The sequence below is a fragment of the Oryctolagus cuniculus genome, chromosome 18 (genome assembly GCF_051225735.1).
Source record: "Oryctolagus cuniculus isolate XC-2025 breed Fujian yellow rabbit chromosome 18, ASM5122573v1, whole genome shotgun sequence".
Taxonomy (NCBI): Eukaryota; Metazoa; Chordata; class Mammalia; order Lagomorpha; family Leporidae; genus Oryctolagus; species Oryctolagus cuniculus.
In genome coordinates, this window is record NC_142884.1 from 17,190,487 (window position 1) to 17,738,549 (window position 548,063).

The following is a 548,063-nucleotide window of genomic DNA, read 5'->3' on the forward strand; positions in this document are numbered from 1 at the left end:
ATGATTCCCCTGGATGTCTCAGCAGCGGGAGAATCCGGTCTGGGGCACTGTGGGTCTGTGTCTTGTGGGACTGGGCTCCCTGGCGCTGTGACCGCGCCTCTCTGCTCTGCCCAGTGGGAGTGGGGCTCTTCCTTCCCAGCCCCACTGTTTATTTCCCGATGCGCTGTTCATCCAGGCCGATTTCTGAGCCCAAGACCCTGTACCGTCTGCACCCAGCCTCTCACTTGTCTCCCCTGCCTGTCCTTTTTCAAAGGAGCTCACTGAATAGATGGAGTGATACAGCTCGCCCCAGGGGGTTCTCATCACTGCACTCAAGTCGTTTCTGGGGCAGGCTGGAGTCTGTCAGCTCTGCTTCCAAACCCGCTCCCTGCTCATGCGCCTGGGAGAGCAGTGGAAGATGGAGCAAGCGCTTGGGGCCCTGCCACCCACGTGGGAGACCTGGAGGAAGCGCCTGGCTTCGGCCTGGCCCAGCCTTGGCCGTTGCGGCCATTTGGGGAGTGAACCAGCTGTGGATGGAAGCTCTCTCCCTCCCTCTCTCTCTCTGTAATTCCGTCTTGCAAATAAATAAATCTTATAAAAAAAAAAAAAAAGAAGCAGCGGAATCCTCCTGGCAGCATTGTGGTGAGCTGGTTTACCAGGGGACTCCGGTGTGGGCAGAACGTGAACGTGACTCCCACTCACTCACGTAAGCCCGGACCAGCTGCAGCCCACCTGGCCAGCCTAAGTTCCCGAGGGAGCAGGGCATCGCTGACCAATCACAGGAGGATCAGGGGCTCCACTGACCAACCAGGAGCTCGGACGCGGCCCCTGGCTCTGCGCGTGGCAGCGAGGGCTTCCTTGCTTCCCAACTCGCTGTGATTGGCTTCCTGCATGGTGCGTGAGTGGACCAGGCCTGGGGGTTTAAGAAACAAACCAGAGGGGCCAGCGCCATGGCCTCCCGCTAGTGCGGGGAGGGGGGGCGGTTCTCAGCGGCACTTCCCTTCAATCAAAGGCGGAGTGGTTTAACCAGTTCTGACACACGTGGAACCCCGGCGACTGTTAGCTGGGCCCCTGCTGCTCGCCCCTGGACAGCCCGGTAAGAGGAAAGGGTTCGTTTCAAGAGGCCGGCAGTCGTGAGGGAAGGGTGGTCTCTGGGTCCCCAGTGTGCTCTTTCTGCCCTACAAGCCCACAAGAAGGATTTCTAAAGGGCAGGGCTAACTGTGGGTAGAGACTGAAAAAATAATGAACCCAGTCAATGATAATGAAGGGGACGTTCTGATGATGGTATGTTGGGGAAACCCAGGGAGTCAGCCTGGTGGAGGTGTCTTGCTAGTGGAGCTCAGCTGTTTGTAGTTGATGGCTGCATGCTTTTCTCCTTGGCTGGGTGTGAGGTCTGCTGTTCCAGGCCCTTCAGTAGCTCCTGGAATTCCCATGCAAACAGGGTTACTTGTCGCAGCAAGTCCAGTGTCCGTGGCTGTTGTCCGCTAACATTTGGGAAGGGAAGGGAAGGGAAGATGTCTTCATAGGGTTACCTGACCACCTCCGCCACTCAACTTTCCGGGACCTGCCCCAGGGCAGGACACGGCAAAACTCTGGTTTCTTTCTTTCTTTCTCCCTTTCTTTCTTTCTTTCTTTCTTTCTTTCTTTCTTTCTTTCTTTCTTTCTTTCTTTCTTTCTTTCTTTCTTTCTTTCTTTCTTTCTTTCTTTCTTTCTTTCTATCTTTCTTTCTTTCTATCTTTCTTTCTTTCTTTCTTTTAATTTATTTGACAGGTAGAGTTATAGACAGTGAGAGAGAGAAAGGTCTTCCTTCTGTTGGTTCACTCCCCAAATGGCTGCTATGGCCAGAGCTGTGCCAATCCGAAGCCAGAAGCCAGGTACTTCTCCTGGTCTCCCATGGAGTGCAGGGCCCAAGTACTTGGGCCATCCTCCACTGCACTCCCGGGCCACAGCAGAGAGCTGGCCTGGAAGAGGGGCAACCAGGACTAGAACCGGCGTCCATATGGGATGCTGGCGCCACAGGCGGAAGATTAACCAAGTGAGCCATGGCGTTGGCCCCTCTGGTTTGTTTCTTTCTTTTCTTTTTCTTTTCTTTCTTTCTTTCTTTCTTTCTTTCTTTCTTTCTTTCTTTCTTTCTTTCTTTCTTTTTCTTTCTTTCTTTCTTTCTTTTTCTTTCTTTCTTTTTCTTTCTTTCTTTCTTTCTTTTTCTTTCTTTCTTTTTTTTGACAGGCAGAGTGGACAGTGAGAGAGACAGAGAGAAAGGTCTTCCTTTTGCCGTTGGTTCACCCTCCAATGGCCGCCGCGGCTGGCGCATCACGCTGATCCGAAGGCAGGAGCCAGGTGCTTCTCCTGGTCTCCCATGTGGGTGCAGGGCCCAAGCACTTGGGCCATCCTCCACTACACTCCCTGGCCACAGCAGAGGGCTGGCCTGGAAGAGGGGCAACCAGGACAGAATCCGGCGCCCTGACCGGGACTAGAACCCGGTGTGCCGGGGCCGCAAGGCGGAGGATTAGCCTAATTAGCCACGGCGCCGGCCTTGGTTTGTTTCTTAAACCTCTATGTCCATTTGAAGTCTTATGATTTTATTTCTTAAAAAAGATTTATTTCAGGGGCCGGTGCTGTGGCAAAGCGGGTAAAGCAGTGCCGGCATCCCATATGTGCACTGGTTCGAGTCCCGGCTGCTCCTCTTCCGATCCAGCTCTCTGCTATGGACTGGGAAAGCAGTAGAAGATGGCCCAAGTGCTTGGGCCCCTGCACTGGCTTCAGCTCAGCTCAGCTCAGCTCAGGCCATTGCGGCCATTTGGGGAGTGAACCGGCTGATGGAAGACCTCTCTCTGTCTCTCCCTCTCTCTATAATTCTGCCTCTCAAATTTTAAAAAAGCTTTTTTAAAAAGAGATTTATTTATTTATTTGAAAGTCAGAGTTACACAAATAGAGGGGGAGAGAGAGAGAGAGGTCTTCCATCTGCTGGTCCACTCCCCAGGTGCGCACAGGGGCTGGGGCTGGGCCAGGCCGAAGCCAGGAGCCGGGGACTCAATCTGCTCCCTCCACCTGGTGTCAGGGCCCAAGACTTGAGCCATTGTGTGCCGCCTCTCAGGGTCTGCATTCATAGGAAACTGGAATCCAGAGCCCAGCCAGGCTCTCTAATAAAGGACATGGCATCAACTGCTGGGCCAGAGGCCAACCTTGACCCCTTCCTTCAATGTGGTGAAACAGACAAGCACAAACCTTAGCATTCGGAAAGGTGTGAACAGGGCTGGGCGTTTGGTTAGCAGTGTTACATCACTGAGATATGAGTGCCCGCGTGGCCGGCGCTGTGGCGGAGCAGGTAAAGCCACCGCCTACAGTGCCGGCATCCCATATGGGCGCTGGTTTGAGTCCCAGATGCTCCACTTCGACCCAGCTCTCTGCTATGGCCTGGGATAAGCAGTGGAAGATGGCCCAGGTCCTTGGCTCCTTTCTTCAGATTGGCTCAGTCTGCCCATTGTGGCCGACTGGGAATTGAACCAGCGGGTGGAAGACCTCTCTCTCTCTCTGCCTCTCCTTCTCTCTCTGTGTAGCTCTGACTTTCAAATAAATAAATAAATACTCTCTTTTAAAAAAGCATGCCCATGTAAGGGGCTGGCATTGTAGCTCAGTGAGTTAAGCTGCCACTTGAGATGTTTGCTTCCCATATGTGAGTGCCAGTTTGAGTCCCGGCTGCTCCACTTCAGATCCAGTTCCTGCTAACGTACCTGGGAAGGCAGTAGAAGATATTCCAAGTACTTTGTCCTCTGCCATCCACATGGGAGACTCCTGGCTTTGGCCTGGCCCAGTCCCAGCCATTGCACCAATTAGAGAGCAAGCTAGCAGGTGGAAATGTGTGCACTCTCTCTCTCTCTCTCTTCTGCGTGTGTGTCTCTCCTTTCTGTCACTCTGCCTTCCAAATAAATACAATAAATCTTAAAAAAACAAACTCCCTTGGGAAACATGCCTGAACCAAGAGCAAAGAGCTAGTCTCCAGAGAAGAGCCATCACCCAGGGTCTGAGCGAACACACCTTGGTGAGCCATACCTTCCTGGCGCCTGCCCCCGCCATTGAGCTACGCTTCCCAAATGCCCATCTGTTCAACTGCACACAATAGCATTTAGGTTTCGTCACTTCGCTGGGTCTTGTTTCCCTGTGAGACCTCCTGCATCATGGGAAACACATTACGTTTGTGTGACTTCCCGGTAAGCCACCATACGGCCCTTAACTTCCCAGATGGGGCCAGGCCCCCAGGGCAGCGAGGCAAAGTTTTCCCTCCTCTGAAGTGGACACTGGAGTCGTCTCCACCTGTCGCAATTATCAGTAAAGCTGCTGTGGATACCCACGGGCGGGACTTGTGTGTGAGCACGTATTTCCATTTATTTTGGGGATGTACGTGGGAGTAGAATGGCAGTCCCAAACACACCTTTTACAAATTATTTACTTAGTAGAGAGACAGAAGCATGTCTTTATCCACCGATTTGCTCCCTCAGATGCCTGCACTGCCAAGGTTAGGCTGGGGCTGGGGCCAGGAGTTGGCCGCAATCCAGGTCTCCAGGTGAAAGGCATGAACCCGAATCCTGAGCCATCACCGCTGCCGCCCAGGGTGCGCACTGGCAGGAAGCTGGGTCAGCTGCGCCACCCAACTCAGCCTGAGCCTGAGCAAGAAGCTGGTTCTTAGCTGTAAAAGACCCCCGACGGAGCCCCTAGAGACGTTCCCAAACCCGCACACGCCCAGAACGCTCCAGGCCAACCAACACGTGACTCCACTGGGCAAGCCGTCGTGGGCAACGTCGCCATTTTGAGCGCGTCGTGCGCAAAAAGGAGCAAGCGCGCCTGCGCAGAACGCTGAGCCCGTGCAAACTGAGGGGCCGAGCGCGAGGGGCACGAGCGCGGGCCTGGGGGGGCGTGGCCACACCGCCCGGACCTAAGGAAGCCCCGGTCCGCGCCTGTGCGAGTCGGTGTGCGCCGTGTCTGAGCGGAAGCTGCCTGGGCGCCTCGTCGGGGCGAACGTCGGGCTCTTGTCCGCTTCTGCTGCAGGTGAGCCAGAGAAGCTCGGGAGCTGCCTGACCTCCTTGGCGTCGCCGTCCCGGGAAGCTGACTGCCCGGGCGCCCTTAGCCGCTCTTGGAGGGCAGAGGGAGTTGCACCAGGTTCTGCCGTATGGCTCTTAGCTTACTCCGATCGGCGTACTTCTAGCAAAAACTTCCTGTTGTGATCAATAAGGCCCTTTGGTAGAAGGGGGTCCCAAGGTTGGGACCGAGTCCTCCGCCACCTCCACACCTGCCTATCAAACTGGTTGGCAGCTGTGGTCGTCTCCTTCCTCGGCCTTGGCCGGCACGGCTGCCTCGGCACAAGGAGTGGAAAGTCTTCTCAGATGGGGTTGCGATCAGCCCCTGAGGAGTGACGGGAATCCCTCAGGGTTGGCCTTCAGCCGTGTAAGCTGTGCCCACGTGACGGGGAGGGAGCTGCTTGGGGCATTTGTCAACCTCCTTCCTGCTTGGAGCCCGACGGGGCGGCGGGGGCACCCTCCCCCAGGCTCTTGGCTTGTCCATGCTGGGACTGCTGGCCCCGCTGTGGGAAGGAGTGGATGGAAGGCTGGCCCCAGGGTCAGGGGAATTGGGGAGGGAGGGAGGGGGTACTAGTTCTCTCTAGGGAGAATGAGCCCACTACAAGGAAGAATAAAATTGCAAGGCGTGCTAGAGACAACCTGAGACAGCAGCATTTTTATCAGTTCTTAATCTTGAAGTTCTGCATCGTCGTCGTGTCTCTGCTCCCAAACATGGTGGCACCACACCTGTGAAGCGGCAGGGCCGGGCACGTAACCCAGAAACCCGGCCTGCAGATTGTTTTCGCTCACTCGTTTCGCAACCCTCGTCTCCCAGAGCAGAGCTGCCACTTTGATCTGGCATCCGGGAAAAGGCTGTCCTTCCCAGTGTGATTCTTCTCTGATAGCTCACTTCCCGCCCTGGCTTTCGCGACTCCGAGACGCTTCCTAGTGTGGCGACCCCAGATCACGCCTCGACGCCAGGAGGTGGTGGACGGGCAGGGGCCCAAGTGGCCCCTCTCCTCTGGGGTCTCGGAGTCAGCAGCTCAGCACTGCCAGGCACTTAGGGGAACCGCCCACACCCTTGGGACGGACCAGCAGTAAGCGCTGGAGGAGACGCACCTGCTGATGGCGCCACTTCCGGTTCCCGGTCTCCTTGAGTAGTCTCCCTTGCCCTCTCCAATTTAAGGGACAAAAGCTCACTGCTCGTCTTGTGGCTGAGGAGAAGGCTTGCTCAACGCACGCTCATGTTAATGTCAGGGGCTCACTGCAGGGGACCGGCTAGAACAGTGACCTCGGAAAAGGACAGAAATCTTAGCTACCTGCTACAAACAGCCTGAAAAGAAAAGAAAAAAAAAAAAAACACACCTGATTGGCATCAGGATGGATGAGCAGGGCCGAAACCCGCCTGCCTGTCTGCCTGCCAATCAGCTGAACCACTGTCTTCCCTCCCGCCCCCCGTCTCCCTGGAAAGCACTCCTGCTAAACTGGTGGAGCCCTGATGGGATGAAGACGCCTGCTGTCCCCCTGAAGCTCTCGGGCTTCCTGAAGAAAGCTGATCCCTTGCCTCAGCGCTGCTCTCCGCTGAATCGGCCAGCCTGCCATCCAGCCGCCTGGGCCCAGTTTGAATGGTGTCAGTGCTAGGCCAGGTGTGGGCCCACACGGCCTCACCTGTTTCACTTGCAGACACGAGGGGCCCATTTGCCTGGGGTAGCGCCACATAATCCGCCTCAAGCAGCGGTTGCTCAGAGGGACACAGCCAGGGCAGTCGCCCGAGGAAACCGCCTCCCTGGGGCCGGCGCCGTGGCGCACTAGGTTAATCCTCAGCTGGCAGCGCCGGCATCCCATACGGGCGCTGGTTCTAGTCCCGGCTGCTGCTCTTCCATTCCAGCTCTCTGCTAGGGCCTGGGGAAGCAGTGGAAGATGGCCCAGGTGCTTGGGCCCCTGCACCCACGTGGGAGACCCGGAAGAAGCCCCTGGCGCAGCTCTGGCCATGGCAGCCATTTGGGGAGTGAACCAACGGAAGGAAGACCTTTCTCCCCATCTCTCCCTCTCACTATCTATAACTCTACCACTCTACCTCTCAAATGAATAAGATAATAATAATAATAATAATAATAATAATAATGATACTGCCTCCCTAAGCAGTTTGCTGGGCCTTCTGTAGCAGGGGTAGGGGAGTGACCCGGATGCAGAGAAGTGCGGGGGGGGGGGGGCAGCCCTGCTGGTACCAGGTGTCTCTGCATCCCATCTCGTGGTCAGGAGTAGGACTTGGTCTGGTCTCTTGCAGCTTGCCCCGCCTGTGGCGGTCTGGCCCTGCCTGAGCCTGGAGGTGCGGGTAAGCTTCCCTGGAACGCAGCCTGGTGAGTGACCGCACCCCCTCTCACCGACAGCCCTGCACTCTGGCTGCAGCCTGAGCTCACTGAGGGGATTGGGAGTGCAGAGTTTCAACAGGGCTACCGCACGGAGCCACAGAGAACCCGGCTGCCAGGGCTTCCCACGCTGCCCTGGAGGACAGCAGACGCCTCCAGCCTGAACTGGCCATTCAGGTTCCTCTCCCTGCCCACGGCTGCCCCTTGCTGCCTCCTTCAAAGTTTGCAGAGGTGCAGGGGCAGTTTGGGGGAGCCCAGTCCCGTGCGACTCTCACTGCCTGGGAGTCTGGGAGACAGTTGTTGGCGTCCGAGTTCAGGCAGAGCAGGGGCAGGTGTCCAGTGCAGTGGTTTCGACTTCGCGTGGGGCACCTGTGGGACATGGGGGACTGCCTCAGTTTATCCTGGCTCTGCCGTCCGTTCCAGCTTCCTGCTGCGCACGCGCCATCCAGGGGACAGAAGGCGGTGGCTCAAGAACTTGGGTAGCTGCCACTCACATGGGAGACCTGGATTGAACTCCTGGCTTCGTCCTGGCCCAGCTTCATCCAGATCTCCCACATGGGTGGCAGGAGCCCAAATCCATGAGCCGTCTTCTGCTTTCCCAGGCCGTTAGCAGGAAGCTGGATCAGAAGTGGAGCAGCCGGGACATGAACAAGTGCCCATCTGGGATACCAGTGTCGCAGGCAGTGGCTTAAGCAGCCCCATCACAACACTGGCCCCTCAAATACTTTTTTTTTTCTTTTAAGATTTTATTTTACTTATTTGAAAGAGTTACAGAGCGGGGCAGAGACAGAGAGAGAGGTCTTCCATCCGCTGGTTCACTCCCCAGATGGCCACAACGGCTGGAGCTGCGCCAATCCGAAGCCAGAAGCCTGGAGCATAGCAGAGAGCTGGATCGGAAGAGGAACAGCCGGGACTAGAACCGGCGCCCATATGGGATGTCGGTGCTTCAGGCCAGGGCATTAACCCACTGCGCCACAGCGCTGGCCCCTCAAATACGTTTTTTAAAGCGGACATAGGGCTACTATTGTGGGTTAAGCTATAATGCTTGGGCCACTGAACCCAGATGGAGTTCCAGGCTGCTGGTTTCTACCTGGTTGGAGCCATCTGGGGGGAACCAGTGGGTGGGAGATCTCCTTGTCTCTCTCTCCCTCCCATTCTGTAACTCTGCCTCTCAAATAAGTTGTAAAAGTGCGAAAGCTGTGCTGAAACAGGGCTGAGTTGGGGCTGAGTGAGCGTCTACAGTGGTTTCCAAATTGCTTGGGAAGGAGGAGTTAATTACACAGTGGGAAAGTGGCTTCAGCCATGGGAAGATTTTGAATTTTTTTTTTTTTAAATTTAAAAGCAAGATTTATTAGTCAGAGACCTCCAGCCAGAGCGGCATGGGGTCGGGGGGGCTCCAAGAGAGACAAGACCTGAAGGGGCTGGTGGTGCACAACTGGGAAAGAATCACTCTCAGTCAGAAGGTGGGGACAAACCCAAGGAACCTGGTCTGCGGACTTTATCTTGTTGTCTGGTTTGCTAGAATTTACTAAACAGAAACCATGAAAGAAATTGGAGCTAGCTCACAATGCTGAATAACTCAGCCATAAAAGACAGCTCAATTAAAAACGGGCGAAACGTTGGAGTGGACGGCTCTCCAATAAAGCCAGACAGGCCCACTGGCCAGTAAGCACCCGAAGAGGCCCTGAGTTTTCGTCCCCAGATTAACACAGGTCCAGGCCACAGATGCCTCCTTACGCACGGCTGTGGTTTGGGTGTGTCCCCCAAGAAAGCACGTGCTGGAATCTTCCTCCCCGTGCCACAGTGTTGGGGGGTGGAGCCTCATGGCGGGGTGGGGGGCTTGGGTGTGGGGTGGCCCCTGGCTCGGCTCCTGTCTACTGGAGAAAGAACTCAAGGGAGAGACAAAAAGCAAGCAGGGAAGCCAGATTTAGTTAAAGCAAAAGTACACACTAGGGGGGTAAGCACAGACAAGCTCTGGGTCTGTGATCTGGGGCGAAGGGGGTGGGGTCTGGGGCGGAGCTTAGTTCCAGGGCGGGGGTTTGGGTGGGGCTTTCGCAGTACCCGTCTACTTGCCTTTCTTTTGGAAATCTCTGTTCCTGGCGTCTGGCACGGGGGTGGGGGTGGGGGCGGCATCAGCCATGGGAATTTTGTCATCATGACCCAGAGGTCACTGGGTGCAATGCAGCCGGCAGCCGTCTTCAGTATTTCTAGCTCAAGTTGGTTCTACGCTGCAAGGTGGGGAACTTGCGGTTGCCACTGTTCGGAAGGGGTGGGGTTTGAGCAGTGTGGGCTGCTCTGCTGGCTACCTCCCCGCCTACATCAGCTGGGCCAGGCCCTCCATCCTGGTCTCCCATAGGTGTGGCAGGGACCTGACTTGGGTTCCCGCGTGCCTCGCAGGGCCTGCACGGGCAGGAGTCGGGAGCCAGAGCCGGGATGGGCCCCGGGCACTCGGATAGGGGGTGTGGGCTTCTCATCCCGTTGTCGCGTCCACGCGTCTCGGGAAAAGCCGAGCTGAACCGTTGCCGCCGGCGGTAGGTGAGGCTCTGGTCCCCACGTCCTCCGAGGGCCTCTGTTTTCATTCTGACTCTCCCTCTCCCCGGGGTGTGTCGTGTGTCGCCAGGACAGAACGCGTCAGGCTGAGGTTTTGTTTGTCACAGCCCTGCAGGTGGGGAGCTCACACCTGCTGTCTGCTGTGTCCCCGTGGCTCAGGGCAGAAGGCCCTCAGCGCTGCAGAGAGCGAGAGTGAGAGCAGAGAGTGAGAGCGAGAGTGAGAGTGGAGAGCGAGCCCGCAGCCTCAGGGTCTCTGGTGACTGCGGTTTGTGTTGTGCTTCTGGCGGGAATTACTTTTATTTTTTTTTTAAGATTTATTTATTTATTTATTTGAAAGTCAGAGTTACACAGAGAGAGGAGAGGCAGAGAGAGAGAGAGAGAGAGATCTTCTGATGGTTCACTCCCCAATTGGCCACAATGACCAGAGCTGCGCCAGGAGCTTCTTCCAGGTCTCCCACGTGGGTGCAGGGGCCCAAGGATTTGGGCAATCCTCTACTGCTTTCCCAGGCCACAGCAGAGAGCTGGGTTGGAAGTGGAGCAGCCAGGACTCGAACTGGCACCCATATGGGATGTCGGGACTGCAGGTGGTGGCTTTACCCGCTACACCACAGCGCCAGCCCCGTACCTGCTTTTTTAAATTCCGTGGAGGGGAGGTTTTTCAGGAAATTGGGGGACATGGAGCACAGGCTGTTGATTCCTCACCTCAGGACTTGTGCAGACCCCAGGGAGAGCGTGTGCTGTGTACCCCGCCCCTCGGGACTCGGAGACCGCCGCCTCTACTCAGGCCCTGTGCGTTCACCTCGGGCGCTGTCTGCAGGAGTCTCCTCCCCGCCCTCTGTGCGTTGGGTGTCCTGGCGCTGCACATCGGGGCCCGGTGAGGAGGCCTGTGGGTGAGATGCGACAGTGGGAGGGGAGCAGGCCGTCCCCACGGGAGGAGGCTGCGTGTGCTCCGGGCAGGGGAAGGGGCTGTGTGTGGACATCACGGCCACTGCAGGGCGCTGTGACGGAGAGCAAGCGCTGTCCCATATCCACTACCACCCCCTTCCTGAGCCAGAGCCGCCCGTCCGCACTAGCCATGTGCATTTCTGAGTGGCTCTACTTCCCAGGCAAGCTCCGCTGGAGCTTGGTTTGCCTCCTCAGTGTGGCGGTGTCGAGCTGGTGGGCTCCCTGGAAGAGGTGATGGGGTCTTCAAGGTGGGTTCGTGCTGTGTGGTGGGAGTCCCAGCTTTCCAAGGCCTGGTTAGCAGTCACAGGGGTGGGGGTCTAAAGCCTGGGTCTCTTTGCACTGCCCACTTGGCTTCCTCTTCCCCGCTGTGCTGGGGGCAGGGCCCTCACTGGGGACCTGTATTGTAGCATAGCAGGTAAGGCTGCCTGTGATGCCAGCGTCCCACATGGGCAGCCACCCGTGTCACGGTCACTCCACGTCCCACCCAGCTCCCTGTTAATGGCCTGGGAAAAGCAGCAGAGGATGGCCCAAGTGCTTGGGCCCCTGGCACCCACAGGGAGACTTGGGTTGAGCTCTAGGCTATTGGCTTCCACCTGGCCCAGCCCTGGCTCTTGTGGCCATCTGGGGAGTGAACTAGCAGTTGGTAGATCCCTTCCTCTTCCTCTCCCTCCCCCTCCCTCCCCCTCTTCAGCCTGGACCCTGCTTTACCCATTAGCCAGAGTCCAGTGTCCTGTGGCAGCAACACGAAACAGACCGGTCCTGTAAGCAGGGTCAGTTACTCTCCTGGTGAAGGGAATCATCCCAAGGACTAGCAGCTTCATTCCCGCGCTGTCTGTGCCCAGGCTCACGGCTTCTGTAGGCCAAGTGGCGGGCCAGGGCCCAGGGGGCGTGGCTTGTGCTGTGGTCGGGGGACCTGAGGGGCCGGGGCTGAAATCCGAGGACCTGCTCCCCAGAGGCCCACCCACCCTCAGTGGCCTAGCTTCCCCCTATGCCGCTCAGGGCTGCACACGCGAGGGCCCCTTCAGCCACCAGGTGGCGCCACCTTGCCTCCCGTCACCCGGGAAGCCGGGCAGCACCCCTTTTATCGCGTCTCTTGGTTATGACCAGGGACTGAGCCCGGCCTGCATTCAAGATCCCATCCGGTGGTGGCAGGGATGCCGGAGGGTCGACAGACACATTTTACAACCGCTTCTTCCGCCCTCGCTGGCGGTGTCCGTGCTGACTCGGCAGAGGGAGGGCCGTGGTCACCTCCACCCTGCTCGTTTGCCCGGCCAGGACGGTGCTGTGGTCGGAGACCCTGCTCAGGAAGCAGACCCTACACCTGCAGAGTCGCTGTTGTTTGAAGATTGATTTATTTAAAAGGCAGAGCAAAGAGAGGTCTTCCACGAGCTGGTTCACTCCCCAAATAGCTGCAACGGCTGGGGCCGGGCCAGGCTGAAGCCAGGAGCGTGGAGCTGCGTCTGGGTCGCCCATGTCGGTGGCAGGGGCTTTGTCTGCCTTCCTGGGTGCCTTAGCAGGGAGCCGGGCCTCGGACCAGCACCCAGGGATGCCAGCGCCGTGGGCACCTGTGCGACAGTGCTGGCCACACACGTGTATAACTTTAAATGGGTGGTTTATAAAGCCTTTGTTGAAAAGCAGTCTCCCCCCAGCTCGCCGCCTCGTGGCCCCTCAGAGGTCACACACTGCCCCCTGGATCTTCATCTCTACAGCTCGGATTGTTCTGGATCATTCTATCTGAGTGTTGTCTCTGAGTTCCCAGCGAGGACGGCGAGGTGTAGCTGTGCGCACACGGCCTCTCCCGGCAGGAGCTGTGGTCACTTGGTCGGTGGCGCTAGCGTGTCTGTAGTGATGGCTCCTGGCTTGCTCACTGGCTGTGCATTTGCTCCGTCTTCTCTGACCTTCTCATGCCCGGACACCCTGAGCTCTCTGTCCCTTGCCTGAATGTCCTCTGAATACGGTCAGCTCCTCCTCCCTGGGGCAGTGCCCGCTGTCCTGCAGGCCCGGCCTCCCAGGAAGGGGGCTGGGCCCGCAGCAGCTGCCATCGGAAGTCCCCTTTCCCAGCAGCCTGGGGGTCCCTCCACCCCTTGGCCTCCTGTCTCCAGTCCCCCCCCAGAAGCACCCGGAGCCACCTGAGGCTCCTGGGTCCCGTGCGTCTCTTCCCTGATCCCCTGCATCCAGCCTCGGGTTCTGTTTCTAGGGTGACCGGGAGGCAGACCTGTCTGCCCTTGGACCCGAGGGTTTGCAGCACTATGAAGTGATCCTTTGAAACGTAATGGTCAGGGGCAAATCCCGACTCTACGTGTCCTGGCTGTGTGATCTCAGGGTTTCTCTCTCTGTTAAGGGGCGACAGTCGTCCCAGCTCCTGCGGGTGACGTGAGGAATGGAAGGTAAATGTCCCCAGAGTGCCTCAAGCCATGTGTGTGAGCCGTGTGCACTGCACATGGGACGCCCTGTGCGTGTGAGCCGTGTGCACTGTGCCCTGTGGACCCCCTGTGCGTGTGAGCCATGTGCCCTGTGCCCTGTAGGACCCCCTGTGTGTGTGAGCCGTGTGCACTGTGGACCCCCTGTGCGTGTGAGCCATGTGCACTGTGCCCTGTGGGACCCTCTGTGTGTGAGCCGTGTGCACTGCACATGGGACCCCCTGTGTGTGTGAGCCGTGTGCACTGTGCCCTGTGGATGGACCACTGTGTGTGTGAGCCTTGTGCACTGTGCCCTGTGGGACCCCCTATGCGTGTAAGCCATGTGCCCTGTGGGACCCCCTGTGCGTGTGAGCCATGTGCCCTGTGGGACCCCCTGTGCGTGTAAGCCGTGTGCCCTGCACCCTGTAGGACCCCCTGTGCGTGTGAGCCATGTGCACTGTGCCCTGTGGACCCCCTGTGCGTGAGCCATGTGCACTGTGCCCTGTGGACCCCCTGTGCGTGTGAGCCATGTGTACTGTGCCCTGTGGACCCCCTGTGCGTGTGAGCCATGACCCTGTGGGACCCCCTGTGCGTGTAAGCCGTGTGCACTGCACCCTGTGGGACCCCCCCCCCCGTGTGTGTGTGTGTGTGTGTGTGTGTGTGTGAGTTGTTACCACGGGTGCTGGTGGGGAGGGAGTGACGTTTGGCACCATCCACTGCGTGCCCCCTCCCCCTGGGTTTTCTGTTTGCACTGCACCCTACTCTCAGCCTCCCAAGCTAACCATTTTATTTTGGGTGAACTGCAGTGGGGGCTGGGGGCCTCTGTCTGCCCCTCTGTGTCTGGGACCTCGGCCAGGGAGGCCCAGTGACCGGGGCTGAGGTGGGAGCTGGGCCCTCCCTGCACGTGTGCGTGGTGGCCAGTGCCGGCTCTGGTCCTGCTGCGAGTGTCGCCCTGTGGCCACAGCACCGTCGGACCCTGGCCAGGTTTCCCCCTGCATCTCCAGGGTCGTGCTTGGGCTTTGCTGCGGGGCTGATGGTGTGGCACAGCCGCCTGCTGTGCCTGCGTGCCGTAGGAGCTGGGAGCTGGGAAGCCAGCGCCCTGATCGTGCAGTGGGCAGGCAGTGGGCTGGAGCCCCGTCCACCCACGTGGGAGCTGCTGCTGGAGCTCCTGACTTCACCCTGGCCCAGCCCCAGCCACTGAGGCCATTGAAGGAATGAACCAGTGGCTAGAGATGTGTCTCTTTTAAATAAATCTCTTATTATTTATTTGTTTTTTACAAACATGTAAACTTAATGAGATGCGGTTCCCACACCACGATGTGGTGGTTTTTAGTACGTTCACAAAGTTGTGCAACCGTCACCACTCTCGCCTTCTGGAAAATGACATCATCCCTTCCCAGCCAGAAAGGCCACACCCACGCCCATCAGCGGCCACTCCCGTTGCCTCCTCTCTAGCTGCTAATCATTGATTTCTCATGGGAGCAGACGTAGGCGGCCCTTGCCGTCTGCCGTCACCAGGCTCGGGGCCGTCGGGGGTCCATCCGTGCCGTCGCATATCTTACTGCGTGCTTCTCAGATGGGTGCTGACGTCCCCTCGTATGAACAGGACCCCTTGATTGTTGGCTGATTGACACTTGAGTTCTGTCCTTGTTGGCCATCATGGGTAATGTGATTGATTACGAGCGATGCTTCCGTGAACTTGAACTTACAGCTGTGTCTGCTATTGATTGATTTATGACAGTGCACATTTTCCGGGGTACAAATAAGGAACCAGATGAACAGAGACAGAGGCGCAGGCTGGAAGGGTTCCTGGCACAGAGGCTTCTGTCCCCGTGAGCTTGGGGTGTACCAGCCTCTGGGCCTGGGTGGGTTCACGTCCACCTCCCCTCCCCGCAGGGCGTCTGGAAGCCCAGCTTAGAGCTTCTGCGAGTTTGTGCACTGTCCTTCATCCTCAGTGTGCTCCCAGGAGGGGGTGTTGGGTCCTAAGATGGGTTCATGTTTAACCTTTTTTTTTTTTAATACATTTATTTGAAGGTCAGAGAGAGAGAGACAAAACTTCCATCGACTGTTTCACTCCCCCAGATGACTGCAACAGCCAGGGCTGGGCCAGGCCAAAGCCAGGAGCCAGGAGCTTCTTCCAGGTCTCCCATGTGGGTGCAGGGCCCAAGCAGTTGGGCCATCTTCTGCTGCTCTTCCAGGCTATAAGCAGGGACCTGGATCAGAAGTGGAACAGCCAGGACCTGAACTGGTGCCCATACGGGATGCTGACATCACAGGCAGCGGCTTTACTGGCTACATCACGGCGCCGGCCCCCACGTTTAACCTTTGAGGAGCTCCTGGACTGTTTGCCACAGTCCCACTTTTTTTTTTTTTTCAGGCAGAGTAGACAGTGAGAGACAGAAAGGTCTTCCTTTTGCCGTTGGTTCACCCTCCAATGGCCGCCGCGGCCGGCATACCGCACTGATCCGAAGGCAGGAGCCAGGTGCTTCTCCTGGTCTCCCATGGGGTGCAGGGCCCAAGCACTTGGGCCATCCTCCACTGCACTCCCGGGCCACAGCAGAGAGCTGGACTGGAAGAGGAGCAACCGGGACAGAATCCGGCGCCCTGACCGGGACTAGAACCCGGTGTGCCGGTGCCGCAAGGCGGAGGATTAGCCTAGTGAGCCGCGGCGCCGGCCTACAGTAACACTGTTTTGCACACCCTCACATCAGGCTTTGGGGGTTCCCCTCTCTCTACCATCTACCTTTTGGATTACAGACATCCTAGTGGGATGCTTACAAAGAATGATGTCAATTTTCATGTCAAGCTTGTGAAACGGTCTAAGGAACGTTGACGCACTAAAACAGCTAATTGGGGCTGGCGTTGTGACACAGTGGGCTAAGCTGCCTGCAGTGCTGGCGTCCCATGTAAGCACTGGTTTGAGTCCTGGCTGCTGCACTTCCCATCCAGCTACCTGCTAGTCCACCTGGGAAAGCAGCAGAAGATAGCACAAGTCCTTGGGCCCCTGCACCTGCATGTGAGACCCGGATGTAGTTCCAAAATCCTGACTTCTGCTTGGCCTGGCCCTAGCTGTTGTGGCCACTTGGGGAGTACACCAATGGACAGAAGATCTTTCTCTCTAATTTTGCATTTCAAATAAATCTTTAACAAAAGGGGGAGGGGGAGAAATAGCTAACTGGTCAGTCTTGTGATTCCTAGATAAGGTTCACTGAGTACTGAGTGAGGCTTGTGTGTTTAAAAGTTTCTACTAAGTTAAAAATAGTATTAGAACGTTTTGAGGGGCTGGTGCTGTGGCACAATGGGTTAATGCCCTGGCTTGAAGTGCCAGCATCCCATATGGGTGCCGGTTCAAGTCCTGGCTGCTCCACTTCCAATCTAGCTCTCTGCTATGGCCTGGGAAAGCAGTAGAGGATGGCCCAAGTCCTTGTGGGAAACCCAGAAGAAGCTCCTGGCTCCTAGCTTCGAATTGGTGCAGCTCCGGCCATTGGGGCCAATTGGGGAGTGAACCAGCAGATGGAAGACCTCTCTCTCTGCCTCCCATCTCTCTGTGTAGCTCTGATTTTCAAATAAATAAATAAATCTTAAAAAAAAACATTTTGAGATGCTTCAAGTGCACAATACATATCTATTGTTAAAGATTTGTTTATTTGAACAGCAGAGTTACGGAGACAGAAGCAGAGAAAGAGAGGTCTTCCCTCCACTGGTTCACTCCTGAAATGGCTGCAATGGCCAGAGCCAAAGCCAGAACCAGGAGCTTCTTCTGGGTCTCCCACATGGGTGCAGGGGCCCAAGCACTTAGGCCATCTGCTGCTGCTTTCCCAGGACGTAGCAGAGAGCTGGATTGGAAGTGGAGCAGCCGGGACTCAAACCGGTGCCCATATGAGATGTTGGCACTGCAGGCAGCAGCTTTACCCGATACCACACAGTGCCAGCCCCATCACTATAGGGTAGTCAGGCTGAGTGACCTCCCAGATGCCTGCGATGGCCAGGCCAAAGCCAGGATCCCAGAACTCAATCCAAGTCTCCCATGTGAATGACAGGAGCCCAAGCCCCGGTGCCGTCCCCTGCCGCCTCCCAGGGTCTGTGGCGCTGGGCGCTGTGCTCAGGCACTGCAGTGTGGCCAGGTGCTCGGGGATTTGCCTCTGCTGTGGGAGACCCGGGTGGAGTCCCGGGCTCCTGACTTTGAGCCTGGCCCCAACCCTGGCTGTTGCTAGAACTTGGGAAGTTGAACAAGGTGAGAGCTGTCTGTCTGCTCTGCCTTTCAGATACAAGTGGGCACAAAAGTTCAGGGGAAAAATCAGTTTCCATCACCAGACACTCATGTACAAACCAAAGAACTCAGACTCTGCAGTACCGTCATTGTGAGCACAAAGCACCAAACATCACCAACAGACACGCGCCTCAGCCCAGGGTGTAAATCCCGCAGCCGACAGGCGGCAGCAGGTGCCGTTCCTCCCACTGTCTCCAAGGGAGAGCTGAGGTCAGCAGAGCCGCCCGCCCGTGACTTCCTGGGGCCGGGCCGGTGTCTGACAGCCCCCAGGAAGCTGAGTGGGGAGGGCGGCCCACAGGGTCCCAAAGCTCTTGGAACCCACTACCTGCGCCTTTGCTTACTGGGAATCTGCCCGGATGAGTTGTGACGACCCAGCAGCGCCAGGGAGCCAGCGTCCCTACAGTTCCCCGAACCGGGTTCTCCCGCTGCTGAGACATCCAGGGGAATCATGGCCGCCTCTGGAGACGAGCCGGGGCCCGTGCGCGGCTCCTGCTGAAGGTCCGGGCAGTGCAACCAGGACAGAAGCCCCACGGGAGGCAAGGGGACAGCGGCCAATGAGGCCCGGAGACTGGCAGAGGTCCCTAACACGGGGAGGAGGAGGGGGAGGAGGAGTGGCCGCTCCCGGAACCCAGCACCTGAGCCCTGGGCGTCCCCTCTTCTGCACGCTGTCCCCCGCCCCCTCGGGGTCCCGACCTGGCTCCACCTTGCTGCGCGGGGCCTTGGCTGAGGCTGCCCCTCTCGAAGCTTCAGTTTTCTGCTCTGTAAAATGGGGGTGCTCACAGCCTCCAGAGCAGGCGCCAAGCCTCCCCCTCAGTGCTCTGCTCCCCTCAGCTGGCCCGTGTGTGCGGGGGTGGGGTGGGGTGGGGGTGGGGAGTCTGGGAGGCCTGGGATGAGGAGGAGGATCAGGATCTGAATCTGGTCTGGTCTCTGCCCCAACTTGCCCCTCCCAGCCAGCTCCAGGCCTCTGCCACCTGCTGGGTGGGGCAGGGGGGGCTGTGGGGGTGGGGTGGAAACTTCAAGGGGCTGCTGGGGGGCAGCTTCTACTCAGCTGCCTGCCCTCCCCACCATCTAGAAAGACCTTCAGCCTTCTCCCTCCCCCACAGAAGTCTCCCTAGAATGGGGGTGGGGCAGATGTCCCCTCTCTGTTAATGTTCTCGGCCTGGGGGGAGCTGGGCTGCTTCGTCCCCTCACCCTGTCCTGCACCTGGCGGGGGACGATGGCAGTGGTGCTGGGTGGAGGGACCAGGGAGACAGGGAGACAGGCGGAGACGCACGAGGTAGTGCACGCTCACACGTGCCCGCTGCGGCGTCTCGTGGAAGCCGTCTGTAGAATGAGGGTGCAGCTACTCCCGGGATGGGGTGCACTGTGGCTGTCTGTCTCGGGCAGCTGCTGGGCGGAGCCAAGGCTGCTTCCCCCCTTGGCTGAGCTCCTGCTAGGTCTAGGAATGAGCTGGGGCTGCAGGCAGACTGGACGCCACAGGCGGAAATCCGCTCTGTGCGGCTGCCTTAGCCGTCCTCACGAGGCCCCTGCGGGGTCCCGGAGACGCCCTCAGCGTGAGTAGGGGAGAGGGGCCTGGGGTGGCAGCCCCTACCAGGCCTCTGGGGCCCCGCCTGCCACGGCCTCAGTGAGCCTGAGCCCTCCCTCTGCAGGGCCTGCAGCTCCGGGCTCCTGTGCGGTGTTAATTCTCAGAATGATGGCTCCCAGGGCCCCAGTGCTGGAGCCGCCAGGCAGCAGTGCAGGGCCCTCCGTGAGGGCGGCTCCAGCCAGCCTTGCTCGCCTTGCCCCAGGGCCAGGGTCAGTGCCAGGTGTGGGCAGTGGGCGGGGAGGGAGGGCTGAGTCACCAGGGCGGGCCCTGCCCTGCCTGTGCTTAAGGTGCCCCCTCAGTCTCCCCGCTGCCACTGCTGCTGTCCCACCCACCGCTCACCATGTCCGTGAGTGCTCCTGAGCTGGCTGGGCCTGGGGGCTTGGACCCAGGCTGGGGCTCGTGGGAGGGGCTGGGGCTGGCTGAGGCCTGGGGTTCAAAGGAGGAGTTCCCCTTGCAGGGCACCGTGAGCCAGCCGGGGCTGTGGCCTCGGGCTGCCCCTGCCCGCCCCGCTGTCCCCTCTGCCTGCCCTCTGCTCCCTGGGTGCTGTCTGCTGGAGCATGCGTGTTTCCCTGGGTCTCCCGCACTTCCCTGTCTCTCTGGCCCTCCCTCCCTCCCTCTGTTCTGGCCCTGGTCTCTTCCCTGGTCTCCTGCCCCTCGCTGGTTCCTGGGGGCTGCACTGCCCTCTGTCCCCTGGTGACTCCCCTCTACCCCTGCAGAGCCTCCCGCACAAGACCTCCCTGCCCGAGGGCATCCAGGCCGGCAATGTGCTGAGAATCCGGGGTGTCGTCCCTGACAAGGCTGGCAGGTGAGCCCCGGCCTCCCAGCTGAACCCCAGCTCCTGCCGTCCGGAGATGGGGTCCCTGCGACCATCTCTACCCCCAGGGTTGGCGTATGCAGGCCCCTCCCTGCCTACTGACACCCACCTGTGGGCTTCCTCCCCCACCTACGGCTGGACCCCCACTCCCTAAGACTCTGGGGCCCAGGGCAGCCTGGGGTGTCCTCACTCACCGAGCCCTGCATGTCTACAACTCCAGGATTCCCTGAGTCCCGCAGGCGCCCCCCACTGTGGAGGCTTTGCCCAGCCTTGCCCAGCAGTCCTGGCTTCCAGGAGTGGGGGCTTCAGGCCTCCTAGAGTCTGGCCCATGGGACGCCCCCACCCCACCCTACCAAACCTGGACAGCTCCCAGGCTCCTGGCAAAGGCGGGGTCCCAGCCAGGAACACAAGGCCCTGGTCTGGGTGGCTGGCAGCCAGGGCCCTCTTGCAGGGCATGGGACACCGTCCGGTTTGCGGGCACTGGGGGGGGGTGCCCTGGAAGTGGCAGCCCCCCCCCCCCGGAGGATCGGGATTTTGGCCGGGGGTCACGGACCCGCTCACCCGCCCTGGCCCCACAGGTTCCATGTGAACCTGCTGTGCAGCGAGGAGCAGGGCGCCGACGCCGCCCTGCACTTCAACCCGCGGCTGGACTTGTCCGAGGTGGTCTTCAACAGCCTGGAGCAGGGCGCCTGGGGCAAGGAGGAGCGCGGCCCGGGGCTGCCCTTCCGGCGCGGGCAGCCCTTCGAGGTGCTGCTCATCGTCACCGGCGACGGCTACAAGGTGCGACCCGGGCCTGGCCCGGCGCGGCGCTGGGGGAGGCGCCCAGCCCCTGGGTTCTCCCGCGCGGCTCCCTCGGGCGTTGGCGGCGGTAGGGCCGGGCCGAGGTGGGCGAGAGCCGGGCCGAGGGTGGGGTCCCCGTGGAGGGCCCGGGCCGCCCCCTGCTGGTCGCGCGCAGTCGGTGCGCGGGTGCCAGCCCTGCCCCTGTCCCGCAGGCCGTGGTCGGGGACGCGCAGTACCACCACTTTCGCCACCGCATGCCGCCGGCGCGCGTGCGCCTGCTCGAGGTGGCCGGGGACGTGCAGCTGGACTCGGTGTGCGTGTTCTGAGCGGACGCGGGAGCGGCGGGCCCGGCTGGGGCTGCAAATAAAGCGTAAACCGGTGGTGCCTGTGTGTGTCCCTTCATGTGCGCGAGGAAAGTGGGCTCAGAGCGGGGCCCACACAGCGATCCTGCGCCCCTTCTGGGATTCCTGTCCGGGAGTCCGGGTCGTGGCATGGGCGCGAGTGGGAGTGGGGCTGGCCTCACATCTGGGTTTGAGAAGGCAGGAGCCTGCGCCTGGGGCTCATCTGCGGGCCTCGTGGGCGGAGAGTGGCTCGACAGTTCCTGGGTGTCCCTTCCGCAGGTGCCACAAATGCGCCACGAGCCCCTCCCTTCCGGGGCTCGGTCCCTGGTCTCCCTCGTGGGAAAGGATGACAGTGCCCTGGCCCCTGGGTTCCTGGGCCCCTGGATCTTCTGCATCCTCTGCATCTCACCTGTCCCATTCCCTCCCCGCCCCCGGGACATGAGCGACACTGGCGTCCCCAGGTTCCGTGCCGGTTCCTACGCGGGAACAGTGTTTTTACAGCCCGGAGCCCGCATTGCCGACTGCACCTGCGCCGAGGAGCACGGGGGCGTCGCGGGCCCTGCTTGGGGAACCCCTTTGGCTGCGTGTCTTCCTCTAATCCGACAGCCGGGACGAGCAGGGGACATGGCTGTTCCAGGGCACCCCAGTCGCCACTGTGACTCCCAGGGCTCCGCCGAAGGGAGAGAAGCCAGGACCTGCACACACCCGTGCCCTGCGGCCCCACCAGGCCTGCCTCTCTGCCGCCGTGGCTGGAAGCCGCTCCGGGAGTCCTCTGCAGCGCCGGACGGGTTTTGGGTGCGGGCCAGAGCAGGTGACTGTCGCCCCCTGGCGGCCGCCGTCGCCGCCCTGAGTGTAGGGGACCCAGGGAGCCAGGCTGGCTCTCGGCCTCATCCCACCCCGATGGCGCAGGCCTGGCCGCCTGGCTCTGGCACTTTCCGGAGCGGGGGTTTTGCATCCCTGAGACCTGCTGGCTGTGGCTGTCCCTACCTGCTTGGCCCTCAGTGGCGTGGGCAGCGGTGTGGACGGATCCCCTTTCAGAGCTGGGCGCCTGAAAAAGACCTGGGCTCCCTGAACCTCCAGGCTCATTGTGGAATCGAGTTAGCGCTCGTCTTATTTGGCTGTGTGAAGTAATTGGAGTATTACATGGTTTCTCTGAAGACAGCTTGCATCTGGCACAGCTCTCAGCGTACAGGTGAAGCCGGGGCCCCTGCCGGAGCGCCTGGATGCAATTCTTGCCAACGCAGACCCCAGGAAGCTGCACGGTGGCTCCCAGGCTTGGCTTCCCGTCCCCAAGGAGGGAGATGGGTTAGAGCCCTGGCAGCCAGCTTCTGCCCCCCTTGGTCACAGCTCTGGTGGACCTTCGGAATAAGCCAACAGATGGTGCTCCCACTGGCTCCCTCCCTCCCTGTTTCTCTGTCTAGACCAGGGCAGCGCCACCCAGCTGGCTCGCTGGGTGGCCTCTCGGGTTGGACGGCGCGGATGTCGGTCCGCCCACTGTGCCTGTTGGTGGAGCACACACAGGTGTTCCGAGGTGAAAAGGCGTGTTGGACTTAACTCCCAATCCGAGAAAAAAACAAGGTTGGTGCCGTACGGAAAACTTTCAGCGCGTTTGCCGTGCCCTGTTCATTAAACCACCTGTGGGGGCCGGCGTCGAGGTGTAGCAGGTGAAGCTGCTGCCTGTGACGCCGCCGGCCCGCGTCCTGGCTGCCCCACTTCCGATCCGCCTCCCTGCTGATGGCCTGGGAGAAGCAGAGGCAGATGGCCCAAGTGCTTGGAGACCTGGAAGAAGCTCCTGGTTTCAGCCTGGCTGTTGCAGTCACCGGGGGAGTGAACCGTCAGATGGAAGATTAGCTCGCTTGCTTGCTCTGTTTCAAATAATTTCGTTTTCTTAAATAATCCTTTGCGGACATGTAAACCTGGGGCCGTGAAGTATTCTTCCTGCTCTGCCCACTGCGGCTGGGTTTTGTCACCAGGTGGCGTGAGGCGCGGTGCCGGACCCTGGTCTCCACTGTGCCAGCCATCCTCTGACTCCCCGTCACGCCCCTGCACTTACTGTGCAGGTGCCGTGTCTGCTGCACAAGGCTGGCTGGCTCGTTCAAGGCCACACATGGGGGGGGGGGTGCAGCCAGTGCGTGTGGTTCCACACTTGGAGGCCTCAGCCCCTGGGAAACTCTGCTGTGACTTGGTGCCTGGCGTCAGCCGGCAGAGGTGCAGTTTACGCACAACAAAAGCCACCCTTTTGGAGCGTCCGGTCTCATGCCTTTGGACCCTTTCCTTTGGTTGTGTGACCGCCACGTCCCCGCCCCCACTCCCACCGCGCGGCGCCTGCCTGCTCTCCGTGTTCGTGAGTTGGTTCTTCCTGCTCTAAAACTTGATCCATAGAGACTCCAGGGGCCTTCTCTCGTGTGAACATCCGGCTAGTTCTGCTGGCTGGAGAGTGTGTGTGGGTCATTCGTGTGTCTGCGTTACTTCGCGACTTCTCGTGAGAAGCGGCCCCCTGAGCGGCCGAGCGCGGCTTGTTCACCTGTTCACCTGCTGGCGGCATTTAGGCGGCTTCCACGGTCGATGGCGATGAGTAAAGGGTGCGTGGACAGCGTCCGTGGAGACATCCACGTTGCAAATCCCCAGGAGTGCAGCTGCCGGGCCTTCGAGTAGGATGTGCCCCCACCCCGTGCAGTCAGGGGACACCGGGCAGCCCGGCTGCACCCTCAGCCCTACAGGGCCGTGTCGGGCTCTCTTCTCGTTGGCTTCGATTTCACTCATGTTGGTGGATGCGTAGCGGCATTTTACTGCCTCGAAAATTCATTTATTTGGAAGTCAGACAGGGAGACAGAGGTCTCCCCTCCACTGCTTCACTCTCCAGATGCCTGCAGCAGTCAGGGCTGAGCCACACCTGGGCCAGGAACCAGAAACTTCATCCGAACTCATCCAAGTGGAGCCATCAGCTGCTACCTCCCAGGGTGAAGGCGGCAGGGAGCCGAGGGAGGGTGGAACCAGGGCAGGGACCCGACGTGGGCGGCCCAGGCAGCTGCTTTGCACCCCAAGTGCCCACCCGCATGCACTCTTCGATTTTTAAAAAATCAAGGGGCTGGTGTTGTAGCATAGTGGGTAAAGCTGCCGCCTGCGGTGCCAGCATCTCATATGGGCGCTAGTTTGAGTCCTGGCTGCTCCACTTCTGATCCATCTCTCTGCTATGGCCTGGGAAAGCAGCAGAGGATGGCCCAAGTCCTTGGGTCCCTGCACCTGCATGGGAGACTCAAGCTCCTAGCTTCAGATTGGTGCAGCTCCATCCGTTGCTGCCAATGGGGGGTGAACCAGCGGATGGAAGATCCCTCCCTCCCTCCCTCCCTCCCTTTCTCCCATCCTTCCTCCCTCCCTCCCTCCCTCCCTCTCTCTCTGCCTCTCTCTCTCTCTGCCTCTCTCTCTCTCTGTGTAACTCTGACTTTCAAATAAATAAATCTTTAAAAAATGTATCTGAGAGAAAGAGATCTCCCATCCACTGGTTCACTCCTCAGACGCTTGCTTCAGCCAGGCTGGGCCAGGCCAAAGCCAGGAGCCCAGAACACCATCGAGGCCTGCACGTCTGCGGCCGGGGCCCAACAGCTTGAGCCTTAACTTGCTTCCCCGCAGGGCAGGAAACTAGGGTCGAGCAGAGTGGGAACTCGGTGCGGGACACGAAGTCTGAAGCAGTGTCTTGACCGCTGAGCCCACCGCCCACCTCAGGAAGGCTTTATTAAAGTGATCTCCGTGCCTTCGAGGTGGTGCAGGGAGCTAAGCCACGGCTGGGGCACCAGCATCCCGCACGAGAGCTGGCGCGAGTCCCGGCTGCTGCACTCCCGCTGCAGCTCCCTGATAATGCGCCTGGGGAGGCGGCCTGGGCCCCCGCCATCTGTGTGGGGGACCTGGGTGGAGTTCCAGGCCTGGCTGTTGCCACCATCTGGGAAGTGAACCAGCAGATGGAATCTCTCTAACCATGCCTTTCAAATAAATAAATCTTAAAAACAAACAAACAAAAAAAACAGGGCTAGTAAGCTGACATCACTCCCTCAGTGTAATACAGTCCAAGAAAAAAACTCCCCAAAAATAACAAACTGGATTTTCCTGAATACATTTTCTGTATCATTTTCTGTATTGACATTTTCTTGTAGCTTTACTTTTATTATTCAACTACTGTTTCTCCTGGCAAACCATCCTTGCATTTCTGGTACAGATCCCACTTGGAATGGTGTGTAATCGTTTCTGTACACAGGCTGGATTCGGTTTCCTCATATTCTGTTGAGAGTTTTGGCATCTGTGCAGGTGAGAGTTACTGGGCTGTGTTTGTCTGTTTTTGTGACCTCTGTCTCAGGGCAATAACGGTGCCGTAAAGTGATGTGGAAGTGCTCTCTCTGCCTCGGCGTACAAAAGAACATGTGCAGGAATGGTGTTCTTGTTCCTCGTTTCATGGAGTTTATCAGTGAAATCATCTGGGCTTGTGGTTTGTGGAAATATTTCTAAATTCCTCATTCAATTTCTCTACTTGTAATAAGTCTGTTCACGGTTTCTATTTCTTCTTGAGTCAGTTTTGACAACTGTGTCTTTCTGGGAATTTGTCCATTTCATCACAACTGCTTCATGTATTGGCTGAAGTCCGTTAATTATATTCCCTTATAATTAAAAAAAAGTGTTTATCAAGTTCCTGGCTCCCAGTTTCAGCCTGGCCCAGCCCTGGCTGTTGTGGGCATTTGGGAACATAGTAATTAGAGGGAAATTGATAGCCTTAAGTACATGCTAGGAAGAAAAAACTAAAGTCAGAAGCCTAAGCTACCACCCTAGGAGTAAGAAAAATAAGAGTAAGTCGAACTCAAAGCAAGTAGGAAGAAGGGAATGGGAGAGATCTGGGTGGAGTCAGTGAAATAGAAAATATAAAGTCCACAGAGAAAATCCAGTGAAGCCAGAAGCTGGTTCTCTGAAGAGAACAAAACAGACATCTCGGCTGCACCAGGGAAAAACCCACATAAAACACAAATGAACCAACCAGAGAATGGAGAGGGCACAGCAGTGACACGCAGAAGTGAGCGAGAGTTGCAGGGGCCGGTGGGTGCCGGGCCTCGTGGCCGAGATGCCTGTGCCCCACGCTGGCTCCCTGCTGATGCTGACTCCGGGACTTGGGGAGGGGGGCTCAGATGCTTGGGTCCCTGCCACACACAGGGGAGACCGGAAGGGGGCTCCTGAATCTGGCTTCAGCCTGGCCCGGCCCTGGCTGAGGTGCACGCTTGGTAAGTGGACCAGCAAATGCAGCTAAAGTCATAATGTATAGCTTTACACACACGGGATACGAACTCGCAGCCAAAGCGGATTCATTCAGGGAAAATAAATTCAGAGGTGAGTGACCACAGACAGAGCATGTGGCAGAGGGCCCAGTCCTCAGCGGGCTGGGGGTCTGCAGGGGAGGCGGGGGTGACAGACGGAGGGGAGTTTCTCTACACAGCCTCCTCCCCACCCCCGACCCAAACCTGGGGAAGATTGCAGGGGGTGGGCTGGGGAACAGCAAGGGCTGTGAGACTGAACGGATCTCTCGAAGGCTGCAGGGATGAGGGGTAAATTCCGGATTCCAAACGATGAGGGGGTAAGGGGTAAATTCCGATTTTATCTATTTTTGGGCAAGGAGCTAGAATGGCTTAGGCTATGTCCTTGTTCTATAGGAAGTACATTGTTTAGTTTCCTCGTGTTGAGAGATTTCCTAAATTTCTTTTTATGGTTGGCTTCCGGTTTCATTCCATTATGGTTAAGATCATACGTAAAATGTCGTTGTATGTGTGTGTATTTGAGAGGCAGAGAAAGAGGTAGACAGAGCTCCTGTCTGCTGGTCCATTCCTTAAGCGCCTGCAGGGATGTGGGGCTGCAATCCAGGTCTCCCCCGTGAATGGCAGGAATCCAACTACTGGAACCATCGCTGTGGCCTCCCAGGGTGTACAGTGGCAGGAAGCTGGAGTCAGGAGCTGGGGCCAGGAATCAAATGCAGGTGCAGGGCGGGCGCTGTGGCGCAGTGGGTTAAAGCCCTTTCCTGAAGTGCCAGCATCCCATGTGGGCGCCGGTTCGAGTCCCGGCTGCTCCTCTTCCGATCCAGCTCTCTGCTTCTGCGGAGTCCTCACGGGTAGCAGCAGGCCAGCTCTCAGTACTCTGCAAGTCACTCTGTCCCCGGGGACCCACCCCTGCATCTTGTTCTCAAGTAGGTGAGCCACAACACGCCGCCACGGACTGGGACGATGGAGCAGCCCCAGAGCAGGATGAAGATGCGCGTAGGGTCAGAGGTCCCCAGCGACAGCGTCCTTGCCGTAGCCAGGGCCGGCTGGGACCTCCTCGCAGAGGCCTTCATCCCTGGGCCTCGGACCTGTGGCCAGCGTGAAGTCAGTCTGTGGGCTGCTTCCCTGCTGTTGTGGTGACGGTGACCATGGCCTGGAGGAGCTGGGCTCTCGGTGAGCGTGCGCAGTTGGGAGCCCACGGGCAGCGAGCACGCAAGCTTAACAGCCCAGTTGCTCTGGTAGGTTTGTGTCTGCAGTTAGGGTTGTCAAATGATCAGTTTAACCTTTCCGCGAATCATGACTTTTCTTTAAAGACTCGTTTGTTTATTTGAAAGACTGGATTGGAGAGAGGGAGAGGGAGAGGCAGAGAGAGAAAGTGATCTTCCGTCTGCTGGCTCACTCTCCAAATGGCTGTAACAGCTGGGGCTGGGCCAGGCTGAAGCCAGGAGCCTGGAGCTCCATCCAGGTCTCCCATGTGGGTGTGGGGGCCCAAGCACTTGGGGCATCTTCTGCTGCTTTCCCAGGTGCATTAGCAGGGAGCTGGGTTGGAAGTGGAGTAGCCGGGACTCAAACCAGTGTTCACATGGGCTGCACACAGCTGTGCCGCAGTGCCGGCCCCTGAGAATGCGTCCACCTATCTGTGAGGAACCAGGCACCCCAGGAAAGAACGCGCCTGGTTCCCTATGAGACTCTGGACGCTGGGGTCCGGGAGCGGCTTTCCTGGGTGGCGTGGCCAGCTACGGCGGGAGCCATCTCCACCCCTCTCCTGTTGAACTGTGGTTCACCAGCCCAGAACAGCTTTGGCATTTTAAATAGCTGGGGAGAAATTTCAGAAGAAAAGTGGTGCTAAAAATGACATGGAGTTGGCCTGCGCTGCGGCTCACTAGGCTAATCCTCCGCCTTGCAGTGCCGGCACACCGGGTTCTAGTCCCTGTCAGGGTGCCGGATTCTGTCCCAGTTGCCCCTCTTCCAGGCAAGCTCTCTGCTGTGGCCAGGGAGTGCAGTGGAGGATGGCTCAAGTCCTTGGGCCCTGCACCCCATGGGAGACCAGGAGAAGTACCTGGCTCCTGGCTTCGGATCAGCGAGGTGTGCCTGCCGCAGTGCACCGGCCGCGGCAGCCATTGGAGGGTGAACCAACGGCAAAGGAAGACCTTTCTCTCTGTCTCTCTCTCTCTCACTGTCCACTCTGCCTGTCAAAAAAAAAAAAAAAAGAAAAGAAAAGAAAAAGAAAAAAGAAAAATATTTTATTTTATTTTATTTGAAAGTCAGGGTTACACAGAGAAGGAGAGGTGGGGGGGGGTGTCTCTCATCTGCTGGCTCACTCCCCAAATGGCTGCAACAGCTGGAGCTGTGCCGATCCAAAGCCAGGAGCCAGAAGCTTTTCTGGGGTCTCCCATGTGGGTGCAGGTGCCCAAGGACTTAGGCCGTCTTCTGTTCTCCCAGGCCACAGCAGAGAGCTGGATTGGAAGTGGAGCAGCCAGGACTAAAACTGGCGCCCATATGGGATGCCGGCACTGCAGGCGGCAGCTTTATCTGCTACACCACAATGTCGGTCCCCCTGTAGAATGTCTTGAAATCTGGTGTTGTGATGCCTCTTGTCGCTCCCCGTCTTCGTGGAGGAACGACACAGGACCCTGCGTTGTTCTTTCGTCTGCTCGGCCCTCCCCGGGTTTGCTGCTGGTTCTTCCTGGGTTGGCTACCGTCCCTTCCACCTCCGTGGAAGGGCGGTTCCCCCTGGCCACTTTCCCCACTTCCGCGGGGGAGCGGCACACCGCCGGCCGGCTCTCTCGGGGGCTGCACAGGTGTTCCTTCAGATAGATGTTCCCCTTAGATGTTCCTGGTGCATGTTGTCTCTCTCCTCCTTTATAGTCCTCTTCCACCAATCCCAACTCTGCTACCCACACGCCGAGTACACTGCTCTCCTCCAATCAGGAGCAAGATCAGCTCCTGCAGCTCAGTCAATCAAATTGGCGAGAGGCAGCTGCGTAGAAGCTGTTTCTCCCTTCTCAGCGCCATATTGTGGGAGAGCAGATGCATAGAATAAGTCTTAATTCCAGTAACTTAGTCTAGTCCGAGTTGCTCCCCACAGATCCCCCTTTCTTTTTATTTTTGGTGTTGATACGCGCCTGTCTTCGGTGCCCCGCGGTGCACACTCTGCTCTGCTTGCTAGAGTTGCCCACAGGTGCTTACAAGTCCTATCAATCAGGCAAACCGAGTCCGGGTCCTCTCTTCGCCATGTTGTGAGGAGGTTTTTAGGCGCTGATGCATGCCTGTGTTCGGTGCCCTGCAGCGCATGCTCTGCTCTGCTAGAACTGCCTGCAGGTGCTTACAAGCCCTATCAATCAGGCAAACCGAATCCAAGCCCTCTCATTGCTGTATTGTGGGGAGACTTATTGGTGTTGATTCGTGCCTATCTTCGGTGACCTGCAGCTCATACTCTGGTCGAGCTGCCTGCTGGTGCTTATCGCCTTACTCATCAGGCAGACTGAATCCAAGCCTTCTCATTGCGGTATTGTGGGGAGACTTATTGATGTTAATTCGTGCCTGTCTTCGGTGACCTGCGGCGCATAAGCTGCTAGCCACCCACAGGTGCTCACCACCTCCCTAATCAGGCAGACCGAATCCAAGCTCTCTCATTGCCATGTTGAGGGGAGGCCTTATTTTTCTCTATTTCTCTATCTCCGGGCATTCCTATCTCTCCCATTTTACTTCTATCTGCCAGCATTCCTATTTCTCTCATTTTACTTCTAAACTTCTGTTTCTCTTATCCCTGCGGCTTCCCGGCGCCTGCCCCGAGGCTGCTTCTCGGCGGCTTCCCGGCTCTGAGCCGCTTCAGCCCGCGCTTCTCTCATCTGCGCGGCTTCCCGGCTTTGCGTGCGCACTCCGCGGTCTCCGCGCCCGCACCACGGCCTCGCACTAGCCCCACGTTCCCTATCTATTCACGCCCCGTGCTCTCTCTGCACACGGCGGCTTCCGCGAATCACACAGCCTAGCTCACGTTTCCACTACCGGTTGGTTTAGTCCAAGTTCCCAGGGCTAACCTGGCGAATTCAACCCAGCTCACGTCTGCGCCCTTCGGCTTGGCTTCCCGTCCTTTGCTCCCCGGGCTAATCTGACGGATTCCAACCTGGCGGCCCACGTCTCTGCCTCTGGTTCCAGATTTTCGCCTTTTGCTCCCCGGGCTGACTTAAAGAATTCCAAGCTGGCTTACGTCTCCGCCTCGGCCTGCCCCCGCGGCTTCAATTTCCCTAACATTTTTCTCTACCCGGTATGTTTCCCTAACTTTTCTTCCAACAAAAATATTCCCCTCTCATTTCTCCCGGCTTCTCCCCACAGTCCGCATCTGAGTCCAAGCCTCCTCCAGGTTTCACTTTCGCTTTCAATCTCCTAGCTTCCCCGCCATAGTCCGAATCCGAGTCTATGAAAGCTTTCACTTTCGCTTTCAATCCTAACTTCTTTCCCACAGTCCATATCCGAGTCTATGCCTAGGCTTTCAATAGCTTCTTCCGGCACCTTTTCTGTCCGGCTTTTCCCTAGGCTCTTTACTAGTCTCTCTCTCCGGTATTTTTCCACTTCTTCCGTTTCTTCCCTCTTAGGTTTCCTATCCGAGTCACGGCACCATTATGTCGCTCCCCCTCTTCGTGGAGGAACGACACAGGACCCTGCGTTGTTCTTTTGTCTGCTCGGCCCTCCCCGGGTTTGCTGCTGGTTCTTCCTGGGTTGGCTACCATCCCTTCCACCTCCGTGGAAGGGCGGTTCCCCCTGGCCACTTTCCCCACTTCCGCGGGGGAGCGGCACACCGCCGGCCGGCTCTCTCGGGGGCTGCACAGGTGTTCCTTCAGATAGATGTTCCCCTTAGATGTTCCTGGTGCATGTTGTCTCTCTCCTCCTTTATAGTCCTCTTCCACCAATCCCAACTCTGCTACCCACACGCCGAGTACGCTGCTCTCCTCCAATCAGGAGCGGGTCCTGCTGTTTATTGGTTGAACTGGAGGCAGCTGTGTAGAAGCTGTTTCTCCCTTCTCAGCGCCATATTGTGGGAGAGCAGATGCATAGAATAAGTCTTAATTTCAGTAACTTAGTCTAGTCCGAGTTGCTCCCCACAGCCTCTGGCTTTGTTTTTGTTGTATAAGATTGCTTTAGCTCTTCGGGGTCTCCTGTGTTTCCATATGAATTTCAGCATCGTTTTTTCTGGATCTGAGAAGACTGTCCTTGGTATTTTGATTGACATCACATTGAATCTATAAGTTGCTTTCAGAAGTACGGACATTTTGATATTGATTCTTCCAGTCCAGGAACATGGAAGATTTCTCCATTTTGTGTGTCTGACTTTCTTTCTGTAAGGAGTCTTTATTAATGAGTGACCCTAACTCCTTCCCACCACATGTATGGAAGCATGTTGCGTGTTGTGATTTGCATTTTAACACTGCTCTCATGCTTTTCTGACACACAGACATTTAAAATTTACTCAGTCAAATTTACTGGTTTTCCTTTGTAATTTCATAAATCCTTTTTTTTCATTTTTTTCATAAATCACTTTTATGCATATAAAGGTTTTTAAATCCCAATGGGAGATAAATATGTTTCTTTTTAAAATGTGTTTTTATTTCTCTCTATCTGAAAGGCAGAGAAAGGAAGAGTTCCCATTTGCTGGTTCCCTCCCCAGATAGCTGCAACAGCCAGGAGCTGGCCCTCCATCTGGGTCTCCCCATGGGTACCTGAGCTGTCCCCTCCTGCCTCCAGGGTGTGCGTGAGGAGTGAGCTGGGATTGGAAACAGAGCCAGGACTTGAACCCAGGTCCTGCAGTATGGGCTGTGGGCGCGCTAAGCGGAGTCTTAGCCAGGGTGACAACACCAGACCCCGATGTCTGTCTGTCCGTCTGATACAGAGCCCTCACCGACCGTTCACTCCCTGACTTCACCACTGTCAGGGCTGGGCCCGGGTTCAAGCCCAGAGCCTGGAACTCAGTCCAGGTCTCACGAGGGAGGCAGGAACCCCGATGCTGAGCCCTCACGGCTGCCTCCCGGGGTCTGCATTGGCCGGAAGCCGGAGCAGGAGCGGGAGCCGGGCTCAAACCCAGGTGCTCTGGTCTGTGCTGTGGGCGTGTCCTAGTGACATCATCCCCACCAGGCCCACGCTCAGCATCTTTTTTTTTTTCCATGTTTAACATCTGAAATCTAGTAATGGCAATTTAAAATTGGCCATCACCACTGTGCTGCTGTGTATTTTTCCATGTCTAATAATTTAATCAGTGGTTGGCAGCGCTACCTTTTCATGTGGGTGATGGACTTTTTAAAAAAGATTTATTGGGGCTGGCACCGTGGAGCACTAGGTTAATCCTCCGCCTGCGGCGCCAGCATCCCATATGGACGCCGGTTCTAGTCCTGGCTGCTCCTCTTCCAGGCCAGCTCTCTGCTGTGGCCCGGGAGTGCAGTGGAGGATGGCCCAAGTGCTTGGGCCCTGCACCCGCATGGGAGACCAGGAGAAGCTCCTGGCTTCATTCCCTGCATGATGATAAAAAATTTTAAAAAAAGATTTATTTATTTGAGAGGTAGAGTTACAGACAAAGAGAGGGAGAGAGAGAGAGAGAGGTCTTCCTTCCATTGGTTCACTCCCCAAATGGCCGCAATGGCCGGAGCTGCGCCAATCCGAAGCCAGGAGCTTCTTTTGGGTCTCCCATGTGGGTGCAGGGCCCAAGCACTTGGGTCATCTTCCACTGCTTTCCCAGGCCATAGCAGAGAGCTGGATCGGAAGAGGAGCAGCTAGGACTTGAACCGGTGCCCATATGGGTCGCAGGCACTGTAGGCAGCGGCTTTACCTGCTGTGCCACAGTGCTGGCCTCACAGTGATAGACTGTATCAATATGAAATAATTCCTTTGTGCAGAGTAGTGCAACCTTAAATTCAGTGTTCTCTGATGCCGAACGTGCCCAGATTTGTCTTTGTTTTATACACATTTGTTCTCATTTGCTCAATGCCTATTTCTTTGAGAGTTCTTGTGTTCGTTTCTTTGGAGAATTGAGCCACATGGACTTGAACTTTCTTTGTTGACTTCTCCAAGTGCACTTTACACATTTGCAAGACATTAATAGGCTTGATGGGCTTGGCTGTATATAAGTCAGTGTTTAATGCATTCCTTTTTTTAAAAAATTATTTATTTGGAAGGCAGAGTTATGAAGAGGCAGAGGGAGAGAGGACTTCCATTGTTCGTTCCCCAAATGACCACAATGGCCAGAGCTGAGCTGATCGGAAGCCAGGAGCTTTCTTGGGGTCTCCCACTTGGGTGCAGGGGCCCAAGCACTCTCCCAGGTACATTAGCAGGGAGCTGGATTGGAAGTGGAGAAACTGGGACTCAAACTGGTGCCCTTATGGGATGCCGGTGCTGCAGGCCGGGACTTTAACCCACCACACCACAGTGCTGGCCCGATGCTTTCCATATTAAAATCATTCCCTGCATTCTCGATTGCTTTTTGACCTTTGCCAAGTGAATTACGTGCGCTCCTCTTTTCCTTTTAACTTTTCCCACTGATCTGAGAGCGGCTTTTCCTGTTCTTACTCTAGTGATTGCAGATTTGAACTTACTTCTGTAATCCTGCTTGTGTAACAGGGACATGATATATTCATTTTTTTAAAGATTTATTTTATTTATTTGACAGGCAGAGTTACAGAGAGAGGTAGAGAGAGAGAGAGAGGGAGAGGTCTTCCATCCGCTGGTTCACTCCCCAGATGGCTGCAATGGCTGGAGCTGCGCCGATCAGAAGCCAGGAGCAGGAGCTTCTTCCAGGTCTCCCACGTGGGTGCAGGGGCCCAAGGACTTGGGCCATCTTCTGCTGCTTTCCCAGGCCACAGCAGAGAGCTGGATTGGAAGAGGAGCAGCCGGGACTAAAACTGGCACCCATATGGGATGCCGGCACTTCAGGCCAGGGCTTTTAACCTGCTGTGCCACAGTGCCGGCCCAATATATTCATTTTTAAAGATTGATTTTGAAATCCAGAGCAATAAAGAGGGAAGGCGAGATCTTCTCTCAGCTGGGTCCCACCCCCTAGTGGCCACAAAGACTGGGCCTGGGCCGGGCTGAAGCCAGGGGCTCCCTGCAGGCCTCGCACATGGGTGGCAGCCGGAGGGCTTGGGGACTTGGGCCGTCCTCCACTGCCTTCCTGAGCGGCCGGAGAGCAGCCGGGACTGTCTGTAGCTCTGATCTGGGGCTCTGCATCACAGGGGCGGGTTAACCCACTAAGCCACGCCATCCGCCCATTACTCTTCATGGTAACTCATTCCAATTTCTGCTGATAAAACTTAGATTTTTTTGTTTTAATTGTCATTCCCTTTTGTGTGAAAGGCAGGGAGACAGAGTGAGCTCCCCCATCAGCTGGTTCACTCCCCAAATGCCCACAGCAGCTGGGGCTGGGCCAGGAACTCCATCCGGGGGCCCCCACGTGGGTGCAGAAACCCAAGCCCTGAACTCTCAGGGTGCGCAGTAGCTGGGAGCTGGATTGGCAGTGGAGGAGCCGGGACCAAGCACAGCCACGCGGTCCCCAGCCGCCAGTTACCCACTGGGCCACTCCCCCTCACCCCACATTTTCCGTATTGTTACTGTTCCCGTGATTCGTCTTTGCCCCTCCAGCCCCCTGCCCAGGCACACCGGGCCTCGCCTCTGCGCCCCGCCCCGCCCTGCGTCCCGCGGCAGGAGCAGGGAAGGTGCGACCTGTAGGTGGCGCTGTGTGCCCTGTGCAGGTCCAGGGCTCAGGCCGCCTGCGCTCCGGGGGGCTCACGGAGCATGCGCCGGGCCGGCGCCTGTGGCTCCTCTGTCGAGCGAGCGGGATGTGGCGGTGCTCCCCTGAGCTGAACTGCTCTGAAAGAGGCGTTCAGAGCGCCTGGAAGGACAGCTGCCCGGTCAGGTCGCGCGGCTGCCTCCTCGGGGCCACGCGGCCAGGGCTGAGCTCTGCCTCCCCGGCGGGGGCTTCATCTTCAAGCCCACGCCCCTCGGGGTGCAAAGCGGCCCCGTCAGTTTAGTCGCTGTCAGGTGTGTTGTCGGTGGGTGTTTTCGCTCTCTCGTATTTATTTATTTGAGGACAGTGACAGAGAAGACAGAGCTCCATGGCTCACTCACCAGATGGCCGCCCAGCCCCATCTGGGCCAGGCTGAAGCCGGAGGCCTGGAACTCCGTCTGGGGCTCCCACGCGGGTGCAGGGGCCCAAGGGCTTGAGCCATCCTCCGCTGCCTTCCCAGGTGCGTTGGCAGAGAGCTGGGAGCCGACCCAGCGCTCCCATAGGGGTGGCGGGGACGCAAGTAGTGGCTTAGCCTCCTGTGTGACAGCGCCAGCCCCCACCCCCGCACCTGACAGCCCTGCACACCCCAGCAACACGGGACGCCCTCCAAAGGATCTGTGACACACGCGGTGTTTCACCGGCCAGCACTGCTCTGACGATGGGGAGCGGAAGGAAAGAACCGAGGAGTTACCCCAGCTTTTCCTGGTGGACGCTGGTCCCCACAAAAGCGTGGGGAAGGGGGAGGGGTCCTTTGCAGGACGTCCCAGCCAGTGTGTGAGGCGTGAGGATGAAGGGCAGAATCAGACCCCCCACCGTGTTGTCACCGCGCCCACTCTGCAGGAACGGGCGCAGGTGCAGCGGCCTCTCCTGGGAGACAACCAAACACCTGCTAGTGGGTCAGCTTGGCAAGGAACCGAGCCTGCAGCCACAAAGCACCTGCTTGTGTGCCCGGTCCCTGGGTCTGGGGGAGACAGCTCTGTGTTCAAGGCCGCTGTGGGCGGGGTGGGGAGTGCAAGCCAGACCACGCTGTGGACACCTCAGGACAAATGGCCCAGGGCTTCAGCAAGAATGTTCTGTGGGGGAGAGTCAAAGAGGAAACCAGTAAAATGAAAGAGGTTTTTTTTTTAATAATTTATTTATTTGAAAGGCAGAGTTACAGAGAGGCAGAGAGAGAGAAGGAGAGAGAGGTCTTCCATCCACTGGTTCACTCCCCAGATGGCCATGACAGCCAGAGCTCTGCTGATCCGAAGCCAGGAGCCAGGAGCTTCTTCCAGGTCTACCACATGGGTGCAGGGGGCCAAGGACTTGGGCCATCTTCTATTGCTTTCCCAGGTCATAGCAGAGAGCTAGATAGGAAGTGGAGCAGCCGGGACTCGAACCAGCCCCCAGTATGCCACAGGGCCAGCCCCTTAAAGAGGTTTAAGACAGTGAATCCACCTCACTCAGGTCCTGATTCAAGCAGATTGACAACTGTGTGGCGTTGTGACAGCTGCCACTTGTGTTTAAGCCCTAACAAAGACTGCGGTGTAGCCGGGAGCTTAGGAGGCCCACTCACGGCAGACTGCCGGAAACACGGCCTCATGCCCACAGATGGCTCCACGAGTGCATGGCCTGTGTCTCATGGCCTGTGAGTGTCTCGCCGTGGGCAGGCGCCACCCGTGTCGCTGTTCCTGGAAGCCAAGGATGGTGTAATCCTGCTCGATTTTTAAGATTGATTTATTTGAAAGGCAGCGAGGGAGAGACACAGAGATCTATCTGCCGGTGCACCTCGCAAATGGCTGCAGTGGCCAGGGCTGGGCCAGGCTGAAGCCAGGAGCCAGGGACTCCTTCCAGGTCTCCATGTGGGTGCAGGGGCCCAAGTACTTGGGCCATCCTCCACTGCCTTCCCAGGCGCATTAGCAAGGAGCTGGATGGGAAGTGGAGCAGCCTGGCCTAGAGCTGGCGCCCACATAGGGTGACGGCTAACTGTGCCACAGTGCCTGCCCCCTCACGGTGAGAACAACCTGTCACTCAGCCTCCTTGACAGGCGGCAGGTTCCCTGTGGCACGTGGGTTCCGTGGCACTGCCACACCTGCACGTCTCCCAGGTCTCTGCATTTCGCTGGACAACGTTGAGACCCTGGGAATGTGGAGAGAGACTGGACGTCTGATGACATTAAGGATTTTTTTTTTTAGGTATGACTATTATTTGGGTTATGAAGAGGTTTTTATCAGGGTCAGTGCTGTGGCATAGCAGGTAAAGCCACTACCTGCGGTGCCAGCATCCCATATGGACGCCGCTTCAAGTCCTGGCTGTTGCACCTCCAATCCAGCTCTCTGCTATGGCCTGGGAAAGCAGTGGAGGATGGCCTGGGTCCTTGGGCCCCTGCACCTGCATGGGAGACCTGGAAGAAGCTCCTGGCTTTAGATCGGTGCAGCTCCAGCTACTGGAGCCATCTGGGGAATGAACTAGCAGATGAACGACCTCCATATCTATCTCTCTGTCTGTCTGTCTCTCTCTGCCTTTCAAATAAATAAATTTATCTTCTGGGCCCAGTTTGAGTCCCGGCTGCTCCACTTCTGATCCAGCTCCCTGCTAAAGCCTCTGGGAGAGCAGCGGAGGCTGGACCACCCACCCACAAAGAAGCTCATGGTCCTGGCTTCTGCCTGCCCAACCCCTGTGGTTGCAGGCATCTGGTGAGTGAACCGGCAGGTGAAGACTTCTCTCTCCGTCTCTCTGTGTAACTCTGTCTTTCAAATAAATAAATATTTTAAATTTTCATCTTTTATTTTTTTCATTACTTTTTACTTATTTATTTGAAAGGCCAAGTGTAGAGAAGGCTCATGACGCCACCATCCCCCTGTGTAAAGGGGGCTCCGTGCTCTGGGCGTGGCCTCTGGGATAGGCCCACCCCCACCCCTCCCAGGGTGAGTTGAGTGTTTTATACAGAAGCCACTGTGAGCACCAGGGCCGCCTGACACAGGCGAGGCTCTCAGAGCCCAGGACAGCCCACTGGGCTTGTTTCCTCCTGAGCTACGGGGCACGGAGGTGAGATCCACTGACCCCCTCACCCACCCTCCATCCCTCCTGTGGGTCAAGGTGAGTGTCCCCTGGGCAGTTTTTTTTTTCTTTTTTGACAGGCAGTTAGACAGTGAGAGAGAGAGAGAGAGAGACAGAGAGAAAGGTCTTCCTTTTTCCATTGGTTCACTCCCCAAGTGGCCGCTACGGCCAGCGTGTTACGGCCAGCACCCTGCGCTGATCTGAAGCCAGGAGCCAGGTGCTTCTCCTGGTCTCCCATGCGGGTGCAGGGCCCAAGCACTTGGGCCATCCTCCACTGCACACCCTGGCCACAGCAGAGAGCTGGCCTGGAAGAGGGGCAACCGGGACAGAATCTGGCGCCCCGACTGGGACTAGAACCCGGGGTGCCGGCGCTGCAGGTGGAGAATTAACCAAGTGAGCCACAGCGCCAGGTGGTTTTCTTTGGAATTAACGTTATGCATCAGTGCTCGTGGGCTTTAGGCTTCCATAGCAGGAGACAGAGACAGGTCTTCATCCACTGGTTCACTCCCCAGATGGCTGCAACAGCCAGGGCTGGCCTGCCGGGAGCCAGGAGCTCCATCGGGGTCTCCCACGTGGGTGCAGGGGCCCAAGCGCTTGAGCTGTCACCCGCTGTCCCCTGGGGTGTACGTCGTCAGGAAGCTGGAACCAGGAGCAAAGCCGGGACTCGAGCCCAGGCACTCTGAGGAGGGACCTCAGCAATACACTGCGTGGTACTGACGGCGGACGTGACGTCTGCGGCTTGTAAAATTGTGCCGGGGTGGGCTGGGGGAAGTGAAGCCCATCAGCTGTGAGTTAACATTAAAAAGAAATTACTGGGGCCAGTGCTGTGGCATAGCAGGTAAAGCCTTGGCCTGAAGTGCCAACATCCCATATGGGCGCCCGTTCGAGTCCCGGCTGCTCCACTTCTGATCCAGCTCTCTGCTGTGGCCTGGGAAAGCAGCAGAAGATGGCCCAAGCCCTTGGGCCCCTGCACCCACGTGGGAGATCCTGAAGAAGCTCCTGGCTCCTGGCTTCGGATCAGTCCAGCTGCAGCCGTTGTGGCCATTTGGAGAGTGAACCAGCAGATGGAAGACCTCTCTCTCTCTCCCTCTGCCTCTGCCTCTCTGTAACTCTGCCTTTCAAATAAATGAATATTAAAAAATAAATAAACATTTATTTGAAAGAGTTACAAAGAGAGGGTGAAAGAGAGATTGATCTTCCATCTGCTGGTTCACTCCCCAAATGGCCCCCAGGAGCCTGAAACTCCATCCAGCCGGGTCTTCCACACTGGTAGCAGGGGCCCAAGCACCTGGGCCATCGTCCTCTGCTTTCCCAGGCGCATTAGCAGGGAGCTGGGTTAGAAGTGCAGCGGGGGCCGGTGCTGTGGCGGAGCGGGTAAAGCCGCTGCTGGCCGTGCCAGCATCCCACGTGGGCACCGGTGTGAGACCCGGCTGCTCCATTTCTGACCCTGCTCCCTGCTGCTGTGGCCTGGGAAAGCAGAGGAAGATGGCCCAGGTGCTTGGGCCCCTGCACCCACGTGAGAGACCTGGAAGAAGCTCCTGGCTTTGGACCGGCCCAGCTCTGGCCATGGCGGCCATTTGGGGAGTGAGCCCTCTGTAAACGCTGCCTTTCAGATAAATAAATAAACCTTAAAGATGAAGCAGTTCGGGCTCAAACCGGCGTTCACGTGGGAGCCCAGTGTTGCAGACGGCAGCTTCCCCTGCTGTGCCGCAACCTTGGCCCTACTCATCTTGTTTTTTTTTTTTTTTTTTTTTTAATATTTAAACTTCACATTGTTTTCATTTTTATTTGATTTGATATACAGAGGGATGGATCCCTTCCATTTGCGGCTTCACTCCCTAAATGGCCACAGCAGCTAAGGCTGGGCCAGGCAGAAGTCAGGAGTCCGGCACGCCAGCCTGGTCTCCATGTGGGTGGCAGAGACCAAGTCCTTGAACTTGCCGGCCCTCAGGGTGCACCTTAGCGGGAAGCTGGGTCAGAGTGGAGCGGGGACCCAGACCCAGGGACTCTGCCATGGGCTGTGGGCGTCCCAAGCACGACTTAGCCGCTGTGCCAAACCCGCACCCTGCATCAAGATCTCGTAACTTCCTGATCTAGTGGGTATAATGTTTCTTCTTAGTTTGTTGTAGTTGTTGTTAAGGTGTTATTCATTTGAGAGGCAGAGAGAGATCTTCTATCCTCTGGTTCACTCCCCAAGTGGCTGAAACTGCAGGGCTGAGCTGATCCGAAACCAGGAGCTTCTTCCCGGTCTCCCACACAGGTGCAGGGGCCCAAGGACTTGGGCCATCTTCTGCTGCTTTCCCAGGCCACAGCAGAGAGCTGGATCGGAAATGGAACAGCCGGGACTATAACTGGCGCCCACATTCTGGGATGCCGGCACTGCGGGTGGAGGCTTAGCCCACTGTGCCACAGCGCCGGCCCCAGTATTTCACGTGGGCTGATCTGGCACGGTCCTGAGGTTGAGCTTATTGGCTGTTGATCCTGTGATTTGCTTATTCGTGTCTTTGGCCTGTTTTTCCCGTGGGCTGTTTATTTTCGGGAGCTCTTTATATATTGGAGATGCTCATCCCTTGAGAGGCAGTCTGCTCCTTAAGCCAGACCAATGGAATTCTGATCGCAGTTCTGTGGCTGGGAGAGCACAGGCCGCGCACCCTCATCTCTCGTGCCTCAGTTTCCCCTCTGTAGAGGGGGGGTCAGTGTCAGCCCCGCCTCTCGCAGCTCCGATGGGGCCACATCTGGGAGAGCTGAGAACAGTACTTGGTGTACAATAGCTCATGAGTTTTTTTTTTTTTTTTTTTTTTTTTTTAAGACTTATTTATTTGAAAGGCCAAGTTACAGAGACAGAGGGAGAGATCTTCTGTTCACCAGTTCACTCCCCAAATAGCCACAACTGCCAGGGCTGGGCCAGGCCAAAGCCAGGAGCCAGGAGCTTTTCCCAGGTCTCCCACACAGGTGCAGGGGCCCAAGCACTTGGGCCATCTTCTGTGCTTTCCCAGGCCATTAACAGGGAGATGGATCAGAAGTGAAGCAGCCAAGGGGCTGGCGCTGTGGCGTAGTGGGTAAGGCCACTGCCTGCAGTGCCAGCATCCCATATGGGCGCCAGTTCGAGTCCCAACTGCTCCACTTCCAATCCAGCTCTCTGCTGTGGCCTGGGAAAGCAGTAGAAGATGGACCAAGTGCTTGGGCCCCTACACCTGTGTGGGAGACCTGGAAGAAGCACCTGGCTCCTGGCTTCAGATTGGCACAGCTCTGGCTGTTGCAGCCATCTAGGGAGTGAGCCAGTGGAGGGAAGACCTCCTCAGCCCGCCCCACATGTCACTCTGCTTTTTAAACAGGTAAACAATCTTTTAAAATAAACGGGGGCGCTGGGCCTGCACCCCGCTGCCGTGTGCTCTGCTCCTGCGGCTGGGAAGGTGCGCCCGGGCCCCTGCTGCGGCACAGGGCGTGAGCATGCAGGGGACTCTTGCCTTACTGGGGGACGTGAGCGGGGCCCTGCAGCATGGTGGCCAGGGCGGGGGCAGCGAGGGTGACCAGGCCGTTTGCACAGGGTCTGGAGGCCGGTCCTTCCTGGTCACTTCTCTCCTGTGGTTGGTGGTACTTGGCGGGGAGGACTGTGACCGGGGGAGGTGATGGCATGGAGAACAGAGACGGCGGAGGTGAGCTTGGAAGTAACAAACAGCCCAGAGCCAGAGGAGGCCACACAGCCCCCCTCCCCATTCCCTGGCCACACCCACAGTTGACTTGTTTCTCACCGCAGCCTTCCTCTGCTGTGGCAATGAGGAACCGGGCTCAGCCAGGTTGAGTGACTTGTCCAAGGACACACGGGGGTTAAGTGGCAGGGCTGGGATTCGAACCCAGGTCTCCGGCCCCTCCCCCTGGCAGACACCTCTCAAGGAAAGTGCAGCCCAAGTCTTGGACAGAAGCTAAGAGGCCTGAGGGGCGCCTGAGTGCCACGGCGGCGGCCGGGCCCTACCTGGCCGCGGACAGCTGCTGGCCTCTGGCCAGTTTCTCCAACAGCTCCAGCCGCCCGCTGCAGTCACAGGAGGCCCCGGCTCCCCACCTAGGACGCAGGGTGTGCAGGCCATGGCGGGGGGAGGGGGGCGAAGAGGAACAGAGAGGAGGGGGCTAGTGAGGAGGAGACAGGAGGGGCGAGGCGGAGGGCTGAGGGAGGGGCCAGCGAGCCGCCTGTGACACCAGCACCCCAGCTCAGAGGCCCGGCTGCTCCACTTCTCTAGCGCCCTGCTGCTGCACCTGGGAAGGCAGCAGACGGCCCAGGCGCGTGGGCCCCGGCACCCGCGTGGGAGACCTGGGTGGAGTTCCAGGCTCCTGGCTTCTGCCTGGCCCACAGTCATTGCGGCCATCTGGGGAGTGAACCAGTGGATGGAAGACCTCTCTCTCTCTCTCTGTTGGTTCACTCCCCAAAGGGCCACAATGGTCAGAGCTGTGCTAATCCGAAGCCAGGAGCCAGGAGCTTCTTCTGGGTCTCCCACATGGGTGCAAGGACTTGGGCCATCTTCTACTGCTTTCCCAGGCACAGCAGAGAGCTGGATTGGAAGTGGAGCAGCCAGGACTCGAACTGGCGCCCATATGGGATGCCGGCAGTGGCTTTACTCGCTACGCCACAGTGCTGACCCCTCAAATCAATCAGTCTTGAAAAGGCTAGAGAGGGAGACTGGGTGAGGCAGGGGTGGAGGGAGACGCAGGCAGCGTGCTCCCCCCAGTCCTTGGTGAGCAGGCAGACACACCCCCACGGTGACCTCCTTCTTGGCACTTCCGCAGCGCACCCGGTCCTCCCTCTGCTCTGCCCACATTCCCGCCTGCTGCTGGCCAAGCCTATTAAGCTGCTCCCCTGGCCACAACTGAGGGCCCCACGCCCGGGGAGGGAAACAGAGGAGGCGTCCCTGCTCTCTGGCTCTGCTAACCATCAATTAATATTAACGAGGGCGGGCTCCTCTGGCCTAAGGACCCCCCAGCGGGGCCTGGATGGTGCGGAGGCCCCGCCCCCGTGACTCAGGCGGTTAAAGGGCCGGGGGCCAGCCCGGGAGCCCAGCGTCCAGATGGCGTGCGGCAGCGGGAGGGTCACCATCCGGCTGGTGGACGACGAGGCGGAGCCCGGGGCTCAGGGCCCGCAGCTCTTTCGGGGCCAGGACTATGAGGCGATTCGGGCAGCCTGCTTGGAGTCGGAGGTCCTGTTCCGCGACCCCCACTTCCCTGCTGGCCCTGACGCCCTCGGCTATGACCTGCTGGGACCAGACTCGGAGAAGGCCAAAGGGGTGGAATGGAAGAGGCCCCATGTAAAGTGTGGCTGGGGGCTGGGGCCTGGACCCTGGGGTCAGGGGAGGAAGGGCTGGGAGGTTTGGGGGGGCTGCCTTTCTGTGGCCGGAGACCCCATCACCTGGAGTGGAGTGTGGGGGAGGGGGACCCAGGCCTCTGACCTCCCACCTCCCACCTCCCACGGCCCCTCCCTCCTCCTCCTCCTCCCCCTCCCTCTCTCCTCCCCTCCCCCAGGAGTTCTGTGCGGAGCCTCGGTTCATCTGTGAGGACATGAGCCGGACAGACGTGTGCCAGGGGCGCCTCGGTGAGCCCCCAGCGCCCCTGCTGCCGCTGGGTGTGGCGAGCATCTGCTGGGCCGTGGACAACTCCATGCCCTGTCTCCCTTCTCGCCCCCCCTCACCCCTGCTTGCTTCCCCAGGGAACTGCTGGCTCCTGGCGGCGGCCGCCTCCCTGACCCTGTACCCGCGGCTCCTGTGCAGGGTGGTGCCCCCTGGCCAGGGCTTTGGAGACGGCTATGCGGGGGTCTTCCACTTCCAGGTAGAGCTCGTGCTTCGGTTTCCCCGCACAGCCCTGGCATGTGGGGCTTCCTGGTTGACTGGCCCCTGGGTGCAGCAGTGGGGCGGGGCAGAGGTCAGAGGTCGGGGCCCAGGCCGGGTGGAGGTGGAAGGTGGGCCGGGCCCTGCTGCTTCTCCCTCCAGCTCTGGCAGTTCGGCCGCTGGGTGGACGTCGTGGTGGACGACAGACTGCCCGTGCGCGAGGGGAAGCTGATGTTTGTGCGCTCGGATCAGCGGAACGAGTTCTGGGCCCCGCTCCTGGAGAAGGCCTACGCCAAGTGAGGGCCCCAGCCTCGGGGCACCCCACGCCAGGCCCCGCCCCCCAGCCGGCGCTCGCTGGAATCCCAGGGGCCCCCGCCAAGCCCCCCTGAAGGGGTCACCCTCAGAGCACACTCCTCCCGGAGGCTCGGGGTTTCAGATGTGGTGTCGGGGCCCCCCGGGACCCCAGCCCTGCTCCCCAGGACCCCAGCCTGGCTTCCCAGGGCTGGCAGCTGGGCTCACCCGCCCCACTCCGCAGGATCCACGGCTCCTACGAGGTGATGCGCGGCGGCCACATGAACGAGGCCTTTGTGGACTTCACGGGCGGCGTGGGCGAGGTGCTCTACCTGCGCCACGGCGCGCCCGGCCTCTTCTCCCTCCTGCGCCGCGCCCTGGCCAAGGAGTCCCTGGTGGGCGCCACGGCCCTGGTGAGCCTCGGGGCTGCCGCGTGGGGACCCGGGGTGGGCGGCTGGCGGTCCAGCTGCAGCCAGTGAGGGCCCCGTGTGCTCCCGAGCTCCCGCGCACCGGTCCCAGTGCTCAGGGGTTTCTCCCTCCCTGGTCCGGGCCAGCTCCACGCGCGGGCAAGCTTCTCCCCCCGCCCCACCCCAGGGCACAAAAAGGGGCCGAGGCTGCAGGCACCTGCCGCCGCCATGACTTAAACTGACAACACGAGGGCCTCTTCTTTTAAAGATTTGCAAGGGAGGGAGACAGAGAGATCAGTCTTCCTCAGGCTCACTCCCCAAATGCCCACAACAGCCAGGTCTGGGCCAGGCCGGAGCCGGGAGCCAGGCGCTCCATCCGGGTCTCCCACGTGGGGGGGGGGGGGTGCAGGGAGCTGGATGGGAAGTGGAGCAGCCGGGAGTCAGAGCAGCAGCAGGGTCCCCGGGCCGATTCCCGTGGGCTCGGCTTGGCCCCGTGTTCTCCGCGACCGGTCCCAGCCACTGGGATGGCCTCAGCACCCGCTCAGCTGGTCACGTGTCCTCTGCTCATCCCTGGCTCTGCCCCTCCCCATCTCCCCGGGTTCTGGATCTTTCTGTGTCTCTCCATCTCACTCTGCCTCATCTCCAGCTCCCACCCGCTTCCCTCTCCCGCCTCCTCCCTGCCAACCCTGACAAGGTCTCCCAGCCCAGTGCTCGGGCTGACTCTTGCTTTGGGGACAGAGAGGGACAGCAGCCCTCCTATCTCCCACCCGGCCTCACTGTCCCGTCTCCTGCCCAGAGTGACCGGGGCGAGTACCGCACAGAAGACGGGCTGGTGAGGGGACACGCGTACTCGGTCACGGGCACACACAAGGTGAGCTGCCTCCCCTGGGGGCCGGCGAGGGGCTGGGCATTGCCCCCCGCTGGCCATGCTGCCCACTCTGCCACTGACCATGCCACCTCCCACTGTCCATGCCGCCCCCCACTGTCCATGCTGCCCCTCCCCCACTGTCCATGCCGCCCCTCCCCCACTGTCCATGCCGCCCCCACTGTCCATGCCGCCCCCACTGTCCATGCTGCCCCCACACTGACCTTGCTGCCCACTCTGTGCCGCCCTCAGCTGTTCCTGGGCTTCACCAAGGTGCGGCTGCTGCGGCTGCGGAACCCCTGGGGCCGCGTGGAGTGGACCGGGGCCTGGAGCGACAGGTGGGCTGGGCCGGGGGGGGGGTAGGGGCTCGGCTCTGCCGCCCCTCTCACACCCCGGTGTCTGCAGCTGCCCCCGCTGGGACTCCCTCCCCGCCGAGTGGCGAGACGCCCTGCTGGTGCAGAAGGAGGACGGCGAGTTCTGGTGCGTTCTGGCGGGGCTGCCCCCTGGTGGCGGCGGGGCCAGGTTGCGGATCGGGAGTCGGGGCAGAGTTGGTAGTCATATTAGGAGAGCATGTGAGGACTTTACGAGGTTCGCGGAAAATGGAACGCAAAGTTTATTTTGGTGCAAAAAAAAAATGTGAAATGTACGCGTCTTCACACAGCTCATGAAAAATATAAGTGGTGAGAAATCTATGCATGGATCTCAAACTTTTTTGTGCCAAAACAAACTTGCTCGGTCCATCTCTCCGGGAGCCTCCTGCGGGACCCTGGGTTGGGAGCTGAGCGGGGACGGGCGCACTCGGGGCAGTGGAGGCTGGCTCGGGGCGGGCGGGGGTTCCCTGAGTTTGGCAGGACCGAGGGCCGCTCCGGCTCGCTGATAACTGCAGCACGGGGGCCTTGTGCAGTGGCCTTCAGCCCTCGGACGCCCCCTCTCGGGGAGCGTGTGGGTCTTGGCGCTTTGTGGGCACGTGGAGGACTTGGAGAGGTTCGGGGGGCCGGAGGGCTCAGTGATTCTGGAAGCTGAAGGCTGCTTGGCAGTATTCAGAGAAGTTGGGGGCCCTGTGAGCTGGGGAGCTGTGAGCCGGGGGGGGGGGGCTGTCTGAGCTGTGAGCCGGGGCCGTGCGAGCCGGGGGTCGTTTGCGCGCCCACCATGCAGGATGGAGCTGCAGGACTTCCTCCACCATTTCAACACCGTCCAGATCTGCTCGCTGAGCCCCGAGGTGCTGGGCCCCAGCCCGGCGGGGGGCGCCTGGCACGTCAACACCTTCCAGGGCCGCTGGGTGCGCGGCTTCAACTCCGGCGGGAGCCAGCCCAGCGCCGGTGCGGCCCCCGGGGACCTGGGAGGCGCGCGGGGAGCTGGGCGCTGCGGCAGGCGCGGCGACCCCGTCTCCTCCTCCCCCCCCTCCATCAGAAACCTTCTGGACCAACCCCCAGTTCCGGCTGACGCTGCTGGAGCCGGATGAAGAGGACGACGACGATGAAGAGGGGCCCTGGGGGGGCTGGGGGGCAGCGGGGGCGGGGGGTCCCGCGCGGGGCGGCCGCACCCCCAAGTGCACGGTTCTGCTGTCGCTCATCCAGCGCAACCGCCGGTGCCTGAGGGCCAAGGGCCTCACCTACCTCACCGTGGGCTTCCACGTGTTCCAGGTGCCCAGGAGGGGCGGCAGGGGTCGATCAGAGGGCGTGGGAGGAGCCTCAGGGAAAAGGTGGGGGCCGGGGACCCCGAGGTTGGCGTCAGACACAGGCGGGGGCCAAAGGGGCCAGGGGAGGGAGGGCTGGAGAGGAGTCAGGGGCAGGGTTCTGGCTCTGGTCGTCCAACGGGACGAAGAGGGAGGGGCCTGAGGCATGGATGGCAGGGAGGGGCCCTGAGTAGTGGCCAGATCCCCGCCCCCACCTGCCTGACTCCGCCCCCTCGTTCTTGGTCCCCGCCCCCACCTGCCTGACTCCGCCCCCTCGTTCTTGGTCCCCGCCCCCACCTGCCTGACTCCGCCCCCTCGCTCTTGGTCCTGGCAGATTCCAGAGGAGGTGGGTCTCAGATGGGGCCCCGCCCCCAGGGCTGGAGGGCGCCGGGCAGGTCAGGCCGGGGGCCCGGAGGTGCGCAGGGATGGAGGGTGGCGGGCGGGGAGCCCGGCCGTCGTGGTCACGCCGCCCCCGACCGACCCCAGCTGCTGGGCCTCTGGGACACCCCGCGCAGCCGCGCCCTCCTGCCCCGGCTGCTGCGCGCCGACCGCTCCGTGTTCTGTGCCCGCCGGGACGTGAGCCGCCGCTGCCGCCTGCGCCCCGGCCACTACCTGGTGGTGCCCAGCGCCGCCCAGGCCGGCGACGAGGCCGACTTCACGCTGCGCATCTTCTCCGAGCGCCACCACACGGCCCTGTGAGCCCCGCCCCGGGATCCCCAGCCCCAGGTGGAGGAGCCCAGCGGCCCTGCCCCGCCCCGGCCTGCCCCCTCCCCAACCGCCCCTCCGAATTTTTGCAGGGAGGTTGATGACGTCATCAGCGCTGACCTGGAGGCCCTCATGGTGAGAGGCTGCTCTGGAGGGCACATGGGGTGGGGGTGTGTGTCTAAAGATGTATTTACTTATTAGAGTCTGGAATCGCCCACCTGCTGTTCAGTCCCCAGAGGGCAGCATGGTCAGGGCGGGGCCAGCCCAAGACCAGGAGCTTCCTCCAGGTCTCCCATGTGGGTGGCTGGGGCCCAAGCATTTGGGCCACCTTTTGCTTTCCCAGGCCTTAGCAGGGAGCTGGATTGGAAGCGGAGCAGCCGGGACATGAACCGGCACCCATATAGGATTCTGGCATTGCAGGCGGCGGCTTTACCCGTTACACCACAGTGCCAGCCCCAAGAAGCGGGTTCGTGGCCAGAACTAAACTCCTTGCACCCCACAGGTCCCCTATGTGCCCATGGCACCAGAGTTGGAGCTGCTGTTCCAGGAGCTGGCGGGGGAGGTAGGGCAGGGGCAGCGCTCACCGGGGGCCGCCCCTCCTGGAGTCATCCTCACCCCCCCCCCCCAACACTAGACCCTCTTTTGGGAAACCTCAGCTCTTCCCTGCCCCAGGGCCTTTGCTGAGTCTGTCCCCGCCCACTTCCTCCCCAACCCTCCTGTGCCCCTCTGTGGGCGGGGCCAGCCCAGCCTGAGCAGTCGGCCTCTGTGGCTGCTGTTCCAGCACTTCCCCGGGGCAGCGCCCGGCCTCACTGCCGCTGTTTCCGGAGTAGGATGAAGAGCTGAGCGCCCCCCAGCTGCAGACCTTACTCAGCATCGCCCTGGAGCCCGGTGAGGGGGAAGGGGCCCCGCCCTGGTGGGGGCTGGAGCGGGCCAAGCGCCCCTCCTGCTCCGTGGCCGCAGGCTCCCTGTGCACTGTCCTCTTCCTCCGTAGCCAGAGCTCACAGCGGGGTCCCCAGAGAGATCGGGGTCAGGACATGCGAGCAGCTGCTGCAGTGTTTTGGGGTACACGGGCAGGGCCTGGGAAGGGGCATGTGGGGGGTCTCCTCCCCTGCGAGGACACTGCCTTTAATCAGATGCCTCCTCCCCAGCACGGGCACAGCCTGGCTCTGCACCACTTCCAGCAACTCTGGGGCCACCTGCTGGTGTGGCAGGTGAGGTGTGGACAGAGCCGGGCAGGCACGGGGGCCCCAGGAACAAGGGGGGGACGGGACCACCCCCAGGTGACTTGGAGTGCTGTCGGGGGTCTGACTGAGCGACCTCAGGGGGGGCCTGTGCCTGCCTGCAGCTGGGCGGCTGCAGATCCCCGGCAGGAAGCGCTCAGAGCCCCTCCATACTCAGCCAGTGTTCATTGAGCCCTTGCCCGTATTACAGACTGGCAAACGGAGTGGCTATGCCGTGTATCTCAGGCCCACAGCCGGGATGGGAAGGCGGCTGTCCGGCCTCAGAGGCCCCCTTTCCAGGCAGTTGGGGGTTGGGGGAGCTGACTGCTGTCTCCTGGTCCAGGCCACGTTTGACAAGTTCGACGAGGACGCCTCCGGGACCATGAACTCCTATGAGCTGAGGCTGGCGCTGAACGCCGCAGGTGCGGATGGGGTCCTGGGGGGCTGTGGGGAGGGAGGGGGCCTGTCCCCCCACGTGCCCTCCGTCAGCTCGGACTCCCGGCTAGGACTGTGGTGGCCACAGACGAGGCCAAGCTGTGGGGGAGGAGAGGGGTATTCCAGGGAGTGGACGATTAGGAGCTGCTATGTGCCCCCGGGGTACCATGGTGGAATGTTCTGGATTCCTGTGAGCTGGGGCTGGAATCCTATACTGACTTGCCCTGGGCCTTGATCTGTCTCTGACAGGGCTGGAGGACCTAGCAAAAGCCACAAGAGGGCCCCAGAGCCCACCTGGCCAGGGTCGGGTTCTCTCGGTGCTGGGCCCAGCAGCCCAGTGCACATGGGCAAAGGCTGGAGGGAGACAGGCGGCAGGCCCTGGAGCCGGGCACTCGGTAGCTGCGTCAGAGGAGGGCGGGCCCGGCCTGGGCTGACCTGGGCTTCGAGGCAGCTCGTGCAGTGGCCTTGGGGCTACAGCTCTGGACACGGCGGGCAGAAGGTGGGAACCAGGGCGTCTGGAAAAGCTGAGGTCCCACAGACACGGCCTCTGCTGGGCAGACTGCCCGCGATCCAGACGGACGCCTGGGCCGGGAGCGTGGCCTGGCAGCCCTGCCCCACGCGGCTCCCGGGGCCTGGGTGGGGGTGCGACGCTGAGGTGCCTCCCCCTAGGCTTCCACCTGAACAACCAGCTGACCCAGGCCCTCACCAGCCGCTACCGGGACAGCCGGCTGCGTGTGGACTTCGAGCGCTTCGTGTCCTGCGTGGCCCAGCTCACCTGCGTCTTTCGTGAGTGCCACGGAGCCGGGGGGGGGGGCGCTGGGGGAGGTGGGCGCTCACCCGGTCCCTCTCTGCACAGGTCACTGCAGCCAGCACCTGGATGGGGGTGAGGGGGTCGTCTGCCTGACCCGCAGACAGGTGAGTGTGGGCTGGGTGGACAGGGTGGCTCAGGTGCGCCCCAGGAGGCCCCCATTGGAGCCCCGTCTTCTCTCCCCCAGTGGCTGGAGGTGGCCACCTTCTCCTAGGATCTCCGCACCTGCTGTGGAGCGAGACCACCCGCCCCCACCCCTGCACCTCGGATCTGCGCTCCCCTCACCGGGAAACGGGCCCGGGGCCCCCAGCTGCACCCTCTCACGGTCACTCACGGAGTGGGGCTCTCGGGCAAGGCGCGGGCACAGCCACAGCACAGAGGACACTGCAGGAATCCTTATTAAAAATAGGACACGTTTATTATCTTGTCCCCAGGAGGGTGGTTTATCCAGAAACCAAGAAGAAAAATAACCAATCAGAATAAACTCAAAAAAATAAAGTGGGGGGAACAAAACCATCAACTACCAGGCAGCCAGGCCGGCAGCCCACCTGTGCCTCGGGAGGGTCCCCAAGGACCCGGGCCCGGCGGCCGACAGAATCGGGGGGTGGGGGGAGCCATCAGCTATGTCTTCATTACGAGCGCGAGAGAGGCGGCAGAGATACGCTGCTAGGTGAATATATATTTATATAATAAATCCGTAAGTTAATAAAGTAAATAGTAATTCTCTGAAGGTTTTTTTAGAGGTTTTTTTTTTGGTCTTTTCTGTTTTTTTTTTTTTTTTTTTTTTTTTTTTTTTGTAAATTTTTAGATTTTGTAGGTCTGTTGGGTTTTTGTTGTGTTTTTTGGTCCTTAGAAAATCTGAGCCGTGAGTCCAGACAAAGCAAGGCCAGGGTTGGTGCAGAGCGAGCCCGGCGTCCCCACCGGCGGCTCTGGCAGGGGGGCTGGAGCCCCTCTTCTCCTGGCAACTGTGAGTCAGGGGAGGGGAGGAGAGAAGGGAGCTGGGGGGCCCGGGGCCCTGGTCCCATCGAGTAGTGTGGCGCCCTCTGCGGGCAGCTCCGGGACAAGGCACGTGGGGCTCTGGCCCCGGTGCGGAGGGGCGGGCGGGGGGCCCTGCTGCCCTCTCCACGTGGGTTAGAAAGCACACCAGCACATGACACGTACTTCCCAGAGCACAGGTGCTGGCCCCGAGAGTCGCCCTCGTCCCACCCTGGTGGGCAGGGAGGCCCCTTCCGGCCAACCCAGAGAGAGAGAGGAGAGCCTGCCCCAGCCCCTCCCTGCCCACCCCCACCCCCCAAAAGGACTGACAGAGAGTGCTTTGCATAGATACAGAGTCAGAGGAGCGGGAGGGGGCTCCCCAGCCCCTCCTGGAGGCGTGAGGAGGGGTTCATCCGGGTCTCTCTGCAGGGGACCTCACAGGTCGCTCTCGCCGTACAGGGCTGTGGAGAAGGACTTGTAGTCGAGGGCGCCGGGCACGGCGTCGGGGCCCTGGTAGGGCGCCATGCGGGCGATGCAGTACTCGGCCTGGTCGGGGGGCAGCTCCCTCCGCAGCTCCTCGGCGGTGATGTAGTTCTAGGCGGGCAGGATGGGAGTCTGAGCCAGCCCAGCCCCGCGCCCACCCGGCCCTTCCCGGCCAGGGCTGGCTGGCTCACCTTGTCCCCGGCCAGGACCTTGAAGGAGGCGATGACCTGGTCGGCCGTGTCCGTGTCCGTGGTCTCCCTGGACATGAAGTCGATGAAGGCTTGGAAGGTCACGAGGCCGCTGTGGTTGGGGTCAACCACGCTCATGATGCGGTTGAACTCGGCGTCGCCCTGTGCAGGGGGCGGGGGAGGGCAGGGGGCAGTGAGCGGGGCCGGCCAGGGCAGCCAGGCCCGGACCGGCGCACGCGCACCGCCCCCTCGCGGCAGCCGGCCTCCAAGCGCCGGGCCGAGCAGGGTCCCTCTGCATGGGAGTGGGGAGTCGGGGTCTACTGCCCCTCGGCCCCAGGCTCACGAGTCAGCCCTGGAGGGTGGGGAAGAGAGAAAGAGAGAAAGAGACAGAGACGGGAGAGCGCCCCTCTCTCTGGAGACCTCTAGGGAAGGGGGCTTGGGAGTCGTCGGAGGGACCCCAGGCCGGCAGGTGCAGCGGAGGAGGAGAGGAGGAGACAAGGCCAAGCTGCTCCGGCGGAGGAGTGTCCCCGAGGACGGGAGGCAGTGAGGGCGGGAGGAGGCGAGGAGGAGGCGGGGGTTGGAGCAGTGGCTGGGGGAGGCAGAGGCCGCATACCAGGCTGTATCCTGTGGAGATAAGCAGAGCCCTGAAGTCATCGGAGTCCATGCTGCCTGTCTGCTTCTGCTCCCAGGACGCAGGCATAGCAGAGGAGGCCAGGCCCAGAGCAGGCAAGAGAGGCCGCCCCATGTGCACAGCGGGGAGACAGGAGGCCCCGAGAGACCAGGTAAGGGGGGGAGGTGTCCAGAGAGACACGAGGGCAGGGAGGAGGCAAGAGAGCCGGGAGATGGCACACACGATGGTAGGGGTGGAACGGGGAGAGGGAGGGGCAGGACAGAGAGAAGGAGAGAGAGAGAAGAGCAGTTAATGCCACAGTCCGTGGGCCCGGGTGCGCGTACCTGCCGGTCGTTCTCCACGTCGTAGCCCAGGCTGATGAGGCAGGCCTTGAACTCCTCAGGCCCCAGCGCCCCACCATGGTCCTGCCGGGGTGCGGGTGGACGGACAGACGGATGCGGGAGAGGGGCCGGGGCCACGTGCGGACCCCAGGGCAGGGGACACGCGGGGAGGGAAACACAGAGTTAGAGACGACGCAGACAGGGTGACGGCCAGGGACTGGTGGGGCAGAGGCAGTGGTGTGAAACTGAGGACCAAATCCCAGCACTGCGGGCCGTGAGGGGAAGCGCTCCTGTCCCAGGCTCCAGGGTGGGGGCGGGGACGGGAGCACCTGGCTGCCGCTCCCACCCACAGCAGGTGGCCTGGGTGCTGGGGGAATGGGGCACTGGAGGCCCTGATGCGGCTGCCAGGCCAAGGCTGAACTGCAAAGGCACCATGTGGGGGTCAGCTTGGCGGACAGGTGCGGGGCTGTGAGGACATAGCCTCAGGGGCAGGGGGCAGGACACCCCCAGCTCCCCACATCTCCTCCTGTGCACCCCACCCCAGCGGCAGGCCCCTGCCTGCCTGTGTGCAGAGCTGACAGAGGTGCAGACAGAGGGACGAGAGGGGAGGGAGACGGCAAGGTGCGCGGAGCGGCTCACCTTGTCGAAGTGGTTGAAGGAGGCCCGGAACTCCTGCATCTGCTCCTGGCTGATGCCCTTGGCGTCGCGGGTGAGGATCTGGTTCTCCACCTCGTTGATGGTGCGGGCGATGGTGGTGAGCAGCTGCTCCCAGCCCACGCGGATGTGCTGGGGGAGGGGAGAGGGCATGACATCCGGGGCGCGGGCCGAGGGCGGCTGCAACTGGGGGCTCCTTCTCGGGCGCCTGGTGCACCTCATCTTCACCCAGGGACGAGGCGCCAGCTCCGACAGAGGAGCAAGGGCCCGAGACACGCGTGCCAGGAGCCACAGGGGCAAGTCCAGAGGCCCCGCGTGGGTGTTTAACACTGGCTCTCTGGAGGAGAACGGGGAACCCCACTCCAGGGTTGACGTGTGTGGGCGGCGCAGTGGACATGGGCTCCACCATGGAGCCCCCTGCCCCTGGGGCTATGTCCTCACAGCCCCAGGGAGGCCCCGGGTGGGTGTTTAACACTGGCTCTCTGGAGGAGAGCGGGGAACCCCACTCCAGGGTTGATGTGTGTGGGCGGCGCAATGGACATGTGCTCCCCGTGGGTGGTCCCAAGCTCTGCCCAAGGCAGTGGCCGCCCCTCCAGGTCCCCTCGTGAGCCTGGCGTCCTCATGGGGGGGGCAGTGCTAGGGTGACTGAGGCTGCCAGGCTAACCCCAGTCCGTCCCCTCTGGACGGAGCAGCAGGCCGCGCCGCCCCGTACCTCCATGGTGTAGTTGGTGTGCTTGTTGTCGAAGATGAGCGCCTCCTGGATGAGCTGGTGCTGCTGCTCCAGCAGGTCCAGGTTGGGCTTGTAGTCCACGATGCTGCGCTCGTACTGCTTCAGGTGGCTCAGCTGGTCCTCCAGGGTGCCGTGCATCTCGATGGAGATGCGCCCGATCTCCTGCAGCGAGGCCCGCACCGCCGGGCTGAGGCCGGGCCCGCGGCCAGCGCCGGCCCCCCAGCCCCCCGCCCTGGAAGGGGCTGCTGGAGGCTGCAAAAGCAGTTGTACCGGGGGCTCATGCCCCTCCCAGCGCCCTGACCGGGCTGTGCGGCCAGGACAGTGACAGCCCAGACTGCAGGTGTGGAAACTGAGGCACCAGGAGGCCAATTCACCGCAGTAAGAGGTGGAGTCTGACTCTGACCCAGGCCTGGCTGACTTCAGGACCTGTGGCTCCTGTCCATGGGCACCCCACTCCCTGGGCTCTCCCAGCCCCCGACACTGTGGAGCTGGTGTGGACCCACAAGGTGAGCGGCCTGGCCCAGCCCGCTGAGCGTCTGCTCGGTCTCTCACCGTCAGCCCGGTGCTGGCACACAGGGAGTGGCGGCTGGAGCTGCTCAACAGTGAGACAGGCCCTCCCAGGCCTGGGCACGGCGAGCGGGCTCAGGCGGCCACACGGCCGTGCCCAGAGAGCGAGGTGCAGACCGTGCTTGCCGAAGGCACTGTCGGCCCCACTTCAGAGATGACGACCCTCAGAGCCGGGCCTGACTCGCGCTGTTTATCTCTGGGGGCACCGCTGACCCCCTGGTCCACCCAGTCGCTGGCGCTCCCCGGGGCCGCCCCGCCCTGCCCCGCCCCGCGCTCACCTCCATCTTGGTCTGGATCCAGGGCCCCACGACGTTGGCCTGGCTGGCGAACTGGCGGCGCAGGTGCTCATTGGACTGCTGCTTGCTCTGCTCCTCCAGGAGCGCGTGGTCCCGCTTCGGCACCAGCTGCTGCACCTGGGCGGGCGGGCACGCGCGGAAGGGTCAGGCGGCCCCTCGCCTGGCCGGCCCGGCCCAGGGCCCCGGCGCGGGGGCAGCCCACCTTCTCCCACTTGGAGTTGATGATCTGCGGGGTGACGGTGGTGTAGGGGTTGCTGCCCGACAGCTTGATGTGGTTGCTCTCGGCGATCCTCTGGGCCTCCTTGTGGATGGCCAGGATAGCCTCTCGCTCCCTGTCGGCATCCGGCAGGGTGGACTTGAACTGGTCGTGGGCGGAGATGAGGCCCTGGGGGGAGAGCGGGAGTGAGGGGCAGCCCAGCCCCCGAGGCGCCCCCGGGGGGCGGGGCGGGGCGAGGCGGGGCGGACCTCGATCTCCTCGATGGTGTGGACAATGAACATGTCCTGAAGGTCCTCCATGGCGCTCTCCATCCAGTTGTTGAAGGGAGCGGCCCGCTTGGCGTACTCCAGGTGCAGCTGGTCGATGGTCTCCAGCTGCTTCTCCGTTTTCTGGTTGTGGAGGGGCGACAGGGACGGCAGGTCAGCCAAGAGCCTGTCCCCCTGCGGGGGTGTCGGGGCCCCATGCCGCCCTCCTCACCTCCAGGGCCTCCCTGCGGCTGTGGGTCAGGGAGCCCAGGGCGTCCCACTGGTCGCAGATCTTCTGGCACCGGGTGTTGACGTTGTGGGAGTCGTAGTAATCCAGCTCGCTGTGGTGGGCACACGGCACTGAGACCCGGCGGGGCCAGCGGGCGAGAGCTGGGCCCCAGTCCCAGGGCTCCCAGGTGGCACAGGGTGGGAGGAAGGGGGGTGGGGAACACAGGGGCAGGGGCCTCCTTCTTCACACTCATTCATTCATTCATTCACCGTGCTGCCTATGGGCTGGCTGGGGAAGGGAGGAGAGGGGTCGGATCCCCAGACTGAAGTCTTCAACCAGGCTGGGCCCCGCTGCTCCCTTAAAGAACCCAGCAGCAGAGTGCAGTGGCTTGGGGTCTGTGGGTTTTTCACTCATGTGAACCTGACAGTCCCAACTCTGGAAGCTCAGTTTTCTCATCTGGGAAATGGGGATGGGCTATCGTGGGGATTCAGTTAAGCGGTACGTGTGTTAACAGTTTAACTTCAGTAGCTGTTAAGAAGAATATATGACCTGCAGCCTCACTCTAATTAATGAAGAAAAGAGTGAGTTGCTTTAAAATGGTTAACAGTCGTCCCGTCACCTCCCCTCAGCCACGGGTTCGGTTTTCCAGGATATGTGATCCATGCTCAACTGTGGTCTGAAAATATTTGACTCTCGAGAGACCACATTCACGTAACTTACTACAGCGCGTCACTTTACGAGTTCTACTTTATTATTAGCTCTGCTGTTCACCTCCACCTGCCCTGTCTATAAGTTTGACTGTATCACAGGCACGCATGTACGGGAGACTCTGTCCACAGGGTTCGGAACCACACGTGGTAAGTGGGCCTCCACCACACGGGGACCACTGTTTGAGTGACCGAGGCTCAGGGAGCACTGGCTGACACCGCCAGCACTCTCTGCCGCTCCCAGCCTCGGCCTGGGCTCCCAGGCTTGGATCCTCAGCAGGGACCCTGGGGCCTGGGAAGGAGCAGGCGAGCCAGCCATGGGTGGAAGGAGGACCCAGGGCCACAGTGACCTTGGGCAAGCCCCTGCTCTCTGTGCCGGGGTCTCCCTGGTGTAGCGGGGCCGCTGGGGGAATCCCATGAGCTGGCGCACAGACAGCCCTGGGAGCTACTGCCACTCCCACTGGTCAGTGCCACCAGGGCACCCACTGGGCTCACCCCAGGGGAGGGGACAGCACCCACACAGCCCTCTCCCTCTCTTCCCTCCAGGGCGCCGCTTCGGATAGCGCCTGCTCCTGGGGGTCATGGGTTCCGCGTGGCTGCTAACCAGCCCTGAGAAGTGGGCAGGCCTGGGACTCGCTCCAAGTCTGTTTCCTACCAACGCCGGGCCCCGCAGTGTCCCACCCCGTGCAGTCTGAGGGCACCTGTGTTAGGGGCCTTCTGCCCCTTGGCCTGGATGTGACAGCTTCAGGTCTCTGGGGGTTGCCTCAACCGTGCCAGATGGGGACACAGGTTCCAGCACCGTGAAGGCCTCCGGGTGAGCATGGGGAGGCTCCCAAAGCACCCGGGCTCCACCGGGCCCCACGGTGCGGGAACAGAGCCCGGGGGTGGCTGTGGGGGGAGGGAGAGTCTGCAGAAAGGGCGATCCAGCCTATTTCTGAGCAGACAGCTATTTTGGGAGCTCCGCCGCCCCTCTAGGGCTGTGGATTTTCCATGAAGTAATGGCCTGGGCCTCTCGCTCCCGGGCCCTCCCTGCCACTGGCCGCTGCACTGGCGGAACAAGGCCCCATTCACGGCCCCAGAGGCCCAGTGTACTAATTGTGTGCACAAGTTTATCTGACTGGGGTGGGGAAGGGAGGGAAGAGGAGCCGGCTGCCTGGGAGCTCTCACAGTAAACGTATTCTCAGCGAGGAAGAGGGAGGGGCGGGCTGAACAAAGGGCTCAGTGTGCAGCCAATCCCGCAGGGAGGGGCGGCTGGGAGCTGAGGCGGCTCGGAGGCCGGCTCCCCAGGGCCAGGGGCCTGCTTGGCCTGGAGCCCCCGTGACCCCTTAAAGCCCAAGGACCTGGGACAAGCAGCCCAAGACAGTCCCTGCCAGGGAATCCAGACCCCCGCTCGCTTCTCGTCCTGGCTTGAGAGGGCAGGCGAAAGGCCTTGTTCCACGGGGCAGCCCTGGGACGCGGGAGGGGAGGACGCAGGCCGCACGTACTTGAGCTCCTGGGCAATGGCCGCAATCTGCTCCACGCGGTCCTGGTGTGCGGCCAGGTCGCTCTCGAAGGCCTCGTGCTTGCGGATGAGAGCCCGGATGTCCGCCAGGGTGGCCGTCTCGTAGTCCCGCTGCCTCAGCATGGCCTCCTTCCCTGGGGGTGCAGCAGGAGTCTGAGGGCCGGGAATCCAAGCGAGGGATACGAACCCCACCTCCTTCCTCGCCAAGGATGGTGCCATGAAGGCTGCAACTTCTAGAATCTTCTTCCTTGCCTTCCAGAAATCTAAGCTCAGCTATGGACCTGGAAGACACTCTAGGGTTGGTGGGGTGAGACAGCTATCCCAACTCACCCCGTGTGCTAACCCTGGCATCCTGTATCGAGAGGAGACACCAAGAACAGGGCAGCAGCCCCCGGCTGGCAAGTTGGACACCCAGTTCTGGAGGGCGGTGACCTGGATGGACAGCTGGGTCTGCAGCCCTGGGCCCGAACTCCCGCTCTTGGGGACCAGTCCCCCAGGCGGTGGTCCTCACACTTTTGCACCCCCACAGTGTCTTGGGCTGTCTCTGGGAGCAGGGCAAAGCTGGTCGCCAGGCTCTGCCATCAGCCCTGGAACTGGCTAACCCACAGGCGGGGGAGGGGCCCCAGAGCCCCCAGGGGAAAGCAGCTCCCGAAGGGGCCCCGCTGCAGGAAAGCCTGGGGCTGCCTCGAGTGGCAGCTTGGGACCCCTGAGCTCTGCCCGCTCGGCCTGGTGAGCAGGCGCTCCCGGGCCGCTGCCTTCACTGTGGAGTGGGTGTTCTGTGGTCTCAGTGCGGCGGTATTTGAGGACAGGCGATGGGGGGAGGGCACAGAGCCAGGGCAGTCCTCACCCCAGCCCCTCCCAGTCTCATCTTCCAGTGACTACAGCCCCCCTCCCCCACAAGGCCTGGCGCTGGCAGGCAAGGGTGGGCAGCCTGGGAGACTCACTCCACTGGCCCTGCCGCCCCAGCCCCGAGGCAGGAAGCTTAACCACAAAGCAAGCTTGCAATTCCCTTCTCCAAATCGCTTTCTCCCAAGGGTGGGGACCAGAAATAGTAGGTTAGTCCTGTCTCTGCCTCAGCAGACTTTCAGCAGGGAGCTGCACCGAGAGGAACGGGGGGTGGGCGGGCTGCAAGCCGGGATTCAGGCGCAGGGGCAGCCGGGAAAGGCACGAGGGACTCGGTTATACCCCTAGACAATCCAAGCCCTCCAAGAAGCACCCACAAGCCCCTGCAGGCTGCAAGGGGAGCACAGAGTCACGGTGGCCCCTACCTGCTCCCGGGGCTGCCCTGTGTGGCCCCCAGGAGTGCAGGGTCCGGGCTGCCAGCCTGTCCTCCCATCTTGTGTGACTGTGGCTCAGAGGACAGAGGCTATGCGTACTGGGAACGAGGGTGGGCAGGCCTGCCTAGGGACTCGGGCTGATGTGAGGGGCAGGGCCAGATGCCAAAGCACCTGTCAGGGAGGTGGACACCAGGTGGGCAGGGGCGTGTGAGGCCCCAGTCAGGCCCCGGCTGGAGCGTGAGCTGACTTCTAAATGCTTTCAGGGGAAGACTGGCCCTGGTCATTCCCAGCGAGGGAGGGCTCGGCTTGGCCAGGACACCCACACCTCATGAAGCCCTAAGTGAGCCACTGAAGAGCCTGCATAGGCCAGAGGCCCTACAGGGAAGTCCAGAGGGATGACGGCCAGACGCAGCCCACAGATGACAGCGAGAGTCACAGGTGTGGCCACACCAATTACGTGCCCAGGGGCCCTCCACTGGCCTAAGAGCTGTCGGGTAGGGGCCTTGCCTCATGGGAAGCTGCACAGGCCCAAGAGATGTTTATTGACTGAATGGGTGAATAAATGAACAAATGAATTAAACGCCAGCTCTCCTCCCCCCTACAGGATGGCATTGGGCCAACACCCCTCGCATGGGTGCCACCCCTGGGGGGCCTGAGCAGGCGCCTGCACCCGTTCTCGTCCTCTGCGTCCTTCCCTGGCACACAGGCCTCGGGGTATCACTTAGGTCTGGCAGCTGCCGTGGGAGGTACAGGGCAAGGCGGGCTGGGATCCCCGGCTCAGCAGTCCCAGGCCGGCACACTCACGCGGTTGGGGGCCGGAGCGGGCCCCAGGGGCTCAGAGCGCTGTGACGGGAGAGGAGGTGGCAGGAGTGCTGGCCAGAGGCTGTCCCAGGGACGCTCTCCTACTTTCCCAGATGCTGGCGGTTTTTCGGAGGCTTTTGGACCCTGGGTTTCTAGACTCGGTCATGGTGTGGCTCCCAGTGAAGGGCCAGGGGAGTGATGGAATTCTACATCCTGGGCCCTGCAGGGGACTAGGCCCCTGGGAAGGAGGCTCGGGGTGGCCAGGGTGGGCCACGTGAAGTCAGGGAGCTTGGCCTCAGGTCGGGCAGCAGCGGCAGGAGGCGGCTCCCTGGCCTTATTGCTCAGGAGTGTGCTGGTGACCACAGATCCACCAGCACAGACTCTGCGGGGTGCAGCAGAGGGGAGGCCGACTGGACACAGGGGGACAGCGAGGGGACGGCCTGTCCACACACCCACCCTGCACTGGGATGGAACCATCCTCAGGAAAGCCAAGGCCCAGGGGACAGGCACAGGGTCACCCCCTAAGACTGAATGGGGCCCAACTGTGTTCCTGGAGGATGCAGCAAGGGGCCCACCTGGGAGTAACATCCCCAGGCCAGAGCAGACCTGGCCCCCGACTGCTCCTCGCTGCCTGCGGCACGCCCCGAGCAGCGGACAGCTGGGACACGGGAGGGGCTCTGTGCGTGCTCACGCGTGCCTGGGCCAGGGACCGCGCCCTACCGTCGGTCCAGGCCTCGTGGATGGAGGCCTTCTGCCGGAACTTCTCGGCCAGGTGGTCGAGCCGCTCCAGCCTGCGGATCTCGTTCAGCAGCCACTCCTCGTAGCCCTTCTCGGCCTGCTCCAGGTGCTGCCAGCCGTTGTTGATGTCCTGTGGGGACAGGGGGGAAGGGGGACACCAGCGGGTGGATGTGTACGCAGTCCGGGAAACGGGCTGGGGTCCGCTCTGTGTCCTGCTCTGTAGGCGCCCAGACAGGACCCAGCGCGCGGCAGATGCAATCGGTTCGGTGTTAATGAATGAATACCACCGACTGCACAATGGAAGCCCAAAGGTAAGCGTCCAGGTGCTGTCCTGCTCTAAGCACTTGGTGATCTGCAGTCAGGCGGTTCAAATTCAAACCGTGGTACGGCGGGGCTTAAACTCCTGGGTGTAAGGCAGGGGCGTGACGGGCGGGGGAAGAGTCACATAGCGTACACCCTTCACCCACCCCTGCAGCCCACCCGCCGTGCCGGCCGAACTCTGCTCTGCGAGAGCTGCGAGTGTCCTCTGCTCCTCCCAGCGACTCCCCGAGGGCCCCGGCCCGGCCACTCACCGACACCATCCTGCCCTCGGAGGGCATGAAGGCGGGCCGGTTGCTGAGGCGCAGCTTGGTCTGCAGCGTGTTGAAGTTGATCTCCAGCTGGCACTTCTCCTGCACCTTGGGCGGCTTGTGCACGCGCCGGTAGTCCCGGAAGTCCTCCAGCTTCTGCTGCATCTCCTGGATCGTCTTCTGGGGCACGCGATCCTCCAGCCAGGGGATGGTGCGCCGGATCCACTCCAGGAGCTGCGGGCGCAAGGAAGCAGCGGGGTGGCCTCGGAGCCCACGAGATTGCTCCTCGGGGCTGCTCCCGCTTGCCAGCCCCACGTCCCCGTGCGTCCTGTCATCCGGAATTCTGGGAATACGTGCCCCCCGGGAGCCCTGTGCTGCCCTCGGCTCTCAGCCTTCCTCCTCCGCAGACCTAAGCGGTGGCTGCCCTGGAAGGTCCTCCACCACCTCCACACTGAGAGCCTGGCTCTGCCCAGTTCCCGTACTGCAGGGGCCGCCCGGCACACCTGGCCCACTGTCGGGTGGCCAGCACGGGCACAGGGCCTGGGATATACAAAAGGTGGCAAGTGAAACTGAACAAGGAGTGACTCAGATTGGTGGGGAGAGGAGGGTACAAGCACACTGGACACTCCAGCGCCCACCCTGGCAGAGTGAGAGGCGAGGACGAGAGGACCTATGTGTGTGCACATCTTGATTGGTGTCAGAGACAATGGTGGAAACAGACCCGGGCTGTCTTTCTAAAATGTCTTTACTTGGGCAAAATAAGAAGTTGGCCACCCTAGGTTGGTTCCCCAAAGGCTTTTCAAATTTTCCTGGACTGGGAAATCTCAGAGTCTGGGAACCAGTGGTTCCGGAACAGCCATCACACTGCTGCTCTTCGAGAGCCTGAACTGTTTGGACATTTTAAAAATGAGGAGACTCCAGGGGAGGTGCTAACCAGCACACCGCCCAGCTCCTGGGCATGCCTGGCCCTTTCTGGAAGGGGTGCTCTGAGGTTCCCGCCGTGGGCTGTTCCTGCCTGCGAAGCAAGCACCGGCCCAGGGCCCGCCGGCACCGACTTCAGCACCGCCCCTGGCCTCTGCACCTTTCGGATGCGGTGGCTCCAGGGCAGGGCATGGGAATGGGGTGTTGCAGCAGCTCCCAGGCGGCTCTAGAGCAGTGAGGTGTCAGGACTTCCTTGGGCCTCGTGGTAGGAATGCTGGGCTTGTATGGTGCCCACCAGTCTGACCTCGGCCTCGTGAGGCCAACCTGGAAGGTCACACTGGCTTGGTCCAACTCCATGGTGCACGATGCCACGGCCCCTTCTAGGTGGTCCCACTGCCCCAGCTTCCTGGCCAGGGCTAACCAGCAGGAGAGGCACGGGGCACGAGTGGGCACTCACATCGCTGGCCAGCCGCTCGTAATCCTCCATCAGGTGCTCGTTCTCCTGGTTGACAGCCAGCACCTTGCAGATCCGGTTGGCGGCAGTCTCAGCCTGGGGTGGGGGAAGCACACACGGTTAGGGCCGGTGGGGGCTGGTGACCCCCCCCTCCTGACAGGCCCGTCCCTGGAAAGCGGCCCCTCTGTGGCCCACACAGTCCCTGAGGAGGGGCAGGAGAGGAAAAGCAGCTGTAGCAAGGTGGGCCCTGGGTGCTGCCTGTGAAATGCCCCAGCCCGGAGAGCAGGGCCCCTGGGCACGCTGCGAGGGCCTGGGGGCCTCCCGCTGGGAGAGCACACCCTCCGGAGCCCACAGAGGGGAGGACCGGGTGCGGCTGGGCGGGATCATCTGGAAGGAAGCCCTCTGTCAGGGAAGGCAGCTGCCGTGAGGCCAAGAGGAAGCCGGGGGTCGGTGCACAGGCAGTGCACGCCTGGCCCCCTTCCTCCTCTCCCCTCACAGGCGGGCAGAAGGGAGCCGGGGAGCCAGCTTCTGACCTAGAACTGTAGGAGCCTGTCCTGCTGCATCCTGCTGGGGCACAGGGTGAGGCGGGGAGGGGGCACACGGGGCGAGGAGACAGCAGGTACCTTTCAGGAGCACAGAAAGGGTCCAAGAGGAGGAGTTGAAACAGCAACAGAACAGGAACAGAAATAGTGAGGAGGGTCTACAGAGTGACGGGGAAGGAAAACAGAGAGCTCGGGAGGCGGCTCCGAGCCAGACTGCAGCGGGGACAGCTGGGGAGGGGCACGGGCAGCTGTGGTCGCCCACACACACCCTGCAGGCCCCGGGCAACACTGCACAGGCAGGAGGGTCGCAAGGCCTCGGCCAAAGAGCACCAGCCCCAAATGTGCGAGGAGGGGCGGGCCTGGGGGCCGAACCCTGACCGCCAGCTTAGCCGAGACAACAGATGCCCCAGGCTCGAACCCGCTCGGCGGCTACAGGGGCCGCTGTTCTGGGCCTGGTGTGTTTTAGGTGCTGTCAGTGAGTGGGTGGTTAAAGCAGTGACGATGAGTGAACTACCAGCAGCCAGCAGGGGTACTCGGCGCTGGGCGGGGCTCACCCGGGCGCAGGAAACACCACTGTGCGGGCCCAAGAGCCTGCTGGGGTCTCGGGGAGACGGCCGGGAGTCAGGGGACACAGAGGGCCCAGCGCTCTCGCGGGCAGGCAGGCAGGCTCCTGACTGCCTGGCCGTTACTGCCTCCCTCGAAGGAGAGACCAGGGACAGAGGGGAGAGGGGTGGGGTCTGCGGAGCCTCCAGCTGCTCCCACCTGGGCTTTCCTGCTGGCCCCTCTCCCCAGGCCCCTCAGGGCCTCCTCGGCCTTGAGCAGGCCCAAGCACAGGAGCACCGCAGGTGGAAGAGGACGGAGGGTCAAGCAGGGGCAGGAGGCCGGCGTGGGGCCCCCAGGGGAGTCCACGGCACGTGTGCTGTGAGTGCACTGACCACCTGGCCAGGGCGCGGGGCAGGGCAACCGCACTGGCCCCAAGAGCTCCCCAGCCACCGACGGGGCACTCACTGTGCCAGGCCTCGTTCCAAGCCCTCTGCCCACGGGAGCTCTTCTCTTCCCAGAACCGTCCCAAGGGGCGGCAGGGTGGGCACAGGCCCTCAGGACACGCCCCCGCTGGACCTGGCTCGCTCTAGGGCAGCTGGCAGAAGGCAGCATGCACGGTCCATCCTCGCTCTGCACTCCAACTTCCCCTCTCCAACAGGGCCACCACGCCTGGCCCGCCCTGGGGTGCGCAGGGGCTCTGAGCGCCTGTGCGTGGGAAGTCCTCAGACAGTGCCTACCGTGCAGGGGGCGCTCAGCGGGTGAGAAGGATTCCTTGTTCTCTTTGCCCGCTGGCCAACCAATACCAAGATCAAGTTGACAGGAACATGCCTCGGGAGGCAACGGACGTGCCGCGGCCTCCGTGTGGCAGCCCAGGGCCTCTCCCAGGAGCTGCAGGGGCAGCGTGAGGGGGGCCAGGCTCAGGAGAGCCACGGGAAATGAGTGCCCATGACTGCTCGGCCTGCATCAGCTCAGCTTCTGGAGGAGATAGGGCTGGCAGAGCCGGGTCAGCAGGTGCAACCCCAGAGGAGGCCAACCCGCTCGGGCAGAGCCCTTCCTGGGAGTCTGGGACGACACAGAGCTGTCAGGAAGAGTGGGAGGGCCTGTGCTCCCTGGACAGAGGGCACGGCAGGCAGGCGGCTCTCCTGCGGGCCATAAAAGAGCGCGGTGGGACAGCCAAGGGGTCCGGTCCCTGCTCTGCCGCCCACTGAAATCCTGAGCTTCCACTTCTTCTTCTGTCCCCCTCACACGGTGGGCTGCACTCAAAGGGAGCATCCTGCACTGGCCAAGCCAAACCACGGGAGGCGCCGGGCCCCTCCGGCCACGGGGAACCTGTGCGAGGAGGTCTTTCCAAGCCAGCACTCAGCACACATGGCCCCCAGCCTGGCCAGGGCTCCCACCACAGATGGAGATGGTGAGGACAGGAGGTGGCAGTGAGGGCAGGACTGCAGCGAGGAGCGCCCCCGCCAGCTCACCTTCTGAGCCCCCGAGAAAGCGTGGTAGAAGCAGGACACGTAAGTCATGATGGCCTTCTCATCTGGCCTCAGAGTGCCCACAATATCTGCGCAGAGAGAGAGAGGGAGAGAGAGAGAGGCAGGATAGAGTGAAAGGCGCAGGCAGTGGCCGGGTGGCCAAGGCTCATGCAGGAGGAACGGTGCTTGCTCTCGACTGGAAGCCAGGCCCCAGCCCAGGCCCGTGTGGGTGGGGAGCCCCTCCTACCAGGCCTACGGGCGAGACAGACTCACCGCGGCCCTTACCAAGGAAGCCACGCTGCGCCTGGAGGATGCAAACGCTGACTGAGCTGAGAACCTAAGCAGGCCCTCGTCAACGCGTCATCACGTCTGAGCTTTGTTCCGAGGCCTTCAGAACACAGACGGTTCACCCCAGACAGGAGTCCTGCAGGCACGGCCTGCTCCGGCCGCTGGTTCCTCACCTCTTCTGCTCCCCCTCAGCCCTCTCCAGGCCTCCCTCCAGGCAGCCAAGCCTGTGCCTGCCTCGGGGCCTTTGCACCTGCTTCACCCTCTGCCGCAGGTTTCACCTGGCAGCGCCTGCTCACCACGCCAGGTGCTCGCTCCCATCACCCCTGCCGCGGCCGCCCCCTGCTGCCGCTGTCTCACCACCCGATAGCACTGTCCGGACTCGCCTGTCCTGTTTCTCCCCCTTGGACGTCACCCCCCCTGAGAGCAGAGGCCTGGCCTGACTCAGTCACTACTGCATCCCAGTGCCTGGCACAGAGCCTGGCACGGACCAGGTACTCAGCAAACACCGTGGCACACCAGAAAAGCTGCGAGGACAGGGAGTGCTGGGCGGGGGGTGGCTTCCAGTCAGAGAGAGGCCACTGCTGGCTGCAAGAGAAATGAGGTGAGCATGGGCGGCGAGAGACGGCAGCGGCTTGGGCAGTGGCGGCGAGGAGGGCCTGCCTGGCCCTGCCCGGTACCTTCTGCGCTCCCGAAAAGGCATGGTAGAAGCTGGACACATAGGTCATTATGGCCTTCTCGTCGGGCCGGGCCGTGTTCACGATGTCTGCAAGTGAACGACAAGGGTTAAACTGCCCGAGCAGGGGCGAGGGGCTGCCGCGTGGTGGGATCCACAGGCTGACCGAGCCCCGGCCATGCCCACGGCAGGACCCTCGGGGCCGACTCAGGGACACCAGGGGACACGGTGGGCTCGGCCGTGCCCTCAGCCCCTCCTTCCCCCATGGTCTCTGGAAAGGACAAGGCTGTGGGAACCAGACTGAAAGGAGGCCACTTCCTCTCTCTGAGAGTGGCCTCAAGGGGCTACAGGACAGTCAAGTCCAAGGGCCGAAAGAGGCCAGAGCCATGGTCCTGGCTGGGGGTGGTGGATGGCTGGGAAACGGAGCAAAGCCGGAAAAGGAAAAAACAAAATCTTCCCGTTTGGTGGCTCCAGGCTCACGCCTGCTGCAAGCAGGGAGGGGGGACGCCCGCGCGGTGTGCAGGAAGCCGGAGCCAGCCCTCCACGGCCACCTGGCCCCTCCCCTGAGGCCTGGCCTGACATGCGGCCCCCGGAGAGACGATCCCTCACGCCCTCCCCTCCCCTCCCCTCCGTCCCTGAAGACACGTGGCTGGCTCAGGCTGCCCAGCTCTGGCTCCCAGGGCGACACAACTGTCCGTCCCAGTTCACCCAGACTTGCTCAGCCCTCCCAACTCCCTGAGGATGCCCCAAAGCCCTCACGAGCCAACAGTCCCCCTCCCAGAGCCAGATCCGGGCGGGCCAGGCCCCCAGGACACGTGACTGTACGAACGGCCGCACTTACCTTCCGCATCCAGCATCTTGGGGATGTCGAGGTATTTCTCGGCCACTTCAAAGGCATTATTCAGGTTGGTGACGGGGTCATCCTTGGGGAGGGCAGGTGGGAGACAGAGGAAGTCTGTCAGGGTCAGGTCACAGGAGCAGAAAGGCCCGGGGGCACCTGGGAGGGTTTCTCAGCCCACTCTCAGCAGGAGGACAGAGTGTGCACCCTGGAGAAACTCAGTTCCTACCCAAAGGAACACCCCCAAAACCTCTGTGGGGCAAACACAGGCTGTCCCTGTTGTAGATACACAGGTGCACTCTTCTCCAATCCCCGGTCACCCACAGACCTCAGGCCAGGCCCCTGCCCTGAAACCTGGCAGGTGTGGTCCAGACCCAAGAAGGGCCCCTCAAGTGTCCTTTCACGCTGTCCCAGTGCCCTCAGGGACTCCCTGCTGCTCCAGGACTGAAGGCCCTGCACCATGACCCTCCTCACTCCCCTGTACTGACTGCCAGCCAGAGCCCAATTCACATTCTCTGGTGGGAACAGGCTGGTGCCTCCCTCCTGAATGCCATCCGCCCCACCCACCCCACCCCACCCCACCGCCCCCAGCTCAGCGGCACCACCCTTCCTCTCAGTGCCTACTGACCTATGCCCCACCCCAACGCCCAGCAGCCCAAGTTCATGTGCGTGGCCTTGTGTGGCTGGTCTGCGTTGTACACCACTGTCCTTCCTACCCCCTGAGGCTGGGAGCCCCTGGAGGCCAGGGCCTGGGTCGTACACGCTTTGTACACAGGCAGATTAGAAGGCGACCCTGGGGGCTGGCGTTGTGGTGCAGCAGGTTCAACAGCCACCTGTGATGCCGGCTCCCTGAATCAGAATGCCGGTTCAGGTTCCACCTGTTCTGTTCCCCACTCCAGCTCTCTAATGAACCCGGGAAGGAAGTAGAGGATGGCCCAGGTGCTTGGGCCCCTGCCATCCATGGGGGAGACCGGGATAGCTGCTGCAGGCATCGGAGCGAACCAGCAGATGGAAGCTGCTCTCTGCCTTTCAAATCAATCAATCAATCTTGGTAAAAGAAGAAGAGGCCACTGCAGGGGAAGTGCTGGCCATCCTCTGTAGGAATGGTCTACAATTCCTTACCCTCCAGAATGCTCAAGGTCACGGAAGGGGCGCTGGAAGGCACAGCTGGCCAGCCCTCAAATAACCCTGGCTGCTTGCAATGCCAGAGAGGGGGATAGGACGGCCCCAGGGGGAATAAGGCCAAGAGTCTGCTGCCACGCCGGGGGCCTGGGCAAAGCTGGCAGGGGGCTCTCCCAGCCTGAGCATCTGGCCAGAGAATCCAACTCTGGAGGCTGGTGAGTCTCGGCTTTGGGGATGACGACCCAGAGACAGCCCATCAGACCTGGGGGCCTGAGGGCTGCCAGGGAAAGTGCGAGATGCATACCTTTCTCAGCTTGTCATACTCGATCAGCTCTGGCCTGTGCCGGTGGATCAGGGCATTGAAGGCGAGACCATCCTTCCAGCTGGGGGTGCAACACAGAGGTCGTGAGGAGGGCACTCGCTGTTGGGGGAGTGCTAACCGGCCCCGGGCACCCGCAGCAACTCCCGCTTACTAAGGGTTGGTGTGTGCCGGGAGCTACAGGGACACAGCACGGCACAGTGGCTACGAGAGTGACCTCCGGAGCCAGACTGGGGTCAGAGCCTGCTCTGCCACCTTCTGACAGAGTGATCATAAGCAAGCCACAAAATCTGCTATCTCAGTTTCTACGCCTATCAAATGGGGACAGCAGGGGCAGGCTCTGGGTATAGTGTTTAAGTCACTGCTCAGGACACATGCATTCCACACTGGACTACCTGGGTTCAAGTCCTGGCTCCGCTCCCAGTCTCAGCTTCCTGCTAAGGGGCACCTTGGGAGGCAGCAGGTGATGGCTCAAGTAGCTGGGTCCCTGCCCCCGTCGCGGGAGACCTGGGCTGAGTTCTCAGCTCCCGGCTTCAGGGTGGCCCAGTCTTGGTTGTATGGGCGTTTGGGGAGTGAGCCAGCGATGGGATCTCTCTCTCTCTCTCTCTGCTGGAGGCATGGGGGTGGGTTGGGGAGGGGGACAGTAACAACACCACCTCATAGGGTTGCTGTGGGAATTGAATGAGGAAACACTTGACAGTGCCTGACAGGTGACCAGTCCTTTACATCTGTCACTGGCCCACTGCAGGGGGCCAGTGCCTGGGCCGTGGGAACACCACCCCTCACTAGTCTGACCCAGGCAGGGCAGGCCACAGGCTGGCTCAATGCCCGAACATTGCTTGGCCTGAGGGTCTCTGAGGAAAAACTCCCCCAAGATCACGTGTGAAACTGGCTCCATTCTCTACTCTGAGACGCCCCAAAGACTGGCTGCTTCTGGGGCCAAGCTCAGTGCCACCTCCCGAGAGAGGCCTCAGGTAAATTGCTTTCTGACCCTTGTCCTATCTGCTTGCCTGAGCGGCACTTCCCACGCCTGGGCTGGGTTAGCTGCACCCCGCCAAGTGCTGGGCCCCCCCACTGCAGGGGCGTCCCTAGGACAGGCCCTCCCCAGAGAGTCACTGGCTGACTAAACAAACGGGTGATGAGTGTAGAGAGAACCAGCCTGCCGCTGGCTGGAAAAGGGAGGGGACACACGGGGAAGAGCCGTCGAGGGGAGACCATGAGCTGCTAACCACTCAGCAGCACTGGGCCCCGGAGGCCCTGTCCCTGACACCACAGGGCCACCCCCGGCCGCCCAGCGCCACCTCCTGCTGCACTCGGGACCTCGTGGGTGCGGACGCTGCTCGCCTCAGTGGCGGCGGGGGCGCAGGTCAGGGTCCTCTTAGGGAGGGCAGGTCCACGGCAGGGCTAAGTGTCGCTGGTGCTGGCAGCCACAGAGCGCACCCCCCCAGCGCGGCCGTCAGCAGTGACTCTAAGCTCCGGCCCCTGGTGAGATGTCAGAAGGAGGGGATCTGTGGTTCTCCTGGAAGTCGCCTCACATTAGGAGGGAGGAGATGCTACGAGGCCTGGCGGAGCCTTGGACAGCCCAGGACAGCGAGGCAGAGAGCACAGGGGCAGAGACTCCCCGAGGGCTGGCGTCACAGACCGACACCAGCACAGACATAAAGCAGCATCGCGGGCCACGCTGGGGGTGAGGTGGGCCAGAGGCGTGCAGCCACGGCTTACCTGATGTGGAAGTTCTGCACGTTGACGTTCTTGTACGGCGCCGTCTTTCTCTGGCACCACAGAAGGAGCCCCTCCTTGGCAGAGGTCTCTGGAGAACACAGGCGGACGGTGAGCACCAGCTCAAACACGCATGATCAGGCTGGGCTCAACCCAAACCCAGACGTGGCGGCGGCGGCAGTGACAGCACCGCTCCCGACCGGACACGCACGCCCTCTGCCAGCCCCCTGCCCGGGGCACCCCGGCAAGTGGCTGTGTTGGCTCCTGAACCCGTGCCACATCTCTGGCCACAAAGCCAGTGACTTTACCCACCAGAACACGCTGTCAAACAAGCCACTGACACTGGCCTTGGTCCCTTGTGAGCAACGTAAGTAACCCGTGGGCAGGAGCACTGGGCCTGGCCTTCTCAGGGTCTCCCAGCACTGGCCATGGCTTCGGGGAGTAGAACAGAGAGGCCAGGAGGCCCTGTGTTCCCCATGGCTGTCCCCTTAGGCTGAGAGTTCTACAAGGACAGGAAACATATCTGTTCTGGTCATGACAATGACCTGGCACCCAGGAGACCACTCCACGTACTCAAAGTCCACAGAGGCGGCCAGCGCCGCGGCTCACTTGGCTAATCTTCCACCTGTGGCACCAGCACCCCAGGTTCTAGTCCTGGTTGGGGCGCCGGATTCTGTCCCGGTTGCCCCTCTTCCAGTCCAGTTCTCTGCTGTGGCCCGGGAGGGCAGTGGAGGATGGCCCAAGTGCTTGGGCCCTGCACCCGCATGGGAGACCAGGAGGAAGCGGCCATTTAGGGGGTGAACCAATGGAAAGGAAGACCTTTCTCTCTGTCTTTCTCTCTCTCTCTGTCTAAATCTGCCTGTCAAAAACAAAAACAAAACAAAGTCCACAGAGGCAAAGGTCCAAGGGTGGGGATGGGGGTGGCATTTGGCACAGTGGTTAAGATGCCACCTGGGATGCCCACACGCCATGTCATAGTGCCTCGGTCCAAGACCTGTCCTGCTCTCAGTTCCAGCTTCCTGCTAATGTGTGTCCTGGGAAGCAGCAGGCGATGGCCCCCAAGTCAAGGGGTCTCTGCTATCCACACGAGAGACCCGGATGGAATTCCTGGTTCCTGGCCTTAGCCAGACCCAGCTCAAATTGTTGCAGGCATTTGGGGAGTAAACCAGAGAATGGGAGATCTCTTTTAGGTAAATTAATAACTAAATGGCTCAAGGGTGGGGGTGTTGAGTGAAAGGAGAATGGGTCACTGGTTGGCTCATGACTCAGGTTACCAGGCCGTAACATGGGCCAGCCATCCTCACTCGCTTCCCGAGGGGATGGTGAGGTCTGTGAGGTGGACACCGAGAGTGCAGGTGCCCCGGATGGACACCTGAGCCCCGGGGCAGGAAAGGCCATGAGGGCGGGGTTGGCTGGGGCACCGCTCTCCATCCGCAGCCTGATCCCGCGGAGGGCCAGACCCTGGGGGCTGCTCCCCCCAACGGGAGCAGAACTTGAGGCCGTCTCTAACGCGCCCGGCTCGTGGGGCAGGCTTGGGAGGAGGCGGCTCTCCGCGCATCTCTCACCTTCCACAGAGATATCCTGGATGGCGAACCTCAGGATGATGGTCCAGATCATGCCCAGGGTCATCTTCGCATTGCCGTCCACGATCTCTGCGGGGGGGGGGGGGGCAAGGTGGTTACCCCACGGGCAGAGTCCTCGGCTCGCTCCGGAGGCAGCCTCCGGCCCCACCCACACGCTGGCTCACCCACTCCTGGGGACACACGGGTACCCAAGCCGCCTCAGCTGGGCCTCAGGCTGCCGGTCACGAGGGCCCCTGCCCACCAGTATCCGGCGGCTCAGTCTCAAAGGACTGCTCCTCCCAAGGTCCGAGCCGGGAGCCTGAGCCACGGCACACAGCTCCCTCCTGGCCCTCACATGTCGTGCCCTGTGTGCCGCGCCAGCCTCAGGCAGTGACCGTGCACGCACCACTGTCCACTGAGGATGTCCCCCTCCTTCCCACCCACTGCGCCCCACGGCCCACCCCTCACCTCCCCCAGTGTGCGAGGTGGCTCCCTCTCTGTACCCCACACAGCAGCCGGTGCGGGGCTGGGCGGGGGCCCGGGGGAGCCCTTGATAAAAGTGCATGAGATTCGTGTCCCTCCCCTGCTTAAGGCTCACAGGAAACTCGAGTCCCTTGGTCCAGCTCCGCTGCCCTCCTCTAAATCCCACGCTGCGTCCAGCAGGGACACTGGGCCCTGCTTGCCCACCCACAAAGTGCTCCCACCCCTTCCTGCAGGCCCTTGCTAGTGCCACCTCTCAGAAAAGGCTTCCCTAACTCCGTGACCCACCTCTCCCTGCCCTGGCTCGGCTCTCTAAATGCCTCTGCTGCCCCGCATCTTAAACCACCAGGTACAGGGCAAACAGCAACGCAGCATCCTTAGAAGACCGGGCGCGGGCACTCAAGGAGAGGGGCTAGATGAAGGGGCAAGTTCCAAGACATATATGAAGGACAGTGCAGGGGCCTCACTGACCCCTGGGAACAGGAAACTCCAGGGGGACTTGGCTTGGAGGAAGAGATCTCCCCATTCCCCCAGGGACACTGGCCGAGCAGACAGGGGCTCTGTTCGCCACGCTGGAGAAGCTGCAGAGGTAGAGCCCCTGGCCTAGAGCTGAGGGCAGCTCCTGGCTCTTGGGATGAGAGAAAATGCCCGGCCTGGGGCTGAGAGGCCAAAGAGGGCCCTGGCGTCTGCCCTGTCCCACCCCAGGGTTCAGGGCTCCAGGCCTGGACACGGCAGAGCTCCCTGCCCATTCCTGGCGCAGGGCACAAGAGTAATTTCCCTGGGGAAATCTGTAGGCCTTCCAGGGCACAAGCTGGAGGCGAGGCTGTGGCTCCGGCTCCACCGCCGGCCCAGCCCAGCCAGCTACAGGTGCACGCTGGCCACAGAGGGCTGAGGCTCCTGAGAGCGGAGGACGCACGGCTTCTCCCGTGATACATCCATTGGCTGCTTCTCTGACTGGCAGCTGCACCTGCGGCTCTGTAGCCTCTCCTACGCCCCACAGGGAGGCCCACAGCATGGCCGGAACACGTGGAGCAGCAGGGTTGGGGGGTGAGGGTGCTCAGGTGTTCCAAAGCCCGAGGAATGTCTCCGCCAGGCTGCCCTCGGCTCCATCCCAACGCTCGATGGCCACAGAGACTGGGAGCGAGTCCGTTTGGGCATGAACAGAGAACATTCTTGGACCGAGTTTTTCTCCAAATGGAAACCGACGACTGCCATGGGTCTCTCCTCTAACCCCGTCTGTATTTACAAGACCGGCATTTGCGCAAAATAAATGCAGCTGTGAGCGGCAGAAGGCTGGCGCAGAGCCCAGAGGAAAGATCCGTGCAAGGACAGAAAATCTCAGGGCCTGATGGAATTTGGGGGTTTTGACTTTTTTTAAACAAACACCCAACCACCTCGACCGTGGCATGCAAGGCTTGGCACCCCTCCGTGGTGAGGTCCCGGGCCGGGGCAGGGCCTTGGAACTCGGCACACACATCCCGGCCTGAAGTCTTGGCCAAGCTCTAGGAGCCCTGTCATTAGCAGCAATTAGTTTTCTTTGTTTTTCTCAAAGCTGGGACAACATGGCTGTCAGGGCAAGAATCGGCTCTGACTGAAGAGCAAGGCCGTGAGCCCAGGCCGGGGTGGGGGTGGGGGGCGCCTTGGGGCTCCATCGGGCCTCACTGTGTCTCCAAAACCTTGTCCAGGGCCCGCTGCCCTGGTGGGAGGGCCTGGGCATTCACAGAGGGTCCTGGGTGGCCAGGGGCCCTGACACGGCCTTGGCAGTCCCCTTCACTCCTCCACGCTCCTTCCTGCCCACCCAGGCCAGGCAGGGGCGCAGGGGCCCAGTGCTCCCAGCACAGAGGCCACATCACACGTCTGCCAGAGGGGAGGACGCATGGCGCTGACTGGGGTCTGGTTCAAGTTACAGCCATTCCCCACTGCCTCCCCTCCCACCCCCCACAGCAGCAGCCTGCCCCTCGCGGGTGCGGGCACTGTCCTCCCAGATCTGGGCTGAGCCCGCCTGCAGTTTTCTGTGGGTGGGGAGGAGCCTGTGGGCCCCACGTCATCCCCAGGGCAGCCACTGTGGTCCCTGCTGCACACGCAGTAGGATTCTAGGCTCCCTGAGCGGTGCATCACCAACAAAACCACCTGTGTGTGTGAGACGCAGACGCTGTGCCTCAGCCCGGGGCCCGCACGGGGCGACCCCGGCTGCGCGGCTCCGGCTCACCTTCCGCCCCGATGGAGACCAGCTTGACCCCTTTGCTGGCGATGAAGTCCAGCGCTTTGTTCACGTTGTTGATCTTATGCACTCTCATCTTCCCACGCTCCGGCTTGGGGAGCCGCTCCCCTGGGAGACACGGGCGCAGAATAAAGCCGGGCACTGACAGAGAGGGACAGACACGGGGGCGGCCCCTCCACCCTCCGCACCAGGCCCCGGCCGGCCCCCAGGCCGCTCCGCGGGAGCCTCACCCGAAATGACCTCGAGCAGGAGCATGAGCTTGAGCCCGTCGCGGAAGTCCTCGTCGATGTTCTCGATCTGCGTGCCGGCCTTGCGCAGGTGGGAGTTGCACCAGGCTGTGAAGGTCTGGGAAGCAGAGCAGAGGGCGGCACACAGGGGGAACCTGGCTGTTGGAACCGACCAAAAGCACCCACGGGGTCACAGCAGCCACCTCGGGGCGCTCGCTCACGGCCGGGCCCTGGTCACCGCCCTCTGATCCACATTATTTTTCTTTTTTTTTTTTTGACAGGCAGAGTGGACAGTGAGAGAGAGAGAGAGAAAGGTCTTCCTTTGCCGTTGGTTCACCCTCCAATGGCCGCCGCGGCCGGCGCGCTGCGGCCGGCGCACCACGCTGATCCGATGGCAGGAGCCAGGTGCTTCTCCTGGTCTCCCATGGGGTGCAGGGCCCAAGCACTTGGGCCATCCTCCACTGCACTCCCGGGCCACAGCAGAGAGCTGGCCTGGAAGAGGGGCAACCGGGACAGGATCCAGCGCCCCGACCGGGACTAGAACCTGGTGTGCCGGGGCCGCAAGGCGGAGGATTAGCCTAGTGAGCCGCGGCGCCGGCCCGATCCACATCATTTCTGATCTTCACCGTGGCACAGGCAGGAGAGACGAGGAAACCAAGGCTCAGGAGTTACAAAGCCATCGCTCTGGTGGCAGGGCTTGGACGTGGCCAAGCCTGGCAAGCCGGCAGCAGCTGCTCTTCCACAACACCAAGCTGCCATGTGGAGGCCCCGAGCCTGCATGCCACGAAGGCACCACCCCCGCCATCCACCCATCAGTCGCGTGAGGCTGACTGATCACAGGGCCAGGGAGACAGGTGTCAGGCAGGTGCCTGGCCCTCTGGGACACACACCCAGCCCGCGCCCCCCGGCAGAGCGCCAGCTTCCTTTACCCATGGAGCTTCCTGGGGGGGGGGGGGGCTCAGGCTACAATTTTCCCATTGGCGGCAGAGCTAGGACCTAGGACAGGAAGGCAGCCAGAAGGGATGAGCTGCCCGAAACACCAGGTCTCCTTAGGCCTTCCTTTGAGCTCGGGTGGCCCGAGCAAGCTCTCCCGGAAAGCAGGGGACACAGCCCCCTGCAGTTTGGTTTCCTACAGCACAAATGCCCTGGCCTCGCTCTTTCTTGGAGAACATTCCATACCTCATCCTTTCAAATCTTAAGATACAGCGCATGTTAGAGGGGCTAGAAGACAAGTGGGAGGCAGGCACCCCACCAGGGTCAGCAGCAAGGTAAGGGACCTTCTTCTAAACAAGAAGCCCAAGTCCCACACCCAAATCACCAAGGACAGCAGAACGCCCAGGCCTGAGGTCGGTCAGCACCCACACGCCCAGATGTCTGCTGGGGAGACAGCCCCCTCCCTCTCCCACAGCAGGGCCTGGGAAAAACCCCAAGCCCTCGCTTCTCACAGAGCCCCTGAGCCCTGCAACCCGCCCTGCCCCCTCCATCTGCAGCAGCCGGCGTAGAAGCGGGCAGATGGCCAGGGACAGGCAAGAACGCATTCCATGCCTAGGATGCAGGCAGGGGCCATGTGGGGTACCAGGGGCCTCCACGGACCCTCTGGCCAAGCAGCACGTGTTTTGACAACTGTCACCAGCCCTGCTCACTCAGAGACTCAACACAAACCCCTCTCAGACAAAGACGCCACCTAATTAGCACACCGCGGATGCCGCTTGGGGCAAGTGTAGGCAACCAGACCACCGGCCCCGGCCCCTGCCAACGTGGCAAGCTGTGCTGCCTAGGAGATGGAGACCCCTCCTGGTTGCATGATGCTGTCCCCCCACTAAGGAGGCCTCTGCCCTACTTCTGCCTCACCATGAAACCACCACTACTCAGCCCTCAAACCACAGCCACCACGCAGCCCCCACAGGAGGCAGGCAGCCCTAGCTTCCCCATCCCCCACGTGATGCAGTCAGCCCCTCCTCTGCGCGGATCCCATCAGAGCACCTCCCTCTGGAGCCCTGCAAGGTTCCAGGGCCTCTCCTACCCCGCTCAGAGCTGGGCCCGCAAGGAGCAGGCCACCGAGCAGGGCCACATTAATCTGCCTGCCCCGGCCTTCTTACCCCACTTCCCACACATCACTCGGAAGTCAGACAAACCAGGGCTAGAGTGGCGGTTACCCTATTTCTACGGGCAAGTTACCCAAGCTTCCTGACTTGTGCGTCGTGCGGGCAACACAGAGATGGAGACACCGCCGGGCCCCGGGCAGCCAGGACTCCAGGTGGTTGTTCCCGCAGAGTGGCGGCGGCTCTTGGGGCAGCCCTGTGCCTTGCAGAGTCTCCTCCCTTCCCGCCCTGGTCTCAGAAACCCTGCCCACCACTTCCCCTGTCCCCCGCCTGCCCCAGCCACCACACCACCCTAGCTCTCCTCTAGCAGCCAGCCCCACTTATTTTTCATCTCAACGGAAGTAATGTGCACACAAGTGAGCCCCAAGGGGTGGACGTAGGTCCCCGAGCCTTTACAGTGCCAGAGTGCAGTCCACCTGCACGGCGGCCAGGAAGCAAGAACGGCACTCGGCGCAGACTGGGCTGGGCAGGAAGTGGCCAGGACGCTGGGCCTCTGCTCTTGCATGTATCTCAGAGGTGCTGGCAGGCTGCAAAGTGGCCGAGCCACAGCCCACAGCCTAAGGAAGCAGGGGGCAGTTCCTGGAGGGCAGACAAGCGGCCCTGGCACCCTGTGCTGTCTGCAGGAGGGCAGACAGCACAGCGTCTAAATGGCACGCTCCTTACCTCGGCCTGTGAGGGCCACTCCTGCACACTCTGCAGGTGCACAGCCCTGGCTTTGAAAGCCAGCTCCTCTGCTCACTTGCTGTCTCCAACCAAATGACTTAACCTACTTAAGCCTGCTTTCTTTCTTATAAAACAGACTTACCAGAGTCTACCTCCTGCAGCTGCTCTTAGGATTAAACTGGGGGGAAAATGCATTTAAAGCAGCTCTCCCTCTCTCTCATACACACACACACACACACGAGCTGGCTGCTTCATATCCAATCCCCAGGTAGAGTAAGACCAGGCCTCTGCAAAGGCCCCCAGCCCACCTCCATGGTTTGGATGGGAAATGGGATCAAAGGAGACCCTCTGCAGACCACCCCACTTGAACCTGTGGAGGCTCCTAATGAACCCTGCCCAGTCCAGGCCAGGCCATGTGTCCTCACAGGGCCAGGAAGCACAAGAACGGTGCTCAGCAGGTGCAACCTGCCCTCCAAACACAGGTCCCACCGTCGCTCACCTTCCCTGGGTCGTAAACAAGAGCTCTGGCCTGCAGCAGGGTCACCCGGACCTGGGTGCGAGTCCTGCCTCCCCGCGAGGCAGTCTGCTGTGGCCTCGGGCAAACAAGCCCTGACTCCCTGGGTGATGAATGGGGACCATAATCTCTCCTCTCAAGATGAGGATGAAACAAAAGGACGCCAGTAAATCACTTAGCCCTGTGCCTGGCACACAGTAAGTGCTCAGTTATATATGTGTCAAAGGCAGGCCTATTTTTAAATAAATGGTAACCATGCCACGCGCTCTGTCTCCCTGACTGGAAGCAGGCACAGCCCCACGCAGAACACAGAGCAGGTGCCCTGGAGCACACCCAGCCCGGCCTCCGGGTGAGAGACAGAGACGCTCCCTCCGGAACCTGCCATGGGGGCAGGGAACCCCAGCCCTGCTCAGTCCTATTCACTCTTCCCTGGAAGGTGGGGGGCGACACCAGAGACTCACAAGATGACGAGGCCACTCTTGGGGACAAATCCCCCGCAGACAGCAACCCTCAAGCAGCAAGGCTGGTGAGGAAGGACTGGATGCAAACGGGACATGAAACAGTCGTAACACTGCATCTGCCCTTGCTCTCCCGTGTGTGTGTGTGTGTGTGTGTGTGTGTGTGTGGTGGGGCGAGGTTTCCACAGAGGCCTCCAGTGCCCATCACACCTCCCACACGCCAGGCAAATTCTCAGGCCGTGAGCTACAAGCCACCCCCGCCCCCAGGCCACCACGGGTGGGTGCAGTCATTCCCTCAACAAGCAGCTGCTGAGTGGTGACCCGGGGTCAGGCCCGGTGCTGAGTACCCAAGAGTGAGCCAAAGTGGACAGGGCCTGTGCCCTCCAGGAGCTCCAACAGGGCAAGGAGAGGAGTTGTTAACCAACAGTTCCTGGGCTGCAGGCCCAACACCCTCAGGAAAGGCGGCGACAGTGACAAGTGAGTCTCTCAGGTCACATTCCTCTCACAGACGAGGAAGCAAAGGGCCTGAGAGATGTGATTTGCCCCATCAGAAAGGGACCAGAAAGCCACAGAGCGGGATTCAAAGCCGGGGGCTCCTGGGCAGGGTGGGACCCCTGCGCCCCTCCCTGCAGACACAGGGAAGTGTCCTGAGGAGGATGTTCTCACGTTGGGCAAGGCACCCCCAGTAGGAGGGACAGTCCAGCTGGAGGAAGGAGAGGAGGGAGGAGGACTGGCCCCCCAGTGGCCGCGCTGGCTACTGCTGTGTGTGTAAGGCACCCTGGGAGCAAGGATCCACGTCTGGGATGGTTGTCGGGAAACCGGTACCACCTGAGAAAAGCCAACTCGACTTCCTCTTGGAGAAACCACAGCCATGGGTGGAGGAAAAAGCAAAAAGCATCACGCTCCCTGGGCTTCCTGTCAAGGGTCACTTCCCAGGGGCAGCCCCAACTCTGAGCAGTAGGCGGGGACCCGTTAAAGGTATCCACGCGACAACTGCCAGCTGCCAAGTGGGATCACGAGATGACACCATCTCCATTTGACAGGGGAGGAAACTGAGGCACAGGGGTCACACAGCCAACACAGAGTGGACCCGCACTCCATGGTGTCTGGGCGGAGGGCAAGGCACTGGCTGGCGCCATCAAACCAGCAGAACCGTCAAAGGCCCCGGCTGCGCCTCTGTCCCGAAGCAGGACAGGGAAGCACAGTTCCTGGCCTGTCTGCCCCTGCCCCTGCGCAGGGAGCCGCACCTATGTAGGGAGGAAGGAAGGGTGTGGACACGCTCAGGTGGAAACCCCAGAAGAGCTGACCCACCCACGGACGCCCCAGGAGGTATTCGCAGTATGCTGTGGTGGCTCAGGGCACGCCGGGGAGGGGACAGGGAGCGGAAGAGGAAAGAAACCCTGTGGGTTCTTCTGTTGGACTCAGAGTCAGCCGGGCACAAGGGCTGTTTCTGCTTTGTCACTCACTATGTGTTGGGGGAAGGGGCCTGGCATCGCTGGTCACAAAGTACTTCCTGTGTCACAGGGACCCTCCCAGAGGCCAGGATGTGGGGAGGCCGGGTGAATGAATGACAGACATTGTTCAGGAGGTGATCTAAGCAGCTGGGAATGTGGCGGCAGTAGATTTTAACGAGCCATTCATCGGGGCCTCTCCCAACCCACAGAGGTAGACAGAACCTCCTCCACTTGGTCAGCATTCGGGAGCTGCAAGGCGACGTCGCGTGCGGCAGTGCTGGGTGGTAGTGAGCGGGAGAAGAACCTGGGCCAGGCTGCTGCCCTGCTCAAAAGGCCTTCCTTCCCTTCCCCCCAGCTCCGTCAGTGCTGCAGGGGGTGTGTGAAGGGAAAAATCAGTTGGATGCTGGAAGCCCGCGAAGTCCAGAATAAAGCAGTCAGTCTGGCCCGGGCACAGGCTCCCCCTGAGTCCCTAGCCTGGGGCGTGGGTTGGCTCTGAGCGCCACAGGCAGAGGATCTGGAGCAGCCTCGGAGGTGCCCCCCCTCGTCCCGACCGCCGGGCTCACGCCCACACATGGATCCCACTGATTCCACGCTCCACGAGATTTCTCAAGCTGCCCACCGCTGAGCAGGGTATCAATGCCCTTACAAGTACAAGGCACAGGGCCGGCTGCAGATGGCCACAGCAAGCTCCCCGGGGACACACAGCGCTCCCTGGGGTCCTGGGAATTTCCAAACCTCGCCTCTGAAATACCGTGTCGCGTTTGCCGCTCCGCTGGGGCGCCGTCCCACCTCCTGAACTCCCACCTTGCCTGCTGTGGCCTCTGACGCTGCCCATGGCTCCTGCTTCCACGGGTCCTCGGGAAGGGTGTCCGGGGCTCGGACACAGGGCAGGGACAGCTACTTATTCCTGGGGCAGGCGTCCAGCCTTATCACCCATCGCCCGGGCCGCTGCCAGGTCGCAGGCAAGGCCAGGCCCCGGTGGGGCATCTTTTCAGCTCCTGAAAGCAGAGCCTGCTCCGGGGCCCTGGGCTTCATCACCAGCGATAAAGGCGCTTTCAAGGCCTGGCGGCTCAGCCTTCTGGAATCTGGGTTACCAGCTGCCCAGGCAAAAAAGCAATCGCCCTGGCACGGGAGTGTGAAGCCTCTAGAACAGTTTGTGAGGCTCCACCTGTGAGCGCGGCTGTGAAGATCCATTGACTGCACGGCACTCCAGAGGAGATAAAACCCAGGGAGCAGGTGGAGAGGTGAACCAGTCATGGCGACAGGCCCCAGATTAGGTGAGTGAGGCACGTGGGAGGCAGACACCCCCACACACACACACACTCCAGCACAGCACAGCTAAGCAGCTGCTCCCGAGGCACGTGGGACGCAGGCACCCCCACGCACTCCAGCACAGCACAGGTACTCAGCTGCTCCTGAGGCTGGAAGACCTAAGGGGCTGGCTGCCTGTCCAGTCCCCAACCCTGGCCAGGGGCAGAGTGGCCATGCTATGTGCGCCTGCCCCATGACGACATAACCTAATTTGAAAGCAATTACAGTGAAATATGGAATGCTTCTTGAGCCCTGGTCTGAGGTTGCCTTATTCGGAGTTTTCTCAGCCTACATGAAAAAGCCCTGACTTCCCAGTTGGAGGAGAGGTATAAATACCGCGGCGTGGAGTCGCAAGCATTCCAAAGGCTCTGCGTGTCTGTCCAGAGCCCGCTCCTCACCCCCGCACCCTCCCAGCAGCCAAGCTCAGGCCTTGGCCAATCCCTATGAGGCACCAGAAAGCACGCGTGTCCCTGCAAAGGCTGGTCTGGGACACAGTCCCTGCTCAGAGACCTCCCCCTGCTCTTTCCATGGCTGTCTGTTCACCCAGCACTTCCTCTCAAACGCCGTCACCCCAGGGGGCCTTTCCCAACCATGATGCCTCCCCAGGCTCTCACTTTACCATTTTGTTTTATCTATGGCCCTTTCTATTCTCAGAAATCATGTCCTTTGTTCATAACCTGCCCCTCCTAGGGGGTATCAGAAGCTCCACCAGAGGGCCCTCCCTGCCCCAGGACTGTGTGCCTGGAGTGCTGCCTGTTCTGCACACAGCAGGTGCTCACGAAGCCAGGGAGGAATGGAGTAGGGTTGGGCTGCCATTTAGGACTTTGTGGTTTCTAACTCCTCCTTCGTCTCAGCGAGGATTATTTCTTAGAGACAAAAACCACCTGCTTTCAGGAGTTCACAAAAATAATCCCAGGCTGTAGATACTCCCAAAGCCAGCAAGGGAAGACAACGCTCTGGGCCTCGCACTGCAGCGGGAAGGGGAGCCCTCACCAGCCCTCTGCTCTGGCCTGCAGAGTGGGATGGAAGCAGAGCTGGACCCGGACCCCGAGGGACAGTGGGCGGGCTGGAGGGAGGCAGGCCGAGAAGCTGCCCTGCTCTGCAGACTCCAGCGTGCCCGGAGAGATGGGCACAGCTCGGGGCTCCCGAGCAGGGTCTCTACGCTCCAGTCCTGGTGTCAGCGCTGATAAAGTGCGCACAGCCTCGGAACGCTTCCTCCGCTGGAAAATGAGGATAACGGACATGCTGTGAGCATTCGGCAGGGTAACATGCCGAGCAGCCTGTCAGCGCTCAGTAGATGTCTGTTCATCTCCACAGCACTCCTGTGCGGACGGCACCGCTCTGGGCACCGCGGTAGAAGCCAGGCCCCTCTAGGACTTGCCAAACACACAGCAGTCATCCCCTCATCCCCCCCCCCCCCACCCTAGCCAGCTGACCAGCAAACGAGTAAAGGGATATAATTATCAGATCGGGTCTTGCTCCCAGAGAGCCTTCAGATCCAGCAGTTCTCAACCCGGCTGTGCCTGAGAATCATTTGGAAGTTTTATTTTGAGATAATGAATAAAATCATGCTTTGCTTAATGACGGGGATCCACTCTGAGCAACGTATCGCCAGGGGATTTCATTGTTGTGCAAACACAGAGCACACTCGCCACTCGCACACACGGAGATGTCACAGCCGCAACACACGAGCTGTGTGGTAGAACCTGTTGCTCCCAGGCTGAACCCTGTCCTGAACCCTGTCCCGTGCAGAACTGGAACCCGAGGGTGTTAGGCTGGCCAACAGCACTGGGCGACAGGAGTCTCCCAGCCCCACCACCATCTTATGGGACCACGACTGTCTATGGAGTCCACAGCTGATGGAATCCTCACCATGCGTGTATTATTTAACATGACTAAGTTGTGAGGTAGCTGGTTTGCAGCAATAGTTGTCCACACAAAGGCAGGAGCAGAACTGCTGTAACACAGGTCTACATATATTCTTGTGAAACTAATAATAGTTTGGAGGATCAACATTGTCTAGTAAAATATCACACTATAAAAAATTTACCCTTTCAAAGTATCAAACTAAGTTCTAGTATATTCAGAAGGTTGCACAATTATCACCGGTTAATTTCTATTCCAGAACGTTCCATCACCCCGATTGTTAGCAGTCTCTCCCCACGTCCCTTCCCTCCGCTCCCTGGCAACCGCCAACCTCCTCTCCGTCTACAGACTTGCTGTCCTGGACATTCCACGTAGACGGAATCCTGAGCTTTGGCCTCTCGGGCCTGGCTGCCTTCACGTGGATGTTTTCAGGGCCTCCGGGAGGTGTCGCACGCAGCAGGATTGTGATCTTTATGTCTGAAGAATATCCGCTGTGTAGGTACAGCATTTCTGGTTCTTCCATCTACCAGCCGATGGGTCTTGGGGTTGTTTCTACCTTTTGGCTGTTATGACTATCGCTGCCACAACTCATTTGTCTACAAGTTTTGTGCGGATATACTTTCAACCGCCTTGGGTATAAAGCTAGGAACTGCTGGGTCACAGAGTAACTGCACATTTAGTCATCTGAGGAACCACCGACTGTACCATTTTACGTTCCCGCCAGCGACGCGAGGGTTCTGATTTCCACATCCTCGTCGGTGCTTGGCACCATCTGACGGTTTCTATTACAGTGAGTGTGAAGTCATATCTCACTGTGGTTTGCTTTGCCCTAATGACTAATGATGTTGAGCATCCTGTCGTATGCTTGTCGACCACTGGTTTATTTTCTCAGGAAAAATCTCTGTTCAAAGCCTCTCCTCAATTTTTAACTGGGTTGGATCTTCTTATCATTGAGCTGTAAGAGTTTTTATTTTCTGGACACTAGATCTTCAACAGATGGCTTACAAATATGCCCTACGAATTTCCTTTTGACTTTAATAGTGGCCTTTTTTTTTTTTTTTAAGATTTATTTCTTTATTTGAAAGTTACAGAGATGAAGAGGCAGAGAGAGAGAGGTCTTCCATCTGCTGGTTCATTCCTCATATGGCCCCAACGGCTAGAGCTGCACCAATCCAAAGCCAGGAGCTTCTTCCAGGTCTCCCATGCATGTGCAGGGTCCCAAGAACTTCTCATTCACCTATTTTCCTTGTTTCTGCTCTTGCCGTTGTAACCAATAAAACCGTTGGCTAAGCCAAGGTCAAGATGACTTACACCTGTGCCTTCTATGCGTTCCACAGTTACCTCTTACACTCTGGTCATTGATCCATTTGGAGTTCATTTTTGTACATGGTGTGAGGTCAGGATCTGCCTTCATCTCCCAAGTGAACATTCAGCTGCCCCCGCGCTCCATTGACAAGACTCCTACTTCCCCACTGGATAGCATCAGGTAATCAACGTACGGAACCTGGGATCTTTGTAAAAGTGCCTCAAGCCAAATGAGTCAGATTCCTGGGGCTCAAGGAGAACCAGGGAGGCCTTAACACGGGATCTGTCAGATTCTTGGGGCTCAGGGAGAACCAGGAAGGCCTTAACATGGGATCTGTCAGATTCCTGGGGCTCAGGGAGAACCAGGGAGGCCTTAATAGGGATCTGCCAGATTCCAGGGGCTCAGCTAGAACCAGGAAAGCCTTAACAGGGATCTGTCAGATTCCTGGGGCTCAGGGAGAATTAGGGAGGCCTTAACATGGGATCTGTTAGATTCCTGGGGCTCAGCTAGAACCAGGGAGGCCTTAACAGGGATCTGTTAGATTCCTGGGGCTCAGCTAGAACCAGGAAGGCCTTAACAGGGATCTGTCAGATTCCTGGGGCTCAGGGAGAACCAAGGAGGCCTTAACACAGGATCGGTCAGATTCCTGGGGCTACAATAATGTTCAAATGGGCAGGGGATGAGAGCTCAGCGCTGGGCGATGCTGACCTGAGCAGTCTCTGCCCTCAGGCAGACCTGTTCAGAGCCAACCCACACATGAAAAACCAAACCCACCCACCCACCCACGCTACGCAGAGCCCACTTGCACAGGAAGAGCCGGGGTAGCGCAGAGGGAGGAAGGGCATTCCAGCAGGAAGAGGACATGGATGCAACCTATACCTTAACAGCCACTTTTCAAAGAGGAAACTTCCACTCCCAAAAGGCAGTTTCAAAATTAGGGCAGCAGCAAACGCCGAGCCTGGTCCTGCGCCTCCGCTGGCCCCGTCTGCGTTTCGCTGTGAAACAATCGGGCACCCTGGGCCCTGCACCTGGAGAGCAGGCGGTGTGAGCTACAGAGCCGCATTTACTCTCAACGCTTGCAGCGCAGCTCGGGTTTCGGGAAAGGGGGATTAGAGATCGTCTGGTTTAAAGTTTGATCCTTCCACGAGATAGCCAAGCGAGCCAATTCTGACCTTGACGCTGTGTGGCTTGGACTCCTAACCGGCGCCAGAGTTCAGAATTAACATTTTACTTTGAACAAATCAGCCCAAGGATTTACTCATCCAGACGAGAGGCGCTGGCAGTTGGGGAGAAAGAGTTGGAGGAGGTGCTGATTGGGCAAGAGCTAGATCCACACACCCCGAACTACCCAAGAGATCTCCCGAGGGGCAGAGTGTCCCACGGGCCAGAGGCACCCCGAGGCAGGGCACCGCTGCCGTTTCTCCCTGTGCCCCTCTTTGGCAGGCAGCTTGTTCCCTGCCGGTGTTTGAGGGCGCCCGGCCCGGGAGTGGTCGTTAGAGAGGTCCTTGACAACTGAACTCCCTGCTGATCCTTTTCCTGTTTTAGGAGGCTCTGACTCAATGGTCCAGTCCATGTGGCCAGGTCAAGGTTCTACTCCTACTCCAGGAAAGCAGATAGGGGTTTGGGGGTGGGTGAGGTGGAGCCATGCGTATCTATCTGTAAAGCTGTGTTCTTGACCCACCCAGGGGACACGCGGGCAGCACTCACAGATGTCTACTGTGTCACAGAGACCCCGTCCCTGCTGGCTTCCTACTCGCAGGGCCCTGTAAGAAGAACCCTCTGCAGGAGCAGAGTACATTTGGATCACTGAGAAATTGGGGGCATTTATGCGCATAATCAACTCCCCTGGTCTCTGAGTGGAACAGCACTGGCAGGGGCTCCCTTTGGGCTGGTACCTAGCAGGGCTCAGTGAGTCCTGGCCCATCGAGTGAGTCCATGCATCTGGGAAGTGCCCAGCCCTGAGATGCCAGGCAGTGGAGCCCAGAGTCTGCCAAGAGCGCCTGGGGGCCTCAGGGGCGCTCCAGGTGCCCTCTGCCTCCTGTGAGCCGGCACTGGCTCTACTCCCTGGCAACAGGATGTCGGAGGGCGGGGCGGGGGGAGGTGTGTGTGCACCATTTCAGTGGGTTAAGAAAACACTCTGCACTTGGGGCCTTTTTCTCCTTTACCACATTCAATCTATCTCAGGCATCTTGCACACATGACATGGACACTATTAACAGTGTGTTGAGAAGACTCAAAAAAAGGAAAAACCAAAATAAGGCTCCATAGCGAAAGAGTAATTACAGGATTGGGAGGAACCAGCGAAGAGAGACTGAAACCTCTGACTCATAATTGCTCCATTAAAAATGGTGAAACCGTTTGCCCTGGCAGGGCGACAGGGCTAGACTCTCTCCACAGCTGCCCCACCCACAAGCCTTCCTGGGGCTGGTACAGAGACCCAGCCAAACCACACAGCATTCTAAGGGTGGCTGTCTCTAGGAGTCCTGTGACGTCAGAGGGGAAAGGGCTCCTGGTGCGCCTGCGGGTGGATCTGACTCAGGCCCTAAGACGACAGAGGAGTGGCTTGCTCTGTGCAGAGGGTGCAGGGGACGGGGAACAGGGTGGGGTAGCACCCAGAAGGTGAGGGCTCCACTTTCCAGGGAGGGTCTCTGTGGACCTGAGCCCTCTCATTACAGCTGGGGAGGAGGACTAGGAGCACTCCGAGAGCCATCTCAGTCCACCTCACTAAAGCCAGCAAGAGGTGTCTCCAGGATGGGCTGGACACGAGGCTTGCCCTACTGAGTACCCACCGCGCACCAGGACTCGCGCACTCTCTCCAAACCCCGCAGCAACCAGACAGAGCTGGGGTCTCCCGGCCGACCTCAAGGGCAGCCAAGGCTGCTTTCCCTGTCTCGTGTTCGCTGTCAGGCCCCGAGAGGTACTCGACAGACTCCTCGTTTGATCCACTCCAGGGAAGACACAGAACCAAGGGAGTCCCAGGAGGCCCGAGGCGGAGCCCAGCAGCCCAGCGCTGAGTCGCAGCGTGAGTCACGGGAGAGGACGAGTCAGGTGACCCGGTGAGAATCAGAGCTGTGCTGAGGTGGCTTGGTTACCTGGACATTCCTGTGACTCTGCCAAGGTAAAAAGTAACCTAAGGAGTTTGCCTTATATGGGCACAATGACAGATTTCAACACGACAACACATTAGCTGACCTGGTATCAAATCCCTTCCTGGACTGCGCAGGAGATGCCGGATAAAGCTGTTCTGAAAGTATAGGAAACAACAATGCATGACGGGCTAGCCACGGTGACTCAGAGAACAAGGTGCAGCCCAACGGCCAACGTATGCCTTTCGGAGAAGGGGGGAAGGCCGGTGGCCTGGAGGCCAAGTGCCCATGTCATTCTTCCCACACGTGGCAGGGAGGCCTGGCTCGGGCGCCTCCCTCATGTCACAGGGCCCGGGTCAAGGCAGGGCCTGCAGGAAATTGATTTCAGGCTGGAGCTGAACAGCGAGTCCTCTCTGGGTTCCGAGAGCCGTGCCACCTGCTTTCTCCCGGAGGAGCCTGAGAGAGGAGAGGCAGGGCCGTGCCGTGAGGCCCTCCGTCCAGGCCAGCAGGACCAACATGCTGGTTCTGAAGGCACCAGCACTGCCGAGAACCAGAAACCACTGGGCTCTCGGGATTCCAGAGTCAGCCCAGCCCTGCCTCCACACGGGCACCAGACAACCCTCCGGGTCCCCAAAATGGGGAGACTCACGACCCTGAGCCTCTCTAAATGTCATCCATTCCAATTTAAAATGCACTGGGCGGGGCCAGGCTGTGGCATAGTGGACTAAGTCTACACCCGCGGTGCCAGCGTCCCATATGGACGCTGGTTCCAGACCTGGCTGCTCCTCTTCCGATCCTCTCTGCTGTGGCCTGGGAAAGCACTAGAGGATGGCCCCCTTGGGCCCTGCACTCGCGTGGGAGTCTTGGCTTCGGATCAGCTCAGTTCCAGCCACTTGGGGAGTGGACCAGCGGATGAAAGACCTTTCTGTCTCTCCTTCTCTCTGTAACTCTACCTCTCAAATAAATAAGTAAAATCTCTAAAAAAAAAAAAAAAAAAAGCACTGGGCATCTACCCTGCCCCGGGCCTGGGGTTAATGGACACACCCCTGCCCTCATGAAGCCTGCATTCTAGTGGAAGGGACAATTTAGAAGAGAGGAGGAGGATGAAACAGTGACGGGGGCAACAGGCAGAGTGAGACCACAGCAGGGAGACCAGCGAGTGGGCAGGCCAGGTGGGCATGGGCCAGCGGTGTGATGAGGACAGAGGGAGCTGCCAGACAGCTGCGTCTCCATGGCGCTGGATGTCATCGGGGGAACTTAGGATCCCTCCTGAGAGCAACAGGAGGCCTCTGGGGGGGTCTCACGGGACAAGGGGGGCACAACATGAGCAGATGTTCCGCGTGAGGGGAGCATCTCACCCCTGCCTTGTGGACGACGGGGCGGCAACCCGGCTTGGAGCCACAGCAGGACAGGCGGAGCCTCCCCTCCGGCCATGTGGGGCCCAACGCCAAACGGCGCAAAGCTGCACCCGGTGTGAGGACCCAAGACCACCGGCCCTTCTTCCCGCCTTAGAAACACACAGGCCTGCCGCAAACCACAGAGCTCACAGCCGTGCGCCCAGGGAGTGACTGTTCAAACAGTGCTCCTGAAGGTGGGTGCCGGGGCGAGGGTGGGTGCCCTGTACTCAAATTTAACCCCAGCAGTGCACTCACTTCATAATGTGACAGTCACAGAAGACTCTGTTCAAAAAGCAGCCACTCTGTTGGAAAAATCTGTTTTAAATCTTAAACTCTCCATGCAAAATGTATTCCAAATGGCTGCGGCCCCTTCTGTGGGAGCCCCCAAGTCCCACTGGATGGAGAGGCGGACAGGCGGCCTGGTTGAGCCATGGTCTCTGACCCTCTGCTCTCTGGTTGGCGGGTGGCTGGGCGACACCACACATGTGCCTGCATCCGAGGGCAAATGTTGTTGTGATTCCAGTGTCTGGCCCGGGGCCCAAAGATGAAACCCAACACAGAGCGGAGACCAGAAAAACAGCTGCCTGGACCCATCATGGCCAGCAGGAACCAGCCCTTTACCAAGAGTCTCTCCCTGACTTCAACAGCCTCTCCTGGGGCCGATGCTGTGGTACAGTGGGTTAAGCCGCTGCCTGTGACACCGGCATCCTACATGGGCACCATTTCGAGTTCTGGCTGTAGTGGAAGATGGCCCAAGTCCTTGGGCCCTGTACCCATGTGGGAGACCTGGAAGAAGCGCCTGCCTCCTTGTTTTGGTCTGGCCCAGCTTTGGCCTTGCAGTCATCTGGGGAGTGAACCAGTAGATGGATGGTCTCTCTCTCCCTTCTCTTGCCTTCCAAATAAAATCAATCAATAATAGCAATAAAAAAAAAAAAACCCCTCATAAGAAAACAAAACTAGGGGGTGGGAGTGGGGAAGGAAGAGGCAGAGAAAATGAAGTCTTTGGCTTATTTAACTGTGATCTGCTAAGCTGAAACCTGCCTTCAGGAAACTTCCCACCTAGAAGGCTCAGGGACTTAGCCCAGGTTGCAAGAACCACAGCCGAGAGCGTGAGTAGAAAATGCAGTTCTGCCCTCAAGGAGGAAGCGGTCCGGGGGGAGAGGACACTGGTGAGCCAGTCACTACCAGGGCGGGGTGACACAGGGACAGCAAGGTCAGGCGACACCTGATCCGTGCCTTGAAAGAGGAGTGCCGTTCTGATAGGCGGTGCCCTGGGAAGAAGGTCATCCACACAGCCAGAACGTCAAGGGCAAACCCCACGAAAATGCAGGTGCCCAGGGTCCCCCAAAGCAGCAGCAGGGGGTGGTGTCAGCCAGGGATGGAGCAGGGGAGGTGGACAAGCTCGGCGCTGGTTCTCTGGGCGGTGGGGCAGGCGGCAAGGTCTCTCAGTGACCTAATTAGACCCGAGTCTTGGAGCCACCAAGACCAACAAGGAGACCGGAGTGAAGCCAGTCAGGAGGCCACTGGTGACAGCCAACCTCAGGTGCGTCCCGTGCGCCAGACATCCTCACAGAGTGGGTAAGTCACCTGCCCAGAGCCCCGTAGCCCCAGGGGGCCGGCAGCACCTGTACAGTCTGCACACTGAAGCCTGCGTGGGCCTGGGTCAGGATAACAAAGGAAAGGGGGAGAGCAGGCTTCGGGGAGAAAGAAGTAACAGGGCCAGGGTCAGGAGGTGAATCCAAGGCTTCTGACTTGGGGCACCTGTGGCTAGGGTGACATCAAGCCTGGACATGGAGACCCGGAGAGAGGGAGCAGAGAATGAGTTTGGTTTGGGACTTGCTGGAGTATGTACAACCAGCAGGTGGACCGACACTTCAGACCAAAGCCCAGCGTGCTAGTCACATGCACACATTCGCATCAACCGGCCAGACACACTGCAGCGTTGTTAGGTGATGGCTGTGGGGAGTGTGCCAGGGAACCGCCAGCATGCAGAGTGGGCAGCCTCCAGAACCCTCTGAGAGCAGAGCTCTGGTCACGCAGGGGAAGTGGGGAAACGGAGTACAAACGCACCCCGGCCATTGCCCAAGCATGCCTTCTCCCAGGATACAGCCCAGGCCGTGGGCCACACAGCACCATTCCATTTTCCTACAAGACAGACTCACTGGGTCCAAGGTGAAAGCAGGACCCTCCCACCCCACCCGCCAGCTGCAAATTCCCATCGAGTTCTGTTTTCCTCCTTGCATTTTCCAGCAGGCAGGGCCCTCTTCGGAGGCGAATCAGAGCACACCCACTCCCGGAACAAGCCGCCTCTTTCTTGCTTTTCTCCTGCCTGCAGAACAAGGTTGTATTTAAAAGGAGAAACAGTCTCAGGTTTTGTCTCCCAAACAGAGTGAGAGTCCCTGGGGCAAGGACTTCACAGAGCACAGAGTGGCTGGCTCCCTGGGATCGGTCACCCTGACAGTGGAGGAGGTGTGGGGGGACAAGGGAGACAAAGCCCAGGCCTCAGCCAGGCAGCAGGGATGGCGTTCCAGGTCCCACGGCCCGGCAGGGGCCGGGAGCTATCGGGTTCTGCTCAGCCATGCCGTGTACCCTCCTTCTTTCTCTAGATTTCCATGGTTCTCGTTTCCCTGCCAATGCCCCATAAATAACAATGGCCACCAAACACAGCCCTCACCGCTCCTGCTTTCCTGGTCCTGCAGGTCTCACGGCTCAGCTCCGTAAACGGAGCCCAGTGGGCTGCCACAGCACAGAACACGGGAGGACGGTGAGCCAGGTTCCGGGAAGGCGGCCAGCCCCCTTAAGCCACAGGGTGGTTTTCACTTCTCGCTATCCCTAGAAACAAAACACTTTCCCAAACTGTCTCTCACTATATAAGTTCACTTTACTTAGCAGTAGCAATTTCCGTATGAAAAGACAAAGTCTAAAATGGGTCCTGTGCTTCAGCCACGTTTTTGAGGGCGGGGCCTTCTGGCCACCGTGGCTCTGCTGCCCAGACCTGTGGGCCCCCCAGCACCAGGCTCAGTGACTGCCTGTAGAAAACAGGACGCTCTGTCCAGCAGCTACTCCCCCAGCTCCCCAGGCAGCAGGGACGTCTCCCTTCCCTGCCCCCTGGACAAGCAGCCTGTGTCTGTGTCTCACACCAGCAGGCAGGACGCCGAGCTCTGCCAGGACAGCTGCCCCCCTCCCCGAGTCTGGGAGAGGCCCAGGGCCAGCTTCCAGAAGGGGTGAAACCTGTAGCAGTGAGCTGGGCAGTGTCAGGACGGACATGGGTGAGCAACGTCCATTCCTGACGTCAGGCAGAGCAGCTGCCCCAGAGACACTCAGACAGGTAGGTGAGTGGCAGGTCTTCTCTTCCTGTCTGACTGGCGGATGACTTAGCTATCGCTCATGTGCTAGGACACCACAGTGGACAAAACAGACTCTGCTCTCCTGAGTGACGATAAAAGGAGAAGCAGAGATGGTGGGCGTGGCCGGAGGGGAGGCCAGACTGCCCTACAATAGTGGGGGATCAACAGGTCTGAAGAACAGGGAGGAGCTGAGAGGGGAGACAGTGGAAGCAGGGGTCTATGTGAAGGTGCATGGCACAGCAGGCAGCATGGGGCCTGGGGCACAGGGACTGTGAAGGGAGGGGGAAGGGGAGGAGGCTGGAGGACAAAGAACAGGTCCTGAGGGCCAGGTCCTGGGCGAGACTCCAAGCAGGAGGTTACCTGGCCCCAGGTACAGAGTGGACTGGAGGGGCAAGGATGCGGGGAGCCCGCCGGAGAGCTGGGCTCTAACTTCAGCATTGGTACCGGGGCCACACTGGTTCCCACTGTGCCTGGCAAAAGGACAATGAGGCTGCTCGGGGGAACTGGCGGGACCTCAGGGCTACAACTCAGGCCTTCCGGGCGTCTGTGCAAAGAGCAGAGGGCTGCCTGTTTACCTTCTACATCCGGCCCAGAGGCCTGAGAACGGTCTCCCACAGGGAAGCACAGTGTGCAGAGCACGTAACACCCCCGCGAGCCTCCTAACAGCACTGCAGGGGTCTCCGGCCTCCCTCGGCAGGGTCTGCAAGGCACTGCTGTACAAGACACTCCCTCTCCTGGCCCAGCAGTGCCGGGGGTTGGTCCCTAAGCCACAGGGGCTCCACCCACCCTGTGTCTGGGACAATCTGGAGGGCTGATGCTTTTCTCGAGGAATCCAACTTCCAGGATCTCTTCCAGGCTTGATGCTCACTACCGAGCAGCTGGAGTGGCCGCAGCTCCGGGTGATCTTCACAGAGCAGCTGGGCTACTGCAGATGTCATGAAGATGTCCCTACTGCCTGCGTTCTTTGGCTGAAGTCTAACTGAAGACAAGATTCCCTGAAGCTCACTCCCCCAGTCGGGAATCCTTGTTAGGGCTCCAGACCCCACGGGATGAGGCCCCCATAAAGACACCATCTCGCCGAATCCAGACTAGCGGCCCCGTTTTGTGGATGAGGAAACCGAGGCTTCCTGGCCTACAGTCACTCAGGCAGTGAGTGGCAGGGCCCGGATAAGGATCTGAGTCTCGCTGGCTTCCTGGTCTGTGCTTGTGAGAGGCCAGGCCTACCACCTCCAATACAGGAAGGAGCCGCAGGCGGCTGGGCCGAGTGACGGCCCGGCCCAGCTGGGGCCCTCTGCCTGGCGCCCCACAGTTCTCAGCTGGGTGATGAAGAGCTGGGCCTGTCCAGCTGACCCTGTGGTAGGAGTTGAAACCTCAGCCCAGCACCTCATCAGCCACAGCGCACAGGATTGCAACACAGACTTGAGCCCTCCTGACAGCCGGAGGCATCCATGGTCAGCCGTGAAGAGCGCAGCTCGAGACAGTCACAGATTCCCACCTCCTGAGACAGATCTCTGGGCTTACTAAAAAGCAACGAAGTCGAGAAGGCAACACCAAGCCAGGCTGGCTGTGCGTTCACCATGTTTTTCAGACCAGGATTAATTCTTTGGCTGGTTTCAGATCTTCCACCTCAAAAATATCTAGTTTGTGCTTGTCTGCGAAGGAATGTGTCTAGGCACCTCCCACCGGCAACACAGAAAACAATTCCTACTGCCATCACCTGTTCCTGGAGATCAAGCCATATATAGGCAGACTCAAGCCGGAAGGTTTGGCCAGAGAGCTGCTCAGTTCTCCAACATCACACCACCGTTTAGACAGGTTCTCCCAGGCACGTGATTCAGCCAGAAGCCGAGGGTGAGGGGAAACACCCAAGGCCTGGCCTGACTGCAGAGCCTCTCTCCTCTCACCACCCCCCACCCCCCAGCCTGATGTCACCCTGTGCCTGAACCCCAGGGATCAATGTGAACCCCTACGTCTTAATCCCAAGGGTGTGAAGTGAGAGGGAAGGAGAACCAATCACTGCCCTGACACACAAGAAAGTTTTTAAAAGGAGATGAGTCCACTGTGATTCTTGGTCTGTTGTTGGCTGATTGGCTAAGTGGCCTGGGGCAAGTCAGGTGACCTCTTGGAACCTCAGTTCCCACATCTGTAAAGTGGGAATCAAAATGCTGGGCCAGGCCGGCGCCACGGCTCACTAGGCTAATCTTCTACCTGCGGTGCCGGCACTCTGGGTTCTAGTCCCGGTTGCCCCTCTTCCAGTCCAGCTCTCTGCTGTGGCCCGGGAGGGCAGTGGAGGATGGCCTAGGTGCTTGGGCCCTGCACCTGCATGGGAGACCAGGAGGAAGCACCTGGCTTTGGATCAGCACAGCGCGCCAGCTGTAGCAGCCATTTGGGGGGTGAACCAACAGAAGGAAGACCTTTCTGTAACTCTGCCTGTCAAAAAAAAAAAAAAAAAAAAAAAAAAAAAAAAAAAAAAAAAAAAAAAAGTTGGGCCAGTGTGAGGCCAAACTGAACAGACAGGGAAATTCTGGGATCCTCCCAGCATCAGAAGAGACAGCCTTCCATGGCAGTCCACTCGCCTGGGAACCCACGGGCAAGGATGGTTCTGTCTGCTATGTTTATGCTGTACACCCAGTGCCTAAAACAGCGCTGGCACACAAAAATATTTGCAGAATCAATGCTTTCTCATTGCACCTGGAATACAATCCAGCATCCTGCGAGAGGCACATGCTGGCTGATGCCGCCTCTCTCACCTCATACACACTGCTTTGCCCACCTGGTTCCACTTTGTTTCTCTCCTCCCACGCGCCTAGGTCTTCCCGCCTGGAGCGCCCTTCCCTTCTCCCAGGTTGGCTCTTTCTCACCCTGCAGGTCTCATTTCAATCACCACCCCAGCCTAAGCTACAGCAAGTCCCCCATGGTCCCCTGTTGAAGTGCTCTGCTCCTACCCTTCACAGAAATGATGAGACTGTCACTGTCTTCCCCACCAGCCGTGAGCTCCATGAAGGCAGGAATGACTACTGCGTTTGCCATCTCTACCTAGCACCTCGTCTATGGCAGACACCAGATGAGCAATAAATGCGGAATGGACAACCCCATCACCTCCATCCACCATGCTGAGATGAAATTTTTTTTTAAAGATTTATTTATTTGCAATGGCAGAGTTACCGAGAGGCAGAAGCAGAGAGAAAGAGAGGGATCTTCCATCTGCTGGTTTACTCCCCAGATGGCAGCCAGAGCTGTGCCAATCCAAAGCCAGGAGCTTCTTCCGGGTCTCCCATGTGAGTGCAGGGGCCCAAGGACTTGGGTCATGCTCTACTGCTTTCTCAGGCCACAGCAGAGAGTGGGATTGGAAGTAGAGCAGCTGGGACTCGAACCGGTGCCCATATGGGCTGCTGGGGCTGCAGCTTTACCCACTACGCCACAGCGCCAGATCCAAGAGGAATTATCTTAAAATGCAGGGTTCTCTTCCTTATCAATCTGTTATTCTCTCTCTTCCCCTCCATGATTCACTTCTTTTCTCCATTCGTTCCAAATCCATCCCCAAAAGAACACAGATAAAAAAATAAAATAGAACCTCATAGAACAAATGCTGCTGTGTGGCCACTGCTGAGGATGCCCAACTCCTGGGCCCCTACCCTCATGCACCTGGGACTGCAAATCCATGGAGGGCTGCAAACGTTCCTATCCTACTCACTGCAGCCGGGACCAGGACAGGCCAGGGGCACGGGGACGTCTCCTCTGGCCAGCTGGGTTTCTGGGTGGGAAGCCCTCTCCCTTGCACAGAGTTTCCATCCTCGGAGAGGCAGTGAGCAATGCAAAGCATGACAACCATTTTTCCTCCAGCTATTTCAAGGCACACAAATAAAACCTAAGGACTCAAGGCCAGCTTGAGAAAACAATGGAGCCAGGAAATATTCACACCAGTGCGGAGGCAACAGCGCACGGAGGAGTTCAAAGCTGAGGGCGATGCCTTCACGGAGAGTTTCCTGGCTTTCCCCAGACATACAGCTCCAAACGCAAAGTCTGATAAGGGCTGAGGGGCTATTAATCCAATCACCAGGGGACTTAATGAGAGCTTACGGGGGACAACCGCGAATTTCTCAGGGATTGGTGTCGATTTTTCCCGCAAGAGTCGGCCAACTGATTGCATGACTACTCTATCCCATCAACTCTCACCAGTAACAGTGCTGAATGTAACAAGACCTGTCTATACATCACAAAACCTGAGCACCAGTGCCTCCCAGAAGTCATGTTTCAGTGGCCAGTCCTGAAGTATTTCTGCACATCTGCTCCTGGGTGCAACCCGTGAACCAGCAGTTGGTTTCCAAGGGGGGCATTGTTCACCGGGTTATTATTGTGTGTACAGAACAGTTGCCTTTGTATCAAAGTGGTGCTTCGGGCCTTCTAAAACAAACAACTGAAAACTTTCTGCTATTTTTGTTCACAGAAATATGGAGCCAGATCGGAGCCAACTCTCAATGGGAAAGGGGGGAGTCCAGGGGATGGAAGGCAAACTCGTTACTGCCATTCATTTCAGCCACCTTCTATCACAGCTGTCACTAAGGAGCAAAAGAAAACGGATTTTCTCCTTCCTAGTAAGAGGATTAAGCAGCACCAATTCAGTCAACGGGAAAGAAGAAACCAGAGAGGCAGAGGCAGGATCAAAACCATGCGAGGTCAGAGGTCACAAACGGGTAGGTCTTGGCGCCAAACAGGTCTCATTTTGTGTGGCCTACGGGGTCCTTTGTCTTGTTGTCTTTAAGGGGAACTAATTGCCCCCATAAAACTGGATTTCCAGCTTCTTGGAGAATCAGGTCCCAGCCCCTATTCGCACCTGGCCACAATCGGCTGGTGCTAAGCAGTGGCTGCCACGTCCCTAACCAAGCTACTGCACTGGTTTTAGTCACCCACCCTTTGATTATCCGGGACTCTAGTCCTTTGGCCCCAGAGAAGAGAAGTTCCCCCACTATGGTGCAGTGATGTGACTGCACCCAGAGACACAAGACACACGCCAGGATGGAGCTGCCCCGGCTCAGCTTCCAGCCCCCTTCAACCTCCACCCCACCACGATGGCCTGCCACCCCAGGTGGCCGTGCAGCATGTTGTTGGAACCCCCAACTCCCAGGAATGAAAATACCAATTTCCCAGGGACCCAGCGACAGCCTTCCAGATACTCTACCCAAATGGTGGGTTGGGAGACTGGGAAGGGGCCAGCAGAGGAGAAAGGTGTGGTTAGGAAAGTGTTAGAACGCCAGATGCCCCGGCCTGGAGAGTCCAGGAAGGGCCCCCTTCACTGCCGACACCTCCCATGGCGCCGCCAGCGACCAGACAGCTCCACTGAAGATCAGGAAACTACTGAGGCCCCCACACGTGGAACATTGAGGTTCCAGGCTGGGCGGCAACTATCCCCACCCCCATTCTTGCCGCAAGCTACCCAGAGTCTTTAGCTTGTGGAGCCACTAAGTCAGCATTCCAAAGATATCCACCACAGTGTCCCCAAAGAACTAAACCAGGGCCGAGGCCATGAGGATGGCAGCTCTGGCCTGTTACCAGTTTGTCAAGAAGTGGTGCTAACTTCACCAACTTCCTGAGGCCACTGGGCTCGGCTTCCTGGCGGTTACCACAAAAACGTTGTCCCACGGCACCAAGGCAGCGCCTGTAACAAGCTACAGCTCAAGCAACCCAAGCACTGGCAACCATCTTCCTGGGCAATAGCTATGGCTTCTGCCACCCCAAACCCACTAGCGTCTCCACCAGCTCCCCTCCAGCTGCCTAGATTCCAGGAGTGCACACAAGCGAAGTAAAAGCAGCTTGTAAAAAAAAAAAAAGTAAAAGCCAGGCCGGGCCACCCAGCTTCTCAGCCGTGAAGAAGTCGGAGCGACCCCCTGAGTGGGGGACACCTGCAAACTCTGGTCTCTTTGGCTGGGAGACGCGTCCTTACCTACACCTGTCACTCCTTTCCAGCAACTTGTCCTGAGCCGGGGGAACAAGAAAAGCTGGGAAGCCTGTGGCCCCACACACCTAGAACCAGACACCCAGCACCTCGTTACCTGGAGGCTGATTTAGAAGGCAGCCTGGAACACCTTGGGCTCCTGTCTAGACACAAACAAGGGGACATCCAAAAGTCCGTGGAAAAAGAATCAAAAGGTGTTTATTTTGGTGGAAAAAATTTTTGAAATCCATGTATATGGAGGCCTTCAAAAAGTTCACAAAAGATAACTATTATGGCAAAACCAGGCCTGGACTTTAAAAACAATTTTTTTCCACCAAAACAAACTTCTCTTTTTATTCTATTTTTCCGAGAACTTCCTGAAGTACTCGCATAGAGCATGTCGGAAAGATCCTTTCCAAACCCAGGCAGGTAGAGTCCACGGGATCTACCCGAGGCAGGCAGGCAGTGTAGACCAACAGCCACGCTCACATCCATGTGTGACCCTAACACCTGGCTCACTGCCCACCTTCCCTTCCAGAATGTAACTGCCCTGAGGACAGGGCCCGGGAGGGAGGGTCTTCTCTTACTGTAGCTCCAAGCCTGACCTGTGTAAATGTCAACTGAATAATAATAATTAAAAAAAAAAATGAACAGATCACAGGATGTAAACTTCAGGAAATGTACAGGGAGCTCCCGTGTAATCTTCAGACTTCCTTCTGAAGCTATGGGGATGCGGGAGGGCGCGGGGAGGGGGCACCCTGTCTCCTGCCCCTGCGTTAGCATTTCAGACCCACTGGTTGCATCAGGGAATGGGACTGTGCCAGGCATGAAAGGCGACACCGCATGGCAGGCTCATCTGAGTAATCACTCATGGTTTATCTGGAATTCTGGGGAAGAGGCACCTCCAAAGACATAACTCTTCTTAACCAGGCCTGACCGTCGGCCTGCCTTCTGCCGTGTAAAATAGCAAGCCAGCTTGCAGAGTCCGCATTACTGTCTGCACGCTGGGCTGCTGCGAGTTTATTTTTGTTGCTTTCATTTGAAGACTGTGTTTATGCCTCTCTGTTAGACTTCCAGCCAGTGGGAGAATGACGAGAGGCAAAGCCTGTCCTTCCTTCAGAGTGGCTCCAGACGCTTCCTGGAGGCACAGGGAAGATTAACAGCTTACAGGAGCCAACTCCCTAGCAATGGGTCGTCTCCAACGCGCGCTGCCTCGAAGTGCAGATCCATCAAACCACTCCTGGGGCCCGGTCTCCGCACGGCACAGCCACCAGGCGAGTGACTAACACACCCCGCGGCCTTGTGGGCCACAAACACCACACTGTAACGGCCAGTGCGCGGCACTAAACGGGGAACGGCTCAGAAATGGCCGTCTCAGAAAAAGCAACAGCATTTTGAGGAGCAAAAATAGTAAGGGAGGGGGAGGATTTTTTTTTTAAACAGAGAAAACCAAGACAAGTTGGGCCCAGCTAAGAATATGTTCAAGATCCGGCCCCCGTGACTTCTCTAGGGCTGGGCCTTCTGCTTGAGCAGTCTCTTCTGGAGCCAGTGGCACACAGACACCCGGTTCTAATCCCACCAACCCTCCTCCCCCAGCGCCAGAGGCCCGGCGGTGGCAGCTCTGAGCAATGACATCACCCCAGGTCTGCCTCTTTGGCAGGGTCACCAATATTGTTTGCCGTGAATTTCCTGTAAAGGCCCTCAAGACAGGAAACTAGCCCTGTGCCTGGAGTCCTGCACCCGCTCCGAGCCATCCTGTCAGGTTGAAACAAAGGCTTTTTGTGTTTTTTTTTTTCATCCTAAAAAAATATGTAACAAAACTTTCCAGCACTTTTAATGAGCACCTTAATTACAAACTGAAGAATTAGATACATTTACGAGTGACGTCATGCTTGCTGATAATTAGCCACTGGAAAGCCCTGGCACATCCCGAGGCCTGGTTGTGTCTCCTTCGCCCCCTCCCCCAAGTGTTCAGGTTAATTACCAAGCCTGACCTTCTAAAGCAAAGCAGGCTGGGCCCAGCCAGCACGGCCCCACCCCCGCCCGGTGCGCAGCTCCCCAGCACGGAGGGGCCTATTTCTCCCTCCTCCCAGTGCAGAAGGGAGCTGGGATAACGATGTGGGAGGGTGACAGGCTTCTGGGGGGCCCCATGCTAAGCAGTGACAAGTTTTAATTAACGCCCTGGCTAATTTAACCCTGGCACAGTCTAGGGGAAGAAGACTGCTCATCTCAGAGGCAGGAAGCCTTTGGGTTTGCCTGGTCCCGGTGGTGCCAGGGAGACCTCCGTGAGCGAGCGGCTCCCACGGCAGACTTGGCCTGTTTGTACTTCGTGTTCCCCGGGCGTGCAAATCCCACGACTGGAGGTGCAGCTGACTCAGTCGCTTACTCTCCATGCACGTTTTTTGCGCTAGAAGGGTGTCAACAGCCCGATTTGGAAAGCCCACGCTGGGCGGCCGTCCTGTCTGCTTGCCAACAAACGGGAGCTCCCGAAAATGGCTGCACCATCCCCCCCTCAGCCCCCGGCCCCCAGCCCCCAGCCAGTTGTCACTCCCTTGTAACATTTTCCAAATTTGCTGTGGGCCTGCTCCCTGTTCGGGGAGAGGCTGGGAGGCGGACATTCTCCTCATTCTTTTGCCTTATTAGGTTGTGGATTTGATTGCTTTTGGGGGGCTAAGTTGAGGAATGGCATCAGGAAGTGACCCCAGGAAAGGGGGGGGGGGGCTGGGAGGAAGGAGGAAAAGAGGATGGAGCAGCAGGCGTGAGAAGCACTGCGGGGAAGGAGGCTCGCAGGGCCCAGCTCCTCCCGGCGCCCTACAGCGGCCCGCTTCAGGCTCCTGCACACCTCTGCCCAGTGGGCAGTCATCCGGGGGGGTCTTCGGTGGGCTGCCCTTCCTGGCTCTAACCTCACGTCCCAGTTGAAGAGAAGGTGGCCTGACCCCAGGGGGTTGGGGCTGTGGTGCTGTGGGTCCTGATTTGGGCTTTAGGGAAGAGACCAGGAAAGGAGGAGACCTGTGGAACGGACCCCTCGCTGACAGTGCGTTTCACGGCAAGTTGACTTACTCATGAAAGAGCTTTCCTGGCACTGCTTACGGCTCATCCAGACATGAAGCTGCTCAGGGCTCCGCACTCTGAAACAAGAAGCCACCTCCCAGATAATGAGGCCCAGATGGACCGGAGGAGCCGGGAGACGGCTACACTGTGTCACTGCAGCTCCAGTGCCTGCTGCCCCTGGACGGAGGAGGCTGCTTGGACGCTGCGGGCGGGGCCGGGGCTCCAGAGCTCCGGGGGGGCGGGGGACGCCAGGAACAGGGTGCACATTTCGGTTTTCCACTGAGCTGCAAATTGCAGCAGGCCCTTCCGACTCCCCTGAAGAGGAGGCGCCGGCAGTGGACCCCACCTGGACACGGGATGGGGAGCCGCTATGGAGCACTTACACCGCGCCGGGCACTGGCCGAGCGTGCCACACACGACTCAGAGTCGCCCTGTGGAGTAGAGGGGGCTCCTTTCCAGGACTCTGAGGCTCACCCCCTGTCCCTTGCCCAGGGTCATGCAGCCAAGAGGAAGGGGTGGGGAGCCCAGGCCGGCCTCCCCACCAAGGCCACGCTGACCTGGCCCCTTTCAGTCCCACACCTTTCACGGCCACCTAATTCTGCCACTAGCACGCAGCCTGGATGTGGGAGTGCCAGAGACACCCTTCCCCAGGCACTCAGCGCTCTCGACACTTCCTCCCAGGGTGCAGCTGCTGGGGCCAGGAGACAGCCTGGCTCCCAGTGACACCCAAGCCCCCTCCTATCATCTGGTGGGGAGGCTGGGTGCTACCAGGTAAACCATGGCTGGGAGGCATCTCCTCCTGGCATGTGGGGTCCCAAATATTCTGCAAACTCTCCCCTGGAAACTGCTCCCAAAATGGGAGTGAAGCAACAGTCCCCAACTACAAGGAATGAGCCTCAGGTTCTCGTCTAAGAATGCCCACTTCCTAACACCTCTGCCTTTCAAAAATTGAAAAAAGGCACATCACAAGGACTGCCAAGCAGATCCTGCCCAGAAGCCTTAAGAAGGCGGAAAAGGAACCAGAAGTCGGCTGTGCCAACATCCTGTGGCCACGGCGCTTCAGCGCCCAGCACAGCCCAGGTGACACTCACCACCCTCGCCACCCCCACCAAATCCTTTTATGGCAAACCTACCAACCCCGAGTGAGGCAGGGGCCAGGTCTTACGGGATGACTTCAGCCACTGCTTCCATGGCCTGGGCCGAGCTGCAGGACAGTTCACACATCCTCTGACAGGGGCGAAACACACCTGAAGCTGCTCAGACCAAGAGGCAGGGCCTGGCCAGGCCAGGCCAACCTCATCTCGCACTGGGGCTCAACACAGCTCAGGGATGTGAATTTGGGGAGCACACATCAAGGGCACTGCAGTATTCCAGTCACATATTTGGCCCTCAGTAGCTGAATGAGTTGCCTTTTTTTTAAACACACTGGAGTATGTCCTGGGATGGGAACGCGTAAGTTCCACGAGCCAGTTGTAAGGCATTTGTTTAGAGAAGACTAACACCTGGAAGCCAGGCTTGGCAGGCAAGAACAGACTCTTCAGGCCAGGGATGTCCGGGGCCTCGCTGGAAGACAGCGTACGGACTGCGGCGCGGCATTCCACGCCAGCCTGCTCCTGGGAGCTGGCCCCATTCATGCCTGTGACCTCAGTAGGGAAGGGCTTTTCCCAGCCTGGAGTGGTCCTCAGAGCTGAGGGACAGCGTGCAGGCCCACGCGTGCTGGGGGCTATTAGGGCACAAGGCTTGGAGAGACCCTTGGACTTAAGAAGGGGGTCTCTCTCTGCCCGTTTCCGAAACGTGTGCTTAGTCGGAAGAGAGCACCACAGGCCTCACGAACACAGCCGGAGCAGACCCCCGCCCCAGGGAGAAGAGGAGGAGTCTGGCCCAGCCACCAGGGCAGTGAGAGTGTGCGGGACCCGCAAATGCACACAGACCCAGAACCCGGGCTATGCTCTGCAGAGGTTCTGAGGCCCGGCTCAGATACACCGAGTGTGGCACCTTGACCCTGAGACTCCCCAGAGAAGGTGTTCACCGGGGCGGGGACGAGGACTGCTTGAAAGGGGCAGCAGGGGACGTTGTTGAACGGCACACCTGCCCGCCCGCACACTCACCTCCTTTATGAATGCGTCCATGGCTGACCCCACCTGCCCTTGGGCACCCCTTCCTCTCCCAGGACGCGGCTAGAGTGCCGTGGGCTCGCTGCTGAGCCGCTGGGTGCTCTTCCGAGGTCTCCTGTGGCTTTGCTACACCAGGAGCTCCTCGAGAGCGTGGGCCGGGTCTCCGGTTTCTCTCATCCCCCCAAAGGCTCGGCGCGGAGCTCCGCTCTGCAGAGGGGCCCAGTGAGGGCTGTCGTCTGGCCCTGGCTGGCGGTCATGTTTCTACCTGACTGCTGGACTCCCAGGCCCACAAAGCCCCAACTCGTGTTACATGAGAAGCTGGTTGGCTATAAAAAAGCAGACCCACTCTGGTCAGCGGCCCCTAACGCTGTTATCTGAGCGGCGACTGCTGCTGTCTCGCGGGGAGGACCTTCCAGGTCCTCCCCACGCGACAGAAAGAGGCAACTCAGCCCCTAGAAAGACCTCTCTATCTGCAGCAGCCACGTGGAGCAGGCTCAGCTCTGCAGAAGAGCACAGAAGCCACCCACCATGGAACCGTACAGTGGCATCCCAAACGCGCGGCAGGACTCTATCATCTGACATAGTTTCCATTTGCAATACTTTCTTCCCCCTCTGAACTGGTTTTACAGAGGGGAAGTTTTTTCTTTTTCTGCACTTAAGGGGATACAGATAAACACACAGGCACCTATCTACCTACACAGCTACTTAAAAGATGTAAGATGTCGCACGGGCACGCGGCCAGGAGGACGCAAACGCCGCCATCTTCTCCGTAGCCGGAGCAGCCGGGCTGGCGGTGCCATTCCAGGACACCATCTCGCTCACTCCTCCCCATTCTGTCAACAGAGACCCCGTCCAGGGCAGGGCAGAAAGAACCCCAGCCCACGTTCACGATGGCCGCTTTGTGATCCGGGAACTTAACTTCTTGCTGGGCGCTGTGTGCACAGAGGCGGGAGTGTCTGTGGATAGCTCAGAGCTTGCTGTCGCTGCCCCTCCCTCCCCAGGAAAAAGCTACAAAACGAGTCTGGCCAGCTTCCTTCAAATGGGGAGCCACAGGTCCACTGCAATATGTAGGTGTTCCCGGGGTGGCTTCCGGAGGGGGGCGTGCACAAAGCCCAACTGCTCAGACTGAGTCAGCCTGGCACCTGCTCCCGCTCTGGGCCAGAACCACCCTGGCTCCACCTGACCAGAGGAAACCGGAAGGAAATACTGAGTGCAGGGAAGAGACCTATGGAAAAGGAGAGGACCCAGAGCCAGCCAGAGTCAGGCTTCCTGGCTGCCGACTTCAGACGGAGACTCTGCGCTTCACACACACACACACACGCATGCACATGCACACGCACCCCAGCCAAAGGTCTGTAAAGCCAAGAGGCATCCCCCCAGGAAGAAGCAGCCTCTCGATGGGACAGAGAGGGAGTGCAGCGTGCTCATGTGGTACGTCTCCAGGCAGCCTCGTCATGAAGCCAGAGGCAGAAGTCACCAATGCCCTCATCAAACGCAGGTGCCCGCTGCGCCAAGGGTCGCAGAGAAAGCAGACGCCTTCATTTGGCTGAACGCTCTGCGGCCCTGGGGTTCCCACTCTAGAAGTCAGTTCTGGTCCAGCCCATCCAGGAGCCCTGGGAGGCCAGAGGGCCAGCGTTCTGGAGGCGCCAGGTTCCCAACCCTCTGGAGCCGGAGACAACGGTTGTCTCCAGACCTGATGGGCGCTCCCAACGGCAGAGCTCTCAACTGTGCCGGTCCCCGCTCTGCAAGCCTGGCTCTGAGCACGCTGGCCTTTCTGCTCCTCCTCGGAGCCTCCAGCCACACTTGGGTTCCCTCTGCCTGGAACAGCCCTGCCCCACGCTCTCCTGGCTCCCACTTTCTGGCTAACAGCCACCTCCGCAGAAATTCTCCTCTCCATCTGAAGCACCTGTGCCACACCCTCTCCCCAAGCCACCCCCAACCTCGTGACTACAGCAACAGTGTGGAAATGAGTGCGTGAGCCTGAAAGCCAAAACTTCTAGGTTCAAGTCCTGTACTGTCACCTGGGCTTGTGGCTTCACTGTCCGTGGATCCAGGTCTATGCATGTCCCGTAAGGGTAACACCGCCTGCATCACGGGACTACACGTGTCAGTCCACGTGAGGCCCTCAGAACGGTGTCCAGCACAGAGCAAAGTGCCGGATGCTATCATTTCATCTGCAACACGCAATCCTACCAGCTCACGCTGTCTCTCGCATCAGCCTGTGAGCAAATCAAGAACATCCAGAAACAAGATGGAAGGTGACTTGCATTTGGTCATCTGATTTCTGTGGTGGCCACTGGCTAGCCCCAGAGACCCTCACTCTGACAGAACTGAGCCCACAGAGGCTGATCTGCTACTCCGAGGTCTCATGTTTAAACTATGCGTGGAATGCTTGATAGGAACATGTATTTATTCTTAGGCAAGACAGTTGTCTCCCAGGCTAACCCCGCAGCCCGAGAGCAGGCCGTATTTGGCAAGGACTGCTTTGAGCTTGTTTATTAAAGAGGCCGAGAACATTCTCAAGTCGAAGGTAGTTGCTATGAGTCTCCCAATTTTATCGTCAAAGCGTGTTCTCTTTCCACGTCTGGGTGTTTCTGTGCAAAGCAGAGGATGAACCACTCCCTTACCTGCCTGCAGCTTTGGGCCGTGACTCATTAGCTAATCATCCCCCAACCCTCACCCCCACCCCACCCCCACCGCTCTCAGGGAGGCTAGATTCTTTTCCACGGGTTGTCCCTCATCAGGGATTTAAAGAAAGTTAAAGGAAAGAGAACGGGAAATTAGGCTTGCAAACTGGCCGTGAAGGGGGTGAATTAGGCTCGCAAATTAGCTGAGAAGCCTCCCCCCATTAGCTGATGCAAGGAATTCCTCTCACCCCACTGGGAGCCGCAGTCCTGCGAAAGGACACCCTCATACAGGCCTTGCTGTTTTATACAAAGTCAAACCCTGCCACAGTCTTGGCAGTGTAGTTCAAATAATCCAAAAAAAAAAAAAAAAAAAAGAAAAGAAAAGAAAAAAAAAGAAAAAACCCGGCCCACAATCCCGGTCATGTTTACTGCCTGGCCACCCTCCAGGACTTGAAGACCTGAATCATGGCTGGTTAGCAGCCGCCTGTGAGGAGGGCCAGCTCTTCAGACTGTCCTGGAACCAGCCTGGCAGGTCGGCTGCTCCCAGACATTTTGAATTTTATAGGCCAGGACTTGAAGATCACACAAGTCTTAAATTGAAAGAAGAAACAACCTTCCAAAGCAAGCCATGGCAGTCAGAGCCAGAGCCAAAGCAGCGCTTTGTGGCAGACAGACCACGTTTTCACCAGACGCAGAGTTGAGCACAGTCGCTTTCTCACAAAGGGGAGGGCAACAGAGAGAAAAAAAGTTTACTGGCTGTCAGAGTTTGGGCAGGAAGGATGTGGATTTTTAAAAAATGTTATTTGTGCATGGGATTCGCTAGAAACTTGAGTTCCTTTTAATTTGTTTGTGAAAGCAGGCAAAAAAGATGCAGGCACATTTTGCCCTATTAAGAAGTCACATAGCTGAGATTCCAGCTCTAAATGTGTAGACAAAAAGCACACATGTCCCAGCCACAAAGCCAACAGCGGGGCTTTGGCTCTCAGCTTTCATGGTGTGCTGTCCTTTTTCTTCTCCCCCTCTCAAGCGCAAATGCCTTCCCCTCATGAACAAAATGGCCTGGCCCAGTGCACAGAGGCCCCTGGGCCCCCTAGCCCGCTCGGCCCCTGCGTATGTGGCTATCTTCCTGGTAACCTCTTCCTTGTGCCCAAGAGCCCCACAGTCCACCATCAGCGCCGCCTCCGGTGCGGTGGCACTGCCCCAAACAGTGAGCAGCTGGGTCTCCACGGTGACTTCCACTAAACACTCTTCCCTCCCACCCCGGCTCCAGGACTGATCGTGGGGCATGAAGGAGTTGGCTGCTCAGCACATACCGAGGCCCTGATGACACGGGCTGAAGTCAGCTCTCGCATGGTGAGGCGAGGGCTGCCATCTCAGTAACCGACGCTGCAGACCCACACGCTCGCGCTGCGACGCCCCCGCCCCAGCAGTCTCTCAGCGTGCCTGGATGCTGATTCACTTGCATGCTCCTACCCTCAAACTGGCCTTCTCCACCACCCAAAGAGGGAGCAGGGAAGGGCAGCGAATCCTTCTCTAGCTGGCAGCCAGTGAAGACGTCCTTAGAATGGGGAGCAGAATTCCTGCTCAGGTGGAGACCCGGAAATGACCTCGGGCTTCTAGGAGACCACGTCTTCCTTCCGACACAGAAGCCGGAGGGGTGTGCCCGGTGCCTCGGCACCGCCTCCTATCCAGCACCCACCCTCCAGAGCGTCAGGGAGGGGGAAAGATGAAAAGGAAAACCCACTATAAAGGCAGTGAGAGACATCACTCAGCCCCACACCTGGGGGGGCGGGCAATAACTTTAAAAAGCATAAAACAAACCACAATGTCTTCTTTATTCCTGCCCGAAGCTGAGGACACAAATGCTATTGTGTTGCTGGTGTTTTCTCATCCCATTCAATCATTGCAACACTGACCACGATATTTCCCAGGATGACTTCATGGTGTCCAGCAGAGTAGTAACTGCTGCTACCAGTTACTTTTGCCCCAAGATGCTAGTTCCACTGGGAGACAAAGCATGTGGTCTGCTCTGATATTTGGAAGAGAAACATTTAAATAAGCCTCTCTTAACTCAGCAGGAGGGTTCAAATGCCCAGATGGGGTAGCAGGGGGCTTTATTCACGGGAGCCATGTATGGGTAAGAAAACTGGAGCCTTAAAGAGAACTGGCTATGTGAAGAATGAGTGGTAAACCCACAACTGTTATATTCACAACATGCCTGGTTTCATTAAAAAAAAAAAAAAGAAAGAAAAAAAAAAAAAAAAGCTGTAACTTACTTTTTTTTTTTTTGAGAGGTGCAGAGGCAGAGAGCGCGTGCACTTGCACAAGCAAGCGTGCTCCCGGCTGCTGGCTCACTCCCCAAAGGCCCACAACACAGGAGCCGGAACGACCCAGGTCTCCCAAGCGGGTGGTAGGGACCCAATCACCTGAGCCGTCACCACCGCCTCCTCCCAGGATCCGTGTTGGTGGGAAGCTGCAGTCGGCAGCAGAGCCAGAATGGGAGCCAGGCACTCTGCTGTCGGGTGTGGGTGCCGGCCAGTAGGCCAAGCACAGGTCCCGGCCCTCCCATTTGAAAGCACAGAGCAGCCAAGGGGCTGGATTTGTGACGCAGCGGGTTAAGCCGCTGCCTGTGACGCAGGCATCCCATATGTCAATTCCGCTCTTCCACTTCTGGTCCAGCTCCCTGCTAATGCACCTGGGAAAAGCAGAAGGTGGCCCAAGTATCTGGACCCCTGCTACCCATGTGGGAGACCCAGATTGGAGTTCCAGACTCCTGGTTCAACCCCAGCCATTGTGGCCATTTGGAGAATGAATGGAAGATCTTTCTCTCTACCTCTGTCTCTGTAACACCACCTTTCAACTAAATCTTTTTTTTTTTTTAACAGGGAATCAAGTATCATCCAGTCATGAGCAATATGTCAAGTCTAGCACAATGGGACAGTGCCACAAAGTAATAGGGGACGTGTGTGTTCCTGGTTAAGGCTCTGTCCCGCCTCATGTGTGAAAGTCAAATGAGACTTTTTTCTTTCAGCCGTGCACACAGGAGAGTTTAAGCATTATCCACACCTTCCATTAAACCTTGAATTACATCAGCGAAGAAGGTTATCCCCTTTGATCTTCTTATAAAAAGAGCACTTCAAAGAGAAGTCTCTGTTGGGTCATTAGTGCCTCACCTACACTTGTCAATCAATCTGTCTCACAAAGGGCACAGACCCCAGGCCAGCAGCACCCTGCTAGAGCCTAGCGCCACCATTTTGTTTCCAATGTGTTTATTTTTGCAGTTTTCTTCCATTTATGGCCAGGAAAGCTGGATTTACCATTCACCACACTCATATCAATTTCCCTTCGAAAACAAAATTAAAAATGCACATGTGCTCGAAGAAAAGCAGTAAGTACAGAAACCTGAACTGAGTATGGAAGAACCACCAAGGCAAGCAGGAGCCTGCTCTGGCGGGAAACCACAGGACGGTCTTCTACTCTCGGGGGCGTGGAGCTCCCTGGAAGGCAGGAGTCCACACAGCAGCAGGTGGCAAAGAGCAAATCCCCAGTAAACTCCGGCCACTCGCTTTCAGGTAACACTTCAGTAAATCACATCCAAGAAGACGGCCACGGGGTCTTCCAGAGCAACTGTTGCTCAAGGTGGTGGGGAGGAGACCAAGTGACAGCACAGCACACAGGGGCTTCCCACGGGCATTCCAAGTTAGCGCCTGTTGTTCAGGGGGGTGGGGTGGGGGGCGCGAAGGAACACAACCAAAAAAGGCACAACACCAAGACAAGTGTCTCGGAGTTTAAAATCCCAGAGAGACCATACATAGACAACACTGCCCAGACGCGGACATGAAGACACTCGTCTATTAAATACAGGCAAAGCTTCCACCTTCTGGAGCACGCGGGATCACCCCCCCAACCTTCCCCGCTCCCAGGCAGCAGGTGAACACAACCTCCCCCACCCCCCAACAATAAGATCACTCTTTAAACAAACAGAGGATGGGATTTAGAATGGCCGTTTCTCTTTGATTCACTGAACCTTCTGCTCCTTGATACCTGGGATACTAAAATGTAACTTATAAACCTTCTTGAAGAAAAGTGATACTTGTACTACTTTCAGACACTTTATAACAAATTCTGGCGCCAACACTGCCAACACTATAAAACAGTTTCCTTGTAATTCTCCTTTGATGTTTCAAAGTTTAAACCCATGCAAAAGGAGACCGATCCTGAGCACTCAACACACCCAGGGCATAAAGACTTCTTTCAAACTCTGGTGGATGACAGTGTTTGTATCTGGCTCAAGTAGGAACTTCCGTCTCCCCTTTAATGGGTCAGTGTTTCAGTTACTGCCATTGAATTACCAGCTATCACTTGCCTCTTATTTCCATGAAAAAAGAAAAGGAGAGGAAAAATCGGAAGGTAACGTGAGCGTTTCTGTCGCTCTGTGAAGTAAATACATAAATAAAGGCGGCGGAAGGGAACCAAGGGGAATGATCTGAGTGTGACTAATGGCATCCTGGACATCAGCTAGTTTTAGCAATGGAGGGTGACGCTGGGGGCGCGCTGGGCCAGAAGACACTCAACGCCAGCGAGGAGAGAACCATGATGTTTCAGCTATTCGGAAAACCTGAATGAGCAAGAGCTACTACAGCAAACAGCTGTCCCCTAATTACTTCTCCCCTGCAGAAAATAAAAGCAGCAGCAAGGGAATTGGTTCTTGAAGAACCCTGAGGTCTGGTCAAAGGCTCGTACAATTCCCAGTAGACTACAAGTCAGGAGGGCAAAAGCCCGAAGCGCTCGTCTCAACAATCTCAAGCTCCTCGCGCCTTCCCAAATCGATTCTTTCCGGCTCCATGCTCCTTGCTGCCACCCCCTACAGCAGGGCCAGGTAACCTGTGCTATGAGCTCAGTTACTCTGCAACGGGTGCAGCTGAACCAGATCTGGAGGCTGAGACTGGAGTCCAGACCTGCCCTTGCTCCCTGGCCATCTGATCAGGAGGACACCTGAGAGCACACGTCCACATTTTAACTGACCTCCCTGCCTGCTTCTTCAGACTGCAACAGCACCTGCCTGTCAGATAACATCTTCATTTCCTGGGCCTGTTTGCCTGCAACACTTTCCCCAAACTTTCCCCACAAAGCTTCCCACTGGAGGCCAGGCAATTGGCTGCCATTAAATGGGAGCTTTTAGCACCAGTTCCAACTGAGGGTGAGTCAGCTCTCTGCTGACAAGTAGCCGCCCCTGTAGGTTCCAGGACCAGAGAGCGTGTTTCCAAAGGCAGAGGGCAAACCCAGGCCCACACCCTAGACTGCCCAGGACAGGTGAAATGGCAGGCTCCACTCCACGGTACCAGTCAGCTCTGCCCTCCCGGTCATTAGCCAAGTCCCATTCTACAGCGCTGGAGCAGCTTCCCCTAGGTGGGTGCACACAGTATACCTGCGCCCCTCACCAATTCACAGGTAATTTCTAGATGACAATGTAGTTTGGTTACTTTTTTTTTTTTGAAAGTACATTATTCAATTTTGAAAACTGCTAAAGACCTATTCGTTTTCACCAGATCCTAAGAGGCAAGCAATTAAAGGAACAGCAGAAAATAACAGCTGGCTACTTTGGGGCCTCTATCATTAGCCTCAAAAAAATGAAAATAAAAAGACCTACTTGGGGAAGAGGGAAAAAAAACCACCATCAGAACTTTCAAATAATTAACTCGCATTGAATACACCCTGAGCCAAAGGTCATGGTCTAAACCCCGAGGCCCTGAAAACGAACACGTGGGCTTAACAAGCGTTTCCCCCGGCTGCCCGGGGGAGTTCTGGAATCCGTGTCCCAAGAGCGCCCTTGCAGGAGCAGGCGGTGGCCAGGCCACCTCGGCCCCCTTCAGGCCCTGGGGGAGGGGGCTGTGGCCCAGAGCTACAACTGCTCAAGAAAGAGCAGGCCAGTCCCGGACACCCTCTAGACCACTCACAGCCCTCCCATCTCGCAGGTAAAAACTGTTGCATAAACTGGTTATTCAATAATGCTTGGGTCACAGAGCCAGGAGCATGATCCCAGAGCCAGACCCTAGGAGTCCCAGCAAAGGGCTTCGAGGTAAACGTGGGACACACCCCCTCCCCAACCCCCTGCTTCATTCCCAGGAGAATTGGATTCCCAGGCTCTGAAAGCCTACTGGGGTCCTCAATACAGATCTTTAGAGCAGGTGCCCGTGGCGAGCAGGACGTCCACAGCGCCGCCCCTGCCCTGTGCCCATGGACTGGCCTTGGGCAGGCGGTCTGTCATTCACCACTGTGACACAGAAGCCCAGCCTGTGGTGTGGCAGTGGGGTTTTCTGGGAAGGGGAAGAACAGCACACACTCGCGTCTGCCTCTCCGCGGCTCCTTCCCTATCTCATCAGCGCTGCCTGCCTGTAACGGGAAAGGGCGCAGAGGTGAGGCAATTCATTTCCCCCACAGACGGCCAAGTGTAAATATTTGCGGGAGCAGGTACAAAGCAGGACGAAGGAGAACCTGGCACTTGCCGAGAGGCCAAGGCAGCGGGTGTGGGAGGACGCCGTGAGCTACCCTCCCCGCAACCTTGCCTGGCCCGGGCAGCAGGAGCGAGCGTGACACACAGCAGGAAAGCCTGGGGGTTCCGGTGAGTCCCGGTTCCGCCCTGAGCCCGCGCGGGCCCCAGCCTCGCCCTGTGGGCAAGGGAGTCTATGACCACGGAACTAGTACACACCCTGACTCCCAGAAGGGAGTGGAAGGAGCTGGCAAGGAGTCACTTGGGGAGTGGCAGAGGACAGGAAAGGGAGGGACCCCTCCACCTGACAAGGGGCTCCTTGGAGCTGCGGCAGGGGGACCCCAGGCGTTCTCACACACAGTGCTGTGGCCCCCGGCCCCCACCCAGCTCCCTGGCAACTCCGAACCTTTTCCAGCCTGGCACGGCCTCAGGCAGCACATTGTTGCTGAGGCTCCAGACTGGACCTCCCCTTCCCCCAAAAAAGCCTTGCGACGCCAGGTATCCCAGCATCCTCCATCCCCGGAACCTGAGGCAGGTGGGGCAGTGGATAAGGACGCCGCCACCCCTCCACCCCAGTTACTACCCACGAGGAAACCCAAGCTGCCGCTGGTCGTTTACCCAAGGTGATGCCGGGCCCCACCTCCCGGCTGCCCGTCCCACCCTCTCTCCTCCAGCGGGGCTGCCTGTGCCACCCCCAGGGCACCACCTCCCGCCCTCAACAGGCTTCCAGTCCAGGCACTTTCTCCACACAAACCCCGCCCGCCCCGCCTCCGAGTCTGCCCCTAGGCTCCTGCAAAGTGTCCACTAACCCCATTCAATCCGCCTTTGCAGAGGGGCTAGGCCAGGGCCAGGGAGCTGCTCAGTAATCATCCGGGAGAGCTCCAGATCCAACTTCACGCGCCCCCACGCGCCACCCGCGCACTTCTGAGCGGCCGCTCCCCACGCGCCCCCAACATGCTCCTCCTGCACACACTGGAACCCTTCAACACCAGCCCGCGCTCCGCCCTTCTCACCCACGTTGGATGAGGCCCCCGTCTCCCTGTCACCACTGTGGTCTGCTCCTCCGCGGCTTCCACGGGGGACCAGACTCTGCCCCCCCCCACCCCTCCGGGCCCCAGACTCTTCCTGAGCACCCTCGCCCCTCCTCCCCCAGGACGGGATCCCAGCCCCCTCCCAAATGCCTGTCTCAGTCCACTCACCACACGTTCCCTTCCCTAAAGCAGCCTCCTCCCCCAGCCGCCATTCCAGCGCCCGGGCCCTCCCACCCTCACCTCTGCCAGACCACCTTTTCTTCGGGCGTCCCCGACCCCTGGTTAAGCTTTCAACCTCCCACGAGGCTCCCGAGAGCCCTCCCCAGCACACCCCCTCACCCCGGGGCCTCTCCATTCCCCGCCAGGTCCTCCCCTCCTTCCCCTTACAACAGGGCAGCCCAAATCACTCTCACCTTCTTCCAATCACAGGCCCCTAACTGCCCCCCTCGGCACCTGGCCCTCCTGAGCACCCCAACTCACGCCCTAGCCCCCCCTGTCTTCCCACAGACCAGTTCTTTCCTCCCCAGTCCTCCCTCCCTTCTCCAGACCCCACAACCCCTCCCGGGCACCCCCACTCCATCTTCACCCTCTTTACGCCCCCCCCCACCAAGGCTCCCCGGATTCCAACCTCCTTCGGGCCTTTCTGCACTGCAACGGACCCCCCCTCCGGACTCCCCACACCCCCATTCCACCCTGGCCCACAAATTCCCCTCGCAGACGCCCAGGGCCCCCGCGGGGCACTGCCAGCCACTCCTCGGAGCCTGCGAGCCCGCCTCACAGCCCGATTCCATTTCAGCCTCTCCAGGCTCCCCGCCCAAGCCCTGCACACCCTCCTCGGGGCTCCGATTCCTTTCTTTAGACCCCACAAACGCTACTAGGCCGCCGACTACGTTTCTCCGCTTCCCAATTCCTGCCTCCAGGACTCCATCCTGGCCCGCCCGGGCCCGCCAATTCCTCCTCGGGACCCCTGATTTCCATCATGGATGCTCCACTCCCCTCTTGGGACCTCGCCCCCCTCCCTAGCCCCCTCCGGGAGACCCCACCCCCCACCCCGTCCAGCCCGTCCGGCCCGCGGGCCGCGCACCTTGCGCTGCTGCTTCTCCCAGGCCGGGTCCAACAGCAGGTCCCGGTCCCAGTCGTCCTCCTGGGCCATGTAGTCGCCCATGCTACCTCCGCCGCCAGCGCCATTGCCCGCGCTGCTGGGGCCGTACTGGTACGACTGGTTCGCCGCGTGGTAGTCCACCATTCCGCCGCCTCTCGCTCGCCCACCAGCCGGTCCGCTCCCGCCTCAGCTCCCGCCCCTCTGCCGGAGCCGCCGCCGCCGCCGCTACAGCTGCCTCAGCCCGCCCTCCGCCGGCGCCTGCGCACCTCGCCGCCGCCGCCGCCCTCCCGCGCGCGCGCTCCTGAGCCACCCGGACCGCCCCCGGGAGCCCGGCGCCTGCGCAGAGCCCGCTCCCCGCGCCCCTCACCCCACCCCTGCAGCTCGTGGACGAGCCGCGCTCCCCGCCCCGCGGGAACGCGCCCGCCGTCCGCGTGTGGGTGGGGCACGCGCTATGAATGATTCCTCAGGCGGGGGTCTTCTCCCTGCACCCGCGTGGAACGTGCTCCTGTTCGGCCGCCCGAATTCAATAAATACTTTAAGGAACGCCAGCAGGGTGCCAACCTGTGTTACGCGTTGACACGAAAGAAGAGAGGCAGAAGTCCCTGTCGGACGTGAAGGAAGAGAACCAGATGCTAAGAAGCACATAGCTTCCGAGGCTGCGGAGAAAGCGCGAGCCCAGGCTGGGGCAGAGAGGCTCAGAGGGGCTTCCCGGAGAAACGCGGACGTCTGAACAGAGACCCGGGCTGGGAGCGCGGAGGGTTTTTGGACTTGTCTATCTTAATTGGTTAATAAACTTTTTTTTTTTAAAGAAAGATTTATTTATTTAAGAGACAGACTTGGGGCCAGCGCTATGGCACAGTGGGTTAATGCCCTGGCCTGAAGTGCCGGCATCCCATATGGGCGCCGGTTCTAGTCCTGGCTGTTCCACTTCCAATCCAGCTCTTAGCAGAGAGCCTGGGAAAGCAGTGGAAGATGGCCCAAGTGCTTGAGCCCCTGCACCTGCATGGGGGACCCAGAAGAAGCTCCTGGCTTCGGATCAGCATAGCTCTGGCCATTGCGGCCATCTGGGACATGAACCAGCGATGGAAGACCTACCTCTCTCTCTCTCTCTCTCTCTCTCTCTCTCTGTAACTCTGACTTTCAAATAAATAAATGAATCTTAAATAAGAGAGAGAGACAGAGAAAAGGAGAGACAGAGAAGTTTTCCATCCACTGGGTCACTCCCCAAATGGCCACAGCCACAATGGCTGGAGCTGTGCTGATCCGAACCCAGGAGCTTCTTCCGGGTCTCCCACATGGGTGCAGGGGCCCAAGCACTTGAGTATGGTCTGCTTCTTCCCAGGGTGGGCATTAGCAGGAGGCGGGCCCAGAGCAGAGAAGCCAGGGCTCAAAGCAAGCACTCTGATGTGGGATGCAGGTGTCTAACGCAGCAACCTAACCGCTACACCAAACACCCAGCCCCACTATGTGTACCTACTACGTGCGAGCTACTGTTCTTGAGGGCTGGCTCTATGGTCTGAGCATTATCAGCCTCATTCGTTCTCACTGTAGGCGGGAAGGGCAGCGATATAAAGGCAAACAAACGCAGATAAACGATGCTGCACAGGCTCACGCGAAGCTGAGTTCCTGACCCTCCCCCAAAGCTGGGCGCCCTCCAGCCGCACTCCTGCTAGGGGCTGCCCCATCCTGCACTTGCCCTTGCACCTCTGTCTCCACACCCACACCCAGGTCTCCCGGGAAGTGTCTTCTTGCACGTCAGAGTGCACACAGGCTGCACACCACCTCCCCTGCCCCTCGCGGCCTCACCAGGCCCCACCCACACTGTCCTTGTCCCTCTTGGACCATGGCAGGAGCTGCTCCGCCTCCGGCAGAGGGTAGAAGTCAGAGGGAGCCCGGGAAGGGATCCCGTCCCTCCCGCCTCTGCTTGGTTCCATATTCAGGATAAAAGCCAGAATCAAGGTGAGGAGGAAAGGCCGCCCAGCCCAGCCCAGTTTCTTTCCTTCCATCCTTCTTCTTCCTTTTCTTTAAGATTTATTTTATTTATTTGAAAGGCAGAGCGAGAGCAAGCGAATGAGCTTCCATGTGCTGGTTCACTCCCCAAATGGCTGCAACAGTCAGGGCAGGGCCAGGCCAAAGTCAGGACCCAGGAGCTTCTTCCGGGACCCAAACACCTGGGCCATCTTCTCCTGCTTTCCGAGGCTGTTAGCAGGAGCCGGACTGGGAGTGGAGCAGCCAGGGCTGGCCCTGTGGTGTAGCTTAGGCCTCTGCCTCCAGTGCCGGCATCCCATATGGGAGCCAGTTTGAGTCCTGGCTGCTCCACTCCCAATCCAGTTCCTTGCTAATGGCCTGGGAAAACAGTGGAAGATGGCCTAAGTGCTTGGGCCCCTGTACCTGCGTGGGAGACCAGGAAGAAACTCCTAGCTCCTGGCTTCAGATCAGCCCAGCTCCGAACCCATAGATGGAAGCCCTCTCTGCCTCTCAAATGAATAAATCTTAAAGGGGGGGGGGGACCGTGGCATAGTGTGTAAGCTGCTGTCTGTGGTGCGGCATCCCAATCCCATGTAGGGGCCGGTTCAAGTCCTGGCTGCTCCACTTCTGATCCAGCTCCCTGCTAACGCGCCTGGGAAAGCAGTGGAAGGTGACCCAAGTGCGTGAGCCCCTGCACCCACACGGGACACCCAGAAGCAGCTCCTGGCTGTTGGCTTTGGTCCGGCTCAGCTCCAGCCTAGCAGCCATCTTGGGAGTAAACCAGCAGATGGAAGATCTCTCCCTCCCCCTCTCAAGTAAACCAGTGTGATGCTGGCATCACAGGCAGTGGCTTAACCCACTACAGCGCAGCGCAGGCCCCCAGCCCAGCGTCCTGGGGCTCCAGGCAGACCCAGGACTTCCTACCCCGGTCCTAGTCTCCCTCAAGCTCTCCCCATTCTCGTCACTGACCTCCAGCTGTCCCTTGGAGCCCAGCAGGCTCCTGGCTCCGGGCCCCTGTGCTCCATGACCCACTGAACTGCAATGCTTTCCCCAGATGCCCGGTCCCCACGGCCCACGCAGCCCCTCCAGCTCTCAGGGGAGCCCTCCCCTACCACCTTACTGCAAACCGCACCCCACCCCTCCCTGCTTAGTTTTTGTTCACAGTCTACTTACCTTCACTGTTTAGAGAAGTTTCATTTACTTATTCGAAAGAGTGACAGGAGAGCGAGGGACAGAGTCTTCCTTTTGCTGGTTTACTCTCCAAATGCCTGCAACAGCCAGGGCTGGGCCAGGATAAAGCCAGGAGCCAAGAATTCCTGGGTCTCCCATGTGGGTGGCAGGGGGCCCCTCGCCTGCTGTATCCCAGGCGCATTAGCAGGAAGCTGACCTGAAAACAGAGCACTCCCCCTCGGATGCCCACACTCTGGTATGGGATGCAGGTGTCCCAAGCAGGAGCTTAACACACTGCCGTCACAACGCCCGCCCCTGCTCAACAGCACTTAACACACCCTGGTCATCTATGGATTGTGCCCCTTGTCTCTCCCACAAGAACACGGGCCCGTGACCTAGGGAATCATCGTTTTGGCCTCCAGTCTCTGCAGCCGGAGATGGCAGGAAGTGGAAGCTTGGCAAGTGCTCGGTGGAGGCGGGCAGGTGGACCGTGGGTGTCACTGCTTGGGGTGCCCACATCCCATATTGGAATGCCCGGTTCTGTCTCAGATCCAGCTTCCTGCCAATGCGCGGCCTGGCAGGCAGCTGGGGATGGCTCAAGTACTTCGGCGATGTCATCCGAGTGGGAGACGGATTCCGAGTTTCAGGCTCCTGGCTTCCACCTGGCCCAGTCCCAGCTGTTGTGGGCATCTGAGGAGTGAACGAGCAGATGCAAGATCTGTCTTCCAAACAAATGAAAAAAGTCCTAAGTGAACGAATGACTAGGCTTAAACCACGCTGAGGAATCCGCATTTTACGTAAATGCAATGGGAAGTGCAGTACAAATTGGCAGGGTGCAGGGGACCCGAGCCAGGCGTTTATGGGGCCCGCTGTGGGGACTGCAGAAGTTTGAGCCCGGGGAGGAGGCTGCTGGACAGACCAGGGTCCTGTGAGAGAGGAACGAACAGGAAGATTCGGGAAAGTGGAGCTGACAGGGCTTCACAGAACTGACTTCGCTGAGAAGTTCGACAGCCTCCAGGTGCGAGCAACAGGGAGCGGGAAGAACTTGGAGGCACAGCAGGCCTTGGGCTGGGATGGGAACTCAGCCTGTGACAAGGGGCTGGTCACTGCGCAACTATCTGCGGTGAGGCCTGGAAGACAGGCACCTCCAGGTCTAGGAGAGCTGAGCACCCCTCTCCAGAGGCGGGAGGAGATCCAAGAGCAAGCAGAGGAAGGGGACAAGGCCTGGGCACCGGCCTGCCCGCCATGGCGCACTGGCTGCTTCCGAAGCTGGGCAGGGCAGGCTCCTGCTGCCTGCCTCGGAGCAGCTCATGTCTCAGCTGGGCCTGGGCTGGGGGCAGGCGCCTTAGGTGACAAAGCAGGAAGTGCCCAGTGGGCACTGAGAAACTGCCCAGAGCAGACTCAAGGTTAGGTGCACAGCCCTAGCCAGCAACATTTAAATCAAGGGCTCCATTGGGGGGCAGGTGTTCGGCATGGTGCTTAAGAGGCTGTTTGGGGGCTGGCGCTGTGGTATAGTGGGTAAAATGCCAACTGCAGTGCTGGCATCCCATACGGGTGCCGGTGCAGATCCTGGCTGCTCCACTTATGATCCAGCTCTCTGGATCCAAGTCATTGGGCCCCTGCACCTGCTTGGGAGACCTGGAAGCTCCTGGCTCCTGACTCCAGATTGGCGCAGCTCCAGCCATTGCAGCCATTTGGGGAGTGAACCAGCAGAGACCTCTCTCTCCTCTAACTGTGCCTTTCAAATAAATAAGTCCTTACTTAAAAAAAAAAAAAATTTGAAAAATCTGCCTTTAATTGCTGGCCTTGTGCGCCCTCCGCAGCCAGAACAGTGGTCACAGCCTGAGGGGTCTACTGGGGGTCCAATGGCGGCAGGGCAGGGCCTGTGGCGGGAGGACAGGAGGGGCTCCAGGGCAGGGTGGAGTCCAGTTTGCTGTTCCTTGAAACTTCCAGCAGAATTCACTAATTGTTGAATCCCGTCGTCAGCACTACCTGGGGGAGGTGGACCCAGGGCTGTGCCCTCCCAGTGGGAACGAGAGGGTGCTGGGACGTCAGCAGGTGGCTATGGGAGCAGCTGGAACAGCAGCCCGAGCCCGGGGCGGCACCGGACCAGCATGGAATCTGAGGCAGCAGCAGGTTTATGACGGCTCAAGACACACAGGTGCAGGGTAAGTCCGCAGGTGTTAGCTCGCGCTAATGAAGCGAGTACAACTACTTTCCCTGGGTGGGAGGCCGGGTACGGAGAGGTGAACTAATGTGCCCGAAGCCAGGGGCTTGAGCTCAGTGTTTCCCCAGGGCTAGCCCTCTTTGCTGTCAGAGGACAGGCCACCAAGCAGGTCAAGATATGGCCTCCAGGGGCGGGCGTCTGGCAGGGCTGGGGCGACTGCCCACATCCTACACTGGGGTGCCTGCTTCTGTTCCAGCTCGGCCTCCTGACTCCGGCTTTCTGCTCACGCAGACCTGGGAGGCGCGAGGCAGGAGGCGGTGGTGGGAGCTGGGTTCCCACTGCTCCCACGGGGACCTCCACTGAGCTCCGGGCTCCAGTCTCAGCTGTTACAGGAATTAAAGCGTGGCTGCTTTAAAAAAAAAAAAAAAAGGCTTCCAACGGAGGTAAAGGTCATTCCCTCTGTCCTGCAGAACAGCCATGGCCAGTTGTACAGGTTGTGTCATGCACAGGACACCTGCCAAGGGCGTGACGAAAGCTGTCCCCACCCAGAGGGGGCGCCTGCTGCTAATCTGCACAAACACCTGGGTGGGTACCAGCCCCCCCGCCCCCGGCCTCCCCGTCTCCTGCTGCCCCGGTGCAGAAGTACCTGCTGTTCCAACCCAGGGTTGGGGCCCTTCCTAGTTCCTGGCAGTGCTCAGGCCTGGACCCAGAGCAAAGGTTGCCTGCCCCACCCTGGCTCCTCCTGAGGAATGTGGGGTGACTGGGGCCGCAGGGAAGGCTGCCCCTCCACAGGACGAGAGGAAGTGCTGGGGGGCAGCGCCGTGGCCTTCCTCCTGTAGTCCCCACCCCCTCACCCTGCACAGCAGGCTCAGAGGTCACTTGGACAGATGCCTCAAATACCTTGGGATCTAGGGATCGAGTGACAGAAGCAGGGCCCCCGGCCTCTCACACACCCCACAGCACCAGGCTGGGACTTGGGAGAAGTGCCTTGCTCAAAGGGCGGCCCCTGTCCTCTCCCCCGGCTCCTCCCTCCCCCGTTAGAGCTGTAGACCCACTTCCGGGAGGCGAGGCTTCGCCTGTAACCTCGCTGCTGGGTCTCTGAGCCTGAAATGAACAAGGACCCACGTTTCCAAGAACACGGCCAGGAGGCCCTGATCTAAGCCCTGGAATCCTCACCCCCGACGGGGGAACACAGGCTTGGAGAGGGAGGCGCAGGGGAGAAGTCAATGGGGAGAGGAGAAGCCCCCTGGCGGCGCTAGGGGGCCCGTGTGGGTGGCCACAGAGCAGAGCACAGCAGGGCTCAGTCAGCAGCTCTTTATTCGTCCTGGCGGTCACTGGGAGGAGGCCATGATGCTGGACACACCTGCCGAGAAGAAAGGGGGCGCTCAGGTCCAGTGCGGACGCCTGGAGGTCAAGCTCCAGCTGGGCGGATCACGAGTCCCCGCCGGGCCCCGTCACTGTCAGAGATGCTGACGCAGCAGCTAAGCACAACACGCACTGGGCAGCCAAGCGGTCCACAAGCCTGCACGGCCGCCACGAGCGGGGTGACCCCGGGCTGGCCACCCCACATCTCTGCAGGATGAAATGTGTGTTCATGGAGCCGGCGCTGTGGCGTAGCGGGTAAAGCTGCTGCCTGCAGTGCCAGCATCCCATGTGGGCACCGGTTTGGGCCCTGGCCGCTCTACTTCTGAACCAGCTCTCAGCTGTGGCCTGGGAAACAGGAGAAGACAGCCCAAGTCCTTGGGCCCCTACACCCGCATGGGAGACCCAGAAGCTCCTGGCGTCAGGTTAGCATAGCTCCAGCTGTTGCTGCCAACTGGGGAGTCAATCAGCAGATGGAAGACCCCTCCCTTTCTCTCTCTGCCTGCCTCTGCTTCTGCCTTTCAAATAAAGTAATTTTTAAAAAAATCTTAAAATACATGCTCACAACGCCCAGTGCCAACCCAGCGTGGCTAGTTCCTGTCCTTTATAAATGTTTATTTTCATCTACTCCAGAGGCAGAGCGACAGAGAGTGAGCTCTTCCATCTGCAGGTTCATTGCCCAACAGGCGCCATCAGCCAAGAACCCCATCTGGGTCTCCCCCGCGGCTGGCAGGGACCCGATACTTGGGCCATCATCTCCGCTTTCAGGGGCGCATCAGCAAGAAGCTGGATCAGAAGTGGAGGTGGGACTCAAACCCAGGCACTCCAGTATGGATGTGGGTGCCCTGGGCGACGGCGTCACCTCCTGCACCCCAACAGCCGCCCCGGGGACGTGGACCAGGAGCACTGGCACCGACTGATTCACCATGTGCTGCTGGACAGGCGTTCTGGGAACCCCAGTGCCCGCTCAGCCGGGCCGGGCTCCTGCCAAGCTTTCTGGCGGGCGCCGCCTGGTTCCAATCCCTGTCTTTATTTTTACTTATTATTTTTAGATTTATTTGTTTGAAAAGGCAGAGTCACAGAGAGGCAGAGGCAGAAGCAGAGAGAGGTCTTCTATCCGCCGGTTCATGCCCCAGATGGCCACAATGGCTGGAGCTGTGCTGATCCAAAGCCAGGAGCCAAGAGCTTCTCCCAGGTCTCCCATGTGGGTGCAGGGGCCCAAGGACTTGGGCCATCTTCTACTGCTTCCCCAGGCCATAGCAGAGAGCTGGATGGGAAGTGGAGCAGCTGGGACTCGAACTGGCGTCCACATGGGATGGGATGCCGGCACTACAGGTGCCAGCCACCCCCCCGCCCCCGTTCCTATCTTTAAACACCACACTCAAGAGCGTAGGGCACAGACTGGGAGACGGTGTGCAAGCACAGCATCTGTTTTGCTTTGTTGAGCCACCAGGCGGGCTGTGTGAGGCCAATGTGTGTGCATGACACAATGCATGATACTCAGCTGTGTGACTGGCTTGTCGCTGTTACATATGGGTTCGCTCATTTCACACTCGTATTTTTGCCAGGCAGGCATTTTGTGATGTCTGCGAGGGGCTTCAGAAAGCCCAGAGGTGAGGGCAGGTGCTTCATACATTGTCGTGCAGGGCCTGGGCTCCAGCCCCTGCTGCCTTCCCAGTTCCCAGTTGCCTTCCTGCCACCGTGCATCCTGGGAGGCAACGAACTCTTGGACCCTGCCACCTGTGTTCTCCGCTTCTGGCTTCAGTCTGGCCCAGGCCCAGATGTTGGGGGCATTTGGGGAATGACCAACAGATAGGAGAGCTCTGTCTGCTTTTCAAATGAAAGTTCAGGGAGAATGCGTATCATGAAAACACTGCATGCATTTCAAACCTTTAGTTCAGCAAAATAATTCCCGCTTCGATTCCATTCCCCAGACCGCCTGGCGCAGCCTCCTATCACTCCGTAACTGGCGGTGGCAGCCCCTGCTTCACGCGGTTGCTGCGGGGACCACGTGACTTAGCAAACAGAAGAGCTACACCTGCCTGTTTTTCTCTCTGCCACTCTGCCTTTCAAATAAATACGTAAAATAAAAGAAAAAAGAAAGGTGAAACAGAGCTAAAAAATAAGAAAAAGAAAAAGCTACACAGTGTGTCCTGACCACGCTGCTGGCGTAGGAACAGACACGCGGAGAAGTCAGCCAGGAAACAGGGAAGCAGAGTCCCAGCCAGCGATCATGGCTGCAGAGCCTGCACAGGAGGCCCTGGGGCCCCAGGGCAGGGAAGGGACAAAGGAGCGAGGCCCTGGCCCAGCCCACCAGGCTCCATCCAGCACGCCCCGCCCTCCCTCCCGGGGGAGTGGCCTCGGGCTACAGCAGCCCGGGAGCCCAGCAGGTGCAGATTCCCAGGCCTGGGGTCCCACTCACTGTCAAAGTCGATCTTTTCCACGATGTTCTTGGGCTTGATGCTCTCCTCCTGGCTGCAGATGAAGATCTGGCCCGACTCGTCAGCGCTCCAGCCGTACTTACTCATCCACATCTTCAGCTGGCTGTCTGTGGGGCACACGGGCAGCACAGGGACGTCAGCCAGCACGCTAACGGGACCTCCTGCCCGGACAGCAACAGCCCTGCCGCCGGCCCACCTTGCGTGGCTATCCCCCAGGCGGCAGCCAGGGGGCGCCCTTCCCATTGCTACCCTTTCGTCCTCATTGATTTTGTGTTTCTCTTTTCTCTCCCAGTGCAAATCCTGGTCACCAACAAGTGTTTACTAACCTGATTTCCCCTATGAGCTACCTGAAATGACTGTGAGATTACATTACATATCATTATTACCACCCATTATTCTTTCCACCCTGAGAAAATATGGCAGCTGGATGTCAGGCAGGAGAGTGTGCGGCCACTTGAAACATTTTTGTCTGGGGGCAGGCACTGAGGCGTAGCAGGCAAAGCCGCCACTTGCGATGCCCGAATCTCATGCAGGCACCAGTTCGAGTCTGGCTGCTCCACTTTCAAGTCAGCCCCCTGCTACTGCACCCGGGAGAGCAGCAGCAGATGGCCCCAAGTCCTTGGGCCCCTGCCACCCACGTGGCAGACCTGGAAAAATTCCTGGATCTGGTCTGGCCCAACACTGGCCGTTGTGGCCACGTGGGACGTGAACCAGTGGATGGAAGTCTCTGTTTCTCCCTCTCTGCTATCTCCTTCAAAATATCTTAAAATATTTTAAAAGTGCACAAAATAAAGACACAAACCACTGGAGCAAAAGGCAAAAACGGGGCAGGCGTCTGGTCAGTGGTGAAGACTCGGCTCGGATGCACCCATCCCACGCCAGACCGCCCGGCCCGAGATCCAGCTGCTCACGGACTCTGTTCTCTGCGGCTGTGCAGTGTGGGAGGCAGGTGACGGCTCGGGTACCGGGTCCCGCCACCACTGTGGAGACCCAGACTGAGTCCCCAGCTACCAGTTTCGGCCTGTCCCAGCCCCGGACCCAGCTGTTGTGGGTTTTTACTCTGCGCCTCCCCACCCTCGGCCCCCTCTTCCAACGGTGAACACGAGGGACAGGACCCCGCTGGAGGACCCCGCTGGTCGGCTCTGCTGCAGGCGGCCCTTGCTCCTGAGGCTGCCCCCTCCAGGAGCGGTGTGGCTCACAGCACGACTCGGGCCCAGCTCTGATCTGGGGGATCCGGGACAGCCAATCTGTGCCATCCTGTTCCGCTCACTGCTGTGTGCCTGACGTCCACAGGGCCGCCAGCCAGTCCATGAATGACTGGCACAGGCTCTCCCCACGGGAGAACGCCTCATCAGTCCTTGTTTCCTTCAGAAACGAGCAGCCGGAGGCTCAGGGTCCCCAACCGACGCCAACCTCCCACCCAGGCACAAGGGAGCCAGGGGCCTTACCTGTCAGGTCCCCAAGCATCTCGGCCAGCAGCCAGCGGTCAATGTGCTGGTAAGTGATGCCCACGACATGGCAGATAACTGTGGACAGACAAAGCTGCTGAGGGGCCGCCCCGGGCCCCGCCGCCAGTCCCCACCGCCAGTCCCCACCCCGTGCCTCGTGGACCCCAGGCTCCAAGGACTCACACTTGCGGACGGAGTCTTCGAAGCCGGTGATGCCTTCCAGGAGGTCCATGTTCTCATCCAGGGCTTGCTGCAAGGGCAATGGCCGGCTCACACAACAAACAGTGGCATTAACGGTCCCAAGAGCGGGGGCTGGGGCCAGGCGATGCCTGGGTGCGGCGTGGGGGCACCACGGGTTAAGCCGCCACTTGGGACACCTGCATCCGTCCGGGAACGCAGGTTCACGTCCCAGCTGCTCGGCTTCTGATTGAGCTTCCTGCTAATGCACCCTGGGAGGCAGCAAATGGTGACCCAAGCGCCTGGGCTCCTGCCACTCACGTGGGAGACCCAGATGGAGGCCCAGGCCTGGCTACCGTGGGCGTCTGGGGAGCGAATCAGTGGATGCACGCGCTCTCTCACTATTGCTTAAGTAGGTGAAAATAAAATAGGAAAAAAAAGAACTGGTGCAGGGCATGACCCGGCATGAGGGCTGAGGTCAGGCAGAGAAGAGACCAAGAAATTAGGGAACCGAGAGGCCGGGGCGTGGGAGGCTCACCTCTGTGGCGCCCCGCACATCTAAGAATTAGGACAGGCAGTAGAGCAGGCACGAGGAACACTAACATTCTCCCCGAAACAAGACACGGTCACTGGAGGGCTGACCCCACAGGAGCGTCTGGCCGGGGGGGGGGGGAGAGGGGGGGACTGGGAATGGCTGAGGAACAGCAGGGGGAGGCCACAGGCACAGAGGGCCGGGCTGGGGGTGAGGACAAGCGTGCCCGGGGCCCCCGTGAGTTCCTGCAGGCAGAGCACTGCCCGTCCGGCCCAGCAGGCAGCCAGTGTGGCTCACGACCCCCTGCCGGCACTGTCCTCCCAGGACTCGGGACTCAGGGCACCTTACCCAGAAGGCCTGGAAATGACAGGTCTCCAGCAGGTCTCCGAGGTACAGAATCTGCCGGATCGGCCGCTCTTCTTGCTGGGAGCGAGCGTTAAGGGAAAAAGCTCTGGGAGCCTGGAGCGCCAGGGGGATGAGCTTTCTGACTGCCAAGGGCCACGCCGGTACTGGTGACATCACCCCCACACCGCCCAAACCATCAACTTACAAAGTGGCCAGCCGCAGGTGCAGTGAAGTTCAAGTGCCACCTGTGGCTGCCTTGGCAGGGTCAGAACAAATGGTTCTCGGGCCTTACACAGCCCACTGCGGGCCTGTGGACCCAGGTCCATACCCCGCCCTAGAGGCTGGGCTGGTACTTGCTTACCCCTCCCCACCCACCTTCCTCTAATCCCCTTCCCTCCAAAGGCTTAGCTCAGTAAACAAGGGGGAAATGACGCCGTCTTATCTCCCCTGGGGCCACAGGCGGGGTGAACGGGCACCCCCGCAGGCAGGTGACCAGGAAACGCGACCTGCACAGAGCAGACAGAACACACGCCGACACTGCCGAGACGCTGTCGCTGGGGTGAAGGGAACATGGGGACGCGTCCCAGCGTCGTGGGAGAATGGAATACAGAGAGAACGCCAGCGCAAGGGACTCGGAACCCCATGCAGCTCCTAATCCGCATCACCAGCTCCCCGAAAGCCCCTCGCCTGTCTACCGTGCAGAGGTCGTGGAAAAGGCCCCAGGAATCACAGCCGTGCTGTGGTGGAAGGGATGGGGGGCAGGGCAGGCGGGAGAGTCTTAGTTTCCACTGTTTTCTCTTTTGCATCTTAAACTGTGACCCACGCTCCCGCTCCTACAAAGCAAGGACAAACTCCCGGAGACGGACACAGGCGGCAGAGCAGGCTCCGTGAGCCACCGGCCCTTCCTCGGCTCGGCCCCGACAGCACAGGCAGCCATGTTGCCGGCCAGCACGAGGGCCCGCCCACCTTGTGAGGCGCCGGCGGGGAGCGGCCAGGCCATAGCTGGAGGCACTGGGCCCTCCTGCCCTGTCCTGGTCCCTTACCCAGGGCTCCCTCTGCTGGCACCACTGGGGCTCCTTTCCGAAGCACGGGGCCACTCCCAGCGCCCTGCGGCTAACGCTTCCCAGGGCTCCCCAGTGTCCTCGAGACCTGGCCACGTTCCACTTGGAAATCCCTGGCATTCCCGTGCCCGACTCGCTGTGCTGTCCGAGACAGCTGCGGCCTCTTGGGTTCCCTGCGCCTGGATCGCCCTGCCCTGGCCCTCCAAGAGGGCAGGGCCCAGGCCCACAGCAGACACACGGGAGGATACGTGAGCCTGGTCGATCATGCACTTGCACAGCGTGAAGTCTGTGTGGGGCAGGTTGGTGAGGGCCTTCAGCAGGATCTGGGCTGTGACCGTGGTCTGAAAGAAGGCTGGGTTGAACTGGTACCTGGGCAGGGAGACAAGACACATGGAACGGGGCCACCTCCACCGGCACGTGGCCCACTGCTGTGCTCTGCAGCCTGGGAGCTGGCCAGGCCGGGGCTCCGGTCCCCACAACGACACTTTCTGGCTACATCACCTTAACCTCCCAATTCCCTGCTTTCTGCTCTGTAGACGGGGATGGTTTGACCTCAAAACCACCCAGAAGGGCAGATAGTGCCAAGAGACTCGCCAACAGGTGAGTCTAGGAGCCGTCTGGGGAGTGGCTCAGGCTCTGGAGCAGCCTGCCTAGGTTTAAAACTCCCTGCGGAGCAACCGTGGATGGCTTGTTTTCAAGTCTCAGCAAAGAACAGGGGCCGACGTGGTGACATAGCGGGTAAAGCCACCACCTGCAACACCGTCATCCCATATGGGTGCTGGTTCAAGACCTGGCTGCTCCACCCAGCTCTCTGCGAATGCGCCTGGGTAAGCAGAAGATGGCCCAAGTGCTTGGGCCTCTGCACCCACATGGGGGACCCAGAAGAAGCTCCTGGCTATGGCCTGACCCAGCCCAGCCCTGGCTGTTGCAGCCATTTGGGGGAACCAGCGGACAGAAGATCTCTCTCCCTTTCTGTCTCTCCTCCTCTGTCACTTTGCCTTTCCACAAAGAGAGGGAGGGAAAGGGAGGGGGAGAGAGAGGGGGAGGGGGAGGGGGAGGGAGAACGACACCCGCATCTCCCTCACAGGAGGGATGGGATGCGGTGACCAGCTGAGTCACATGATGCTGGCAGCACAGTGGCCAGCGCGTGGGTAACAGCCGATACTGGTGCTCGCCAGTAACAACCTGCTCTCCCGCGCAGACGCAAAGCCCCACTGTACAAATACCACCACCAGGGCTACGTAACCTGCCAACACCACACAGCTGATCGTGGGTCAGAGAGCACGCGAGAGGGAAGAAACCCGAGGTCCACCCACAGCGAATTAAGACAGAGTCACACAGTGACCAGTGCTCACCAAGGACAGCCACAAAATAAAAATAAATACACAGCCTGGGGGAGGGCTCACCCTCCCCACGGCCGAGTGCCTGGGTTTGGTGCCCGTCTCCAGCTCCTGACCCTGGGAAGCAGCAGTGACAGCTCAAGTGACCGGGTCCCCGCCTTCCGCCGGGAAGACCTACACTGGGTTGCTGGCTTTAGCACAGCCCCAGGTGCCAGGGGGATCTGGGAGTGAACCAGTGGGAAGCAGCCCCATCTCTCGGCCCCTTAAATAGGTCAGAACAAAACCAAACCTGAACAACGCACAGTGTACTGATCTCACAGACCCAGGGCTGAAGCAGGATGCACACGTCTGTGAACAAGTTCAAGGCCAGGCCACGACCTCAGGACATAGATGCCATGCACATGGGGGCTCGCTTAAGCTGTATCTCCTTATCAGTTTCATGTACTACCCTACTCACACATTTGTATTTTCTAAAAAAATGTATTTGAAAGGCAGAGTTCCAGAGAGGGAGAGACACACACACAGAGGCCTTTCATTTGCTAGTTCTCTCCCTACATAGCCGCAATAGCCAGGAGCCTGGAACTCCATCCGGGTCTCCCACACGGATGCAAGGGCCCACGCACCTGGGCCATCTTCCACGGCTTCCCCAGGCGCATTAGCAAGGAGCTGGATCAGAAGTGGAGCAGCCAGGACTCAAACCAGCACCCATATGGGACACTGACGTCACAGATGGAGACTTAACCTGCTATGTCACAACACTGGCCCCTGTAATTAATTTTTTAAAATTCCTCCCTCCTCCCGCCCCTACTTCCCTGGTCTCCCTGGTGTCATACAGCCAGAGAACCCACAGGCTACACCCAGCTACCCACTTCTCACCCACCCACCCCACCCCCGTGCAGGGAACAGCAGGCTGCTAGCTGCTGACGTGGGGGTGGGGACCGGGCCAGACACTCACAGTTTCAGGACAGCCAGGTTGGCTTCCAGGTCATAGGCGTTCTCCTTGGCCTGCGTCTCCACGTAGCGCTCCAGCGTGGCCAGGTTCTCGGGATTGTACCTAGCAGAGACTCGAGATGAGCAGAGACGGAGGCATCCCTTGGTGGGGCTGGGGGCCACCCTAACCTGCTTCTCCCTCCCTCCTTGCCACTGCCCAGGTAAAGGATCGGCCCTATAACCTCTCATAAAATCGGGGTCCCCAAGCCCACCAGAGTCCCGGGTCTTGCCTGGGATGCCTCCCCAAGTTCGCAGCCAGCCAGTGCCGCGGTACACACGTGGCTTCCTCCCCGCCTCACTACCCAGCTCCCCCCGGCACAGCTCTGCCCGCTCCAGCCCACTCCTACGTGTGGCTGGGTTGCTCTCCCCTTCGGAATGGGAACTCAGTCCAGGGAAACCGCCTGCGGGAGTCTCGGTCCCATCTGGCTCCTAGCATTGCCTACTGTCAGTCTCAAGGCAATTAAAGAGGCGGCCGAGTGGGGGGCTCGGCTCGCCCCCGGCTGCCCTGCGCTGTTTTCCAAAAACGCCACTCCCTCCGGGAATGCCCTCCCCACGAGCCACCCTTTGCTCCTCCATTCCGCGTGGCCAGAGCGCTCCGCCTGACCGGGCTCAGACCTGTCGATACCCTTGAGCAACTTGCCCACGTTCGCTCTCATCTGCTCAAACATCGCCATGGCTCCCGCCGCCTTCCGCAAGCAGCCCGCACCAGGTCTCCCAAGGCCGGAAGAGGAAAGACGTAGCGGAAACGGAAACGACGTACGCGGCTCGGCACCGCCGGGCGCGCCGAGGCGGAAGGCGCAAGCGGCGGCGGCCACGCTTTCCGGCTGACACGTGATCCGCCCCCGCCCCGCAGGCGTAATTGGCGCCTGCGCGTTTGCTCCGCCCGAGCTGGACCGACCGCGAGAGAAAAAGCTCAGTGTGACCCAGGGCGCAGCCGCCGTCGTGGGAGCGAGGAGGCGGGGCTGAGCTTTTCCCGGGCCTCGCAGGTCCCGCTTCGGGCCCGGGGACGCGCGCGCGCGCGCACGAAGGCGCCAGGAAGAGGCCGAGACCTGCCGGCGTGCGTGCACGTCGTATTGCGCGCGGCCGTGAACCCAATGAACTGTGCGGGAAGGCACGGAGCCGCCTTTTTTTTTTTTTGGGCCGCGGCCGAGTCCCGACCATCCTGGGCTCCTGAGACAGGATCCCGAGCTTCTCCGTTTCAAGTTTTGAACTGTAGTCCCCACCCTCCGTCCCAGCTCCAGCCACAGGGGAATAGGGGTCCACGAAGCCGTGCGCTCTGCTGGGCAGAGGCTGGGGTAAAAGGTTCCTAGCCTCCGCCCCCTGGCTGAAGGCTTAGACCCCCCTGTGTGCCGCCTTGAGTTATTTGTGTCAAGACTGTACACTACACACGCGGGTACACATGCATGGCCACATACGTGGAGGTGTGCGCTCTGGGTAACTCCACGTGTACACAGATACCCAGGCATGCACATGGTTAGGCCTCTGCAAAACTCTGGGCACACGGATGTGTCCTAGGGAACAGGTGTGCAGGCTGCACGGCCGTCCCTGCGCAGACCTGCCACTTCCGAGTGTAAGCACCCATGGCTAGTAGCCCCAGACACCCTCCAGCAGCCCAGGACTGGAGGAGGGGGGGAGAGGGGGTGCTAGGGCGCTCCCCTCCCCAGGTTACAATTAAGGCTATTTGCATCTCATTTACATCCAGCCCCCGGCCTTGGGGGCGTAGGGGGGTCCCCTGGGTCCCGAGGCAAGCTGCTCCTCACTGGCTTTCGGAGCCCAGGGGACAGGGGTGGAGCCGTTTGCCCAGGCCTGCAGCTGGGACAGGAAGCGAGAGTGGGGAAGGGGGAGGCCACAGCCCACAGAGAGGAGGCGAGGCGGTGCAGGGCTTGTGGGGAAGGGAGGGAGGGAGGGAGGGAGGGAGGGAGGTGCCAGAGCTGGAGCCCTGAGGCCCCGCTGGCCCCTGGGCACAGGCCCAGCTCCAGCCCCCAGGGATGGACCTCGCGGACCCCGACATCTTCAACAGGGACCCCCGGGACCACTACGACCTGCTTCAGCGGCTGGGTGGCGGCACCTACGGGGAAGTGTTCAAGGTGAGCAGGCCTCTCGGTCTCTCCGTCACCCTGAAGCCCAGGACCTTCGGGCTGAGGCCCAAGCAAGGAAGGGGGTGCAGGAGGGCCCCAGTGCTTAGCCTTGGCTCAGGGATGCTGGGGTGGGGGGTGGGCTCGGGCGGATGGAAACCCTCCAGCTGCAAACTTGCCCTTTCCAAGGCTCGAGACAAGGTGTCGGGGGACCTGGTGGCGCTGAAGATGGTGAAAATGGAGCCTGGTGAGCGCAGGACCCGGGACCCCTGCCCTCCCCTCCCCTCCCCTGCCGCACCTGCGGGCCCCGCTGGGCCGGCCTCCTCTGCCTTCCCGGCAGCTTTCTTTTCTCTCCGCCCCTGCTCGCAGACGACGACGTCTCTACCTTGCAGAAGGAAATCCTCATATTGAAGACCTGCCGGCACGCCAACATCGTGGCCTACCATGGGAGCTACCTCTGGTGACGGCCTCCCCCTACCCCGACCTGGGGTCCTCCCTCCCAAAGGGGCACCCGCTGACCTCCTCTCCGATTCTGGAGCCCCATCTTCAACTGGGGCACCTCGAGCTCACCCCCGAGTCCCAAACCCCGCTTTTCTGCCCAGAGCCCCCTTTTCTGCACGGTGGTCCCCAAATCAATGCCTTCCCAGGAGCCAGGCCTGAACTCAGCTCTGCTGGAGACTCGGCCCTCCCCTGGCTTCCCGCTCTGCTCCTTTAACGGGACCCCTGCAGTTCCCTGCCCCTCGGATGAACGCTCCAGACAACCTCAGCCCCCCCCCCCCAGCCCCCTGCTCGCACGCGCCTCCTGCTCACTTCCACGGTCTGAGGGCTCTCACACAGCAGAGGGTGCAATGGGTCTGAAGGCCAAAGACCTGGGTTTGCGCCGAGTCGCCCCTGAACACAGTTTCCTTTCTGAGCCTCAACTTCCCCCTCTGTAAAATGGGAATGGGGTGGGCAGAGGGAAAGGGAGGGATGCCACCGGATGCTGATGGTCTTGAGCCCAGGGCCCTGCTGCAGATGGTAACGCGTTGCCGCTGCTACTGGCCTGATTGCTACTCTCCAACCGCTGCAGGCTGCAGAAGCTCTGGATCTGCATGGAGTTCTGTGGGGCTGGCTCTCTCCAGGACATCTACCAAGGTCAGAGGGGGGGTGGGGGATCCGGGCCCCTCCCCGCTCCCCCCATCCCTCTGCGTGTCCTTGGGAACTGGTTTTCTGGTCTGGATTTCAAACAAGGAGCCCCTTCTCTGGCCCCAGGTGATGCTGAGGGTGTCATGATGACCCAGCATGCCCCGGGGCCTGGCCAGCCTCAGTCTCTCTGCAGGCAGTGATTCCCCCCACCCTCCCCCGCCCCGCCCCACCCTTGTCCCTGTCTTGGTCTCTGCAATTTCTGGCTTATTCCTGGGTCTCAGCGCGCCTGCGTTCTCTGGCCCCTGGGAGATGCCCCACCGTCCTCGGATGAGGGGCTGAATTTCCAGTTCTGGCTCTTGGCCTGCCCTTGCTCCGACCACCTGCCCTGTGCGCCCGTCTGTCCCTGTCTTGATCCCCTCTTCACCCCTCCTGTCTCTTGCTGACTTGCCACATCTTGGTCTCTGTCTCAGTTCGGATCTGTCCCTGTTCCGTTCTCTCTCTCTCTCTGCCTCTCCTCATTTGGCAAAAATCACATCACTCTGCCATCCACAGCCCACCCACGAGAAGCCCACACCTCTCATCACGTGAGGCCCCGGGTCTCAGCCCACACGTGATGACCAAGCTCGCCTCCTGCGACCTTCCTCCCCCCACGTCACTGCTTGTCAACCCCCTCCCGCTGCCGCCCCCGGCCCCTGCCCTCCCATCCTCACGGCTGTGACCTTAGAATAGCCACTGCTGACCAGCTGCGCCCGGGGTCAGAACCCTGCCCACACGCACTTCCTGTTGTCTGTTCTGGCTCTTTCTTCTCGCTATTGGCGCCTCCCGTGGGCTCCGTTTTGCTCACCTTCTGGTCCGCTGCCTGCCTCCCCGCCCCGGACTGTGCTCTCCCCGAAGCCAGGGATGGTTTGCCTCCGCCTCCCGGCTCTGCCCTGGTGCCTGGCACCCAGCAGACACAGCACCTGCCTGCGGAGCTGAGCGACTGCCCCCCTCCAGCCTGGCTCCTCGCTGAGCACCCTTCCATCTCCCCCTCCCCGATGGCACCCTCTCAGCTGGTGTGGGCGGGGGCCGGGGGACCCCCTGGGGCTCTGGTTGCCCAGCTCCCCCCAACACCCGGCCTGGCCCGCGTGCCCCTTGCAGTGATGGGCTCCCTGTCTGAGCTGCAGATCGGCTACGTCTGTCGGGAAGTGCTGCAGGTGAGGAGAGCCTGGGCCCTGGTGGGGCTGGGGCTGGGGGTACAGGGCAGGCGGGGCCCTACTGTAGCCCCACCCACCCAGGGGGCACTCACGCACCCCCTGCCACCCTCTCCCCAGGGACTGGCCTACCTGCACTCACAGAAGAAGATCCACCGAGACATCAAGGTGGGCTGGGCGCTTGGGTACCCGACGGGAGTGACCTCGTGGTGGGGCCAGGGGGCAGGGCAGCGCTGGGCTACACAGCAGGGGCTCCAGCAGCTTCTGGGCCCCTCTCTCGTCCCCAGGGAGCCAACATTCTCATCAATGATGCTGGGGAGGTCAGACTGGGTGAGTGTGGCTGGTGGGGGGTGGGCAGGGTAATGGCAGGGGGCACCAGGGGACCCCAGCTCACCAAATCTCCCCCTTTGCCTCCAGCTGACTTTGGAATCTCGGCCCAGATTGGGGCGACGCTGGCTAGACGCCTCTCTTTCATCGGGACGCCCTACTGGTGAGTGACACCTGGCAGGCAGCTCTGGGCACGGTGCGGAGTGGACAGTGGCTTTCCCACGGGTCCCTGGGAATGTTCCGCCTGGCTCTGTTCCCCAGCCTTTGCCCGCCTCCGTGGAAGAGCCACCCGTGTTCAGTCACCCATTGTCTGGGTCCCTCTGTGCCCTCTCTGTCCGTCTCTCAGCCTGGTGCTGCTCCCGGCTCACCGCTGTGTCCCTGACCCTGTGTCTGTCTCCATGTCCGTGTCTCTGTCCGTCTGGCTCCCTGCCCTTCCTTCCTCTCCCCCACCCCACCCCCGTGCCACCCCGGGCTGGCTGAGGCTCTCTGCCCCCAGGATGGCTCCCGAAGTGGCGGCTGTGGCCCTGAAGGGGGGCTACAATGAGCTGTGTGACATCTGGTCCCTGGGCATCACGGCCATCGAGCTGGCTGAGCTCCAGCCGCCGCTGTTCGACGTGCACCCGCTCAGGTAGGCAGGGGTGGGCACCCCCCCCCAGAGCCCAGAGACCCTGCCCAGCCCTGAGGGCCCCCCAAGAATGCCCCTAGTGGAGAAAGCCTGTCTTTAGCCTTCTACCCCTGAGACCCCCAACTCGGGGACCCCCCGTGAGCCTCTGGGGTCGGGGGCGGAGTGCCTCCTGCGCTGCTTCTAGGAGCTGAGCCCCATCGCCTCCCGTCCCTGGCTGACTTCAGTGCTCTCCGAGCCCCTGAAGCCATGGGGCCTGGCCCCCTGGAGGGCTCAGCCCCGCTTCCTCCCCTCCTCCTCTAGGGTCCTCTTCCTCATGACCAAGAGCGGCTACCAGCCTCCGCGGCTGAAGGAGAAAGGCAAATGGTAGGAGGGGGGCGGGGGGCAGGGGTGAGGGGTGGGGAGTGGGGGTGGGGTGGGGGCAGGCCCGGCGGCGCCCTGACCAGACAGTCGCCGTCCCCTCGCCCTGAAGGTCAGCTGCCTTCCACAACTTCGTCAAAGTCACCCTCACTAAGAGCCCCAAGAAGCGACCCAGCGCGGCCAAGATGCTCAGTGTAAGTCTCTCGCCCTCCCTGGCTCTGCCATCCGGGGTCTTTCCCAGGGCTTCCCGTGCCGGCCCGAACGCGGGGATCTCCGTCTGCAGCCCCTGGCCCCTGGTGTTGCCCAGGACGCCCCTCTAGGGCCCCCACATCACTCCCCGAGCTGCTGGGACTCTCAGGCCCCCAACACCCCTGAATGCGCCAAGGCGCCTGCAAGGGCCCCGGCCCCGGGTCTCTGAGCTCCCCGTCGGCTCAGGCCTCTTCCTCCCGCAGCATCAGCTGGTGTCCCAGCCCGGGCTGAGCAGAGCCCTCATCCTGGATCTGCTCGACAAGCTGAGGAACCCCGGGAAGGGGCCCCTGGCGGGCGAGAGTGAGGACGACGAGCCTGAGGTGAGCCTCCTGCCTCCGCCTGGGCCGTCCCTGCAGCGGGCAGGAGGGAGGACAGCCGGGGCACCAGGCTGGGCGCACAGACGGGTAGCGGGGGTGGGGGAGGTGGGGGACAGGGCGCAAGGCTGTGAGCCCTGACGCAGCCGCCCCGCCCCTGCCCGCCCAGCCGCCCCCGGCCATCCCACGGAGGATCCGATCCACGCACCGGTCCAGCTCTCTGGGGATCCCAGATGCAGACTGCTGTCGTGAGTAGACTCCTTGAGGCTGCGGACCGCACACCCCGTGATAGACCCGAGACCCCCACCCTCCCGCCCCGTCAGGTCCCATGAGAGACTCCAGAGGCCTCATCACCAGCTGACCTAGAAAATGACCGGAGGGGCCCCCGCCCTGCCACCCACAGACCACATGAGGCCGCCCAACACCACCCTGGTCCCAAAAGGGCCCGCAGACGTCTCCTTTGGCGCAGGTGTCTGTGTCACAGTTGAGACACTGCTTGCGAGGCCTGCCTCCTATTCCCGAGTGTGTGGGTTCAAGACCCGGCCCCGCTTCCCATTCCAGCCCCTTGCTAGTGCACACCCTTGGAGGCAGTGCTGACGGCCCAAGGACTTAGGTCCCTGCTACCCACACGGGAGACCCGGAATGGTCTCCTGGCTCCTGAGGCCTGGTCCAGCCCCAGCTCTAGGCATCTGGGCAGAGAACCAGTAGATGGAAGACTTCTCCGTCTCTCTGCCTTTCAAATAAACAAAATCAAACAAACAAAAGAGGTTGCACTTAAAACAGAAAAGAAATCTGTATCAGAACCTGTGCCACCCATGTGGACCCTGACAACACTCTGTAAGCACCTTGACCCCCAAATGAGACCCCTGGAAACCGAGACCCCATCCCACGGGACATTGACTCCAACACCCAAATCCATCTCGCGACCGCTGCCTCCAGCTCACCGTGGCCCCCCACCTCGCAGCCTCTGCCCCCGACTCACAGTGGTCTCCCACCTCACAGGCAGCCCCCCACTTGCAGCCCCTGCCCCCGGCTCACTGTGCTCCCCCACAGGCAGCCCCTGCCTCCGGCTTACTGTGCCCCCCCACAGGCAGCCCCTGCTCCCAGCTCACCATGGCCCCCCCATCTCACGGCCCTGCCCCCGGCTCACTGTGCCCCCCCCCACACACAGGGCGGCACATGGAATTCAGGAGACTCCGCGGTGTGGAGAGCAGACCCCCAGCCCACACGGTGAGACGCCCTCCCTCTCCCCGGGGCCTCCCGCGCCCCAGGCCTGGCTGACCCTCGCCTGTCTCCTAGGCTCGCCTGCAGCCCCCTGCAGACTCCAAGGGTGGCAGTCCCAGGTGAGGGGGTCCCCGGGTGGGGTGGGGGCTGGGACGCGTGCCAGCCACTGAGGCTCACGCCTGGCACTCTCCAGGAGGGACCAGTCCGAGTCCGATGATGACTATGACGACGTGGACATGTAAGAGAGGCCGGGCCCGGCTCCTGGCCCGCACTGCAGCCCCCGCCTCCCTAGACGCCCCTCTGCCTCCCTCAGTGCCACCACCCTCACCTTCTCCCCTCTGCAGCCCGGCTCCCTAACCCCACCTCACCCTCCGACTCTTGACCCTCGCCCAGGCTCCAAGCCAGCGTCCTCCACTTTCTTTTCCCTTCTTACCTGGCCTGCGATTTCAGTGGGCACTGACCCCACCATAGATCTTTCCAGAATATCCTCTGGCCCGGCCACAGGCCTCTCCCCGCCTCTCCCTCAGCCCCAGACCTCAGCGGCAGCCCAGTCTCAAAGGCCTGCTGAAGGTTTCTCTGACCTCTGACCCCTGACCCTCCACCCTCCTTATTCAACCTCAGTCCCTGGAAATTTCCCGAAGGCCAGACCCTGAGCCCCAGCCCCGAACCTCAACCCCAGTCACAGCTCAGGCCCAGGCATCCCCAGCCCGCAGACCCAAGGGCGGCTCGTTTACTGCATACATCATCCACGTGCTGGGCATCTGAGGAGCACCGGGTCCCGAGTGTGGACTTGACCCAAGGCAGTGGCTAGGATCTGTGCTCCTGGACACCTTGTCAGCCGTCCACAGCCCGGAGTCGCTGTCACCGCTGTTAGCGCGGCCCTGGTCTTTGCAGCCTCAGCTCCAGCCAGGCCGAGTCGCCCCTCGCCCCGTCCCAGGCCTCCAGCCCCGCCCCCTTACCCCACCTTTGTGTTTCAGCCCCGCCCCTGCAGAGGACACACCTCCTCCACTGCCCCCCAAGGTAAGGTGCTGGGGCGGCGAGGCCAGCTCCTTGGACCTCAGCTCCTGCATCCCAGGGCCGTCGGGGGGTGCACAGCTAGGGGTCGGGGCGATGAGCTGCTGGTGGGTCTGCCAGCCGCCTCCCTGGGCACCCTAGGGTGGGCTTCTAGACCTTTAGCCTCAGGAACACTGGTCCTTGGTGGGTCCCAGGAGCCCCCTGCTGCACCCAGCATCAACTCTTCAGTGTCCGGAGCGTGCTGACGTTGGGGGAGGGGAGAGGCAGTGGAAGGGCGGGCAGAGACAGTCGGGGGCCCTTGCTTGCTCTGGGCTTGGGGGCAGGTGGCGGCGGGCACTGGGCTCGCCACGGGCAGCCTCTCCTTACGAGCGTCTGACGCACCTCCCATGCTCCTCTCCGTCTCCGAAGCCCAAGTTCCGTTCTCCATCTGACGAGGGTTCTGGTGGGGCTGGGGATGAGGGGCAGCTGAGCCCGGGGGTGCTAGTCCGGTGTGCCAGCGGGCCTCCCCCACGCACCCCCCGTCCTGGGCCCCCTCCAGCCTCTCGCAGCCCCCACCTCACCGCCTATTCAGGTAAGGGGGTGGGCTGGGGTGGATGGGGGTCAGGAGAGGGGGCCTTGGAGGTTGATTGTCCCCCTACCGCCCTCAGAACCCTCGCTGTGGAACCCAGCCCTCCGGGATCCTGCCCAGCCCCCAGTGCTACCCCCCAAGAAGGAGAAGATGAGGAGAAAGGTGAGGCCAGCCACGCTGAGGACACAGCTGGGGTGGGGTTGGAAGGACTCACGGCGGGTGTGCCAGACACGGATCTCATGGCTCTGCCTGGTGACGGCGGCAGGTACCCCGGGGAGGGTGTCCCCATTTCACAGAGGGGGAGGAGGCCCAGAAAGGGGTAAGTCACAGCTGCCCCTGTATCGGGGGGTGGTCCAGGGCAGCCTGTGGACACCAAGACCCAAGGATGCCCAGGGCCCGCATATAAGAGGACACAGAACCCATGCCTGCTTCCCTGTGCTTTACTGGTTTCTTTTTTTTTAAAGATTTATTTATTTGCTGCAATTTCTTTTTGGGAATATGTTTTTAAAAACTTTTACTTACCTGAGAGGAGATACTCCCACCTACTGGTTCACTCCCCAGATGCCCGCAACGCCAGGGCTGGGCTGGGACCAAAGCTGGGAGCCAGGAGCTCCATCCAGGTCTCCCATGTGAGTGGCGGGGCCCGAGCCCTTGAGCCGCCACTGCCGCCTCCCAGGGTGCACATTAGCACGAAGCTGGAGTCAGGGCCAGGGCCAGGGCCAGGCGTGAGCCCAGGCGCGCCAGTGCGGGACACAGTCGCTCAGGCCACACCTTCGCCCCTGGGCCCGAAGCCCGCCCCCGGGGGAGCCAGCTGAATCCCTTCGAGAAGGTGGAGGCGGGATTTGAACCCTGGTCCTTCTGTCTTTACCACTGCCTCTTCCTGTCCCCTGCCCCCTCTTGCTGGCCCCGCTGCCCGGCCTGCCCAGGAATGTGCGCTGCTGGTGAAGCTGTTCAATGGCTGCCCGCTCCGCATCCACAGCACAGCCTCCTGGACACACCCGTCCACCAAGGGTGAGCGCCGGCCGGGTGGGGGTGGGGCCGCATCCACGGCACAGCCTCCTGGACACACCCGTGGCCGGGTGGGGGTGGGGCCGCATCCACGGCACAGCCTCCTGGACACGCCCGTCCACCAAGGGTGAGCGCCGGCCGGGTGGGGGTGGGGAGGAGCCTTATGGAGCTGGAACAGGACAGCGCCTGTGGTTCCTGCTGGGGCCTGGGGACCCAAGGTGGGTGGATGGAGGGGAAGTCAGAGCACAAGGGGAGGTTCGGCCGGAGCCCAGCGGTGGAGGCTGGGAGCAGTGTCCTGGGGTCAGGAATTCGAGGGGTCAGAGTGTAGCGGGAAAGGCAGAGTCTGGAGGTGAGCGGTGTGGAGGGGACAAGGCCAGTGAGGGGTCACAGGGGACAGAAAAGCCGTGTTTGCGGAGGCCTGACTTTGGGGTCAGTGCTGAGACGGGGTTAGCTCGAGAGACGGGGACAGAAACCAGAGGGCACTGGGGCGGCGGGTCTTGAGTTGTGGGTCCCAGTGAGGAGCTGAGGACAGTCAGGATGTGCCAGTTGGAGCCGGAAGAGCGCCCCCAGGCGGCAGGGCGGGGAGTCACAGAAGGATGGGGACCGACAGTAGCCTGAGGGGCTGGTCAGGGCTTGGGTTCAGGCTGAGCGTGTTGGCTGGGGTGAGAGGGCACGGGTCAGGCCAGGCTGGGGTGGGGAAGGTCCTAACGTCCTGGCTGTCTCCCTGCAGACCAGCACCTGCTCCTGGGGGCTGAGGAGGGCATTTTCATCCTGAACCGGAGTGAGCAGGAGGCCACGCTGGAGATGGTGAGGGGCCGGCCCGGGGTGGGGCAGGGGCGCCGGAGGCGGGGCCCTCACAGGAGCCCTCTCCCCTTTCTCCGTAGCTCTTTCCTAGCCGGACCACCTGGGTGTACTCCATCAACAACGTGCTCATGTCTCTCTCAGGTCTGGCTGAGGGGCGGGGGGGTGGGGGCAGAAGTTGAGGGTCGAAGGTCAGGGGCTTGGGAGGTGGATGGGCACAGATGCCGAGACCCAAGTTGCCGTTCCCGGAGCCCGAGGTTCAAGTCCCGGCCACTTTTTCACTGTGGGACTTAGGCCAAGGGATTTCTCCCCCGCCCCCAGCCTCAGTTTCCCCATCTGTAAAGGGAGAGCAGAATAGTCCCCACCTCTCAAGTCCATTTTGAGGTTGTTTCTACAATAAATTAGTCTTAAATAGCTTTGATGGCAATCAGAACTAATTCCACACAGATTTTAAAAATCTGTCATTGTCTTATAAATATTTTGTACAAGAGAATTTATCTTATTTTCATTATTTGAAAGGGGGGAGAGGGAGAGAGAGAGAGAGAGAGAGAGAGAGAGAGAGAGAGATCTTCCATGTATTGGTTCACTCCCCGAATGCCCACAACAGCTGGGACTGGATCAGGCCAAAGCCAGGAGCCCGGAACTCCATCCAGGTCTCCCACGGGTAGCAGGGACCCCAGCACTGGAGCCGTCACTGCTGCCTCCCAGGCGCACGTTAGCAGGGAGCTGGGACTGGAAGCAGAGCCGGGACTGCAGCCCAAGCACGCCGATGCGGGTTGCTGCAGCGGGCGTCTTACCCACTGCCTCAAACACCCACGACGTGCGTAAAATGCCCTCTGAATTTAGGAGAAACAAGCAAAGAGTATTCATGCGCTCGCTGATAACACACTTGTGGCGACAAACATTAGAGAATTTCTAGATGTAATTCTTAGACTTTGTAACATGAGTGTCTTCAAAAAGTTCCTAGAGGGGCCGGCGCCGTGGCGCGGTAGGTTATTCCTCCACCTGCAGCGCCTGCATCCTATGTGAGTGCTGGTTCGAGTCCCGGTTGCCCCTCTTCCAGGCCAGCTCTCTGCTGTGGCCCGGGAGTGCAGTGGAGGATGGCCCAAGTGCTTGGGCCCTGCACCCCATGGGAGACCAGGAGAAGCACCTGGCTCCTGGCTTCGGATTGGTGCAGCTCTGGCCATTGTGGCCAATTGAGGGGAGTGAACCAACGGAAGGAAGGCCTTTCTGTCTTCCTCTGTCTGTAACTCTACCTCTCAAGTAAATAAATAAAATCTTAAAAAAACTAAAAGTTCCTGGGGGAAAGTGCACCTTACGAAAATGCCTGTGCAGGGCTTTCAGCTTCTGCACTAACACGAGCTTGTCTGTCACCTGCGTTTTCGCACACGCTGTTGGAAGTACTCGTGTCTGGGTGACGTCATCGGAGTGGCTAAGCGTCCAGCGTGTCTCTTAGGTGGCCACGGGCTCCGCAGGGATCGGGAACGTGCTGGTTTTGCTCACGGCCGTGGACCATGGCCAAGTACAGTGCCTGTACAACCTGTTGAGAAAAACGAATGAATGAGAAGTCTGGGGCCCAGGGAGGGGACAGGGGACAGGAGGTGGCATCTGGGGTCCTATAACGTCCTGCTTCCCCCTACGCACACACACGCTGCAGGAAAGACCCCCCACCTGTATTCTCATAGCATCCTGGGCCTGCTGGAGCGGAAAGAGAGCAGAACCGGAAGCCCCATCGCTCACATCAGCCCCCACCGGCTACTGGCAAGGTAACAGCTCCCCGTGGCGACACGGCCAGGCGCCTGGGTCTCCCCCACCCCTCGCGCTGTCCGCCACCCTTCACGTGCACCTCTGCTTCAGGAAGAACATGGTCTCCACCAAGATCCAGGACACCAAAGGCTGCCGCGCATGCTGTGTGGGTGAGAGCGAGCCCATGGGTGCGCAGCAGGGGGCGGCGGGGACCGGGGTGGCCCTGGGTCTCCCTCTTGGACAGGGTGTGCGGTCGCTTCGGGGGAGAGGGGCGCGGCGGGGGGACTGGCCCTGACGCGGCCGTCGTTGGCCACGCCCGCAGCGGAGGGTGCGAGCTCCGGGGGCCCTTTCCTGTGCGGGGCATTGGAGGCGTCCGTGGTCCTGTTCCAGTGGTACCAGCCCATGAACAAGTTCCTGCTCGTCCGGGTAAGGGGCGGGATGGGGTGGCCGGGGATTGCACTGCACCTGCGGGCCTCCGCCGAGGCCCCCACCCACTGCGACCTGCGCCGGCCCCTTCAGCCCCACCCCTCGCACCTGGGCCTATTCGTACCCCAGGCCCCGCCCCGCTCCCTGGGTCTCCAAGAAGACCCCGTGCCGGGCTGCCCCGTCCGAAGTCTCTAAATAAATTTTGCACACTTGGGGGCCCGTCCCTTGGAGTCGTACCTTCCTGTCGCCAGGGCGACACCCCCCCCCGCCCCCCCGAAAGCAACACCCATTCTGAGGCCACAACTTCTAAGGAGGCAGCACCTAAGCCCACTCGGGCCCGCTCCCAGGCCCCGCCCTCCCGGACGCCGCCCCGCCCAGGCCCCGCCCCCAGCCTCCTCTGAGCCCGCCTCTCCCCGTGCGGCCCGCAGCAGGTGCTCTTCCCGCTGCCGACGCCTCTGCCGGTGTTCGCGCTGCTGACCGCGCCGGGCTCCGAGCTGCCGGCCGTGTGCATCGGCGTGAGCCCCGGGCGGCCGGCCAAGTCCGTGCTCTTCCACACCGTGCGCTTCGGCGCGCTCTCCTGCTGGCTGGGCGAGATGAGCACCGGTGAGCGCGGCCGTCGCGCCGAGGGCGGACCCGGGTGGGGCTGGGGTGGGGCTGGGCGGTGCTTAGAGGCGGGTCTCAGCTCGCTGGCGAGGTCGAAAGCAGCGCGGAACCGGGGTTTAGCTTACTTGCTTGGAACCCAAGAGGGTGTCCCGCAGAGGGGCTGCTGTGGGGGTGGTGCGGGGAAAGAGGAGAGGGGCCGAGTGGGTCCTTAGCGCCCCCTGGTCTCAAACAGAGCACAAGGGGCCAGTGCAGGTGACCCAGGTAGAGGAAGACATGGTGATGGTGTTGATGGACGGTAAGAACCCCCCGCCCCATCCCTGCCTGGATTGCCCCCACACACCCGGAAGCCCACTCCCAGACCTTGTGCCCCTTGGAAACCCCGAGCCTCTCCAGCTCTTGGCGCTGGGCTTGTTGCCTGGTGCCCTAGGGACCCTCAGAGCCATGCTCCCAGTTCTGAAAACCCTCTCTACCCGCCCCTCTCCCCCCACTTCCAGGATCTCTGAAGTTGGTGACCCCCGAGGGAGCCCCAGCCCGGGGCCTGCACACACCTGAGATCCCCATGACGGAAGTGGTGGAGGCTGTGGGTATGTGCGGGGAGGAGAGGGCCCAGGAGGGGAGGACCCCCAGGTGGTCCCCAAGGGCAACGGCACTGCTTTCTCCCCAGCTATGGTTGGGGGTCGGCTCCAGGCCTTCTGGAAGCATGGCGTGCAAGTGTGGGCTCCAGGCTCAGACCAGGTGAGTCTCTGCGCCCCTGCCCCAAAGGCGGTCTCGCGAGTCCGGGTGGGGGGTCCTAGAGCTCAGCCAGAGCCCCTCTCAGCCCCAGACCTCTTGAGTCCTAACCACGGCCCTGGCCACCGTGTGACCTGCGGGGGGCTTTGCTGCTCTCTGCGACTCTGTTCCCCAGCAGTAAAGTGCACTGTGGAGACAGGTGGCGGTCAAGGGCATGGACCTGACCGCCTGGATTGGAGTCCAGCTGTGTGACCTTCGGCAAATGATTTAACCTCGCTGAGCCTGGCTGTCCTCATCTAGGACACGGAGGGGAAATGGTGCTTGTCTGTGGACAAGGGGGCCCTTCCGCTCTGTATTCTAGGTCGTGTTCACCTAGTGGGCGGTAGGATAGTAATCTGAGCAGAGTGAGGCTGAGTAACCTGCCCAAAGTCACACAGCAGGTGCATGGTGCTGGCAAGAACGATGATTCTGGGACCTGAGGCTGGACGACCGAGGCCCCTCCTTGCTTTCTTTACGGGAGAGGTGAAGGGTCTTCTGGGCACTGACATGCAATTTTCCCCCAGCTGCTGCAGGAGCTCAGGGACCCCACCCTCACCTTCCGTCTGCTCGGCTCTCCCAGGTAAGGTCAGGCAAGGGGCCCGAAGGAAGCCAGGGGCTCTTCACATGGACCAAGCTCCCCAGGGGTCCCCCCACCTGTGTGTTTAGCCAGGGGCTCTTCACATGGACCAAGCTCCCCAGGGGTCCCCCCACCTGTGTGTTTAGCCAGGGGCTCTTCACGTGGACCAAGCACCCCAGGGGTCCCCACACCTGTGTGTTTAGCCAGGGGCTCTTCACGTGGACCAAGCTCCCCAGGGGTCCCCACACCTGTGTGTTTAGCCAGGGGCTCTTCACATGGACCAAGCACCCCAGGGGTCCCCACACCTGTGTGTTTAGCCAGGGGCTCTTCACGTGGACCAAGCTCCCCAGGGGTCCCCACACCTGTGCGTTTAGCCTGGCTACTGTCGCCTGGCCTCGGCTCCACCCCTGCCTCCCGTAGTCTGTTTCTCACCTGGCATCTGAGGGCGCATTTTCATTTCATGTCAACGTTTTCAAATGTTTGCTTATTTCCACCTTCGGGAAAGGTGGAGTACAGAGAAAGACAGAGATCTCCTTCACCTCGTTCACTCCCTAAACGCCCACACGAGCCAGGGCTGGGCCTCCCACCTGGGTGTTGGGCCCAGACGCAGCCCTCATCCGCTGCCTGCCGGCGCAGCAGCAGGAAGCTAGATGGGAAGCGGAGTAGCCAGACTCAAACAGCGCCTGATACGGGTGCGGGGCCCTGAGTGCGGCTTACGTGCGGCTCCCCAATGCCTGCCCCTCGTTTTATTTTAATGACCGGAGATCACTATTTTAACTTTTTCTTTTGACATAATTTTAGGTTCACAGAGAAGTTGCGAAACTACTACAGAGTCTTGTGTCCGTTTCACTCACACTCCCTGGATGTTAACTTTTTCTTTTTCTTTCTCTTACACAAATGTTAAAAAACAAAAAGTAATTTTTTTCTTACTCTTTGGGAATAAGTCGCAGGCAGGATTCCCATTTCTCTCTACATGCTTCAGCCTACGTTTCCTGAATCAAAGGCTGTAACCTTGCACACCAAAATGCAGCTGTCAGAACCGAGACAGTGTCTCTGTCCCCGGCTGCTAATTCAAACACCCATGCAAGGGCCACCAGCTGTTCCAGTGCTGCCCTTTATAGCCAGGAAAATTAATGATTCTTCCTGCTCCAGGATCCAACCCAGGACCAGGGGCTGACCTTAGGAGTCATTTTCTTCCTTCTTCTTTTAAAATGTATTTGAAAGATAAAGTGACAGAGACATCTTCCATCTGCTGGGTCACTCTCCAAATGCCCACAGCAGCCCGGGCTGGGCCAGACTGAGGCCAGGAGCCAGGAGCTCCATTCTGGTCTCTCACAGGGGTGGCACAAACCCAAGGATTTGGACCATCGTCTGCTGCCTCCCAAGGCACCTTAGCAAGAAGCTGGATCAGAAAAACGGAGTCACTGGGACTCAATCCAGGCTCCGGACTCGGGCGTCCCAAGGGCTGGCTTAGCCCACGGGGTCTCCACGCCTGCCTTAGGAGGGGCAGTTCTTAGACTTCTTTGTCGTCCACGCTCTTACCACTTTTGAAAAGCACAGTAAAGTTACTTTGTAGAAGGTCCCTCCGCTGAGTTTGAGGCTCCAAGTTATGCACTTGGGCAGGAAACCACAGAAGTGAGGTTGTGTCCTTCTCAGCGCATGACAGCAAGGGGCCCGTGAGGCCATCGGTCCCCGGCAGAGGTAACGACTTGGGTCGTGTGGTCAGGCGGATGAACCCGTCTTCTCACTGCAGCGTCGCTGTTTGTGAGACGCTCCTCTGGGGAGACTCACTGAGTCACTGTGCTCTTTCTTGAACGGCTTTCACCGCTGGCGTCAGCGTCCTCCGACTCTGGGTCAGGGCGGCTACCGAACGCTGATTTTTCCCTCATCTGTCTTTCCTTGAGTTTGTGCTGGCGGGTGTCGCAGCACGGGCAGAGCTGCCCCGGCCCTGTCCCCCCAGGCCTCCTTCAGGCTCCCCCGCGGCTCCGCCTGGCCCGGGGGTCCCTGCCTGGCCACGCCGGCCTCTCTGCAGGCCCGGAGCTCCCCAGAGGCTGGGCCACGCCTGCTCGGTCACTCCTGCAGCCCAGCATCGGGCTGCCACCCTCTCTTACTAACTGCGCTGTGAGTGAGTGAATGAATGACCTGACTTCCCCATTCCTCCCTCAGGCCCGTGGTGGTGGAGACGCGCCCGGCAGATGATCCGACGGCCCCCAGCAACCTCTACATCCAGGAATGAGTCTCCTGGGGGTGCCGGGAGCCAGTCCCTGTACCCCCCAGCAACACACACTAGTGCTCACGTCGTGTCCTTGTTTCCCAATAAATAGGACCTTAGCCTCTGTTGTCTTGTTTTTTCTGGAGGGAGGCGGGATTTCTGGATGCCGACTCCCCCTAAATTTCAACAGCCCGACACAGAGATGCCAGGGGGTGGAACAGAGACTTTATTTCTCGGGTTCGGAATCCCTCTGCCCGGGGGGCCTGGAGGGCTTGCTGTGAGAAGAAGGCACTGGAGGTGGGGTGGAGGGCAGCCGGGGCGTCTCAGCTCAGCTGGTCCTCGTACTGCTTGCGGAAGCAGTCGCCGGCGGGGAAGAAGTCCCAGCACCTCTCCTGATACATCTTCCAGACGTAGGACTCCTGGGGCGGGGCGGGGCGGGACGACGCCGTGCGTCTCAGCTCCAGTCTCGGCATCAACAAGCCTCCCGCCCCCGCTGACCGGCCGCCCACGTCCCTGCCCGCTGACCGCCCGCGATCACCCGCTCACCTGGCCCGTGTGCTCCGTCTCGTCCTTGTTTATCAGATACATCAAGAAGAACCTGAGGGTGGGAGGGCCGTGGGCGCCGTCAGAGCCGCCCTCCTGCCCTCATTGGCTGGCTGGCTGGCCGCCACACCCCTCCCCCCTCTCCTGACTGGCTGAGGCCCAGCGCCCCGCCCCCTGATTGGCCAGCGGGCCCGCGCTCACATGTAATTGGCCAGATTGTGCTCCTCTAGCGTGTGGGTCTCGAAGCCGTGCGGCGTGGTATCGAAGTAGTCGCTGCCAATCCCGCAGATGAAGCATTTGGTCTGCGAGGCCGGGAGGGGCGGTCAGAGTCGAGCCCACTCGCCCGGACGCCCTACTCCCGGGGGGCGGCCCCAGCGCGACCCACCTCCATATCTTCCTTCACTTGCTCCTGCTGGTCTCGGAGCTCGCCGAAGGCGTCGATAATCAGACCTGGGCGCGGAGGCCGGTCAGCGCCCGACCTCTGACCCATCTCCGACCCCTCCCACGTGCATCCCCTAGCTCCCGAGCAGGAAGCAGGGGTTCACTGAGCACCGCCCCCCAGCGAGCTGAGCCCTTAGGAGGTCAGTCCCATCCGTAGGCCCGTTTCGCAGATGCTGAACCGAGGCCTAGGAAGGTGGCTTGTTCCAGGTCTCGCAGTAGGAGGGGGCAGGGCGGGGATGGGAACCCTACGGAAGGACCTAGCCTGTCTCCGGGCAACGAGGACCCGCCCCCGCGACCCCCGCCTGCGCTGACCCTGGATGATGGCCAGCAGGATGACAATGACGAAGAAGAAGAAGGTGATGTCGAAGACCACCCGGTAGAGCTCGTATTCATCGCCCGCTGGGTCCTCGATCTCGTCCCCGATGCCTCCGCCAGCCCGGACGCCCACGTACATGTGGAACAGGTAGCACTGGGGACGAGGGACACGCTGGTCACTCAGCCGCTCAGCGTTCACGGGGGACCGACAGTGACTGAGGCAGCCCGGGCTCTGCCCTTGCGGGGCTCACGACGTGACGTCAGTGACAGCCCCGAAACGGCCACGGCTGTGACAAGGAGAGCGCAGGCAGAGGGGCCGGGGCCGGGGGACAAGGAGTGAGCAGAGGTGAGCTGGGGGAAACACGGCAAGCCCTGTGAGTCCAGGGGAAGCTTCCTGGAAGAGGGGACACGTGTAAGCTGGAACTCGGAGGAGGTGGGGGTGAGGGGAGTAGGAGAGCCTGTTCCCGGCAGAGCGAACCGCCCGTGCTGTGTCATCATCAGGGAGGGAAGGCTACAGCTTCCACCTGGGGGGCTGCAGGCAGCCTGGCGAGGCAGGGCCTGGTCACATGGGTCCCTGGCCCAGTCCAGGGCCAAGGAGGGCTTCCTGTAGGAGGCAGCATTTATGTTAGAAAGTGAGATGTTAACTGAAAGAGCGTGTGTGTGTGCGTGCGCCTGGGTGCATGTATGTGCGTGTGCATGCGTGCGTACTGGGGGGTGGAGAACCTCAGGTGCAAAGGGCTTGAGTCAGAAACAAACATACGGTCTTAGGGGAACTGAAAGAAGACCAGGAAGCCAGAAAGCAAAAAGCAAGAGGGATTGTGGTTAGACCCAGCGGCTCCGACTCAGTAGGGCTACACTCTTTCCCGGCTTTGGAGGCCATGGTGGGCAATCGGGTTCATCTACAGGGCGCTTGGGGACCACCAGAAGGTTCTGAGCAGAGCGGGTGGGGTTGGAGATGTGTCCCAGCTGGCCCTGCGGAAGACTTCCCACTGCCCCTCCTGTGCCCCCAGGAAGTGAGAGGACTGACAGCGAAGGCCGGAGACTGATGGGGACAAGGTTCGGGGGCAAGTCCAGGTCCAGAGGGGCCTCCAAGTCCAGCCTGAGGGGCTGGGCCCACAGGCCACGTGACGAGCCCACGTCTCCCCATCAGTGCCCAGGCCTGCAACCGGCCAGAGTCAATCTGGGTTGGAAGCACCATGGGTAGGAGAGGAAAGAAAACATGCCCAGGGTGCCCACTGGCACTTGGGGGAAATTGCACTCCATGACGCCAGCGGCTGACCTCTGTGGCCCACGGCACACGGCAGGCACCATTCTGAGACCTAAAGCCCAGCCGAGAAGCAGCCCAGGAAGTAGGCCCAGCACCACACGCCTGTGTTACGGGTGAAGCCACGGGGCACAGGGAGGTGGCCGAGCTGCTTCCCCCACCCCCAACCACACAGGGCAGGTGTCTGGGCCCCGTTCCAAGGACCTGGCCGGATGAGCTGGGTCCCACTACTGACCCCCTTCACAGGTGGGAGAACCAAGGGCCTGTCCTCGGCCGCAAGCATAGGCTGGAGGGGCTCACCGTCATCATGTCGTCACACTTCATGTCCGGCTCGTCCTCGTCCTCGCTCTTGTTGTAGAACTTGCGGAAGAAGTTGAAGGCCACCACAGTGTACAGGTAGACCACGACGGCCAGGAGGCCCACAGTCATCACCAGCTGGGGGACGGACAGGGGACGGGTCAGCTCCATCCCCGGGTCTCACGGCCCCCACACACCTGGCCCAGCCCACCTGGCCTTGCTCACCCTCATGGCCCAGGACTCACAGCCCCCACACACCTGGCCCAACCCGCCTGGCCTTGCTCACCCTCATGGCCCAGGTCTCACGGCCCCCACACACCTGGCCCAGCCCGCCTGGCCTTGCTCACCCTCATGGCCCAGGTCTCACGGCCCCCACACACCTGGCCCAGCCCGCCTGGCCTTGCTCACCCTCATGGCCCAGGTCTCACGGCCCCCACACACCTGGCCCAGCCCGCCTGGCCTTGCTCACCCTCATGGCCCAGGTCTCACGGCCCCCACACACCTGGCCCAGCCCGCCTGGCCTTGCTCACCCTCATGGCCCAGGTCTCACGGCCCCCACACACCTGGCCCAGCCCGCCTGGCCTTGCTCACCCTCATGGCCCAGGTCTCACGGCCCCCACACACCTGGCCCAGCCCGCCTGGCCTTGCTCACCCTCATGGCCCAGGACTCACAGCCCCCACACACCTGGCCCAACCCGCCTGGCCTTGCTCACCCTCATGGCCCAGGTCTCACGGCCCCCACACACCTGGCCCAGCCCGCCTGGCCTTGCCCGCTCATGGCCCAGTTCTCACAGCCCCTGCACACGCTCGCCCCGCCCACTCCACACCTGTTTCCCATTGTGGGTGACAGAGGAGAGGATGGTACGCAGCGTCTTGACCCCCATGGCGATGTCCAGCAGGTGGGCGGCAAAGAAGAAGTTGTTGTAGTGGCCCAGGAGGGACATCACCATGTACCAGCCCAGGTACAGGAACGACTGTGGGCACACGTGGCTGGGGTCAGGGGTGTCAGGGACACCCAGGGAGAGCTCTGGGTGCTCTGGGGACTGCAGGGAGGGCTGGGAGCCCCGGGGAGTAACAGCCTCCTGGGGCACGTGGAGAGCTGTGGGCAGAGGAACCCAAGGGCGCCCCAAGGATGCTCTGGAGGATGCAGTGGGGGCCCCCTAGGATCAGAGGTACCCAGGGCAGCAGGAGTCAATCTCTGGTCAAGGACATTTGGAGGTAGAGCCCCCGACCCTGCTAACCCCTCCCCAAGTCCCACCTCCCACCCCCCACCCGTGGGCCCCTCCTCACGTTGTCCGTGAAGATGACCCCGAACTTCCAGATCTGGTACTTGACATCGATGGACATGAGCCTGTGTGGGAGCGGGGCTCAGGGAAGAAGCCAGAGGCCTGGGGTCCAGCCCTGCCCCTCCTCGGAGCCCCAGGGCTGCAGGGCGGTCCCTGGCTCACCAGGTCAGCAGCCCCGGCGGGGGGTCGGGCTTGCGCTCGTTGTGGGCCGTGATCTCCAGCGAGGCCAGGTCCATGCCCAGCAGCTCGGCAATCCGCTCCCGCCCGAAGATGTCGCCGTGTTTGTCCAGGACCTGCCCAGGGGAGCGTCAGGCAGTGTGCTCGGCTGGAGCGTGCGTGCACGTGCATGTGTGTGTGTGTGTGTGTGTGCATGCATGTGTGTGTGGGGGGGTCATGACCTGCACCAGGGTTCTGGGGACACTGAGCTTTGTGTGAGAAACTAGGGGTGCATTTCTCTGAGAGGGAGGGCAAGGCTTTTCTTCGGATCCTCAGCGGGGGAGGACCCCCAAACGATAAAGGCCCAGGGGCTTCGTTAGCTGGATTAAAAGGGCGGCGTGTTAAGGAGGGAGGCGAGGAAGTGGGCCCGGTCACCCGGTCACCTATGACCTGGTCTCTTCCTGTTTGCTCCTCGTTCACTCTGCTGCAGCCACACTGCCTCCCCGCGTTCCTGACACCAGGCACTGGCGTTCCTCCTGTGTGGGACGCCCTCCCCCCCTTTCCTCCCCTCCTTATCAATCAGGGCGGCCCTTCCTGTTCCCTGCCCCCGGCCCGCGGCAGCCTCCCCGCCCCTCCTCGTGTTCCCACCGTCCCGCCTTCCCCCTGCACAGTGGCAGTCTGTCCATCATCTGTCTTTCCAACTCGAATATCAGAATCCCTGTTTTGTTTACTGCTGGATCCCAGGTTCCCAAAACAGCTCATTATACACAACAGGTGCTCAATAAATGTTTGGTGAATGAATGAGTGACGGGAACAGCCAACACGTAGCTAGTGCCTTCCTCCGTGCCAGGTCCTGCCCACAGTGGTCATACAAGCCTGACCACAACCCTGTAGGGCCAGCCCCATTACCACCCGACTCGGAACAGGAGGGGAACTGAGGCACAGACGGCTGACATACCAGGCATAGAAAAGCAGGCTCTCTCACTTCCCCTCACAGCTGCTGTCTGTGGAGCGTGTGCTCCGTGCCGGGCACCGGGCCACACACTCACACCGTGTACCCATCCCACAGAGGGAAGTGTGGGGAAACAGGTGCCCCTCCAGGAGGCAGACCCCATGTCCAAGGTCACACACAAAGCAGTGCCGAGAAGACCCGCTGGCAGCGAGGGACCCAGCCCAAGAGGCCTGTCCACCTCCCCACACGTGGCTGCTCACCTTCCGCTTGACAAACTTGTCCCAGTAGTTGCTGGGGAAAGACCTGCCGAGAGAGAGAGAGAGAGAGAGCAAGCGAGAGTGAGAGTGAGAGAGCAAGAGGCGGGGGGGAGACCGTGGTGTACCGGGCAGGTGCCACCAGCCACGCCTGGCCACCAGGAAACCCCAGTCTTTTCCCACAGGGATTCGGCTCAGTGCAGACCCCACTGCCCTGCCGTGGAGCGGGTGTGGCAGGAGACTGGCGCTTGGAGCTAGGGGTGCCAGGAGTCACCCTCATGCTCGCTGGAGGGCTCTGGACCAGCAGCCTCCCCGTGCACCTGCTTTCGCCCACGTGACGGTCCTGGCCCTCTATGCCCGGTTTTCTGCCGGAGCAGCAGACGCCCTGGCCTCCTGCAGAGGCAGCCCGCTGGCCGGGGAGGCAGCTCATCCAGGGGGCGCAGCGGAGACGCGCTGTGCATTCCTGGCCCCGGACCCCTCGGAAGTGGCTCAGGCACTGCACTTCCTGTGCTATGGCACTCAAACTGCCCCTGGGGTGTCCAGCGGGAGCCCCTTCCTGCTGCCTCTGTTTCTTCTCAGCCCCCCGGGGCACATCCATGCCTTTTGCCAGTCTCACCAGCAAGAGGGTCCAAGCCCATCTTACATCCCCTTGCCCCAGTCCTGGAAGCCGCCGGGTCTCCAAGGAGCCGGGTTCCCTCTCACTGGCAATGGCATTGAGAAGCCGAGGTCTCAGGGCAGACGCCGCTGTCAACAGCCTGTGCACGTTGCCCCCTCTCTAAGCACCCGTGAAGGTTGTCGACTTCTAGAGCCTTTGAAACGGCACTGTAGCGTGCGCTTGGTGCGGTTTATCTCCCTTCCTCCTCACACCTCCTCTGCTAGGTAGGACTCTGCCTATAATAAAGTAACTTCAGGGTCGGCGCTGTGGCGTAGCGGGTTAAGCTGCCACCTACAGCACCGGCATCCCATGTAAGATTGAGTTCGAGTCCCAGCTGCTCCACTTCAGATCCAGCTCCCTGTTAACGCACCTTGGAAAGCAGCTGAAGATGACCCAAGTGCTTGGGCCCCTGCACCCATATGCAAAACTCAGATGGCGCTCCAGGCTCCCGGCTTTGGCCTGACCCCCAGGGCTTATCACTGTGGCCATTTGGGGCATGAACTGGAGGATGGAAGATCTCTCTCTCCCCACCCCCACCTCCACCCCCACCTCTCTCTAACTTTGCCTTTCAAATAAATATTTAAAAAACACCAATTTCCACCCCTTGTCTAGGACTCATTGTGCCCTAGAAACTATTAACTCAATCGTCACAAGACAACATTATGTGTTAGGTAAGTTCGAAGAAACTGAGGTACAGCAAGGCTAAGAGACTTGACCAGCTTGGGTGTGGCCAACCCCTGGCCGGAAGCTGACCCAGCACTCCTATTCCGATGACGCAGCCCTACTGTGTGCCCACAGGATGGGACTTGATCTCGGGGAAAATGGAGAGGCTGGGGGTGAGGAGGAAGATCTGGTGCCACTGTGACAGCCGTACACACCTCCATTCCTCCCCCGGGGCCAGGTTAGAAGCCAACTGATTTCTTTCTTTCTTTCTTTCTTTCTTTTTTTTTTTTTTTTTTTACAGATAGTTAGGCAGTGAGAGAGAGAGAAAGGTCTTTCTTCTGTTGGTTCACCCCCCAAATAGCCACTATGGCCGGAGCTATGCTGATCCGAAGCCAGGAGCCAGGTGCTTCCTCCTGGTCTCCCATGTGGGTGCAGGGCCCAAGACTTGGGCCATCCTCCACTGCCCTCCCGGGCCACAGCAGAGAGCTGGACTGGAAGAGGAGCAACCAGCACTAGAACCCGGCGCCTATATGGGATGCCAGTGCCACAGGCGGAGGATTAACCTAGTAAGCCACGCGCTGGCCCCCCCGAACTGATTTCTTATTTGCCACCCATGCACCTGGTGCCGGGGTTTAAAATGCAGGTTCCTGGGCCCCACCCCAGATGCACAGACCAAACCTTGCAGGTCAGGGCACAGGAGTCTGCATGGTCTCCCCAGCACCAGCAGGCACTTCACAGGAAATAGGGGGAACGCGCCTATTTTAGGAAGAAGACCGAGGTTGGGAGAGAGGGACCGGAGCCCTGGTTTTCAGAGGGGTGGGAACCCTTGCCGGCCTGGGAGCGGGTGCTGGTGCTTACGGCGTGTTGAGCACCAGCCGGTCCCACTGGCCCTTCACGTCGTCGTCCCCAGGCTGCTCTGTGATGTACAGGCCGTCAAACTCCAGCTTTCGTGCCAGCTCCTTCTCCCGCTTGAAGATCACCAGGGGCACCTGGGTGTGAGGGGGTGGGGGGGGTGGGTGTCAGGCCCCACATCGAGGGAGCCTTCCCAGAGGGGCTGGGGAGCCTGAGGCCCAGGGGCAGATCTCCCTCCTGACCCAGAAACGGCATAGCCACACCTGCCGGCCGTGCACGCCTGGCCCAGGACCTGGCTCCTCAGCCATGCCCCACATCCGTTCCCAACTTGACCTTGACCTTTGCTGAAGGCCCCAGGGCCCCGGGCCTCACCCGCCCTCTCCAGCCCCCTGGGAGCCGGCGTCGCGGCCCACCTTGAGGCAGTTGTAGCCGATGATGCAGAGGAAGGCCACCAGCGTGTGCAGCAGGCTCAGGCACCACAGGGCCGGCTCCATGTAGCCCGTGCTCTCCTCCAGGAAGTAGTATACCATGTTCTCGTCCTCGTCCCCCTCTGCCTCCTCGCCGGCCCCCGAGCCCCAGCCGGAGCCGCCCCCGGACCCTGCACCCGCCAGGTCCCCTGCTGCCGAGCCCTCCATGTCATCCTCCCCTGGTGGAGAGTCTGAGACCTGAAGCGGGGACAGAGGCCAGTCAGGATGAGGACCCCAGGGCTCTGGCACCAGAACCCACCAGCAAAACAAACAACTTCTGTTTCTGAGATTGGACTGAGCCCGCATCAGATACACGAGTGGCAGAACTGTCCATCAAGACTGAGGGGCGGGCCCAGGACACTGCAGTCACTGTTACTAGCCCATTTTACAGATGAGGAGATTGAGGCAGAGGGAGGTTAGGCCCCTTGCTTAAAGTAATGCAGCCAGAGAGTAGTGGAGCCAGGACCACTCCCCAGAGGCCGTGCTCTGATCTCTAGGCTGTCTCTCTGTCCTGTTATCTAGAGCCCTGGCGAGACCTCAGTGGCCATTTCCCGTTTCCCACAAACTTCTCTTTGGCTTCACTGGATGGGTGAGTATTACAGGGTTGGAGGGGGGCCCGCACCCAGGTGCACAGGGCTGGCAAGTGGCAAGTTGGGCAGGGAAATGGATCCTAGTCCCACACTCAGTCCTGCAGACACTCAGGCATCTGGCCTGCACGGGCCTAATAAGTGCCTCCACTCACCCCACAGGTGTCCAGCCTGAACCCTCCTAAGAGCCCTGAGCCCAGCGCCCTGTCCCCTCCAGGCGGGGGCCTGGGAAACCGGGCAGGGCTGACCCTTCCCCTCCCCCACCCCCACCAGCCTAGAGAAGGGCTTGGTCCCCCGGCCCCAGCTGAGCAGGCACCTTATAAAACAGCAGGATGAAGTTGATGGCAAACGCCAAGAAGAGGGCAAGGAAGCGCAGGGTGTAGAAGTTCCGGGAGAGGTAGTTCTGGGGGAAGGAGAGGAGTGTCACAGGTCAGCCCCCCACCTGGCGAGCTCAGGCCACCCGTCACCCACAGCCTGCTGTGTCTAGAGTGCTGTGTGACGCCAAGGCCAGGAGCAGGAGCTGGGTACGCGTGATCTTGCTTCATTCGCACCCAAGCCCCCAGGAAGTGGGTACCACTGTCTGCCCACCTTACAGCTGAGCAGACTAAAGCTCAGAGAGGTGGCGTCTTGCTCAAGGCCGCACAGTCAGAGGAGGGGAGGAGCTGGGATGTGAACTGAGGCAGTGCGAGTCCAGAGTCCACGCCCCGCCACTGCGCTGTGCCTGCACCGTGGGAGCTTGCCGACTGCACTGCACAGACGAGACGTCCTCCATCTCTCTCCCCCGCTTCCTCCCCTCCTCCAGCCCTCATGGTCCCCATGAATGCTCAGTGAGCCCCCTGCAGCCCAGGCCAGGCTGGGCCCAGCCTCCCCCATGCCCTCCTTCCTTCCTGGCCCAGATGACACCAGAGCTTCCTCAGCGAAAGGAGAGCTTAGCCCCCACTCCAACACACACACACATAGCAGGCGCTGGGGACCTAGGCTGGAAGCACCGAGGGCCAAGAGACAGGCCAAGATGGGAGGAGCAGAGCGGTGGCAGGGGGGTCAAGTGCACACAGAGGACCAGGGGCCGCGGGCCGCGCAGGTCAGGTGCACACAGAGGACCAGGGTGGAGTCAAGCAGGCAGCGCCCGTGAGCAAAGGCGTGCAGGCTGGAACAGGGATTGTGAGCAGGAAGCCAAGGGAGGGCCACCTGTGCCCAGGTCCTGGCTCTGCCTGGGGACATCTGTGTCCCCTCCGCAGCCTGGGCTCCCCCCAAAGATGAGCCAGGCAGAGGTGCGCTCAAGAACAGCGTGGAGAGAGAGCAGAGGCTCAGGGTCAGTGCCTGGCCTCTCTGGAAGACGGAGTTCAACCGCGTGCCCGGTCCTCACCAAGAACTTCACCCTCTGCACTTCCAGTTCTCCCCAGAACTCCATGCCAGCGCCTCCGGCTTCCTCCTTCTTTGCAGGAGGTGAGGGAGGGGCTTTCTTGGGGGGTTCTGGTGGGGCCTCGGGGACTTCCTCCTTCTCCCCGTTCTCCTCACTGCAGGGCAGGACACAGAAAGAGGTCAGGCGGGCAGGGCACTCCTCCAGAGCCACTCACTACGCCTGGCTCGGGACAGCCTCAGGCCCTGCCCTCCTGGGGTCCCCTCCCACGGGCAGGCAGAGCAGCTACCAGCACTGACAGCACAAGAGCTCCCCACGGGATGGGGAGGCTCTGGGGGTTGTGAAGAGCTGGGAGAATCCTCCACTGAGGAGGGGGCAGGTGTCAGGGTGGGCTTCCTGGAGGAAGGGACATGTGAGCTGGAACAGGAAGGATGAGGAGCCTGGGGACGGGTTCCAGGCAGAGGCAATGGGGCACACGAGAGGGGCGCGCTCCTCTCACAGCACCCTGTGCGTGCCTGGGCCCCAGCTGGGTGATGCCCCGACACGGGTAACCAGGGCAGCCTTGAGCCCTGGCCCCAGAAGGCTCCTGGTGCCGGAGGGAGGCAGGGATGAGGACTGGACCCCTTTGGCCAGAGCCCACTCACTCGGCTTTCTCAGGCTCAGGCTCGGGCTCGGGCTCCGGTTCTGGAACCAGCTCCTCCTCCTCTCCATCCACCTGCGGGCAGGGTGAGTGCCAGGGTTGGGGGTGGGAGTGCAGCTCAGGGCCCACCCACCTGTTCCTCTCCCTGTCTGCCTGTCTCTTCACTTCTCCTGGGCAGTCGAAGTTGTGCACTTCTTCCACCAGGAGAAGAGGGGAGATGCCATCCATCATAGAGGGAAACAGGGTCAGAGAGGGGGAGACCCTGGCCCAGGGCTCCGTGCCGGGTCAGGTTGACCAGGTGCAGCTCTTCTCCCCGGGGCCTCCCCTCACCTGGACCACCTGACAGCCAGGTGTGCGCCCAGGGTCTCTACTCCCTTGCGGAGCCTCTGCGCCTGCCCCTCTCCTCTCTCACACCGACCCGCGGCCCTCTCCAAAACTCCGCCTTCTCACCCCCAGCTTCCTCTTGAGGATCGGGGAGCCCTCGGGCGTGGGCGGTTCCGCCGGCGTGGTGTCGCCCATGTCCCCAAGGCCGCCAGCGCCCTCGGGCCGGAAGGGGCCCCCGTCGGCCACGGCCACGACCCCCTCGGCACCGCCCGGGCCGGCCTCGTGACCCGCCACCTCCTCATCGCCGTCACCCTCGGCCGCGTCGCCCTCGCCTTCGCCCTCGCCAGCGCCGTCCGCGTCGCCGCCGGGCCCGGCCGGCTGCTCGCCGTGCACCTCGTCGCTGGTGGGGTCGGGCATGCCGGCCAGCAGCTCGGTCACCGTCACCTTCTTGGCGCCCTCCACCAGGCCGCCGCCGAAGAGCGAGCCCCAGAGCAGGCGCAGCGCGCCCGCCGCCGCGCCCGCGCCCGCCGCGCCCGCGCGCGCCACCACGGCCCAGAGCAGCGCGGCCAGCGCCGTGGCCGCCTCGCGCGCCGTGAGCCGCCGCAGCCGCCGCACGCGCCGCCGCAGGCTGCGGTAGCTGAGGCCGCGCAGCGCCCGGGCCGCGGCCGCCGCCAGCCGCGCCGTGGCGCCCGCCGCCACCGTGCCCGCCGCGCCCTCGGCGCCCGCCGCGCCCTCCTCGGCGCCCTCGGCGGCCGCCTCGCCCATGCCCTCGTCCTCGTCGGCCTCGGGCTCGCCCTCGGGCTCGGAGATCTGCGCGGCGATCTGCATCTCGAAGATGGTGTCCTCGCAGAAGCTCACGAACAGCTCCATCTTCTCGGCCTCCCCGCCCTCGTTGACCACGTCGAAGATGAACTGGCGCTTGGACTCCTTGACCTGCAGGGCGCGCGGCGGGGACAGCGTGGGGTGCTGAGCTCAGCGGCAGAGGCCAAGCCGGCGTCAGGCCAGCGGTGCCCCAGGCTCACTCCCCTCACGCATCCCATCATCGCTCGCAACCCTCTGGGCTGGGGCCCGTTGTCCTCGGTCTAGGAATACAGAGTCCCCACAAGCTGTCCCCAGGAGCCCTGTTTTCTGCGACTTTGAGACCAGGAGGAGAGTCAGCCTGGCCCTTCTGTCGCTGACCGGCTGGGAGGCTGTTTTCCCCTCGCGAAGTGGGGATGTGACATCAGGGCCTGCGCTGGAGGGCTGCTGTGAGGATGACCGGGTCAGTGAGGGACGAGGGGCAGGGAAGGCCCCCCCCCCAGCACACACTCGGGATGTGAAGGGCCCAGGGCTTGCTGCACTTGCAGGGGTTTGCACATATCCTGGGTGCAAGCAGCGTGTGGGCTGGGTGGGGGTGTGTGCAAGCTCTCAAGTGTTCCTGCGGAGTACACGGGGGAGCCTGGTGTCAGGAGGGGGCGGGAAGTGAGCCACTCCTCCGGCCTCTATGCACAGCGGCTTGGGCACGTGGAGCAGGCGTTCAAGGGGTGTAATTCTGGGCGGAGCCTGCAATCATATGTACGGCTGGTGCACGTGAGGCAGGCAGGAGTGTGCAAGGCAAACCCAGGAGTCAGTGTGAGAGGGCCCAGAGCCTGAGGACAGGGCTGTGTGTGTGTGTGTGTGTGTGTGTGAGCTGGGGGTCCGCTGAGGAGAGAGAAGAGGGGCCTGGCAGTGAAGGAGGTGATGGGTGTGCAAGCCTCATGGGCTATGAGTGTGAGACAGGAGTGTGCACAGGCCTGGGTGGGCTCTGAGGAGCAGAGGGGAACAGGCTTGGTGTGCGAGGTGAGTGTAGGCAGGAGGACAGCCAGGGTGACAGGGAAGGGCATACGCGAGCCACGTGGGGAGTGCACGAATGCCGGGGGGGGGGCACAGAAGCTGGGTGCAGGAGGTGGCCGGGAGTGGCCAGGGCCACGTGAGAGTGGGCGTATAAGGAGCATTCAGGCGCTGAGGGGCTGAGACAGGGCTGCAGGGAGGGAGTGGCCCAGGTGCGGGGTGATCGTGGTTGTGCTAGGGCTACAGAGAATGCACAAGGGTGGTGAATGGATGAGGCCTGCCAGAGCCGCAGGGGCGCCCACGGGCAAGAGATGTGCACTCCTGTGTGGGCCCACGATAGGCGGGGTGTGCCCAGAGGCATATGGGGGCACATGTAGTGACCGGTGAGGGGTCAGCCAGCATGCCAGGGCACCCCTGGAGCCCCAGCGTGAGTATGCGAGAGGGTGGGCAGAGGCAGGCTGGGGCCCAGAGACAGAACACCAGGGGCTGCTGGGAGAGTGAGCAAGAGGGGTTCACGCTCACGACAGCGTGTGTGTGCCTGCATCAGGGCTGTAGGGGCAAGCCAGAGCTCCCCAGGTGAGTGTGTAATGGGTAAGGCCCGGTGTGCAGGCCGCCATGAGGGCATGCCGATGCCACCGCATGCGCCAGGGCTGTGCATCCCTGTGTGGGCTGAGGCTGCAAGAGGGCACGGGCGAGCTGGGAATGTGCAAGGGCCCACAGGATCTTTTAAAACGGTGTCCCTGGGCTTGCCAGGGTAGGGCAAGGGCCTGCAGTGCAGATGTGCAAGGCATTCACGGTCCCATGTGGGGCCCGAGCTCGTGCGTGCGGGCAGCCCCAGAGGCGGGCATGCACGTGTACGGACAGGTGCTCTGACCTGGGGCATCTCCCACTGGGCGCGGTTGGTCTCTGAGATCTCGAAGTAGATGCGCTCGATGCGGCGGGAGGCGCCCATGATCTCGATGCGGCCCAGGTAGGGCCGGAAGTACTCAAGGATGCTCTCAGCCAGCTCCAGGAAGTTGCGCAGGCGCGGGTCGTGCGGCACGTGCTCCGACAGGTTGGTCAGCAGCACGGCCACGTTGAAGCCGATGTCCCGGGCTGGCTCCTGGAAGCGGTTGGCGAACTCCTCGAAGTTGATCATCTCATTCTCGTCGGCTTCGGAGCACGAGAGCAGAAACTGGATTTCCGGCCCAGTGAACTGCTTCTGGCTGTCCATGGCCTGGGGAGGACGGTGGTGGGGAGGTCAGGTTGGGGGCATCGAGAAGCCTCACTGTGCTTCCTAAAAGAACTATGGATTTTCCCTAGAGACAGAACGGTCTGGAATCATAGCCAGCGCCCAGGGATGACGTCAGAAGGATGGCATGGCTAAGACTGCACTGGCTGCTGAATACTGGGATGCTGCGTTTCCATGAAACTGAGCCACCAGCCACTGCAAGACGCCATCCTCAGATGGTAAAAGATGTGCCCCAGAGAGCTGGCAAACCCAGCCCTTGGGTGATAGCTGGTGCGAGATGCTGCCCCGCGCTGGTGGGTTCTGGGGCCCTCACTACCTCCCCCACCCATGCACCATGGCACCCATGCGTCAGTGGTCAGCACCACTGGCTTTACTGGCCTCTGGCTTCAGGTGGGGCCTGAGCAGTTGGGGTCAGGAGAAGGAAGAGCATGGAGGGGTGGTTTTTGTCTCCCTGATTCTGCCCCGAGTGGGAGTGTCCCTCGCTGGAGGGTCAGCTCCCGCAGCCCTGTCCATGTGGCTCCGAGGAAGAGAACTGCTCTTTCCTCCAGGGCAGCCCCCTCAAGACTGGAGGCAGAAATGGCCCCCGCTGCTTTGAGCTCAGCAGACTCCCAGCCTCTGGCCATAGCTTTGTAAACGACTCCTTTATAAAATGCTCTTTTCTGCTGGGACCCCGACAAATACAAGCCCCCAGCTCCTCGTTTCTAACAATTAACTAACTCACACTTGACGCCATGGAGGCCTCTGAATTTCAACCGGGAAGAGCCATGTGCCCATTACCCAGAATTAACAAATACTCACAGTGGCATTTTTTTAAAGAACTAAACATGACTGGTGGGCTGCAGCCTGTGTGCGTCCGCCTTTCCCACTGTTCCCCTGGCCCTCCCCAGAGGTGAGCACTGCCCTGGGGTTGGCACATGCTGTCGTTGACTGTGACCTGCTCCCTGATCCACGTGGATGTTCCAACCCCAAAGTCATAACCACGGGTCGTGAAGGGCAGGGGTTGATCTCATTGGGGTTCCTGAGGATGGGGTCTTGGGGAAGTGATCACATTGGATTAGGTTGATAGAGTGGAGCTCCAGGATCCAGTCATGGCGACTTTGCAAGAAGAGACCACATAGGTGAGTGGGTTCCTTCTCTCTCTCTCTCTCTCTCTCTCTCTCTCTCTCTCTCTGCTTCCTGGCTGGCCGTGTAACCCCTTTCTCTGCACCTGTTATGCCACCAGATCCTTGGGACCACCTAATCTTGGACTGTGACCCTCCAAAACCGTGGGCCCCAAATAAATCTCTTTCCTTATAAATGTCTTCTCCCAGGTGTTTGTTATGGTGATGCAAAACCGACTACTGCAGCCTGTCTTTTCAATGTTTCTTTTTTTAAAAAAAAAAAAAAAGCATTATTTTCATTTTATTTGAAAGGCAGAGAGACCCATCGAGATTTCCATTCACTGGTTTACTCCCCAGAAGTCCGAAACAGCCACGGTTGGACCAAGCCAAAGCCAGGAGCCCAGAACTCAGTCCCAGTTTCCTATGCGAGTGGCAGGGGCTGAAGTACTTGAGCCATCATCTGCTGCCCCACAGAGTGTGCATTAGCAGGAAGCTGGATTGGAAGTGGAGGCGCCTGGACCTGACCTAGGCACCCTGATATGGACATAGGCATCCCAAGCAGCAACCTAACCACTGCACCAAACGCCTGCCCCTCAGTATTTCCACTCTCTATACCCAGTCATTGCCCACAAAATGTATATAGTATCTTGTGCTTTTTTTTTGTTTTTGAGAATCACTGTTATAATCAGGTAATTTGAAACTTACTCTTTTCAATCAACTGTGTGCTTTCACGATCTACCCATGTTAATATATAGAGATCAGGGGCCAGTGCTGTGGCATAGTGGGTAAAGCCACTGCTTGCAGTACCAGCATCCCATACGGGCTCCAGTTCAAGTCCTGGCTGCTCCACTTCCAATTCAGCTTGCTGCTGATGCACCTGGGAAAGCAGTGGAACATGGCCCAAGTGCTTGGGCCCCAGTACCCACGTGGGAGACCCAGAGGACGCTCCTGGCTCCCGGCTTTGGATCAGCCCAGCTCTGGCCGTTGTGGCCATTTGGGGGAGTGAACTGGCAGATGGAAGATGTTATCGTGCTAATCCCCTATGCACTTTCATAAAAGATTCCCAGGGAAGTCTTTCCAGTGGTCTTGACTGTGCTTGCAGTGAGACTGCATTTCAAATGTGACTCAAAAAAATTTCATGACACAGTTCTGACTTTGTTGTGCACCACACTCTGATGTTCTATTTCTTTTTTTTTTCTTTTTGAAGGATGCTGGTTATGACTTAATTGATTTCATGACCTGCAGATGGGTTGCAAAATGCAGTTTGAGAGAGGTTGCTCTGTGGTATGAACAGAAGCAAAATTTTCTGGCTTTGAAAAGTGCTTTGTAAAAGGCTAAGAACTTTGCAAACTGCTTTCTAAATGACTAACATGCTTTGCAAATCATGAAGGGCTCTCAAAACCACAGAGCGTGAAGACATAATCACACAATCACACAGGAACTCATCTTCCACCCTCACTCCACTGAGCTGCTCCCCTCCATGATGAGCTGTGTTTCTCTCGAAAGCCCACCCATCAGAAGAGGCCTGGACCCTGTCCACTCCATTCATTCCTGGCCTCTGCTCTTGTGATTTGCTGATCTCTTTTTGTCATCATTTGTCCACTCCCTTCTTTTGAAATACAAAGGTACTTCCATGAGTTCATGGGAAAAATGGAATTACAAGACCAGTTTATTTTGGTGTCCAAAAAACCTCTCTGAAATCCATGCATACTTTTGTCATAATACACATTTTTCATGAACTTTATGAACACCCCTCATATACATGGACTGGAAAATTTTGGCACCAAAGCAAACTTTTTTTTTTCTTTAAAGTCAGAGTTACAGGGAGAGAGGAGAAGCAGAAAGAGGTCTTCTATCTGCTGGTTCACTCCCCAGATGGCTGCAACAACCAGGGCTGGGCCAGGCTGAAGCCAGGAGCTTCTTTCAGATCTCTTGCATGTGGGTGCATGGACCCAAGCACTTGGGCCGTCCTCTGCTGCTTTTCCCAGGTGTAATAGCAGGGAGCTGGATCAGAATTGGAACAGCCGGGACTTGAACTGGCATCCATATGAGATGCTAGTATTATAGACAGTGGCTTTACCCGCTACACCACAGTGCCAGCCCCCAAACTTATCTTTTAATGCCATTCTCTGTGACCTTCTCTTCTGACTACTGTCAGTTTCCTTTGCTGGAGTTTCCTCTTCCAAACCTCTAAAGGTTGTGGGGCCCCAGGCCTGAGACCTGTATCCTGTTCATGAGATACACTAACGGGGATATCAGCGAGACCCCAGGCTCTGAATGCCATCCTACACCGCTGACTGTCAAGTCTACATCCCCAACCCTGGCTGTTCCCCTTAATCCAAGCTCTTGCAGCTGAAGCCCCACGTGACATTTCCCTGTGGATGCTTCCCCAGAACCAAACTGTGGCTTCGAAACCTCTCCTCCCACAGTCTTACCGTCTCAGGAATAGCATCGCTGCCTATGCTCCAGCTAAAACCTTTGAGTCATGCTTGATGCCTCTCTTTTGTCTCACCACCCACACCTGATCCCTCTGCAGAGCTGTCAGCTCTGCTTTCAAAATAGACTTGAGGACCCACTCACTTCTGCCCCCTCCCCCGGTCTCCCTGCTCCCGCGCCGTCCCCCACACAGGGGGAAGAGCCCTGGAAACACCTGCTTCGCTCGCACCCCTCCCCTGTTCCCAGTCCTCCCTGGCTCCATCTCATTCAGGGTCGAGGTCCTGCCTGTAGCCAGCCAGGCCCTGCATGCCTGTCCCTGTCAGTTCTGGTTCTTTGTCCCCCCTCCTCTCCGCCTCCACAGCCCTCTGTAGCCACATGTGCCTTCCTTGTCTCCTCTTCCCATCTGTCAGTCTTTCGTCTTGCCCCCTGCCCCTGCCTTGACCTGGGACCCCGCAATCTCCCCCACCGTCACACGGTGCCTGTCCGTGCTCAGCTGCAACGTCCCCTCTCAGGGAGGCCTCCCCAACCACCCCGGGTACAGCTCCACTCCAGCCGGGCTCAGCCCCACGCCACTCTGCTCAGCTCCTCAGACCACAGGCTGCAGCCCACACTGTTCTGATTGAGTTCCTTTCACCTGCTGCTCCCACGGGGGGCCTCTTGGCTGTGTTCACTGCGGTCCCCTCAAGACTAGGGCCATGCCTCACACCCAGCAGGTGCTCACACATATTTGTCAAACACATACAGCACCTTGAAAATGGAGAAGAGTATTGAAGTTTGTCACACTTTCGAAAATTAACAAGTCCAGGGGCTGGCGCTGTGGCGAAGCAGGTTAAGCCGCCGTCTGCAGCACTGGCATCCCATATGAGCACTGGTTCAAGTCCTGGCTGCTCCACTTCCAATCCAGCTCCCTGCTAATGCGCCTGGGAAAGCAGCGTAGGACGGCCCAAGTGCCTGGGCCCCTGCCACCCATGTATGAGATCTGAAAGAAGCTCCTGGCTCCTGACTTCAGCCTGGCCCAGCCCTGGCTGTTGCAGCCATTTGGGGAGTGAACCAGTGAAGGAAGACTTTTCTCTCTGCCTCTCCTTCTCTATAACTCTGCCTTTCAAATAAATAAGTAAACCTTTTAAAAAAAGAAAAAATTAACAAGTCCTCTTTTTTTTTTTTTTTTTTTTTTTTTTTAATGTCCAGCTACAGGACATCGAGGAGCTCCTTGCTCCTGGCTTCAGAACCAGTGGGTGGAAGACTCTCTCTCTCTCTCTTTCTCACTCACTCTCACTCTCACTCTTTCTCTCTCTCTCTCTCTCTCCTTCTGCTTCTCTAAAACTCTGCCTTTCTAATAAATCTTAAAAAAAAAAAAAAAAAAAAAAAGAGGGAGAGAGAAAAGACAAAAACCCTCCCATCCAGTGGTCACTTCCCAAATGCCCACATCTGGGACCGGGCTGGCAACTGGGATCTTCATCCAGGTCTCCCACAGACCCAAGTGCCTGAGCCATCACCTGCTGCCCCCCAGGTATGCCCCCCAGGCGTGTGGAGCTGGGACTGAAGCCCAGGGACGTGGGTGCCGCTAGCGGCATCTTCACTGCCAGGCCACACGCTGGCCCCGGTGAAGGTGCTTCAGGTGAAGGGATGCGTAGAAAAATACTTGCAATGGAAAAGAAAATCTCAAGGCAGTCTCCTGGCCAGGAGTAAAGGCACTGTCAGGCCCCAGAAAGGCAGCAGAGATTTTCAAAGCTACGGAGCATGAAGAGCGCCGCTGACGACAAGGAGCTTGGGAAGCCATGAGCAATGCTATATATATATATATATTTTTTTTTTTTTTTGACAGGCAGAGTGGACTGTGAGAGAGGGAGACAGAGAGAAAGGTCTTCCTTTTCCGTTGGTTCACCCCACAACGGCCACTGCGGCCGGTGCACCACGCTGATCCAAAGCCAGGAGCCAGATGCTTCTTCCTGGTCTCCCATGGGGTGCAGGGCCCAAGGACCTGGGCTATCCTCCACTGCACTCCCGGGCCACAGCAGAGAGCTGGACTGGAAGAGGAGCAACCGAGAAAGAACCGGCGCCCTGACAGGGACTAGAACCTGGGGTGCCGGTGCCGCAGGCGGAGGACTAGCCTATTTAGCTGCAGCGCCGGCCAAGCAATGCTATGTTTTAACCCGTATGTGCGTCTGAATGGAAAGGCAGGACATCCGTCTGAGGACAGGCGTGCTGAAGGGGCAGCAGGGGCAGCCTTTGGAGGGGGAGAGGACAGGATGGGAGTGGGGACCAAGGTGACTTCTGCAGGAACTGTAAGTTCTGAGTTTTGCAGCAAAAGGATTGTAGTCTGTTTCATTACTATTACCTATTTAGCTAGAAAGTAATACAATATTTAAAATTAGTTTCTACATAAAAAAATCAGGTAGTCTGCATAGTCAAAATATCAGCATAAGGAAAGTCAAGAGACAAACGATGAACTAGGGAAAATAGTTGCAATTCCTCTCATAAAACATATTCCAATCAACGTTCTACACAAAGAGCTCTGAGAAATCAAGAAGAAAAGCACCAACAGGGGCCGGCGCTGTGGTGTAGTGGGTAAAGCCACCACCTGCAGTGCTGTCATCCCTTATGGGCACCGGTTCTAGTCCCAGCTGCTCCACTTCCGATCCAGCTCTCTGCTGTGGCCTGGGAAGGCAGTGGAGGATGGCCCACGTCCTTGGGCCCCTGCATCCTTGTGGGAGACCTGGAGGAAGCACCTGTTCCTGGCTTCGGATTGGCACAGCTACAGCCATTGCGGCCAATTGAGGAATGAACCAGGATGGAAGACCTCTCTCTCTCTCTCTCTCTCTCTCTCTCTCTGCCTCTCCTCCCTCTGTGTAACTCTGACTTTCAAATAAATAAATAAATCTTCAAAAAAAAAAAAAAAAAAAAAAAGGAAAGAAATGCACCAACATCGCAGTAGAACTAAGCCACAGGCATGGTCAAGTTCACAGAAAAGTTAACACGAAAGATACAGCATGAAAAGACACTGCGGGGCTGGGCTGTGGCACAGCAGGCTAAGCCACCACCTACAATGCCGGCATCCCATATGGGCACCAGTTCAAGTCCCGGCTGCTCCACTTCCAATCCAGCTCTCTGCTAATGTGCCTAGGAATGCAGCAGAGGACAGCCCAAGTGCTTGGGCCCAGAACCCAAGTGGGAGACCAGGAAGAAGCTCCTGGCTTCAGACTGGCCCTCAGCCAGCTGCTGCGGCCATTTGGGGAGGGAACCAGTGGACGGAAGACCTTTCTCTGTCTGTCTCTCCTCATCTCCGTCCCAACCCCACCCTGCTGTAACTCTGCTTTTCAAATTAAAAAGAAAAATCTTTAACAAAATAAAGAAACAACACACACTTTCCCGCACTCACAGGAAGAGAGATGTGAGTTAATGGGGGCTGGACTGGGTACAGTGGGCAGAAGGCGGCCCAACCACTTGGGCTCCTGCCTCCCCAGCGGGGGACCCAGGTGGAGTTCCAGGAGGTTGCCCAGTGCAGCCGCTGGGGAGTGAAGATCTCTCCGTCCCTCCCTTGCTCTGTAATTCTGCCTTTCAAATAAATAAGAAAATCCTTTTTTTTTTTTTTTTAAAGGCCCTCTAATACCATTTTCCACCTATCAGATTGGGAAAAATCCACAGCCCTGAGTCTGGCCCGGTGGAGAGGCTGTGGGGAAACCGACGCTCTCACATCACGTGGAGGCTGTGGGCGGTATCTGTGCAGGCCACAGGCACATTTCCCCTGCAGCCCAGGAGTCTCACTCTGGAGGTTTATCCTTGATATAAACCACACATGTAGAGCACTGTATGTACAAGGATCCCCGTCACAGCCACCCACGGTCAGTGGCCCATGCAGGGCCTTCCTCAACACACTTGCTCCCACCTGCTGGAATTCTGCAGTAACTCATAAACAAATGTCCAACATCGGTGCTATGCACAGAACACTTGTGTGGTACACAACTTGTACAACTGTCCAACTGTAATAGGAAAACACCAGGAATAGGCATGGGGCACTTGGCTTAGCAGTTAAGATACTGCTTAATAGGACAGGAACTGTGGCACAGTGGGTTAAACCAACGCTTGGGACAACTGCTCCCACACTGGAGAGCTGGTTCCGAGTCCCAGCTCCTCTGCACTTCTGACCCAGCTTCCTGCTCATGTGCCTGGGAGGCAGCAGATGAGGGTCCAAATGCTTGGGCCCCTGCACCCATGTGGGAGACCTTGCCGGAGCTCCTGGTTTTGGCCTGGCCCAGCCCTGACTGTTGCAAGCATTTGGGGAGTGAACCAATGGAAGATGGCCCTCTCTCTTGCTCTCACTCTGTCTTTCAGATAATAAATAAGTAATTAAAAAACAATTAAGAACACTGTGCGCTCTCAGCACTTTCGGGTTTCTTGCAGGCTGCCCTGCTGCCCAGATGCTCCTGGGACTCCCCGCCGGCACCTGGCACCAGGGAGCCGCGTTGACTGTGGGTTTAAAAGCACAAACCCGGACACGCGTGCTCTGGGGCCAGAGGAGCTGCGTTCTAACCCTAGCTGTGTCACTTATTAGCTGAATGACCCCGAGTGCTTCCCTTCGCCTCCCTGTGCCTCTGTGTCCACGACTGCAAAATGGAAACAAAACCCAGTCCTTACGACGTGGGGGCAAGGCAAGGATTGCACGGGCTGGGGCGAGTGGTCGGCACACAAGTAAGGCAGCTCTGGGACACCTGCATCCCATGTCCGATGAGTCCTGCTTCCAATTCCAGCTTCCAACCAATGTGCTCCCTGGGAGCCAGCAAGGGACGGCGCAAGAACTTGGGCCCCTGCCACCCACATTGAATTCTGGGTTCCTAACTTCCGCCTGGCCCAGCACAGCCTGTTGCAGGCCTTTGGGGAGTGAATCAGCGAATGGAAGATCTCTCTCTATCTCTGTCTCTCTGCCTTTCAAATAAACAAAAATAAGTAAGTTTTTAAATGAGGGACAGTGACCTTTTAGAGGCTGCAAGGGATTGTTGAGCATGAGGTGCAGGCTCAGGGAGCCAGGCGTGGACCACAGAGCTGGGGGACCGGGAGGGTCCCGGGTGGGAGCCGGACAAAGGTTTCCTAAGCAAGTGGAAACCGCACAAGGCCCTCCAGGAGACAGCAGCGGGGTGGCTGTTGATTTCCTGATCTGCATAATGGCGCTGCAGTTAAGTGAGAGGAGTTCGCTTGCTCGTTCCTGGGAGGCACACACCTGCGTGTTTAGGGGTTGAGGGAAAGTGTGCGGGAAGCGCTGTGGTGAATGGGCAGCAACCCCGCAGCGGGGGCGGGCACGGCCGAAGTCTCCGAGCCATTCAGGCAGCTGCTCTAGAAGAGCTGCAGTGTCCTCAAATGAAAAGGTGAACAGGACGCTGGTGGGGAGGACTGGGCGGCAGCACCCCAGGGCTCATGCCTGTGTCTTGCAGGCACTGCCCCCCACTCCGCCCATCCCCCTTTACAGCTCCTTTTACTTGTTTGTTTGTCTTTTCACTTTTACCTTCGCTTTTTATTTATTTGAAAGTCAGAGGGTAAGAGATAGAGAGAGGGATTGCCCATCTGCTGCTTCCCCAATGCCAGTAATAGCCTGGGCTGGGCAAAGCAGAAGCCAGGAGCCCAGCACACAACCTGGGTTTCCTACGCAGGTGGCAGGTGGCAGGTGGCAGGTGGCAGGTGCCCAAGCACTTTAAACAATTTGATTTACTATTTATTTGGAAGGCAGAGTGCCACAGAGAGAGAGAGAGAAGGAAAATCTTCCATCTGCTGGTTTGCTCCCCAAATGGCCAGAACAGCCAAAGCTGGGCCAGGCCAAAGCCAAGAGCCAGGCACTCCATTCAGGTCTCCCATGTTGGCAACAGGGGCCCAAGAACTTGGGCCATCTTCTGCTGCTGGCCAGGGTGCATTAGCAGAGAGCTGGATCTGAAGTCAAGCAGCAGGGACAGGACCCAGCATTCTGATACGGGATGCAGGAATAACCCGCTGCACACAGTAACTGCCCCGGATCCAAGTACCTGGGCCTCCCGGGTTGCACACTAGCAGGAAGTGGGATTGGAAGCAGAGCCAGAACTTGAAGGTAGGCAGAGAGGAAGGGGAAGGGAAGGGAGAGGGGGGCAGGAGGGGGAGGGGAAAGCAGGAGCTGGGAACTCGGTGTGGGTCTCCCGTGTGGGTGTCGGATCCAGCCACGAGAGTCGTCACTGCTGTCCCCACAGTGGGCATGAGCAGGAGGCTGGAAGAGGCAGCAGAGCCAGGACTGAAGTCTACGCACTCTAATACGGGCTGTGGGTGTCCCAACCAGCACTGGGACCTCAAGGCCAAATGTGGCCCAGCCCCATTTTGCAGAGCAGCAACCCAAGGCTCACAGAAGACGGCGACTCGCCTGGGGCTGCGTAAGGAGAGACGGCAGAGCTGCAAGGGGAGCGCCAGGCAGAGGGTGCGGGACTCCTGGGTGAAGCTGGCTCCGGCTTCCCTCCAACCCCTGCACTATCCACCCCTACAGTGGCCCAGCTCCTGATCACTCAAGCTGCAAACACAGGGTTCCTAAACACTCCCAGTCCTGAGTTTGATTCTTGGCAGAGAAAACAACTTCTTTCACACGTGAAAACGGAATCAATTTGACTATAAGCTCTAGGAAGGCAGCACTGTGTCTTTCTTGGACATTGCTGGGTGCATGGGGCCAAGACAGGTCCAGCGCAGAGAATAAACTCAGTAATTGTCTGTCGATTGAATAACTGATCCCTATCATCCGATGGCACTGATGTCACCTTTAATGCTGAAAGAAGCAACTATGGCTCGCATTTGTGTTAATGAATTTCATCCCCAGGACAAGTCCGGGGACGAGGAAACGAGGTGCGTGGAGAAGGCAGCCAGGGAAGGGACCCTCAGCACACGGCAACCCCTCCCCCGCCCCGGGGCCTGAGCCCACCTGCTGCGCAGCACCCACCTTCTGGAAGTCCTTTTTGGAGATGAGGCCACGGGGATCGGTGACGTAGTCCTGGAAGGCCTCGGAGCCCACGATGTCCTTGAGTTTCAGGAACATGTCGAAGAACTTGAGGATCATCTCCACGTTGGACGAGGACTCCACCAGCATGTCCACCATCTGCCGGGCAATCATGCCGTTCACCACGTTCCCTGTGGGCGGGCCCAGGTCAGTGCGGCCCAGCAGAGCCGCCCACCAGGCTGCCTCCCTCTCCAGCTCCACAGTCTCCCAGGGCTCCCGAGGGTCCCCACGCTGGCAGAGGGCTCTCTGGGCAGCATCACGTGCAAACCTTGCTGGCACTGTCTTTGCCCACCTCCCTCACCACCGGGGGAAATCCTTGAAGGGAACGATGCTGTATGCTCGAGGGAGGGGCCAGGCATGGCGTCATGGCAACCGGGGAGGGAGGTGGTACTCTCCCTTTTACAGAGGGGGAAAGAACTCAGAGGAAGTCCCACACTCAAGGTCACATGGCCAGTCAGGGCGAGGAGGATTTGAACAGCGCGGCACCACCTCAGAGCTTGCACAGTGGGAACTTCTGCTTGTGCACTGAGGTCAGGCAGGCGCACGAGTGAGGCAGGCCCAAGGCGAGACAGCAGGGCGAGGCAGAGACTGTGGCAAACCAGGCTCCTTGCGTTCCTCTAAAGGCAGTGACTGAAGCTTGGCTCCAGCTTATTTTCGTGCCTTTTAATGTAATTTCCAATTTATATAAAAGTGCAAGAACAGTGCGAAGAAACTTCAGACAGTCAGCTTCACCAACTGTTTACACTTCGCCACCTTTGCTCTGCGATTCTGTGTGTGTATGTGTGTATACGTGCATATATGTATGTGTGTATGTGCATGTATGTATGTGTGTATATGTGTATGTGTGTTTGTGTGTGTATATGTGTTTGTGTGTATATGTGTGTTTGTGTATGTGTGTACATGTTATGTGCATATGTGCATGTTTGTATATATGTATGTGTGTACATATGTATATGTGTGTGCATGTGTGTATACATGCATGTGTATGTGTGTTGTGTGTGCGTATGTGTGTTTGTGTGTGTGTGTCTGTGTTCGTCCTTAAACCATCTGAGAGTCAGGTGCATGAAGGGTAACTTCCCTGGAAACACTTCAGTGCCTACGCCCCACAAGTCAAGGGCATTCTGTGATACAAGCCCAGTGCAGGCATCGACCTCTGCAGATTTAACCCTGACATAACTGAGTTACTGAACCCACTCCAGCTGACTTTTGCCCCATGAGAAGGTAGGCCTAGCGCCACTGACTCTCAGTTTTTCAAGAAAAGCTGGAAATGTTGATGTTTAATGGTAACCTGATTTTTAAAAGCTAATGACCTTACCAAAAATTAAAAATGAAACGATGTAGGATCATTCATTGCAACATTGCTTGTAAAAGCAACGTTAAAAAACAAAACCCTGAATGTCCACCCATCGGGGCTTAGTTAAATGAGTTCCTGTGCACCACAGGATGGAGCACTGTGCCACCACGGCAGGGCATGACTGGATGCTGTTTATGAACCCTATGGAGAAAAGTCTTAGACTGTTTTTATTACTTAGTAACAATGTGGTTTTCAGTCGCTAAGGTTGGGGGATATTTGTTATGCAGCAAAAGCTAACTGATACATTTAGGGAATTAAAAAAAAACTGAATATGAAAGAGGTACAAAGGTACAGGCCCCAGCGTGTTAGGATTTCTGATGATGCAGGGTCAGACGGGCACGGGTAGGCCGCTGAGCTCCTTATTACAAATCACAACCTTTGACCCCAACATGAGGCTGGAGGTTGGGTCTCCCGGGTCTGGCAGGGCCGTTCTTGGCCTGTCTGAATCTCGGCACTGCCCCCGCCCGCGGTACCTTCCAGTAGGGACAGCAGCATCACCACCATGTCCTTCTGCAGGTCCAGCAGCTCCTTCAACAGCTCGATCTGGCTCGAGTCCTAGAGACCCCGGCCCCCGCTCGGTGAGGCCTGGCTCTCTGCAGAGACGCCTCCCCGACCGCCGGCTGCTGCCACCCCCCGCACTTCCCCCAGCATGGCCTAAGACCCCCTTCCTCTCCCCTCTTACCTCCGAGGGGACCTGAGTCCAGACATGCTCCTCGGAAGCAAGGGAAGGTGCAGAGAGACAAGATTGGGGGGTGGGGTTGGCACTTCCGGGGAAGAGGGCCCTGCGAGGGGTGTGGCTGGGGGGGGGGGCTTGGAGAGCAGACACTGGGGCGGGGACAGCCACACAGACACAGACACAGAGACAGGGATCTGGGGTGGGGGCTTGACACGTGATGGGCTGAGGAGGCGGCTGGGGGCAGCCGTGCTCTTGGCTGAGCCTCTGGGGAGGCTCCAGGGAGGGCATGGCCTCGCCCGCCACAGCCATGTGTGGGACCCTCAGAACCGCGCGACGTTGCATTAGGCTGAGGCCCATACAGCTGCCCCTGTGCGGTCGTGTTTGACTCCCTAAGTGGCGATTTCAAATGGGTGCACCTAATCAAATGGAGAGGGAGGGGCCAGGGCAGCGCCTCGATGGGACGCAAGCTCCTTACGCCATCAGGTGGGTTCTAGGAGAGGCTGACTCAGCCCCACACACTGCCACAGCTCCGGAGTCCCACACGCTAAGACCCCACATTCCAGGACCTCGAAGTGCAACACGGGTGGGCCGGTGGGCGCTTGCACGCTCTGCGCCTGCGCAGGACCCAGTCCGCTGCTTCCCTCCGCAGTCTACTCAGTTAAGCCCCGCCTCCCAGCCCGGGGGGTGGAGCTCTGACCAGGCCTGGCCAATCAGAGCTGTTCTCCCCTGGCTACAGCGATTGGCTCAGGGAGGAGCATGTGACACAAACGGCCCATTCGGAGTCTCCAGTCTTTTTCTGAGCCTAGGAAAGAGGGGTTGTCTTCCCTCTGGAGCGGGGACCTGAAGTACGGTTCTGGCCAGCCTGTGAGGGACGCCTGCTTGCAAATGAAGCCGAGCACGTGGGGGACTGCTGCTGACGTGGCTGTCAGCCCCACGTCTGTGAATGCGAACCGGCAAATCGGCACCACCCCACTTTCTGCGTCAGATGTCCAGCCCTGGGAACCCGGGTCCCCAGACCACGGCCGAAATCAGCGCTGCAGAACCTGGAAGCCTCTGTTGCCAGATGGACATCCCCCAGGGGCACGGGTTCTACTGCGCCAACGCCGGAGGAACTGATGACGTCAGAAAGGGTGTCCGCCAGCTCCCCCCGGGGGAGGGAGTGGGGGCAGAATTAGAAAAAGGCTCCCTCAAGACAGGGCCTGCGGGGCAGCTGTAGTATACGGAATACTTCGCTGCCATCTGCTGGAAGCCACTGTAACAATCACACCAATAACTCGGCCCAGGCGAGGCCCATGCCTCCCTGGACGTCGCGCTCAACATGGCGGCCGGACAGAAGCAGAGCAGACGGGGGACGCGTTCAGCAAACGCCAAGGCCGCCAAGGGATGCGGCGGCGGGGAAAGGGGGGCATGGGGCTCCACAAGGACCTTACATCGTGGATGCCCGAGCTGGGCGTCATCTGCCGCACGCAGGATAGAAAACACCAGAAACTTCCTCAGCCGCCAGCCCTGGCCCAGAGGCCCGCCCCCCTTCCCCGTCCCCGGGGGCGCTCTGAGGCGGAAGTGACCTCATCAGAGACAAAATGACATGATCAATGTTAGAGGGGCTCGGGCTGCAGGGGGCGTGGCCCGGCAGTCCGACCAGTGGCCGTGCAGGTGGGAGACCAGCTGATTGGTCGGGGCAGCTGAGGGGGCGGGGCCACGCAGAAAGCCAACCCAGGAGGAAGATGGACTTTGCTGAGGGCAGGGAAGCGACACGGAGCACGCCAGGAGGGACTGAGGGGAGAGTCTGGGCGACCCGGCAAGAGCTGGAGGCAGACGGCCGCTGGGGCGACGGTCAGGGGCAGCTAGGCGAACAGGGGGGCTCGAACCTGAGCGAGCTTCATCATCATGTGGGCAAACACGTGCAGGAATCCCACCACGGCGTCCCAGAGGCGGCTGTGAGCCAGGCTCTGCTGGTTCCCGGTGCAGGGGCCCTAGGGGCAGGGGGCTGCGTGAGCCCCAGGGCGGGCGGGGATGCGGGCTGGCCCCGCCCCGCCTCGCCCCAGACAGCCGGCCAGCCTTACCTGGATGTACTCGGTGAGGCTGTTGAACACCTGTTTGGCCACGGACATGGCCTTGGAGAAGTTCCTCTTGCCCTGCTCCTCAATGACATCCTTGCCGGAGTAGTACCAGTAGAAGTCGCTGATGGACTCCTGGGGGGAGGGGCAGGCAGGGTGTGGGGGGCTGGCGCTGGCCCTGGCCCCGCAGACCCCCTCCGGGCACCTGGGTGGGCTCTCAGCCTCACCTGCAGCCGCAGGAGGTAGTCCACTGTGCAGATAATGATGTTAATCGTGGTGGTGTTGCCCGTCTGTGTCCGTAAGTAGTTTTGGAAATCTAGGGAGATGAAAAGTCATTCGCTCACAGGGTCCTCACCGTGTGTGTGTGTATCTATTGAGTGCCTATTGGATGCCAAAGGCATATAATAATTTATTTAGTAACCATCAAGCGCTCATCATGTGTCAGAGGAAGAAGGGGGGTCACTTACTCGTTTATCTAAAAACATGGCTATTGAAAGCCTACTATGTGCCGCATGTGGGGAAGCATCTGTGACTTCATTCTTTTATTCCCCCAGTGGACAGTCACTGAGCACTGTGTAACTGCGAGACTAGAGACTCAGCCCTCCACTTATTTCCAAAACACTGTATTCAATGCCTACTACGTGTTGGGGAAGATGGAAGAGAGGTCACGCATTCATTAATCCAACAGTTGAGCACCCACTAGAGGCCAAAGCAGATAAAGGTTTGTCATTTATTTGTGCAGTTATTCATTCTACTTTTATCAAGCACGCTATATGCTAACAAGAGATAAAGACTGTTGCTTATTCTTCGGCACACATTTGTTGGGTGCCTACTATGTGCCAGGCATTGCTGTAGGCTATAGGAACATAGTAGGAAAAGAAAATATATTCTTGTAATGTTTCAAGCTTTTCTAACTGCAATCTGGTGGGAACCACATTACACTGAGACACAGGACACGTGTTCAGTGTGCAGGGACACCCACATATACCGAGACAGAAGTGTCACACGCGCCATGCGTTCTAATATGTTCTGTCCTGCACGGTCTTCGCCAACCGTGAAGCCATTCCAACCATAGCCCACTCAGTTTGCAGCTCCTGACTGCTCAACCTTGGCTGCACTTTGGATCACCAGAGGCCTTCAAAGCCCAAAGGCTGAGGTCCTGCGACAAATCGATAAAATGAGAATCTCTGGGAGTGAAATGGGGGCTTCCCTGGCAGGCTGATGCGTGAGAACCTCTGCAGTAAACTGAGTCACAGCCCTTTGATGGCTTGGTTCCCACTGCTGGAAAAACATTGTTCTGTGGCAGAAACTGACAACTGTTAAAACTCAGTGATGGGTACTTTAGCAAGTTCTAGAATAATGACGACAATAAACACAGAGAGTGCGGCTGGGGCAGATGGTCATAGCTGTAACACCCGGGGGCTGGAGGAATCCAGAGATGCCTGGCCCCACCCGGGTGGTCAGGGAAGGCTCCCCAGAGGAGGGGGCCTCTCAGAGCTAAGATCTGGCAGATGGTTAGGACTTGGCTGTGTGATCTCAAGCAAGTCAGTGCCTCTGTGTGGCACAGACAGCGCCTCAGCTTTCTCCCTGTGTAACATGGGAGTCACAACAGGCCCTACTTTGTGGGTCTCCGTTTTGAAGTCTGAATTATCTTGCACCCGTGAAGAATTGAGGACAGCTCCTGGGTACATAAGTGCTCAGTGGGTGTGAACTGCCCTCCAGGGTGGTGGTTCTCAGAGTGTGGTCCCCAGACCGGCAGTATCACATCTCCCTGAACCTGTCAGAAATGCAAATTCCTGGGCCCCACTCCAGAACCACAAAATTAGGAGCCTGAATTTGTTTGTTTGTTTGTTTTGTTTTTGACAGGCAGAGTTAGAATGAAAAATCTAGGGCTGGTGTTGTGGTCCAGCAGGTTAAGCTGCCACCTGAGATGCCCGCATCCCACATGAGTGCCAGTGCGAGTCCTGGTTGCTCCACATCTGATCCATCTCCCTGCTAATGCATCTGGGAAGGCAGCAGAACACGCCAGAGTGCTTGGGTGCCTGCCAACAACGTAGTAGATTCAGTGGAGTTCCAGGCTCCTGGCTTCAGTCTCGCCCAGCCCCAGTCCTGGCCATTGTGGCCATCTGGGGAGTGAACCAGCAGATGGAAGACTGATTGATTCTCCCTCCCTCCCTCTCTCTGTAACTCTACCTTTGAAATAAATAATTAAAAAAAAAAAAAGGAAGGAAGGAAGGAAGAATAGGGCGGGTGCTGTGGCATAGTGGGTAAAGCTATGGCCTGCAGTGTCAGCATCCCATTTAGGTGCTGGTTCAAGTCCCGGCTGCTCCACTTCTGATCCAGCTCTCTGCTAATGTGCCTGGGAAAGCAGTAGAAGATGGCCCAAGTGTTTGGGCCTGGAACCTGCGTGGGAGACCCAGAAGAAGCTCCTGGTTCCTAGCTTTGGATTGGCCCAGTTCCAGCCATTGTGGCCATTTGGGGAGAGAACCAGCAGATGGAAGACTGATCTCTCTCTCCTCCCTCCCTTTCTCCGCCTCTCTGTAACTCTTGGCCTTTCAAATAAATCATTTAAAAAAAGAAGAAAAATTCATGTGGCGGTGCTGGTGCTGTGGCGTAGCAGGTAAAGTCATTGCCTGTAGCGCTGGCATTCCATGTGGGCACCAGTTTGAGTCCCGGCTGCTCCGCTTCCAAACCATCTCCCTGCTATGGCCCAGGAAAGCAGAAGATGGTCCAAGTCCTTGGGCCCCAGCACCCACATGGGAGACCTGGAGGAAGCTCCTGGCTCCTGGCTTTGGATCAGCCCAACTCTGGCTGTTGCGGCTAACTGAGGAGTGAACCAGTGGATGCCTCTGCCTCTGCCTCTACGAAACTCCGTAACTCTGCCTTTCAAATAAATAAATATTTTAAAAAGTCATGTGGCACAAAAGTATTTCATAAGACTTGAAGAAGCAGTAGGTGTGGATCCAAGAGCTTTTGCAAATGCAAAGCAATGGTTATGCTTCCTACTTCACTGAAGAGTGAAGATGAAAGAGAATTACAAATCAGTGACCTTAATGAGCACTAGCTAAGTGCGGGGAAGGCTGGAGGTTAGAGTTCTAATTACTTCACTTCTTGTCATGAGAGTTAATTTCCAGGTAGTCTGTGGTTTCATAATCGCCTGCTAAGTGTCAGAACCACAGCCTTGGGTCTGTACACCCTGGTGATAGGAAATGGCACGGGGCGGAATTTTTGTGGGACGGAACTTTGATATCCCTTTAATACTGTAACTATGTGAGCCTGTGAGGTTACATGTTCTCATCGGTGCTGCCTTTGATGAACTCGCTATGTCATTACTGAGTGTGTTAAATGGCCTGAACCAGAGCGAAAGTTCTGAGAACTCTCTCTGAAGGTAGGAAAGGATATGTAGGGTTTCCTCCTGGCAAGGTATCCGTAAGCAAACCAGTGATTCTGATAGATTCTGTTTAAAATGCCAGGCACGTTTTTTGGGACAGTACAGAAATCCACCACATGTACTGAACTTTAGCATCTGCTTCAAAACACCTGTGGGAAAATGGTGCGTGACCAACTGCCCATTTGGGCAAGTTGCTTTTTGGCCAAATTGTTTTCTTGGTAAATTGCTTGTGAGGAATTGGACTGGGTCAGAGGAGGGGAAAGTGAAGCAGAGAGTATGGGGTCCAGAAATCCAGCGGGGGAGTGGCCTGTGGCAGCTTTGAAACATGGACATGCAGGAGGACGACACTGGCTGGCTGGGAGCCCTCACTGCCATCACTGATGGAGGCAGCTGGAGGCGACCCCCCAGGCTGACCACAACCCTCCCCCTCCCCCCTCCCCCCATGCCCCCTTCCTCACCGTTGTTGTGCCCCTCACAGAGCAGCTGCAGAAATCGGAACAGATCTTGTGTGAATTCGTCATCGGCCATGACCTTCTCTCCTGGGCAGGACGGAGGGGCAGGCCCGTGAGGGCTCAGAAGTGCAGAGCACAGCACACGCATGCACACTGCCTATGCACACCGCACATGCATGCACAAAGCACAGGGTGCTGGGAGGAGCAGCCACCGCTTCAAAGACACTGTGAGGTCATGGGCATCCATGACACCAAGGCTCTTGACCTCAAAGTCCAGGACATCAGCACACGGAGCCCTGAGTCATGGAGCTAGGGCCTCAAGTGTCTTTCTACAGCATCTGTGTCCCTCTGATGTCGCCACTCGTGTGACATTCGGGAGGGTCCACTGACCCCACAGATGTTCAGGCAGCTGATACCGCACTCAGTACCCCCCACCAGGCCATGGGGTTAATGGATTACGGGGGTCAGGGTCACTTTCACACAAAGGCTCTGAGCAAGGATGGGGCGTGGGCTGGGATAAGAGATGGGGATTGAAAGCCAGCCAACTGGCTCAGAAGCCTCACAAGCAGCCAATGCAGGAGAAGCAAGGGGCAGGGGCAGTAAACGTGGGCCAATCAGAAGGGGCATGGAAATGGCCGTCATGGCGACCATAGGGGAGGAGACCAGGCTGTGAATGGGCCAACCAGAGCAGGCGCACACCAATCAGAGTGGATGCTAGAAGCAACCAATCCGGATTGGTGGATGGGAACTGCTGACCAACCAATCAGGCTGGAGCGCAAAGAGCCAAGAAGGTGGGATCGGGGATCACCCCACCCGGGGGCTTCGAATCTGGGCGTGGAAGTCCACGAACTCTCAGCTGGACAAAGGTCTGGGCCTCCGTCTGCAGCTTCTGTTTTACATATGGGGGCTTGGGGAAGGTTAGACACTTGCGCGTGGCCCCATGTGTTAGCTGTCAGTGGCTCACTGAGCCTGGAATCAGGTTTTTGGACTCTGGATCTCAAGATTCGCACTCGCACCCACTGGAGGGGCGGTCCCTCCGTGACGTCCCAGATCCTCAGCCCCCAGGCGGAGGGGAGTGGGGGTTAGAAGGGGAGGGGTGGCGGCAGCACGGCAAGGGCGATGGGCTGGGACAATTACCGTTCTGGCGATTGATGACTGGGGCAGCCAACAGGATGGGAGGAGGAAGCAGGAGAAAGAGGGAGAAAGAGATGGGGAGACAGACAGGGGAACACACACAGTGGCACACGTCAGGGACGTGGACACAGAAGGAGAAACGACCCACAGAGAGCAAGATGGTGAGAAGGATTAGCCAGGGAGAGAGGAGGAAGTGACAGCAGAAGCAGAGGAAGAGGAAGGAAAGGGAGGAGAGAGATGGACAGGTAGAGGTGGAGAGGCAGGTGGGGACCAGGTGGTAGACGGTTAGACGCATCAAAACACAGCAAAGAGGAGACTCGATTAACCCAGATTAGGGACATTAATGAGAGAACAGCAACCAGGGTGTCAGGAGACTTGGGGCACGTGGGGGGCGGGGGTCACGGGGTGATGGGTCAGAGAACACAGGACAGAGTGACGCCCGAGGCTGGGGGCCATGGGGAGTGAGACCCTGGAGGGATGGGGGAGGGCGGGACCGGGGGCCATTGCAGGAGCAGGGACAGGGATCCCAGGGGGCTTTTGAGGAGGGGCTGTCTTGGGCACAGGGAGCTCCGGGCAGTGGTAGGGGCGGGGAGGTGGATCCTGAAGGAAGAGGCTGTCCCAGGGAGCGGGGAGCCCAGGACAGGGCCTCACCGGTTCCATCCTCGTTCACCATGCCCAGGCCTTCTGCCTTGTTCTGTCTCTCGAAGGCATTGAGATCCAGGACGCTGAGGGAAAAGAAGACAGGGAAGCGGGGATCCGGCCTCTGCCTGCCCCACATCCAGGGACTGGCAAGCCCTACAGTGGCTGCTGCAGAGCCGTGGGAAACGAGGTACTCGCAGAAGGCAAGGGCATGCAGAAATCTGGGGCTGGAAGAAGCTATCGGGGCCCCCACCCCCTGCCTATGCCTCCCCCGCCATCCCAGCCCTATGAAATAATGCAGGGCCAAGATGAATTATGTACAAGGTGAAATATCAAGGAAACAGGAGCTACGGATTAGCCAAAGCTATGGGGGGATGGGGGTAGAAAAAATCAGTTGACAGCAAGAGGTGAACAAGGCAGCATCAGGTCATCAGACAGGGCTGAGTCCCGCTCGGATTCTTTTTTTTTTTTTGACAGGCAGAGTGGACAGTGAGAGAGAGACAGAGAGACAGGTCTTCCTTTTGCCATTGGTTCACCCTCCAATGGCCGCTGCGGCTGGTGCACTGCGCTGATCCGATGGCAGGAGCCAGGTACTTCTCCTGGTCTCCCATGGGGTGCAGGGCCCAAGCACTTGGGCCATCCTCCACTGCACTCCCTGGCCACAGCAGAGAGCTGGCCTGGAAGAGGGGCAACCGGGACAGAATCCGGTGCCCCGACCGGGACTAGAACCCAGTGTGCCAGCGCCGCAAGGCGGAGGATTAGCCTAGTGAGCCGCGGTGCTGGCCCCGCTGGGATTCTTAACACCCTCCTGGTTCCACCACCTAGAACCCAGACTACAAGTCATTCCTAAGCCAAGACATTCCGCCTCCCTTATTAGTGCACTTTAGCACTCCTAAGAAACCCCTGTTATCTGAGCTACTCCAGGTAGTCTCTTCCTGGACCAAGAGAGTGGAGGGAGCAGTACCAGGAGTGGGTGCAGCCGCACCAGAGCTTCGCCAGCGATGCACCACTCAACCCACCTGCATGTCTGCATCAGCGCCTGGATGCTCTGGAAGAAGCCGACTTCCTTCTTGTCCTTCAGATAATCCAGCATTTTCTGCAGGGGGAACACCAGGGAAAGGGGAGCTGAGGGGCACCAGGAGGAACCTCCGCCCTCTGCGGCTCCCCTCCCCAAGCCCCTGTGCCTCTGTTACCTGCTGCACCTCGGCATTGCCTCCATTGAGGATGGAGATGCCCAGCTTCAGGGTGGAGGACACCATGGCACCTGTCTCTCCTGCCGGGGTGGGGCCGGGGTGAAAGATGTCTGTCCAGTGTGTCCCACCCACCAGAAAACGGCCAGCCCAGGGATTGAGAGGAGGAGAGGTGGGCACGCAGGGGCGACATAAGCAATGGAAAAGTGTGCCGGCTGGGTCCACGGGGAGTGGGTGGGCTGCATGCAGAGGGGCAGGGTGCACGGGCAAGGAGCACCTTTGCAGGCGCTGATCATCTGCAGCACCATCTCGGCGGCCCCGCGCGTGTGCAGCCGTGACTGCTGGTAGAGGAGCCTCTGCTTCTCCATCTCTTTCTCCTGGGGCAGAGCAGACCCGTGGGCACGCGCGCCCCGGCTCACCAGCCGGCCTTTTCCTCTGGCTCCACCCACATCCACGCCTCATTCCTTCAAGTGGGAGCCCCCTCCACCCACGGGGCTTACGTCCTGGATTTGCGTCTACACCTAGCCCAAAGCTGGGCATGCGGCAGAATCTACACGGATCAGGGTCGGGGACAGAGCAGACTTAACCTGGAGCCACAGACCTCCGGGGGGTCAGCAGACAGAGTCCGGGCCGTCTGTGCAGTTGGGTGAGGACACAGTTACCCTTCCGTGTCCACCACCCTGAAGTGGAAAGGCAGCCTCCCCTTTCGGGGGCACTGAGGCCGTAAGTCACAGCGATACTGGCAGGACCTGTGGTTTGGTCACCGAGGAGCTCACAGAGGTCTCTGTGTCATGTTGCTGCGGCTACAGACGCCTTGAGATAGCGCTCAAGTGCATCACCACTCCTCCACTGTCATAGCTATTGGACACACTGCTAAGTCTTGTTACTGCATAGATTCCTAAAGAGCTACATGTATTACTGCATCATAAATGCACTTTTCCCATCGTTAAGTAACCATTCCACACTTGTTTTCCTCTGCTGGGAATTCAGCTGCCCGCCTTAAGGGCGAACAAGCTGTTTGCCCCCTCCTTCTCCCTGCACACGCTATTCTCCTACCTTTGGAGTATCTTTCTCCTTTTCTTCAACTAGCACACTCCTTTTACCTCTGCTCAGACATCACCTCCACAGAGAGACCCCTCCTGATATGCCTCCCCAAGGCTGGCCCAGGCACCCAGCATGGGCTGCCACTCCCCGTGAGCTTCCCACCTCCGGGGCCTTGGCCTCTCTGCCTACGGTCTGGTTCTGCTCTTTGAACTTATGCTAATGATATGCTAATGATCAGGAGCTGCCAGGAGTCAGGGTCCCCAGCCCTTTCCTCCAGGACCTCCTGGTCCCACCTACCTCAAAGGAGACCTCAACCTCCTCTTCCTCAGCTTCACCGTTCTCCCCTCCCTCCTCCAGGTGGCAGCTCTGGGGAGGAGGCATTAGTTAAGGGTGATGGGGAACAAAGGCGATGCCCCACCTTCAGCAGACGGGCAATGCACCTGGGGGCGGGGCCTCACCTTGGCCATGATGTCGGCATATGCCATGTACAGGTAGTCCTCGTCCAGTTTGCTGAGGGAGGAAGCAGGGGGCAGTCAGGACCCTGGGGAGAAGGCCCCTATCCTATAACAGCTTCTAGTTTCCATTTGGAGAGCCTGCCCTCCCCACAGCAGGTGTGGTACAGGTGGGAGTCACGTGATGCAGGCAGAGCCAAGGAGTTCTCCCTCTCTGTCTCTCTGTTTATCTCCCTGGCCACAGTAGGTGAGGGAGGGTCCTGTGGGCCACACCAGTCCAGTGGAACTCACCTGGGCATTTTGGAGCTGTTGGGAGAGGCACCCCCTGCCCACAGGCTAAGGTGCAGGGAGGGAGGCTGGTGCTTCTGGGCCATCTTGCCACTCGTTGGCTCACTTAACAGCCAGGCCACCTTCTCCTCGGGCCTGGCCTGTAACAGCCAACACCTACTGCGTGTTTACCCTCTGGCCATCTTCTCAGTGCTTCACGTAAATGCACACATCGGTCCTCACAGTCATCCTATTAGGTAGCTATGTGAGTAGCCCCATATTACAGACAAGGAAACTGAGGCACAGTGAGCACTCGTGTCTTGAGCTTGCTCTGAGATTTAGTTGAATAGCCAAGCCCCAGAACCACTATTTGCACACAGGATGGGCACCAGCACACTTGACTTCCCAGTGGCCCTAGCGGCTGCGGTGGCCTGATATCATGGTGGCCAATGAGACACGTGCAGAAGCCTACGAGAGTAGGTAAAAAGACCAGAGTTCTTGCTTCTAAAGGAAAAAAGCCTTCCCCCCCCCCTTTTTTTTTTCTGCCTGGCCTGTGGCAGGAAGCCTGGAAGTGTGGCATCCATCTGGGGACCACAAGACAAGAGCTAGGATTGTCAGCACAGAAAGCTGGGAAGAGCTGGGGTCCCCGCTGGTGTCACTGAGCCAGCAGTGGACTGTGCAGCCCTTGAGGTCACCTTGGGGAGGAAGGCAGCTGTGTTCCCGTTCCCCCGCCCTCGCAAAGGAGCTGATGGCAGCATCTACCTGGGGGCATGCAGACGAATGAGGGCTTAGCATGTGCCTGACAAGCAGTGCCCGTCGGCAGCAGCTCCCCATGGCTATGATTTACGCCGAAGACTGACATCAGCCCACAGGAAGCCTTGGAGTGAACTAGAAAAGCTTCCCCCACGTCCATCTGTTGGAAATCATCATATATGTTGGTTCCCGCCCCCCACCCCAATTCACTGATCTTGTTTGAGGAAGACACCTTCTTGTGGAAAAGCCCAGTCAGTCTACGTTGTCTGTGATGGGAGCCCCACATGCCATGGGACATGGTGGCCTTGCCCGTCTGAGACAGAGGGTCTCCCTGCAGCCAACGTGGGGGCCCCTCTCAGGTCCTGGGCTCATCCGAGGCAGGGAAGGGGCCTCACCTCTTTTCAGTCAGGGCCGTGCGGCTGAAGTGCAGGACCAGCTGGTGCAGGGGGTCTGGCTTCTTCTCCTCCACTTCCTCCTCCTCCTCCTCCTGCTCCCCAGCTTTCTGGGGGGAGAGGCGGGACTGGGGGAGGGGCCTCTAGAATCCTTTCCTATCTCCCCCACGGCCCTGCTGAACTGTTTTTTCTCTTCTCCCACATTCTAAACCCACGGTGGTTCTATGCAAGCCAGAGGGTGCATTTTTATGCCCCACCACGAGAAGGGCGCCCCCTGGAGGTGTGCTGTGAGCAGCCCAGCCTCCAGCCTTATCCAGCCCTGCCCCACACCGCCAGGTGGGCCCCAGCTCACTGAAAGATCATCTATCATGCGGTCCTCGAAACTGTGATCTTCGGTCAGGATCCAGGCGGCTTTGTAGCTCTCCAAGAACATGTTACAGGCCCGGTGCCTGCAAGAAAAAGGTCTAGCACCCCAAATACACCCCGACTCCATGAACCTGCCGCCCCCAGCCTTCCCCGAGACCCCATCGTGTTGGCCCTCGACCCTCCGCGCCGCCCCTCCTTGGGGGCCTTACGTGGGCAGGTTGTACAGGGGCGTCATACGGAAGCAGGCCACCACGGCTCGCCGGCGCTGCTTGGACAACAGCTTGTGCCACACGGCCTTCTTGGACTTGTAGGGGTGCTCGGTCTGCAGGGCAGGAGAGTCGTTCAAGCCCCCAGACCCTGCCCCAGCCGGATGCCCACTCCCAGCCTGGGGTAGAGCCGCCCAGGTCTGCAGTCGGGACGGCACTCACAGGTTGAGGGAACACCTGGGCTCCACCGGCAGCGCCTCCACACCTGTTTCCATCTTAGGCCCCGCCCACAAACTCAGGGACACCACCTGGGCCAAGCCCCAATACCAAGACCCAGCCAGGTCGCGGCACACAGACTCACGGCGTCTCCCCCAGGCTCTGCTATGCCAAAGCCAAAGTTCTGACCCTTAGTTCTGCCCCCAAAGGCGAGATGAAGTCCCAGGTCCCTCCCCCAGATCCAAGTTTCATTCTAAGCCTCGCCTGAAACTCAAGGTTCCACCTGGGTCCCGCCCACAGATCAAGGCTCCACCCCAGGCCCCGCCCACAGACCAAGGCTTCACCCCATGCCCCTGCTCACAGACCAAGGCTCCACCCCCATGCCACACCTACAGACCAAGGCTCCACCTAGGCCACGCCCGCAGACCCAAGGCTCCGCCCACAGACCAAGGCCCCGCCCAGGCCCCGCCCCACCCACCTGTTCCAGGTGATAGAGCACCGCTGACACTTCTTGGACCCTGCGCACGATTTTCTCCGGGTCGTCGGCGTCCTCCTCGCGGCCGGGGAGGCCCCGGTACAGCGCCATCTGCCAGCGCAGGGACGGGGAGCCTTCGACCTGCGGGAGGCAGCGCGGCCCGCGTGAGGCACCCCTGGCCTCGGCCTGTCCCGCCCTGCTCCCCCGCGGTGGGCGCGCGCTTGTTCAGGTCCTCCGATGCCTGGTAGGTGCTGGGCGCTCCCGCGGCAGCCGCCCCTTGCAGTTCCGGACCAGGGAGGCGCACCTTTCCCTGAAGGTGGAGGTTGTTCTGCAGAAATTCCCGGACCTCCTCGTCTGTGTCTTTCTGGGGAGACAAGGCCAGACGGGGTCACTCGGAGGTGCAGCCTGCCTCTTGACCGCACCGCTTCTCCTTCGAGGCTAGCCACCGGGGGACCGGGAGAGTGTGTGGGGAGCATGCAGAGGCACGGAGAGGACCCAAGGTCGGCAGTGGCCAGGGAGGTGTCCTGACGGGACAACAAGGCCACGGAGGCCTTGCAGGTGACTAAGGACTCGATGGCCCCGTGGGGGTCTGAGAAGAGGGAGGGGGCGACAAGAGCCAAGCATCCAACATCAGATAAGGCCACGGAGGGCGTTCAGGGGCCAGAGTGGGTTAGGGGTCTTTGGAGAGGGGGTGGCGGTAAAGGGCATGAGCAGGGTCTGTTGGAGGTCGTGGGGGACCAGGCAGGTCAGTCAAGTGACTGGGGGGGCAGAGGAGGGGTCAGCAGGGGGAATCCTTTAGGGGAGGGGGCCTCTAGGACCAAGGTCAGCAGGGCCCTTTATAGAGGGTTCCCCACAAGTGCTGGGAGAGCCTGACGTCCTGGGGCCAGAAGAGGCCTTTGGGGCCTCAGGGGAGGGGTCCTCGTGAAAGCAGGGCTGCAGGCTGTCAGCTGCTTAGCCAGGTCCTGGAAGAGGCTTGTAGGGTTTGGGAGGGCTCCTGAGGGCCCCTAAGGCTGAGACAGATCCTGGGTGGGAGGTCCTTGCTGTCCCATACAAGGGACAAATGGGGTAAGGGAGGCCTCCTGGGGTCTGAGGGGGCTTAAGAGATTTGGGGGCAGCAGCAGTTGTACCCCAAGATTCCTGAGACCTCAGAGATTTGAGTGTCATTCTGGAAAGGGGGCCACTGGGACCCTGGGGGCTCCTTGGGGTTACAGGGGTTCACTCGACCCCTGACAGCCCGTGGGAGCTCAGAGGGTCATAAACAGAGTTGAGGGGGAGGGGCCAGAGGAGGTGAGTTCAGGGGGAACCCTGTGCGTTCAGCCCTGAGAGGATGGGGAGGGGACCCTGAGAGGTTTCTGGGGGCCTTTCCAGCCATCTCAGGGGCTCATGGTATCATGACAGGGGGGTCCTTAGATATCAGCAGGTTGGCACGGTTCTGGGGTTCCGTGGGGTCCTGCAGAGCTCAGCAGGGTCCCAGTGATGTTAGTGACTGGTTTTAGTGGGGTCCCAGCTAGGGGCTGTGGGGCCTCAGGGCTGTGGCAGGATCTTGAGTGGTTTCCTTAGCATCTTTGGGGTGGGCTCAGGGGGCTTCAGGGTCAGGGAGGTGGGATTCTGGGGCTTGGGTAGGATCCCAGGGGCTCTGTGGGTGCTTTGGCAGGTCCCTGGGAGGGGCTGGGCAGGCACCAGGGCGTAGCGGGTCTTGGCCAGCATGATGAGGTCCTGGTCGGTGGGCGCACACATGTTCAGGCCAATGGGCAGCATCTTCTTCAGCGTGGCCACGATCAGTGACGTCTGCACGGAGTACCTGTCCCCCCGGCGCTTCTTCTTGGTGCGTTCCTGGTCCGAGCCGCCCGACTGTGGGGGACAAAGAGCTCAGTGCCGGCCCCACCCGCCACACTGCAGCCCCCAGCCTGGACAGCAGGCTCCCCACCCCCATCCTCAGTGACTACCCTTGACCTTACTGCTCCTTCCCTGCGGAGCCCTGACTGCCGACCCTCCCAGACCCAAATTCCCAACTTCTAACCCAAACTCTGCCAGAGTCTCCCACGTTCTGGGCCTTTCAAAGGCTCCCCAGTACAACCCCACCCCCATCATGCACACTCCCACACTTCATATCCCAGGGCCAAGTCCCCAAGAATGAATGAAAGATGCAGATCCACAAAGAATTCCAAGAGAAGAGAGAAGTTGGAAGAAAAAGAGACACTGAGAGATGGAGATGGACAAGATGGGGAGACAGAAGGCGCAAGAGAAGTCTAGAAAGATCTAGAGGCAGAAACACGGGGCACAGCGTCCCACAGCCGTGTTCTGGAGCCTTGGGTGCAGACCCCTGTCCCGGGCCACCCCAGTCATGCCAGTGGAAGCCCCGGTGATAAGCTTCGGCCAGAGCAACATCCACGCTGGCTGGCGGTACCGAGCAGGACCCGCGTGCCAGGCACTGCAGAAGGCCACACATGCAGCATCTGCCTAAGTCCTCGCAGGGCCCTGGGCTGGGGCCGTGAGAGGCTCAGCCGGATCCAGATCCCACAGCTGACCACCAGTGCAGGAACCAGGCCCCAGTGTGTGTGGGTCCAGAGCCCAAGCGTAAATGACCACATGGTGAGAGTTCCCCTCCCCTACCATGCACTGCGTGCCTTCCCGCCCCATCCCCTGACCTCAGCCCATGATGCTTTGGGAAAGCTGAGAGTTGCCTTTTTTTTTTTTTCCTTTTTTGGTAACAAAGCAAAAAAAAATTTTTTTTGCCAAAAACAGAGGGAGAGGAAGGGTTGGGAAGGGAATGGATGAGGGTGGGGGAGGAGGAAGAGAGGAGGATGGGGACTGGGAACCAAGGACAAGGGGTAGGAAAGGGCAGAAGCAGAGGCCGGGCGCTGGGGGTAGGAGGGCATTAGTCAAGAGCCATGCAGAAGATCCCAGACATGGGGCTGACCTGTGCGTCTCCCGCCTGCTTCACCGGGGCGCAGACAGAGACAAGAAGGGTTACCCCAGCCCCTCAGAAAACCCTGCACCCAACTCCTCACTGTCCACACCCCAGCTCCTCTCCCGGCCCCATGCCCCCACCCCCGCTGGGCATGTCCGGACCTGGGCTGGCTGGAGGGGGTGGGCTTTGTCTTCAGGACCCTGAAGAGGACAACTCAGAGGAAGGGGCAGAGCCCCCAGGGGGGTGGGGGGGTAGGATAATGGGAAGAGGAAAAAAGCAAGTGGCCTTGGGAAGGGGGAAGGTGGAGTGGTGGGAGAGACCTGCAGAGGAGGGAGATGGGAAGAGGCCGATGGGGGGAGGGAGAAGAGGGGCTGTTCTGGGGGCTGCAGGGAATGTGCCCCATGCAGGACAGGCTGCCAGGGGCACAGGGGTTCAGCAGGAGTCCCTGGAGGGTGCACCCTCCCTTCTTGCTAAGTGCTCTCTCCAGAACAAAGCACCCACCTTGGCCATCTTGCTCTTGCTGTCAGCCGTCAGGAAGGACATGTTGTTGATCTCGTTCTGGACCACAAAGTTCTGCTCCTCACGCTTGAAGTTCTGGGGGCAGGGGTGGGGGAGACACGGTGCTGGGGGTCAGACAGGGTGAGGGAGGGCCCCCGGAGGCAGCAGCTTCCCCACTTGTGGAGAGGAGACACACGGCGGGTGGGGACTCACGTGGGACTTGGACCAGTAGATGAAGATCTCGCCCACCATCCTGAACAGCTCCTCGGCGTTGGCGTTGGGCTCCGTCAGCCAGTGCGCCCTGGAGTCAGAGGAAGGGGCTGGTGAGGGGGCGGGGCGGGGATCCCCGGGGGAGGGGACCTGCTGGGAGGCCAGGAGGCATCAGTGGGAGGGATGGCTTTCCTTGGGCAAGCAGATGGACATTTTAAATGTTTAAATGACTAGTCCTGTTCTGTAAAAAGTTGCTCTAACATTTTTATTGCACTACAGCACACAGAGAGGTATGGACTGGTCCTTGTGTAAGCACTGGCCAAGTCCAGAAGCAGAGCACTCAAGTTCCCGGGTGGACCCTGGTGCCCCTACAGCCACCCCACCTGCTCCCCAAAGAGGACCCTTGCCCTCTTTTCTCGACCGTAGTTCCTTCTGTCTGTCCTTGGCATCACACAGACAAGACGCTGCGTACTCTGACTTGTTTTTCTGGCTTCTCTCATTCAACCTAACGCTTGTGAGTTTTATCCACACTGCTGTGTGCCGCCACCACTTGCATCACTGCACCTCGTTGGATGCCTAGGAAGCAAAGCTTGCTCTCATCCTCTGACCCAGCACTCCCAACCACCAGGAATCCACCTCCGGCAAAACCCACTCAGGAGCGCAAGGATGGAGACCAAACAACCAAGCTGCCCAGCCGAGGGAACTGGATGAAAAAACAAAGCACACGCAACTGCAGAGAATGCCACCAACTACAGGGCAGAGGACATGGAATCTGTGTTCTTCCTGACAGTGCCGAATGCAGTGACAAAGAAATGTACAGGCTATAAATGTCCAGCACTGGGGGAATCAGAAAGACACACAGAGGGCCGGAGCTGTGGTGTAGCGGGTTAAGCCTCTGCCTGCGGTGCTGGCATCCCAAAGGGGTGCCAGTTTGAGCCCCAGCTGCTCCTCTTCTGATCCAGCTTCCTGCTATGGCCTGGGAAAGCAGTAGAAGATGGCCCAAGTGCTTGGGCCCCTGCATCCATGTGGGAGACCGGGAAGAAGCTCCTGGCTCCTGGCTTTGGATTGGCACAGCTCTGGCTGTTGCAGACATTTAGGGAGCAAACCAGCAAATGGAAGACCTCTCTGTCTCTCCCTCTCTCTCTAACTCAGCCTCTTACGTAAATCTTTAAAAAAAAAAAAGGGGGTGGGGTGGGGTAGGGGCTGGCACTGTGGCACAGAAGGTTAATCTTCCACCTGCAGTGCCAGCATCCCATATGGGCACCATTTCTAGTCCTGGCTGCCCCTCTTCCAGTCCAGCTCTCTGCTGTGGCCTGGGAAAGCAGAAGATGGCCCAAGTGCTTGGGCCCCTGCACCTGCGTGGGAGACCAGGCAGAAGCTCCTGGCTCCTGGTTTCAGATCGGCGCAGCTCCAGCCATTGCAGCCATTTGGGGAGTGAACCAGCAGGTGGAAGAACTTTCTCTCTCTCTCTCCCTCTTACTGTCTGTAACTCTACCTCTCTAAGTAAATAAAATCTTAAAAAAAAATTCAAGACAGCACACCTTCACTGTGTGGCAGACCCCAGGGCCTGCCTGTATGCCCCAGTCTGCTTTCCCTGGCTCGGCCTCCCCCCACCCCCACCATGTGAATCAGAATCAAATGCTCATTAGTCTAAAGCAAACACAGAACACCCCTTCCGGGGAGCTCAAAGATGAAAATGAGGGGAGGGGAGGAGGAAGACACAGTCTTTTCCTCTGAGTGGTCACTCCTGTGGAGCCTTCGGGCTGTGCAGGCTCCAGCCACTCTTCCATTCTGCTTTGATGTAAACGGAGACAGAAACTAGAACCAAGCCCAGAGACCTGGAAGATGTGGAGATTTCCCTCCAACAAAATGGCGAGTGTAAAACTGACGGTTGCTAGGTCTCTCTAACCCTAAGAACGGGTCTAGGGAGAGCCAGCAGTTCTTTCAGCATAATTCTGCTGACAAAATGTATGAATGGGTTAAGCAGCAGTTGGTTCAAGTTTAATCAACACCTGCAATGGCATTATCACCACTTCCATGTCTGCTCCCACAGCAGACATAGCTAATCAATCACAAAGCCCTGATGCAACCTTAAAATCTGTTTCAGCCAGGATGGAGCTTGGAGTTGAAAGCTCCTCACTGTCCCTGGATTGGGCTGCACGTAGGGGTTACTCGCTCTTTACACAGCGTGTGGGAGGTCAGGGAGAGCCTAGCGATTAGGTGATACCTGCGGCTGTCCTTTGACTGAAGGTCTGTGTTTCTGGAGGGAATGAACCTGGCCAGACCTGGACTGTCTGCAGGAGGGCCTGACCGCTGGGTTTCCCTATAGGAGTCGGCCACCCCTAGCCACCCTGGCCTTGTGGCCACAGTGCTGGAGGGAAAACACAGGGCTCCCCAAGGCTGATGCTGAACCCCCTCAGAGGGTTCGAAGGAGCAGAGAGGAAAGAGCCAGCACAGTGGGCTGGGCTCTGCTGGGCCAAGGTGGTAGGAGCCAGAAGGGACAGGGAGGTAGGAAGTGGAGGATGCTCATGGCAAATTAGGAGTGGGGCCAGGGGAGGCGGGGGCTGACCTGTTGTTGTCCACGTAGCGGATGAGCAGTGGGTAGAGGGCGTACAGGTCCCGGCAGAGCACAGAGAACTCGTCCCGCACCAGGAGCTCGCCCTCCTCGGCCTCGGCCTTGGCCTCCAGCCGCAGCTGCTCCTCCTCGGCCACCACCTTGCCTGCCCGCTTGCGCAGCCGCCCAATGGTGGGGATGAAGTGGGAGTGCAGGAGCTCAGGCCGCGCCCGGCTCACGATGGGCTGGGCGAACACTGCAGGGGCACAGGGTGGGGTGCTGGGGCCTAACCTCCGATCTCGGACAGAGCCCCCGACCCAGCAGTATCACTTGACCCCAGCCAGCCCCTGACCCCTGATCCCAGCACCCTCCTCCTCTGGTCCGCTCCCAACCTTGGGCCCTGGTCTTAATCATAATCCTGAACCGAACCTGTGAGCCAGTCACTATCCTATGACACTGGCCCAACACGAGACCCTGACCTCTGACCCCAACAGCCGAACCCTCACCTGACACCTCCCCCTTAACCTCTGACCCCCTCGGTACCCAGACTCTTGCCTCACTACATGGCTTTGACCCCAGTTTCTTAGAGGCCCTGGCCTCTGATCTCTTAACTTGACCCCAATCCCAAACTTCTGAACCAGGAATCCCAGAACTTTAACACCCATTTCTCGACCTCTGGCCAGACCCTGACGCCTGACCTTTCCCCGTGACCCTTTGTATAAAGAACTCCAGCCTCTGTCTGAGCTCTCCTAAGCTCAGACGTAACCTCTCCAAGGCCCCAGAATCCAGAAAGCAGCTGGAGGGCTCCAGGGCCCAGCCTCCCACCCCAGGCCCCGTGAGCCTGAGACGCTGACCCCTGGCACTTTGACCCTGAGAAAACTAACTCGGGCTGCTCCGAGTCACCCTTAGGCACGCGGCCCGGGGTCCCCAACGCACCAGCAAGCCGCTTCATCCAGGTGGCCTCGTCAATGCCCAGGTTGTTGACAATGATGCGCAAGATGTTCCCCAAGAGTGAGTTGAGGTGGTCGGAGGTGACAGCTGTGCAGGGCGGGGGGGCGCCGGCAGGCAGGGCGGGAGGGGGCGCCTCGGGCCCGCGCTCCCACCAGCGGGGCAGGTAGCTGCAGAGCATGGGCAGCGTGATCTCAATGACGTGCGGCATCTCCGTGTAGCGGGCCCCGGACTCGGCCAGCCCCCCGATGTCTGCCATGAGCCGATCCAGCACCGGGATGTCAGGACACATCTCCTCCACGCTGTTGGGGAGCCCCAGGACTGGGGTGCAGGGGGAGGCCAGAGCGCGCTCAGCCAGCACTCTCAGACCTCGGTGCCCGACGACATGTTAGACACCACTGGATGGCCGCCACCCAGTCTAAGTCTCCCAAACCCCATGTCTCAGATCTCAACCCCAAACCAATGACCTACCCCAACTCACACTGAAACACCACATCCCCGTGCCTGTGTGCTCCCTAAAACCTCACCCGAGTTCCAGCCTCACTCCTAAAATCTCCCCTCCTTACCCCCTAATCCCAGACCCACTGCCCCCAGGCCGGCACTGAAGCACACGCCAAAGAACCCCCCTGTAGCTTCGCCTGCTCCTTCCTCCCCACCCGCCAGGCCACCGTGGCAAACACAGCCATCGCTCGCTCCTCCAAGCACCTGCTGTGGGCCAGGCACTGGGTTCTGGGAGCAGGGCAGTGAGCAGACAAGATTCCTGCCCCGGAGCTTATTCCCGGGGCCCCCGCCTCAAGATTTCTGTCTGATCACCACCGAATCTTAGGTGTCTAGAACGGTGCCTCCTACGCAGTAGGAACTCAGTGTGTACTTGTTGAATGAATGAACCCATGTCTTCCTCTAATCTTTCTACAACCTAATAGCCCTTAGCCAAAACTCAAGTATCCTGGAAAGTCCCTGTGACCCCTCGAACATCATCATCTCCAAAATACACCCCACAGCTCTGAATTCCACCCCGATCTCCTTTTTTTATTTATTTGTTTTTATTTTTTATTTTATTTATTTATTTATTTTTTGACAGGCAGAGTGGACAGTGAGAGAGAGAGACAGAGAGAAAGGTCTTCCTCTGCCGTTGGGGTGCAGGGCCCAAGGACCTGGGCCATCCTCCACTGCACTCCCTGGCCACAGCAGAGAGCTGGCCTGGAAGAGGGGCAACCGGGACAGAATCCGGTGCCCCGACCGGGACTAGAACCCGGTGTGCCAGCGCCGCTAGGCGGAGGATTAGCCTAGTGAGCCGCGGCGCCAGTACCCCGGTCTCCTAATTCTCCCTGCAGCCTGGGGATGCCCCCGTGCACAAATGCTGGGGGTCCCGAATGTGGAACACTGCACCGTGGGGGGGGGGTCCTCAGCACAGCCCCCATCGGCCCACACTCCTGTCCCCGGGGCCCCGTGCTGGGGGACAGCCACCCCAGCCCCACGCCACTTACTGGCTCGCTCCCGGGGAGACTTGGTGGTGTACACGGAGCAAGCGTTGTACTCATTCAGCTGAGGCTCCAGGAAGGCCACGGGCATGGCCGCTGCCAGGCGGGCCAGGCACTCTCCAAGGGCTGGCCGTAGCCTGGAGGAGGGGGCTGAGCGTGACCTTCTCTGCTCCCCCTTCCGGGTCCTAGGTCCCAGCCCCATCCTCCACAGAAGGGTCTCCTCCCAGGACCCTTTGGAGCAGTGTGCATGGATGCAGCTGAGCGGCTAGAAACACGGTGACTCTGTGTATGTGGTGGGGGCAACAGCCTCCCCTCGCTCCACTCCCACCCCACCCCTACCCAAGGGGCCTCTTGCTCCACCTGTCTCAGCACCCATAGGGGCACCATCCAGCCCCCAACCCCGGCGGGCCCCGCCTTCGAGGCTGTCCTCCCCATGATCGCCCTCACGTGGCCACCGTGCAGAACTGCAGCTGTCACCGTGTACAGGTGGTCTTTGGAGATTCCACCCATCTCCTGGGCCTGTCACCCACCCCAACCACCCGTCTCCTTCTCCACAAGTCCATTTGCAGCCCAGAACTATGGCTCCCTCTACTTACTTTTCCACATAAGTGTTCTTGGTGGTCCCCAGAGAGTAGATGCTGCACAATGTTCGGTAGCAAGACACCTGCACGTCATCCACTAGGGGAGGAGGGAGAGGGTCTGGGTGGGTAGTGCCTTCCACCAGGCTTCCTCCCACCCATTTCGCTTGTCTCTAGGCCAGTGAAGTGCGTAAGAGCAGGGGCCAGCCTGTTTTTTAGCTTTGTGATTTGAACAAGACCAACTCTTTCTCAGCCTCTATTTTTCTATCTGTAAAATGGGATAAGCACAGTGCCTTCCACATAGGGTGCTTGTAAAGATCAGATGAGCGAATTCTCAGAAAGCAACCACGACAGGGCACTCAGTACACACTCAGTAAAGACTGTGGAGAGAAGTCAGGGGTTACTTGAATGACAGAAATGTGGGGTTGGCATTGTGGCATAATGGGTAACGCCACTGCCTGCGGTGCCAGCATCCCATGTGGGTGCCAGTTCAAGTCCCAGCTGCTCCACTTCTCACCCAGCTCCCTGCTACAGCCTGGGAAAGCAGTAGAAGATGGCCCAAGTGCTTGGGCCCCTGCACCCACATGGGGGGCCCGGAGGAGGCTCCTGGCTCCTGGCTTTGGATTGGCTCAGCTATGGCTGTTGCAGCTATCTGGAGAGTGAACCAGTAGATAGAAGATCTCTCTCTCTCTCTCTGCCTCTGCCTCTCTGTAACTCTGCCTTTCAAACAAATAAATAAATTTTAAAGAAAGAAAGAAATGGGTGCTTCCTCCAGAAAAATGCAAGCGTGCAACCTCGGCTCTGATCTTGGGTGAGCCATGTGCCTCCCATGAGGCCAGCGAAGGACGTCCTTCTTGCCAAATCTACGGTGACTTGGGGCCTTTTGTCAAAGTGGCTGAACACATACATAGCTTTACTAACTCTCTTACCTACCAGTTTGCTGCCCACTATGATTGGCTATGGCTTGAGGTTCCCCAGGGGTTCCTGTACTGAGATTTGACCCTCCCTTGGGTGGTATTAAGAGGGTGGGCATTTAGTCTGATTGTGCTGTTTACAGGTGGGGTCTCTGGGGGAGTAATCAGGGTTCAATAAGATCACCAAGGTGAAGCCCCCACAACTGAACCCTGGTAGCCATAAGAAAGGAAAGAGAGAGAGACACACACACACACACACTAAAGGACACAGATGCACACACATGTGTCCTTTCTCTTGCCATGTGATGCCCTGCACAGCCTTAGGACTTTGCAGCAGGAACTGTGACCTAAATAAACCTTCCTTTATAAAGTTTTGCAGATTCAGGTATTTCTTTAGAGCAACACAAGAAGAACCAACGTACTGAGTGTGTGCTGTGCTGACGGCCATAGATCACACACCCAGACACCTGCCCAGGCCCCGCCCCCGGCCACAGGGTCCGCAGCCCTTACGGATGACGTCGTCGCCGAACTGGTGCTGGGCGATGTGCTGGAAGAGCGTGGTGAGGACGGGCAGCAGGGCCACGGTGGTGTAGGTGAGGTTCTGGCCCACGCCCTTCACCTGCGTGCGCGCCTGGGACACCTTGCCCAGTCGCAAGTTCTCCACCATCTTCTCAATGTCCTCCGAGGCGCTCTCAAAGAAGGAGCGGAGGCCGGCCTTGACAATCTCGGGGCCCGACTTCATCACCGTCCTAGGAGGGAAGCCAGGCGGCCCCAGCTCCGGAATCAGGGTCTCCAATTCCGAGACGCTGGGGGAGCAGGGGCTGGGGCGTGGGCACCGAGAGCCCTACCTGGCATCCAGGGAGCGTGCCAGGATGTGAAGGCAGTTGACCACAGCCGGGGCGTCTGTGCCTGGGAGAGGCAGACGGCTGGTGTCAAGGAAGGACAAGGACTGCACCTGCCTCCGTGGCTACCACAGCCCTTCTCTGGATCTGAATGCCACCGAGCCCGCAGCCCCACCCCCAACCCCTATACCACCCCAGCACTGGGCTGTCACTGTCTGGGAACAGAGCCATCTCTCCCGCTGCTGGGAGCCCCAAGAGGGGCAGGGCAGGGCCCAGGCTGTCTCAGTCACTGCCCTGCCCCCGGGACCCTCCCCCACCCTCAGTCCATTCCCAGGTCTGGAGAGGGAACACAGCGAAGACAGGAGCTGGGACATCTGGCTTGGCGGGGGGGGGGCTGGTGGTGACGAGGCGGAGAGAGAGGCTCAGGAGCAGAGCTACTCACCGAAGAGAGAGACTCGGTGGCGGACAAGGGCAGCGAGTTTGCAGAAGAGGCTGAAGGAGGAGAAAAGGACAGGGGGACAGAGGGGGCGGGGAGTGAGGGGACCAGGAGAGGAGGCAGAGTCGCAGAAGACCGGGGAGGGGGACAGGGCAGAGCTGGGCAGGAGGAGAGACAGGCAAACTGGAAAGCCACAGGCAGGGGAAGCGGTGTCTGCCCCTCCGACCAGGCGACCAATTCGTGCCTGTTTGCCCAAGAGTCCTGGTCCCGGGGCTCCAGTGCACGGTTCCCCTAGCCCTGCACTCACCTCTGCAGGCAGAATGGTCCTTGCCCAGCACCCAAAATGAAGCCCCCAAGGACCACGTTTGGGAGTAAGGGGTCCTAGTGACAGCCCTGTGAGGTCAGGGGACCAGGTCAGAGGTCAGGGCGGCCCACCTGGTGATCATCTCCTTCTCCTTGTTGGAGGCATGGCCACCACTGCCCAGCACTTTGGCGGGTGTGGACAGGAAGTAGAGGCAGTGGTTGGTGAAGTACTGGTTAATCAAAGGGAGCAGGATCTGGAGATGGAGCGGAGGAGACAGGGGGCCTGGGTGAGGGGGGAAGAGCCCACCCGGGCCCAGCCCCCTCCAGCTTCTAAGCCCACCTCTCACCTTGGCAAAGAATTTAATCTCCTGTTCGTGTGGGGACTTCTCCACTCGTCCACTGCTGACCACAGCCTCTGTTGGGAGGGCAAGATGGGGTTATCGGGGTGGGGGTCGAGGCTGAGGAGCAGCCCAGAGTGCTCTGATGGCAGAGTTAGGATGTGATGGGAGATGCTTCCCTGAGAGGGGCCACCTCTGTTGGCTTTGAAATAAACTTTTCTTCCCTACCTTTCATCTGGTCCCCTAACTCCTCAAGCAAATCCCTTCTGAGGCTGGTAGTGGGTAGGGAGAACAAACTGGAATGGGTGGGGTCATGGGACATCCCCCTCTCACCCACCACAGGCGCTTTTCCTCCTGAACGCCAGCCCTGGCACTGAGCGACTGGACTAAACGGATGAATGAACCGAATGAAACAAGTCCACACAAACAGTCCACATAATCTCAAATGGAGATCAACTTCGGACAACTATGAGGGTGGTGGTAATCATAAATACTTCCAAAATAATAATGGAGGCTCCCATTGTTAAACACTTGCTACATCCCTGGCACCGTGAGAAACGTTGTTCTCACAGTCTACCCTCAACTTGGTCCCCCCAACTTTACAGATCAGGAACCTCATCCCAGGACACCCAGCAAGCAAGAGTACACCCATATCTCAGATGAGGAAATAGGTTCAGAGAGGGGAGGAACTGCCAAGGGAGTGTACAGCATGGACTCAGTATGCAGAACAGAGCTGAGTATGCAGGACAGAGGCTCAGTATGCAGGATAGAGCTCAGTATGCAGGATAGAGCTCAGTATGCAGGACAGAGGCTCAGTATGCAGGACAGAGCTCAGTATACAGGATAGAGGCTCAGTATGCAGGACAGAGCTCAGTATGCAGGATAGAGCTCAGTATACAGGATAGAGCTCAGTATGCAGGATAGAGCTCAGTGCGCAGGATAGAGCTCAGTATGCAGGACAGAGCTCAGCATGCAGTCAGAGCTCAGTATGCAGGATAGAGGCTCAGTATGCAGGACAGAGCTCAGTATGCAGGACAGAGCTCAGTATGCAGGATAGAGGCTCAGTATGCAGGATAGAGCTCAGTATGCAGGATAGAGCTCAGTGTGCAGGATAGAGCTCAGTGTGCAGGACAGAGCTCAGTATGCAGGATAGAGGCTCAGTATGCAGGACAGAGCTTAGTATGCAGGACAGAGGCTCAGTATGCAGGATAGAGCTCAGTATGCAGGACAGAGGCTCAGTATGCAGGACAGAGCTCAGTATACAGGATAGAGGCTCAGTATGCAGGACAGAGCTCAGTATGCAGGATAGAGCTCAGTGTGCAGGATAGAGCTCAGTGTGCAGGATAGAGCTCAGTGTGCAGGATAGAGGCTCAGTGTGCAGGACAGAGCTCAGTGTGCAGGATAGAAGCTCAGTATGCAGGATAGAGGTCAGTGTGCAGAATAAAGCTCAGTGTGCAGGACAGAGCTCAGTGTGCAGGACAGAGCTCAGTGTGCAGGACAGAGGCTCAGTATGTAGGATAGAGCTCAGTGTGCAGGATAGAGCTCAGTGTGCAGGATAGAGGCTCAGTGTGCAGGATAGAGCTCAGTATTCAGGATAGAACTCAGTATGCAGGATAGAGCTCAGTGTGCAGAAAAAGCTCAGTATGCAGGATAGAGCTCAGTATGCAGGATAGAGGCTCAGTATGCAGGATAGAGGTCAGTATACAGGATAGAGCTCAGTGTGCAGGAATAGAACTCAGTATGCAGGATAGAGCTCAGTGTGCAGAAAAAGCTCAGTATGCAGGATAGAGCTCAGTATGCAGGATAGAGGCTCAGTATGCAGGATAGAGGTCAGTATACAGGATAGAGCTCAGTGTGCAGGATAGAGGCTCAGTATGCAGGATAGAGCTCAGTATGCAGGATTGAGGCTCAGTATGCATCCTGGAGGCTCAGTATACCGGTTTCGAGGTGACATAGAGTGAAGCCTGCTCTGCCACCCACCTGTAGGAAAATTTGGGGGCCTCTGCCAGTGGCATCAAGAGGAATTCTGGGGAATGGGGAGTCTCTGGGAGAAACTGGAAGGAGTCAGGGCCCAGCTATGTTTCTTGGTGCAGGCAGTGGTGAGACTTTGACTTTTTCTCTGAGTGAGCCGGAGCCACAGGTGGGCCACAAAGTCCTACCTCATCTGCCCCTACCTCATCACCTCCCAAGCCTGTTTCCTGGTGCCATCCCCTCAACCACTCTGCTTCCAACACATGGGCGTCTAACACTCATGTCAAAACCTTTGTGCTCGGCACTCCCACGCCTGGAAGGAACAGACGTCCCTCTGCCCCCCACAGCCCCTGTCCCCTCCTCATGCCCTGGCGTGGATATCACAGCCTCATCCAGTCTCCCAGGGGTGCCCTGTGGGGCTCTAACCACCTCCTAACCCACTAAGCAATCTGGTTATCACCGACATGGTCTGAGTCCTCCACGGGGAGCCAACTGTAGGTGGGCAGGGACCTTTGTGTCCCCAGCACCACACGTGGAACAGTGTCAGTCGCACGGTGAACACTCAGTAACTACTAGGGCAGGGGGAAGCGGACTCCCAGGGCGGCTTTCCTGGCTGAGTGTAGGGCTGCTTTCTGCAGGGAGGTAGCATCGGGGAGGGAACTCTCCCTACCCAGGTGGGCAATGAACTCCTGCGAAATGTCCATCCAGCGCAGCAACTGCTGCAGGAAGCCAAAGGCGAACCGCTTCTCAATGGAAGACGTGTCCAGCTCCATGTCCTTCAGGCCTCTGCGGGGAGGGGCAGAGAGGGGTCAGCCCAGACGTGGACCTCGGCCTGCTACTCTGCCACAGCGGTTTCTGCCTCCTCCCAGGTCCCGGCTCCTCTTTAGTCCCAACTGCACTCTGCAGGCCCGCCCCTAAGTCTTCCTGACCACGCCTCCTCCTCAGACCACGCCCTGTTATCCCCACCTTCTATAGCCCTGCCCCTCAGTCTTCCCTGACCACGCCTCCGCCCTCCGGCCACGCCCCTCCCACCTCTGTCGGGCCCCGCCCCTCCCACCGGTCCCCACCCAGGTCCCGCCCGCGCTCCTGCTGTCCACCCCGCCCCTCGGCCGCCCTCGCGGGGCGCCCAGCCCCGTGCCTGGTGACCGCGTAGCCGTTCATCTGCAGGAACTTCAGCAGCTCCTGGGCCTTCTCTCGGTCTCGCGCTTTCTCCTTGGCCGTGAGCGTGTCGTAGGGGACCAGCAGGGGGTGGGTCCCGCCGCCTGTGGAGGTAAATCCAAAATGGGGGGGACCCACAGAAGACCGTAGAAGCGGCTCCAGAGGCCGAGGGCGTGCCTAATTACAGCAGCGAAGGTGGAGGCCAGAAAGGCCTCAGCACTGCCCTCACCACAGCCCTACAGCGGAAAACGCTGCTGTTGCAGACGGGGAAAACCATTGCTCAAAGCTGGGACTCTAATCTGGATCCCTGTGCCGCGGGGCTGGAAGGGAAGTGGGGGAGGGGCAGACGCGGAGATGGGGGCGGGGGTGGGCACCCTCACCCTTGGCTTCCAGCTCCTGCTTCTTCTTTCTCCCCCAGGTGTTATGGTAGTTTTCTGCCAGTTGTTCGGCCATGGCCTGGGCGCAGATGCAGATAGTCAAGGACCAGATCCAGAGGGTTCCCCAAACAGGTGCCCCCCACTCCACACACACACATAAAGGAGCAGGCTCAGACCTGCAACTCCCGAGAGAGGGTGACTCCGCTGAGGTCGGGGGGCTGCGGGTTGTAGCCTTCTCGGGGATCGTAGGTCTGAGGGAGCAAGAGTGACCAGGGCTTAATGGACAGGATGGGTAGCCCAGGTCAGCCCCGCCCCCTCGTCTCCCCACCCCACCCACCCATCCCCTTGCCCTTGGCTCCTTTGAACCCTGGTGCTCTCCTTTCCCTCTAGCTCGTGCACCCCTGGTCTGGCCGCACCCCTTCTCCTGACCTCCCTCCCTCCATCGCCCCCCCCACCATGGTCCAGGCCCAGCCCCGCCTCCACCTGGGCAGTCTGGGAAATCTTCCGTGTCTTTTTCTTCTCCGTCCTCTCCTCCTCGCCTTCCCTGGCCTTCTCGATCGTCCACTCCCAGGCAATCATGGCCTTCAGGGACTCCTTGATGGGCCAGCGGTAGATCTCTTTGTCCTGAGGGTATGGGTGTAGGGGGGAGCGGAGTTGGTGGAAGGGGGCAAGAGGGAGGGGTAGGAGGGATCCTACTCCTCCCCCCCAACCCAGCCTCCCTGGCTTCCGCTTTCCCCAGTTTGAACCCAGGTCTCAAACCTGCTCAGAGCACCCCAAACACACCCGCATTGTCCCATCTTACACACGGGTCTCAGAAGTTAAATCCGACATCTGAGATGCCTACCCACTCTGAGTCCCGACTCCAAGGGTGGGAACCCACTTTGAGAGAAGGCAGAGTTTGCGGATGGGGAACCCTAACACACCGGGCCCCTCAGATGCGAACCTGCAAAGCTGTCTCCCTGAACCCCCAAATTGAGCTTTCCTTCTGATGCCCAGCACTGAGCCCCGAGGCGCGGTCACCTTCTCCGAAAAGGTCTTGTAGGGCCTCAGCATGGGGTGGGTCTTCAGTTCCTCATCCACGTTCTCTCCGTACGACCAGTTGTTCTGGATCTAGAGGTGAGAGGGGAAGGCAGGATGAGGGTGGGAGACACAGCAGGGAGCCTGGGAGGACCTGAGAGCCGCAGAGAAACCTGGGGGCAGGGGTCCCAGGGCAGACTGGGTCTGGGAACAACCAGCAGGGATGGGGGACCCTGGGGAGGGGGACCAGACGCCAACCTTGTCGAAGGCCCACTTCTCGTGCGTGTATTCAGCAAACTTGTTGATGAAGGAGTCGAGCTTCTCCGGGATGATCACACTGTCAGTGAGGGCAGGATCAGCAGATGTAGGGGTGGGCCCCTCCACCTCCGACTCCTCCCTCTCCTCCCAGCCCCCTAGCCTCAACCCCCTCCTGCCCCCGGGCCTCACTTGAGGGTCTCCACAGGCCGGGGATCAAAGTTGCCTTCAGCATCCACTGTGGCCTTTTTCTCTGCCTTGGAAGAGTACGAAGCGTCCACGTAGTCAGGAGGCAGGGCCCCCGCGATGGCGCACAGACAAGGCATGGCCATGCGGTACAGCTCCTGGTCGTACTTCTGCAGGTGCCGGGGCGGAGTGGGGGCGAGGGGAGGGTTACTGTGTGCCTTGCTCAGCCTTCAAGCCCTGGAGCCTTCCCACCTCGAACTCTCACCCTCTAATCATCAGCTCTCCTTCCCGAATTCCAAAGCCTGAATTATGGGCTGTCACCCTGAAGCCCAAACCTCAGGTCCAACTGGACCCCACATCACCTCCATACTCTCCAAGCCCCCAAACTACAGACCCATCCCTCTTCTATTAACCCCCCAACTGAGGCCTCAACCCAGAGATCTGCCTACATCCAAACCATAGAACTGCCTCCCGCCTTGAACCTCCAGACTTGGGAATTTCATTCTGGACCCCCAACACCGGGCTCCCAGCCCTCCAGAAGGCCCCTTCTGGGCCCCCAGGGTGCCCAGACCTTGTGGGCCAGAGAGTCGAAGATGCCCCAGAAGAGTTTGCGTGTGAGGTGCAGCTCCTCCTCCGAGGTGACCCCGAAGTTGGCCCAGCCCGTGGGGAGGCAGTAGTACTTCCAGCAGCGCTCGTAGTGGTTGGTGAGGAGCTGAGTGGGAATGGGGGGGGGGACACACAATTGAGGGAACATAAGCAGCTGGTAGGCAAATTAAGGCCAGGGAGGCAGAGGAATGCCAGTGCTTGGAAATTATGGAGGAGGTGTGGGCCATGCAAATGATATGCTAATAAGGGAAGGCATGTTATGGCAGTTTATTATGCAAATTTGGCATTCTAATTTAAAGTCTGGATGGGCATTAAACTAGAGCTGGGTTTGTCTGCAGTTGCTTTACAGGAATAAGCATGCTAATATTAATCCACACATAGGGTAGTACGCAAGTGGACATATGGCTGGAGTGATCAGTCCTCATGCAAATGAGCATGCCCACTGGAAACATAGGCGGCACCCTATGCAAATATATGGTAATTGGAAAGAGGGCCTCCACCATCCAATATGCAAATTTGAAATAGAGGTTGATTTAGATTCATTATGCAAGACAGTTGGCATATCTGAGTTGGGGGTATCTCCTCATGCAAATTAGCATGCAAATGAAAAGACAGGAGAGACAGTGTGCAAATATTCGGAATAGCTGTGATACTGTTTATTCAAATACATGCACTCATTTGAATAGCGGAAGGCTGGTGGTCTGTGCATGCAAATAAACATACTAATTAGGGAAAGTGGCATGCTCATGCAAATGTATGCTAATTGAGGCGGGGGCTGGCCCACTGTTAGGCAAATTACACGTTAATTAGAGGATGTTACAGGCACCAGTGACGCGAAGTGAATGTCCTGGGAATCCTAGTATGCAAACGAGGACGCTAAGAGGTTTCTGGAAATGAACCCGCCCGACGCGGCTTGTCCGTACCTTGAGCGGCATCTTGGCGAACTCGTTCAGGATGGGCACGTCGAACACCAGGCGCCGCAGCAGGTGCTGCAGCATGGACGGGCGGATGTACCTGCGGGGACACGCCCAGGGCGCTGCGGTGGCACCGGGAAGCCCGGCCGGCCCGGCCCCGCCCTCCGCCCCGCCCCCGGCCCCCGGCCCCCGCCCCACCTGCACAGCGCCATGAGACAGTCCTCGATGACGTCGCGCTGCGCCTTGGTGAGCGAGCGGCCGCGCGACAGGCGGTACACGGTGTGCAGCATCGAGTCCACCATGATGGCACGGTGCTCCGTGCCCGCAAAGAGCGGCGCACACTTGGTGATGAGCGGCAGCACAGCCAGGCACAGGTAGCGGTTCAGCGCCAGCGCCATCTCCGTGGTGCTGAAAGTGGCCTGGGGCGCAAGGTGGGGGCGTCAGGCCCGCCGCACCCCACCCCACCCCCCCTGGCCCGGGGTTGCCCTGGCACCTGTCCTGGACGGCTCGGTTGTCCAGACTCCACTGTTCTGCAGATCCCAGGAACCCTCTGCTCGCTTAATTTCCCTCTAACCCTGACCCTTTCCCTCGGGGTATTTCCATGCAAGCCCAGCCCCACACTGTTTATCCCACGGATACTTAAATGTGGATCTCCATTCAAACAAGTAGTGCACTGTACTTCTTAACCCTCCTGCCATTGTCACACTGAACAGAATTAGCAGTCTCCTCACATTCACGACCAACATTCTCTGTCACAAGAATGACTGCATTTAGCCGGGAATGTTGGCCAGGGCCCCCAGGTAGGTCCACACACTGCATTCACCTGGCGGTTCTTTTAGGGTCTTCGCTCTGCCACTGCCCCCTCCTCCCCCTTTCAAATGTTACTTATTTGCTGGAGAAACTGGGCCTCTTTGGGGGCCTGTGCTGTGGTATAGCAGTTAGAGCCACTGCCCCAGTGTCAGCATCCCATATGGGTGCCAGTTCAAGTCCTGGCTGCTCCTCTTCCGATCCAGCTCTCTGCTGTGGCCTAGGAAAGCAGTAGAAGATGGCCCAAGTGCTTGGGCCCCTGCAGTTGGGAAACCCAGAATAAGCTCCAGGATCCTGGCTTTGGACTGGCCTAGCTCCAGCCATTGTGGTTGTTTGGGGAATGAACCAGTGGATGGAGGTTCTCTCTCTCTCTCTCTCTCTCTCCCTCTCTCCCTCTCTCCCTCTCCCTCTCCCTCTCCCTCTCCCTCTCTGCCTGTTTCTCTGTAACTCTGCCTTTCAAATAAATAAATAAATCTTTAAAAGAAAAGAAAAGAAGGAGGAGGAGAAGAAGAAACTGGGTCCTGGGTCCTTTGGCCAGTAGCATTTTCTATATTTTGGCTTTGGCCACTTGTTCCCCAGTCCCCTGTATTTCCTGTAAACTGATGGTTATAGAGTCAAATGCTGGTCTTCCTCTTCCAGCTAATGGCAAGCAGTCATTCCTCCTATCTTAAGAAAAACCTTTTCTTGACCAAGCTTATCCCCCCAGCAGTGGTCCCAGCCTCTGCTTCCCCTGCTAGCCACCTGTGCAAAGAACTGTCTCACTTGTTCTATCCCAAACCTCACCTCCCAGGCTGCCCGCCCCACCCCGCCCTCATATTTATTTGAGAGAGTGGTATACAGGAAGAGACCTCCTACCCCCTGACTCACTCCCCAAATGCCTGTAACAGACAGGGGCTGGGCAGGGACCAGAGCCAGGAGCTGGCAACTCAGGTCTCCCATGTGGGTGGCAGGGAGCCAATTACCTGAGCCATCACCACTGCCTCCAGGATCTGTACTAGCCGGAAACTGGGGTTGGGAGCCACAGCCAGCTACTGAGCCCAGGCACAGTGGTGTGGGATGCAGGCATCCCAGCTTCTTAGCCACCAAGTCCAACACTCCCAGGCTCTGCCTTCTCCCAGGCTCCCTAAACCCTCTCCAGCAAGGATCGAAGGTCAGGTCCAGGTCACCAGTGGTCAGCCCTCAGTGCGACCCTTCCTTGGCCTGTCCCTGGCACCAAGGACCGCCGCTGTCGTGCCTGGGTCTGTGTGCGTCCGCGGTACCGAACCCCACAACTTCATGTTTGGAGACTCCCACCCACCTTCCAGCAGCGCTCGCGTGTTCCTCGGTTTTTGTTTTTTCTGTGGTTGCTGGGGGGCGGGGTTATGAAAGCAACACAAGCCCAAGACAAACAAAAGCCCTGCTGTGGCTGCAGGTCCACAAGCCTTCCGGGGGCCCCCCGTGGGAGCAGGGAGGTGGCCAGGCTGGGCGGGGCTGCTCACCGTGTCCAGCGAGGCGGCAGCTCTCATGTCGGGAAGGAACCCCACGTCCAGCACGTGCAGCAGGAAGTCCTGGTTCTCAATGCCGTACACGCGGTCCAGGAAGAGCACCATGGATGCCTTGTGGTCCGGCACGAAGGAGGCCGACATCTTCGGCTGCACCAGGGCCCCGTCTACAGGCAAGGCGGACAGGCGGTCAGGGATGCCCTGACCCATCAGCTTCCCCTGCCAGCTTCCCTCCTCTGCCACATCCTGCCCACTCTGTACCTTTGCCCAGGGTGGGGATCTGCAGCGGGAGGCTGATGATGCCCACGAGGTCGTCCAGGGGCACGAGGGAGCGAAGGATGGCGCGGATTCGAAGGGCCTCACCCTTGCCAGCTTGGATCAGCTGGGGGGGGGGGCAGGGGGCGTGCGTCACTGAGCGCCCAGGGCCCAGTTGGTTATTACTCTGTTCCATCCTATCCCGATTCACTGGCAGGGGGAGCCGGCCTCCTTCCCGAATTCCTGGTCCTGAGCCCCTACCCTGCCTCTGTCCACCTCCAGCTGTGCTGTTGGCTGCGCTGTCTGTCTGTCCCATCGTCTGTCCCCCCCACTCTCTCTCTCCTCACACACACACTTCAGAGGGCTCAGGACCACCCCTATGGAGAGAGCTCCGGCACCTGGCTCCCCGCCCCGCCCCGCCCTGGCCGCCCGGGGCTCACATGCATCTCCGGAGCACAGCGGCCCAGCAGGTCGATCAAGGCAGCATAGAAGGACATGATGGCATGGCCCAGGTGCACGCGGTTTTCTTCAGGGGGCTCCTCCCCAAAGCTGCAGGCGGGAAAGCCAGAGTTCTGAGCCCCTGGGGCACAGCGAGCCTGGCGCTCTGGCAAGGAGGGGGCTGGGAGACTCACTGCTCGCGCCGCCGGTCCCTGCGGACGCCTGGGCCGTCCCGCGCGGGGTCCTCAGAGATGCGGATGGCCTCCTCGATGGCGGCCAGCAGCCCCGAGCCACCCTCACCCCGCAGCGCAGGCCCGAAGCACTCAGGCTTGCGGATGAGCAGCCGCACCACCACGTTGGCGTTCTCCTCCACGCTCTCGCCTGGCCCAGGGAATCCAGAGGGCTTAGGAGCCACCCCTGGACACCCCCGATGCAGCCCCAGGTCCCAGCACCCCTGGGGTGACGCCAGCCTTCTGTCGGCCCCCAGGTCCTTGCCCCATGCCCACTTGCAAGGATCCCTGCCCATCCAAGGCCGGTGGCTCCGGGTGTGGACTGTCACCCCCTAGGAGGCTTGGGCCAGTGACCCCACACCCCCTGCCAAGCCACGGCCAGCCCTGCCTCACCGTTAACAAAGACAGCAAAGCGCAGGAAGTCCAGGTAGCGCTCCCCACCGCAGGGGTTCCAGCCGATGTCCGGGTAACCCTTGGCCAGGAGCATGGGGCAGCTTTGGAGGCCACAGCCTGCCAGGTAGGACACGACCTGGGGGCAAGAGAGGGGCTCAGCCAAAGGCCACACTCACAACACCTTCCTCTGACCGCAGGTGCCTGCCCATGCCTGGAGCGCCGAGGCTGATGCTTCTCTGACCCTTAGCAAAGGAACCTGGTCTTGTCCACCCTTGTCTCCCACCTGGATCATCACAGCAGCCCCCTCCCGGGGCTCCTGGCTCCCACCTTCCCCTCAGCCAGTTCCCCCACAGACATCTGTGAACACCTGAGCCAGGGCCTCCTCTGCTCAGAGCCCTGTGGCTCCATCTGCCTCATGGTAAAAGCCAGAGACCTTGCTGTGGCCCACACAATCCCACATGACCTGCCCCTGTCACCTCCTTGGCCTCGCCTCCCCCTACTCACCCCTCACTGCCTCTGCTCCAACCACACTGGTCTCTGCTGTTTCTCAGACTCACAAGGTTCACTCCTGCCTCAGGGCCTTTGCACCTGCTACTCGCGCTGCCGGGAATGCTCCCCCCTTGCCGTCCATCTAGCCTCTCACCTCTGAGCTTTACTAAATGTTATCTTCTCGATGAGGCTCTGTCGGAACGCTCGTACAACACCCTGCTGACATTGATTTGCCTCCCCTCTGCTCACTTTCTTCCTCCTTAGCACACATCACTAACACGCTACATCTTTTACTCACTCAGCTTATTTATCTCCCATCCTCCCGACTAGAAGGTCAAGTTCACGAGGACAAGGAGCACCGACAGTCTTGCCTCCCGACCTAGGCAGGTCCTGACCCAGTGGGTGGATGCACAGTGCATATCTCCCAGGTGAAAAATAATCCGATAGCAGCCAACCAACCCTGCGTGCCATTTCCCAGGTGACTTTGCGGGCGAACTCATTTAACCCTTGGAACAACGCTAGAAGTCGGTTCTACACGCATTGTACAGACGAGGCGACTACAGTGTGAAGGATTCAAGTCCCTTGTCCAAGGCCACACACACAAAGACCTGGGGGCGCTGAACCTAAGTTGCTAACCTCCTTGAGCCCACGCACGTCCTCACTGCACACAGAGGGCCAGGACAGGTGCCCAGGCCACTCAGCTGGGAGCATACACCCAGCCCGGAAGCACCTTACAAGTGAGTGCTGGGTGCTGTTTCCTCCCTGTAACCCTCACCCCTCCTGATTCACTTCAGACCACCCAAAACCACCCCCCCCAGACCAGGTTCAGGTTCAGCAGGTGCCCCAGGCAGTCAGGTAGGGCCCAGGCCTCCCCCTCTGCACCTTTTCCAGGTCCTGCTCCTGCAACGCCAAGGCCAGCTCGTTGTTGTCGATAACGGAGGCGGCAGCCACATCCAGGGGCGTGGAGCCTTGCATACCTGCGGGGGCAAGAGGTGCTGAGAATGTCTCACGCCTGCTTCTCTCACCTCCTCTGGGAAGCCCTCCCTGGCCACCCCTTTTCCAGCCCGGGTCAGGTGTCTCATCTGATCTGACGACTCCAGGACGTCACTGTCCACCTTTTCTGCCACACTGTGAGCTCAGCGAGGGCCAGAAAGGGCTGCTTGACTCACTGGAGGCCCCAGCACCACATTACAGGGGGGTGGAGAGTGACGGTTGGTTGAATGACTGAGTGAGCGGCACAGAGTGCAGCAGGCCTGGGTGGGCTGCCGGGCGAGGGCTCTGGGGAGCAGCCCCCGGGCTCTGGGGTTCTCACCCAGGCCGATGCCGCTGTTCTCCAGCAGGTAGCTCAGGTGGTCAAACATGGAGCGCTGGTTCTGCCGGCTGATGCGGCAGAAGTAGCAGAGGAAGCGGCAGCAGCTTGTCACCATCTTGGGGAAGCGGATCTCCTGGGGCAGGCAGGGGCTGGTGGTCAGTGCCTGTCCCTCTGGCCCCGCCCCCGAGCTCCCCAGCCCCCACCGGCCCCTTACCTTGGTTTCGCCGCCCCCCAGGACGTTCACCATGACCTCCATGACGGTCTCATGCATGCCCAGGGCCCTCATCAGGTTCGGGTGTTGGTAGAAGACTTTGTTATTCATGATGTTCCTGCGGACGGGCAGAGCGCACGGGGTCACCAGGGACTGGCTGGGGCCAAGTGCAGGGAGCGCCGTCACCGCCATCGTGACAAGTCAGTGTCCGTTCGCCTCTCACTCTGCGGCCAGCGCCGCCCCTGCTGCGGATCTGAACTTACTGCATCCTGACATCCACTCTGGCAGGTGCAGCTGTGATTACTCATGCTTCACCGATAACACTGAGGCCGCCATCCAAGGCGGCCTCCGCTCGGAGCTGTCGTGTTGTTTAGAGAGGGCCTGGTACACAGCAGGCACTTAACGAACACTTGCTGAGGGAATGAGGCACACTGGACACGAGTGCTCAATCCCACTGTAACTACTGCTGCTATCAGGACTGGCGTGGGCTCACGGAAGCCACACAACTCTGTGGGGTGGGCATGGCTCCTCCCTGTGCTATCCATGAGGACACTGGAGCTCAGAAAGGATAAGCCTCAGGCCAAGAGTCACAGGGTGGGTGACAGCAGTTACCAGGGCTGCGTGAAGGGGGCAGTACCCAGGGAGACGGGTTAGCTGCTGGGAGAAGGAGCTATCATCTGTGCAGGGGTCAGATGTTCGGGGAAGCTGACGTCATTGTATCCGGAAGACATTACAGGGGCAAGTAAAGAAAGAGGAGGGGCTATGCAAGGTAAGGGAGAGGTGTGACATGTAAAGTAAGAGGCGGGCCCATGCAAATCAAGGGGAGGGGATATGCAAAGTACGGAGAGGGCAGTGTGCAGAGGAGGAGCGGTGCCTCACCCAATGCTCTGGATCATGAGGTTCTCCTCCTGGGGGCCCATCTGCACGATGAGCAGCGAGCGGATCTGGCCGAGGCACTCGAGCAGGCTCATGGTGTCCTCCACAGAGGACGGCGAGATGGTGTAGGCCCGGGGCAGGGCGCGCAGCAGCTCGCCGAGCCCATCGTACTGCCGGTGCAGGAGGCTGAACATGGCCCGCACCAGCTCAGGGCTCTGCACGTAGTCCTCCTGGGCCCAGCGCACCACCATGTGGGACACCAGCTCCTGCAGGGACTCTGGGGAAGCAGTGCAAGGGTGGGGACACTGTGAGGGGGCAGCCCAGCAGCCGGGGCCCTGAGCCAGAGGCACGGAGAGGGGCCTTGCTTTCCACGGGCTCCTTAGTTACTACTGGCCATGGACCTCCAGTGGATTCTTTTGTCCCCAGATCGTCCCCTCTCACTTCACCCCAATCGCACAACATAAAGGCCACCTCCAAATTTCAAGAGGAGAACAAATCGCACAACTGCAAACCACCAGAGCACCACCAGCGGCACCGCGCCACGCGCCTGGGAGCGCACACATTCCACCTGTTCTGTAAAATCTCTGCTGGTGTCAAGAGAAACCCCGTGCACTCAGGATCACTTGAAAACGTCACAATGACTTGGTGCTTTATTCTCTCTGGTGACCTGGGACTCTCCTCCCGCCATCCAGCATCCGTTTATCTGTCTTGCCTTCTCTTCTACTCTTTCCCTTCACAGAATTTCCAGAGCTGCAGGGTTAGGAGGAACTACCGCACACTGGCGTTGAACGATGATGCTAGGTGACCTAGGTCTTGTGGGTGCCTGGTCCAGCCCTGTCACTTCCCACCCTCCCCTCTCACCACCTGCCCCCTCGTCCACTCTGCGCCAGCCACACTGGCCTTGCAACTCACCAAGCTTGTCCCTGCCTCAGGGCCTTTGCACTGGCCTTGGTACCAATCATCCTTCCTCAGATCCCTGCTTCCCAGTGCTGGCCCTGCCATCTGCATCCCTCTCCCACCTGTCACTCAGGGCTATTCGTCTTCTTGGCACCCATGACCGCCTAGCCTGGATATTTCTGTATGTGTGTCTCGAAGGCAGGTGCTTTGACGTTTCCCCTGTGCTACATTCCCGGGCATTGCTAACAGTGCCTGGCCCAGAGTTGGCCCCAGAGGCATTTCCTGATTGCTGTAGGGTGCAGCTTGTGCACTTGTCCCATGTGGCTAAGAGAAAGTTTGCATAATGATGTGCCGGCCCAATAGTGACCACGGCTGCTTTTCTCATTGCCCAGCCTGGCCGCAGTCATCACACTCCTGGAGAAAATATACCCAAAAAGCCCCAGAGACACAGAAGCCACCACGGCGTGGGATGTCAGCCTCAGCGCTCACGCAGTGCACGCCCCACGCGGGAGCCGCAGCCCCAGCTCGCCCCTCTCTCACCCGCCCTCCACTCCGCCTCTCACTGCTGCCTCTCTGCCCTGGCATTCCTTCCTGCTCCTGGCCTGTGTTGGAGACAGGGGCTCCCCAGAACCACCCTGCCCTCCCCCAGGGGCCGCGGTCCTCACGGGGTTTTTTCTCCTCGGCTGGCAGCTCCTCCTCGGGTTTCTCCTCCTTCTTCTTCACCAGCCGCACCGTCTCCAACAGGCTCCGGAGGCGGCTGCTCAGGCTGGTCTCCTCCTCCGGCTCCTCCTCCTCCCCCTCCAGCTGGATTCCTGCAGGTGGCCAAGAGGGAGGGTCATCCATCTGTTAGCCACTCACCTGCTCAGCTGCTTCACTCATTCAGTCACCTGCTCACTCACACATGCGTCCATGGAGGGCGTCCACTCATTTCTCTATACATATGCATGTTTATTCATTTATTCATTATATAAAGCGCTTCTCTTTTAATTCAGCTATTGCAAATGTGTTCAGATAAATAAATGAGTGGCCAATGTTGGTGGCAAAGTGGGTTAAGCTGTTGCTTATGATGCCAGCATCCCATATCAGAGGGCCGGTTTGAGTCCCTGCTGCTCCACTTCTGATCCAGCTCCCTGATACGGCCTGGGAAAGCAGTGGAAGATGGCCCAAGTAGCTGGGCCCCTGCTACCCACAGGGAAAACTTCATATGGAGTTCCAGTGTCCCGGCTTTGGCCTGACCTAGCCCAGGCCATTGTGACCATTTGGGAAGGGAACAAGGGGATGGAAGATTTTTCTCTGTGTTTCTCTCGCTGTCACCCTGTCTTTCAAATAAAAAAATAAAATTAAAGAAACAGAAACATTGTCGTTACCAAAAGAAACTCTTTTAAAAAGAAATAAAAGAGACCATGAATGAAGAATGAAAAAGAAGTGTGATGACAGTGACACACCCAGAAGAGAATATTAATAAAGTGTCAAATCATATTTAAAAAAAGAGTCAGATGGAAAGTCTGGAGTTGAAAAGTAGGCACTGTACAATTGCATTTCAACTAAAATTTTTAAATTTATTTTTAAAAAGATTTATTTATTTATTTGAAAGGCAGAGCTACAGAGAGGTAGGAGCAGAGACAGAGAGAGAGAGGTCTTTCATCCACTGGTTCACTCCCCAGATGGCCGCAACAGCCAGAGTTGCACCTTACTCAAGCCAGGAGCTTCTTCCGGGTCTCCCACATGGCTGCAGGGTCCCAAGGACTCAGGCCATTTTCTACTGCTTTCCCGGGCCATAGCTGAGAGCTGGATCAGAAGAGGAGCAGCTGGGACTCAAACTATTGCCCATATGGGATGCTGGCACTGCAGATGGCGGCTTTACCCACTATGCCACTATGCCTGTTTTAAAAAAACAGGGGGGGCCAGTGCTGTGGCACACTAGGTTAAAGCCCTGGCCTGAGGCACCAGCATTTCATATTGGACCCTGCACCCGCTTGGAAGACCTGGAAGAAGATCCTGGCTCCTGGCGTTGGATCGGCACAGCTCTGGCCGTTGCAGCCATCTGGGGAGTGAACCAGTGGATGGAAGACCTCTCTCTCTCTGTCTCTACCTCTCTCTGTCACTCTTTCAGATAAATAAAATAAATCTTTTAAAATTTTTAAAAATACAGGGAAAAGGGGCTGGGACTGTCATGTAGAAGGTTAAGCCTCTGCCTGTGGTGCTAGCATCCCTTATGGGCGCAGGTTCAAATCCTGGGGCTGCTCCACTTCCAATCCAGCACCATGCCTGGGAAAGCAGCAGATGATGGCTCAAGTGCTTGGGCTCCCGCACCCACACAGGAGACTGAGATGAAGCTCCTGGCTTCTGCCTGGCTCAGCCCTGGCTGTTGCAGCCAATTGGGGAGTGAACCAGTAGGTGGCAGATCTCTCTCTCTCTCTCTCTCACATCTTCTCTCTCTGTATCTTTGCCTTTCAAATAAATAAATCATTTTTAAAAAGAGAGAAAAGTATAATAACTGAAATTTAAAAACACTAGAAAGGTTCCATAACATAGTTGAGCTGGTTGGAGAAAGAAGCACTGAACTTGAGGGGGCTAGCATTGTGGTACAGTGGGTTAACGCCCTGGCCTGAAGCACCGGCATCCCATATGGGCACTGGTTCTAGTCCTGGCTGCTCCACTTCCAATCCAGCTCTCTGCTATGGCCTGGGAAAGCAGTAGAAGATGGCCCAAGTCCTTGGGCCCCTGTGCCTGCATGGGAGACCCAGAAGAAGCTCCTGGTGCCTGGCTTTGGATTGGTGCAGCTCCCGCTGTTGCAGCCAATTGGGGAGTGAACCAGTGGATGGAAGACCTCTCTCTCTCTCTGCCTCTCCTCTCTTTGTGTAGTTCTGACTTTCAAATAAATAAAGAAATCTTTAAAAAATTAAAAAAGAAGCACTGAACTTGAAGCTAGAACATACAGGTTATCAAGAAAAATAAAAGAACAAAGAAAAGTGGAAGACAGTCTCAGAAACCTGGGAGACAATCAAGTGTACACAAGAACCCCAGAGGAGGGGAGAAAAAGGGGCAGAAAATATTTGAAGCAACAATTGCCAAAAACTTTCCAACTATGATGGAAAACACTAATCTACACATCCAAGAAACTCAACAAACTCCAAACTGGATAAATACAAAGTGCTCCACACCTGGACACACCACACTCAAACTGTTCAAAGGCAAAGACAAAGAGAAAACCTTGAGGTCAGAGAAGATGAACTATCATGTACAAGAACTCTCAATAAGATTTATCAGTGGGGCTGGCGCTGTGGCATAGTAGGTTAAGCCTCTGCCTACAGTACCAGCATCCCATATGGGCGCCAGTTTGAGTCCTGGCTGCTCCACTTCTGATCCAGCTCTCTGCCAATGGCTTGGGAAAGCAGTTTAATATGGCCCAAGCAACTGGGCCTCTTCACCCACATGGGAAGAAGCTCCTGGCTCCTAGCTTAGGATTGGACCAGCTCCAGCTGTTGTAGTCATTTGGGGAATGAAACAGTGGATGCAGGATCCCTCTCTCTCTCTCTTTCTCTATCTCTTGCTCTCCCTGTCTGTAACTCTGCCCCTCAAATAAATAAATAAATAAATCTCTTTTAAAAAGCAAAAAAGATGCATTGACTTAACCCTCCTCAGAAACAATGACGGTCACTCCTCTGTCCTCTAGCCAGCCAGCATCTCTCCACCCACTCTCAGCCATCCACCCATCCACCCTTCTCCTCATGTGTCCACGCCTCCAGCTGTTGTCTCCCATTTCATGATTCATCCCTCCTTCCATCCAGCAGTTCCCACAACTGCCCGTCAATTCCATTCCCTGTCTGTAGCCGCTCATCCGTCCATCCATCCACCCAGGCACCCACCCAACACATCTTCCACGCACCATCTGACTGCTCACTAATCATTCATCCATTCACTCATTCAACCAACGGTTAGATCACGTTGATCCTGTAGCTATTTAAATGCAAGATGTCTTGGGGAAGCTTCCGGAGAGGTCTCAAGAGACAGTCTGTCGGGGCAGTGTCCGACGCGCTCCCCTTACCACAGTGCGCCAGCAGGTCTTGATGAAAGTCCTGCAAGTCCTGTCGAATGTCCTCGGGGAGAGGGCAGTCTTCCTCATCTGCGTCATCTTTGAAGTGCAAGAGCATGTTGATCTAGGAGAGGCCAGAGGACAGGAAGAGGATTTAAGTCCCCCCCCAGATCAAAGACCCCACTGTCAGTCCTTGTCTAAGGTCAACGAGGCGAAGTGTGACAAACACCTGGGAGACTGGGGTAGAGGTTTGAGAGGGGTCAGGGTCAGTCTGACATGACTCAGCTGTCACATTCATTCACAGCGAGGCATGAGAATAAGGGATAGATGCATCCGTAGGGTCAAGGGTCAAACGTGGGGTTAGAGGTTGAGGACCACCAATGGGGAGACACTGGGGAGAGGGGTCGGGCAGGCAGTAGGAACAGCCAGAATCAGGGGTCAGAGCACCTGCTCCTGGGGCGGGGAGCGGAACTCGCGGGTGCGCCTTGCGGTCTCAGCTGCACTCATGGTGAAGGCTCTCATGAGGAGGGCGTAGCGGCTGCGCTGGTTGGCCTGGAGCTTGTCCACGTAGCGCTCTGCGAAGGCCGCCAGGGACTCCACTCGATGCTGTAGCTCTTGGTCACAGAAATACTCCAGGAGGTTGCACATCTGAGGGAGGCCACCCGCGCACAATGGGACAGTAGTGCCATCATCAGGATCATCCTTGAAACTCGCTGCTGCCCCTCCCCCCTCCTCACAGCCCCGTCCGGGCCCAGCCATCACCATTTCCTGCTTGGGCCCTTAAGTTAACCCCCTCCGCAGTCTCCTCCCACAGGCCAAGCAGAGACATCGCTGCATTCCAGCACGACTCCACGCTGTGTGCATTCCCCCAGCTCCGCCCTAGCTGGGACCAGGTCGGGACTCACGCCCCACCGGACGGACGCTGCGTCTCCCAGCCCAGAGGCACGAGGCTGGCAAACCGGAAGAGCCCAGCCCACCTGTAGCTTCACGGACTCCGGCAACTTCATCTGGAGCAGCCCCTCCTCCAAATCTTCTTTTTCCCCTTCCGGGGCCTCCTCTTCCTCTTTTTCAGCATCTTCCTTCTCCTCTTCCTCCTCGTCCTCTTCCTTTTCCTCTTCGTCCTCCTCTTCCTCCTCTTCTTCCTCCTCCTCCTCTTCTTCCTCCTCCTCTTCCTCAGTGAAAACTTCAGGTTCTATCATCTTTAAGATCTGCTTCACATCCTCATCACCAAAGATGCCCATCACCTGCAGGACAAAGGCTGGGTCCTTACTGTGGCCTCCGCCATCCAGGCACCAGCCTCACTCCCCAGTCCTGCTTCTCCCACACCTGCCCGGTTCACTTCTGCAATGGCTGGATAGGATTCCTCTCAAAGCAGGGATGGCATCAACCATCTTGCTGTCCACACTCCTGAGAGTCCCCCCACACCCACACCTTTGTCTCACCCACGTGAATGAATGGATGGGTGGAGGTGAGTGGTAGATGGATGGACTGATTAGTGGGTGAATGATGGTGGGTTGGAGGAGTGGATGGGAAAAAGGAAGAAGAGACTGGGGCCAGCGCTGTGGCACTGCAGGTTAAAGCCCCAGCCTGCAGTGCCAGCATCCCAAATGTGCGCCGGTTCAAGACCCAGCTGCTCCACTTCTGGTCCAGCTCTCTGCTATGGCCTGGGAAAGCAGCTGAAGATGGCCTAAGTGCCCCTGCACCCATGTGGGAGACCCAGAAGAAGCTCCAGGCTCCTGGCTTTGGATTGGTTCAGCTCTGGCTGTTGCAGCCATTTGAGGAGTGAACCAGTGGATGGAAGATCTCTGTCTTTCAAATAAATAAATCTTAGAGAGAGAGAGAGGGGAGATTAACTTATGAATAGGTGACAGATGAGCAGGTGCAAGGAAAGGCAATGAGTGACGACAGGTAGGTGATGGAAGGAGACTGAACGCTGGATGGGTGGAGAGAGGAATGGGTCGCTGGGTGCATGTGAGGGGCTGACACAGCGTGGGTGGATTATTTTGCATGTGGAAGGCCCACGGGACAGGAGGAAGCAGCAGGAAGCCTGTACCAGCAGGGTGGACACGAGCTTGAGCACCGGCACGAACTGGAACTCCACGGAGCCCCCGACGGGGTCGCGGGCGTGTTGCCCGCCATCGCGCACGGCCTCTCCCAGCATCCTCAGCGCCTTGTCGCGCAGGGCCTCCAGAGGAATGGCAGGGCTGAGGCGGGCCGGGGCTTCCGCCACCCCGGCGGCGGGCAGGGCGGCCACGAAGCACGGAGGGGAGAAATGGTGCGGAGGCCGCAGCGAGGTGGTGACGCCGACGCCGGGCAGGCCGTGGCGGCGGGCGTTTCCCCCCTTCCTTCCCGGCGGGAAGAGCGTGATGGCGCGGGTCTCGGGCGTGAGCGGCACGATGTACTCGGAGAGCATGGAGCGCCGGCTGCGGCAGGCACTTTCCAGGTGGATGCTGATGAGGAGGTCGTAGTAGCCCGCGCGCAGGGGGCCGGGCAGGTGCGCGTCCTCCAGCGCGTGCAGCAGCTGCGCCTGGTCCACGTGGCTGCACAGAGCATGCGCCACACGGTTGTTGCCCAGGGCGCACACGGCGCGGTAGAGGCGCAGCGTGTGCGAGTGGAAGCGCTGCAGGTCCAGGCGCTCGGACAGCTCCAGGATGTCCATGCACCTGCGGCAGGGGCACAGACCACAGAGAGGCAAAGGGATGCTTAGATACTTCGTGGTGGGTGGGCCGGGTACCGCGGGCTGGGGGCTGGGGAGCTGTGACTCGCCATCTTTCAATGGTTCTGTCAGTGCCTGTGAGATCTGTGAGACTCCCCGGGGGTACATCTGGGATCCCTGGGATGGCTGGGAACATGGGCATCCAAGAGTCCATGGAGAAGATCCCTCATGTGTGACCCTGGTGTGTAACTGGGCGCCTCGGGTTGGGTTCAACCCCTCCCTGGCATGCCCAAGTAACCTGGTTATGGTTCATCACTAGACTGCTAACTCCACAGGACAGGGCTCATCTGCCTGTTTTGTTTCCTTTGCTACATTCCCAGCACCTACAACAGGGCCAAAGCTAACTAGAATGAAAAAGAGTGGCTTAGCACATAGCAAGTGCTAAGTAATTGTTGGGTGAATAAACTCATAGCTGAGTGTGTCGGGACCCCTGGGAATGGCTCTGAGTCCCCCTGGGCAGGTCCGAGCACCCTGTGCCACACAGGAGCACAACTCGAATGTCACTTCACAGAGGCTGAGTCACCAGCCTGGAGTGCTGCTGGCCACACAGGAGGAGCCCAGAGCCACTTGTCAAATGGGGGAATAAAGGACAGAATGAGGACCTTGGGAGCCTCCTAGGAGTCCTGAAGAACACGCCGGGCACCCACGTGAGCACATGTGTAGCCCTGGGCGTGCGTGGGTCCATGGGTCTGGGGGGGGTTCAAATCTCCACGGGCCATGTCTAAGGTGCCCCCCAAGAACCAGCTGGGTGCAACCAGGCCTCTGAGTAATGTCCAGGAGCACTCAGGGCAGGGTCCCCTAGGGTAGGTCTGGAATCCTCGGGGACTCAGTAAATCTATGCAAGGCTAATTTTCAAGTTCATAATTTTGTATGGCCTGTGAATGAGGTTCTAAATAGCCAATGGCCCTTGGGAGATAAAAGTTTCCCCATGCTTTCAAAGGGAGTCCTGAGCTGCATCTGGGACCCCCAGGTGAGCCCGGGATTTTCTGAGGCAGTCTGGAGCCCCATGGTTGATGTAGGGAGAGGCACCAAGTTGGATCCCGACCCTAGAAGGCTGTGGCACCCGCCCCACCCCTGTGGCGCTGGGCCTGCCCTGACCGGTTCTCCTCCGGGATGTGCAGCGCCATCATGGTCAGGGGATCCTGGCACTGCACGGCCCAGCCGAGGCGCTCGCCAGCGCGCCGCGTCTCCACCTGCAGGAAGTGGTTGGGCATGCGGCTCCAGGACACGGGCATCAGCATCTGCACCTCCAGCCGTGGTGGACACTGTGGCGCTGGGTTCTTGCGCTCGCTCAGGAACATGGCGGCGGACAGCGGCATGATGTTCTGGGGGCACGGAGAGGCGCACGCGTTGGCCAGGATTCCCAGTCCTCCCTCACTTCCAGGGAGACCCCCTCCTGTCCCCTCCCACCTGCCACCTCCCCCTCTCGGTGCCCCCACCACTCTCACCTTCTGCTTCCCCAGCTCAAATTGGATGACGTTCTGGTGGGTGGGCAGGACAAACACGGCAGGAAAGAGCTTTGTGTTGGGTTCCACCTGGCGGACAGAAGACGGCAAGGTGAGGGAGAAGGCTGGCTGGAGGGAGTGTGCACTCAGACCTCAAACTCTGAGACAGATCCTGCAGACCCACACTGGGGCATCAGGGGCTCTGCCGTGGCTCCGGGCTGTCCCTCCTGTTACCCACCCAGGCTGACCTGTCATCTGGGTCTTTGTGCCTGTCAAGTCCCCCACCAGGAATGCCTTTCCCACTTCTCTCCCAAGCACACCCCTTCTTTAAAACCCAACAAGTGCCCTCTGACTGCTTCCCCTCCCCCACTGCCCAGTGGAACCCAACCACCAGCATCCACCGCCCCAGGTTCCACCACCTGTGCAGGCAAATCGCCAGAGTCAACGCTGAGCCTCATGGCACTGCTGGACCCTACCCCTGGTCTGAAGGAAGTAAAGTATCAGGTGACACCACAGGGATGCCCCAGCCACATCCAGACTACAGGCCACTGGGTACTGTGCACACAGGCCCCTTGGGATCTTTGTAAAATGCAAGTCCCACTTCAGCAAGACTGGGGAGGGGCCTAAGATTCTGCAGTTCTAGCAGGCTCCCAGCTCATGCTGATCCCGCTGGTCTGGGGCCCCCACATGGAGGAGCAAAGTGCCCAGGGCCTCATGTTGCCTGGTTCCTTCAGCAAGCAAAGAGGTGGCTCAGGGGGCCTCTCTATGAAAAGAGACTCGGGCAGGTGTTCGGCCCAGCAGGTAAGACATAACTTAGGATGCTCGCATCCCATATCCGAGTGCCTGGGTCTGAACCCCACCTCCACTTCCAGCGCTAACGTAAGCCCTGGGAGGCCCAAGTACTCAAGCTCCTGCCATCCGCATGGGAGACCTGGATTGAGTTCTGGGCTCCTGGCTTCAGCCTGACCCAGTGCTGGCCATTGCGAGCATTTGGAAAATGAACCAGTGGATGGAAGACCAATCTCTCTGTCTCTCCCTCTCTCTAACTCTACCTCTCAAATAAATAAATAAATTTTTAAAAAAGAGAAATTCCCAGTTGAAACTAAAGTTTTACAAAGCCCATCTTAGATGGATTAATGATAGGTAGTGGCAAATCCAGTGTAGCAAACACTGAAGGTGGCTCCTGGGTGCCAGGTATATATGGGCATTCAGTCAACAGTCCCTTTGATTTTGTTATGTGCTTGACATTTTTCATAATAAAATACTGAAAAGTAAAAACGCACCTTCGAATCGTGGCCCATCCTAGAGTGTTCTCTGATTGGTGAGAAGGTGGTGACTGGAGTCAGCCAGCCCCAGAGGGAACCCCGACCTCTCTCCAAGGTCAAGGCTGTGCCATCTCCTTCTTGGTTCTGGGCCTCCACTTAGTGGAAGGTTCAAGCTAGGAGCCATGTATGTCCTCTCTCTCTGGGGTCTGGCTGCAGGGGCCTCGGGAAGGGGTTCATGCTGGGGCGTGAAGATGCTCTTGCTAAGTTGCTTAGGGATGGGCTCACCTGGAAAAAGGTGTTGCTCTCTTTGCCATTGGCCGTGAAGGTCATTAAGCCAGTGGCCAGGTCCACCAGGCAGCCAATGACAAGGTCCGTGTGGCTGATCCGGCCCTGCTGCCCAGGGCTCACGAAGTCCCCACCCCACACCATGTAGCAGTTGCTGCACTTGAGGCTGGGAAGACAGAAGAAGTCACTGCTCAGATCCTCTGGAACCCAGACACCCCCTTCCCCAAGCTCCCAGGATCCCCTGACCTCACAGCCCCACCCCCAGACATCCACCACCTGCAGACCTCAACACCTAAACCTCTCACCCCAGATTCTGAGACCCTTGGGGCTAGAATTCTTAGAGGCTGGTAAGAGGCCTGGACGGAGGGGAAGGAAAGAGAACAGGAGAAAGAGGAGAAAGGAGATAGTGACATAGGAGGAGGAGGAGAAAGAGAAGAAGGAAAAATGGAGAGAGAGCAGGAGGAGGGAAAACCAGAGCAGGAGCCATCGGAGGAAGAGAGGAGGGAGAGGAAAGGGATGAGGCAGACTCCCGAGTCAGTGCCCAGCACTCCAGAGCCTCTTCCTCTTCCAGAAAGTTCCTGGATCTCCCACCGCCCCCACCCCAGACTCCCTCACCTCCCCATCCAGCCCACCCTGGCACCTGCTGTGGACGTTGCCTTGTTCATCCCCCATGGTCACCGTCACTGCCCGGACCTTGCTGAGGTCAAAGTTCATGTCGTGCTGATGGTAGTCGGGGGTGACCCAGCCCACCCATACGCAGCTGGGCTCCTGACCCGCGAAGACCCTCACGGAGTAATAGTACTGAGGACACAAGGAGGGGATCAGTGGTCAGTCCGGGGGACGGGACGTGGGCTCCCTGGAATGCTGACTTGGCCCTCTGACGGTTTCACAAGAAGCTGCCCCATTTGAGGCCCCCTGCAGCTATGTCTGTTTCTTCTGTGTCCGCTGATGCTACATTTGGGGAACCCCTGGGGATATTCTGTGACACTGCCACATGCAGGCCCCTCTCCAGGTTATAGCAAAGTCAGCAATAGCACTTCCTGTTCTGAGGCCCCTGGCACACATGAACTCACTGCAACCTCATGGCCACCATATTGGCTGGGTACAGTTTTTATCCCCATTTGACAGGTGGGGGGAATTCACCTGCCCGAGTGGCACCTGGGTGGCCCGTGATCCTAAGCAGTGGGCTATCTGTCTCACAGAACATTCCAGATTTGCAGGAGCTCAAAACTATGTGGGATAATTATGAAGTTCGGCTCCCAGGACTATATGAGACTCATTATTCAATTTGGGAGTTTTGTGTTTCTATGTGTGAACCAAATGTCGGGGTCTACACTGGTCCAGCTCCTGGAGTTGGGGGTCCCTGGGAGTCCATCAGGGGCCATAGGCCGTGGCTCTCTTGGATTTAGTGTTCCGAGGATTCAGTGTGTGTCATATTCTGAGTCTCTGGTATACTCTGGGGTAGCCCCAGGTATAGGCAGTTACTGGGGACTGCAGCACTGGGTTTGGAGATCAAGGGGTTCTGATGCCCTGTGAGGGGTTTCTGGGTTCACACCGTGGTGGTGTTGAGGATGATCTCGGGGTCATCGCGGTTGTCAGCAGGCACCACGTCGTGAGGGAGCCGGGGCAGAGCAGGGGTGGCTGGTGGCTGAGTCATCATGGCGGCCTTCTTGGCCTTGAATAAGAACCTGGCATGGGAGGAGAGGCCAGCTTGAGAATTAGACCTCGAGCCCAGCCCTTGGGCCCCCACCACAACCATCAAGTCCCCACATCTGTCTGAATGCTGGCCCACTTCTATTGCTTGAGGCCTTGCCTCCAGGAGACTGGAATTCCTGGCAACCGCAGCCCAGTCCTTCCTGGAGGTGCTGGGTCACCCGCACATAAGGCTGCTGTCAGGGAATGTGGAGGTCTCCTTTGGGACACACGGTGGTCCCCCTAAATGAGCCTTCTCATGTGCATTTCCATGTGAGTGCTAACTGCACCTGGCAGAGGACAGCTCATCACCGTGTGGCACTGTCCAGCACACTGGGCTCCCCAGCAGTGCCCCATAAACTTTTTTTTTTTGACAGGCAGAGTGGACAGTGAGAGAGAGAGACAGAGAGAAAGGTCTTCCTTTTGCCGTTGGTTCACCCTCCAATGGCTGCAGTGGCCAGCGCACCACATTGATCCAATGGCAGGAGCCAGGTACTTATCCTGGTCTCCCATGGGGTGCAGGGCCCAAGCACTTGGGCCATCCTCCACTGCACTCCCTGGCCACAGCGGAGAGCTGGCCTGGAAGAGGGGCAACTGGGACAGAATCCGGCGCCCTGACCGGGACTAGAACCCGGTGTGCTGGCACCACAAGGCGGAGGATTAGCCTAGTGAGCCGCGGCGCCGGCCGCCCCATAAACTTTGATAACCAGAAGTGCTCTTTCACTTCCAGACTCCCCCTAAGACCCAGAGTTCACGTTTCACTGAGGACCACTGCCGGAATAAAGGAGCAGCAGGTTGAGTTTCAATCCAGTGCCCTCTGAGGCTCTCCCTGGAAGTTAGCCTTCAGGGCTACCCTTGAGAACAGACCCCAGTGTAGACAGAGGACCACTTGGCATTCACTGGGATGCCCTGGGGCACTCTAAACTCTCCCAAGACACCAGAGTCCCTTTCAGGGTCAGTGGATAATGAAGTCTGTTGGTGGAGCCCTTTGGGGCCCAAGGACAAAATATTTCAACACAGTTAATAGGGTACCCCAAGTTTATATTCTCAGGGAATTGGAGCATCCCAGGGAGGTAATGGGAACCCTCAGTCTCCTGACTCCACCTAGCACACATGGATCCACTTTAGGGTACGTGGGGGTTTCTCAGGGCACCCAATAGGGTGACAGCCCCCAGCCCCCTCCCCCAGCTCCCCCTGGCTCACCCTCTCTTCTTGTTCTTCTCCGTGGTGGCATCCTTCTCGTTCTCCGCCCTGACGGGCTGGGCCTCCACCCCAGGCTGGGGGGTGCCCCCGGGTGTCCCCTCCTTGGCAGTTCCCTCTTTGCCCCCTTCAGCCTCGCCCCAGCCCCCAGCTGAGCGGCGCAGGTTTTCATAGTCAGGGTCGGGTTCTGCTGCCCGGGCCTCGTCCTCCGCCGGGGGTTGCAGGCCGGGAGGTGCCAAGGGCGTGGCCCCTGCGGTGCAACGGAAGTGCTGGTGGAACTGGACCGGAAGGCTCAGCCGGAGGAACAGCATCTCCACCAGGCTGTTCTGGGAGCCCCAGGTGCGGTGAGCCAGGCGCAGACAGGGGGGCGTGTCCACAGTGCCATCCATGCGCGCCACCTGGAGGTGGAAGGAGAGCATTGAGCCTGCAGGTGGGCCCATGGTCCTAAGCCTGGGTATACACGGAGCCACCGTTAGGCCTTACTGAACCTGTGTGAGAATTGCCCAGACACCTCTCCTCTGGACAAATGATGCTCTGAGCGGGGCAAGAGCTGGCCTGGGGCTGCTTTCAGCCCTCAGTCAACCTCTGCATGGGCAGTCCCAGTCCCACACTGGAATCACTCCTGGAAACCTTCAAAACCTACCTATGCACAGAACTCAATCCAGACCAAGCAATCCACCCATCCTCCCATCCATCCACCCATCCACCTGTGCATCCACCAATCCTCCCATCCATCCACCCACCCATCCACCTGTGCATTCATCCATCCATCCACCCACCCATCCATCCATCCGCCCATCCACCTGTGCACCCACCCACCTTCCCATCCACCCATCTTCCCATACATCCACCCACCCACCCATCCATCCATCCACGCATCCATCCACTCATCCACCTGTGCACCCACCCTCCCTCCCGTCCACCCATCCATTCATCCGTCCATCCATGCATCCATCCACCCACTGACCCCACAGACTTTACTGAGCACCTATGTGGCAGCCATTGGTCCAGTGACAGAAGAAAGGCTCAGCCTTGGACCTCTGAGACAGCAGCTCAGAAGGGTCAGGGGTTTTGCTAATGTTGTTGCATGTAGAGAGTAACACTCAGAACACTGCACACATCGCGAGCACGCAGTACAGTGAGCTTCCACCAAGTGCAGAGTAGCTTTGCCCGTGTTCAAACTTCCTGTGAATGGGCTCCTATAGCTCGTGCCCTCTTGGGTCTGGCTTCTTCCGCTGGACAGCAAGTCTGTGAGATGCCACCCCCTGGTTGTGCGTATTTCAGCTCAGCCTCTCTGGCTGCTGGTGGTGTCTGTTCCTTGGGCTGAGAACACCCGCTGGCAGCAGCCAGAGCCAGGAGGCTCTCGCGGACTCTGCCACGCAGTCCCACCTTCGCCACTTCTCTGGTCGTTCTGCCTCCTAGAGCCCCCTGGCAACAGAGACCTTTCCAAAACTCAAATCTCGACAGGGCCTTCCCCTCCTTAAAACCCTTCCCACTTTGCGTAGTCTTAAAATATCTCCACAAATCACTTATTAATGACTAAGAGAAAAACAGTAACTTTATGGTGAAGAAAGCCTGCAGATTCTACCTCAATCAAAGAGGCCCAAGTTCACGGTCAGGACATTGCTCCTCAGGATCCTCAGGGAGCTAGTTCTAGGACCCCTCCCCCCAGGATACCAAAATCCTTGGATGCTCAGGACCCTGATTTAAAAAGGCAAAGTACGGGCATATAGCCCTGTACATCCTCCATTATACTTTAACCATCTCCAGATTACTTAGAACAACTAACACAATATAAATGCTATGTGAATTGTTGCTATATTTATATTGTATAGGGAATAGTGACAAGAAAAAAATAACCTGTACATTTTCATTACAAAGGCGATTTTTTTTTCAAAGATTTTTGATGTAAAGTTGGTTGAGTCCCCAGACGCTGAGCCCACTGACACAGAGGGCCCTCCACTCTGTCATCACGCAGGGCACAGTGTCACTGCTGTGAAACTCCTGCCAAATACGCATACAAATAGCACAGGATGCTTCCTCACTGTGAGAAAGCGGCAGAAAAACCCAGACTAGGGACATGCCGCAAAATAATGGCTTGTAGTCTTCCAAAAAAAGTCAATGCCACAAAAGGAAACCATTCAGAGACATTGTACCTGGAGATTTAAAGAGACTAAATGTGATAAAATCCTGGGTTGGAGATTGTATTTTGGCCCAGAAAAAAAGGGTCATTTGGTGGGATTTTCAAGTTATACCTTAAAAGTCAGCCCTAAGAGCCCATTATCCTGACAATAGGCAAAAACGGAATTTGATGTGTGGATAAGGAGTTTTCATCAATGCTTAATGTCTTGATTTTGGTATCTTTTCTGCAATTCTCTCAGAGGATAGCCTTGTTCCAAACAAATGCACACTCAAGTATTCAGGGATAAAGAGTCACATGCCTCCAACTTCTTTCAAATGATTTAGGACAGAGAAAGTGTGCGTGTTCTTGCCAACAGCGCTGTCAGTGGGAACCCTGAGGCTCAGGGACACCCACGTGTCCAAGGTCCCACAGCGGCGAGAGGCCACTCCACCTCTGTCCGATTCTAACGTGCTGGCTGAAGCTCAGCTGCGTGAGGCTCAAGTCCTTCTCAGGCCGAGGAAAACACTATCCTCTAGTCTGAGTGGGGAGACGAACCCTGAGTTTAACCTTGGAAAAGCAAAGACTTTGAAGTCTAAAAGTTAAGATGCTGATGAAGAGCTGCTGAAAACAAACAAACACTACAAAATAGAAACCAAAAACGCCCAACACAGAGAGAGCAACTAGTGAAGAAGGTGTCAAAATGTACCCAGGGTTTATATTTCTTTAAACCTGGTTCTAGGATCAAACTGCTAGAAATTTGGTTTGGGCCATTTAACCCAGTTTTTCTGCCATCTATCTTCCCCCGTTGTTCAGGTGAGGCACGTGGAGCTCGGAAGGGTTGTGGTTTGCCATCGTTCAATCCTAAAGTCACTCCTGGGAGCCCGCCATCCTGACATCCCCATTGGCCTGCTCTGTATGCCCATACGGAAGGAGAGGAGAACTCTGGGAAGGGAAGTGTGGGAAGGATGGAGTTGAGAGACAGTGCAGAAGGCACTGCGTGGAGCTGATCCTCACCTCATAGTGCGGGTGTTCAGGGGGCACAGGCTCAAACTGGGGAAGGCTTTTGCTGAACCACGTGGTGACAGGGCGCTGCATGTTGATGGCGAATGGCTCAAAGCCTTCCTGGAGGCCGCAGATGGCAAAGAACCGCAGGGAGCTCACATCCTGGCCCAGGTTCAGGTGACCCACCTGGCCAGGTCCCAAGCTGCAGACAGGCAGGAAGCCTGGTGGGAGGGCATGGATGGGCAGGGGTGAGATGTAGGGGTAGATGGGCAAGGCAGGGCAGCCGAGGGGAGGCGGCACTGTGGAAGGGATGGGAGAGGTAGGGGCACAGGGCTGTGTAGGGTCAGGGGAGGCGGAGAGAGCCCACAAAGGGCACGTGAGGAGTCTCAGTCCTACCGTCCCCAATCTCGATCTCCCGGAAGGCTGTTTCGGAGCCCGAGTCAGACATGAGGACCTCGCCGTTGAGGGTGAAGATGATGGTGTTCTCGGTGAGGTCGATCATGCAGCCGACGACATCGCCTGACTGCCAGGGCCGCCCGAACGGCTCACTGCCCAAGTGCCAGCGCTGACCCTGTACGGAGGGCCAGGAAGGTGAGTGGGGGGGAGACATGCAGAGAAGTGGAGAGACACAGAAGCAAGCAGAGAGGTGCGTGAAGACACCACGCAAAGTGTCGGGTTCAGGGCAAGCAGGGCAGAGGAGGAGTTACTCCACCGAGTCCTCTCTGTCCATCTATGTGCCCAGTCCTTGGGACTTCCCTCCCCACTGATCTCCGTGTCACTTCCATTCTGCCTGGGTTCTCTGCTGTTGCCACAGCCGGAGGTGAGCAGACCCCCAGAGTGGGAGTGGGGATGAGCTGATGCCCAAGGAGCTTTTCCTAGGGAAATGGACCCATCACTGCCCCCTATACAGACTCAGAATAGATGGGAGGATACTGAGGTGGGTGGTTGAATAGTTGGGCATATGGTTGGACTGAAGAACGGATGGCAGGTTGAAAGTCTACATGGGTTGGTGGAAGAAAGGAAAAAAGTATAAGTGTATGCATGGATGGATGGATGGATGGATGAGTGGATAGATGCATGGATGGTTGGGTGAGTGGGTGGGTGGGTGGATGGATGGATGGGTGGGTGGACAGATGGAGGGAGCAATGGTTGGAAGACTGGTCGGGTAGAGGCAGAGATGACAGAGTGCGGTCCAGACAGAGGCAGGGGAAGAGTGTATGATCTGTGGCAGGGACCACAGCGCCTGGCAGAGTGGAATCCAAGCAGGTACCCACGCGGTGCCCGTTGAAGATGTAGGCCAGCTCATCCGCTCCCAGCTCGACGTCAGGCCGCAGCTCGGGCCTCGCCCAGCCCACTCGCATCTCGCCTGTGGTGACGGCCTCAAACTCGAAGTACCAGCGGCCACTCTGCACTGTGTAGGATTTCTCTGCCCGGAAGATGCGCACCCGGTCCCAGCGAGACTGGTTCTCCACCTGACCTACAAATGAGAGCGGGCAGAGTCAGGCTGGCCAGGAGGTGGATCCCCAGACATTGAGAGGTTGGTGGGAGAAACTGGAGAAGGTAAGGGCCTGGGGGGCCCGGGGGGCAGTTTCTAGGTGTCAGAGGAGAATAGGGGAGCCTCAGACTAGTCAGAGAGGGTAGGAGGGACCTACTAAGAGAAACTCCCATGTTGTTAGCAGTCAGAGAACCCAGAGGATAGGTCCTGAGAGACACACAGGGGGAAAGTTGGGTCAGTGGCATGGTTAGGGTTATGGTCTGGGATTAAGGGTCAAGATTAAAGTCAATGTTTAGAATCAAGGGTTGAGAGCAAGATCAGGGGTCGGAGTCAGGGTCAGGGAGGAACTAGAAATTGGGATTGAGGTCAGGGGTTGAGAAACTGAGAGTTGGGGGTCATGGTCAAAGTTAGGTGTTAAGGCTGGGATCAGGAGTCAGAGAAGGGTTAGATGTCAGGCTCAGGGTATGGACTAGCTGGTCTTGGAGCCCCTGGCTGGGTGACTTCATTTTGTAGCTATGGTGCAGAGGTCAGTGGTGAGGGGGTCAAAGCTGGCCTCCAGGGAGGGTCGGTGCTCACTGGGCTCCTGGTCAGGTGGCTCGATGTTGTAGCCATAGCCCAGCAGGGTGCGCACGGCCTGGCAGAGGCTGTCCCGGTTGCTGCGCTTGGTGGCCTCGTCCAGCAGGCGGTAGGGCACAAGGCGAGGGTTCCGGCGAGCCGGGATGTCCTGCACGGCGCTGTAGCTCCAGCCCTGGGCCACTCGGTCTCGTGCCCACACGTTGTGCCCATTCTCTGCCAGCCGGTCCACCAGTGTCGTCTGTGCGGGTGTCAGTCGCACATGGCTCAAGTCCAGCGGGGCTGGCTTGTACCCATTGCTCATCATATACCTGTAGGGCAGGCAGGGCCTCGGTTGGATGAGTCCCTACCACCTCTGGGCTCTGGGCTATGGGATTCCTGACCTCTGACCTTTGCTCTGAGGTTTGGAATTTCTAACCTTCATTCTCTGATATCACAGTTTGAGCTCTCTGACCTCTGACCCCAGGATCCTGTGACCCTGGCAAGGGTTTTGACATCACTGACCTCTGGCCTCTGTGACCTCTTCATTCCCATTTTGGGAACCTTATCTTTGACCCTGGCTCTCTCTGACCTCTCACCTCTTGAAATGTCTTCCTCTTGACTCCAGACCCTGAACTCCTACACCCCTGGCTTTGAGTGCTTGACCTCTGACCTCAGGACCTGTAACCTCTCACTATAATTCTAAGATCCTTTATGGAGAACTTTAACCTATGGACTCCCACCTTTTCCCATGGACCCCTTGCCTCTAACACAGAGCTTTACCTCTGATTTCTCAGGGCAGATCCTCACCCTGCATCCCATACTTGGGCTCTCTCGTTCTTTCATTCTCGTGCTCGCTCTCTCTCTCTCTCGCTCTCTCGCTCTCTCTGGAACTACCAACTCCTAGACAGCCACCTCTCACTCCAGAGCTCGGAACCCTCACCCTGTGACCTTCACCTGGTGCTCTGGCCCCTGTGCCTCTGGCCACAGCCTCCCCACAAAGCCCCTCGCTCTCCCCTGCCTTCCCCCAGGGCATCCCCAGCCACGCCGGACACCACACTCACGTCTTGGGCAGCTTTGTCTTCTTCAGGTTGTCCTCCGCCTTCTCGTCGGCCATGCCCACGTGGCAGCCCAGCGCCAGCAGAGTCCTGGGGACCCAGGGACACAGGCATTTGCACAGAGCACCGCCTCTGCCTCTGGGTGTCTCAGTCTCTCTCCTTCCCCGGGCGTCTGTCGCCATCTCTCTTGGTCTCGTCTGTCTCTCTTACTTCTGTCTTTGCATTTCTTTGCCCACGTATCTCTTGGACCATGTCCACCTCTTCCTGCCTGCTGCTTTTTCCGTCTTTCTCTGCATCTCTTTCCATCTCCACACCCTTCTCTGGTCAGCTTCTCCCAATGCCTGTCTGTGTGGCTGTCCCCCCTGCTAACTCTCTTGCTCTCTCCTCGCAGCCGGCCCAGCCCCCGTCCCCAGTCCCCTCACTTGAGAGTCTCGCCCGACATCTGCAGGTTGTAATTCCTCTCGGGCTCCGGAAGGCTGTGGAAGTTCACAAGACACGGGTGCAGCCTCTTGTTGTCATCCCGAACCTGGAGAACCCCTGGGGTCAACATCTCGGTCCCCCCTTCCCTCCCCAGCATTCCCAGACCGTGACCCTCGACCTCCAGCCCTTAGTGCTGCCCTGAAGTCCCCTCAAACCCCTGGGATCCTCCCTCGCCCTGCTGCACGCGCCGGCCGCCGCTCACCGGGCCATAGGTCCAGCCTTGCTCAATGCGCGTCAGCGCCCAGAGTTCATGGATGTTCTCTGCCAGCTTCTCACGGATGCGCTCCAGGTGGGGAGGCAGGACGATCTGGGGGCAGGGGACACTCCTGAGTCCCTGAGATCCCTCCACCATGACCGCTGTGTCCAGGAACTCGGATGAACCCTGCACACCCACCCCTCCCCTTGGCTCTGAGGTTGCCGCCCAGATGAATGGGGAGTTGGATCATCAGAACTAAGGAATCATCTAGGGAGGGGTCTGTCTCCCCTGCGGACTGGGAGCTTGGTGAGGGCAGGGCCTGCGGCTGCCTCAGTTTCCATAAGGTCCTCAGCCCAGAGCCAGACACAAAGCAGCAGCTCAGGAAACATCTGAAGAATGAATGAACGAGCCTTTTTCTTTCTCTGCATAATGAGAATCCTACCGATGCTTGTCATACTTGTGTCAGAAGGATTCAGTGCAACCAGTTTTGTAAACTGCTAAATGCTATACAGGTTGAACATCCCTAATCCAAAAATTCAACATCCGAAATGCTCCAAAATCCAAAGTTTTTTGAATGCTAATGTAATGGCACCAGCAGAGAATTCCAGTCACCTGACCTCATGTATGGGTCACACTCGAAACAGAGATTTAACAGGCCCAGTGCCGTGGTGCAGCAGGGTAAGCCGCTGCCTGCAACACCAGCATCCCATATGGGCATCAGTTCAAGTCCCAGCCATGCTCCACTTCTGATTCAGCTCCCTGCTAATGCTCCTGGGAAGACAGAGAAGATGGCCCCTGCACCCATGTAGGAGACTTGGATGGAGTTCTGGGCTTCCTGACTTTGGCCTGTCCTAGCAGGGGCCATTGTGGCCATTTGGAGAGTGAACCAGCTGATAGAAGATCTCTCTGTCTCTCCTTCTCTCTATGTAATTCTGCCTTTCAAATAAATAAATTTTTTAAAAAATTATTTAGGGGCCAGTGCTATGGTGCAGTGAGTTAAACCACTGCCTGTAGTGCTGGCATTCCATATGGGCACCGGTTCAAGTCCCAGCTGCTCCACTTCTGATCCAGCTCCCTGCTAATGAACCTGGGAAAGCAGCAAAAGATGGTCCAAGTCCTTGGGCCCCTACACCCATGTGGGAGACCCGGATGAATCTCCTGGCTCCTGGCTTCAGCCTGGTGCAGCCTCAGCTGATGCAGCCATCTGGGAAGTGAACCAGTAAATGGAACATCTCTCTGTCTCTCTGCCTCTCCCTCTCTATATATAACTCTGCCTTTAATAAATTAATAAACCCTTTAAAATTATTTTAAAAACCCAAAATGTTTTTTTAAATGCAGGTGCAGGACTGGTGTCATGGTGTAACAGGTTAAGCCACTGCCTGCAATGCTGGCATCCCCTACAGGGGCCGGTTCAAGTCCTGGCTGCTCCACGTCTGATCCAGTTGCCTGCTAATGCGCCAGGGAAAACATAGGAAGATCACCCAAGTCCTTGGGCCCTTGCACCCACATAGAAAACCCAGATGAAGCTCCTGGTTCTTGGCTTCAGCCTGGCCCAGACCCAGTCATTGTGGACATTTGGGGAGTGAACAAGCAGATGGACAATATATCTCTCCCTCTTTTTCTCTATAACTCTGCCTTTCAAACAAAAAAAATTTGAAAAATAAAAAGCACAGGTGCACCTAAAATATTATATGAAATAGACCTTCAGGCTGTGTGTAGGAGGTGTATATGAATGATTTCAGTGTTTAGTCTTGGGTCCCATCCTCAGGGTGTCTCATTACGTACATGAAAATATTCCAAAGTCCAAACCCAAGAAACATTTTGGATAAGGGTTACTCAACCTGTATAACTTATGTAAATGCTTGGCACACAGTAGGCACCTAATAAATGCTGGTGGTGGTAGTGTTCTGCAGAAAGAGCCAATGACTGGGCCAGGAGAGCCGTGGGGGGATGAGGAGGGGGGTGACCAGGAGGTGGCATCTAGCAGAAGCCCGGGGCTCTGGCCTGGGGGCTGGGTGGGGGAGGATGAGGCCCCCTGGGACAGCAGTGTGCTACTGATAACGAGCACTGAGTGATCCCTATTTGCTCAGGACTATGCCAAGCACTTAGCGTACACTAATTCACCCGGTCCACAATCATGCTCTGAGCTTGGACCTGCTGCTACCTGCTTTGGGGCCCATGCGAGGAAACTGAGGCACAGGAGGTGAATCTCGTGCCCATGACAGGACAGAAAACCCAACCCTTGCTACCAGGCTCCTAATCAGCGAGAGCCTGGAGGGCGGGTGGGGAGTCTGGGTCAGGGTGTGCAGAGTGGGAGAGGCCTGGCACAGAAGAGACGCCCAAGCAGCTGTAGTGGGTGAGACCTCAGGCTTCAGTCAAAGCTACAGGGAGACTCCTGAGCCTGGGACTCTGCTGGAGGGAGTCTCTGCACCCTCTGGGCCTTGGTTTCTCCATTCATAAACATGGAGGCTCCCAGCTTCCAGCTCAGCTCCCCACCTCACTGACTGCTAAGCCAGCCTGCCTCACCAGACGACCCTGCAGGGCACCAAGTACCTGGACGGTGTCCACCGGGCAGGGCACAAAGTCAGTGTGCGAGAGGCAGCGGCTGGGGCCCACCAGGTGGGGCCCCCGCGGCCCTTCCCGTCTGTACTCCTTGATGGGCTCAAGACGGAGTCGCTCTCGCGGGAGCACTGCCTCATGGCATGGGGCGTAGCCGGGTGGGGGCAGGAACTTGAATTCACCATGGCGGCCGCCAAGGAGAAACCGCACCCTGGGAGAGGAAGAAGACCCTTGTCGGGGAGGTGGCTCTGCAGGAGGGGTCTGAGGTCAGTGGGGCGCGGGAGCAAGCCTGGGGTTGACACAAGGTTCTGGGGAGGCCTGAGGTCACTGGGAAGCCGCAGGGTCCCGGAGGTCATTTGGGAGTTAGCACGTAGAGACTCAACGGATCAGTGAAAGGAAATATTACCCGAGCAGCGAAAGGAAAAGTGTGGGGTTGTCGGGGAGATGGGGAGGGAGGGAGCCCAGTTAGCAGAGGAGAGTTCGGCCACTGCAAGGTCTCGGGCAGGTCCCTGACCTCAAATCAACAGAGCACCCAGAGATCCTGGGAGGTTTCGGGGAGAAGCCACTAAGAGACTGTCATGATCCTGCACTAGCCCTAAACGCCACCATGTGCACAGAGAACCTGGGGTCCCTGCGAAAGTAGTGGGCCTGTTGGAATGGCAGCTGGGAGATGCCGGCATCATGGAGAGGTGATGGGAAGGGTGTGGGGTCCCTGGGAGAGTCTGAGATCATGGGCAGTGGAGGGGCTGGTCCCAGGAGGATGTACGGTCATTGGGTCTTTGTCCTGGAGCCATTGAGAGAGACTCTAAGGTCACTAGGAGGACATGGAAAGGTCTTTGGCTATTGGGGCATCACTGGGAGAGTCGGAGTTGTTATAAAGTCATTGTGAAATTCTGGGGTCACCTGGAGGTCACTGGAAGGACACGGGGCTGAGAAGAACTTGAGGCCTTTGGGAGAGTTTGGGGTCACACTGAGGTCACTAGGAACTCAACCCAGGCGTCCCCCTAAGAGGCTGTGGGGTGATTGAGGAAGCTGTCTTGGGTCAGTCATGGGTCTGGGCACTGACAATGGGGCAAGAGCAAGTCCTCACTTGACACCAGCCGAGAAGCTGACCACAGGGAAGAAGAGCCCGTCCAGGTTGAAGGCCTCAAAGACACCCTGCACGGGGCAGCCATTGATGCGGAACGAGATGGACGGCACGCTGAGGTCCAGGCAGCAGCTGACCACATCCTCAGGGGCCAGCAGGTGCTGCCCGGGGGAGGTTACCGGGCGTGCCACGTGTCCTGCACCAGGGTAGCCAGGAAGGGGTCACAGGTCAGAGATCTCACACAACCAATGATCCCAAGAGCTATGGGGCAGCTATCGTAGGAGCCCATGGGGACCGGCTCTGTAAACCTTAAGGGCACGTGTTCCTGGGGAGGGTCCTGACACTCTGTAACCAGGAGCAGATGGCAGGAGTCCCTTGGGGTTAAGGATCCTGAGAGCTGTGGGGTCGACATGAAAGTCCTCCCAGAGTTAGAACTGGGGAACGCTTGGATCAGCAGTCAAGTGGAATCAGAGGTCGTGGGATCTGGGAAGCCTTCTGAGATCTCTGGGGTCAGAGGCAATACTTGTGTTGGGGTCAGAGGTTATGAGGAAACAAATCAGAAACTCCAGGGTTAGGGTCTTGGGAAATGGGGATTAGGAGTCAAAAGTTGGCCTCTCCTGGGGTTCAGGATCCCAAGAACCCTAAGAGTGAGGGTCCCCAGGAAGGGTCCACGTACCTGTCCAGAGGTGCAGCCCGTCAAAGCCGTAGGAGTAGAGGTCATCGCCGACCCCGTTGCCGCCCCAGCCCTCGCCGCCGCCAGGGTAGGGGCTGTAGCCCTCGGTGAGGGCCCAGCCCACCCGCAGATGGGTGGCCTGAGCTGTCAGAAATGGAACCACCTCGTCCACCATCACCTCAAAGTACCATTTGCCATACTGCGTGGAGCCCTCGGCTCGGCCCACGAAGATGTTGGGGCGGATGCTGCAGGAGAGACGGGACAGGAGAGGGGTCGGGGTGGGGAAGAGAGGAGAGGAGGGACAGACAGAAGAGACAGAGAGGGGAGAGCAACAGGGAGAAAGGAAGACGAGAACTGCAGACAGACACAGGCAAAAGGAGAACACAGAGAAAGAGGGGGAAACAGAGGCCGAGCAGAGCCCAGCGGAGGCAAGAGGAGCGGGACGCCACGTGGAGCTGGGGCGGGAGTGGGCAGCTGTGAGCACCAGGCGCTAATCCCGGGGCAGGAGCCACTGTTCCTGGCGACCCGGGGGCAGGGAAACGGTTTGGAGGCTCTAAGTTCTGGGGTCAAGGGTCAGACCTGGTGACGTAGTTGATAAGGTTTGTCTGCAGCAGCAGCTCACGGCCAGGGAGCAGATTCTCGGTGATGAGATCTTGGTTGGAGCGCACAGCCACGCCATTGCACACACACAGGGAGCACAGCACGTCCAGAACCTAGAGGTTGAGGTCAGAGTTCAAAGAGCGTGAGGGTCCCAGGGCAGGGTGACTGAGAGGAAGTAGTGAACGCTGAAAGTCAGAGACCGCAGAGAAAGGTCAAGGGTCAAGGATGAAGGTCTGCTAAGAGACTGGGGATGGGGTGTCATACGGGTTGGGATAAAGTATCAGCAATGTAAGAGAGATTGGAGTAGTAAGGTGAGAGGGCAGAGGGCAGAGTGAAAGGGTCAGCGAGAGACCCAGAGCCAAGAACAGATGTTGAGATCAGCAGGGGCTGCAAACTTGTGTCTTCAGGAGCCCGGTGGGTGATGCAAGGGGGTGACAGGAACTGCCAGTGCCTGTAGCAAACTACAGAACACCCATCCACACAGCCCACCTAAGGTTTATAACATCTGAAAAATTTAACAACATTTCAGGGGCCAGCATTGTGCTGTAGCAGGTTAAGCTGCTACCTGCAGCACCAGCATCCCATATAGGCACTGGTTTGAGTCCCGGCTGCTCCACTTCCAATCCAGCTAATATGCCTGGGAAAGCAGCAGAGGTCGGCCCAAGTGCTTGGGTCCCTGCCACCCACGTGGAGACTTGGAAGAAGCTCCTGGCTTCAGCCCAGCCTGGCCTTGGCCACTGCAGCCATCTGGGGAGTGAAACAGCAGATGGACGATCTCTTCCTATCTCTCCCTCTCTTTCTCTCTCTCTGTAACTCTGCCTTTCAAATAAATAAATAAATCTCTAAAGAGGTCTAACAGTAAATTTGTGACCCAGAATCGACTTAAGAGCCATGAGTTTGAGTCATTTCTGCTGAAACAGAAGTGTGTGGAGTCCAGGCAGGAGTTGAGATGGATGAGGGCAGGGGAGGGAGTGAGGGAGCGAGTGGAGTTCTGGGGCGGTGAGAAGGGTTCAAGGTTCAGAGGTCAGGGGTGAGGGGCTGACCTTGTGGTTCCTCCCATGCTTGTCCAGGAGGGAGATGATGGACTTGATGTGGTTCTCCTGGATGATGTTCAGCACCTCGGGACTCTCAATCAGGACACAGTACAGCACCTCCAGGATGCCTGTCCAGTGCCAGAGTGACAGGTGTGGTGACCTGGGCCCTCCCCTCCTCCAAGGCCCCATCCCACTGCCCCTGGGTCCTCCTACCAGACGAGGCCTCCAGCCGGTCCAGTTTGCTGACCACCCAGTCCAAGTTTGTGGAGAAGAGGGCACAGTTGGCACGATTGCCCCGGATCAGAGAGGCTGAGGGAAGCAGAAGCGTCAGACTCAGCGGCGCTGGCGGCGGCCAGGTCTGCCTTCAGGGAGCCGGGCCCCGGATTCCTTACCCAGGAGTTCGTAGAGTAGGTTAACAATCTCTTTCCAGGACTCAGCTGCCTCTTCCCCTGCATACTCGGCAAAGTGGGCAGCGGTGGTGTAGACGTTCAGGCGGTCGATGCAGTTCAGGACCAGGGAGAGCATCCCCTGCATGGGGTCACAGGAAGAGCTCCGGACCACCCCTTCTTTGTCTCTTTTAGAGTCACTGCTTCATATTCCTTCAACGAGTGACTGTCCCGTGACCCGTTAGCTCCGCGCCCCCTTTCAGTCCCATCTCCTCCGGGGCTCCCTGACCTCTCGGCCTGCATCCCCACACAGCACAACCTTCTCAGGACCAACCTTCTCTCCCCTTCCTGCAACTGCCCCTCCATCCGCGGACTCCAGAGCACCCCACTCCTGGTCCCAAATGACTCAGATCACGCCTCGCACCCATCACCAAGAGACCCTTCTGCTTTCTCCTTTTGCATTCCCATCTTTTTTTCCTCCTATGGTGAATTACCACACAGAGAGAAGCATATAAAAAGCACACGCAATCAGCTCTGATTCATGACAATGTCACCATGGGTGCAGAATGATCAAATCCTGAACCATCGCCGGCAGAGGAAACACAGGGCTCCCTGCGAGCCTCTGGCCCCAACGTTTGCATCAACCAACCGTGACATAACCTTGCTTTGTGTTTTTGTTTAAAGACACCTAATGCACTGGCCTCCCGCCTGAACAAAGCTTACCTATCACACAGTCTCTCAGCGAGGCCCACCACCACAGCCTCACACTTTGAAATGCACTCCAGCACTCTAGCAGTAAACTACTGAACCGTTTTAAACAGTGAAATCGAGGCAGGCATTTGGTAGAGTGGTTAAGACGCCGCTGGGACGCTCACACCCCATGTGAGAGTGCCTGGGTTCGAGTCCCAGCTCTGCTCTCGAACCCAGCTTCTCATTAATGCACACCCTGAGAGGCAGCTGGTGATGGATGGCTCAAGTGGCTGGATCCCTGCTACCCACGTAGGAGACCTGGAATGAGTTCTGGGCTCCCTGCTCTGGCCCCGCCCAGCATTTAGGGAGTGAAGCAGTACACAGGAGATTCTCTGTCTCTCTGCCCTTCTAACAAAAAGAAACAGTGAAGCCAACCAAAAGCACAAAAATGCAAAGAAAAAAAAAAAAAACAACTCAGCATGAAACAGACTTGGAAAAGGACACTTGTTTACAGGATGAGAGCCGAGCCCAGGAGGCACAGCTCTGCCTCCTTCACGCTCAGCTGAGGCTCAAGTTTTCTGCCCCCCTGCGCATGCCTACACATGACCACAAAAGTGCTCTGCGTATCGATTTCAGGGTACAAGCAAACTGTAGAGGTAGGCAAGTCTGCAGCTCTAGAGTCCGCAAATAGCAAGGAGCAAGTGCGTGTCACTTAACAAGCTGAAGTAAAGATCGGCCTGGACGTGATCCACACCCAGAGCCCCCAGGCCACACGGGCCTCCCTGCCAGGGCTGAGCGCTGCCCCCAGCTCCGGGAAGCTCTCCCTTGTTTTTCTGTCTTTACCACCTGGGCAGGCGTAAACAGCCCAGTCGCGTGTTGCCTGTTTTTGACCATGGACAATACGGTAAGCATTCTTTCGTAGGTGGATTTTTTTTCCCCCTCTGTATTGTGTTCCGAGACCTCAGCACACTGTGGCACGTGGCTGCTTGTTTTCATCTTCTATTTCACCGCCGAGCGGCGTTCTGTTTAATGGACGTGCCATGTGACGGATTCTGATGTTAGTGGGAGGCTGGGCTGTCTCCAGTCTTAGACTGCTTGTGTCTGCGTCCTGCAGCCCAGCTCGCTCGGAAGGGCGGCAGTGAGTCCCGGCAGACAGCACAACCACGTTGGAATCAGACAGACCGGCTCAGCCACTCAGTAACCGGGACCTCAGGAGGCCCAACCCTCCCGCGGCTCCCCAAAGTGTCTATCACGGCCTCGTCTTCGTCACCTCCCTACCCTCCTCGCCTCTCGCTCTCGCCCCAGCCGCCGTGTTAATTCTAGGCTCGCCAAGCACACTCCCCCTTCTCCCCGGTCTACCAGGTGCCCCACGTCAGGTTCACACACGGCCCCCCATCTACTTCCAAGTCACCCTTCTAAATTGCAAAGCCTTTCCTTGGCACCTATCACCATCTACCCTGCCATGCGAATTACTTATTCTATGGATCTTCTATCTCCCCCTGCCACCCCAACTGCACCCAGACAGGTTCCGTCTGCTGCCTTCGCAGCGCGTATATTCATGGAGTAGATGCCTGTCAAGCTCACGTCTCTGGGCTCTATGGCCCCAAGTGTAATGTGAGAATTACAACCCGCCACGAGGTTGCTGAGACGATGCCAGGCAGCCAGAGCCCCTACCAGTAATGGCTTAGTTCCAGGTGCTAACAACCACTAAACCTGCCTCCTGCTAGTCTAGGATTTTGCATAGACTGTCCTAATCCCACTCAGGTCCGTTTTGTTATTGTTACCATTATCTTCTCTGGTCTTCCTCCCCCATCAGACTAGGTGCCCCTGGAGGGGAGGGGGCCGGGTCACATGCCTTTGCACTGACAAGCTTCCCCATCACTGGCTCAAGGCATTGGACCCTGGCACCTTTGTCCAGCCCCCTCCTCTGACCCCTGCTGGCCCCTCCCACCCATCACAGGCTGAGTAGAGCATCTCACATGGCTTCCTTCAGCGCTGTCGTAACACAAACTCCCAGTCCCTCCCGAACTCAAACACCTGCCTCTGACCAGTACCTGCCACGCCCCACTCGGGTTTTGTTCTCCCGCCCCTCAGCCCCGCCCCTCCACTACCCCAACCCCGCAGCGGGCAGCTCCTCCCAGCTCATCCTCCCTCTTCCCTCCAGGTCTCGCCTCCCACTTTCTCATAGCCCCGCCCCCGCCCGGCCATGCACTGCCCCTCCCTCTGCCCCGCCCCCTCTCCTCAAGGCCCGCCCCCTCCCTTTCGCACGGGCCCAAGTCCTTCTCCAGCGCCTCCCTCTGCCCTGCCCCCTCTTTCTCTTAGCCCGCACCCGGCCCCGCCCCGCGCCCGGCTCCGCCCCTGCCCTGCAGGCCACGCCCCTCCCTCGCCGGCCACACCTCCTCCTGGAAGAGGCTCTGGCGGTTGCGCAGGCTGCGCAGCTTGCTCTGCTTTTCCTCGTGCTGCAGCTCCTCCGAGGGCGGCTCGAAGTAGCCAATGAGGTCCTGCAGGCTCAGGATGACGGCCTCGATGGGCAGCGCAGGGCCAGCCGGCGGCCCTGAGCCCCGGGGCTTCCCGCTGAAGCTGTCCAGGCCCCTGCAGGTAGAGCGGGGCGACTCAGCGGTCAGGCAGGGCAGGCCTTCCTGACACACCCATTCTACAGAGAGAGACACTGAGACCCAGAGAGGAAGGCCTTGGCCCAAGGTCACACAGCGGTCAAGGGGAGAGCGACTGGGCACAGGGGTCAGGGAAGCAGACGTCATGGCTGGGGAAATCCAAGGTCAGGGTGTGAAAGCCAGGAGATGACCAGACACGTGAGGTCAGAGGTCACGGTTGTGGGGTCAAGAGTACAGAGTTCAGCTGTTAGAGGTCAGGTGTGTGTGTGTTCAGCAAGGGGTCAGAGTCTAGAGATTAAAGCAGTCAGGTGCGTGAACGCCGTGGGTGGGTGGGCGGGCGGGGGCTCACTTGATGAACTGGTTGTACAGGCCGGCAGTGCTGTGGATCATGCGGGCAGCCTGGGACTCCTCCTGCTGGCAGCGGGTCAGGAACAGTGCATCGTCCATGTGGCCCTCCTGGTGCAGAATGGCCTGGGAGCGGGGGCACACGGAGGTCAGGAGGGGACCGGCCACCTGCGGCTGGCCCACTCCCCAGAATCTCCACCAGTCTCCTCCATCTTTCCTTCTTTCTCTGCCACCTCTGCCTCCATCCCTGTGCCTGGTTATCTTGGTCTCCGTCTCCATCTCTCTGTCCTCTCTCCGTCTCTCTGTGATTCTCTCTCATCTATCTTTGTGTCTCTCCCCTCTCTCTCCAACAACAGGCAGCCTAGGAGCCCTGTGACCCTGAGTCGGGATAGCTTCCTGTCCTGCTCAAACTCTCTCTCTCTTTTTTACAGGCAGAGTGGACAGAGAGAGAGAGAGAGAGAGAGAGAGAGAAAGGTCTTCCTTTACCGTTGGTTCACCCTCAGCACCGCGCTGATCCGAAGCCAGGAGCCAGGTGCTTCTCCTGGTCTCCCATGGGGTGCAGGGCCCAAGCACCTGGGCCATCCTCCACTGCACTCCCTGGCCACAGCAGAGAGCTGGGCTGGAAGAGGGGCAACCGGGACAGAATCCGGTGCCCAGACCAGGACTAGAACCCCGGGGTGCCGGCGCCGCAGGCGGAGGATTAGCCTAGTGAGCCGCAGTGCCGGCCTCAAACTCTCTTGTGGCTCCATCCCACTCAGGGTAAGACCCTCCAGGGTCTATGCCCATCCCCTCTCTGCCCTTGTCTCACCACGGGCCCCTCACTCGCTCTGCTCCAGCCACACTGGGTCTTCTTTCTGATATTGCAACAAATCAAGCTCATTCCAACTCAGGGCCTTTGCACACTCTCTTCCCTCTGTCAGAAGTAGCTTCCCTGCCCCTGCATTGTATATCTGTGAGCTTCATTACAGGCAGTTTATTGACTGTCTCTGCGCACACGAGGAGGGCAGGAAACAGCTCACCTGTTACACACACACACACATCCAGGACAACCTGGGTACTTAGTAATTGTTGAACATTACTCGCAGTCTGTCACTATGCTTATCTCCTTTATTCTTCCATCTCCATGTCTGTCAGTCTCTGCTTTTCCTGTCTCTATGTTTCTGCCCCCCTCTTTCTTCTTTCCCATGTCTCTGTCTTTTCCTCATCCCATCCTCACACTTCCGAAGGCTGGAGCATGGCCCTCCCCCACCCCGCCAGCCGCCCACCTTCTTCTTCAGCACGCCCAGCCGCAGGGCCTTGGGGTCAGGGGCGGCGTAGGTGAGCCACAGGCCTGAGGCCACGTGCTGCACAAAGCACAGCGACTCCCCGTACTTGATCTCAGGCGGGCCCATGCCCTCCACGTCTCGCTTGGGGGCCGTGTCCAGCTTCTCCTGCAGGGGCAGGGGGCAGAGGTCAGCCTCCCCTGCCTGGGCCTTTTATGGGAAATCCCCACAGTGAGATGGAGGTGTGGGATGTGGGGTGTGTGGAGGGGAGGAGTCAGGGCTTCAGGTGGGGGAGGGTGCCCGGTACCACGCCGACCTTGGAGACACGGAAACAGAAGGAGGTGGCCTTTGTGTGGGCCTTGCAGGCATCGACCACCACCAGGCCCTGGTCCTCGGTGAGCGCCAGGTACCGTCCGGTGGTGACATGCCGGATCCGCAGTGGCTGGCCCCAGCGCAGGTGGCTTCCACTCCAGCTGCAGAGGTGAAGTACCAGAGGAGTCAGGGGACCCCCGAGTCCTCCCATGGACATCACAGCTTTGCTCCAGAACTCCTCACACCTCCAACTCTCTTCCAGGGCCCCCCAAACCTTCCTCGGGCCCCCCAAATCCTTCTTAGGAGCTCCAGTGTTCCTCTCTCAGACCCTCACATCTCCAGGACCCCCGGTTCATCTAGACGCCTGCACAGCTCCACTCGACCCCCTGATGTCTCCCTCAAAGACCCCCACCCTCCCGAGACCTCCTTCCCTCCACCATCCCAGGGCCCCTGGGGACCTTCCACACTCTGGGGCTCCCCGAAGTGGCACTCAAATCCTCCAATCTCCTTCTCAGACCTTCCTTCAAGACCCCTCCCAGCAGCCCCCTCCCCACCCCATCCCCCAGCCCATCCCCCAGCGCACCTGATTCTCAGGGGTTCCAGCCTCCAGAGGGAGCGGGCGTGCGTGCACACAGCTCCCCCCTCGTAGTAGACAAGCCTGGGAACATGGGGTGGGGGGGGAGAGGGAGGGTGGGGAGTCGGGCTCCGCCCCTCCACAACCTGGTCCCTGCCCACTCGGGCCACGCCCACCTCTAAACCACCGGCCCGCTTGCGCCAAGCCCAGACCTGCGCTGGTCGTCGCTGTCAGCAGCAGAAATAGTCAAGCACTCATCCATGTGTCCGTGGAAGAGGCGGAGGACGTGGCCCCCCGTCACGTAGCCTGGGGAGGCGCAAGGGAAGGAGGCCATAGGGAGGCTGGGCCCACGGAGGCCCAGGAGCCAGGGTGGGGTCCAGGGGCCCTGGCTCTCCCTTGTGGGTGGCTGGGGGCCGCCCTGAGGGGCTGCAGTTGGAGATCTGAATCCAGGGTTTGAAACAGTCGTGTTAGGTTTGGGCCAAGGTGGAGGCACGAGCTGGGGATCCGGGGTTAGGGACCTAAACTTGGGGGGTCTGGATGTGCAGGGGTGAGGATAGGAGGCTGGGAGGCTGTGCTTGAAGGTGCTGAGTTTGGGCTTCTGAGATATCAAGTGGAAGCTTGGAAGTCTGAGGCTGGTGGCCTCCAGTCTGGGGTCTGAGGTTTGAGTTTGGGGGTCTGGGTTTGTGGGGCTAATGTCGCGGTCTCCACTCATGGTCTGAGGGATAAGCCCCACAGGTGAGGTTCTAAGGCTGGGATCTGAGTTTAGGGCGCTGACCTCCGGGGCCTGAGCTTGGAGTGAGAGGATTGGGGACTGACACTCCAGAGTCTGACACTGCCTTTCGGGTTGGGGGATCTGGCTCCAGGGTTCTGATCAGTGGGACATAATTTGGGGGCCTAGTCTGAGGGTCCATCCAGAAGCAACACTGGGGGGTCTGATTGAGGGTCTCAGTGCAGGGGCCAGCGGCATGGGGCCCTTACCCTCTTCACAGCAGGAGCAGATGGGGTTCATGTTCCACAGGGTCTGCATGAAGGAGGCATCAACCTGGAGCTCCCCACTGGCCGTCGACAGGTGCTGGGGGCCAGCAGCATGAGGCAGTCAGAGATGATGGTGGGGTGACAACAGTCCCAGAAATCGGGGGGGGGGGACACCAGGAAACCACAGATGGGAGACAGGAAATGGGAGGTCACAGGTCAGGAAATGGAGATCGAGTCAGGAAATGGGGGTTCAGAAACTGGGACATTAGATGTCAGAGGCCAGGAAAGTGGGCGCTGGGATTTTAGGGGACGGAACCCCCAGCCAGGTGAACCACGAGGAGGAGGTGGGGGCTGACGTAGTACAGCCCCCAGCCCTGGGAGCAGGTGGGGCTGCTCACCAGGTAGCGCTCGGAGGAGACGCTGACAAGGATGAGGTCGTCCCCGACGCGGACCTTCTCTCCTTCCGATCTCTGCTTGGAGGCTGGGTGCATGGTCCACCAACAGGCCTCTCCTGGGGTGTGGTGGGGGGACGTCAGGGGGCTCTGGCCCACACAGCCCCAGCCACTGAGCCCCCCGCCCCCCGCCCCGGGCGCTTGGCTAGATGATGTTGCCACCACCCACTCTCTGCCCGACGGGTGCCCATTCCTGCCCGCCCCTGGGGAGTCCTGCCCGCCCCTGGGGAGTCCTGCCCGCCCCTGGGGAGTCCTGCAGACCTGACCCCTGCCCGTGGGCTCTCCGCCACACCCTTGCAGCCCAGCACCTGTTGCATCCTCCTGCAGTCCCACGTCAAAAGCCAGCTTGTCAGTCATGGAGCGCGAGGTCGTGAGGCAGCTCAGGTACTAAGGTTGGAGAGGGAGGTCAGCTTCCTCTGGCTGCCCAGCCTCTGCCCGCGTGCCCACCGTGTCCCCCAGCCCAGGCACTCACCATGCGGCTGTGTGCATGCCGGAGTAGGATGGCATGGCCATACAGGAGTGTCCTGTGTCCCCCGCCCTGGGATGACTGTGGGGTGGGGGAAGGGCACACAGTCAACACAGACCCCAGACTCCCAAACTCCTGAGACCCCCGGCCTGTTCCCAGGCGACGGTGTGCGCCCCCACACGATACCATGCTCAGGCCTGGAGGGAAGGAAACTCAGTTCAGACCCTCACCAGCTGCCTTGTCTCAGTTTCCCCCTCCATGGAAGCCAGGGCCTACAGACGGGGTGCTCGAAATTCCCAGGGGGCCACTCTGTCCTCCCTGCCTCCTTCACCTTGTTGACCAGGCCCCAAAGTCATGCAGGGAACATGACCCCATCTCCCAGGAGCCTGGGACTCTCAGAGGAGCCGCACTGCCTTGTGTTCCGCAGCCCTCGGCCCCCTCTGAGCTGCGGCTGGGGCGCCCTGGGAGAGTCCTGGCAGTTGTCAAATAGGTGAGCATCACCCACAGTGAGGTGACCTGGGCTGACACTCGGCCCTTCTGGGGGCGGGGGTACGTCCGGCTGCATGACGCCCTCATGCCTCCCACCACAGCTGCCACATGCCCATGCTCGGGGGGGGGCCATGTGATGGGGCCTCAGGATCACATGGCAGACCCGCTCCTGGACCGGAGGGGTCCTACACTGGGGGGGAATGGGAGGACCCATGCGGAGAGGAGCTGGGGTCAGGGTCGGAGGGAAGGAGTGAACAGCAGGCAGGGGGGAACGGGGGCTCAGAAGCCCCTACCCCCTTCCTTCCTGCCTGCCTGCCTGGCCTGTTCTGGGCTCCACAGCCCCTGACGGTGGGGTGGGGGAGAACCCCCAGTCCCAGTGTGCAGGGTGTGGGCCCGAGAGGCGGGCCTGGGGTCAGGAGGCATGGGAAGGACAGAGGACACCCAAGGCCAGACCTACCCACTTATCCAAATTGAGGGCCTGTGTGGGCGGGGCGAGAGAGGAAGAAGAGCAGATGGTGAGCCAGCCCCCAAACCCCCCCCCCGCCCAGCCCGGCCCCGAGCCCCACCCCCCGGGGTCCTCACCTCCACGCCAGCCTCCACGGTGTTGGCCAGCATCTCCTGCAGGGCGCGGACCGACAGGGATTGCTCCAGGGTGAAGCAGCAGATGGCCAGGTCGGGGGGCACATTCTGAGGAGACGGGGTAGGAAGGGGAAGCCTGAGGACCCCAGACGGCCCTTCCTGGGCCCGCTTCCTCCCTCAGCCTGAAAACCCGTGCCCCCACCCCAACCAAGCCCCACAAGAATCCCCTGCCCTCTGCCGCCACCCTCAGACACACTGACTCTGCGCCCACATCCCACAAACACCTCTTCATGCCTCCCCCCTCAGACACCTCCACAGAAGCTTCCACACCACCCTCCTGCCCGAGCCCCCTGTGTCCCGCCCCATTTCCTGGGCACCCTCAGCCTCCCCTGTCAGACATGCTATGCCTCCGCTGGAGATAACCCCACAAGCCCCGAGGAAGCCCACCCCCTGCCCTCAGCATAGGACGGCTCTAGTTCCTACCTCTACCCTCAAGCACCCATGAACCTCTGCTTCACAGCCACAGGGGGGTCTCACTTGATGCCCCCCCATCTCTGACACGGGCTCGGCCAGCTCGTCCCCCAGTGCATTCCGGGTCCCTTCCCTGTCAGCCCTGCCGTCCACCCAGGCTCCTCCCTCTGCCTCTCAGCCAGCCCCCTCCTAGCGCCCCCGCCCCAGCCCTTTCACCTTGGGCCCAAGGCCTGCTGCCCCCTCAGCTTCCAGCTCCACCCCAGACCCAAGTCTCAGCCCCTCGGAGCCTCTTCCTCTAGACAGCTGCAATCCAGGACCCTCAAGCCGCCACACCCCTCAGGTGGCCTACGCCCCCCCACACCTCAGGCACCAGCCCCTCCCCAAGAGCCCCCCTCAATGCCCGCCCGGCCCCTCCCTCCAGCGCACCCCTCAGCACCCTCCCCGTCAGCACCCCCTCAGACGCCCTGCCCGCGGCCCCGCCCCCACCCCCCCCACCCCCGCCGCGCAGGCGCAGACCTGGGCGTTGCTGGTGGGCTCCAGGAAGCAGAGGCGGTTGCCGAAGCCCTCGGCGGCCAGGCACAGCTTCAGCTGCTCCTTGAGGACGGTGGCGCTGCACTGCAGGACCACCTCGTCGTCCTGGGGACGCACGGAAGGCTCTGGTCACGGCCGGACTCTGCAAACCCACCGCCGCTAGCCCGCCCTTCTCCTTGGGGACAGAGAGTGACCAGGACAGCGACTGGGACAGTGGTTAGGAGGCCACCTGGGACGCCCCCGTCCCGTACTGAGTGCCCGGGTTCCAGTCCCAGCTCTGCTTCCGATCCAGCTTCCTGCTGGGAGGCAGCAGGTGATGGCTGAGGTACCTGGGTCCTTGCCACCCTCGTGGAAGACCTGGGCTGGGTATTTTTGGTCTCTGTCTCTCTCCCTCCTTCCTTCCCTCTCAAATAAAAAAAAAAAAAAAAATTCTTTTTAAATTAGTGACCAGTAATACCGGCCCGCACAAGCCTGCAGGGGTCATAGCTGAGCCGGCTGCCCAGTGCTGACATCCCTGTGAGCCAAGAGCCAGCATCTCTCCACGGGGAAACACTCCAGGAGGGATGCTGGCTGCCGCAGGCACACAGCTGGTAAGAGGAGGAGCTAGGATTTGAACTCGGGTGCAGCTGGCTCCGGAGGCCTCCCAGGTGGAGTCTGATCACTGCGGGGAGCAGAAGCAGAGCGCCAAGTGAAATTGCGAAGCTCCCCCGGCTCTAACTCTAATTGCTCCTCTTCGGTGTGTGTTGCTTTAAGAACAACCTCATGTATGCACCTGAGCCGGGTGGAGTCCCAGCGGGAGGGGACCCCTGGGGAGAGCTGGCTGAGGACGGTGACCCAGCTGACATGTCCAGTCAGTACTCTGATTGCTGACCCAGATCACCGCCCTGTGGCTTTGTAGGAGACCGCCCCGACTTTAGGAAGCGCACACTGAAGTATTTGGGGGCTAAGGACACCAAACCTACAGTTCTCTCCCCGGGCAGCTTAGGAAAAGTGTGTGGAGAGAGAGAGAGAAAAGATAACTGGATGTCACTGCACCTTAACATTTGGAGAAAGTGGCTGAAGGCAGGAAAGGAGTGCTTTGAATTTACCTTGGCTCTTTTTATGAAGGTTGGAAATTATTTCAAAATTATAAATGACATTTTGAAATCAAATAAAAGTACTTTCTGTGTGCCGGTCCCTTTCCAAAAACTTGACATGCACTGATTCATTTAGTCCTATGAGGTTACGTGACCGGGAGGGCGCCTTGGGCAAGGTCACACTGCTGGACTTGAATTCCAGTGCCGTGACTCCGTTCACCACACTCTTAGAACTGCAGATCATAGCCGGCGCCGCGGCTCACTAGGCTAATCCTCCGCCTAGCGGCGCCGGCACACTGGGTTCTAGTCCCGGTCGGGGCGCCGGATTCTGTCCCGGTTGCCCCTCTTCCAGGCCAGCTCTCTGCTGTGGCCAGGGAGTGCAGTGGAGGATGGCCCAAGTGCTTGGGCCCTGCACCCCATGGGAGACCAGGAAAAGCACCTGGCTCCTGGCTCCTGCCTTTGGATCAGCGCGGTGCGCCGGCCGCAGCGCGCCAGCCGCGGCGGCCATTGGAGGGTGAACCAACGGCAAAGGAAGACCTTTCTCTCTGTCTCTCTCTCTCTCTCTCACTGTCCACTCTGCCTGTCAAAAAAAAAAAAAAAAGAACTGCAGATCATCTCCGAATAGACGAGTCCTTCAGAGTTGGTGGGGAATCCATTACAGGCTAAGTTTATTTTGGTGGGAACATTTTGAAATCTGTGCACACTTGTACAATATGCATCTCCACAAGCTCTTTGAGACCTCCCTTATGAATGAACTTCAAAATAAACGAATCTTCATGGAATTTTCCAGAACTTTTGGACATACCCTCGTACTACCATCGTAGCCCACATTTGAAACCCATAACTAATTATGAAAGCACCGGAGACAGGGGACAGGCAGCGTGCTTCCTGTTGTTCACGGGGACCCTGCTCTGAGCCGCTGAGCACAGCAGTGGGGAAACAGGTTAGGTGACCTGCCCGAAGTCACGCAGCCTCCAGCCTTCCGAGCACAGCCCACAGACATGTCCCCATCCTCGGCGCTGGCCCGCATGAGCCCACTGCACACCACAGGCAGCCTGAGGAGGGACAGAGGCACCCCCGGATGGCAGGAGCCCCAGCACTGCTGTGTCCCCTGACCCTTGACCCTGACATCCTGGCACATACCTGACACTGAGGAGGGTGCTTCAGAGTCCACGGAAGGAGTGGGCATTTAGTGGTTAAGATGCCCACCTCCCATGTTGCAGTGCGTGGGTTCGATTCTCAGCTCGGGCTCCTGACTCCAGCTTCCCGCCAATGGAGACCCCAGGAGGCAGCAGTGATAGGTCAAGTCATTGGGGCCCTACCTCCACCCTGGTGGCCTTTGGGGAGCAAAGTAGTGAATGGGAGCCAGTGTGCTCTCTCTCCCCCACCTCATAAATAAATGCAGAGTTTTTAAGAGTTCAGTTGAGTTAAAAGATGATGTGCACTCTCCTTGGATTGGTTGGCAATGCCTCCTACCTACCCACAGTCATCGTGCAGCTGGCATTTATTAAGCCTCTCCTGGGGCCGGGCCTTGTGTTCAGGGCTTACACCCATTCAACAGACACTAGCCGAGCATCCTGCTACGTGCCAGGCCCTGATCTACGCAATGAATAGACAGCAGCGAATAACGTAGACAAAAGTCCCAGCCTTCAGGGGCTGATGCCTTTGCAGCAGAGACAGGCACCGGACAGGTGAATAAATACATAATTTCAATGTCAGTGATAAGTGTTATGGAAAAAATAACCCAGGGTGATGTAAGAGAGTGGCTTTGTGGAGGGAGGGATGACATCAGCGAGGGGTGAAGTGACAGCCTCTCCAAGGAGGTGACATTTGAGCTGAGCCTAGTCCAAATAACGATGAGGAATCAGGCCTGCTCCTCTGTGGGGGGGGGGGGGGGGAGAATGTTCCAGAAAAAGGGGCAGCCTGCAAAGAGGCTGAGGCTGGAGGGTGCTGGGGGTGTTGAGGAACAGAAAGGGAGACAGCGTGGTGGTGGTGGCAGAAGAGGGGTGCAGTGGGAGGAAATGAGGCGAGAGAGACACTTGCATGGGCCCCTCAACTTGGACATATTATTGGTCCCATTTTTCCAGATGAGGCAACTGAGATGGGGGAGGGTGGGGAAGAATCAGTTTCCTCAAGGTTTGGAAACAAATGAAAAACAAAGCCAGGATGCAGACCAGAGACAGGACCGAATCCTAAAGACAAATTCTCAGACTCCTGTACCAGAGTGCTGCTCCAGTCCTCCCCCACCACCGCCGCCGCCGCTGCCAGGTGTAGCCGATCTGAGAGCAGCAGGGAGTGCATGCTGTTAACGGGACCCCCAGAGTTTCTGACCTGGGTCAGCCTCTGAGAAACCCCAGCCTCAGCAGTCTGGGGGGAGGGGTTGCTTAAAAAATTAAATGCAGCAAGGACAGAAAATAGCAACATGCCAGTCATGCTCCCAGGGCTGTCTGCATTTTGTGAAACTTTTCAGTGGGCACTTGGGGAGTGAACCAGCAGACAGACAAGATCGATCGCGCTCTCTCTCTCTCTCTCTCTCTCTCTCTTTCTCTTTCTCAAATAATTTTTAAAAATAAGTTTGCTAGTATTCAAGGGATTGGCCGTAACAGCAAAAATTGTAGACAAGTCACATGTCCACCAGCAGGTGAACTGATAAACAAATTGAGGGACAGTCACACAAAGGAATGTCCTCAGAAACAGAAAGGAATGGACTCTCAGAACATGCTACCTGGGGGCCGGTGCTTTGGCGCAGCAGGTTAAAGCCCTGGCCTGAAGCGCCAGCATCCCATATGGGCACTGGTTCTAGTCCCAGTTGCTCCACTTCCAATCCAGCTCTCTGCTATGGCCTGGGAAAGCAGTAGAAGATGGCCCAAGTCCTTGTGCCCCTGCACCCACGTGGGAGACCCAGAAGAAGCTCCTGGCTTCTGGCTTCGGATCAGCACAGCTCAGGCCGTTGCGGCCATCTGGGGAGTGAACTAGTGGATGGAAGACCTCTCTCTCTCTGCCTCTCCTTCTCTCTGTGTGTAACTCTGACTGTCAAATAAATAAATAAAATCTTAAAAAAAAAATGCTACCTGGATGAATGTCAGAAATATCACACGGGCTCAAGCACTTGGGCTGTCTTCCACTGCTTTCCCAGACCCTTAGCAGGGAGCTGGATCAGAAAGGGAGCAGCTAGGACACAAACTGGCGCCCACATGGGATGCTCGTGCCACAGGCATAGACTTAACCTACAACACCACAGCACCGGCCCCATAAATATTACATTGAGCAAAAGAAGAAAGACACATTTAAACACACAGAGTAAGTTTATTTTGGTGCAAAAAAAAAATGTTTTGAAATCCATGCCTTGGTTTTTCATAAAACACATTTCACAGAAACTTTTTGAAGATCCCTTGCATGCATGAATTTTAGAAGTTTTGCACCAAAACAAACATGTTCTAATTCCATTTTCTATGGACTCTTTGAAGTCCTCTCAGTGTATCCAAAGCGCTAGAAGTCTCTGGCAGAGTGAATAATGACTCAATGCCGGGTGTAGGGCGACCATTGCAATGACACGGAAGAATTTCCGGCTGAAGGAGACTGCTCTATGCCTTGATCACCATAGCAGTTGCACGGGTGCGTACAACTTGAACTATAACACCTAAAACAGGTACAATTTGCTGCATGTCCGTTACGTCTCCACAAGGCTGAATTTGCAGACTGTCCATTCGCATGAGCACGTAGCGGTTGGCAGTACAGAGTATGCTCCCTATGGGTGGGGTGTGGCCCCAAAAGGCTGAGACAGTCGCTACAGAACCTCAGTAACATTCAGGAAAAAAATGGACCCCAGCTGGGGCCCAGGGGTGCCAGAGCCAAACCTCTGGGACCCCCTCAAACTCCCCCTGCAAGTCAGGGCTCTGCTCTCCAGCGAAAGCAGAGGGGCTGGGCCGGAGGGCGTCCAGAGATGCCACTTCCTGGCCTTGACCTTGGGCAAGGGGTTCTACCCCTGGGTCCTTCTTTCTCTCAGCTCTCCCAGGGAGATAAAGATAGGGCCCTACCTCAGAAGATAGGGCAGCAAGGGTATAATTAGATGCCCCAGGAGGCTGGGGCCCTGGGCACAGGGCCTGGCGGCCGTGACTGTGGTCTTATTAGGGCCGGGGAAGGTCCAAGCCCAGCCCATGGTGCCTGCTAAGGGGCTCAGGCCAGGCAAGAGTCCCTCCTGCGGGTGGCCTCCCGTCCAGCTGTCCCCATCCTTCACTCCCGCCCCAGCTGTTTGTTCCTCCCTCCCCGGAAACCAGACCCGGCTAGCCCAGGTCCTATTCTGGGTCCGGAATGCTGACGCAGCATTTTCTGTGTGGACTCAGGGCCGGTGCAGGGTCAGCAGACCTGGCCCAGAGGAAAGAACATCCCCTCCCATGCCCAGCTAAGCCACTGAGAGAGAGGGAGGTGGGAAGGGCTGGGAGAGGAGCAGCCCCTCCCTCTCCATCCCCTCCCTGCCCAGGCCCCAGAAAAGAGGGCTATTCTGGGAGGGACACCTGTTGCTCCCATTCCCAACCCTGCCCCCCACTGGGGACCAGAGAAGCAGGGAGAGACAGAGGGAGATGGTGAAGTGCAGGGTGCCGGAAGCCAGGGCATACAGACAGAGACTCCCAAAGAAATGGACAGGGAGAGTCACAGCACAGAGACCCTCACAGGCCAACAGCGGCCACATGTCATCCTCTTCCCCTAAACCAAGGGGGAAAGAAAGACCCAGAACCTGAGGGACACCCCCTCCCCCGGAGACCCTCATGGGCTGGGAGTTGAAAGGAGTTGTGTCCTCCAGCCCACCCCAGCCCCCTTCCCAAGAATTTAAATAGGTCAGAGTCTGGAGCAAGGAGAGAATTAGGGCTGGGTGGGGGTGGCGGGATGGCTAAATTAAGCCCAGGAATTAGAGCCACCTTCCCCAAGTGCCTGCTTCCAGGGTGATGGCAGGGGTGCTCCTCCAGCGGCCCCACTTGCCAGCAACAAATCGGTAATGTCGGCAGGAAGGGCAGCCGGAAACCCCCTCCCCACACTGCAGCCCCCAATCCTGCTAGTTCTCTGCAGGGAGAAAGCCGGAGGAGGCTCCAAGACACAGGGATACAGCGTGACAGCCACCCAAGGTGACAAAGGGGGCGACCTCGACCCTCAGAGATCATCAGCAAGCAGGGCGGAGACCGAGAAAAAGCCACCGAGACCCCTGACCCACAGACACGCACCGTCCGCAGGAACTGGACTTCGTCCTCGCCTTCTCCTCCGTCACCCATGATGTCGAGGCCCGCGGGACCCGGGCTGAGGTCGGGGGTTAGCGAGAAGAGGCCGCAGGCTGGACAGGTGGGCTGGGGGCGGGCTGGGGTCGGAGACCTCTGGGGACGCCGGAGGCACCGGCGGGGTAGATGGAACTGCGAGGAAGACACGCGTGCTGGACAGGGAAGGAAGGAAGTCCCCGCCCTAAAACCCCCATTGGGCCAGGGCACGCAGGCCACGCCCCTCGTCGGAGCCCCGCCCACAGGCCCCGAGCCAGGGCTCCGGTCTTCGCAGCCGGGGGCCTGGGAGCCCAGTGTGGCCGGCCGTTGAGTTTTCTCCCCATTTGCTACTCCCGCTGGTTACCACACAGCGGGGCCCGGATGTGCACCAAGAAGATCCCACAGCAGCACGAGGTGATTGAAAGCAATAACTCCGAGCCACATCAGCTTAGGCCGGGCTCCCCTGGGTCAGTTGAGACTAGTTACTCTCCGACCTCATTTCCCGGTCTGGTAGGGGAGCTATGATCGTGCCCACCACACAGGGTTGTTGAGTGAAACGAGATATTGTGCTTTCTGCATTTCCAACAGTGCCTGTGCAGAGTCACGGTTGTACCAGGCATTGTAATTTTTATTGGCATTATGAAAAGCTGCCTAACGAGACTGGAAGAACCGCCACAAGTGCTGTTTTGTGCACCTGTTGCATTTCAGGTGCCTTCATTTAGTAGTTCTCACAGCAATCCTGCTATCATTCCTGTGGTTGAGAGGAAACTATAAAAATAAACAATATCTGGCCGGCGCCGCTGCTCACTAGGCTAATCCTCCACCTTGCAGCGCCGGCACACGGGGTTCTAGTCCCGGTCGGGGCGCCGGATTCTGTCCTGGTTGCCCCTCTTCCAGGCCAGCTCTCTGCTGTGGCCAGGGAGTGCAGTGGAGGATGACCCAAGTGCTTGGGCCCTGCACCCCATGGGAGACCAGGATAAGCACCTGACTCCTGCCATCGGATCAGTGCGGTACACCAGCCGCAGCACGCCAGCCGCTGCGGCCATTGGAGGGTGAACCAACGGCAAAGGAAGACCTTTCTCTCTGTCTCTCTCTCTCACTGTCCACTCTGCCTGTCAAAAAAAAAAAAAATATCCTGCTCGGGACAATCAGCGCCCACCTTACAGACAGGAGATCTCAGCACAGACAGGTGGAGTGACTTGCCCAAGGTCACATGGCAAGGAGGGGTGCTTTGAACCCAGCAACAGGGTTGTTAACCATGGTTAGACAGAAAGAGAGAGAGGTCTTCCCTCCATTGGTTCACCCCCCAAATGGCCACTACGGCCGGCACTGCGCCGATCCGAAGCCAGGAGCCAGGTGCCTCCTCCTGGTCTCCCATGTGGGTGCAGGGCCTAAGCACCTGGGCCATCCTCCACTGCACTCCTGGACTGGAAGAGGAGCAGCCTGGACTTGAACTGGCACCCATATGGGATGCCGGTGCTGCAGGCAGAGGATTAATCAAGTGAGCCATGGTGCTGGCCCCCAACCATTAAGCTTTACTGTCTCCACATTTGCACAAAGTCTTCCAATTAAAACAAAAAGCTACTTCCCTAGGGGCAGGCCCTCCCCTCCAAAAATGTCCCTCCCCCCACCCTTGGGCCACCCCTTTATGCAGATGAGTGCCCCAGCCAGTTCCTTCCTGTTCCTGGCTGCCACAGCCAAGTCTAGCACCCCATGGCTCCAGGAGACTTGGCCAGGAGGGCCTTGCCCCTGTCACTCCCGAAACCTGGAGGCCCAGCGCAGGGCGCCTCACTCACCAGGCTCCCTGGCAGGCAGGCCACTGTGACTGGGGCCTATTTCCTCATCTGTCCCCTGGGCTAATTTGGAAGAGTACCTGCTTCCTGGGGGCCATAGGGAAGATCCCACAAGCAAATGAATTAGACAGGACCACATGGTAAATGAATATTAAAAAGTATTTGCATGGAGTGATTTATATAAAGTAAAAAAAAAAATCCTATAGTTCAACAAAATTAGATGTGAAGTGCTATTTGGTATGCAGTAGGTAGCTGGATGCTACATAGTTAAATACTGTTACGCTAATAGAATTGTCCTAAATAGCACATATGTGAACCATGTTGTATTATATGATTCATAATTATATAATTCCTCATTTAGGCTAGTGTAATTACACAGTATGATCTATGTTCTATCACATACATTATATCATATATAATTGTATATTATACACTGTGCTCCAACCTTTAGTGGGGAATTGTTCTGTGTCATTCTGCATGATGCCGTAAGATGTTCACAGGGTACACGTTCCTGTCAGACACCATTCTGTGTGTTAAGACCTACCCCTGTCACCTGTGGACGCCTGGCCTGTGACAGTGGTGGCTGTGTGGGACTCCTTGGTGACTGATCACTTCTGTCTGCACACGCCCTGGGGTGAGCACCCGCGCTGCCTCCAGCCCCTGGAACACAGCGTTGCTGTGAAGCTGTGGGTGTCCCCTTGTGGAGCACACCCAGGGCTTGATGCTGGGTGACATCTCCCTGTGCACACGTAATTTGCCAAGCAGTGCTTGGTGGTCCCAGGAATGGCTGGCCGTGCACAAGGGTTCCCAGGTCTCCCGGTGCCCAGCCTCCTCTCCAACTTCTATGGTTTTTTTTTTTTTTTTTTTTTTTTTTTTTACAGGCAGAGTGGACAGTGAGAGAGGGAGACAGAGAGAAAGGTCTTCCTTTGCCATTGGTTCACCCTCCAATGGCCGCCGCGGCCGGCGCACCGCGCTGATCCGATGGCAGGAGCCAGGTACTTCTCCTGGTCTCCCATGGGGTGCAGGGCCCAAGCACTTGGGCCATCCTCCACTGCACTCCCTGGCCACAGCAGAGAGCTGGCCTGGAAGAGGGGCAACCGGGACAGAATCCGGCGCTCCGACCGGGACTAGAACCTGGTGTGCCGGCGCCGCTAGGCGGAGGATTAGCCTAGTGAGCCACGGCGCCGGCCCAACTTCTGGTTCTTGCCAGCCCTCTGAGGTGCCTTGCTGTTGCTTTACTTTGCACTTCCCATTTCTAGCATCTTCTCAGGTGCCTGTCAGAGCTGCAGGTCTCCCGGTTACTGGCTCCTGCTCTTTGCCCACTTTCCCATCAGCCCTGCTGCCCTTTTTGCTGGCTGATTTGTAGCTGTTCCTTTCCCCTCCCAGATGTTAACTTCTCCTTCACTTGAAACATTGCAAGTATCCGTTTCACCACAGGGGACCAGGGGACCCTCACTAACAGAAAATCCATCTCTGCATGTTATCAACGCATCTCTCTCTCTCTCTCTCTCGTTTTTTGTGGTTTGATTCAGAAGTCTCGTCTGCAGTGTTGTTGTCATTGGTGTTAACCATCCCAGGGGACGCGCAGGCTGCGTGTGAGTATACACCAGTGCCAGGAGCTTTCCCGGGTCTCCAGAGTCTGGATTCAATCCCATCCTTCAACCTGGGCACAGCCAGGAGCATTGTCACACGTGCAAGACAAAGGTGCTGAGAGACAGCAAGGGAGGGAGCAGGGGGAAAGGCAGGAAGGAAAAGGGTCCGGAAGTGTCGTGTGGCGTGTGATGGCGAGATGAAACAGGTGGGCTCTGTGCCTGTCTAAATGAGGCAGAAGAAAACTATACGTCCGTGGTGACTTTTGCTAGTGAAGAACACGCTTGTGAGCAAGCTGCTTGGAGGAACTGAGCAGCAGAGCGGGTTCGCTGCGGCAGAATCACCCTGCCTGCTGCACCCCATTCGTTCTACTCCTGACACTACCCTACCCTACACGACTCCACACTTCCTGTTTCCCAAAAGCCAGGTGCTCAGATAGTCACAGCATCCCCAAACTAGGAGTAACTCAAATGCTCATTGCTGGGGCCGGCGCTGTGGAGTAGTGGGCTAAGCCTCCGACTGCAGTGCCGGCGTCTCGTATGGGTACCAGTTCAAGTCCCGGCTGCTCCTCTTTCGATCCAGCTCTCTGCTATGGCCTGAGAAGGCAGCAGAAGATGCCCCAAGTCCTTGGGAACCAACTGGGGAGTGAACCACTGGATGGAAGAACTTTCTCTCTGCCTCTCCCTCTCTCTGTCCGTAACTCTACGTCTCAAATAAATAAGTAAATCTTTTTTAAAAAATGCTCATCATGGGAAAACTGATCATGGAATGGTCCTACAGTGAAAGACTACAGAGCGACAAAAGAAATAAACCATAACCAAATAGAACAAATTTTGTGAAAGAATCACAAAAGGATGATGTTGAAGGAACGCACCTGGATGCAGTAAATGGGCCCCTTTATGTACAGCTCACAAACCAGACAGAACACCAGGCTAGCGGCCACTTGGGGGAAGGGGCCCAAAGGGGCCGATGGGGGCTAAGAATGTTCTGTTTCTTGATTTTAGTGAATATCACAAGGGTTCACTCACAGGGCCGGTGCTATGGCGCAGCAGGTTAACGGCCTGGCCTGAAGCACTGGCATCCAGGCGCCGGTTCGAGTCCCAGCTGCTCCACTTCCAATCCAGCTCTCTGCTATGGCCTGGGAAAACAGTAGAAGATGGCCCAAGTCCTTGGGCCCCTGCACCCACATGGGAGACCCAGAAGAAGCTCCTGGCTCCTGGCTTCAGATCGGTGCAGCTCTGCCATTGTGGCCAACTGGGGAGTGAACCATAGGATGGAAGACTTCTCTCTCTCTCTCTCTCTCTCTCTCTCTCTCTCTCTCCTCTCTGTGTGTAACTCTGTCAAATAAATAAATCTTAAAAAAAAAAAAAGGGTTCACTCACTTGGTAACAACTGATCAACACAAATATTGAGTGATTTTTGCTCTTTTTTTTTGTCCTTCAGTTAAAAAATATGTCAAGTATGACACACTTAGGTAAAAAAAATGCATACTCAAAAGAACAGTCTGTTTCTATGAGCACACGTTTATGTACGTAAACACATTTCAGCAGTTTCGATGGCATCCAACAGCATTAACACTGGTCAGCCCTGCAGGGGAGAGGGGGTGGCTGGGAAGGGCTCCAGAGAGTTTGCCTCCCCCTGTAATGTTTCTGTAATTAGATAACTGATCTGGGTGAGGATTAAATGAGTGAAAATGTTTTAAGCCCTCAGGGCAGGATATGGTACACAATAATTGCTAAATAAAAGTTTGTTGCAATAAAAGGAATGAAGTGGGGAAAAAAAAGGGGCCAGCATTGTGGCACAGTGGGCTGGCTGCCACCTGCAGGGCTAGCATCCCACACGTTTCAACCCAGCTCCCTGCGGAGGCACCTGGGAGGCAGCAGATGATGGCCCAAGTACTAGAGCTCCTGCCACATCCAAGAGAGGCCTGGATGGAGCTCCTGGCTCCTGGCTTTGCCCTGGCTCAGCCCTGGCTGTTGCAGGTATTAAGGGAATAAACCAGCAAATGGAAGATCTCTCTATTTGTTGTTCTGCCTTTCGAATAAATAAAAATTCTAAAAAATTTAAGTGTAGTGTTTTCCAGGCTACAAATGGTGTCATTAAAAGTAACCCATCCATCAAAGAAGCACACAAAATAGCTTGATGAGTTTCCATTCCACCCTTTGGGTGTTATACACATGAATATGTTCTTATAGAAACAGAGACTTTTCTTTTGAGTGTGTTTTATATAAATATTAGTCACACTTTACCAAAAAAAAAAAGGGGGGGGGCCCTGCCACTATCAAAGCGTGACAGTGACGGGTCTCAAGTCAGAAAGATGGGGGAGATAGAGCCCGGGCTGGGTGGCTGGGGGTGGGGGCCAGCAGCACCGGAAACCTCAGGCTGAAGGGATCCCCGGGGGGAGGGGATCCTCCCCTGGTCTCTCCCCAGCCTCTTCCTTCCCCCTGCCCAGGGTGGTGAGGAGGGGAAGTTCCTCTTTTCTTCCCGAGCACACAGGAGGCCTGCTCCCCTGGGACTGAGGAGCTGGCGCCAAGCTACCCTGGCAAGAGCGCCCCTCCAGGAAGCATGAACAGGAAAGACAGCAAGAGGTGAGAGGACCCTCCCCAGAGAGCCCCTAAGCCCTGCTGAGACACTGACCAGGAGGTAGGAAGGCTGCTGGGGCAAGATGATGGGAGCGCCCCGAAGGCAGCCGGGGCCAGGGCGGCTTGGACCCAAGTGCTCTGTGCCCCGTCCTCACCCGCCCTGGAGCTGGAGCACCTGTGTGCCCTCCTCCCTCCTCGCTCTCCCCACCTGCACCCTATTCCCTCCACCGGGTGGCTCTGTCCTCCCTGGGGTCCTCCTGCTCCCCATCGCAGTTGCTGCCCCTTGGATGGGAAACTCCGGGCTCCTGCAGGACCCTGCCCCGTGGAGAGGGGCATGTGCGGCAGGGTGGGGCACTCAGCTGCTCCCGACACTGCAGAGGGCTGCCAGGTGTGGGTCAGGGCCCCACGGCTGGTTATGCTGGCAGGTTCTGGAATGGACTTCTATCTCCTAGGCTAGCTTGCCCTCCTGTCCCCACAGAGGCAGATGGTGACTGGGTCCCCCAGACAGAGTAGCTCCTCCAGTGTCCCCTAGCCTGATTCCGATGGGCAAAGGGGTTCCCTCCCCTCAGAACTCTGCAGGAATCCTGGCTGACTCATTTCCGGCTGTGTGACCTTAGGCAAGTCACTCAGCTTCCCTGTGCCTCTTTCATCATCTCTGTCAATGGAAGACTCAGAGACCATCAGCAAACCCGACAGGTTCTCAAACTTGACCATTCATCAGAGCCTCTTGGAGGGCTTGGGAAGTGCGGGCTGCCAGGCTCACCCCTAACGCTGTTGATTCTGTAGGTTGGAGTGGTGCCAGCAAATCTGTGTTTCTATCAAGTCCCTGGGAGATGCTGTTGATACTTGTTGGGGACCCTGCTTGGAGACTCACTGATCTGGATAAGGGCTCAGCTGTGGGCCTGGTACCTATTCAGGGATCATAAACGCCCACTATTGTTTCACTCTGATTTACTGTGTCTAGAACGTGCCAGGGACATGGCAGTGCCCTTGTCCATGGTCTCCCTGTTTCCAATTCCACCCACCGAGCCACAAGCCTGGCTTCTTCTCTGCCCCCGGCACTCTCTCTGCACCTCAAGTTCAAATTTCCCACCTCTGATCACTTAACAGCCTAGGCAGAATAAGTCTGCAGGGTCTTAGTCCACCCAAACGAGGATGGACTGGGTCCGAAGAAAGGTAAGTGCGCCGCTCGCCTGTTCCCCAGCCCGCCGATCCCGGGGACAGTCAGACGCAGTGGGGAGTCAAGCGCGTAGCAAAGCCTTTTATTTTATTTATTTTTTTTAATTGTTTGACAGGCAGAGTGGACAGTGAGAGAGACAGAGAGAAAGGTCTTCCTTTGCCGTTGGTTCACCCTCCAATGGCCGCCGCGGCCGGCGCACTGTGGCCAGCGCACCGCGCTGAACCGATGGCAGGAACCAGGTACTTCTCCTGGTCTCCCATGGGGTGCAGGGCCCAAGGACTTGGGCCACCCTCCACTGCACTCCCTGGACACGGCAGAGAGCTGGCCTGGAAGAGGGGCAACCGGGACAGAATCCGGCGCCCCGACCAGGACTTGAACCCGGTATGCCGGCGCCACAAGGCGGAAGATTAGCCTAGTGAGCTGCGGCGCTGGCGCAAAGCCTTTTAAAGCACAAGACCACAGGATTTCTGGGGCAGGGCATAAGGACCAACCAATTACTTAAAAGGTCATTTTACGGGGCGACTTTTTACAGGACCAGCCATATGTCTGTACACTCATCAGTTGTCGTCACCTCCCCTGATGCTGGGCAGGCAATCAGCTTTGGTGGTCGACAACTTTGGATACTGCTCACCTTACTTCCCTTGGGCGCCATCTTTGAATTGCCTCCTGTTCCTAATTTCCCCACATAAGTCCATTACTGAGCCCTTTCGGGGAGCTAGGCATGGAATGCTTACAATAAATTCAGGGGCAGGGACAGTGTTCAGTGCAACAGTTAAGCTGCTGCATGGGATACCGACATCCTACAGAGGACGCCTGACTTTGAGTCCCGGCTCTGCTTCCGCTTCCAGCTTCCTGCTGATGTGCACTCTGGGAAGCTCCAATGATGGCCCAAGTGCTTGGGTTCCTGCCACCCACGTGGGAGGCCTGGATTGAGCTCTGGGCGCCTGGCTTTGGCCTGGCCCCAGATCCAGATGTTGCAAGCATTTGGGGAGTGAACCAGCAAATGGAAGATCTCTTTCTCTCGCTCTCTCTCTCGCTCAAATTAATTATATAATTTTTACAGATTTTGTTTTTTATTTATTTGAAAGGCAGAGTTGCAGAGAGAGGAAGAGGGGGAGAGAGAGACAGAGAAATCTTTCACCCACTGGTTCACTCCCCAAAGGGCCTAAAGAGTCAGGGCTGGACCAGGCCAGAGCCAAGAACCAGGAGCTTCTTTGAGGTCTCCCATGAGGATGCAGGGGCCCAAGCACTTGGATCATCTTTGGCTGCTTTCCCAGGTGCATTAGCAGGGAGCTGGCTCAGAAGTGGAGCAGCTGGGGCTCGAACCCACACCCATATAGGATGCTAGTGTCACAGGCAGAGGCTTAACCTGTCATACCACAATGTAATTTTTTAAATAATAGTTTTTTTTTTTTTAATTCCTCAAGAAGGTCTAAAGATGGCTTTAGTTTTCATTTGAGGAAACTGAGACCAAGAGAAATGAAGTGACTAACAGCAAGTCACACAGCCAGTAGACATTTCTGGAGTCTGTGCTGTCTGACTCTGGACCCTGGATTCTGCTCCTGCTTCCTCCGGCCTCCCCCATCTCACCATGGGAACAGGAGCCTCAGGGAGGCGCAAGGCAGAGTGAGGGTTATAAATGTTCCTGGAAGCTGCCTTTGCCCCAGGGACCCTGCCCAGCTCTGAGGAGCCCTCCAGAGGCCACCATGAGGTCTAGGTCCAACCCTAGAGCCCCAGGCTCCAGGCTAATATTCCAGGGCCTGCCGGGTCAAGCTAGAGGGAGGGGTCTGTGGCCTCCCTGGGGTCAAGGAGGGGAGAAGGGACGAGACAGAACCCCATCTGCTGCAGGAGCCTGGTGGGGCCCCGAGGGGAATGGAGGTGCCTGCCTGAAGGCCCCCCCCCAGGCTTCCTGTGGGGAGGACAGGAGCGATCTGAGGCTCTTCTCCCATGAGTCCCTGGGAGATCAGGAATACACCAGGGGTCTCTTTGTGGTGCCTTAGAAAGGTGGAGTCAATGCCTGAGGGTGGGCGCCCTCGGGCTCCCTGAAGGGTCCTTGGGAGTGCTGGGGTCTCCTGTGATTCCCTGGGATGGTTCAGAGCAGGAGTGACCTTGGGAGTGCATCTGCAGGAGAGGCCTCCCAGGATTCTCTGGCAGATCTGGAATATTCCTCAATTCTGTGAGTACAGGGTCGGTCAGGAGTGACCCTAGGGCTTTAGGAAGAGTAATTCCGGGAGTCTGTAATTACAATTCCCACAAATCCCTGGGGTGGGGGGTGTACCCACAGGAAGTCTCACCAGGAATGCACCGGGAAGCCAGGGGGGCGGGGTCACCCCCGCCCCGCCCGCCGCCACAAGACGTGCCCGAGCCCGCGGGAGATCAGCAAGGTCATGGCTTCCCTGCATCTGGGCATACTGAGTGAGGGTGGCTGCAGCGAGGAGGAGCTGCTGGAGCAATGCATCCAGTGCTTCGGTGAGTGCCCCTCTCCCTGGCCACCAATCCTGAACCAAGCCAATCACCCGCCTTTCTCGACCTTGGTTTTGGGGGTATAATCGGGGAGCAGAGGGGTGTGGAATGACCCCCATCACTACATTAGGGATAAGAGAAATAGCCGCCCCTTCTCCCTTTTTTAAATCTTCAACAAGATTTGCCCAGCATTGTGCTGGCCAATGCACAGTGCAGACAAGGAAACCGAGGCCGCGTGCGCAAGCTCCTGCGGGCCATCCCTGAGGGCCGGGCTCTCCATCAGGCAGTGCACTGGCCGTGGACGCGGCGGTCTGCTGCCTAGAGGCCAGTCTGACGCAGAGCCCCCCTCCGTCCCCAGACTCAGCGGGCAGCCTGCGCCGCGGAGACCACGTTCTCAACATGGCGCTGGCCATGCACAGCTGGGTGCTGCCTTCCGCCGACCTTGCTGCCCGGCTGCTGACCTCATATCCTTCTGGGAGTCCACGAGCTGTGGGTGGAGGGCAGTGGGCAGAGACGCAGAGCCTGGAGATGGGGGCGGGGTGAGCGGGCAGGTCCAGGATGCTGGTCCTAGCCTTGACCAGAACCCAAGTACCAGAAGGCCACAGGGGACACACAGGAGCTGAGGCGGCTACAGATCTGTCACCTGGTCAGGTACGGCTGAACCAAGACCCCACTGCTATGACCCAAGGTTCCCACCCTGCTGCCCCCCAGAATACCCCTCAGACTCCCCAGCCCAGTTCCCCACGGATCCCCTCCCAAACCTCGCTCCCTAAAATCCCACTTCTGGGACCTCTGGCTTGGTTCCTAAGACCCTCGCATTCTACTCCTTAGAACCTCCATTTCTTAGACGCCCCCGCTACCCCCACAGATCCTCCTCCAGCTGGTGCCCAGAGACCTCCAGCTCCGATCCCCTAAACCCCACCTCCCACTTACCCCAGCACAGCTCCTAAGAGCCCGTCACTCTGTCACTCCCCAAATCTCACTCTCAGGTATTTTCACCCCAAATCCCGAGACCCCTACTCTCCTCCTTCCCCAAGAGATGTCTCGAGTCCATCTGCCACAGATGCCCCAGCATGGCACCCCCTGCACACAGAGACCCCTGCCTCAGGGAGACCTCCACCTACCCTCTAAACCACTCCTAGGTACTGGCTGGCCCAGCACCCAGAGGCACTGCACCAAGAACCCCATCTGGAAGAGGTTATCAGCCGTTTCTGGGCCACAGTGGCCCGGGATGGCAACTCGGCCCAGAGGAGCCTGCGAGACTCCAACCTGTGAGTCGACCCCACGTCCCCTTCCGCACCCCCGCCCCAGCCTGCCACCCCCCTCCACACACGGAAACCACCCCAGCACCCTGCCCCCTTGGCCTCCAGCCTGAGCCCTGGTGGTCCCGGCCCCCCGCCGCCCATGAACAGCCCAGGCCTGAGCAAAAAGCGCAAAGTATCCTTGCTCTTCGACCACCTGGAGGCCAGGGAGCTGGCCCAGCACCTCACCTACCTGGAGTTCCGCTCCTTCCAGGCCATCACGGTGAGCAGCAGAGGGACTGGTGTGGGCAGGGCCTGGCTGGGACCACACAGGACTGGGAGGACCCTGCACGGGCATTCAGCAGGGACCGCAAACTACGCTGTCAAACCTGGGTGCTAGAGGGCCCAGGTAAAGGAGCCGAGCACAGAGCACCTGGGTTCCGATCCCATCAGCCCCGGCCCAGCTGTGTGGCCTTGAACTACTTTCTGAACCTCTCTAGACCTGTTATGGCTTCACGAGGAAATGACATTAATGTGTCCATTTTCAAGCGTTGCTGCACTGCCTGGTCCCTGGCTAAGTGCTCAGAACAGCTGATCAGCTCCTCCTTTATTCCAAATGTTCCAATTCACTGCGCCTCCGCCTCCGTTTCCTTTTCTGTGAAAGGGCGGGGCCCGGGCCCGAGTAAATGCTGACTGGTTGGGCCACTAGAAACGGACACCTTTGCCTTCCAGAATGTCCATTTCAGGCGCTTCAACGAATGAATGCGTTAGCTATTGCCATCTTGACATCATCCTTTTGAGGGACGGTGGGTTCCTTGACAGGAAGATTTCCAGGTAGAGTGAGAGAGAGAATGTGGTGCGGTGGGGGTGGGATGCAGCGCAGGCTCCTTGAACAGAATGAGACTAGACGTTGGTTTCAAGTCCTCGTCCCTCTCATTCCCTTTGCTGGCTGCACCCTAGACAGGCGCAGAGTTAGGAGCGTGCAGACTGAGCTTCCACGCTGACGCAGCCTCTGGGGCCCTGCACAAGGACTTTCCCTCTCTGCGCCTCAGTGGTCTCAGCTCTAAAGTGGGGTTGATGAGAACAGCGCCCACCTCACGGAGGTGTGAGAATTGAATTAGCTAACACCTTCAGAACAGGGCCAGGCTCTTTCTAAACACTCCTCCTCAGAGGTGACAGGGCCACCGTGACGTCAGGGACGCATGGCAGCCTGGGGAGAGACGCGCGACAAGCGCTCCTCAGGCCAGACCAGGCTAGGACATCCGAAGCCATAACTGTGGGGGATGGCAGGTGAGGGCCGGGGCTGAGGGCCGTGGCCCACCCTGAAGCGCGCCTCGCCCGCAGCCCCAGGACCTGCGGGACTACGTTTTGCAGGGCTCGGTGCGGGGCTGCCCGGCCCTGGAGGGGTCCGTGGCTTTCAGCAACAGCGTGTCCCGCTGGGTGCAGGTCATGGTGCTGAGCCGCCCCGGGCCCGCGCAGCGCGCGCAGGTGTTGGACAAGTTCATCCAGGTGGCACAGGTGAGGCCCTCCCTGCCTTTCGGCTAGCTGGGGTACCAGCCTTACTGAGGGTGCTCGCCCCTGGCCCCCCCCCCCGCGGGCAACCCCTGCGGCGACGTCACGTGCCCCGCCCATCGCATGAGGCTGGGGGTTGTCGCCCAGAGAACCGCGCGTCTCTCCCTTGGCCCCAGTCCCTGAGCCCTAGGTCTGAATAGTCCATCCCAGAGGCTATGAAAGCGCCCCTTCCGTGCCCCACCGTCACACCTCCCTCCACCAAGGGTCGGGTCCCCAGCCCCCCTAGGACGATGACTGCGGGGGGGAGGGGCTCCCAGATCCTGGGCCCGCCCCGCTGCGTCACTCCCCACCGTTCCGGGTACCTTCCTGCCCTTCAGGGAAAGGGGAAGCCCTCTGCCCCCACTGTGCCTCGCCCCCTGCGGTGTCCGCACAGACCACGCCCTTCCTCTGGAGGCTAGCTCGGCTTTGCTTCCTCCTCCGGCGCCCCAGGCCTCCAGGTTCCCGCTTCAGTCGAAGCACCTTCCCCCTCTCCCTGCTCTGTGACCTCTGCTCTATAAACTTGGAAGAGGAAAGGGTGAGGGAATCCCGGGGGGCCCCAGCTGACCCGCCCCCTCCATTCGCCTCTGCCTGGTTCCCAACTCCTCCTGCCCATGCCTTCTTGTCTCAGCACGCGGCACCAGCCTGACGCCAGCCACTGTGTGACACCCTCCCCCCACCCCCAAGATGACACTCGGCCATCTGATTCCTTTCACATCTGCCTGGCAGATACCTGTCTGCTCTCTAGATCTGTCCAGCTGTCCATACCTGCCTGTCTCCCCTCGCTTTCCTAACCCCACATCTCTCACCGGAACCACGCCCACACTGGTCCACACCACAGCAGCCTGAGGCCCCGGCTCAGGTGCGATGCTCTCACCTGTCCTCCCACCACTGCCTCCTCTCTTAGTGGCTCCGCCAGCTGCAGAACTTCAACACCCTGATGGCAGTCACGGGGGGCCTGTGTCACAGCGCCATCTCCAGACTCAAGGACTCCCACACCCACTTGAGCCCGGACAGCACCAAGGTGAACCCCCACCCCTCTCCCCAAGTTCCAAGTGGCCAGCTGTCCCGGAACCTGCCCTCACTTAATTCCCCATCCTCTGCCAACCTCCTCCCCCGAGAACCTCCTGAGGACCTTGCTCCTCCAAACCCCACAGACCCCGGATTCCATGTGCGTTCCTCCTCCCTCGGCACCCACCCGCCCGCTCTCCACGCATCCGGTCCGGAACTGGATGGCGAAGGGAGGCACAAGATGGCAATGCTGGCAGAGAACTGGCAGTCTAGGTGGGGAGCGAAGTCACACACCCAAAGAAGCCAGGCTGTTTGGACTTTACCCAGAAGACAATGGGGAGCTAGGGAAGGTTTGGGAGTGATGACAGCACCTGTCATCAGATCAAGTTCTTGAGAAATCACTCTGGTTTGGGGACGGGGTTAGTGGTGCCTCTCTGAGATGGGGACCCGAGAGGAAAAGCAGCTTGGGGGAAATGCTGAGGTCAGCGTGGGATACAGAGAGGCTTTGGAGGGTTCCAAATGCCACCCCTGGGGGGTCTGGAGCCCACATAGGAGGCTGCTGGGATACTCACCCTAGGAGGTTCAGGAAACAGAACCCCGTCCCCCACAGGCCCTGCTGGAGCTGACCGAGCTCCTCTCCTCCCGCAACAATTACGCCCATTACCGCCGCACCTGGGTCGACTGCCGAGGCTTCCGGCTGCCCATACTGGGTGTGCACCTCAAGGACCTGGTGTCCCTGCACGAGGCACAGCCCGACAGGTTGCCTGACGGCCGTCTGCACCTGCACAAACTGAACAGCCTCTACCTGCGGCTGCAAGAGCTGGCAGCCCTCCAGGGGCAGCGTCCGCCCTACAGTGCCAACGAGGACCTTTTGCACCTGCTCACGGTGAGCTGTCCTGCCCTGCCCAGCCCGGGTTCCGAGAGACGCAGGGTCCTGGGCAGGTGGCCGTGTGCCAGCCCAGGATGGAAGAGTGCATGGGCTTTTAAAGTCAGAGCGTCTGAGTTTATTTTTTCTAGCTGTGTGGCCTTGGCCAAGTCACTCACCCCTTGGCCTCAGGTCCTTATCTGCGAAACAGGGATAATGATTGGGCCCACTTCAGAGGGTGGCTGAGAACTCAGCCAAAGACAGAACTCAAACAGTACATAAAACAGCATCTGCACACTGTGAGCTCATTTAAGAGATGCATCCCGCCCCCCACTCCCACACTGACTCGCTACCCCCCACACCGAGTTCCAGGATCACTTTGGACTTCCGCACTCCTGTACTCCGAGGTTCTGAGCTCCCTGTGCCAACAGCCTAAATGCCAAATGCTGACAGGTCCAGGAATCCAAGCGAAAAGCTAGTAATAGTTATTGATCATTTACCATGTGCCTGGAACCTTGTTAAATACTCCACAGATCCCTTTATTCCACATCACATGCTGCAAAGTTGGGACCCTTACTGTGCCAACTCTATGGATTGGGAAACTGAGGCCCAGGGAGTTGGTCCCTTGCCCACTGTCCCACAACAGTAAGACCAGATCTGAATCCAGGCAGTCCAACTTCCAGAGCCCACCTGTTAACCTATGCTAACCACCACACTATGTCCTGTGATCGAGTATAGGGTGTTTTTTTTTTTTTTTTTGACAGGCAGAGTGGACAGTGAGAGAGAGAGAGAGAGAGAGAGAGAGAGAGAAAGGTCTTCCTTTACCATTGGTTCACCCTCAGCACCACGCTGATCCGAAGCCAGGAGCCAGGTGCTTCTCCTGGTCTCCCATGCGGGTGCAGGGCCCAAGCACTTGGGCCATCCTCCACTGCACTCCCAGGCCACAGCAGAGAGCTGGGCTGGAAGAGGGGCAACCGGGACAGAATCCAGCGCCCCAACCGGGACTAGAACCCAGTGTGCCAGTGCCGCAGACAGAGGATTAGCCTAGTGAGCCACGGCGCCGGCCGAGTACAGGGTCCTGACCATGCTTTACCCGAAGATGTTTGTCTTTTTATTTGGGAGGCAGACAGACAGATGAATAGAGAGTGCTCTCCTCTTCTGCTGGTTCACTCCCACATGCCCACCACGGCCGGGACAGGGCCAGGCCAAACCCAAGGGGCAGAGCACAGGCAGGTCTCCATGTAAGTGGCAGGGACCCGACCGCTTGAGCTATCACCGCTGCCCAGCAAGGTCTGCACTGGGAGGAAGCTGAAGTCAGGAGCTAGAGCTGGGAATCAAACCCACGCACTCCTCACCACCGCCGGCACAGCGCCTGCTCCTGGCCCAGGTACAGGGTCTGATGTAGAGGGCTGTGCAGTCCAAGGCTGAAAAGAGGATGTGCAGACCCTAAGACAGGACCAGACTACACAACCGGAAGGACCCAATGCAAAATGTGGGACTCCTGATTCAAACTTATTAAGAATTTCAAGAAGGTGACAGAAGGGCCTTCCATGAAACAGGGGCCTGCGAAGCCCTGTTTAGGGCCCTGCCCTAAGACGACGGGTGCCCAATTCCCTGGGCTTTGCTGGTCCTCAAAGGCCGCCAGCCCAGGTATTCACGCACCTGCTGTGAGCCAGGCACTACTTCAGCCACAGGGCAGATAGCAGTGAGCAAGTTAGAAAGCAAAAGCCAGCTGTTTTTGTGGGACTGACATCATCTTTAGATGCTAAGAGCCACAGAGAAAGGTAAAGCTCAAAGGGGCATGGGAAGTGACACTGGGTGCAATCTTAAACAAGGAGTTCAAAAAAGTCCTCACTGAGGGGCTGATGTTGCGGTGCAGCGGGTTAAGCTACCCCTTATGATGCCGGTTCAAGTCCTGGCTACTCCACTTTCCATCCAGCTTCCTACGAAAGCACCTGGGAAGGCCATAGATGTGGGTCCCTGCCACCCATGTGGGAGACCAGAAGGGAGCTCCTGTCTCCTGGCTTCTGCCTGGCCCATCCCTGGCTGTTGCTGCCATTTAGGGAGCGAACCAGAAGGTGAAAGATCTCAGACAGAGGATCTCAGGGGTCCCCAGGGAAAGGGGGCTTAGGAAGAAGCTAGGGAATGCAGGTCGAGGTGGGGCTGTGGGCTGCAGGCAAGATGGGGACGAGGAGGGGTCTGTGACGCCCCTGCCCACAGCTTTCCCTGGATCTCTTCTACACGGAAGACGAGATCTACGAGCTTTCTTATGCCCGGGAGCCCCGCTGTCCCAAGAATCTGGTGAGACCCGGCCCCTGACCTCTGATCAGCGCTCAGCCTATGCGCTGCCTAATGGCGCCTGTGTCCCTGCCCCAGCCACCCTCCCCCTTCAAAGCACCCCTGGTGGTGGAGTGGGCCCCTGGTGTGATGCCCAAGCCAGACAAGGCCACTCTGGGACGGCACGTGGAGCAGCTGGTGGAGGTAAGCAGGGGACTGCGGGCTGGCCGTGGGGGTCTGGGAGGGAAGACTTCCATCTGTATAGCCCTGCACCTGGAGGAGGGGAGCGGAGGCCCTGGGGATCGGACCTGGAAAACTTGGCCTTGGTCTGCCCTCCCGTGCCCTTGCGAAGTCTGTGTTCAAGAACTATGACCCCGAAGGCCGAGGAACCATCTCTCAGGAGGACTTTGAGCGGCTCTCAGGCAACTTCCCCTTTGCCTGCCATGGCCTTCACCCACCTCCCTGCCAAGGGTAAGTGGCCCCGACTTTCAGGTCCCCCTGAAGACGAGGACGCTGGGGTCCCCTGGACTCCCAGGCCTGCAGGAGGTGAGGGCCGGGCCCACTGACCCTCTCTCTGCCCTCAGGAGCGGCTCCTTCAGCAGAGAGGAGCTGACCGGGTACCTGCTCCGGGCCAGCGCCATCTGCGCCAAGCTGGGCCTGGCCTTCCTGCACACCTTCCACGAGGTCACCTTCCGCAGGCCCACCTTCTGTGACAGCTGCAGCGGCTTCGTGAGTACCAGGCTCTGTCCCTGCTTCCTCACAGTCCGCCCTGCCCTGGAGGGCTGGCGGTCCCCAGGCCCCAGATAAGCCCCACACTCCAGAAAAACCCTCAAACCCTCCAGCCTCAAGTCATCTCCACCACTCCGTCAGCATGGAATACCTTTGCGTCCTAGAGAACCTCCAATTGCACACAGGCCCCAAGTCCCAGCCGATCTCCCTCCTGGCCAGTCACTGAAGCACAGATGCGAACCTCAGTCCCCACGACTCTGGACAACGCACACACCTGGGGAGACTGTCCAGACACGATAGATCTCTAAGCCGCTGGGCTCCCCACCCTTCAAACTCCTCACACTCGACATACCGGCCACAGCTCCCTCTCTCTAGAGCAAGACTCAGTCACAAACCTTGGCCTACTTCCCAACCACTAACCACTGACTGAGGACTTGTGCGCCGGGCCATTCCAACAGCCCACACAGTCCCTGCCCACAGACTGCAAATTTCACCTGACCCCAACACCCTACAAATCTGTCCAAAAGTGAGGTGATCTCCAAGCTCCAGTTAAGCCCCTTAGCCTTGAGCATTTTTCAAAACTGGGGTAGCTGCCGCACTGCCACACCCCCACCCCTGCCTCCCCTGGCCTGGGTAATGTATTCCACTTCTGTTCCCAGCTCTGGGGTGTCATCAAGCAAGGCTACCGCTGTCGGGGTGAGTGGGGTTCCGGCCAGTGGGAGGGGGCACGGAACCTGCAGGCTAGATGGATGGAGGGCACTGACCGGGCCTCTGGCTGTTCCCTGCTACCTTCCACAGACTGCGGGCTGTGTTGCCACAAACACTGCAGGGACCAAGTGAAAGTGGAGTGCAAGAAGAGGCCAGGAGCCAAGGGCGATGTGGGGCCCCCAGGGGCCCCCGTCCCACCCACCTCAGTCCCCCATGCCAGCTGTGGTAAGACCCAGAGCGGAGCAGCCTGGGGGGGTGCTGGTGGGTGGGCATGAATGCCACCCTTCCCTCCCATCACACCCACGCCCCTTCCTCCCTCCACCCCACAAACAGGTTCAGAGGAAAATCTCTCCTACACGCTTTCCCTGGAAGCCGAGACTGGGTGCCACTTTCGCCACGCCTGGACCCAGACGGAGTCCCCACACCCGTCCTGGGACCCAGAGACGGTAAGGAGGAGCCGCCACCTGTGCCCGGCTGGGTGTGCAGGAGACAGGCCACTCGCCTGGGGAAGAGCAGACCCACTCGGGGACACACGAGCAAGCAGAGCCGCACAGAAATTCCCGATTGTTTGAGTGGGAGGGCACAGACACTGGTTAATTTTTAATGTTGATGGAAACATTGGGGGAAGGATGGAAGAGAAAATGGATTTAAGGAGGGAGAAAACAGGAAGACGACAGGATACGGTCAAACGCACCAGGGAGAACCTGCAGGACTGAAACGGAGACGCTCAGACCAGGGTTGGAAACCAAAGTCCGCAGGGGCCATTCGCTCGCCCGCTGGCCGCCAGCCTGGGCGAGGCACTGCCCCCGGGCAGCTTGGCCGCCTGCAACCCCGTCTACCTCCTTCCAGGGGACGACCCCGCCGGCCACCCCATCACCCAAGCCGGACCCCTAGATGATGCCGCCGGAGCCCCCACCGTCCGGCCTCCTCCCTACGCTGCCTTTGATGAAGGGTCCGTCACCTCTCACCCCAAAGAGAGCTCCTTGCTCCCTTCCTTCGCGTCCCAGTGGCTGTTCCGCAAGCTCCCTTTTCCTGTGCGGCCCCGTGCTGGCACACGCACACTCGGGCGTCGTCTCCCCAGCTCTCCGTTTCACAGACGTGGAGGCCGAGGCTGCTGCCCCAGGGGGGCAGAACTCCCGAGGGTTGGAGGCAGCACTCAGACTCAGGCCCTCCGACCGCCTCCAAACCAGAAGCTCCGGACAAGCACGCCACACTGAGGGCAGCGGGGCCACAAGGGGCTGGCATATCCCGAGTGGGAGGGGGAGGGGACAGGGCAGGGAGCCCTGGACGCCGGAGTCCAGTCACACCCCTGCCTGCAGCTCCGTCGCACTCAGGGGAGAAGCCAAGTCCTCCCCGTGGCCCGCAACGCCCCTCTCCATCTGCCCCCGTCACCTCTGACCTCGCCTCCCAGCCCCTCCCCACCGCACTCATCCTGCTTCAGCTACACTGGCCTTGACGCCCTCTGAACATGCCAAGAACACTCCTACCTCAGGGCCTTTGCACTGGCTGTTCCCGCTGCCCGGAACACACTTCCCTAGAGGCTCACACAGCTCCCTTTGGGATTCTGCTCCAGGGACACCTTCTCGGTGAGGCCTCCCCTGACCACACTCCCCCCACCCCCACCCCAGCCCACTCCAGTTCCAATCCCGCCTGGCCGCTTCACTGTACGTGCCTGCCCTGACAAACCGCGCGTTCCACCTGCTCGGCCCCTCCTGCCCAGACGTCACAAGCAGAGAGCGGGGACTCCCATGTGTTTGGCCGCCGAGTCCTCCGTGCCTAGAGCGGGGCTGGCACAGGGTGCACCCCTGCGGAACGTCTGAGGAGCCCTGCCCACGCCCGCGGCAGGGGAGAGATGCTTGCTAAAGAGCGTAAGACCTTGAGAGTCCGAGCAGCAGGGCTCTGTCCAGGCCCCGGGGCCAGACACCCCCTGCTCCTCCACAAGGCTGAGCACCCGACCCGGCCCCCTGAGAGATGCACCCTACAGCTGTCGTCGATTAAATTTATTTTCCCAAGAACACGGTTCTTGGTGTTGAGGGCCGGATGGAGGTAGGATGTTGAGGGCCTCAAGAACAGGGGCCGGGGGGCCGCGGGAGACCCTCCACCGGCCTCCCCAGAGACCACCGCTGGCGTCAGCACCGCACGGACCCGGCCACCAGGCCCTCCTCACTTCTTCTTCTTCCTGCGGCCCCAGCCTTGGCGGCCCGCCCTCCGCCCGCCTCTGTCTTCTCTTCGGCTCTGCCAGCTGGGCATGGGGGCCTCCAGCTCGTTTGGGCGGCCCCCCCGGTCTGGCACGTCGCCCATAAGCACCTGAAGAGGATCACACTTGAGTTTCAGAGGGAAAAATAAAAGCACAGGGCTGGGGGAGGGGGGCCCACGGACAGGAGCCCGGTGAGCCAAGGGAAGAGCTGCAGGCAGAAGGAGGCAGGGGCAGATGTTGACCACGCGGCTCCGGCTTTGCGGGAGGAGGGACTGCGTCGGTGGGAGATACCGGGGGGTCCTAAAGGCCTCAGCAAAGGGAGATAAAGCGGAGGGTGACGGCGGAACGCCAAGCCTCCTCCCCACCCCGGTATCTACGAGTGCACCTCAGCTTTGTTGGCTTCACATACGGAGCTCTGTATAACATTTCCAGCAAACTGGTGATTTCTTTCTTCTAATTATCCATCGTTTGTGTATCACAGGTTTGAGATGACTTAGAGAGGTATGAGACTAGGTACTTAGTCATTTAGTCATTTAAACAGACGGCATTTCTGTTTGCTTCTTTTTATTGCTTAAAAAGCAACGCAGGAGCTGGCATCGGGGCGTAGCAGGTAAAGCTGCCACCTGTGATGCCAGCAGCCCACATGGGCATGGGTTCGAGTCCTGGCCGCCCCACTTCTGCTCCAACACCATGCTAAATGCTTGGGAAAAGCAGAATGTAGCCCAAGTGTCTGGGCCCCTGCCACCATGTGGGAGACCTGGATGAAGCTCCTGGCTCCTGGCTTCAGCCTGACCCAGCCTTGGCCATTGTGGCCATCTGGGGCATGAGCCAGGGGATGGAAGATCTGTCTCTCCCTCTCTCTCTGACTCTGCCTTTCAAAATAAATAAATAAACCAATGCAATACATGTAAGGTGAGGTGATGAAGAAAGATTTTAAGCCCAAGCTACAGAGGCAGGCAGGGGCTCAGGGAAAAGCAGTGGGGAACCGGGGAGGGGTTCTGAGCTAGGGAAGTTCATGGCCAGGTTTTTCGGTGAGAAGCATCCTTCTAACCACCATGTGAAGAGGGTGAGTCCAGGGGGCAAGAACCCAGCAGGGGAGGACAAGCCTAGACCAACAGAGAGGCTGAACGGCCGACGTGAAGACCAAAGCCAGGCCCTCTCCCAGCCCAGGTGCCCACCTTGTTGACGGCACAGCAGGTCCCGCGGCGGGCAGCTGCACTGGTGGCGGGCACCAGGCGAGACAGGTCAGCACGGGCAGCCAGGACGTGTGCAATGGAGACGTCGGATTCTGGCGTCAGGACCTCTCGGATTGGGATCAGCACTGCCTTCATGGCCTCCCCCTGGGCCTGGGAGAGAGGCACACGCAGGACATGCCCAAGAACCCTGCCTCTCACCTGGCCTCTCAGCCTCCAAACCTGCGAGCCAGAATCAACCTCTTTCGCTTTTAAAGTACCCAGTCCTGGCCGCTTCGTCCTAGCAACACAGCACCAGCCAACGCCCCCTCACTGCCCACAGTCCCAAACAAGGGGTTCAGGTCTGAGGCCGCTCGGGGCGCCCGGCTGGGAATCCTGGCATACCCTGGGGGCCAGGAGATTCTACAAGGGCTCAGGCCTCAGAACCTGCAAGGGGGTAACTGGCCCGGCCCCCACTCTTCCACCCTGCGACTGTGCCCCCCCGCCATGGAGCTGCCCGCTCCGGCCGAGGGCCAGGGCCTGCACCTCTGCCCGCTCACTCCAGTGGAAAGCAGACGTGGTGAGGTCAAGGCGCTTCAGCAGGAGGCAGCGGCGGCAGCGGTACTGCTCCGTCAGGCTCTGGGACAGGGACTCCAGCGCTTCCTAGGAGAACGGTTTCCGTCACGCAGGGGTCTCTGGGCCAGGGCAGCCTTCACACACAGCCAGACCCAGTCTTACCCATCTGGGCGCATCCAGCGGGTGGTGGAGGAGCGGCCGCATGAACCCTGGCGGCAGGGAAGGCAGCAGCTCCGAGATCTGATGGAAGAAGGCAGAGGCCCATCGGAACAGAAACAGGACGGAAGCGTCTGGGCCCCGGCGACCCGTGCCACAGAAGCAAGAATGGTGGACGCAGCTCCAGAAAAACACCCCTGTGGCTGGGACATGCCTGCCAGTGTCGCTTTGGGGGGACAAGACTCTCTCCTCCAAGGAAGGGTGGCCTGGGTGGGGAGAAGACCCTGGCCCTACCTTGGCATGCAACTCCTGTAGCAGCTGGCTGGCAGGAGTCCCCCGCACGGGTCTAGGCAGCCCCAGGGCTCGCAGGGTGAGGACCAGTTCGTGGGCCGGGCCAGCCCCTTCCTCTGTCCCTTCCCCGAAAGCCAGCACTGGCCTGGAGTCCCGCTGCGGGCGCAGACGCAGGAGGCGGGCGGCCTGGAGTTCGGAGCAGAGGAAGCCTACAAGGAAAATGCAATGGAGGAGGGCTGCGACTCCACCCCCCCAGAATCAAAAAGCCCCGCAGGCTACCAAGTCTCCCACCTCGCACCTTCTGGTCCCACCCACGTGGCGTCCACGACCTCACGTGGCCAACTCTAAACCCAGCCCTCCGCCCGCCCCATCCTGACTCCACCCGCCTGGGCGGCCGCAGCCTCGCCCACTTCCGCATCGCGGGGCTGCGGGAGACTCACGCAGCAGGCGCAGGCCAGCGCCGGGCTCCCGCAGCGCGGTCTCACCGTCCCCGCCGCAGAGCACGCGATCCGGGCAGTGCAGCTCCCGCAGCACGCCGGCCAACCGCCGCACGAACGCCGCCTCCGCGCCCGGGCCTGCAGGAGGCGGGCGGCGTCAGGCGCGGGGGCGGCGGCTGCGGGACCCGCCCCCGGCCCCGGCCCTGCACGCACCGCCGCCGGCGTCCTCTCGCCGCTGCTCCAGGGCGCCCAGAGTGACCAGCTCCGCCGCCAGCCGCGCGCACAGGGCCCTGAAGGCTGGGCACGAGGTGCCCCGCGACGCCGCCTCCGGGAAACCCTCATACCTGAGGCGAGACCGAGGGCAGCGCGTCAAGGAGAATCCCTCCCCGTCCGCGTCCTAGAGGCAAAGCCTGCGCTTCCTGCACGCCCGGGCCACGCCGCGCAGCCCCTTACCCGAGGGTCAGCAGGTCACGGGCCACCGCGGCCCCCTCTCGCGCTTCCGCCTCTGCCCCCTCCATGAGCGCGGAGCCTCGGTGCCCAACGCGCGCCCCCTGGCGGCCGGTGGCCGGCTCCGCCCCAGGAGCGCAGCGCCCCCGGCGGCGTAGCGTTGCGCCACCCGACCAATCACCCGCTTCTCACGGAGGGGCTTCGACGGTCCGATTGGTGCAGGAGGATGCAGAGCCCGCCCCCGTGCCGCCCTCGGGGGTAACCTGCGCGGCTTCTGAGACCGCCACCCCCCACACACACCCGGGGCTGTAAATTCTAGCGCGTGCGTTCAGGGCAGTTGGAGTAGGCTGGGAGGTGTCTACCGAGTCTTTCTTCAGCCTCCCTGGCTGCCCTTTGTTCTTAAAGCACCTTAGACCTAGTGTTGATCATCCAGCTCCGCCCCAAATCCAGAAACTTGTTTCTTCCTCTCCTTCTTAGGCTTGGGGATCTAAGGGAGCTAGGAGTCCCGGCTGATCCTGCACGCGCCTCCCCCACCAAAACCAGGTCCTCCTGATGGACTACAGTGGGCCCTGGAGGGAGGGAGCCGATGTGATGAGGAGAGCAGGATCAGGCACACGGGGAGGGTTTTACTCCACCACCACCAGGTTCCTGCCAATTTGCTTCCCATCTGAGTAACAATAGTGTCCCCTCTTAGTGTTCCCTGTGCAGGTTAGAGTCCTGTGTAGAAAAAGCGCTTGGGGGCCGGAGCTGCGGCTTAGTGGGCTAAGCTGCCACCTGCAGTGCCCGCATCCCATATGAGCGCTGGGTCAAATCCCGACTGTTCCACTTCCGACCCAGCTCTCTGCTATGACCTGAGATAGCAGTGGAGGATGGCCCAAGTCCTTGGGCCCCTGCGCCCACGTGGGAGACCCGGAAGAAGATCCTGGCTTCGGATCTGCTCAGCTCTGGGCGTTGTGGCCTTTTGGAGATGAACCAGCAGATGGATGATCTCTCTCTGTCTCTGCCTCTCTGTAACTCTGCCTTTCAAATAAATACATAAATCTTAAAAGAAAAAGTGCTTGGCAGGCTATAGGGGATACCCATTTAAGAACAGCCACTTTCGACACAGGCGTTCCATGTGAGCGTTGGTTCCAGTCCTGGCTACTCCACTTCTGACCCAGCTCCCTGCCAGTTCCTCCTAGGAGGCAGCAGTGATGGCTCAAGTGTTTGGGGCCCCCGCCACCCACATGGAAACCCCAGATGGAGGTCTGGGCTCCTAGCTTAGGGCTGGCCCAATCTTGGCTACTGGGGACATTTGGGAATGGAAGATGGGTCCCTGTGTGTCACTTTGCATTTCAAGTGGATAAACTTTTTTTTTTAATTTGACAGCGTTATAGACAGTGAGAGAGAGACAGAAAAGTCTTCCTTCCATTTTTTTCACCCTCAAATAGCCACTATGGACGTGCCGCGCCGATCCAAAGCCAGGAGCCAGGTGCTTCCTCCTGGTCTCCCATGCAGGTGCAGGGCCCAAGCACCTGGGCCATCCTCCACTGCCACAGCAGAGAGCTGGACTGGAAGAGGAGCAGCCAGGATTAGAACCAACATGTATACGGGATGCCAGCGCCACAGGCAGAGGATTAACCAAGTGAGCCACGGTGCTAGCCCCGATAAACATTTTTTAAACCCCAGATTTGATGCATTTTAAACCCCAGACCCACTGTTATTGCTGCTGTCTTTGCTTCTACTGTTGTTAAATATCATTGTTCCAGGTCTAAGCTGTTCCTACCTCCATCAGGGTCCCCAGTAGTTCCCAGGTAATTCCCCCTGGGAGCTGGCGGTGGGCTAGGGACCTCAGAGAAGAAAAATGACCAGAATGCACTCCTCTGGAACAGTCTGCCCTTAATCTGCTCCCTCCATTGCCCTGCCTACCTCAAGACGGGGCACCCGAGGCATTGGTCGACCTAAATAAAACACTGGAAATCACTCAGGCCAACACTGACCCCCTCTCTTGGTATCGAGCCTCATATGAATCTGCACTCTACCCCCAAATAGACCCAGTATCTGCCCACTCCCCCCCCCCCACGGCCCTCACTCCGGTCCTGTCTGCCGTGGTCTCCCCTGGACCATCACAGCAGCCTGCTGCCAACCCCACCACCCCAGGGGCCGTTGCCAGTGTGCGGCCAAGGGAGCCGGGAAACACCTGGGCCGTCCTGTGGTCCAGCTCGCTCGGGCTGAGAGCGAGTGTGAGCAGTGGCTTGCAGGGCCCCACGGACCTGCCTCGCCTCCCCGCTCCTCCTCCCCTGCACGTACCCGAGCCCCCAGGACCCTGCCTGGACTCAGCAGGCACACTCAATCCTTGCTTGGAGCCTTGCACTGACTCTGCCCCTTAGAATGTTCTTTCCTGGAGCCCCCCCCCCCCCCCGCCCAGGCCTCTCTCACCTCCTTCCTGGGGCCCAACTTGACCATCCTGGCTAATACTGCCCATTCCCCCAGGCTGGCTTGCTTGCTTCTTCTTATGTGCCGCTGCTCACAGATTAAGTCATTTACGGATGCTGCCCCCTACTGTACATCTCACAGGCCCATCGTGGGAAGGGACTTTGTTCTGTGCACTGCTTTATCCAGCACCTGAAGCCTAGGGCGAGGGCTGAATAAACACAGTTGGTGGGGGGAGGCACTTTGGTTCAGCTAGTTATGCTGCCACTTGGGGTGCCTGCATCCCACATTGGAGTGCCTGGCTCCTCTGCTTCCAATCCGGCTCCCTAATGTGCCTGGGAGGACACAGGTGCTTCAGTCCCTGCCACCGGGACCAGGACCCTCCAGGCTCCTCCCTTCAGCCTGGCCCACCCCAGCTGTGATGGGCATTTGGGGAATGGACCGGTGGATGAAGATTCTCTGTCTTTCTGTCACTCTGCCTTTCAAACAAATCTTTTTTAAAAACTAAAAATAAATGTACTTGTTGAGTGACTGAATATATAAAACGCAGCTGCAGGGGGTGCTCGGGACTTCAGGATGTGGAGGGGAAAGGAGAACAGAGACGGCAGCCGGGCAGCCAGGGAGGTGAGCGGAGGGGGCGCGCCAAGTCAAATAACCAACAGAGCCTGAAACTTTGTCACAGACGGTTCTTGGAGTGGATCTCATGCCCCCCGCCCCCGATGACAAGACTGGGTCTTCGGCCCCCATCGTCCCCCACCGCTTCAGCCTGTGCTGATGCTGACAATGTTGAAGTCACAGACTGGCTTGGAATCAAGATCAGGAAGATAAATGTTGGGGTGCCTCCCCCCCAAGTCTGGGGGCCAGGCATCCAATCCGAGGGGCAAGCAGCTGGGAAACTGAGCCTGGGGCCTCCAGGGCCTGAGGCCTTCCTGGCTCCCAGGGTCAGCCCTCCATGCACCCCCGACTGGGGGCAATGAAGGGAAATCATGGATCAGAGGTGGGTGGCAGCAGGGAGTAGGAGCAGGAGACCCGGGAGAGGCGGTGCTGGGGAGTGGGGGCCAGGGGGACTTTGCCGGCCCCCTCCCTGCTTCATCCGCAGATCCCACAGCACCGTACAGCACTCTGGTCTTCCGTCCTACCCTCCCCAAAACGAGGTAGGTTAAGAATGGAGCTTCCCCCCGCCCACCACGGAAGGGGGGAGACCGAGGCACAGAGAGGGGGACGGGGACCCAGGCTGCCCCAGCCCCCAGCCCCTCCGCCCTCAGCTCTGGTGGGTCTGACAGTGATGAGAGCTGGGCAGTGGGGATGGGAGGGACACCTCTCCCCTTCTCTCACCCTGGGATCAGGGTCTGGTTGGGAGAGCTGAATCTCACAGGTTCCGGATGTAATAAATAGCTAATAATTTAAAGGAAGTGACGGGAGGATCCATCGCTTGAACCCCACAAGGACATCCAAGTCTGGGTAATGAGGAAAGTTGAGTGTACATTTCCAGATGCTTGGGGCCGGATGCAGGTCCCAAGCCTGCAAAACGACTGAGAATGTCTTGCTCCGAGACCTCGACCCTCCCTTACAGGACACCAGGTCCTGAGACTGTGGCACACCTCTTCCTGAGGAGTCTCGGAGGACCGTGAAACAGGCTTCCAAACTCCCTGACACAGCCCCGACTCTGAGATTAACAAGGAGCTGAAGAGGAGGTGCAGAATATAAAAGGCAAGACTTGGGCCAGGACTAGGGCTCAAGGGTCTGCAATACTGGAGGGGGGGGGGCGTTACAGGTTCCCAGCAGAGCCATAGCTAGTCCCAAAGGTGCCTTGGTGCAAATGAGAAAAAGGCACACCTGCCTCTGAGCACAGAGCTTGGCCGGCAGACCAGGGTGCAAGCCCCAGCCGCACTCACCACCTCGCTCGCCGTGTCCTTTTGCTCATTGAACAGCCTGCACAATCGCCCTGGCAAGGCTGGGACCTACAGGTGGGCGTGGGGGAGCTCCTTGGTGGTCCTGGAATCCAGGAATCTGAGTGCAAGTGGTTGTCTTCTTCCCCAAGGATAGAGGGGGTGACTCTGGGGATTACTGGGTGCTTGGGCTGGGGTCGTGGGAACCTTAGATGGCAGGATGCAAGGAGCAGCAGGGTTTCAGAGGCTGCAAAGCAGGGCCTGGGGCATTGGCCGTACAGGAATCTCCAGGGTTTGAACGTCTCTGGGATGAAGGGACCGAAGTCTTGGATCAGGAACTAACCCCATGTGGTGCGGGCTTGGGCCCTGCATCTGGGAGGGGGGTGTTAATGGCACCTTGGGATCTCCAATCCAGTGCTCCTAAAGCACCTTGGGGGTCACTTGGGGGCTGGGGACCAACAGGCCAGAGAACTGGGTTGCCATGACTATCCCACGTTCTGGGAGCTGGAATCCCATCCAGCCTCAAGAGGATTGGGGATGTGTGGGTTGAAGGAAGCCAAAGTTCTCAGGCCCAAGGGGGGACAAGAAGACGACTGGAGGATTTGAGACCAGTGTCTTGGGTCCTGAGGGGCTGGTGGCCGCCCACAGCCGCGCCCCTGAGGGTACCAGACACCTGTCCTACAGCTCCTGAGAACGCCAGCTTGGGGGGATCTATGGGGGTGTTGGATTCCTTGGCTGCCAGAGCATCCTGGATCTTGGGGAGCCTCTGGGATGGACCCCCCAGTCATTTTGGGCACAGGTCGGAGCACATCCAAGGACTCTGCATCTTAAGAGCTCGGGGTTCCTAGGCCATCTGTGCTCCTGGATTGAAGGCCAGGTCTGTGGGGAGCGTGGGCACTCGAGTGGGCAGACTTGGGGCCGGCATCTGGTGATTCCGGACCAGATCAGAGTCTCAACCCCAGGAGGATTTGCTGTCTCAGGGGTCTCAGGGCTACAGGAACATCTCCGATGTGGGTGCACCAGGGCTTAGACCAATATTCAGGGACCATTGCTGGGGGTGATTCTGGGTCTTACGTCTTGGGATCTGGGAGTAGTTGGATAAGGGCAGGATCAGGTACTGGCAAGTCCAGACTAATTCTGGGGCTATAATCTGAGCTTTGGACGGGGGTTCAGGGTTCAAGGGCCCTGCATCTGTCAGGGCTCCTTGTGTCCCCGGGGCCCTCTGCGATGCAGTCTGGAGATCCGCGTGTCTCCTGGGGGTGGGGAGGGGGACGCCAGAACTCAGGACGCCTGAGACCTCTTGAGACCGACGTCCCAACGAAGCCGGGTCTGGAGCCGCACAATCCTAGGTTTGGGGTCCAGATTCCGGGTCTGGGATCTCTCAATCCAAACTCAAGCTCCAAGTTCCAGATGTGCCTAGGTTTGCGTTTTAGGTCCGAACTGAGTCCGGGGTCCTGGACCCTCAATTCCGGGTCCCGGGTCCGGTTACCGGACCTTCCAGGCCATCCTCACCGTGCAGCCTCTTCGTGGCGACCCCCGCAGCCAGCGCAACCGCATCGCGCCGCGACCCAGTGGCAGGCGCGCAGGGGCGCGTAGCAGCACAGACAGGGCACCGCCAAGGAGAGCGCGGCCAGCGCGGCCCAGCGCGCGGCGGGGCGTGGGTGGCCCGGCTCGCAGGCGCATGGGTCCGAGAAGTCGCCCTCGGCGTCCGACAGGCAGTGGTAGAGCAAGCTCTCGGCGCACCACAGGCAGCTGAGACGGCGCACCAGTAGGCGACCCGGGTCCGGGGCCTCCGCGCAGCGACCCCCACGCCCGTCCGCACGGCGGCGGAAGAGCGCCCGGCAGTGCACGCAGCGAGCTGCCTCCTCGGTCTCTGGGGAGGCCTTGGCCGGCGCGGGGGCGGGGCCGGGGCCCGGCGGTGGGCGAGCCGGAGGTGCTGGGGGCGCAGCCTCGGCCAGAGGGGCGGGAAGTGCTGCTGGGGGCCCCAGGGCTGCACCCCTCAACGCACCGGTCTTGGCGAAGCGCACGACGCAGGTGGATAGGGCGAGGGGCGCAGGCGGCCCAGAGCGCCTGTAATCCTCGTAGCCACGGCCGCCCCAGCCCGGGCCCCCTGCCCCGGCCGGGGACTCTGAGGGCTCTGGAATCCCTGTGAACGGTAGAAGTGGAGGGTAGCTCTGTGGGACGAAGGGACAAGGGGTCAGGTTAGCGGGGCTGTGAGTCCCCCAACCTCCACCCCATCCTCATCCTCCTTGGCCTCAGAAGCCCCAGCCTCACCTCAGTCATCCTGAGGATCCCCCTGCTCCAAACCCTCCCGGGCCCAGAATTCAGATGTCCAGCACCCGAGCCTGTTCCTCTTCCAAGCCCCCTTCTTCCCCAGGGACAGACACACTAAGGAATCTGGGCGCCAAGTGCATACCTTAAACCTCCAGTGGCCTAAGGTTCCCATTCCTGTAGTCTCTCAAGATCTAGGAGTCCCAGCTCCTAGCCCCTCTGCCTTCTGATTGGGGAGCCCCCTCCTCCTCCTGGTGCCCCGAATGCCCTCCGCCCTGGCCCCAGCACCCAAGCACACCCCATCCCACCATGAATTTAGTAGGCTGAAGGACCCCTCTCATGAGTGCTAGCATCCGCTGGTGAACCCGAAGAACTGACCTGTGAAATCATCCCCCAAGTCCCCATGGCACTCAGAGCTCCCCCCAGATCTCCAAGGACCGGGAAGACAGGGGCAGCCCCCGCCCCCTGCCCTGGCCCCCCTGCCCCGGACTTCCAAGCTTCTCCCTGCCCCCAGTCAGATCCATCTTCTCCTCCCCCTGGCCCTCAGCCCCAGCCTGCTCTGGGATCCCTGGCGCTCAGTCCTGTTCCATCCCAGGCCCAGAGCCCCCCCAGTTTCCACCGGGATGGGGTGGTCACCGCACCTGAGCCGAGGAGCGGCGGCGCTGGGGAGGCGTGGCTGGCCCGAAGCCAGAAGCTGAGTCCACCGTGACGATGGGGGCAGCCGAGGCGGCGGAGGGAGGCGTCTCCTGGCGGCTGTGGCTGGAGGAGGAGTCGCTGTCCACGTGGGACTGGGGGAGATGGACAGCTTCAGCGAAGGAGAAGCCCTCCACAGCCGAGACCTGCGCGTGGGGGCCCCTCCCACGGAGAGTGGGGACTCTCTGGCTCGGGTTCTGCTTCTGCCACTGCCTGACCGTGTGACCTATGGCGAGTGGGCTTACCTGTCCGGGCCTCAGCTTCCTCCTCTGTAAAGTGGGGGCCATAACACGCCCAGCTGGAGAGCCCTCACTCCCATCCCTCCCACGCTTCGTAAACTTTGGTGGCAGCTGAGATATCACTCTGACCCCTTTCAAGCTGACAGCTCCAGCTTCCTTTCTGTTGCAGGCTGATTCCTACGTCTTGGGTCACTGCCTTCCATACGGGTCACTGAGCACCCGTGACCCCACCCCAGACTCACAGAGGCCATGGTGCAGGTTCAAGCAGGGCTCCACACATGGGAGTTGCCTGTGGGATGGTTGGGGCCCCAACTCCATGTCCCATTGCCCTGGGGTTCCCCCTTTTTTTCTGCCCATGGAACCAGTTTTGTTCCTCCAGGTGTTCTCAACTCCCACTGTTCCCAGCCAGTGCTGGCATGCACCTGGTGTGATGTGCATCCACTCAGTCACTCAGTCGCTTTACTGCACACGCCTGGCCTTAGCGCTCGCTGGGGGACAGGTGCTGTTACAGGCATTGCAGAATGCAGCAACAGACCAGCAAAGATCCTGGCCCTCCCGGGGCTTACGTTCTGGCGTGGAGATGATGGACAGTAAACTAACAGATAAGAAAGCTGTCTGCTCAGAAAGGAAGTAAGAAAAAATGACAGAAGAAGGGAAAGCAGGCCGGCATTGCGGCCCAGCGGGGTAAGCTGCCCCTGTGATGCCGGCAACCCGTATGAGCACCAGTTCCAGTCCCAGCTGCTCCACTTCCTACCCAGCTCCCTGTTAACGTGCCTGAGAAACAAGCAAAAGATGGCCCAGGCACTTGGGCCTCTGCCAGCCACATGGGAGACCTGGAGGGAGTCCCAGGCTCCTGGCTTTGGCCTGGCCTCGCCCCAGCCACTGTGGCCAGTTAGGGAGTGAACCAGCAGCAGATGAAAAGTCTCTCTCTTTCTCTATCTCTGTCTCTTTCTTAGTAACTCTTCCTTGCAAATAAATAAATAGAATTTTAATAATAATTTTTTAAAAAGGATGGGATAAATTAAACCTGGGCAAGGTGCACTGGAAGGTTGCTCACAGGGGGCCTTACTAAGAAAATGGTATTTGTGGAAAGCCCTGCAATAAAGGAATAAGCCATGTGGGAATCTGGGGAGGAGTATTCCAGACAGAAGGAGCAGCCAGCACAAAGACCCTCGACAAGTACGCGCCTGCCCCACTGGAGTGCAGTGAGGGGCCAGAGCGGCAGGAGCAAGCTGAGCGAGGGGGACAGGCACGGCCCCGGGAGGGGTGCGATCGTCAATAGGGTCCCTCTGGGTGTGTTTGGGGGAAGCAGCAGGGAAGAGGACACGGCATGTGTGTGTGTGTGTGTGTGTGTGCACAGCGTGGGAGAGGAGAGGACAAATGGTGATGAGAAACTGTTGAGGTGGCTCCCAGGGCCAGGGTGCAGGCATGTTCTGACCATTTTGAAAGTGGAACCAACACCTGCTGGCAGTGCAGCAGTTTTTAATTACTTGAAGGCAGACATGGATTTAGAAGACAGAGAGCTCCTAACTGCTGGTTCACTTCTTCAATGTTTGCAAAGGTAGAGACCAGAACCAGGAGCCAGGAGCCAGGAGCCAGGAGCGCAATGCAGGTCTCCCGGGTGGCTGGGAGGGGCCCAATCACTTGCTACATCACCACTGCTTCCCAGGGTCTGCGTTAGCAGGAGCTGGAGCTGGGGACGGAACCCAGACCCTCCGACGTAGGGCAAAGGTGTCTTCGGCAGCATCTTAATCACTAGGCCCAATGCCCGCCCCCTCTCCCCATCTGTTGTAATGTGCAGCGTTTCCGCCCTAGAATAGAAGCTCCAAGTGGAAAGGAACTTCGTTTTGTTCACTGATAGGTTCCCGGGGCCTCACACAGTGCCTGGCACACAGAGGGTGCTCAGTAAATACCCTGGATGAATGTGGGAGTCGCAATAGAACCAGAAAAAGAGAACGGACACCACGGCACAAGGTCTGCTGTCCAGACCAGGAGCAGACCCACCCTCCCAGCAGAGGCCCCCTGAGACTCACCGTCAGCGGGCAGGGGGTCTCTGCGGTGTCCTGGGAAGGAGAGGAGGAGGAGGAGGAGGAGGAGGGGGTGAGCGAGCCTGTGGAAGCGAGAGAGAGGCAGCGAGTGATGCCCTGGGCCCCACTCCTCCTGCCCCTCCAGCCCAGCTCCAGGGCCCCCTTCCCGCACCGCTCACCTCGACCCAGTGCGGCCAGCGCAGCCAGCAGGCTCTTCTGGAACTCATCGGCCTCAGCGGGACTCTGAAACGTCAGCCCAAACTTGCAGTCGCCCAGGCTCCAGTGGTGGAAGATGGGGTTCACCTTGTTGTAGACCAGGCCTGGCCTCAAGGTACACTCCAAGGTAGTCTGCGAGGCAGGAGGGGCGCCGTCAGACGCCCACAGCCGGCTGCACCTGTCACTTCCCCTCCATCGCAGCGCTTCTGCACACCCCAGCCTCTCAGACCCGATTTCCCAATGCCAGGTGCCCCCCTGTTCCCTGATCAGCCTGCAGTGTAATCTCCCGCTATCACTGGGTGCACCTGTGATCCTCCAATTAGTTCCTCCACTCCCTTGATTCCTACGTTTTCCCAATATCCACTTCTGAGACCCTAGCAGGAACCCCAAATCTTATAGAATGCCTCCAAATATTGTTAATCCTTCCCAATAACCCTTAAGCATCCTTCCTTCTAACTGAATATCACTTCCTGAACTGTATTGAACATCTCAAAATATTACTGTTAATCCTGACCCCTTCCCCCCAGTTGTTCTTATTAGACCTGCACAGGTTCCCCCTCAGATACTGGCCAATGTCCCAAGTGTCCCCTCATATCCTTGCCTAACATCACCCTATCCCATCTCTCCATTTCAGAGCCCCACCCCTCATCCTCCCTGACGACCCCTGCTCTGGAACACCACCCTTCCCCCAGCCTCTCCAAGCAAGCTAGGGCTCCCTGCTGCAGCCCCGGCTGAGACGGCCATGCCGCCCCTCCCCGCGGAGCCAGGCAGCCCCGTTCCTCTTGCGGAACCCGCAGACACAATCGTCAGCCGTCAGCAGTATTTCACACTTCCAAATGGACCCCCCACCAAATGCCTCCATATACTTAGGGCCGCCAGGGGCCAGTTGGTGTGGGGCCTCTTGGGGGAGCATCTCTGAGCAAGATGGAGCCACAGGAGGGTTCTGAGCAGAAAAGGGACCAGATCTGAGTCAGGTGTTAGCAGGGCCCCTGTGGAACAGATGGAGGTTGGAGGGTGCCAGCAGGCGAAGGGCAGGGAGGCCAGGCAGGAGGCTGAGGCCCCTGAGACGGCCCAGCAGGAGCCGGCCGCACACAGGGCCTGCCTAATCCCCTCAGTATTCCCGCAATCCCCAGCTCTGATCCACAGCGCAGACACTCACTTCCAAACTCCTTCCCACGTCCCGCTGTGATTCCCAGGCTGGGAGACCACCTGAGCTCGCCTCTCGCTCCCAGCCCCAGCCCCAGCCCCAGCCCCGTCCTCCCCAGGGCCCCTCCCCTGCCCCCACACCCCAGGGTGGCTCACTTTCTGGTCCCGGAGGCGCTCCCCGTGGATGACGTAGTGCCCCTGGCGGGCCCCCCCCTCGGGCCTGGCCCCTCGGACCCGACACACGCTCACCTGGCTGAGGCCCCCGCCCCCCACAGGCAGCCAGCCCCCACTGGAGTCATCTCGGGCCATCACCACGGCTCGGACCCGCACCATGTACCTGAAGGGGGAAGAGGACAGTGACAGCGGTCAGCGAACTCCGGTCCTGCTTCCCCTTCAGGGCCCCCCCAACGCTCCTCTCCCTCCACCTCCACCTCCCATCTGGATCCCCTGCACCCTGAGTGAGCCACAAGACACCCACCGGCGCCCCCCCTCCATGCCCACCTTCCCCCTGCCTGGTTCCCTCCCTCCCCGCCACCTCCTTTCTCCCAGGTCCACCTTCCTTTCCACACCCACCTTTCCCCCATCTGTCCCACCCCCACCCCCAAAGCCCGGGTTCCCCCTCCCCTCCCTCTCCTGCTCAGCTCCTATCAACCCTGTCTCCTTCCCTCCGGCACCTACCCTCAGCCCCACCCATCGTTCCCCCCACAGCTGGAGGCCTGCGCACATGTATTTTCTGCGGGCCCATCAACTCAGGTCCAATGCCCCCAGCACTGCCTCCGCACCCTTTTGCCCAGGCCACTGGCTGGGTGAGAAACCCTGGCTCTCTTCCCCCCACCCCTTCCCGGATTTATGAATGAGACCGGATGCAAAGCTCACTGAGTCACCCAGCAACGGGGAGATGGGCAGGGAGAGAACCAGAAATGGCCAGAAAGGCAGGCCGAGCAAGAGATGGAGGCAGAGGAAGCCAGCGACGGGCGGCCCAAGTCACATCCAGAGAGCACTTCATTCACAAAAACCAAGGCTGCTCCTTCAGGTCCCAGCCAAGAGAAGCCGAGGGGGAGAGATGGCGGGAGGAGATCGATTCCCCCGCCCCCCGCCAGCAGCCTCCAGCACGAGCTTACCCCGCCCCCAGCTCAGGGGACGTAGCCCTCCGCCCAGTAATAGAGATCGGCGTCCAGACCCTCAGTGCCACCCAGCGCAGGGACCCCGGCCGCCCAACCTTAGGGACCCAGGCAATGAGTTCCAGCCCCCTCCCCCACCTGCCAAATGCCAGGATTCCTCGGCCCTATGGGAAGGGAAGGGGCGGCCGCAGCGCCCCCAGCCCCCTTTTCTCAATGGGTTGGGATTTTGTGAATGAGCAGTCACGTGACGCTGCTTCCTTTGTCCGCCCGCCTCCCCAGACAACAGGTGAAGCAGGGAAGGAGGGCAAGGGTCCCCCACAAGGGCCTAGCTGGGATGGGGCACCGGGATTTCAGGGTGCCCTGCGCTCCCCACACATCTACGTTTCCCGGGGGGAGTGGTCCTCGGAGTTCCTCAATGGTGGGGGTCCAGGACGGAATTTTGTGAATGGGGCATCCTCGGAGGAAGTCCAGGCCCCCCAAATGGAGACTGGTACCCCAAATGGCTGCCGCGCAATTTGGGGGCCCCCAACCCCTTGTCCTCCTAGCCAAGGTCCTCGGGGCGCCCCGGCGGACAGAAGGCGCAGGGCGGTCCTGGCCGCCCCCTCACCGGGGCAGGCGGTCTGTCAGCCCCCGCCCCCTGGCCCCCCTCGGCACCTGCCTGGGAGGCTCCGGCCGGGCTCCGAGCGGCGGCGACGCGGCCTCCTCCTCCTCCTCCTGTTCGCTCCGGCTCCCTCGCTGTCTCCGGCGGCGTTGGAGACGGGCACCGGGAGCCGGGGCGAGGGGGGAGGGAGGGGGGACCTGGAGGACGGGTGCGGGGGGAGGGGGCGGCCTGGGGGAGGGGGAAGAGCGAGGCGGGCGTGCTTGCCCGCTGGGTCCTAGAGCCCGGCAGCGGCGCCCGCGAACAGCCCCCCAGCCCCCATGTTTTATGGATCCAGAGGGTATCCCCCACTTTTGCACTCGTCCACGCCATTGGTCTCTGATGATGTGAGGAGGGGACGGGGCCAGCACCCAGTCTAGGGGTTCTAAAGAGGCGGGGGTCCAAGGTTTAGGTTCTAAATGGGAGGGGCTGGCAGGGTTCGAAAAGGGGCGGGGCGAGAAGGGCGCCTTGGCGAGGGGGCGGGGTCGGAGGGCCCGAGAAAGGAGCCCTGGACACTAAGGCAGCCGGCCGTGTGCGTCATGCAAGGGGCGGGTGCGCAGCGCACGGGGCTTCGGCTCGGGATGGAGGGCGGAAGAGGGTCTTAGGAAGAGGTCGCCGGGTCCTAAACCGGCGGAGCTCAGAAGTAAATTACCTTAGGGGCGGGGCAGATGAGAGGCACCCGAAGGGAGGAGCTACGTAGCCGTGTTCGTAAGGGGCGGGACTTGGGAGGGAATAACGGGGAGGGGCGGAGTATTATCAAGGGGAGGAGCTAAGGGGAACGTTCCGAAGGGGTGGGGCTGAGGACCAGGAGGCCTGGGGGTCGGCGAAAAAACATCGGCGTTTCTGAAAGGGAGACCCGGGTCCGCCAGGGGCTGGGCTGAAGCTGGCCCACATGAGGGCGGGGCCTCGAGCCCGGGGGCGGGGCCTCGATCTCGGGGGTCCGCTCTCGCTGTCTCGCCCACTAGCCTTCCCCCGCATCCCCGTTCTTTTCGGTTATTTTCTGCTACGGCCGTTCCCCGCCCTGTCCTGGGCCCGGGGGGCCGCGTCCTGAACTTTGGTCAGCTGGAGGAGTCGGTGAGTGCGGTCCTCTGGGCGGAGCTCGGGGAGAGGGGTGGAGCCTGGGCGTGGAGACGGCTTGCTGGGTAAAGCAGGACCGGGAAGGGGCTTTGCGAGGGAAGTCTGGGGGTCTGCGGTGGCCAGGGGAGAAGGGCACGAAGCGGGCGACCGACGGTTAGAGATGAGGGCCCAGGCAGGAATGGCCTGCACGCCCACCTCGCACTTGCTGGGCAGAGGCGGGGCCAGAGCCGGGCGGGGTTGGAGGTGGGGTGAGGTCTTGATTCCCTGGCAATTGCGGGTGGCTCCGGGGGTTCAGGAGCCTGGTTAGGGGTAGGGGGCAGAAGGAGGGGAACCCCTTGTAGGTCCTGTAGGCCTTGTAGGCAACTGAGCACAACCCTCACCGGTGAGGCAGCTCTTTTCTTTTTTTTTTTTTTTTTGACAGGCAGAGTGGACAGTGAGAGAGAGACAGAGAGAAAGGTCTTCCTTTGCCATTGGTTCACCCTCCAATGGCCGCCGTGGCCAGCGCACCACGCTGATCCGAAGGCAGGAGCCAGGTTCTTCTCCTGGTCTCCCATGGGATGCAGGGCCCAAGGACTTGGGCCGTCCTCCACTGCACTCCCGGGCCACAGCAGAGAACTGGCCTGGAAGAGGGGCAACCGGGACAGAATCTGGCGCCCCGACTGGGACTAGAACCCGTGTGTGCCGGCGCCGCAAGGCGGAGGATTAGCCTATTGAGCCATGGCGCTGGCCTAGGCGGCTCTTAAGACTGATTGGAAGGCAGGCACGACCTGGAGAACGCAGGACTGGGCCAGAGATGGGACTTGAGCCAGGTGAGGGGTTGAGGTTAAGGTCCAAGTACACGAGTGGCGGCTGAGTGGGGCCATGGGGAAGGAGTCCGAGCATGAAGAGGCAGGGGCCAGAGAGAAGAGATGGGGTGAGGATGTGGTGTAGGCATGGCCGACCTCGTGGCGCCCCCACAGTCCTGGTGTGGGTTTCTCTGACCACAGCCTCCGACCTCCGCCAGAAATGGGGAACGTGCAGTCGGAGCCATCCGCGGGCGGTGGCTCCCGAAAAGAGCAGGCCTCGGAGCGCTCCTCGGACTCTCGCCGGACGTCCCTGGTGGAGCCCGAGGTGACCCCTGCCTCCCCGGCCATGCGCCTGGCTCGCGGGCTGGGCGTCTGGTTCCCAGGCAGCTCCGCGCCCCCGGGACTCCTGGTGCCCCCGGAGCCCCAGGCCTCACCCTCACCCCTGCCCCTGACCTTAGAACTGCCCACGCCAGCGACGTCCCCCCCAGAGGAGGTGGCTGCGGCTGGGGTCTCCACACCACCCCCACCGCCCGTGGGGAACCTGCTGCCCGCGCCATCTAAGTGGCGAAAACCCACGGGCACGCCGGTGCCCCGCATCCGTGGCCTGCTAGAGGCGAGCCATCGTGGTCAGGGTGACCCTCTGAGCCTCCGCCCGCTCCCACCGCTGCCACGACAACTAACTGAAAAGGACCCAGTCCCGAGGGCACCATCCCCAATTCCACCACCCCTGAAGCCACGGAAGCCACCGCCGCCACCGCCACCTTCCAACCGGCAGCCCCAGGACCGCAGGATCACTCCTGCTCTGGCCACTCCCGCCACACCGGCCACACCCACCACACCTGCCACACCCCCCATGGAAAGCCAGGCCCGGCACTGCAGCGACGGCCCAGCGGCCAGTGGGGCCCGCGGAGGGGCCCCTCCACGAGCGGGGGACGGCGAAAAGGCCAGGCCTGTGGCTTCCGAGCCTGGTCTGAGTTTGCTCTGCAAAGTCACCTTCAAGTCCGGGCCCCCCTTGCCTGCTGCAGCCTCGGGCTCCTTGGCGGCCAAAGCCCCACTCAGTGGCGGGGGAAGTGGCGGGCTCTTCGCCGCTTCCGGCGCGATCTCTTACGCCGAGGTCCTAAAGCAGAGGCCCCTGGCTCCTGGCGCCTCTCGTCCCTTGGGAGATGTTCCTCGGGGTGCGCAGGAAGCCGAGGGCGGCAATGGAGACGGCGAAGCATGTTCGAGTCCCCGCTCGGGGTCGGCCTCCCACGCTCGAACCCTGCCGCCGCCACCCTACACCACCTTCCCAGGCTCGCAGCCAAAATTCGACTGGATGAGCCCCCCTGACAGCCCTGAACGCCACTTCCGCTTCAACGGGGCCGCTGGAGCCGTCGGGGCGGCCCGGCGGCGCGCGGCGGCACTCTCGGGGCCCTGGGGCTCGCCGCCGCCTCCGCCGCCAGGGCAGACATACCCAGCTCCCGGGCCCCGGAGGCCCGCACCGGCCCTGCTGGCGCCGCCTATGTTCATCTTCCCAGCACCCACCAATGGCGAGCCCGTTCGCCTAGGGCCTCCCAGCCAGCAGGAGTTGTTGCTGCCGGCACCGCCACCACCACCGCCGCCGCCACCGCCCACGCCACCTGCCACGCCGTCGCCCGCGCCGCTGGCCCCACCGCAGCCGCCAGCGCGCCAGCCAACGCCACTGCTGCTGGTGCTCCCCCCCTCCCCAGGTCCTGGCCACGTGGAGTCAGCCCCGGCTCCTGCCCCCGCCCCTGCTCTGCCTCCGGTCTCGGCCACCGACCAGATCCCGGCCTCGGCCTCAGCCTCAGCCTCAGCCTCGGCTCTGGCCCCGGCCCCCGTCCCGGTCCCGGTCCCGGTCCCGGCCCCGGTCCCGGCCCCGGCCCCGGCCCCGGCCCCCGCCCCGGCCCCCGCCCCGGCCCCGGCCCCGGCCCCGGCCCCGGCCCCGGTCCCGGTCCCGGTCCCAGCCCCGGCCCCTGCTCCAGACCCAGCTCCAGCTGCAGCCCCGGCTCCGGCTCCGGCTCCGGCCCCGGCCCCGGCCCCAGCTCCTGCTCCCAGCGTGGCCGAGCTGTCGCCGCCAGCGCTCCCGCCCCCGCCCCCCAAAGCTCGCACGCGCAGGAACAAGGGTCCTCGTGCAGCCCGAGTGACCCGAGAGGACGGCGCGCCTGGCGATGGGCCTCGTGAGCGGAACACAGCTGCGGTGACCAACAGCGGCGGTGCCGGGCCTCCTTCCGCAGGGGCCGCTAACAAGGGCGCTGCGCGCCACTGGCCGCCTTTCCAGGTGCTGAGCTCTTGTCCCTGCAAGTGTTACTGCCGCCACCAGGCACGCCATCGCCGCCTGCCACGCAACGTGTCTGCCTGGTGAGGGGCGGGGTTGGGGAGCAGGGAGGGCGGACCCCTCCAAGCCCTGAGCCCTAGACCTCCCTGGAGAGTCCTAGTCAGTCCTTTAGCGCCCTGGCCCTCGCTGACCCTTGACCCTCCTCTTGGCTGAACTCTGGTCCTTCATCACCAAGATGGGCCTTGATCCCATACTAATCCCTAGTAAGGGTGAGAGGATACCTTGGCCCAAGCACTTGGTATCCAGATCCCCAAACTGACCCTGAACCTCTACTTTCTGGAACCATCCATCAGGGAAGGAAGCTGGTCCCAGCCAGCCAGACCCTGCTCACTGCCTTGACCCTGTTCCTGAGAGAACCAGCAGGGACCATATCCTAAGCTCTTCAACCCGTGTCATCATCAGGGATGCCGGGAGATGAGTCTTCCCGGACCCAAGCCCCTATAAACACAGACCTGGTTCTCCTGGCTTCGGGGGAAGCCCTGCCCCAGCCCCACTGGGGCCCAAGGCTTCGACCACTAGAAGGTGCCCACGCCCCAGCCCCGTGCGGCAGAGGCTGCTCCTTCCTAAGCCAGGGCCAGCACTGCACGCTCCAGCTATCCCAGAGCTACCTGCCACACCCACACCCACTCTGCAGCTGTGGCCCCTGGGCCTGACCCTGGCTCCTGAGGACTGCAATCACAGGAGCCTCTGCCCTGCATCTCCTGGGGCTCAGCCGGGACACTGACCAGCCCTCAGCCCCTCTTCCCTACTGAGATTAAGTGGATGCAGCCCTGCCTTGAGCTGCCTTTGGGATATTCAGGCACAATTCTTCTGGAGTTTTCTTATTCAGAAGGGGAAAGCAAAGCCCTAAAGAGGCTAGGGCCTGGTCACACAGCCAGGCCCTTGCTGATTCTACCCTCCCCCTAGGTTGAGCACACCCACCAACCACCTGAGCGAGCCGCCCTGGGTCGCCACCATCAAGCTGGCAGGCTCCCTGGTGGCGGGGCTGGAGCACTACGACTTGCAGGCCACCCACTCTAACTGAGTGCAGCCCGCTCTGCACCTCCTGCCTTCCTCCGTCCAATAAAGTCACACACTGGAGGCCAGCTGCCTGTCAGTCACCGCTGTGGGCAGGAGGAGGGGCAGGGGAGGGCCAAGGTCTCTGACAAGGTGCCCCGTCACGGCCAACAGGAGGCTGACCCACAGCCGCAGCAATCCGGGGGCCAGCCATCCAGCTCCAGCCTGCTGGGGCCAGGCCTGGGGTAGGCTCATTAGCCACAGTACCCATCAGCCCCCTTTCTGCGGTGTCCTAGTGCCAAGCACAGAGGTTCAACCAAAACCACTTTGGAGAGGAGCAGTCGTCCCCATTTTACAGCTGGGAATGCCACACCCTACGAACGACTCGGGCTGCTCCGGAAGGGGGGGCGGGTGCCAGGGCCACGCCCTCCACTCCACAGAGGGCGCTCGCTAGCTGCCACAGATGGCTCCACTTCACATGTCACTGGAAAAACTTTAATTCATTGCCAACATTTCAAGAAACCGGGACTCCTCCCCCTGCATTGAGAAAGTCTGTTGGCCTGGCCCAGCATTCACACATGTCCACAGCTGGCGGGCAGGTTCCTGCTCCCTGAGGCCACAGCGCAGCTGTGCACCTGTGTTTGAGACCCTGAGCAGTGGCCACTGGACAGAGGCAGACCCAGATGGTGTGTGAACCTCCTACCCCTGTGGGCCCCAAACTTCCAAGTGCTTCAGACATAAGCACCCGTCTCCCTGCCACCGCACCTGGGGAGACACGGGCCCACAAGCCAGTGTGAAGGCAGCTTTATTGGAGGACGCCTGCGCCAGGGTGCCGACTAACGCGTGCTGGGCCGCGGGGGCGGCGCTCAGACGATCATCTCCAGCTGCCGGGCGTACTCGATGACCTGTTTGGCCAGTTCTGTGGAGGGGATAGTGGTGTCTTCCGGCTTCTGCTGCTGGCTGGCAAAGCTGTAGTAGTTGCTGGGGCCCAGGACCCAGCCTCGCTGCAGGAGGGAGGCATCAGAGTCAGCTGAGGGATCAGAGACCCCCCCCCCTCCGTGCCAAGGCGTACTTCCTCAGCGACACCCTCTACCCAGGCAAGTAGCCCCACCTCTCTGTGCCTCCGTTTCTCCCAGTCTGAGCCAGGGACCCTCCTTACACACTTCTCTGGCTCTGCCGTGAGGATTCGGCGACAGCACCTCTAACGCACGAGCGCAGGGTTGGGCAGAGCCAGTAACCCATCCAGCATCACTCACGCACCCACCTCTTCCCCGGCTCGCTCCCGACTAGACCAGGGTCCCTGCATGCCACGTGAGGAGCGCCCCCGCCGGGGCTGTGCTAAGCTCATCCCACGTGTTCAACTCCAGCTCTGTTGTATGAACAGGTACACTAAAATTCAGAGAGGTCCTGCAACTCGCCTAAGGTCACACAGCCAGATTTTTTTTTTTTTTTTTTGACAGGCAGAGTGGACAGTGAGAGAGAGAGACAGAGAGAAAGGTCTTCCTTTTGCCGTTGGTTCACCCTCTAATGGCTGCCGCAGCCGGCGCGCTGCGGCCGGCACATCGCGCTGATCCAAAGGCAGGAGCCAGGTACTCATCCTGGTCTCCCGTGGGGTGCAGGGCCCAAGCACTTGGGCCATCCTCCACTGCACTCCCTGGCCACAGCAGAGAGCTGGCCTGGAAGAGGGGCAACCGGGACAGAATCCGGCGCCCCGACCGGGACTAGAACCCGGTGTGCTGGCGCCGCAAGTTGGAGGATTAGCCTAGTGAGCCGCGGCGCCGGCAGAGCCAGATTTAAGAGCTGGGCAGCATTGTCCCTGTGTCCCTCTATGCCACCCCACACGGCTGTGAATGGACCCCTTCACCCCACGGCCCCTCGCCCCGCACCCCAGCTACCTTCTTGGCGTAGTCTGTCATCTTCTTAGGAGTGTTGAAGAAGAGGATCCGAGTGGCCTCCGTGAAGAGGATTTTCTCATACGCCTTCTCAATGCACCCAGCAATCTCATCCCTGGGGAGGAGGGGGGCCTCAGTGCTGAGCCCAGCTCAGACCCTCCAGGCCAGCACTGATGTCACCTGCCCTGCTCAGAGAGAACCTGACCGCAGCCACCCGGCAAGCTAGGGCCGCAGGAGGGTCTGCATCCGGAGTCCGTTTCTGGGCTCAAATCTGAGACCCAGCGTGGGATTCCAACGTGGGGAGCTCCTCACCTCACAATCACAGGTGCACCCCACCCCAGAGAGCCCGAGGGGGTTCCGGTACCCAGCAAGAAGCACCATGAGCTCACTAAGGAGGAAGAAGCAAGGTACCGACTCACTGGGATGAGCTCTGGGAAAAGCCAGCCCAGGGAAGGGTGCACCCTCAGAGACGCAGTCATCTCACAGGCCAGGTGGGGGCCGTGGGGACTCCCGCACTCCCGGTGGTTTAGGGGAGCCACCACGTTTCATCAGAAAACCATTCAGCCACGCCCCCACACACCCTTGTCCTCTATGCACCTGCCGGTCTCTAGGCTCTGGCACCGTCTCTGCTACCCTTCAGCGTGGCTCCTACCTGCGTGAACACGCTTGGCCACCACTCTGAAACTCTATCACTCCTCAAGGGACTCGCACGTCACACGCCACCCCTTTGATGTCACTTGCATGGGCCTCGTTCTAGACAAAGGGGACCCTGCAGGTTCCGGCCTGGGCACCCTGCCGTGAGGCCACGTGGCTCACTGGCGGGCATTCCTAAGAGGGCAGCCTGGCCCTTGTCTGCTGAGCCCATGCTGAGGGCTGATCCCACGGCCAAGCCTGTGGAGAGCCAGAGTAAGACGGGTTCTGTTAGCTGCGATCGCGGGCCCAGCCACCGCACAGAACCAGGGTGCTTGGAGCCTAAGAAACAAAGGGCTGGGAAAAGGAATCACGCCCAGGACTGCCTGGCGCCCGGGGCCGGGCTCTCTCCCAACCCGCCCTGACACACACCTGATGGTGTCGAGCAAGATGTCGATGAAGAAGGTGTAGCTCTCGGCGGGGATGTTGCCTTTGGCCAGGAACACCTTGTTGTAGCTGCCCTCCATCAGGTACTGCAGAGGGCGAGACCGGGAGGACGAGGATGGAGCCGGGGCTCCCCCCTCGGCCGGCCAGCGGCCTTTCCCCACGAGGACTGGGGCCCTTCTTCCAGCAAGCACTCCGGTTAAAACACTCACACTCACCACCCCAGCCTGATTATTTCATTGATTCTCCAATAACAGAAGACAGGCAGATCCACCCCAGGTTCATTCCTCCACATCTTTGCCCAAACTATGCCGCTAGCTACAGTGCCCCTCCTCCCCGCTCCCCCCAGCCAAATCCTCCCAGGAGACCTCAGCTGGAGAACAACCTCCTAGCCGCAAGCTCGGAGACTTTTTCGGGGCCCTGTTGGCAGGGTCTTCTTCGCTGTCCCAAACACACAGCAGGCGTGGTACTGCCTCAGGACGCCCGGCACTGGAGCGCCCCCTAGTGGACGTCCATATGGCCTGCTCCCTCGCCCTCAAACCTCACCTGAATTTTTGGCCTCAGCTTCCAGGAGCCTGCCCCCTCCACCTCCTTCATGCTGTTTTCCCCAAAGCACCTCCTGAAGTGTGACAGACTAGCCGGCTCCCCCGGTTTCTGCTTCTTCACCTACATGCCATCCTCACAGGGTCAGGAACTGCACCTGAGCCACTGCGCAGCCTGAAAACCCACCACGCGCCACACACTGGCGCCCACAATCACTGGGGGAGTGAATGAGTGCCTCCGTGGCTCCAAGGGGTGTGAACCCTGCCCACCGCTCCGGGAAACCTCCCTAACGTCTGAGCCCGGGCCCCCGCCCGCAGCGGCCTCACCTGTTCCAGGGACACCGGATGCTTGATGTAGACGTTGGTCTGGATGTCCCTGGCAGGCAGCCGCTCCAGCTCGGTGTGGAACTCCGCCACCCGGTTCTGGGACAGCAGGAAGAGCAGGTTGAGGCCCAAGAGCTGGTGCATGTAAGCAGACTCGGGGAGCTGCTCCCTGCGGGCCAGGGGAGGGAACCAAGGTAAGGAGGGCTCGGGGACCCCTCGGCCCACACCCCGGCCTCCGGGGACCGACAACGCCTGTCCCGTCCCCTTGCAGCTGTAATCAGATCCTGGGTCTTCAGGTGAAGAAACCGAGGCTCAAACAGCATGAAGAAATCGCTGACGCGACTTGCCTCAGTTTCCCACAATGTGAAGTGGGTATCGCCACAATGGACGTGCGTCAAATGAATAACGCCGAGGTGATTTAATTTAATCCAGATAAAGTGGCTGAAACAGTAGCTGGCCTAAATAAACACCGTGTAATGAGGCGTGGCACTGTGGTGCAGTGGGTAAACCCATGGCACCAGCAGGTCCAGCTCCCTGCTAATGCGCCTGGGAAGGCAGTGGATGGCTCAGTGCTTGGGCCCCTGCACCCACATGGGAGACCCAGATGGAGTTCCCGGCTCCTGGCTCTGGCCTGAGGCAGCACTGGCCAATGTGGCCATTTGAGGAGTGAATCAGCAGATGAACGATCTGCTTCTCCCTCCTTCTTGGTTACTCCACCTTCCAAAGTAAACAGTTTCATAAAGAAAAGAAAAAGGAATGCAGCTGCTTGAGATACCTGCATCCCATGATGGAGTGCCTGGGTCAGATCCCACCTCTGCTCCCAATCAAGTTTCCTGCTAATGCACACGGTGGGCGGCACCAGATCATGGCGCTAGTACTTGGGCCCTGCCACCATGCAGCAGGGCATGGATGGACTCCCAGGCTCCTGGCTCCAGCCCAGCTCAACCCTGTCTGCTGTAGGTACTGGAGAGTGAACAAGCAAACACAAGATCTCTCTCTCTCTCTTTCCCTGTTACTCTGCTTTCAAATAAGTAAAAAAAGAAAAGCTTGATTTATTAGCGCAGGGGCTGGCGAAGCTAGGAGCCCAGAACTCCACCCAAGTCTCCCACATGCGTGGCATCATCTGCTGCCTCCTCAGGCGCGTGAGCAGGGAGCTGGATTAGGAGGAGCAGCTGGGATGCCAGCATTGCAGGCAGCAGCCTAACCCACTGCACCACAAAGTTGGCCACAAATAAATCCTTACTTAAAAGGTGAAAACTATCACCCTCACTGTGAGAAACTGAGACACAGGGTGGTGAAGTCATTTGCCCCGCACCATATAATCAGGAAGTTTGATATCAAATTCTGAAACACTGAACCCTGCAGGATTCACTCAGTTCTACTCTCAGCACCCATCTCGCGTGTCCCTGCGCTGGGCCTGGCCCTGTGGCAGGCAGTGCTGGAAGCTCACGGTCCAGAGCCAGGGAGGCTGGGATGAAGAAGCGTGGGCACAGCCACTGGGTCCAGGGTCAGGGGACACGGGCAGGGGGTTAGGCCTGGCACAGCACTGGGGGCCAAGGAATAGCCTGGTCCTGAGCCTGAGCACCACTGACAGCCCGCACAGGCTCTGAGCAGGGCAACAACAGCATCCATTTCAGTCTCACGAAAATCCTGGGGGCCGGCACTGTGGCTGAATGGGCTAAGCCGCCGCCTGCAACGCCGACATCCCATACAGGCACCAGTTCGAGTCCCAGCTGCTCTACTTCCAATTCAGCTGTCTGCTAATTCACCTGGAAAGCAGAAGATGGCCTGGGTCCTTGGGCCTCTGCACCCATGTGAGAGACCCAAAGGAGGCTCCTGGCTCCTGGTTTCAGCCTGACCCAGCCTCAGCCATCGGGGAGTGAACCAGTGGACAGAAGAGCTCCTCTCCCTGTAACTCTGCCTTTCAAATAAATCAATAAGTCTTTTTTTTTTTTTTTAATAATCCTATTGGTTGCCATGGGGGTATGAGGCAGAGAGGCAAAGCCGGGAAGAGGGCAGGTGAGAGGTGGTGGTGGCCACACTGGGCAGAGGGGACGCAGTCAGCCTGGAGCCCTGCAGAGACTGGATTGGGCAGCCTCAGTCTCGGGACTCCAAGCCAGCTTGTGACCCTGCAGCCTCCGGGCAGGCAGCGCGGCCGGACAGGAGTTTCCAGGTAGGAGGAGGCCCCAGACCCACCCTCTGCTCACTTGTAATCGAAATAGTAGCACTTGAGCTGGGCCATGTAGCGCTCGAAGGAGGGGATGTCCTTGCGTAGGATGCTCCACTGGGCCCCGATCTCCAGGATGTCACCTGCAGGCGACAGGGCGGGGGCTCAGGCGACTCGCGGCCCTCCCCCACCCCCCGCGGTCCCGCGGTCCCGCGGCCCCTCAGCCCCAGCAGCCCCAGCAGCCCCAGAGACACTCACGTGCCAGGATGAGCTGCTGCTTGGTTAGCTTGGTCCCCGTGGTCGGCAGGAAGTTGAGCTCCAACAGAACCAGCTGATGGGGACGGAGGGAGGGGAGGAAAGAAGACGGGGCTTCAGCCACAGGCTACTCACCGTCCCTCGGCCTCGGTTTTCCTTCCTGGAAAATGGAGCTAAGCATCCTCCCTGCCTCGTAAAACGGCTACGCTGACTCAAGGAGTCAGTCCTCAGGGCGCCAGCTGGACAAACAGCTCCGGCCGGCCCAGTGGAATCCTGGGGGTGAGGACAGCCCGTCCCCACGCTCTCCGGGCTGGCGGGGCTCCCCCTAAAAATCTACATCAGGGAGCTGGGGGCACTGACCATCCCCCACACACACACACCACTCGGTTCTCTAAGAACCTAACAGCTCGGTGGAGCCCCCACACTGCCGCCCAAGCACACTGGGCCCCGTATTCTCGTTCTCTACTTATCAGCATATTTCTTCCATGTTCAGCCCTGCCTCCTCCTCTCCACTCCACTGTGTCTCTAAGCCCCGCGTCTCTCAGACCCTAACCCGGCCTGGTCTTAACCACACTCGCCCTGCACACCCCGTGGCTGGGACCTGGAAACCGTCATCAGGACAACCCCCGGCACCCCCATCCTGCCACACTGGGCCTCCGAAAGCTTAACCCCGCGCTCGGCTCTGCCACCATCAGCCTCTCCATCACCGCCCTCTCCGTCCCCTTTCGGCGGCAGCCGGCAGGTGCCGGGTCGCTCGCACTCCGGTTGTTGCTAATCTTCCGCGCCAGCAGACCCCCCGCCCCAGCCCGCCCTGGGCCCGCCGGCACCGCGGCCTCTCCCGCCGCCCAGACCCCTCGCGGCGGCCCCCACAGCGCCCGCTCCCCCCCTTACCTTGAGGCGGCCCAGCTCTTCCCCGCACTTGCTAAGATTGGGGCTTTTGCGGTTCCACTCGCCCTTCAGTTGCTCGTACATGCCGGCTGCGGCCTGCAGAACCGCGCCCGAGGCCGCCGCGGTCCCGGAGCCCGGGACGCCCGTCGCCCCGTTGACCGTCGCCGCCGCCATCTTCCGTGATGCGGCAAACCGCCTGCCTGACTTACGGCAGCGACGCCTACAGCCTCTCGCTCGGCGGAAGTGGGGCTTGGAGGTGGAGCCCAAGGCCAGGGGCGGGGCTAGGGCTGCCTTCCTCGGTCCACCACTGGCTGCCTGCTGTCGCTCACGGGGAGGTGCCCTCCGAGCCCTGCCCTTAATAAACATGTCAGCTGGAGCTCCGCCTCTGCTGTCACTCAAAATGGTGACCGGAAGTGGGCTCTGGCTCTAGTTGAAAATGACAGCGGTCCTCCGCTCCCCCCACCCTCCTCCTCTCCCTTAGTCAAGATGGCTGCCCTGGCTTCAGCCTACGTTCGCAGCACGGCGTTCCCGTCTTGGCTGGGCCATCTTCAGAGCCAAGCCAAGAGGTGGCGATGTGGAGCCGTTTGGACAATTGCTAGTCTTCCTGTTTCATAGGCAGGCTCTGCGAGGCTGGGTGGCCTCCCAAAGAACTACCTACCGGGACTTGAACCTAAGTCTCCCTTGTCTCTTTTCCCTTTTCACATTTTTCATCTTTCCACGTTCTTCTCTGAGTTTTTAGACAAATAAGCCCAGATTACTTGCAAAACTTCCTCCAAGGCTACGGTTGCACCTGCCTTCTCAAACCTGGCGCGGAGATATCACACGTCCCCTCCCCTGCTGAATTTCCAGTACTCTGTGCTTGGCACAAAGTAGCACACAACGAATAAATATTTGTTGAATGGATGAATCTAAAAAATCAGTTGCGTTCAAAATATTCTACACAAAAATTAGATATCCACTATATCTTTTCTGCAATGAAAGGCAGAGCAACCGGGGAGCCGGGGGTGGATCTTCCATCCACTAGCCCCTAAATGGCCACAAGAGCCAGATGTGGGCCAGCTCAAAGTCAGGAGCCGGGAACTCCATCCGGGTCTCTCACGCAGGTGCAGGGGCCCTAGCACTACTTGGGCCATCTTCTGCCGCCTTCTCCAGGGCATCAGCAGGGAGCTGGATGGGAAGTGGAGCAGCCGGGACTGGAACCGGAACCAGAACTCAGATATGGGATGTGGGGAGCTGCAAGTGGTGGCTTAAGCCTGCTTTACCACAGCTGCAGTCTCTCTGTTTACAATTTATTAAGGTTCTCTCTGCTAAATCTACCATCTGTGTTAGTTCTGGGTGCATTTCCGTGCGCATCCTTTTCCTGTCTCTTGGATGCCTGGCAAAATTTGACTGGATACCATGTTGCATCTTTGACCTTGTTGGGCTCTGAATATGTTTTGCATATATTCATACATTTTCGAGGTTTGTCTCTGATGCAGTTTAAGCAGACACAGCTTACTGCCTTCAGATCTGGCTTTGATGGAGGCACGCTGGGTGGAGGACAAGTCATTCCTGAGTCCCCGCCCCAGTGCCCCCTGAATTATGAGTGTGCGGTCCCACAGCACAGATCTGGAGCCCACCCTCTCTGGAATCCTCTGCAGCTTCCTCCTCATCGCTGCTCTGTCTTGTGAAAGACAGGCTTTCATCTCTGTCTCAGCAGCTCACCGTCTTCTGGGCTCCCACTCTGTTCCCCTGCCTGCGCCTTGGCCTTGGACGCTCCCTCAAGGCAGTAAGCGAGGGAGGATTCGTTTCACCACGCTCAGGACCGATGTCCTTCCCCATGTGACATGCATCTGTCGCCCCCCGTGGAAGGTTTCCAGGATGACTGAGCGCCCCCATAGGACGTGCTGTCCCCATCTGCTCCTTTAAACCAAGGGAGCAGGTGACCCTATGGACAAGTGTCCGTGCCTGTCCATGACCTCCCTCCTGAGCCCCAGGCCAGGGGCTTCCTCTAGAAGTCACTGGGACCCCAACTTGGCTCCATGTTCCCCTCCCTGGTCCTCATCCTGGGGACAGGACCACCATCCCCTAGTTCCCAGGCAAAGCCTTGGGCCTTTCCCTAAACACACCCTCGTGCCCACTCTCTCCATGGCCTGCCAGCCCCGCCACATCTCTCTCCCCTGCCTGTTCCTCTCCTCGATACGCCAGGCTTTGCCCAGGCCCTGCCCCGCTGCCCCCTGGGGTCTCAGCCTCCAGCCCAAGCTGTCCTCCACAGGGTAGCCGGGGCACCCTGCCAAGCCTGACCATGTCCTTCGGCTTCTCACCTGAGTGTCCCCATGACGTGACCTCGGCACCTGGCCTGCTCGGCAGCCCGCCTGTCTCACCACGGACAAGCTGGTCAGGCTGTCTTCCCTGCTGTCCCCTGGGCCTCCACTCGGCAGGGGGAAGGCGGTCAGGAGACCCTTTCCCCGAGGCCCTCAAGGAAGAGCTGGAGTTGAGACTGTCGGGTGACAGGGGGTGGTCTGTGGCCCAGTATCCTTTCTCCTTCCTGACGGCGCATCGCCCTCATAAGACCCGCCTTCCCTCACAGGCAAGCAGAAGGCTGGGGGCGGGGGGCTGGGGCTTAGCCCAGCAGTTAAAACACCTTGCCCCACACTGGAGTGCCTCGGTTCAACAGCCAGCCCCAACTCCTACTCCTGGGAGGTGGTGGGTAATAGCTCAGCCGGGTCCTGCCGCCCTGTGCGAGTGTCTGATTAAGCTCCTGACTCCTGGCCTCGGCTTGATCTCATCCCAGCCATGGGAGGCACTTGAGGAATGATCCAGTGACAGGGACCGCTGTCTGTTTCTGTCAAGGTCCTCAATTCTTTATAAAGATCAGGGTGGGATTGACTCCGCCTTCACCTCCAGGACTAGGCTCTGATTGGCTTAAGCCTATCCTGGTTCCCATCCTTGTGGCAGTGCGATTGGTAGGCTGGTGAGCTTGTGACTCAAACCCATCCAATCAGAGTGACCAACAGGGCTTGTGGCTGGGAATGTGAGGCCTCAGCCCCTTCTTTCTCTGGATTGGATGACGCGGAACCATGTAGGCGCCGAGGGGGTGGGGGTGGTCAGGGGCCACAGTGGGAGGAAGGCAGAGCAGGAAAGCCTCAGAGAAACGGAGACAGAATCCGGCAGACATGGAGGATTCCAGACCTAACTGTACCTGAGACCTATGCAACAAAGCTCATAGTGACCATTCCCATGTAGACTACTCGAGTGACATTTTTGCTACATACAAGTAAAATAAAAATCCTAGTCCTTGGGGCCAGCGCTGAAGTGCAGTAGGTTAATCTTCCTGCACTGGCATCCCATAGGGGCGCCGGTTCTAGTCCTGGCTGCTCCACTTCCAATCCATCCCTCTGCTAAGGCCTGGGAAAGCAGTAGAAGATGGCCCAAAGCTTTGGGCTCCTGAACCCACGTGGGAGACCCGGGAGAAGCTCCTGGTTCCTGGCTTTGGAACTGCACAGCTCCAGCTGTTGTGGCCATCTGGGGATGGAAGACCTTTCTCTCTGTGTCTCTGTCTCTCTCTCTGTAACCCTTCCACTCAAATAATTTTTTAAAAAAATCTTAAAAATCCTAGTCCATCCAGATTCCCCTCCTGAAGCCAGAAGCTAGATACCGACACTCCAAATGTGCACCAGCTGCTACAACTGACCAATCAGAACACACTGTGGGCCACAGCAATGAGCCTGGGTCGTGGTGGGCCCTGCAGGACCACAGGGAGGGGCGGGGACTCCCGGGGAGGGGCTGGGCTGACAGAGAAGCCGCTATTCACCAGCCGGCACAGAGGACTGAGATAGTTTAATGACTTGCACAGCTGTGCTGGTAGAAACAGGAGCCCTGTGCGGAGCCACAGCTGCTCCGGAGTAAGAAGGGAAGGGAAGAAGAGGCCTGGGAGGGGTGACAGACGGACCGAGCAGCGGATGTAGGCGTTGGGGCGGATGTGGGGGCGAGCAAGGGGCTCAGGTGTGCAGCTGCTCCCAGGGCTGCTTGGGTCCAGCCTTCTCCACCACCTTGGAGCCGGCCCTGGAGATCTCCCTGGACATGGTCCACGACCGCAGGCTGCAGCTCCCGGAAGAGGCGGCGTAAGTGTAGTAGGACTCCGTGGCGATGAGGCTGTTGATCTTCCAGCGCAGGAAGTTGCAGGCCTTCACCACAAAGGGCCACAGCAGGCAGATGATGATGTAGAAGAGCACCAGGCCCAGAAACAGGCTGGTTGCCACCTGCAAGCCGAGAGCAAGGGGCATGGGGCGGGGGGCGGGGCTCAGGGGCCGCTGCCCCCTCCCCGCCCCCGGCCCCCCACTCACAATGACAATGAAGAGGGCCCGCTTGCTGCTCAGGGGCAGCCCGTGGACGTGCAGCAGGAAGATGAGCTGGTAGTCGCAGTACGTGCTCGTGTCCACATCTCTGGTGGGAGAGGCGGGTGGTCTAGGCCTGCGGGAGTGGTGGGTACCCCAGGGAATGCCCTCGGCTCCCAGCTGGGCCCCGAGCCTGGCTCACCTATTGCTCACCAACACCTTGAAGAAGAAATCCGGGGCGAAGAAGCGTTTGGGAATGGTGTCGTGACACGGCGAGTTCTCCATACACAGCCACCTGGGAGTCAGGTCCAGGAGCGTGGGCTACCAAGCTCCCTGGCACCTGTCGGCCACCCCTGCTGTCTCCCTTGCCCAACACTCGCCTCCCTCCTCACACGCTCACCCATTGACGCCGACTCTTCCTGCCATCCCTTCCCTGGTCACTCTGTGGTCCCCAGACCAGGGAGTGTGTCCTGCCTTCATCCCTTCAGCCCCAGGTACAGCTTGAGCACTCAACAGGTGCAAACGCACATGTTCCGTTCACTTATTCTTCTACTCAGTATCCAATGAATGCAGCCCATACACCGACACAGTGCAAGTTGGTTGGTTTTTTTCATTCATTCACTGCCTTCATTTGCTCATTTTCTTCTTTTTCATAGAATCAAAAGTAGTCATTGAACCCCTATGTACTAATTTGTTCCTACAGGGGTGTTTGTTTTTTGTTTGTTTTTGACAGAGTGGACAGTGAGAGAGAGAGACAGAGAGAAAGGTCCTCTCTTTGCCGTTGGTTCACCCTCCAATGGCCGCTGCAGCCGGTGCACCGCACTGATCCGATGGCAGGAGCCAGGTGCTTATCCTGGTCTTCCATGGGGTGCAGGGCCCAAGCACTTGGGCCATCCTCCACTGCACTCCCGGGCCACAGCAGAGAGCTGGCCTGGAAGAGGGGCAACCAGGACAGAATCTGGCGCCCCGACTGGGACTAGAACCCGGTGTGCCGGCGCCGCAAGGCAGAGGATTAGCCTATTGAGCCATGGCGCCAGCTCCTACAGGGCTTTATTCATTCATTAATACCTCCATTCAAGTATCAATAAGGGGGGCAAGTGCTGTGGCGCAGCAGGTTAAGCCTCCACTTGCAGCTCTGGCATCCCATATGGGCGCCGGTTGAAATCCTGGCGGCCCCCCCGCTTTTTTTTTTTACAAAGATTTACTTATTTATTTGAAAGGCAGAGTTATAGAGAGGTAGAGGCACAGAGAGAGAGAGAGAGAGAGAGAGAAAGGTCTTCTATCTGCTGGTTCACTCCCCAGATGACTGCAACAGCCGGAGCTGAGCCGAACTGAAGCCAGGAGCCAGTAGCTTCCTCCAGGTCTCTCACGCAAGTGCAGGGGCCCAAAGACTTGGCCACCTTCTTCTGCTTTCCCAGGCCATAGCAGAGAGCTTGATCAGAAGTGGAGAAGCCTGGACTCAAACCAGCGCCCATATGGGATGCCTGTGCTGCAGGCAGTGGCTTTACTCACTGTGCTACAGAGCCAGCCCCCCTGCAGCTTCATTTCTTCCTTTTTTTTTAAGATTTATTTTATTATTATTATTTTTTTGACAGGCAGAGTGGACAGTGAGAGAGAGAGAGAGACAGAGAGAAAGGTCTTCCTTTGCCGTTGGTTCACCCTCCAATGGCCACTGCGGCCGGCGTGCTGCTGCCGGCGCACCGCGCTGATCCGATGGCAGGAGCCAGGTACTTATCCTGGTCTCCCATGGGGTGCAGGGCCCAAGCACTTGGGCCATCCTCCACTGCACTCCCTGGCCACAGCAGAAAGCTGGCCTGGAAGAGGGACAACTGGGACAGAATCCGGCGCCCCGACCGGGACTAGAACCCAGTGTGCCGGCGCCGCAAGGCAGAGGATTAGCCTAGTGAGCCTCAGCGCTGGCCTATTTATTTATTTTAAAGTCAGAGTTACACACAGAGAGAAGGAGAGGCAGAGAGAGAGAGAGAGAGAGGAGGGAGGAGAGAGGTCTTCCATCTGATGGTTGACTCCCTAAATGACTGCAACTGCTGGAACTATGTCAATCTAAAGCCCAGAGCTTCTTCTGGTTCTCCCTTGGGTTCAGGAGCCCAAGGAGTTGGGCCATCATCTACTGCTTTCCCAGGTGCATTAGCAGGGAGCTGGATGGGAAATGGAACAGCTGGGTCTTGAACCAGCACTCATATGGGATGCCAGCACTGCAGGTAGTGGCTCTACCCACTATGCCACAGCACCAGCCCCGGCAGCTCCACTTCCCATCCAGCTCTCTGCTGTGGCCTGGGAAAGCAGTGGAAGATGGCCCAAGTGCTTGGGCCCCTGCACCCACAGGGGAGACCCAGAAAAAGCTCCAGGCTCTTGGCTTTGAATCAGCCCAGCTCTGGCCCTTGTGGCCATGTGGGGAGTGAACCAGTGGATGGAAGACCTTTCTCTCTGTCTCTCCCTCACTCTGTAACTCTGCCCCACAAATAAATAAGAAAATTAAAAAAAAAAATTTAAATGTCAATAAAGGCCTACCATGAGCTAATTTCCACATTCACACTGTTATTCAAAAGTTAGTGTGTTGGAGCAGGCACGTGCTGGTGGTGAAGACGCCCTCAGCCACACCTGCAGCACTATCATCCTGGATCAGAGCCGGTTCCAGTCCCAGCTGCTCTGCTTCTGATCCAGCTCACTGCTAAGGTGCCTAGGAAGGCAGGACAAAACGGCCCCAAACTGTTTGGGTCCCTACTGCCCACGTGGGAGGCCCAGACCCAGACGGAGTTCCTGGCTCCTAGCGGCAGCTTGGCCCAGCCCCAGCTGTTTCGGTCACTTGGGGAGTGAACCAATGGATGAAAGATTTCTCTCTCTCTCTCTCTCATCCCTTCCCCTCTCTCTGTAGCTGCCTTTCAAATAAATAAATAAATCTTAAAAAAAAAAAAAACACATCACATCCAGGGATCTGAGTTTGATGCCCAACTCCGGCACTTGACTCCAGCTTCCTGGGAAGAAGTGGTGACGGCTCAGGTGGCCCTGCCACCCACGGGAGAGACCTGGATTCCAGCCACAGCCCCAGCCTAGCCCCAGCTGTAGCACACATTTAGGTAGAGCCAGAGGATGGCATATCTCTCTCTCTCTCTCTCTGGCTCTCAAATAAATGGAAAGAATTTTCTGTAACAGGGTGTTAAATCTTCAGGATCTGGCCCTATACACAGTGACAACCCAGTGACAGTTCAAGGCTGGGAGTGGGGAAGCCCTGGGAGGAGGCATGAGGGGCCCAGAGGGGCCAACCGCCCCATCCTGCAACAGATAGGAACGTCCCCTTGCACCAAGGAGCCTCTGAACTAAGGCCTGAAGACAATGGGCAGGCCCAGAACTGGCTACGAAGGGCCCAGCCTGAGCCAAGGTCAGCCGCACACGAGGAACACGAGGGGAGGGGCCACAGGGCCTACTGGGCAGCCGTGGGCTGATGGGCGGGTGGGGGATGGAGGGCGCCCTGCCACCACCCACACACTCACTCAATGCCGGAGCTCCGATGGGACAAGATGTGGAAGGCCGAGTCCTTGGTGGTCCTGGTGGTCCGGGTAGTCCAGATGAGGCTATTAGTCCTAGGCAGTACCGAGCACCGTGAGCGGGGCGGGGAGGCCCGCGGTGGCAGCCAGGGCGGGGCGGAGGGAGGGGCCGCCGGATTACTTGTCCAGGGGGCTGTTGAAGCGGTAGATTTCCTCATCGCTGTAGTCCCTGATGCTGTCCAGACTGGGTCCGCCGCCCACCACCTTCAGCACGAAGCTGCGGGCAGCAGAGGGGCGCCCGGACCCGCGTCAGCGTCCCGCAACCGCCCGCACCCGCTCCCTGGCGGGCCCGGTCGCACCCTTACCTGCCCTGGAAACTGCCCGAGTCTCCCGTGACCAGATCTTGAATCAGGAAGAAGGGATAGAATACTGCGGGGTGGGAGCAGGTGCAGATATTAGCCGGGCCGGAGGCTGGAGCGGGCAGGGGGGCGGGGAGGAGGGAGGCGGGTCGGGTACACACTGTCCCGGAAGAGGAAGCAGGGCATCTCGGGGTCCATGTTAATGCAGTCGAAGTAGTGCTTGTTCTGCAGGCGGTTGTACTTGAGCGTGTAGGTGATGTCGAAGGCCAGGCGCTTGCCTGGAGGGCAGCCTATGAGCACCGGCACCATCAGGTTGCCCTGAGTAGGAGAAGAAAAGCCTGGTGCTGGGCGGTGCCAGGGCCTCCCCAGCCCCACCAGGCTGGAGTGGGGGATGGGGCAGAGCTGGGAGACCAGAAAGACCCCCCTCCACACCCCACCACTCACCACCAAGGGCAATCATTATCATTAGAATACTTTTCACGCTGCCAACACTTATGTGACTCTTACTGTATACGAGGCTGTTCCCAGACTTGTATTCCAAGTCTAAACAGCCCTGCATGGTAGAGACTAGTAATATGCCCATTTTATTTACTTTTTAATTTAAAAGGGTTTCCTGGGGGCCGGCGTGGTGGCGTGATAGGTTAAGCCGCTGCCTGCAACACCAGCATCCTATATGAGCACTGGCTGGAGTCCCAGCTGCTCCACTTCCCAGCCAGCTCCCTGCCAGTGCACCTGGGAAGCAGCAGAGGACGGCCCAAGTGCCTGGGCCCTTGCACACCCATGTGGGAGACCCATTAGAAGCTCCTGGCTCCTGGCTTTGAATCAGCCCAGCTTGGCCCTTGTGGCCATTTGGGGAGTGAACCAATGGATGGAAGATCTCTCTTCCTCTCTCTCTCTCCCTCTTTCTGTCACTCTGCCTTTCAAATAAATAAAATGAATCCAAGGTTTATTTATTTGAAAGGCAGAGTGACGGGGGTGGAGGCAGGTGAGTGGATCTTCCGTGGATCTTCCATCTGCTGGGCCACTCCCCAAAAAGGTCACAACAGCCAGAAGCCAGGAACTCAGCCCAAGTCTCCCATGTGGGTGGCTGGGGCCCAGGCACGTGAGCTGTCCTCTGCTGCCTGCCAGGATACACATCAGCAGGAAGCCGGCTCAGAATCAGGATTGCTCGGATATGGAGTGTGGATGTTCCGAGTAGCAACTTAACCTGCTGTGCTGCAGTGCCCACCCCTATCCCCAGTGTAAATGGGACAAAATCAAGGCACAGAGAGGTCAAGCGATATGTGAGTCATCCAAAGCCACACAGACGGAAGTGGCAGAACTGGACTTGGAAGACAGGTCAACTCTAGCTGCCTCCAAAAAACACAGGAAGTCACTGATACAGGATGGGTGCCCACGGGTGCTCGGTGCAGCAGTTAGGACGCTGCGTGGGACGCTTGCATTCCACACCGGAACGCCTGGGTTCGTGTCTCAGCCCTGGTCCCTGTCCAGCTTCCTGTTACTGCACGTCCTGGGAGGCAGCAGGCGACAGCTCAACGACGGGTCCCGCCCCCCTCAGGGAGACCTGGGTTGAGTTCCCGGCTCCTGTTTTGGCAGCCCTGGCTGTTGCACTGTGAATCAGTGAATGGGAGCTGTGTCTGTCTGTCTGCCTCGCAACTAAAACAAATAAATAACAATTTGGGAGAAAAAAAAAAAAAAAACACCAGACACCTATACCCGTGGAGTACCAACTCCTTTGCAGGCACCATAGATCCGAAGTTGGGCCCGAATGCTCAAATAGCAGACCTGCTGGAGCGGGGAACACATGAGGGAGGTGGCGCCTAGGAACCCGCATGACAGTGTCTTCACAATCCAGAGTCCTCGGGGGGACTGGCACTGCGGCGCAGCAGGCTAAGCCACCGCCTGCAAATGCAAGCATTCCATATGAGCACCAGTTCAAGTGCCGGCTGCTCTACTTCCCATTCAGTTCCCTGCTAATGCGCCTGAGAAAGCAGTGGAAGATGGCCCAGGAATAGGGGCTCCTGTTACCCACGTGGTACACCCGGATGGAGTTCCCGGCTCTTGGCTCCGACCTGGCCCAGTTCCAGCCATTTGGGGATTGAACCAGGAGACCTCTCTCTGTCTCTCTTTCTCTCTCTCTCTCTCTCTCTCTGCCTCTCCCTCTCTCTGTAACTCTGCCTTTCAAATGAATAATTAAGTCTAAAGAAAGGGTCCCTGGACCCACTTCGGGGGACGGGGCATTCTGAAACCGTGGCCGAGACTTCATGGTGTTCATGGTGGCTGAGGGGCGGGTCAGTGGCCGTAGATTCTGCACTTCTGTGCCAGGCTGAAGACTTGGGGCCTGTCAGCTACTCGGTCACAGGATTGCCACTGGTGTCGCCCACTGTCCAGAACCGTCAGGGTTAATGGCACCTTCATCCCTCCAGCTGTTGAGGTTCAAGCTTTGGCTTTGAAATCTCTCACCTCCATCCTGGCAAGGTATTCTTTTTTTTTTTTTTTTTTTTCTTCATTGTTTTATTTGAGAGGGAGAGAGAGAAACCGTGCTCCCATTTATGACTTTGCTCTCCAAATACCTGCAATAGCCAGGACTGGGCTGGCTGAAGCTGGGGGCCAAGAACACAAGCCAGGTCTCCCCCACGGGTGGCAGGACCCCAGTGACTTGAGCCATCACTGCTGCCTCCCAGGGTCTGCGCTGGCAGGAAGCTGGAGTCGGGAGCTGGAACTGAGACTCACACCCAGGTCCTCTGATATGGGAAGTGGGATGCTGGTATTTTATATTTTATGATTTTTTTAAATCTGAAAGCCAAAGTGACAGAGAGAGGGAGGGATGAGGAGAGAGAGAGAGAGAGAGCGAGAGAGAGCACTTCTCATATGCGGGTTCACTCCCCAAATGGCCACAAAGGCCCAGGCTGGGCCAGGCTGAAGCCAGGAGCCAGGAGCTTCCTCCAGGTCTCCCATATGGGTGCAGGGGCCCAAGGACTTGAGCCATCTTCTACTGCTTTCCCAGGTCATAGCAGAGAGCTGGATGGGAAATGCAGCAGCTGGGTCTTGAAATGCACCCTTATGGGCAAACTGGCCACTCCACTTCCGATCCAGCTCTCTGCTATGGCCTGGGAAAGCAGCGGAAGATGGCCCAAGTCCTTGGACCCCTGCATCCATGTGGGAGACCCAGAAGAAGCTCCTGGCTTCGGCCTGGCTCAGTCCTGGCCATCTGGGGAGTGAACCAGTGAATGGAAGATCTCTCTCTGTGTCTCTCTGTCTCTCTCTCCCTCTCTGCCTCTGCATAGCACTGCCTTTCAAACGCATAAATAAATCTTAAAAATGAATAAATAAATAAAAAGACTAGTTTTTCTCCTTCCTTCCTAATCTTTACAAGAAAAACAAAATAGAGTAAGTTGTGGCTGGAGGGCCGCCAGCTTTGTGTCAGCTGGAAAAAGAAGCCCACTCAGAAAAGTGCCAGGAGGGGCCTCCGGAGCGGCCCTTCTGAGACTGCGCGGGCGAGGGAGTGGGGGAGTGGGGGAGTGGGTGGAGAGCGAAGAGGACCACTGAGGAGAAGGCAGTGATGAAGCCATCGGGGGTTCCCTGGAGCAGCGCAGGGGGCAATCGGCCCGTTGAGACTCCTGTCCCTCCCTTCCCCGCACAAGGCCAGAACCTCAAGCTCCAATACTTGCAGGCGGAGCCCCAGGTGCGTGTTCTGGAAACAGTTGCCGGAAGATCCCACCACCTGCGGGTGGGAGCAGGTGGTAGCGGACCCCAGGGGCCAGGTCTGTCCCAGCCTCCCCTCGCCCTCCCCTCAGGCTCAGGCGCACCTTGACCATCAAGGAGGTCTTCAGCAGGTGGTGCCCACTAATGCCCTGGCCATAACACACCATCTTATCCTTGAGGGTGATCTGGAGGGCCGAAATGGGACAGGCTCGCCTGAGGATGTTGCCAGGCTGTGACAGGGCCGGCCGGAGTGGAACGGTGGGCTCACGGTTCTCCCACCTCCGAGGACGGGTGCACCGCCTCGGGGCCCCTCCCGGCCGGGCCTCACCGAGAACAGCACCGAGTTGCGGTTGATAAGGATCTCCCGTGCCACCACCACCTCCAGGCAGCCCGGGTCGGCCAGCACCATGCCCACCTGCAACCTGCTGTGCAGCCGGAAGGCGCTGCCCATTACTGGTGGGAGAGATCAAGGCCTGGTTCCAGACTTGGCCTGAGCCCCATCCCTCGGAGGGTGTCCACGGAGCCGACCCGGGGCCTGCCAGATTCCTGCAGAGCCCTCCCGGGGCGCCACTCAGGTCCCGCCCACACACCCACGCTTTGCATCGTCTTGAACCCATGGCCGCGGGCGGTCAGAAAGATGGAGAACCGGTAGGAGTTGCCCTTGTCCAGGAAGATGCGCTCAGGCAGCTTGTACTCGGGCTTGAGGTTGTAGATCTTCTCGTAGCTGTCCATGTCGATGTGCACGCCCCCTGCGCTGAGCCCGTTGCTCGCCAGGTAGAAGTAGTAGTCCTAGCAGTGCCGCAGGCGCCAGGCACCGGAGTCAGTGCCTGGCGCAGGCCGCCACCCCTTCCCCCAGCTCCCAACCGTCTCCTCGTACCTGGTCCTGTTTCTTGTTTTTCCACCAGCGCCACGTAGGGTCGTGCACCGGGTCCGCGTAGGGCTGCACGAACCCCACCCCCGGCACTGTGAGGGCTTGCGAGGGCCGGTCCCCAGGCCAGAGGCAGCCCCAGACCCCCTCCTAGCCTCAGTTAAAGCCCTAACTCAAAAGACAGGCGCTTGCCCCAAGCCGCGTTGTCAATCCTACAGGCATCGCCCTGCAGGAGCCCAGCCCCACCAGGCGCGCTCGGTCCGCCCGTCCTCTCTCGGTCGGATGCCCTGGCCTGCGCCGCCCGCCGCCGGGGCTCACCTTGTCGTACTTGGAGTGCAGCCAGAGCAGGTAATAGACGAGGCCCTGGTACACGGCGAGCGACTTCTCGGTGTGGAAGCCTCCCGGCTCCAGGATGTACGGCGGCTGCGCGCGGTAGCGCTCCTGGCGCGAGTACGCCTGCGGGTTGGGCAGGTTCCGCAGGCGCAAGACCGTGAAGGGACAGAGGCTGCTGAAGGCTAGCATCAGGTGGCCCCTGGACAGCAGTGGGAGAGGGCTCTCGGTCCCCATCTGCTCCCTGCTGACCCCACACCCGGGCCTGACCTTTCTCTCCACTTCAGCGCCTGGCCCCGCTGGCCCACCCAGAGTCCCTCTCTGCCCATCCACCTGCCTGCTCCACTCTCCCAACTCTCCCCAGACTCACGCACCCTCAGCAGGTGACCCAAGGATGACACCTGAACAGCATGAAATCTGACCCCGTTGGCCCTCTGCCTATGCATGGATCCCCTGGACCCTCAAGGTGGACCCCAAGCTCCACCGTGCGCCGGCCAGGTTCACCTGGTCCCGCCTGCCAGCACACTGCGCTCTCTCTGCCGGCCACCTCCTCTCAGCCGGGACTCCTCCATCTCCTTTCCTCCGCGGGGAAGACCCTCCCCCCCTTCTCACTGAGCTAATGCTTCCTCACGCTGCCGCCGCCTCCTTGAAGCCTGCCCTGCTGGCGCGTCCTCCGCCTGGCCCTCTGCTCACCCTTTCCGCTCCAGGTGGTAGCGTTTACTGTGCTGCTTGTACATCAGAAGCCTCTCCACAGGCACGAGCCTCTTGACCAGGCGGCCCCGCTGCTCGTCGGGGAAGTACACGAGCTGCGGGGGGCAGGCAGCGGCAGGTGAGCCGCACCAGCCGCCCAGTGGCGCCCCCTGCCGCGGGCCCCCGCGGCCCCTCCCTGGCACCTGGTACAGTTTGCTGTCTTCGTAGAAGAGGGTGACCATGGTCTCGTTGGAGGAGTAGAGGGAAGACTGGTGCATGGCCTGCAGGCTGATGTGTATCTCCCAGCTCTTGGACGGGAAGAGCCGGTGCACCTGGTAGCTGCCCTCCAGGAGGTACCAGATCTGAGGGCACAGCAGTGGTGTGGGGGAGCCAGGGCACCTGCAGGGCCCTCGACCACCCAGGGCCTGACCACCGCCGGCACCAGACCTCCCACCGCGACCACTGTCTCCATGTTTCCATCTGCCCAGGTTCCTGTTCCTGCAGCCAAAGTGACCCTGACATGTGCACCCCCTAAGAGCCATGGCTCCTAGGCCCGAGACCTCTTTTTTTCTTATGCTTTTTTAAAAAAATTATTTCCTCATTTCACTTATTAAAAGATAGAGACAGAGATCTTCCATCTGCTGGTCCGCTCCCCAGGGGCTGAGCCAGGCTCAAGCCAGGAACTTAATCCAGGTCTCCCACAAGAGTAGCAGTGACGATTACTTGAGCCATCGTCTGCTGCCTTCCAGGAAGCTGGAGTGGAAAATGGAGCTGGGCCGTGAGCTGGGGCACTCCCATATGGGATGCAGACCAATCTGCCCTTTCTCCTGTCCCGGCAGCCTCTAGGGCTAACCATCCACTTGGCCTCAGTTTCCCCTCTCTGCACTGTGGCCGCCCCCACACATGCCCAGCTCTAGACCTCCCCTCCTCTAGGTTCTCTCCAGCCCCCAGGATCTCCCTCCTGCCTCAGCAGGCCTCTTCCACAAAGTGCCCCCCCATCACACCTACCCAGGCCCCTCCACACCCCCGCCCCGGCAGCCCTGAGCAGGCTGGGAACCCGACTGCCTTCTGGACTGTGACCCTGGGTGCAGACAGGGCCCAAGATGGACTCAGCCACCGCTGTGTGGCCAGCAAACAGTGTCAGACATACAGCAGGTGCTCAATACTTCTGAAATGAACAGCGAGATGATGCAACGAAAGAGGCCGCCTGTGGCTCAGCGCTCCTGCGGGGTGACTGGCAAGCACACCGCCTTCCTGAGCTCCAGGCTCTCAGTTCTAAGTGGAGCCCCTGTTGTACCTCCCGAGTCCCTGGGAGGGCTTCCCCCTCAGCCCCTGGAGCCCCGCCGAGAGGCAGTGGGGGGTGTGGGCAGCCCACCTCCTCGTTCTCCGTGACGATGGCCATCTCTCCCTGGAACGAGTTGACCAAGTATTTGATGGTCAGCTCCTTGGGGAAGTCCGCCAGGTACATGAAGTTTTCCATGTTATAGCTGTGGGCGGAGGTCAAGAGCCAGGGGGCCCCGGGCCTAGCACGCCACAGGCACGACGGACTCAGTTTGTGCACCTGCAAGCCCTGACCCCACGGGCTGGCCGGATGGCCTTGGACTCGCCACCGCCCCGCCTGAGCCAGACCGTGCGGCGCAGGGGCCCCAGGTGCCGGAGGGTGAGGAGCTGGCTGGGTGGGAAGGCTCCGAACCCGACTCCAGGAAACCTCTCCACCCGCTCGTGGAGAATCATTTCGTCTCGCCGGGGCCTACATAAGCTCGTCTTATAGAGCTCCCCAGCTCCTAAATTCTGGCGTCCCCATCCTGGCGCTGGGAACTCGGGACCGACCTCAGTGTCCCCTGAAGCACGGGTGAGCTCAGCAGGGGCCCTGCCCTAGGGAGGCCGGGGGCGGGGCGGCGTGGGGGCGGGGCCTACCTCTGCAGGAGGAAGTTGCCCCAGATGAACAGCAGGTTGTTGTAGGGGTTAAAGAACATGCCCCTGGGGACCATGGGGACGCTGGTGTACGACTCCGTCCCTAGGATCGTCAGGCACTCCAAGCCTCGGGCTGCTCAGCGTGGTAGTCAAGAGGACGCGGCGGTGAGCTGGGGGCTGGGGCTGCTGTTGACCCCCGCCCACCTCATAGGCCGCCTCTGCCTTCCCCGCCTCCCCTCCTACCATCAGGGATAAATTCTGGGAGGACGTAGATGATTTCCAGGTCATCAGTGGCTACAGGTGGGGAGAACACAGCCGAAGATCCTGAGGCCCTGAGCTTTCAAAACCTGAAGCTAAGCAAGTCGTTAGCTCCCCGACTCCCCATCACACCCTCCGAGGGCTCCCCATGAGGCCCTGTGGCCCGCACGAGTGATGGGAATTCTAAGAAGGCCCTGTCGCTGAGTGGGCACAGAATGCGTCTTCTCCTCTGAACCCCCTGGCTGGGGGCGTTTGTGCAGTATGCAACCTGTACAAATATATGTGGCAGAACTATTCCCACTGAAAGTAAATCAAACCAAGTCCTATGGTGTGGTACAGGGCCCGCGGTTTCTGCTCATTGTCCTTCCCCTCTGTTCTAGTCTCATGGACCTCCTCGTGGTCTCTCCACTCAGCTCACCGCCACCCCTTTTCCAGGAGTGACAGGGACATTGCACAGCCCCTCAGTGCGGGCGCCAGGGCAGTCTGGCCCCCTGCCCCTCCCCATCGGGCCTGGTGGCCCTGATTACCCAGGCTGTAGCTGACCACGTGATGAAGCTTCTTAATCGGGGTCACCTCACTCTCCACCAGCAACAGGATGGTGGACTCATCCGAGATGAACACGGCCCAGATGATGAAGCATGGGCTAACTGGGAGGGGCAACAGGAGCGGGAGCAGCCCTGAGCCCCTGCCCTGCCCAGCGGCCCCCCATGCCCTCCCCACTGCCGGCGGCGGCGGGCTCAGTACCTGCTAACTTCTGGCACACCGACCAATGCCTGGGCAGCATCTCGAAGGACACGTGGCCATCTGTGGGATGAGGCAGGATCCACACACTGCTCTTCCCGCCGCCCCTCAGCCTGCAGGACTCGGTCCCTCCTGTCTGGCCTATCACAGTGCAGCTGCCTGGACATGTGACTCTGAGTGGGCCAATCACAGTGTGCCCAGGGACTTTGGGCACTAATGGGAAAGAAGCCTAGGGGGACTCAAACTGGTGGGCACAGTGAGTCCTGGGAGCCTCCTGAGAGGAGCCAAATCATAGGGCTCTCCCCATGTCCCTAGCACTGTTTTGAGGCCTTTCCATGCATCTTTATATTACCCCCACTGCGTGAAGTGTTGTGGGTGAGGACAGTGAGGTCGGAGGCACCCCGTCACCTGTCCAAAGCCACACAGCTGGTGTGCTACAGTTTCTATGCCAGCCTACCTCACACAGGCCCGTGAGCTCCTGGATCCAATGGATCCAGCTATGCCTGAAGCTGGTGGACATTGGTACTTTTCATGCACATAAATACTTTGTATTTAAATTACTTTTGAATTGGGCTTCTGCCCTTGGGATCCAAACATATCGTGAAATATACCAAGCCCCCCCACAAATGCACACACCCCCTTACACACACAGGGATGACCCCCCCATTACACACACACACACACACAGGGATAAGTCCCTTATACAGACACACAGGGATGACCCCCCCTTACACACACACAGGGATAACCCCCTTATACACACACATACACAGGGACACCCCCCTTACACACACAGGGATACCCCCTTACACACAGGGATACTCCCCTTATACACACACATACACAGGGACACCCCCTTACACACACAGGGATACCCCCTTACACACAGGATACTCCCCTTATACACACACATACACAGGGACACCCCCTTACACACACAGGGGTACCCCCCTTACACACAGGGACACTCCCCTTATACACACACACAGGGACACCCCCCTTACACACACAGGGATGACCCCCCATTACACACACACACAGGGATAACTCCCTTACACACAGACACACAGGGATGACCCCCATTACACACACATACACAGGGACACCCCCCTTACACACACAGGGATACCCTCCTTACACACAGGGATACTCCCCTTATACACACACACAGAGATAACCTCCCTTACACACACACACACAGGGATAACCTCCCTTACACACACAGGGATGACCCCCCTCACACACACAGGGATGACCCCCCTCACACACACAGGGATGACCCCCCTTACACACACAGGCATGACCCCCCTTACACACACAGGGATGACCCCCAGCCACAGTGTTGCCTGGGGTGCATGCTGAGGAGAGAGGATTTGTGGCTAGAAGCCTCGGGGGTGAGAGGGTGCGGAGGGGCCTCCTGCTGGCCGCAGCGCCCCCTACCTGTGATGGTCCCAAAGTGGACGTAGCCCTCGTGCTTGCCCGTGGTGAGGGCCATTATGTACTCGGAGCCGTTGCTGTGGAAGTACACGGGGCACAGCCTCTTGATGCACTCGTTGGCCAGCACGCGAACCCACTTGCCTAGGAGGGCCAGCATGGGGCCTTAGGCCAGTTGGAGCGGGGCCCCAGGCGCCCTGCCCGCCACTTTCCCTGGCCTTAGCCAGCCCGGTACCCGGCCTCTCGTGCTGGGCCACCCGTTCAGTGAGGTGTCCGCGGGCCCTGGGCAGAGAGCACCAGCTGCCTTGCTTACACCCTGTCTGTGAGGCTCCAACTGGGCCAACCCCTCTTTTGCACTCCTCTGACCAGAGCATGCGGCCGAGCTGGGCTCATCAGACACGGCTCAGCTCACAACTGCTAACAGTCTCCTGGGACCACAGAGGGGCATCCAATCTGTAGGCGCTGGGTCAGGTAGGAGGCACCAGGAGTCCACAGAGAGGGGACCACCTGTTAGTGACGGTGAGCCCCGATCCGGCTGTGCCTGAAGCCAACACGCTCTGTAAGCCAAGGCCAAGTTTAACCTGGTTCTTCCCATGGTCAACGTGCTCTAAGACAGGGGGACATGAGGCTGATGGGAGCACACATTAACTAACCAGATGTAAGACACAGTACACTTCTCTCTATGGCCTTATAAGCTGACAACTCTTATTTAGCTAAGGGTAAAACTCTATTAGAACTAGGAAGGTTCTGTATCACTTGAAAGATGAGGCTGGGGTGGGTGCTCGGCATAGCAATCAAGATGCCGCTTCTGGGGTGGGGGCCAGTGCTGTGGCGTAGCGGGAAAAGTCTCGGCCTGCAGGGCCAGCATCCCACATGAGCACCGTTTCAAGTCCCGGCTGCTCCGCTTCGGCTCCAGCCACCTGCTAATGCGCCTAGGGAAGCAGTGGACTTTGCCACCCACATGGGAGACCCAGACGAAGTTCCAGGTTCCTGGCTTCAACCTGGTCCAGCCCTAGCTATTGCGGCCATTTGGGGAGTAAACTAGTAGGTGGAAGATATTCTCTCTCTCTCTCTCTCCCTCCCTCCCTCCCTCCCACCTTCCCTCCCCCAACCCCATTGTCTCTCCATAACTCTGCCTTTCAAGATAAAAATAAAAGAAAAAAAATAAGATGCCACTTGCGACATCCACAGCCCACATCAGAGTGCTTGGTTCGAGTCCCAGCTCCACTTCCACTTCAGCTTCCTGCTAACGCACACCCAGGAGTCAGCAGAGGCTTGGGGCCCTGCCACCCAAGTGGGAGACCTGGATGGAGGCCCGGGCCCCTGGCTTCAGCCTGGCCCAGCCCTGGCTGTTTCGGACATTTGAGGAGTGAGCCAGTGGACAGAATCTCTCTTGCTCCGCTTTTCAAGTAAACAAATGACCAAGACCCAAAGCAGCCCAGGGCCCTCCGAGCACTCTCCCGGTGGCTCTGTCTGCGCCAGCCCAGCCCATTCCCTTTCTCCTTCTCCCCTCCTGCTCTGCCTGGCCCTCTCTCTGCAGCCTCTCCCTTGGCCTCTGCCTCTCTGCCACCCTGTGTCCCTGCACACGCGTGGGTCTTGCTCTCCCAGCCTCCTTCCACAGCTGCCTCGTGATTCCCAGGAGGCTCTGGGTGAAAGGCCTTCCAGCAGCGTGGAGCGGGCCCTGCCCTCCCGGGGCCCGAGCTGCCCCCTCTCCCCCTGGGGGCCCAAGCTGCACCCCCAGGGCCCGAGCTGCCCCCTTTCCCCCTGGGGGCCCGAGCTGCCCTCCCAGGGCCCGAGCTGCCCCCTCTCACTCCCCCCAGGGGACCCAAGCTGCCTCCTCTTACTCCCCCCCGGGGGACCCGAGCTGCCCCCTCTCCCCTCCCCCGGGAACCCGAGCTGCACCCCCTGGGGCCCGAGCTGCCCGCCCGCCCTCACCGCTGCCCTCGTTGCTCTCATGGAGTGTGTAGTAGGTGCCTGTGAAGTAGTAGACCAGCTGGTTCTGCCGGATGAAGAGGGTGCTCTCGGTGGTCACGGCGTCGTAGATGGTGGCCGTGAAGCCCGCCTGGGGGCAGTAGAAGGAGCCGACCCAGCAGCTGTCGATGCTCAGCTACAGGGAACAGAGGCCGGTCCTGCCGTCTCCGAGACGCCCTCTGCCGCCCGAGGCCCCTCCGCGGGTCAGAGGCTGGGGCCCAGCCCCCTCCTGGAGGCCCCCACCTCCACGAGTGAGAAGTCCTTGAAGTTGGTGTCCGTCAGCAGGATGGACTTCTCGTTGGGGATGCCCCCCAGGATGAGCACAGGCGACTGGTCCACCGTGTACCACAGGACCCTCGAGGGCGCATTCAGAAAGTACCGGGGCAGCAGTTCCAAGAGCTGCCGGGGGAGGGGCGGAGGGCTGCTCAACACTCCCCCCAGGCTCCCTCCCGTGCCTCCACCTCCTTTAGGCCAAAGCAGAGTTCGCTACTCTGACCCACGAGCCCCCATCACCTCCCGGGCCCACTCTCTGCCAGCCCCCGGAGCTGCCGCGTGCTCGGGGTTGTGTGAACTGCACTGTGCTAGAGCCCTCTGACCCCTCCTGTCCGTCAGGGCTCCACCCAAACAAGCGTCAGCCTTCTGTCAGGCCTCTCTCGTCCGATCCACTAAACACTGCAGAGGGGCTGGCGCTGTGGCGTAGCGGGTGAAGCCGCCTCCTGCAGTGCCAGCATCCCACGTGGGCGCCAATTCCTCCAGCCCTGGCTGCTCTGCTTCCGATCCACTCCCTGCTCATGCACCTGGGAAGGCAGCAGAAGATCCCAAGTGCTTGGGCCCCTGCACCCACGTGGGAGATCCGGGTGGAGTTCCTGGCCCTGCCATTGTAGCCATTCGGAGAGTGAACTAACAGATCTCTGTGTCTCTCCCTCTCCCTGCCTTTCACATTAATAAAAAATCTTGTTTTAAACAAATGAATTCGGGAGCAAGAGTCAGGCAGACACAAGCCTCCTGTCACACGTATACACTGCAAGATGGTGGGGCGGGACCTCAGTCGTCTCCTCTGTGAGATGGGTGGATGAGGCACCACCCTCCCCCTCAATCATCGTGGAGACACAGGCGACTGACTGCACCCGGGACAGATCTCAGCCGGGACCTGGCACAGAGGAACCGCTGCTGAGTCCGGAAGGGCTCAGGCCCTACCTCGTCTCCCACGGTGAAACGGATCCTGGCGTCTTGCTCTTGCTTCAGGAAGCCGTTGATGTTCACGTAAAACCTGGCAGCGGGGGCAGGCGGCACGTGTGAGGGCTGCGGGCTCAGCGCCAGCCCCTCCACGCTGCAGAGATGGGGCGGTCAGGGCTTCCTCCCAGGAGCGGCCCCCGGCCCTGGGCTTGGGAAAGGGCACCTTTCATTGGGAATGAAGGGCCCCAGGCCATTGCTGCTGATGTCCACACGCATGACCACGCTGCCGTTCTTGATGGGCATGGGCGTGTACCAGCTCATGACGCACACCTCCTCTGCGGAGCACAGCTCTGCGGGGCACAGGGGCACGGAGGCGGTGGCACCTCCCAGGGGCCCCCTCCAGGCCGTGGGGTGCAACGCCCCACGCCTCCCGCCAGCTCCCTTGTGCCCTCCAGGTTGTGACCCCCCACGCTGCCGGGCAGTCCCCAGCCACCTTTGCTGCGGAAGGGGGCTGCCTCCATCTGGATCTGCAGCTGCTCAATCTTCCAGCGGTAGAAGTTGACCGGGGACTGGAAGGTGACCAGCACCACGGGCTTTAGCCCGGTCAGGTGGCCCTGGCGGACCAGGTCCTCGGAGGGCTGGGGGCAAGAAGGCAGCCTCTGGATGCCCCGCCTCCAGCCCACCTGTCATGGCCTGTCCTGGGCTGGCTTTGGGGGGGTTGGGCTACAGGTTTCCCTGGAGGAGGCGGGGCCAGGGCCAGGGTCTTCAGTCAGAACACGTGTGCAGGGCGTGCAGAGGGAAGGGCACAGATAACTGCCACCGGAGCCGCTAGCAGCCCCTGCCCCTGCAGGACACCCAGCCCCCTCGGGAGGGGCTGCCACGCCCCTGCACACGCTGGCCTCTGCTCCCTCCAGGCTGTGGGGCTGGGGCTGGCGTGAAGGCAGGAGAGTGTTGGGGTGGGGAGGAGAGTGAGGGGCCCCCGAGGGCTACCTCCCAAGGATGCTAGGCCCCTGGCTGGCTGAGAGGTAGGCAGGGTCTGAGAGGGGGAGGAAGGAGAAGGGTGTGCTGTGGAACACACTAGCAAAGGCCTGGCGGCTGCCCCAGAAAAGGCTGCCCTCAGGGCGCGGGGAGGAGGCAGGGAGGGGGTGGGACCAGGGCGAGGGGTTTCAAGGTTTTAGCATCTGGGACAGCCTCTCTGTCCGCTAGGGCTGCATTTGTCTCAGCCCTGCCTCTGGGTCCCCACACCCAGGAGCAGGGACTGGGGGACAGGGGGTGGGCCTCCTAGCAGACACTGCAGGACACCGCCCCCTGTCCCCCCCACCCCCGCTCTGCCCTCAGGACACCGACCCCACAGCAGAGGCCCCCTGTCCCCCCGCAACTCTGCCCTCAGCACACCAACCCCCCCACTCTGCCCTCAGGACACTGACCTCACAGCTGGCCCCCTGCCCCCCCAACTCTGCCCTCAGGGCACCGACCCCCCCACTCTGGCCTCAGGACACTGACCCAGCAGCAGCACCCTGTCCCCCTCCCCGCTCTGCCCTCAGGACACCGACCCCCCCACATACACACTCTGCCCTCAGGACACTGACCCCTGACCCCGCAGTGGCACCCTGTCACCCCCCCTCAGGACACTGACCCCGCAGCAGCAGCCCCCTGCCCCCCCCCCGCTCTGCCCCCAGGACACGGACCCCCCCACTCTGCCCTCAGGACACCGACCCCCCCCACTCTGCCCTCAGGACACCAACCCCGCAGCAGCCCCCTGTCCCCCCCCACTCTGCCCCCAGGACACCGAGCCCCGCAGCTGTCCCCCCACTCCGCTCTGCCCCCAGGACACCGACCCCCCCCCCACCACTCTGCCCTCAGGACACCGACCCCCACACACACACACACACTCTGCCCTCAGGACACTGACCCCACAGTGGCACCCTGTCACCCCCCCCTCAGGACACTGACCCCGCAGCAGCAGCCCCCTGCCCCCCCCCCGCTCTGCCCCCAGGACACCGACCCCTGCAGCAGCCCCCTGCCCCCGCCCTGCCCCTGCCCCCAGGACACCGACCCCTGCAGCAGCCCCCCCCCCCCGCTCTGCCCCCAGGACACCGAGCCCCGCAGCAGCCCCCCATCCCCCGCTCTGCCCCTGCCCCCAGGACACCGAGCCCCGCAGCAGCCCCCTGTCCCCCCTCCCACCGCTCTGCCCCCAGGACACCGAGCCCTGCAGCAGCCCCCCCCCCCCCCCCCGCTCTGCCCCCAGGACACCGACCCCGCAGCAGCCCCATCCCCCGCCCTGCCCCTGCCCAGTGGTGGGCAGCCGCCTCCGCTCAGAGCCTTCTCAGACTCCCAGAGTACAGCTGCTTCCTCTCCCTGGCCGTGAGGCCGACAATCCTCCCGCTCCCGCTCCAGCCACACACTCGCTCCTGCTTCCAGGTCGTGCCTGCGACGCTTTTCCCAGCTCGCCTCCATCGCTCAGGTCTCTCAGGCTTCCTCAGAGACCTTCCCCAACCACCCCGCTACGTAGTGCCCTCTTGCGGCAGGCGGCGCGGTGCAGCCGGTTAAGCCGCCACAACGCAGGCATCCCACGTCCGCGCTGGTCTCAGCCCCCTGCTGATGTGTCTAGGGAAGCAGTGGAAGATGGCCCAGGTGCTTGGGCCCCTGCCACCCACCTGGGAGACCCGGATGCAGTTCCTGGCTTCTGGCTTCAACCTGGCCCAGCCCTCACCATTGCAGCCACTGGGGGGTGAACTCGCAAATGGAGCCCCTCTCTCTCACTCTACCTATCTCCCCCTGCCCCTGTCACTCTGCCTTTCAAACAGATCTTAAAAAAAAAAAAAAAAAAAAAAAAGGAAACTTTGGCACAGAGAGGTTAATAACTTGCCCGAGATCACACAGCCATTACAGGGCAGAGTTGGATCTTTGAACCCAAGCAGCCCGGCTCGAGAGCCCGAACAGTTCACTCTCACTGTACTTCCTGCGGTAGATGCCTCCAGGCAAGCACTCATGAGCAGCTGACTCAAACCCAGACCCCGGCCCACAGCACGCTGCTGTCTCAGCAAGCTTACTGAAGCCACAAACGACCAGAAAAAGCAGGATAAAGTCGCAGCACTCAAACTTCCCGCTTTGAAAATGCACTGTGCTGCGGCTGTAACCAGGCCTGCACAGCATACAGAGCGCTGGAATAAAGCCAGCCCAGGAATAAACTCTACGGGCCACTAATCCTGACAAGGATGCCGAGGCAATTCAGTGAAAGAAGGAGTAGCCCATTTTAACAACTAGATAGTCAAGGCAAAGGCTGGATTTCTACTTCACACCATACACAAAAATCAACTCAAAGTGAATCAAATGACCCGAATATAAAAATTAGAATTAGGGGTCGGTTAAATAAATCTTAAAAAAAAAAAAAAAAAGATGCTGTGGCGTAGCAGGTGAAGCTGCTGCCTGCAGCACCAGCATCCCATATGGGCACCGGTTCGAGTCCCGGCTGCTCCACTTCCAATCCTATCTGTGCTATGGCCTGGGAAAGCAGTAGAAGATGGCCCAAGTCCTTGGGCCCCTGCACCCGTGGGGGAGACCCGGAGGAAGCTCCTGGCTCCTAGCTTCGGATCTGCTCAGCTCCAGTGTGATGTAGCAGGCTAAGCCTCCACCTGTGGCTCCGTCATCCCATGTGGGCGCTGGTTCTTCTCCCAACCTCCCCTCTTCCAATCCAGCTCCCTGCTATGGGCCTGGGAAAGCAGCAGAAGATGGCCAAGTGCTGCACTCGTGTGGGAGACCCAGAACCAGTAGATGGAAGACCTCTCTCTGTCTGTAACTCTGCCTCTCAAATAAATAAATAAATAAAACAAATCTCTTTTAAAAAGAATGAGAATTAAAAATCCCCTAGAAGAAAACACAGGAGTAAGTGCCTGTGACCTTTGGTTGGGCAAAGCAAGTGCATAAGCAGCTAAAGACTGCAGCTGGTGAATTAGACTTCAGCAGAATTGGAAGCTTTTGTGCTGTTTCGTGGGTGAATTGCACCTCAAGGATACCACCCAGAAAGGGAAGAGACAACTCGCAGGAAGAGACAACGTATCTACAAGTTATACACCTGACGAGCAGGTTGTACGCGCGGTATATAGAGAACTTTGACAACTCAACCACAAAAATACAAAAAACAAATGTTAAAGTGGACAAGGGGTGAGCATTTGGCCCAGCTGTTATGCTGACAATCAACACCATCACGTATCGGAGTGCCAGGTTCAGGACCCGCTCCAGCTCCTGACTTCAGCCGGCCACTAATGCCGGCCCTGGGAGGCAGGAGGCAGTGGTTCTGATAACTGGGTCCCCGCCACCCACGTGGGGGGCCCAGACTGTGTTCCCATCTCCTGGTTTCCAAATCAGCCCACCTCCAGCTACCCACAGGTGTTTGGGGAATGCAAGAGCAGATAGGAGTTCGCTCTTTCTCTACCTGTCACTCTTTCTCTCTGCCTCTCAAATAAATAAATAGGTAAATTTTTTAAAATGAGGCAAAGGATCGGGGCATAGATTTCTCCAGAGAAGGCAGATAAGTGGTTAAAATTGCACACGGACAGATGTTTAATGTCATTAGTTTTAAGGGGACTGGAAATCAAGACCACAGTACGCCGCTTCGTACGCTGGCTGTATGAAAAAGAAGGACAAGTGCAAGTGTTGGCGAGGATGCAGACACGCTGGGACTCGCCGTGACTGGCGGGAGCTGGAGATGAAGCAGCTGCTTTGGGAAACAGCCCGGCGTCACCTCAGAAATTAGACAGCATTGGCCTTTGGCCCAGCAACTCCACCCCAAGGGATACACCAAAGAGAACTGGAAGTTCATGTTCACTCAAAATGTGTGCACAAATGTTCACAAGCAGCTTCATTTAGAACAGCCAAAAAAGTAGAAATAAGCCCAGTGTTCAAGAGCTGGTGAATGGATAAACCAAACAGGACACACCCACACGGTGGAACGGCATTCATTCATGAAGAGGAAGCACTGGTACACGCTGCAACCTGAATGAGCCTCCACAGCCGTGGGGTCCCGCCTAAACCAAAGGTTCAGCTTCAGCACTCATGCCTGCAGAAGCCTTCTCCAGGGGCTGGAGGGAGGGAGTGAAGCAGGGAGGGACCACTAACGGGGACGAGAGAGGGAAGACGCTGGCCCATCTTTCTCAATATGCTAAGAACTACTGACCCTGCACTTTGAAATCTGAATTTTATGGTGTGTGTGTTACAGTCCAATAAAAAAAAAATACAGTACAGAAAGCCTACTTGAGCACCTGCTATGTGCTGGTAGGGTCTTGAGTTCCTAAGGCCCCCGGGGTGGATGGCGCTATCAGCACTAACATGCTAGACATGGGGAAGCTCAAGTCCGCACAGGGGCACCTGCTCACCTGTCCCTCGCACGAGTAGTTGATCTTCAGGTAGTAAGGGAAGCCCAGGTATTTCTGCAAGAAGACGATGGGCGAAATGTCCACTGCCGAGCGGGACGTGGCCCCTTGGGTCCTCCTGACCCTCTACCCCTCACCTCGTGCCGGTCTATGGGCGAGTCCACCAGCATCCTGAACATCCTGCCCACTCTGTCCAGGAGCTCTTGATCGTAGAAGCGGTCACTGGCACCGTGCTCGCCCAGCCTCTCGAACTTGTTCAAGACAACCTGCCAGGTGCACTTCTGAAAATCGTTGAACGCCCACAGCCTCCACGGCGCCAACAGCACCGCCAGCAGTGCCCACAGCGCCCACAGGGCTCGGCCTCGCGGCCACGCAGCGCTGGCCACGGACATGGCTGGGCAGCGCGCAACGCGCCTGCGACCTGGAGAACGCGGGGGTCAATGCCCGCGCGCACGGCAGCTCCCGGCTGCCGGCCTCTGGGCCCCAGTCACGCTTCTGCGCTTCGCCCGGCCCCGGCTCCGGCCCCGGCCCCTGCCCCTGCCCCTGGCTCCACCTCTGCTCGAGCTCCTGGCCACGCCCCTGCCCCTAGCCCCGCCCCTGCTCTTGCTCCCGGCCCCGCCCCTGTGCTTACTCGGGGCCCCGCCCCTGCTCTTGCTCCCGGCCCCGCCCCTGCTCTTGCTCCCGGCCCCGCCCCTGCTCCTATTGCGGGCCCCGCCCCTACTGACGCTCCGGGCCGCGGTCGTGCTCCAGAGCCCCGTTTCGCTCCGCCTCCTCGCCTCTCCCCTTAGCTTGGCCCCGCCCCTGCTCTGGGCCCCGCCCCCTCTCTTCGCCCAGTCCCGGCTTCTGGGTCTCGCTTTGAGGGAGCCCCTCTTGTTCTCTCCGGCCCTGCTCCAGCCTGCGACCGCACACTTGCTCTTGCCCCTGGCCCCGCCCCTCGACGGCTCTTCGCCCCGCTTCTTCCTCCGGGCTCGGGGTCGTGCCGGGAACTCAGTGCTGTACCTGGCCTGGCCCCGCCCCGCGCGCTCCTCCCGGGTCTTCTCCACGCCCCGCCCCTTCCCCTGGCCCCGCCCCTGTCTCTTGCCGGCCGCCTGCTCCTCCCTCTGCTTCCTCTCCTCGTCCCGCCCCTGCTCCCCCGCCGGCTTCGGGTCGCCCCGCCCCTTCCCCGCGTCGGGGGCGGGCCGCTCCTCCGGCGCCGGCCCTTCGCCCCGCCCCTTCTGGAGGCCCCGCCCCTTCTCCTCGCCCCGCCCCTTCTCCCTGGCGAGCCGCTCTTGGCCCCGGGCTCTCTCCTCCGCAGCGGCGTTCCCCTCGCCGCGAGGGCCCTGCTCGCCTCTCGCTGTCTTCTCACCCTGCACCTTCTCGTCCGACACCGGCTCTGGCCGCTCGGTCAGCACCTTCCCGATCCTCACCTTCCCCTCTGACCGCGTCACCTGTTCTCCCCGCCTCTTCTCCCCTCTTTCCATGCCCTCCGCACCTGCCTGCTTATGCCCCGCCCCGACTCATCTCCCCGCTCCTCCCGACCCGCCTTTCCTCCGCCCCTACGCTGTCCCTCGCTCCGCCGGGTCCCTGGACCGTCCACTCTTTCCCCTCCTCCTGCCCTCTGCGCCTCCTTCCTCCCCACCCCTCCCGCCCCTCCCCGTCCTAGCCCCTCCCCGCCCCTGGCATCCCGCTCTGGGATGGCACCGCCCTCTCCTCCCCGCCCCGCGGTACCAGCCTCTTGGTTAAAACCGGTCAACCGTCACTTGTCCGGTCCCGCCCCTCTTGCCCGCTCTCAAAATGGCCGCCCGCGTTCCACCGCCGACTTCCGCCCTCGCGCTTCTGTCTCCATGGTAACGCGCGCGCCCAACGTGCGCTGAGGGCTTCGCGGCCCGCCGGGAGGAGGGGACGCGGGCGCCGGGCGAAGGCAGGTGTGCTCCCCTGGAACCAAAGGCCGTGAGGGCGGCTGGCCCTGCTGCCCGCCCCCGTGGTCCAGGGCAGGCGTCGCGTGCAGCGGCTGTGGGACGTCCAAAAGATAACACGCGAACACAGCAAGCAGCGCCGTGCCTGGCGCGCGCATTCTTGAGTTAACAATTTTTATTTGTATTCCGTGCCTGATACCGAAAGGCGATTAAGTACAATTTATAGGACTGAGCTCCCGCCCCAGGCCCAGCTGGCCCAGCCAAAATGGAGTCGCTTCAGTAGCTGAGGCCAGGCAGCCAGGGGACGGGGAACAACAGCCAAATCCCCAAGCAAGCCCATCTTAGCTGCTAAAATAGGAGAGTGCCCTCGGCTTTCACCGGACAGCGACGGCTACGGAAACTACCTGCAGCCGCCCTGCTGGGCTCGGCTGCTCAGAGCGCCGTGGTACGCGGTGGAAGGAGGCGGCGCCTGGTTTCTGGAATCGCATATGAAAGCCAGGCGCGGTCTTTAACCTGAATGCGTTGCAATAGTGCCTTGTTGACAGGACTCAGGCCGGAACCTTATTCCCCGCCCTGCCATCCCACCAGCTGTCCCTCACAGGAAGCGCCCCCTCCTCCTCCTCCCCCCGGTGCAACTCAGCCTAAGCGGCGCCGGGAATGCCGCCTCCGGGCTGGCAGAGGCGGTGCGGATGAACTACGTGGCCTCGCGCAGGGCCCGCCCCTTGGTCTGCACCAGCAAGGACAAAGTCATTGGTTACTTCACTGTAGTGGACAACGCCAAACCCCATGGCTGTCCCCCAGGGTCCGTGGGGAGAGCGTCCTCCGTGGTCTCCGCTCCTGCCCATCGCCCGCGTGGTGCAGTGGTCCCCCTGCCCTCCTGCCCAGGAAGATGCCTGCCGGTGGTGCCCCCCACTGCCCGCGACACCCGCAGTCTGCCAGCAGGCACGGCCTCAGGGCCTCAGCAGTGCGTGCTAGCCGCCGCCACGTTTGCACTGCGCCTCGCTGCCGTCCGGGGCCTTTAGATGAACGGCAAAGCAGTTTTCAGACTGGAGCATGCATGAAGAGCAGCGTCTGTCCCCCCCACGCCCAGCCCTGCCCTGCACGGGAAGGATGTTCTCACATAAATGAGCAGCAGACTGAGGCCTCCCCCCACGCCCAGCCCCGCCCCCGGGGGCCAAGTAACTCCATCTGAGGAAGAAACCGGCAGCAGCCGAGAACCTGAGTCCGTCCACACTTAGCAGTCACTGTCATACAGGCCCTGGAAAATGCAGCCCCCGAGGGGGCGGGCCCTGGGCCCCCCCACTCCTGCTCACTCCTACCCTAGGAGGCGGCAGCGAAGGCCCAAGTACTCAGGTCCCCGCCACCATGTGGGAGGCCCAGAAAGAGTTCTGGGCTCCTGATATTGGTCTGGTCCAGCCCCACCTGCTGCAATCTTTAAGTATTTGAGACCTATATGTGTGTCTCTTAAACGACCTGCAAATGACTGTGTTGGTGAAAAAGGCGAGGTGCAGAAATAATAAAAGGCTAATCGTTGTGTGTCTATAATTTATGGATTTGTACAAAGCACAGTACAGACCCGAGAATAATTGGCCAACATCTAACTCCGTGGCAGACCCCGTGCTACAGGCTTTGCAGGATTCAGCCGCTTCCTTCCTCTGCAAGTCCACGAGGTCGGGGTTGTGATCCTCCCATTTCACAGCCCGGCAAACAGAGGCGCAGGGAGTGAACTCACTCACCCTTGGCAGCGACCCCGGGCAGCGACGGTGGAGACTCATACCCAGGGTCTCTGCCCCCAGAGCCTGATCTTCCCCACCTCCCCCCTCTAGGTTCACTTCTCACTTGTGAGTAGCGAAAAATAACGACCAGCCCACGCCTGTGGCTGGTTCCTCTGCTAAGTGTAGAGCGGCACTTCCCACCCCGCGTCCCTTTGTGCCTCTTGAATATTTATTTATTTATTTATTTGCTTCTTATGTTTTTCCTGTCTTGAACCGGACAGGACCTGTTCCTAGAGGCACTGGAGGGAGAAGCCGGCAGGCGGCATCCAGATGAGAAGGGGAAGCCCCCGCCTCCCAGTCCTCCCCGACCCTGCAGAGCAGAGAAGGCGTGGAGCTGGCGGGAGGCCGTGGGGAGCTCAGAGCCCCCGAGGGAAGACGGGAGCAACCGAAGCCTCGTCCGAATCCCAGGCTCGCCCTCGCGGCTGACGGGCACACGTCATGTAGCCTCTCTGGGACCGATGTCCCTACTCCCCCGGGGTTGCCGAGGGCTGAGGCTCGCCCGCAGGGCCTGGCACACGGTGTGGCTTTATCCGAATGCTGCAGACCCGCAGTGCCGCGGCTTCCGAGTGTGGACTACACCCTCGGTCCCTCACCTCTGTCTCCAGTCCTGGCCACCCCTGAGCCCAGCCCCCACACTCCCAACTCGCCTCTGCTGCTCCCCACAAACCCCACCTTTCTCCCAGGCCCGGTCCCTGGGACCGGCCCCGCCGGGTCCCTCCACCCCATCCCCTCTCGCCCCCTCCCAAGGCTCCACCCGGCCCACCCCCTACTGTGTTCCTGCCCCATCCGCCCCCTGGTTCACCTCCCGACCACAACCGGAACATCTTCTAAAGCCTACACCGCCCCCGACCCTCTCCTACTCAGAGCCGCGGGAGGAGGCCACGCCCCCAGGCCTGTCCTTCAAAGTCGCCGTCTCCACCCCTTCTCCCTCTCAGCCCTGCTGGGGCCGCAGGAAGGCCCTGGCCGGAGCGGGTCCAGCGCCTCCTCCCAGCTCCAGGCTGGCGCACCCAGCTCCTCCCCACCCCCAGCCCGGCGTCTTCTCCCCGGGCCTTTCCAACCCTCCTGTGCAAGGCCAGCTCCAAGGCCCTGTGGCTTCTGTCCCCGCCATAGGAAGTGACAGAGAACAAGTGCACAGCTGGGCCCCAGCGGTGAGACCACACGGAGGTGCATCTTGGGAGGGGACAAGTCTCCAGGGGCACTAAACATAAATCAGACCCCTCTTTCTGCCTCTGTGGGCTGAGCCAGGGAGATCCCCAGCACCCCGCCTCAGTTTTCTCATCTGTGGGTGGGGCTGATTCATTTCCCCTCCCTCATAGGGAGAGTGTGCAGGGCAGGGCCCACTCAGAGCAAGCTTCGCAAAACAACGCCGCACCTGCAAAACCTCGGTGGCAAGCAGCTCTATCTAGGGTCACCTTTCACAGGCAGGACCAGGCTGTGCTGGGATTTGAGCCCCGCGCCCGGAGCTATCAGCATCGGCCAGCTGTTACAACAGCGTCCTGGCCGAGAGCTCTGCCTTCCGTGCAGATCTGGGCTGGGGCCCCATGTCAGCTTCCTGCCTGCTGCGCTACTGATGGCAAGTGTGTCCCCAGGCCTGCACGGCCCCGTTTCCCGGAGACACCTAAGACAAGGAAGTTAGGGATGACTTCTTCCCTGACGATTCCTCAAATTTCAGGTCTTGGTTCAGTTGCCCCTTTCCTCCAGGAAGCCCTCCAGTCCTTTTAAGCCGGATTAAGAACATGCCTATGCTTTCTCCATTGTGCCCCAACAATTCTGCCTTCCCCCCACCGCAGTCCTGCCCGTGTGGGGCCACCTCTGCCGTCACAGTACAGGGCCACCTCCACCACTCCTGTGCCTCCAGCGCTGGCCAGCGCAGGGCAGCACAAAGCGGGGAGTTTCTGGGCGAGTGAAAGTATTCTTTCCACCTAACTGTCAAGGCTAAGAGACAGGCAGTCACGGCGGAGGACAGGGCCAGATGGAGCGCCCGGTGGAACCGGCAGCTGAGGAGTGGCTCACGGGCAAGACCAGTGGAACAGGCGAGAGACTGTAAACCAACGGGAAGAGCAGAGGCCGGGGGCCCGGAGCGCGCGGTTTGAAATGAAGGGAAAGGACGGAGAGCAAGGTCGTGTCGGTGTCCGGTGGAGCCCAGGGCACGGAGGCAGTGCCCGCCCCGTGTGCTGGCGGACACAAGGTAGCTGTCCCGGCAGGTGCGCTCCTGTGGGTCCCCGGTGCCCGCCCCGGCTACCTGGGGATGGAGGCATAGTTGGCGTGGGAGCTGGCAGACAGCTGCTGGTGTGGCTCTGGCTGGTGGCCCAGGATGTCCACCCGATCATCGTCTTCCTCGCTGAGGCTGGCGGGGCACGGGGTGGACGGCAGCAGGATGAGCTCGGTGAGGCCGTGGAGGTCGGACAGGTGGCGGAAGGTCTGCAGCACCAGCACCATGAACACCAGGCCCAGGAAGAGGTAGACTGCGGAGGCGCGGAGGGTCAGTGGCCGGCTTGGGGCTCAGCTCCGTGAGGCAGGGCCACCGGCCGGCAGCCACCGCCACTCCCTCCATCTTCACCCCCCGCCCCTCGGTGCCCAGCCGGCGCCCCCAGCTCACCTGTCACCAGCACCTTGTAGAGCGCACGGTGGGGCTGGCCAGGGGCCTCCCCGGGCACATAGTCCCCCAGGCCGATGGTGGACAGGGAGATGAAGCAGAAGTAGAAAGCGTCCAGGAAGCTCCAGGCCTCCTCTAGGTAGGCGAAGATGGCCGCTGGTACCAGGAAGCAGAAGGCCACGATGACCCCCAGCAGGGCCACCAAGTGCCAGCGGGCGGCCCGCCGGGGCTCCCAGCCCCAGCGCGTCCTCAGCCAAGCCAGGGGCCTGTGGGTGAGCAGCAGAGACAGGCGCTGGGCCGAAGCGGTCAGGAGCAGCATGGTGGTGGGCACGCCGAGCAGCGCGAAGGCGATGGAGAAGGCCTTGCCCGCGTCGGTCAGTGGCGTCGTGTACCCGTAGCCTGTGGGGGGGTCACAGGGAACCCTTGTGCCCTACACGGACACCTAAGATCCCCCTACCCCCACCCCCAGCCGCCTCCGCTCCCCACTCACTGCTCAGGCCCTGCACCATCGCGTCCGGTGCAACAGCGACACCTGCCGTCTCAACCGTCACATAGCGCCAGAGCCCAGCACCCACCTGCGTCTCCCCCCAATCCTGGTGCTGCACCGTCCTCCCCCGACCCTAAATCGCAGTCTGTGAAGTCAGGGGGCGCCTTGCCCCTCCCGTGGCTCCCTGTCACTCAGGCGGAAGGTCTGGGTCCCCACCAGTCCCCACGATACTCCACCCCATCCACAGGGCAGTGTGCTTCCGCCTCGGGCTCTCTGGAGGAAGGGAATTCTGACACAGGCACAACACAAAAGGGTGCTGGGGGCATGACGCTAAGTGAAAGGAGCCGGTCACCAAAAGGCGGTGTTCGTGGGATTCCGGTCCACGCGACCCTTTGCGCAGTCCGCCGGGAAAGGCAGAACGGCAGTGGCCAGGGGCTGGGGCACTGCTCAGTGGGGAACCGCCATTGGTTCCGCAGGACGAAGGGTTCTCGGAGAGGGGCGATGCTGACGGTCGCTCAGCAGGAGCGAACCTGATGCACTGAGCTGTGCACTTGGGAAGCTGTCACTGTGGGGCATTTTATGTTATGTGCGCGAGCATTTTACCACAGTTCAGTGGTGCCTGAGGGACCTGGCACTTAGTTAAGCCCCCACGTCCCATATCAGAGTGCCTGGGTTCGAGTCCCAGCTCCGCTTCCGATTCCAGCTTCCTGCTACTGTGCACCCTAGGAGGCAGCAGGTGATGGCTCAAGCACTCGGGCCCCTGCCACCCAGGTGGGAGACCTGGATGGAGTTCCTGGCTCCTGACTTTGGCCTGGTCAGGCCTGGCTATTGTAGGCCTTTGAGGAGTGAACCAGCAGATGGAAGATCTCTCTGTCTCAGTCTCTCTTCCTATATCTTTCTGCTCTTCCAATAAAATTAAATAGCAATCAATTAATTAAACAATTGTAAAAGGGTCCACCTGGCTTTTAGCTGGACACATGGACGCCTGGAATGAGGACAGCACGTCCTCCCGTGCAGCTCAGTGTGGCTCTGATTCTCTGGGTGAATGAGTGTCCCCCGAAAGCATCAGGGGACTTCTAGGAAGGGACTGTAAGTAGAGGGAGGAGTCCCTCTCCCTTCTTCCCTGGCTCCTCCTGCCAGCTGCAGACATGACAGCTTCTGCGTATGTATTTCTTTCTTTCTTTTTTTTTTTTTTTTTTTTTTGACAGGCAGAGTGGACAGTGAGAGAGAGAGAGAGAGACAGAGAGAAAGGTCTTCCTTTGCCGTTGGTTCACCCTCCAATGGCCGCCGCGGCCGGCGCACCGCGGCCAGCACACCACGCTGATCTGATGGCAGGAGCCAGGTGCTTCTCCTGGTCTCCCATGGGGTGCAGGGCCCAGGTACTTGGGCCATCCTCCACTGCACTCCTGGGCCACAGCAGAGAGCTGGCCTGGAAGAGGGGCAACCGGGACAGAATCCGGTGCCCCGACCGGGACTAGAACCCGGTGTGCCGGCGCCGCAAGGCAGAGGATTAGCCTAGTGAGCCACGGCGCCGGCCCTGCATGTATATTTCTAAAATGTATTTATTTGTTTGAAAGTCAGCGTTATGGGCCGGGGGGAGACAGAGAAAAGGAGGTCTTCTATGCACTGGTTCTGTCCCCAGATGGCCACAACAGCCAGGGCCAGGGTCTCCCACGCAGGTGCAGGAGCCCAAAGCACTTGTGTTATCCTCTGCTGCTTTCCCAGGCGCACTAGTAGGGAGCTGGATCAGAGTGGAGCAGCCGGGACTTGAACCAGGCGTCATGTGGGTTGCCGGCACTACAAGCTGAGGCTTAACCAGCTATGCCACAGTGCCGGCCCCAAGGCTGGCATTGAGTGCCCCCTCCCGGGCCTGCAGGCAACCTTGGTGCGCGGTGTGCCAAGCAGGAGCCTGGGTCTCTGACTGCTTTGAACGTGGGCATGAAACAACCTTCCATCTTACCACCTTATGATTCCAACCCTCATGAATACGGGGCTTTGGGCCGGCGCTGTGGCGCAGCAGGTAAAGCCACTGCCTACCATGCCAGCATCTCACAGGAGCCCTGGTTCAAGTCCCAGCTGCTCCACTTCTGATCCAGCTCCCTGCTATTGTGCCTGGGAAAGCAGCGGAGGATGGCCTAAGTCCTTGGGCCCCTGCACCCATGTGGGAGACCTGGGAGAAGCTCCTGGCTCCTGGCTTCAGCCTGGCCCAGCCCTGGCTGCTGCGGCCACCTAGGGAGTGAACCAGTAGATGAAAAACCTCTTTCTGTCTCTGTATCTCCCCCTCTGTCTCTCTGCCTTTCAAATAAATAAATCTTTACAGAAATCATCGCTTCCTCAAATACAGTAGCAATTCTCGCAGGCGGGGACAGGGCGCAGCACTCCCGGGAGCCCGCAGTCACAGTGACAGCATTCCCACTTCCAGGTAGGGCAGCGCCCCCACCCCCGGACCACTGGCTCAGCCCCAGGCACCAGGTGCTCCTCAGAAGACTTGGGCCTGGGGGCCGGCATTGTGGTGTGGGTTAAGCGCTGGCATTCCATACGGGTTCAAATCCCGGCTGCTCCACTTCTGATCCAGCTCCCTGTTAATGTGCCTGGGAAAGCAGCAGAGGATGGCCCAAGTGCTTGGGCCCCTGCACCCATGTAGGAGACCCGGATAGGGTTCCTGGCTCCATTCTTTGCCTTGGCCCTGGCCCAGCCATTGCAGCCATTTGGGGAGTGAACCAGCAGATGGAAGATCTCTCTCTCACTCTCTTTGTAACTGCCTCTCTGGTAAATAAACAAATCTTAAAAAAAAAAAAAAAAAAAAAAAAACCCTTGGGCTGCCGAGACAGACGCTGTGGCAGCCGAGCCTCCAAACGCCATTCCCATTCTCATATCTCCTGATGCAGTCAGGGCACCAGCCCCGCCCCGGTGATAAGGATCCGGGAGGCTCGGTCAACACGGGTGCGTCCAGCCAGCACTTCCCAGCCATAAAGATGCTCTCCTCGGCCACCTGCCGGGGGGGGGGGGGGGCAGGCCTACTTTTACTTTCAGCAAGAATCCTAGACCCCCCCCCCCCAGCCACGTCCTTGGCTTGGCTGCAGCAAGAGTCTGGTTAAGCCAAGGCTAGCAAGGACCCTCCTACCCTCAAGTCTCCTCCTAGTGCCTTTCCGCCCGCCGCCGCCCCAGCTGTCTGTGCCGTAGTCACACTGCAGTCCAGGCTCCGTTCTCGCACAATGACTTTCCCTTGTTAACAAGGGTCGGGGTAATTTTTCTCTTACAATACACACATCACCCTTCTCCGTGCCGCACAGTGTGTGATGCATTGGTTAAAACCACCGAGCTTCGGGGCCTCACGGCTTTAGCTTGAACCTCTACTCGACACCTCCTTAGCTGTGTGACCTTGTGCCAGCCAGGCAACTTCTCTGGGCCTGTTTTCCTTGATTAAAACGTAAGACAAGGGCACGACAAGGGTGAAGTGGGTGACACCAGCACCCCGTATGAACACCAGCTGGAGTCTCGGCAACTCTGCTTCTGATTCAGCTCCCTGCTAATGCTTCTGAGAAAAGCAGCCGACAATGGCTCACGTGCTTGGGCCCTTGCCATCCACACTGGCAACCTGATGGAGTTCCAGGGTACTGGCTTCAGCCTGGCTCAGCCCTGGCTGTTGTGGCCATCTGGGGAGTGAATCAACGGATGGAAGACCTCCACCTCTTTGTCTCTCTTTGCCTCTCCTCCTCTCTCTGTAATGCTGCCTTTCAAATCAATCAATCAATCTTTAAAGAAAATAATTAGGGTCATCGGTGGGACCTATCTCCCAAGTCTCGTGCTGGGAAAGTGAGCTAATGCAAGCAAGTTGTAAGTCCGGATCAGGCTATTATGAGCAACACCGTGAGGCGGGGAGGGGTATTATGCCCATTTTACAGATGAAAGAAGATGTGGAGCTGGAGACAAGCAGTGGCCTGGCAGGGCTACGGAGCAGCCTGCGCCTGCCTTCTCTCTGTTCTTCCTCCCCTGCTCTGCCCATGGTGACTTCTCAGAAGCCGGGAGCTGGGAGGAGGTGGCGGGAGGGGCAGGTGACCCAGAGCGGCCCTGGCAGCTTCCCCTGTGGCTGGAAAGCAGGTCCAGCAGGCCCAGGCAGCTGGGGGAAGAGCAAGGCCTAGGGGAAGGCCGGCGGGGCTGTCCCTGACCTTGGCTGCCGGCCCACACAGTGGGGCGCCAAGGGAAGGCCGGCCCCCGCAGCCACACTCCCTGCTGGGAGGAGACTTCAGAGAAGGGAGGCTCCCACTGGGGGCCTGCTGGTGAGCAGAGGCACCCAGGTCCCCAAGGGGCCCCGTTGTTAGGGAAACCCGGGGTGGACAGAGGGTGTCCAGGCAGGGACGACAGGCAGAGAGCTGAGTCCCGGGGCTGCCGTGTGTGCTGGGAGGTGAACTCTGCTCCGAGGACAGTGTACACGACCCTGGGTCCCTGCTGGGAGAGTTCGTCTCAGGGTTCCACAAGGCCCCCATGGGAAGTCCTTGGCTGGGAACGAGACTTGCTGCGGGTGGTGGGGGCTCCTGGACTGATGGTCAGGAGTCCTTTATGGAGAGCGCTCGGGCTCGGGCCATGGTGGGTCCCTTTCACACAACCACAATCGGGCTGCAGAGTCGGGGACTCCACCCAGGTCCAGGGGGGGTGGGGGTACCTCGTTAGGAGGATCACCCCCAGGTCTCCCTGATCCGGGGGAGATGCCCAGCTAGGGTGGGATCCTCGGGGAGGGTTACGGCTGGGTGCGCCCTGGCCAGGAGAAAGGCAGGGACCCTTGCTGGAGAGTGGGCTTGCTCCAAAGGGGAGAGGGTCTCTTCACAGCAGGTCTTTAGTGATAGCAAGTGGGGAGGCCCAGAGGGGGTCCAGAGTCTTCACTGGGGTCCTGGGGTCAGGAGAAGGTCGGTGGGGTTCCCAAAGGGTATCCCGATGGCGGGGAGTGGGGCAGATCTGGAGAGGCAGGGGACACGGGTAGTGGGGCCCAGACACGAGCCCAGGAGTCCCGGCGTGGCTTAGGTTCAGCGCCGGCCAGAGGCCTGCAGGTGGAGGTGCCGGGTCCTCACCGGTCCCTGAGGACAGTCCTGGGCCGGGACCGGGGCCCCAGGTGCTCCCCGGAGGTACCTGACCGGCTGTAGCCCCAGTGGGATGGGTTTTTCCCTGCTCAGGCCCCGCGTGAGTGCTCCCCAAGGGGCTCAGAAACCACGGGGCGCCTCTGTCCTCCTCGGAAGGAGTTTAAGGGGTCGTCAGGCCCAGAGGAGACTGGGAGTCCCCGGGGCCCAGGGACGAGAAGGGGTCCCGGGTTGCCGCTGGCTCGAAGGCCGGGGCGGCTCACGTACCCACGGTGGTGACCAGCGTGCTGGCGAAGAAGAGAGCCGAGGCAAAGTCCCAGGAAGGGTCCGAGGCGTTGGACCCCGAAGCGTTGGCGAACACCGCGCGCCCCAGCCGGCCGGCCGCCAGCACCCGCTCCACGAAGGCGTCCAGGGCGGGCGCCGCCACGCACGGGCTGCGCTGCAGCAGCTGCTCCCGCAGCGTCCCCAGCTCGGCGCGGAGCCGCGCTTCGTGCGGCCCCTCCAGCCGCGCCACCAGCAGCGCGCCCAGCACCAGGTACACGGCGTAGGCGGCCAGGGCGCCGGCCAGCAGCGCGCCCCGCCGCATGGCGCCCGCCGGGCCCCGCTCCCGCACCGCCCCGCCGCCCCGCCGCCCCGCTGACGTGGCCGGCGCCCCCGACGGGCCCGGCACCCTCTTTCAGTTCCGGGAGTGCTCGCGGCGCGGCCGCCGAAGCCCCGAAGAGGAAGAGGGAAAAGGGGAGGAGCGGGGCGGAGGATCGTCTGGCGTCTGGGAAACTGAGGCACGCCCTGCCGCCAGGTGTTCGTCCCGTGCAGAGAGGGTGGAGCCTCGCGCTGCCGGTACCGGGAGGCCGGGAGGCGGGGAAGGGGCGCGATCCTCGCTTCCTCCCCGCCTCGCCCGCGGCGGGGTCGCGGCTCCCTGCCTTACAGAGACCCCGAACTCTCCTCCGCACCCGCCGACCCCTGCACTGCTCAGGGCCGTTGCGCACGGCTGCCGGGGCTGTGCAGTGCATCAGCGCCGGCGGCTGAGGGGGCGGGAGGCACACGGGAAGCCAGGGCTCCCTTCTTGTGCCAAGTCCTGCGCCCCAGGGCACTGGGGCTGCGTCGTCCCTCAGGCGGGGGCGGCGAGCACCCTGGGGTCGGGCGGCTCGGATCCTTGGCCAGTGCGGGAATGGGGTTCAGCGCCCATTTTGTGCCTGACCCCTTGCTGGGGACTGCTGGGGACACGGCAGTGACCAGGACGGGGCTGGGTCCTGCCCTTCAGGACGCCGGGTCTAGGCTGGCTTGTCAGCAGAGGGAAGCCCAGAGGCTCAGGGCCGTGATGGGCCCAGCACAGGCTATGCTGGGATCCTGGGGGGCTCAGAGGGCTGTGGCAGCTGGCCAGAGGTGACCGACTCGTTCTAGGGAGACTGTCCTAGCTGAAAAGTGAGGACCAACAGGTGGGAGCCTGGGTCTCTTCTTGGCAGAATGTCTCTCTCTCTCTCTCTCTCTCTCTCTCTCTCTCTCACACACACACACACACACACATACTCGCATACACGCCTCTAATACAGAACTCTTCTTCCCACATCTCTCCACGCTCCCTCTCTGAGGGGAGGGCCCCCTGGCATCCCAGGCACGCCTGGTTGTCAGGAGAGAGAGGGCTTGGGGCCCCAGCCTCTTCTGTTTATGAAACCGTGGCAGTCTTGGGGTGAAGCCCAACTTGGGGCTGACAGTGCACCGGAAGAGACGTCTGATAATACAAACAGCAGGGGCTGCCAGTGATGGAGTGCTGTGACACACGCCTGCACTGAGCCCTCATACCTTCTCATATCTTCCCATTAACCAGATGAGAAAACTTAGGCTTTAAAATGGAGTACGGGAGTGGGATTGTGGCGCAGTGGTTGGGCTGGGCTGCCCAGAGTGCCTGGGTTAGAGATCTGGCTCCCTGCTACTGTGCCTGGGGAGCAGCAGATGGCCCAGGTGCTTGGGTCCCTGCCCCGCCTTGTAGGAGACTGGGCTGGAGCTCCAGGCTCCTGGCTCCTGGCTGTGGCCTGGCCCGGCCCAGCCCCGGCTGGGAAGGCATCTGGGATGTGAGACAGCCGACTGAAGATCTCTGTTTCTCTGCTTTCAGATAAATAAACAAGTATTTTTAGAAATGGAGAACAAGAACAAGTGCTGTGGTGCAGAGTTAAGCCACGGCACGGGATGCCGGCATCTCCCTGTCGGGCTGTGGTTTCAGAGTTCTGGCCATCAGCTTCCTGCTAATGCATCCCAGGGGGCAACAGCAGATGGCTCACGGGCTGGGGCCCCTGCCACCCCTGTGGAAGACCAGGACCGGGTTTCTGGCTCCTGGTTTCAGACTGGTCCAGCACTGGCTGTTACAGCCCTTTGGGGAATAAACCAATGGATGGAAGATATCTCTATTGCTCTGCCTTTCAAATAGATGAAAATAAACATTAAAAAATAAATAAGGGGCTGGAACTGTGGCGCAGTGGGTTAAAGCCCCGGCCTAAAGCGTCAGCATCCCATATGGGCGCTGGTTCTAGTCCCGGGTGCTCCTCTTCTGTTCCGGCTCTCTGCTATGGCCTGGGAAAGCAGTAGAAGATGGCCCAAGTGCTTGGGCCCCTGCACCAGCGTGGGAGACCTGGAGGAGGCTCCTGGCTCATGACTTCAGATCTGCACAGCTCCAGCTGTTGCAGCCATCTGGGGAGTGAACCAGCGGATAGAAGACCTCTCTCTCTCTCTCTCTCTCTCTCTCTCTCTCTGCCTCTCTCTGTAACTCTGTCTTTCAAATAAATAAAATAAATCTTAAAAATAAATAAATAAAATTATTAAGGGTAGAGGTTTTTTTTTCTTTTAAACTGAGTACAGTTGGCTGTCTATGTGGGTTCCACATCCATGGACTGAACCAACCACAGATCAAAAAAAAAATTGGAAAAGAAATTGCATTGTACTGAATATGTATAGACTTTTATGCCTAAACAATATAGTATAACATATAACATATAGTAGCATTTATATTGGTTTAGGCACTAGACATAATATGGAGATGATTTAAAGTATATGAAGGGGGCTGGCGCTATGGCATAGTGGGTAAAGCCACCACCTGCAGTGCCAGCACCCCATATGGGTGCTGGTTCAAGTCCCAGCTGCTCCACTTCCAATCCAGCTCTCTGCTATGGCCTGGGAAAGCAGTAGAAGATTGTCCAGGTCCTTGGGCCCCTGCACCCACGTGGGAGACCCAGAGGAAGCTCCTGGCTCCCGGCTTTGGATCAGCGCAGCTCTGACCTGTTGTGGCCAATTGGGGAGTGAACCAGCAGATGGAAGACCTCTCTCTCTCTCTCTCTCTCTCTCTCGCTGCCTCTCCTCTTTCTGTGTAACTCTGACTTTCAAATAAATAAATAAATCTTTAAAAAATAAAGTATATGAGGGCCTGGGTATGGGTTCTATGCAAATACTATGCCATTTCATATCAGAACCTTGAGCATTCTCAGATTTGCCTGCTACTCCGGCATCCCATATGGCCACTGGTTCGAGTCCCGGCTGCTCCACTTAAGATCCAGCTCGCTGCTACTGTGCCTTTTAGAAGATTTTTTTTTTTTTTTTTGACAGGCAGAGTGGACAGTGAGAGAGAGAGACAGAGAGACAGGTCTTCCTTTGCCGTTGGTTCACCCTCCAATGGCCGCCGCGGCCGGTGCACCGCGCTGATCCGATGGCAGGAGCCAGGTACTTATCCTGGTCTCCCATGGGGTGCAGGGCCCAAGCACTTGGGCCATCCTCCACTGCACTCCCTGGCCACAGCAGAGAGCTGGCCTGGAAGGGGGGCAACCGGGACAGAATCCGGCGCCCCGACCGGGACTAGAACCCGGTGTGCCGGCGCCACAAGGCGGAGGATTAGCCTAGTGAGCCGCGGCGCCGGCCCTAGAAGATGTTTTATTCAGGAGGATGAGGATGAGGAGTCGGCGGAACTGGAGTCCTAAGGCAGACGCTGAAGCAGAGGTGAAAAAAGGAACCGCGGTTCACATAAAGGCCTGCAGCTGACTCAGCCCTGGGACACGGAGCAGCCCTCAAACGAAGAGGAAGGGGAAGCCGCAGTGATAGGGCGGCCTGCAGACATCCTTCCGCAGCTGCATCGAGACCCACGGCCACTTCCGCCATTATCTCTGCCCGAGCGGCGCAGGGGCCCCGGGGGGCGGCGGAGTGGGGGCAGCTCAGCGGCCAGGGCAGGGGCGCCGGGGGCTGCGGGGTGCAGTGTGAGACCCAGTGCACCGCGAGAACATTCATGAATTTCTGGGAAGCTGCCTAAAGGGATCTTCGAAGAAACAGACCTGGTTGTTCCCGCCTAACTCGTCGGGTGTCATTTCTTACTGCGAACGTTCACTTTAATACCTAAGCACTGCAAAACAGTATAGGCCTTAGAGCCCGCACAGCTCCGCCCTGGCCACCCGCACCTTTCTCCGGCCTGCCAGAGCTCTCGAAGACCCAGGCTGAGCGCCTGCCTGCGCAAAACTCCATTTCCCATAGCCCTCCTCGCGACACCCGAGCTATTTTCCTCCACCTCCGGCCCCGCCCACTCCCTGCCCCGCCCCCACGCTCCCCAGGCCCCGCCTCTTACGTAGGCCACCTCCCTCTCGCCTGGGCCGCCGTGAGGGGGCGTGGCCTCCACGCAACCCTGCGGCCCATTGGCGCGCGTCGGCGGAGAGGGGTGGCTACGGAAGCCGGGCGGGCACATTCCGAACCGCGGCTAAGACGGCGGCGGCGGCGGCGGTGGAGGATGCACCCGGCAGGCTTGGCGGCGGCGGCGGGGACGCCCCGGCTGCGTAAGTGGCGTACGTGGCCGGCTGTGGAGATCGGGCGGGCGGGGGGCGTGGCGGGGCCGCAGCGGCGGTTGGCGAGGTCACTGCTGGCCGGAGGTCACGGAGATCTGGAGCTTCGAGGTGTGCACAGCGCAGGGATGCCAGGTCGGCGTCGGGGGCGCCCTGGGGGCTAGGACCCTTCGGGAATTCCCTTAGAAGAGAACTTGGGGCGGGAGATCGTGTGGTGTGACTTTCATTCATTTACCACGGTTGACCTGCCTCTCCCGGTCTCCACCCTTCGGTGCCTTCGGGCTGTCTCCCGCGCTCCCCGTGAGGCTAAGGTCTGAGCCTGGATTTCTGGGACTGGTCCCATCTCCCAGTTTGTCTCTTTGAGGTCCTCTGCGTCTCCCTAGGAGTGCCGTGCGTTTCATTTATTCGCGCACAGCATGCGGAGCTGGCGTTTGGGTTTCTAGTAGCAGCCGGCATAGCCCTGGTCCTCATCGTGCTGAAACTCGGGGTCGATCGGGAGCAAACAAGTCAGCTAGATGATCCGGGGGGAGACGGGAGCTGCAGCGGGAAGGGTCTGGGACGTGCCTCCGCCGGACAGGCTGCGGCGTGCCGTTCCTCCCCGCGGCCCTTCGCGAGGTGCCCGGTGCCCACGCAGCTCTGTTCCTGGCCTCGCGCAACTAGCAGCAGGAGACTGGCAGTCGGGATGACGGAGCTGTGATGAGGGCAGCACGGGCAGGGGGATCAGCCGGGGATGGAGGTGTCCCGGGTGCCCTGGGCGCATCCCATGCAGAGGGGTTGCCCAGGAGATGTGTGGTGAGTGGCACGGCTCTGGAGGCAGACACATGAGCATCCGCTTATAAAGCGCCCTAAGGGCCCCGAAGGGCATACGCAGCCAGGTGGGCCGGCACTCTGGGGGATGCGCAGAGAAACGCGACTCCCATTCATCTGTCCTCCTCCTGGGCCACCCCCGCGCTTCCTGTCTACAGTGAGGTGTGGGGGGTCTCTGGGGAGCAGACACTGGCGCCGAGGCCTGCGTGCCATCTTGGCAGGCGCTGATGTGGGGGAGGCGCTCCCGGAGGACAGGAGAGGCGGTCACTGTGCCTGGGACGTGGGCGCCCCAGGAGAGGCAGCGAGTGGATGGGGCTGGTGGCGTCTCAGCTGCACTGGAAAAGATCACTCTAGCTGCAGGCTGGAGAGAAGGCTGATGAGGCAAAGCATGAACCGGGGACCCGGTAGGAATTTAGGTCAGCTGGGAGATGGCGGAGTCTGAGCGCAGAGGGTACCACTGGGACCTAACGGGAGAATAGTAATTGGTTGGCTGGATTTCAGACAGAGGGGAATCAGGAGTTTAGACACTGAGGTAAGGGCCCAGGGGCAGCCAAGGGACCGCCAGGAAGTCACCAGCCCTGGGTCTGGGGCCAGGAGACAAGTGGTGGCCAGAGGCAGGGCGCAGAGCTGTTGGCGCTGTGGCTGTGAGAGCCAGGTGTGGGCAAGACTGTTCTAGGTGAGAGGCTGGAATGAGGGCAAGGGTGGAAAACTGGGTCACACACTTCAGGGAGCAGGGACAAATCATTGGGAGGGACCAATCAGGAGACCGTTAGCCGCAGGAAGCCGAGGTTTCTGTCTTTCTTAGGAAGTTTTGGGGCCAGCGTCCTGGCATAGTGGGTACAGCCGCTGCCTGCGGCGCCAGCATCACATATGGGTGCGGGAGAAGCAGCGGAAGATGGCCCAAGTCCTTGGGCCCCTGCGCCCACGTGGGAGACCTGGAGGAAGCTCCTGGCTCCTGGCTTCAGCCTGGCTCCCCCCTGGCTGTTGTGGCCATCTGGGGAGTGAACCAGCGGATGGAAGATCTCTCTTTAGCTTTCTGTCTGTCTCTCTGTAGCTCTGACTTCCAAATAGGCAAATAAACCTTTTAAAAAAGTTGAAAATTTGGGCCCGGTGTGTGACTTGGTGGGTAAAGCCGCTGCCTGCCATGCCGGCATCCCATATGGTCGCCGGTTCGAGACCTGGCTGCTCCACTTCTGATCCAGCTCTCTGCTGTGGCCTGGGAAAGCAACGGAGGGTGGTGCAAGTTCTTGGGCCCCTGCACCCATGTGGGAGACCTGGATGAAGTGCCTGGCTCCTGCCCTTGTGGCCATTTGGGGAGTGAACCAGTGGATACAAGATCTCTCTCTACCTGTCTCTGTGTAACTCTGACTTTCAAATAAATAAATAAATCTTAAGGAAGTTTTATTTATATAAAGATTTACGTATTTATTTGAAAGACAGAGTGACAGAGATCTCCCATCTGCTGGTTCATTCCCCAACAGTTGAAGGGCCAGGCCAGGCTGAAGCCAGAGGCTAGGAGCTTCATCTGGGTCTCCCTCATGGGTGGCAGGGGCCCAAGGACTTGTGGCATCAGCTGCTGGCTTCCAGGCACGCTAGCAGGGAGCTGAGTAGCTGGGATTCCATCCCAGGCACTCTGATATGGGATATACATGTTGCAAGTGGCAGCTTAACTCACTGCACCACAATGCCTGCCCCAGAAACTCATTTGAGACACAGAGACAGACAGCTCCCACCTGCTGGCTTTCTCCCCAGATGTCCCAAAGACCCATGGCTGCCGGAGGTCGGAACCCCATCCTGCTTCCCTTCGTGGGTGGCAGGAACATCATGGCTGCCTCCCAGGGTCCGCATTACAGGAGGTTGGAGCTAGGAGCAGAACCCAGCAGCGAATCCAGGCACTGCATCGCGGGATGCGGGTGTCTTAACTGTGAGGCCAAATACCCACCCTCTGGGCTTTTTTACTCATTGTATCCTACAGCTGAGCCTGACACAGTGGGAGGTGCTGGACAGATGTCTGTGGGGCCACACAGGTCAGAGAAACAGGTGGGGATGGTGCCTCGGGAGCACAGCGTTCCAGGCTGGCATTTGGGGCAGTGGCCCCGAGTATTGCCAAGACGTAAGGCAGATAAAAGTGCAGGTGGCCTTGGCTTTGGGAGTGGAGGGGGCTGTCAGGGCACCTGCTGAGAGCAGAGCCCAGGATGCCTCTGCAGAGGGGGCGGCAGGCAGGGAGGAAGGGCCTGCGCTGAGGCTTCTGACCACAGGTAGGAGAGGGAGGGCAGGCGCTGAGGCACAACCACTGAGCCACGCTGGAGACGCCCACCTCCCGTGTCACAGTGCCTGGTTCGAGTCCCAGCTTCTCCACTTCTGATCCAGATTCTACGGATGCACCCGGGAAGGCAAGCGGATCATGGCCTCAGTCCTTGGGCCCCTGCCACCCACACGGGAGATGCTGACGATCATGCCGATGATTCCACACGGGAGTGCTGATGACACTGGGGCCATCCTCTCCTGCTTCCTCGGGCACATTAGCAGGGCGCTGGGTCAGGGGCAGGGAAGCCAGGACTTGAACTGATGTCGGCATCGCAAGCAGCAGCTTAACCCACTGTGCCACAGGCCGGCCCCAGCTCCATTCTGCAGAGGAGAAAACCGAGGTGTGTAAGAAATCCTGACATGGATCATTTGATTCCTTGTGCCCAAAGAGTGCCAGGGCCCCGGGAGCACCTCGGCTTCAGAAAGTTCACGGAAGGGGTCGGCGTGGTGGTGCAGTGGGTTAAGCGCCACTTGCAACGCCAGCCTCCCCTATGGGAGTGCCGTGCCAGTCCCGGCTGTTCCACTGCCCATCCAGCTCCCTGCTAACGCGACTGGGAAGGCAGCAGCAGAAGGCCCACGTGCTTGGAGGAGTGAACCAGCAGATGGAAGACCTCACCGTGTTTCCTCCGCCTTTCAAAAAGAAAGCTCACGGCAAGTGGATTACGGCTCACTAGGCTAATCCTCCACCTTGTGGCGCCGGCACACCGGGTTCTAGTCCTGGTTGGGGGGCCGGATTCTGTCCCGGTTGCCCCTCTTCCAGGCCAGCTCTCTGCTGTGGCCAGGGAGTGCAGTGGAGGATGGCCCAAGTGCTTGGGCCCTGCACCCATGGGAGACCAGGATAAGTACCTGGCTCCTGCCATCGGATCAGCGCGGTGCACCGGCCGCAGCGCGCCGGCCACGGTGGCCATTGGAGGGTGAACCAACGGCAAAGGAAGACCTTTCTCTCTGTCTCTCTCTCTCTCTCACTGCCCACTCTGCCTGTCAAAAAAAAAAAAAAAAGATGATCCTTTCTCAGTATAAAGAGTTTGAAATCCATGCAAATGAGGGGTCTTCAAAAAAGTTCTTGGAAAATGTGTTAGAAAAAAAATGTGCATTTCATTTTTTTGCATCAAAATAAAAAATTTTTTAAGTTCTAGGTGAGAACAGCTTTTTGAATTATTTGTTTATTGTGATTGCATGTATTTGAAAGGCAGAGGCCGACAGAAAGAGATCTTCCTTGTGCTGGTTCACTCCCCAAGCTGAGGCTGGGCCAGGTGGAAGCCAGGAGTCTCCCACATGGATGGTAGAACCCCAAGTGCTTGAACCATCACTGCTGTCTCCCAGGGTGCACACTGCTAAGGAGCTGGGACTGAGATGGAGCCAGGACGTGACCAAGCAGGCCCAGGCAGGATGCAGGGGTCCCCAGCAGTGTCTAACCACCGTGCCAAATGCCCATGTCTAAACTTAATTTTTTTAAAAGATTTATGTATTTATTTTAAAGGCAGATGTCATTGAGAGGCAGACAAGAGGGAGGGAGGGAAAGAGAAAGAGAAAGAGAAAGAAAGAGAAAGAGAAAGAGAAAGAGAGCTCTTCTGGCCACTGGTTCACTCCCGAAATGGCCACAACAGTCAGATCTGGGCCAGGCCAAAGCCAGGAGCCAGGAACTCCATCCAGGTCTCCCAGATGGGTGGCAGGGGCCCAAGTACCGGGCCATCTTCCCCTTCTTTCCCAGTGCATTATCAGGGAGTTGGATCAGAAGTGGAGCAGCTGGGACTCAAAGCATCACTCCAATATGGGATCTGGTGTCACAGGCGGCAGCTTAACCTGCTGCATCACAAGGCCAGTCTCAATTTTTTAAAAATGTTTATTTATTCATTTGAAAAGAAGAGATGGAGGGGAGAGAGAGATTTTCCATCTGCTTGTTCACTCTCCAGATGGCCACAGCTGGGGCTGGGCCAGGCCAAGCCAGGAGCTTCTTCTGGGTCTCCAATGTGGGTGCGGAGGCCCAAGCACTCGGGTCATCCTCTGCTGCCCTCCCAGGCGCACTAGCAAGGAGCGGGATCAGAAGCGGAGCAGTCGGGTCTCGAACCAGTGCCCATATGGGATGCCGGCACTGCAAGCAGAGGCTTAACTGTCTATGTCACAGCCCTGGCTCCTCTCAATTTAATTTTGAATTCTGCTTTTCCACAAGTTTTTTGAAGTCCCCCTGTATTTGCTGTGGCAGCATTGCTCACTGGTTAGGAGCAGGGGCCCTGGTGCTGGTGTGAACTCCCGCCCTCCCATCTACACAGGCAGCACTACCGCCCCCAGGTTACTCCCACCATCCCCCCCACCCCATATCCCTCCAGAAACAGCCCCTCCCCAGCGCCCCTCCTCTCCACCCGGACCTCCCCTGGACCACTCGGCAGCCTCCTCTCTCCTTCCATCCACTCCCCACCCGACGCCCGGGGGACCTTCCAAAGATGTCTGAAGCTCAGCTCTGGATGACGTTAGCCAAGGGTCGGAACCTCTTTGGGGGTGATACCAACCACAGTATTCCAAGGACAGCCTGGCGGGGGCAAGTGCTTGGCTGTGGCTTGATTGTCCTAATATTTATCAGGCCTGGTCAGGCTCTGCCACTCACTCAGTTTGGTCCTTTGCATGAATCACTTAGCTGTGTGGGCCTCAGTTTCCACATCTGTCCAGTGGAAATGGCCATTTATCTTTCTTTGGGTTTTCACTGAGTGCCTACTCCAGCCGTATCCTAGAGGGTGGGGATTCAGCTGCGAACAAGATGAAGATTCCCCCCGCCCCCGAAGGGCTCCCAGTGTGTGGGGGGAGACGAGAAGAAAATAAATAGCAGTGTGTCAGCCCACAGGGAAAGGGGAAGGCCCCGCCGAGCCCGGGGAGGAGTGGGCACAGTGCTATGGGCAGAAGCCAGGTGTGCTCAGTGGGCGGTGCGAGGCCCAGGTGGCTGGAGATGAGGAGCGAGGGGGAGTGTGGAAGGAGAAGGGACAGAGGCTTTGTAGAGGGTTTGGTGCAGGTTTTGTGCACAGAGTAGCTGTCGACATCATCATCATCGTTTGGGTGGATGACGGGGGAGGGAGGGGTGGACGATGGATCTAGAGATGGACAGATATGGATGGACGATGGGTGGGTGTTCAGATGGACAGACAGATAGATGGATGATGGGTGGGTGTTCAGATGGACAGACAGATATGGATGGACGATGGGTGGGTGTTCAGATGGACAGATATGGATGGAGAGATGGACAGACAGATATGGATGGACGATGGGTGGATGTTCAGATGGACAGATATGGCTGGACGATGGGTGGGTGTTCAGATGGACAGATATGGATGGAGAGATGGACAGACAGATATGGATGGACGCATGGATGATGGAATGAGGGAGATGGATGGGCAGTGGACGATGGATGAACAGACAGATTTGGATGGAGGCAGGACGGACTCACATGGGCAGTGGGTGGGGGATGGATGACAGGTGGAGGGAGGGAGGACGGATAGACGGGGGTAGGCAGAGCCTGCACCTGACAGCCCAACCTGGCTGACATCAGAAGCAGCGCTCGGCGCTGGTGCCACCCACCCTGCGCCAGGAGCGGGAAGGAGCGCCCCGGCAGGACGGGTGAGCCCCCCACCATGTTCTTCCCTGCAGCCTCAAAGCGGAGGATCCCCGTGTCCCAGCCAGGCATGGCCGACCCCCACCAGCTTTTCGATGACACGAGTTCAGCCCAGAGTCGGGGCTACGGGGCTCACCGGGCCCCCGGCAGCCTGGGCTACCCCACAGCCCCCGCCTCAGCCCAGGACGCCTTCCTGACTGACCCCGTGTCCAACATGGCCATGGCCTACGGGAGCAGCCTGGCGGCTCAGGGCAAGGAGCTGGTGGACAAGAACGTGAGTGGGGCGGGGCTGGCGGGCGTGGGAGGGGTGGGGTCCCGGGGCCTCAGGCTTGAGCTCTGCCTTCCCAGATTGACCGCTTCATCCCGGTCACCAAGCTCAAGTACTACTTCGCAGTGGACACCCTGTATGTGGGCAAGAAGCTGGGTCTGCTCGTCTTCCCCTACCTGCACCAGGTCAGCACCACTCCCGCTGAGTGGGGGCCCAGCTGGGGCCTCCAGGTGATGGTGGGAGGAGCCCCACTCAGGGTCCTGGCTGCTGCCCGCACTCTGCCCACAGGACTGGGAGGTGCAGTACCAGCAGGACACGCCCGTGGCCCCGCGCTTTGACGTCAATGCTCCGGACCTCTACATTCCAGGTTTTCCCTCCCCCACCCCCACAACCGGCACCTCCTCCCTGGGGGCGGGGGCTTGGGTGCCCCGAGGCCCAAGGCAGGAGTGTCCAGCCTGCGTCTGTGTCTGTCCCCACAGCCATGGCTTTCATCACCTACATCCTGGTGGCCGGCCTTGCCCTGGGCACCCAGGACAGGTAAGGGAGGCCTGCGGCAGGCACAGGGGCAGGGAAGCCTCAGTCCCCCACCCCACAACAGCCCCACCTTGTCCCCCGGTGGCCCAGCGCAGCGCTCCGTCTCACCCCTGCCCCTTTCCTGTTTGCTACCCACGTGCAGCCGCCTGTCACCACACCTTGTGTAAGCGACAGGTGACCCTCTCCATCCATCCTTGTCCCTGCTGTCTCCTAACTGCTGCCCCACCCCACCCCTGCACCCCGACTCCGGCAGCAGCGGGAGAGCTTGGCTGAGATGCTGGCCTGGCCCTGTGCCCCTCTCTGCCTGATCCACCCCAGGGTTATAGCAGAGACCCGGGCTGTCTTCCCCACCAGCTCCTTCCTCCTCCTGGAAGCGCTCTCTGACGCCCCCTCCTGACTGGACCAGGCACAGCCCCGGGCTTCCCCCTACTCTCCCCACCCGCTCCCCGCGGTCGGGTCTGCCTTCTCCCTGCGCACAGGCCCAGATCCGTCCTGGTCACTGCCTTGTCTGCCCCACTCAACAAGGGCTGTCCCCGGGCACATGCTCGGGGAGGGTCTGGACCGGCCACCCCCATGAACAGCCGAGTGTGGGTGCCCACAGGTTCTCTCCAGACCTCCTGGGGCTGCAGGCAAGCTCAGCGCTGGCCTGGCTCACGCTGGAGGTGCTGGCCATCCTGCTCAGCCTCTACCTGGTCACTGTCAACACCGACCTCACCACCATCGACCTGGTGGCCTTCCTGGGCTACAAATATGTTGGGTGAGTGCCCCTCCCCCGGCTGCCAGCCCCAGCCCTCCGGCCTCCTCTCAGCCCAGCCTCTCCCTCTCCTTAGGATGATCGGCGGGGTCCTCATGGGCCTGCTGTTCGGGAGGATCGGCTACTACCTGGTGCTGGGCTGGTGCTGCGTGTCCATCTTTGTGTTCATGGTGAGCTGGGGTCCCTGCAGGAGTCCTGGCAGAACCTAGGGGCGTGGCAGGTTCCCAGCTGGGCCGTCACCCTCACTCCACCCTCCTTACTGGGTGAGCTTTCCTGCCAGAATTTCCCCAAAGGGGTTCTGAGGGTCTTCGCAGCTGGAGTGGGGGTGCTGGTTAAGCGGACCCCAAGCATCGCTGGACTGGGGCAGGGCTGTGAGCCTCAGCTCCCTGTGGCACATCTAACGGACCCGCACACTCTGATTCCGATGGCACCATGTTAAAGTGAAGCTTAAACAGCACTTCCGGCTTGTCTTGAAAAACTCACCTGGCCAGCGCAAGAGGCACGGCAGTTAGGGCTGAGCCCCCTGCCCATCACCCACCCTGGGGGCGGAGCAAGCCCTCACCACCTGCGGGGCACCCTTATGGAACTCAGCCCCACCCCCAGCCCCTCCCAGGGAGCAGACACCTGAGGCTGCCAAGAGCCAGGGCCTGGACAGTGCAAAGGTGCTTCCAAGAGCTCACGGGAAGGGGAACTAAAAGGCGAGAGGACAGATATTTGGTGCAAAAGCATGAGATCCATGCCTATGCGGGTCCTCAGAAACTCAAGCAGCTGCCTTTCACGGAAAAACCATACACGGCTCTGGAGCAAACCTTAGCACCTGGATCCCCGTTCCGTTCCGTCTCCCGGGTGCTTTTGGAAGTCCCACCCCAGCCGCGAGGCCGGAAACCCCTGACCCCTGTCTCCCCTCTCCCCACCCAGATCCGGACACTGCGGCTGAAGATCCTGGCCGAGGCGGCGGCCGAAGGGGTCCCGGTGCGCGGGGCACGGAACCAGCTGCGCATGTACCTGACCATGGCCGTGGCGGCGGCGCAGCCTCTGCTCATGTACTGGCTCACCTTCCACCTGGTGCGGTGAGGGCGTCGGCCCGAGCCTTCCTCCGCTCTCATCTCCGCCCGGGGCCGCCCCGGTCCGCGGGCCTCCCCGACCCCCGTTCCCCCAAGGTGCTGAGAGATCTCCCGCTGCACAGGCCGCGAGCGCGGCCGCTGTTACAGAAACAATAAAGCCGATGGGCACGGCGAGGGCTGCCTGTCCTGTCACGGGGCGTGTGCGGGCGGCATGGGGCTCGGGACGCGGGGCACCGGCGGGGGCGGGCAGCGCAGGACTCGGAGCCGGAAGGCAGAGAAAGGTTTAATGAGCCCCGCCCGGCCCCATCAGTGGGAGGCCTTCTTCTTGCTCTTCTTGTCCTTCTCCTTGTCTTTCTTCACCTTGGGCTTCTTCACCTTGCCTGCCGCGCCTTCCTTCGGCTTGGAGCCGGCAGCGTGGGGCTGCGGGGACAAGGGCAGCGCGTGGGAGACCAGACAGGCGGTCCCGGGGCGGACAGCGGACCCAACCCCCACCCCCGGCCTAGACTCCCACCCTAGCCTGTTTGGGGAGGCGGGGGCGGCCCCTCACCTTCCCGTCCGAGTCCGAGTCGCTGGAGCTGCTGCTGGAGTCTGAGGAGCTGCCTTGGCCGTGCTAGATGGGGTGCGACAGTGAGGCAGGGCCCCCACAACCCCCCCCCCCCCCACGCCGGAAGCTCGATTGTCCAAGACCGTCTGCAAGGCAGCCCCCCTACCCCTGGTAGGGTGACTTACCTTCGGGCTGTGAGCTGCCCCTGGATGGCCCTGAGGTTTGGGGGGGCCATGCTTGGGGTCTCCCAGGTGGCCTGGCTTCTTGGGGTCCAGGGCTGTGGAGAGAGGTTAGGTGGGTTGCTGCAGTTGGCCACTGGGGGACCCACACCCAACCCCTTTCAGCCCAAGCCCACCACTTCCCAGGAGCGCACCTGCCTTCAGGTTGAAGTCCATGGTAGTGAGAGCAGGTGTGACCCGAGGGCCTGGATGGCCTGGGCAGGGGGAGGAGCAGTGGGACCTGCCCGTCCTAGGAATTCAGAGGGGGGGGACGGGGCAGGGTGTTCTGCCCGACCTTTCCCCGGGGCCATTAGCTCTGACTCACCGCCCCTCCCCAGCCCCACCCAGCCCTTCCTCTGTGGGGAATGGGGAAGCTGGGTGGTTGGCAGCCTCCCAGCACCAGCCTTGGTGAGCCAGAGGGGCTCTGGGGATGAGACTGGGGTGGGCGATGTGTGGTGAGCTGCGGATTTCTAGGGGGAGAAGGGCCTGAGCTGTCATCAGATGCTTCCCCAAGGCAGGCAGACGCGAGTGCACTGTGATGGTGTAGGTGCCTGGGCCAGGCCCCGTTCCAAGGGTCATGGGCTGTAACTCATGGTCACGGCCCCTCTGTGGCCTTGAGCAGTGTCGAGGTGAGTGGCAGAGACGGAGCCAGCCTGCTGCACTCCGCCCAGCCGTGCGGAGAGACTGTTCTTCACTTGTGAATAATCGCCACTCCAGGGCTTTTGTTTTAAGATTATTTGACAGAGAGAGAGATCTCCCATCTGCTGCGTCACCCTCCAAATGGCCTCAGCAGCTGGGGCTAGGCCAGGAGCCAGGAACTCCATCCCAGGTGTCCCTCAGTGGGTGGCCGGCACTCAAGTGCTGGGGCCATCATGGCTGCCTCCCCGCGGGCGGGGCCTGTGGACCACGCATTGGCAGAGGCAGAGGGCTGGATCGGGAGCAGAGCAGTGCTCTGGCATGGGGTCTGGGCCTCCCAAATGCTGACTTAACCTGTGGCCCACTACACCTGCCCCGACCCCATTGGATGTACGAATCCAGTGGACTGATTTCCTAGACTGGCACCAGGTACCAAGTAAATGCTTATAAAGTGCTGGGTTGTTTCCGTTCTTAGAAAGTGGGTGTTGGGAGAAACAAAGGCGCCCCAGGCCTGGCTCCTCACGTGACCAAGAGCAAAATCTTTTTTTTTTTTTAAAGATACTTGAAAGGCAAAGTGAGCGAGAGGGAGTGTGAGACAGTGGTGGGGGAAGAGAGCCTGCCATCCGCTGGTTCACCCCCCAACATGGCTGCAGTGGCTGGGGCTGGGCCAGGCCAAAGCCAGGAGCCTAGGACTCCCTCCAGGTCTCCTACGTAGGTGGCAGGGCCCAAGCACTTGGGCCATCTTCTGCTGCTTTTCCAGGCACATTAGCAGCGGGATGGATTGGAAGTGGAGCAGCTGGGACTCTACCGGTGCCGACTGTGCCGGCCCCTCCTGTCTCAGGAGAGCACCAACCACTCGCCAAGGCTGCAGCCTCATGACCTGGCCTCCCCAAACTCCCACCTCCACTGTCCCACAGACAGCGAGGCTTCAAACATAGGAATCTGGGGGGTGGGAGAGGCTCAACGCATTAAGTCCGCAACAGCTGGTATTACTGCTACCCGTATTTTATTTTTTAAAGATTTATTTAAAGAGGGACAGGGAGAGCACTAGATTTCCCATCTGCTGGTTTGCTCCCCAAACGGCTGCAAGGGCCAAGTCTACATGAAGCTGAAGCCAGGAGCCCAGAACTCACCCGGGGCTGGGCTGCCGTGGGAGTGGCAGGGACCCAAGTTCTTGGGTCATCATCTGCTGCTTTTCCAGCTGCGATAGCAGAGAGCGGGGACTTGAACTGGCACTCCTGCATGGGATGCTGTGTTGCAAGCAGCGGCTTACCCTGCTGGCCCCTTCTACCCATCTTACAGATGAGAACACTGACGGAGCAACGGGTAAGAGGACAAGGGCATGAACAGGCTGAAACTGGGATTCTCCTTTATTATTATTATTATTTAAATCTTTTATTTACTTGAGGGGCAGAGTTGGAATCTTCCAGGCTTCTGGCTTCAGCATGGCCCAGCCAGGAGCCTGGAACTCTATCCAGGTCTCCCACGTGGGTGCAGGGGCCCAAGGACTTGGGTCATCTGCTTTGCTAGGTGCATTAGCAGGGAGCTGGACTGGAAGTGGAGGAGCTGGGGCTCCAACAGCGCTCACGTGGGAAGCCGGCGTCGCAGATGCTAGCTTATCCCACCGCGCAAGCGGCTCCTCAGCTTGACTTCTGAGCTTAAGTTGCAGGGTGGGTGAACGGGCTGAGAAGATGGCCCTGCCCGCCCCACTCCCATCCACTTGCTCCCGTACGGTGGTCAGGATTCGGGCCTGGCAGCTTTCACAAGAACTGAAGAGCCCAGGGACAGCATCACCTTCCTCACGTAAAAGCCTGCACCAGAGCCAGTGGGGCGGGCACTCCAGGGCCATCCAGTGACCTCTGCCTCCCTGCAGGGTGTTGCTCTTGGTGGCCTGCCCACAGCGGCCCGTTCCAGGCAAAGGAACATTGCTCCCTTGTACTTACCCAGGACTCAGCTGGTCACACGGAGCTGCAAGGGAGTCTGGGAAATGAGCCACCTGGCTGGGCGGCAATGTCCCGGTAAAGCCTGGGGGCTTCCATTATTGAAAGTTGGAAAGGAGAAACGGACACGGGGCCTGTCGGCGACAGTGCTCCCTTACCCACGGAAAGCCTATGAAGGTGGATGCGCAAGTCCTTGGACAAGACAAACAGGAGTGTGCTCCAAAGACAGAACTGGCCATACTTCTGTTCTTTGGGGAGGTCCCTGGCATTTAGTTCCATGTGCCACGGCCAACAGGAGTAGGGTCTGCAGCGTCCGTCTGTCCCTCTGGCCAGACCCTCACTGTGTGGTACTCCCGGCTGGTCATCCCTTGGCACCTAACGCCTCTGCCTTCTCCCGTTTTCTGGTTATTTCTGCCGGAGCTGCCTTGCTGCAGAGGCTAAAACTGCCTGCTGCCTGTGGCCGCGGCAACGCAGCTCCTACTCGGCGGCTTTCGTCTCCGACACTACCTCCAGCAGGCAGACAGCCCCCAGCCCCACGCTCCGACCCTCAGGTTTCCACTGCACCACTGCCACTCAGGAAGATTCCTGGATGCCAACTTGAGGGGGCCGCTCCGGAGGTGGGCTGTCGGCGGAGACGGCCCTCCACGGGGCTCCCGTGCACCCGAGGGCCCTCGTGGTTGACTGGAAAAACCAACTCCGCACGCGATGGTTTAGTCTCTTTCCCGGTCCTGTAAACAGTGTAATCCCCGACCCCGGAATGTTTTCTCTGAAACTAACCACATCCTTGGAGAGCGGCCTTAGGCACACAGTATACAGAACTTGGCTTTTTAAAATGGAGAGGCAAAGAGGCAAAAACGATGTCACTCCCCAAAATGCCCTCAATGGCTGGAGCAGGACCAGGCCAATGCTAGGAGATGGTCCCTCAAGCCAGGACTCTCATGGGCAATAGGGACCCAGTTACTTCAGTTGGCTTTGGCACTGGCATGAGGCTGGCGGCAGCAGCCAGAGCCGGGCCCTGGATCCAAGCTCTCCGATGGGGGCTGCAGCCCTTCGCTGCCAGGCTGTGTGCCCACCAGACAGAAGCACCGTACTGGCCGTTAACCCCCACCAACCTGGTTCTGGCCCTTGACGTTCTGGGATACAAATACTCAGGAAAAAAAACTGTTTATTGATTTGAAAGGCAGAGTTGGAGGGAGAGACAGAGGTCTTCCACCCACTGGCTCACTCCCCAGATGGCCACAACGGCTGGGGCTGGACGAGGAAGCCAGCTTTTCTCGGGCCTCCCAAATGGGTGCAGGGCCCGAGCACTTGGGCCATCCTCCACTGCCTTCCCCGGCCACAGCAGAGAGCTGGATTGGAGTGGAGCAGCCGGGATTCAAACCAGTGCCCATACGGGATGTTGGCACTGCAGGCGGCAGCTTTACCCACTATACCACAATGCCAGCTTTTTAAAAAGGATTTATTATTTGAAAGGCAGAGTAACAGAGAACCATGAGCTGGTTCATCCCCCAAATAGCTGCATGGACGAGGGTTGGGCCAGGCCAAAGCCAGAAGACATGAACTCCCTCGGATCTCCCACGTGGGCGGCACAGGCCCATGCTCTCGGCCACCACCCTCTGCCTTCCCCAGAGCATTAGCAGAGTCGGACCGGAGAGCAGGCAGGACTTGAACTGGCACTCCTCACACGGGACCTAAGTGTCACCAAGAGGCGGCTCACCTGCTGCACTACCATGCCAGCCCCTCAGAATCCCGATGGGTCACCCTTTGGGAGGTTCCAAGGGGCTGACAATCCCCCAGCAAGTCCCAAGCTTGGCTTCCACCCAGCTGCTGGGTCTGAGATCGGCATTATTTTATTTATGGGCTGAGATGCCAGCCCGGCACTGTCTCAGAAATGCTGGCAGAAGCCTCAACCTTCCCTCGAAGGGTCAGACGGGGGTGAATCGAGGGCAGAGACCAAGGAGGTGCACACGTGCTCACGCAGTGGGCTCGGGACCTGCCACGTTGTGCCACGCTGCTTGCTGCAAACCCCGAGAGATGGCCTGGGTGAGAGCTCCAGGGGCAAAACCCGCCCAACTGAGCCAGCCGGCAGTGGCGTGGCCACGCTCAGCACGGGCAGGTGTTCAGCCATCTCACAGCAGAGCACCGGCGTTCGACTCCTGGCTCCAGTGACTCAGTCCAGCTTTCTGCTCCTGTGCACCCTGGGAGGGGCTCAAAATCCGAGTCCCTGCCTCCCACATGAGACTCCTGGATTGAGGTCCTGGCTCCCGGTCACAGCCTGGGCCAGGCCTGCCGCTGTGGGTATCCGGGACATGAACCAGATGTGAGTTCGCTCGCTTTCTGTACATCTCTCCACCTCCCAAATAAATAAGTCAAGTCCACTCAGTGGTGGTGGTCAGGATTTTTAGAAACAGGTAAGTGCGCACCAGAGTTCACCAGGCGCAGGGCGGGTGCCGGCCGCTGAAGCGTCCCCGGCACTCAGTCGCATGAACACCACCTCGCCGCGGAGCACGTCCTGCGGGCCTGCTTCTCTGATGGGCACCCCAGTGCCCTGTGACGATTCTGGCGGAGCTGAAATGAGCAGTCTCACAGAGCAACAAAGCGCGTGTTGAAAGGAATTTATTTTAAAAGGATAGGCCCTTTTAATTAAATTTATTTTCTTCCTTTCAGAATCCTAATAAAAAAAAAACCCTCAGCTTTTGCTTACTTAAAAAAACATGAATCACACAAATGAAGCAGCTATGAAAACATCACGTCTGTGATGGGAAAGGAGACAACGGGAGTCAACGCGAGCCAAGGCCACCACCCCTGGAGGAAAGACAGGACGCGGACAAGGACACGACTGGCCGCTGCCAGACCGCCTGCCAGGGACTCGGAGCCACGGGCGAGCAGCGCAGAGCACGCCGCTCGCACGGCTCTGTCGGGACACACAGTCCGCCCCGCGCCGGCTCGGGCGCTCACAGGACGCCCGTGCTCTTCACCAGCTGCTCCTTGTCGTCCGCGGAGCTCCAGACAGTGCGCAGGGCGCGCTCCTGCCTCTTCCGCGCCACCCGGATCAGGCAGACCACAGAGGCTCCCAGGAGGAGGATCAGGACCATGATGAACTGCCCCGCCAGGACCACCACTGTGGGCAAGAGGGGCGCGTGAGGCCACGGTGGCACGGCAGGGTCCACTAGGTGCACAGAGCGGCGGCCTGTGTTCATTTTAATCAGAAGCCCCCGCCACCGCCCGGGGCAGCCTGCAGAGCAGTCAGAGGCCAGCAGGTGTGAAAACCACTCCCCTCTTGGGCGAACGTAGACCCCAACCCCGATGGCTGTGTTCGCATACACCCTGGGCTGCAATAAAGACACATGTGACCTGCAGGTGGTGGGGTGTGGTGTGTGTGTGTGTGTGAGACGGCCGCCTGTGGAATGAAGCCTGGGGGAGGGCAGCGCCGGTGTGCGTGTGTGTGTGTCTCACACGGTGCCTGTGTGTATTTACGTGTGTGTCACGCAGTGCCTATGTGTGTGTGTGTCACGCAGTGCCTGTGTGTGTGTGTGTGTGTGTGTCCGTTGAGACGGCCGCCTGTGGAATGAAGCCTGGGGGAGGGCAGTGCCGGTGTGAGTGTGTGTGTGTGTGTCTGATGCAGTGCCTCTGAGTGTGGGTGTGTGTCTCACACGGTGCCTGTATTTATGTGTGTGTCACGCAGTGCCTGTGTGTGTGTGTGTGTGTGTGTGTCTGTTGAGACGGCCGCCTGTGGAATGAAGCCTGGCGGGGCAGCGCCGGGAGGATCCCTCTTGCTCCTAATTGCCCCAGTCCATCCCACCAGGCAGCTCAAGGTGCTGTATTACCAGGTGGGGCTGAGGCCGAGCCCCACACCAGGCCCCTTCCGGGCACTACTCCCCCCGCCCCTGCCGGGGACACTGTCCCCGCACTCACGAGGGGGCAGCCTTGCAGGCCAAGTCTTGGCTCAGAAACAGGTCAAGAGGAGGCCAAACCGGTGTGGCAGGTCCTCTGTGCCAACCCACGTCCACAACTCAGCCTCAGAGACAGAGGCGGGAGGACGCCAGCCTCCCCGTCAGGCCAGACTGCTTGGGGACAACAGCACTGGTCCGTAGCTCATATGGCCCCCTCCTGTCACCTGTGAAGACCCTTCCCACCCCCACCCCATGCTGCAGAGACCCAGCCTAGCTCGGGGCCAGCCTCAGGCCTGTGGGCGACAGATCCCCAGATCCCCTACCCCGCCCCAGCTGCAGGATGGGACGGCCTTGTGTGTCTGACTCACTCCCTGCCCCCGCTGTGTACACTGCTGGGCGGGACAAACACCCCCATGTGTTCCAAGTGCCTTCCCAGTCTTGTGTAGAAATTTTTTCCACCTAAAAGATGTGTTAGTGAAAGGCAACGTGTCTGGGAGAACCTGAGCTACAGCAGCGCAGCGGGGCTTGCAGCGAGCTCTGGCAAGGCCGGCAGGGGCAGGGGCAGGGGTCGGGGGGGGGGGCAGGGCCACTCACCTTTACTGCTAGTGGGCAGGGCAGGGTACCCCTGCTTGCCTGCAAGAGAACACACAGCCGAGGTGAGCACAGAGCTGCACCGACCAGGAAGGCTCGGCCGTGGGGCCCGCACCCACCAGGGAGCTCCTCCCGAGGGCCCCTACCCACTCTGGGGGCGGAGGCCACCAGCCCAGCGGGGTCCCAAAGCCAGGCATCCCGGGGCGGGGGGCTCACCGAAGCAGCGGCCCATGCACGCCTCCTGGGACGGGTAGCTGTTCTTGTTGCCACGGCAGCCTCCGTAGATGAACTTGTCGCAGGAGTTCTTCTCAGCATCGAAGTACCAGCGCGGGAAGGCCGCACGGCAGGGCCCGGTGACTGCCTTGGCAGTGCAGTATTCTAAAGGGAGCAAGGGAAAGGGAGCCCCGGGAAGAGATCAGCAGGACCCAGGAGAGGGCTGGTGGCCAGCGGAGGGGCTGCCGTCTGGTAGAGGCTGTCGGCCAGACACGGCCCAAGCACCTGGCAGTCTGCTCTCCACCCTCTGACACCTCGCTGTGTGCCAGCACGGCTCTCGGCACGTTGCACGCACTGGACTCCGGGGGCTCTGTCCTGGGACCCTCACTCCACACAGCCCTCAGCCAGAGCTGGTGAGGGGACACCAGAACAGCACTCTGCCACCCAACTTCGGCCCCAGGGAGCCGCCCCGAAGCCCTGCCTAGCGCCCACAGAGAAAGTTCCGGAGCTATATACCTTCATAGCTGAAGCCATCACCAGAGGCGTCGTCCGAATCCTGCCTCCTGGAAACTGAAACACAAACACGTGCGTCAGGAGGCGGGCACGCACACGGCACACGGCTGCACGGGGAGGCTCTCTCCCACCCCTCCCCGGGTGCTCTGGGTGAGCTGAGAGCGCCCCGCCAGGGAGTAAACGCGGACCCAGGCAAAGCAAGGCCGGGACAGTCACACAGCTCCTGGCCGGGCTGAACCGAAGTCATTCCAGCCGGACTCTGAAGCATCCCGACAGCCACCGACCTCGGCCTGCTGTAGGGGTGCTGGTGTCTGTGCCCTCGCGGTCTGTCCCACTGGCCTGGCAGGACCCGCTCCCCGGGGACGGCCTTTGGGAGAGCCGGGCTGGCCCCTCAGGGTATGTACGCTACTTGCATCGGGACCACTCACCCCAGGCTCCCGATGCAGAGTCCTTTAAGCATAAAGGAGGCAGGGGCGGCTGCCACCAGCACTACAAAGCAAGCTGACACAGAGCGCAATCAAGGCCGGCCGTGGAGCAGGGAGGAGACAGCAGTGACAACGAGGAGCAGAGGAGGCGGAATGGGGGGGGGGGGGCCGCAAGCGCAGCCAGCAGCCCAGAGGGCAGGGTGGGGGCCTGAGCCCCAGAGAACCCCTCCACAGAGGAAAGCTGGAGGTGGAGGCTGGGGGCCTGGGCTTAGCCTGCTGCGTCTCAGAGCATAGAAGCAGGAGGTAGGAGGCTGGGGGCCTGGGCTTAGCCTGCTGCATCTCAGGGCACAGAAGCAGGAGGTAGGAGGCTGGGGGCCTGGGCCTAGCCTGCTACGTCTCAGAGCATAGAAGCAGGAGGTAGGAGGCTGGGGGCCTGGGCTTAGCCTGCTGCATCTCAGGGCACAGAAGCAGGAGGCAGGAGGCTTTTGCAATCCCAAACTCCCAAGTGGCCTCCCCCTACCACACGTGGGGCCTCATTCCACCATCATGGGCCCTTGTCAAGAACCTACCACTCGGGACAGAGACGTCAGCTCCATTCCTGCTGGTGACCTCCTCATCACTGGGATTTTCTGCAAGGGGATAAACAAACCACACAGTGAGCACAGCCGTCCCGAGACCGCCCAATGAAAACTCTGAATGCGGTCTCGGAGCAGCTGTGCCTCTCATGGCCACTCCCATTTCTGCTTTACCTGGGGCCTTCAAGGCAGACTAGACCACAGCATGCCTGCCACACTCAGAGATACGGAACCAGGATGGCCTCTGAGGATCAAACTTGAAGCTCACTGGAAGGGGACCAGTGCTGAGGTGCAGTGGGTTAAGCCGCTGCCTGCCATGCCAGCATCCCCTCTGAGCACCAGTTCAAGTCCCAGCTGCTCCACTTCCAATCTAGCTCCTTGCTGGTGGCCTGGGAAAGCAGTGGAGGATGGCCCAAGTGGTTGGACCCCTGCACCCACATGGGAGACCCAGAAGAAGCTCCTGGCTTCAGATTGGCTCAGCTCTGGCCACTGTAGCCATTTGGGGGAATGAACCAGCAGATAGGGGAAGATGTCTCTCTCTCTCTAAGTCTGCCTTTCAGATAAATAAATAACTATTAAAAAAAAAATCAACCAGAAGGGAATCAAAACAGACTTGCAGGTCAAATAATCTAATTGTATCTACTCATCCACAGAATTAAAAAAGCTAAGGGGTGCACGTGAGAATGCACTGACTATTCCTGGACAATACACTTCACAGTGGACAGCGTGGTCAGTTCACTGACCCCTCCCAGCCCCACAAGTTAAACAGGGGTGGAGAGACCAGCCAGCCAGGAAGGGAGGGAACCCTGACTCGGGGCCCCCCACTGGTCCCAGGGACCAGCCCGGGCTGGCCTAACCTGACGTTAACAGTCCCCTTGCAGGCAGCTCCTCTTGTTCTGCCCCTGCCAAGAGGCTGGCTCGGAGGAGAAAAGGCGCAGGCCCAGGGACGGGAGTGTCTGGACCCTGGGCGGTTCCGGCTTCCGGCATGGATTCATGCACTGCCATCCTCGCTCCCTGGCTCCCCACAGAGCTCGCCTGCCCAGGCAGAAGGCGCCAGCCAAGGACTGCAGCGACGGCTGCTCAGGCACTTGTTCTCCCCACGGACGCGCGGGAGCAGCGCTGAGGCAGACAAACGGGCTTGCGTGGCCCTCAAGGTGAGCACCTCCCGGCTCCGGGCGGCAGTCTGCCTCGGCGCCCAGCGCCTCTGCCGTGTTCAGCTGTCCCGCCCTGAGCCCGGGCAGGTGTCTGCGCTACTTGGCGCCTCATGGGGAGCGCACAGGAGAGGCGGCAAAATCCTCACAGCTGGTGACACGGAAACACCACGCACCCTTCCCTCAGTCCCCGTCCAGCGGGGCTGCCGTCACCCCGCAAGGGGAAGGCCCTGCCGTGATGACCTGAAGCTGCCCCAGCTCGGGGCACAGTGCTGTGGGCCTCACCCTGGGGTCCAGCCAGGGCCATCCCCGTTTTCTCCTCCGTCACAGCTTCTCTGCTCTCTGTGTGCACAGCTCAAAGCCGAGAGCGATCCCAGCGAGTGCAGACAGCAGGCTGGGGGGGGTACGTGCAGGGCTCACAGCTGCCAGCAGCGTGCGGAGCGCGCCAGGGGCCCAGCACCAGGGTGTCAGGAAGAGAGCCGGAAATCACACTCACGTCGGGAGAGGGCACCAAAGCCCCAGCTCTCGGGATCGAGTGCATGAGCAGGCCCCAGAGGGCCTCCTCTCCTTGCCCCAGCTCCCGTGGAGCCAGGTCCACTGCTGGGGCTCCCGCTGGTTCCAGGCACGGCTGATCCCACAGAGCCCCTGTCGGTGAGGGCCGCGAGCAGGCTGCATGCCAGGACACCCATTCCCGCTGGAAGGCGACTCCTCACCTGGCTGAGTGGGCTTCTCAGGTCATCTGTCCCAGAGGAGAAAACCCCAAGCACCCAGGGAGCAAGGCGGCGGCCTGGCCTGAGTGCGGCCGTGGAGACCAGCATGGGACAGAAGGCGCACACGCGCAGCGGACAGCCCGCCTCTGGACAGCACAGAGTTCCGAGACGCGCTCACCTGTGACGCCAGCGCACCTCTCGAGACACTCCTCCTCGCTCTGGTAGTTATTGTCGTTCCCCTCACAGCCACCATACACAAACTGCTGGCAGGACCCGGCGGTGGCGTTGTACCACCACCGGGGGATGGAGGCCCGGCATCGCCCCACCTCCTGCGAAGCGCGGCACAAGTCTGAAACACAGGCAGAACTGTGAGTGTGGGGCAGTCCTGACCAGGGAGGGCCTCACCATTTCCCAGGTCCTCTGAGAAGTTCCCTAGAGCCACGGGGCCCTGGCTGCGGCGATTCCTTCCTCCTGACAGACACGCCAGCCCCGCTACCAGCTGTACTGCACCTGCCACTGCTTCTGTCCCTGTCCCTTGAGCGAAGACGGACACCTCTGCCCAGAGGTGTGACTGTGAGAGGCACAGCAGATGCCGGGACCCTGCAGGCTGCCCCCTGTCCTCCCAGGCCACTTCACCCTGAAATCCCTACAAGAGCCCCAGGAAGCAGCCCCCGACTCCAGTTCCCCACTCACACCCAGGCCACAGGCAGCTCAGTACGCCTGCTCCACTCCAGGACGGCGCCCGTCTACACACTGGCCTGGGATTTCCTTATTCTGAGAAAAGGGAAACAAAAGAGTATTACAAAATCCCAGCCAGACGGCCTACACGAGACTAAGGTCGGCGCACTGTCTTAAAAAGCTACAGATGAGGAGCCGGTGCCGTGGCTCAATAGGCTAATCCTCCACCTTGCGGCGCCGGCACACCGGGTTCTAGTCCCGGTTGGGGCGCCGGATTCTGTCCCGGTTGCCCCTCTTCCAGGCCAGCTCTCTGCTATGGCCAGGGAGTGCAGTGGAGGATGGCCCAGGTGCTTGGGCCCTGCACCCCATGGGAGACCAGGAAAAGCACCTGGCTCCTGGCTCCTGCCAGGATCAGCGCGGTGCGCCGGCTGCAGCGGCGGCCATTGGAGGGTGAACCAACGGCAAAGGAAGACCTTTCTCTCTCTGTCTCTCTCTCACTGTCCACTCTGCCTGTCAAAAAAAAAAAAAAAAAAAAAAGCTACAGATGAGGAGCTGGGGTTGTGGCATGGCAGGAGGAGCCGCCACCTGCAGTGCCGGCATCCCAGTGGGCGCTGGTTCGGGTCCCAGCTGTTCTGCTTCTGATCCGGCTCTCTGTGGAGGCCTGGGAAAGCAGTGGAAGATAGCCCAAGTCCTAGGACCCCTGTGCCTGCATGGGGGACCCGGAGGAGGCTCCTGGTTCACGGCTTCAGATCAGTAGAGCTCTGGCCGTTGCAGCCCACTGGGGAGTGAATCAGTGGATGGGAGACCTCTCTCTCTGCCTCTCCTTTCTCTGTGTAACTCTGACTTTCAAATAAATAAATAAATCTTTAAAAAAAAAAAAAGAAAGCTAAAGATGAACATGTGCTAGAGGTGTCATCTGCACCAACTGAGCCCCTTCCTGGAGGACCCGAGGAGTGGACGCTCAGGGCGGCACCTGGCGCAGCAGTGAGGGCGCCACTTAGGATGCCCACACCCCTCTGAGAGCCTGCTTCCAGTCCCGGCTCCACTGCCGATCCGGCTTCCTGCTAATGTGCATCGTGGGACGCAGCAGGTGACAGCACCCCTGCCACCCACCTGTGGGACCCAGAGGGGCTCCAGACTCCTGGCTCCAGGCTGGCTCAGCCTGGGCTGCTGCAGGCATTTGGGGAGGGAACCAGCAGATATAAGAGCTCCCTTTCTCTCTGTTACTTTGCTTTAGTAACGATCAATCAATTAATCTTCATTAAAAAGCCATGTATCTGAACCTTTCATTTGAATGAAACCAATTCTATTCAGAAAAGGCAAACCAACAGAGGCAGGACGCAGACAGGCGCTGCATGGTGCTGGGGTGGGTGGGCACCAGGACTTTTGGGGGATGGAAATGCTCTAGAATTGGACTGTGGTGGCGGTTGCACAAATGTCTTTGGATCTTTTAAAAAAGATTTATTTATTTGAAAGGCAGAGTTACAGAGAGGTAGAGGCAGAGAGAAAGAGAGATTTTCTACCTCCTGGTTCATTCCCCAAATGGCTGCAATGGCCAGGTCTGGGCCAGGCCAAAGCCAGGAGCTTCTTCCGAGTCTCCCATATAGGTACAAGGGCCCAGGACTTGGGCCATCTTTCATTGCTTTCCCAGGCACATTAGCAGGGAGCTGGACTGAAGTGGTGTAGCTGGGATTCCAACTGGTGCCCACGTGGGATGCCAGCAGTGCAGATGGCTGCTTTACCCAGGATGCTACTGCACTGGCCCCAAATCTTATACTTAAAATGAGCGATTTAATGGTAAATTTTAAAACCCAGGAGTACCTTCTGCCTGTAACACATTCAGCAGAACCAGCTGGGAGGACACGTGCAGCAGGTATTCCTGGTGAGCCAAAGGTCCCAGAGCAGACCAGCAGGAGTCCCCTGGTGCATGCTTCTGCCCAGCCCACACAGCTGCCACCAACAAGACCAGACAAGGAGGACCCCCCAGGGCCTCGCTCTGGCCCCACAAACATCATCAAGGCAGGGGTTCTCCAGGGCCACAGAGGCAGGGCAGCTCTGTTGGGGCCCTGGGTCACTCTGGTCACAGAGAGGACTTATACACCGTCAACAGGTGAACTACAGCACAACCACAACAAAGAAAAACCCGAGGGAGAGCCCGACGCAGCCCAGGTCAGCTAGAGGAACCAGCAGCGCCCACACCGCAGAATGAAGCGGGGGGCTAGCTTCTCACAGCCAGATACACGCTCTGCATGGGGTGCGGAGCCTCAGCACATGGGAAGAGCAAGAGAAAAACAGCCCGTCAAGGCCTGGGTGGCCGTCACCTTGATGAATCCACCGTGGCACTGCCCAGACCTGGCGCGCATCTTTCCAGTGTCTGCTCAGCACCAGCGGGCATGCTGACCGCAGCTAACAGAGCCCTCGAGACACACGGAACCACGGCATTGCTGACTCGTCTACACTGAGCAAACCGACCCTTGGCAGACGGAGTGGCCTGTTCACCCACACAGCACCCCAGACAGCAAGTGCACACAGAGCAGGCTGTTCGGACCAAGGCAAGCTGGCTGTGCCTGCCAGGCAGCTGCCAGCACACAGCTTGGGCAGGGCGCCACCAGCCAGGTGCTCACAGCCTGCCCGGACACACTTCCTGTACACACACTTGCTGTTGCCTCCGACCAGTCTTGCAGGCCTGGGAAGCCATTTTGTCTGCAGATGGCGGCTCACATGTGCTGGGCTGGGGGAAGAGGAGGGCCACCCTGCTGTCTCAGTGAGATCCGTCCTGAGGAACGTGGACTAAGACAGGAATCGTGGAAGACAGAACGCGTACCGCTGAAGCTGGCTGATGGTACCTGGGGGTTCCTGAACTGTTCCCACTCTTTTATGTGTATCTGAAAATTCTTACAAAGGACAAACCTCTCTCTACTCGCTGCGCCCTGGCTCTCTTCACGCGAACTCCACCAGATCCTCCTCAGCAGGGGTGCAGAGCGCCGAGGCCGCCATCGGGCACTGCGCTTGCTCACCTACGCCTCTCGGGGGACAACGCCGCAGCAGTGCCACCACTTCTGGCGCTGTCCTGCAGGGAGCCTCTGCAGGAAGCCAGAGGCTCTGTGGTACTCAGGTGGCTGTCATGGCTGTCACCTGCCTCAACTGGAGCACTGTGGCAGATCCAGACCAAAACCAGGAGCACCAGGAGACAAGAGCCCCCAGCTGAGCCACAGGCAGAGCCCTGCCCCCACGGCTCACACCGCAGGCACATCGCACACGCGCTTCCACGGCCACAGCAGGACCGAGAGTGGGTGGCAGCAACCCTGCTTCTCAGATGAGGACGCTGAGTCTTGGGGGGGCCCAGGTGCTAACACAAGGACCCCCCCCCCAATCTTGACCAAAAGAAAAACCATGAATCAACGGCCCTGAGCGGGAACACAGAGCCCCGGAATTGCCTAAATTCCACACTCGCAGGGCCTGCCTCAGTCTCCGGGCCCTGTGTGTGCCTCTGCTCAGTCCCCCTTAACGGACAGGCCGCGGCCCAGGCGCCTCTGCCCGAACCCATTTTCAGGAAGCTGTTCCTCAATGAGCAATCCTATTAAGAGATGATAAAATAATCGAGAAATGATTGGTCTTGGAATAGCACTGGGAAGCAACAGTGAAAAATGTTTCAGATAGGTTTCAAGTCCTACTTCTGTGCTCTCAATTGCTAAGGCAAAATCACTTTGTCTAAATGTGTCCAAATCGCAAGTAACCGAGACAGGTGAACTGAAGGAAGCCATATTTGGGTATACTGGAGAATTCATGAAGCAGAAGGGGAACTCTCCCTGACAGGGAACGGTAACATACTCTGGAATCCCGTCAGAAGTGGTAAAAAACTCACACATTCTCTGAAATACGAACCCAACTGACAGACTCCTGGCAGGCGTTCTGAACATGAGCTGTTGCAAAACTGAGCGCGGACTGGTCTTCGGGAATGAAGTCAGGGAAACAGGTTTCCCTGGCTGTGCAGGCGCCAGCCGAGGCTCGCGCAGCCTCACTGGTAGGCAGCCGGCTGGACTCACCTGCTGCCGCCTCCTCACGAGGACATTACGCACTCTCGGACCCCAGGCACTCCCTAAGCTATGCCCGGCTGCCGCTGCACCTGCTCCGCAGTGCGTTCACTTGAATGGCATAGTTCAAACGTACGGAAAGTACAGGCAATAACGCCGGGGCATCTACTCTTCAGCTTTTTCCAATTCTAACATTAAACATGTTTTTTTCCTAAAGATTTATTTATTTAAAAGGAAGAGTGATAGAAAAGGAGACAAGACCTCCCCCCTGCCGCTTTCCAAATGTCCACAACACCCAGGGCTAGGCCTGGCAAAAACCAAGAGCCAGGAATTCCATTTGGGTCTCATGTTAAGTACTCAGGCCTTTCCATGCCTTCCCAGGCAGGTTTTTAAGAAGCAGGATCTGGTGCCAGTGCTGTGGCTTAGTAGCCTAAGCCTCTGTCTGCGGCATCGGTGTCCCATATGGGCGCCGGTCCGAGTCCCGGCTGCTCCTCCAAATTCCAATCCAGCTCTCTGCTGTGGCCTGGGAAAGCAGCAGAAGATGGCCCAAGTCCTTGGGTCCCTGCACCCGCATGGGAGACCTGGAAGAAGCTCCTGGATTCGGATCGGCGCAGCTCCAGCCGTTGCAGCCATTTGGGAAGTGAACCAGTGGATGGAAGACATTTCCCTCTGTCTCTCCCTCTCACTGTCTGTAACTCTACCTCTCAAATAAATCAACCTTAAAAAAAGGGAGGGGGGGATCAGGGGCAAATGCAGTGGTGCAGCAGGTTAACCCTCAGTCTGCAGCGCCAGCATCCCATATGGGCAGCAGTTCAATTCCTGGCTGCTCCACTTCGGATCCAGCTCTCTGTTAATGTGTCTGAGAAAGCAGTGGAAAATGACGCAAGTTCTTGGGCCCCTGCACCCACGGGGGAGATCTGGGAAAAGCTCCTGGCTCCCTGGCTTCAGATTGGCCCAATGCCAGCTGTTGCAATCATTTGGGGAGTAAAGCAGCCAATGAAAGATCTCTCTCTTTCTCTAATTCTGCTTTTAAAATAAACAAATCTTAAAAAAAAAAAAAGGCAGGATCAGAAGCAGAATAGCTAAGGTTTGAACCAGTGCTTCAATGTGGGAGGCAGACACCCCAAGCAAGTGGCTTAGCCTGTTGTGCCACAATGACCACAGTTAACACTTAAAAATTTCATCTTCATTATCTGAGAGGCAGAGAGGTCTTCCATTGGCTCATTCACTAACAAAATATCTGCAACAGCTGGTGCTGGGCCTAGGTCAAAACCAGGAGCCTGGAACTCAAGCCAGGTTTCCCTTTTGGGGAGCAAGGACCCAAGGACTGAAGCCATCACCCACTGCACCCAGGGTGCACAACAGCGGGCAGCTCACCAGCAGCAGAGGGGCCAGGACTGGAAGCAGGCACTCCGACGTGGATGCGGCTATTTCGAGCAGTGACCAAAATGCTGTGCACATCCACCCCTCAATTCGCACATTTTTAAGGGACTGAGCTATCACAGATTCTTACATATCTCTGTATGCCCCTCACTTCAACCCCACCTTCTCTCTCCTTAAAGTTAACATCCACTTCGAACTTATTTTCTTTTATTCATTTCATGTCCTGTTCAGAGTAAAGGCACTTAAAAAAAAAAAAAAAAAAAAAAAAAAAGAACTTTTTTATTTGAAAGGCAGAGTTAGAAGGAGAAACCGAGATCTTCCACCCTGGCTCATTACCCAGATGGCCATATTGGCAGGGCTAGACCAGGTTGAAGCCAGGAGCCAGGAGCTTCCTTCTGGTTTCCCACAAGTACAGGGGCTCAAGCACTTGGGCCATCCTCTGCTGCTTTCCCAGGCCACAGCAGAGAGCTGGATTGGAAGTGGAGCAGCCAGAACTCAAACCGGTGCCCATATGGGATGCCGGCATGGCAGAAAGCAGCCTAACCCTCTATGTCACAGCACAGGTCGGTAAACGCACTTTTAAGCAAGCCAAAATACTTTTCCTAGGGTTCTAGTCCCTGACAAACGTTTGCTCCCAGGCAAACTTCAGCTCAGGGCTTCTTGCCTCACCAAAGGCCCAGCTGGAAAAGCCTGGAGCACCCCACGAGCCGGGCCTCCCTCGGTCACTCCCACCACCCGTCTTCCCCGGGGCTTAGCCAGCAACATTTTTCTATCAAGAGCCAAGAGCGGGCACAGGCAGCAGCTGCTGGGCACAACACAAGATCGCACAGAGCAACCGTGGAATCAACAGGGAGAATGACAACTTTTCTGTTAAAACATGAAGAACTCTGTTGGTTATAAATATAAAACACCTATTTATTTAGTACGTTTTAAGTTAAGACATTAAAAAAAGTGAGAGTCAAAGCATTCACAGGGCAGGCACTGTGGCACAGCGGGTTGAGCCACAGCCTGCAGTGCCGGCATCCCATATGGGCACCAGTTTGAGTCCAGATGCTCCTCTTCCGATCCAGCTCTCTGCAATGGTCTGGGAAAGCAGCAGAGGATGCCCAAGTCCTGGGTCCCTGCACCCACAGGAGACCTGGAAGAGGCTCCTTCCTGACTTCGGTTGGGCCCAGCCCCGGTCACTGCAGCCATTTGGGGAGTGAACCAGCAGGTGGAAGATCTGTTATTATTTTTTCTTTTCTTTACATTTTATTTATTTACTTGAAGGTCAGAGTTACAGAGGGGCAGAAGCAGAGAAAGAGAGAGAGGTCTTTACCCACTAGTTCACTCCCCAAATGGCCACAATGACTGGAGCTGAGCTGAACCAAAGCCAGGAGCCAGGAGCTTCTTCCAGGTCTCCCATGCCCGTGTAGAGGCCCAAGGAGTTGGGCCATCTTCTACTGCTCTCCCAGGCCATAGCAGATAGCTGGATTGGAAGAGGAGCAGCCGGGACTAGAACTGGCACCCATATGGGATGCTGGCACTGCAGGCAGCAGCTTTACCTGCTACACCACAGCACCGGCCTCTCTGTTACTCTTTCAAACACATAAATAAATCTCCTAAAAGAAATCAAAGTGTTCAATTTCTTTGCAAAACAACTGCCAAGCCGAGCTGGAACTGAGCTGTGGCCGCCTCCCCATCCTGCTTAGACACGGAGCGAGCACCATCACCAAGCCACTCCCAGCAGCCACCAACAAACGCTTCTCTGCACTCGGGTCAGCTTCTGACACCTTATCCTCGGCTCTTTCAGTGCCACAGCCACACGCCTCCCCTCTGGGACGCCCTCAGCCAGCGGCCCTGGCTGCGTTTCCAGAGGCTCTCAAATGGCAGCAGCATCAGCGGACCGGAGCCGCGCTGTTCACGATCCCCTGCAACCTCACTCCCAGCGCCGCCATCCGCCCCTCCCCCGGCTGCACTGTCTATTCGGACCAGTTCCCTCTGCCATCCAGTTTCATGAACTGGCAGAGTTTATCACAGGGAGACAGGAGGGCAGCAGCACAACCACAAGCTCTGCTGTGGGCAAGCTGCAGTCGTGCAGGACCAAGCCCCATGAGCCAGTGGGACCCTGCGCCAGTGTCGTTTACATGCCGACCAGCGGACACAAGAGCTAGCAGCTGAAACTCTGACTCACAGCTAGCAAACTGTTGTAGCTCAAGTACGAACCTTGATGTTAAGGACCTGAAGTTCTTTAATCAAATGTGGTAAAAGAAGTGTATGTATGTCGAAAACTGTGCCCGGGCCGGCACTGCGGCGTAGTGGGTTAAGCAGCCACCTGCAGTGCCGGCATGCCATAGGAGTGCTGCTTGAGTCCCGGCTGCTCCACTTCCGATCCAGCTCTCTGCCATGGCCTGAGAAAGCAGAAGATGGCCCAAGCCCTTGCACCCCTGCACCCACGTGGGAGAGCTGGATAGAAGCTCCTGGCTCCTGGCTTTGGATTGGCCCAGCTCTGGCCATTGCTGCCATCTGGAGAGTGAACCAGCAGATGGAAGACCTCTCTCTCCGTCTTTCCCTCTCTAACTGCCTTTGAAGTAAATAAATCTAAAAAGAGAAAACAAAATTGTGCCTTCATGACACAATTTGGTGTCATGAAGCATTCTTTTGTTTTCAACTATCTTCAGGAAGAAAAAGTGGGGGGCCAAGGGGCCAGTGTTGTGGAACAGCTGGCAAAGCCGCTGCCCGCGAAGCCAGTATCCCACGTATCCACTTTGAGTCCCGGCGGCTCCACTTCAGGTCTAGCTCCCTGCTAATGGCCTGGGAAAAGCAACGGAAGATGTCCCGAGTACTAAGGCCCTGCCAGCCATGTGGGAGACCCCAAAGAAACTCCTGACTCCTGGCTTCAGCCTGGCCAATGCAGTCATCTAGGGAATGAACCAGTGAACGGAAGATCTGTCCCTCCCTCTAACTGCACATGGGTGCAGGGGCCCAAGCACGTGGGCCATTTTTTGCTGCTTTTCCAGGTACATTGGCAGTGAGCTGGATTGGAAGTGGAGCAGCTGGGACTTGAATTGGTGCCTATATAGGATCCTAATGTTGCAAATGGCGGTTTGACCACTGAGCCACCGCATCAGCCCCAATAAATAAATCTATTAAAAAAAAAAAAAAGATACCACAAAGAGAGCTCTTAAGAGTCACTCAATTCAAGAGTTTCAAAGAACATGGGCAAAAAAAAAAAAAAAAAAGGCGCCGTGGTACAGTGGGTTATAGCCCCAGCCTGCAGCCCGTATGGGCACCGGTTCTAGTCCCGCTGCTCCACTTCTGATCCAGCTCTCTGCTATGACCTGGGAAAGCAGTGGAAGATGGCCCAACTCCTTGGGTCTCTGCATCCGTGTGGGAGAGTGAAGAAGCTCCTGGCCCCTGGCTTCGGATTGGCACAGCTCTGGCCGTTGTGGTCATCTGGGGAGTGAACCAGCAGAATGGAAGACCTCTACCTCTTTCTGTGACTCTGTCTTTCAAATAAATAAAATAATTCTTAAAAAACAAACAAACAAACAAAAAAAAAAAACGCAGACACACGCACAGCTCTACTTTTGACAGGCTTCCACGGTTTTCCTTTTTTCTTTTTTTTTCCAAATTTTAAAGTGCAGCTCTGGGTTCACAACAAAACTCAAAGGTTTCCCATATACTCCCTGCCGCTCTACGTGCACACAAGTCACTCCTCGTCATCCGCAGCACTGAGAACGGCTTCTGTGTTCCAACCCTGTGAATGCATCCCAGCGACCGCTACAATCCAAAAGTTGTACTTGTGAAATTCATATCTACTAAATAAAAGCCTTCTATAAAAAAGGGTCACAGAGGTGAATTATGGTCCTTTTTGTTTGCATACATTTTTTTCAGTTAAAACAAAATATATCAACTATGTGGTAAATAAAACCGAATATACTAAACTGCCTAGTCTCTTGAGCAAACACTAAGTAACACATGTTTGGTGGGTAACTCGTGTGTAACAACGGTGACTATACAATTTATTGTCTGCACCAAGACAGCTTTTAGACTGAAAGGGTGTGCCCCCAAGTCACCCTGAGGCCCGCAGCAGTGCAGGCTGCAACTGTCCAGGGTCCAGTAGGCCCACTCCCTGGGAATGCTGGTCCCTGCCCTTCAGGAGGTCCAGGCTGGAGCAACAAGACTCGTTTGAGTGGAAATGAAAATTACACAGATAAGACACGACAGTCACACCCTACATTCAAAGGTCTCGAAGCCACGCAAGTCTCAACGGCAATGTCCACAGGCTTTGGTACAGGTGAGTGACGCAAGGCAGCAGTGCGTGGGGCAGATAAGACAACCTACGACAGGGCGGTGGTCCTGTGAAGGCCCGGCATCCCCTGGGGCACTTGTCCTTATCTCCCTGGACTTCTTTTCCCATTTATTCCCATTCACAGAACATGTGCATCAAAGAGGAATAAACCCCACGTCCAAGTCTGGCTCATCCAAAAACCAAAAGCATGCAGATTCTAGAGACCCGGAGAAGGCCAAGCTCTGATGAGGGAATGATCCGTGGGCTGGGGAGAAAAGCTGGCAATGCCGGGGAGACGGGCAATCCTGTGAGTGGGCCGCCCACCCCAGAGCGAGACGGCCTCCGCCTGCAGTGCTGGCATCCCATATGGGCACCAGTTCGAGTCCTGACTGCTCCACTTCCAATCCAGCTCTCTGCTATGGCCTGGGAAAACAGTGGAAGATGGTCCAAGCCCTTGGACCCTGCACCAACGTAGGAGACCTGGAAGAAGCTCCTGGTTCCAGATTGGCGCAGCTCCGGCCGTTACAGCTAATTGGGGAGTGAACCAGTGGGTGGAAGACCTCTCTCTTTGCCTCTGTAACTCTTTCAAATAAATAAATTAATTAAAAAAAAATAGATAGATCTGTCCTGTAACTCTTGCCTTTTCAAATAAATAAAATCAATCTTAAAAAAAGAGGAGGTGGGTTCTCTGACAGAGTACCAATATTATAAGAGTGCTGTGAAGATTAAAGGAGTTTTGGATTTTAATCATTTTAAGTGCCTTCAATATTATCTGGCACGGCACCAGTGTGGCGCAGCAGGCTAAGCCACCATTTGCAATACTGGCATCCCCTATGAGCGCAGGTTCAAGTCCTGGCTGCTCAGCTTCCAATCCAGCTCCCTGAATTGGGAATGGGCCTTGGAAAGCAGAAGATAGGCCAAGTACTTGAGCCTTTGCCACCTCCGTGAGAGACCGGAATGAAACTCCTGGCTTCCGCCTGGCCCAGCCCTGGCTGTTGGGCCATTTGGGCAATGAACCAGTGGCTGGAAGATCCCTCTGTGTCACTCTGCTTTTCAGATAAAATAATTTTTTTTTACAAAGATTTACTTATTTATTTGAAGGCAGAGATACAGAGAGAGATCCTCCATCTGCTGGTTCATTCCCCAAATGACTGCAACAGCTGGAGCTGGGCTGATACGAAGCCAGGAGCTCCTTCCTGGTCTCCTGTGTGGGTGCAGGGGCCCAGGCGCTTGGGCCATCCTCTGCTGCTTTCCCAGGTGCATTAGCAGGGAGCTGGATGGGAAGTGGAGCAGCTGGGACTCACAGAGGATGCCGCCACTGCAGAAGGAGGCGCAGCCTTCCACACCACAGCGCCCGCCCCAAAATAAACCATTTAAAACTATTTTTGGCACAAAGCTTTTAACAAATAGTAGATAGTGCATTTTTATGAAGACTGGACTAACACAAGGACAGTGGAATGAAGATAAAGGATGACGTGTTTCACTGAAAAGTCCAACCAAATAAGGTGGCCAACAGGACACACGGTTAGCACAAGCTCACGATAAACTGATGCTCCAACCGCCCAGCGGCACCACCTGCAAAGCTTCAGGCGACCTGCACCCTCACCTCCCCCAGGGTGAGACAGTGGCAAGGCCTACGTGCCAGGCAGATCAAATCCTATACCTAATCCTGCACCACTCCAGTACAAGGCAGGGGCCAGGGAGGCAGAGCACCTAGGGTAGGAGAAACCACGCTTTAGATACCCACCTGGATTTTAGTACCTGGCCGCTGCAGAACGAGGACAGGAAAGCTCTGTGAGGGAAGAGGCACTGAACACCCGAGAGGAAGCTGGGCCTCTGAATTTTCCCAAGCCAAATGCCAAACTTGGCATTTACTTTATACTGTCTTATTTTATGGCGACCTATAAATCCATCTGTTCTGGTCAGTGTGATAGGCCTACATTGAGGGCTTCTGTTCCCAGTATACACAACTGCTAACTACCTATCTCTTCTAGGTCCAGGTGTCTGGATGTCATCACTTTTAGGACAAGCAAATCAGAAGCTTTAAAATAATCCCCAGGTATTTATGGGGAAAGAACACTTAGAACCACGAGACCGACTGAAATTGCACTCATAAACCCTGCTGCTTTAGATATAAAAGTGTGCGTTTCCTCACACAGCAGCACTGCACAGCACCGCTGCCGCCCTGACCTCCCCCCCTCCAGCCCGGCCAGCTGTGACTAACATGGCCGGAGCGAGCAGTCCCCATCCTTCACGGAACCACCTGCTGTTCATTCACATCTGCAGGTTCTTAACCTTTTGCAAATCACGGATCATTTTCTGACACTGATGAAGCGAACAGCCCTCTCCCTAGAATATTGTTTCTCAACCTTTTTCTCAGCACCATCCAAACAGCCATTTTAGACCTATTTTTCCTAACAGCTCCAGGACATTAATATGACAGAAAAAACGCAGAGTGACCCTTTGGGAAGTCGCATTACACCGTCTAGTATTTTCTAATACCTCCTCGACCGTAAATGGCAGGCTTTGGGACAGCAGCAAAATACTGTAGGAAAACTGAGGGACTTCCGGCACTGGGGCCGTGGTGCAGAGGGTTAAGCCACTGCCTGTGATGTAGGCATGCCATATGGGTGCCAGTTAAAGTCCTGGTTGCTCTACTTCTGAGCCAGCTCCTTGCTAATGCCCCCTGAGAAAGCCGCAGAAGATGGCCCAAGTGCTTGGGCCCCTGCACACAGGAGACCCAGCAGAAGCTCCTGGCTTCAGCCTGGCCCAGCCCCAGCCGTGGCAGCCATCTGAGTAGTGAAGCAGTGGATGGAAGATGTCTGCCTCTCTCCACTCTAACTCTGCCTTTCAGAAAAAGTTCTTGGGCTCCAGAAGCCATGAATCCAGGACCCAGAAAAGAACTGGTTTCCACCTCAAACACTGGTGTGTACAACATCTAAGTTCTCGTCCTCATTTCTAAAATAGCTTTCAATAAAAATGTCTTTCAAATAAACTTCACATTAATTAAGCCCAAAGTTGCTGGGCCTTAGAATCCATGCTTCAATTTTTCTGCATAGGGAGTTTCCAAAAGGATACTGTTAGAAACCACCCGGGATAGCGGGTAAAGCGGCTGTCTACAGCGCCAGCATCCCATATGGGAGCCAGTTCAAGTCCTGGCTGCTCCACTTCTGATCCAGCTCCCTGCTAATATACCTGAGAACGCAGTGGAAGCTGGCTCAAGTACTTAGGCCCCTGTACCCATGTGGAGACCAGGAAGAAGCTCTTGGCTCTGGATCAGCCCAGCTCTGGCTATTGGAGCCACTCAGGAAGTGAACCAACAGACAGGAGATGGTTCTCGGGGCCAGTGCAGTGGTGCAGTAGGCTAAGCCTCTGCCTGAGGCACCAGCATCCCATACTGGCACCAGTTCGTGTCCCAGCTGCTCCTTATCCGATCCAGCTCTCTGCTTATGGTCTGTGAATGCAGTGGACAATGGTCCAAGTGCTTGGGCCCCTGCACCCACATGGGAGACACTGAGGCTCCTGGCTTCAGATTGGCCCAGCTCCAGCCAATTGGGCATCTGGGGAGTGAACCAGGAGATGAAGACCTTTCTCTTTCCCTGTCATATAAATCAAAAATAAAATAAAATAAAATAAAATAAAATAAAATAAAATAAAATAAAATACCACCTGGGAAACACCACTTGTGACATCCACAATCCATGCTCTGCTGCTGGGGTCACCTTGTTAGTCATGTGCCCAGCAGGCGCCGCCACCTGGGGTTAATGAAGTCATTTCGTGTGACCCCTGCAGGGCTCTCCCCCACCCCCATGAGTCACAGGCCATCATCCCTTACAGGTCCTCCTTCGTCAGCCTCAGGTCATAGTAAACAGAGGCTTGGCTGCCTGGCCAACCACCTGAAGCCAGCAGGCGTGGCAGGAATAGCAGAATGGCAGCTAGGTAAACTGAGAAAGGGGCAGGGTGAAAGAGAAGTCGGCTTTCTCTGCCCAGCTCTCAAATGCTGGCTTCTGGTGCAGGGGCCACTCTCCCTCAGGGCACTGAAGGCAAGGTCCTCCCGTTCTTTTGGGTCTCAGAAGGCCACGGCTGCAGATTGGGCTCGCCAACCCTCACTGTACTTCTCTCCATAGCCCTGACGACCAGACAAGGACATTTCAAAAAGTTCGTGGAGGGCCTGGCGCCTGCATAGTAGGCAAAGCCACCTCCTCCTCCAGAGGCAGCATCCCTTACAGGTGCCACTTCACTGCCAATCCAGCTCTGCTGTGGCCTGGGAAAGCAGAAGATGGCCCAAGTGCTTGGGCCCCTGCCCTGACGTGGGAGACCCAGATAAAGCTCCTGGCTCCTGGCTTCGAACTGGCTCAGCTCTGGCTGTTGTGGCCATTTGGGGAATGAACCAGCAGATGGAAGACCTCTCTCTGTTAACTCAGCCTCTCAAATAAATAAATCTTAAAAAAAAAAAAAAAAACCCACTTCATGGAAAAATGGAATCAAGTTTTGGTATAAATAATTTTGAAATTCATGGAGTTTTTTCTTTTGAGAGGCAGACAGCAAGCGCCAGAGAGCTCGCTCCCATCCCCTGCTTCACTCGCCAAACACCCGCTGGGGCTGGGGCGCCAGGAACAAGAACACAACCCAGGTCTCCCACATGGGAGGCAGAAGCCCAGTGACCTCAGCCATCACTGCTGCCTTCCTGCACTGACAGGAAGCTGGAGTCAGGAGCTGGAGCTGGGAAGCCAACCCAGGCCTCCCTGGGGCCCCAGGATAAACAACTGCTTTGCGTGAACTTTCTGAAACTCGCCCACAGACTCCTGTTCAGGTTTGCCGTACACGATCCTCTTCCCACGGACCACCAGCCACGAATGGGGGAGGGCGGGCTGTCTGGTTCAAAGCCAAAAATGGTGTCCAGCACTTGGTGGGCACTCAGCACATACGTGCTGACTCAATCGGTCTCTCAAACTGTCCTGCCAGCAAGTAGGGCAGGCGTGGCCCCCACCAGGGACAGAACAGCAGCAGACGCTGCCTGGGAGCACCCCCACTCATCACCAACTCTGGCTTCGACCTGTTATATTACCTCTGACCTCCGGGCGTGAGGAGGAAGGGAAAGAGGATGACCAACCAGCTGACCAGAGCCATGCGGGGAGTCATCCGCTTAGTTAGGGTTCTGGGGAAGCTATAATTAACCCAGGTGAATGCAGACGGAGGACTGCCTGGAAGCGTACTAGAGGTTCTGGAATGAATGCTGTCCGGGCGCCAGTGGAAATTCCCAAGAACAATCCACAAAGGACCAGGCGCCAAGTAAACATTAACAAGCCCGGATGCCCAAGGCCAGGCTCAGAGCTGCGGGCGGCAGGAGCCACACCTGACCACTCCTAAAGGAATTTTTGCAGTTCTGCTCTGAAGAGAAAATACATTACTGGGCCTTGCATTGCTCCTCCGGGATTCACCACCTCGGGGAGAGAGGGAAAAATCGGGCATTTTTGCAATGACCGGGAAAAGGGTTCTTGGGATAGCAGTGACACACACACAGTGCAACAGGTGGCACCTATCCCCATCTTTTACCAAATGAAGCAAACTCTTTTTAATTTATTTGAAAGGCAGAGAGAGAGAGAGAGACAGAATATCTTCCACCTGCTGGTTCACTTCCCAGATGGCTACAACAGCTAGAGCTGGGCCAGCCAGAAGCCAGGAGCCAGATGGGACTCCACCTTAACCTGCTACGCCATAGCCCACAGCGCTGGCCCCTATGAAACAAATTCTTAAGGTGGGGGGTGGTCACAACCCAAAGGCCCAGAGACAGGGCAGGCAGGCAACGGAACCGAGTGAGGCCAGTGGCACGCTACGGACGGGGACACACAGAGGTCCTGTCCAGGGAGGCAAGCCACCCTTGAAAGCTACGTGGCAACACAGGCTGCCGCGTTCTGGTCTGGTTCCACCAGATCTTCATAATTTTCAGGAAAAGTCAAAAACCAAATTTTTACATTAAAAAATTTCCAATTCCAGAAACTGTAAGTCACGTCAAGGCAGCGCGAGGCCTCCTGGGAACGGACAGTTTCCAACACAAACACAAGCTCAGTTCTCCCTCTCTCCTCCACAGCTGTCTGGAGTCAGGACACCAGGGGCCAAGCCCATGTGTCCAGGGCAGCCACCAACCACCCTGCCCTCCGTCCACCGCAAGCAGCCTTGGCCACACTGGCTTACACCGTCCGGGGACGCTATCACAGCCCTGAGCTGGTGTTCATCCCCAACAGCCCATCTCCCTCTCCCAACTCTTGGGCCCTCTCGGACTCAAGACCTATCTTCAGCAACATCTCTCACTTCCTCAATCTCTTCCTGTACGTTCTTTCCATTAAAAAAAAAATTCATTTATTTATTGAAAGGCAGAGTGACAGAGAGAGCGATTCTTCCATCTGCTGGATCACTCCCCAGATGACCACAACAGCCAGGGCTGAGCCAGGCTGAAGCCAAAAGCCTGGAACTTCTGGGTCTCCCACGTGGGTGCAGGGGCCCAAGCACTTGGGCATCTTCTGCTGCCTTCCCAGGTGCATGAGCAGGGAGCAGGGTTGGAAGTGGAGCAGCCAGGACTGGAACCCGCGGCTTGCCCGCCTCCTTCTCTGACCCTTCCTGCCCCGGACTCTAGGAGGCTCTCTCCCCAGAGGACAAGCCCCAGGCGCCCCCTCCCGCAGCACAGTCTCCCCACCCTCTCTCCTCCCCACTCCCAGGCACCACCTGCTGAGCCAGGTCTCCCACCCCTCCTCCCTGCCCCCAACTGCAGCTGTAGACACTGCCACAGGCCGCACGGCTCCACACCTAGGTGGACGATGCTGGCCTCTGTTCCCTGCCCTCCCTGCCTGCAGTGGCCTTGTCCCCCACCTCCCGGAGACACCGAGACAGACCCAGGTCCTTCCGCACCTTGCTCCCTGTGCCCTGTTTTCCTAGAGCATTCCCCCAGAACCTCAACCCCAGCCACCTGCAGGCCCTGGGCCCGTGTTCAGATTGAATCCCTCAATCAACCATTGCGAAGTCCCCTGCACACATTCTCTGGTCGCTTCTCTCTCTCCAGCACTCGCCTGGCGGCACCTGTGCAGCAGCCCGCAGCTGGAGAAGCATCTCACACTTAGCTGACCTTGCTCTGCCAGAAAACCACAGCAATCAGCACAGGGGGAAAAGTCAAAGCTGTTTCTTGCCTCAGATTAAGCTGTTCGGACTTCCAACAAACAGCACTTCAGATAAGAACTTCACCAGCCACACAGCAGTACTGGCGAGAGGTCAGAAGGTCCCGCCAGGCACACAGAGCCAGGGGCCACCGCGGACAGACGGGGCCTGCAGAGTCACCATCACCCTGCTTCCAAGGATAAAGCTAGCTAGCTCAGGGCAAGCACCAGCTGGAGTCACAGCCGGGGACCTGGAAGGTACACCCCACAGAGCTGCCTCGGCTGGGAGCCGGCGTTGGGGCAGCAGACTAAGCCTGGGCTTGCGACGCCAGCCGCCCATACTCCACTGTCCCTCCAATTCCCATCTACTCCACTTCCAACTCCGCTCCCAGCTAACGCACCTGCAAAGCAGCAGATGGCAGCCCAGGTCCTTAGGTCCCGGGTTCCTGGCTCTGGCCTGGTCCAGGCCCAGCTGTTTGGGCCATTTGGGGAGTGGACCAGTGAAAGGAAGACCTGGCTCTGTGTCTCCCTCTCTCTCTCTCTGTCACTCCTTCAGATAAATAAGACTTAAGAAAATTACTTCAACCGAAAAAGTGCAGAAGGGCCACCATTTCCAGTTCAGACCACAAGAGGGGTCAACACCCCCAGCCCCCGATTCCTGGGCCCCAGGAGTGAATTCTCTCCACCAGGTCTTGTTTTTCCTGCTTCAGGCACAGGGAAGCTAACCAATCCCCAAGAGTTAGACTCACTTCCTGCTCTCTCCCCCTCTCCCCTCCCCAGCCCTGTGGCTCCTGCCCACTCCTCCCACCTCCCGCCGCCGCCCCCCCCCCCCACTCCCGCTCCGGCCTCAGGGGCTCTGACTTTTTCTGGAAAAACAACCAAGCTTGTTGGGCTTCAAGGCCTCTGCGCTCCACCATCCTCGAGGATGCCCCGCGGCTCTCCCCTCTTGGCGGGAGAGCTCCCGGGACCACCGGAGCTGAAGCATCCCCTGGCCCAGTCCTTTGCCCTGCCTCTCCCACTAGGACCCAAGCACTGTGAATGCGGCAGCCTGGCTTGTCTGTGCCCGCAGACCGCTGACACACAGCAGGGACCCTCTAAGTGTGGCGGGATCAAGGAATCCCTGTTTCCAGAGCCGTTCCCAGAACCCGCTGGTGCCAGTCTGGGGCAGCTCAGGTTGCCCCAGCACAGGGAGACGCCCAGCTGCTCGGGCCCACCCTCACCCTCGCCCTCGCCCCTGAAGCCAACTTCCTCCTCCTCCTCCTCCGTGCGGCTCCCGCTGGGCACCCCTTTCTTCTTGGGCACCCACTCTACCCAGACCGCTTTCACGGAACGCCGCTGCCCAGCACCCAAAGGGGCCGGCACGGACGCCAACCCCGCCGCCAGGGCCCCTGATCCGGTCTTCGGGTCGGCTTCGCGGGCTCCCGCTGCCACACGAAGGGCCCCCTTCCCGGCCCGCGACCCCTGCTCCCCGCAGCCCGCGGGCCTCCCCCCGGGCCCCCTCCGACGGCTCCACCGCGCTCCGGGACGCCACACTGTCGCCCCCCACCCCGCGCAGCTCTCCCGCCCCTCGGACCCCGCCTCCGGCTTCCCAGCCACCCATCCCCGCGGGACGCCCGCCGGGTCCTCACCGTGGATGCTTCGCTCCCCGCCGGCCGCCTCGGCCCGGCAGAGCAGCAGCGATGCCAGCAGGGCGAGGAGCGCCCGGCAGCGCCTCGGCCCACACAGCTGCGCCATAACCGGCTCCACCCGGGACGCCCAGGCGAGGCCTCAAGCCGGCGACCGTTGGGGTCTCTCTCGCGATCAGGTGCGCGAAGACCCTGTCCGCGCACGCGCAGTGGAGGGCCGCGCGCTCAGGTGCCGGCGCCCCCCGAGGGTCCGCGGAGTGGGCAAGCCTCTGGCAAGGCCCGTTCTCGGACCTTGGAAACCGAAAGCGCGCGCGACCGCTTCGGCCCTCTCCGCGCTCGCCCCCAACGACACCCCGCGACCCTCCCTGGTCCCTAATCGCGCCGCACGCCCAGACACTCGGGGGGCGCCAAAGCCAATGGCGGACGCCTGGAAGCAGCTAGAAGTTAGCCAGCCAGGCGGGAGGCGGGGCGCACCTGGCGGGGCGGAGCGTGCAGGGCGCAGGCGCAGATGGCAGACACCTGGGCGGCCGCTCCCCCGCCCTCGGTGCACCTGGGGCCGCCCCTGGCGCCGGGAGGGGCGTGGCTTGCGCTGGCCCCACCCCTAGCCGGACCTGGCCGCGTGGGGGCAGCAGCCGGCGAAGCGCCGAGCCAGGAACGTGGGCGACCGCGAGTGCGTGCCTTTGCTGTTGAGCTGATCCTTGCGGGGGTGGGGGGAGGAGAGGGCGGCTGACAAGCGTTTCTTGGAAACCTTGTGGTTGGGTCTCAGTCTTCCTTCGTAGGTAAGGCATTTTTTTTTCTTCCTGGAGACCCAGCGTCGGCCACTGTGTGTCACTACACAAGAAACAGTCCAGAGTAGTGATGCTTTAACCATAGGGCAGAGCTCTGATGGAGAGAGCCCAGAGGCCCTGACAGAGGGCCTGGGAGGGCTTCCTGGAGGAGGTGGTAGACCTGAGAAAGAGCAACGGCCTTGGGCCCTGCCTCCCGGGTTCCCCATACAAGTCCCGAGACAGACTTCACCTGACAGTACAGTAGAAGTTTGTCAGGGCTGCAATAGGAAAGCTTAGGCGGAGTGACAAGACCCCAGAGCAGGAAAACACCTGACCCAGCCTGGGAGTCTGCGTCTGTTGTGGGGGGGACACATATGAGCTGATTCTCCACGGCGGTGTAGTAGGGCACGCATAGAAGCATAGGACAGTCGAGAGAATTAAAATAAATGCATTATTAAATGGGACCGGCGCTGTGGCACAGCGGGTTGAGCCGCCACCTGCAACTCTGGTATCACATATGAGCACCAGTTCGAGTCCCGGCTGCTCCACCTCCAGTCCAGCTCCCTGCTAATGTGCCTGGGAAAACACCTGAAGGTGGCCAAGTGCTTGGCAGATCAGGATGGAATTCCAGGCTCCTGGCCCAACCCTGGCCATTGCAGCCATCTGGGGAGTGAACCAGCAGGTGGAAGATCTCTTTCTCCCTCCCCCTCTACCTTTCTTTCTTTCTTTCTTTCTTTCTTTCTTTCTTTTCTAAAGATTTATTTATTTATTTGAAAGTCAGAGTTACAGAGAAGGAGAGAGAGAGAGACGTGGGCCCAAGGACTCTCCATAATGGAGAGCTGGATTGGAAGTGGAGCAGCTGGGTCTTGAACCGGTGCCCATATGGAATGTTGGCACTGCAGGCGGCAGCTTTACCCGCTACATCCTGCACCCTGCCTTTCAAGTAAATAAATAAATCTTTTATAAGTAGGGGCCGGCGCTGTGGTGCAGCTGGTTAAAGCCCTGGCCTGAAGCGCAGGCATCCCATATGGGCACCAGTTCTAGTCCCGGCTGCTCCACTTCTGATCCAGCTCTCTGCTATGGCCTGGGAAAGCAGTGGAAGATGTCACAAGTGCTTGGGCCCCTGCACCTGCGTGTGGGAGACCCGGAGGAGGCTCCTGGCTTCGGATCGGCACAGCTCTGGCCATTGCGGCCATCTGGGGAGTGAACCAGCGGGTGGAAGACCTCTCTCTCTGTCTCTACCTCTCTCTGTAACTCTTGTCTTTCAAATAAATAAAATAAAATATTTTAAAAATAAGTAAGTGCATTGTTATCACACGTAAGTGGCAGGGGCAGGCATGTGGGGCAGCTGTTAAACCGACACTTGGGACACCTGACTTCCTGCTTCTGCTTTTGCAGCTTTCTGCACATGCACACCGGGGAGGCGGCAGGTGATGGCTCAGGTCCCCGGGTCCATGCCTACTTCCCGGCTCCTGGCTTCAACCTAGCCCAGCCCTGTTTCAGGCATTTGGCGAAGGAACCAGTGGTTGGAAGATATCTCTCTCTCTCTCTCTCTCTCTCTAAAAAAAAAAAAAAAAAAAAAAAAAAAAAAAAAGTTATTTATTTGAGAGGCAGAGCCAGAGAGAGAGAGAGAATCTTCCATCCGCTGGTTCACTCCCCAGATGGCCGCAATGGTTGGAGCTGGGCTGATCCAAAGCCAGGAGCCAGGAGCTTCTTCCAGGTCTCCCACGCAGGTGCAGGGGCCCAAGCACTTGGGCCATCTTCCACTGCTTTCCCAGGCCACAGCAGAGAGCTGGATCGGAAGAAGAGCAGCCACAACTTGAACCAGCGCCCATATGGATTGGCAACATTGCAGGCGAAGGCTTAACCGGCTATGACAGCGCCGGGCCTCTCTCTTTTAACTAAAATTTAAAAAAAAAAAAGTCTAACAGCTAATAAGCTTAAAAAAAAAAAGGAAAAGAAAAAAGAACCACTTATGCATGCATGCCATGAGGGAAATGATTTAGGGGCTGGGAAGGAAATGAGAGATCACTTGGATTGGGCGGTGGAGGGGGGCTCAGGGAGGGTGGGGAGGGCCAGACACCAAGCTTCACAATGGATCCATCCATGGTCAGGAGCAGCCAACCAGCCGTTCCAGGAGCTGGGGCCACTCCCACTGCGCGGCCTCCCTCCTGCTCCTGGGATACCTGAAGAGCATTAGCTGAGTTATCCAAACCATGTGTTTACATGAAACAGGGCTTCACACCAGCAACTGTAATCTCCCGCGGAGCTCCAGCTGTGAGGCCAAAGGTCTCTCTGGGCCCTGGAATCCCGAACCCCGCCCCCTCCCACTGAACCTCGGCTGGTGCACGAACCTGGGGGGGTGGTGGTGGTGGTAGTGGTGGTGGTGGTGGTGGTGGTGGTTAGGGGCAGGAGGGCGAGGCTGGGGAGAAAACACAGGAGTCCTCCCTCACTCGATCATTCCTTCACTCCTCCCTCCTCCACCCAAGATGAGCCAGGCACCCTGCTGGGAGCAGAGTAGACCTCCCTCCCTGGGGAGTGCAATGCACATATTTGGCCCCCAGCGGGTAATTTTTTAGTATATCTCTTGTCTGCCAGAAGATAATTTTCCAGAATAAAATTTTGTAAAAAAATCATTCTTGTATTTGTTAGTTTTAAAATAATAGTTTTAGGCCGGCGCCGCGGCTCACTAGGCTAATCCTCCGCCTAGCAGCGCCGGCACACCGGGTTCTAGTCCCGGTCGGGACGCCGGATTCTGTCCCTGTTGCCCCTCTTCCAGGCCAGCCCTCTGCTGTGGCCAGGGAGTGCAGTGGAGGATGGCCCAGGTGCTTGGGCCCTGCACCCCATGGGAGACCAGGAAAAGCACCTGACTCCTGGCTCCTGCCATCGGATCAGCACGGTGCGCCGGCCGCGGCGGCCATTGGAGGGTGAACCAACGGCAAAAGGAAGACCTTTCTCTCTGTCTCTCTGTCTCACACTGTCCACTTTGCCTGTCAAAAAAAAATAATAATAATAATAGTTTTAAAAGAACAATTGGAGGCCGGTGCCGTGGCTCAATAGGCTAATCCTCCACCTTGCGGCGCCGGCACACCGGGTTCTAGTCCCGGTCGGGGCGCCGGATTCTGTCCCTGTTGCCCCTCTTCCAGGCCAGCTCTCTGCTGTGGCCCAGGAGTGCAGTGGAGGATGGCCCAGGTGCTTGGGCCCTGCACCCCATGGGAGACCAGGAAAAGCACCTGGCTCCTGGCTCCTGCCATCGGATCAGCGCGGTGCGCCGGCCACAGCGCGCCGGCCACGGCGGCCATTGGAGGGTGAACCAACGGCAAAAGGAAGACCTTTCTCTCTGTCTCTCTCTCTCACTGTCCACTCTGCCTGTCAAAAAAAAAAAAAAAAAAGAACAATTGAAAGAGAATACTTTTCCTTTTTTTTTTTTTTTTCAGATTTATTTGCTTATTTGAAAGGCAGAGTTACAGAGAGAGGGAAAGACAGAGAGAGATCTTCCATCTGTTGATTTACTCCCCAAATGGCCACAATGGCCAGGCTTGGGCCAGGCTAAAGCCAGGAGCCAGGAGCTTCTTCCAGGTCTCCCCTTGAGCCATCTTCCACTGCTTTCCCAGGCCGTTAGCAGGGCGCCCATATGGGATGCTGGCGGCACAGGCAGAGGCTCAACCCCCTATGCCACGCGACTTTACCCTCTACTCCACAGCGCCGCCCCAGAATCAGACTTCCTAATTCCGTAAAATAGAATGAACGTTCTAGTAGGCTGAGCAGAAAGGGTTGGTTCTATAGACAGAGAAAGCAGAAACAAAAGAACAAAAAGCCAGTTGATCATTTCAAAGTTATTTGCCTTGTAAGGCTAAGGCAGGGACACAGAACAATAGAAAGATAACGGATTGGTGAAAGTCAGACTGTTCCAGATTCCTTCTTTTGTGGAAGGATTAGTGTCATGGTCACTGGCCTGTTTCTTCCCAGTCCTGATTTCTGGAATGTCAGACACACAGCTGTGCATTTCAGCTCGGAGCTCCAGCACGAACAACCCGGTTTTTAGCGCTATCTGTTTGGGACCCCATGCAGGGACTTTTCCAGAGCAGTGTTCTCCTGTAGCTTTTTATTTTATATTTCAAAGATTTATCTATTGCCCATGCCTACATGGGGAGTGAACCAGCAGATGAAAGATATCTCTCTCTCTCTCTCTCTCTCTCTCTCTCCCTCTCTAACTCTGACTTTCAAATAAATAAATAAACCTTTACAGAAAAGATGTGCTTATTTATTTATTAGAGCAACAGGGGCCGGCACAGTGGCACAGCAGTTTAAACCCCTGGGCCTGCAGTACCAGCATCCCATATGGACTCAGGTTTGAGTCCCGGCTACTTCTCTTCCAATCCAGCTCCCTGCTAATGCACCTGGGAAAGCAGCGGAAGATGACCCAAGTCCTTGGGTCCCTGTGCCCATGTGGGAGACTCAGAAGAAGCTCCTGGGCTGACGCCGCGGCTCAATAGGCTAATCCTCTGCCTTGCGGTGCTGGCACAGCAGGTTCTAATCCCGGTCGGGGCACCAGATTCTGTCCTGGTTGCCCCTCTTCCAGGCCAGCTCTCTGCTGTGGCCAGGGAGTGCAGTGGAGGATGGCCCAAGTACCTGGGCCCTGCACCCCATGGGAGACCAGGAGAAGTACCTGGCTCCTGCCATTGGATCAGCGCGGTGCGCCAGCCGCAGCGCGCCGGCCGCGGCGGCCATTGGAGGGTAAACCAATGGCAAAGGAAGACCTTTCTCTCTGTCTCTCTCTCTTACTGTCCACTCTGCCTGTCCAAAAAAAAAAAAAAAAAGAGAGAGAGAGAAGAAGCTCCTGGCTCCTGGCTTTGGATCAGCTCAACTCCAGCTGTTGCAACCATTTGGGGAGTGAACTAGTAGATGGAAGACCTCTCTCTCTCTCTCTCTCTCTCTCTCTGCCCCCCCACCCCCGGCTCTTTGTAACTCTGTCTTTCAAGTAAATAAAATAAATTAAAAAAAAAAAAAACAACAGAACAACAGATAGATAAAAAGAAAAAAGAAAGACTTCCATACACTGGTTCATGGTCAGGCTGAAGCCAGGAGCCAGGAACTCCATCTGGGTCTCCCACGTGGGTGGCGGGGCCCAAGCACTACAGCCTGCTACCTCCAGGATGCCTGTTAGCAGGAAGCTGGAGTCTGAAGTGCAGGCAGTCTGCTATAGGATACAGGCACCCCAGGCAGTATCTTCACTGCTGTACCCAACGGCAGGCCCTGTTATTTTAATTCAACAAGAGATAGCCCTCAAATTCAGAAAAATACATGTTCTACATAGAGATGCAAGTTTGCCCTTACCAAATAAAACATTATACCTTGCCATTCCCTCTCTGTTGCACGGTCTTAGTTTAAAGACAAGGGGTAGGCAGTGCGGGTACAACGGGGGGAGCTGCTGCTCGGGCTGCCCGCGCGCCATGTGCAGTGCCAGTCAGTAGCCCAGCTCCTCTGCAGCCCCAACCCAGCTTCCTGCAAGCGCACCGGGGAGGCGACAGGCGATGGTCCAAGAACTTGGATTCCTGCCACCCACGTGGGAGACCCAGATGGCGTTCCTGGCCCAGCCCCAGATGTTGCAGGGATTTGGGGGTGAACCAGCAGATAGAAGAGTTCACTCCTGTCACTTTGCTTTTTCTATAATAAATAAATAAATATTTTTTTTAAAAGTTAAAACATAGGGCTGGCACCGTGACTCACTTGGATAATCCTCTGCCTGCGGCGCCGGCACTCCGGGTTCTAGACCCGGTTGGGGCACCGGGTACTAGTCCCAGTTGCTCCTCTTCCAATCCACTCTTTGCTGTGGCCCAGCTGGGCAGTGGAGGATGGCCCATGTGCTTGGGCCCTGCACCCGCATGGGAGACCAGGAGAAGCACCTGGCTCCTGGCTTTGGATCAGCGCAGCATGCCAGCCATAACGGCCAGTAGGGGAGTGAACCAACAGAAGGAAGACCTCTCTCTCACTGTCTATAACTCTCTCTCTGTCTCTCTCTCTCACTAACTCTGCCTGTCAAAAAATTTTTAAAAAGTAAAAAAAAAAAGTTAAGACATGAACTTCACAGGAATATACAGAACAACAGAATAGCTTGATCCTTACCATGATTACGCTATCATTTTTATTTTTGATATATCATAAATGCAAGAATATGGAGAATCACAGAGTTTAGAGACTCAAGATGTGTCTATTGCAAGCCCGAATGATTTCAAATTGTTAAGAATTTATATTTTTTAAGATTTATTTTATTTATTTCTAAAGCAGGGTTACAGACAGCGGAAGACAGAGATCTTCCACCTGCTGATTCATTCCCCCAAATGGCGGGGACCCCACATGGATGCAGGGGCTCAAGCACTTGGGCCACCTTCTGCTGCCTTCCCAGGTGCATTAACAGGAAGCTGGATTGGAAGTGGAATGGCCAGGACTGGAACCGGTGCCCATATGGGATGCTGGCATTGCAGGTGGTGGCTTAACCCACTGCACCACAATGCTGGCCAAGAAAAACTTCTTTTCAAAATGAACACAAGTAGCTGCGTTTCTATATTAACTTGCCTCCAGGAGCTCGTGGCAAACATACGTTAGGGCAGCCCCCATGTTCACACCCGGTAGAACTCCCTGTTGGGAGTATGAGCAGGACCTGGGCCTTGCTTCTAACCTGCACAGCATGGCAAAGAGAAGCAATGTGGCTATGCCAGTCTCCACCTTACCTACTGGGAAGACAGAAACCTGTCTGGCTGTAGGGGAGTCGGTAGCCGCACTGTAGGAGGACTCATGCAGAGGGGCGTATGGCAGGGGCCTGTGTGCAGTGGCTTCTGGCAGCCAAGGCGGGCCCTGGTTGACAGCCAGCAAGAAAACAGAGACCTCCTCCTTGAGGTCTGCATCGTGGTGCAGTGGGTTTAGCCACCACCTGGTTGAGTCCTGGTTGCTCTGCTTTCCATCCGGCCCCCTGCTAATATTCCTGGGAAAGCAGCAGAAGCTGCCCCTGCCACTCACATGGGAGACCGGATGAAGCTCCTGGCTCCTGGCTTCAGCCTGGCCCAGCCCTGGCTGCTGTTGGCCATTTGGGGAGTGAACCAGCAGATGGAAGACCTCTCTCTCTCTCTCTCCTTCGAATAAATAATAAAAACATTTTTTAAATAAAAAAGACCTCATCCCTACAAGTAGCTTTTTGCCCAGGCGAGCCCCCTGCCCTGATGACTGGGCTAGATCTGGAACCACGGTGAGATGGAGATTGCACACAGGGGCGGCTTGAAGCTCCTAAAGTTGTGCTAACTTGATATGCCTCATGACAGGAAAACACTAAGATACAATGTTTACTATGGGATAGGGTAATAAAAATGTCTGAGGTTAAGCTTACATGTGTATTATTAAACCTGGACAGAATTCCATCCGTTGTTTAGAAAGCAGAGGAACAAAACATTTCCTCCTGCCGGGGGTGGCTAGATGATTCTTCCATGGGCACTGCTCACAGTTGCCAGCTCTCATAAAAAGGAGCGAATGACATAGAGTGTTAGGAAGTAGCCGGTGTTACAGCTAAGGCGGAGGCAGCTCAGGGCCAGGGGAGCTGCACTACGAAGTGAGCCCTCCCATCATCCCAAGCGAGTGATGGATGGAAAGGGGCTGAGAAGCGACCACACCTCGCACAGCTTCAACTGCTCAGCCAAGTTTATTTATTTATTTGAGAGGTAGAGTTACAGACAGTAAGAGAGAAAGGTCTTCCATCTGTTGATTCACGCCCCAAATGGCTGCAACGGCTGGAGCTGTGGAGATCTGAAGCCAGGAGCTTTTTCTGGGTCTCCCAGGCGAGTGCAGGGGCCTAAGCACTTGGGCCATCTTCTACTGCTCTCCCAGGCCATAGCAGATTGGAAGAGGAGCAGCCGGGACTAGAACCGGCACCCATATAGGATGCGGGCACCGCAGGCGGAGGATTAACCTACTGTGCCACGGCGCCGGCCCCCAGGGCTGCGGGTCTTTAAGAAACATAACAGCTGTGTTGAGCTAAAATTCACATACCGTATAACACCCTTTTGAAGCACAGTCAGTGCTGTTTCACTCCTCAAAAAGCCCACAATAGCTGACACCAGGAGCCTGCAACTCCCACCTGTGGCAGGGACCCAAGCACTGGAGCCGTCACTCCAGCCTCCCAGGGCCTGGATCAGCAAGAAGCCAGACACGGGAGCGCAGTCAGGACTCAAAACCAGCTCTGTGATCTGGGTGTGGCCATCTCAGACACTGTCCCGACTGCTACGCCAAATGCCCGCCCTGCCAGCAGGTCTCTTGAGAAATTGCCAGTGTTTTCCACTGACCAGTTTTCAGTCCCTTCATCAATGTGTAAGAGTTGTAAACTCTCAAAACCTTTGCCAATATTTGTTATTTTGTCATTTTAAAAAATTACAGGGGCCGGCACTGTGGCATGGCAGGTGAGGCTGCTGCCTGCAGTGCCGGCATCCCACACGGACGTGATTCAAGTCCCAGCTGCTCCACTTCATATCCAGCTCTCTGCTATGACCTGGGAAAGCAGTAGAAGATGGCCCAACTCCTTGGGCCCCTGCGTGGGCGACAAGGAAGAAGCTCCTGGCTCCTGGTTTTAGATCATTGTAGCCATCTGGGGAGTGAACCAGGCGATGGAAGTCCTCTCTCTCTCTCTCTCTGCCTCTGCCTCTCTTTAACTCTGCCTTCCAAATAAATAAATCTTTAAAAAAAATTACAGTCACTGGGGCTGGCACTGTGGCATAGAAGGTTAAGCCCCCACTTGCTGCACCAGCATCCCATATGGGCTTCCTTGCTGATGGCCTGGGAAAGCAGGGAAGATGGCCCACGTGCTTGGGCCCCTGCACCCATGTGGAGACACAGAAGAAGCTCCTGGCTCCTAGCTTCAGATTGGCTCAGCTCTGGCCATTGCAGGCATTTTGGGGAATGAACCAGTGAATGGAAGATCTCTCTCTCTCTCTCTCTCTCTCCCTCTCTGTAACTCTTTCAAATAAATAAAATATTTTCAAAAATAAAAAATATTATTCGAAAGACAGTAACAGAAGGGATGGGGGAGACAGAGAGGGATAGAGAGAGAGAAAGAATCTTCCATCTGCTGGTTCACTCCCCAAAAGTGAATTGCTGGGACTGGGGAACAGGCTGAAGCCAGGAGCTTCCTCTGGGTCTCCCACGTGCGTGCAGGGGCCCAGGTACTCGGGTCATCCTCCACCATCTTACCTGGTGCATCAACAGGAGGCTGGATGGGACGCGGAGCAGCCGGGACCCCGGTGTTGCAGGCAGCGGCTTCACGCGGCGCCACAGCGCCTGTCCGCCCACAGCCCCGAGCTGGCACAGCAGGACGTTCTGTGCTGATTGCGCTTGCTGTCCGTGCCACGCAAACGTGGCCTCCGAGACTCCTGGGCTTGCCTTTTGTTCGTGGGTCTGTGCCCAGTGTCCAGTGCCCACCCAGGACGGTGTGCGGCAGAGCAGGCGCCCAGGGCACTCGTGTTCGTGAGCACAGCGAGCGGGTGGGGAGGTGGATGCACGAGGGACTGAACGGGCGAACCAACAAACGATGGCTCAGGGAGGGACCCGTGGCGTGACCGCTCGCCGGGAGCGCGGCGCGGGGACGCCTGTGCCGCCCCCCGTGGCCGCCAGAGGGCGTGGGCACAGCTCGGTCCCCGTCTGTCCCAGGACCCCGCCCCGCGGCATCCAGACCCCGGAGCCCCAACCGCCGGCGCTTATCCTAAGGCTCCCGGGCCCCGCCCATGCCTGAACCCGGTGGGCTTCGAGCCAGCGCAGTGGCCTCTCGGTCGGCAGGCGGGGAAACTGAGGCCAGGGCGTGCGGGGCTGGCCCGACCCCGCCCCCGGCCGGCCCCGCCCCGGCCCGTAAGAGGCACCCCGGACGCGCGGCGAAGGCGCACAGCGCGCGGCGCGGGGCCGGCCGGCGGAGGGGATGGCAGCGCAGCGGCTGGGCAAGCGGGTGCTGAGCAAGCTGCAGGCTCCCTCGCGGGCCCGCGGGCCGGGGGGCAGCCCCGGGGGGCTGCAGAAACGGCACGCGCGTGTCACCGTCAAGTACGACCGGCGCGAGCTGCAGCGGCGGCTGGACGTGGAGAAGTGGATCGACGGGCGCTTGGAGGAGCTGTACCGCGGCAGGGTGAGGCGGGGGTGGGGGTGGGGGACGGGGTTCTGCAGACCTGCGCTCCTGGGGCCCCTGGGTGCACGCTCGCTGGTGCGCACGCGGCAGGACACACCGCCCATCCTGCGGGTCATCCGAGCTGACCGCGCGCCCCACCGCACACCTGGCCCCCCAGACCAGGGCCAGGGGTTCAGCAGGGAGGTGAGGAGGCAAAGCTGAGGCCAGAGGCCGGCATCAGGAGAAAGGGTGGGGGAGTCGGGAAGTCAGACAGCCGGGGTGACAGGGAAGAGAGAAACACAGCCACGCCGCGCGCGCACAGCACAGGAAACAACAGTTGCAGACCAGCTACAGCCAGACACAAACTCCCAGGGACGCTTCTGGTCCACACCTGGTTGCAGCTGTGGACACAACAGCACAGGCCACGGACGCACAACACAGCAACCACGCAGGAACACACACGACTCCCAGCCCAGCTCCTCACAGGCGCAGCAGCTGGAGCGGCAGACAACCACAGGCGAGGACAGCTACCCTGGGCGCACACAAAGGGGCTCCAGCTGTGACCAACCAGGAAGTCCTGCACAAGGGGCTCTGATCAGCCAGGACCAGCACAGGGACAGGCCCTGGCCACGGGTCAGCCCCCCTCCCCCCACGGCCCAAGCTCCAGCCTCACATGGCTGCTTCAAAAATTTCGTGGAAAATGGAATGTGCATGAAGACTATTTGGAAATTGGTTTTCCGTTGATAGGCATTTTCCACGCGGCTTTCGAAGGCCCCCAGTGCATGGACAGACACAAACTTCATCGCTGTTTGAAGTCATGCTGGGGGGGGGGGTAAAGCTGGCCCCCACAGTCCCACTGCCTCTGTTCTCACACGCGTGTGCGTTCACTGAGTCGCTGGGGATTGGTGGCCTCCCGAGAGGTCATCCCCAGGGTGGGCACTGCCGGACACACGGCAGTGAGACAGAGGAGACGCAGCCCACGGCACCCCAGCAGTCCTGGGCCCTGAGCGTCGAGCCGTGGTTCCGAGCTGTGGTTCGGATGCAGCCCGGCTCATCAGACACCCCAAACCCAGCCGCTGCTGCCGCCCCACAGCCCACAGCAGCATGTCAGCAGTGGGTGGGGGAGTCTGAAGCCATAGGGGCCGCCCGCTGAGGACAGCTGGGTCCTGTCCCCAGCAGCCATCCTGAGCCAGCTTCCTTCGGGGCCACTGCCCCAAGAGGCCACTCAGCATCCGGCTCTGTGCCGCTGCGAGCCCAGAGCTCAAGCCTAGGGCCCCTGGTGGTCCCCTGCCTGCACTCACTCAGGCTGCCCTTTGGCCCCGGGGCGGGGGGTTGGCCCTGAGCCCTCCCCACCCTTCCGGTCTCCAGGGGGCAGGGGTGCTCCTGCGGGCTCTGGCCTGCTTGCACCCCCCCCCGCCCCCACCCCGCACCTAGTGCTGAGACTTTTCCTTGAAAGGACAGAAGCCAGCCCCTCTCCTGAATCCCAGAATCTGACATTCCAGGACTCGATCAGGCCTGTTTTCCCTGTGGGAACAGAGCCAAGAGGAGAGACCCGTGCCAGCCCCGAGGCTCCTGGGACTCACAGGCCCAGGCATTGGGCTGGTGCTGGGCCCAAGGCCTCCATGGACCCATCTGTCACCCCTCCCCCAACTCCCAGCTGTCCTGCCTTGGCGGCGCTGTCCCTGACTGCCACATTATGGTTCCTGAGCCCGCCAGCTGGGCCCTGGGGCCGGCCGCTGAGCTCCCTGGACAAAGACGGGGAGGGAGGGAGGATGGGAGGGGAAGGGGACCTGACCACAGTCCCCCACCCTACTCCCGGCCTTAGGAGGCAGCCATGCCTGATGAGGTCAACATTGACGAGCTGTTGGAATTGGAGAGCGAGGAGGAGAGAAGCCGGAAAATCCAGGTAGGTGGGGGGCAGAGCTGCCCCCCAGAGGAGCCCTCGGTTGCCCCACACAACCCTGCGAGGCAGGCGTTCATGCTCCAACAGCAAGCTCAGGCCCAGAGAGGTTTCGCCACCTGCCCCGGGTCGCACAGCTCCAAAGGTGCGGAGTTGGGCAGTATGGCCTCTGGGTCTTTGCTCCAGCGGCCTCTGCTCTTCTGGGTTTACAGGAGGCTGTGTGACCTTCTCACCTCCTGGGGACACAGTGACCTAATCCTGCTCCGCTCACTCTGAGACCCTCAGACTGGGCAGTCCACCCTGCAGTCTGACTTTCATTTCTCCTGCTGCCTTGGGGCTCTGCTGGGAAAGGTTAGCCATGGCTAGGCGTAGGTGTGAATTATTTACTGTATTTTTTTTTGTTTATTTTCCGGGGGCTGGTTGCTTAGGGACTCCTGAAGTCCTGCACGAACCCCACAGAGGTGAGTCCCCCTGGCCCCCCTCCTGCCCCCCGTAGACGTCCCTGGGCCCCAGCACCCGCCAGGCTGTGGGAACACTGGGCAGCCCCCCTCTTCTCCCCTCCCCCCTCCCCATCTGCCGCGGGAACTCCTCCCCCTCCCCCATCTCAGCCTCTGCCTGCCACAGGCCCACCCTCCCAGCGCGCTCTCTCCCCGCCACCTCTCTCAGGGGCCCGGCATCCTGGCTGGCCCTGAAACCCAGCCGCCCAGCCTCCCACTTCCTTCCCTGCTTTAAAAGGGAAAAATATTCATGTTTCTCCGCGGGGCCCTGGGCGCTCGCGGGACAAACGTCACTGCGTGTCTGCCCTGGAGCCGGCTCAGGCCCGGGTCTCTGGGGACCCTCCTGGTCATCTCCCGGGTCGAGGGCGCTCTCCTCGTCCCTGTGTGCGTCTCTGACCCAGGGTTAGCGTCTGAGCCTCTGCCGATGGGTCCCTCTCCCTCTGTCTCCCCCATCTGTCCATCCTGCCCATCTCTCTGGTCCCCAGCTCTCTCTCCCCTCCCCTCGCTGACCCGGAAGCAGAAGGAGGGGCCCAGCCGGGGTGGGGAGGTGGAGGGACACTGGGCTGGGTGGGGCCAGGGTGCCCGCCTCCCCGCATTCTCAGCTCCCGCACCCCCACCCCGCCTGCAGGACTTCGTCCAGGAGCTGCTGGCCAAGCTGCGGGGTCTCCACAAGCAGCCAGGCCTCCGCAAGCCCAGCCCCTCGGATGACGGCAGCCCGAGCCCCCAGCAGGACCGAGCCCGGACCGCGCCCCCCTGACCCCAGCACCCGCCGCTGCGGCCCCTCCCCCTCGGCGCTCCCGCCGCCCCCGGCTTGTTTCCGAGTTGTACTTAATGGTTCTGCAACAATAACACCGAGTGGCTGTGTCTCCTCTGCCCCGGCGCCCACCTCCCTTCCCTCCCACCCTCCCACCCTCCCTCCAGCTGTGGCCTGGCTCCCACGGGGCCAGAGAGCCTGAGAGCACGGGGCCCCGGGGCCTCACATCCTGTCCTCACGCCCCCGCCAGCAGCGCCGCTGCGGGAATGACCCCTGGGCCAGCAGCGCCACTGCGGGGATGACCCCTGGGCCGGGGAGACGCACATGGTCACGCAGCGTTGGCCTCACTCCATCCTGGATTGGGCGCTGTCTGTGTGTGCTCGGGGCAGCCATTGGGATCAAGGCCACAGAGATGAACAGAAACGGCCCCTCGCACGCCAGTGCTTGTCCCCCGATGGGGAAAAAGGGCCCTAGAGTGGCCAGTGCCCAGGGGTCCATGATTCTTGGGAGCTGAGGGGGTGGGAGGAGCCACTCATTCTTGGAGTAGTAAGGAAATCCTGGAGGGCTTCCCAAAGGAAGAGACGTTAAGGTGGGGCCTTGAAGAATGCACAGAAATATTCATGACATGGAACCACTCACACTGGAGGACTCTGGCCTAGTGGGTGGTGGGGTTGATAACGGGCGAGCCAGAGAAAACACCGGATATTGGCAGGGCTGTCCACCAATCAGGATGGGCAGCATTCCCGTCTCCCCTCCCCACTGGAGCTGAGGGGTGAGCCAGTCCGGCTGGAGTAGGCCTGGGCGCCGGAAGTGAGTAGTGGCTGTTTACTAGAAACCATGGAACTAGTTCCATGTTTTAACAGCAGGCCTGGGTGTCCCGGTTCCGGGCAGTCAAGAGGTACAGCTGGGCTGTGACTGTGCCTAGGCCTGGGGCGGGTCGGAGCTGTGGTCTCAGCTCCACTGTGGTGGGGACCCCATCCCCACCAGGGTTGCCCCCCCCCCCAGAGAGGGAGTGGTCTGAGCCCTTGTGTGGCAGGAACAGGAAGAGCACCAGGCCCCTCCCCTCCATGCAAATATACAAGAGCTTCCCGACATTCCTGGAGGGCCACTTGAGATACCCACATCCCACAGCAGTGGGCCTGGGTTCAAGTCCAGTTTCCGGCTGATGCACCCCCTGGGAGGCAGCAGGTACCCAGGTCCCTGCACCCCTGAGGTGGGAGATTGGATCAGTCCACAGCAGCTCCTGGCTGTTGTGGGCATTTGGGGAGTGAACCAGCAGATGGGTATAAATTACTGCCCTGCCCTCTCTCTCTCTGCCTTTCAAATAAATAAGTTTATGGAAATACAGAATTAAAAGGTAAGCTTATTTCGGTGCAAAAATGTGTTGAGGGGTAGGCACTGTGGTGCAGTGGTTAGGTCTCTGCTTGGAGTGCCTGCCTCTTAGAGTCCCAGCTGTTCTATTGCCCATCTCTGCTAAGGCGCCTGGGAAGGCGGCAGAAGATGGCCCAAGTGCTTGGGCCCCTGCCACCCACGTGCCACGGGAGAGACGCGGATGGAGTTCCTGGCTCCTGGCTTCAGCCTGGCCCGGTGAATGCCAAGTTCATTCTCTCCCTCTGTCACTTATTTTCAAATAAGCAAGTGCATGCCACTTTAAAGGTATTTTGAAATGCACGCGGTTTCTGCATAACACGCATTCCCGTGGGCTTTCTGCAGCCCCCTGGTGTGGTGTGTGAATGCGGGGATGGTACAGCTGGGCTGTGACTGGGCCGTGTGACCATCTTCTGGCGTCCCCCCGCTGGGCCCTGGCCTGGGGACTCCTGTACTTCCCTCCCACAGAACCTGCTTTTGGTTCCTCATCTCCGTGGGGGCAGCAGACGCACGGAGCCTGGGGTGCTGACGACGTGCGGGGCCCCTCGGTACCTTCAGTTGGAGAATGGGCGACTTCACAGGAAACCGAGGCCCAGACTGGGGGTGTCGCTCGACAAAGTACACAGCTGGGGAATGGGGAGTTCCATCGCAGGCACTGTGACTGCAGAGCCCAACTATTTAACCCTTACCCTGCGGGGGCGCTGCAACCTAGAGCAATGGGTATTCATTCGGCAACGGGAGGAGAATGTCTAGTTCATACTAAAGTGTCGCCGACTGCTCACAACGCTCTGAGATAAGTCTGTCCGAAAGGCAATACACCGAGAGCAACGGAAGAACGAGAGACTCCAGCCGGGGGTCGGGAAGCTGTGCCGCAGCCGTCGTCTGTCCTGCTTCCTAGCTGTGTGACCCGAGTGAGTCCCTTGCCCCCTCTCCATGTCTCAGCCCCCATCTGCACACGGAGGAGAGGTTAGAGCAGTCTCTACTTCCTAGGGTGTTCCTGAGGTTTTAAATGCTGTTGCACAGACTAGGGCTGCACCCGGTAAGCCCTGTTCGCAGCTGCATCACCAGGAGAAGGGTGTCGGCCCTTAGCTCCTACAGCTGCCATCCCCGGCCCCCAGGATGTCCCCTGGGGCAGGCATCTGGTGCAGCAGGTAAGACTCAACTTGGGGGTCGGCACTGTGCCGTAGCAGGTGAAGGTGCCGCCTGCCACACTGGCAGCTCATACAGGCGCTCGTTCAAGTCCTGGCTGCTCCACTCCCCATCTAGCTCCCTGCGAATGGCCTGGGAAAAGCAGCAGCAGATGGCCCAAGTAGTTGGACATCTGGCACCTACATGGGAGACCCCAAAGAAGCTCCTGGTCCAGCCCTGGCCATTGCGGCCATCGGAGTGAACAGGCAGATGGAGGATCTGTGTGTGTGTGTGTGTGTGTGTGTGTGTGTCTTCTCTCTGTAACTCTGCCTTTCAAATAAAGTAATCTTTTAAAAAAGATTTATTTTATTTGAAGGGCAGAGTTATAGAGAGGGAGAAACACACACAGAGAGATGTTCTATCCACTGGTTCCCTCTCCAAATGGCCGTGACAGTCAGGACTGGGTCAGGCAGGAGCCAGGTGCTTTTTCCCAGTCTCCCATGTGGGTGCAGGGGCCCCAGGATTTGGGCCATCTTTTACTGCTTTTTCAGGTGCATTAACAGAGAACTGGATTGGAAATGGAGCAGCTGGGACTCAAACTGGGGACCATTTGGGATGCCTGCATCGCAGGCAGTAGCTTTATCTGCTACGCCACAGTGCCAGCCTCATTTTTTCGAAAGATTCCACTTGGGAAACCACATTCCACTTTGGAGTGCCTGGACTTGAGCCCTGGCTCACTTCCGATTCCAGCTTCCTGCTAATGTGCACCCTGCTAATGGCTCAAGTGCTTGGGCCCCTGCCATCTCTGTGGGAGACCTGGCCCAGATCTGGGTCCCCGCCTCAGGCCTGGCCCAGCTCTAGCTGTCATGGGCATTTAGAGTGACCCAGCAGATGAAAAATGTCTCTCGCTCTGCCTTTCAAATAAACAAACAACAATGTCCCTGGGGCACCCTGAATCACAGGCTGGGACAGCCCAAGGCGCTGAGCACAAAGGCCAGCGCTCCCCCCAGCCTGCGGTCAGACAACTCTCCCCTCCTACTCCCACTCCAGGCTCTGTCCGCCGGCTTCCCGCTTCCTCTTTTCTGCAAAAGCCGCCATTTGCATCCATTTCTTGGAATCATCCTGCCATTGGTTTCTGCAGCTACAAGCCAGCGTGGATCCCCTCTCCAGCGCCGCGTAGCCAGGGCCGACCCCCAACACCGCCCCGGCCCACCCCAGACAAGGCAAACGGCCTCGCTGAGACGGTCGCCGACTTCTCACGTCCGGCCCACACTCCGCCACCCTCGGAACATCTGCTCCTGGCCCGCGTCGAGCGGCGCGGGGCGCACGGCACGCGCGGGTGCGGTCCCCGCGCGCCCCAGAGCCGCCTTCCCTGGGTGCCGGGCCCTGGGTGCGGACGCGGGCATTCCGCGCCCCCTAGCGGCCGTGGGCGTCCCCTGCAGGCTGCGGGCCGGTAGCGAGTGGGCGCCAAAGCGGAGGAGCCGTTGGTGCAGACGTCCCGGGTTGGGGTGCCTGGGTTCCGTGCCCGGCCCCGCGCCCTGTTCCGGTTTCTTGCTCGGGCGCACCCTGGGCTGCAGCAGGTGGTGGCTCAAAGAGCTGGGTTCCTGCCACCCTCCTGGGAGACTTCACGGAGTTCCAAGCTCCAGGCTTTGGCTTTGGCATCTGGTGAGTGAATCAGTGGGTGGAAGCCACTGCCTCTTGGTACAGCATCGCATCAGACACCAAGGTTTTATTTATTTATTTTTTTAAGATTTATTTTATTTATTTGAAAGAGTTACAGAGAGAGAGAGAGACAGACAGACAGAGGTCTTCCTTCCACTGGTTGTTCACGCCCCAAATGGCCATAACGGCCAGAGCTGAGCCAATCCAGAGCCAGGAGCCAGGAGTTTCTTCCGGGTCTCCTACGTGGGTGCAGGGGCCTAAGGACTTGGGCTATCTGCCGCTGCCTTCCCAGGCGCATTAGTGAGGAGTTGGCTGGGAAGTGGAGCATCCGGGTCCCAAACCGGCATCCATATGGGATGCCGGCGCTGCAGGCCAGGTTTTTAACCTGCTGTGCCACAACACTGGCCCCACCAAGTATTCTTTTAAAGATACTTTTTATTTGAAGAGGAGAGTGGCAGAGAGAGTGAGAGAGAGAGAGTGAGAGTGAGCCAGCTTCCGCCTTCTGGGTCACTCCCCAAATGACCAAAATGGCCAGGGCTGTTCAGACTGAAGCCAGGTGCCCAGAACTCCATCCCGTCTCCCAGGTGGGTGCAGGGGCCCAAGCACTTGGGCCATCTTCCGCTGCTTTCCCAGGCCATAAACAATGAGCTGGATCAGAAGTGGAGCAGCCGGGACTGCAGACAACGCTCCAATGTGGGATGCCGGGTGATGCAGGTGGCAGTTTAACTGGTTTTGCTTAATGCCAGTCCTCAGGCATTCTTTTGAGAAAAAATAAAAAGGCTCTCTCCAGAGGTCGCTCCTTCAGAGCGCGCGCCCGCCCACCTTTATCTGTGATCAGCACCAGCGGCTTTGCAAGATAGGATGATCATTGCTACCCACACGAGACTGGAATGTGGGCCAAACATTTCTGGCCCTCGTAATAAGGAGGACAGCCAGACTCTTAGCGAAGGGTTTAGAATGGGTGATGTAAGATCGGCCCTACAGGGGCCAGTGCTATGGTATAGTGGGTTAAGCCACCACCTGCAGTGTTGGCATCCCGTTTGGGTACCAGTTCGAGTCTTGGCTGCTCCACTTCTGCACCAGCTCCCTGGGAAAACAGCGAAAGATGGTCCAAGTGCTTGGGCCCCTGCACCCACTTGGGAGACCTGGAGGAAGCTCCTGGCTCCTGGCTTTGGCCTGGCTCAGCCCTGGGTGTTGCAGCCATTTGGGGAGTGAACCAGCAGATGGAAGACTCTCTCTCTCTCTCTGTCTCACTCTCGCTCTCGCTCTCTCTGTCTCTCCTTCTCTCCCTCTGGAACTCTGGCTTTCAAGTAAATAAATGCATATTTTAAAAAGTCTGATACCAGGCAAGTGCTTAAAAAAGATTAATCCATTTATTTGAAAAGCAGTTACATTAAATCCAATTCGAAATTGATCCCAGCTAAAAATAAGAGTGGGAATAAAAGAGGGAGGAGATGTACAGTTCTGCACACATTCCCTTGGACTTATCTCTAAGGGTAAAGCTAAAAACTTGCCATGGGACTCCAAATTCCATTAAGTTGACAGGTACCAATAGCATCTTACTAGTTAAAGTGATCAGTTTGAGTTCATAACTGATCATAAAGATAGGATTAAGTGTCACATAAATAAGACCAGTATCTGCTAATAATAATTGATAGAATTAAAAAGGAGAGAATGATCCAACATGGGATGCAGGATACACAGCAGACTCATAGAATGGCAAATGCCCTAAACAGCACTCTGGCCTCAGAATCAGCCCTTAAGGCATTCAGATCTGGCTAAAAAGCCCATGAGAATTTCTCAGGCATGGAAAGTCAAGACACTGTGGCAAAAAATGACCTAAATGAAAGATCTCTGTGAGTGAGACCCCAGTGGAAAGAAGGGGCCATCAAAGAAGGAGGTACCTTTCTCTGAAGAGAGGAGAGAACTTCCACTTTGACTATGGCCTTGTCTAAATAAGGTCGAAGTTTTTGAACTCAAGAGGTTTCCTTAGCCTTGGCAGCTCATGACAAGAGCCTCGGGTGATTACTGATGTCATAAATAAGAGTGTCAATTGTTAAATTAACAACAGGAGTCACTGTGCACTTACTCCCCATGTAGGATCACTGTCCTTAATGTGTTGTACTATGTGAATTAATGGTAAAACTAGTCTTAAAACAGTACTTTATACTTTGTGTGCCTGTGTGGGTGCAAATTGTTGAAATCTTTACTTTGTATAGAGTTGATCTTCTGTATATAAAGACAATTAAAAATGAAAAAGAAAAAAAAAAGAAAAGCAGCTACAGAGGGAGAGAGAGATTGAGATCTTCTATCACTCTTCAAATGGCAGCAAATGGTGCTAAGCAGAGAAGCCACGAGCCAGAAACCCCATCCAGGTCTCCTGTGTAGGTGGCAGGGGCCCAAGGTCGTGGACCATCTTCCACTGCCTTCCCAGGCGCATTAGCAGGGAGCTGGATTGGAAGCAGAGCAGCCAGGACTCCATCTGGCACTCATGTGGGATGTTGGTGTGGCAGGCGGCAGCTTAACTTGCTGTGCCACAAAGGATGGTATCTCAGGCACAGCACTTAGCTGCTTGGCATGCCCGCGTCCCATATTGCCGTGCCTGGATTCAAGAACCGGCTTCAAGAGATGGCTCAAGTGCTTGGATCCCTGCCACCCGCGTGGGAGACTTGGCTTGGGCTCCCAGCTCCTGGCTTCAGCCCCTGCCTAATCCCGGCTGTTGCGGGCATCTGTGGGGCAAATCAGTGGGTGGGAGGTCTCTTTGTTTCTTTGTCTCTGCATTTTCAGATAAGCAAGACAACTGTCTTTAAGAGGTGGTGGCTCAGTCCCCTGGTCCTGAAGGCACAGCCTTAGACATGTCCTTCTCTTTTCTTTTCTCTTCTCTTCCCTTCCCTTCCCTTCCCTTCCCTTCCCTTCCCTTCCCTTCCCTTCCCTTCCCTTCCCTTCCCTTCCCCTCCCCTCCCCTCCCCTCCCCTCCCCTCCCCTCCCCTCTCCTCTCCTCTCCTCTCCTCTTCTCTTCTCTTCTCTTCTTTCTCTAGATTTATTTGAAAGAGTTACACAGAGAGAGCAGGAGAAGGAGAGAGAGAGAGAGAGAGAGAGAGAGAGAGAGAGAAAGTCTTCCATCTGTTGGTTCATTCCCCAGTTGGCCGCAATGGCCAGAGCTGTGCTGATCTGAAGCCAGGAGCCAGGAGCTTCTTCTGGGTCCCCCAGGCGGGTGCCCGGGCCTAAGGACTTGTACCACCCTCTGCTGCTTTACCAGGGCACAGCAGAGAGCTGGATCAGAAGTGGAGCAGCTGGGACTCAAACTGGCACCCATATGGGATGCCGGCACTGCAGGCGGCAGCCTTACCCACTATGCCACGGCGCCAGCCCCAGTACTTTGTTTCTGACACATAAAACACGCTGGGGTGGTGCTGAGTGGTTTGGTCAGTGACGGCTTCTGCTTGGTCTGCTTCAAGGAGAAGCCTCTGACCCAGTCCACAGCCAGCATCCTCCCGGGCAGGTGCACGAGGAATACTGGAGGGAGGGACCTCAGCACTGGGCCCCATCTGGCGACGATGGTGTGATGGTGCTGGAGACCCCGAGTGAGAAGCACTCGCTAAGCCAGCCCCCCACCCCCAAGCCCCATGACAGATAAGGAGACCATTGGTGATGGCTGCTGTCCGGAACACAGCTTGACGTAGCTGCTATGTAGCCAGAGTGTCTTGGTTCAGGTTGCTATAACAAGCCACCATAAACTGAGTCACTTCCACAATCAACACTGATTGCTCGGAGTTCCTGGAGCGGGGACGGCCAGGCAGGATGGAAGCGCTGGCGGCCTGGGTGTGCACCCGGCACGGGCAGCATCATCCGGCTGCGTCCTCACAGGAGAGAGAGGGCGAGGCGAGGGAGCTCTCTGTTCTATTGTGTTTTATTTTATCTATTTTTAACTTCATTTATTTGAAAAGCAGAGAGAGAGAGAGAGAGAGAGAGAGAGAGAGAGAGAGAGAATGTGTGAGAGGGGAGGTCTTCCACCTGTTGGTTCACTCCCAAATGCCCACAACACCCAGGGCTGGGCCAGGTGGGAACCAGGAGCCAGGAGGCAGTGGATGATGGCCCAAGAACTTGTGTTGCTACCACCCACTGGGGAGACCCGAGCCAAGTTCTTGGCTCTTGGCTTCAGCCTGGCCCAGCCCTAGAAGCTGTGGGCATTTGGACATTTGGGGAGTGAGCCAGCGGATGCGAGGTTTTCTCTGTCGGGCCCGGCGCTGTGGCGCAGTGGGTAAAGCCCCTGCCTGCGGTGCCGGCATCCCATATGGGCACCGGTTTGAGTCCCGGCTGCTCCACTTCCCATCCAGCTCTGCTGTGGCCTGGGATGTGGGTGTCCCAAGCAGTGGCTAAACCCACTGGGGCCACAGTCCCCACGCCGAGACCTTGATTTTAGCCCCGTGAGCCCCATGTCACACCCCTGCAGAGCTGTAAAGTGGCTTGTGTGGCTTGTGGTCCTTTCTCACAGCAGCCGCGCGCGGGACACAAACGCAGGAGGCCAGAGAGCAGTCACCCGGGAGGCGACGCTGAGCAGAGCCACGTGAGCATCTGGGGGAAGCTGGGCAGGAGTGGCCAGAGCAAAGGCCTTGGGGAGCAGAGCCACGTGCCCGGGGCCTGGAGACAGGGCGGAGGTGAGGCCAGGGAGGCCAGGGGGCACCAGCCTCTGGGGCTTTCCGCGAGGCGAGAACTTTGCCCTTTCACCCAGAGCGAGCCGGGTGCAGCCGTGTTCATTATGTGGGCGACTCTGTGAGTCAGGAGTGCACACAGCCCTGAACCTATTTCAGCGTGTGCTTGGTGCCTGTCTCCTTCCTCTGAGTGGCTCCAGGGGCACAGGGGACTGCTGGTCCCCCCATTTAAAATATTTTTTTTTAATTTTTGACAGGCAGAGTGGACAGTAAGAGAGAGAGACAGATAGAAAGGTCTTCCTTTTGCCGTTGGTTCACCCTCCAATGGCTGCCGCGGCTGGCGCGCTGCGGCCGGCGCACCGCGCTGATCCGATGGCAGGAGCCAGGTGCTTCTCCTGGTCTCCCATGGGGTGCAGGGCCCAAGCACTTGGGCCATCCTCCACTGCACTCCCTGGCCACAGCAGAGAGCTGGCCTGGAAGAGGGGCAACCGGGACAGAATCCGGCGCCCCGACCGGGACTAGAACCCGGTGTGCCGGCGCCGCAAGGTGGAGGATTAGCCTATTGAGCCGCAGCACCGGCCTAAAATATTTATTTATTTATTTGAAAGGTAGAGTCACACACACACACAGAGACAGAGAGACAGAGACAGACAGAAATTTTTCCAACCACTGGTTCACTCCCCAAATGGCCACAGTGGCTGGGGCTGGGGCCGGGAACAGCGTCTCCCACATGGGAGGCGGGGACCCAGGTGCTTGGGCCATCACCTGCTGCCTGCCAGGCACATCAGCAGGAAACGGGATGGGAAGTCTGGAGTAGCTGGGACTTGAACTTGCGCTCCGATGTGGGGTGTGGACCTCCCACGGGCAGCTGAGCCTACTGCATCACAACACCTGCCCCTGGAGGATTCCTAGGCCTTAAATACAGTGGTAGGTATTGGATAAATATTTGCAGAATAGAGGAATGAATGAATGATTGAATGAATGAATGAGGTGAGTTCTGTTACTCCACTTTACAAATGAGGAAACCGGGCGTAGCCAGGGTCAGTCACCCGTGACGTGTGTGAGCCACACTCTGAACCGCAGCCAGACAGCTGCCACTCACATAGACAAGGGCGGGTCCAAGTCTCTGACTTTCTTTTTAAGATGGCTTCGAATTCCTTTGAGATGCTGACAGACAGCTGGGAGCCAGGAACTCCAGTTCAGGTCTCCCGCAGGGGTGGCAGGAACCCAGCCACTTGAGCCAACACTGCTGCAACCCTGGGGTGTGCATTAGCAGGAAGCTGGTGTCAGGAACCAGGCCCAAGTATGGGACCCAAGTACTCCAATTTGGGATGTGGGCATCCTACTAGATCAAATGCACACCCCAAGTCTCTGACTTTCAACTTCATTCTCTTAGCCCTGCTTCTGCCTTGGAAGCGGCAGTCTCCCATGGCTTGAAAGTGTCAGATCTCCTGACAGGAGGGTGGACATTCACTGCTACAGCCCCAACACCCCATGTAGGGCCTACATTCAGAAAGTCAGTGAATGGAAGGTCCACTAGGATTCTTTGGTTGAGAGCAACAGACCTCATCATGGAACTAAGGATCCCATCTTTTTTTTTAGGTCCTCTGTGAAAAAATAGAAAAATCCCAGGGAAGGACCCTGATTGGTCCAGCCTGGGTCCTGCCCTGTCTCTAAGCTAATCACTGTGGCCAGGGGGCGGGACCACATACAGAATGGCAGCTTTCAATGGTCACATATAGCTGGTGCCGGGGAGGACCAGCCATTCATCTGAGAGTGGTGTTGGGGGGTTCTGTTTGGGGGTACTAAGGGGCCTGTGGTGCAAGGGAAGGAAGTCCTTCCTGCAGTCACTCACTGGACAGTCCTGTCCTCTCCTGGGTCTGGGCATCATGGAGCACGAGTCTGCAGATCCCCGGCCCCCACTCAGAGCCCACCGCGTGCCACTCACCCCAGCTAGCAGGGCCCTTCCTCAGCTGTCTGAGGTTGAGGGAACCCCATTTCCTGCGGGGGCCCTGCTGGAGTGGCTAACACCGCCTTGGGCCAGTAGAACAGCTCTCAAGGCTAGGGGCTTCTTGGGTCTCATCTGAGCTCCTTGCTGGGTGCCCTGTGGTGGCTTGTTACCATGGGGACCGCAGTCTCCCAACCCAACCTATGCACAAAAAGCGCCCCTCGGGACAGGCATTTGGTGCAGCCGATATGACACTGCTTGGGACACCCACATCCCCTCCCAGAGTGCCTGGTTTGAGTCCCGGCTCTTCTGTTTCCAATCCAGCTTCCTGCTAACGCACCCCCTGGGTGGCACCAGATGACGGCTCACATACCCGGATCTCTGCCATCCCTGTGGGTAACCCAGATTGGCTCTGGACTCCTGGCTTTGGCCTAGCCCGGCCCTGGCTTATGTAGGCTTTTGGTGAATGAACCAGTGGATAGAAAAGACCTCTCTGTCTCTCTCTTTTTCATATAAAGTGGGGGAAAATGGCGCCCTTCTTGGAGGCTTATGTGTGAAGCCAGGTATAAACTGAGTTCTTCTGCCACGGATGCCCTACAAGGATATATGTAGTATGTAGTAGAGGGGGAAGGACCGCTATATCCTAAAGCTGTGCCTATGAAATTTGTATTTATTAAATAAAAGCTTTCTAATCCTCCACTTGCGGTGCCGGAACTCCAGGTTCTCGTCCCGGTCGGGGCGCCAGTTCTGTCCTGGTTCCTCCTCTTCCAGGCCAGCTCTCTGCTGTGGCCCAGGAAGGCAGTGGAGGATGGCCCAAGTGCTTGGGCCCTGCACCCGCATGGGAGACCAGAGAAAGATAGAGAGGGAGAGGGAGAGGGAGGCCTGCAGTGCCTGCATCCCATATGGGCCCTGGTCTTCAGATCCAGCTCTCTGCTGTGGCCCGGGAGTGCAGTGGAGGATGGCCCAAGTGCTTGGGCCCTGCACCCGCATGGGAGACCAGGAGGAAGCACCTGGTCCTGGCTTCGGATCAGCGCAATGCGCCGGTCGTGGCGGCCATTTGGGGGGTGAACCAACGGAAGGAAGACCTTTCTCTCTGTCTCTCTCACTAACTCTGCCTGTCAAAAAATAAAAATAAAAAGCTTTCAAAAAAAGGATATATGTACCCGCAGTGTTCAGTGCAGGGGCCGTCTGGCCTGACCAAGATTGCTAGTCTAGGCCACGAGAAGTCTCACTCAGCCTAGTGCTGTGACACAGCAGGTCAAGCGGCCACCTGCAGTGCCAGTATCCTGAATCAGAGCGTCAACTCCAGTCCCCACTGCTCCACTTCCGACCCAGCTCCCTGCTGATGCACCTGGGCAGGCAGCTGAATACAGTCTGAATGCGTGGGCCCCTGCCACCCGTGTCGGGAGGCCCGGATCTCCCTCCAGGCTCCTGGCCTGGCCTGACCTCTGGGGCCATCTGGGGAGTGCACTAGCAGATGGAAGATCTCTCTTTCTTTGTAATTCTGCCTTTCAAATAAATAAGAAACATTTCATTTAAAATTATTTCTTTATTAGAGAGAGAGAGAGAGAGACAGAGAGAGAGAGAGAGAGAGAGAGAGAGAGAGAGAGAGAGAGAGAGTCACCCGTCTGCTGGTGTACTCCTCCAATGCTGCCAAAAGCCAGGACTGGGCCCAGCTGAATCTCGGAGCCAGGAGCTCAGTCTGGATCTCCCATGTGGGAGGCAGAGACCCAGCTACTTCTGTCCCCCCCTGCTGCCCCCCAGGGTGCGCATTAGCAGGAGCCGGGGTTTGGAGGAGCACTGGATGCTGAACCAGGAGCTCTGATTTAGGCTGTGAGGGTCTTCCCTGGCGTCTTGACCACCAGGCTGATGCCTACCCCTAACGTCCCATTTTTAATCCTGGAGATCTAGTTGTCTTACTCTTTTTTTTTTTTTTTTTTGACAAGCAGAGTGGACAGTGAGAGAGAGAGACAGAGAGAAAGGTCTTCCTTTTGCCGCGGCCGGTGCACTGCACTGATCCGATGGCAGGAGCCAGGTGCTTCTCCTGGTCTTCCATGGGGTGCAGGGCCCAAGCACTTGGGCCATCCTCCACTGCACTCCCGAGTCACAGCAGAGAGCTGGACTGGAAGAGGAGCAACCGGGACAGAATCCGGCGCCCCAACCAGGACTAGAACCCGGTGTGCTGGCGCCGCAAGGTGGAGGATTAGCCTAGTGAGCCGCGGCGCCGGCCAATCTAGTTGTCTTGTCTCATAAGAAGGCTGCTGAGATGGGGCCATCAGGCCTGAGACTCCAGTGCCCTCTCGAGGAGGGTGATCTTTCCCCAGTAGAGGCCATTAGGAGGTTGGTAACTCCCTCTGCAAGGTTGGCAGCAGTCAACAGCGGGTGCAAACCCCTGAGTTCAAAACCCGGAGTGGGGTCGGCGCTGTGGTGCAGTGGGCTAAGCCACTGCTTGCAATGCTGGCATCCCATATGGGTACTGGTTTGAGTTCTGGCTGTTCCACTTCCGATCCTGCCTTCTGTTAATGCACCTGGGAAAGCGGTAGAAGATGGCCAAATTCTTGGGCCCCTGCATCCACGTGGGAGAACCGGAAGAAGCTCCTGGCTTTGGATCGGCCCAACTCTGGCTGTTGTGGCCATTTGGGGCAGGAGCCAGTGGATGGAAGAGCTCTCTTCTCTGTCGTTCAAATCAGTACAACATAGATAGTCGCAGCACACTCTCAATGTGCCTGCACTCCTACACCGCCTCTCTGTGTACTTCCACTTCGCAAATAAATCTTATTCCTGTGCTGTTAAAAAAATAAAAATGGGCCAGCGCTGCGGCTCACTAGGCTAATCCTCCGCCTAGCGGCGCCGGCACACCGGGTTCTAGTCCCGGTCGGGGCACCAGATTCTGTCCCGGTTGCCCCTCTTCCAGGCCAGCTCTCTGCTGTGGCCAGGGAGTGCAGTGGAGGATGGCCCAGGTGCTTGGGCCCTGCACCCCATGGGAGACCAGGAAAAGCACCTGGTTCCTGGCTCCTGCCATTGGATCAGCGCGGTGCGCCGGCCGCAGCGCGCTGGCCGCGGCGGCCATTGGAGGGTGAACCAACGGCAAAAGGAAGACCTTTCTCTCTGTCTCTCTCTCTCACTGTCCACTCTGCCTGTCAAAAAAAAAATAAATAAAATAAAATACAATAAAATAAAAATGAAACAGACCCTGAGGGGCTGGCCAAGGTTGAGGCATTTCCTTGCCAAAGGCAGCCCTCTGCTCCGAGGCGGGAGTTGGGGTGGGGGTATTGTGGCCCTGGGATTCTGAGGGTGTTCACTGGACAGCCCTGCCACCTCCCTGGCTCCAGCCTCGCGAGTGACACTGCAGCGGACATCTCTGGTGAGCCTCCCTTTGAGACCCAGGAGAGGAAATTCTAGGACGTGTCACCCAGCAGTGTGACGGCTTGGCGTAGGGAATGTTGGGACGGTCACGCTTTGCTTGATGGCGGCGTCTGTGAAAATGCGCTGTTGGCATTTGTCATCGTGCAAACGTCATGGAGCACTCAGTGGCACAGAACCTGCACACCAAGGCTACGTGGAACAGTCCACTTATTGCTCCAGGCTACAGCTCTGGACAGCGCATCACGTACTGAGCATTATGGGTAAGCGGAAGCGCGTGAGGAGCGCGGTGTCCTGGGTGATAAGAATTCCCCTGTCTATCACCACCCCACGGGACCACCGATGCTTGTGGGGCCCATCACTGGCTGAGCCATCAGCCTGTGGCTCATGATTGGGCTTCTTTTGACCCTAGAGGTAGAGGGCCGCTAGCCGCCTGGGATGGCCGTCTCCAGCCCTGCTCCCTGCCACCTGCAGGCGGGCCCAGGCCCTCCACTGCCACTTGGCATCACCCGGCCCCTGGTTTTCCCCAGTCTGCCAGGGACAAGGCTGTGTCTCATTCCCTCTCCCCCAAATTTCGTTACGAAAACATTCAAGCACACAGAAGACTTGAAGGGATTTTACGGAGAGCACCCACATAATTGTCTTAACTGCCATCTCTTTGATTACGAATGATTTTGAGCACATTTGCTGATTCTTGTTTTTTTTTTTTTTTTTTTCTTTCCTTTTCCCCCTGGGCTGTTCCCGTGCTTTTGGCACAGAGGCAGCCGCATGGCGAACAATCCTGTTCCCTAAGCCGCTCAGCTCCCCACTGGACCGCACCAGCCACTAGGAGGGGCAGGTGCCCTGGCAGGTGGCGAGCTCGCCGCTTCCCGAGTCTCCTGAAATTCTGTTCACGTCTTTTTGGGGTGCGAGTGGCCGTCCAGCTGATTTATAAGGATTCTTTGATGTTCTCAATATTATTCTTTTAGCAGTTTCAGAAACAATGAGTATCTTTTCTTTCACCTGCCCATTCGTTTCTGTTCATAGCTGCTCCATTTGAAAAGCAGAATGACGGCCGGCGCCGCGGCTCACTAGGCTAATCCTCCGCCTAGCGGCGCCGGCACACCGGGTTCTAGTCCCGGTCGGGGCGCCGGATTCTGTCCCGGTTGCCCCTCTTCCAGGCCAGCCCTCTGCTGTGGCCCGGGAGTGCAGTGGAGGATGGCCCAGGTGCTTGGGCCCTGCACCCCATGGGAGACCAGGAAAAGCACCTGGCTCCTGGCTCCTGCCATCGGATCGGTGCGGTGCGCCGGCCGCAGCGCGCCGGCCGCGGCGGCCATTGGAGGGTGAACCAACGGCAAAAGGAAGACCTTTCTCTCTGTCTCTCTCTCTCACTGTCCACTCTGCCTGTCAAAAAAAAAAAAAAAAAAGAAAAGCAGAATGACAGCGTGTGTGTGTGGAGCGGGGAGAGATGGCTTCTACCCACTGGTTCACACCCCAGATGGCCACAAGGGCTGGTGCTGAGCCAAGCTGAACCCAGGAGCTCCATCCAGGTCTCCCACGTGGGTGCAGGGGCCCAAGCACGTGGGCCATCTGCTGCTTTCCCAGGTGCATCGGCAGAGAGCTGGATTGGAATTGGAGTAGCCAGGGCTTGACCAGCGTTCTGATCTCGGATGCTGGTATTGCAGGCAGCGGCTTAAACTGTTGTATCGCATTGGCCCCTCATTCCTTTTTTTTTATTAGCTGGAACACTTTTTTTTCCCAACAGTTTATTATGAAAAATTCAAACATAAGTTGAAATAATACATGGTGAACAGCCATGTGTCTGCCATGTGGGTTCTACCATCTGTACTTTCTGCTCTCCGGGTCACGCCCCTCGCCCTCTATCCAGTCCACCACCATCCATCCAGATTTTTTACATTTAGAAAAAAAAAGATTATTTATTTGAAAGGCAGAGCTAGACAGAGAGAGGGAGGAAGATATATAGAGAGAGGTCTTCCATCAACTGGCTCACTCCCCAATTGGCCACAATGGCCGGAGCTGGGCCAGGAGCCAGGAGCTTCTTTCCCAGTCTCCCACGCAGGTGCAGGGGCCGTCCTCCACTGCTTTCCTAGGCCACAGCAGAGAGCTGGATCGGAAGTGGAGCAGCCGGGACTTGAACCGGCGCCCATATGGGATGCCAGCACTGCAGGCGGCGGCTTTACCTGCTATGACACACTGCCAACCCCTAAATATTCATTTTTAATTTACTTGAAAGATAGGTAGATACTCGATAGAGATCTTCCGTCTGCTGGCTCGCTCCTCAAATGCCTGCAACAGCCATTCCCAACGGGCATCATTTCTTTTTCAAGATTTATCTATTCACTTGAAAGTCAGAGTTACAGAGGAAGAGGGAGAGACAGCGATCCTCCATCTGCTGGTTCACCCCACAGATGGCTGCCATGGCAGGGGCTCGAACCGGTGCCCATATGGGACTCCTGGCGCTGCGGGCGGTGGCGTTACCTGCTGTGCCACAGCGCCAGCCCCTCACCTGGCATGTCCACCACTGGACACAGGCCTGCCCCTGGCATGTTTTGTAGTGTGTTTCAAAGGTAAAAGCCACACATCGGAACACTTCCTCCAGACAGCTCAGTTAGCAAGGTGCTGTGCACCGAGGGTGGTCCTCCCCCCCCCCCAACTCCAGGATGCGACTGTGAGGGGAAGAGGGTTGCTGCCTCTGAGACTAGCGAGGATGAGGCCCCCGGGAGCAGGCGACCCGTGTCCTTATAAGGAGATGGCATGTGGAGGCAGGGAGGTCGTCACCAGGCCCGCCCTTGCTAATGGTGCTGCTGACCTCCAGGGAGGGGCAGGCATGCGCACAGCGGCCAGATCCCTGCTTGGGGCGCCCGCCCGCCTGCTCCATGCTTACCATCCAGCTTCCCGCTGGTGCACACCCTGAGAGGTGCCGCCCACGTGGGAGACCCGCATGTGCGGTGTTCCCGGCTCTCAGCTTTGGCCTGGCCCAGCCCAAGCTGTCAGGGGCTGTCTGTGCTCCCCAAGGATGGACTGAGGGATTCTGTGATGTCACCCGTGGGAGAATCTCAGCAGCGTCCTCACACGCGGGGAGGCTAGGGGGGGTGGGCTGCCCGTCATCCTTACTGTTGCCCCTCCCCCACACCGGGCAGGGGACTGCAGGAGGCCATCTCTGACCGCCCAAGGTCAGCCTAGTGCAGAGCCTTATCCTTTGTCAGTGGGGGAGAGAGGGATGGAGTGGAGTCAGCATGGAGGCCTAAGCTAGCTCCCATGGTGCGGGGGAGGGGGGCGGGACTGAGGTTTCCTAAGGACTCCAGGCCCCCAGGCACTGGGTGAGGGGAGCACGGAGGTGCTCAGGGCCTGGGGTGCAGGTACAGGGCAGTGTCCCCCCCCCCAAAGCCTGGGGGCAATCTTTCCTGGGTCTGAGGGGCCAGGAGCAGCCTTTGCGGGACAAAGACTGGGTTTCAGTGCCCTCTGGTGGCCAAACCCTTATGTTCCAGGGTTAGATGTGACCAAGGCTGTAGACTTCCAGGATAATGGTTTGCTGTTGCCAAGGCTAGAGTGACAGAAACAGCAGGCAGCAGGGCCCCAGGAGGTCAGAGCAGAGACTCTTCTTGGTTTCTGGAAAGGTGAGGGGATCAAGATGCAAAAGGACTCACCCGCAGTGCAGGTGCCCTCTCTTCTAGGAAGGCTTCTTTGATTGCCAGGCTGGGCCGGGGGTTTCCTCTGGGACCCCACCACCTCCTCTACCTTCCCCACCACAGCCCTGATCTCTCTCCCTGTGCATCCCAGCCCAGCCCCCACCCCTCTGCCTGTACCTGCCCCATCCTGGCCTTGACCCCTTTGCCTGTGCCTCCCGGTCGCAGCTCTGACCCCTGGTGATAGCTCTGTCACCCACTGGACAGTGAGCTTAAGGCCATGTCTGGGGCCATCTGCATCACTGCTGTGTCCTTGGCAGGTGCACAGAGACCTGGGGACCATAATCCTCCAGCATCGCAACTTTCTCTCCAGGCTCTCCATGCTCAAGGTTTCCCTAGTACATCATCCCCAGCTCAGGTTGTCCAGGACACAGCCCGGGGCCACCTACTCTCTCCCTGCTGGCTGCCTGCCTCCCGGATGCACGGTGGGGAGGGGTGTGGAGTACAAGCACTCATTTGTTGACTTAACAAACGACTTTGCACACCTAGGATTTGTCGCGTTGTTCTAGGCACTGGGGCGATAGCAGTGATTGGACCAACAGTCCTTTCCCCCACAGAGCTGACGTCCTAATGGGTGGAGACCAACAATGAACCCAAATAGCTCTGTGCTATGATAGCAGACATATAATACGATGGATATATAGTATGATAGCCAACTGTGACTGGTGTTTAAGGGGACAGACACAGAGGCTGCTGGTTTTTTTTTTTTTTAAGATTTATTTATTTATTTGAAAGTCAGAGTTAAACACAGAGAGAAGGAGAGGCAGAGAGAGAGAGAGAGAGAGAGAGAGGTCTTCATCTGCTGGTTCACTCCCAAGCTGGCTGCAACAGCCGGAGCTGTGCAGATCTGAAGCCAGGAGCCAGGAGCTTCTTCTGGGTCTTCCACACGGGTGCAGGGACCCAAGCACTTGGGCCATTTTCTACTGCTTTCCCAGGCCATAGCAGAGAGCTGGATCGGAAATGGAGCAGCCGGGACTTGAACGGGTGCTCATATGGGATGTCAGCACTGCAGGCGGAGGCTTTACCCACTACACCACAGCACTGGCCCCAGAGGCTGCTATCTCAGCTGGGGCTGTCTCTGGGGATGCGACACTTAATCAGAGGCCCGAATAAAGTGAGGGATGGAGTCACGCAGGAGGTGTGTGCGTTGGTGGGGGGTGGAGGAGCAATCCAGGAAGAAGGAGTAGCAAGTGCAGAGGCCCTGTGGCTGAAGCCGGAGCACAGGGAGGCTGGTGGGGCTGGAGCCAGATCACCCGAGTGATGGAAGGAGGAAGACGAGGCCAGAAACCCAGCACAGGTCGGGGACAGAGGAGGGCTTTGAAGGCACAGTGAGGACTCTGCGTGGCTCCAAAGGTGAAAGCAGCCAGGGGAGATTTCAGACTGAGCGCCTGTGTTTTAGACAGCTGTCTGCCGCCGTGGGAGCAGACGGGGGGGCAGTGGGAGAGCAGCGATGGAGCCGCCACCATGATCCATGCAGGGACGATGCTGGACAGGGATGGGGGGAGGGCTGGATCTGCCCTGTGAATTGTAGAGAGGTCAGGATTTGCTGGAGGGCTTGTGTGTGTGTGTGTGTGTGTGCATGTGAGAAAGAAGAGGAGAGTCAGGGATGATTGATTGCACTTAGGAGAGAATCAGCTGCCCACATGGTCCTACAGGAGGTGGGTCCTTGCCCCCCTCCCACTCTGCCCCAGCTACGTCTTCCTACTCAGCTCTGCACAAAGCACCTGTGCCCACCTCAGGGCCTCTGTGCTCTTCCCCTTGTCATGCGTGGCTGGCAACTTTTCAGGGCTCAACTCAAAAGTCACCTGCTCTGTGCAGCCACTCCTCCAAACCAAACTATTTTTTTTTAAAGAAGATTTATTTATTTATTTGAAAAGCAGAGTTATAGAGAGGCAGAGGCAGAGAGAGAGAGGTCTTCCATCCACTGGTTTACTCCCCAGATGGCTGCAATGGCTGGAGCTGCGCCGATCCGAAGCCAGGAGCCAGGAGCTTCTTCCGGGTCTCCCACGTGGGTGCTGGGACCCAAGGACTTGGGCCATCTTCTACTGCTATCCCAGGCCGTAGCCGAGAGCTGGACAGGAGTGGAGCAGCCGGGACTTGAACCGGCGCCCATATGGGATGCCGGCACTGCAGGCGGTGGCTTTACCTGCTACACCACAGCGCCAGCCCCCAAACTAATCTATTTTAATTCCGTTATAGCACTCAGCATTTTCTGAAATGATCCCTTTATTATTATTATTTTAAAATCGTCTTTCTCCACTAGAACGTCAGCTTCCTGAGAGTAACGACTTGACTTTGGTCGCTGCTGCATTCCCAGTGCCTGGCACATGTAGTCAATACACGAACAAAGGCATTGGATGAGCCCCCATGTTGTCAGAGACTGGCTTACACCGAAGAGACGCCCGATAAGTAGACTCAGACAAGAATCCGCCGCAGATCCTGGGGACATCCACAGACCCCAGGGAGACTCAGAACCACCCGGGAATGGAGAGCCCGGGCTGGGAACAGAGCACCCCCCGGGGAGGGGGAGAGGATGCTCCGGGAGGAGCCCCGCCCCGCCCTGTATCCCCGGCAGCCAATGGGCGCGCGGTCCTCCTAACGCCCCCTGGGACGTGTAGTCCGGGCAGGGGCGCCCTCGGGCGCCGCCGCGCGCCCCTAGACTCCACGTCCCGTCGTGCGCCGGGAGGCGCGGGGATTGGCCGAGCCCCGCCCCCGGCCCGCCCCGCTCCGCTCGCGCCGCAGCCCCAAGAATGAATGAAATCGTAGCGCGCTGGGCGGCAGAGCGGGCGGCGCAGGCCGGGCTGGGCCCGCGCGCGGCGGCAGCGGCGCCCCGGGCCGGAGGCGGCCCAGCCGAGCGGGCCATGGCTACCGCCATTCAGAACCCGCTCAAGTCGTGAGTGTCCCCGCTGTCCCGACCCGGGTCCGGAGTCCCCGCACCCCAGCCCTTCCTCCGCCCTCCCTGGGGCTGGGGAGGGGGACCCAGCGCGCGGATGGTAGTGGAATGGGGGTCCCCCCACGCGCCCCCGTGCCTCTGAGGACTGTCACCCTTTGCCGTCCCCCCGGGGGCTGGGCACGGGAGCCCCTCCTGGGTCGCGGGGGCGCCTCTTCTTTGTCGCTGTCAGTGAAGGAATGTGGCGCGGGCTGGGGGTGGGGGCTTCCCTCCCCGCCTCCATCTGCTGCGCGGTGTCTCTGGGGGCGGCGGGCCCACCCCGGAGCGGGCTGGACGCGCGAACGCCCAAGTCCGGACCTGAGTCTCCGGGGTTCCCACCACCCCCTCGCCCCTCGCCCGAGCATCTTTCTCTACACCTCCTCCGCCTTCTCCGCGACCCCGGCGCTGCTGGCCTCGGGGTGGGGGCTCGGATGTCGGGGGCCCCCGGTCGAGTCCCCTTTGCTCCCCGGGTCCCCGGCACCCAGAAGCCCCGACGCCACGATCGCCTGGGGCCGCGGCTTCCCTTCTCTCCCGGCCCGTGCACCTCCAGCCTGAGCGTCTCGGCTCCCCTCGGGAGGGCTGCGCCTCCGTCTCGGGGGAACCCCTGCCTTCTCCACGCCCGCCTCCCTCCGGCTTCCTCTCGGCCCCGTGGCTTGGGATAAGGACGCCCGGGTCCGAGCCTGGCGCCTGCTGTCCCTCGCCCTCTCCACCTCTCTCTGGTTCCCTCCTCGGGATCCCGGACTCCTGGGTCCTGGCGCCCCCCACCCCCTTTCCCAGGCGGTGACAGCAGCTCAGAGTGGCAGGCGTGCGGCCGCTCCCGCCCTCTCTCCCCTCCCCCTCCTCCCGGGCCTGGTGGAGGAGGCGGAGGGCGAGCGCCTGGCGGCGCCGCACAAAGGGGCTGGGGCTACCTCCCCCACCCTGCCCCCAAGCCCCAGCGCTCGCTGCCTTGACCTTGAGCGCGGAGAGCTGGGGGTGGGCGAGTGCACCCCTCCTAATGAGGACTCTGTATGGTGGCTGGACCACTGGCCCTCCAGTTGTTGGCCCCTGGTTTCCGGGTTGGGGGTGCCAGGTGGCCGAGCAGGGTTTGTGCAGGGGCAGGGACTTTGGCAGCACGCACCTGCTGTGTGGCTTTGCTCCGAGCAGAGTCAGTGCGAGGTGGTGCGTGGGGGTGGCAACCGCTTGTTCTTCTCCTGCCCCAAGGCATGCACACAGACAGACCCAAGAGGGACACCCCCAAACTGGCAGGCAGGGATGGGGCTCCTGCGCAGTCATGGGATCCACAGGCCCTCAGGGCCCTGTCTCTGGCCCTGGCTCAGGCCCTCGGAGGAATACTAGGAATAGGGTGCCACTCCTTGCAGGTGCCTGGAGGCCAAGGTCAGCCACAGGGGCCAGGCCAGTGCCTTTCCCCTGGGGAGTTCAGAACCCAGCTCAAGCCATTAATTCTCCCCCACCCCCACGCACCTCAGTGTTACCATCTGTGAACTGGGGATTACAGCGGTTCTTAACTCCCGGGAGTGAGGCCTAGCGAGGCTTAAACACGGTGATCACTGCGAAGCCATCGCTGCGGAGCCTGACCCTGGCTAAATGCAGTGATGATTAGTCCAGTCAGCACTGGTTCATCAGTACTGGTCAGTAACGATTTCTCCTGGGGCCAGCACCCACTTAGGGCTGGGAGCTCGTGGGAGGGGGAGGGGTCTGAGGGTGACTGAGGTCAGGCAAGGGCCAGCCTGGGTCTGTGGGCTCAGATCCTGCTGGTGGGCCAGGACCTCTGGGAGGTGACCTGGTCTCTACACCCAGGCCACACTGGGTCAAACTGAGTGTGCTGTGTCGGGGCCGCAGGCGGCTGGTCAGGCTGTGGCTGCAGGTGTGTGGAGCAAGAGTGCTGAGCCTGGGTCTGGGGGGCAGGGCTCATGGTGGGTCAGGTGTCTGGTGGCCACTAAAGGAGCCTGGAGGCCAGAGTGAGCTTGGGGTGCCAGCGCGTCCCACTTAGTCCTCTGAACAGATGTGAGTCAGACACCCGACCCCTCCCGTCGGCGGCTGGTGGAGGGGCGGGTCAAGGCCTTACCTGGCTTAGATGGAGGAGAGTTTATGGAGGGACTAGAAGTGTGTGTGTGTGTAGGTGACCACGAGTTTCGGAGGCCTTGAGTGGATCTCGCTCAAGGAGGAGGGGACCAATTGACAAAGGAGGTGAAGACTAGCCCGCCCCGTCTGTGCGCTGGAGCGCCCCCTAGTGGACAAGGGGTGTGCAGGCGTGTTTATTTCCCTCAGCCCCTCAAACTAGGGTGCTCTTGAAGGGGGGATGCGTTTGCGTGTGTGTGTGTGTGTGTGTGTGTGTGTGTGTGTGTGTGTGTGTGTGGAGAGAGAGACAGAGAGAGAGAGAAACGGGAGAATGTGCCTCAGTGTGTCAGCTCACCTTCTTGGCATTCCTTAGGGTCAATCGAGTGTGTGTGTGTGTGTGTGTGTGTGACCCAGGAGGTGAGGGATCAAAGTCCAGGTGCATGAATCCTTCCCTCGTGGCCTGGCCCAGCAGTCCCCAGGGGCTGAGGGCATGTAAGGTCACTTCCCTGTGACCACCTGACTCCTCATCTGAAAAACAGGTACGAAATAGGATTAACTCAGGACAGAGCTGTGCCTGCTTCGTGCTCAGTGGTATTTGTGGAGCACACTATGTGCAGGCATGATTCATTCATTCATTTTTTTTTTTTTTTGGACAGGCAGAGTTAGAGAGAGAGACAGAGAGAAAGGTCTTCCTTTTTCCGTTGGTTCACCCCCCAAGTGGCTGCTATGGTTGGCACATTGTGGCCAGTGCACTGCGTGGATCCAAAGCCAGGAAAACAGGTGCTTCTTCCTGGTCTCCCATGTGGCCATCCTCCACTGCACTCCTGGGCCACAGCAGAGAGCTGGACTGGAAGAGGAGCAACCAGGGCAGAATCCGGTGCCCCGACAGGGACTAGAACCCGGGGTGCCGGCACTGCAGGCAGAGGATTAGCCCAGTGAGCCGTGGCACCGGCTCATTCATTCTTTTTTTTTTTTTTGACAGGCAGAGTGGACAGTGAGAGAGAGAGACAGAGAGAGAAAGGTCTTCCTTTGCTGTTGGTTCACCCTCCAATGGCCGCCACTGCAGCCGGCGCACCGCGCTGATCCGATGGCAGGAGCCAGGATCCAGGTGCTTTTCCTGGTCTCCCATGGGGTGCAGGGCCCAAGCACCTGGGCCATCCTCCACTGCACTCCCTGGCCATAGCAGAGAGCTGGCCTGGAAGAGGGGCAACCGGGACAGAATCCGGCGCCCCGACTGGGACTAGAACCCGGTGTGCCGGCGCCACAAGGTGGAGGATTAGCCTATTGAGCCACGGCGCCGGCCTTCATTCATTCATTTTTTAAAAAGATTTATTTATTTATTTGAAAGGCAGGATTACAGACAGAGGGAGAGAGAGAGTGAGCGAGAGAGAGAGAGGTCTTCCATTCACTGGGTCACTCCCCAAATGGCTGCAATGGCCAGAGCTGGGCTGATCAGGAGCCAGGAGATCTTCTGGGTCTCCCACATGGGTGCAGGGGCCCAAGGACTTGGGCCATTTTCTCTGCTTTCCCAGGCCACAGCAGAGAGCTGGATCGGAAGTGTAGCAGCCGGGTCTTGAATCAGCACCCATGCATGATTCTTCTTAAGAGTGATCACTCTTTTACTTCTTTTAATAAATAATTTTAAAGGATTTATTTATTTGAAAGAGAGTGACAGAGAGAGAGATGGGGGGGGGCAGAGAGAGAGAGAGAGCGAGCTTCCACCCACTGGCTCACTCCCCAAGTGGCTACAACAGCTAGGTCTGGACCAGGCCAAAGCCAGGAGCCAGGAGCCCCACCCTGGTCTGCCACAGGGGTGCAGGGGCCCAAGCACCCAGGCCACCCTCCATTGCCTTCCCAGGCACCTTAGCGGCAGGGAGCTGGATCAGAAGTGGAGCAACTGACTTTCAGATAAGAGATGCTGGAGTCACAAGAGGTGGCTTAAGCCGCTGAGCCACAACACCGGCCCCACCATTTTACTTCTTAGTGCAGGTCAGATCCTCTTCCTGAAATGAGTTTATCGAGTTCTCATTATCTGCCAGGCACCTCTTCAAAAAATTTTTTTTTATTTAAAAAATAAAATTTATTAGAGAGAGAGAGAGGGAGAGAAATAGACAGAGAGACCTTCTATCTGCTGGTTCACACCATAGGTGCCGGAACCAGCTGGGTCTGGGCCAGGCCAAAGCCATAAGCCCAGACCTCCATCCAGGTCTCCCTCGTGCATGGCAGGAACCCAAATACTTGAGCCATCCACCTGCTGCTTCCCAGGGTGTGCGTTGGCAGGAAGTTCTAACGGAGAGTGCAGCTAGCTCCAGTATGGGTGTGGGTGTGGGTGTGGGTGCTGGCGACCCAAGAGGTGTCTTAACTGCTCTCCCAAACTCCCTCCGCAGTCACGTCCCCTTTAAAACACCCACATCAACCCTCACAACCCTCCCATCCGGCATCGAATGGGATGAAGCGAAAACCGAGGTCCAGAAAGCTTGCCATTTGCCCAAGGCCCAAAGGGCACGGCCAGCGAGAGGTGTGGTTACCGGTGCCCGCCAGAACTAAGCAGGGTGGGTGGGGTGCCGGCCACGAGTGGGGCGGGGTCGGGCTCTGCAGAGCCCGCGGGGTCTAGGGACCGGCGTCCGAGGTGTGCCTAATTCTCGGCGTTGACGTGGGAGTGCGCGCGGGGCTGTGTGTGCCAGTGTGAGGCTGTGCACGTGAGACGGGGAGGTGTGTAGGACGGAGCGCGTGCGAGCCACACTGTGCGCGCTCCGTGGGCCCCGCCTCCGCATCGCCGGTCGCCGCGGGCTCGGGCCCGGGCCCGGGACTACAACTCCCAGCATGGGCCGCGCGGGCACGCCCCGCCGGCGTGATTGGCTGTGGCCCGCGTGCTCCCGCCCCCCGGGAATGAATGGATGGGCGGCCTCAGCGCCCGCCCGACCGCTGGGAGGACCGACCCGGCGGGGACCTGCTGGGGGCAGGACCCGGGGAGCAAGATGGCCACGGTCATCCCCGGCCCCCTGAGGTGGTGCGGGCCGGCGGGAGGCGCGGGCGGGCGCGCGGGCGGGTCTGCGCAGGCATGTGTGCCCGTGTGTGCCTGTGTGTGCGTGTGTGTGTGGCGGCTGGGGGTGGGGCCGAGGGGGTGTCTGGGGGGTTGTCACCGGGTGCGGGGCTGCGTGGGGGTGCGAGTGTGCGTGACCGTGGGTCTCCGGCAAGAATGGTGTCCGGCGCGCTGCTCTGCAAGGGGCGGAGGGCTAGGGCCGACTCTGGTCCTTTCCAGGAAAGGGGTCATCGCCCCTGCCTCGCGACCCCCGGGTTTGGGAGAAGGGGAAAGGGCCTGGGGAACGGAGGGGCCTTGGTAAACTCCAGTGAAGTCCACACCACCTTTGTCTGGGATGTGGAGTGTGTGTGTGTGTGAGAGAGAGAGAGAGAGAGCGAGCGACAGCGAGAGTTCTCTGTATGTGTGTGTGGCTCTGTCTGGATATGTGTTGGATTTCTTTTATTCCGCGTTGGACATCTTTGGGTCTCTGAGCGTGTGTGCACCCCTCCGGGATGGCACCCACGATCTAGTGTCCTGTGTTTGGGGAGCTGTAGACAGGCATGCATGCACTTTTCTGTAAATTGTTGTGTGATGTTGGTGGATTTGATGAGTGTGTGTGTGTGTGTGTGTGTGTCTTTGGCTATGTGCTATTTTAGATACCAAATTCTACATCGTGCATATTTGTGAGTGTGTATGTGTGTACCTGTGTGAATCCGTGTGATTTCTTTGTATATTGTGTGTCTGGTATGTGTGTGTGTGTGTGTGTGATTTGTGTGTCTGGATACTGTGGGTGAATGCCTGGGAGCCATTTGTCTTACAGTCTCTCTCTTTTGACGTTTGTGCATCTGTGTGTGTCTCTGGGTGCACAAGTTTGTGTGTGTGTGTGTGTGTGTGCGCGCGCACGTGTGATGTGGCCTAGTCTACCTTGTGAGTCTTTGTGGGTGGCTTGTTTGTGTTGTGTGTCTTTGGATACCTGACACATACTTGTGCACGGATCTGTCTCTTTCCACACCAGGTCACTTGGGATATGTGTGCTTTTCCGGGGATATCTGTGTGTGCACGTGTGTGAGATTTGTGATTCTCCTTTGTGAGTATTGAATCTGTCTCTTTGTGTGTGGAGCCCGTGTGAGTGTGTGATTCGTTTGGTTGTGTGTTCACGTATGGATGGGTCCTGGTGTATTTTTTGTCCGTTTTATATTGTGGGCATCTCCTGAGCTGGAGGCCTGCGTAAGCCCCAGACTGGGGGCCCCTTGGCGCCGTGTCCCGCCCCCCCACCCCAGCCTGGGTCCAGGAGGGGCGAGGTGAGAGTGGACGGGGCAGCCCCACGTCTCCCCCGGGAGCGAGCAGGGCAGGGCGGGCCAGGGAGCAGGGCAGGGCGGCCCGGGGAGCGGGGCGGCCGGGGAGCGGGGCAGGGCTGCCCCCGCTGACAGCCGCCCGCCCGCTGCCGCCCTCGCAGCCTAGGCGAGGACTTCTACCGCGAGGCCATCGAGCACTGCCGCAGCTACAACGCGCGCCTGTGCGCCGAGCGCAGCCTGCGCCTGCCCTTCCTCGACTCGCAGACCGGCGTGGCCCAGAACAACTGCTACATCTGGATGGAGAAGACCCACCGCGGGCCCGGTGCGCGAGGGAGGCCGGGCTGGGGCGGGGCGGGGCGGCCGCTGGATTCGGGGCGCTCGCTCACTCCCTCTCCCTCTCTCCGTCCTCCCCCATGGCTGTCTCTCCAGGTCTGGCCCCGGGACAGATCTACACGTACCCTGCCCGCTGCTGGAGGAAGAAACGGAGGCTCAACATCCTGGAGGACCCGCGCCTGCGGCCCTGCGAGTACAAGATTGGTGCGTGCGGCGCGTCCTCGCGCGCGGGTGGGGGCCGGTGTCCGAGCGCAGATCTCCTTCCTCCTAGCGAGGGTGTGGGCGCCCTGCTGCTGGTCCAGAGGTGCTGCATTCTCTCTGGGTCCTTGAGCACCCCACCCCCAACCCCGTCCGGCCCCTCAGTGTGCTGGAGGGCTTAGCCACACCTGGGAGGCTGTCTGAGCACACGGGCTCTCTCTGGCCTGCTGGGTCTCCCTCTGCGGGTTCCCCGAGGACCCACTGGTAGCTCTGTGTTCCGCAGTGGGCACCATGCCCTCCACTTGTGGCCGGGCTAAGGCTCCGGGTGTTCCCAAGGGGATGGGGAAGTTTTGTTCTTCTGCTGTGTGTCTGGCCGACCCGCGTCTGCACCCCTCTTGTCCTGGGAGCGTGCACCTGCTCTGGGATACCTGGGAGCCTGTGGCTAGTGTCCGTGGAGTGGGCGTGTTTCTGCACGCGTCAGCGTCAGCACGTCCCCTCTTCGTAAGGGTGTCCGGCCACGCCAGTTTCTGGCTGTTTCTCTTCCCTGTCCAGGGGTATCCAAAGGTCTGTATGGAGCCACGAGTGTCGCAGCGTCCCCCTGTGTGTGTCTGTCCGTGCGTGTGTGTGTGTCCCGCTCAGCGATCAGGCCTGAGTCCACCTCCCCCAGGTGGACTGGGAGTAGCTGCTGGCCCGCCTCTCAGGACCTGCGGGTGCCATGTGTCCAGGAATACACGCGGGGCTGGCTGTATCTCTTAGGAGTGTTAGGGTGCATTTGGTCTGCAGGTGTTGCTTGCTCTGTGTGACTGTCGCAGACGGCCTGTGTCTACCCCATGGGTGCCACTGCGTACCTTAGCACGGTGTCTCTGTACCTCCGCTCACCCAGGGGGTCCCAGGCCTGGCTGGGGTCTGCCCCGCGGGGAGCTAGGTATTCGCGAGCGTCTGGCTGTAGGTCTGGGTGTGTGATGGTCCGACCGAGTCTTTCTGTGAAGCTTTCGGGGAGTACCCCAGGTTCCGGCCCGGCCCGGTCCGCTCCGGAGTGTGGCAGGTGGGGGGGGTGCGGCCGCGCCTTCCCCTTGCCCAGGCAGGCTGCGTGCGGGGTCGCCTCTGCCTTCCCGCAGACAGCACTGGCAGCCTCCCGCCTGACCCGTGGCCTTGTCCCCAGACTGTGAGGCGCCCCTGAAGAAGGAGGGCGGCCTCCCGGAGGGGCCGGTCCTCGAGGCTCTGCTGTGCGCCGAGACGGGGGAGAAGAAGATGGAGTTGAAGGAGGAGGAGGCCGCCCTGGACTGTCAGGTGGGGCTCCGCCCGCCCCATGGGCCCCCTGTGTGCCCCCTGCGGGCCCCCTGGGGGCCCTGGGCCAGGCTCATCTCCAGCCTTCCCGACCTCCTCTCTCTCTCTAAAAACTCCGGAAGCCAGCAAGAGAGGAGGGAGAAGGGGGCAGAAATAGACACAGAGAGAGGTCTTCCACCCGCTGGCCCACTCCCCAAGTGCCTGCACCAGCCGGGGCCGGGCCAGGCCAGGCCAGGAGCCCGGAGCTCCACCTGAGGCTCCCACGTGGGCGGCAGGGGCCCAGGCTCTGTGCTGGTGCACCCACTGTGCCACACGCCCGCCCAGGCCGCCTCTGTCTGGAAGCCCCGGCTGTGCCCCAGGGCGGCGCGGGCTCTCCGCCTTCTCCGCCTTCTCCACCGCAGTCTTTCTCCTACTGCTCAGAAACAGCAGCTGCTGGAGTTCCCGCATGACCTGGAGGTGGAAGACCTGGAGGATGACATTCCCAGGAGGAAGAACAGGGCCAAAGGAAAGGTATCAGCCCGCACCCCCAAGCCTCTCCCTGTCCTCTTGCTCCACCTGCATGGCGCTCCGACCCTGCCTCCAGCCCGACTGCATTCAACCCCCTGAGCAGCCTGAGGAGCAGGGGGCTTTAGACCCATTGCACAGAGGAGGAAACTGAGGCCCGTGTACTTGCAGATGAGGGCATTTGCAAAACGGAGCTTGCACGACAGATTAGGGCTCGCTTCCTACCTGTACTACAGGTGAGGGGACCGAAGCCCAGCGAGGCCCAAGGCCCCACAGCTAGGAGGTTTTGCACAACTACCACGTGCCTTTAAGTCCCAGCAATGAAGGCCGCGCCCCCTGACTCTCCCGGCCTTCACGCGTCACCGTGTCCCCAGGCATACGGCATCGGGGGCCTCCGAAAACGCCAGGACACCGCCTCCCTGGAGGACCGAGACAAGCCGTATGTCTGTGATAGTGAGTCCTCGCAAGAGGGAGGCAGCGGGGCCCAGAGACCTCTGCCCCCCGGCCCTCTCCCTCCTGTGCCACACCCGGGTCGGTGGGGGCGGGGGGGGTCTCAGGGCTTGGACAGAGGGGGGTGGTGTGACCCTGGAGGTCAGGGTGGAGGCGGCGTGGGCCCAGGGGCCTCACCGCCCCCTCCCCCGCCCCCACGTTGCTCGCTCCGCAGTCTGTGGCAAGCGGTATAAGAACCGCCCCGGGCTCAGCTACCACTACACCCACACCCACCTGGCCGAGGAGGAGGGAGAGGAGAACGCCGAGCGCCACGCCCTGCCCTTCCACCGGAAGAACAACCACAAACGTGAGCAGGTGGCCAGGTGGGGGGGGCACAGGAGACCCTTCTGGAAAACCTCCAGCGCAGGGCTCCCTCCCCCACCGGCCGCGGGGATGTGGGCTCTGGGGTTGCCATGGCAACCAACCATCTCCTTCTCTCCCGGCCGGCCGGGCGCAATATTTCTGGGGCTGATTTATTGTTTCAATTAGAGCTTGGGGAGGGGGTGAGAGATGACTCCCCTCCTTCCCTGCCTCCCTTTCTCTCCCCCCCAACACCCCCGCTGGGCTTAGGCCAAGGGGCAGGGGCTGTGGCCTGGAAGCCCTTGGTGCCCGCCCATGCCAATCCCGTGCCAGCCTGACAGCTGAGCGCTGGGGGAGGGGCGGAGGCTCAGCCCGACCAGGGCGGAAACTGCCTCCCACCCGCTCCTGGGGGACAGGGCCAGTGTCCTTGGCCCATGCGCGTCCCCCCATGCCGGCACCTGGGCATTGCTGCCCTGCACGTGGGTCTCCCTGAGAGCGCTGGGTGCCATCTGCTAGATGGGTGCGTGAGCCGGAGGCCGCGGGCGGCAGCGGCCCTCCTGAAAGCCGCGCCCCCCCACATTCTTAGCGGTGAACAGGACAGGCTGGTCGCCTCGGAGTTGGGGGGCCTGATCGGACTCACCTGCCCCCTCCCAGCTCTTGGCTACGGGCTGGGGCTGGGGGCAGGGTGAGACAGTGAGAGCCCCTCTCTCTGTCCCTCCCACCCCTAGAGTTTTACAAAGAATTGGCCTGGGTCCCCGAGGCACAAAGGAAACACACAGGTAGGGCCGCTCCCTGCGTGCCCCCCCACTCCAGCGTGCTCCCCCTGCAGCCGCCTTTGCCGGGCGCCCCGCCTGCCCTGTGCCCAGCCCCGCTCTGCTCTTTCAGCCAAGAAGGCGCCTGACGGCACCGTCATCCCCAACGGCTACTGCGACTTCTGCCTGGGTGGCTCCAAGAAGACGGGGTGTCCCGAGGACCTCATCTCCTGTGCGGACTGCGGGCGATCAGGTGATCCTGTCCGGGAGGAGATGACGGGTCCCAGAGCACCCTGGGCGCACGGGGGCGCTGCAGGGCCCTGGAGCTGACTTGGCTGCTGAGGCTGGGCAGACCCACTGGGGTCGCCGACTGGGGAATAGTGGCGTGTGGTTGGATGGCACTGGGGGAGTGCCATGTGCTTATCATGACACTGAGTGAAGTGAGAAAGGCATTGTGGGTAGCGGAGTAATGGCTTGCCACTGTGGCTTCCAGGCTGTGCCCGCCGCAGACCCGTGGCTAACGGAGTGTGGTTTCCCAAGATGGACTTGTGGGCAGGGGCCTGTCTGTGGTTGCCTCCACACAGTGGGTGGTGACCTGGGCTCGCCGCGTCCGTCTGGTAGAATGGGGTGTCCTTGTGCGGGCAGCAGGTGTGTTGGGTGTCAGCCCCCGGGGAGTGGCGGACAGACTAGCACTGCACACCACTGTCAGTCAGTCATAGCTCGGCTGCTGGGGTGTCGCGTGGAATGGGCCTTGGCTGCATGGAAGCAAGGTGTGGGGACCCAGCTGTGGCAGGCGGGGCTGATGTGGCCGCCACGTCACTGCGGTGAGCGGCTGTGGTTGTGGGTAATGGGACGTGGCTGCCTCAGCGCGTTGGTTAACAGACTGTGGTTGCCACGGTGTTGTGGGCGGTAGAAAGTGGTTGCCACAGCACTGTGGGTAATGGAATGCGGTTGCCATGGTATTCTGGGAGCAGTGTGGTTGCCATGGCGGCGGGGTAGGAGCCGGTGATGGCCACGGTAATGCTGCTTGCCGTCCGGTGTCTGGGCACTGAGGGCAGGGCAGGGGCAGGGTCAGTCTGTGGACCACAGCAGCTCACTCCAGCCTAATGAGCGGGGGTCGGGGCTGAACCCTCTCCTCGCCAGGGGACGAGGTCCTCCTAACCGCACCCCGCCCTCGGCCCCCAGGACACCCCTCGTGTTTACAGTTCACGGTGAACATGACGGCGGCCGTGCGCACCTATCGCTGGCAGTGCATCGAGTGCAAATCCTGCAGCCTGTGTGGCACCTCGGAGAACGACGTGAGTGCCCCCCCACCTCCCCCAGGACACGCCCCCGCGGCCCTCCCCGCCTGGCGCCTAACGCCTTCCTGGAGCCCCTGAGCGTGAACAGCAGTCATGTGCGTGCCTTGTTACTGGTAGCCTGCGTCCTTTAGCTGGCCCGGCCCCTTCCCCTCCACACCTCCTCTCTGACCCCAAGGTAGGTGTCCTGGCTCCCACTGCACAGAGAGGGGACGTGGCTGCCCAGGGCCGCCGGCTAGGACAATGGTAGTGCCTGCCTCCCAGGGCTGCTACCCGGTCACCTCAGAGGACAGTGAGGTCACCTTAGATGCACAGAGCGCAGGTGGCCTGCCGGCAGCCTGCGGGCGTCCCCGCCCAGCCACGAGTCCAAGGTGCCAAGACCTCTTGCAAGGGACTGCTTCCCCCCTGCCCCCGGGACCCGAGCCCCTGCCCCAGCCCCCCACCCCGGTTTCTGGTGCCCGTGCCCCCAGGGTGCCAGCTGGGCGGGTCTCACCCCCCAGGACCAGTTGCTGTTTTGTGACGACTGCGATCGGGGTTACCACATGTACTGCCTGAGTCCCCCCATGGCGGAGCCCCCGGAAGGTGAGAGAAGAGGCAGGCGCGCGCGTGGGGGAGGGGGCGGCCGGGCCTGGGCCTGACTCTGTCCTCTGGCTGTCCCTGCAGGGAGCTGGAGCTGTCACCTCTGCCTTCGGCACCTGAAAGAGAAGGCCTCTGCCTACATCACCCTCACCTAGGCCTGGCTCTGCCTCTCCTGGGCCTCTGGGGTGGTGCTCCCACCTGCCTCTCCGGGTCCTCCTCTCGCCCTCGCCACCCAGATGTCCCACAGTGGTGGGGGGGCCGGGCCGCCCTCCCCTCTGTGCGAGCGGAATGTTGGCCCTGTGGGTTGGTGGGCCCAGTAGGGCCCCTCTCCCTGCCTCCTTCCCCATCCCTTGGCAAATGGGCACCAGGAACTTCCGCTCCCCTCAAAGCCATACCCCGCCTCTGGGCGGGCACAGGGGGGTGGATGCCAGCCAGGGGCTTGGACAGAGCCTTTTTCTAAAGAAAAAGACAAAAAGTTAAAAAAAAAAAAGAAATTAATATATACAGAGTCCGCTAAGGCCTGGCTGGAGGGAGGGGCACTGCTGAGAGCGTCCACTGGGCACCAGTCTCTGCCAGCTTCCTGTCTGGCGCCCCCTTCCCCCCCCTCCCCGTTTCTGCAGCTGCAGCTGTCCCACCTCCCCACCCAAGGTGGGCACCATCCCCCCGTCGTGAGCACGCTGAGCGGGCATGGTGTCCACCCCGCCCGCTCCAGGTGCCCACCGTGGATACTGCATGATGTGAACCATGGTTTTCCGAACTCTGTTCCCGCCCCTCCCTGACAGCCCTGCCCTGTGCCCACCGCATGCCCGCCAGGGCTGGGGGTGGTGCCCGGCGGCGGGGCAAGGCGGGTCCCTGCCCAGCGCCCGCTGGAATGAGAAGCACAGACTGCAATGGACTCGTTCTCCCCCTCCCCGGCCCCCCTTCCCCACCCGGCCAGGCCGGGCTGCCCCTGCCACCCTCGCTGGCCATTTTGGGGATGGTGAGGGGGTGTGGTTGTTTCTTGTGGTTGTGTGTGTTTGTCGTTCGGGTTTAAAAAAAAGGGAACTTGAGACTGCAAATGGGGGAGGTGGTGGGCTTGGGGGGTCTCCCCCCATCCAGGAGCACCCCTCCTTGTAAAGAGTCTCCTTTATTGCCTGCCTCTGCTGTGAATTAACTTGTTCTGTGTATTAAACCGGGCCTGACCCCTCTGCCACGACTGCCTGTTCTCCAGCCTGCTGTGGGGTGTCACCACGACGGGGATGGGGGGCCCTCGCTGGGGGAGAAGCAACTGAGCCGGCCCCTCCGGCTCCTCTTCCCCCGCACCCGCCCCTCTCTGGCTTTGTCCCAGCTCCTCCCAGCCTAGCCGGAAAGGAGAAGGGGGATGGGGTGGAGGGGGCTCCCACCCAGCCAGCTGTGGTTGCCCTGGCAACGGGCTGCTGCAGCTGCAGCGGGAGGCAGCCAGGAGGGAGGTGACAGGGGCTGGGGGAGGGAGGGCTGGGGTGGCCGGGGCTGGAGATCTAGAGGTGTCACTCAGACTGGCCATCACTTGGGGCTCCCTGACCTGGGTGCGGGGCAAAGCGAGCGAGAGGAGACGTTAGGGGTGGGCAGAAGGAAACATCTAGACTCAGGGTGATACATCAGGAGAAAGACTGAGGTTTAGGGGTGTGTGTGGGGGGAGAGTGAGGGAGAAGCGGGCCACAGACCATCAGGGGAGAGATGAGGAGCGTTCCACGCTTATTGAGAGAACCAGACAAAGAGCAGGAGGGAGAGGAGGAGAGCCACGGGGACTGAGAGGCAGAGCGCCAGGAAAGACAGCGATGGAGTGGGGAGAGGAAATCAGTCATAAAAACTCGCAGACAAGCGGGCCGGCTGGGGTCACACGGGTGGAGGCGGCGGCGTAGGTGAGGGGCGGCCCGGACCAGGGGAGGGAGGGAGAGAGAGGAGCCAGGGCAGACAGACGTGGACTTCGTGGGAGAGACAGGCACAGATAATTTAGGGGAACAACAGGAAAATCTGGGAAGAGCCGAAGGTCTGAAGGGGATTCAGGAGCGGGCTGAGCGGGGAGGCAGCGCGGGGCCGGGGAGGGCCCAGGACGGGCAGAGGAAGTTGAAAACTGGGCCAAGATGGAGAAGGGCAGCCCAGGCGCGGCCGGGGCTGGCGCGTGCGGCTGCAGGGTGTTGGAGGTGGCTCCCGGGCGGGCGGGCGCCAGGAGAGGATGTGAGAACAGCTTGTTCTGAGGTTTCCCTCCCCCTTTGCCGGGTGGGTGGGGGCAGGGTGGCAGGGTGGCAGGGCTTGGGGATGGGGCCTCAAGGGGGCGGAGACTGGGAGAGTGTCAGGACAGCTCTAGAATTTTTAGGAGACCTGCGCATGGCTGGCCCTTCTCCTCGAAATATAATCCCCACGCCTTCTGGAAAAAAAAAAAAAATTTGGCCGGGAGGGTCTGAGTCAGACAGGCAGCGGGTACTAGCTCAAAGATGGAAAACTCAGCGACAGGTAAACGGGTGAGGAGGCTCACAAGGGCCCCTGCACCTGGCCAGAGAGGCTGGGCCACCGCCCAGACCCCTGTGGAGCCAGGGCTCTGGGTTTCCACAGGGATTCCGGATTTCAAATCAGTTGCACCCCGATTCCCGGCCAGATTCACGCACCAGGCCAGATGTGCAGTGGGGGGCTGTTTCAGGCCCATCCCGGCTGGAGGAGCCCTGGGGGACAGCCTGGTGGTGGCTGAGCTCACAGGGCTATACCACCATCTCTCCAGAGGCGTCCCAGCACCACCCCCAGCCCGATCTGGACCCCAGCCACCCGCTAGCCCTGTGCCCACCGAGGCAGATGCAAGAGGGGGCAGTGCCCCAGACTCCCCCTCAGTGGCCAGGGCAGGAGATGCAGGGCCCCCAGCTTGCTTCATATACAATCTCCGGATTTCTACAAGTTGGCCAGTGTTCCTCAAACCGGCACAACCACGGGCCCTGGTCTGGCTTTCAGGCCTCTACTATGACCCTGGAGGTAAAATCTCGCTCTTTGTAACTTAAGGGCATTTTACATTTCGAGTGTAGGATTTTTGTTGTTTGAGTTCCAAGGAAGACAAGTTTGGTCCCTGGGTTCTTGGGCAAGTGTGTGGTGTGTGCATGTGTGGTATGTGTGGTGTATGTGTGGTATGTGGCGTGGTGTGGTGTGTGTGTATGGTGTGGTGTGTGTGGTGTGTTGTGTGTGATATGTGTGGTGTATTGTGTGGTATGTGTGTTGTGTGTGATATGTGTGGTGTATGGTGTCTGTGGTGTTATGTGTGGTGTGTGTATGGTCTGTGTGCGTGGTATATGGTGTGTGTGTGGTGTGTGTGTGGTGTGTGTATGGTGTGTGTGGTATGTGGTGTGTGGTATGTGGTGTGTGTGTGGTATGTGTGGTGTATGGTGTGTGTGTATGGTATGTGTGTGTGTGTGGTGTGTGTGTGGTATGTGTGGTGGATGGTGTGTGTGTATGGTATGTGTGTGTGTGTGGTGTGTGTGTGGTATGTGTGGTGGATGGTGTGTGTGTATGGTATGTGTGTGTGGTATATGGTGTGTGTGTGGTGTGTGTATGGTGTGGTGTGGTGTGTGTGTGGTGTGTGTATGGTGTGGTGTGGTGTGTGTGTGTGGTATATGGTGTGTGTGTGGTGTGTGTATGGTGTGGTGTGGTGTGTGTGTGTGGTGTATGGTGTGTGTGATACGTATGGTGTATGGTGTGTGTGGTATTTGTGTGGTATGTGTGGTGTGTGTATGGTGTGGTGGTGTGGTATGTGTGTGCGTGATATGTGTGGTGTGTGGGGTGTGTGTGGTGTTTGGGATTAGGGAGAGGAGGAGGGGACAGTGGACCACACCCTCTGACTACTGACTCCAGGCAGCTGCCCAGCTAGTGAAAACACAAACCATTTCTATGAAACATTTATTTCCTTTGAAACCTCCAGAAACATGCCAGAAAATTCTCAAGACAGGGTTTGGGGGAGGGGGAGGGGGAAGAGAAGACAATAGAGAATAAAAAATCCAAATGAAATAAATCAACATATGAAAAAATCTGCTGCTATCTTCAGCCATCAGATAGAACAAGCTCAAATTAAATAGATTTGTTTTGCAAAAATTCTTTAAAAATAACAGAAAACAAAACCAGAAATCATAATTTACCCTTGTCAATGTACATGATTAGGTCCCCAAATGATTAGAATGATCTGAAGACGTGAGGAGACAATTAAAAGAAGGAAGCAAAGGATCAGGTGAGGGTGTGAGGAAAGGGTGGGGCAGGGCTGGAGACGGGAGGGAGAGGGCAGAGAGGACCACGTCACAGTAGGTGGCCAGGCTGAGGGTGGCTGCGGGGCAGGACACCACAGGGCTGACACTTCCTTCTCCAGACTGCGAGAGAGGCATCCAAGGGAGACACAATGGCTGCCCCCTGCCCTCGCCCCACCCCTCCAGCCCGGCACCTCGGGGTGGGGGCGGGGGCCTGCTTCTGGCCTGGTGCAGTCCCCAGAGCCCCCTTCTTTGAGGCGCCGCACCCTGGAGAGAAGGTGGCACACAGCACGGCCTCTGCACAGGGACTGCGCCGCCTGGCGCCGGCCCACAGCCCAGAGTGCGATGCTCTGAGCCAACCCAGGCTGGTGCTTCCCGAAAGGGAAGCCGCCTGCCCGCCCACCGACTGTCCCCCTGAATCCTGCCACCGCCCCCAGCCAGCGGGTGCACGCCTCGGTCCTCAGCTGAGGTTGGGGGAGTCCACAGACTGTGGCCATACAGACTCGTTCTGGCGCAACTCTACATGAAAAAATAAATATATATATATATTTTGTTTGTTTTTAAGGAAGGAAAAAAAGCAACTCTGTTTCCTGGGTGAACAGCATGGTGCGCGCCGGCCCGCTGCCCCTCATTGCCGGTCGAGAGTGGGCGGCTCGCGGGGTCCTGGGGGCACAGTGAGGGTGTCTGGCGGCAGAGACGGCTGGGAGGCTTACAAAGAAAACAAAACCAGGTGAGAGATGAAGGCTGTTTCTCTCCAGCTCTGAACTTGGAGCCCCGAGGAGGAGGCCCGGGCCGTGGCTGCTGGTCAGGGCTGGGCATGGTGTGCAGAGGGGGAGGGGGGAGGGGGAGATGGGAGGAGGGAGAGAGGAGAGGAGGAGGAGGGGAGGAGGGAGCCAGCTGGGAGGCAGGTCAGCAGCGGGGAGCCCAGCGGCGGGAGAGGAGCTGGGAGAAGAGGATTGTAGAACCCGTCCAGTTGTACCGACAGAGCTGCTCTCTCGAAGAAGCCGACTCTGGAGGCTGGGGTTTCCTCTCCATCCTGGGGCCCTCCAGAAAATAATTTAAATTCTAAGAAAGTGCTCCTGGCTGCGCTGCGGGAGGAGGGGTTGGGAAGCCATGCCTCGGTGCTCTTTGGAGCCGGCACACTGTGGAGTGAGGAGTCCTGCCTGTTCCCCCGGGCCCTCACCTCCCTGTTGGGGGGAGGGGCTGCTTCCACGCCGGGTTCTTCCTGGGCCCGCGAGCCCGCACTTGGTTGTCAGGTTGTCCGTGGTGAAGAGATTGCCTCCGGCTCCCCTCCCCGTCCTCCGGGCTTCGGTTTCCAGGCCTAGAAGAGGCCCTCGGGGGCAGTGTGGGCATGGCCTTGCCCTCAGAGGGAGGCGGAGACTGTGTCACCCTCTGGGGCTGCAGGACCCTGAGCAGACCCAGGCTCGCAGCCACGGTGAGGGCTCCTTTGGCTCCCACTGCCAGCCTGGGGTTTCCAAGTCCGTGGGGGAGGTCCAGGTGCCAGGGCCCTGGATGGATTATCTTGGCCAGGCCTGCAGGTGACCTGCCAGGGGCTGGGTGGAGGGCGGGGTGCCGGGGGCCGTGGCCTCTCCCCCTCAGAGCTCCTTCTTCTCCCTGCAGAAGATCTCCGCGAACTTGCGCAGCTGCTCGCTGGCAGCCTGCGACTCCTCCTGCAACCGCTGGTTGTTCTGGCGCAGGCTGGCCACCTCCGACTGCAGCACCACCTTGTCCTGCTTCTCCTGCGTGGGGGGCGGGGGAGGGCTGGTGTCAGGTGCACTGGGCCTGGGTGCTCCCGAGAGCACTCCACAGGGCCTATGGGCCCTGGCTCCTCAGTGAACATCCTAGCTCTGCTCCTGAGAAACTGTGGGCAGGTCACATGGTCTCACAGGGCCTCGCTCCCTTAACTCTAAAAGGGGCAGTTGAGGGGCCGGTGCTATGGCGAAGCAGGTGAAGCCCCAGCCTGCAGTGCCAGCAACCCATATGGGTGCCAGTTCAAGTCCCAGCTGCTCCACTCCCGATCCAGCTCTCTGCTATGGCCTGGGAGAGCAGAAGAAGATGGCCCGAGTCCTTGGGTCCCTGCACCCGTGTGGGAGACCAGGAAGAAGCTCCTGGCTCCTGGCTTCAGATGGGAAGCTCCAGACACTGCAGCCAATTGGGGAGTGAACCAGTGAATGGAAGACCCCCCCCCCACCACCACCTCTGACTCTCTGTAACTTTACCTTTCAAAAACTAAAAAATTAAAAAAAAAAAAAAAGGGGGGTGGGTGGGGTGGTTGCGAGGTCCTCCGGAGGTCACATCCGTGAAGCCTGCTGTGGGGCAGCCTCCTGACACACATCACCACTACCAGTGACCTCAGGCCACCGTGACAGCCACCCAAGCCCGAGCGCCCGCTGTCACTGTCACTGCCCTGGAAGAAGCAAGCAAGCCTGCCACGGCAGGGGGGCTGGGAGTGTCCCAGCAGGCCCCACTGCTTCTTCCCAGTTTTATGGGATGATGCAACTTGCCCAAGGTCACACAGCATTAGGCAGTGGGGTGGGGACTTGAACTTGGGCCCTCAAGCATCATGAGGCTTACCCTGCCACCTTTTTGCCTTAAAGTATACCAGTCAAAGGCTCCCCTGCCTTCATGTCTGCTTTCTTCCACACACTGGAGAGGGGACGAAGAACAACTGGCAAGGTCACCTTCTGGACCCTTCTTGGCCCACGCTTGTTAAAATTTTTTTTAAAGTATCAAGGTGCTACAGGAAATAATTCTATTGTCACTTGCTTTTTTTTTTTTTTTTAAAGTTACTGGATTCCCTCTGCATGCTAATAAATCTAAACATCTGTTATTACGTTACTTGGCTGCGGACCCCAGCACTGATGCCCTATAATGTATTACCACCATCCTCATGCTCACGTTGATGCACTGTGCACTAGCTCCAATTTTTTTTTTTTTTTTTTTCCAACAGAGCAGCCAGGAACATCCTTGCTCCTGGGTCTCTCTGTACCCATGCTGGAAATTTGCAGGGACAAATTCCCTCACAAGTGGAACTGCTGGGTCAACAAGATACACAATTACATCTTGGATAAATATTGTCCAACTGCTCTCCAACGCGTCCGGCCCCATCGATTTCCCCCCAAGGACGGCTCAGTTTCCTGGTGTGCCTGCGAGCACCTGGGCTCTCAGACCCAGCTGGCGTGGAGCAGTGTGGTGCACACAGCGCTGAGCGGCCTGTGGTCCAGCAGTGGGACCAGGCGAGCACACACAAGGCCTTACCTTCTGGAGGTCCGTGTGCAGCTGTTTTAGCATCACTTCCAGCTGGTACACCTTGCCTGTCAGGTCCAGGGGCGGCTCCTCGCTGCAAAGACAGGGGACAAGGTAGGCGCGAGGCCCGCAGCTGGCCAAGGCCTCTCCTATCCCTGAGTTGTTGCCAAGTCTTGTCCTCACTAGAGTCCTGAGGGTGCCCTGCAGAGAGGCTGAGTGAAAACTGGAAGCCAGCCCTCCTCCTGGCCACGCTCTGTGCGTGGGGAGTTAACAGGCCTGTGGAAGGCTGGGCGTAGGCCTGCCCTGAAGTGTGCATTCTGTGTGTGACTTTAGGGATAACTCTTCTCCATATACAGGATACAAAGAATCTGCTCCACAGACCTCCACCGATGACCTAGCAGGAAGCAGACCAGTGGGCCAGAGGGCTCGCCCCTGTGGACGGGACTAAAAGTCTGCCCATCACCGACAGCCGCCTGGCTGCATGCGTGGTCCGTCTGAGAGCTCTGCTCTCGTGCCGGCCTTTGAGGGCGTGCACTGCTCCCCGGCAGAGGAAGAACCCCGGCTCGGGCAGGGGGTGGCACCCATCCAAGTGCTGGTGATGGGATGTGAACCCAGGACCCACTGCCTGGGGTTCCTCTGGCCCCTGCAGGAAAGGATACACAGCCTTTCCTCCCTCCATGGTCCTGAGTCTTGGGGGCTGGCAGGTGCACAGGAAGCCGGGGCAGAGAGTCTGGAGCGTGCCTAGGGGCCGCTGGTGCCGCCACCCTCACCACGGCAGCACCACGTGACGCCACCTGGGCCTCGCAGTAACCGTGGGCCCACATCAAGGTGGAGGTTGAGCTCTAAAGCCAGCATGTGAGGCAAAAAACCAAGAGGAGTCAGAATGAGCCCTGAAAACTGCTTCACCTGCTCAGCAAACTCAGCTGCTGTACGCCGAGGCCGGCACCGTGAGCGAGCAGGCGAGTGTGAAATGCACTAGTTAAATCCACACACAGGCAGGGAGTGCCATGTACGTTCTTTCTGCCGAGTGAGTGCAGCTGAATGTGTCACACTAAATGTGCGAAGCCATGCAGGAGATGGCAGATGTGAGGCGTCTGGCTCCCTGTCCTCCTCCGCCCTCCCCCCACCCACCTTGAGGCCTTCTGAGGGGAGGGCTTGGCCTCAGGTGCCTGGCAGGGAGGAGGTGGAGGGGAAGCATTGGGTGGAAGACTGTGACATTCAGGAATCCCCAGGAGAGGAGACCAAGGCGCAGGCAGGCAAGAGACTGCGGGCAGAGGGGCGGGAGGCTGCAGACACGAGTTAGTGCATTTCAAAGTTGGAGATGGGAACTGTGAGAGCATTGACTGGAGTTCTGTTGCCACTGGACTGGGCGCTGTGACGATGGGTGAGGAGCTGGGCTTGGCCACTGCTGGTGCCCAGCGCACAGGTGGTGCAATGACACCCATCTGTCGGCTGAGGGAACAGGATGCGGGTAGCCCACAGCAGCTGCCTCCCACCTGGCTCCCTCCTCCACTCCACAGCCCTGCTCCCTGTGCCAAGCCCCCAGGCAAGCCTCACCTCATGGTAGGGGTGGTCCTGGGGGTCTGGGGCCCCCTCTCCAGGCTCAGGTGGCTGTGGACCGGACTGTGTGCAGGTGGGATGTCCGGGCTCAGGGCTGGGTCATTTAGAGAGAAGAGCGAGACAGCTCTTTGCACTGCAGGGGGGAGGGGGACAAAGAGAGAGAAGGGCTGAGTTCTCTGCGGGAGGGGCCGCTATCCTACATAATCACACCACCTGACGACATTCACGTTACGACATTTCACAGTAACACACTATTATCTAAAATACAGCCATCTTAAAATTTCATCCAGCACTCTTGAGTAATAGCCTATATATCTGTCCCCCCGCCCCCATCTTGGATTCAACGTTTATTCTCTGAAAATATTTTTAGAGGACAACTTCAAACACACCCCCAGCAGAGGTAATCCCATCACGGAGTCCTCAGGAACCCAGTGCTGGCCTCAAGCATTTTTAACGCACGGCACGGCCACTCTGGTTTCCTTCCCTGCACCTCCCTTTACTTCTTTTTCTCCCCAATCCCCCCAGTGCCTTACGTTTTAAGAACAGCTTCCCTGACACCACGCTCCAGTGCGTGTGCTTAGGGCGCACGGTCTGGGGGATTCGGACCTGAGCACACGTGCGCTGAGCACCAGGACCAGGACAGGAAGGCACGGACCACATGCTAAGGTCCCTTGTGTCCCCAGGGACTTGGCCCTGGTTCAGCTCATTTTCAGAAACTCATTTTAAGGTAATGTTAGATGTAGAGAGAGCTGTGAGAAGACTACAGCGAAGGTCCATATCCCCTTCACCCAGCTTCCCCTGACAGTAGCACCTTAGAGAACCACGGCACGATGATCCGAACCTAGGAAATGAATGTTGGTAACCGTGGACTTGACCCGGACTTCGCCGAGTTTCTCCACTTGCGTCCTCCTTCTGGGTAACCTCCATCCTGCGACAGTGCCCCAATCTCCCCCTGGGTTTCATGACTTCTGACACGCGCGGCCCAGGCATGGCAGAGCACTTCACAGTATGGCTTTGCCTGATGTTTTCATGGATTTGGGAGAGGAACAGCAGAGTGATGTGTTCTCCTCAGGGCACCATGTAGGGTCCATGATGGTCGAGGCCTCCCTGGATTATGGCGGTGTCTACGGGTTTTCTCATTGTATGGCTACAGCTGTCCCCTTTTAATGCTCAATTTGTTACAAGTGGGTCACCACACTTGGCCCACTCCGCATGACCGGGGAATGAAAGCTCCACCATTGGAGACACAGAGCGAAAGGGTGTGTGGGCCACTTGGAGGCTACGTAAACGCCTTGTTTCTACTTAAGTGTCCCCACTCATCTTAGCAATCAGCAGACAGAACTGCCTGCACAGTTATCACGGGGCTGTTCTAATGATCTTTTATTTCCCTCTCCTTCTCGATGAATTCATTGGAATCATTCTGTAGGGAAGAGTCACTGTGTTGTCGTTTGTCTACTCAGTTATTTACTTACAAGAATAAGAACGCACTGGCATTTACTTCATTGTGTTGTAATCTGATGCTATCATTATTCTGTTGCTCCAACTGTGCCAACTTTTATTTTTTTTATTTAATTTGAGAGGCAGAGGGACAGAGAGAGGCACACAGAGAGTTCCCATCTGCAGGTTCACTTCCTAAATGCCTACAGCCACTGGGAGTACAAAGCTGCAAGCCAGGACCCCGTCCAGGTCTCCTGTATGGGTGGCAGAGCCCAGTCATTGAGCCATTGCTTGCTTCCTCCTTGGGTGTGCATTAGCAGGAATCTGGAGTTGGAGTTGGAGCCAGGGGTCAAATCCAGGCACCCTGATTTGGGAGGCGGTGTCCTAACCAGCGTGCTACTTGCTAGGCTGTCTCCCCCGCCCCCCGAGCTGCTCCAGCCTGGGCCACGGGGGCTCCGTGGTTTGGCTTCTCGTGCTTCCTTCTGCACTCTCCCTTTCTGAGCCTTTCATTGCTTCGTGGTACCACACGTACCTGCCCTCCACATTATTTTTTATTTGAAATATTTTAAAGCAAATCCCACAGATCTTATTTCACCAGTAGAAGCTTCAGTTCTTCCAGCAGATAGGGCTTTTCCGAACAACTTTTTAAAAAGATTTGTTTATTTATTTGCAAGTCAGAGTTCCACAGAGAAGGAGAGGCAGAGAGAGAGAGAGAGGTCTTCCATCCGCTGGTTCACTCCCCAATTGGCTGCAACAGTCAGAGCTGGGCCAATCTGAAGCCAGGAGCCAGGAGCTTCTTCCGGGTCTCCCACGTGGGTGCAGGGGCCCAAGCACTTGGGCCATCTTCTGCTTTCCCAGGCCACAGCAGAGAGCTGGATCAGAAATGGAGCAGCTGGGACTCAAACCGACCCCCATATGGGATGCTGGCCCTGTAGACGGTGGATTTATATACTACACCACAGCACCGGTCCTCTGAACAAAATTTTTATGCTATGAACACATCCACCAAAGTTAATAAGAATTCCTCTAGTCTTCTCCATTTGTTTAAACAGCACATGAAAATCCATATATATCTTCATTTAGAAAACTAACCCTGGGAGCTGGCACTGTGGTGTAGTAGGTTAAGTCTCCACATGTGTGCTGGTATCCCACATAGGTGCTGGTTCCAGTCCTGGCTGCTCCACTTCTGACCCAGCCCCCTGCTGATGGCCTGGGAAAGCAGTGGAGGATGGCCCAGGTGCTTGGGCCCTGCACCCGCATGGCAGATGCGGAAGAAGCCTTTGGCTCCTGGCTTCGGATTGGCCCAGCTCTGGCCGTTGTGACCATTTAGGGAGTGAACCAGTGGATAGAAGACCTCGCTGTCTCTCCCTCTGTCTAACTCTGCCTCTCAAATAAATGAATCTTAAAAACAAAACAAAAAACTAACCCCGGGCAGGTGTCTGGCATGCAGGTTTAGCCATCAGTAGGCTGCCTGCATCCCGCGGCAGAGTCGCTTGGCTCCAGCTTCCTGCTGATGCAGACCCTGGGAGGCAGTGGCCATGGCTCCGGCAGTTCTGGTCCTGACACCCCATGGGAGACCTGCACTGACTTCTCAGCTTTGGCACCTTCTCCCTCGCCACCTGACTCGGGCATTTGGATGGGACAGTGGATGAACAGTGGATGGGAGTTTTCCCTCTCAAAAAATAAACAGTAAATGAAAACAACCTAAACCCCACACCCTACAAGAAGCTGAGACCACTCCGACTGCCATTCTGCTTCCAGGGAGGCTTCAGTGGGGCTGCTGTGCGCCCTTCCACAGTGAAGCATCGGTGACGTCAGCCAGGCTTCCCAGCCTTTCACATACTGTCTACGATTCTGGGCACCTCTGGGGGCCAGGCCAGTCCCTCCCAGCGGCCCACAGCTCCGGGGTTGGTGTCTGGGCAGCTGTGCCTTCCTCAGACAATACCGTGGCTACTTCCGGCACCTGGGTCTCTAGGGAGAGGCCTGGGACTTCCCACCTGCCCAGAATCAGTCATCCTGAACCCAGGAGAGAGAGAGAGAGAGAGGGGCCGGCTGCCTTGCACCCCTCCCCCAGCCCTCCTGGTAAACTCCCTCCTGTGCCCCCATCACATAAAGAGCCTGCGCTTAGGGCAAACCCTGGCCCCTGCTCTGGGGAAGCCAGGGAGTGAGGGCCCTGCAGGACTTTGAGGGGACAGGAAGAGGCCAGTGGTTAAAGGCCTTGGACCCCCAATCTGAGGTCAAAACCCCAGCTGCCCTCGGGGAACACAGGCACTGTGCTGAGCCCAAGGAGGTCTCTTGACTGCCCACACACGCCTGCAGGGTGGGAACAGTTCCAGATGAGGAGGTTAAATCCTGTCACACAGCTCCCCCGGGGCGAGGCAGCACGCTCTGGCTTCCTCGTTGACTACCTGAGAGCCTGCCTAGCCCTCACCTGACCAGTCCTGCGCGAGCCTCCATTCCTTCTCTGGCCTCCTGAAATCATGGACCCAAACAATGCCCAGCCTGACACCACCCACGCCTTGTAGGCGATGAACCAACACACACACACTTGGCCCCATGTTTACCCAAACTTTCGCTCCCTTCCCATCGTGGCCCTCCGGCCAGCCATCAGCCTGAAGAGAGCTCTGTCCAGGTTCAGCGAGGCCCTGTGACCCTGGGTAACGAGGTCGGGCTCACAGGCAGGGCCAGCCCCACGCAGTGGGTTTCGCAGAGCTGCCCTCCACGGAGGGGCTCGCGCCCAGCTGGGGCCGCACCTGCCCCGTGCAGCGTGACCAGACTTCATCTCGTGCGGTCCTGGGGCGTGGAGAGCTGTACCCCGGTGAGCTTCCACGTCCACTTATCTCGCCCTGAGAGAAGCTGAGCAGCGTTTTCCAATGTGCGAGAGCCACCTGCGTCTCCTTTTCTAGAAACTGTTTTCTGTGTGTATTTTTCTGGAGGGGAGCTCAGGTCTGGTTTGAATCCTGGCCTCACGTGCCAGGCAACACAGGCCAGGTGACTCTGGCAGCCAAGCCTCAGCGTTCTCGTCTGTAAAACAGCAGTCCTAACACACCTCCCAGACCAGGGCTGCGAAGAGACGGTGTCTGCAGAGCGACACAGTGCTGGCTCCAAGCAGAACCTCACGTGTCTAAGTCACCTCCTCCAGGAAGCGCCCCTGAACAACCGACCCCTCCTCTGAGCTCTCGGGCTTCTGCAGGTTCAAGCTCATCTGTGCTGTGGTCACTGCTTGGCCATCGTTCCCCAGGGGCTGCCAGGGATTCGACCTGCCTACAACCTTGTGTGTTGAAGTCACTGGTAATTTGGGTTTTTGCCATGTGCAGCCAAACCAAACCCCCAAATCCAATCCAAGGTTCGCTCTGCCGGCAGGTGTCACACACGGGGTCGCAGAGGCCTCACTGCAGCCTGGCAGTTGCTGTTTGGTCGATCAGGTAACTGGGGATCAGACAGATGGAAACACGTGCCCAGGGCTGCAGAGCGAACCAGGGACAGGGCAGGATTTGCACCCTGTTCCAGGACCCCCCAAAAAGCCACACGGTCCTCTTGACCCTCCTGAAACAGAAAAGGGGTGTGGTCCCGGCAGCGCTGGTCAAAGGTGCCTACCTTCATAAGCCTTGGCCGCGTTGACAAGGCTGGACCACTCGAGACCAGCAGCCGTGTCGGGCAGTGGCATCATCCCGGGGTCGAGGCGCCGCAGGGGACGGTCCCGCCCGTCAGCCAGCGACAGTTCTGAGGCCGAGATGGTGGCTGGGTGGGCAGAGTGGAGATGGAGAAACAACTGAGCATCACAATGTGGCAGTGACCAACAAGCAAATCCATCCTCTTGCTGCCTAGAAGACTGTGTACCTGGGAAGCCTCCGGCCAGGGAACGGAACCGCGGGGTGCAGGCCGCTGTGGGCCCAACTTTATTTTTTCAAATGCTATCAACTTATGCTTTACTGCCCATTTCTTTTCTTTTTTCCCTCTCTTGCCCCTTCCCTCCTCGTCTGTTTTTATCTACTTGAGGGGTAGAGAGACAGAGAGCGAGGGAGACAGAGACCTCCCTTTCGCGGTTCCCAAACGCCTGCAATGGCCACAGGACTGGGCCAGGCTGACGCTGGACATTCAGTTCAGGTCTCTCACAGGGGAAGTGGGATCTAACTACCCGAGCCATCACTGGTACCTTCCAGGGTGCACAGTGACAGGAAATGGGAGCTGGGGCCAGTTTTTTTTTTTTTTTTTTTAAGATTTATTTATTTGGAAGAGTTATTATAGAGAGAAAGAGAGGCAGAGGGAAAGAGATCTTCCATCTGCAGGCTCACTCCCCAGATGGCTGCAATGGCCAGCACTGGGCCAGGCCAAAGCCAGGACCCAGGAACTTCGTTCAGGTCTCCCACAAGGGTGCAGGGTCGCAAGCACTTGGGCCATCTGCTGCTGCGTTTCCCAGGCCACAGCAGGAGCTGGACTGGAAATAGAGCAGTGAGGACTCAAACTTGCACCTGCACGGGATGGCAGCGATGCAGGCGGTGGCTTTACCTGCTGTTTTGAATCTGGGCTCTGTGAAGTACGAAACAGGCATCTTAAATGCTCATCTCAAACCACTCTGCTCTAACTCGGAACAAGGTGTTGGGGCGGGGCTTGCTGAGAAGTGACATTTGAACAAAGCTCTAAGGGAGGGAAAGGGGGATCAAGGGAGTGACCAGGGTGAAGAACATTCTATGCAGATGAACATTCTAGACAAAAGCCCTGAGGCAGCAAAGTGCCTATACGTTAAAGGACCCTGGAGGCTGGCGTGGCTGGGACAGAGTGAGCAGGAAAGAGCGGCGAGGGCAGGCTGTGTGGATGGCCCCACCGGAAGATTCCCGACTCAGTGTCCACAGGCTCCCCCTGCTCTGTGGGGGTGGGGGAGGGAAGAGCAGAGATGGCGATAACCCAGAGGGGAGACGAGGGTGGACAGGACTGGGGCAGTGGGCAAGTGGGCACCGTGGGTCTGTTCTGCAGAGGAGCCAACAGTATTTCCTGAGGAGTGGATGGAGGTGTGAGACCAGGAGGCAGGTCCAGGAGGATGTCTAGGTGCTGGGTGCTGCGTTGGGTCCAGCCGGATGCAGGCTGCGAGATGGGGGCCCAGGGTTTGTTTCTGGAGGTGTTAAGCAGAGGTGCCACTGGACACCCATAGGGACAGCGGGAAGGGGGCTGGCCACAGGAGGCTGCAGTTGAGGGGAGGGTTCCAGGTCGCAGAACAGTGTGCACACGGTGTGCTTGGCTGTGGCAGGTCCCTGTGGGGGCTCAGCTGGGACAGGCAGGGCAGAGGCCCCGGTGGTGTCAGGTGCTGGGAGAGGCAGCTCAGACTCAGGTCCCTGGGGCCCCAGCTCACTGGCTCCTCACAGCCCCTAGCAGCAGACGGGCACAGCAGAGAGGTCAGGAGACGGGCCTGTTGGGCCTCGGTAAGGAACTGGCGGAGCCTGACAGGGAAGCGAGCCTGGTCCCTGGCCCCTGAGCACTTCCTGTGCAGGGTGTGCTACGGGGACCACCTCACAGCCCCCCCATTAACAGGAGGAGGGAGTCGGTATGATCCCTGAGTGTGGCAGAGGAGCATCGGGGCTCAGAGCGAGACGCTGAAGTGTCTGGGTTCGCACCTGCGGCAGGAGCTCCGGGATTTAAAGCAGGAGGCTGGTGCTGGCCCTGCTCTCAGCCTAGCCCCACACGGTTCTAGGGTGTGCTCTCTTGGGCTCAGGTACAGACGTGACTTGGGGTGGATTAAAATGCTTGCTCTCGAGAACAGAACTGTAACAACAAATCCAATAAAGAGTGCGTAGAGGCTTCCAGGGTTTGCTACGCACTCGGCATTGTGTGAGGGTTTTCGTCTGCACACTCATTTGGTTCTATTAACCTGTGAGGCCGCACTGTCTCTGGCTACATTTTACAGTCAAAGAGACTGAGGCACAGAGAGCAGGGGACCGGCGACACGAGCTCAGGCCAGGTAGTGCAGATGCGTGGCGTGCAGTGAGCACTCGCCCACCGGGCCCCGACCACCACGCTCTGCACTGCCAGTGGCCGAGTGGGCACGGGCGACAGGCTCCTGGATCTGCAGGGCCCTTCGCTAAGGAAGCTGGGATGCAGCTTGGAGTGCTGGGGAGGCCCAGGACTCTGCCAGGCTGAAGTCAGATGGGTCTGTCGGGTTCTGACGGAGGGGGTCAGATGGGCAAGACACAGGGTCCTGTCCTCAGGGAGCCCTTCAGCCAGAGCGAGCGACAGATCTCACTCTGCAAACAGATCAATGGTCCACAGTGAATGGGGCTGTGGCAGGAAACACATGGCAGAGCGATGGGGGCTGGATGGGATGGAGCGGGGAAAAGCTGTGGGGGCCTACAAGAGGAGCCTGACCCAGGCTGGGTGGGGAGGGAGGGCTTCCTGGAGGAGGGGGTGTCTGAGCTGAGACTGAAAGGGTGAGGCAGAGTGAGTCACATCTGTCAGTGGAGCCCGTGTGCGCCCTGTGTGCCCACTGCCTGCCCTCCTCAGCTTCCCCCCACCGCGAGCTGAAGCCCTACTGTGTGCCAGGCCCTGCCTCCGGCACAGACAGAGCAGCAGACACGGAGTGAGGCTTAGGGACGTGTCAGCCCCACGAGCTGGATGTGCTCCGGCTTGCTTGCGGCTGTATTCTCAGTGCCTAGGGCCGAGCCTGGCTGCAGCGTGCGCCCCAGAAACGCGTGGGAGGCAGTGCGCAGTGGGGCGCCACGGTACTCTGGGCTGTGACAGGGCTCGCAGCACTCTCAGGAAAGAGCAGTAGCAGACAAGGCCCGAGACAAGCCAGAGCTACCCAGAAGAGGGCTGGGGGAAGAGCATGGCAGGCAGAGGGAACAGCCACGTGGGATGCTCTGAGGAGGGCAAAAGCTGCTGTGCTGGGTGATCTAACAGCAGGCTCCCTGAGGTGCGGGAGGAGGCGGGGCCTGCACCCACCTGGGTGGTAGGGAACCATGGAGGAATCTTGAGGAGGAGACGGATTCCCACAAGAGCCCCAGCATCTCCCATCCCACCCGCTGAGGCATACAAGGCTTCCTGGAGATGATCAGCCCCTCGGTGGAGACCCCAGGGGTAGGCTGTGCCTCCGGATTCAAGATTCGGGTGGGCCTGGGAGACGTAAGGTGGCGGACGCTGTTCTCATGTCCTGCACTCGCACATGTCCGGCAGAGCCCCTCGCTCAGCACACGGGGAAGCCAGCGGTCTGCAGCAGGCGGCATCGCTCACCCCAGGTGGGTAAGTAAGAACCGCAAATGGCTTCGTGGCCCTTTACGCTGGGCACAAACTTCGGCATGGCCTGTCACTCCATGGTGTGCATAAGGGACTCGAGTGAACTGGGGACACAGCCAACCCCAGCTGGCTCACGGCCTTTGGATGGGGGGGGTGTGCACAGTGGGGACACTGAGGAAATGCTTGCTGAGTTAAACCTGGTAAGCTACACTCCTGCCCCGCCTTCCCCTGCCAAGTGTGGCAAATGCGGGTGGAAGGAGTCAGGTAAGCACACAAAGATTCATGAAGTGTGGCTGGCGCTGTGGCATAGCGGGTAAAGCTGTTGCTGGCAATGCCAGCATCCCATGGGGCACTGGTTCGAGTCCCGGCTGCTCCACTTCCGATCCAGCTCTCTGCTATAGCTTGGGAAAGCAGCAGAAGATGGGCCAAGTCCTTGGGCCCCTGCACCCGTGTGGGAGACCGGGAAGAAGCTCCTGGCTCCTGGCTTAGGATTGGCCCAGCTCAGGCTGTTGTGGCCATGTGGGGAGTGAACCATTGGATAGAAGACCTCTCTCTGCCTCTCTGTAACTCTGCCTTTCAAATAAATAAATAAATCTTAAAAAAAAAAAAAAAAAAAAAAGAGACTCAAGACGTACACTGACTGGGACCGGAACAGGGAGGCTGGGGTAGGGCAGCAGCAAGCACCGACCCTCAGCACCTGCATTTGGGAAAGGCCGACTTCTACTCTGGCCTCTGACGACCCCAGTCTTCAGGTGCTGCTGACTCCCAGGTAACCCCTCCGGAGGACCCCCCCCCCCAGTGCTTGGCCAACAGTCCCCTGCTTCTTGGGTGACAACCATAAGGCCCCCATAGAGCTCATGTGCACCCCCAGTTTCTTCTCTCAGATGACCCAACACGGGTGACCTCCTGTCTTTGACCTCCAGGCAATCCTCCCGCTTGGGTGTCCCCTACTTCTCCTCCCCAGGCTAACTCCTAGCCCAGGGGGGCCCAGCTCACATTTCTTCTCCGGGAAGCCGTTGCCCGCAGCAGGGATGGCGCTGGGGCCGCCACCGCCGGGCGGGAGGGGGTGCTGGTGCTGGCGGCGGGCGGGCAGCGTGCTGGCGGGGAAGGCGCAGGCGCTGGTGAAGAGCACGTCGCTGGGCAGCCCTGGCTCCAGGCTGGCAGCGTTGGCGAAGCTGGGCTCCCGGCGCCCGCTGCACAGGCTCTCGTCCGACAGTGTCCTCTGCAGGCTCTTCTGTGGCGACTGCTGCCGAGAGAGGGGAACGATGTGGGGCACGGTCAGCCTGGCTCACGGGTCCCGGAGGCCTGTGCTAGGTCCGCTTCCACTCCTTCTCATCAAGGTGCCCCGTTTTCCTGTAGGGATTCCTCTTCCCTACCTCGCCAGCCTCAGGTACTGGTGGGCCGCCCCCACCCCGTGGCTCTAGAGAAGGGTTCACTCCCCCCCAGGGCTGTGGGCTGGCGGGACCTAAGCCAGGAACAACTCGGTCCATCTCCCTGAGGGAGTGCATGGGCCCACCAGGCCAACGAGGGCCAGGCAGGGACAGGAGGTGCAAGTCGGCTCCAGGGCCGTGCCCATCCTCGATTTCCCCGGGGACCCTCCTGCCCCTTTGATTCGGAGGGATGGGGGTGTTCCCACCCCAGGGCTCTCCAGCTGCAGGAAGTCCTTTATTGCTGAATCAATCCCCCTTGGGGCCGCCTGGGTCAGGGACTAGGGTGACTGTCCCTCACAGGATGCCCTCACTTCTGGCCACCAATCCAGACACCCAATCAGAGCTGGCGGTGGCCACAGGCAGAGAGGGCCGCCCTGCACGTACCCCTGCGTCTCTCTCCTGCTCTGGGCCCAGGTTGTCCATGATGATGAGCTTCTTCAGGTCGTCCTCGATGGTGGATTTGTAGTTCTTCCGTGGGGACCGCAGGTCTCGGAGGGATGCCCTCAAGCGTGGCTGCCCGAAGACGTTCTTGGTGTTCGCGTCCACCTGCCTGGAATGACAGTGTTGGGGTCAGAGGGGTCTCGGGGGGCTTGAGCCGCTCTCCGAAGCTGTGTAGGTTTCAGAAGGCTGGCTGCCCCCGGGCGAGCCTGCAGCCTTCGTGACTGCACCTGCTGGGAGTGACGGAGCGCTGCCTGGCGTACGCTTTCCCCGCACTGTTTCCTTAGAACCCACTCAGAACCTATTCTGAGCTGTGCCTGTGCCAGGCGCTGGGGACGCGACAGCAAGGAGGGGAGACCAACGTTGAATGAATGAAGAGAGACGGAGAGACATCCTCTTATGAGCAAAAAGCCATGTTTTGAGGGAAAATACAGCTCAAAAGGGATGGGGATTGATGGGACTGGGGCCGGCGCTTTGGAGGGAGTGGCACCTGGGCAGACACCTGGAGGGAACAGGAAGGAACCCACATGGCAGAAGAACTCAGGTGGAGGCCACGGGGGGTTCAGGAGTGACAGGAGTTGGGGCGAGGGGCTGAGCAGTGGGAGGCGAGGTCCAGGAAGGGACAGGGACAGCCAGTGGCCACTGATGAGCTGCAGGTGGCACTCGGGACTGCCTCTGGGGAGCCTCTGCCGGCTCAGGGCTGGCGTATTAGTTCCTCATTGGCCTCTGGAGAGATTCAGGCTGGGTGCGGGGCAGAATACTGGCTGGTGGGTGGGAGAGTGGGTCTGTGACAAGAGTGGGAACAGAGAGATGGCAAAGAAGTTCCTGTGGTTGTTCAGGCAAGAGACAAGGGTGGCCCAGACCATGGGGCTTCCAGCCACAGAAAAGCGGGATGGGCCCCTATGGATAGCGCTGGGTGCCAAGCCCAGTTGCTGGGTCTCCCTCACTGGTCACATGGGGTACCAGAGCTTACACGTCATGGGGTGGGGGGACCCAGACACGAGACACGTGACCCTTCAGCAGGGAGGGGCAGGAGCCTCCTGACTGCTGCCACCCCCACTCCTCAGCTGGGCCTCCTGGCCCAGAAGTTCCAATCCCCATCCCCTCTTCAGCATTCACAAACCTACCCCATGTTGCCTTCTAGAAAACGCAAGTGTCCAACGGCCACTGCAGAACAGCCTGGATTAAAAACAGAAACCCTGGGCCTGGGCCCTGCTTCTGCTCGCTCCTGCTCTGGGCCCAGTACCCAGGGAACGTACTCAGCACGCAGCGTTGTTGCGGGCTTTGTTTCCAAGTGCGTGGCCAGCACCTGACATGGAACAGCCCAGCACCCTGAGCTGTACACAGCCCTGCCTCCCAGCTGCTCAGTGCTGGCTGGCTCCATGCCCTCCCCTCAGTGCCCCCATCCAGCCTTTGGGTCAAACCTCACTTCCCAGGTGACAGCTGGGCCCTGACCGCAGGCATGGCTCCCAGTTCCAGGAGGGAAGTAATCGCAGCTAACAGCACAGCCCTCACTGCGCCCCAGGCACCGTCACAAGGGCTCATCACACAAGGAGTCACCACTTTCATTATGATGCCCATCTTGCAGATAGGAAACTGAGGCACACGGAGGTTAAAGCAACAACGGCCCTGCTTTGAAGCCGGGCGTTCACTCATTCCTCTACCCTCACGTTTTCCTGTCAGCAGCTCCTGCAGCCTGCAATCGTCTGTCTTTTCCTGTCTGTCTGCCCGGAACTGTAAACCACACCAGTGCAAGGTCTGGGTCTCCCTCAACACACACATGAACTCACGGATCTCACCATGGCTGCGTGCCTTGAGCACGGCTCGTATCCCATGTCATGGATGGAAGCAGTGAAAGTACAGTGGCGTTAGGCCACCTGTCTCAGGTCACACGGCCCTGGGATGGAGGAGCCAGGAGTCACAGCAAGGCCTCGGGCTACAGAGCCTGGGCGCACTGCTGAGCTTGCCAGGGGATGGCGGGAAGAGCGGGCGGCGTATGGAGCCCCGCTGCCCTGGATGGAGACGTGCGCTTCTGCAGAAGAGAACCTCCAGATGACGAGCCGTGACTGCCTTTGGGAGGTAAGAGCCTCATTAGGAGGTGCAAGATGGGACTCTTAACTTTTCATCTGCTCATTCTTCTCAACCGTCTGAATTGATTTCACCACTGTCCTGTGTGGTAATAATAACAACCACCAAACCGAGCTTTAGAAAAGCCGACACCCAGACTTCATCATTCCGGAGCTCAGGAGCGAGAAACAGCCTTTGAGCCCGAGAAGAACTAAGACGTCTTGGGCTCCTGCGGGTTTTGAAGTCTGCGCTTTCTTTCTCTCCTTCTCAGCTGCCTGCCTTGGGATTTCAACAAAGGACAGAAGAGAGGGTGGCAGGCTTTTCTTGTCAGGTCATATTCCTCCCCAAATTAGAATTCCAGGTCTAGCGGAAGTCGGCTCCACTGATACCAGGGAACTGTGTTCTCTGGGCAAATTAAAAGCTTTAGATGTCAAAGGGAGAAATGGAAAGACGACACACAGACTGCAAAGGGTAACGGTACCTCCAGCTGCAAGGACTCCCCCTCCCCCTCCCATTTTGATCATTTCCCAGAATCCCCTGCAAGCAGGCTTGGCCTTCAGCACACAGAGAGGGGCATTGTCCTCAGGCGTTCCCCCTGATCAGGCTGTAAAACGACCTGTGGAAAACTTTCAAGCGGTCACTCTCTGGCCCAGCAGTTCTCCTTTAGAAAGGGCAGCGTGAACCCACAGTGCCGTGTGTCCAGGGTACTTCCTGGGGTCTTGTGTGTGCAGCAGGCATGAGCTGGGGGCGGGGTGGGGAGGCAACACAAGGGATCCAGGGTGGTGGGGCACACCCACACAGCCCCAGAGAACTCCTTACAGACGTGGCGTGTGAGCAAAGCAGGGTTTAGGGGTCGTGGGAAACTGTTTTTAGGAAACAAAACTGACATACAGCTTGGGTTGGCTTATTGGACTTTACCAAACTCTCGTTTCTCCGGTGGATATGTGGGAAATTCAGTTACTAAAAACTTAACCTTTCTGCAGCTCATGAAATCTGACACAGTCTGTCCTGTCCCCTCTCTGCCCTCATCTCCCATGCAGGCGCCTCATCGCTCCTCATAAAGATTCATTTGAGGGACTGGCGTTGAGGTGTAGTGAGTTAAGATGCTGCCTACAACACTGGCATCCCATATGGGCACTGGCTGAAGTCCCAGCTGCTCCACTTCTGATCCAGCTCCCTGCTAAAGCACCTGAGAAAGCAGCAAAAGATGGCCAAGTGCTTGGGCCCCTGTACCCACGTGGCAGACCTGGAAGAAGCTCCTGGCTTCTGGCTTGGGATCAACTCAGCTCTGGCCGTTGAGCCCATTTAGGGAGTGAGTTAGCGGATGGAAGACCTTTCTCTCTTTGTCCGTCTCTACCTCTCTGTAACTCTTTCAAATAAATAAAATAAATATTTTAAAAAAATGAAGGAAACATCTTTAACATTCTGACCAACACTAGACATAATCTCTGATTTGTCCATGTTGTCTAAGTTTGGGTTTTGCCATAACATGGAGTTAAATAACTTACTTTAAGATGAAAGAGAAAAATTACAAAGAAGTCTCTGCAGTTAGAGCCCAGAGAACAGCAGTATTTTTTAAAAAATGAAAAACAGCAACCTCTTGGTGAACAGATCTCTACTATAATCTTCCCTGAAATTTTCCTATCCAGTACCTATCGGAGCACCTGATACAAAAACATGTCCAGGGGCCATCACTGTGGTGCAGCTAGCAGCGGCTCCTGATGCTGGCATCCCATATTGGAGAACTGGTTCAAATCCTAGATGCTGTATTTCCAGTTAGCTCCCTGCTAATGCACCTGGGAAGGCAGTGGAAATGACCCATGTACTTGGGTCCCTGCCACCCACGTGGGAGGTCCAGATGGAGTTCCTGGCTCCAGTCTGGCCCAGACCTGGTTCTTATAGCCATGTGGGCAATGAACCAGCATTTGAAACATCTTTCTCTTCCTCCCTTCAAATAAGTAAATTAATAAACTTTTAAAGATTTTAAAGAATTTTATTTATTAGACATCATAAGGAGCAGAGAAAGTAAGTTTCCATCTGCTGATTCACTCCCCAAATGCCCGTAACAGTAGGAGCTGGGTCAGGCTGAAGCTGGGAGCCTAGAACTCAACCCGAGTCTCCCGCAGGTGGCGGGGACCCAAGCACTTGAGCCATCACCTGCTGTCTCCCAGGGTGTGCTTAGCAGGAAGCTGGGAACAGAAGTGGAATGGGATTCGAACTTAGCTATTCCAATACAGATGTAGGCTTCCCAAGCTAGGGCGTCAACTGCTGTGCCATGTGCGTGCTCCGCAGTGACGTCTTTCTCCTGTGACAGAAGGCCCAGAGTGGAAGGTAACCAGCAGGTCGCACTTGGCTGGCTCTGATCCCAGCTAACTTGGAATTCTGGCCTCTTGCTGGGGTGGATCCCTTGGGCCTGGGCTAATTAAACTAATTAGCATCGTCATAACCCTGACTGAGCCGGGGGTTCTGCCTACGTGGCTGGCAAGATGCTTGCCAGAGCTGCACCCTGGGTGGCAGGTCGATTTTCCTGGAAGGACGGCAGGGAGAAACCAGCGGTGACCCGGGAATCCCTAACCGAGGAAGGAGGGAGCCCGAATGCCAGGGTCAGTCACTTGCTGCCAGAGGCCCTCGGCCCACTGAGCCCTCACACCACCTCTGCGACGCAGGCACCCCCACCTTTTCCACCCTGTGGCCGGGGAAACGGGGTACACTCAGAACACACATCTGCCTGAAGGTCTGAGCTACCCCATCAGTCAGGGTGAAGCCAGCAGCGCTCAGGGTGCAGCTCTGAGCTGGGCACTCACCCGGGGCCAGCGCATTAGCCCTCGTGGTGAGCGGGAGAGGCAGGCTATACCACCACCCTTCCCTTCCAGGCCAGGGCACCGATACTCCACAGAGCTCCCGACACCTCCGGATGGGCAGCCAGGATGTGGCCCACAGCAGCAGCCACAAAGCCCTCACCTCCGGAGCGCTCCCTCTCTCCGCCGGGGCTGCCCTTCCCTTGTGCTATTTCGTCTCGTCTCCTCCCTGGCCTGTGTGAGCAGGGCTGTCTCCCTTCGTGGACGAGGCTGCTTGAGGCCTTGCCCTTCTAATCGCCGCTCCACTGTGTGGCAGGCCTGGAGGCAACGGCTGAAGCTGCTCCCATGGGCCTGGGTCCCTGGTAAGGCCTGACACGTGTGCGTCTAGACAACCCTGTAACACTCAGAGATAAGAGGTATCAGTGCAGCCATCCTCCTAAGAAAAGATGTGCACTCCTGACTGTGCCCGCCCTGCCAGTCTGATCGGGATGATCAGAGAGCCAGTGCCTACAGGGGGCAGCGCCTGCCTTCAGTTAGACCAGCCTCTTGGCTCCATCCTTGCTTCTCTAGGAGTCAACCGAGTCTTCTCCATCCCACTCAGCCTGGAGGCCTGAAGCCTGGCTGCCCAGCCACACCCTCACCTGGAAACCCCCACACCCATGGACTAATTCTGTGAGCCCAGCTGAAACATCAACCTCACAGGTGGAGACCACCTTGCCCCAAGTTTAAAGAAATGGTCTCTGGGGCCAGCGCTGTGGAGTAGTGGTAAAAAGCTGCTGCCTGTAGTGCCGGCATCCCATACGGGCGCCGGTAGTCAGCTGTTCCACTTCCAATCCAGCTGTGGCCTGGGAAAGCAGTAGAAGATGGCCCAAGTCCTTGGGCCCCTGCACCCACTTGGGAGACCTTGAAAAAGCCCCAGGCTCCTGGCTTTGGATCGGCCCATTTATTTATTATAAATAATAAATAAAAATAAATAAATAAATCTTAAAAAATAGAGAGAGAGAGAGAGATGGACTCTGAGGGCTCGAGGAGGAGGCCAGGAGCTGACAAGAACCCTCCATGCTCTTCTGCCCCTCCTGTAGCTGGGTCCAGGCAGGCCACGGACTTGTGAGTCCTGGGACGAAGTGGGCACCAAGGCTGCCTGGCCCTCCCTGCGAGTGGCCTGCCTGCTGCCAGTCCTCACAGCACAGAGGTTCTGTCCTTTGCTAGCTCACTCCATCTTCTGTTCAGCAAACAGAGGTGCACCTAAATGAGGGGGAGGGTGGGAGCGTTTCCTCCAGGGACTGCTGCCAGGAATCCTGCACACTGGTGCCTTGGGTGCCAGCTCTTTGCTGGAGTCTCCTGCGGGGAGAGATCCTCTGTCCCCATCTCACGGGTCTCTCGCTTCTAGTTGGGTGACCGTGGGCACACTGCTTCGGCTTCCTCATCTGGAAATGGGATTAAGCACAAGATCCCTCTTGTAGGCATGGTGGGAGGATCGATGGGGCCAGGCTGACACAGCCTGAGTGGAGCAGCCTGGTGAGAGGGCACAGGCGGAGCTCCCTATGTTGGCTGCCACCATCACCAGCTGTGAGCCCCACTGCAAAGTGAAACCTCACGGGTGGAGACCGCCTTGCTCCCGTGTCCTCTGGGGGACACAGCCTCAGTCGATGGTGGTTTGGGATGCCTGAGTGGTCCCTGGCCAGAATCAACAACAAAGGAGGCAGGGACATTTGGCAACTATTCCTGGGGACACTGGACAAGTGACAAAACCGACAGAACATGCAATGAGCAAATCTCAGCAAACCAAGTGAACCTAGGCAAGGGCTTCAGCCATTTGGTACCTCAATTGTTCCCATCTGGGAAATGGGATGAAAAGCATCTATACCTCACTGTTCTACGGGGAGGATCAAACACATTGATGTAAAGATGGGGCTTGTGATGGCATGTGTCAGAGTATGTACTGATAAATGCCAGGAAATAAGGTATACAAGTGCAAATGAGTTCTTATGCCTGGGGATCAAACTTCAGTGATAACACTATACACAGAGTTTAAAACAGCATTTTATCTCAGGTAATTTAGCTAGCAGTGAAAATGATACTTTCTGGAAAACTAGGTCAGGTGACTCCAAAGTGCCTCAAACAATGACAGACACTATCTCCAAAATTCTCAGGGAAAATGTGAATAAATAGCTTAATAAAATGGGAGTGTGGACAAAACAATGCGTGTTTTACGTGCCTGATTTGAAAAGCATATATGTAACTCAACTAATAAATATTATGAGGAACCACGAACTCTATCTCCAAGTGTTCTCAGTACTTAGTTTACATGCTCCTACACACACACACACACACACACACACACACACACAGTGGCCCTTCCTCTGGGACACAAGGGGTACTGCTTGTTCAGGGATGTCATACATCCAGGGATATTTTCTGAGCACCTGCTACGGGTTGGGCCTGGGTGGGTTAAGGGAGCCTGTTTCCCATAGCTCTCAGTCCAGTGAGGGTGAGAGGAAGCCAGGTAGTCCAGGCAGCCAGCTGACCTGCCAACACAGACGCAGCACGAGGGTGGGTGGCAGGGCTGAGCCTCCTTTGGGGCTGAGAGGGCTCCTCTAAGGAAGGCGCACCCCTGAGTAGAGCCGAGGGGTGCTATTAGGGGAAGTGTCCTCCACAAAAAATATGTTCAAGTCCTAACCCCCGTATCTCTGAATGTGATCTTATTTGGATAAAGTATCTTTATGGAGGCTCTCAAGTGCATGAGGCCACCAGGGTGGGCTGTACCTTAGTAGACTGGTGTCCCTGCAGACGGGGGAAATGTGGACAGAGTCACAGACACAGGCAGCAGGCCATGTGAATAGGAAAGCAGAGACTAGGGCAATTCACCTACACACTAGGGAGCGCCAAAGACTGCCAGCAAACCACAAGTCAGGAGAGAGGCGTGAACAGGCTCTGGGTCACATGGTCAGGAGGAACCACCCCGCCCACACCTTGATCTTGGACTTCTGGCTTCCAGAACTGTGAGACAATGCATTTCTGCTGTTTGGAGCCCTTTGTTCCAGCAGCCCTGGCAAATTAATACAGGTAGGTGCTCACTTTGGCAGCACACACACCGAAATTGGAGATACTAACGTGGCGCCTGCACAAGGATGACGTGCAAATTCATGAAGCGCTCCGTATTTTTATCACACTGTATCACATCAATGCATAGCGATCATGTGTCAGTTAAAATGTAGGTGGGCAGGAGTGAGCCAGGAGCCCGGTAGGGATTCCAGGTGGAGGCGGCTGTGCACACAGGGGAGGGGCTGCCAGAGGTGCCGGGTTGGAGATCACACAGGAGCATACTGGGGCTTAGCAGACACAACTCTCCAACCACACTGAAAAGTGGGGGCTTTACTTACTGCTGAGAGAAGATCAAACTAGATCCAATGCTCACTGAGCACCTACCGTGTGCCAGGCAAGTCACAAGTACTTTGTGACCAAGACAGTGGCACCAGCTCGCCCATGGAGGAAACACAGTAAAGTGACACAGAACGATGGCAGTGGCTATCTCAGGCTGGGAAGGCCTCATGGAACCAGGCACGAGGTGACTGAAGGAAGAGTGGGAACAGCCCGTGCAAAGGCCCTGAGGTGCGTGAGTCTCAGGAGCGCAAGAGGCCAGGATGACTGGAGCAGAGGAAGGAGAAAATGGGGGGAAACGAGGGCGGAGAGGTGAGGGGCTAGATATGGCAGGGTCTGGGCACTCGTGAGTGGTATAAAATGCGTGCGCGGCAGCCATGGGCCTTCTCTCTCCCTCCTGGACGCGGTCTCTGAGGCTTTATCCAGGGGTGCGATCGCAATCTAGTTTAGAATCCCCTAGGGCTGTCAGTGAGGCGTGAGCTCAGCATGGTCGCTGCTGACGCTGAGGAGGCCTGCTCCACTCCTGACACAGCCTGCTCTCTCTCGCTGAACTCTGGCTCACCCACAAACTGGAATGATCCCAGCCAGGGGATGAACAAAGACATTACAAAGAGCAAGATGGAGGAGCGCTGAAGCCTCTCACCCAACAAAACAGGGGCCCTAGGCTTCTGGGCTCTGATCCAACTCCATCCCTCACCAGGGATGCAACCGTGGGCCTTGGCAGTTGCGTCTGTAAAATGTGGAGAGCAGGGGCCATTGATGTGGTGCAGCAAAGCTGTTGCCTGTGGCACCAGCATCCCACGTGGGCGCTGGTTCGAGTCCTGGCTGCTCTACTTCCAGTCCAGCTCCCTGCTAATGTGCCTGGGAAAGCAGCGGAAGATGGCCCAAGTGCTTGGGCCTGTGCACCTGTCTGAGAGACTGGGAAGAAGCTCCTGGTTCCTGGCTTCAGACTGGCCCAGCTTCAGCCATTACAACCATTTGGGGAGCAAACCAGCAGATGGAAAATCTGTCTCTCCCTCCCTCCCTAACTGTGCTTTTCAAATAAATAAATCTTTAAAAAACTGTGCAGAGTAACCGATACATCTCACGGAGCTGTTGTGAGGATTCAGTGAATGGATGCATGGAAGACCTTAGAACACCCGTTCTTGACTGTGGACTCCTGCCCTCACTTCCACAGTTCAGTGAGACGCCTCACTCGACGGCCTACACGGTGGCCTCGGTTCTGCCTTCCTCTTTGCTCCTGGGCCTGCGGGGCCTCTTTGAGCCCAGCTCTGCACTCAGCTCTCGGGCTCCACCAAGCAGACCCCTCCTGGTCTGTGGCCTCGGGCTCCGCTCCCTCACTGCAGTGCCCCCTCCTCAGACCCTCTCAACACTGAGGGTCTCGGGCTCAGTCCTAGCCCTCTCTCCTCTCCTGCCACACGCAGCTCGGCCAGGTTGCCCTCGGCTGACCTCCAACTCCAGATCTGCCTGCCTCCTCGGTGCCTCTGCCTGGGTGCCGGCCTAACACATTCGGCTCAGGCTTCGACACCCGGTGTCCCCTGCACCCTCTCTCCCTTCTAACAGACACAACCTGCCAGCTCCTGCCTCGGCTCAGCTCTCCTGAACTGACTCCTCCTCCCCCTGAGCCCCGCGCTTGGGCGCCAGCCTGGCCTCCTGCCTGGACCGTGACAGCGTTCCTCTTGCTCCGCCCAGGCTATCCTCTACACGCAGCCACAGGGACCCCGTGGACACCCAGTGTGGATCACACCCACCCTCTGGCCCACACTGTCCTGGGGCTCCACATCACTTTAAGCAGATGCCCAAGTCCTACAAGAGCCCGATCTGTGCCTGTTGCCCACTCTGGCCTTGTCTCACAACCCTCTTCCCCGCTCACACTGTTCTAGCCACAACGGCCTTCCTCCCACAAGCCAAGCACGCTCCCACCTCTCGGTCTCCGCAGCTGCCATTCCCTCTGCCTGGAATGTTCTTCACCCAGACACGGCACCATGCTCAGCAGCATCTGACCTGCTGTGTGCTTTTCTTATTCACTCCCATCTACTGTCCGTCACCCCACCACCAACGGGAGGGGCGTCTGTCTTGTTCAGGGCGATCTTTTCAAGCAGTGCTCGAGGCACCACCCTCCTCCTGCCCGGGGGTGCCAGGCTTGGCTCTGGTGAGCACCTCACTGGGCATCCAGGTACTTACTTCTTTGGGTCACTGAAGGGGAGCGGCCGTGGTGGGGGCTCGTCTGTTCTCTTCCACCCCGTTGGGTGCTTATTACGCACCGGTTGCTTGGAGAAGAAGGACTTGGGGACGGAGGTGGAGAGCTGGAAGGGGCTGGACTGGGTCAGCTGGGAGGGCCGGGGAGTCTCTGCGCTGGCAGTTTTGTAAACCTGAGCCGGGTAGGCAGCCCGCGAGCCCATCTCACTGCAAAGTAAAAACAAAACAAAGTTCATTTACACAAGAGACACACAAGTACATTACCGCTGAGGAAAATTCCAACACGGAGCCTATACGGGTCAGGAGAAGGGGGGCTACATCTGGTTCCTCTAAGGGGGTCTAAAGGTCCATCTCCAAACCTGCCATCCCCACTCCTCAGTGCACTCCCCACAGCTGAAGGTGGGGTCCCGCCTGCCTGCCCCGCCCGAAGTACCCGTGGTCCACAGTCTGCTGTGGGGACTGTAAGGGACAGGAGACTTCTGTGGACAAACAGCTGTTTTACTTAATGGGGACCATGTGAATACACGGTTCCGTACTTTTCACTTGAAATGTATCTTGCCAGATGTAGCCTATCATTCCCCTATCTTCTGAGCGTCAGACATCATGCCAGCTGATAATCTAAACCCACCACTTGAGATTCCAAATGCTGGATGCTTGTTGAATTACGGCAACCAAAAACCTAGTGCTGTCAGACCCAATTCTTGTGGACTCAACTGCTCGCCTCACTGCAGCAAATCAACTTCTGAAACATTTTTATAAAATTCCAATTCTCCTCTTAGAGTCAGGGGTATCCAATGGGCAAACATAGACTCTGCATGTTTAAGTTACTAAAACCTTCTTGAAGGTTAATATAGCAAAGTCAAAGGATGGAACTTTTGACTGTGGTTAAATGAGGAGACACAAATCCTGTACCCAGAGAACAAAAGTCAAACCTCTTGGGGGCCTGCACTGTGGCATAGGGGGTAAAGCTGCTGCCTGCAGTGCTGACATCCCACGTGGGCACCGGGTTGAGTCCTGGCAGCTCAACTTCTGATCGAGCTCTCTGCTATGGCCTGGGAAATCAGCAGAAGGTGGACCAAGTCCTTGGGCCCCTGCACCTGCATGGGAGCCCTGGAAGAAACTCCTGGCTCCTGGTTTCAGATTGGCCTAGCTCTGGCTGTTGCGGCCATCTGGGGAGTGAAACAGAAGAAGGAAGACCTCTCTTTTTCTCTCGCTGCCTCTGCCTCTGTCACTCAAATAAATAAATAAATAAATATTAAAAAAAAAAACCTCTCAGCACTCTGAAAATGGATCAAAGACATATAAGGATGTGAGGAACATTTATGCAGGAAAAACTGCTGAATGGTGGCATTTAGCTCTGGGGCTTCCCTGCCTGCTCTCAGCTTCCCCAACCCCAACTAAACAAGGAAATTCTTCCAGGGCAGAACCTCTGGGACAGCATCAAGTGGATCAATGTACACATTTTTCTTAAAATTTATTTATTTGAAAGGCAGAGCTTACATAGAAAGAGTGGAAGAGGGAGACAGTTATTCCATCTGCTGGTTCACTCCCCAAATGGTCGCAATGCTTAGAGCTTGAGTGGTCCGAAGCCAGGAGCTTCTTCCAGGTCTCCCATTTGGGTGACAGGGGCCCAAGGACTTGGGCCATTCCCAGGCACATTAGCAGCGAGCTGGATCAGAAGTGGAGCATCCAGGACTCAAACTGGCGCCCATATGGGATGCCAGAGCTACAGGCAGTGGCTTTACCTACTACGTCACAGTGCCAGCCTACATGACAAGTTTTTCCTTTTTTTTTTTTTCCACTTATTTGACAGGTAGAGTTATAGACAGTGAGAGAGAGAGAGAGAGAGAAAGGTCTTCCCTCTGTTGGTTCACTCCCCAAATGGCCGCCACGGCCGGCACTGCGCCGATCTGAAGCCAGGAGCCAGGTGCTTCCTCCTGGTCTCCCATGTGGGTGCAGGGGCCAAGCACCTGGGCCATCCTCCACTGCCTTCCCGGGCCACAGCAGAGAGCTGGACTGGAAGAGGAGCAACCAGGACAGAATCCGGCGCCCCAACCGGGACTAGAACTGGGGATGCTGGCACCACAGGCAGAGGATTAGCCTAGTGAGCAGTGGTGCCGGCCGAGAAAGAGATCTTTCATCTGCTGGTTCACTCCCCAAATGGCCGAAACACTAGCAGCTGAAGTTAGGAACCTGGAGCCTCTTCCAGGTCTCCCATGTGGGTTCAGGGGCCCAAGGACTTGGGGCATCTTCTGCTGCTTTCCCAGGTGCATTAGCAGGGAGCTGGATTGGAAGTGAAGCAGCTGGGACTTGAACCAGTGCCCACACAGAACGCTGATGTCGCAGGCAGAGGCTTAACCTGCTACACCACAAAGTCAACCCAACAAGTTTTCAAAGGAGAAAAGAGGGGCTGATACTGTGGTACAGCAGGTTAAACTTCTACCTGTGACGCCGGCATCTCCTACGGGTGCTAGTTCGCATGGAAAGGCAGCAGCAGATGGCCTCCTGCATCCATGTCAAAGACTTGGATGGAGTTCCTGGCTCCTGGCTTCCGCCTGGCCCAGTCTCAGCCACTGCAGTAATTTGGGGAGTGAACCAGTGGATGGAAGATCTCTCTTCCCTCTCTCTCTGACTCTGCCTTTCGAATGAAAGATTAGAAGAAATAATGGCTGAAAATATTCTAAACTGGATGGAAATCATTACTGCACACATCTTAAGAAGCTCAACAAACTCCAAGTTGGATAAATACAGCAGAGACTCCGATCTAGAAAGACGGCTGAGAGTCAAACACTGGGATAAAAACCTTGAGAGCATCAAGACAAGGAGTGTTCATCACACCGGAGAGCTTCAGTACCAGAATGGAACAGAAAAAACCGCTAACCAAGAATTCCACCTCCAGCAAAATTATTCTTGAAAAATGAGAGAAACACAAAGATGTTCCTAGAAGACAAAGGCTGAGAATTTGTTGCTTGCACATCTACCCAATACTGCATAATAAAAGAAGTCTTCAGGCCGAGAGAGATGATTCTAGATGGTACCCTGAATCCACAGGGAGACATGAAGAGCTCAAGATAGTAACTTTATGACTTAAAATAAGGACGCTGCAGATCTGTCTGATTTGTGTTAAAACTTCCTTCCTTAAAGACGTGATTGTATAAGGCAATAATGATAACACTAAATTGTTGACTATATAACATACGACAGAAATAGCACAAAGGAGGGGAAGGGAACGAGGCTGTATTGGAGAAAAGTTTCTATATGTTATTGGAATTGTTAGTATTAACTTGAATTACCCAGATAGATGTGTATTATAGCAGCAAAACAAAATCAGTAACAGCATCCAAATGGTATGCTAAATTGTATTTTTAAAAAGAATCTATGGGGCTGGCGCTGTGGCATAGTGGGTAAAGCTGCTGCCTGCAGTGCTGGCATCCCATATGGGCACCGGTTCATGTCCTGGCTGTTCCTCTTCCAATCCAGCTCTCTGCTATGGCCTGGGAAAGCAGTAGAAGATGGCCCAAGTCCTTGGGCCCCTGTACCCATGTGGGAGACCCAGAGGAGACTCCTGGCTCCTGGCTTCAGATCTGCCCAGCTCCAGCTGTTGTGGCTAACTGGGGGGTGGACCAGTGGATGGAAGACCTCTCCCTCTGCCTCTCCTTCTCTGTGTAACTCTTTCAAAAGATTTATTTATTTACTTGAGAGGCAGAGTTAGAGAATGAGAGGGAGAGACAGATACTGATGCACTCCCCAAACAGCTACAACGGCCAGGGCTGGGCCAGACTGAAGCCAGGAGCTTCATCTAGATCTCCCACATGCGTGGCAGGGACCTAAGCAGCTGGGCCATCTTATGCTGCTTTCCCAGGCACATCAGCAGGGAGCTGGATTGGAAGCAGAGCAGCTGGAACTCAAACTGGTACCCATATGGGATGCCAGTGGCTTAACCTGCTGTGTCATAATGCCAGTTCTTAAATTGCATTTCTTTAACGCAGGGTAAGGCATCATAGAAGTTCGGAGGAGTAAGGAAGATAGCAGACATACAGAAAACAAATACACACAAAATGACAAATGCAAATCCAACCATCATCAATAGCTAACACTGAACAGGAATTAAACACTTCTATCATAAGGAAGAGATTATCAGACTGGGTTAAAAAAGCAACTATACAGGCCTTCTACAGTTTGACAACACTTATTAGCAGGGCAAAGGTTACGCAGTGCTGGGGAGATGTCCAGGGAGTTGCTTAATGTAAAACATCGAGAATGGGCTTTATAATCCTGAGAAAGGTCAGAAAGTCTCCTACAAGAGGCAGCGGCTTCTGGCCAATCAATGGCATCCAACATTGGCTTCTCAGAAACCCATGACACAGAAAAGCCTGCGTAAGTACGCGTAAGCACGTGAGGATGGTTACTAAGCACCGTTCACAATCAAGGAAAATTGAGGGGCAGGCACTATGTTGTAATGTGTTCGGTCTGGCCCAGCCCTGGTTGTTGTGGCCACTTGGGAGCCAGCAGATGGAAGATCTCTAACTCTGCCTTTCAAATAAACAAACAAATCTTAAAAAAAAAAAGTTGACCATGGCCTGAGCAAATAGGTAGCTCCAAGTATATCCATAGAAGCAGGAACTGTGCAGCCAGGTGGGTTTTTATTTATGGAAGAGGACAGACACAAGGCATGGGGTGGGTACTGCGGTGCAGGTTAAGCCACCATTTGGGACACTCACCTGGGATGGACCCCACCTCCATTTCTGAGCCAGCTTCCTGAGGTGCCTGACAGGTGACAGAGGACGGCCCAAGCACCTGGGTTCCTGTCACCCATGTGGGAGATCCAGATGCAGTTCCTGGCTCCTGGCTTTGGGAGTGAACCAGCAGATGGAGATCTGTCTCTTTCCATCTCTCCCTGTCACTCTTTTAAAATTTTTTTGTCACTCTGTCTTAACAAGACACCAAGACATGTGCAAAGCATGATTCCATTTTTTCTTTTTCTTTTTTTTTTTTTTTTTTTAAGATTTATTTACTTATCTGAGAGGCAGAGTTACAGAGAGAGAGAGAGGGAGACAGAGAAGTCTTCCATCTCCTGGTTCACTTCCTAAACGACTGCAACGGCCAGAGCTGGGCTGATTCAAAGCCAGGAGCCAGAAGCTTCTTCTATGTCTTCCGTGTGGATGCACGGGCCAAAGCACTTGGGCCATTTTTCACTGCTTTCTCAGGCACATTAGCAGGGAGCTGGATCAGAAGAGGAGCAGTTAGGACTCAAACTGGTACCCAAATGGGGTGCTGGTGCCACAGGCAGAGGCTTAACCTACAAGGTCATAGTGTTGACCTCTCCTCTTTGTTTCTTTAAAAAACATATATCTATCTATCTATCTATATATATATGGACATACATATGTTAGTCAATTTAATGGACCTTGACCATGCCCATGATAAAGGGGGGAAAACAGACCATGCGCCCAGCCCTGGCTGTTGCAGCCATCTGGGGAGTGAACCAGCAGATGGAGGACCTCTCTCTGTGTCTCTCCCTCTCTGTAATTTGGCCTTTCAAATGAGTAAATCTTTAAGAAATAAAGTAAAAGCCCAGGCTCCAGACTCAGACAGGAGTGTATGTGTTGAGAGGGGGCATCTTGCTCTACACCCCCATCTTCAACCAGACAGGTTGCGCATTTATCTGTCCTAATGTCTTAGGAGTCATTTAAGATTTTGTCAAAGTAAATGGTTTTATACTTACAAAAAAAAAAAAAGTTGAATAACTATGAGAAAGGGAGAGAAATCCCATGAGCTGCATGAGGGTATAAAATGCTTTCAGTGCATCCAGCCCTGGGGCCTCAGAAGGGGGCTGGATGGGTGGTCCCAAGTGGGTAACAGCGTGACTACAGGGGAGTGAGCTGTAGTCCCTGCCTTCAGGAGCAAGGGCAGTGGCTTTGTTGATGGCCCCATGGGCGTGGGCAGGCCTTGTCCTCAGCATTTTATGGGTATCAGTTCATTTAGTGGTCCTAGCCACCCCCAAGGCAGGAACCTCTCCCATGTTTCAGGTGGGGAAACTGAGAGCCAGCGAGAACCTAACTTGCCCCAGAGATCATCGCTAGCAGGGGACAGAGCCGGGTGCAAACCTAGGCAGCCTGGCTCAAGACAGGATGCTTTTGATTACCACCCTGTGCTCTCACTGGGACAACCGTAACAGTAAACACGCAACAAATGAAAAGAACATGTAACAGCAGTTGGTATTTTTGAACTCCAGCTGTATCTCAGGTCCTGTGCTAAGTTCTTTAAATTCATGGTCTCAGCTGTTCATTCTTTCAACCTTAAACCACAGATCCCATTCTCTCCCGATTTTACAGAAACGGAAACTGAGGCTCAGAGAAATGCGGAGTTTGAGAGCACAGTGCTGGTGAGCGGCAGAGGCAGAGCCTGGGAGAACGCCGCTGACCCATACGCCTGGGCTGGGACTCTACAGGGCCCTGGCCACTTGGCCCTAAGGGATAGACTGACCGTGCTGCCCCTCTGATGTCTGACTCTGGGCCTGAGGGCTGGTCCCTGCACATGGCTGGAATTATTGCTCTCTGGCATGGGAGCCACAGAGTGGTTACACTGTCCCTTGTGCTAAGGAGCAGGAGCCACAGGTCTTCAGGGAGTGGAAGCAGAGGATGGATATGGGGTAAACACTTGGCCAACCACTGTCACCTCTACCGGCTGCTGCCCTGGGCTCCTCACCTCCTCCTCTGTCCTCCCAGCCTCGTCAACAGTGTGAACACACGAGCCAGATCAGGACCCCGTGGGTCCAGTCCACTCACGGTAAGAGCCAGAGCCCTCCCACAAGGTCCCATACCACCTGCCCCATCTCCTCTCTGCCCTCAGCTTCTCCACGTGTCCTCTCCCTCACTGTTCCAGCCATGTGGAAACTGTTCCTCAAACACACCAGAAATTTCTACCTCAGTTTCTACCTCAGGGCCTTTGCATGGCTCCCTCAATGCCGTGAGTACTAGGAGACGGCCTATGTCCCTCTCCCATGGCTGACTATCTCTCTGAGTAGGTTTTTGTCATGTGTGACACAGGCAGGCGGGCCCCAGTGGATACCAAGGCCCCCCAGATTACTTTTCAGGGCTGTGCCCCTGGACTGTAAGCCGGAGACTCCTGGCACAGCCCAGGAAAGCAAGGTCATGTGCTTCTTGCCTGCTTGGGAACGCTCAGCTGCGTCAGCTCTGCACGGGGTGGGGCGCCTCTGACTGCCCCTAAATGGCCCTGACAAATTGCTCTGGAAACCCGGAGAGCTCTGGAGCGCGCACTGCCTCAGGAGAGGGCAGGGGGCCAGGTGGCTGCCCGCCTGGGATCACTCAGCCCACTGCGGTGCCCGCAGCAGGCACTGGCGCCTGGAAGTGCGCCTGGCAGCTGGGCTCCCATGACGAACGTCTGGGGGGAGTGTCTGTGAAGTCACTGAAGTCATCGGTGGGCACAAGCTACTACAGGCTACAGCGCTTCCACGGCATGGACTGGAGCCCGGGGGGGGGGGGGGGCTCGGCACAGGCATGGCAGGGCCCATCCCTTTTCTGGCAGCCTGTGAATTCTGCCCTCCACCCTCCCTCTTTCCTCCACTTCTCCAGAGTGCTCTTTTGAAAGCTTAAGTCACAATATATGCTCCAAAGTCTCCCACGGCTCCCACATCTCTCAGAATCAAATTCCAGCACCTAATCACAGTCAACAGGCCTGCCAGAGCCAGGCTCCTGCCCTCCGGGCACAGCTGACCTCCTGTCACTCTCCCCTTCAGCCTCCAGGTCCACCCACTTGGGCCCCTGACCTCTCCCCGGGCACTGCACATGGGCTCACCCCACCAGTCCTGGCATCTGCGGCTTCCACTGCTGGGTCACGCCTTCCTTCCTACAAGCTGTCACCTCCTCCCAGGGGCCTTCTGGGAGCCTGCACCAGGACTGGTTCTCCCCCCCCCCCCCCAAGCTCTCACTGCCACCTGGCATGTGACGTGGTTGTCTGCTGGCCTTTACTTCCCAGGAGAATGTCACTTCCACAAGGGGGCCCTCAGCTTTCTCTTGGCTGTAGGGCAAAGTCTAGACCAGCCTGGCACACAGCGGATGATGTTGACAGTGAACGTGAGAACAGTGCCTTTCTCTGGCCCGTGCGCCCAGCCCTCCTCCTCTTACTGAATCTTAAGTGCTCCCTTCTGCAGCAGCTGTCTGGGCTCTCACACGGCTCATGGGCTCGGTCTGAGAACCAGGGTGTGTCCCCACCTCTGACACCCTGGCCATGCCGCCTGCTCAAACATCCATAGCTGCTGACTTCCAGGGTCCAGGTCCGTATCCTCCTCACTCAGATCTCGGCCGCAGCCCCTTCCCCGAGACTTGGCCCTGCCGCGGCCCCAGCATCATCTGTCCGCCCACCTTACCCAGCCTCTGAAACTGTCCTTCTGCTGTCCACTGCACTTCGGATCAAATCCAAACTCCATAATGGAGCCCACTCTGACCCTCCCCAACGTTCTTTTTTTATTAAAGACTTATTTATTTATTTGAAAGGCCACCGCGTTACACAGAGAAAGAAGGAGAGGCAGGCAGAGAGAGAGAGAGAGAGATCCTCCATCCAGTTGGCTGCAATGGCCGGAATTGTGCTGATCTGAAGCCAGGAGCCAGGAACTCCTTCCGGGTCTCCCACATGGGTGCAGGGGCCCAAAGACCTGGGCCATCCTCCACTGCTCTCCCAGGCTATAGCAGAGAGCTGGATCAGAAGTGGAGCAGCGGGACTTGAACCGGCGCCCATATGGGATGCTGGCACTGCAGGTGGCAGCTTCACCTGCTATGCCATAATGCCAGCCCCCTCCCCAATCTTCTGTCAGCTGCTCAATGTCTACTTTTGAGTCAAGGGGCCACTCTTCCCCACCTTAGGGCCTTTGCACATGCCAGTCTCTCTTGAGAGGTATATCTCTCCTGACTCCATCTTTCCCTCTTTTTTTTTTTTTTTAAGACAGGCAGAGTTAGACAGAGAGAGACAGAGAGAGAGAGAGTTATAGACAGTGAGAGAGACAGACAGAGAGAAAGGTCTTCCTTCCATTGGTTCACTCCCCTACTGGCCGCCATGGCCAGTGCTGCGCTGATCTGAAGCCAGGAGACGGGTGCTTCCTTCTGGTCTCCCATAAGGGTGCAGGACCCAAGCACTTGGGCCATCCTCCACTGCCCTCCTGGGCCACAGCAGAGAGCTGGACTGGAAGAGGAGCAACCGGGACAGAACCGGGGCTAGAACCTGGGGTGCCGGCACCGCAGGCGGAGGATTAGCCAAGTGAGCCACGGTGCCGGCCCTCCCCTTGTTTCTAAAATTGTAAAATAGCCTACAGACAGCCAAGTGTACAACACACACAAAAACACAATTTGATGGACAGTTACAATGCAAACACCCATATAATACCACCCCAGATCTAGAATATCTCATCAGGCCCCCTGAAACTGTTAGGTAGGAAGTCAGATATGAGCTTATGTGTGTGTGACAAAGGCCTAAAGACATCTCTGTCCAGCATCTGCATCTGCATCTCAAAGTCATCCCGAATAACGTTTCGGGGGCAGCCCAGTGTTCACATCCTGCCCTGCCCCCTCCTACCCGATAACCTGCCAGGTGGGGGTCCCCGCCCCTTCTGCCTGACAATCTTCCACAATCTCCCAGATGCAGCCCAGTATCTGCATTTCAAACACCCTGCTCAGGACCTGCTCCGGATCCTGGGTTAGGATGGCACCAGCTAGGCTTCCTCCTGATATCTTTAGGGGAAAACTCAGATAGGAGCTTCTTAATATTTACATCCATAAAATCTTTGTTTCAGGAGGAGATGTGTGAAGACAGAGACCCATCTCCTTAAAAACCCCTGGCCTCAACTGGACTGCGCGCTCAGCCCTCTGCCTCTCTGCTGAGCCGCCCACCTGGCCTGGCCAGGTGTACTCTCTCCACTCAACCATGTAACCCCGCTCTCCCCCAGTCCAAGCGACTGGGCGCTCTCTCTCTGGTTCTCTCTGGAGAGGTGCCCATCCGTTCTTACGGATGTCCCTTCCCTAATAAACTTTGCTACTTTGACTTTCCACTACTCTCTGTCTCACGCCTGAATTCTTTCTTGCGCAAAGACAAGAACCCTGCCATTCTCCGGTAACAAAACCTCTTTCCCCTTCCCCACTTCCTGCTCCCCATCCGTCCCCCTCTCCTCCTTGGCAGAAGTGACCCCTCTCAAGGACATCACCCCTACTGTCCAGGCTAGATTAGACACCCTCTCTGGCCCTGTACCAAACCCACTCAGATCTCACTGGGTCTCTCCTGCAGGCTGTCCCTTAGCGCAACATTCATGACTTTGGTCACCCACAGCCAGGGTCCTGTCCACTTGACTCTAGTGCCAGCAGAGGGTCTGGCCCACAACAGATGCTTGCTGCACGGATAAAAGCAAAGTTGCACGCTACGAAGTGCGTGGAGCTAGAGACAGGGACAGTTACTGAGTGAGTGCTGTGCCGGGCCTGTTTGGGGCTGAGTTGGGCAGCAGGCTGTCATTTTAGCTTGGCCTAAGGGGACGGCAGAGGACAGAAGGCTGCTGGGCTGCAGGGTCTGAGGGCAGCTGCAGGCTGGCCACAATGGGAAGGCTGTCCATGTAGCCCAGGTCTGGCCCCACGCAGACAGCTCAAGGACTGTCTGCGAATTTGTTTCTACTGAAATGGGAAATTGTGGAAAGCCTTGTGGAGTGAGGTGGGGTAGGACTGAAGGTGGAACCTGCTACAGTCCCTGTCTGGAACACGCTTCCTTCCATATTTCTCTGGCCAGCTCAGACTCCCCTCTAGGAAGCCCCTCCCACACTGGGTCAGGCCTCTCCTCTGGCTTCCCCAGTCCTGGTGCCTCCTCCAGATGCCTCTGCTGGTGCCTTCCTGATCACACCGCAGCCCGGTGACGGAGCTCCGCAAAGAGCAGGTTTGGGGCTGCCTCAGTCACTGCTGTGTGCCCAGAGCTGGGTCCAGGGGAGGCTGTCTTAGTTGGAGGGAGGGCTTTGGGACCATGAACTGAATGATGGGCAGACTTGAGGCTCATTCCTAAGCGCCGCTCTAAGGGCTCCTGTGATGCCCACGTCTTTATGAGAGGTTTATGCTTCAACTCCAGTTCCACAGATGACGACACTGTGGTCCAGAGAGGTCCAGTACTCGCCAGGCCTGGCAGAGGGCGGGCAGTATGGAGCCTACACTCTCAGCCCCTGTGAATACGGTTTCATTTATGTCCTTCACTGGCCCGGAGGCAGTATCTCTGCACTAGGGCTGGGTTGGAAACGCTTCTCCCTAACCTTCATTAAAGCAAACATATATCCATTTAAGAGAACACATCCTCCTCCCCCAACCATCCAAATCCCCTCAAGCACCCCATTTTGGGAAATGCTGTTCCACAGTAAAGCCTGGTTGCCTAGGAGAAAACTTCAGGAACCGGCTCTAATGAGCAGATAAGAATGATTTGCAATTAGCATCAATTGTCTATATGCAAATTAAAGCTCCCAACCGCAGAGCCCTCTTTTGTAGCGGGCTTCCCTCCTATTTCATTCCCTAGGCTCTGGGCTCAGCAAATCCTTCCCTCTGACACTGGGTAATTTCGCACCCACCCCCTGCCTCAGTCCTAGTCTACGCCTGGCCTTGCTGCCTTGAAATTGGGGAATTTAAAACCCCCGTCACTCAGGTTCACTACCATGGGCCCGTGCCCACCATAGGGACTACCACCAGCAAGGTCTGCAAGGCCCGGCCCCTCCCCTCCCCTCCAATGTAGCCTCTCTGGGCCCCACTGCACCTCAGTGGCAGGGGCAACTTTACATGTGACTCCCTCACAGGGGGCTGTGCTGAGGGCTCCCAGCACAGCAACCAGGACAGGACAGGACAGGACAGGATGGATCACCAAGAAAGATCTGGAGTGACCGAACGAAGGGGCTGTTCAAAGGCTTGAGCATTTCCTGCGGAGGGAGGGGGCTGAGACAGAGACCTCACTCCATGTCTCTCTTACTCTCCACCTTCAATACTTCCAGGGCTCAAGGAGCCCGGTGGCTAACCAAACTGTTGCTAGGTCATGAAATCCTTTAAGTGGGGACTGACCAGCGTTAAACCCCATCAGACAGCCTAGCCCTGCACAGTGCATGGCACACAGTAAGGCTGAGGCTTGCTTTGGAAACCGCTGCTTCATAGCTATTTCTGTGCTTGTGGATACAGACAAGATCCTTCCACTGAGCTGTGGCCAAAGACGGTGAGGCTGTGGCTGAGGCTCATCTCAAGTAGAGAGAGGCCATGGATTTGAGGACTGGCAAAGTCCTCAGGAAAGCCACAGTGCTGAGGTAGCCTTCAGCCCAACAGGAGTCCTGGATCCAGGCTGGCCCCTGTGCAGGCACAGGCAGGGAAGGGAAGTGGGGCTGACCCTAAGGGTCAGGGTCGGCATTAGGGACTGCAGCCCAGTAATCCTCGCCTGGGGCCACAGACCTCTGCCCTTGGGTCCTGGGACAAGGTAGAACTTTTCCACCTCTGCAGGTGCTGTTCACCGCTTTGTGCGATTCTCAGAGAGCAGGTAGACCAGACCCCAGGCTGCCAGTCAGCCAGTGCCTGTTCTTTTTCATTTATTCCGCTGTCTGCCTCTCTAGCAGCAGTTTTCAAAGTGTACTCCTACACTGGCAGCATTAATACCCACTGCGAAGTTTAAAAAATGCATTTTCTCAAGCCCTACCCTGACCAACTGAATCAGAAGCTCTGGGTAGGGCCCAGCAATGTGTTGTACAAGCTCTCCAAGGGGCTGTTTGGGGACCCTGCCCCATACCATTGAGGCAGGAAGGCCAAACCATGATCTAGACTTCCTTGCAGCTGGGATGGTCACAAGATAGCACCTGCTGGGGGTTCTGGGAAAATGTTCTCCATAGAAGTGGGAGCTGCACAGGGGCCAGTGTTGTGGCCCAGTGGGCTAAGCTGCTGCCTGTGAGGCAGGCATCCCATATGAGCGTCAGTTCCAATCCCAGCCGTTCTGCTTCTGATCCAGCTCCAGGGAAGGCAGAGAAAGATGGCCCAAGTACTTGAAAACCTGCATGGAACTGTGGACTCCTGGCTTTGGCCTGGTCCAGCTCCAGCTGTTGTAGCCACTTAGGGAGTGACCCAGCAAATGGAAGTTCTCTCTCTGCCTCTCTGTAACTCTGCCTTTCAAATAAAATAAACCAATCTTAGGCCGGCACCGTGGCTCACTAGGCTAATCCTCCACCTAGCGGCGCTGGCACACCAGGTTCTAGTCCTGGTCGGGGCGCCGGATTCTGTCCCGGTTGCCCCTCTTCCAGGTCAGGCCAGCTCTCTGCTGTGGCCAGGGAGTGCAGTGGAGGATGGCCCAAGTGCTTGGGCCCTGCACCCACACAGGAGACCAGGAGAAGCACCTGGCTCCTGGCTTTGGATCAGCGCGGTATACCGGCTTGCAGCGGCCATTGAGGGGTGAACCAACGGAAGGAAGACCGTGCACAGATGCCAAGACTATCTTTCTGTTCCCTGTTCCCCTCACCTGTGGGTGCACAGCCACCTGGAGACTGATGAGACACAGCCCAGTGAGGACGGTGGAGCAGGAAGACATGGAGCCAATCCTTGAGGCCCTCCCGGAGCCGCTGCCTCACCCCAGCTCTGCCCTCTCAGATTTCATGTCACTTTACAAGTGTTTGTTTAAGCCACTGTGGGTCAGGCTTCCTATCTCCAGCTAAAAGCACTCCTCACAGATATAATCTGTGACTTCCAGAAAGCTAAAACCCATTAGTATTAGCAAAAAGAGAAGACAAGAGCAACAACAGTCAAAGAGAACCAGAGAGAGATGAACAGAGACAGCCAGGGGTCTCTTCCTTCTGCCTGGGGTCCCTGAAGGCTGAAGGCTGGACAGCAAACAGTGCGGGAACATGCACGTCCGCGGGCACGCTTGGGCGTGGATGGTGGCCTGCACCCCCGAAGGAGCCGGACTAGTCGTAGTTCCTTACCTGGGCTGCCTTGGTGGGTCCCAGCTGCCCCCTGCCAGGCCGGTGGGGGCGCTGGAGCCTGAGGAGTACAGCTTCGGTCGGTAGCCCTTGCCCTGGCCAGCAACCGCAGGGGCAGGTGACACCTCCCGCCGTCTGTCCGTGTGCTGGGACCTTCCGGCGGCCTCGCGTCCCCCGCCACAAAGGCCCATACTTCCCGGGGGCTTGTGTGGCTTGGTGGCCCGAGGTGCCTTGGCCAGGGACATGCAGCTGGGGCTGGAGGTGTAGAGGGTGGTGTCAATGCCGCTGTCACTGGAGCCGCCCTTGGAGAGGGGGTCTTGCTCTGGTTCCAGGGGGTCCAGCGGGTCGAACCAGCGGTCGTCACTGTGGCTGCTGGACGCGTTGCTGGAGAGCGTATTGCTGCTGGAATGACTCGAGTACTGAGGTTCTCCCTGGAAGGCAAGGGAAGTGGGTGGCCTCAGCACCCCAGGCCTGGGGCAGGTCCTCCCTGGGGGTGGGGGGTGGGGGGGTGTCTTCCCTCCCTGGGACCAGAGGCTTCCAATCTTGGCTGCCCACATCCTGGCTGTGTTAAGGCTGGGCTCTTTGCTTCAGTTTCCACATCTGTAAAATGGAGGTGGGGTGGGCTGATAAAACCCTGCCTCGGGGGGTTGCTCCAGGGACAAACATCATGTAGACAACTGAGCTGGACCGTTCCTCCCCATCTGCTCTTCTCCAGCTCCAGAGCAGCTCCCCAGCCCTCGCAGTGCCCCTCCCAAGAGTTGTGGCCTCACTGTGGACCTGCGTTTGCTCTCACGCTGGCATCCAGCCCAAACAGCGAAGCCTGCTGCTTACATCTTCTAAACACCCCGAAGCTGCTGCCACTCCTTCCACCGCTCCACCCGGTCCTGCCCCCTTGTCTCCAGCTGGGCCTTTGCAGCAGCTTCCTCCCTGTCTCCCCTCAAACCCAGTTTGTTTCCTGCAGGGGCAGAAGGAGGGTGGGAAGCCCTGTGTTGGCTCACTTCCCTCACCTGCTCCCAACGCTCCCCTGGCTCCAGCTCAGAAGAGCAGGAGGCCTTGTCAAAGCCCACGAGACCTGGTGACCTGGCCCATGGTCTGGCCTGGACTTCATTTCCCTCTTCCCTCCTGATCATTCTGCTCCAGCCACACTGGCCTCTTCACTGCTCTTCTTTTAAAATTATTTTCTATTTGTGAGACAGAGAACTCTCATATGCTGGTTTACTCCCCAAATGCCCACAATGGCTGAGGCTGGGCAGGGCTGAAGCCGGGCATACAATCCAGGTCTCTCACGTGGGTGGCAGGAACTCAATTACTGACCTATCACTGCTGCCTCCCAGGGTGTGTGCTAGCAGGCCGCTGGACTCGGGGGTGGACACTCTGATGCGGGATGCCAGTGTCTTACGTGCTGGGCTGACAGCCTTCCCAGCTGTTCCCTGAGCATGCAGGCATGCTTCCAGCTCAGGGTGTTTGCACTGGCTGTTCCCTACGCCTGCTCTCCCCTCAGGTATTGTCATGGATCTCCCTTATTTTGTTCAAGGCTTCAGCTTAAAGGTTACCTCCTCCAAAAGCCTTCTCTGACCTTGGCATCCTAAAGCAGTAGAGCTCCCAGGACTATTTTTCCTGAGCTGTGCTTTGTTTTTTTTTTTTCACAGCAGAGATCAGCTCTTGGTGTTACATAACACATGTAACATACAGAACACATCTGCTGATCGCTGCCCACACTGGGATGTCAGCTTCCCGAGGACAAGGGCTCAACCTGTCGTCTTCGGAGTCCTAGTGCTCCACATGTCAGGAGCGCTCACCAAAGGCCTACTGAGTGAATGGATGCCAGGAGCTCTCCGAAATGATCTCCTCCTGCTGGACACACGAGACTACATCTCCCAGCCTCCTGTGCAGTCAGGTGTGGCCACATGATGGAGCCCTGGCTAACATGTAAGTGGAAGCGACTCCTGCCTCCCCCATGATCTCCTCTCTCTCCCACCTCCTACACTGGAAAGAGGCAGGGCCCCAGCACAGGGTTCAGAGGCCCTGTGGGACAGCAAAGCCACAAGACGTAGGGAGCCCGGATTCCTGCCTCACCATGTGCAATGCTGCATTACGTTATTATGAGAGGGAAATAAACTTCTATTACACGGGTCCCTGAGATTCAAGGGCTGTCTGTTACAGCAGTTAATCCACCATGACTGATGGAATAATGAGGAAACTGAGGCCTGAGAAGGTAAAGGCATTTGCTCAAGATGACCTGGCCGGTGAGGACTGGTGCCAGGATGTGAAGCTGGTTGGTCCTAGCCGCTCTACAAAGTGGAAGACGGCCAACGTGGAGTGCGCATTCTCGGGTGGTGTTCAGAGGCCACACCCAGGGCTGGCCGCCCAGCTCACAGCAGTCAGGTGCCCAGGTGAAGCTACCAGCCCCTGCAGGCCTTGCTCCTTGGGTGGGGCGGGGAGGGCCCAGACTCACTTTGGAATGTCTGTTAGGGGAATCTTTGCCTGCTGCATCCTGCCTGGAGGCGTGCTTGTTCCCGCTGCTTCCAACCATGGCTGAGAGCCGTGCCTGGGCTGGCACATGCCACAAAGGCTCTGTAGGAAAACAGGAGACACCAGCGGTTAGGGTGATGCAGCCTGGAGGCTGGGGAATCTGGCCCTAAATATGGCCGGACAGTCCCACCCCTCTGTCAGTCTGTCTGCTCACCCAGAGCATGATCCCATATACTTACGTCTTGGGACGTAACAGGGAACAGTTAATGAGTATTTCCTACATCCCAGGCAACAATCCTCCATTATCATGCCCAAACAAGAGGCAGCACACTTTCATACTTACTGGCCATCTGATTTTCTCCTTTGTAAACTGCCTATTCATTCCTTTATCTTATTGGTTAGCACATTCTTCACATATGCAAGGAAGTAATCCTCTGTTGTTTAAATGTACCTTTTTTTTTTTTTTTGACAGGCAGAGTTAGACAGTGAGAGAGAGAGACAGAGAGAGAAAGGTCTTCCTTCCGTGGTTCACCCCCCAAACGGCTGCTTCAGCTTGCGCGCTGTGCCGATGCAAGGCCAGGAGCCAGGTGCTTCCTCCTGGTCTCCCATGGGGTGCAGGAGCCCAAGGACCTGGGCCATCCTCCACTGCCTTCCCGGGCCACAGCAGAGAGCTGGACTGGAAGAGGAGCAACTGGGACAGAATCCAGCGCCCCAAAAGGGACTAGAACCCAGGGTACCAGTGCCGCAGGCGGAGGATTATCCTAGTGAGCTGCAGCGCCAGCCTAAATGTACTTAACTTTTTAAAAAAGATTTATTTCTTTATTTGAAAGGCAGAGAGGGAGAAGCAGAGAGGGAGGGAGAGGGGGAGGGAAGGAGGGAAAAAGAGAGAGAGAAAGAGAGAGAGAGAGAGTTATTTTCCACTGGTTCTCTCCCCAAATGGCTGCAATAGCTGGGGCTGGGCCAGGCCAAAGCCAGGAACCTGGAACTCCATCTGAGTCTCCCACATGGGTGGCAGGGGTCCAGGTACTTCAGCCATCTTCTTCTGTCTTCCCATGTGCATTAGCAGGGAGCTGGGTTGGAAGTGGAGCAGCCAGGACCTGAACTGGTGCTTATTACATGGGATGCTGACATTGCAGGCGGTGGTTTAACTTGCTATACCACAATGTCAGCCCCTATATATACACCCAACTTTTTAAAAGCAAAAATGGAACAATAAACATTGTCCTACAACTTTTCACCACGTGATATATTTACATTTGTTTTCACTTTATCTTTGCCACACGTCCCACATAACAGAACATGAAGTTATTCTGTTTTCAACAGCTGCATATAATCCCATCAAGTGAATGCAGACCAACTATTTACCAGTTTGTACCAGTAGGGACTCAGGTTATCTTCCATTTTACCTTATTACCATGTTTGCAGTGGCCTCTACATGTGGAATTGCTGCTTCAAAGATAAAGCAGGTTGAAAACTGGTGGCTGCTGTGGGTGTGAACTGGCCCGAGCTCCCAGGACAATGCATCTAAACTAAGCACCTGACCAATTCCTGTGAGGGCATTTAGTTAATATCATCAAAACTGCAAATGCACTAACAGAGGCTCTGAACCCAGGTGGCCTGGCCCCAGGCTCTTCATCAGAATGGTATGTGAAACAAGGATACTTACTGTTCTGCATGGGTTCTGTGTCAGGCACTGCTGTGAGTGCTTTGCATGCATTACCTCCTCGTGCTATGGTGATGAGAGTATTAGGACCATCTCCAGTGGACGGAGAACATCATGACTCACAGAGGCTAAGTGACTGGTCCAAGGTCACACCGTCAGAAAGGGTCAGCCAGGGAGTAGAGCACAGGTGCACCTGGCTCCAGAGCCCATGCTCTCGAGGCCTGCACCCGCCCCGGGCTTCCCCAACGGTGACAAAACTGGCAGTGACTGAGACGGAGTGCTTGATAGGCAGGCGTCCTTGTTCTAATGCTGGGCTGCCCTGTGCTGACTGCACCCCCCCCCCCAACTGCTCTGGAAGGATGGCACCTAGGACGTCCACTGAGGCTGGGAGAGATGAGGTCACTGTCAAGGTCACATGGCCAACTCAGGACTTCCTACCAGGCCTGTGGGAGCCTGAGCTCACAACCACAACAACGACACCCCTGCTGCCTCCAGTGTGGCCCCAGGGAGCCCTGGGGTACACTCTCCTGCTGGGGAAGATGGGGTCAGGCAGGATACTCTGGGACACTGCAGCGAGCAGCCGGGACTCAGTGACTGGTGTCACTGCCTGTGCGGCTTTCATTTGGGACCCAGGGTTACAGAAGGCCTGGACACTGACCCTTCCTACGCCTCCCCTATGTCTCGACAGTTTTCTGCTTTGGAGCATCCCAAACGTCCAACAGGCACCGGTCCCCAGGAGGTGGCCCGATCATGCCGGGAAGCCGCACTTCTACACAAAGCCAAGCGGATGGCAGTCACATCCACCCTTAAATGGCACCTGTGACAGCTCCCATCTCTGCCTTCATCTTGAACCTCTGGATAAAGGTCCATCCTGGACCATCGTGCATAAAGAAAATCGCGCATGTGGACTTAGCTGCCTCACAGCACCTCTCCTTGGCATCTACTGGGCACCTCCCACCTGGCATGACCAAAGCCAAACACCTTGTCTTCCCCGAAATCCACACCTTTCAGTCTCTTCTCCTCAGTTACCAGCTGCTCCGCTCAGGCCAAAACCATGCTACTGTCCCTGACTCCTCTCTCACGCCCATCTCCAGGCATCAGGAAATTCAGCCAACCCTGCCTTTAAAACACCAGACCCAGAATCGCTCTTCTCTCCCGTCCTGTGCCGTCACCCCTGGTCCTGCCCCCCTACTCTACCCTGCAGGAAGCTGTAGCCACCAAGGACCCTGTGAGCCCTGGAGTCGGCTCCCACCTGTCCTCTGCTCAGAACACTGAACCCCATGGCTCCCATTCCACTCAAAGGGCACAGGACCTCAACGTGGCCCCCAAAGCCCCACCTGCTCCATTCCCATCACTCCCCGGACGTCACCGCCCACCATTCTCTGGCCACACGGCCTCCCCACTGCTCCTCCAACGTAACAGCTGCACTGCTACCTCAGCCTCTTTCAGCAGCCCTCCCCTTTCTCTGCAATGCCTCCTCCCAGGCGATGTCTTTTTCTGAACTGGGTGGAGAAAAAAGAACAAAGATCCAGATCTGTCTGTCCCGGAGCAAAGAACACAGCCTTGCGCACAGCACCATGCGGGACCACGCATGCGTAGGAGAGGCGGGACCACGCATGCGGAGAAGACAGGCAGGACCACGCATCCGGAGAGGCGGGACCACGCATGCGGAGAAGAGGAGTAGACCGCATCTGCGGAGGACAGTGGCGTGGGGAGCGCCACTGTCCCTAGTTGGAGAGAACCGCGGGCCAGGGTGCCCAGGAGTTCTCCAGGCCACTGCTTCTGGGGCATGCAAGCTCATTCCTGCTCCACAGTGCCCTTGGTGTCACCCCTCTCAGCTGCTTCAAAATACTCAAGCAGCCCCTAGAAGACACTCCTCCTCTCTCTCCCCTCCACCACTTCATTTGCTTTCTTCCTCCTGAACCCAACCTACCCATGCACCTGTGGCACTCACACTTCCAAGGGGCTACAAGTTCGTTATGCAAAATGCTAAATTGCCCATCTCAGGCAGTCCACGCACATGGATAATTACAGAGGAGACAAAACACGAGAAGACCATCAATCCCATAAGCTATCAGAAAAACACAAATTAAGAACACAATGTGATACCACTCCACGCCCAGCAGTGTGGCTGGAACAGAAATGCCAGTCAGGACACGGAGCTACTCGAACTCGCGTATGTTGCACAATGCTTTGTCACTTCAGGAGACAGTCTGGTAGTTTCTTCTGAAGTTAAAACATATAACCCCGCAATCCTGCTCCTAGGAGCTGACTCTACAGAAGCAGGAGCACACGTTCATAAAAGGTGGGTTAGGAACGTTCCCACCAGCCCTACTCTAGCCCCAAACTAGAAACAACCCAGACGTCCATCAACGCTAGGAAGTAGCACTGTGGTTCATTCAGACAGTGGCAACCTGCTCCAAACTGCATTGCTACAGTCAGGGGCTGTCTCTCACAAACAGAATATTGTGCAAGACACACACATACACACACACACACATTATGCAGATAGTATGTTCAACAAACTATAAAATTCAAAAACAGGCAAAATGAAGTTAGCAGCAGGATGGGGGTGGTCCCTGGGGGCACTGACTGGGCAGCACACGGGGGCTCTGGGAGGCTGCCCCACTCTGTGTCTTGCCCTGGGTGTGTCCACATTGCCCCGTGTCATCAGGGCTGTATACTCAGAATTTGGGCTCTCTTGTCAACACACGCTCTGTGTCTGTAAAAGCTGAAGAACAATGCAGGAGGGTTTATATACTGGGAAGTCACAGAGCACAGTGGCCCTTACAGCACCACTTTTCACCCTTGTCAACTGTGTCCCACGCCATGCAGCCGGACCCACCATGGACTCGGTAGTGGCGGCAGCCACCCTCTGCGGACCCTGCAAGGGGAAGCTTCTTGCTCTTGGCTTCCCACTGCTCTCCTGGCTGACCTCTCATTTCTCAAACAGATCCTGCAGGTGTTTTTTTTTTTTTCTTTCTTTTTTTTTTTTTTTTTTTGTACTTGAATCGTGGGTGAAAGAAGAGAGGGAAGGGGCTGTCCCCCGTCACACTTTAAGGAAGAAGTCCTGGTTGGGTTAGGCAGGCAGGTGGGCACAGCTGGCCCAGGGGAGGCCCTACCTGGCTTCTGGCGCTCCATGGTGCTCTCCTGACTGGTCAGCCCACCTGAGGAGGAGTCGCCACTGGATGTCCCATCGTGGCCGAAGTGGGGATCAAAAGACAGCAGTGGGTGTGGGGCAGCCGCGTACCTGCAGGGAGCAAGAGGAGACAAGCACAGGGTGAAGGACCTCGTCTAAACCACCTGAGTCTGAAGCCGGCTTGCCAGGGCGTTTTAAACACAAGGGAGGCTCCGCCGTGGACTGGGAGAGAAAGCTGCTGGCACGCTGGATGAGTAAGCCTGGAAACGTGCTATTAGCTGAGGGTCAGGAATGAAAGTCTTGCCTGGGAAGCCGGCCAGGCAGTTGGGGGTGGCAGGGAGCAGAGTGAGGCAGGTTCCATGCCGAAGGAGGGAGCAGGGGCCACCTGGGCCGACTTCTCAACACGTAGGCTCCCCTCAGGGGTCCAAGCCTATCCTGTGACATGAGGGGAGCTGTTGTCAGCAGCTATCACCCCAGGCTTCTCTGGGACTCACCGTCTCTCTGGAGAAGGGCAGGGTAAGTGAGCATCTGTAGGAACAGGAGGCCCAGGGCTGGGTAGTTTGGGCTTTGAACCTCCCCACTGCCTTTTGCCCAGCCACAGCCAGGGGCAGTCACTCTCCAGCTGAGCCTCAGTTTCCCTACTTGTCAAGAAGTGACGTCATTACACGCTTCCTCACAGGACTGAAGGATGCCTCACTGTACCTAGCACTTAGCCTGGGGCTGACACACATGAGTTGTGACAACTGGCTGTCAGGCTAGAACTCTGGGCGTACCCTGGTCTTTTTGGAGGAAGGCACTACAGGGGAGAAGCTGTGGGCTCAGGCTTCAGAATAAGGTAGATCTGTGTTCAAACCCCAGTCCCATCCCTTGGGCAAGCGCTCAACGAGCTGCAGTTTTCCGATCTGAAAAACGAGGACACGTCTTCCACCCCACAATGTTGTGAAGCAGATGGAAATAAAGTTTTATCCCCAGGCTGGGACTCTGCCAGAGGCCGGCTCCGAACCCCACGGGCAAGGGCCAGGACTTGAGGGAGGCAGAGGCAGAGGATTCTCCCTGCCACGGAAGCAATCCCGCAGACGCCTCCACTCAGAGCCAGTCACGGTAGAAGCGGGTTCAAGGACAGGCAGGGGACTTAATATTGTCTAAGAAGATGCGAGGGATTGTGAGAGTTAAGATTCCCACACAAGGTGTTTCTGGCCCTCTGTCTCCAAGCACATGGCTCACCCACACCTCCTGGCCCCGTGAGACCATGTGACTTGATGAGTAGTGAGGGAAGTCGTTTGGAGATGGTGGCTGCGAGGGCAGCCTGGATCCTGCCAAGGATGGAATGCCAAGTAGGTGAGAAACACATCTTGGTCCATTTCAGTCATGGAGATTTGCCGGTGTTTGTGATCTTGCATAACCCGACTGAACCAGAAGGAGTCCCCTGGGGACTTCTCCTCCTCCCATGTGAGATGAGGAGAAAAGACAGCCTCCTCTCCTTTCATTCCAGATGCTGCTGCATTCACATGTAACCCTGCCACCAGCTGTGGCCTTCCTGCCACCTGGGTGAGCATGAAGCCACGGAGGAGGCAGGAGGGACTGGGCGCTTGATCACGATCCCCCTCCTTGCCTTTCTGTGACGTAACGAGTCCCACAGTGCCAGAGCAGGCGGTTTGGTTACTCCAGGCAGAAGCACCCCCGAGACATGGGCCCTGCACGCTGGGGGGCTCTGAAACTCCATGAACAGTGCTCACAGCTCTTTGGCTGCCCGCATCGCCACATCCACCGTGGGAATACGCGGCAGGGAGGAGAGGGGATACACTGGGCCCCTCAGCATCCCACAGAGGCTAACTGGCTTCTCCAGGGTCACTTGCCCACTCAAGCTCTAACCCCAGGCTGCCCCTGTCCAGGACAGCACAGGGGTACTTCAGAGGGAGACTGGACAGCGTGGAAACTCAACCCTATCACCTGCTGAGAAAATACTTTGACCTCTAACACCTCCGGGAAAGCAGTACAGAGCCAAACATAAGCAACACAGAAAATTCTTCCTTTTCTTCATGTCCAAGGGCCCCGTTTCTGGTAATTTAAGGGATTTTACAAAGGCCACTGGGATCACAATCTCCACCTTACCGGCTGACATCACCCCGGGCTGGCTGCCTGCTACGACAGGGCTGAGCCCCAGCTGCCGATCCCAGCGCTGACGTGTCTGCGTGGCTTTCCCGGAAGTCTGTGCCCAATGCTGAGTACTAACGGAAAACGGCAGCAGGGGCTGGGATGAGCCAGGGGAAGGTGGAAGGATGGGCGGCAGACACGGCAGGCTGCTTCTCCAGTGTGCGTTCCCCCTTTCCCTTGGGGAGCTGAATCCCAGCTGTACTGGGGGCGGCCATGTGGTCACTGCACAGACTACACTTTCTAGGATCCCTTGCGGTTCCAGCGGATAGCAAAGTGAAGGTGCCTGCGTGGGCCTGCCTGCCAGGATACCTCCTTGGAAGTGTGCTGGGGGGTGCCCTCGCCCCATCGTCTCCTCAAGCTGCAGCCTGAGCAGCCACTGTGGACCGGGAGGCAAAAGGTCAAGGACAGTGAAGCATCAAGAGAGGGCCCAGGTCCCTGCCAGCGCAGAAGAAAGAAACTACCCTGTCTGAATCACTATTCTCCTTGTTATGCAGCTAAACCTACCTGTAATGGACAGGTCACCTTTAGCTGGACATAGTTTGCTATGTTCCCTCTCTCAGCTGCTGTCCCCAATCAAGACAGACAGTCCTTTATCCAATCATGTCATTCTCTAATCTAGGTTGACCACTTACTAGGACACGGAATATGTCCCATTTGAGGCCATTTCTAACACTGCTGAATTCTAGTCAAGCTAATTGGAAATCAGGGCATCTCACCATACAGCCTCCAAACATCCCTGGAAGAAGAGATCAAATGGCTGTCTTCCATCGTATCTGAGCAATTGTAAAGTAATTACTGTTATCTTTTCTTGGACGAGGAAGTCACAAAGCTAAAGGGCTTGTGGTTCTGATGAAGAGCTAACTAGCTGCAGCCCTAGGCATCTGTCGGCAGTGTGACACGGGAGGCCGAAAGGAAGGGGGTCCCTTAATGTCAGCAAGGTCAAGTTACTGGGATGCTTGCTTGAGCTCCCCCCTGGGCCACAGAGGAAAGCAGCAAGACAGATGTGAGTATAGGCAGAAGCCTCATTTGGGTGGAGGGCTCCACTTGGCTCTGCCAACCTCCTACAGTCAGCGTGCAGCCGTGGCTGTGAGGAGCAGGACGACGGGGTGAGAGGGTGGACAGGTCATGCGGCAGATGTTGGATGCACCCCTCGATCATCTACCTTCACCATGCCGGTGGGGCCCAGAATCTACTTCCATTGTCACCCCTCCATCACATTCCTTGGGGAAAATCCTGACAGTTTAAGCTACTCAATGTGACCTTGCCAGGGGCTGGTTTAGGAGTGGACAAGTGAGCCAGTTCCTTCACTCTTAAAAAGAAGCTTTTCCTATGTGTTCTGTGGGTCACTGGTTTTACCTGGGGCCACAGTAGCTATTCTGGGGTCCCAAGTAGAACCAGGCCCCTGAGGACACCCTGAGTTGCAGAAGTGACCAGCTCTCGGGCCATCCTACTTCTTGGCTTCCTATTATGGGAGATGGGAAATCCCCTAATACCTCAAGCCTTCTTGCCTTAGGTTTTCTGTCCCTTGCTGTCCAATGCTCCCACCTGATGTACCACTATTTATGGAGCTGGCAGGGAAAAGCAGGAGAAGCAGAATCTAAGCCAGCCAGGGAGCCTGATGAGCAAACGTCTGGGGCCCAGTCCAGCCTGGCAGGCTGGCTGAGCCTCGCACACATTTTTGTCCTAACGCTCTGTACTGAGCTTGCTGGGTCCCACGTCTTGCACAAGAAGGTGGCAAACTCCTGAGGACAGAGAGTACATTTGCAGCACAGGCACAGTTCAAAGTGCTTGATACAGACTTCCTCCTTGAATATTCACAGCACTGCTCAGACACAGCCACGTGAGTGAATGGAGGTGCAGGGGGTGAAGTCACTTGCCCACACTGACATGGCTGATGCAGGACTGGGCTTGGCTTTAAACTCGTCATGACGAGTTCTCAGTACATTTAAGATGGGCTGTGACACAGGCTCCATCTACGAGGAGCTCTAGCCTCTTAAGAGCTTGATGAATTTGGCAAGTAGCAGGTCTGTGGAGGAGACAGCTATAGACAGAGGAGTCCCCAAGGGACAAATATCCCTGCTGGACTGGAATGTCTGGCTTGGGTCACATGGGTTCCCGCATGTCGGGACAACTACACAGCAGGTAAAGGGGAAAGGGGCTGAGGTCAACAGCAGCTCAACCTGCTCCCAGGCCTCTTATTACAGGCTGGCGGCCACTCAGAGGGTCAGTTCTACTGGAGCACGAGGTGTGCCAGAATGTTCGGCAATGCTTAGATCCAAGCTGCTGATGGAGGTAGAAAGTGCTAGACACACAGGGCAGAGTTAGGAACCACTGGAGCACTAGGAAGAGAGGGTGGGCTGAGGAGAGCTAGAGTCCTGGGAAAAAGGAATCCCAGCGAGCCGAAACACAGATCACAGCCATCGGAGCAGGCTGTGAGCAGGGGCTCCCTGGGGCTCCTAGGGGTTCCCAGGGGCCACGATCAGCCCCTTGCACCACAGGCCTGTGTTCCCATTCTAACTCCGTGCTTCCTCCTGACTCTGTGCTTCCAGGCAGTGACCTTAGCCCAGTCAAAAGGGGGATGATTCAGCTACCCATCTCATGCAGTTGTTGGGACGATGCACTGAGATCATGCATGTAGTCTGAGGGGACAGACTGGAGACAAAACAGATCCAAACAAGTATGCCCGATTAGTCCCCCTCCCGCAATTAAGTTTTTGTCTTAAGAAGCAAAAGTAATGAAATGGGGGCAGGACAGTCTTGTCAAACTGTGCGGGAAGAAATCAGACATCCATGAGCCAAAAAAATGAACCTCAACTGAAGTCTCTTACCTCATACAAATATTAACTCAGGGACTGGCATGGTGAGTGATGACAGCATCTCATATGAGTGCCAGTTTGAGACCTGGTTCCTTCACTTCTGATCCAGTTCCTTGCTGATACACTTGGGAAAGCAGCAGAAGATGGCCCAGGTGCTTGGGCCTTTGTCACCTATGTGGCAGACCCAGATGGAGTTCTAGGTTCCTGGCTTTGGCCTGGCCTAGTCCCAGCCAGTGCAGCCATCTGGGGAGTGAATCAGCAGTGGAATAGCAATCTCCCACTCTTAAAAGATTTATTTATTTATTTGAGAGGCAGAGTTACAGACAGAGGGAGACAGAAAGAGAAAGGAATTCCATCTGCTGGTTCACACCCCAAATAGCCACAATGACCAGAGCTGGGCCGATCTGAAGCCAGGAGCCAGGAACTTCATTCACGCCTTTCACATGGGTGCAGAGGCCCAAGCACTTAGGCCGTCTTCCACTGCTTTTCCAGGTCATTACCAGGGAGCTGGATCAGAAGCGGAGTAGCCAGAACTCAAACTGGCACCCATATGGGATGCTGGTGCCGCAGCAGAGGTTTAACCTAGTATTCCACAGTGCCGGCCCTTAATAAATAAATCTTAAAAAAAAGTTAACTTAGGGGCCAGAGTCATGGCTCAGCAGTTAAGCCGCAGCTTGTAATGCTGGCATCCCATATCAGATCACTGGTTTGTCTCAGATGCTCTGCTTCTGATCCAGCTCCCTGTTAAAGTTCCAAGGAAAGCAGTGGAAAATGGTCCCTGCCACCCACAAGGGAGACCTGGATGGATCTCCTTCTTCCTGTTAATCTTTCAAATAAATAAATAAATAAATCTTAGAAATATTAACTGAAAAAAATTTCAAATAGATCATTGCCTTAAATGTAAATCAGCAAAACTTCTATTAATAAATGTGAGAAAACAGGAACCAGGATGAGTGTTTAAACAACACCAATAACACAGCTCTTCAAAAAGAAAAAAAAAAAAGATTAATTTGGACTTCAGCAAAACTAAAAACTTTTGTTCTATGAAAGATGAGTAGACAAACTACTGACCAGGAGAAAACAGCTACAAATCACATATCTGACAAGGGACTGTATCCAGAACATACAAAGAACCTGCCAACACTGAAAAGGATTTAATTCAATTAAAAATGGGCAAAAAACAAGCAGTGACATTTCACTGGGGAAAACATAGCACTGGCAAATAAGCACGTGAAAAGACACTCAATACCATCACCCATCAGAGAAATGCAAATCATTAACCACAATGTGATATCGCTATCAGAACGGATAAAATAAAAATCAGTGACAACACAAATGGTGGATGTGGAGGATGTGGAGAAACCGGAACCGTTCATACACTACTGGTGCAAAACAGACTACCACGTGGTGAACAACTGTATTCTTGGGCATTTATCCCAGAGAAACAAAAACCGGTTTGCGTGCAGAAACCTGGAGGCCTGAATGTTCATGCTCAGGAGATGAACACACGTGATGTCCCAAACCCAGGAACTACTCAGAAGTCTTCCACCGGATGGGAGGCTGAACAGTAGCACATCCATACCATGGATACCATTCTGCAGTAATAAGGGATCAACTACTAACACACACAACGACTTCAGCTACCCTCAAGGATATCATGCTGAGTGAAACAGAAATCCCAAAGCATACAAACTGTGTGATTCCTTTCATGTGATGGTCAGGAAGTAGCGAAAATTAAAGACGTGCTCATGGTTGCTGGGGTTTGGAATGGGGGGGAGGGATGGGTGTGGCTAGAAAGGGGTGGCACGAGGGGCTGGTGATGATGGTTACGTAAGACAACACCTGCGAAGAAAACGCGCACACACACACACACACACACAGGTGTGTACAGAACTGGTGACTTCTGAGTAAGTTCCATGGCTTGTACCAATGTCAATGTCTTGTTTTGTTACTGTATCAGAATCATGCAGGATGCTAATAACGGGACATGTGATAGATGAAGGGTGCTCAGGAACTGTCTATACACCACTTTGCAATTTGCTTTGAATCTGTGATTGTTTTAACATAAAGACTTAAAAAATTATAAAAGAGAAAAAGCAAAGTGCTTCCAAGAGCGATGAGAAGTCACCTCACCACCTGTGAGGGACTAACGGCTCTGTGCCAGCTCCATTCCTAGGTCTGCCCCACACTCCACACCCAGCGCATTCCTCTCTGCTCTTCCTTCTCCGTTTCACAGCATCCTGCTTACTCACGCCTGTGGCCTGTGCTCTGTCTGGAACGACCCTCTCCCTTCTCTGCAGAAAACTCCTCCTACCTAATCTCTCCAAGCGCTGTTCAAACGCCACCTCTGCTGGGCAGCCAACCTAGACCTCCAGGGCTGGGCTGTGTTTCCTCACCCACAAGCACATGGATTCTAAGGACCTCTCTCCGCTACAGTCAGCAAGTGTTTTCTCTGCAGAGCCCCTGCTTACAACGTATCTCAAGTACTCTTCTGGGCACCTGGCCCCCAGGAGGCAACTGGAACCTCGCGCTGAATGAAAGCTGCATGGTGGCCACCAGAAGATATCACAGGTAAGCTTCCTCGATTTTAGAACAGAGGCTGAGAATCCAAGAATGGCTTAGGGTGGTGGCTCTCAGAGCAGCACCCGTGTGGCATGTTCCACCCAGATCTACCAGTCAAGGCCCAGGAAATCGCATCTTAACCAGTCCTTCTCTGCATGATTCTGATGCACAATAAAAAACTGAGAACCACTAGTTTAGTGGACTCTGTGGTCTCAAGCCAGGTGATTTTATTTAAACAAACCCATTGTATTCTTTTATCAAACACAGACCAAGGACCTGCCATGTGCCAGATCCTTGATGCACACTGGGAATACAGGGCCAAATCAGAAAGCTCCTAGATCTTGGGGAGTCTCTGTCTCTGTCTCTCTCTCTTGTCTCTCTCTCTCTCAACACTCCACACACAGGCATGAGTCACTGGAGCTCCAGCTGGCAGGAGGATGGGGCAGGGGCAGGGTGAGGAGTGTGAAGAATCTCCAGGCTGAGAACAGAACGTAAGTGGGGGCTCTGAAATGCAGACAGCCCAGGAACCTGGCCAGTGGGCCTGCATATGGTATCGCACAAGACTCACAAGGTGCCAGGGGCCTTGGGGGCCACAGTGAGGGGTCAAGTCTATGTCTTGAGGGTTCCGGAACAACAGGAAAGTTTGGAACAGGGGACAGGTTGCTGAGTGGAGGGCGAGATGGAGGTGGGGCCTCCAGAGGTGGCTGGGGTAGGGATGTGGGAAAGAGGAGGTGGTGGGTGGCAATGTTGGAGGCGGAATGGATGTTCCACAGCAGGGGGAAAAAGGAAAAGCAGCAGCCAGGATGGGGCCCACGAGTCTGCCTTGAGAATGGGCAATGGCAGGGACCTGGGGGAGCAGGACACAGGACACTGGGTTGAAGGCAGCTGGGGAACAGAACTCGTTTGGACCAGATCCTGCAGGGCTTTGAATTTCAAGCTGTAGAGTCTGGGTTTATACTGAGGGCACTGGGGAGCCAGCAGGGTTTCTGAAGACTGTTCATGTTTTAGGTCAAGGGTGGATCCAAGAGGGCAGGAAATGAAGCATGAAAGATCACAAACACTGGGCAGGGGTCGGTGTTGTGGAGTAACGGGTTCAGCCACCACCTGCACTGCTGGTTGGAGTCCTGGCTGCTCTGCTTCCAATCCAGATTCCTGGTAATGCACCAGGGAGAGCAGTGGAGGATAGACCAAGTGCTTGGGCCCCTGCCACCCACATGGGAGACCTGAATGAAGCTCCTGGCTTCAGCCTGGCCCAGCTCTGGCCATTGAGGCCATTTGGTGAGTGAACCAGCAGATGGAAGTTCTATCTCTCCTCTCTCTCTCTCTCTCTCTCTCTCTCTCTCTGTAATTCTGACTTTCAAATAAATAAAATAAATCTTTAAAAAAAATTGGATAATACTGATGGCCTGGTCTTAGGGGGTGGGGAAGAAGAGTTACACGAGTGGCCATGCTGGGTGGGAATGGGCTTGCTTGAACAACTGATACAGGTTTCAAAAAATGCAATCAAAATTCTATTGCAAGGAAAGCCAATGGTGGGTCCTGCCCAGTCTAGCTTAACCCTAAAAATTTAAGCAGCAGGGAGAGAGAGAGCTCCCATCTGCTGGTTCACTCCCTAAATGTCTACAATGGCAGGAATGAAGTAGGAAGCCAGGAATTCAATCCAGGTCTCCCACATGGGTGGCAGGAACCCAATGACTTGGGCCATTACCACTGCTTCCCAGGGTCTGCATTAGCAGGAGGCTGGAGTCAGGAGCCAGGTGTGGGAATCAGACCAAGGCACTTCCATATGGGACCTGGTGTCCTAACCAGTGACTTAATGGCCTGTCCCAGGCCTAAATTTCAACATGAGATAAGTAAGCACCCTGTGGGTTGATAAACAGAAATCCCCTAACATGGGAAATACATTTGTGCAGGTGTGCATTTCCTGATAAAGAATGATCAGGTTCTTTAATTAAAAAAAGAATGAAGAGATTCCGACCTTTCTGGCGATGGCTTGTATCTTGTGTAGGTGGCCGAGCTGGGGGTGGAGAAGCTCCCAGAAGGCTGTCGGTAGGGAGGGACTCTGTCGGCCCCTGCTGGTGATGCTGTGTAAGGGGTCTCTGGGAAGCTGACAGGCCTGGAATGAGAGGAAGCAGGCAGGAGGTGATGAGGAGGGCACTCCAGACAGAGACCTCTCCCTTTGGCCCAGCCACATCCCACCTCCCTGCCACGCGCTCAGCGGGACGGACAGGTGGATGCCGAGCAAAGGGTGGCAGAAGCCGGGCTACTCCCTGCTTTCACGTCTCAGTTCCACTGCCATCCCCACCCCTGGGCTTATGCAGCCCGGCTGGGGGTGCTGCCAGAGGCCCTCCTTGCTCCTCTCCTGGCACGCGATGCTCCAAGCTGGATTCTTTAATTTTGTAAGAACATCTTATTTTTCAGTATATCATATATTCAAAAGTGCCTGTAAATTATAAATGTCATGATAAAACCACAAAGTCCTGAAGCTAGCACGTGACCTGAGGACAGGAGTGAAGGCAGGGACACGCATCTGTGGACTTCTCCCTTTCCCATTTCCCTGCCTCCCCCAAGCGAAAGTCACTGCCTTAACTTCTGTGCTTATCAGAAACCAGTGTTAATCGCATGCTTGGTATGGTGGGTTTCCAGCATCAGACAGAGCTCCCCAGCCCTGGCCCCTACACCAGAGGCCCACGTGAAAGCCGCAGGGAGAGGGAGGGAGGAGACATCACAAAGATGAGCAGGAAGAGAACAGGGGATACTGGTGGGGGCAGGGGAAGGAAGGACTGAGGATGAGTGTGGGTGGGCGGGCAGGCATGCGGGCAGGAGATGGGGCTGGGGCTGATGCCCCTGGGGGTTCCTTACCTCTTGCTGTGCAGTGGCTGCGACTCCCGGAAGGGGACCATGGGGGTCTGCTTCGGGGGCCGGCTCAGGGACTGGGCATGGCCAGGGGTGGCCGGAGCAGCCCACTTGGAGGCCGGGAGAGAGTTGTGGGATGCAGGCCCGCTCCACTGCCAGGGAGCATTGCTGCGGTAGGGGGGCCGGCCCCCCGGGAGGATGCTTTCTGGCTCGGTCTTGGGCTCCGAGGTATTCATGTCATAGGTCTCCGGCCAGCCCCTGGGAAGAAAAGCCTTTGTGATCCAGGAAGGCCCAGCTCAGCGGCCCGTGTGCCTGCTGCCTCCTTACCCTGGCCTGGGTTTTCCTGGCCAAAGTCAAACACGACGGCCTCTTTCGAAGGCTGGGTGGACACCCGCTGAATTAAGGCTTGAAACCAACCAGCGCCACATCCTCAGCCAGGAGGCCCCTCCAGAGGCTCGGACTGCTAGGCCCTTTCTACTCTCCCTCCCTCCCTCCCGTCCATACCCATCTGCTCTCACTTTGCGGCCGTCTTCTCCTTTCTCCCAGGCCCAGGCCTCAAGTCTCCCAGGGCCCTCCACGGACAGGCTTGGTCCTACCCCCACCCCAGCAGTATTTGGGGCTAGAAGGCGGATGCCCTCAGAATCAAAGGACAGTATCTGCCTTGTTCCACAGAATCTCAAAAGGCAACTGGAAGAGGAGCAGGTGACCTACTTTGCAGGGTGGTTAGGAGAAAAAAAAAAGCCACGAAATCCAGAACCTTGAAATAGCTGCAGAGCGGCCTGCGACTCCCCCCAGACCAGGCTGGCACACGCTCCGCAGTGGGCCTGGCTCGAGGTGGGGAGATCCGAGGGCTGGGCCGGCACTCGCCGCCGCTGCCGCAGTGCAGCACGGAGGGGCTCTGAGCGCGAGGAGGGGGCCGTGCTCAGGAAATCCACTCCCCAGCAGCTGACAGCGCGAGCTCTGCAGAGCGCTCAGCCTGGAAGCTCTCACGCCCAGATCCTCTGAGCTCTCCTGAGTTCTCTGGAGTCCCGAGAGTTCTGGTGGCCACTTGGCTAAACATCTGGTGGACGGCCGTGGTGGCTCAGAAGCTCTGGGCCCAGGACCCAGCTGCTAAGGGGCCATCCAAAGGTGACGCAAGGATGTGTTCTGCCGGCACCTGAGACTGCTGCCCCATGCCCCTGCGCAGGATCATGGTCGGAGCTGACAATCCGCACTCGTGGGTGTGGATGCCTCATCAGGCAATGGGTAAGGAACAGTGACAACAGGAATTTCTAACAGAGCCCTAAATCCGCCAGGCCCTGCAGAGGTGGAGGGCTTCACCACCATCACCCCAGGCAGGGCACACCTGCCCGTCATGCCTGGCTGCCTTCTACAGGCCATTCTGATTATAGGGTTTGTGCTCTGGGTGCGGCTCACCCTGCTTTCTTGGCTCCAGGTAAGAGCACGTGACTCAGGCCTGGCCGATCAGAAACTGTACTCCCCTTGACACAATGACTAGCGCAGGACAGTCACGTGCCCCAAGCAGGGCCAACTGGAGTCAACGACTCCAAATGGTTCCAGGGATGACTGGGGGGAAGATCTATCAGCAGGGCAGCTGAGCTCTCTGTGTGTATGTGGGGTGGGAGGGTCATCTTTGTCCTCACGAAGGGGGATACTGAGAACGGCAGCAACAGGGAAAAGGAAGAGAGGTGACAGAGGGGGACCCCTGAGGACACAGCCTTGCTTGTATCTTTCCCTGTGTACTGGTCTCGTCAGGCAGATAAGCTGAGAAGACTCCTGAGCCTCACCGTGTGTGAGTGGATTCTGTTGCTGGTACTCAGTCCCGATGAGAACATCACATTTCAGAGATCAGAGAAGTTAAGTAACCCATCCAAGGTCACAGAACCAGTCAGAGGCAGAACCTGGGATTTAACTGCGTTCAAGTTGACTCCAAAGTCCCCAGCCTGAACCACCATGCAAGCTGGCCCACTGTACAGTGGTTTGGGAGCCAGTGGGGTAGTGTTACGGGATTCCTGAATTCTCCCCCAGTTACTGACCATTTCACCTTGGGCCAAGAGCCCCTGGGTATGACCTCAGAGGCGAACACTCAGTGGGGGTGGCTGTGGGCACTCAATGAGTATGAGCCGAGAGTCAGGTACACACCAGGCTTACCCAACAAGAGCTGCGGCCTTCACCAGCTGATCCGGGGGACTGCCCACCTGCATCGCCCCCCAATCCTGAAGATGAAGCTGCCCCCCAATTACTGAATCCAAACCTCACCCTCCTGGGGCTCTGGGAAAGCTCCTCCCCTCCAGCTTTTTCTGCTGATTTGAAAATCGCCAGCCTCCAAATCGCCCTGAATATTCAGAAAAGAATGTAGATCCCTGGGTTCCACCTGCAGTCACTGGACCCAGAATCTCATGAGCAGGGCCCGTCCAGGAATCTGCCTCTCACTAAGCTGCCTGTGATGATGTGACACCCAGCGCTCGAGAAGCCCCATTTCACTGATTTGGCGTTTGCTGGTTTAAAGAGACTGAAGTGTTAGGAAAGGAAGTCCCTGCCCCGTCCCTACTCCCAGAAGCAACTTCTGCTCTGGTTGCTTACATGTTCTTTTAGAAATATCCTAGGCAGATAAGCATTACATAAAACAATACAAAATTACAACAAATAACACGCTATATCCCCAACAGCATCGTGCAGATCAGTCTCATCTTCCAACAGCTGTTGGTGCTCTCTCACCTGGACGGCCCGATTTCCTCCCACATGGATACTGAGGGTGGCCTCTGCCTGGCCCACTGCAGGAGAAGTCCGAGGGGACGCCCCCGGCTCTCACCGTTTCTCCCCACCGTCCCCTTTTCCTTGATTCGGACAGTCTAGTTTCTGGAGCCAGGGGACTCCTGCCTTAGCTCTTCACTTGCTTGTGGGAGGGATTTCCAAGCCCCCTCACCAGGCCTTAGATGCACTGTGGATGAAACATCCCAGGATTGCCCTGTCCACCAGGCACTAACAGACGTGAGAGCAACCCTCTTGAGCCTGCGCAAGCGTCCAAGGTCATGCTGCTGCGTCTTATCAGATGCTCAAGGGTGTCCCTCCCCTGAGCACCCCGCCCAGCTTGGCCATGGCGTGGAGGCGCAGGGCTCACTCAGGAACTCTAGCCATGTGGCCGGGGGGTAGAGCAAGGCCCCTTGTAGGTGACTCAGGGTCTGAGGAGGGGGTGTCTAGACGCACACCACGCAGGGGGCAGTGACAGTACCTGCACATCATCTGCTCCCTTCAGGGCTCATCATGACAATCGGACCCGCGGCTGGGAGTAGAGTGACAGCCTGCAGAGCTGGGGTTATCAGCTCTGCAAATGAGGTCAGTTCGAGATCGCAGTCTTTGAAGAACAAAAGCCACCCAAGTCCCGACAGCACACCTGCTGCTGCCAACGGGAGATCCTGTCTGGGTGGCAGCCTAGTAGAGGAGGCCTCACGACAGCCTTCCCTTTGCCCAGCACAGGGAGCAGAACCTGTCTGTCTGGCCGCAGCCTCCTTGGCCTGGGTCCAACAGCTGTTGGTGCTCTCTCACCTGGACGGCCCGATTTCCTCCCACATGGATACTGAGGGTGGCCTCTGCCTGGCCCACTGCGGGAGAAGTCCGAGGGGACGCCCCCGGCTCTCACCGTTTCTTTTTTTTTTTTTTTACAGGCAGAGTGGACAGTGAGAGAGACAGAGAGAAACGTCTTCCTTTGCCGTTGGTTCACCCTCCAATGGTCGCCGTGGCCAGCGCTCCGCGCTGATCCTAAGGCAGGAGCCAGGTGCTCATCCTGGTCTTCCATGAGGTGCAGGGCCCAAGCACTTGGGCCATCCTCCACTGCACTCCTGGGCCATAGCAGAGAGCTGGCCTGGAAAAAGGGCAACCAGGACAGAATCTGGCGCCTCGACTGGGACTAGAACCTGGTGTGCCGGCGCCGCTAGGCGGAGGATTAGCCTATTGAGCCACGGCGCCGGCCAGAATGCTGAATTTTGTTTCAGTTCTCCCGGCTTATCCAGGGAGGAGGGCTTCTCAGCCTCTCTACTCACAGGGTTGCAGAGTCATGTGACAGGCGAGTGTGTGTGTGGAGAGGCTGGGTCCTCACCCGAGGTGCACACCCACTGGGGAACTTGCCTATGGGGTTCCCTTGGCTTCACTTGCCCTTGCACTGATCTCAGTGGGTGTGGCCAGCATTGGTCCCAAGCAGAGGCAGAAGAAGGGAAAAGAAGAGGGATGAGGGCAGGGGACACCTGGGGCTTGATGGAGTCCTGAGGCTGAGGGACAGGCCTGTGGGTAGGGGTGGCCAAGCCCTTGGCTTCAGGGTTTAGGCCTGCTCAGGATGACCCTCTATCAATTCAGAGCAAGCGCGACGTAGGAAGGTGGGAATGGAGCAACCCCACTCGCATGTCCACAGCTCTCGAGGGCTTCTAGAGAAGAACGGATCTGAGCTTCACTTCACCACCTGCAGGCTGTGCATCCGCTCCAGGCCTTGGTTTTCTCACCTGTAAAGTGAGGATCGCACCAGCCCTGGCGGGAGTCTGCGAGGTCCCGTGGGAATATGGCACTCAGGGTCCCCTCACCGTGCCCTTCTCCTGGCTTAGACGCGCCAGCCGCACAGGCCCTCCTCCTGGCCTGTCAGCCATCAGAAGCCTTTGTTCTCACCTTCAAGTCTTCCCCGAGCCCCTGCCCAGTGTTACGTCACATACTTTTACCACAGCACCTCCTGGGGGCCAAGTACAGTTCTGGGTGTTTACAAGTCTTACTTCCTTCGACACCATAAACACCTTTGTGGAAAAGAGCTATTATGTTCCTCATTTTGTGAAACTGAGGCACAGGATGATATGGCCACTTGCACAGGGTCTCTGTTAGCAGGGGGAAGGGCAGGGATTCAAACAGAGGCAACCTCACTGCGCAGCCTGCCTGCCTCCTGGCGGGAACACCGTGATCTCTTGCTCTCTGACATCCGTCACCTCGGGAGGCTGCTAGAGTGTCCATTCATTAGTCTGGAAACTGCATTTACTCTGCCTTCTCCATACAAATTGTACCTCAGAATAACCAAAGAGTTACTTTTTATGAGAATTCCAGTTAATAAATGCAGAAGGAATGACTTGTAATGAAATATGGATCCAGGCAGTGACCACAAAGGCTACCACAGTGCGAGGCAGAGTGCTGAGGGGAATGTACAGTGACAGGGCAGGCTGCCACCTTCCGAGCCTCTGCTCACCCTGAATGTCACTCACAGGGGGACACCAGACACGGGGTGCCTTCCGAGAGCGGCACACCCAGGACTTCTGTGCTTGAAAAACATTCAACCTGAACCTGAGCGAGCTTCGATCTTGACCTCTAGTTTATGAGCTAAGGAAGAGCTTAAAGGGCATCATGGGGAGGCTATCAGCTAAACACAGGTAGTGGCAAACTCTGTGGACACGTGACCGAATTTCTTCCTAAAATAAACTTACAGGAGGGAAAAAAAAAAAGGGGAAGGAAAACTGACTGATTCAAGGAACCTTAAAGAGACACGAGCAAGGCACTGAGAGGCTCCTGATGAAATCAACAGCTGCCTTTTTAAAACAAACAAGACCATGTAGCTAAGACAACGGGGAAAAACTAAACAGCAGATGAAGAGTTGATATTGGGGCCAGTGCTGTGGCATAGTGGGTAAAGCTGCTGCCTGCAATGCTGGCATCCCATATGGGTACTGGTTTGTGTCCCAGTTGCTCCATTTCTGATCCAGCTCCTTGCTAATGCACCTGGGAAACAGCGGAGGATGGTCCAAGTGCCTGGGTCCTGCACCCATGCGGGAGACCTGGAAGAAGCACCTGGCTCCTGGCTTTGGCTTGGCCCAGCCTGGGTCATTGCAGCCATGTGGGGAGTGAGCCGGTAGATGGAAGGTCTTCTCTACTTCCCTCTCTGTAACTCTGTCTTTCAAATACATATTTTTTTTAAAAGATTTATTTATTTATTTGAAAGTCAGAGTTCAGAGAGAGAGAGGTAGAGAGACAGAGAGAGAGGTCTTCTATTTGCTGGTTCACTCCTCAACTGGCCGCAACGGCCAGAGCTGTGCCAATCTGAAGCCAGGAGCCAGGTACTTCCTCTGGGTCCCCCACGTGGGTGCAGGGGCCCAAGGACCTGGGCCATCCTCCACTGCCCTCCCAGGCCACAGCAGAGAGCTGGATCAGAAGTGGAGCAGCCAGGACTTGAACCAGCGCCCATATGGGATGCTGGCACCACAGGCAGCAGCTTTACCCACTATGACACAGTGCTGGCCCCTCAAACACAGAAATTTTTAAAAAATGATATTAAGCAATTATTATCAAATTTGCTTGGTGTAATAAAAAAAGAAAAGGTCTTTACTATGCAGAGATACAGTCTAAGCCCTGGGACTGTTCCAGATAATCCACAGCCCGAGGGTGGTAGAGGCAGAGATTACAAAACAAACTGGCCACGTGTGGGTGTGTGTGGAACTGGGTGGGGGCTCAGAGTGGGCATCCTCTGAACTCTGTCTTGGACTGGTTCTAGGACCCCTCTGGGTGATGAAATCAGCAGGTGCTCAAGTCTCTGATATAAAATGGCATAGCATTTGCATATAACCTATATATATCCTCCTGACTTTGTATCACCTCTAGATTACCCATCATACCTAATACAAGGTGGATGCCACGCAGCAGCTACATTGTGTTATTTAGGAAATAATGACCAGGAGAGTTTCTGGACACGTTCCGTTCAGATGCAGATATTTTTGATTTGCGGTTGGCCCCGCGGACATGGAGGACCAGCCGGCTCTACACTTGAATTATGTTGGAAATGTTCTATTCAAAAATGCAAACAAACTCTGGCTTAGAAAACCACACGGCTGCCTCTGCCAGGGAGCCTCCTGCAGCCTTCTCTGCCCACCCTGGAGGCGGCCTTCCCACCACGCGGAAGCCCGGCCATCCACCCTGCTTCAGTTTCTTTCCCAGACCTGGTGATCCTATACCACACATCCATTTCTCTATTGCTGCGTCTCCCTGTAGAACACAAACTCCAAGGCAGCAGGCACTCTGCTTTGCTGACAGCACTTCGAGTGGAGTTTACACAGAGTAGGGCTTCCATTAATCTGTGATGAACAAATGACCTGCAGTACAGTGTGCCCTTGGGCAAGAAGAGCCTTTTAACACTGTGCACTTCACCTGGGGAATGTAAGCAACGAGGTACCTACACCTTACGGGACTGTGGTGATGAGAGCGGAGAGTACACGCAAGCCGACTTCAAAGTGGAACACAGCAAGAAATCAACAGGCGTTCTCACACACACACACACACACACACACACGCACACGCACCGCCACTACCACTGAGAGGGCTTGTCTGGCCCCTCCACCGAGGCCTCAGGTGACTGTGCCAGGGAGGCCTCGGGCCAGCCCTCTTGGGAGCTGTGCACCCCCACCCGGCTCCCTCCTTTCAGGGCAGGTGCCCTTACCTCCGGGGCGTGCCGTCGTCAAAAGGGGGGATGATGACCACCTTCACGGTGACAGAGGTGCGCAGCAGGTCAATCATCTGGTCATGGGTCAATGTGACCACAGCCACCTTGCAGATTTCCACCAGCCTGCTGCCTTGCCGGAGGCCGGCCTGCCAGGCAAACCCGTAGTCCTCCACCTCAGCCACTGTCCCATCGTACTTCACGTGGAAGCCCAGCTGCCCAAGCCCGTTCCGCCGCAAGGTCATGTCCACAGTCTCCCAACCGTTGGTCATCACCTGCAGAGAATATGCACGACTGAACTTCAGAAGCTGTTAGGATCAGCACTTCTAGAGGGCCCCGGTCAGATACCGGCTCCCCGCCCCACCCCATCCCATTTTGTTCTTAATTTGAGAGGCAGAGAAACAAAGGGCGGGGAGAGAGAGCACTTCCACCCACTGGATCAGACTTCAAACACACAGAATGGCTGCGGCCCGACCAGGCTGACGCTGGGAGCCAACACCTGCTGTCCCCCATGATGTGCATCAGCAGGAAGCTGGAACTGAGGTGCAGCCAGGACTTGAACCCAGGCACTCCGATAGGAGACGTAGGTATTTAACAGGCATCTTAACTGGCAGGCCGAATGTCTGCCCCAGATCACCTCTTTCCGCTCAAACACCTGCTCACTTCCACCTAGTGAGTCAGGTGACTGCAACCTATCAGCAGGAGGAGCGTCCACCTGGTCTCAGCGGCAGTTCCTGATTTCTGGAGAAGAACTGAGCAGAGACCACAGCAGGAGGCCATGTGCTGTAGTCTTCAAACGTCCCTATGTCTTTCCTTCTGCTGTCTGTGGGATTGCACTTTTGGGCCATGTAGTCAGGTGGGTGAGTTAGGAGTGAAACTGGCATGTCCCCTGGGCCAGGGTGTTTAAGTGCCAATTCCCTTTGCTGGAGACCGGTAATCTTCTATACAATGGTGGCTATTGGGACAGCTAAGGTTTTCACATTAACAGTGCAGAGCCCCCAAGCTAAACCCAAGATGGACATGGACCTTTGCTGTATTAAGCTATTAATACTGGATCCCGGCTGACACAACTATCCAAAGTGGGAGGGAGAAGCACTGTCTGGCTGCATGGTCAACGCCCCGTGCTGCGTTCCTGACTTCATCACTTTCAGAGGCACAGACCCCTCCCCATCTCCTCCTCTCATCTTCCTCCAATGGGGAGCTGACCAGGTGGCACAGGGCCTTGCCTGCCACTACTCCCTGCTTCACTGGCGAGATCTCCCAATGACAACGTATTACTGTAAGAAATGGGACCTAATGAATAGAAGCCCCAGGCCTGCAGCGTACCATTAGTGATTCCCTCTTCTCCTTTGGATAAAAAAGGGTGAATTTACCAAGCTACAGCTATTGCGTTATATCAAGAGCTGCCTGCCTTTCCTCAAAATTGCATGATGGGAAGACCACACGCAATCTTCAAATCTCCTGTGAGAAATCATTCTCAGACTGGGAATTACACTATTGAATGGATCTATCGGAGTGCTGGCTTCAAACTTTTCTGACTACCACTCCAAATAGGAAATAATTTTCTGTCACCAACTACACCATGTACTCACACATCTATACACACACAGACACAAACAGAAATATTCCTTGCACTCAGATCAATCACATTCTTGATTGTGGTGAGAAGCAAGGGTTTGGATGTGAAGGACTCACCTTGTAAAGGTCACCAAGTCAGTTTGGTTCATGACTTGGATGTTGAGAATTTAGGAAGGGGAAACCTGGCCCAAATGACATTTTATAAAGGAATCCTATCTTTTCCCGCAGAGATGTCCTGTGGCCCTTTCATTCTTTCCTATCCTATGGGCCACTGTAGAACCATCATGAAAGGGTCCAGACTTCCAGAGGCCCAGAGTGTGGGTAATGGCTCACTAAACACGGCAGAGGCCACGACTGCCAACTGCTGTCCGTCACCCATTCTCCCCTCTTCCGCTCAGCTTCCCCTGCAGCTGGGGATGGACGTATGACTCAGTTCTGGCCAACAGGACACGGCTGATGGAACTTCTCTATCATGTTCTTAAAACCGCTTGTCCTCCACTCTCATGTGTTCTCCCTCCCTGAAGACAGGACTGTGCTAGAAGTGACTTAGCTTTGTGCAAAACTCAGCTGCATCAACACAATGGAAACAAGGACCCAAGACGGAAGCGGCGAGAGCTCCCTGCCAGGTTTGGCCAGCCGGAGTGCGAACTCAAAGAGAAGTAACTCCTATCTTATTTCAACTACTTGGTCTCTGTTTCAGCAGTTCAGTCTGTAACTACCTACCACAGCTGCTGTGGATGAGGGAGAGCCACTCTGTCTCTTGTGTCTTGAAGTTTCTGTCTCCTTTACTTTTGTAGCAAATCAAAGGAAGCCACACATGGAGAACCATTTCTGCTATTCACAAGTTTCCAGAAAGGAGACAGGGAGCAGTTATGACACCCAACACACAACCAATTCAAAGAAACCTCTTCCATGACCTGCACACACTGCCCCAGGTCCCCTTGTAAAACTTATTTTCCTGGGGGCTGATTCATGTGCCAGGCAGGCCCTGGGGTAAGCTCTTGCTACACCCAGTTTCACTGACATCGCACTTGGAAGGCGGATACTTCTCATTTGATTGAGATGAGGAAACTGAGGGTAAAACTGTTGCCCCAGGTCACAGACTAGATGGCCCCTCGCCTCTCGCATGTGGCTGCTGTACTGTTGAATCTGTTGCTTTGCTGCACCCTGGGTCATTTCCCCATTCATTTACTTCAGCAATTTATTTATTTTCCTTAAAAATCAGGAATACTTCATTCTTCACCAGGACAATTACCACTGTTCCAGTCTTAGTTTGAAATTCAATTCCTTGGGGCGGGGGGACGGTGCTGTGGCGCAGTGGGTTAATGCCCTGGCCTGAAGCACCGGCATCCCATATGGGTGCCGGTTCAAGTCCCGGCTGCTCTACTTCCAATCCATCTCTCTGCTGTGGCCTGGGACAGCAGTAGAAGACGGCCAAGTCTTTGGGCCCCTGCACCCACGTGGGAGACCCAGAAAAAGCTCCTGGCTCCTGGCTTCGGATCGGCACAGCTCTGGCTGGCCGTTGCGGCCAACTGGGGAATGAACCAGCGGATGGAAGACTCTCTCTCTCTCTCTCTGCCTCTCCTTTCTCAATGTAACTCTGACTTTCAAATAAATAAAAATAAATCTTTAAAAGAAAAAGAAATTCAATTCCTGGGGAGCATCTCCCCAGCTTCCTGGGCCCAGCTTACAGCTCAGGTGCTTGTCAGGCAATGTAAACAAGAGATGTGGGCTGCCAAGATTCATGGGGACCCCCTCGGCCCACTCAGCCGACCCCTGTCCTATGCAAATGTGGGCCCTGTGGAGCTAGATCTCTCAATTTTTCAAAAGAAGCCAGAAAGCCAGATCTGCATGAAATCTAAATGTGAAGCTTTGGCTGTTAACTAACTAGGGGACGTGTCCAACTTGTGGATGTAAGACCCTTGCTCATCCGATTCAGCTGCCTGCAATAGTTTCTCCTGGCATCCCTAACACTCCTTTTAAGTTCTTTGCACTTGTAATTGCTCATTCCAGATCTGCTCTGGATGAGAGCCCCATGAAGGCAGGCCTGGGCTCACTGTCACCACTGTGTCCCAGGGCCAGGCACATAATAAAACTTGTTCCATTAACAAATGAAGTGATGGGGTTAGTTCAGGGTGCCTAGGGTATCTAGTCAGCCTCCTTGGGTTTGAATCCCAGCTCTGCCAGGAGAGGGTGGGGAATCCTTGCCCTGGAGGACTTCACAAGGAGAGAGTTCACAGCCATGTGTCCTTTAGGGTGAGCCTGCCCCTTCACAGGAGACGGCTAACGTCTGCTTTCTGGTCCAATGGCACCTATGTAGGCTTTGGAGCCAAGACTCAGGGTAGGGGGTGGCTGTGGAAATAGACTCTAAAAAGATTGTGCCAACAGTGGGCATGGCACAGAGAGAATGTAGCCTGGCACAGCTCCTGTTCAAGAAAACAGAGGGGCTGGCGCCGTGGCTCACTTGGTTAATCCGCCGCCTGTGGCGCCGGCATCCCATATGGGTGCTGGGTTCTAGTCCCGGTTGCTCCTCTTACAGTCCAGCTCGCTGCTGTGGCCCGGGAAGGCAGTGGAGGATAGCCCAAGTGCTTGGGCCCCTGCACCCGCATGGGAGACCAGGAAGAAGCTCCTGGCTCCTGGCTCCTGATAGGCACAGCACTGGCTGTGGCGGCCATTTGGGGAGTGAACCAACGGAAGAAAGACCTTTCTCTCTGTTTTTCTCGCTCACTGTCTATAACTCTACCTGTCAAATAATAAAAAAAAAAAGAAAAGAAAAGAAAAGAAAACAGAGCTCATGGTCAGGATCTGGGGAGTGGAATGGTCTCATGTTTAAGATCTCAGGCTCTTCACTCCCTCTGGGCACTGGGCGAGTCACGTGACCTCCCTGCACCTCAGTCTCCTCATCTGTGAAGCAGGGAAGATAATGGGGTGGGCTTCTGTGAGAAGAAACGCAAAGCCATGCTGTGTGGCCCCCTGCCCTGCCCCCAGCCCACGACCAGAGAGTCTGCATTCGTGCACACATCTGGTACGTGCTAAGTGGCCACTATGTGCCATTCGCATAGTGGTAAGCCAGCGATACATCAATCAATCAACACGTCAGATGGCGGAAAAGCAGGCAAAGTGGGCGGAATGTGCTCTGGGCCAAGTCAGGCAAGGGGGCTTGCAATCTCAGACACTGAGACGCTGCCCCAAAGGGAGGGAGGGAGCCACGTGGAGATCAGGGGTGGGGATTCCAGTGAAGGGACAAAGGCAGTGCGAAGGCCTGAGGCTGGATGCCTGCATAGCGCACTGGAGAAAGAGTAGGGGTCTGTGTGGCAGAGAGAGGAATGGGGAGACAAGGTCAGAGCCCGGATCATGCAGGGCCTGCGAGCCACTGCAGGAAGTGGCTTTTTACCGAGAGCTAGCTGAAGGTTTGCAGTCAGCAGCAATGTGATCAGACCCCTCTGGCCACAGAGTACATGACAGACCACAGGGAAGTAAGGCTGGGGACAGAGGGGATCAATAAGGAGGCCACCACAACAGTCTAGAAGAGACAGCAGTGGCTCATGCCAGGGAAAAGGCGATGAAAGGAGAAGTAGTTGTAGTCTCCACTAGATGGATAGATGGCAAGCGGGTGTGAAAGAAAAGACGGGGTCAGGCTAATGCCAAAGTTTCTGACCTCAACCAGCGGAGAGATGGACTTGTCTTCTGTTGAGAGAGAACTGAGAGGGTGGGGTGGGGAGGGCACCAGGAGATTGCTCTTGGACCTCTTATTTCAGGAGTCTCTCGGGCACCCAGTAGGGGTGCTGAGTAAGCAGTTACAGACCAGCCTTGTGTTGGGCAGGTTGTTTTCTGTTTTTTTTTTTTTCCCCTAAAGATTTATTTTATTTAGTTGAAAGGCACAGTGACAGAGAGAGTAAAAGATTTTCCATCTGTTGGCTCACCCCAAATGGCCCCACCAGTTGAGGATGGGCCAGGCTGAAGCCAGGAGTGGGAGGGGCCCAAGTACTTAAGTCACCTTCTGCTGCTTCTTCAGGTGCATTAGCAGGGAGCTGGATCAGAAGCAGAGCACCTGGGGCTCAAACCGGCGCTCTGCTATGGGATGCTGGTGCTGCAAGTGGCAGCTTAACCTGCTGCTTTCACAACGTAACACCAGCCCCACAAGTAGGCTTTAAGTCAGAAAAACCTGTATTCAGACCCCACTTCTGCCACTTATTGGCTGTGAACTTCATGAGAATGCAAAGGCTTAGAAGGCCAAGGACAGCACCAGTGACAGTGGCATTGGGAAGCCACAGCCCAAGTCACGTAAGCTTGTCTAGGCACCGTAATTCATCCAATCCTTAAGTAGAAAGATTCTTGCTCCCACTTTTCAGATGGGGAAACTGAGTCACGCAGAGGTTAAATAACCTGGGTCAAGGGCACACAGATGGTAGGAGGCAGTGCCAGGACTTGAAGCTAAGCCTTCTAACACAGAACTTGTGATGTTAACAACTGTGTTTCACCCCTTCTCTATTTAGCAGGCATGACCTGCCACTCTGCTAACTCCCTGTGGAGGCAATCCCTGACTAGAGAGTCTTTTTCCACGGGGATTAGGGGTAGCCTCAGTGCTGCTGCTTTTTTTTTTTTTGACAGGCAGAGTTAGACAGTGAGAGAGAGAGAGAGAGAGAAAGGTCCTCCTTCCGTTGGTTTACCCCCCAAATGGCTGCCATGGCCGGTGCACTGCACTGAGCCGAAGCCAGGAGCCAGGTGCTTCCTCCTGGTCTCCCATGTGGGTACAGGGCCCAAGTACTTGGGCCATCTTCCACTGCACTCCCAGGCCACAGCAGAGAACTGGACTGGAAGAGGAGCAACTGGGACAAGAACCTGGGGTGCCGGCGCCACAGGCGGAGGATTAGCCTAGTGAGCCACGGTGCAGGCCACCTCAGTGCTTCTTTGCACGAGGATTTAGGCAGTCACTAACAACTAAGTTGTGATCAATCTGCCACTCTTGGCTTGGCCAACAGTCCGAGTCTGAGCTGGTCACCAAGAGTTCAGGGTAAAACTTTTATCCAGACTGAGTCCTTGTCTTTTGATAGGGAAGTTAAACCACTCACATTTATTGTGACTACCAGACAGAGAACTTATGCCTGCCATAGAATTTTAAGTTCAAGTTTCGTTTATCATGCTTTCTTCTATCTTCACCATGCCTGCCCCTATTCTTTAATGGTTTAGAACCTTTTCATTCTATTTTTATCTTCTAAACAACACTCTCACATTCCTTATGTAAGCATACATTTATATTTTCTGGCAACTCTCTGGGTTAAAAAGTAGGTCTTTTATTCTTCCAATGTGATGACAGCATGGAAAGCCTCAGATTCCTGGTCCAAACCTTCTTCAGAAAGAACCCAGGCTGCAGGGGTGTGACAATTCTGAGCCTCTTTGGGCTGATCAGTGTGCCAGCCCACCTGACTGGTCTATGTAAAATACTTCAATGGTCCCCAAAGCTCTTGCCACACCACAGGGATCACTGCCGAGCTGTGTCTTACCTTTAGTCTCTGTACAATTTCCCGGATGTCCTCTACAGACCCCTCTGTGGACTGTAGGAAGATGTGGTCCCCTCGTCCATAGAAGATTTTCAGCGTTGAGGAGTCTGGGGTCCAGCCAATGACATCCCCACAGTAGCAGTTGAAAACCACTTCCTTTGTGCGTAGGTCCAGGAGCACCACAAATTCATTGGAAATTCCCAAAATGCAGTCAATTTCTACCCCCTGGGCGTAGTCCTGAGCTGCCACCCTCCAGGCGATAGCCCCCGCGCTGTGCTGCTCGGCGCCTGCCCGCGCCTTTGTCTTCTCCTTTTTCTTGGAGGTCAGGGAGATGAGGTTGAATTTGCCAGAGGAGTCAATGGGTGTGTTGGAGACACAGTTTTCAGCCAGGTCCTTGAGGTACTCCTGGCGGGTCCTGGTGGCCATGGTGTGGAACTTGTCAGACTTGTGTGCAGCATTCTCAGCATTAATCACCTTGGCCAGCAAGAAGTCTCTGAAGACGTCAGATTTGCGGAATGTGGTTCCATTGGGGATCGGGGGGCCGAAGGGAGGAGCGTCTTTGGATCGGGTCACAGCCATACTGAGGAGGGAGAAATCATTGAGAGTGGGAAGAACAGCACTAAGACTGTTTTTAGGAAGAAAACACATGATCAAAGGGAGTTTCGTCTTGAATAATGAAATGCACATCTAATGAGAAAGCTGCCAACTAGATTAGAAGCTTAGAAACAACCCTTAGGCAAGCTTGCACATTTTTCTTTCTATATAGTAGATGTTTGAACACCCATAGCCGTCAAGGAGAATGACCTGAGTATTGTTCAACTTCAGTTATTACTGTTTTGCACACACGGCGATTGTGTGGTGGATTAGATTTCAATTTGGTGGGAATCCACTCCTTCCTCTCCACCTTTGTACACAGGTACATCCCTCGCCTAGTGAACCTGGGCCTGATCACATGACTTGATTTGGCCAATAGCTGTCAAAGAAAGACTTGAAATGTGTGGGAAGGGCTGGGCTTGGCTCCTATGTTCCTGCCATTACCACGGGATGAACAGACCCCAGGTGGCCTGCTGGTTCCAAAAGGATGCGGGACACCTGGAACAAAGTTCAGCCAGATCCCAGCTGACCTACCTCTCTGGTGCGCTTTAGTTCTTTCTAACATCATATAACACTAATACACCTTCTAAATCATCTCAACAAAGCTTATTTGGAAAATTCATTATAATAGGAAGTTACCATGTGACTTTTCTTCCTTCAGTTTTGGCAGAGATGCCATTAAGTCAGAAATCAGACAGCAACTCCATTAATTTATAAAAAGGAGATTATCTAAGAGCCTGTACCCCAAAATCCTTGAGCCCCATCACCCACTAGGAGGTGAGCCCTGTTCCCCCACCCTCCTGGGCAGAGGCCCCCTGGTGGCCTTTCTGGTGAGGAGATCTGGGTCCGGTCCCCTGCCTGCAAGATCCTGGAGCCCAGCTAGCTGCCACCACAGTGCAAGTGGTACTTCCCGGCTTCCCTTTTCTTCCCTGCACTCTGGCCATGGATGAGTCAGAACCTGGCAGTTGGCAGAGCTTGGAGGAGGAGAAACGGAGGAGGTGATCAGGCTCCCTACCCACGAGGCTTCCTGGTGGAAGCAGCCCTGAGCTGGGAGGAGAGCTGTTGATGAACTGAGTCTAGAGATCTGACGAACAGCTTGGAAGCAACATTCTCATGACCCAAGCGAGCTGAGACCCAGTGAGCTTTGGGCAGATGATTTCTGAAAGTGAGCAGAAAGATCAAGACACCTGCCAGAGCCTCACCCACAGGCGAAGGCAGAAGCCACTAAGGCTGCATGATATGAGCCCTGGCACACGACGGAGCAGGAAGTTAACTTAGTGTTCTTAAAGTACTGTAGGTATTACATTCATCCTTAATAAATGCTTCAACTTGGGAGTATGACGGTAAGGAAGAGTTCCTACTGCTTCTCTCCTATTGTAGGGTTCTTCCCCCCTCCCACTTGGTGTTACCATTTCACTTTCAAAGCATGTATATTTGTTTATTTTAAAGGCAGAGAGATGATAGAGGGTGAGGAGATGGACCTTCCATCATCCGGTTTACTCCCTGAAATGTCCACAGCAGCCAGGGCTGGGCCAGGCTGGGGCCAGGAACTCCATCTGGGTTTCCCACGTGAGTGGCAGGGACCCAACTACTTGAGCCCTCAGCTGCTGCCCCTCACGCTACACATCAGCAGGAAGCTGGATGGGACTGAGGTGGGACTCTATTCCCCTCCCATAGAGGATGCGGGCATCCCAAGCAGCAGCCCAGCCCCCTGCACCACTGTGCCCACCTCAGGATGGTTTTTAAAATGCTGATTTAAAAATACCCCGTGAAGCCTGAACACAATGTAACGCTTGTTCATGTTTTTTTTTTAATCTTTTTTTTAATTTAATAAATGTGAATTTACAAAGTGCAACTTTTGTATTGTTGTGGCTCCCCCGCCCCCTAACCTGCTTGTTCCTGTTTGGTTGACTCTGCTGTCCCCGCCTCCACAAAAAGGACAAGCACTTCCTGGACACCTGCTCTCCTGGACACTGGGGACACAGTGGTCTCTGCTTTCCCAAAGCTTCTAATCTAACAGGAGAGACATCAAGTGAACACACACGTCAACTCACAAAGACAAAGTAATGACAAAACAACAGAAGAACATGGATTGGATTTGGGTTGGCATCTGGGAGGGCTTTCTGAGGAAACGCCAGTTAAGCTGAGCTCTAAGGGCTGAGCAGGAGCTAGAGGAAGGTGGTGGGGGTGGGGGGAGCAATGCAAGCAGAGGGCACGGCGTGTGCCACGGCCTGATGAGGAAGGGCATACAACAGGGTCAGCTGAGGCCACGGGCCAAAACCCACACACACGGAGCAGGATGCTGTACCAGGACAGGGCCACACAGACCTTGGGAATGTGTCACAGCTTCCATCCTTATCAGGAGGGCAGCAACCACTGACTCATCTGATCAGTGGCGAAACTGTCCACTGGCCCCTGAAATCTGCCATGCTCTGGCCTGCTCAGGGCTCTGGAAGGAAGCTCTCCGTGGCTCTCGGGTCCTCTGGCTTCCAGCTGAGTTTGACCAGTGGGAAGCACAGAAGGAGAGTGGTTACTACAATTATTTCTTGTCTTTTCCTCCCTGCTGGGCTGTGGTCCTGAGTCCCTTACTCATAGCCTCAACTCCCTTATCAGCTTCCAGAAACTTCTCTTCCCATCCCTCGTCTCACTCTATCAAGCTGGGTGGTGCAAAAGTGGCTCCCTGCTGCTGCTAGCCCTTAGATGCCTCACTCGGCCACACTGGCTCCATAACCTAGCCACACCTCTGTTAGTAGCCTATTTGTTAACTTCACTTACACACTTGGGTGAGGGCACTTGCTTCTTGCTGGGACCCTGATGGATGATGGACGTGGAAAGACTGACCCAGAGACCGGCAATCTGCAAAGAACCCTGTGGTGACCTTACAAAGAAGAGAATATGCAAGAAGACTGGGGGGAGGAGGTTACTGTGTGACCCCCATGTGACAGGTCAGACTCTGGCTCAGTCTCTGTTTAGGGGTGCTTCACACTCCAGGAGTGCCACACAGGCAGGTACCCCCCAGGCCTACCAGACTCCCCAGGTATTCAGTATGAAGTAATGATTTCAACTTGCACAGACCCAGAAGAAAGCAAGCTGTAGCACCTTAGAGCGGGAGCAAGTTCAGCGGCAGACGGCGCTTCCCAGGGCAGACACTCCGCAGAGGCTACACAGACCAGGCCAGTGTTCCTCCAGGGGAAGTTCTGGGGGGCGTGGCCTTGCCCCGGGGCAGGAGATGGATGAGATGACCTCGCCAATCCCTCACCTCCAATTAATGACAGGGTCAGACTGTGCTGCGTGGATGGGAAGAGTTTTGCAACATCTCATAGAGTACTTGGCTGTTTAGAGTGACAGGTTTGGCTTTTCCCACAGTTCTGATTCAGGATTTCAAGAATTATGAAACTGCAAACTACAGAAGGCTTTTGAACAATCAGAGCATCTGGTCTTTCCCTTCCTAGCAGGAGGGACTGGGCTGACTACCACCACTCCCCACTGCTGCTGCTATGCCGTGTAGCACCACACGGGACCCAGTGCACAGGATGCCACGCCCAGCTAGGCAAGGGTGTGACCACCAGGTCCCCTGACCATCACAGCTCAGGAAGTATTTTTAGAACACTCACAATTATTCACCCCACAACCCAACGATTATTTTCTTAGTGCCTACAATATTTGGGCCAGGCATCTGTTCAGCCAGCAAAAATGCCTTGATGGCCCACAATGTGCCAAGCACTGTGCCATGACAGGAAAACGAAGGTAAATACGACACTGGGTTACTTTCACGGGAGGCGCAAGTCATAAGAAGTCACTTTCATGGTGTGGTGAGTGCTGTGACAGAAGTGTGTTGGCAACAGCACGTGGGGAGGGTAAGGACCACTGGAGGGTGTCAGAGCTACATCTGACTCGGCCCTAAAGGGCAGTTAGGAATCCACTGGAGGGACTCTGGGGCGAGGAGGGGCAGGAGGTCACACTGGGGTGGGTGGGGCCTGGCAAACTGCAGATGGCTCCCTCCCACAGGGGACAGACGGGGCCGGGTGTGTCCTGAGAGTGGCTGCCAGGGCGAAGGAAGGGAGAGAAGTGCAGTGGGTGAGGGGCAGCTTTGGTTCTATCGCTAACATTTTCTTTCTTTAAAAATAAAAAAAAAAGGGAGAGCTGCAGCAAATGAGGCAAAATGTTAACATCTGTTAAATCTGGTGGTGGGCACATGGGTGTCTGTTACATTATTTTCTGCACTTTCAGAAGGTTTAAAATATTGCATAATAAAAAGCATTTTAAGTCAGATTATAAAAAACAAGAAAAGTTTGTGCACCAGATAAGAAGAAATTACCCTGGAGACCACACAGAGCAGGCTGGGAGAGGTAGGAGGCCGCCGCCAGGTTGGAGAGGGGCAGACAGTGTGGGGAGGATGGGGAGAAGGGTCCGGCCAGGCCAACTCAACCCGCCATGTCTGACACCTAAGAGGGCTGCCTCCTTTTCCACGGGTGGGGTGTGTGCGAGAACGGCTCCCACCTTTCCTCACCAGGGCTACCTCTCAGCCGCGGAGAAAGACTGCACCTCTGAAGCCCAGCACCATGCCGGTGTGCTCAGTGCCACCCGGAGCCTGAGGTACGGACGCTCTGCAGCGGCCCCTGGATGTCCCGGGAACAAATGCGCTGGGGGAGAGCAGGCCTCAAGCTTGGGGCCTTACCTGTAAGCAGGTCCTGCTACCCAGTGTGCTGGCTCCCAGCAACCAGTGACCAGCACACCCAGCCCCGTGCTTCTCCCCTGCAAGTGCTACATGGACACCCAGCGGAGAGAAGAAACCAGTGGATTCTGGCAACCGCACCCAGACCACCAGTACACACAGGCACATCCCTCTACCTCCAGAAATGCACCCTACAGCGGCATGCTTGGAAACGTGTGCACTGAGCAGAAGCGGGGTTACCGTTGCCAGTGTCCATCAACAGAGGACGTGTCCGCAGAGTAGAATATTAAGTAGTCAGAATTCAAAAGCATGTTGTGTACTGGTGTGGAAAGACCTCAAAGACAGGCTGCAGAACAGTGTGCACGACAGGCTGCCGTGTGTGCAGAAACGGGGGAAGAGGAAACCGAACACACAGCGTCTGCGCCTCAGGCATTGGGATGCACAGGAAACAGCTGACCCCGCTGCCTCCGTGAAGGCACCTGGGTGGGGCGGCTGGGGGTCAGGCCACTCTCAAAAATTGGAAACTAACACATCTCAGCCTGTTCCCGAGTCTGCACTGTGGCCTGGGCCTGGGTTACTCACGGGATGGTTCCCAAGGACCACAGCTTTGGCCTCCCTCCCCACCCACTGAGGGCTTCCCATTTGTTCTCTGGGGCTGCCACCTCTCCTGGGCTTCACTGCGGCTGGGGAAGGATATGTGTGGGAGCAACTCGGACTAGACTAAGTTACTGGAATTAAGACTTATTCTATGCATCTGCTCTCCCACAATATGGCGCTGGGAGAGGAGGAAACAGCTTCTACACAGCTGCCTCCAGTTCAACCAATAAACAGCAGGACCTGCTCCTGATTGGAGGAGAGCAGCGTACTCGGCGTGTGGGTAGCAGAGTTGGGATTGGTGGAAGAGGACTATAAAGGAGGAGACAACATGCACCAGGGAACATCTATCTGAAGGAACACCTGAGCAGCCCCCGAGAGAGCCGGCCGGCGGTGTGCCGCTCCCCCGCGGAAGTGGGGAATGTGGCAGGGGGAGCCACCCTTCCACGGAGGTGGAAGGGACGGTAGCCAACCCGGGAAGAACCAGCAGCAAACCCGGGGAGGGCCGAGCAGACGAAAGAACAGCGCAGGGTCCTGTGTCGTTCCTCCACGAAGACGGGGAGCAACAGATATGGAACAAAGATGCAGAATGCAGGACACGGGGAAGGGGCCCCTGTTAATTAAAAGTCCTCAATTCTACCTCCCTGGTTAGGTCCATCTCCGGTGCCTGACTGCCCTGTCTCCATCCCTCCACCTGATCTTTCCTTGGGGCCATCACTCCTGTGCCTCTCAGTCCTGGTGGCCTGGTGCCCAGCCTGGCCAATCACTTGGCTCTGTGATGGGAACCTGATTCCAACCACGTCCATTAGCTCCGTTCTTGGGTTTCTGCTTCAGCTCCGGGGAAAGATTAGCCCTCTTTTTGCTGGATTTGCTGCAGATAGGATATTAAGAAGCTCCCAGCTGCCAGGAAATAAGGCAAAGTACAGGAAAACGAAGCAGATCCAGTCATTCCTAACCTTGTCACTTTTTGAGCACCAACAGACACAACTGCACTTTTGTCTTAACCCAGACTTAGGTGGGTTTTCTGTCACTTGCAATGAAAGACTTCAAGCAAATACAAATTCCTGATGGTTTCCATATCAGAACTTGGGAGCCCCCGCCCCTACTAACAGGCAGCACAGGAGGCAGCCAGGAGCTGCGTGCTGCCTCTGCGCGCTGCCTGGCGTGCACGCGGGATGGGCGGGCGTACCTGTAGCAGACGCTGTCAGTGCAGGGGTTGTGGACGCGGACAATGATGAAGACGTGCTGAAAGTGCGAGCGGATGTTCTTGGGGGTGAAGGGCAGCGCTCCGGGCTCCTGGAAGATGATCGTCACTATGTCGTTGCCTATGTGCCTCTTCCTCAGGAGCTGGTAAACGGGCACCGGGGGGAGAGGAAAGCGTCACAGGCTGGCCCTGGGGCCCTGCCTGCACCCTGAAGCAGCTGCTCACTGTCTCCCCGTTCCCACTCCGGGCCCCCACTGTCCCCACACGTGGAGGAACCCAGGAAGGAGCTGCGTTAGGGCAGAGACCTCCCACGAATCCCTCTCACTCGTGATAAAGGACAAAGGTCCACCACCACTCCCTGCGTGACTGCGTTTCCCATGCTCCTCCCCACACTGGCCCCCCTGCGCCTCCAACATGCCAGAAAGGAGGCCTGACCTGAAGGCCTCAGCACTGGCTGTCCCCCCTCACTCCTTGGATCTCTGCTGCACCGTCCCCTCTGGTAGAGGCCTTTCTGACCATCTCCTCCAGGATCTAACCGCTGCCCGGCACTCCCCACCTCCACTTTTCTGTCCCTACTACTAACACAGTGTATTCCCCTCTCCCTTTGTGCGTCTCTTCCCACTGAAGCGTCAGCCCCACGAGGACAGGGACTGTGTTGGCTTTGCTCACTGCCCTCTGCTCACCATACCCTCAGTGCCTACAACGGTGCCTGGCAGATAGGAGGCGGTGCTTAGTCAGCAGAGTCTGTTGAAGGAGAGCATGGCCTGTGGTCTTCAGCTTGCTCAAAGCCACACTCGTGGACAAGGGCTCAGCCTGCCCAGAGGCCTGCAGGCAGCAGGGCCAGCTCTCGCCTGCCACCCCTTCCCTGGACACCTGAGTTGAGAAGGTCAGGGAAGCTGGGCCTTTATTCTGGCCTAGTGGAGCCCTGCCTTCTCTCTCCTGCTGGTCAGTCTCTGGGGAACACTGATGTCTCCTTGCTGCTGTCAGCTGAGATTCCAATGTCTGTAGTTAGGTTCGATCTTCACATAGCTGTCAAGGAATCCACGTGGGCAACAGGAGACCCAGAGAGGTGTCCCACGCAGCTCTCAATGAGATGGTTCACAGCGAAACAGCCAGACACAGGTAGAAGCTCAGCTCACACTACTGAGCTGTTTATTTTTGCTTTTCAATTTTTTTAAAAAAATTATTTTTATTTACTTGATAGGCTGGGGCAAGGGGCAGTAGGGAACGATCTTCTATTTGTTGATTCATTCTCCAAATGCCCACAAGTAGCCAGGCCAAAGTCAGGAGCCCAGAATTCAACCCAGGTCTCTCACATAGGTGGCAGCGACCCAAGTACTTGGGCCATCACCTATTGCCTTCCAGAATGCACATTAGTAGGAAGGTGGAATTGGAAGTGGAGCTGGGACTTGAACCCAGGCACTCCGATATATTGGACATGGGCATCCCAAGTGGTATCTTAACCACTGTTAGTTGCTTTTTTTTTTTTTTTAAGATTTATTTATTTGAAAGGTGGCATTACAGAGAGAGAGGGAGACAAGGTGGTGGGGGGAAGATCTTGCACCCACTAGGGCTCACTCCTCAAAAGGCTGCAACAGTTGAGGCAGGGTCAGGCCAAAGCCAAGAGCCTGGGACTCCATCCAGGTCTTCCACGTGGGCAGCAAAGGCCCAAGCACTCGGGCCATTCTCAGCTGCCCTCCCAGGCATATTACAAAGGAGCTGGATGGGAAGTAGAACAGCAGGGACTCAAACAGGTGCTCACATGGCAGGCAATGGTTCAACCCACTGTGCCACAATGCTGGCCCCTCCTGTTCATTCTTTGTGTGTGTTCTAAACTACTTTAAACGAAAGGACTAGATAAAGTACTTACTTACTTGGGCAGATCCCATACTAGACTTTTTATAACTATTTACAACTCACATGCACAACCTCATTGAGGCTTTATAACAACCCTGTGAGGTATGATTAAATGATTTGTCCTCAGTCAGGCAGTGATGGAAACAGCCAGGATTCTAACACACTTCTGTTACACTCTGTGAGCCAACTTTTCCCATCAGGCAACCCAAACACTCAGAGACGGCCCCACTCCTGTGTCGCTCCTGTGTGTCTGGCCTGCCTTGCGCTCCAGTTTCAAGTATGAGAGCATGGACCTTTCTCAGTGTCGGCCCAGAACACGGGCATGATTGTTCAGCTCAGTTTACAGAGGAGCCTGAGGTTCAGAGAGGTAAAGTCACTTTCCTGAGGCCACACAGCTAGGAAAAGGCAAAGAAAGAATTCCAACTCTAGTTTAACTCGGAGACCAATGCTCTTAATGGCATGCTATCAGGTTAGTTTTACAAAATTGCTGACTTTTGACCATTTTTGGCCTACAAAACCTACACTATCACTTTTATCAACCAGGAACAAATATTCACTTCCTGAATTGTCAACACTCTGTGGGGTTTCTCTTCATTAGACTTTAGGAAGAGCCGTTCCCTAGACCCTGTGCTGGGAAGTGTCCGGGGAGGACCTGGGTCACACTGGCAGTGGGGGCTGCTATCCTTGCCTTTCTGTCCCTCCACCTTCCTCTTCTGTGACCCACATCCATCCCCTTTGGAAAACACCTCCCTGCCTGCACTCACCCTCTCTGGGGTGGACACAGGCCCCAGGTTTAGCCGGTCAGCCCATTCTATCTCCATCCCAGGCAAGAGATTTTCATGTGGGTGACCCAATGAGTTTCAGCAATGGAACATTTCTGGGACAACTGGAAGGAACACCTGTCTCTCCCCTGGAGTGGCTATGCTGGTGGCATGGGAGCCCATGGCTGCTAGGGGACACGTTTGTCATGACTTAGGAGGACCTGTGAACAAAGCCACTCCAAAGAAGAGCAGAGGTGAGAAATGGACAGGATTGTTAATGCTGTCTGAGCCCTTGATCCAGGCACACCTAAAGCCAGTCTTCTCCCAGAACCCAATAAATCCACTTTTTTTTTTTTCGCTCATGCCAGTTTGACCTTCTGCCATTTGTAGTCAAACAAATGTTGAGTGACTCATTCTTTGTTTTCATAAGACGAGTGATGACTCAGAGACCCCTGAGAGGGATTGAGGCGGCTAGGGTCAAGCAGGAGGCCAAAGAATAGCAAGAAAAACTGGTACCAAACAGACGTCACTCCACATTTGGCCTAACCTCTCCTCCCAGGTGAAGTGACCACATACACGGAGGGTCTCCAAGGCCAAGGGCCTTCATTTGATGCACAGGACAGTGCTGAGAGAGCCAGTGCTGGACAGCCAACAGCCACAGGGGAGGAGAACGCCTGGGGAGCAAGCATGCATCAGGTGCAAATCACTGACCTGCTGCCTATTGTTGGGGGTGTAAGGGAGCAGGGTGGAGACGTGGAACATGATCTCGTAGTCCTGGTACGTCGTGTAGAGGGAGTGGGTTCCCGTGGAGTCGGCTGAGAGAGAGACACCAGTTAGTACATTTCCAAAACCCATGGGTTTCTGCAATGTCCCACACACCATCTGTGCTAGTTTTCCACTTGACGCTTTTACTCAAATCTGTTTTTTTAAATATTTATTTATTCATTTGAGAGGCAGTTACAGAGAAAGAGAGAGAGAGAGAGAGAGAGAGAGTGAGTCTTCCATCCACTGGTTCACTCTCCAAATGGCAGCAATGGCTGGAGCTGGGCCAACCTGAAGCCAGGAACCTGGAGCTTCCTCTGGGTCTCCCACATGGGTGCAGGGGCCCAAGGACTTGAGCCATCCTCTACTGCTTTCCCAGGCCATAGAAGAGAGTGGGATTGGAAGTGGAGCAGCCAGGATTCAAACCAGCATCCATATGGGACGCTGGCACTGCAGGCAGTGGCTTTACCCACTACACCACAGAGCTGGTCCCTCAGGTCCACTCTTTAAAATTAAGTAAGTTTAGCTAAAAAGGAAACCTCCCAATATACAACCACCGGATTGATAAAAAAATAAATAAATAAAAAGTCTGATGGTATGAAGGGCTGGTGAGGATATGGGGCCATGTGCCCTTCATGTGGCTAGTTGGGGGTGTAACGTGGTACAGCCACTCTGATAATCCAGTGCTTCCTCCAGGGCCATAGCCTGAAGACATCGTGCACATGTGCCCTGGGACATGGGTTCGAGAATCTTCACATGTCAGTTGTAAGAAGGGATAGACACACTGCAGTATATTCACAGGGTGGAAAATTAGCAGGAAAAAGAGCAAGTCAGGCCTGCAATGGGCAGCTGCTACAAATATAACATTGCATGGAAGATGCCAGACACAAAGAAGCATGTATGGTAGGATTTCATTCACGTTATATGCAGACCCCACAACTTGTACTGTGTAGGGATGCATCCATAAGCAGCAAAACTATAAGGACTGAGGACACCAGTTACCTTCAGGAGCAGGGGTTGTGATCAGGGAAAGCCACACCTGACTACTGACTCCACACTTAGAGGCAAAACTGCGACACGGAGAGGGAGTGCCTCGGCCAAGGTCACACTGCATTGAGTGGCAGAGTCTGCACCCAGGCTGACTGACTCCTGGTCGGTGGGTTTTTTTGTTTGTTTGTTTGATTGGTTTTTGTTCTTAAAGATTTATTTATCTGAAAGGGTTACAGACAGAGAGATCTTCTATCCACTCCCCCAGATAGCTCCAACAGCCAGAGCTGAGCCAGGAACAATTTCTGGGTCTTCCACACGCGTAGCAAGAATCCAGGCACCTGGGCCATCTTCCACCTGCTTTACTAAGACATTGGCAGGGAGCTGGATGGAAGTGGAGCAGCCAGGACACAGACCAGTGCCTATACAGGATGCTGGCATTGCAGGCAGCAGCTCTACCTGCTACACCACAATGCTGCCCCCCAGGTCTGTGTCCTTACTGTTCCAGTGTCAGGTAGGGGACACTGAAGCCACGGGTGACCAGGGCCAGCGCTGGGCTGGGAGCCAGGGGCATCCCTGCCTGTTGGCTGAGGAGACTGCCTGGGGCACCGTGCTTCCCAGTGTCCTCTGAGGAAATCTGCTTCCACAGAACCCACATGGCCGCAGCTGGGGTCTGCTTGGTGCTGTTCTTCTCCAAGGCCCTGTGTTGGGCATCAGACCCTCACGTCACCCAGTGAGGACAGCAAGGCTATGGGCAAGGGCGACACCACAGCCTCTCATCCTTTTTCTGCCTGTGCTTAGTGAGGAAAGTGACATTGGCCGCGGGAATGATAAAGGTCAGCGGACACACCTGCCGGTGTCCCGGGTGCCAGGGTGTTGGGCGGGGTCAGTCACCACATGAGCACCCCCGGGGCAGCACTCACACCTGCAGAGCCCTCAGAGCCCCAGCACAGGACAAGGGCCTAGGACACTTGGATCGCTGCCGTCTGTGTGAACCCTCACCATGCTCCTGAGACACGCACCACCATGACCCTCACTTAACAGACAAGTAGACTGGGGTAGAGAGGTAAAAACCACCGCCCAAGGTCGCCAGGCCAGCTAACAGCACGGTAACATGTTTATTCTTCCTGCTGCCTCTTTGGACAGAGTGGGCAAAGGTGACGATGATGGCAGACACAGGCACCTACTTAACGCGTCCCTTGCTGAGATCAGTCTTGTGACCTAGGCCTCCATTCCACAGACGAACAAACGGAGGCCTGCCAAATTTTGGGGAAGAGCAAGTGACTAAGCCATCTTGGAGCATTCTAACCCCAGAACAGCTCACTAGCAAGGACACTGGCAGTCCATCCCACAGGAGCTGTGACATCCACGGATGCCATTCACCCCGACCCACCTTGACAGCTTACTGTGAATTGTAATCCTACACAGATTTCTGTACTCATATCCAAAGATGCACTCAGAGAGTGTGTCCCATCGCCTGCCTGAGAGACCAGCACCAGCTCCAATGTGAGCAGCATTTTCCGGAGTAGCCGCCCTCCCTCCGGAGAGGCAGCCACTACCAGCCTGCACACTGCCGTCTATCACCCCCTCGCTCATTCTTAAGAGCTCTCTAAATAAGAACAAATCCCCCAGAAGCATACTGTTGGTGTGCTTTCTAAATAACTGTTACGTAAAAGGCATCATCCAGCACCTACTCTCCTGAGACTCGCTGTCCAACACGACACGCAGGACGTGGCCCTCATCCAGGCTGCTGAGGGCCCGCATCCTGGCTGCAGACACTGGGCACTCTCCAGGTGCGTGGGCACCAGCTTGCTCACACAGTGTACATCTAGCAGTGCAATTCCCAGAGCGCGGGATGGGGGGTAGCTTCAGCTTTTACTAGAATATACTGCCCTGTTTCCAGGACGGTTGTGTTGATTGCAACCTGCCAGCAGGACCCCAGAGCTCCCAGTGCCCCAGGTCCTCCCGCTGGTATTGCCGGGCCTTTTAACCTTGGCCCACGGGCAGGGCGGGCACGTGGTGGCGCCTCCCTGTGATGTAACCGGCCTCCACTTACTCTTGACATCCAGCTGGGCGGCGTACTTGGTGAACCCCTTGAGGCAGACCTTCTCGCCGATGAGGGAGAGGAACTCCTCGAAGGCAGGGCCGGCCTCCTCGTTGTTGTACATCTCCTCCTCGGAGCTCTGGCCTGCCTTGCAGTAGAGGATGCCCACCTTGTGCTTCCGGCAGAGCTGCAGAGGCAAGCGCAGCTTTATGGAGAGAGGCCGGGCAGGCACGGCGCAGGCACGGCACAGGCACGGAACAAAGGATCTTTCTGCCCGCTAAGCTCTGGGAGCTGCTAGGATCGCTCAGGAATTCAGAGCCACAGCCAGCGGAAGGAAACAGGTATCGGGACATGTCCCAGTTGTCCCTCGTCCTCCTTCCAGTTCCAGAGAGGAACAACCAGGTGCCCATGCTGCCTGTTCTCCTCTCGATGGCGGGTGGAGGGCAGCTGGCAGTGGCTCTCGCAGGTGGACTGGGACTGGCTGAGAGTCTGCAACAGTAACATCTGGAGAGCTCGGGGCTCACTTAACATTTTTTAGGGGAGGGGTAGGCCTCCAATAGTTATGCTTGTTTAGGTATTCACCTGGTCACTGCACCGTGAACAGACATGTGATCTTCTACGCTGATCAATGGCTGTCCTGCGACTCAGGATCAGCTAACTGGAATGTGCATGTGGCTGTACTTCTAACCACAATGCTCCAGAGAGAGAGCAGAGATGGAGAGGACAGACACGTGTACTTAGGCACACGCATATGTGGAAACCGTGTGGCTGTCTCATCTCCAGACATTTCCTAAGACCAGGCCACATTCCTGCTCTTAGAGCTCCTAGAATTTGCTTCAATACCTTTACCCCCAGCCCCCACCCTGCCTTCGGCTGAAACTATCCTTCCTAAGGAGTTGGTTTCTGTTAAAAAAAAAAAAAAAGTGGCTAACGCAGAAAGCGGCAGCAGGAGTGGGGCTGAGGTCACTGCCCGGCGCCCCCCGCCAGAGGCCCTGACTCACCCCTTGCTCGTCCAGCTTCAGGAGCTGCTCCGTCACCTTGGGAGTGTTGAGAGCCAGCCGCAGGCAGTGGATGTTGAGCTCCGGGATGACGTACTCCAGCGCATCCTTCAGCGGCAGGCCCCGCCCAGTCCCATGCTTCGTGGCCGTGGGCGTGGCGTCTTCCAGGATGGAGCCCCGCAGGGTGATGAGCTGCTCAGGGGAGACAAGGGAAGGTTAGGAGGCCTTCAGGACCTACAGAGGGATTCAAGCCCAGGAGGGGGTCCGGTTTGCCAAGAGACATGTGATGGCTGGAAGCTGCACGGTCACGAAGTCCTGGGTCTGAGCCAGGACTTGACTTGCTGCTTCCTGGCTGTGTGATCTTGACCAAGGGACTTCATATTTCTGACCTCAACTTCCTCTTTTGTGAAGTGGGAATGGTGACAGAAAGGGTGCTGGGAGCATGACATGAAACAATGCATGTGAAATACCTGCAGATGCTCGATGTACATTGGCTGAGTGACTCCTAGCGTTAGTCCTATTCCAGGAGCAGTGAACAAGATGAAGTCCCACATCCCCACGCAGCTGACACTGGCATGGAGGAGAGGCATATGAGGTAGTGGAAAATAAAAGGGACTTAAGAGGCTCCACGGGGAGATGGGCTCTCATTGCAACACTGTATTATAAACAGATGACCATAAACTTTCATATAAAACACCTGCATGTCTTGGCTATTGGTATCTGGAATCTTAACTGTGGCACTGGCTTTCAAACAGTTTCCAAATCAACACCAGTGATTTTGATTCAATTGGTCTGAATTGGGGACCAAACATGCACTCCCATGCATGTATTTAAAAATAAACAAAATTTTAAGACAATTTTTATTTGAGAGGCATGGAGGGGTGGGGGTGAATAGAATGCTCCTGTTTGCTGGCTTACTCCTCAAATACCCATGATGGTGGCCAGGGGCTGAACCTGGGAGCCAGGAACTCAATTCAGGTCTCCCATGTGGGTAGCAGGAACCTAACTACTTGAGCCATCACCACTGCTGACTCCAAGGTCTCCACAGCAGGAGGCTGGAATCAGGAGATGGAGCTGGGAATTGAACTCAGGTACTCCAATGTGGGATGTGAGCACGACAACTGGTCTCTTAATCACTGGCCACGTGCCACCCTCAGACTTATATTTTTAATTTTTTAATGTTTATTTGCTTTTATTTTCATCCACTTGAAAGGCAGAGCAACAGAGAGAAAGGGTGGGAGCAGGGGGAAGAGAGATCTTCTATCCACTGGTTCACTCCCCCTGAATGTCTGCAACAGCCAGGGCTGGGCGAGGCTGAAGTTAGGAACCTGGAACTCCATCTGGGTCTCTGACATGGGCAGCAGGGACAAAGTGCTTGAGCCCTCATCCACTGCCTCCCAGGAGGCATTAGCAGGAAGCTGGACTGGACTCAAACTGGCGCTCTGACACAGGACTGGACATCCCAAGTGGTGGCTTAACCCGCAGAGCCACGATTCCTGGCCCTAAACTTATTTTCTAATCCCACCTTGCCATAATCTTTTGAAGTACCCTCTTACCTAGCTACACACACACACGCACGCACACGCATGCACAGACACACATGTATAGGAAGTTCCTCTCGGGTGATTCTGACATGCAATCTTGCAGGAAAAACTTCAGGCCGAGCCAGTCACGGCTCCCTCAGTGCCCTTCCTCCGATACTGCTTTCCAAGCTCTTCCAATAGTTGGTCATGTGATCAGCTCCAGACAAGAAGCAAGGGCAACTCGGCTTGGTGAGGACTCCTGGGGCGAATTCCCCTCTCTGCAGCTGCCCACCTCCAACATTCTTATTAGACAATTAAAATAACCTCCTAATTGTTTTAGCTATTGAGGGTCAGGTCTTCTGTTACTTTGCTGTCAAGGAAATTTCTAACTGATGTACCTTAATAACAGCTCCCACTTCTGAAAGTACAGCTCACGGCACTGTACCCAGATACTACAGTAATGTCTAATTATATGTAGAGGTCCAGGGGAGATTTTCTCTCTGCCTTACAGATGAGCAAACTGAAGCTTCAGGAGGTTAGTGCCTTTTCCAAGGCTTCCATAGCCGACAAGTGGCTGAAGCAGGATTCCAACGAAGGTCTGAGTCTTCCAAAGCTCACGACCTCTTCTCTTTTTGCCGTGAAGTCTAATTCACACATATAAAAGTACATAACACATCTGTGCATGGCCACAGAACTTCTAACAAAGACCTGGGTAATCACCGCGCAGTCAAGAAATGCTTTTCCAGCCCCATGGAGCCCTTCCGCGGCCCTTCCCTCCTCCCCAGCACAACCTCACGCTGACTCCAACATCGTAATCTATTTCCGCCCGCTTCTGCGCTTCACGCAGTCTGCATCCTTTCGCGTGCTGGCTTTCTTAAGGCCACATGCATGAGACTCCACTTTGTTGTGAGGCCCACATTTTTGCCACCACAGGTTTAATCCTCTCTACTGCTGTTGAGCACTGAGTTGCTTCCAGTATTTGACAACTGTGAATAGTGCCGCCAGGGACGGTCACAGAAGCATTTCTTGGTGCACAGGAACACATTTTTCTTTGGGTTTATACCCAGGAGAGACAGTGCTAAGTCACCAGGCATGCTAATCTTCACTCGCACTGAACTGCCAAACTGTTTTCCAAGTGGCTGTACCAATTTACACCCTGCTAGTCCTGTCTGAGAGCCCTGTTGCTTCACGTCCCCACTAGCATCAGCTTATGCTTCCGGTCACAGTGTGCGCTGGCCACCGGGTCATGCCACGCCCTGGGCCAGGTACAGGAGATCCAGGGGGTCTAGAATATCACAAAGAAAATCTCTTCCCCAGGGGCTTGTTATGCACCTGAAAAATACACTTGGAGCAATGGTTCAAACACCAAAGAGATCACTGTTGACTCCCCAAACACCCTCACCTAAGTCAACAGACACAGGAGACAGTGAAAATGTGTTCAGACTTTGCCTCTAAGCAGACAGCCCACTCTCTAAACAGGACCTGGGGCAAGAAGCATGTGTGGAAGGAATGAAATGATCTCAGGGCTGGGAGTTCCCAGTTTTGGCCACGGTAATTAAAAAACAAATCTCTTTTTATCACAGGCAAGGAAGTTTTGAAACGGATTGTGAACAGCAATGATGTCAGGTGCTTTGTCCTGCCAATGTGGGTGGCCCCCGGGTTGTGGGTTCCCATTAAAGCACCAACAGGCTCAGTGGCTCACTGTCCCACTGACACTGTCCCACGGCGCCCTCTGCTGGGGCCAAGGGACAACACGGACTGGAAAACTTCACCAATGCCCACTACTTGAAAAGCTCCCAGCTTTTCCTTCTGCATTGGGGGTAAGTAGGGCGCTAGCAGATCTTGAGTGGCCAGCTCTGTCTCCACCTGGTCATGTCCACTGTCATCTCCCACCTGGACAGCCGCCTCATTCTGGTCTCCTTGTCCCTGCCCCACTTCCAGTCCATTCTTCCTGGAGCAGCCCGAGTCACATCACAGCCCTCTGGCTCAGAACCCAGTAACATCTGGCATCTTCTCACTGCAGGTTATGAAATCAAGTGAGCTGTGAAAGGGACACAGTGCTGTTCAAGCAAGGGGGCTCCTACCAGCCCAAGTGAATCTCTACCCACTCCCTGCCTTTCTCTGTGCTGTGCAGTCTGTGTACCCTTCAAGAACTTCTCCTGAAGGTTGCTTGGGAGTTGTCCACCCAGGCTGGGTTTGAATCCCAGCTGTACTTCCTCCTTAGCTGTGTAGCCCCGAAAAAAAATGGCTTAATTTATCTACCCTGCTTCTTAAGATTTATTTATCTGAAAGACAGAGTAAGGGGGGAGGGGGGGACACATCTTCCATCTGCTGGTTCACTCTCCAAATGGCTGCAACAGTCAGGGCTGGGCCAGGTTGAAGCCAGGAACTCCATCTGAGTCTCCCACGTGGATAGCAGAGGCCCAAGCATTTGGACCATTCTCTGCTGCTTTCCCAGGCATGCTAGCAGGGAGCTGGATCAGAAGTGGAGCAGCCGGGACTCAAACCAGCACTCATAGGGAATGTTGGTGTTGCGGGTGGCAGCTTAAACCACTGAGCCACATGATCAGCCCCTGAACTTGTTACTTCACTGATAAAATGGAGCTAAGAATGCCTACCTCAGGGCACTGAAAGGAGTCAATAAAATAATCCCTGTAGAGCTGCCTGGCACAACATCTGTCACACACTGAGAGCTCAAGACATGTTAGCCGCTCTTACTTGCAGACACATGTCAAGTGTATACAAAGCCACATACAATACTTCAGAATTTTTTAAAAATTTAACCTCTAACAAATTCTACAGTTTGTTTTTTTCCTTAGAGATTATCTTAAGGGCGTATGCCACTTACATAATGTACTTAATGGACAAAACTGAGGTCCCTTTGCTTTCTTCACTGAAACTTCCCCTTTTCTACTTTGCACACTTACGTATTGCTTAAATTGTTAACAATGAGCACTTGGTACTTCTCAGTTAAAAAGACAAACACTGTTAAAGAAAAACCCAATTAAAAAAAAAAAAACATTGCAACTATGTCCTGGCAAAAACTCAGGTGTGGGGCCGGGTTGTGGTGGGACAGTTAAGCCACCACCCTTAATGGATGCCAGCATCCCCACACTGGCTACTCTGCTTCCAATCCATCTTCTTGGTAATGCGCCTGCGAAGGCAACAGAAGATCGTCCAAGTACATGGGTCCCTGCCTCCCAGGTGGGAGACCAGGATGGAGCTCCTGGCTCCTGGCTCCAGCCTGGCCCAAGTCACTATTGGAGTCATTTGGGAAGGGACCCAGCAGATGAAGGATCTCTTTCTCCGTGGTTCCCTGTCACCTCTGCCTTTCAAATGAAATGAAATGAAATACCCCCGCCATGTTTGTCAGGCCAAAGGGAACTCATGCGGCCTGGTGGGCTGGACAGTCCTATGTGCCAGGCGAGACAGTGCCAGCAAAGGGGTTCAGGGCAGTCAGTCCTGGCCTGGACTTGTCCTGTCCAGGCTCACTGGGGTGGGGGCCAGGAGCTGGCGCTTGGGAGTGTGGTGCCAAAGCCCAGCTCCAAGTCTGTTCCTGCCTCAGTGGGAAGCCTGGCACTGCCAATGCTCATATCCCATCTGCTGGGAGCTGCGGGCCCACTTGACGCTGTCTGCTTGGCGGCCGGGGGTGGCCATCTGGGGCAGGCCAGCTGGCTGGCTTGGAAGGCAGCCTGGGTCCTTTGCTCTGGCCCCCATGCCTTGGTTACAGGATCCTAGGGCATGTGCACATGGAACCTTGTCAACGAGTTCAATCCCTGCTCCCCAGGATGGTTCTCTGGCCTCTCAGGAAAGAATGATGGCCACAACAGCGGTGCCAGTCACGGCACCGGCTGGCACGCGGGGCACTGAGTGCTTAGCAGCCTGGGGCCACCCCTGGATGTGCGCAGACCAGAGATTCTCCCCTCTTCTCTAGCTGGAAGGTCACAGCCTGCAACCCATTTTGCAGATGAAGAAAGCGAGATGCAGAGGTAGAACCCTCTGCCCAAGGTCACATGGTTAGGGGATGGCAGAGCTGTACTAAACCAGACTTCAAACTTGACCTGACAGGCCCTGTGCAGCGGTGGCTAAGAGCATAGCCCACGGGGCACTCTGACAAGTGATCATCTCTCTGGGCCTCAAGGTCTTAATCTGTAGAATGGGGATGATAACTAGACCCTTGGCATGGGGGAACTGAGAGGATCTGATGGGTTAGGGCACGTAGAACCCTCAGGACAGTGCCTGGCACTAACATGTGCCCAGAGCGTGAGCAATTACCACTGCTGGTGTTCTTCTGGGGCTACGTGATCCTCTGCCTGATGACGGGAAAGGCCTTAGGAAGGAGTGAGGCAAAGCCTGCCGGCCATTGCCCCTCCCTCCGACTCTAGGTGATGGGGCTGTGCCCGGGCCGAGACTGTGTGTGCGTGAGGGTAGAGAGAGGCCTGTTGTAGTTGCAAACCTTATAGGGTGCCACAGTCCACAGGGCTGACTCGAGTGTGGCGAGGGGATGAGACTGAGATCTGCACTTCTTACGTGCAACCTCACCAAGCCCATGCCACAGTCCTAGGAGCCTGGGATTTCCAAGAGGGAAATGGAGGCTTCGAGTGGGGAAGTCACGTGCCCAAGGCGTCAGAGCTGCTGAGCGGCAGAACTAGGACTCATACCAGGTCTCTGCATATTAGGCATGGCTCTGCCACAAGACCTTGGCACTGGGTGGTCCCGCTGCCTGAATGCTATTCTCCCTCTCTCCCTCCTTTAAGTCCTTACCCAAATGTCATCTTCTCAGTAATGCCTCTCTCGATCATCCTGACCTCCCCCCAACCTTCCCTGCTCTGTTTGCTGTCTTGCCATTGTGGGCCATGCTGTCTGATTTCCTACAGTGCCTTGTGTCCTGTCTGTCTCCCCCATGAGAATGTAGTCCACTCCTGCACCCTCTGTGCCCAACAGGGCTGGCAGATGGTGGACCTGTAAAATGGATGAACCCCAGACCCTGACTGTGAGATTTGAGTCTTGTACCTGGCCCGGGTGGACTGGAGTCCCCAGAGGCTTCTTTTGTGGGTACTGGGGTACAAAGTGGATGTAAGTAGGGGCGGGCACTGTGGTGTTGTAGGCTAAGCCTCCACCTGCACTGCCAGCATCCCACATGGGCACCAGTTTGTGTCCTGGCTGCTTCTCTTCCAATCCAGCTCTCTGCTTATAGCCTGGGAAAGCAGTAGAAGATGGCCCAAGTACGTGGGCCCCTGCACCCACATAGGAGACCTGGAAGAAGCTCCTGGCTCCTGGCTTTGGATAGGCCCAGTTCTGGCCATTATGGCCATTTTGGGAGTAAACCAGAGGATAGAAAATTTTTTCTGTCTCTTTCTCTGTCTGTAACTCTACTTCTTAAATAATAGAATCTTTAAAAAAAAGTGGATGCAAGTAGTCATACACTGGGAATGGCATTGAGTCCATTTTAAACTGACTGAGCAGGGACCACATCAAGACAATCATGCCCTGACCCAGGATCCAGGCACTAAAGCCCCTGACCCTCAGCACCTGTGACACGGTCTGGTACTTTAAAAATTCACTCAGCACATTCCAATTGCCGAAAAACAACAATGCTGGCCTTAGTTGAGCTCCTAACTCATGCATGGGCCCCAAGTGCAGTGCGAGCTGAGTCAGTCGTCGCCCAGAGACAGCTGTGTGTGGCAGCTGGAGCACAGGCAGCCACCGGCTCTGCCACACGGGAGGGTACAGTGGGCAAGTCCCTAACCTTTCTGTGCCCATTTTGTCCTAAATGAGGACACAGAGCCTTTGTCGCCGAGCTGTGATAAGATTTAAGTGGTTAACACACACGAAGGACATAGAACCATGCCTAACACACAGCATGAAGCGGAGTCGCCCTAGTAACGAACTGTAATAATTACTGCTTGTTGGTATATGACTGTGGCTGTCGTCCCACCCAGCAGTTGCCCGGGTGTCCTGCAATAGTCTGATGGGATGGGCGCTGTCACCTCACATCCTGCCCTGGTGCTCATCTGCCCAGAAAGGTGAGCAGAGGCAGGCAGGGGCTAGGGAGGCAGAGGCCAGCGACCACCTGTGGTTCGGGAGCACCCTCTCCTCCACTGCCACCAAGCCTCCCTGCCATCCCAGTCCCCCTCGGTGGGAAGGTCTTCGTCGGGGGACGGGGTGAGGGCCCTCGTGCAGCATCTGCCAGTCTGGATGAGGTCCAGAATGCGGCTGGCCCCAAATCCAACGTCCTGGGCAGCAGCAGCCTGCTGCGTTTTCAGGCCCATGGGGGCTGGGGGACTGCTGCACTGTGGGAGACCCACTTCAGAGGGGCCTGCCTGGCTACCGATGGTCCCTTTTCTGGAAAGCCTTTTGGAAATTTTTTGGGCAGATTTACTTGGGTCATCTGGAAATTTCTGCTTGCCTAGCTCCCCTCTTTCTGCTGAGGAACTAACTGCCCTCCCTCCTCCTCCAGGTGGCTCCCTGCCCTGCCCCTGGACCAGGGTGGAGCCGCGTCCTAGATCTGGCCAGCTTCCCCATCACCCCTGTCAGCGACTGGCCCGGGGTGCGGGGCTTGGGATGCAAGCGCTGCCAGTCCGAGCTCTTCTCGGGGATTCCGCAGGTAAGAGTGTGTTCCTTTGCAACGAGCAGGTATAGAGACGTAGACGATCTGTGCAGCCAGAGCCCATCTTCCCGGGACACAGAGGGAGGGAGAAGAGCTTTAGAGCGGCAGAAGAGAATGACATATTCACAATGCAGAAAGAAACACAGCCCAGCAGAGCAGAGAGACAAGGAGGCAGCATTCTGCTGACCTCACTGGATGAGTGCAGCCACGCCTGAAGCTAGCCCTGCACTTGCAGTTACACGAGCCACTGAATTCTCTTTCTGGCTTAAGCCACTAACAGAGATTTCTGTCACTTACAATAACGTAGAGTCCTATCAGAGCAAGGATGTCCCCAATAGGCCTCCTTCCCTAGTCACAGCTGACATTTAATCCAGGGGAAAGCTCTGGCCACGTGTGACAAAGGGCTTCTCTCCCCAGAACGGAAAGTCTTGATCAGCCTAACAGCACAGCCTGTTGGGACGCCCCAGTTCCTGCCAGGCCTGAGGCTGTTGTCTTCATTCTTCTTTCCATTACGTAGGACACCCCATAATCCTGAAATGATCTCTTCCCTCCCCCTTTGCTCCTTATGCTAACTACAGCTAATCTCTTGCAAATAGATTTTGCAATCTTGGGCTTCAAAGTCAGGTAGACTGGATTCAAACCCCAGCTTGGCCGCTTATTCTCTGATCCTATGCAAGTCATTCAATCTCTGGGTCTTAGTTTCCTCTTCCACAAAATGGGAGACTAACAGGAACACTCTCCCAAAGCTGCAGGGAGGGTCACACGGAACGAAGCAGAATACGGCACAGAGGAAGGGCGCGTGAGGGAGAGCAGCTCACTATCATCTATGTTGTAGAAATGACAGGGGTGGGACTGACCTCGCGGGTCCGGAAGATGATCCTGTACTGGTACTGAGGTCCGTGATCTTTGTGGTCTTCCAGCTTCTCCCGCTTGATGCTCACGGCCACGGGCCCCAGCTTCTCATCCACACCAAAGTAATTGGCATGCTCTGCAAAGGAAGAGCAGGCGAGTGCAGTCAGGGCCCACGGCAGGCCAGCGGATGGGCTGACAGGGGCATCCCTGCCACCCAACCTCATGCCTGGCCACAGCCATACTCAATGGAGAAACTGCAGAAAGTGAAAGTTCCAATACCGTACCATCTCTACCAAAACACAGAACTTTCTGACACTCAGCGCTCTTATCCGATAAATGGGGGCCTTGGTGCAACCCACAGTTCGGAGAGACGACGTGAGGGTGAGGTAAAACTACAACTATAAAATGCCCAGTACTGTGCATGGCATGCAGTACACCCAGCACCGCTGAGATTAAGCCCAGGTTTGCACTGCCTGACTTAGCTGCCAGAGAGTTCCTGTACAATGGTTAAGATTCTGCCTCTGGGAGGCTCACAGCAGGGTTCTGGCCCTCCTCAGAGGCATGGCCCTGGTCAAGCAGCTGCCAGCATTCTGAGCAGTAAAATGGGGCTGGGGCAGGCTTGCCCCTCTGTGTAATTGTGAGTATCTCCTGCCTGTGCTGGGAAGCCATCAGCAGTCTGGCCTGAGCCAAGTCCACAAGGTAGTAGTACCCAGCGCCAGGGACGCAAGGGTGCTGCAAGCAGCCACCTCACCTCCCACCTCACCTCCCCACCCTAGTGCTCCGAACATTCAACTGATGGCTCCTGTTCTCAGACACTCTCGTCAATCAAAGACTCATCTAAGGTCAAAATGCTGTGGCCTGGTTCACAGCCCCCATCAGAACAGCATCTGCAGAGGTTCCAACAATCTCCCCAGCTGGCGGAGGACAGACTAATACTGTAGTCCTCGGATGCCAGCTTGTTCTGCAGCACCGACAGGGTGGCTGTGCTGCTCCTGGTGCGCACCCAGCACTGTGGGAGTGCCGGCAGATGGCAGGCCCTCAGTGAACACTGATCACGGGCTGACTAATGAGCTTCCAGGGCTACACAGAAATCCATTTTAGAAAGAAAATGGCAGTTTTCAAACCTCCATGCTGAGTACTCAGTACCTGTTCAACAAAGAACTAAGTACTCTAAGGTATAATCTGACTTGATCCTTACTTGATCCACATTCCTTTTCTGTATTTCATGTGTGGGCTGAAAAGAGCGTGTTTTCTATGGGCTAGGCACAAGGTTAATCTATCTAAGTGTACTATCCAGCTTTGATTAGATTACCAAAATCTGCTCTATCCACGCGTGCTGGCTACGAGACCTGCCCGTTTCAGAGAGGGAGCCTTGTCTGCTTCGCTCACTGCTAGGATCGCGCATTGTCCCCTTCTCCCCGCAGCCGTCTCCATTTTTATTTCTGGGCCCTAAACCAGCTTTCCAGGCACACAAAGGCCCACGACTGTCAGAGCTTCTTGGTGGGTTTTTAAAATTCAACATAACATGGCCTTCTCCTCTCCTCCAACAAGTGCTTTTAGCCTTGAGGCCTATTTCACGTGCCTTTCTCCTGGTTAGCGACTGCCTGGAACTGCTTTTCTCATCCCTTAATTTTCTTTTTTTTTGACAGGCAGAGTGGACAGTGAGAGAGAGAGAGACAGAGAGAAAGGTCTTCCTTTTGCCGTTGGTTCACCCTCCAATGGCCGCCGCGGCCGGCGTGCTGCGGCTGGCGCACCGCGCTGATCCGATGGCAGGAGCCAGGTGCTTCTCCTGGTCTCCCATGGGGTGCAGGGCCCAAGCACTTGGGCCATCCTCCACTGCACTCCCTGGCCACAGCAGAGAGCTGGCCTGGAAGAGGGGCAACCGGGACAGAATCCGGCGCCCCGACCGGGACTAGAACCCGGTGTGCCGGCGCCGCAAGGCGGAGGATTAGCCTAGTGAGCCGCGGCGCCGGCCTATCCCTTAATTTTCAACCTCTTGGTCATTTTCCTGTGGGCTTGTGCTGCTCCCATAGTCACCTGTGGCGCTCACATGAGGACGGCCACCATCTAATAAGCCATGGAACAGGCACCGCACGCCCTGGGCTGTCCGACTCCAAGTGTGGGCTCAGCGGGATGACGTGGGTGATATTTATGATTCTTGACTAGGACACTGCTTACTAAAATTTCTAGAAACTTACTTGCTGTGGAGTACTAGCTGCCTACTTATAATCTACTTTCTCCAGCTTCCCTGTATATGGGAATGGCTGGCAAGCACAAGTGCTTGGGTGGGGCATCTGTGAAGGGAGCTGTCTTGACAAGAGGTGCCTTTCATCCCTACCCTTCCTGCTCTTTCTCTGCCTGGAAATGTGGATGTGATGGCTGATGCTCTAGCAGCCTTTTTGGCCCAGAGGAACCACCCTGAGGACTGGCATTCTGCTGATGCTGACCAGTAACCACACTGGCCCTGGGCTGCCGACCTTGAGGCTTCTTTGTAGATGAGAGATGTTTCTATGTTGTGTAGGCCTGTCACTAGCAAGTCTGAAATGACACAGCTACTAGCGTTTAAAACCAGGGGAGGCCACATAAAATAAAAATATATGACGTTTAAGAGCGTCTTGCAAAGTGAGAAAGGCCGGCAATACGGGGTTTGTCTGCTTTTACACATGACACAGTGAGCTAGAGCTGAGCAGGAGCTGCCTAGACCCTGTCTGGCAGGCTTCACTTCTGTCCATTTGCTGCCTGGCCCCATGGATGCCCAGGTCTGGGGTCTCTGCACTAGGCCATGCTGCCTCTCGGGACTGCCCACCAGGAGCAGGGAGCCGCAGGATACATGGAGCTCATCTCTCCTCAGTGTCAATGCCCTCCACACAAGGACAGCCCTGTCTTTAAAATGGATCCAGAAGCTGCCTGAAAGATCCTTTCCTACTGCTAGGCTCCCGCCCTGGACCTGTCCCTCACCTCCTGCCTGGGCCGTCACGGCAGCCTCCTCCCAGGTCTCCCTGCTCCCCACACGCAGCCAGAGGGAAGCTGTGAACCCTGGAACCAGGCCAGGTTCCTCCGCTGCTCACATCTTACTCAGGGGAAAAAGAGAGTCCTCAGCGTGGGCCCGAAGTGCCCCAGGCTCTGACCTTGTCATCTCTCCCTCAGTGGGCCACAGTGCCCTCTTCCTCTAATGTTTCAGGCCTGCTGGTGCCTGTGCCAGGAACACTGTCCCCAGTCTGCACGTGGCTTCCTCCCTCAACTCCTCCCACTCAGTACTCAGATGGCATCGGCTGAGGAAGCCGGCCCCCACTGTCCCTACTGAACGCTGCAGGCCCCAGCTCACCCTCTGGGTCTCTCTTCCCTGGCATGTAGCCTCCTGGGGCACCTCATTGTGCCTTAGCCGGCTGCTGTGACGTTAAGTCTAGGAAGGCGGAACTGCTGTTTGAAGCTGGTCAGTACCGTATCCCTGGCACAGTGACACCAAGCCCCTGCTTGCTGGGCAACTGCCTCTCTACTGGGGCCTTAGCGGACGAGGCGTTAGCCAGGCTTGGACACAGGACTCAGGGCTGGGTGCAGTTCCAGTCTGCCTCCTTCTAGCCCTCCAGGTCTGATTCCTGCCGAGTCCTCAGTGAGGAGCAGGCCTAGCAGAGAGCCAAAGACGGCGCGGTGAGGGTCTCGGAGACAAGCCACAGCCCACCCCTGTCCCCACCCTGTCACCTTTGCCCACGAAGTAGTCCTGGTAGTAGCGGGCACCCAGGTCCACGTGCTCGATGCTGTACTGCCGGGGTCGACTCTGCGTTCTCTGCTGCTCCTTGGGCACCTCCAGCACCGAGATGCTGGCGTTGGTGCGGTAGGAGCTCAGGCTGGGCTCCGTCAGGGGGCCCTCACTGCCACCCGGGGAGCCCACAGAGGCCCGGGAGAAGCTCACGTTGCGCTCGCACTCGCCGCCGATCTCGTTGCGGAAGTGCGGGCAGCTAAGCAGCAGTTCGTTGCTGTTGTCATCGCCCAGGTCCTGCTCCAGGTTCTCCTTGCAGTTCAGGTCCTCTGTGCTGGTGAAGGCGGGGTCCAGGCCGCCCAGGCTGTGGGCCCGCGACGCCGTGAGGGAGGCCATGGCCGAAGCAGCCGACGCGGCGGAGGCGCCCGTCGTGGTGTTGCGCCGCTGCGCCACCGCCACCCTGTTGGCGGCCGCCTCGTTGAGGTCGAACAGCATGCTCTGCACGTCGAAGTGGGCAAAGCTCTTCTGGCACACCCAGGGCCGACTGGCCTCCGGGGGGCTGCGTCCCTCCTCCGCCTCCCCCGGGGACCGGCCCGCCTCGCCTTCCGGCTTGCTGCTCCGCAGCTTGCGGAAGATGGACGAGTCCACCGTGTCCCCGCCGCCCAGGCCCCGCGCAGGTTTCTTCCGGGCCTTCTCCTTCTCCTTCATGGGCTGCAGTGGGAGGAGACTGTCCTTGCTGGGCTGCCCGTTGCGGGCGTCCCCCTTGGCTCCACAGCCGCCCCCCACCAGATGTGAGCCGGGATCTGCCCGGAGGAGCTCGGTGAGCGTCTGGGAGCCGCGGGCCTCGGGCTGCTCGTTGCGGAACTCATTCAGAATGTCAAAGAAGCTCTGCTCCGGCACGCCCTGCACGTCGATGGACGAGGTGCTGCCATACTCGCGGAAGAGGGGCAATGCGCCCGTGTGCCTGGGGCCCCGCGGCTCCCCCACGTCCTCCACGTCGCACTCGCTAAGGGTGATCTCGCTGCTGCTGCGGTGCCGCAGGGGGAGGAAGGCCCTGCCGGGGGACCGCGGCCACCCGTCCTGGAATTCCACATCTTTGGACCTTCTCCTGGAGAGCCGGTGGAAGGCTCTGGACCCTGAGGAAGCCGGGGTGCTGGCGGGAGGCTGCCCGTTCTGTACGCTCCTCATGGAATGGGCCACCTTGGTGGCCTTCACGCCATCTGTATCCTGGGAGGGGCTCGGGTTGTTCTGCTCTCTTAGGGCCTCCCGCTTGGGCGGCCAGTCGGCCACTCTTGCACGCACGCCCATCTTGGGCATCGCAGGGGTGGTGGGGCTGGGGCGGGTGGTAGAGGTGGCTGGGTTCTCACCAAGGGGCTGGGACATGCTGCCATTTTGGGCCCAGAATCCCATGGGCGTGTAGTCCCCCGTGTGCGGCCCAGGCAGGACGTCAGCGGCTCTGGCCCCACAGCTGGCTGCCAGGTCCACGCCATCACTGGGAAGGGGCCGATAAGTGGTCATAGTCCACGGGCACTGGAGTGCTGCTGGGCCCTGGAAGCTGAGGTGTAGCTCTAGGGGGTCCCCTGGCCCTCAGCCATTGTTCAGGGCCGCCAGGCCCAGGATGAAGGATGCTGGCCCCTGAAACCAGACGCGAAGGTTGTGAGCCTGTGCAGTCCAGTTCTCCACCATCGCTGTGGACAGCTGAGCCAGGACAACCTCAGGAGGCAGGGGCTGTCCTGGGGGCTCGGGACACAGCGGCTCAGCAGGGCAGAGCAGGCAGCAAGGGTGTCTTCCCAGCCATGCTGCAGAGGAAGAAAAGGGAAAAGTGAGATGTGGCAGATGTCATTATTCCCAGAGCATGAGAAACGTGGCTTTATTTTGGGGGGACGGCTTTACTCATTTCAAAGTACTTTTAATTATGGAAATTTTCAAATATACTGAACAGCAGAGAGAGGTCTCAGAGCCACCCTGCTGGCTCCCTGACCAGTGGCTCTGCCTCTCCTATCTGTCTTCACCCAGCCTGCACTTTTGTTTTTGACAGAGTGTTTTTTTTTAAGAGTAAATCCCAGACCTCAGGTGATTGTACCTGTGAATACTATAGCTTGTATCTCTAGCAGAGAAGGTGTCTAATAAAATAACCGTGATACTATTACCACACCCAGCTAAGGGAACACGCAATGCCCTGCCTACCACACAGCTGCCCACTATCTCACTATCTCAACAGCAGCTGGTCTGCTCAACTCGGCATCCAAAGTGGACGATCCCGCCCTCGGGCAGGTCTTTTCCCTGTAATGGCCACCCTCCCTTAATTTTCACAGTATTTATTGTTGGGGGCATGGGGTCAGGTGTCATGGGGAGGTCCCCAGTTTCGGGGTCCCTGAGGTACCCCTGAACTTGCTCTCCTGACCCCTGTATTTCCTGTGAACTGGCGGCTGCACACGGAGGCCAGACGACTGTGCAGCTGTCCTGCAGGCCACCCTGCCCAGCTACTCCCCAGAAAGGAAGTGAGCGTGAGGCATGAGTCATAGTGAGCACTGGGGCACTGGAAGGGGGGCACAGAGGGGACATCTCCAGACACCTGCACAACTCAGATGCTAGGAGCAGATCCTGCCATGTCTTCGCTGAGTTCTCCCCAGTGACTCCTTAGCCTGTTAGAATAAAACCCCAACTTCAGCCCTCGCTAGGAGCCCACAGGATCCGCCCCTGCCAGGTTCCTTGACTTCTCTCTGCACCCCTGACTGAACTCTGATCTAACAAGCCTTCTCTTCTGTTCCCCCGACCTACAAGCCTGACCCAGGATATCTGGATATCTTTCCAGGTGGTTCCTTCCCATGATGTCAACTTTTCCCAAGCCCCCGTGCATACAGTGTACTTGTCTTGTAAAAACCTCTTTTAACCACTCTATTTTTTAAAAGATTATTTATTTGAAAGGCTGAGTTAGAGAGAGAGAGCGAGCGAGATCTTCCATTCACTGGTTCACCCCCCAAATGGCTACAACAACCAGAGCTGGGCCAGGCTGAAGCCAGGGGCTTCTTTTGGGTCTCCCACGTGGGCAGCAGGGGATCAGGGATTTGGGCCATCCTGCTGCTTTCCCAGGTGCATTAGCAGGGAGTTGAATTGGAAGTGGAGCAGCTAGCACTTGGACTGGTGCCCATATGGGATGCCGGCACTATAGGGCAGTGGCTTAACCAGCTGTGCCACAGCACCCGCCCCTCTATTTTTCTTAGCTGATGTCAGCATTCAACTACTTATTATCCACTCAGTGACTGCCCCACTGCTAAAATGTCAGCTCCAGAGGGTAGGGACATCTACACTGTCCACTGCTTGCTGTCTGAGTGAGCAAAAGACGGCCTCAGCACAATCTCAGGGATCAGTGCACCCTGAGTCACAGGTCTCCAGGGAAGGAGTTCACGCTCTGTCCTGCAGTGTGAAACACTGGGCTTTGTCTCTGCCTTCAGCGTCTGGAAGATGAAACCCCCTGCTAGAGAGGAAGGGGAAAGTGGGCCGCCGTGTCCTCCTTCCTGCCAACAGAACTGATTTTGTTCAGGCAGGAGAGTGCTAGGCACCTGGCTCAAGGTGTCCAATAACTTTTCTTTCCCTTAACCTAGAGCTGGCCATGGCCATTGTGGATGGTGACTACTAGTACTTCCCATGCAGGGAAGTGGAGGGTCGTGTGTGTGTGTGTGTGTGTGTGTGTGTGTGTGTAGGGGTCACTGCACAACTTGTGCCCAGAGGCACAGAGTGGAACTGGCAGCACAAGACGGAGGGGGAAGCTTAACAACCAGCAAGTCTAGGAAAAAGTGAGAGCAAATGGGAAGCCAGGGGAGCGGGGCGTGGCTGTTCTGGGGCCCCGTGACCACAGCGACAATTATTTCTGTAGATGGCAGAGGGAGGAGGCACACAGGGGGAGAGTCTGGGAGGGCCAGAGAGCTGGGCTGCGTCAGGGAGACAGGCGAGAGGCTGGGGCAGTCTGCAGTGAACCGGACGGCAGGTGCCTCTTCTGAAGAGACAAGCAGGGCCCTGCTCCTGCCAACTCAGCCTTGCAGCAATGTGTGTTTGCCAGATCATTTGATTTCTCAAGAGAAGCCAGATACCTAGAGTTGTGGGCAATTCCTCCTGTTTGAAAAGCAAAACAGCAGTGACAACAACCACCAACCAGGCAGAGAAGTTCTCCAGGACTTTGAAGAAACTGGGGACCCTGGCCGCCTGTGTGTGTGTGTGTGTGTGTGTGTGTGTGTGTGTGTCTGCCTTCCCACTTCATGCTCCCATGCCCTTCCCCGCCCCACGTTCCTCCTCAGCGCTTACCAGCCCCCCCCCCCCCGCCCGTAACAAAATGAGCTATGTTGTATCCTCAGTATCTAAATGTGTGCAAGGGGAGGGGACAGCCTCGCTTTTCACTGAATTTCACCGGTTACCTTGTGAACCATTTGCATGCATCTCTCCTCAGGCATCTGCCCAGCTGGAAGATGCCTGCCTCCCACACCACAGACCCAGGTCTGATTCCCAGCCCTGGCTCCTGGTTCTGGCTTCCTGCTACTCACACCCCGGGAGGCTGCAGGTGATGGCTCAGCTGGTTAGGTCCCTGCCACCCATGTGGGAGACCTGGACCGAGTCCCTAGCTTCTGACTCCAGCTGGCCTGCTTGCAGCCGTTGCAGGCATTGAGAGTGAACCGGAAGATGGGAGCTCTGTTAGTCTCTGTGTCTCAAACAAAAGAAATTTTAGAAACTCAATAATCAAATACTTTACAAGCAATTGCAACGAATGAGGGCCCACAAAATGCAAGGGATCTTGGAAAAATTCACAGAAAAGGGGCTGGCATGGTGACACAGACACAGTGGATTAAGCCACTACCTGTGACACCCACATCCTTTATTAGCACTGGTTCATGTCCTGGCTGCTCTTTTTTTTTTTTTTTTAAAGATTTATTTATTTATTTATTTGAGAGGTAGAGTTACAGACAGTGAGAGAGGTCTTCCATTCACTGGTTCACTCCCCAGATGGCTGCAATGGCCGGAGCTGCACCAATCCGAAGCCAGGAGCCAGGAGCTTCTTCTGGGTCTCCCAAGTGGGTGCAGGGGCCCAAGGACTTGGGCCTTCTTCTACTGCTTTCCCAGGCCATAGCAGAGAGCTGGATGGGAAGAGGAGCAACTGGGACTAGAACCGGCGCCCATATGGGATGCCGGCACCTCAGGCGGAGGATTAACCAAGTGAGCCATGGCGCTGGCCCCTCTATGAATTATTTTTAAAACGATTTATTTATTTATTTGAAAGGCTGAGTGAGAGAGGGCAAGGGAGAGGAGGGGATAGAGATCTTCCATCCACTGGGTCACTCCCTCAAATGCCTGCAACAGCTGGGGCTGGGCCAGGCCAAACCCGGACTCCACGGGAGTCACCTGCGTGTTCATTCACCCCCTCCCAAGTATATTATCGGAAGCACCGAGTAGTCAGAACACCATCAGGCACTCCAGTATGCAGTGTGGCCACCCCGAGCGGTGGCGTATCCTCTTGCACTCACAATGCCTGCTCCTCCATGAATTTTTGGACGCACCCCTAACAAGCCTGCCGGCTGGATTTGGTCAGGGGCTGCTGGTTTACCTCCTTTGGTGACCAGGGGTGCTACAGCTTTGAGAAAATGAAAATTATTTTGTTCATTTTCTGTTTACTGTCTCCACCACTAAACGTCAGTTCCAGGATGGCAGGGGTGTTTGCCATGAGGACCCGAGCCCAGCAGGACACCCTGGTGGACACCAGACCCCAGCAGGTCAGCCTGGGCAGGGTGCGGAGGGAGGGTTAGACCTTTCTCTCTGTCTCTCTGTCTGTAACTCTACCTGTCAAATAAATAAATAAAATCTTTTTTTAAAAAAAGAAAGAAACTCTCGACCCATTTTGCCGCCTTCTGTGAACACACACAGATGTTCTTGCAGGCCCTGGTCTCCCTGCACAAGCTGCTTCTCTGAGCAGGTGCAGCCGAGTCTCCCTGTGGTGGTCAGAAGAGCATCCACAACCTCCCTGGGATTCAGGGGCTGGTGCCTGTGGGTCCCTTTTCAGTTGTCGGCTATGATCTCCCTCTTCCTAAATGCACCCCCATCTTCCTGATGGGGAATCCTGACTAGGAGAGCAGCACAGCATCCATGCAGGAACCAGACTGCCGGGGCTCAAGTCCTGGCGTCCGTGGCCTGGTTACCGAGACGGTTACTCGGTTTCAATCTCACATCTCCATCATAGCCACTGCTATTACTACCATCTCTCATGCGTGGTTGGCCAGAGATCTCCCCACGGCCCTGTGGCAGAAGCACAGCTGGGGCAGGCACAGGGTGTGGGCTCAGCAGCCGAATGTCCTGTTCCAGGGCTCTGCGTGAGGGTCACGGAACACGTACGGTTACAGAGGCCCTTGCGGTGCCAGGGATGGTGGCAGGACCTTCCTGTCGGGGGGCTTTCGCTGGGGATCCGGGGTTCCTTCCTTGGCTCTTGTTTCTTAAGATTTGTTTCTCCGACCTCCTGCTGATTGTCTAAGTCCCTAGTGAATTCTGTTTCTGCCCGATTGCCAAATCCGGCTCGTGCTGCTGGCATCAGGACCTTGACTAATACACAGCGCCACGTGCAAGGGAGGCAGCCGGGGACTGTGGTGGGAGAACTAGGGCAGCCTCAGGGACAACAGCAAAAGCAGAAGTGACAGCACCGGGGCAGTCGGCTGGGATGCACGTGGCTGCGAGTACCACCGCCACCCAAGGGGGGTTTGGCAACTGAAGACACGGGATGGCACACAACCAGGGGCCAGGTATGGCGGCAACAGGGCAACAATGTCGGGTGCCTTCCTTCCCGTCCCTCTGCCTTGCTCAGTGCATCTTTTGGCTTCGGGCCTCACGGTCAGAGCTGGCGCCTGCAGCCATGCTCCGTATTGGACCCCAGATAAGGGGGAGAGGCCAGGATGATGCGAGAGTGCTCTTCTCACCCGTCAGACGCTGCTACAGAAGCAGCAGCTTTCCCAAAACACTCTCTTCCCCTCAATCCTTTCTCTTATGTCTGTGGCTACTCCAGCTGCAAGGAAAGCTGGGAAGAACAGAATCTGTGATTGTCCCCATTGTCCTTGGGCAAGGGGAACTTAGCAGCATTTGCTGCGAGAGCCGGCAACCGACGGTGTATCTGTGGGTGCGAAAGCCCCCATTCTGTCACTTGGGAAGAGACTGGGGAACTTAAGCCGCGAGGCTGGACCAGCAGACAAACAGGCAAATGCCACAGCTTTTGGTGCACTGGCTGCAAGGGGCCACAGTGTCCGTTAGAACCTCACAGGGCAGAGAAAAGGGGAAACGGTGGCAGACAGTGGGTTTGCTTCTCCAGCCTGCACAATTCCTTTTTCCAACCACAGCCCAGATTTCTCTTTAGGAAGCTGCCCTCTCCTCTGGACGAGAGGTAGGGCTCCTTCCCTTGCTCAGGAACACACCATGTAACCTGATCAGAAACAGTGAGACCCAGCGACACCACTGCCAGCAATGTTGGAGTTGCAGAATGTGCTTCCTTCTCAACCTGATCCTGAGAGGATGTGAAGGATGGAATCCCTGCAGCTATCTTGTGACCATGAGGCAAGCACTATCTGTGTAGGAGGCTAAGAGTTAGAATCCAGGTGCTGTAATCAGACTCCATTTCTAGCTGTACCTGAAGTCAACACTTTTCCATTTCCCATCATCGAATGTTGCAGTTATATAATAAAACAAGCAAAACAAACAAAACCAACCTCTACACTAGCAGCTACCATGAATGGGGGTGTTCTACGGGCCAGTACCTTTTAGGAGCAGTTTACATTTGTTAATTGCCATTTGTTAACCTTCACAACAACTCCATGATATAGGTATCATCATTACTCCATTTCACAGATGAGGAAACCGAGGGGCGGACACATGCGGTAATGTGTCCAAGGCCACACGGCTATGAGGTGGCAGAGCTGGGTTCTGACCCTGGCTCTTCCATTCCTGAAGTCAGACAGTGCTGAGTTCACGCACCAGCCCTTGCTGCAAGCAGGGGCAATGTCTGGACTTCTGCGCTTCTCATTTCCTTAGTAGTGAGCCACAAACACCTCCAGACCCACCTGCCTGCTCAGGTGCGGTCCCCACATGCCCTTCAGAAAGTCCAGAATTAAATCAGAGTAAAAGCTAAGTTTAGTTCAGTGCAACGTAATTCTGAAAGCCATGCACGTGAGATGTCTGCAAAGAGTTCAGGGAAATGCATATTATAAACAAGCTTTTTTGTACTTGAACAGACATCTTTTAATTCTATTTTTCCACAAGCTTGTTTGAGTCCCCTCATTGGTATCTCTCTGGCGTGGAAAACTGAACTCTTCAAGTCTCTCCATGCATGGAACTCGTCCCAGAGTAGGCAGGACGGGCTGGGCCAGGCCGCGGTAACGGACGCTCCGGAGCTGCCCCCGCAAGGCTTGCTTCTTGCTCTTACAGCTGCCCGCTACAGGCTGTCACTCGGCTCTCAAGCGACAGAGCGGCCCTTCCTGCTCTCAGGAACGAGACGCGGCTGAACCATGCACCGGCCTTGTCCTGTTCAGGGACAACACGTGTCGCTTCTGCTCGCACTTCCTCGGGGGAACTGAGGCCCGCAGGGTGGGACACCTGAGCACGTGCCAGCGCGGGAATGCAGCAGCCCACGTGCCTCTGCGCGTCAAGTCAAAGCACCCCTCCCACTCACTTCCTCTCCTTCCCCACACTCCCACTCGCCGCCTCCAGCCTTGTTCACAGATCCAAGTCCACCTGTCTCTGCCGTGACTTACTGGGGATTCATACCCTGCTTGTCCCCACGCCCCTCAGAGCCTTCTCCACGTGGACAGCAGGCAGAGCACCACCGGGATAAAATCCACAAGCCTCCCTCAGCCCTCAGGCCCCCTCTGCCTCCCCCTGTGCTCCCTGCTGCCCCAGGGCCTTTGTGCAAGCCGCTCTTGCCGTCCTCCCTCGCACTCTGGGAATGCCTTCTCAAGACCTAGTGCAGAAGCTACTTTGTCCACACCGCCCTCCTAACCTGGGCTCTCAGAGCACTCTGTATTTCTGTGTATCAATGAATCAAAGTTCCCTTGTGACTGCTTGCGAGGGCACTGAATGTGAGTCTTACGCACGACCCACACTCCAGCACCAGCACAGGCCTGACAAGCAGGTGGCCGTTAATATCTGCTGACTAGGTGGACAAACGCACCCTCCCTCAGGACCAGGCGGCCCTGCTTCTGTCAGGGCCACAACCTGAGGGTGGGCGAGCTCGCTTGGTGCCAGGGAGCAGGCACGGACAAGAAGCTGGAAGTAAGGCTTGCAAGGGCTGACGCCGTGGCTCAGTGGGTTGAAGCCACGGCCTGCAGCACTGGCATCCCATGCGGGTGTCAGTTGTGTCCTGGCTGATCCACTTCCGATCCAGCTCCTTGCTGATGGCCTGGGAAAGCAGCAGAGGATGGCCCAAGTGCGTGGGCCCCCGCACCCACATGGGAGACTCGGAAGAAGCTCCTGGCTTCGTATTGGCCCAGCTCTGGCTGTTGTGGCCATTTGGGGTGTGACCCAGTAGATGGAGGTTTTCTCTCTGTCTCTCTTCTAACTCTGTCTCTCAAATAAGTGAATAAATGTTAAAAAAGAAAAGAAAGTAAAGCTTGGAGAAAAAGTGTGTGCATGCACACTGCTCCCTTGGGATTAGTGTGGGAAGAGGTTGGGAGTGGAGTGGGGTTCCAGGGCTGCCCCCAGTGTGCTCCAGATGTTCCTGGGAATGTGGCACAGTCAGGGCCGTGGCACCACATCTGAGAAGCCTGCTCAGAGGCCCAAGGGGACAGATGACTGCTCTCGGTTGCAGTTCAGCACTTCCTGAGCACATGCGAGTCATTCATTCACTCGTCTTCTCACTCGCACGACCACAGTCCTACACATCACTCAGGCAAAAAAAAAAAAAAAAAAAAAAGGCACACATTCATCTATCATCAATCGTTACCAGGCATGTGTAATTCACGCATTCATCCTATAAGCACCAAGCACTTGAGATCCATGCATTTATTCAACATCTTTCTTAAGCACCTGTGCCACCTGTGCAGGCACTAACGACAACTGTAAGCAGTACAAGCCCCTGCTGTCATACATTTTCACCCAGTAGAGGAAGCCAGAGGAAAAAAAAGAAAAGGAAGCCGTTTCAAAGGGTGGGGCACACAGTAAAGGAACATGACGTATTATATATAATGCGTAAAGGACATGGTTTAGCAACAGGATATAATGTGCAAGGAACATGATGCGTATTACCTGGAAAGCACACAGTAAAGGAACACGACATACAATATATAATGTGTAAAGTATATGGTAAAAGAACATGATGTGGGGCTGGCACCGTGATGTAGTGGGTGAAGATGCTGCCTACAATGCCGGCATCCTATATGGGAGCTGGTTTGTGTCTTGGCTACTCCACTTCTGATCCAGCTCCCTGCTAACGTGCCGGGAAAAGCAGCAGAAGATAGTCCAAGGGCTTGGGACCCTGCACCCAGCTGGGAGACCTGGAGGAAGCTCCTGACCACTGGCTTCAGCCTGGCCCAGCTTGTGCCACAGGGTGAGGCCCTCGCACGGAGGAGCTGGGAAGGCTCACTGAGGAGGAAGTCCTGAGCCAGGATCTGCATGGAGGGAGGGCACGTGCCACACACCAGGTGTGCTACTGAGTGAGGCTGCCTTGTGTGGGCAGGGAAGCTGGGGGCAGCCAGCAAGGCCAGCCAGGGTTATCCAAGGTAGCAGCTCTCTTCCCCCGGCTGTCCATCACAGGTGCTGGAGCAGCTTTTAAAAGCCACAGGTGTCTATTCACAGCCCGCCCCCACAGGCTGTGAATCAGCACCTGGGGGTGGGGCCCAGAGGCTCTCAGGAGCTCCGCAGCTGACTCCAATGTACAGACAGGGCTGAGCACGGTTTAGAAGGAGCGGGACAGCAAGGAGGAGAGAGTCTCCCCCAAGCTCTCCAGCGGGGAGTCAGACAGGAGCTGGAGCAGGCCCAGCACTGGGTAATGAATGGGTAGATGGGGGATAGATGGGCGCATGGACGAATGATGGATGGAGGGCAGGTGAAACAGGCTGGGCACGAGGTGTGGTGTGGGGGCACCAGGTGGTCAACGGGGGTGGATGCTACTGAGAGGGTCGTGCATGGTGACAATTACTGGTGTGAAGGGCACTGGCGACCCTCACGGGAGATACTTCAGAGAACTTGTGCTCCAGGGAGGACTGTTCATGCCCCGTTCCCCTGTCCCTTCGATGCTGCCAGTCCCTCCTCCCTCTGCTAAGCTCCCAGGATTTAAATCTACAGGATTTGGCCCAGTGGCTTCTTAAGCCTCTTGGGTATCCTTTGTGCTCCCTAGTCTTTGAACAGCTACAGTCTGGGGCCGACTGGGGTCTGCCATATTTGTTCTTGTGAGCAGGTTGGGCAGGAGAGAGGATAACATGGTGCGGACGGCTAAGATGGACAAGCTCTCCCACGGTGTCAGGCCCAGCCTACACCCTGACACGTGTGAACTTGCATGTTGTCACAGCCCTATACATTTGGGGCGTCTGCCACACCCGTTCTACAGAGGAGGCAAAGGTTGTGAGGCCCAGTCACACAGCTGGTGGGCGGAGCAGCTGGGACAGTCTGGCTTGGCCACTGTGTTCTAAATAAAAGATGAGGTGGTTTAAGTGAGAGCACTGCGGGAATACACGAGTGACGCAAGTCTCTTCCAAATCAATTCATAGACAGAAAATTCTAGAAGCTGCCAACAGCTCAGCAGGTTTCAGGTTAAGAATCTATTTTTCTTCTCTATGTCTTCCCTCACCTTATTGGAACTTTGAGAATACTAGGGCCTACTTTAGGGCTCCCTCAGGAAACAAGACGGATGGAAACCTCAGAAAACTCATTAGAAAGCATCGCAGCAAAGACTCCGTTCTATCAGCCCAAAGAACAATGCGCAGGGTCTCTACCACGGCCATC

The 548,063-nt window shown here is 58.1% G+C and overlaps 19 protein-coding genes and 1 pseudogene across 66 annotated transcripts in view; 9 read left to right on the forward strand and 11 right to left on the reverse strand.

Moving 5' to 3' along the window:
- The first annotated feature begins 855 nt into the window (after positions 1 to 855).
- Positions 856 to 21,122, forward strand: LOC100351570 (galectin-7). 3 transcript variants are annotated; one of them, XM_089319217.1, is made up of 5 exons: positions 856 to 873; positions 7,318 to 7,365; positions 19,865 to 19,953; positions 20,541 to 20,742; positions 20,955 to 21,122. In XM_089319217.1, the coding sequence occupies exons 1-5, from the start codon at positions 871 to 873 to the stop codon at positions 21,066 to 21,068; spliced, it is 456 nt and encodes a 151-aa protein (XP_089175343.1). In that variant the 5' UTR covers positions 856 to 870; the 3' UTR covers positions 21,069 to 21,122. The 3 variants fall into 3 exon arrangements, with proteins under 3 accessions (XP_089175343.1, XP_089175344.1, XP_008255479.3); XM_089319218.1 differs by lacking the exon at positions 7,318 to 7,365; XM_008257257.5 differs by lacking the exons at positions 856 to 873; positions 7,318 to 7,365 and adding an exon at positions 19,440 to 19,494.
- An 18,528-nt stretch (positions 21,123 to 39,650) lies between these two features.
- On the forward strand, positions 39,651 to 51,658 carry CAPN12 (calpain 12). The gene is made up of 21 exons (XM_051847130.3): positions 39,651 to 43,468; positions 43,683 to 43,752; positions 43,867 to 43,985; positions 44,147 to 44,280; positions 44,520 to 44,688; positions 45,479 to 45,553; positions 45,800 to 45,885; positions 45,953 to 46,027; positions 46,703 to 46,866; positions 46,958 to 47,190; positions 47,557 to 47,568; positions 47,709 to 47,917; positions 48,020 to 48,062; positions 48,430 to 48,489; positions 48,758 to 48,815; positions 48,919 to 48,989; positions 49,076 to 49,138; positions 49,491 to 49,569; positions 50,252 to 50,368; positions 50,439 to 50,497; positions 50,578 to 51,658. The coding sequence occupies exons 1-21, from the start codon at positions 43,232 to 43,234 to the stop codon at positions 50,602 to 50,604; spliced, it is 2,160 nt and encodes a 719-aa protein (XP_051703090.1). The 5' UTR covers positions 39,651 to 43,231; the 3' UTR covers positions 50,605 to 51,658.
- ACTN4 (actinin alpha 4) lies at positions 50,784 to 115,021 on the reverse strand. 6 transcript variants are annotated; one of them, XM_089319219.1, is made up of 22 exons: positions 114,730 to 115,017; positions 74,900 to 75,014; positions 74,658 to 74,777; positions 71,972 to 72,058; positions 70,410 to 70,497; positions 68,673 to 68,751; positions 67,250 to 67,331; positions 65,451 to 65,536; positions 62,897 to 62,989; positions 61,522 to 61,752; positions 60,932 to 61,079; positions 58,117 to 58,267; positions 55,929 to 56,037; positions 55,700 to 55,840; positions 55,437 to 55,619; positions 55,217 to 55,351; positions 54,354 to 54,533; positions 53,627 to 53,773; positions 52,991 to 53,071; positions 52,650 to 52,715; positions 52,040 to 52,198; positions 50,784 to 51,959 (listed from the first exon to the last, which is right to left on the reverse strand). In XM_089319219.1, the coding sequence occupies exons 1-22, from the start codon at positions 114,889 to 114,891 to the stop codon at positions 51,801 to 51,803; spliced, it is 2,802 nt and encodes a 933-aa protein (XP_089175345.1). In that variant the 5' UTR covers positions 114,892 to 115,017; the 3' UTR covers positions 50,784 to 51,800. The 6 variants fall into 6 exon arrangements, with proteins under 6 accessions (XP_089175345.1, XP_051703089.1, XP_051703085.1 ...); XM_051847129.3 differs by lacking the exon at positions 65,451 to 65,536 and adding an exon at positions 66,413 to 66,498; XM_051847125.3 differs by lacking the exons at positions 52,650 to 52,715; positions 65,451 to 65,536 and adding an exon at positions 66,413 to 66,498 and having other exon boundaries at positions 114,730 to 115,021.
- A 6,331-nt stretch (positions 115,022 to 121,352) lies between these two features.
- Positions 121,353 to 130,455, reverse strand: EIF3K (eukaryotic translation initiation factor 3 subunit K). 3 transcript variants are annotated; one of them, XM_002711501.6, is made up of 8 exons: positions 130,364 to 130,455; positions 129,714 to 129,812; positions 127,667 to 127,787; positions 126,361 to 126,435; positions 125,487 to 125,553; positions 125,304 to 125,381; positions 123,837 to 123,962; positions 121,353 to 121,415 (listed from the first exon to the last, which is right to left on the reverse strand). In XM_002711501.6, exons 1-8 carry the CDS (start codon positions 130,420 to 130,422, stop codon positions 121,384 to 121,386), a joined length of 657 nt encoding a protein of 218 aa, XP_002711547.3. In that variant the 5' UTR covers positions 130,423 to 130,455; the 3' UTR covers positions 121,353 to 121,383. The 3 variants fall into 3 exon arrangements, with proteins under 3 accessions (XP_002711547.3, XP_089175346.1, XP_089175347.1); XM_089319220.1 differs by lacking the exon at positions 121,353 to 121,415 and adding an exon at positions 122,781 to 123,241; XM_089319221.1 differs by lacking the exons at positions 121,353 to 121,415; positions 126,361 to 126,435; positions 127,667 to 127,787 and adding an exon at positions 122,781 to 123,241.
- Positions 130,456 to 131,564: 1,109 nt separating this feature from the next.
- On the forward strand, positions 131,565 to 147,083 carry MAP4K1 (mitogen-activated protein kinase kinase kinase kinase 1). 4 transcript variants are annotated; one of them, XM_051847121.3, is made up of 31 exons: positions 131,565 to 131,835; positions 132,013 to 132,070; positions 132,193 to 132,283; positions 132,893 to 132,957; positions 134,086 to 134,141; positions 134,259 to 134,306; positions 134,426 to 134,468; positions 134,556 to 134,628; positions 134,962 to 135,093; positions 135,391 to 135,453; positions 135,560 to 135,641; positions 135,900 to 136,016; positions 136,180 to 136,258; positions 137,182 to 137,240; positions 137,310 to 137,353; positions 137,428 to 137,472; positions 138,212 to 138,254; positions 138,657 to 138,819; positions 138,896 to 138,978; positions 139,743 to 139,827; positions 140,555 to 140,631; positions 140,709 to 140,769; positions 142,283 to 142,391; positions 142,483 to 142,541; positions 142,694 to 142,797; positions 143,226 to 143,400; positions 143,633 to 143,695; positions 143,895 to 143,984; positions 144,065 to 144,135; positions 144,693 to 144,748; positions 146,912 to 147,083. In XM_051847121.3, the coding sequence occupies exons 1-31, from the start codon at positions 131,737 to 131,739 to the stop codon at positions 146,979 to 146,981; spliced, it is 2,463 nt and encodes an 820-aa protein (XP_051703081.3). In that variant the 5' UTR covers positions 131,565 to 131,736; the 3' UTR covers positions 146,982 to 147,083. The 4 variants fall into 4 exon arrangements, 1 of the variants encoding a protein (XP_051703081.3); XR_016224755.1 differs by having other exon boundaries at positions 131,656 to 131,835; positions 142,483 to 142,537; XR_016224756.1 differs by having other exon boundaries at positions 131,656 to 131,835; positions 142,311 to 142,391.
- A 77-nt stretch (positions 147,084 to 147,160) lies between these two features.
- On the reverse strand, positions 147,161 to 255,106 carry RYR1 (ryanodine receptor 1). Of its 4 annotated transcripts, NM_001101718.1 has the most exon segments (106): positions 147,163 to 147,376; positions 147,504 to 147,555; positions 147,702 to 147,802; positions 147,886 to 147,950; positions 148,254 to 148,410; positions 149,821 to 149,955; positions 150,645 to 150,791; positions 151,108 to 151,168; positions 151,266 to 151,396; positions 152,472 to 152,514; positions 154,642 to 154,772; positions 155,049 to 155,300; positions 156,006 to 156,092; positions 157,056 to 157,206; positions 157,694 to 157,764; positions 158,140 to 158,946; positions 160,697 to 161,038; positions 171,527 to 171,714; positions 173,411 to 173,492; positions 175,482 to 175,586; positions 175,677 to 175,805; positions 175,898 to 175,986; positions 179,520 to 179,600; positions 180,651 to 180,668; positions 181,299 to 181,372; positions 182,306 to 182,382; positions 182,480 to 182,559; positions 182,754 to 182,853; positions 183,818 to 183,886; positions 183,979 to 184,030; positions 185,388 to 185,494; positions 185,737 to 185,833; positions 185,960 to 186,072; positions 186,651 to 186,788; positions 186,952 to 187,011; positions 188,328 to 188,498; positions 189,568 to 189,582; positions 190,060 to 190,152; positions 190,270 to 190,357; positions 192,836 to 193,076; positions 193,757 to 194,089; positions 195,256 to 195,386; positions 195,846 to 195,927; positions 197,252 to 197,490; positions 197,590 to 197,650; positions 198,026 to 198,075; positions 198,455 to 198,576; positions 198,670 to 198,737; positions 201,302 to 201,417; positions 201,770 to 201,893; positions 202,170 to 202,245; positions 202,343 to 202,417; positions 202,650 to 202,790; positions 203,187 to 203,276; positions 203,442 to 203,520; positions 203,631 to 203,794; positions 204,196 to 204,336; positions 205,154 to 205,244; positions 205,343 to 205,563; positions 207,430 to 207,599; positions 207,694 to 207,814; positions 208,128 to 208,236; positions 208,320 to 208,506; positions 208,749 to 208,884; positions 210,120 to 210,214; positions 210,550 to 210,682; positions 210,764 to 210,878; positions 211,640 to 211,913; positions 213,199 to 213,345; positions 216,582 to 216,693; positions 217,017 to 217,217; positions 217,547 to 217,813; positions 218,623 to 219,232; positions 220,384 to 220,610; positions 220,734 to 220,820; positions 222,281 to 222,446; positions 222,921 to 223,081; positions 223,836 to 223,968; positions 225,176 to 225,570; positions 228,309 to 228,517; positions 228,693 to 228,867; positions 229,571 to 229,773; positions 230,368 to 230,675; positions 231,408 to 231,491; positions 231,824 to 231,927; positions 232,084 to 232,188; positions 234,631 to 234,847; positions 235,727 to 235,919; positions 236,400 to 236,641; positions 236,976 to 237,109; positions 238,040 to 238,158; positions 238,244 to 238,339; positions 238,423 to 238,558; positions 241,503 to 241,698; positions 242,068 to 242,189; positions 243,329 to 243,493; positions 243,642 to 243,798; positions 244,221 to 244,295; positions 244,424 to 244,517; positions 245,190 to 245,283; positions 245,585 to 245,697; positions 245,947 to 246,025; positions 246,111 to 246,185; positions 247,176 to 247,280; positions 248,160 to 248,279; positions 254,467 to 255,106. In NM_001101718.1, coding segments are annotated over 106 exon segments (15,114 nt in total). In that variant the 5' UTR covers positions 254,515 to 255,106; the 3' UTR covers positions 147,163 to 147,280.
- A 5,239-nt stretch (positions 255,107 to 260,345) lies between these two features.
- RASGRP4 (RAS guanyl releasing protein 4) lies at positions 260,346 to 274,495 on the forward strand. 2 transcript variants are annotated; one of them, XM_051846706.3, is made up of 17 exons: positions 260,346 to 260,464; positions 263,923 to 264,107; positions 264,460 to 264,565; positions 264,690 to 264,752; positions 265,244 to 265,372; positions 265,472 to 265,625; positions 266,687 to 266,860; positions 267,798 to 267,914; positions 268,512 to 268,787; positions 270,987 to 271,067; positions 271,143 to 271,247; positions 271,396 to 271,514; positions 271,628 to 271,772; positions 272,432 to 272,468; positions 272,571 to 272,705; positions 272,814 to 272,926; positions 273,330 to 274,495. In XM_051846706.3, the coding sequence occupies exons 1-17, from the start codon at positions 260,442 to 260,444 to the stop codon at positions 273,372 to 273,374; spliced, it is 2,007 nt and encodes a 668-aa protein (XP_051702666.3). In that variant the 5' UTR covers positions 260,346 to 260,441; the 3' UTR covers positions 273,375 to 274,495. The 2 variants fall into 2 exon arrangements, with proteins under 2 accessions (XP_051702666.3, XP_051702667.3); XM_051846707.3 differs by lacking the exon at positions 270,987 to 271,067.
- TSLIG3C (tRNA splicing ligase complex subunit 3C) lies at positions 274,466 to 277,914 on the reverse strand. Of its 3 annotated transcripts, none has more exons than XM_089319222.1 (8): positions 277,763 to 277,914; positions 277,523 to 277,653; positions 277,358 to 277,447; positions 276,876 to 277,081; positions 276,588 to 276,665; positions 276,396 to 276,512; positions 275,856 to 276,023; positions 274,466 to 274,787 (listed from the first exon to the last, which is right to left on the reverse strand). In XM_089319222.1, exons 1-8 carry the CDS (start codon positions 277,825 to 277,827, stop codon positions 274,644 to 274,646), a joined length of 999 nt encoding a protein of 332 aa, XP_089175348.1. In that variant the 5' UTR covers positions 277,828 to 277,914; the 3' UTR covers positions 274,466 to 274,643. The 3 variants fall into 3 exon arrangements, with proteins under 3 accessions (XP_089175348.1, XP_051702671.2, XP_051702672.2); XM_051846711.3 differs by having other exon boundaries at positions 277,313 to 277,447; XM_051846712.3 differs by lacking the exon at positions 277,358 to 277,447.
- A 4,603-nt stretch (positions 277,915 to 282,517) lies between these two features.
- SPRED3 (sprouty related EVH1 domain containing 3) lies at positions 282,518 to 288,988 on the reverse strand. 2 transcript variants are annotated; one of them, XM_017342205.4, is made up of 5 exons: positions 288,899 to 288,988; positions 287,467 to 287,635; positions 287,294 to 287,370; positions 284,970 to 285,116; positions 282,518 to 284,231 (listed from the first exon to the last, which is right to left on the reverse strand). In XM_017342205.4, exons 1-5 carry the CDS (start codon positions 288,980 to 288,982, stop codon positions 283,566 to 283,568), a joined length of 1,143 nt encoding a protein of 380 aa, XP_017197694.3. In that variant the 5' UTR covers positions 288,983 to 288,988; the 3' UTR covers positions 282,518 to 283,565. The 2 variants fall into 2 exon arrangements, with proteins under 2 accessions (XP_017197694.3, XP_002711546.5); XM_002711500.6 differs by having other exon boundaries at positions 288,806 to 288,986.
- A 1,781-nt stretch (positions 288,989 to 290,769) lies between these two features.
- On the forward strand, positions 290,770 to 296,380 carry GGN (gametogenetin). Its single transcript, XM_051846703.3, has 3 exons — positions 290,770 to 291,481; positions 292,471 to 294,624; positions 295,508 to 296,380. Exons 2-3 carry the CDS (start codon positions 292,490 to 292,492, stop codon positions 295,623 to 295,625), a joined length of 2,253 nt encoding a protein of 750 aa, XP_051702663.3. The 5' UTR covers positions 290,770 to 291,481; positions 292,471 to 292,489; the 3' UTR covers positions 295,626 to 296,380.
- Positions 296,381 to 296,386: 6 nt separating this feature from the next.
- Positions 296,387 to 303,120, reverse strand: PSMD8 (proteasome 26S subunit, non-ATPase 8). 2 transcript variants are annotated; one of them, XM_002711499.5, is made up of 7 exons: positions 302,743 to 302,937; positions 301,855 to 301,927; positions 301,637 to 301,739; positions 299,433 to 299,598; positions 298,552 to 298,652; positions 297,493 to 297,604; positions 296,387 to 296,601 (listed from the first exon to the last, which is right to left on the reverse strand). In XM_002711499.5, exons 1-7 carry the CDS (start codon positions 302,911 to 302,913, stop codon positions 296,464 to 296,466), a joined length of 864 nt encoding a protein of 287 aa, XP_002711545.2. In that variant the 5' UTR covers positions 302,914 to 302,937; the 3' UTR covers positions 296,387 to 296,463. The 2 variants fall into 2 exon arrangements, with proteins under 2 accessions (XP_002711545.2, XP_089175349.1); XM_089319223.1 differs by lacking the exons at positions 296,387 to 296,601; positions 297,493 to 297,604; positions 298,552 to 298,652; positions 299,433 to 299,598 and adding an exon at positions 299,613 to 301,198 and having other exon boundaries at positions 302,743 to 303,120.
- A 3,423-nt stretch (positions 303,121 to 306,543) lies between these two features.
- Positions 306,544 to 329,908, reverse strand: CATSPERG (catsper channel auxiliary subunit gamma). 8 transcript variants are annotated; one of them, XM_089319224.1, is made up of 28 exons: positions 329,514 to 329,905; positions 329,380 to 329,433; positions 324,498 to 324,642; positions 324,228 to 324,354; positions 324,026 to 324,098; positions 323,072 to 323,227; positions 322,793 to 322,964; positions 320,864 to 321,001; positions 319,427 to 319,486; positions 319,210 to 319,329; positions 318,668 to 318,718; positions 318,428 to 318,557; positions 317,886 to 317,997; positions 316,714 to 316,872; positions 316,514 to 316,626; positions 315,809 to 316,022; positions 315,500 to 315,562; positions 315,213 to 315,411; positions 315,038 to 315,075; positions 314,727 to 314,807; positions 314,585 to 314,641; positions 311,079 to 311,235; positions 310,924 to 310,987; positions 310,740 to 310,835; positions 310,565 to 310,654; positions 307,258 to 307,350; positions 307,065 to 307,164; positions 306,544 to 306,980 (listed from the first exon to the last, which is right to left on the reverse strand). In XM_089319224.1, the coding sequence occupies exons 1-28, from the start codon at positions 329,766 to 329,768 to the stop codon at positions 306,720 to 306,722; spliced, it is 3,378 nt and encodes a 1,125-aa protein (XP_089175350.1). In that variant the 5' UTR covers positions 329,769 to 329,905; the 3' UTR covers positions 306,544 to 306,719. The 8 variants fall into 8 exon arrangements, 6 of the variants coding, with proteins under 6 accessions (XP_089175350.1, XP_051702657.3, XP_089175352.1 ...); XM_051846697.3 differs by having other exon boundaries at positions 314,951 to 315,075; XR_016224757.1 differs by having other exon boundaries at positions 306,958 to 306,980; positions 307,258 to 307,274; positions 314,951 to 315,075; positions 329,514 to 329,908.
- A 1,520-nt stretch (positions 329,909 to 331,428) lies between these two features.
- KCNK6 (potassium two pore domain channel subfamily K member 6) lies at positions 331,429 to 342,180 on the reverse strand. Its single transcript, XM_008257249.4, has 3 exons — positions 341,469 to 342,180; positions 335,646 to 336,041; positions 331,429 to 335,511 (listed from the first exon to the last, which is right to left on the reverse strand). Exons 1-3 carry the CDS (start codon positions 341,785 to 341,787, stop codon positions 335,285 to 335,287), a joined length of 942 nt encoding a protein of 313 aa, XP_008255471.2. The 5' UTR covers positions 341,788 to 342,180; the 3' UTR covers positions 331,429 to 335,284.
- Positions 342,181 to 345,928: 3,748 nt separating this feature from the next.
- YIF1B (Yip1 interacting factor homolog B, membrane trafficking protein) lies at positions 345,929 to 355,512 on the forward strand. Of its 4 annotated transcripts, none has more exons than XM_008257246.5 (8): positions 345,929 to 346,141; positions 352,754 to 352,992; positions 353,067 to 353,171; positions 353,275 to 353,353; positions 353,466 to 353,523; positions 354,122 to 354,277; positions 354,351 to 354,444; positions 355,193 to 355,512. In XM_008257246.5, exons 1-8 carry the CDS (start codon positions 345,955 to 345,957, stop codon positions 355,346 to 355,348), a joined length of 1,074 nt encoding a protein of 357 aa, XP_008255468.2. In that variant the 5' UTR covers positions 345,929 to 345,954; the 3' UTR covers positions 355,349 to 355,512. The 4 variants fall into 4 exon arrangements, with proteins under 4 accessions (XP_008255468.2, XP_008255470.2, XP_008255467.1 ...); XM_008257248.5 differs by having other exon boundaries at positions 345,929 to 346,117; XM_008257245.5 differs by having other exon boundaries at positions 345,929 to 346,009.
- A 93-nt stretch (positions 355,513 to 355,605) lies between these two features.
- On the reverse strand, positions 355,606 to 356,418 carry C18H19orf33 (chromosome 18 C19orf33 homolog). Its single transcript, XM_002711488.6, has 4 exons — positions 356,256 to 356,418; positions 356,068 to 356,159; positions 355,886 to 355,948; positions 355,606 to 355,758 (listed from the first exon to the last, which is right to left on the reverse strand). Exons 1-4 carry the CDS (start codon positions 356,275 to 356,277, stop codon positions 355,645 to 355,647), a joined length of 291 nt encoding a protein of 96 aa, XP_002711534.2. The 5' UTR covers positions 356,278 to 356,418; the 3' UTR covers positions 355,606 to 355,644.
- A 4,858-nt stretch (positions 356,419 to 361,276) lies between these two features.
- SPINT2 (serine peptidase inhibitor, Kunitz type 2) lies at positions 361,277 to 386,346 on the reverse strand. Of its 3 annotated transcripts, XM_008257263.5 has the most exons (7): positions 385,892 to 386,346; positions 366,926 to 367,096; positions 364,881 to 364,940; positions 363,890 to 363,943; positions 363,377 to 363,538; positions 363,164 to 363,202; positions 361,277 to 361,797 (listed from the first exon to the last, which is right to left on the reverse strand). In XM_008257263.5, exons 1-7 carry the CDS (start codon positions 385,995 to 385,997, stop codon positions 361,631 to 361,633), a joined length of 759 nt encoding a protein of 252 aa, XP_008255485.4. In that variant the 5' UTR covers positions 385,998 to 386,346; the 3' UTR covers positions 361,277 to 361,630. The 3 variants fall into 3 exon arrangements, with proteins under 3 accessions (XP_008255485.4, XP_089175355.1, XP_051702653.3); XM_089319229.1 differs by lacking the exon at positions 366,926 to 367,096; XM_051846693.3 differs by lacking the exon at positions 364,881 to 364,940.
- Positions 386,347 to 396,391: 10,045 nt separating this feature from the next.
- On the forward strand, positions 396,392 to 400,030 carry PPP1R14A (protein phosphatase 1 regulatory inhibitor subunit 14A). Its single transcript, XM_051846692.3, has 4 exons — positions 396,392 to 396,805; positions 398,610 to 398,690; positions 399,113 to 399,145; positions 399,810 to 400,030. The coding sequence occupies exons 1-4, from the start codon at positions 396,605 to 396,607 to the stop codon at positions 399,936 to 399,938; spliced, it is 444 nt and encodes a 147-aa protein (XP_051702652.3). The 5' UTR covers positions 396,392 to 396,604; the 3' UTR covers positions 399,939 to 400,030.
- A 3,456-nt stretch (positions 400,031 to 403,486) lies between these two features.
- Positions 403,487 to 433,982, forward strand: DPF1 (double PHD fingers 1). Of its 11 annotated transcripts, none has more exons than XR_016224759.1 (13): positions 403,487 to 404,096; positions 420,006 to 420,635; positions 427,208 to 427,368; positions 427,476 to 427,583; positions 428,740 to 428,867; positions 429,285 to 429,374; positions 429,743 to 429,807; positions 430,033 to 430,164; positions 430,886 to 430,936; positions 431,043 to 431,162; positions 432,095 to 432,207; positions 432,708 to 432,789; positions 432,871 to 433,982. XR_016224759.1 is itself a non-coding variant. In XM_089319231.1 (13 exons), exons 2-13 carry the CDS (start codon positions 420,493 to 420,495, stop codon positions 432,939 to 432,941), a joined length of 1,308 nt encoding a protein of 435 aa, XP_089175357.1. In that variant the 5' UTR covers positions 403,496 to 404,096; positions 420,006 to 420,492; the 3' UTR covers positions 432,942 to 433,982. The 11 variants fall into 11 exon arrangements, 10 of the variants coding, with proteins under 10 accessions (XP_089175357.1, XP_069918359.1, XP_089175362.1 ...); XM_089319231.1 differs by having other exon boundaries at positions 403,496 to 404,096; positions 429,743 to 429,821; positions 432,678 to 432,789; XM_070062258.2 differs by lacking the exon at positions 403,487 to 404,096 and having other exon boundaries at positions 420,365 to 420,635; positions 429,743 to 429,821.
- A 2,684-nt stretch (positions 433,983 to 436,666) lies between these two features.
- The window catches only part of SIPA1L3 (signal induced proliferation associated 1 like 3), a 242,469-nt gene continuing 131,072 nt past the window's right edge, over positions 436,667 to 548,063 (reverse strand). For 4 of the 6 annotated variants that reach the window (XM_008257241.5, XM_089319237.1, XM_089319238.1 and 1 more), the window contains exons 3-22: positions 536,111 to 537,907; positions 532,417 to 532,547; positions 523,430 to 523,618; positions 522,441 to 522,615; positions 519,347 to 519,450; positions 516,003 to 516,160; positions 508,954 to 509,530; positions 501,872 to 502,146; positions 494,429 to 494,680; positions 493,545 to 493,682; positions 484,019 to 484,146; positions 479,217 to 479,335; positions 476,765 to 477,192; positions 462,781 to 463,002; positions 452,297 to 452,462; positions 451,479 to 451,728; positions 446,859 to 447,002; positions 441,822 to 441,957; positions 440,277 to 440,358; positions 436,667 to 438,757 (exon numbers count right to left, since the gene is read on the reverse strand). In XM_008257241.5, the coding sequence (XP_008255463.3) occupies positions 438,614 to 438,757; positions 440,277 to 440,358; positions 441,822 to 441,957; positions 446,859 to 447,002; positions 451,479 to 451,728; positions 452,297 to 452,462; positions 462,781 to 463,002; positions 476,765 to 477,192; positions 479,217 to 479,335; positions 484,019 to 484,146; positions 493,545 to 493,682; positions 494,429 to 494,680; positions 501,872 to 502,146; positions 508,954 to 509,530; positions 516,003 to 516,160; positions 519,347 to 519,450; positions 522,441 to 522,615; positions 523,430 to 523,618; positions 532,417 to 532,547; positions 536,111 to 537,626 (5,334 nt within the window). In that variant the 5' untranslated portion in view covers positions 537,627 to 537,907 and the 3' untranslated portion in view covers positions 436,667 to 438,613. Of the gene's footprint in view, positions 438,758 to 440,276; positions 440,359 to 441,821; positions 441,958 to 446,858; positions 447,003 to 451,478; positions 451,729 to 452,296; positions 452,463 to 458,215; positions 458,893 to 462,780; positions 463,003 to 476,764; positions 477,193 to 479,216; positions 479,336 to 484,018; positions 484,147 to 493,544; positions 493,683 to 494,428; positions 494,681 to 501,871; positions 502,147 to 508,953; positions 509,531 to 516,002; positions 516,161 to 519,346; positions 519,451 to 522,440; positions 522,616 to 523,429; positions 523,619 to 532,416; positions 532,548 to 536,110; positions 537,908 to 548,063 lie in introns of those variants that run through there. The other 2 variants (XM_008257242.5, XM_089319239.1) reach the window with 2 other exon arrangements.
- LOC149120799 (U6 spliceosomal RNA) lies at positions 460,286 to 460,381 on the forward strand (annotated as a pseudogene).

Excerpts from the sequence above, each read along its gene's own strand:
- RASGRP4 (XM_051846706.3), top strand. The coding sequence starts at position 260,442 with ATGAACAGGAAAGACAGCAAGAG. Across the intron at positions 265,373-265,471 it reads AGCCTGCGAGACTCCAACCT|CCTGAGCCCTGGTGGTCCCG; the intron begins GTGAGTCGACCC and ends CTTGGCCTCCAG. Across the intron at positions 272,469-272,570 it reads GCAAGGCTACCGCTGTCGGG|ACTGCGGGCTGTGTTGCCAC; the intron begins GTGAGTGGGGTT and ends TACCTTCCACAG.
- CATSPERG (XM_051846697.3), bottom strand. The coding sequence starts at position 329,768 with ATGTCCGTGGCCAGCGCTGCGTGGCCGCGAGGCCGAGCCCTGTGGGCG. Across the intron at positions 323,228-324,025 it reads GTTTCACCGTGGGAGACGAG|CTCTTGGAACTGCTGCCCCG; the intron begins GTAGGGCCTGAG and ends CTCCCCCGGCAG. Across the intron at positions 311,236-314,584 it reads ACCTGGGGCTCCGCCTGCAA|GGCAACCTGATGGTGCCGGT; the intron begins GTATTGGAGCTT and ends TCTCCTACTCAG.
- SPRED3 (XM_002711500.6), bottom strand. The coding sequence starts at position 288,982 with ATGGTGCGGGTCCGAGCCGTGGTGATGGCCCGAGATGACTCCAGTGGG. Across the intron at positions 287,636-288,805 it reads AGCGCCTCCGGGACCAGAAA|ACTACCTTGGAGTGTACCTT; the intron begins GTGAGCCACCCT and ends CCTGCCTCGCAG. Across the intron at positions 285,117-287,293 it reads AGACCCCCTGCCCGCTGACG|TCCCACGTGGACAGCGACTC; the intron begins GTGAGTCTCAGG and ends CATCTCCCCCAG.
- MAP4K1 (XM_051847121.3), top strand. The coding sequence starts at position 131,737 with ATGGACCTCGCGGACCCCGACATCTTCAACAGGGACCCCCGGGACCAC. Across the intron at positions 138,979-139,742 it reads AGGAGAAGATGAGGAGAAAG|GAATGTGCGCTGCTGGTGAA; the intron begins GTGAGGCCAGCC and ends CGGCCTGCCCAG. Across the intron at positions 143,696-143,894 it reads GGTGATGGTGTTGATGGACG|GATCTCTGAAGTTGGTGACC; the intron begins GTAAGAACCCCC and ends CCCCACTTCCAG.
- C18H19orf33 (XM_002711488.6), bottom strand. The coding sequence starts at position 356,277 with ATGGACTTCAACCTGAAGGCAG. Across the intron at positions 356,160-356,255 it reads GGACTTCAACCTGAAGGCAG|CCCTGGACCCCAAGAAGCCA; the intron begins GTGCGCTCCTGG and ends CTCTCTCCACAG. Across the intron at positions 355,949-356,067 it reads GGGCAGCTCACAGCCCGAAG|CACGGCCAAGGCAGCTCCTC; the intron begins GTAAGTCACCCT and ends CACCCCATCTAG.
- KCNK6 (XM_008257249.4), bottom strand. The coding sequence starts at position 341,787 with ATGCGGCGGGGCGCGCTGCTGGCCGGCGCCCTGGCCGCCTACGCCGTG. Across the intron at positions 336,042-341,468 it reads CACGCTGGTCACCACCGTGG|GCTACGGGTACACGACGCCA; the intron begins GTACGTGAGCCG and ends ACCCCCCCACAG. Across the intron at positions 335,512-335,645 it reads CTACAAGGTGCTGGTGACAG|TCTACCTCTTCCTGGGCCTG; the intron begins GTGAGCTGGGGG and ends GCGCCTCCGCAG.
- SPINT2 (XM_008257263.5), bottom strand. The coding sequence starts at position 385,997 with ATGGCGCAGCTGTGTGGGCCGAGGCGCTGCCGGGCGCTCCTCGCCCTG. Across the intron at positions 363,944-364,880 it reads TGACGTCTCTGTCCCGAGTG|TTTCCAGGAGGCAGGATTCG; the intron begins GTAGGTTCTTGA and ends TTTGTGTTTCAG. Across the intron at positions 363,539-363,889 it reads TGATGGCTTCAGCTATGAAG|AATACTGCACTGCCAAGGCA; the intron begins GTATATAGCTCC and ends TGCTCCCTTTAG.
- LOC100351570 (XM_089319217.1), top strand. Across the intron at positions 19,954-20,540 it reads GTCCCTGACAAGGCTGGCAG|GTTCCATGTGAACCTGCTGT; the intron begins GTGAGCCCCGGC and ends CTGGCCCCACAG. Across the intron at positions 20,743-20,954 it reads TCACCGGCGACGGCTACAAG|GCCGTGGTCGGGGACGCGCA; the intron begins GTGCGACCCGGG and ends CCTGTCCCGCAG.
- EIF3K (XM_089319220.1), bottom strand. The coding sequence starts at position 130,422 with ATGGCGATGTTTGAGCAGATGAGAGCGAACGTGGGCAAGTTGCTCAAG. Across the intron at positions 127,788-129,713 it reads AACCTGGCTGTCCTGAAACT|GTACCAGTTCAACCCAGCCT; the intron begins GTGAGTGTCTGG and ends CTCCCTGCCCAG. Across the intron at positions 125,554-126,360 it reads GTCATTTCCAGGCCTTCTGG|CAAGCCCTGGATGAGAACAT; the intron begins GTAAGGTGCCCT and ends TTGCCCTTGCAG.
- RYR1 (XM_070061820.2), bottom strand. The coding sequence starts at position 254,514 with ATGGGTGACGGAGGAGAAGGCGAGGACGAAGTCCAGTTCCTGCGGACG. Across the intron at positions 217,814-218,622 it reads AGCTCGTGTCCACCCTGCTG|GTGATGGGCATCTTTGGTGA; the intron begins GTACAGGCTTCC and ends TTTGTCCTGCAG. Across the intron at positions 186,789-186,951 it reads ACCTCCACCTTCAGGGAAAG|GTCGAAGGCTCCCCGTCCCT; the intron begins GTGCGCCTCCCT and ends TGCCTCCCGCAG.
- DPF1 (XM_089319231.1), top strand. The coding sequence starts at position 420,493 with ATGAATGAAATCGTAGCGCGCTGGGCGGCAGAGCGGGCGGCGCAGGCC. Across the intron at positions 428,868-429,284 it reads AGGCCGCCCTGGACTGTCAG|AAACAGCAGCTGCTGGAGTT; the intron begins GTGGGGCTCCGC and ends CCTACTGCTCAG. Across the intron at positions 429,375-429,742 it reads AGAACAGGGCCAAAGGAAAG|GCATACGGCATCGGGGGCCT; the intron begins GTATCAGCCCGC and ends CCGTGTCCCCAG.
- PSMD8 (XM_002711499.5), bottom strand. The coding sequence starts at position 302,913 with ATGGCGGCGGCGACGGTCAACGGGGCGACGGGCGTCCCGGGCTCCGGG. Across the intron at positions 298,653-299,432 it reads ATCCGGTGTCCCTGGAACAG|TACCTGATGGAGGGCAGCTA; the intron begins GTGAGGCCGCTG and ends CGCCCTCTGCAG. Across the intron at positions 297,605-298,551 it reads ATCTTGCTCGACACCATCAG|GGATGAGATTGCTGGGTGCA; the intron begins GTGTGTGTCAGG and ends CCTCCTCCCCAG.
- TSLIG3C (XM_051846711.3), bottom strand. The coding sequence starts at position 277,827 with ATGGAGGGGGCAGAGGCGGAAGCGCGAGAGGGGGCCGCGGTGGCCCGT. Across the intron at positions 277,082-277,312 it reads CGCTGGCCTGCGCCTGCTGC|GCTTCCTCTGCTCCGAACTC; the intron begins GTGAGTCTCCCG and ends TTTTCCTTGTAG. Across the intron at positions 274,788-275,855 it reads CCTGCTGTGCCGTCAACAAG|GTGCTTATGGGCGACGTGCC; the intron begins GTGGGCACCTGG and ends GATCCTCTTCAG.
- CAPN12 (XM_051847130.3), top strand. The coding sequence starts at position 43,232 with ATGGCGTGCGGCAGCGGGAGGGTCACCATCCGGCTGGTGGACGACGAG. Across the intron at positions 43,986-44,146 it reads CGGGGGTCTTCCACTTCCAG|CTCTGGCAGTTCGGCCGCTG; the intron begins GTAGAGCTCGTG and ends TTCTCCCTCCAG. Across the intron at positions 44,281-44,519 it reads CTGGAGAAGGCCTACGCCAA|GATCCACGGCTCCTACGAGG; the intron begins GTGAGGGCCCCA and ends CCCACTCCGCAG.
- PPP1R14A (XM_051846692.3), top strand. The coding sequence starts at position 396,605 with ATGGCAGCGCAGCGGCTGGGCAAGCGGGTGCTGAGCAAGCTGCAGGCT. Across the intron at positions 396,806-398,609 it reads AGGAGCTGTACCGCGGCAGG|GAGGCAGCCATGCCTGATGA; the intron begins GTGAGGCGGGGG and ends TCCCGGCCTTAG. Across the intron at positions 399,146-399,809 it reads CCTGCACGAACCCCACAGAG|GACTTCGTCCAGGAGCTGCT; the intron begins GTGAGTCCCCCT and ends CCCCGCCTGCAG.
- GGN (XM_051846703.3), top strand. The coding sequence starts at position 292,490 with ATGGGGAACGTGCAGTCGGAGCCATCCGCGGGCGGTGGCTCCCGAAAA. Across the intron at positions 294,625-295,507 it reads CCACGCAACGTGTCTGCCTG|GTTGAGCACACCCACCAACC; the intron begins GTGAGGGGCGGG and ends CCCTCCCCCTAG.
- YIF1B (XM_008257246.5), top strand. The coding sequence starts at position 345,955 with ATGCACCCGGCAGGCTTGGCGGCGGCGGCGGGGACGCCCCGGCTGCGT. Across the intron at positions 353,172-353,274 it reads TCTTCCCCTACCTGCACCAG|GACTGGGAGGTGCAGTACCA; the intron begins GTCAGCACCACT and ends CTCTGCCCACAG. Across the intron at positions 354,445-355,192 it reads TGTCCATCTTTGTGTTCATG|ATCCGGACACTGCGGCTGAA; the intron begins GTGAGCTGGGGT and ends CTCCCCACCCAG.
- ACTN4 (XM_089319219.1), bottom strand. The coding sequence starts at position 114,891 with ATGGTGGACTACCACGCGGCGAACCAGTCGTACCAGTACGGCCCCAGC. Across the intron at positions 61,753-62,896 it reads ACGAGCGGCTGGCCAGCGAT|CTCCTGGAGTGGATCCGGCG; the intron begins GTGAGTGCCCAC and ends TTGCGCCCGCAG. Across the intron at positions 58,268-60,931 it reads CCACGAGGCCTGGACCGACG|GGAAGGAGGCCATGCTGAGG; the intron begins GTAGGGCGCGGT and ends CTGCACCCCCAG.